Raw genomic sequence first — 471358 nt, forward strand, 5'->3', positions numbered from 1 at the left:
CTTTACAAATAATGATTTCTAACTGAAGATATATTTATCATCATTTGCTTATCACAAGTACAGATTGAGAAAAAAAAACATTTCAAATGTCCACTAAGAAAACAATAACAAAGTAGAAGTCTTGACAATTTGAGAACTGACTTTCAGTTCAAGAAATTGAATTATATAACATATATTTACAACCCTTCCGTCCAAAGATCCAATTGAAGTGACAATAATTTATAACAAAAAAAGAGGATAAATTCAGCTCTAAGAGGAGGAGTCATCAACAGATCAAGGACTTGGATGATTTTAGAAAACAGGTAGAATTGTGCTGATAGAAATGAGTAGGAGCAGAGGGAAGGCTGTAGCCAAAAATGTGCAGGGGTAGGGCTGGGGGCGTAGCTCAGTGGTACAACACTTGCCTAGCATGAGCAAAGTCCTGGGGTCCATCTTTACCACCCCCAAAAAAATATGTAAATGAAAGGCTACAGGAAGCAGAGAAGAAGGCTGCAAGAAAAGTAGAAGCCATTCTTTACAGCACAGTTCCAAAGATGCTGATTGCAAACTTGGAATCAGAGTGGGAAGGGGGCAGAAATCAGATGATCAATCAAAGGACTGTCTGCAGAGCAGCTGCACCAGTCAGCCCACCCCACAACCCTTGCCTCCAGTCCTATGTGCTTGCAAAGTAACTGGCAGCAGGAGCATTTTTCCCCTAGACTAAAATCAAAGCAATGTTCTCTAAACAAACTGAACAACGTCTGGGAAGGGCAGGGCTTCTAATATGAATGTGGATAGCACAAAATTAATCACATATTGAATCAGCAGGGAGAGGAGCCATCTTGACTGTATATTCTCCACTCATACACTCCCAGCTGCCGCACCCACCCACATACAGTACACTCACAGGCAGCCTTCTAATTTAGGGGAGAACCTTGTGCAGAAACAGTCCTACACAACATTCCAGCTCCCTAGATCCATCAATCAAATCCTTTATTTAGTGCTTATCATGTGCCACGCACAGTTATATGGTATTACACTGACTGCTATGTAAGTATTTTGGGGATGAGTAAATGAATTAATGAAAGATAAATTAAATGCCTCAAAGAAACCGTTGCTTAGTAAAAGACCTATAGTCATCATTCTCCTTTTTCTTTGCAGTTTTTAAAACAGGTAGCACTTTCAATTTACCATCTGCTCCTCCTCACAGTTTCAGGAACATTACTTTCCGCTCTTTTTCTTCCTTCTGATTCTTTCTCATGTTATTCTCTGGTTCCACTTTTTTCTTTACGCCAACAATGGAAATTCCTCCAAAGCTACATATACTTATTCATTCTTGCTCTCTCTCTCTCTCCTTGTCACTCACTCTTCATCATTCTATAGAAATCTGTTTCATTCAAAATGAGTTCCTCTCTAGAGCCTCATCTCTGGATATTTCACTGATTTCCCTTGATTACTTAAAAAACCAAAACCTGCCATCTGTCCCACCATCTATCTCAGTGATAGCACTTCCTTATTACCACACGAAATTCTGAATCACTTTTTAATTAACTTCTCTCCTTCATTTTATATATCCAGCCACCAGTCTCTCATAGAAATATCATACAATTTAAACTGAACCTCATTCCATAAAAAAATATGAGTAGTGTATAGAATGCACATATAATAAAATAGTCCATTATATTTAAAAAATCAGAACTACAGAAAATATAAATTAGAATACAAATATAATATCGGGGAGAATAAAGCAAAGACATGCAGACTATAAAAGCCATGCCGCTATTCTAATTTAGAAGAAAACTGGTATCAAAACAATCCGATGAAGCAAATGAAATAGGGGACATAGAATTCATAGGTCTTAATATTTAAAATATGGCATTCCTTTTTCAAGATGAGGAAATATTAAAGAAACTATTAATAGTAGCCCTCTTTTCTACCCAGGTGTTGTGTCAACTGATAATTAGAAGAAAATGGTTGAGAGTAAACTAATGAAATTAAAACAAGATTATTGACAATAAAGTTGATTAAAAATACAACTTACATAATGCAGAAAAGTAGGTTTAAACACTGAACCCAGAATTAGATCATCTCAGCCAGACCCTGCCCAGTGGCCCCAGTGCAGGCTAGGAGTGATATTTACCACTAAGCTTCGAGGATGGCAGAGGACATGTAAGTGCAGATTTACTCAGAAAAGAAAAGAAGGGAATAAGCTATCCCTGCCCAGTTCTCTTCCAAAATCCAATATGATTAATTCTCTCCTATCCAAGGAGCAGAGATGTGGAGTGTTCTACTTTGCAACTCCTTCCAGGTAGAGTCAACATCATCAAGAAAACACTGATTATCCCCAACATAAGGATCTCTGAAAAACATAGTAGGCAAGCCATTGGATAACATCTCTATAATGATTCAATACCAAACTTATGAAGACTGACATTACAAACTATGGTTGTAACACAGAAAGACAACTCAAAGCAAGTAGTTCTAAAAGGGCATCAACAACAAAAGGCAGATTTTCAAATGAAAGCTTCATCATGCTATACCTTTGATAACTGAAACCTTTCCGTAGATTTTTTTTTACTATGAAACAAGAATAAACTACTTAGCTCAGACTGTTATCTTCCAATTCAACTCATCCCAGTGTCATGTATCCTCTTTCTACACCCTTCCATAAGGTCACATTACTGTTCCATGAACACAGCATGCCTGTGTGGCATTGCTTATATTGTTCCCACATGCAAGGCCTTTTCTAAACTTTCAAATTTTAGCCATCTTTGAAAGTAGTTTTAAAGTTGCCTTCTTTATGAAGCATTCTTTGATTTCTCCAAACCACATTGATTTCTCTCTCTTTACTCCTTAGAGCACATCAAGTCTGTATCAAAAATTCTGTTCAGGAATGCACGTGAGCAGTGTTCATTCTTGTTATATACACAATATGTCTACTTAACAAAATTGGAAACTCTTTAAGGTGCAGAACATAGTTTAAGCCTGAATTTCTCCATATTAACTACATACACCACAGGGCTGAGTGTGTGGTAGGTTATCAGTGAATAACTGAATGGTAAATCAATCAGTCAAATGGAACACACATCAGATAGAATATTTTTTAAATAGGTTTTACAAGTTAAATGCTCCAAAGATCCAAATTAGGCACAATCTTTCAAAATAGTAAATTGAGACTACAAAAAAATATTTTAAAGTAGATGTACATACTATTCCACCATATATTCTTATCTTTTCATATTAAATGATGTGAGGAGATGGATGGAAAGGTTGATTGACAGGTACTGCTATAGTTAAATATAAGCAAGAAGTTCTGGTACACTATTGCACAAGAGGATGACTACAGATTATGTTAAATTATCTTTCAAAAAGCTGAAATAAAGGATTTTGAAAGTTATCACAAAGAAATTATGAATGTTTGAAGAGAGATGGTTAACCTGATTTAAACATTGCACTCTGTATACATGTGTTGAAAATTACACCATTGATATGTATAATTTTACATTTTTATGTGTCAGTTTTAAAATAAATTTTAAAAATAAAATAAGAAATTATACATATATCCAAAAAATTGGGAGATCACATATAATAAGATACTATAACACTCCAGTCAGAATGGCAATTACCAATACAAGTAACAAGAAATGTTGGCCAGGATGTGGGGAAAAAGGTACACTCATACATTGTTGGTGGGACTACAAATTAGTGCAATGGTATGGAAAGCACTATAAAGATTCCTCAGAAAACTTGGAATGGAACCACCATTTGACCCAGTTATCCCACTCCTCGGCATATACCCAAAGGACTTAATATCAGCATACTGTAGTGACACAGGAACATCAATGTTTATAGCAGCTCAATTCACAACAGCTAAACAATGGAATCAACCATAAAGAAAATGTGGTACATATACACAATGGAATATAACTCAGCCATAAAAAGAAATGAAATTATGGTATATGGTGTAAATGTACAGAACTGGAGACTATCATGCTAAGTGAAATAAGCCAATTCCAAAAAACCAAAGGCTGAATGTTTCCTCTGATATATGAATGCTAACACATAATAAGTGGGGTGGGGAGGGAAGAATAAAGTACATTGGATTAGACAAAAGGGAATCACTGGAAGGGAGGGAGGATGGGAATAGGAAAAACGGAAGAATCAATTGGACATTACTTTCCTGTGTTCATACATAAATAAACAACCAGTGAAACTCCATGAACAACCACAAAAATGGGAAGCTATACTCCTTGTGTGTACAATATGTCAAAATACTCTCTATGGTCATGTATATCTAAAAAGAAATTTTTAAGTATGAAAAAAAAAAGAATAGATGTTTTGATGTTAGCTTTGGATTTGAATCCCACATCTTACCAGTTGTGCAATCTTTTTATAATTTTGAAATGTTTTAATTCCTCACAATTTTCAAATAAAAGTATAATGAGCACACTGATATTAGTGATATAGATATGATGTACCCATACTGCTTTTCAGTAAACTCTTTGAAAATAGGCTATAGACCTCATGATACTGAAGCACACAACTGTGTAATCTTGAGCAAGTTACTTCAAACTCTCTAGGTCTCGATTTTCTCATATGTAAAAAAAATGAGGAAAGGGGCTGGGGTTGTGGCTCAGCAGTAGAGCGCTCGCCTAGCATGTGTGAGGTGCTGGGTTCAATCCTCAGCACCACATTAAAAAAATAAAATAAAGGCTTGTGTCCAAAAACAACTAAAAAACTTTTTTTAAAATGAGGAGAGGGGTAAGAATTATGCATTCTTTATAGATTTATTATAAAGATTACTGTTTTAAAATACTTGGCTGTAGTTATTCATACTCTTAAATACAACTTGCTCTTTTAAATACAGTATTTTCTTAGTGTATATATATATATATATATATATTTTTTTTTAACTTGTATATGGACACAATGTCTTTATTTATTTTTATTTGGTGCTGAGAATAGAACCCAGTGGCTCACACTTGCTAGGCAAGTGCTCTACCACTGAGCTACAACTCCAGCCCTACAATGCAGTATTTATCACACTTGTTATAATTGTCATTTAATTGTCTTAGGCTTCATGGAAGGGGAAACTGATGATTTAATCACCATTGTATCCACAGCAAAAAAAAAAAAAAAAAAAGCATATGATGTGTCGTAATGCAACAATTTCAAAGACTTTAATCCCTACCTATATGCACTATTACAGCTTTCTTATTGAATACTTAAATACCAAACAATTTTAAGGATTATTACCAGGTAATCTGTGTTCATTACAGAAAATAGGTTTTAAAGAACAAAAACAAAAGTAAAAGTCACATATAATCCCACCATCCACAAATAACCACTATTAATATGTATATTTTAAACATTAATACACAGACTTTATAAGTATATCTCCACATATGATTATTAACTGAGTCTTACTTTGTCAAATGCACAAATACAAATCAAATACATTTCTTTGCCCCTCATGTACTCTAAAATTTGCAGCTTAATTGCTTTTTTATGATTTGCTAAGCTATAAGCAAACTGATGTGTATCTTATTTGCCTAAGAATTCTTTAGGGCCTAGCACACAGTAACTATACAATTGGTATCATCCACAAAAATTAAAACCATTAAGTTTTTAAAAAACAATTATAAAATGATGAATAGCACTTTGGAAAGCCAACTTCTTGCATGTAGTGTCAAAATCCTTCCCATGAACTAAGACCTCAAATTGTTTCAAGAAGTTATTTGGAGAAAAAAAGAAAAACTGTAAACTCTAGACTCCTGGATTATGAGCACTTTCTTTTTATGGCAATAAGTTATTTCATTGGGAGTTTTACATACTTAAAAATAAAAGACAGTTCTCTTAAAATATGAGCTTGTGTCACCCTAAAGCATAGCACATAAGTGATGAGTATAATAGAAAAGTTAATTTCAGTCAAAAAAAGATTTTTACATTTGAAGTCTGTGGAGATGATTATTTTAGAGGCACTGATGACATTGTAAAACTTGAAATGTAAAATATTTTAGTAGTTTTACTGAAGTTTTTAAGCTGCCATTGAATACGATCTGACTTGATTCCTGGTAAGAAGTTCCCCATGTGTGTATTCAGCCCCATAAGCCTTGGACCATCTCTGAGGACAGTACCCCTCCCTCCCCACACCAGCCCCAGAGCTAATCTGTATTCTGGAACTTTTCCTTTTCCAATTTGCTATGTAGCTGATGTCTCAGGAGTACACCTGTTTTTTATTTCTCCCTTTTGTAGAAGTCATCCAAGTCTTCGTATAATCTTCTCTTTAATCCAAAATCTTCCTTATCTCCCTATTTCCAGATGTTCTTTTTCCTCTCTGTTACCTATGTGTCATTTAATACATATAATACATACTCATCCACAAATTCGGATTGTTTGTTTAGTAACTGGAAATTAATTCTTTCCTCATCTAATATTTGGTCCTGTGTGCCCATTTTTTTCCAGATAAATGGAAATATTGGTATATACAAAAGAATATTACATGTTATAAAGCAAAATAATAAACAAATATTGAGTATCTGTTTACTTTTAAAACCTGACTGTATTCTAAATTTAGGCAGTATATTAATTTAAAAGGTCAGTAAAACAATGAGATAGATTGTCGTCATTTATCTAAAATGTACTTACCCACACAACTACTAAATGCTCACAAAAAATAATAATAATAATAAAGCATAGCATGCTCAGGTGGCTTATGAAGTGCATGCACAAAGCATTTAGTAACAGCTGTTTCCAACAAGATGCCAATTAGGAGGTTCAAGAGTGCATCCCTCCACAAAACAACTGAAGTTTGGGAACAACATACAGTTTGAAATATTGCTAGCCACATAGAAATAGGAGCATTTTCAAGCACACTCTCTTTAAAGAAAGTCAGTGGGTCAGAATGGTGGCAGACATCAGGAGGAGCAGAGTGGATGTTGGGCAGCTGCTAAAGGCACAGTGCTGTGTGGAACTGGAGCCTGGACCCATGAGAGTGTCGGAACAATCTGGATCTCAGGTGATCCCAGGGTGGTAGTAGAAAAAAAGAAAAGAGAAATCATCTACAGATTTTTAACTTAGGGACAAAGTACACCCACCAAAGCAGATTAAGCAAAAAAAAAAAAAAAAAAAAAAAAAAAAAACCTCACAGTATATGAGGGACAAACATACTTGAAAGCAAGCCACAATTAACTAGGAAAGAATGAGGGAAAAACTACATAGAAAGGGAATAAATGCAAGATAAAATCAGAGATCACCTATCAGAAATAAAGTATTTAATATGAAAGATGTATTTGAAATAATTTTTGTAGTATGTAGCTGGGTGGGTAGCACATGACTATAATGCAGGAGAGTGAGGCAGGAGGATCGTAAGTTCAAGATCAGCCTGGGAAACTTGGCAAGACTGTCTCAAAAAATTTTTTTAAAGACTAAGGATGTAGCTCAGTAATTTACACCTCTGGTTTCAATCCCCAGTACCACAAAAAGAAAATTAAAATAAGTTCAAACTTCCCAGAAATCTTTAAAATTACTATGTGCAATTAAAAATACAAATTTATTTCAAAATAAATTTTAGTAATATATAGTCACATGACTTAAAGCTTTAAACATGGAATATTCTGCTGAGGAACATTTTATACCTTTTTCAGAGATCGTTCTCTATTACTTGCAATGTCAATTATAAAAACTATTTAATAAAATCTAGTATTTTTAGATAACATAAAATTTTTGGCATTCCCAAAAGCTGCTTTGGACTTTCCTAAAAAATTAAGCTGCACAAATATGTGATTGATTTCAAGGTCTCACAGTCCCACTCAAAACCTGGAGCGGGGGTTTCAATATGGCAGAATACAGATGGTCCCTTTCCTGGCTGCTCTATGGCATAAAACCAAGAAAGCAGACAGGCAGCTTCTCAGCAAGGTGGGTGAACAAGAAAGGAGGAAAGGACTTTACTGGAATTTAAAACTGAACATCCAAAGCGGAGCAGGGACTCAAGAGGTTGAATATAATGAGGAAGAAATCCCCAGTGTCACAGCTTCTGCCTGGCCAGAAGCACCAGGCAGATTTGTCCTCCACAAGCAAAGTGAAGGGATAAAGGAATTAAAGGAACCTGCATTTTTAGAAGGCCTGAGGCATATCTGGGTAAGGAGAATTTAGAAATCAAGGACAATGCCCTACTAAACTGAAAGGTACACAGCACAATATCCTTGTGTGGGAAAGAAGTTGCCATCTCTCCAAACAGCATGTGGAGGACAGAGGAAGGAACAATTTTTGCAGCCACAACATGGGGATGGCAGCTGAGGGAGCTGATTCCTGGCAAACCTGAGTTTGGCCCAAAATACAGGCCCAGTAAACATGCACACTCTGTCATGTAGTGTGTGAGTGACCAGGAGAAAATCAAATATGGAGAAGGGTTTACACAGGGGACAACTGCTCTTAGAAACCCACCTGGCTCTTCCTCTCCCCCTCCAATCCAGCTACTTGCAAGACCAGCTAGGAGAGACTCATCTGGCAGAGAATTCAGAAGGGCATGGCAGGAGAGTTTGAGTTAGGAGACTGAACCCAAAACCAGGAACTATGGGGTCCATAGGTATCAAAAGGGACTAAGAATTTGCTCCTCCACCACATGAGTGAAACCCAGGGGAGATCCCTAGAGTACAGTCTTCCATCATGAACCTACAATTGCTGGACCCTGGAGGTACACTGATTTAAAATCTCCAGACCAATTGGCATTCATCAAAGAGCCTAGAGCCCACCTAACCCTAACTGTGCATCCAGGAATTCCACCTATGGAATTCCACCTCTCTCATTCCAGTAATCCAGAGGGTGGAGTATTATGTTCCAGAAGACCCCACCTAAAACTGCTGAGAAGAGAAGTTGAAAATATTTTGCATTCCAGTGGAAAGAATTCTGTAACTTTTCATCAAGATTTTTTTTTCTCTTTTTACTTTTTTTTTTTTTTTGCATTTCTGTTTAATATTGTGGCCTTAATAGTACATGGACATTTATACATACCCACATTTGGGAGTTTTTTTCCTCATTTCTAGCATTTTTTGAAGCCAGTTATTTTTCATAGATCAGTTTTTTCAGGACTAGGATATTTGATTGGTATATTGTAGGTTTATATTGTATTTTTTATTTTTATTTTTACTTTTAAATTTTAAAATCATTACTGTATATTTTTTCTCCTACCCATTTTTCTTGATTCATTAAGCCAATCTCTATTGTTCTCTTTCACTCATTTAATTTTCATGTCTATCTTCTCTCTTCCTCCCTCATAATCATCACACCCTATATCATTTCTGTTCCCTACCTGCCCCACCACTTGAAATTGTGAACCCTTTTGCAAATTTGCTATTTTAATTGTAAGCAATAACTTATCATATCATTTCTGTTTATTGTGATAATTAACATTATAGACATCATAGCAGGAAATATTTGGTTTAATTCCATATATTGATTGCATTGGTTTTTGTTATTATTTGTCTCCCCCTAAACAGTGAGGTACTAGAAACCTTCAAGGACACCAAGTCCACAGGGTAGAAACTCTGTTGCCTCAGATCCATACTGTCAGATGAGTAAACACACAACATGAAAAATCAAGGGAACAAATCACCCCAAACAAATCATGATATTCAAGTAACAGAATACATTGACACCATAGTATAATAAATGTCAGAAAAAGTTTAGAATTTACATAGCAAAACTGCTCTTTGAAATAAAGGACTGTATAAGGTGTGAAATCAGAGAGAAAATATAGGAAGTGAAAGATCACTTCAATAAAGAGATAAAGATTCTCAAAAACTAAAAAGGATAAATCCCCTGAAATGAAGGAAACAATAAGTCAAATTAAAAAGTTGATTAAAGGCATCACCAACAGACTAGATCACTTGGAAAACAGGGTTTCAGGCATGAAGTCAAAATATACACCCTTGGAAAAAAAGTTGACCCTCGAGAAAAGATGTTAAGAGACCATGAACAGAACTTCCAAAAAATATAGGATAACCTGAAAAGGACAAATTTAAGATTTATTAGGATAGATGAAGGCTTAAAGATACAAACAAAAGGAATACAAAATCTTTTCAGTGAAATAATATCAGAAAATTTCCCAAACATAAAGAATAAAATGGAAAAATCAAGTATAAGAGGCTAACAGAACCCCAAATATACAAAATTGTAACAGCCCCAAACCAAGTCATATAATTATGAAAATGCCTAACATACAGAATAAGGATAAAATTTTAAAGGCTGCCAGAGAAAAATGAAAAAAAACATTTAGAGGAAAACCAATCTGGATCTCAGCTAATTTCTTAACCCAGACCCTCAAAGCTTGTAGGTCTCAGAATAAAACATACCAAGCTCTGAATAATGGATGCCAACTAAGAATTCAATACCTAGAAAAATTAAGCTTTAGAACTGATGATGAAATAAAAACCTTCCATGATAAGCAAAAGTTAAAAGAATTCACAACTAGAAAGCCTGCACTACAGAACACACTCAATAAGATATTTCATGAAGAAGAAAGGAAAAATAAAAATGAAAACCAGAAAAGGAAGGAGCTACATTAAAAGAAGAATGAATCAATGGAGAAACTTATGCAAATTAAAAACTACAAATAAATCAAAATGACAGGGAATAAAAATCATATCTCATTAATAACATTGAATGTAAATGGCCTAAACTCATCAATCAAAAGACATAGTGGCAGATTGATTAAAAAACAAGATGATAAAATATGTGGTCTCCAAGAGACTCATCTCATACGCAAAGACATCCGCTGACTGAAGATGAAAGGATGGGAAAAAACTATCATTCACATGGATATTGTAAACAAGCAGGGTTTCTACCTCATATCAGATAAAGTGAACTTCAAGACAAAGTTAATCAAAAAGGACGAAAAAGGACATTTCATACTGCTTAAGGAAATTATATATCAACAAGACATAACAATCGTACATATTTATGCCCCCAAACAGTGGAACATTTATATGCATCAAACAAACACTTCTCCACTTCTAGAATCAAACAGACCACAACAATACTGGATGATTTTCACATACCTCTCTCACACTGAATAGATCCTCCAAACAAAAACTAAAGAAGCTATAGAACTAAAAATACAATTAATAATTTAGACTTAACAGACATATATAGAATATTTCATCCATCAGTGACTAAATATACTTTCTTCTCAGCAGCACAGGAATCCTTCTCTAAAATAGATCATATATTATGTCACAAAGCAACTTGTAGCAAGTACAAAAAATAGAGATAATACCATGCCTCCTATAAGATCATAATGGAATAAAATTAGAAACCAACAATAAAATAAAAAAGAGAAGCTATTCTAACACCTGGAGACTAAATAATATGCTATTGAATGACCAATGGATAGCAGAAGACATCAGAGATGAAATTTAAAAAAAAAAAATATGTAGAGGTAAATGAGAATAGTGATACAACATATCAAAATCTCTGGGATAGGGGCTGGGATTGTGGCTCAGTGGTAGGTCACTTGTCTAGCATGTGTAAGGCACTGGGTTTGATTCTCAGCACCACATATAAATAAATAAATAAAAGGACCATTGACTATATATATATATATGTGATATTATGAAGCCAGTACTAAGAGGAAAGTTCATTGCCTTGAGTTCATTTGCTAAAAGAATAGAAAGTCAACAAATAAATAACCTGACATTACATCTCAAAGCCCTAGAAAAAGAACAAATCAACACCAAAAGCAGAAGACAGGAAATAATTAAAATCAGAGCTGAAATTAATGAAATTGAAACAAAAGAAACAATTGAAAAAATTGACAAAACAAAGAGTTGGTTCTTTGGGAAAGAAAAAAAAAATCAATAAAATTAATAAAATTGGTAAACTCTTAGCCAAGCTGAGAAATAGAAAGAGAAAACTCAAATTACTAAAACTCACAATGAAAAAAAAATATCAAAACAGACACTACGGAAATACAGACGATAATTAGAACCTATTTTGAAAATCTGTACTCAATAAAAAAGAAAATCTCCAAGACATCAACAAATTTCTAGACATATGACTTACACAAATTGAATCAGGAAGACATAGAAAATTTAAACAGATAAATTTCAAGCAATAAAATTGATGATACCATCAAAAGCCTACTAACAGAGAAAAGCCCAGTTGGATTCTCAGCTGAGTTCTACCAGACCTTCATAAAAGAACTAACAACAATCAAGCTAAAATTATTCCATGAAATAGAAAAGGAGGGAACCCTTCCAAACTCATTTATGAAACCAGTATCAGCCTAATATCAAAACCAGACAAAAACACATCAAGGAAAAAAAATTTTAGATCAATGTCCCTGATGAACATAGATGCAAAAATTTTTAACAAAATACTGGCAAATTTCATATAAAAACATATTTATAAGGTAGTGCACCACAATCAAGTGAGGTTCATCCTAGGGATACAAGTTTGGTTCAACATACAGAAATCAAAAAACGTAATTCATCACATCAATAGACTTCAAAACAAGAATCACATGATTATCTCAAGAGATGCAAAAAAATTGGCAAAATATAGCATCTATTAATGTTCAACACACTAGAAAAACATGGGATAGTAGGAATATACCTCAACATTGAAAAAGCTATATGTGCTAAATCCAAGGCCAACATCATTCTAAATAGAGAAAAATTTAAAGCATTCCCTCTAAAAACTGGAATAAGACAGGGCTGCCCTCTTTCACCACTTCTATTCAACATCATCCTTGAAACTCTAGCTGGAGCAATTAGACAGAAGAAAGAAACTAAAGGGATACAAATAGGAAAAGAAGAACTCAAATTATCCCTATTTGCTGAAGAAATGATTCTATATTTAGAAGATCCAAAATATTCCACCAGAAAACTTCTACAACTCATAAATCAATTCAGCAAAGTAGCAGGATATAAAATCAACACCCATAAATCAATTGCATTCCCAAACATCAATGATGAATCAACTGAAAGAGAAATTAGGAAAACTATCCCCCTCACAATAGCCTCAAAGAAAATAAAATATTTGGGAATCAATCTAACAGAAGAGGTGAAAGACAAGACCTCTACAATGAAAACTACAGAGCACTAAAGAAATAATTGAAAAAGACCTTAGAAGATGAAAAGATCTCCCATGTTCTTGGATAGGTAGAATTAATATTGTCAAAATGGCCATACTACCAAAAGCACTATACAGAGATAATGAAATTCCTATTAAAATTCCAATGACATTCTTCATAGAAACAGAAAAAGCAGTCATGAACTTCATTTATAATAGGCCTAGGATAGATAAAGCACCCCTCAGCAAGAAGAGTAAAGCAGGAGGCATCACAATACCAGACCTTAAATTATACTACAGAGATAACAGTAACACAAACGGCATGGTATTGGCACCAAAACAGACATGAAGATCAATGGAATAGAATAGAAGACACAGAGATAAACTCACATAAATACAGTTATCTCATACTAGACAAAGGTACCATAAATTTACGTTGGAGAAAATATAGCTTCTTCAACAAATGATACTGAGAAAACTGGAATTAGACCCCCATCTCTCACCCTGCACAAAACTCAAAGTGGACCAAGGACCTAGGAGTTAGACCACAGACCCTGCACCTACTAGAAGAAAAATGATGAAGGTTCAGCTCTCCATCATGTCAGCTTAGGAACTGAATTCCTCAATAAGACCCCTAAAGCACAAGTAGTAAAATCATGAATCAATAAATGGGATGGGATCAAACGAAAAAGATTTTTCACAGCAAAGGAAACAATCAAGAACATGAAGAGAAAGCCTACAGAATGGGAGAAATTTTTGCCACCTGCACCTCAAAGCATTAAGCTCCAAGATATATAAACAACTCAAAACACAACACCAAAGAAAAAAATACAAATAATCCAATCGATAAATGGGCAAAGGAACTGAACAGACACTTCACAGAAGAAGAAATATGAATAGTCAACAAATTTATGAAAAAATGTTCAACATCACTAACAATTAGAGAATTGCAAATTAAAACTACACTGAGATTTCATCTCTAGTCAGAATGGCAATTATCAAGAATAAAAGTAACAAGAAATATTGGTGAGGATGTGGAGGGAGAGGAATACTTATACATTGCTGGTAGGACTGCAAATAGATGAAACCACTATGGAAAGCACTAGGAGATTCCTCAGAAAACTCAGAATGGAACCACCATTTGACCCAGTTATCCCACTCCTTGGCATATACCTAAAGGACTTAAAATCAGCATACTATACTGACACGGCCACATCTATGTTCATAGCAGCTCAATTCACAATAGCTAAGTATGGAACCAATCTAGGTGCCTTTCAATAGATGAAAAATATAGTACATATACACAATGGAATATTATTCAGCCATAAAGAAGAGTGAAATTGAGACAATGGGAAGATGGCGGCGAGGGGAGTGCATTACCCCCGTGTGCTGCTTCACTGTGTGGGAGTATGACAAGTCAGGACGGCTAAAGGATATCTTGTTAGGAATTTCCAGCAATAGTGGGGTGCGCCAGAACCTGGAGGAAGGATTTCCATCACATGAGGATCGGCTACGGGGACTCAAACGCGAGAGGTTTGTCGCACGGAGGGTAATACTGCTTATTCAGCAATCGCCCCGCGGCTAGAGTCTGCAAGGCGCGCTGGGATAGAGACGCAGGGTTACAGCGCTGCAGTTTCTGCCAGACGCGCAAGCACCGCACTCAGGGCTGAATTCTGGGTTCGAGACGGGGAAGGAAGCGGTCCATCTCGGTTCTCCACACCGGTCAGACCACAGAGGAGGCCAGCAGCCACCATGTTGGTAAACTGACGTCACCACACCTGTTTTTGACTGACCGCAGCTCATTCAGCCATAGAACAGGTAATTTCAGGCTGCAATTCGCCTGCGGCTTGCAGACAGATTGCTAGGGTTCAGCGCCTGGGGGCTTCTTAAAATCTGATCTTATCGGAGTGAACACGGAGCGCGGGGCGGCCGAGTCCTGGCTCCCGGAACCGTCCCGGAACCGCCCTGGCTCCGGGCTGCGGAGCCTGCGGAGGCTGCTTCTTGGACCCTGCTAATATCAGAGCAAACACGAAACACCAAGAAGCCGAATTCCAGCTCCCGGAACTGAGCCCGCGGGGACTGCTTCTTGGAGCTTACACTTATAGGAGCTTACACCGAGCACGGAGCGGCCGAGTTCCGGCTCCCGGAACTTCCCTGGACCGGGGCTAGGAGCCCGCGGAAACTGTGTCTCGGTCCGGGTCCTGCTGAGGGCAGGTCAGGACTCACCCATTGCTTGGGTTGCCTGGCAAGGGGAACGAAATGCTGCCATTCGCATAGGATACCAACATGGCAGAGATCTGATGTCAGCAGAAAGCGGTGGAGGAGAGATCTTCATCAATACCAGCGGTGACATAAGCAGTTGGTCTTCTGGTAAGGGGGGTGAGGCTCAGTCACCCGAGTCTCCCCAATTTGTCCTCGAGCCGGAGGGAAGGAGCCGGGCCGCCGCCAGCCCCCGGAGCAGGCCCAGCGGCTCGCCAGCGTGGTGACCGCGTGACCCCAATTGGAGAGGGGGCGGAGCGGAGCCGCCACCCACACCCGCCAGGTGGGCAGACCCACGACCCAGTAGTACATGGGCGTGGTAGGAGGGGCAGGGCAGAGCCGCCCTTCGCGCTTGCAAGGTAAACAGACCTGTGACAGCCTGGCGGGTCAGGCCCAGTGGCCTGCCAGTGTGGTACACACGTCACCCCAACTCGAGTAGGGGCAGAGCAGATCCTTATCCCACGCCCGGATCAGGCCCTGCCGGTGTGGTGGTCATGTGACCCCAATTGGAGTGGGGGTGGAGCGGAACCGCCACCCGTGCCCGCAGGGTGAGCAGACCAGTGATCAACCTGCAGATCAGGCCCAGGGGTCCGCAGGCGTGGTAGGAGGGGCAGGGCAGATCCGCCGCCCGCGCCTTCAAGGTAGGCAGACCTACAACAGACCGGCGGATCAGGCCCAGGAGCCTGCCGGCGGGGTACAAACACCACCCTAATTGGAGTAGTGACAGAGCAGAGTCGCCTCCCTTGCCAGGAACAGACCCAGCATCCTGCAGGCGGGGTAGTCACGACACCCCAATTGGAGTAGGGGCAAAGCAGAGCCTCCACTCGTGCCCGAAAGGTGGGCAGATCTGCGACCGACCAGCAGGACAGGCCCAGTGGCCTGCTGGTACGACAGACACGTCACCCCAATTGGAGTAGGGGCAGAACAGAGCCGCCACCAGCTCCCAGAACAGGCCCAGTGACCTGCCGGCGTGGTAGCCACGACACCCCAATTGGAATAAGGAGAGAGCAGAGCCGCCGCCCGCACCTGCAGGAAAGATACGCAAGCAGTATGAAAAGACAAGGAAAGAAAGGACCACAAGCAATGCAGGTCAACGCAACTTTAGAAGAGGTAACAGCTGCAGCAGATGGAATGTCAGATAAAGAATTCAGGATATACATGCTTCAGATGATCTGGAGTATCAAGGAAGACATTAAACAGCAAAATCAGACAATGAAAGATCACTTCGACAACGAATTACGCAAACAAATCCAGGAAGCAAAGGATCAACTATACAGGGAGATAGAGGTTATAAAAAACAAGCAATCAGAAATCCTAGAAATGCAGGAAGCAATAAACCAACTTAAAAACTCAATGGAGAATACTACCAACAGAGTAGAACACTTAGAAGATAGAACATCAGACAATGAAGACAAAGTATTTCAACTGGAAAAGAACATAGACAGCTCAGCAAGACTGTTAAGAAACCATGAGCAGAACATCCAAGAAATATGGGATAACATTAAGAGACCAAACTTAAGAGTCATTGGGATACAGGAAGGTACAGAGCTCCAAACCAAAGGAATGAGCAGTCTATTCCATGAAATAATACAAGAAAACTTCCCAGACTTGAAGAATGAGACAGAATCCCAAATCCTAGAAGCCTACAGGACGCCGAATGTGCAAAATCATAAGAGATCCACACCTAGACACATTATAATGAAGATGCCCAACATACAGAATAAGGAGAGAATTTTAAAAGCTACAAGAGAAAGGAAGCAGATTACATTTAGGGGCAAGCCAATCAGGATAACAGCTGATCTTTCAACACAGACTCTGAAAGCTAGAAGATCCTGGAATAACATATTTCAAACACTGAAAGATAATGGGTTCCACCCAAGAATTGTGTATCCAGCGAAATTAAGCTTCAGGATGGAGAATGAAATTAAAACCTTCCACGATAAACAAAAGTTTAAAGAATTCGCAGCCAGAAAACCATCTCTTCAAAACATCCTAGCCAAAGTATTACAGGAAGAGGAAATGGAAAATAACAATGAAAACCAACAGTGGGAGGTAGGACAGTAAAGGGGGGGGGGAAACAATCAAAGAGGAAAACAAACAATGTTTAGTAACAGAAATAAACAAATATGGCTGGAAGAACAACCCATATCTCAATAATAACCCTAAATGTTAATGGCTTAAACTCACCAATTAAGAGACACAGGCTAGTAGAATGGATCACAAAACAAGACCCAACAATATGCTGCCTACAGGAGACGCATTTGATAGGAAAAGACATACATAGGCTGAAGGTGAAAGGTTGGGAAAAATCATATCACTCATATGGACTTCGGAAACAAGCAGGCGTGTCCATACTCATATCAAATAAAATAGATTTCAAGCCAAAGTTAATCAAAAGAGATAAAGAGGGAGACTACATACTGCTTAAGGGAACCATACACCAACAAGACATAACAATCATAAATATTTATGCCCCAAACAATGGTGCAGCTATGTTCATCAAACAAACTCTTCTCAAGTTCAAGAGTCTAATAGACCACCACACCATAATCATGGGAGACTTCAACACACCTCTATCACCACTGGACAGATCTTCCAAACAAAAGTTGAATAAGGAAACTATAGAACTCAATAACACTATTAATAACCTAGACCTAATTGACATATATAGAGTATACCACCCAACATCAAGCAGTTACACTTTTTTCTCAGCAGCACATGGATCCTTCTCAAAAATAGATCATATATTATGTCACAGGGCAACTCTTAGACAATATAAAGGAGTAGAGATATTACCATGCATCTTATCTGATCATAATGGAATGAAACTGAAAATCAACGATAAAAGAAGGAAGGAAAAAGCATACATCAATTGGAGAATGAACAATAGGTTACTGAATGATCAATGGGTTATAGAAGACATCAAGGAGGAAATTAAAAAATTCTTAGAGATAAATGAAAACACAGACACAACATATCGGAATCTATGGGACACATTGAAAGCAGTTCTAAGAGGAAAATTCATTGCTTGGAGTTCATTCCTTAAAAAAAGAAAAAACCAACAAATAAATGATCTCATACTTCATCTCAAAATGCTTGAAAAAGAAGAGCAAAACAACAGCAAAAGAAGTAGAAGGCAAGAAATAATTAAAATCAGAGCTGAAATTAATGAAATCGAAACAAAAGAAACAATTGAAAAAATTGACAAAACTAAAAGTTGGTTCTTTGAAAAAATAAACAAAATCGACAGACCCTTAGCGATGCTAGTGAAGAGAAGAAGAGAGAGAACTCAAATTACTAGCATACGGGATGAAAAAGGCAATATCACAACAGACACTTCAGAAATACAGAAGATAATCAAAAACTATTTTGAATCCTTATACTCCAATAAATTAGAAGATAGTGAAGGCATAGATAAATTTCTTAAGTCATATGATCTGCCCAGATTGAGTCAGGAGGATATAGAAAACCTAAACAGACCAATATCAATTGAGGAGATAGAAGAAACCATCAAAAGACTACCAACTAAGAAAAGCCCAGGTCCCGATGGGTATACAGCAGAATTTTACAAAACCTTTAAAGAAGAACTAATACCAATACTTTTCAAGCTACTTCAGGAAATAGAAAAGGAGGGAGAACTTCCAAATTCATTCTATGAGGCCAACATCACCCTGATACCTAAACCAGACAAAGACACTTCAAAGAAAGAAAACTACAGACCAATATCTCTAATGAACCTAGATGCAAAAATCCTCAATAAAATTCTGGCGAATCGGATACAAAAACATATAAAAAAAATTGTACACCATGATCAAGTAGGATTCATCCCTGGGATGCAAGGCTGGTTCAATATACGGAAATCAATAAATGTTATTCACCACATCAATAGACTTAAAAATAAGAACCATATGATCATCTCGATAGATGCGGAAAAAGCATTTGACAAAGTACAGCATCCCTTTATGTTCAAAACTCTAGAAAAACTAGGGATAACAGGAACATACCTCAATATTGTAAAAGCAATCTATGCTAAGCCTCAGGCTAGCATTATTCTGAATGGAGAAAAACTGAAGGCATTCCCTCTAAAATCTGGAACAAGACAGGGATGCCCTCTCTCTCCACTTCTCTTCAACATAGTTCTCGAAACACTGGCCAGAGCAATTAGACAGACGAAAGAAATTAAAGGCATAAAAATAGGAAAAGAAGAAATTAAATTATCACTATTTGCAGATGATATGATTCTATATCTAGCAGACCCAAAAGGCTCTACAAAGAAACTATTAGAGCTAATAAATGAATTCAGCAAAGTGGCAGGATTTAAAATCAACACGCATAAATCAAAGGCATTCCTGTATATCAGCGACAAATCCTCTGAAATGGAAATGAGGACAACCACTCCATTCAAAATATCTTCAAAAAAAATAAAATACTTGGGAATCAACCTAACAAAAGAGGTGAAAGACTTATACAATGAAAACTACAGAACCCTAAAGAGAGAAATAGAAGAAGATCTTAGAAGATGGAAAAATATACCCTGTTCATGGATAGGCAGAACTAACATCATCAAAATGGCGATATTACCAAAAGTTCTCTATAGGTTTAATGCAATGCCAATCAAAATCCCAATGGCATTTCTTGTAGAAATAGAGAAAGCAATCATGAAATTCATATGGAAAAATAAAAGACCCAGAATAGCAAAAACAATGCTAAGCAAGAAGTGTGAATCAGGCGGTATAGCGATACCAGACTTCAAACTATACTACAGAGCAATAGTAACAAAAACAGCATGGTACTGGTACCAAAACAGGCGTGTGGACCAATGGTACAGAATAGAGGACACAGAAACCAATCCACAAAACTACAACTATCTTATATTTGATAAAGGGGCTAAAAGCATGCAATGGAGGAAGGATAGCATCTTCAACAAATGGTGCTGGGAAAACTGGAAATCCATATGCAACAAAATGAAACTGAATCCCTTTCTCTCGCCATGCACAAAAGTTAATTCAAAATGGATCAAGGAACTTGATATCAAATCAGAGACGCGCCGTCTGATAGAAGAAAAAGTTGGCTACGATCTACAGTCGGTGGGGTCGGGCTCCAAATTCCTCAATAGGACACCCATAGCACAAAAGTTAATAACTAGAATCAACAAATGGGACTTACTCAAACTAAGAAGTTTTTTCTCAGCAAAAGAAACAATAAGAGAGGTAAATAGGGAGCCTACATCCTGGGAACAAATCTTTACTCCTCACACTTCAGATAGAGCCCTAATAGCCAGAGTATACAAAGAACTCAAAAAATTAGACAATAAGAGAACAAACAACCCAATCAACAAATGGGCCAAGGACCTGAACAGACACTTCACAGAGGAGGACATACAGTCAATCAACAAGTACATGAAAAAATGCTCAACATCTCTAGCTGTCAGAGAAATGCAAATCAAAACCACCCTAAGATACCATCTCACTCCAGTAAGATTGGCAGCCATTAGGAAGTCAAACAACAACAAGTGCTGGCGAGGATGTGGGGAAAAGGGTACACTTGTACATTGCTGGTGGGACTGCAGATTGGTGCAGCCAATTTGGAAAGCAGTATGGAGATTTCTTGGAAAGCTGGGAATGGAGCCACCATTTGACCCAGCTATTCCCCTTCTTGGTCTATTCCCTAAAGACCTAAAAAGAGCATGCTACAGGGACACTGCTACATCGATGTTCATAGCAGCACAGTTCACAATAGCAAGACTGTGGAACCAACCTAGATGCCCTTCAATAGACGAATGGATAAAAAAAATGTGGCATTTATACACAATGGAGTATTACTCTGCATTAAAAAATGACAAAATCATAGAATTTACAGGGAAATGGATGGCATTAGAGCAGATTATGCTAAGTGAAGCTAGCCAATCCCTAAAAAACAAATGCCAAATGTCTTCTTTGATATAAGGAAAGTAACTAAGAACAGAGTAGGGACGAAGAACAGGAGAAGAAGATTAACATTTAACAGGGATGAGAGGTGGGAGGGAAAGGGAGAGAGAAGGTAAATTGCACGGTAATGGAAGGAGACCCTCAGGGTTATACAGTGGAGGGGGTAGAGAGAGAGGAGGGGAGGGGAGGGGAGAGGTGGGGAGGGGGGAGGGTGGATGATGGGAAAGGCAGCGGAGCACAACAGACACTAGTATGGCAATTTGTAAATCAATGGATGTGTAACTGATGTGAATCTGCAATCTGTGTATGGGGTGAAGGTGGGAGTTCATAACCCACTAGAATCAAAGTGTGGAATATGATATGTCAAGAAATTTGTAATGTTTTGAACAACCCACAATAAAAAATTAAAAAAAAAAAAAAAGAAGAGTGAAATTATGGCATTTGCTAATAAATGGATGGAACTGGAGACTATCATCCTAAGTGAAATAAACCAATCCCAAAAATAAGTGAAATAAGCCAATCCCAAAGGCCAAATATTCTCTGAAATGCAGATGCTGACTCACAATAGGCAGGGGTTAGGAGTGGAGGTTCACTGGATTGGACAGTGAGAAATGGAGGGAAGAAAGTAGGGATGAGAATGGGAAAGATAGTAGTATGAATCGGGTGTAACTTTCCCATGTTCATATATGATGAATACCTGACCAGTATAACTCCACATCATATACAACCACAAGAATGGCAAGTTATACTCCATGTATGTATATTATGTCAAAATGCATTCTACTATCATGTATAACTAAAAATAATAAAATAAAATAAAAAATCCTGGAGGGGCACCTATCAACAGAGGAAGAAAAGAGGGGATATTGTGATGGACAAGAAAAAGAAAGGGAAATTCAAATGAAATTAAGCAATTTAGCATTTTATTCTACATTTCCAGAAGAAATCCAGTTAAACTTTGTATTCTACTAAAATCTTAAACCAGCTAAAACCTGAAACATATAGCATTCAACACATCCTTAAATTAAAATCTGACAGCAAAGATTCAGCATACTTTTGAGGCTGGGGATATAGCTCAGTTGGTAGAGTGCTTGCCTCACATGCAAAAGACCCTGGATTCAATCCCCTGCACCACAAAAAAAAACAACAAAAAAAAAAGATGTAACATATTTGTTTGGGTAGAAGATTATATATCTTTGTTACTATTCATTAATCTTGTTAGTATTTAAATCATATTATATATGATATTATATTTAATTATTCCCAGTTACCATGTTTCATAACTGATCTCAGTTTATCTTTCCCACCCATCTACAGATTAGGTGCTATTATTTCCCAGCTGTTTTTATAAATGAGACTATAGTTGATGAAGTTAAGCATCTTCTTCAAAATCACTAAGTTTGCAAAAAGAACATTGCCTATTATTAGTTTGAGTAATTTGATTTTTTTTAAATAAATGATCATTGCAAAGCAGAATAGAGGCAACTCCATCATTTACTTGATGTTAGGGAGCCATCAATATTCAAGCTATCTCTTAGTAACAGATAAGATATCTGTCCCTACTGACTTTGCATGTTTGGGAAATTCTGATGAGAAACTGGGGCTGTATTGATATGAAAGCAATGAAATATGATTCTAAGTTTCTTAGGCAAGTGACAGATACCTTGCATGTAGTCCAGCATGCATCGTACAATAGATTATCTGAAATTGGGCAATAAATTGTTTAAAGAGAGAGATGAGTTTACACTGAATTGTCAGGCACATCACTAACCAAAATAGCTGGATTCAATAACTGAGATTTGATGCAGGATCATCTCCATTTATTTTCATCTGGGTTGCAAAGGTTATAGTCCCACTAAATAATATATAACACCACAAACACCAAGGTTAATGTGATTCTTTCCTTCTGGGGTGACCTGATCCAAACACCATACAAAAAATACACTGTCAAGCACTGAAAATAAATCCAGCATGAGGCGGACTTCTTCCCTTTCATCTTCCCCATTGGAGTATCATTACAATTTTAATGATCTGCCTAGAATTTTTCGTACATTCAGTTTCTTTTGAAGGAAGGACAGGAAACCTGTTGAAACATACTAATCTCCTTGAAATGTCTATGGCTACAGCACAGTGGGAATACATGCTTTGCTATAAAGGGAAAGTGAAAGGAGGGAATAAAGCAAACATAAATGCATCACTCTGGTCTGTTATGATATACTGCTTTTCCTGTAGAAAGAACAGATACTTGAGTTCTAATATTGTATTTTCATTACTACAGAATTCTTTGAACACATTCAGAACCCCCACCCCCACCCCCAAAAAATCTATGATTTATGTTTTAGAACTTTGTAGACAATCCAATACAATCATTTAATTTTAATATATCTGGCCAAGCTGCTGTCACTGATTCTCAAAGGGAAATTTAACATTCCATTATTTAAAAAAAAAAAAAAAATAGTGATACTGGAGATTGAACCCAGGGCCTTGCATGTCCTAGGCAAAAACTCTACCACTGGACCACACTTACCTAATCTTTCTTTAAAATCAAATTTTATCTTCAGACAAGGTCTGACCAAGTTGCCCACCATGGCCTCAAACCTGCAATCCTCCTACCTCAGCCTCTCCAGTAGCTGGGATTATAGGTGTGCACCAGGGCACCCAGCTAAAATTTAACAATACTTTTTATCTGGGGAGGTGGGTTGTTCCAAGGATTGAACTCTAGGGCACTCAACCACTTAGCCACATCCCCAGACCTATTTTTTGTATTTTATTTAGAGACAGGGTCTCACTGAGTTGTTTAGCACCTCGCTTTTTACTGAGGCTGGCTTTGAACTCACTATCTTCCTGTCTCAGCCTTCCAAGCCACTGGGATTACAGGCGTGTGCCACCACACACAACTAACAATACTTTTTAATGATTAAAACTTTATAACGTTGGGAAGTCTTACATACTTATTTAAAAATCAACTTTTGCCAAAAGTAGTTCAAAGTAGGGGTTCAAACAGGGATAATGAAGAAGGAATTAAGATCTGAGAAAGTCCTGTAAACAAGGTGTTTTATTGGGTGCCTTCACATTTTATCACATTTATCACATCCCAAATCTCAGCCAACTACGTATGGAAAGAAAATGTTTCAAATATCAAGGTCAAATAAATTCATGTGTCTTACAATTCATTAATTACTCAAACTTATATAACATTTTTTCTTTCCCCAACATGTCCTCTACCTAGCCCCAAAAGAGTTCAAGATTGGCACAACCAGGAGCCATCCTGGTGCTGAGCAGCATGTGACCTGTCAGCCATCCATCCATCATGGTTCTTCCATGTCACCTCCATCTGTCCAACCAGAGCAGGCCTGAGCTCCCAATGTAGGTAAGAGGCATGTATGGTAGCAGTACTCCCTTCAAGCAAATGCCAAGTGCCTACCTGCCCCTCCTGCAAGTTTATCACCAACTGTCTCCAGCCAGGTCTTGCCTACAGGAGATTGCTGTGGGCCCTTCTTAGGACTTCCCCTGTGAGAACACAAGAGAGGAGGAAGAGCAAATACATGTATAATGAGGCTGCTGTACAAAAGGGCCAAGTGCCTGGGCTCTGGTGGCCTGGCTTCACGAGGAGAAAATGAAAGGGTTCTCAAGGCAATTTGGGGCCAGAAAACAGCTTTAATATATGTGGGTCCTTCTAGTAACCATTTCAGTTGAATTTCACACCCATTTAATGGGATTTGTTGTTACATATTTATACATGTACATAATATAACAATATAATTTGACCAGTGTCATTCTCCAGTATTTCCTCTTTCTCTCTCCTCCTCCCTCCCCCTAGTCCCTCTCCTCTGATTTCCCATTGATTTCAAAATCCCTCCCCCACCTTTATTTTCCTTTTCCTCTCTAGCTTTCACATATGAGATTCGTCTCACAGAACCCTTGATCTACTGAGATTGATTTATTTTGCTTAATAATAATGATCTCTAGCTCCATCCATTTTCCTACAAATGATAATTTCATTTTTTTATGATAGAATGTGATACACACACATACACACACGCACACACCCAATGGAATTTTATTCTAGCACATTTAAGAAAAATTTTTTAAAGAAAAAGATTTCTATGGTATTAGTTGGAAGACAATTGCTGGCATACTTAAATATATAAAACAGCAAAAGGTTTTCACCCTCTATCTTCTGAAGAACAGCCATTGTAGGAAACAACCATGGCCCTGCACTGTTCCACAGCTCTGAGCCACCCATGGTGCAGCTAACTTGGGCATAACCTCAAGCACATAGACAACATTAAAATACTGGAAAATTATTAGGAGGACATCAGCTTTGATTATTTATTTACTGCTTTTAAAAGTAAGTTTTTAAATTATACAAATTTAATTTAACAATAGTCTTAAAACTCCTGAAAATTTAACTGGTCTGCCAGTGCAAGCCAGCTGTAATACACCACTGGCTATGGCCCTCAACAAAACCTTTAATAATGGTAACAAGGAGTATCTGCAAACCAAAGCTGGGTCCAGGACACTGAGTACGTGTAGGATGCAACTTGCTTTTTTATGTATTGAACAGTTGCATAGCACTTACCAGACACCAAGTGCTGCACAAGCACTATATAAATATTCCCTTTGATATGCATGGTTGTGCCTGCACTGGATGCCTGCAATGGAACTAAAGGTCGAGGTCTGCAAAGGTGCAAGTTTATTGAGAAATGGCTCAAGACTTACAGCCAAGGATAGAATGTAGGATCATCTGGGAAACTGCTGTGACAGAAAGTTTCACTCCAAAGCATAGCTATTAATAAAGCATTAAAGAAAGGAGTTAGTTGAGTCTAATTGGGCATAGGAGGAAAACTGCGTACAAAAAGGGATTTTGAAAGTAAACCAAGGCGAATGTGGGAGGAGTGGTTAACTATGAAAGACTACTAACACTTAAACAATCAAATTTGAGGAGTAAAGGGTAATTAAAGACAAGTACTACCATCTAGATTGCTTTGGAGGCCAACTTAAGTGGCCCCAAAGCCACATGAAACTTTTTATTCACATTATGAAAAACAGAATGAAGGGGAAAATTGCCACTACAATGATTAAAAATGTCAGAAAGAACTGATATTATAAAGACAAAACCAGTTTCATAGAAATGAATGATATAAACAGTTCTAAGTTTGATTCAATATAATTGATATAAAAACTTCTTACTGTTAAATTTTAAGCAATGATTTATAAATTATACACCTGCCAGGTACCAGAATATCAGAACTAGGTGATTATGATTGGTTACTTCTTAAATAAGAAAGAATAGATACCAGTAGTACAAAGTGGGAAGCTATAGAATTTGATTATTAATTGAACACAGGTGTCAAGTAATAAGTTTTGGTCAAATTCTAGAAGCTATTACCATATTCTATTCTGAGCTAAACAATACTCTACTAGAGTGGCACACTAATTTAAAATGAGGGATCCATAGGAAGTATTTTATGTTTCTATTCCAATTTAAATTTACTTAGATTTTTCCTATAAGGGCCATTATTTTTGTATATTTATAATAGTTCAAATAACACTTTTTTATATTTCCATTTAATTCATTCTTTTGTTTAAATTAGCTGATCATGACAGTAGAATGCATTTTGACACATCATACATAAATGGAATATAACTTTTCCTTTTTCTGGTTGGAGATGACACATATTAAATCATATTCATTTTATTTGTATTGGTGATTTCTCAAGGACCAATTCTAAGTTTGATATTTTATAAGACAGAAGAGAAGACCTAGCCCATGCCCTGGAGGTTTGTAATCTCCGCTTGACAGACAGAACTGTAATGGTCTGACTAATACAATTCAAGGATGACTGAGTTACTACCATGGCTTAATTTGCTCTAGGAACTCTTCCAATTATATAAAGAATCATGGGACTGAGGAAAACTGGCATTTTGAAAAGATGGATGCTTAATGCCTTTACCACCACCCACTTGGAATCTCACCTGGGGGGAGTAGGAGAAGAGAATGCAGAAAAGCAAAGCAATCTGCGTGGAGGGTGTCATTTCTGCTTTCCATGGCACGCAGACCACACGAATCCATAGTAATGCACTAATGCAAACTGGAATGGAAACTCAGTGAGGTTCCTTTTATTCTGTTCTGAAATTAAAGCTCTGAGTAGTAGAGAGCTTATTGTTTGGATAAGAATTAGCCTCAAGATATCACTCTGGGGCTGGGGATGTGGCTCAAGCGGTAGCGTGCTCGCCTGGCATGCGTGTGGCCCGGGTTCGATCCTCAGCACCACATACAAACAAAGATGTTGTGTCCGCCGAAAAGCTAAAAAATAAATATTAAAAAAAAAAAAAAAAAAAAAAAAAAGATATCACTCTGATTAGGGGCACAAAAAAGATGTCTCAAGACTCTTACAATGACTCAGGGTGATTGGGAGGAGACATACTAACACTCTAATCACCTGTCAGCAGTCATTTCTCTTTGTAGCTTTGACTTCAAGTAGAAGTGCTGGAACAAGCCAGGCATGATGGCACACACCTATAATCTCAGCTGCTTGGGAGGCTGAGGCAGGAGAATTGTGAGTTCAAAGCCAGCCCCAGCAATTTATCAAGGCCCTAAGCAACTCAGTGAGACCCCGTCTCAAAATAAAATATAAAAACAGGTCTGGGTGTGCAAGGACCTAGGTTCAATCCTCAGCACTGGGGAAGCAGGGGAGCAGTGCAGGGAGGGTGCTGGGGATATGGCTCAGTAGTTAAGCACCCCTGGGTCCAATCCCCAGTACCAAAAATAAAACTGAAAAAGTGCTAGAAACTGTTAACATCCCATCAAAACCTATCCCTTAATATTCAGTCTTATTTTCCTGAACCTTTGGAAAAGTCATTGGTTTGCAAGTCACACCACCTTCTTTCCCGCATTAAAATAATGATTTACAGAGAGGATCCCAGACTGGTTCCCTGAGGCCCTTTCCACTCCTTTTTTTATTCCAGTCCTACAGAATGGCCTTAAGGGGCATTGTTGTCCCTCTCCTTTCCCTTAACATCATGGGAAAACAAAGAACCAAGTAAAGACAGGGGCCTGGAGGTATAGGAAAGCATGGATCAATCATATTTGAGTTTTGAGAAGTCAAGTATCTGCAAACCGCTCCTGCCCTGCTGTCTTCTGCCCTGGTATACAACCCGGTGAGCCAGAGGAGACAGCAAACTGGGCTTTCTAAGGCTTTTTTTGTTTGTTTGTTTGTTTGTTTGTTTGGTGCTGAGAATCAAACAATACAATGCCTCAGGGTGATTGGAAGCAGACATACTAACATACTAGGCAGGCACTCCCTCAATGAACTACCCAGAAGTGGATTTTCAAAGACTGTCCCAGCTGTCTATCCTCCTGGAGAGCAAGCACAGCCTTCTAAATCTCCTTGCATTGCCTGGACTCAGCTGTATAAAATAGTCATCAGCTGCCCAACCACCACTGTCCATCAAGGAAAGAAAGAGGTAAGAGATTCATATCCTTTTATATTTTAGACAGAATCTGAAATTAGAGTTGATATAATTGTATGTGCACCCTTCCAATTAAGTGCAATTTCCTGCAGAGTTTCTAAATTTAGAAGCCTCTTTCCTCTATGCCATCCTTATCACATCAGCTTCCTAACATTTAAATTATTTTTTTCCTTTAGGAGGGGTAGAAAACTCATAAATTGACATGTTGCTATGAGGAGGCTGCAAACAAACCATTGTAGAAGAAAGTTCATACATTTTTGAAGCTGAGAATAATTATGTCAATAATATTGGCTACAATGCATTTTATGTCATATCTCAGATCTGCAGGGCTATTATAATATTCCTAACAGTTCTTTTCAATAGGGTAGAAGACTCAGGAGCAAGGTTGGCCTAAAAGACCTTGTGATAAAGAATTATTATTAAAAATATTCATTTCTGCACTAAGGCTTGAGGAAACATGCAGTGACATATGGATCAGTGCTGAAACTTTAAATCTTTAATTGACTTTTTATAGGTCTGTACACTGAATATTAAACAGAAGGATTTCTCCTTGTTACATTTCCAAGATAATTATGCACTCTGTTTTGTTCAGTAATTTTATCTTTTTGTTTTCAAACTGGCTTTTAGCTACCTGATTCTAAGATTACTCTGTTTAAGACTAACCTACCATCATCCTCAAAACCTGCCCTTTAACACTGTCATCTTGCTGCATAGTGACACAGTTATGTAAACATTGCACATTTCCAGTTACCTGGTAATGCCTCATCAGGAGGGCATAGATAATCCTAAAATATTTGTGCAAAGTACTTCATTTTCAAGATTTTTTGCCAAACCTCTCCCAAAAGTTTGCCAATAAATAATCAATTGAATTTCCAATTTATCCTCCTGACCACTTTTACTGATAAAAGTGAGAATGATAATAAGCAGAAAATAAAGGATAACAGTTGATATACATACAACGTGCACTCTAATGCAGAAATGAGAGCTGGCTCAAATTCAACATGCCTTTCTTTTTTCTTTCTTAATAATCACTGGAGATCCAAACTTCACTCTAAATTGAGATTTTTTGCTAGAATTCATATATCTGGGCCTGACTAGGGCCCAGGAACAGTGTGGCAAGATGACTTTAGTACCCTGGAGCAGTTCTCTACCCTGGAGCAGTTCTCTGGATTTTAAGCATTGGTACCAGGTCTAATGGCCAGACAGCTTGTTCAACCTGGTGGGTGACCAAGACCTCAGCATCGACATCAAGAACAGCCAGTATAGAAAATAAAGAATGGATATCACATGAAAATGAGAGGCCCTGAGTCTATGTGCACATGAGATACACTAGAAGTAAATCAGAGTAGGCTAAAACTAGGAAAATAGTATCATTCTTAATGTCTCCTGGCTGCCTTTCTATTCAGGCTAGAAAGCCCTAGGGAAAGAGGAATTACAGATATGTCTGGGATGACATATTTTTATTTTAAAGATATGAAAAATCAAACACCCATATACAAACATATCTGTAGTTCAGTGTTTCTTCTTTTTCCACCTTTGAGGTCACTTACTTTCTCTGCATCCTTGGATAATCTGTCTGGGTTTTTGTAACAGTTGTCAGGTAGAGCATTAAGCTTTCCCTGATAAAAGACTGGAATGATCTGTCTGTATCAAGTCAACCAGAGTTTAAAATGCTCAAAATCCTCGTAAACACCAAAATTTGTTCAGAAAATACACTGTCTCATAAGTCTTATTCTGTTTTCTAAACCAAAAGAGAACACATTCGCATGAGAGAATAAATCTAAAAGGAAATGTATTTCTTTTCTCACCTTGCCAACTGTTCTCCCTTCCCTGTGGGGGAGCACATATATTTTGTATTTAATGAAGGAACGAGTGGGTACAGCCATGGCTGCGTGCTGCCTTGGAGCACTGCCTAGTGGCCTGGCAGAGTGGGAATTGACTTGTTCTGCTTTGTAGACACAGTTCATTCCTGTCAGAAGTTGTTCAAACCATAGTCTGTGATTTTTAAGAATCTAGGGGGGAAATGAAAAAGGTCACAGGACTGGAGACAGGAGACAACATTTCCAGATGCAAGAGAAAGCTGGATGCTACATAATGCAGACTAGTGAGTGCAGTTGTTAGGACTATGTTAGTCATCAAGAAGAGGTACCAACACCAGAATCATAATCAAATACTGGGAAAGGAACTGTAAAGTAAAACAAAATCCCAACAATAGACATGTTCGAATTTCATCTTTGCAACTTCCTCGCTCTGACTTTAGGTCAATAACTTCATCTCTCTAAGATAGTGAAATGAAGATCCTGGTGGTAACCTAAACATGAAGTTTTGTCATGTGGTTTGAATGTTTTTAATGGAAATTCATGTGGGATCACAAAAATTGTATGCAAATGCATAAAGAGTGGGCTGAACAAGTGGTGCACACCTGTAATCATGTCTACTAAGGAGGCAAAGGCAGGAGATCTCAAGTTGGAGCCTGCCCTGGGCAACTTAGCAAGACACTGTCTCAAAATAAAATTTTAAAAAGGGCCGTGGATGTAGATTAGTAGCAGCCTATTTGCTTAATATGTGTAAGACGCTGGTTCAATCCCCAGGACTTTGAAAATAAAGAAGTAAAACAAAAATGGTTAGACTACTAGAAAAACATTAGGATTCTTTTGATCCTATTATCCTATTTTTTTTCCTTCAATTTGTAGTAGAATCAAGAAGAAAATCAAGTTTCAATGATAACAGGAAGAACAAGAACAAAGACTGTTGCTCTTACTGAATAGCTACTGTTTCTCCAGAAGAGATGTGATCAATACACTTACAAATGACAATGATTTTCAGTCCCTGAGAAACTGCGTCAAGATAAACTAGAAAAGGATTTCAAAACAAATCGCCTCTTTTTTCAGAACATAGGTTTTATATTTTTTAATATATGATAAAAACATTACAATGTTATTTCTCTATGTTTTGAAGTACATGCACACTGTGGGATGGTTAAATCAGTCTAGTTAACAAACGTATTCCTGCTCATGGGTATCATTTTCATGGTTAAATGGTCCTTACATTTCCCAAGGACATAATATGCCATCATTAACTATAGTCAAAAAAGTACTTCACATTCTATATATCAAAGGAACTTTCCATATATAATAGAAGTAAGATTTTTTTCCTAAGATTACATGAATTAATTTATAGTGTAACATGATCTTTCAATTTAATAAAAAAATAATCAAGTGATGCATTTGCCTAAGATTACAACAATTAACATACTGGGTGCAGCCTCTGCAGCCATGAACTTACAGTTCATTTTGCAATTTGTAAAAACATACATGCTGTTTCCAGTAATTTACTACAAATAAGTGCCTCCTTTATAAGGGAATTTCAAAACAACCCTTCCTACACTTCCTTACATTTAATGAGCTATCCTATCATGTGTATTGGTACTTACATTACCTTTAGGATTAGCAAAAAAGTCTATGGCCATCCCATTCTGTGGGAATGTACCAAACACTGGAACTGGGAAAACAGAGCTGAAAATACTTACATAATAACTCCCATTTAGAATCAGATTCTAATAGTACCTCATCTTGGTGATCAAGGATACAGAATCTTAGAGGAGCAAGTTTTCCAGTTCAAATATTTAACTTTAAAAAGAAAAAAAAATCTTCACACATCTGCTTATCAAAGGTCTCAGCTATTTTTATCCTAGTGTGGACTCTAGCTTTACTGGAACTATTCAAAGCACAAAGCTACAAAGTTTCAATGCCTAAACCATTATTTTTCCTACTTCCATAAGAGAAAAATGAAAGAAAAAGAAAATACTCTGTGTATCAAGAAGTCTACAAAGTAAAGGATTATTAGATTATAATAGTCCCATTTATTGATTCTTGATTTTATTTCTCACACTTTAGGGGTCTTGTTAAGAAGTCAGAGCCTAGGCCAACATGGTGAAGATTTGGACCTACTTTTTCTTCTATTAGGCACAAGGTCTTGGTTCTAGTGCCTAAGTCTTTGATCCACTTTGAGTTGATTTTTGTGCAGGCTGAGAGATAGATAATTTCATTTTGCTACATATGGATTTCCAATTTGTTGAATAGGCTATCTTTTCTCCAATATATGTTTTTGCACCTTTGTCTAATATAAGATAACTGTATTTATGTGGGTTTGTCTCTGTGTCCTCTATTCTGTATCATTGGTCTACAAGTCTATGTTGGTGTCATTTTTGTTACTATAGTTCTGTAGTAGAGTTTAAGGTCTGGTATTGTGATGCCTTCTGCTTCACTTTTCTTGCTAAGGATTGCTTTGGCCATTTTGGGTCTCTTATTTTTCCAAATAAATTTCATGATTGCTTTTTCTATTTCTATGAAGAATGTTGTTGGGATTTTAATAGGAATTGCATTAAATCTATATAACATTTTTGGTAGCAAATGAAACAATAATGTGAGGGAAGAGCCTACAGATTGGGAGAAAATCTTTACACATGCATCTCCAATAAAGCATTAATCTCTAAAATACATAAAAAAAACTCAAAAAAAAATGACCCAATCAATAAATGGGCTAAGGAACTGAACAGATATTTCATAGAAGAAGAAATACAACCAATAAACAAATATTTGAAAAAGTGTTCAATATCTCTAGCAATTAGAGAAATGCAAATCAAAACTACTAAGATTTCATCTCTCTCCAGTCAGAATGGCAATCATCAAGAATATAGCCAACAATAAATGTTGGTGAGGATGTGGGGAAAAAGGAACGCTCATACATTGTTGGTGGAACTTCAAATTGGTACAACCACTATGGAAAGCAGTATGGAGATTCCTCAGAAAACTTGGAATGAAACCACCATTAGACCCTGCTATCCCACTCCTCGGTTTATACCCAAAGAACTTAAAATCAGCATACTACAGTGATGCAGTCATGTCAATGTTTATAGCAGCTCAATTCACAATAGCTGAACTATCAAACCAAACTAAGTGTCCTTCAATAGATGAATGGATAAAGAAAATATGAGAGTATATATATATATATATATATATATATATATATATATATACACACACACACACACACACACACACTCACACACACACACATATGTATATATTTTTTTCAATGGACTATTACTCAGTTTTAAAAGAAGAATGAAATTTTGGCATTTGCTGGTAAGTGGATGAAGTTGGAGAATATCATGCTAAGCAAAATAAGCCAATCCCAAAAAACCAAAGGCAGAATGTTTTCTCTAATATGCAGATGCTAATTCACAATAAGGTGGGACACTAGAGAAGAACAGAGTTACCTTAGATTAGGTGGAGGGAAGTGAAGGGAAGGAGGGGAAGGGAGTGTGGGTATAGGAAGGATAGTAAAATGAAACAGACATTATTGTTATATGTATATATGTGACTGCATGACCAATATGATTCCACAACATGTAAACTCAGAAAAATGAGAAACTATATCCCGTCTATGTGTGTGTGTATATGTGTGTGTGTATCTCAAAGTGCATAAATGTAGTCTACTGTCATGTATAACTAATTAAAACAAATTTAAAAGTTAAAAATATATATAATAGTCATCACTGGTTGATTAAGTCATTGATGACCCTAAAGAAATCATTATTGGTAACTACTGTCAATTCTACTTCAGGATTGGAGCATAAATAAGGACAAATAAGATAGCATTCATAGTTAGAAACTATTTCCTCAACCTGAGAGTAGTTATCAGACAGTGGTATGGGACGGATAAATAGATAGATCAATAAATAAATAAATAAAAGTATATGTTGCTCTATAATTCAGTGTCAAAGAACAAAGATATGCTTTTGAGATGAATACAATGAACAACCGCTATGTCATCAAGGCTCTTCCAGGGATCCTTTGCTAGTGGTGATTGCAGCTTGCCCAACCCACCACTTGGATCAGAGGACCCCTGAACCAGCATGCTGTCTTTGCCCTTTGGCACAATTGAGGAAGCCTAATATTCCGTGGAGCTTCTAATTTATCTGATGATAAAAATTAAACTGGAGATACTTATTAAACACACAAATTGCCATGTGTGGTGGCAGATGCCCGTAATCCCAGCGACTTTAGAAGCTGAGGCACAAGGATAGTGAGTTCAAAGCCAGGAAGGCCCTAAACAATTTAGCAAGACTCTGTCTCAAAATAAAATATAGGGGCTAGGGATGTGGCTCAGTGGTAGAGTGCTTACCTAACATGCATAAGACCCTGGGTTCAATCCCCAGCACCACCAAAAATAAATAAATAAAATATAAAATGTAAAAAAGGGCTCAAGATGTGGCTCAGTGGTTGAGCACCTATGGGTTCAATCCCTAGTACCAAACACGCACACACACACACACACACACACACACTCAAGCTCTACCTAGAACTACTGCTTCAGAATTTCCAGGAAAAGGGCCTGCAAATTTAAACAGTAAGTGCCCTGGTGATTCTTATCCTCACAGAAGGTAGGCAAACAACACAGAAGATTTCTAAGCCCTGGCTCATCACTGTCTGTTGAACCTCCTGGGCTCTAACCAACTGAGTGTCATGCCCTGCATCATCTGAGAAGCACCCTGTTGATCTTACTCACCACATTCAGTAGTGCAACCCACATGTCACCAAATAACTGAATATCTATGATATACACCAAATTATTCAATTAAGAGCATAAAAACAAATAGTGGTTCTTTAAAGGAGATTTCCATTAAGTCTCTTAGTATTTCTGGAGTAAAAAGTCAAAAGACAAATGTTTTAGTTGGTATAATACTTGAAAACAACTTTCAGGATACTAATTTTCTGAGAAAAGAAAATCCTGGATTAAATTATAAATATAATAGGAACATAAACACATAAAATACCCATCTTGGATTAAAACTAAATACTAACTTACTTTATGTATATGGCGACGATTTTATCTTTTTAACAACATGTATAAGGCATCCATAATTATAAGAATTTCTGATGATACTATTCATAATGTTCTATGATAAGATAAACTGGGCTGGATGAATTTGACTCAGTGATACAGCACATACTTATCATGCAAGAGTCCCTGAAGCCAATCCCAAAAAACTAAAGGCCAAATGTTCTCTGTCATAAGTGAATGCTGATCCATAACAGGGGAGGAAGGGGAATGGAGGAACTTTAATAGGGCAAAGGGAAGGGTGGGGAGTGGGCATGGAGGCAGGAAAGATGATGGAATGAGATAGACATCATTACCCTAGGTACACATATGACTGCACATATGGTGCGACACTACTTCATGTACAACCAGAGAAATGAAAAGTTGTGCTGCAATTGTGTACAATGGATCAAAATGCATTCTGCTGTCATATATACCTAATTAAAATAAATGAATTTTTTAAAAAGTCCCTGGGTTCCATGCCCAGCACCATGAGAGAGTGTGTGTGGAATTTTACTAGTATTTAAATGAAAATTAATCAAAGTAAAATTATTTAGAAAGCAAAAGAGGTATTAAAAATTGGGTTTCTGCTTAAAGAATCTCACTGCTTATTTTGTCAACGCCTGTTAGTTAAATATATCAGAACATAGCACTTTGAGATGACTCCAGATATGACCCAGCACTTCATGTGGCTAGTTGTAACCATTTTATTAAGTTCAGTTCAGTGGAATGTGAACAAAAATAAGTGGTCATGCCCTCAAGACATCAGAAGCAGGATTCTCTGAGTATCTCTGGCCCAACCACTGACTAATGAAGGCAGCCAGCTGGGACTCACGTAGACAAGCTGGGGGTGAAGAAAAGTAGAGCTGTTTCCTGGACCAGGAAGTTTAGATTTGTACATGAGAAAGAGAAAAACAAAAGCTACTGTTTTGTTTGAGACACTTTTAATTTTTTTAAGTCACTTGAATCTTTGACTTTTTGCTAAAGTAGTCTATACACTAACAAATACATTACTGTAAACCAAAAAAACAACAAACAGATCAGTATTGCCCAAATAATAAGAAACTCAGAAAAGATATAAACTAAATACAACTGTTTTGATACCTCTTAACCTAATTGCAATTCTATCGTTTAGTTCCAATGACTTTTTAAATCAATGAACCATTTTAAAAGTAACTGTGGGTGGTGCACATCTTAATCCCAGTTACTCAGGAGGCTGAGACAGGAGGATTTGAGGTTCAAGGCCACCTCAGCAACTCAGCAAGACCCTATTTCAAAATAAAATAAAAATGGCCAGGGATGAAATTCAGCAGTAGAGTGTCCCTGGGTTAAATTCCCAGTGTCTCAAAAAAAAAAAAAAGTAACAGTCAATTCTTCTAATACTTACTCTCAATATCTACTCTCTTTGGATGTTATTATAAAATTCTGAATGACCTTTTAGGTTATTTATGATGTAAAATGAACTATCCTTAAAATTTTTATCCTTTTACTGTCAGCAAATCCTTGCAAAGTTCAACAGATTCATAAATAATGAAAGTTAATATTCTGCTACAATATTTATGAAAATTTAAGGCAAAGACATCGATTTAAAAATAAAAACAATATTTTTACATTAACAATTCAGGTCAATAAAGACTGTATTTCTAAGTTAAAGCTTTAAGGCACAAATTCTATTTTCATATATCTCTAGGGGAAAAGCATTTCCTGCCATTTTATATAAATCCATGGAGACTTCATTCAAAGTTCTCTGATACAGAATATTAAAACTCAGGAGATATAATCATTGACATCAGAATTGCTAGAATGTTCTTCTCATTGGCTTCCTGCATTTTGTTCTCTGAATGTGGAGAACTCTTTCTTATATAGTTCACATTTGCTTTGAGCAATAACCAATGGTATGAATAATAACCTCAAAGGTCTTTGACTTCCAAGTCTCTACTGGAAAATGTCCAACATTCCCATGTTCCTTAAATCACTTTCCTTTTTCTGTTGGATCCCAAGCCTTCAAGTCTCAGTATACCTGAATGTTTCCCTCCCTTTCTATGATGATGACTGCTCACTACTTTTCTAAGGCAACATTGTCAACTTTGGTGGAGAATTTGGTTCTGATACCAAGTCTCTAACTTTGGGGCTTATATTACTAAAAGCCCTCTGGATAAAGAAATTTATGATTGAACAAAACCTTACAGAAGGAAAAAATAAATAAAACAAGATTCTAAGGACTGTTTCAGGACTATGATTTCAGAGGATTTAGTCCATGGTTAGCAGGCTCTAAGGTAGAAATATCACGGAAGACATGGGGAGGAAAGCTGCTTAGTTCATGGAAGCAATGAATCTGAGAGAGAGAAAAGAGGGCCGATGACAGATATAGTCCCCAAGGCCATACACCCAATGACCCATTTCCTCCAACCATGCCCCACCGGCCTTTACCTACCACCCAGTAGTCCATTCAGCTATCAATGGATTAATCAACTCATGAGGTCAGAGCCCTCTTGATACAATCAGTACATAAAAGCCCCTCCTTTGAATGAACCTTGCACAGTAGGAATCATGCTTTCAACAAACAAGCTTTTGGGGTGATAGTTCAGATCCAAACCATAACAATGAATGATTATAGCAACGAACACAATAAATTAGCAGAGATCTCAAATTCTAGTATTTTAGTGGTTAGGACAGATGTGAGAAAATGGGGCCAGCAAGCATCTATTTACAAGAATCAGTTTACATGGAAAACAAAAGAAATACAAAGGAGGAAGAGAAATGGAAAAAGAAGAAGGCGTTATCTGTCTCCTATCAGATTCCAGAGCCTCATACCAAGCCATTTTATAGAAAGACTGTAGACCCAGGCTGAATTGTTACAAAATATTTGAGAATTACAGATCACCACTCTCATGGAGCCAGACTGAAAAGAAAAAAAGGTCCTTCAATAAGCAAGCCAGGCAAGTGACTGGGAGCAGGCTAGTGCCTCAAAGAACTCCCAGCACCTGAATTTTAGAAGTACAGAGTTTATAAAGGCAAAAACCACTGGGACAATTGAGGCACCTGTGGGTGAAAAAAGATCTTATTGAGACAAATATTTTGATTACTTGAGAGAATTTTTTAAATTTCACATTTCAGAGTCATTTTTGTTATACATTGGGGCCATAGTCAGGGACACAGGACTGTCAACATAGATACGGCTGTCAGGAGGCTGAAAACAAAACATTTTAAGCAAGTATAAAATGGAGTCGGGTCAGAACAAAATTGTTTTTGTTTTGTTTTTTTTTTAACATTTCAGAATGAACCTAAAAATCATGAGATAGGAGCTGGGGTTGTGGCTCAGTGGTGGAGTGCTTACCTAGCACCTGTGAGGCACTGGGTTGGCTCCTTAGCACCACATAAAGGTACTGTGTCCATCTACAACTAAAAAAATATTTTTAAAAACAATCATGAGACAGAAGTAGCATACTTCATTCAGTGTCCAGATAACAGGTAATACAGAGTGAAAATAAAATGCTGAAAAGGGAACAGAAGTCTCCTTCCCACTTCTAACTTTGCTGCTTGGAGACCTCAGAATAAGCCCTTGGGAGCACTGGATAGTCCTCATTGAGCACTGTTATAGTTTAGATCTGTAATTTTCCCCAAAAAAGCTATGGTTTGCATACATGATCCCCAATACAACAAGGCTAAGAGATAGGGCTAGGAAAAGATCAGATTGTGAGAGCTATCACTTCATCTGTGGATTCATCCATTATATGGATTACAATGGATTCATAATTTGAATGGATTACTAGATGATAACAGTAGGCAGGTGGGGCATGGTTGGAGGAAGTAGATCTCTCTCCCTCCCTCTCCCCCTCTCCCTACCCCCACCCCCATTTTCTCACATCAGATCACAAGAATTTTATGATCTTGGAGATGACGGACATATCAAGAGTTTATCTTGCCTTCAGAAAGCTATCTAAGGAGCTAGGTTCAGTGGCCTATAATCCGAGCTACTCGGGAGACAGAGACAGGAGGATGACTAAGATCAAGACCAGCCTGGGCAACTTAATGTGATCCTGACTCAAAATAGAATAAAAAGGATGGGATAGAGCTCAGTGGTAGAACACTTGCCTAGCAAAAACAAGGATCTAGGTTAAAGCCCCAGTGTGGTAAAAGAAAAGAAAAAAGTGAGCAAACTAAAGTAGTAATGTCATTAGATTTTAGGTGAGGTCATTAAAATTCCAAAGACTTTAGTAAATTGCCTGAAGCAGAGTGGCAGTAATGAGAAGTAAGGCTACACAGGGTCACCTGCACACTACACCACTGCAGAGTAGCATGGAGCTGAACAGTGTCTCCTAAGTGCCTACAACCAGCTTTTCAGAAGTGAGGTCTAACATACCAATACCAGTTTGTGCAGAATGTAAAGGAAAATCTAGGGATAGAAAGTTGAATGGTTTTGAACAACAAGCTAAAAAGCATCGCCCAAAACATGGCATTGGAGAGAAGACAAATTTCAGAGGCACATTTAAAGATTTTCTATCCCATAAGGCGGCTGAGCCAGAGCCTCCTGGAAGATTAGGGACACCTGCCATCTCTCTAGCCATCTGCCTCCCTTTGGCTACATCTTCTCAGAGCTGGTAGAGGAGTTAGGTGGCTAATTTTATGTCAACTTGATTGTGCTAAGGATGCCCAAGTACTAGGTAAAATATTGTTTCTGGGTATATCTGCGGGGGTATTTCTGCAAAGTGTTAGCAATTGAATGCTAGAGTAATGAAGACTGAGTAATGAAGAGCACTCTCAATGTGCATGGGCATCCTCCTATCTGCTGAGGGTATAAGCAGAACTAAAAGGGTGAGGGAGAATTTTCTCCCCCACTCCCCAGCTTTCTCTTTCCTTGAGCTAGAACATCCAGCTTCCCTTGCCCTTGGACATTGGAGCTCCAGATTTGGGGGCCTTAGGTATGTACTAGAAATTATACCAATGTTCCTCCAGTTCTCAGCCCTTTCTATTTGAACTGGAGCTACACGATCAGCTTTCTCAGGCCTTCCACTTACAGAAGGCAAATTGTAGGACTTACCAGCTTCCATAATCATAAGGAGTTCCTCTGGATAACCCTGACTAATGCAGGCCTTTGCTTACACAGCAGCAATATTCAAGGTTCTGGTTTAGGCTGAAGAAGAAAGATCCTTGGTCTTCTAGCTTAAAACACCAAGTCCAGCCTAACTCACAAAGTTCTCTCATAGCACAGTGAGCAAAACAATTTTTTGTTTTGTTTTCCTTTGCAATGTTTGCATATTTCCTGGGAATTCACAGAAAAAGAGCTGCTGAAAGCCTCGCCTTAACCATAATACCTTAACACCAATCCAAACTCTAAACTAGTAACAAAGGGTTATTTTGAAAGATAGGATACCAGGAGAGAGAAATGCCAGACAGGGTACAAGTAGTGAGGTCCTTTATCCCAAGAGAGATGATATCAGGGATGCACAGAAACTAGACGAGAGGGACTAGGAACAGGAGGCAAGGAAAGAGTGCCAAAAGGAACAGAGCAGGAGCCAATGATCAACTTTGTCTACCCAAGTTTCTGGTAAGCCAACAATTCCAGAAGTCTGCAAAATTCATATAAAAATAAATTTTTATATAAAAGACCAAAAAAGCTGTTATGTAACCAATTCTGAGACCCAGATTAACTACTAATCTAGAAATACTTATCCTACCCCAGATCATGAGTAATACCAAGACTCACACAAAGATCTACTTATTATAATTGAACACATAGTGGGCTTTTTAACTTTAGATTTGTTGAATAAAGGAATGGTTTCTCTTTCATTATCTATTTTGTCCTTGATCAAAAAGAACATTTTGCTTTGAAAAGCTGCCAGCATAACTAATAGTTTTTAGCCTGTTAAAAATATTTGAAACTCTTCTCAACATTTCAGAAAAAAGCTGTTCAGATTTTATTTTGTTGCTTGATCATTGCAACTATTGAAAATGGAACATTCTGGGGGATGAGGAGTTAATGCACAGGCAAGGAAGTTGTCTCAGAATTTTTATCAGCAACGTCATGGAAAATGTTAACAAAATTGATGCTCTTAATTTTGGAAAGAAATTAATTTCCAAAGATAATTTACAACTTCAAACTGGTCCTTTAGGCAAGTATTGGGAAAGAAAGAAGAAGAGGAAGTACAGGAAAGAGTAAGAGAGGAAGGGGAAAAAAAGAATGCTGAACTCATTATTTGCAAGCTGGGCAAGTCCTGAAGAGGCTTATTAGTTGCCCTATAACCCATATCTTTATTCAATTGTAATGGGAAAATGAGTAGGATGGTCGATTTGAGCTTGGACTTAGGAGTTCTTGTTTTGTAAAATAATTTGCAGAAAATTTACAGGGTTATGTATGCATTTTTACTTTTAATATCTAATTGTGTTTATAATATATTAAGCAGTTAATATCACAATTTATTAAAAAATTTTAAATATATCACAAAATAAAGGAAAAATAATAACAGTATGTGAAGGGTACTGTAGGAGCTGTTTAATTTTTTAAGCCTCTGCCCCTTATTTTTTTCCCATCTCTTCTCTTTTATCCCTATGTTTATATATGCTCTTCTCTCCATTTGGGGCCTAGGACTGTTACATATAGTCCACTCCCCACCACCACAGTGGCTGACAGACTCCTGCTGGTCAATCACATCCTTCCCTGTGAATGGAACAGCATCTTGGAAAGCCAAGCCCACAAGTTACATAAGCTTTTTGATCTTTCCAGCTTGGTGAGCTAGTATATCTCACCCATCCAGTTCCTTTGTTTAAACTGGTCTTCAGTTAGCTAGTCTCCAATCACATGCATTTGAAATGGTCTGGAATAACATATGTATGTCCTTCTATTATATGTGAACTCCTTTTCTTCACAGTCTTATTCATAGCTGCCGTTAAGCAAAATCTCCTTGATTTTTTAATACTCTTTGCCTATCTTCTATTCAAAATATATTTTTGTTAAAACCTAGAAGAAATGAGTACATTCCTTGATATATATAATCTACCAAAATTGAATTACAGAATTAGAGAATCTGAACAGACCAATAGTGATCAAAGAGATTGAGTCATTAATAAAAAAGCTGCCCATCAAAGAAAAGCTCTGGACATGATGGCTATACTGCCAATTTCTACCTAACTTGTGAAGAACGAATACTAATTCTTCACAAACCATTCCTAAAAAATTGAAAAGTAGAGAATTCTTCCAAATGCATTCCAGGAGGTCAGAAGTACCCTACTACAAAATCACACAGAGACACAACAAATAAGGAAAAATATAGGTCAATATCTCAGATGAACATAGATGCAAAAATCCTCAAAATATCAGCAAACTAAAGCCAACAGCAAGTTAAAACAGTTATTCATCATGATCCGGTGGAAGTCTTCTCAGGAATGCAAGGATGTTTTAACATATACAAATGAATAAATGTGACATGTCACATTACAGAATGCAGGACAAAAACAATATGGTCATCTCAATAGTTTCAGAGAAAGCATTTAACAAAATCAACCTTCCTTTATGACAAAAACTCTCAATAAATTGGGTCTATAGAGAATATACTTCAACACAATAAAGGCCACATATGAAAAACCCATCGCTAGGGCTGGGGTTGTGGCTCAGTGGTAGAGTGCTTGCCTAGCATGCATGAGGCACTGGGTTCAATTCTCAGCACTACATAAAAATAAATTAAAAATAAAGGTATTGTGTCCATCAACAACTAAATTATATATATTTGGAAAAACCCACAACTAACTTCACACAAAATGGTAAAAAGTTGAAAGTTTTCCTACAAATTCTGAAACAAGACAAGGATCTCCATATTTTTTTTTTTTGGAATTTCTATTCAACATAGTACTAGACATCCCAGACAAAGCAATTAAGCAGGCAAACAAATAAACGGCATATAAATTGAAAACAAGAAAATTAAATTGCCTCTATTGTCAGGTGGCATGATCTGATGTATAGAAAACCCCTAACAACTCTGCCAAAAAAATATTAGAATTAATAAATTCAGTAAAGTTGCAGGATACAAAAATCAGTAGCATCTCTTTATGCTAATAACAAACTGTCTAAAAAGAAATCAATAAAACAATCCCATTTACAATAGCTATTAAAAAATACCTAGGAATAAATTTAACCAAAGAGTTGAAAGAGAATGAAAACTAGAAAATATTGGTGAAAGAAATTGAAGGAAGATACAAATAAAAAGACAGGCCATGTTCATGAATTTGAAGTTTTGTGTTTTGTGTTTTGTTTTGGTTTGGTTTGGTTTGGTTTGGGTTTTTGTTTTTGTTCCCCCCCCGCCCCCCAATACTGGCTGGGATTGAATGGTGGTGGGTATGGCTCTACCACTGACCCACATCACCAGCCCTTTTCATTTTTAATTTTGAGGCAGGTGTTTGCTGTGTTGCCCAAACTGGTCTCAAACTTGTGATATTCCTGCCTCAGCTTCCCTATTAGCTGGAACTATAGGCATGTCCCAGCTTGGATTAGAATAAATATAGCAAAATATTCATAACATCCAAAATAATACACCGATCCAGTGGAATTCCTATCCAAATACCAATAACATTCTTCACAGAAATGTAAAAATCACTCCTAAAATTCATATGGAACCAAAAAAGAACCCAAATAGCCAAAGCAATCTTGAGCAAAAAGAGCAAAGTTAGAAGCATCACACTATCTGACTTTGAAATAAACTACAAGGCGGTAGTAAACAAAACAACATGGTATTGGCATGCAAACAGACACATAGACATATGGAGCAGAATAAAGAGCCTGGAAACAAATCCATGCCCTTATTACCAACTGTTTTTCAACAAGGTGCCAAGAATATTGGGGAAAGTATACAGTCTTTTCAATAAATGATACTTGAAAAAACAGATATCAACATGAAAGAGTAAAATTAGGCCCTTAACTCTCACCATATGCAAAAATTAACTCAAAAGGAATAAAAGCCAGGCAGGGTGGCACATTCCTGTAATCCCAGCAACTTAGGAGGCTGAAACAGGAGGATCTTGAATTCAAAGCCAGCCTCAGCAACTTAGTGAGCCCCTAAGCAATTTAATGAGAACCTGTCTCAAAATAAAAAAAGGAAAAATAGGCCTGAGGGTGTGGTTCAGTGGTAAAGCACCCTTCAGTTCAATTCCTGATACCATAAAAAAATTGAATTAAAGACTAAAATGTTCGACTTAAAACTGAAACTACTAGAAGGACACAGAGGAGAAATGCTTCGTGACATTGCTCTGGGCAGTGATTTCCTAAATACAACCTCAAAAGCAAGGGCAACACAAATAAAAAGTGATGAATGGGATCATATCAAACTAAAATCTGCAAAGGAAACAATCAATGAAATAAAAAAGCAACCTGCAAAATGGGAGAAAAGATTCCTAAATTATATAGCTGATAAGTGGTTAATATTCAAAATATATCAGGAATCTAAACAACTCAATAACAAGAAAACAAATAACTATTTAAAAATGGTCAATGATCTGCGCATGGTGGTGCATGCCTATAATCTCAGTAACAGGGGAGGCTGAGGCAAGAGGACTGCAAGTTTGAGGCCACCCTCAGCAACTTAGTGAGACTCTTGTCTCAAAATAAAAACTTTTAATGCATCCCTATGTTCAATCCTCATCCCTCTACCCCAAATAAAGCAAATCACCTAATAGACACTTCTGAAAAGATAACAAATAAGTGACCAACAGGTATATGAAAAGATGTTCAATATCATTAATCATTAGGGAAATGCAAATCAAAACAATAATGTGGCATCACCCACTGTGTTGGAATGACTTACAAAAAAGAAAAGATGATAAGTGTCGAGGAGGATGTGGAGACAGTTCCCTAAAAACTTAAAATTAGAACTGTCATGTGGTCTAGCAATCTCACTGCTAAGTACACATCCAAAGGAAATGAGAATATCAAAGAGACAGCTGCAGCCCTGTGATTATTGCAATGTTTTCTATTACAAGAGGCAAAATATGAAAACAAAATAAGTGTCCATCAACAGATAAATGGATAAAGAACATGAAATACTATTCAGCCATAAAAAGGAAATACTATCATTTGCAACTATATGGATAAAACTGGAGAACATGATGTTAGGTGAAATAAGCCAAGTACGGAAAAACAACGCCTCATCTCATACGATGACTGAATATAAAACAGTTAATCTCATAGAAGTAGAAGGGTAACTACCAGAGGCTTAGGTGGTTGAAGGGAGGGGCAATGTTGGTCAATTATAGTTAGATGGGAGAAAATATTGTTTCAATGTCTAGAATAGGCAAATATATAAAGACAGAAAGCAGATAAGTGATTGCCTGGGCTGAAGTGGGGAGAGGGAAGACAAAAGGAAGGGACTAAGAGAAATTGGGTGACTATTAATGGTTATGGAGGTTCTTATGTGATTGATTGATTGTGGTGATGGTTGCAAGAGCTCTGATCCTACTAAGAGCTATTTGTACACTTTATATATGTGAATTGTGTGGCACATGAATTACATCTCAATAAAACTATTTTTATATGTTTATTTTTTAAACATACATATCCGTTTGACTCTGGGAATTCATACTACCAAGCCATCTTTTTTAAGCAATGTTTTCTAAACTTTCTGATCATAAAACCCGCTTGAGGTGGGAGGGTCCTTGCTAAAATGCAAATTTCTGAGTTCTGCCACATAAATCTTACTGAATTAGATTCCTTAAGAGGTGCAGTCTGCATTTTTCTTTTTTTCTTTTTTTGACAGCTTCACAAGTGAACCTTATAGTTAAGTAAATTAAGGAAATCCTGCCCTCTAGCAACATTTGTTCCAGCCTTAGGTTCTTACTTTGAAAGAAAGCCTCCCTTCTATGGGTCCTTGAATTTTTGAACTCTTTGTTTTCTTCTTTATACCTCTCAGGAAGCCAGACCCTTGGACTATTTATCTTTTCATAAGTGCTCTATGATGAAGTCCTTCTGCCTAGCTGATTCCAATATAATAAATCAAGCTCAAAAGCTGTGTGAGCTCATTATTTAGGAAATTCATGGAAGGAATGCCAGCCTGGAAATTGGGCTAAACCCAGGTTTAAATACTCCACTTAAAGCTGGGTCGGGATCCCCACAATATACTTAATAGCCAAATGACCTTGAACAAGTGGCTACTCTCACTTTTGTTAATCTGGAAAGTTGGGGCTGGTCATAGAGGAGGATGCCCACCCAACAGTGATAACAGGATTCAGAGTAGAATGTACACTTTGGCTTAACCTGTATTTTTACATAGTGTTTGTTCTAATCAGTTTTTCACCACTGTGACCAAAAGAACAATTTTAGAGGAGGATAAGTTTATTTATGGTTCATGGTTTCAGGGGTCTCAGTCCAAAGATAGCCAGTTCCATTACTCTGGGACCAAGGTGACCTAGAACATCATGGCAGAAGAGTGTGGTAGAGGAAATCAAGCTCAGAACATGGTCACTAGAAAGCAGAGAGAGACTAAGAGAGGCTCATCAGGTCACCCAAAGGCAAGCACCCAATGATTGACCTCCTCCAGCCACACCCTACCAGCCTACAGTTACCACTCAGTTAATCCATTCAAATGGATTAATGCGGTTCCTTAGGTTAAAGTTCTCCTAATCCAATCATGTCACCTACCTCTAAAAATTTTGTATTGTCTCATACATGAGCTTTTGGGGGCTACCTAATATCTAAACCATATCTTTTTTTAATATATTTTTCTTAGTTTCTATGAATGGTAAAAGAAAAGCATATCAAATCATAGAAAAGAGCTCAGGTAAAATTTTAAAACACTTTTTGGGACTATCTTCATTTAAAAAGATATATTAGTGCTCAACAAGTAGTACCTTCCTTTACCTATTTTTTAAACATGATTTGGCTTTAAAGAACTCCTATTTACGTTTATACAAAGCTATGAGGGGAAACAAAGTTAACATCAAGCTGTCAAAAGAAGTCAACCAAGTTGACTCATTACTCTTCCTAATTGTTTGAGTCTCCTATTTAATGGGCAAGGGCTTTTTCTTTAACCTTCACTCTTTTTCTGGTAATTCATAGACCATCATTAATGATATGATCAATAAATCTCAAAAACTGAAAAGAGAAAAGCAAATTGCTTTTCTACCTCTTAATGCATATTGGTTTTTATCTATCACTCAATCATAGTCATCTACCAAACCGTTCTCTTTATGACTTTGATTCTCCACCTGCTCTGGTCTGCTGGGGCTCTTTCCCAATGGCCCTGGCTTCCTTCCAATGCTTAGCCGGGATTCATATGCGAGGAAGAGTTTGGCTCAGGAGCTATGCTCAGCGCCATTCAATTCCCTGCTTTGCCCACCATGAAAGCCCTGAAATGTTCTTAATGCCTGGTCAAGCATCCTAGAATATATCCTAGCTGTTTGCTCAGAGGGTAGGAACATAAGATATTTTTTAATCAGTTGATTCAGATGATCATTATGGGAAGAGGTATAGAAAATTTCTTGAGAAGTGGTAAATACTTGGTTTTCTTGCTATGGCATTTTCATATGCAAGGTACCAACTAAGAAATCTGGAAACACTATTTTCAAACTTGTTGCCAATTTTAAAATCTCTTCTTGCCTTCAGATTCTTATATGTTCCAGAACACATCTGTATAAAGAGCTTTGGAATGTCTAAGAGGTAGTCTGAAAATATAACTTACTATATTATGTTATTATATAATTACACAGATTTAGATAGAGTATTTTTACATCAAGTGTTTATATAATTATCTTGGTTGCTATGCTGCTTGCTGGTGAATGGTAAAAAGCATATCAAGATAACATAGAAAACCTTGCTTATGTAGAAATGTGAGACATTTTATGCTGGCCCTCCAATTAAGACTACAAATATTATTCTAGCTGAAAAAAAAATACCTTAACACCCTAAGAAGGAAGGTGGTTAGTGCTTATTGCAAGAACTATAGGAAAATATAAAGAAAAATGCATTTACCACCAACAGTAACAAAGAAAGCTTACTATGTACCAACGAGTTTATTTCTACCCAAGCAATAAAAACCTGAAACTAGCAGAAATTTCTCTCAATCTAATGCATCATAAAACTGTACATAACCAACTGCCTATTTCAAACTTAAAGCAGGATATTTATAAACAAAGACAAATGACTACTTTTTTCTGAACTTGCTACAAAATTTTTATACATTAGTTCTTCTCTTTCTAAAATTATTACCAGTATTTACAGTTATCTCTCTAGCATTGTGTTTGGAGGCAGGTGGATTTTTTTTTTTTTTTTTTTTTTTTTTTTGCTGTTCTTGCAATTTCTTCTTTAGGTGGGTATTTCAAACCATGCTGACAGCTCATACCTAAACACCTTTTTTAGTCACAGTTGGCTAGCATAATGTCTTACAGTCTAGGTGGTAATTTTTATGCAGTGCCTCAAAGGACTGTGATGAATGATGTGTTCAAAACATAAAGCACCAGCACAAATGATAACAGTGCAAGACTACCCTGAAGCTTTAAGACTTGAATTAAATGTAAGAAGGCGATAATCAATGTGGTGAGCAGAACAATGATCTAAAAGCCAAAGCTCCAACCAGCCAAGATCCATACAGTGAGTATTTGCAGATCTTTATGGAAGAAAGTCAGCCCCATGTGGGATGTGTGAACTAAAAACGGTGGGGCAGAGCAGTAGGTACATTGTGCATCGTATGTAAATTGTCTAATTGAGAAATATTACATCAGCCATTCATTCATCCTAGAAAATAAATGTGAACATTATTTCTGCAAGCATTTTTCCTGTAAAATGTATACCTCACTTTATTTAACTACCAAAATGATATATACTTGGACCATGGGAGTTCAGTACCTCAAAGTAGTGCTTTGACTGAGTTAGGTTTTAGTGATGCCTTAAGCTTCTCTGAAATGTTGCCATAAGAAACAGTCAAAAGGACATTTGCCTTTGCATTTACTGTTTAAAAAAGAATTTAGGGCTAGGAATGTAGCTCAGTGGAAGAGCACTTGCCTAGTATATGCGAGGCCGTAGGTCTGATCCCCTGCATCACAAAAAAATTATAAAAATAAATCATAGCTGAGTAGATCATCAAACCTAACACTCAAAGGTTTTGTTATACAGAAAAGCCCTTGCCAGGAATATAGCTCAGTGATACAGTGCTTTCCTCATATGTGTGAGGCCCTGGGTTTGATGGAAAGAAGAAAAGAAAAAAGAAAAAACCCTCAGGTAAAATGTATTATAGAATATGCCACCAGGAAAAAAATCTGTCTTTTCTGAGACCTGTACTTCCTGCTTTTATTTAAGAAGAAATATGCAGTTTATTGTATTTCCCCTTTTGCATGGACTGCCAGGAATCTTATAGGTAAGTCTAAAACTCAATAAGGCAGTAATTTAATCCACACAGCATTATTTTCATTCTCTACCTTTCGATAGTTCTGCTTTTCTACTTATATTTTATTAATTTTCCATTAACATTGTAAAAGCTCCTTCAAATATTTTGGGAAAGGATTGGAATTAATAAGTTCAATTATCAAGAGGATGGTCATAAGGCAGTATTAACTCTGAAACATAGTTGATAATCAAAAACATAAAATAGCCGGGCATGGTGGCACATGCCTGTAATCCCAGGGGCTCAGGAGGCTGAGGCAAGAGGATTATGAGTTCAAAGCCAGCCTCAGCAAAAGTGAGGCGCTAAGCAACTCAGTGAGACCCTCTCTCTAAATAAACTACAAAATAGGGCTGAGGATATGGCTCAGTGGCTGAGTGCCCCTGAGTTCAATCCCCAGTACCAAAACACACACACACACACACACACACACACACACAGATAAAGGAATAGTTCAAATCTAGTTATAAGAACTCTGTACCAGAGGTGCTGCACTACAGAAACAGCTCTGCCTTCATTTAAAGTTTATTTTAACTTAGATATGATTCTAACAAGTTTAGATATTGTGTTTCTTAGGGCACAAAATATGAAGCAGGAGAGGCTGGTAGAAGTAGTCATGATGTTAGCAAAAATAATTTGCAATTGACGGTAAGGGAAGAGGATAAACAACTAGAAAATGCAATGAAACCAAGTCAGGGCCTTGCTAAACCAGAGGCACTCCACACAGAGTGGAAGCTCAGAAGGTGCCAGCCTGAGGCACTTACTGTAGAATCACCTGGGGATTCATTTAAAAGCTAAGATTCTGGGCTGGGGATGTGGCTCAAGCGGTAGCGCGCTCGCCTGGCATGCATGCGGCACGGGTTCGATCCTCAGCACCACATACAACCAAAGATGTCATGTCCACCAATAACTAAAAAAATAAATATTAAAATTCTCTCTCTCTCTTTAAAAAAAAGAAAGCTAAGATTCTGAGCTGCCTTAATAATCTTGGGGTGGAGGGAAGTGACTCAGGAGAATACATTTTTCATATGCATATTAGGCAATTCTTATCAGTTTGAGAATCACAAGTGTAAACACAGACAACTATATAAGTCAGCATACCTTAAGAGCCCAATCATACACCAACCCCAGAAACAAAGATTATTCTAGAACCTGTCTCTCTCTTTTTTTTTTTTTTTTTTTTTTGGAGAACCTGTCTCTTTTAAAAGGCAGGAAGATATGTGATTTTAGAAAGCCTCTGTTAAAATTATTGATATGTGGAGCTGGGGTTGTAGCTCAAGCAGTAGCGCACTCGCCTGGCATGTGCGGGGTGCTGGGTTCGATCCTCAGCACCACATAAAAATTTTAAAAATAGAGATGTTGTAGCCACCAAAAACTAAAAAAATAAATATTAAAAAAAATTCTCTCTCTAAAAAATAAAAATAAAAAAATAAAATTATTGATATGCAAATATTTTAGTGTTTTGTTATTTTCCTGTGCAGCAAAGACAACTAGTAATAACTTCAAATGACTAAGAAATTGTAAACATCAAGAACAGTGAAGGGCCTGGATACTAGCAAGCTAATAAGTTAGCCGACCACAATGTCACAGATGGCTGATGGAAGACCCAAAACTCCTGGGTCAGAGACAAGGGATGTTATTATTCACAGCACAGTAAGAAGCATGGCTTCCTATCTGTCAGTTCCCCTTCCACCTCAAGTCCAACAAGGCCCATGCTGAGGGGCCTAGTGGGTTGTGCCACAGCTAGGGAACAGCATAGGAAACCCAGGTCATTTAGTAATCAAACCAGCCTGAACTTTGCTCCAGGGGGAGGCATTACCTTTCTTATGCTGGACAGTATTAAATAAAGTGTTCACTGCTCTAGAGAGAACACTATCCCTATCTTCTGAGGTTGCTCACTATACAAATATCCTTAAAAGATAGTCTGGATAAGCATCTGTTACAAGATGTGTAAAAACAAGAGACCTTGTGGAGAGAAGACCAATAGTGGCCTCTCCATTTGGGCTATGGATTGTTGTGTGTTTTCCTTTTAAAGTGCAGGGGTTTGTTGTCATTTGATTAGGAAATTATTTTTGTTCCTTTGAACCCACTGTTTCCATCTTGATTTTCTTTGCCAATCTCTTCCTCTTCTCCCAATTTCTAGAGGACACTAGACGTCTCCAGAGTCTCCTTGTTCTCAGCCTACAATTATCTTCTCTGTAGTATCATCCAATTTCACACTTAAATGACATCTGTATTGTCAACAACAACTTGTATCTCCATCCCAAAACATCTTATGAACCCAAACTTAGATATCTGCCTGACAACTTGAATTTATTTCCACTTGGGTGTTGTTATGATTCAGGTCTGAAATGTCCTCCTAAGTTTCATGTGTTGAAGGTTTTGCCTCCATTGCAGCATTGTCCAAAGGTGGGGCCTTTGGAAAAGTGACTGGGTCATAAGGGTGCTACCCTTGTCAATATCAAAGGTTAATCTATTGGTGCATTCACACCTTAATGGGCTTTTGGAAAGGGGTGGCAATCTTAGGAGGTGAGGCCCTTTTGGAAGAAGTAGCTGGGGTGTCACCTTAATGGGGATATTTTGTCCCTAGCTCCTTTCTTTCTCCCTCTTTCTGCTCCCTGGCCACCATAAGGTAAGCAGCTTTGGACTCCCACATGCTTATTGCCATGATGTTCCACAGGCCCAGAAACATGAGAACCAAGTGAAGTTGAAATAAAACCTCTGAAACTATTAGTCAAAAATCTTTCCTCCTTTGAGTTTATTTTCTCAAGTATTTGCTTAGGTATCTTGTCACAGCAAGAGAAACCTGGCTAACACAGATGTCTAATACATATCTTCAGTTATGATCCACATTCTACCTGTGGTTCCCTCAATTAAGTTGACTAAAACTCTCCACACTCAGCATTTTTTCCCTGGATTGAATCCATTTTTTTCCATGGATTGAACCCATGGCTTCACACATGCTAGGTAAGTGTTCTACCACCAAGAGCAATCCCAGCCCCTCTTAGAGTCATCCCTGACTCTTTCTCTCATAGCCTACATCCACTTTGTAGGGAAATTCTCAACTTTACCTTAAAAGTGTATCTCCTCACCTCCACTGCTACCTCCCCGATCTGATCTATGATCATCTGTCTCAGTTACTTAAAAAGGTTTTGGGTTTTGTTTGTTTGTTTGTTTTGGTTTGGTTTGGTTTTGGGTTTTGGTACCAGAGATTGAACTCAGGAGACTTGACCACAGAGCCACATCCCCAGCCCTATTTAGAGACTGAGTTGCTTAGTGCCTTACTTTTGGTGAGGCTGGCTTTGAACTCGTGATCCTCCTGCCTCAGCTTCCTGAGCCGCTGGGATTACAGACATGCACCACTGTGCCTGGCTCTTAAATAGTTCTTAAACTATCTCTTTACTACCACTTTTAGTTCCCTACAAATTCCCCAAACATACATACATATACGTAGTCTCTTGTAAAAATCAGACCATTTCCCTCCTCTGAGCAAAAGTCCCAGGTGAACCCCTTAGTGCTATGTACCCTTTTATCTCTCTGACCTCTTCTGCCACCACACTCTCTGTCCAGTCACAGGGGCCTCTGTTGCTTGAATAATCTTAAGCACAGTCATACTATTAATTTCCTATTTCCCTATTACACACAAGCATAAACTTGGTGGCTAAATATATCACCAGGCCTTAGAGCCTGGAGGTCAGAGGTCTATGATCACTCTCACTGGGCTAAAACCAAGTTGTCAGCTGGGCTGGTCCATCTGGGGGCTGAGGGGAAAATTCATTCTCTCACCTTCAGCATCCAGTGGTCTCCTATATTCTTTGGCTGCGGTTCCCCTCCCCTCCATCACTCCAACCTCTGCTTCAATCCTCACATCTCCTTCTCTTAACTCTGGCTCGTCCTGTGTCCTTCTTATAAAGAAATTTATGATTGCGATTGCTTGGGCCCATTTGAATAATCCAGATAATCTCCCTATGTCCAGGTCTTAAATTTGATCACATCTATGAAGTCGCTTTCGCTAAATGAATGACATTCCCAAACATTTATTCAGCCGACCATACTCACCCGAGGACCTTTGCACTGGCCATGTCCTCTGCAAGGAATACTCTTCTCCTAGATATCCATACAGCAGATTCCCTTACCTCCTTCAGATTTTTACTCAGCCGTCACCTTCTCAAGGAGGTCAATCTTAACTACATTATTAAAAATGACAACAATCAACAACTCCACACCTGTGTTCCTGACCCCGACTCCTTTACCATGTTTGCTCTAGCTTTTCTTATCATCTTCTAACATGCTACATAATTCATTTTTTTATTGTCTGTTTCCCCACTTGAATGTATGCTCAAAAAATCAGAGGTCAGTCCACTTTTGTCTGCATTATTCATTGATATAACTCAAACACATAAAACACTATCTGGCATGTGTTAGAAGTTCAGTAAATTTTTGCTGAATAGATAAGTACATTATAGATCTCATAAACCTGAGACACCAAAAAGAAGGTAATGTTTTGTAATGTCAGATAATAATAATTCAGGCTTCCACCAGTCTCCATTTCAGATGTATTTTTTTCTCCCTGAACTTGGGATTGAGCTACATCTCCAGCCCTTTTTAAAAAAAAAAAAAAAAATTTAATTTTTGAGTCAAGGTCTCACTAAGTTGCCCAGGTTGACTTCAAACTTGCAATCCTGCATTAGCCTCCTGAATAGTTGGTATTATAGGTATATGCCACTGTGCCCATCTCCATTTTAGAAATTAAATCCTCACCATATCTTGTTCAACTAGTTTGCAATTCCTTCATGAAAAGGCTACTCTGCTGGGCTACCTGTCCCCTGCCATGATAATTCCAGTCCTACCTCCCAAGCATAGGAGAGTCATTGTCCCTAATTCTCTATGACTCAAAACCAGACCAATATCTTTTAAATAGGCATAATAAAGGGACACACAAAGCAAGGTGGCTTCAACTGCAGAGGGTCTAGAATAAGCCACTGTGCTATTCACATTATTTTGAGCCAATAGCATTTGAGTAACTGAAATTCCTCACCGACCTAAAAGCAAAGCCATCCAAAAGAATTCAATTTTCATAAGTCTCCTTCCTAAACGCAACTCCAATCTCTTTCAAAAGAGCAAGATATTAGCACCACATCCAAACAGACATTGTCACAAAACCATTATATCTCTTATCTTTTCTCCTAAGGACCTATTTATCTTTAAGTCATTTTTATTTCCTTAAGTACTCTTTTTCTGAGCCTCTTTCACCCCCAGAAGTCATTTATTCTCCAAAAAATACCTTTTTTCCCACTTCTCTTATTTAGATGGCTTATAAATCCCAAATTATAATCCCTTCCTTTTCACTTTTCCCTGTGAACTTCTGCATACATATAATAAAAATCATTTTTGTTTTTTGTTTGTTTTCTGTACTGGGGATTGAAACCATTTCCCCACACACTAAGCTACATCCCACCCCTTTTCATTTAACTTTGAGGCAGGGTCTTGCTAAATTGCCCAGGCTGGCCTCAAAATGGTGATCCTCCTGCCTCAGCCTCCATATGGTAATAACAATCTACCTTTTCTCTTCCTATATTTGTCAATTTAATTTGCAGCCTCCAAGAATAGAACCTAAGAAAGCAGGTGCTATGGTGTGAATAGGTTGTGAATCCCCCAACGTTTCATGTGTTGAAATTTAGTCTCCATTTTGAGGTATTAAGAGATGGAAACTTATTCAACTCTCCCAAATTCAAGAAGAGAAGACAGAGGGCAGTTAGAAAACTAACAGCTTTGGGCCAAACCAATAAGATTGTTTCATATTCTTCACTGTATGTTAAACCTTGGGGTAAATCCTGTCACAGCTGATCCCTGGGCATCACCCTGTCCTACTTACATTCAAACTTTCTGGACTATTCACCTGTAAAAGCACAAGGCTTGTTTCCCTTCAAGAGTCAGTGGATGCAGAGGCAGTGTGAAGGGGAAAAGGAAGAGCTTTGTTATCAGGACCCTGTTGCTAGCAACAACCATGTTGGAGGTGGCTGGCTCTTACCATCAGTGACTCTCCTCCCCTAAGGGAGAAATTTTCATAAGATTTTTTGAGGGAAGATGTGTGGGTCATAAACAAGTAGGCGTCTCAGTTGTCCAATGATTCAAAGAGTAGCCTCTTCTGGAGTGTGGGCTGTGTGCATCTTAACTAGTTCAGTGAGGGTGCAGTCCAGCAAGACATGGAGGAACACATCTGTGTTGATTAGAGTGGCTTGCGTCTGGTTTTTGTTGTGGTCAGCATTTCTAGCAAGCACCCTTCCAGGGTGACCTTCTCCTGACTGAAGTATGAGACAAGGAAGTATTCCAGAAGGGAGAGTTTTGTGCATTTTTAGCTAACTTTTTAGTGTGCAATTAATCTATAAGAGATAGGGCAGGCAGAAGCAAAGAGAAACTTATGAGAATTGGGTCTAGATAGGGGCAGAGGGTTATGTGCATTCTCAAACCCAACTAATTCAGAAACAAGTACCTCTCTTTATGGACTGTACTTCCTATCCCACAGCTTTCCCTATTTTGCATTATCCCACCCCTCTTATCTACAGCCAGGGTAGGCTCAATGTAAACAATTTGTGCTTTCTTTCTCCAAAGCTTCATTGTTCAGTCTTGCTGCTGTAGCTACAGGAACTTCTCCCAAGACCTAGTCCTTTTTCTACCTGGCATCTTTAACTGTTCAATGAACACTCATTTCAGAGACCCCTCAGGCTCAAAAGTTTTGGTTTAACAAACCTAAAAAATGCAAATTCAAACTTAGGAACTCTTGCCTGGTTCTGTAATTCCTCCAGGAGGCAGAGGTCCACCCAGCTTCCACCACAGAGGAGGTTCAGGAACACTATAGTCCAAGAATCACTGCTGCCTGACTCAGAGTGAGTAGGAATCTAAAAATTGCTTTCAAGAACTTTTATTTCTCCATCCCAGAATTGGCCTCTTGCAATAATAATTTATAAGAGGTATTCTAGCCCCAATCCATTGGAGGTTTAGTCTTTCCCTAGAGTTGTTAAAGAATAGATAATTTACTTTTTAATAAAAACTTGTAATGCTTCAACAGACCAGTCCAGAAAAATAAGCTTCAATAATCTCAGTCAAATCACTTGTGGATTTTGGTCGGAGGTGTCCATTTGCCTCTGTACCTTACCTTCTGTAGGGGTACCTCCCCTCCTCATCTTTGGCCAACACTTGGGCAGTGGCTTGACTGAAGAGTACACATGAAATCTCCATAAAAATAAGCAATAATTTTCAAAGACCATGGGGTCTACATTTAGAAAGGAAGAAAATCTCTAAAGAAAATAAAAGAATACACTCAGATTTCCTGACTCTTCAGAGCACTCCCCATCTCCATCGGAAACATCTGCTTCCGGTTACTGCATCACCTTTAGGTTCTTCCTCAATGGTAACAAGCAGGGAAAGGACAACTTCTGAAAAGAACTTTTCATTTGCATATCTGAAAGCCTTAGTCAAGAGATTTTTCCCAAAACAAAGGAGCAGTTTACCCTCAAAGTTGAATTCAGATTGCCCCCAGAAGGATATGAGGGCTTTAGATTGGCAGGTTTAACAACAAAAAAAAAAAAAAAAAAGTTGCAGTTCAAGTCCAGGCTACAGTCACCCAATTTTACTAAAAGATGAGTAACTCCTTTTTTCAAGGTGTCAAAACAATGTTTCAAATTCAAAAAGAATTCTAAAATAGCAAATCTTCTTGAAAGATTTAAAAGTTATTTTTGCACAACTCTGAGCATCTTATTGATGAAATAGCAATCTCCTACCAGGTGCAGTGGTACACACCTGTAATACCTGTTCCTCAGGAGGCTAAGGCAGGGGAATCATAAGTTCCAGGCCAGCCTATGCAATTTAGCGAGAACCTGTCTCCAAATAAAAAATAAAAAGGGCTGGGGTTGTAGCTCAGTGGTATAACACCCCTGGGTTCAATCCCCATTACATGAAGGAAAAATATAATAGCTATCTCAAAGGGATGGAAGTGACAAATGAGAAGGGAAGTTGGGGGCAAAAGTGATACCAGAGATAGGAGCTTCTAATCTTATGACAATAGAAAGAAATTGGGCCAGAGTATGAACACACAGACAAAGAAGAAGTGGGGTGGGGCTTTGAGAAGGGAAAGAGCCCCATTGAGAAAAAATTCACCATGCCTCCTTCACCCCCAACCAAGGAAGGGGTTAGCCTCTTTCTGGTAGCTGAAGCGGGTTAGGATCAGGTGTTTTTCCACAGGTCATTATGTATAGTATATTTTTTAAGAATTTCATCCTTATGGAAGATGGGGACATCCTGGCACCTTCACCTGATCTCTGATTGATTTGATTAAGAATAGGTGGGTAGGGAAAAGCATATTCGACCTGGGTTGAGAGAATAGGTTTGGGAGGTAGGGAAGGATCTTAGTGGGTAACAAGTTATGGATCAAAGCCCAAGAGCACATCTTCCCTTTTGTCCCTGACATGTCAGAGGTCTAGACTTGAAGGCCAAGGAGTCACCTTCCAGCTAATGTCACCTTCCAGGTAAGTCTTTCTCTAACCACTTTATCAAAGTGTTTCACCCACCCCCTCTACCTAAACACACATCCACAAACTTCCTAGTAGGGGAGGGAATCTTCTCTCCTACCCGCCCGCCCCCCCCAGATTTTCTAGCTGGAACTTTGCAAATTAGACAAACAAGAGATATCTAACAAGAGGAAAGCATACACATTTATACACATTTACATGGTATGGGAACATTCATAAGGAAATAAAGACCCAAGGAATTGGAAAAGTGTGTACATCTTTATACAAGATTTGATGAAGTGTGGAAAGTTGCAGGAAAATGTGATAGAACAAGAGCATATGATGAGCTATGGGCTACGGGTAGTAAAGTGAGGGAAATGAGCAAGGCCTGTCACTCAGATTCCTCTCAGTGTCCCTCCATCTTCAGAAATAAGGATGTCCCTTTCCAAGCGTAAGGAGAACACCTCTCGTACGAGAGGTACTCTTGTACAGTTTCAGGTGAGAAGCGAAGGTCAGAGAATCCTTCCTGTACCTGCTGTTTCTCAAATTCCTTCAGCTTCAATATTCCATAGGCCTCCCCACCATATTTTGGGATAGCATGTTCTGAACCTTGTCACTAACTTCATTCCCTGTGGATTTTTCTCCACTACATACCACTACCAAATATTCTAGATGTTTTACATATTTACCTTGTTTTATTTCTTAAGGCCCTACCCTCTCCTAGGAAGTAAGCAACAGAGGAGCAGAGATTTCTGCCAATTTTATTCATTGTTTGTATGAACAGGGCCCACAGCATTGCCTAGTACAGCGAAAGTACTCAATAAATATTTATTTGGTATATGGAAGGATGGAAAATCCTGAAGCTCTAAAATTCAAAATGTCAGACTCTAAATAAATTGTCTATGCTATGATAACAGCACATTTTTGAGCAAGTGGAAACAATTTTTGTCCATTTTAAAGTCTTTCAAGTTTTTCCTTTTAATGTATAACATACACTGGTAGCAAAGCATTTCAAAATCAGCCATCCCAGTGCATATCAATCTCTCCAGGCTATTCAGCAAGACCCCAAAAGCAAAACTGGGCCTTTGGCCTCGGTAACACAGTGCTGGGTAAGCATTAAGGCCTTCATACACACTGATGAATAAATGAAGAAAACAGGATTTTTAGTCCCTACCAGGGCTTATAGAATTCTACAAATTCCCCTACAAAGTATCTGCTTCAGCTTCTTGAGGATAAAGTAGTCTTTGAATGTAAATCATTACAAGTAGGATTTTAACTTCTTTGAATACTGAGAAAAACCTGCTAAGGGGATATTTATTCTTTCCAAGGGATATATGCTTTGGGACATAAGACCTATATGTTTTTAATAACTGAAAAAATATGTAATCGTTTTTAGGTTCTCATGAGAAAAGAATAAACATGCTGACACTTACTTTACACTTAAGGCTCCTCCCCTCATGACACTCCTCTGTATTTTAATCTTGTTGAAACACTAGGATATAAAAATAACTACAAATTTAATAAAAATCTTCTTCCATGATCCAGTTTCTTTATAATATAGCTGCCAAAAATCTGATTCACAGAAGGCAACAAAATTGCCAGACTCTAAGCTGGATATGGGATAAAGATGGCAAATAAATCTTTGCAAAGACAAATTATAAATTGTCTATTGGCATAAAGAGAGGTATATAGATAGAATTCATGTTCCAGAAATATACTTTGACATTTATGGTCAATTGATTTCAACAAGGCTGCCAAGACAATTCAATGGGAAAAACAACTGTCTTTTCAACAAATGGAGCTGGGACTGTTGGATATTCATAAGCAAAAGAAGAAATCTGGACTCTACCATACATCATCCACAAAAATTAATTCACAAACATATACATATCTGATACAGGATTAATATCTGGAATGTATAAGTAATTTAATAGCAAGAAGACAAACTGATGGGGCTGGGGCTGTACCTCAGTGGCAGAGCTCTTGACTAGCATGTGTGAGGCACTGGGTTGGATCCTTAGCACCACATGAAAATAAATAAAATAAGGCATTTTATCCATTTACTAGTGCAAAAAAAAAAAAAACTTTTAAAAAAGAAGACAAACTGATGAAAAAAAATGGGCAAAGAACCTGAATAGACATTTTTCAAGAAGACATACAAATGACCAACATGAACAAGTGTTCAACATCACTAATAGGGAAATACAAATTAAAACCACCATGAGCTATCGCCTCATGCTTACTAGATTTTTGGTTATTATCAAAAAGGGAATGATAACGAAGATGTAGAGAAAGAGAAGACAGATAAAATGAGTATGCCAAAAAGATATCTGAATTCCCATGTTCATTCAAGTGATCATTCAATAACCCAGATTCAGTCTAAGTGTCCATGACATATGAACAAAGAAATATGACATACACACCCAGCAGAATGCTATTTATTCTTCAAAAATGAAAGAAATGCCATAATTTATAACAATATGAATGAACCAGGAGAACATTATATTAGGTGAAATAAACCAGGCACAAAAAGACTGACTCACACATGACTCACTTATATGTGTAATCTAAAAAAGTTGAACTCAGAAAAGCAGAGAATAGAATGGTGGTGACCAGGGGCTGGGGACAGGGAGTGGTATTTGAGGATATGTTAGTCAAAGGATACAAAATTTCAGTTAGACAGGAGGAATAAATTTAAGAGACCTATAATACAAATTATGACTACAACTAATAGCAATGTATGCATATTAGAAAATTGCTGAGAAAGTAGATTTGAGTCTCACCACAAAAAAATGTATAATGTGTGTTAATGCATATGTTAATTAACTTGACTTATTCAGTCCATATGTATAAATATTTCAAAATGTAGTGTTGTACACCATAAATACATACAATTTTTGCCAATTTAAAAAAATGCTAATAGTTACAGCACAAACAACATCAATGACAAATATTAATAGTAATAAAGTTGACAAAGGCTTTGTGGAACAAACTCAAAATGAATCAAAAACATAAATGTAAGAGCTACAATTATTAAACTCTGAGAAGAAAACAGAAGTAAATGCTGGTGCTTTACCTCTGAGCTACGTCCCAAACTTTTTGTTTTAAGGTAGGATCTCACTATAGTTACTAAGACTAGCCTTGAACTTGAGATCCTCCTGCCTTCGTCTCCCCAGATCACTAGGATTACAGGCTTGTGCCACTATGCACAGCATTGACTACTTATTAAAAAGCTCAAATAAAGAAACCACAAGACCCAGCAATTCTATGTCTAGGTTATATCTAAGATAATTAAAATATGTGTCCAAAAACCAAAATGTTTGAATGTTCATAGCCACATTATTATGGCCAAAAGGTAGAAACAACTCCAGTGTCCATCAACCAGTGAATGAATCCATATAATGGAATATCATTCAATCCTAACAAGGAATGAAGTGTTAAAACATGCTGCAACATAGTTAAGCCCTGAAAATATCATGCTACATGAAACAGATAAAAATGGCCACAAATTATATGATTCCATTTGTATAAAATGTCTAGAATAATCAAATATATAGAGATACAAAGTAGATCAGTAGTTGCCAGAGGTTAGAAAAACACTGGAGAATATGGAATGATTTCTAATGAGTAGGCAATTTTTTTAGGTGTGATACGTTCTTAATTCAGACAGCATTCGTAGTTGTACAACTCTGTGAATGTACTAAAAACTACTAAACTGTTTTTTGGTTTTGGTTTTGCAGTACCGGGATTATACACAGGGCCTGACACATGCTGGGCAAGTGCTCTAGCACTAATTTATGTCCCCAGCCCTTTATTTTGAGACAGGGTCTCACTAAATTGCTGAGGCTGGCTTCCAGCTTGGGATCCTCCTGCCTCAGTCTCCTGTGGGATTATAGGAATGCTCCACTATGCCCAGCTTGAATTATATAATTTTAAAGTTTGAATTTTATGATAGATGAATGACATCTTAGTAAAACTGTTATTTTAAGAAAAAAAGTAAGAATTGCTTTGGGGGACAACTCAAAATGAGCCACAGTTCAAACCTATTTTTATAGACTTATGCATCTTTGAATTGGAAAGAAAGCTTATGTTTGAGAAAAGACAACCAGTAAACTGTCTTACTTTGACTAACGAAATAGATCATATGAATCATCCTAACTTTCCTGGAAAGATCGGATGAAACAATATGAGGCAATGTGCTATCCCTGTAAGTATAGTGTATTATATTGCTGTCATTTTTTTTACAATGTTACAGGCCATAAAAAAATCAAAGCATGTGTCCTTTCTTTTGGGGCCCCTCCACTAGTTTCCTATGCAACTTTAATGAAATTCCAAATCATCTCTTTCTCCCCTCTAAGAGGGATGAGGATATATGTAAAAAAACTTAAAAGCCCACGGGGAAAGCCTTGCTTCCTGAGAGTCTTCACTGATTGAAATTGCTTCAAAATGCCACTTGCTCCCTCTCCTCCTTCATCCTCTAACCCCTCCCAAAACAGGAAGGGGAGGAATCAATGTTTTAGTTTCTAGTGCTCTCAAAGGCAATAGCTAAATAGCTAAAAGCAGATGAGAGTGATCTGGATATATCTGCCTCTTAAATGATTGAATGTATACTAAAGCAGTAATCCAGATATTCTCTCCTACATCATCTTTTAGTGGTAAAACAACAGTAGTGTAAGCAACACACTTTCCTACTGAAGATCAACAAAGAATTCCACAATGTTGGGAAAAATAATCTAATATTAAAATTGAAAACAGCAGGGCACAATTGTGCACACCTAAAATCCTAGCAACTCAGGAGGCTGAGGCAGGAGGATTGCAAATTCTGGGCCAGCCTCAGCAACTAAGGGAGGCTCTAAGTAATTTAGGGAGACCCTGCATCAAAATAAAATATAAAATGGGCTGGGGATGTGTCTCAGTGGAAAAGTACCTCTGGGTTCAATCCCAAGTACCCCTCCATCCCACCCCACCCCCCAAAAATAGAGATGGAAATAGATGTATAAATTCCAAAAGGAATGGAAAGGAAAAAATGAAACCACAAAGTTAAATATTCAATTCTTTGGGTGGGGAGGTGGAATCAAACCTTATAGTTCTTTCCCATCCTGATAAATTTTCATTAAGTTCTGGTAAGATGATTAACAAAGAAAAAAAGCTGCATCAGCCAGGTTTCTTACATACTACTCTAAGAGAAACTCTTCAGATTACTGTTTGCTTTACACTGCCCAAAATCTTCTTTGGGCTACATATCAAACAAAAGTCGTTCAGAGGTATTTATTTTCACTTATCCTTTGTCTTTGTTCTTGCTACTGTATGAAAATACCCCCAACCAGGTAAGTTATAAAAAACAAACTTTTTTTCTCACAGGTCAGGAGTCCAAGATCAAAGCACTGACAAAAATGACTTTCTGATTCCAAAGTGGTGCCCTGTTGCTGTGTCCTGTGGAGGACATGAACACTGTGCCCTCACTTGGGGAAAAGGCTGGAAGAGCAAAATGCTAGGTCTCTCAACCTTTTTATAGGGGCATTAATCCAATCCAAGGGTGGAGCCTGCGTGATCTAAAAAACTCTAAAGGCCCTATCTCTTAATACTGTTGCCCTGGGGATATGTTTCAATATGAATTTTGGAAGGGACACAAACATTCAACCATAGCATACTTTTTCTATCTTTACTGTGAGAATAAAATGCCAAAAAATTTAACTCTCGAGCTGACTTGCCCCCTTAGGAAGGAATAAGCAAACATTTTATGATACCAGTGTAAGGTAGCTACCATCTATAAAATGTAGCAATGAACACAAGAACTGGCTGCTGCAATTCATGTTTGCAAAAAGACAGGGTACATTTCCCAGAGGAGGGGATTGTTGAAATGATTCTTAAGGAAACTGTAGGATCCAACTAGACAAAGAAACAGGTTTGAGGGAAGCCTACTGGAAATGAGGCCAGAACTATCAGGTAGAGCTAAATCATGCAGAGCCTTTTTGGCTACGTAAAGCAGTTTGGACTTCATCCCACAGGATAGATCTTGCAGAGGCATTCAAGAGTTACCACTAGGGTAGACAAGGTGCTAATTGCAGAGTATCACTTTTTCTGAAATTCCTATGCATTTCAGCCAGATCTTATGAGCTATTTCAAAGTGAGATATTTCTCACTAGAAACTTAAAAAATAAGACTGAGCTAATTATGCTGAACGCCATTGCTCTGTGGCTTAATACACTCAGACCTACTTGCTGTTTTTATAGATAATTTTTTGTGTGTTTTTTTGTTTTGTGTGCCAGTTTATGTTTATCAGTCTTAAGTTAATCTCCATTGCTGCACTTACTAAAAAAAAAAAATTAATGGAGGAGCTAATCATCAGACTCCATAAAATATTATTCATTGTGTACACACATTGTTTTTCAGCCAAATAAATTGTAGCCAGATACAAGTTATGGCTTTAAAAATTAGCCTTCTATAAACAGGAAACAGGCTACTTGGGTAAACAAAAATATCAAAGCTTCTTCCTTAATAGAAATACTGGGGAACTGGTTACAATCTGCTATATGCTGGGAATCTGACCAATCTTGGTTCCCAGGTCAAGTAACAGTATTTGCTCAACATTTACTCAGAAGTATAAATCATCAACCACACCTCGCTCAGCTCCTCAAGTATGTTCTAGGATGATTATAATGATATTTAGACTATAGCAGCCTGAGCTCTAGTTTATGGATTTCTGATTATGTCTTACTAATAGGATGATTCATAACAAACATTTTCATCATGTAAATCATTCCTGCTTTGTCATGTCAATGATTTTTCTAAGTTTCCAGATACTTATGAAACCTACCATGAGAAAAAGAAACCACTCAGAAGAGCATCTCATTTATGAGAAAGAGCAAAATCTCACTACATACTATATTGCACCTACGCATTTTAATTTAATTGTAATCTAAGACAAAGTCATAGGCTCACTATGTTTTAGTCAGCATTTTCTCTTCTGTTACTAAAAGCCCGCACCAGAGTAACTGTAGAGGAGAAAATATTTATTTGAGGGATCACAGTTTTAGAGGTCCTAGTCCATAGAAAGCCAGCTTCATTCCTCTGGGCTAGAGGCCAGGCAGAACATCATGGCAGAAAAGTGTAGCAGAGGGAAGCAGCTTACACAAAGATCAGGTAGCAGAGAGAGCGACTCCTATCGCCAGATACAAATTATACCCCAAACCATGGTCCCGATGCTTCACTTCCTCCAGCCACACCCCATCTGCCTTAAGTTACCAACTAATGGCATCAGGTGATTAATTCACTGATTGGGTTAAGGTTCTTGTGACCCAGTCATTTCTTTGAAAAACCTGGTTGCATTGTCTCATAGGTGAGCTTTTGGGGGACACCTTCCATCCAAACCACAACACAATATTTTAAGAAGTCTTAAAGATGAACTTCCTTTAAAGTCAGAGAAACAATCCACTCCTGACATTATCTTAAACAACTTTGATTAGAAGATAAACTCATTCATTTGCACTTATTACACACTGAACCACTGTTCTTATTTTATCTTACTCTTCTGACTCTGAGCCATAACAGCTCACTGAAAATACAGGTATATTAGCAGCATTTTGCTGCAATTTAGAAGTCAGTTCTAAGAAAACTACAGAAAAAGGCCTTCCTCTTTTTGGTGAAAAATGCTATTCAGGCAAAGCCTTTTAATCTCTTTTACGACTGAAAATCAGTTCAGTCTCAATTAACTAATAATTAGATTAAATGTCAGAATAAGACTTCAAAACAAAACATCAACCAGTTCTAAAAGCATAGCATTTAAAAAGCCCTCAATCTGACCCCTCATCCTTTAGAAGACTTCCTATTTATAATTCAGTGAAAATGAGTTGTGTTCATCAGAACCTACTGCTATGTAGACTATTAGTCTGCTGATGTGTTGTTCATCAAGTCACAAGATCCTTTTTGGATAACAAATGTTGTGCTCCTTCTTTACACTATCTGTTCCACTGGATAGATTTAAAAATAAAACTGATCGATCAAATAGCACAGCCCAGAAGAAAAGCATACTGCTTTATAGAGCATGGCTACAGAGCACCAGGCCTACTGTGAAAGCAATGACATTTCCAAACTTTTAAAAGAGAGCATTGAAGTGCCCACAACGTGGATGATTTTAAACAGGGGACACTGCTGGTAATGCAGAGTTGGCTTGCCTTCCGCTTAGAAGGAACAGTTTTAGAGCAGTTAAAAAGAAAGAAGCTTTTGTCACAATCACATGAAAACTGGAAGCCGATGTCCACAAATTAGTTCTCATGCCAAAGACCTGTGTCTTATTCCCACTTCTCCTAATCGGAATCAATAGTAGCCAGGAGAGTCCAGGTGGTCTATTGTGGTCAAATTTTGATTTTCTTCTGTTAGAAGTATAAACTTTCTTCTTAATGCTCTTTTGATGCATTTAGTGTAAAGAATATGGTAAAATCTATTAACTTGTGTCTGATTCTATTTTTTTAAATGTATTTCAACATTTATTTGAAATTGTATTAGGAACTTCTAGTTTTTTCAGTTTTTCTGATTAGGAAAAAAATAAACCAATATAGAGAATGGTTGAGGCAGTTGATCATCAAACTATTATTTAGTTATTAATGTACTCATTCTAAGAAACAAAGATGTTCATCTTCCAAGTGTATTTCAAAAATTTCTTCAAAACTTCATTTATTTAAAAAATTCATCTGCCAATTATTTTTATTTTATCAAAGTTGCAGGATCCCTTTTAAACAGATCCCCTGAATCACCTGGGCTGATCTTTCCCCTCAGTGCCTGTGCTTAATAAATATTTTCCCATCACAAATCTCAGCCTTGTTAAAGAAGCTCTCAAATATACAGATCAATATTTCAGAGACAATGATGCTGATCTCAGACCTCCTTATTCAGAATGGAATTACTTCAAATGCACCAATTTTCAATATTGCAAGTAACTAGGGGGGAAATTGGCAATTATTATCCTAAAGAAAAATTAGCACCATATCAAATTTATACATACATTCCTAATTCACCCTAAATCTGTAACAAGGTAGCATAGAAATAAATTAGCATATCCATGATAAACTAAAATTCCAGTTTAGGATATTAATGAGCTATTTTCATATTGTATTAAACTGGTAAAAATAACATTTAAACATGCATTACTCAAGTAAAAAATTGTAGGATTTTTAAGGATTCATTTAATCAGACTCCAGTTCCCTAGTCCCTTATGTGGGCTGTGATTATAGAGTTAAGTTGTCAACTGCCAGTGGCTGTCTGCTGTGAATAGACAAAGCAATAGTAACTCAGCCTTGGCTCCTGCCAAGGGTACCATTCCTAACCCAGCCATGAGTACTTAACTTTAAAACCTGCCATATTAGTATCACAAAGAACCCCATCAAAGCTGCTCTCAGGGTCTTGGCTCAAGATTGGCCCCAACCCAACATAGCCAAGCTGCAACTGCTTTCAAGTTTACTCCAATAAGCCACTGGCAAGATTGGGCTTCGGAGAAGCTTCTTGCTGTGCTGGGCCACTTTTTGGCATTTAGGCATGTGTCTTCAAAATTTCTAAGGCTCCACTGAGTACAATAGTTGCCTAGTATTTTTCAGAAGCCAGCAAGGTGCAAAATATCACATGAAATTGTCTTTCTTAGTATGTCAAAGTCTCAATCTGCTCCATTGCTTTTAATTAGCCTATTCTGACCCAATTAAATTCATTCAATCATTTGAAACTGCATTTACTAAATTCCACCATTCAATTTAAACCAGTTGTCCAAGCTCAATGGACAACTAATTTTCACTCTGCCATAGTACACGGGGGAAAAAAAATCATGAACCTGGTTAAAATATACTTGTATGTATGACTTTCATGGATTTTATAGTAGCAGGCCAGAGAGCTCAACTGATTAAAGCAAGGTGCTAATGAAACCAAGGTTGTGGATTCAACCCCTGCATAAACCAATTAACTTCATTTATACAAAACCACCATTCCATGCATGGAAATTAAACTTCCAAACCCAGCCAACCATACAGAAAATGTGCCAGTGAGCTCAAGGAATATTGAGAAGGAGTATGGGTATCTTAGAGCAAGTCACCATTATTGCTTAGAGAAAAGAAGAAAATTGGGCGAGTCATCCATTCAACAATAAATATACCACATCTGCAGGATACAGGGCATTCACATCCAATTTCAGAAGATGCCTTGCCTGACAAATAAACAAAATCTAATATCAAGGTTGAGACATGTGAAAAAGAAACCACAATATAAATACAAAGTAATTAGTAGACATAAGATGGTGTATGATAAGCACCATGAAATTTAAAAACCATCAAGGTCTTACAAAGGACAGAGAGTCTGTGTTTAGCTAATAGGATCAAAAATGATCTTATGGAAAAAGTGAAATCTGGTCTGAAACTTAGAGGAAAAACTGAAAGAAAATTCTTAAAAGATAGGTCAAACTAGATAATAGAAGACCTTGAATACTAAGTAAGGAATTTAAACTTCATCTTTAGAAAACAATGAATTATTATAATTTTTTTAATACAGTAATGATCTAGTTAGAACTCTGAGGAACTTAAACAGGAAGTGGCATCTATAACACATTGAAGACAGGGGGTCTGGATAAAAGTAGCCAAAATCAGGCTTTCATGATAGCCTATATTCCGGGTCATAGTGAAAATGGGAAGAGGTTCAGGAAATACTGGGAGAATAGAAACAGGACTGGCAACTAACCAGATACAAGAAATTACTAAAGGAGAAAAAAATCAAACGTATATGAGATTTTTAAAATCCAGTGATAGGAAAAGTGGTCATGCCATAATCAGAAACAGGGAATATAAATGAAAGAACTGGAATTAACCAGAAGGAGTGGGAAGGCAGATGAGGATTTGTGTGTCTACATACTGATTTTGAAATGTTATCAAAACACTCAGCTTGATTCATATAGCATGCTAGTAGTTTTAAGAAGGGGTAAATCAATACTACCAAATGTTGCAGAAGAATAAGGAAGAATGAAGAGAAGGAAAGATCTTATTTGATAATGAGGATATCTGGTAGTTCATCAAATATTTGTTTGTTCTTTTTCCTCTGGGCACATGGTGAGTTTGTATTTCCTTAACTGCCCCACTAGTTAAATGGGGTCCTGTGACTAGTTCTGGCCAACAAGTCTGAGACAAGGCATGCCACATATCCAGGCCAGAAAAATATAAATTTGCAAGTGTAAAACCTGCAGAATTCTCTTTTACTTTTCAAGGCACCCTGCCATGGTCCAGATATGGGCTGCATCATCAGCCTGGATCTCAGAGTGAAGATGAGATAGACCAGGTCCCCAGTCCACCTGCAGTGTGGCAGTGCTCATACATCACTCACAAGAAGTAAACCTTTGTGGTCTTGAATGACTAAGATTTTTGTCTGAGATCAAGCCCAGACTGCTGGATGCAGGAGAATTTTAGATAATGTCAAGAGAGCAGCTTCAATAAAGAGATGAGGGAAAAGACTGTTAAGTGATAGGGTGGAAAGAAGGTGAAGTACTCAGCAAGATCACTGCATTGTGAATCTGGTCATAAGAAAATGGAAAGAAATCAGCAACTTTGAAGATAACAAAAGTGACAAATAGATGGTGACAGCTGTTTTTGTTTTAGGAGGAGGAAACAGTAGCATGAGAGAAAGATTAAGGGAGGGAAAAAGATTAATAGAATAAGATTTCAAAAGATTTGGAAAAGGGTCAAGGTTTACATTTGGGGGGAAAAAAACCAGCCACACTCCTTCCTGAGACAGGAATAATAAGGAGGATTAATTAGCTTTAAGGAGATATTAAGCTGGGGAAGGAAGAAACTGAAAAGAGTTCATGTCAGATGGCTCCCACCAGTCACTAACGTCATCTTTCTTTTCAAAGAAAAGAAAAGTTTTGACATTATCCAGGATTATATATTCACTCATTAATACTAAGTAAAGGCAAAATCTTTCATCAAATTCATTCTTCTCTGAGTATTTAATTAATAACAACAATGTCCTGAACACAATGGCAAGCATGGCAAGGTTCACAGGCATCCAGAGTGGGTACAATAATCTCTTCAGTAAACTTACACTCTGAAGAGGGGAAGAGAATTAACATATATATTTAAAATTAGTGTACTTCCTTATATTATATAAGAATTATATATTATATACTAAAATTAGAATTGTATATATTAAAATTAGAGGCGTGAATTATAGTCACGCACAGTGGTTGGCACATGCTTGTAATCCCAACCACTTGGGAGGCTTAAGTAGAAGGATATCAAGTTCAAGGAAAGCCTGGACAATTTAGCAAGATTCTGTCTTAACAAACAAACAAACAAAAATTTGCAGATTACAGGGGAGAGAATGGTAGTTAATCTCTAGAAAAGTCTGGAAAAGTCTCTTTGAAGTACTAGAGCTGAAAACATGCAAAATTAAAGATACAGGATAAAGGAGAAATCCAAATGATTAGAATTACCCAGGTGAGACAATCCAGGACGAATGAACCTGGCATGCTCTAGAATAAGATATGTGGTATGTATTCAGCCAGAATTCTTAGCTGTGTGCATCAGAAAACAACCCTGGTTAATTTAAAGATTTGTATAGTTCATAAAATCATCAGGAGTAACATAGAATCAAATTTAGAGGCTAAGAAGCCAGAGTCAATGCTCAAAATCATAATGCAAGCCAGGTCTGGTAAAGCTTCTGCTGCAGCCATTAATGGGCACAAATGCCTTAGTTTGCGTTATTGACCCTAAATATGGTCTTTGATGCCTCTGGAAAGTGAATGGCTATTGCCACTGTCACTCACATTCACTTTGCATCCTCTGGGGTCCTCTCTTTCTCTCTCTGTATCACTATCTTGCTTCAGAGTCTGAGAGAAGTATGTCCAAAGGAGAGAGCCCAGATCATATGCTCCGATGATGGCACTGCAACAAGGTAGGGGAAGTCATTGTCCAGAATCTGCAGCCTTGATAAGCAAGAGTGGTTCTTCAGAATGTTGGGGACTCCCCATAGATAAGAAGGGAGTTCAATTGTTGGGTGTCAAAAGGCCACCACAGTATCTATGCCAAATGGAAATATGACTGAAAAATTATAGAGGGTAGAGAAAATGATTAAAAATGACTCTGAAATCCAGACAGAGAAATTTAGCTTCCTATTGAAGGAAAATTGAAACTTTCAAGATTTCATAACAGAATAATGTATCAGAAACAGAGTAAGTGACATATTAATAAATAATTACAGCAGCAAGAAAGGATAGATGGGCTGGAAAACGGATTAAAAGAATTAGAGACTGGAATGCTAGGCTGCAGCAGTAATTTGAATGCAAGAGTAATGTCTTAAACTAGGGAGGTAGAAATGGAAAGAAAAGTACTCTCATGAAAAATATTTTGAAGAGAAGATCAACAAGCCATAGTGACTAATTGAGTATAACCAATCAATCAATGTATTATTCTGAAGTGATTCCAAAATGTTGAGCATGGGTCACTGAGGAAATTTAGGCCAAAGCTAATTTGGTTTGAATTTTTATTTTGAGGATTTTAAACTTTCTTCTGCCATCTCCAATCTTCTTAGGACCATCTAGTGAATTTTCCATAGCAGTTACTTCCAGTTCTAGAATGTGTCTGATTATTTTCTGTAGCTTAAAAGTCTCACTGAGGGGCTGGGGTCGTGGCTCAGAGGTAGAGCGCTCACCTCGCACATGCGAGACCCTGGGTCTGATCCTTAGCACTACGAAAAAATAAATAAAATAAAGGTATTGTATCCAACTACAACTAAAAAATAAATATTTTTTTAAAGTCTCTGCTGATATATTCTATCTGTTCCTACTAAGATCATGTTTTCCACCAGGCATGGTAACACAGGCTTATAGCCCCAGCTATTCAGGAGGCTGAAGCAAGAAGATCACTTGAGCCCACAAGTTTGAGACCAGCCTGGGCAACATAGTAAGATCCCATCTCAAAATAAGTAAATAAATAAGTCTGGGATGTAACACAGCGATAGGGTGTTTGCCTGGCATGCACAAGGCCCTGGGTTTAATCCCCAGCAACACACACAAACACACACAAAGTCATATTGTTTCATTCTTTGAGGACATTTATAACAGTCATTTAAAGTCTTTGCTGAAATCAAAATATGGGCCATTTTTCTGATTTTTAAAGTGGATAACAGATTTTTTATATACTAGATATTGTCGATAATTTATATACTAGGTATTCTAGATTCTGTTATCTTCTTTGGAAGAATTTACTCAAAAAAGGCCACACAGTTGTTTTTTTAATATATTTTTATTTTTGATTAACACATAGGAATTGCACATATTTATGTAGTACAATGTGATATTTCAATACTTGTATACAATGTGTAATGATCAGATGAAGGTCACTAGCACAAATGCCTATCTCCTCAGACATTTACCATTTTTTTGGATGGGGAACAAATTCTTCTATATAGATATTTTGAAATAGTCAATTAAATGATATCAACCATAATTATCCTACTGTTCTGCAAAGCATTAGAACATTACAAGTCAGGCTCGGGGGGAGGTGTAACTCAGTGGTAAAGTACTTGCCTAGAATGTGTGAGGCCCTACCAAAAAAAGAAAAACATTTTCCTCCTAATCAACCATCCCCTCTCATCAAACCCCCTCTACCTTTTCATGCTCTATCTCTATTCTCTCCCTCTTTAAGATCAACTTTTTAACTTCCATACATAAGTGAGATCATGCAGTATCTGTCTTTCTGTGCCTGGCTTATTTCACTTCATATTCTCCAGTTCCATCAACAGGCAGCTCCATTACTTCTTGATCACCTTGAATTACACATTCTTGATTTCATGCTATGTTAGGAAGTTTCTGTGGCAAGCACAAGCTGTTTTCCAAGTATAACTTGGCAGAATTCAAGTTCTGAACTCTGTCTTCTCTGTAAATCTCCTCAGATCTTGGTCTTGGGTTTTGCTATGCCAGGTTTACAGTAGCCTTTATATTAGATATGTCTTAGAGGGCTTTATGGTATCCTAACTGGATATTATACTAACATTCATTCGTGAGATATTAACTGGATAATTTCCTATGACTGGACTGGACCTCCATTATCCCCCAGCCCTGCTCAGCATCCGGTATCTCTGTTTGACTCTAATCCCACAGCCTCAAGTCTTAGCCCTCCAGTCAGCCTTGTGTAGCTCAGATTGCACATAGTCAGCTTAGTCCTCAGCTGGTAAGGAAGCACCAGACAGACTCTGGGGATCACCCTCAATGCATCTTTTTCCTCTGCGGTACCCACATCCCAACTGCATCTGCTGTCCTGAACTCCAGTCTTTTGTCTCTTCAGAAAAGCATAACCACCGTGAATTCTAGCTTCCTGTGCTCTAAGTGGGAAAGGTTTCCCAGGCAGATATCCAGGTCCACCATGGGGCTCATCTGATGAGGTTTTCCCTTCTTCCAGGAGTTGCAATTTTACATCACCTCTTGTTCAAGGCATGCAAAGCATATATTTTGTCCAGTTTCATGGTCATTTATATAGCATGAGGCTAGTCTTGTACTAGTAACTCCATCATAGTGAGAAGCAGAAGACTGAAGACGTGAAGTATAAGGGGATACCCAAGAGAGTGAAAATTCAGTAGACTTCTGACATCTGCTTTGTCTTGGGCCCTTATTCTGAAGCCAGCCAGTCCACCCTCATTCCCTGAGGAAGCAGCTTCAGCTGCCCTGGCTTAGATCCTAAGCTTCAGCGGGAGCACCTTTCTTTCTGTCATTTGTCAGACTCTTTGCCAGTTTGACATTTAACAACTTTCTCAAATGCTCAGGTCCGTTCTTATTGGGTTGGGAGGGGACAGCAGGAGTCTTCTCTCCCTAGCTCTTAATTAATTTTCTCCAGCCTTGAAACTAGGAGCTACGATATGAGCTGGATTTTAAGAAGAGACTTTTCCCTTCTCTCTACTTCTCGCTGGCTTCTCTACGTAGGGAGAAGAGTGACACAACTATTGGCTCAGCCTGGAGAAGAGTTAGTCTGTCCAGGTGGCCTGTCCTCCATAGCCCTTCTTCCCTCACAATCCACCTTTCCTAGGCTGCAGGCCTTCTCCCAGGGAAGGTGCGGGGCTACCCTGCCACACCTCTCTGCTCTGTCATAGGCTAATCAGTAGGATTCCCTGGGAGGAAAAGCAGAACTTCTCTCAAGCCTTGGGCATGAGGCACATTTCAACTACATTTCCTAATAAAGCTGAACCTAAAGTAGAAAGCGTGTGATTAATTGGCCCCCTCAAGTTCCAACAATGCCCTGGCTTAGATCCTAATCCTTACTTTGGTGACTCACTTAAACAGTTTCCCTTTCAAGTTAAGTTCTTGACTTTGACATGCTGCCTCAGTTTTATCAAACATAACTCTATGTTGAAGAGTCCTTCTGCCAGTCCCACCCTACAGTACACACACCAAACAGATTCTTTTTTCCCTGATTCTTAATGAAGATATGAGATTAGAATGTCAAGAGAAAATGGCATTTTCATTTATGAAATAAGCCTTGTTTGGTATTTATGATTGGCTGTTGATTGAAGTACAATATAAATCAAGAACAAGGGATCTATCCCCACAGGAACTAATTCATTTAACTTTATTCCACTCACCTTAACTAATATCTCTTGATTCTTTGTCCAAATAGAACCCAAGGAGAGAGCATAATTACATTGGAACTTACGGACCTTTAGAGGATCAAAGGCCTCAGAATCATGCTGAGCTACTAATCAGTAGCAACCTTTATGTGTATCAACACCCTGCATGATCATTACATACATTATCAATAGAAAATTTCTCAAAACCAAAGGAATTTCCTTCTTTGATGTTAGACACACAGATGAAAGGTTAAATGTTGGAAGAAAGTATAATATAAATATTTTATCCTCAGAACTGTCAGGTCAATAAAAATGAATTATTTACTATTATCACCATCATTAAAAAACTTACTCAACAAATAACATATGCAGCACATTAAGCCAGGTGTCACAATAGAGAAGAGACAAGGAACATCCTTAGGAATATACAAAGTAGTTGAGACAGCAGGACATATTCAGATGAAAATACGGCCAACAATACAAAATAGAACACAAGAAATGTCAAATGACACAGGAAATGTGACAGGAGAAGAGAGACCACTGTGTACTGCAGATGCTCCAATTCAGTCTCTCAGTAGAGGTTGGAATCTGAGTTGGGCTTATGGTTGAAGTAGAACTTTTTAGATTGAATCATATGAAATTGTCATGTTATAGATCAAATGTTGAATATCAGCAATTTCATATGGCCCAACCCAAGAGCTGGGTAACTGTCTTTTGTACATGAAAAGGAAAGGATGGACTGAGTCAATGGGGTACATTAGAAGTAGAAATCCACAAGAATGAGCCTGTAGAAAATGTATTATGTTAAGTGAAATAAATTGGGCACAGAAAGACAGATACTGCTTGTTCTCACCTATACAGAGAAGCTAAAAAAAAAAAAAAAAGTTTCTCTCATGGAAGTAGAGAGTAAAATGGTGGTTACCAAAGGCTGGGAAGGGTGGATCAGAGAGTAGAACAGACAGAGGATGACCAACAGGGGTGCAAAGGGATAGGAGGATAGGAACTTCTAATGTTCTGTAGCACAGTAAGATCACTATGGTGGACAATTAATTGCATATTTCAGAATAGCAAGTAGAGGGCTAGGGATGTAGCTCAGTGGTAGAGCACTTGCCTAATATGCATGAAACCCTGGGTTCAAATCTCAGCATCAAAATAAGAAAAAAAAACTAGTGGAGAGAATTTTGAATGTTCCTAATAAAAAGGAATGATAAATTTCCAAGGTGGTATATGCAAATTATTCTGATCTGATTATTGCACATTGTGTACATGTATTAAATTTTATTTTTTATTTTATTTTATTTTTTTATTTAGGCTGAATGTTGTAGCACACACCTGTAATACAATCTACTGAGGAGACTAAGGCAGGAGGATCACATGTTTGAGGTTGGCCTGGACAACTTAATGAAAGCCTCTCTCAAAAATAAAAAATAAAAAGGGTTGGGGATGTAGCTTAGTGATAAAGAGCCTCTGGGTTCAATCCCAGTATTGCAAAAAAATAAATAAATAAATAAAAATCTATTAGCTAGGTTCCAGTGCCTGGTACAAAGTAGATTATTTAATTAAAACTCTGTTAAGTGAACTGATATGGCACCTTTTTTTTTCAGATATTTACTTAAAAATGAAGTAAGTACAATCTGGGTGTGGTAGTACATGCCTACAATCCCAGCTATTAGAGAGGCTGAGGCAGGAGGAATGTAAATTCAAGGTCAGCCTGGGCAATTTAGCAAGACTCTGTTTCAAACTAAAAAAGGAAAAGAAAAAGAGCTGGGGATATGGTTCAGTTGTAGAGCACCCCCGGGTTCAACCCCCAGTACCAAAAGAAGAAAAAGGAAGAAAGGGAGGAAGGCAAAATGAAAAGAAAGAAGGAAAGAAATGCATGGAAGGTCACCAAGTAGGTAACCACTTTGAGTCAGAAGCTGTACATTCGTTATTTCATCCTTGAAACAATCCTTCGAGATGAGTATTTCTCGTAGAAACTGATTGTCAAAAAGAATTTTGCCAGGTCAGCAGTAATAAAGAGGGGAGTTGGGAACACAGTTTAAGGCCCTCATTACTTCTTGCCCTGGTGTACCACACTAAAGAAGAAAGAATCCTTCTCTCCCTATAAAAACACTTAAATGATTGAATGATATTTTCAAATATCTTTCATTCACATGATTAGGCAATGAAAAATTTTTTTATTTAATTCATTCAAAATGCTAAAGATCCTGTACTGTGTATTCACGGGGAATGACATTGTTCAAATCTTAGTATTTTCAATTTTTCCTTTGAGAAAAAAGTTTTTTAAATGCGTAGTAAAGTTTTATTACATACTACAGAGTTCAAAATTGAGAATATTTTTGCTTTAAACATTTTTTTAAAGAATTCTCAGATAACTGGGGACATAGCTCAGTTGGTAGAGTGCTTGCTTCACATGCACAAGGCCCTGGGTTCAATCCACAGAACCATCACCAAAAATATTAAAAAAAAAAAAAAAAAAGGTTTTATAGAAATAGTGGTCAAAACTTAGGCCTGGGGTTGTGGCTCAGCAGTAGAGCTGTTGCCTAGCGCGTGTGAGGCCCTGGGTTCAATCCTCAGCACCACATAAAAATAATAAAATAAATAAAATAAAGATTTAAAAAAAAAAAAAAAAGAATTCTCAGAGAGCTCAGCACATGTCTGTAATCCCAGCAACTTGGGAGGCTGAGGCAGCAGGATCGCAAGTTAAAAGCCAGTCTCAGCCACTTAGCAAGGCCCTAGGTAACTGTGCAAGACCCTGTCTCAAAATTAAAAAAAAAAAAACAAAAATTTGTTAAGGGTAGGATGTGACTTCAGCAGTTCAGCACCACAGGGTTTAATCCCCAGTACCAAAAATAAAGAATTCTCAGATTGTTTTCAACCGGGTCCTGCATCCATGTGGTCTGCCCACAAAAATAATTCTGCCTTTTGCAATTCTTGATGTGCTCTTGATTGCTATATTAGGTCTCTAGAAGGGGATCTCAAAGATACCAAAACAATTTTACTAAAATCAAGATTCCTTATACACAAGGTGTTGATAGATTTCTATATTATAAATCAGTTTATATTTTTTCCTAGAGCTATGTTAAATGTCTTCTAATTATGATGATTTAAATTTTTTCCATTATTTATATTTGCAATTCAACTTGAAGACATGGAAGAGAAGCTAAACATTTAGAACTTTCTTCCTTTTAAAATTAAATTTCTTTTATGTTAATCTCTTGATTGCTTCTAGAAATCTAATTTTTTTAAATTCATCTATATCAATGTCTATTATTTATTAAGTAATAAGACCTCTAAAAAGTAATACTGTAAGTCAGCTGATTTTGGATTAAGAAACCAGATATCAAAGCTACCTTTTTAACTGTGTTATAAAATAATATTGAATTATTCTCTCCTAAAGGTATAACTTATACCTTTGAGATCTCCAAATAGTTCAAATAATGCATATACAGAGGAATATAGCCTCATTTTTAAATTTGCATGTATTGACTACTATTTGACCTCATATAGTGATTTAACCTTTCCCCCACCAACAAAAAGAATCCTGACACAAACTATCTTCTGACAGACAAATCACTATCTTATTCCATCTGAAACTCCTTTTAATTGTTCACCTAGTTTATCATTGATAAGCTTTGAAAGATAAACCATAAAATCCAAAAAACCTTGACCCATACTTCAAATATATTCATTCATGCAAGATATTTTTCTCACATAATTCTTTAGAAATTGCTTCTACTTCTTTACTATTCATTCACTCCATAATTGAACACAAAAAAACTCCATTTCCTGTCCACTCTTCACCAATAATATACTTATTGTCACTCCTAATGGACTTTACTCACACTCTTCCTTTTTAACTTCCTGGCCACATTTCCTATGATCGATATCTTCCTTCTTTCTCTCTCTTCTTGGCTTCAATAAAATTTTGCTATCCTTGTTCTCTTGCATTTCATCTGTATCCCCTAACCTTATAAACTTATGCTTCAATGCTCAGTCCCTTCTAAACTGACTCCCTTTGCATCATCCATCACCCTATCTTTCACTGCTCCACAGTGACACCAAATCTATCTATCCCAGAACACTCTCTTCATCTCAGACCCCAAACATTGAGATGTCTGCACTGTGTACCCACTAGCTCCTTTGACCCAACACTTTCCTGGTGAAAATCCTCTTATTCTGTCCCCAGACGCCAACTCTACTTGATCTGTTTCTATTAATGCTATACTAACCTTCAGGTCATCCTGACATAAAACTTCAGAGTTGTTTTAATTCTTCCCTTGACCTTGACCCATACTTCAGATCAGTCAATCTCGCAACATCTTTCAAATCTTTACTTTCTTTTACAATACTGTTCCTAGCATACAGAAGTAGTTAACAGGAGTTATTTTCTGATGTTATTTTCATGATTTATGTACTGTGTTTTCTTTTTTCAAAATTGTGTGCTTCAAAAAGGAAGGAACTGTGTTTGATGCATTCAGGATAATCCTTTAGCTATGCCATTAAATTTTGGAAGGATAGGAAACAAATGGCTCCAAAATTTCATTAAAAAGGGGGTTAGAGATGTGGGGAAGGGAAGGCACTGGAGATTTTGTTCAAGGTGGCATAGATATGGTTAGCACACTGTTCTCTCTTAAGCTACTCAGGTGGTTTAGGATTCTGATGGAGACTTTTTGGGGGGGAGGGGGCGCAGTACTAGGGATTGAACCCAGGACATAGTGCATACTAGGTAAACAATCTACCACCAAGTTACATTTCCAGCCTTTTTAATATTTTGAGATAGGGTCTAGCTAAATTACCCAGGCTTAACTTCAACTTGTGACTCTCTTGCCTCAGCCTCCAGAGTTACTGGAATTATATGCATGCACCACCATGCTCAGCTCTGTGGACATTTTTTAATTTTTATTAAATATAATCTGCAAATCTAGGTATGATTTGCCTTTTTAGGATTATTTTTTTCTTTCTATTGATGTCTTATAATTATACATAACAGTAAAATTTATTGTCAATATTTTTATATACACACAATAAAATAGTGTGATTTGGTCAATTTCCCCATGAAATTCTAATTCCCAATCTGATGGAGATTTTGAAGGCTATAGAAACCCCAATGATCACTTAGTACTGACTCAGCTGGTAAGCACATTGCCCCAAAATAAATTTTATTAAGGAAGGATCAGCAATAAATCCAAATTCTGGGAATGGTGAACAGAGTCATTTTGTATTTTCCTATGGAGCAGCTAGTGTCTCCTGAGCCCAGCTCAGAGGGGTGTCAAGAACTCTCTCCTCCTGTCTCCTTCTTTGCTATTCTCCTCCTATGATCCCCTGACACACTTGCCCTGTTCTCCCTCATCCATTGTCAGTTGCCTCAGACTGTGTTTTATGGGCAGAAAGAAGGAACAAAGGGAAATTGCCTCTCTCTGTTCAGAACGAGGTGAAGCATCTTCATCTGATTGTATAGTTCTAATGCATTATTCTAAAGAATCTCAGTCTCTTTTCTCCATTTTACTGCTTTCTATTCCAATTTGGAATGAGTCTGAACCCCAGGAGGGCAGAGTAACCACTTCACCCAGAAAGGGTGAGGATTTTTAAATCCCCAATTGCCCTACAATGCACATAGTCACACAAAACTCAACACGGTGGCTAGCAAAAATAAATATTTGGTAAGTAAACTAATAAATATGTTCTCTGTAAAGATTTGTAGATGAAATGGAAGTAGTCTAAAAACCAAATAGATTAAATTCTAGTTAATGTGTAACGCTTTATAAAATACAGTAAAAGAGTTTAATCCTTTTTTTTCCCTTGAATGAGTGGTGCCTGCCTGATGAATCTAGGTTGTTAATGAATTTGGCTCAGCTCTAGTAAAATCAATGAAGCATTTCTATCAAATCAGTATTCAGAGTATGTGTCCACTGATTTCAACATAATAGTAAATATGTGAACTACCAAAACAGTCACTTACAACCCAGCGCTCGAAGATCCCTCACTTAAAATGATGAACAGGAAAATGCTGACGTTTTAGAGAAACCCAAAAACATAGAGTCCCAAATGTCATCAAATAGGATGAAAAGCTGCATATTATACTAGAAATTTTGGTAAATCATGTTTTATATTTCCACTAAATAAACCAACTAGAATAAGTGTAACATAGCTGAAATTGGGTGTGATTGGTTGATAGCATCTATCCTTCAGCAGGCCAGCTTCAGAATCTATTTGTGGGAGCATGATAGGAAAATGGGAACACAAAAGAACAATTTTATGTGTGGATTTCAGGGTCCAGAGAAAAACAAATTCAAAGGAGAGTATCTAGTCTATTCTGAACTGCCACAGAAAAGGGCTGCAGAGAAAGGTTGCAATAGCAGTGCACATAAGGAACTACATGAGTTTGGTGCCCAGGTTAACAATATTTGAGGTGAAGCTGGGGGAAAGAGCATTTTATAATGTCTACAAATAACACAGCATGGCTTCAGTGTCGCAGTAAACCTGGAGAGGCGTCCAGCAGTACCAGGCAATTTGGAGATGCTGAAGCTTTGGAAACATTGTAAGAAAGTATGCTGGATGGAAACACAGCATTTCCACAGAGGCCACTCTAAAGCAACTTGCAGCTGCAGCTTCAAAGAGGAGACTTACTGGAATAGCATGAGAGTGATTTTTGAAAACACGTCAGTAATGAGGAGTTTTAGAGGTTGTTCAGGGGGGGTCAACTAGCTAATGGAATGAAGAAATAAAGCTAATATGGCCCCAATTGTAAACAAAATCATTGAAATTTGGAGATATTTGGAATATAGTCATGAATGTGTAGATCAATGTCCTTCTGGTTCAAAGTTAACCCTTCTAATCTAATTTTTGTTGTCTGTGTGATTTCACTTAAGAGTCTGAATTTTTCAGGTGTTTGGACACCAGAATATTACCTTTAATTTCCCATCTCTCTCTTTCTCCCTCTCACCCTCCTCTTTGTTTATGTTTTTGTTTAATTTTTACTTATTCACTTATTTTTGTACAGGAGAGGGGTGGGATAGAACCCAGGGATGCTTAACCACTGAGCCACATCCCCAGTCCAATCCTTTCTATATTTATTTATTTATTTATATTTTGAGACAGGGTCTCACCAAGTTACTTAGGGGCCTCGCTAATTTGCTGAGGCTGGCTTTGAACTTGTGATCCTCCTGCCTCAGCCTCCCAAATCTCTGGGATTGCAGGCATACACCACCACTTCCAGCTTCCAACTCTCTTTTCTTGATTTTCGTTGTATCAGAATAAAAAAAAGACAATACACATGTATTAACAGGTTTCTTTTTGAACTGCATTTGAACATGTAGATGAGTTAAAAAATAAATAAATAAAACCAATAATAAACACAACATGTATTTGGAAATATGAGATGACACATAAGAACAATGAAAAATAGATCAAGAATGTAAGTTCACAGGCTGGGGTTGTGACTCAGTGGTAGAGTGCTTGCCTTGCATGTGTGAGGCACTGGGTTTGATCCTCAGTACCACATATAAATAAATGAATAAAATAAAGGTCCATAAACAACTAAAAACAATATATATTTGAGAGAGATAGAGAGAAAATTTTTTAATATTTATTTTTTTAGTTTTTGGCGGACACAACATCTTTGTTTGTATGTGGTGCTGAGGATCGAACCCAGGCGGCATGCATGCCAGGCAAGCACGCTAGCTACCGCTTGAGCCACATCCCCAGCCCTAAAAACAATATATATTTTTTTTTTAAATGTAAATTCAGGAGCTGGGGATATAGCTCAGTTGGTAGAGTGCTTGCCTTAAATGCACAAAGCCTTAGGTTCAATCCCCAGTACCATGAAAAAAAAAAAAAACAGAATGTAAGTTTAGCAAATGTGGCAGTGCAAACCCCAGTTACTCAAGAGACAGGAGGGTGGCAAGTTCAAGGACATCCTTAGCAACTTAGCAAGATCTCACAATGAAAAATGAAACTGGCTGGGGTGTGGCTCGGTTAACTTACCTTGGGCTTAATCCCCAGCATGCCAAAATAAGAAGAAGAAGAAGAAGAAGAAGAAGAAGAAGAAGAAGGAGAAGCAGCAGCAGCTTATATGAACATCAAATACTTCTGGAAGAATATACAAAGACAATGTTTCCTTTGCAGTGGAGAAATGAAAAAAGGGGTAGAAGGGAACCTGTTTCATTGTTAACCATTTATATAATTTGAACTTTTTTTATTTTTAATTTGCGGTACTTGAGAATTGAACCCAGGGCTTTCCATGAGCTGGACAAGTGCTCTACCATTGAGGTACATGCCCAGCCTCCAATTTCAACCTCCCCCTTCCCACTTTTTTTCCATGTGCTTGTATTACTTTTTCAAGAACAGAATAATTGAGCTGTATTTTTCTAAAGTATATACAGAATATAAAATTGCTATAGCTTTAACAAATGCTTAAGTCTTTGGAGTCAGGCAAACACATTACTATAAACTAAACAAAATCAAGTAGGTCTTTCAAAATTGTTGGTTTCTTTTTGGTAGATCTCTATAATCCCTGACACTCAATAGTAGATGAGACCTGCATCTAGAGTGCTACTAACAGATAGTTTATTTAATGAAAGAAAATCTCAGACCAAATATTAGGATATACATATATTTTTGTTAGTAAGTGGGCACTAAAAATCCAGTCATCTTTTGAGCTTGGTGAAGTTCTGTAGGCACATAAACATCTATCTTGCAAAACATATGGATGTTGAAATATTTAGCTAATCTACTTGGATCAGACGACAGAATATCCCGTTAAGTGGTAGGGCTAAATGGAATCCTTGGCCTGAGTGCTTCTTCAAAGATTTTTAGGCAGATGGGTTTCCGAATTCTTATTAATATGTAATATTATGATGCAATATTGCTATGCAACATTTATAGAGGAGTCTGTGTATTCAGTAATTATCACTTATGTCACCCACAGAAAATAATTTCTAACGGAGGCAGTACACAGAGTGAATATATACTCTGCAGTCAGATTGTCTGGGTTCAAGTCTGGCTGTAGCATTTACTAGTCATGTAACCTTGAGAAAACTATTTAAACTCTGTGGTTCTTTTCTCTTACCAGGAAAATAGGAATGGTAACTATGCCTACCTTCTGAAGATATTCTGACATTTTAATGAGTTCACATTTGCAAAGTATTTAGATCAGTGTCTGGTACATAATAAATGCTCTGTAGTACTTATTATACATCTTAAAATAACAACCTCTATGCTGACTAATAAACTCACTAATGAAGATTCTCATAGTGATATTAGGTATTCTTAGATCCTTGGAAGACGTAGATACTGGTTCCTTGTGGAAAAGAAGGATAGTATGGTTATTGGTCATTATAAAATTCTGGAGTCCCCTAAGCTAGTGTTCTGTGATTCAACCCACTGCATGTGCAGGTGTCATCTGGCCCTCTTTTTGCCACCCCCTGGAAATTAGAGTTTGGCTCACTGATTTAAAAAAAAAATGTTGATACTATGGTTACTGATACTACTGTGAATCCTTCATCTCTAAGCTTTGAGTTTTCTGCCAGCATTCATTAAAAATGTAGCAGGAGAATATATTTACGTGCAAGTAGGGTAAAACCTCAGCCCTTCATATTCTTGATAATGTCAGGATGTCATAAGCAAATTTACACCAACAAATTAGAAAATTTAGATAAAATCAACAGTTTTATTTTTTTTTTTTTTAACACAGCCTACCAAAACTTTTCAAGTCATTTGGAAAGACATAATTTTTCTTAGGCAGGACACAGAAAGACACAATCCATAAGAGAAAAATAAATAAATAAGTTAGTTTTCAACAAAAGTATATTTTTGCTATTTGAAAAATATTGTTAAAATGAAAAGTCAAGTACAGGTGCAGTGGCACACATCTGTAATCCCAGTAACTCAGGAGGCTGAGGCAGGACTATCACAAGTTCTAGGCGAGCCTCAGCAATTTAGTGAGACTGCCGCAGTCTGGCTGGGCACAATTCAGGAGCCACTTGTCAAAAGAAACGAACTTTATTTTTAGAACACACACACATGGCACCACACAGCTCTTCAGGAATTCCCTCAGAGCCCAACTGCCACCACCTGCTTCCCACAAGCCTCTCAACCCCCCCCAAGCCCCGCCCCGCCCCGCCACTCCTCCTGCTCTTGAGGCCGATTGGCTGGGTCGCGTGGGCGGAGCCAAAATAAAGTCCCCCAATGAGCAGCTCCGTGGTCTGAAAGGGCGGGGAAACAGCCCAATGAGCATCAACGCAGAGGAGCCAATCAGTTGGCAGCTAGAAGTTTGCTGGCAGCTGGAAGTTTGCTGGGGGCCCTTCTGCTGTGGCTCTCAACATGAGACCCTGTCTCAAAATAAAAAATAAAAACAGGCTGGGTATGTAGCTCAGTGGTAGAGCATCCCTGAGTTCAATCCTCAGTACTGCAAAAAGAAAGAAAGAAAGGAGGGAGGGAGGGAAGAAAGGAAATGAAAAGACAAGCCACAGACTGGGAGAAAATATTCATAGTTGGTATTTCTCACAAAGTACTTGCATCCAGAATGTATAAAGAATACTTTCAGCTCGACATGAAGTCAAAAACCTAATTTTTTTTTTAATTTTTTATTGTTGGCTGTTCAAAACATTACATAGTTCTTGATATATCATATTTCACAATTTGATTCAAGTGGGTTATGAACTCCCATTTTTACCCCATATACAGATTGCAGAATCACATCAGTTACACATCCATTGATTTACATATTGCCATACTAGTGTCTGTTGTATTCTGCTGCCTTTCCTATCCTCTACTATCCCCCCTCCCCTCCCCTCCCCTCTTCTCTCTCTGCTCCCTCTACTGACATTCGTTTGTCCCCCTTATATTATTTTTCCCCTTCCCCTCACTTCCTCTTGTATGTACTTTTGTATAACTCTGAGGGTCTCCTTCCATTTCCATGCATTTTCCCTTCTCTCTCCCTTTCCCTCCCACCTCTCATCCCTGTTTAATGTTAATCTTCTTCTCATGCTCTTCGACCCTACTCTGTTCTTAGTTACTCTCCTTATATCAAAGAAGACATTTGGCATTTGTTTTTTAGGGATTGGCTAGCTTCACTTAGCATAATCTGCTCTAATGCCATCCATTTCCCTGCAAATTCTATGATTTTGTCATTTTTTAATGCAGAGTAATACTCCATTGTGTATAAATGCCACATTTTTTTTATCCATTCATCCATTGAAGGGCATCTAGGTTGGTTCCACAGTCTAGCTATTGTGAATTGTGCTGCTATGAACATCGATGTAGCAGTGTCCCTGTAGCATGCTCTTTTTAGGTCTTTAGGGAATAGACCAAGAAGGGGAATAGCTGGGTCAAATGGTGGCTCCATTTCCAGCTTTCCAAGAAATCTCCATACTGCTTTCCAAATTGGCTGCACCAATCTGCAGTCCCACCAGCAATGTACAAGTGTACCCTTTTCCCCACATCCTCGCCAGCACTTGTTGTTGTTTGACTTCATAATGGCTGCCAATCTAACTGGAGTGAGATGGTATCTTAGGGTGGTTTTGATTTGCATTTCTCTGACTGCTAGAGATGGTGAGCATTTTTTCATGTACTTGTTGATTGATTGTATGTCCTCCTCTGAGACGTGTCTGTTCAGGTCCTTGGCCCATTTGTTGATTGGGTTGTTTGTTCTCTTATTGTCTAATTTTTGGAGTTCTTTGTATACTCTGGATATTAGGGCTCTATCTGAAGTGTGAGGAGTAAAGATTTGTTCCCAGGATGTAGGTTCTCTATTTACCTCTCTTATTGTATCTTTTGCTGAGAAAAAACTTTTTAGTTTGAGTAAGTCCCATTTGTTGATTCTAGTTATTAACTTTTGTGCTATGGGTGTCCTATTGAGGAATTTGGAGCCCAACCCCACCGACTGTAGATCGTAGCCAACTTTTTCTTCTATCAGATGGCGTGTCTCTGATTTGATATCAAGCTCCTTGATCCATTTTGAATTCACTTTTGTGCATGGCGAGAGAAAGGGATTCAGTTTCATTTTGTTGCATATGGATTTCCAGTTTTCCCAGCACCATTTGTTGAAGATGCTATCCTTCCTCCATTGCATGCTTTTAGCCCCTTTATCAAATATAAGGTAGTTGTAGTTTTGTGGATTGGTTTCTGTGTCCTCTATTCTGTACCATTGGTCCACCCGCCTGTTTTGGTACCAGTACCATGCTGTTTTTGTTACTATTGCTCTGCAGTATAGTTTGAAGTCTGGTATCGCTATACCGCCTGACTCACACTTCCTGCTTAGCATTGTTTTTGCTATTCTGGGTCTTTTGTTTTTCCATATGAATTTCATGATTGCTTTCTCTATTTCTACAAGAAATGCCATTGGGATTTTGATTGGCATTGCATTAAACCTGTAGAGAACTTTTGGTAATATCGCCATTTTGATGATGTTAGTTCTGCCTATCCATGAACAGGGTATATTTTTCCATCTTCTAAGATCTTCTTCTATTTCTCTCTTTAGGGTTCTGTAGTTTTCATTGTATAAGTCTTTCACCTCTTTTGTTAGGTTGATTCCCAAGTATTTTATTTTTTTTGAAGATATTGTGAATGGAGTGGTTGTCCTCATTTCCATTTCAGAGGATTTGTCGCTGATATACAGGAATGCCTTTGATTTGTGCGTGTTGATTTTATATCCTGCCACTTTGCTGAATTCATTTATTAGCTCTAATAGTTTCTTTGTAGACCCTTTTGGGTCTGCTAGGTATAGAATCATGTCATCTGCAAATAGTGATAATTTAAGTTCTTCTTTTCCTATTTTGATGCCTTTAATTTCTTTCGTCTGTCTAATTGCTCTGGCCAGTGTTTCGAGAACTATGTTGAACAGAAGTGGTGAGAGAGGGCATCCCTGTCTTGTTCCAGATTTTAGAGGGAATGCCTTCAATTTTTCTCCATTCAGAATGATGCTAGCCTGAGGCTTAGCATAGATTGCTTTTACAATATTGAGGAATGTTCCTGTTATCCCTAGTTTCTCTAGAGTTTTGAACATAAAGGGATGCTGTACTTTGTCGAATGCTTTTTCCGCATCTATCGAGATGATCATATGATTCTTATTTTTAAGTCTATTGATGTGGTGAATAACATTTATTGATTTCCGAATATTGAACCAGCCTTGCATCCCAGGGATGAATCCTACTTGATCATGGTGCACAATTTTTTTGATAAGTTTTTGTATCCGAGTGGCCAGAATTTTATTGAGGATTTTTGCATCTAGGTTCATTAGAGATATTGGTCTGTAGTTTTCTTTCTTTGAAGTGTCTTTGTCTGGTTTAGGTATCAGGGTGATGTTGGCCTCGTAGAATGAATTTGGAAGTTCTCCCTCTTTTTCTATTTCCCGAAGTAGCTTGAAAAGTATTGGTATTAGTTCCTCTTTAAAGGTTTTGTAAAACTCTGCTGTATACCCATCCGGTCCTGGGCTTTTCTTAGTTGGTAGTCTTTTGATGGTTTCTTCTATTTCCTCAGTTGATATTGGTCTGTTTAGGTTGTCTATATCCTCCTGACTCAATCTGGGCAGATCATATGACTTAAGAAATTTATCTATGCCTTCACTATCTTCTAATTTATTGGAGTGTAAGGATTCAAAATAATTTTTGATTATCTTCTGTATTTCTGAAGTGTCTGTTGTGATATTGCCTCTTTCATCCCGTATGTTAGTAATTTGAGTTCTCTCTCTTCTTCTCTTCGCTAGCATGGCTAAGGGTCTGTCGATTTTGTTTATTTTTTCAAAGAACCAACTTTTAGTTTTCTCAATTTTTTCAATTGTTTCTTTTGTTTCGATTTCATTAATTTCAGCTCTGATTTTAATTATTTCTTGCCTTCTACTTCTTTTGCTGTTGTTTTGCTCTTCTTTTTCTAGGATTTTGAGATGAAGTATGAGATCATTTATTTGTTGGTTTTTTCTTTTTTTAAGGAATGAACTCCAAGCAATGAATTTTCCTCTTAGAACTGCTTTCAATGTGTCCCATAGATTCCGATATGTTGTGTCTGTGTTTTCATTAATCTCTAAGAATTTTTTAATTTTAAAAATGGGCCAAATATTTAAACAAAAACTTCTTGAAATAAAATGTATTAATGGCCAAGAAGTACACAAAAGATTCCCTATATCACTGTTCATCAGGGAAATGAAAAATAATACTATAATGAGCTATAAGTATATGTCCCTACATAATGGTTAAAATCATAAAGACTGATAACACCAAATATTAACAAAAATGTGAAACAATGGGAATTTGATATGTTTCTGATGGGAAAGTGAAATGTTCTTTCACCTTGCAAAATTATTTATTGATTACTTATGAAGTTAAATGTATGTTTATCATATGACCCAGAATTTCTCCACCCAGGCATTTTTCCTAAAGAAATAAAAATGTATGCACAGAAACTAATATAAAAATTTTCATAACAGGGCTGGGGATATAGCCCAGCTGGTAGAGTGCTTATCTCATGTGCACAAGGCCCTGGGTTCAATCCCCAGCACCACCAAAAAGAAAAAAGAAAGAAAGAAAGAAAAAGAAAAGAAAAGAAAAAAAATTTCATATCAGATTTATTCAAAATAGTCAGAAGTGGAAACCAATAGTTATCCAAAAGTGAATGGGTAAAACAAATTATGTCCTTATAATAGAAATTACTCAGCATTAAAAGGAAAGAACTCTTGATGCACATATAAATGAGTGAATCTCAAAACCATAATGTTGAACAAAAGAAGCCAGAAACCAAAATGAACATACTGTATAATTTCATTTATATGAAATTCTACAACATGTAAAACTGTTATATAGTGACAGATATCAAATCACTGAGCCTGTGAATGAAGGACTGATTGAAAAGAAATCTATATCTTTTGGGGGATGACATTGATAGGAGGGTTATACACATGTGCAAACATGCAAATATACAGTCACATAGATATATGTCAATGTTCATCAAACTGTATTCTTAAAGTTTGTGCATTTTATTTTACATAAATTATACCTTAAGTGATTGCTATGGTCTGTGTCCACCAAAGTTCATGCACTGGAAACATAATCCCCAAAGTGACAGTGCTAAAAAGCAGGACACATTTAAGAGGTGAGTAGGTCATGAGAGCAGAGCCCTTATGAATGGCCTCCTGCTTGGCTTATAGTAATAATAATAATATAAACTAAATGAATGGGTTCATGCCTGATATCAAAGAAGTGGCATAGTTCTCACCATAATGAGTTTCTGATCAAACAATGAGCTTGGCTCCCTTCCCTCTGTCTTTTGAGTGCTCTTTTCCCACGTGATGCCTTCTACCTTAGGATGACACAGCAAGAAGGCCCTCGCCACATAGAACCCTTGATCCTGGAAAGAGATCTCTAGCCTGGCATGGTGGTGCATGCCTGTAATCCCTGCTGCTCAGGAGACTGAGGCAGGAAAATCACAAATTCAAAGCCAGCCTCAGCAACTTAGCAAGGCCCTAAAGCAACTTAGAAAGACCTGTCTCTAAAACAAAATATAAGAAGGGGCTAGGGATGTGGAAAGAAAGAGAAAGAGAGGGGGTGGTGGAGGGAGATAGAGGGAGAAAGAAAAAAGGAATGAAGGGAAGGAGGAAGGGAAGGAGAGAAAAAGAGAGAGAGAGAGAGAGAGAAATCTCTGTTCTTTAAAAATTATGCAGGCTGGGCATGGTAGTGCATACCTGTAATCCCAGAGACTCAAGAGGTTGAGGCAAGAGAATCACAAATTCGAGGACAGCCTCAGAAACTTAATAAGATCCTGTCTCAAAATTTAAAAACTAAAAATTTAAAGTACTGGGGATATAGTTTAGTGTTAGCCCCACACCCAACCCCCACTTTTCCTGGGGTTCAATCCCAGATAGATAGATAGATAGATACAGGCTCAGGTATTCTGTTATATTCTGTTTCAGTAACACAAAAAAGACTAAGGCAGTGATTTTTCTTTAAAAATCATGATCACTCGCACTACAGAAGATTCAATGAGTTTTAACCTCATCAAACGTTTATCTAAAAAAAATATGAATAATACTATCTACTTCACAAGAGGCAAGAGGATTATTTTAAATAATTCATATAGACCAGTTAGCACAATTCTTGGCTTATAGTAATAATAATAATGTAAACTAAATAAACTGCTAAGGTCAAAAGTAGTGTGGATGATGTTCTCCATTAAGTTTCCCTGAGGAGATGAGTTTTGAGATAATCACTAAAGAAAGACATGAATTATTAGAAATGTTGGACATACAAGAAAATGTTTGACAAAAATACATGATGAGCACACTAACAGGCAGCCATCAGGTATATTCTGCTACATTAGATAAGCTACACTTAATTATAATGAAAATTGAGAAAGAGGTTATGGAGGGAGACAGTATACAAGGCAATAAACCCTGAAATGTGAAAACTAGCGTAGGAAACAGTAGGACATGTCAGCACCAAGTAGCCGTGATATATGGAGATGAACATTTGGAGAAGGCTATTCTGAAAACCGTATGTAAAAATAAAAAGCAGCAGGGAACGACTTGGGACCAAGAAATGAAGTAGAAATCTATCATTCTGCAATGCACAAGGAGACAAGTCTTAGACCAGAAAATAGAAAAATAAGAGAATGCAAGAGGCCTTGTGGGGGAATATTTTCGGAAATTGGATCTAGACACAAGCAAAACAAGGAGTCATAAACAACTTCAAAGTCTTGAGTTGGAAAAACAGGTTGTCTCCAATACTAATACCCAGGTGCACAATATGTGCAGTAGGAGAACAGAAAAGAAAACTCAAAAGAGAAAGTTAGTATTTTAAAAGGAAAATAGATGTTAGAGATTATGGACATGATCTTGCCGGGGCTGTCATACTAAAGTACCAGAAAATTTATTGTCCCACAGTTCTGGAGGGTACAAGTTCAAGTTCAAGGTGTTAGCAGGACTGCTTCCTTCGGAGGACTGTGAAGGAGAATTTGTTCCATGCTTCTCTTTTAGTTTCTGGTGGCTTGCTGGCAGTCTTTGGTATCTCGTGGCTCTTTCTGTATCACTCTGATCTTTGATCTTCACATGATGTTCTTCCTGTGTGCATGTCTGTGTCCAAATTCCTCCTTTCTGTAAAGACACCAGTCATTACTAGATAGAGGCCCACTCAATTCATCAAGACGTCATCTTAACTAATTACATCTGCAACAGTCCTACTTCCAAAGAAGTTTACTTTCTAGGGTACAGAAACATATACAATTGGGAGGACACAATTCAACCCTTATCAGTGCTGTTCACCAGATATATCTAGGTCTCACCCTTCTGAAAATATGTAAGATTGGACCTCCTCACTTTGAAAGTTATATGCAACTATAACTCACTCATGTTAGCCAATGAAATGTAAAAGAAAGTGGTGTTTATCATTTCTGGCTGAAGTTCTAAAAGCCAATGCATGATTTACCACATTCTCTTCCCTCTGCTGAGGTCACTGTCCAGGTATATGTCATCTGTGTCACTAAGGAACTACAGTGAGTAAACCATCCCTCCTGACTGTCATGGTGAACACAACAGCAAGAAACAAACTCTTTTACATTGAACTAACTACATTTGGGGGATGTTTGTTACTCTTGCTAGATACCTAGGTTATCATAAATACAGAAATGGTTGCTCTTTTTCCCAAAACAGTAGTAATTAGGGAAGTGACCATCTGTGAGTCAGCCATGACTTTTTATGTTTTAAGACAGAAAACTAAAAATAGGTGGCAGATTATATCTTTGGTGTCCCCCAGTGAGCCATATCTCCCTAAATAGTCCTTTCTGACTTTGGAATTGACCATTTCCCAGTGGTACAATACTAGGCATTATGAAACTGGAGGATCCAGCTAGCAGGTGTGAGAGTCATCTAACAGCCACCAAGAAACAAGTCTCATGTTTTTATTTACAACGAACCCAAAACCCATATCCTGAGAGGCCAGGCATGCAGTGATATGGCCCTGGTGTTACCAACTGCCAATGTCATGTGAATACTATCTTGTAAGTAAAGATTAATGACCCATGAAGCAGTCATTTCTAAAAGCTGCCCACAGGTTGGTGCCATGGGATGAATAATAAGTCTTAGTGTTTGCAGGTGAGATAAGTAAAATAAGTGTTTATGTACAGAATTGTTACAAAAGATGAATATATTTGATTTTGAATTTTATGCTTACATCCTTACAGCAAATAATAGTATTTTAATGAAATAATAGTAATGATAGCTTATTTTATTTTCAATATCTTTACCTAGAAAAAGCAAAAGGTAGCTACTCTATTGCACCTCAGAAGTAGAATTTTCACCCAAGTTCAGGGTATCTCTTTATATTCTGGGAAATCCACAACTCCAGAAACAATTGCCTCAAAACATAAAAGTGTCTAGATTCATTCTTATATCCATTGGCTATGTTGAAGGGGGCAGTAGTGTAAAACACCCAGAAGAGAGCAGAAGTAAACTCTCCTTTTTCCTCAAGTTGAGACCATTGAATCTTTCTTTGAAATTTTGCTTATAAAAAAAGGACATCAGGGACTGTAGATTCATATTCATATTCACACACATAATATTCTTTATATAGCCTATGTATTGAGGAAAGAGCACTGTAATTTTCCCACAAAATAGAAATGCCAGACTCCTGCATAATTTATACAACATAAAACCAATAGACCATGTAGCTTTTGTGTTTGATTATGATCCCTTGGTTCTTCCTGATGAGCACCATTAATCAGTCCAATCAGTGTCTGAAATGTCCTATTTATGCATACAAATAAACACCTAAATGGAGGTGTAAAGCTTAATTGAAATATGCTTTTATACAAAACATTTTTGGCCTAATTGTAATAAAAGGGATTTAGAAGAAAACAAATGATCAATGCAAACCATAAATGTTTTTTTCTACGATTTTTTAGAGATATAAGGAAAAATTGAGGGGTTGTTTTGTTTTGGGGTATGTGTATCTGTGCCTGTGTGTGTGTGTATATGTGTGTGAGACACATATACTGGGGATCAAATCCACATGCTAGACAAATGCTCTACCATTGAGCTACTCTTATTCCAGCCTTTAAAATGGGTATTTTTTAATGCCTTCAGTTTTTTCACTCAAATAAAACTTTCTGCTGTTCAATTAGTTTGTGATTCTTATTTAAAGAATACATCTGAAGTTGCCTCTTTAATGCTAATAAATTTAGAAGGAATCTTCATGTTTTAATTTCATTTTAAGCTAGGATATCCTGCTCCATGGATATCTAAAGGCCACAGCAACTTCTCAGTGGTTTCACATTTTCTAGCTCTCCAAGAACCTCTCCATGTTTTCAAAGAGAAATAAATTAGACTGATAAGACAGGCTATAAGCACCAAGACCTGGATTTTGTTTTCTCTTCACAAATCTTATTCTACAGCTGCTCCATTTCATTGCCATAACAACACAGATCTATGCAATGTTTTTAAATAGCTCAAAAGGACATTTTCTCCATAGAGCCTACAAACATTTATAAGGTAAACATTACATTTAGTTTCTTTAACAGTAGATTGAAAATCTGATTTTAGCCCTGCTCCTATCACACCAGAAGCAGCCTTGTCATATGTTAAGATGTGCCACTGTCACCTCTCCAGCAGCAGAGCAATCTGTCAGAGGCTTCTCCCAAGCATGTCCATCACTTTCTCCATGGCAGAGCCTTCTCTCATCAGTCAGCCTGCACTCCAACTGTGTCTTTACTCTGAAATCTCTCTGTGTGGTACATTGTGGCACTCAATGCTTGATTCCAGGTTGCTATGCAAATATCCTCAGGTCAATTCACCTGTAAATATGAGAAATAACTTATAAAATTGAAACAAAGTACTATTATTACTACTGATGTTTCTTATTTCCAGGACTTTTATTCATTTTACATCCTTAATAAATGATTGCAGGATAAATAAGGAGATGGTAATGGTTAATAGCATAAACTTTAAGTTTGACCTAAGTTTGACTCCTGGCTCTGTCATCTATTAGCTGTTAGGCTTTAAGCAAAGTAAACTCTACCTGCAGTCCTCCATCTATAAACTAAGGATGTTAGTATTCACCTCATAGAATTCTTATGAACATGAAATGTTGATATCAAGGTAGGCTGTGTACCTACTACATAGTAAAGGTCCAATAGATGTCTATTAGGGTAACCATTGTTCATTCCACTCATTCAGCGACTATTTGTTGAGAACTTACTATGTCCTGGCATGTTCTGAATGTTGGGCAATAAGTGATGAACAAAATAAGCATGCCTTTGCATTTTATGGAGCTTATATTCTGTTGGATATACAATGAGTATATAATCACAAATAAAGGCTGAGGAGACAGGTGCTGTGATAGAGAACACCAAAGGAAGGGGAACCTACTTTAGATGGGGTAATCAGTAAAGGCCACCTTGAGAAGCTCATTTTTAAACTGCAATGAGGACAAGATCCTGCATCATGGGAGACAGCAGAGAACAGTGGCTGAGCAGGAAAGTGTTGTTCAGGAAATTCACAGCAATGAAGCATCCCAAGGTGCTGAGAAACACTCAGTAAGAAAGAAGCACTACCAAGGCAGAAAGGTCTTCAGAAGCCAGGAAAATCCAGTCTTGCAGGACATGAGAAGAAGTTTCAATATTTTTCTCAGTTCAGTGGGAAACTGTAGAGTGGTTCTAAGAAGAAAAGTAGCATGAATGGATTTCTGTTTTTAGGACATGACTCTGGCTATCATGTAATTATTTGGAAAAATACACAAGTGGACAGACAAGACTGGAAGCCTTTGCAGTTGTCCAAGAGGGAGATGGTAACAATTTGGAGTTAGTAGCAGGGGTGCTGGAGAGAAAGATTTGAAATATATTAGAAAGATAGAAAAATCAAATCCCATCAAGACATCCACTGACAGAGAGAGTGCTATGGTTGACCTGAGTTTACTACTGTAAATATGCACTTCTGTAACTATTGCCAGTCAGTCTTGAGGCTCCCCAAAAGGGGACGTGGTTGAATAGCAATTGTTAGATATTAACATTGAACCCTGTCTTATAATCACTCAGTTATTCTCCCGAGTGCATCTCCTCAGAAATTTATTCCACACATTTCTCTGTTTACATCCCTATTCCCCAAATCCTGCAGGAAGACTTGGAGAAAAGCAAAAATGCTTCATCTGTAGAACTTTTCTCTTTGGTTTCAGCATCAAGCTGAAGTGCTAGTAATATGTAAAATCTTGCATTAATCTCCCCAAATGCAACAAAAATCACTGAACCTCCTATATGAAATTTATATTGTAGCTAGAAGCTTCAAGGATCGCTATATGACTTAAGATGATTTTTTTAAAGTTTAATTTTTTGTTGCAGATACATATGTGATTATACTCATTCCCTTGTAAATAATACTAACAGATGGCATGAAATATTTGGTTGCATAGTGATTAAGTCTGAATTTGGTGAGGACTCAAAGATTGAAGGTTATTCTTAGAAGAACAAGTAATTCACTGACAAGACTTTAAAGTTTCTAATCATCTTCACCAAAGGAACACTTAAGGAAGTGCACATTACAACTTGCAGATCTGAAATCTGAAATTAAAACTAAATACACCTGAAATATGAATCTGTGTACATTCACTCACAGATGCAATCTCAGCCCATGAGAGATTATGAGTGACCCCAAAGTTTTCCCTATCAGGAGTAGATTCTGCAACTAATTTTAATCACAAGTTCATGTGTATTCTATAAAATGCAGGCTACCACTGGGTACAGTAGCACAGACCTATAATCCCAGTGCTTCAGGAGGCTGAAGCAGAAGGATCTCAAGTTCAAAGACAGCTTGAGCAATTTAGTGAGATCCTGCCACAAAATGAAAGTCTAAAAGGACCAGGAATGTAGCTAAGTGTTAAAGTGCCCCTGGGTTCAATCCCAAGTACAAAAGAAAAGAAAAATCAGGCTACCAAGGTATACAATATGCTCTGATAACTTAAACACCTTTGTAAGATTTTTCTCAGTAAGTAAGGGCGATGCGGTTCTATTGATCCTACTACAGGATCCTTCCTACAGGAAATAGATGATGGATACTTGAGAAAATATCTCAGGTAATTTCAATTTCCAGAAGCTCAACACTATGTGATTTGAAAATAACCAGAGATCCAACTCACCACATATATTGTAATCCTGGAATTACTTTTTTTTTCTTTCAATACTGGGGATTAAACCCAGAATTCCTTTTCTCCCCCACCCTAAAAACCTATACCCATACATGCCTGATTTGAGAGGCTGAGGCAGGAGGACTGTAAGTTTGAAGATAGCTTCAACAGCTTAGCAAGATCCTGTCTCAAAATTTAAAAATAAGAAATGGACTTCAAATGTAACTCAGTGGTAAAATGTCTCTGGATTCAATCCCCAGTACAAAAATAATAATAAAAATTAAAGTTTTATGTCTAAATCAGATAACTGAGGTTTGAAGGAATTAAACCCAAATTAAGCAATTTTTATAGCAGAGAAATAAGCAAGCAAAAATTGCTGAGGACAGTGTAGCATGCTCCCTGAAAAGACAAGATGTGGGTGTGGAAAAACAACAGAGACAGCAAAGCAGAAGGGAAGAATGCCAAAGTTTTATCTAATAATTAAGATGGCATCTGACATTTATTAAGCCCTATGCCAAAGACCAGGAGCTACACTAGATACTTTATAAACTTTTTCTCTAATTCTTGCAATAACTCTACAAGGGAGATTTTAGTATTTTCATTTTATAGATAAGAAAATAAATCTTCATGAGGCTATATACCATGTGTAAGTTTCCTCAACTTATAACTTGCAGGGCCAGAATTCATATCTATTTATCTCTAAAGACCAGGACTGGCCAGATTCAGTGGCATATGCCTATAAGCCCAGTAACTAAGGAAGCTGAGGAAGGAGCATTGCAAGTTTGAAACCATCTCAGCAACTTAGTGAAATCCTGTTTCAAACTTTTAAAATTTAATAAAGGTCTGGGGGTGTAGCTCAGTGGTAAATCCCCCCTGGTTTCCACTGACAGTACTGGGGGCGGGGAACTAAGACAGCCTAACAGAGTTGTCCAACCTGCATAATTATATAATTACAAACTCTAATATCCTCTAAAGCCCATTTGTTCCCACAAAAGTATGCTTTACAAAGTCTGATTAGATTTTAACACTGAAATTTAGATGTCCTATGTCCTGAGCTATAGTCCTAAGCTGAATTTGAGAAGCCTCAAGCATTTTACATAGAAGGAAGATCATACTGACAACATTTTCAGAAACACAGCAGAGTAGTCAAGTTCAGGGACACTAACAAGAAGACCAAGGTGACATGTGACAGCTAGATTCTGGGTGATTTGTTTTGTGCAAAAGAACCAGACAGTCTAAGAGAAGAAATGTAGAAGTACAAATGGTGTACTTGCTTATGAACAGTGTGGCAGATGTTGGTAACTGTTTTCTAATATCAGTAATCTACCTCTCTCAGTAATAGAATCCCTGAGTTTTAGATGGGCTTAATTATTCAACTAGACATTATTTCCCAGCTGGCTTTGCAGTTAAGTTCCAACCAATGAAACTTCTGGTTTGTATCTGTCAAATTAAAAAAGGAATCTGGAGGCTGGGGTGGTGGCTCAGAGGTAGAGCTCTCCCCTCGCACGGGCAAGACCCTGGGTTCGATCCTCAGCACCACATAAAAATAAATAAGTGAAATAAAGGTATTGTGTCTAACTACAACTAAAAAATAAATATTTTTTTAAAAAAGGAATCTGTACTTTGTTCAAAAACACTGTTGGTAAGGGTAGAGGAGGGACTCTTACAAGAAGAAGAACATTTTGACTACATGAGTTTTTTAGGGAAAAAAAAAGTTTTCTTCCACAGAGAGAAGTATAAGGCTAGAAAGAATAAGGTGTAGGATGAAAGGGTGGCAAGGTTGATCACTCTGAGGCCACACTTCTTTTCTGGGAGAGACTCTTAAGGAAGGTTGAGAGCCAGCCAAAATTCAGGAACCTAGAGGAAGGAAAAAATCTTTTTTTGTTGTTGTTTTTATTTTTTTTATTAGAGTGCTAGGATTATACAAAATAGTTGGGTTCATCCCGACATATACATACATGCATAGAAATCAATTTCAGTTCATGACCCCCCCTTCCCCCTCCCCCCTTTTCCTCTGGTCCTTCCCCCTCCTTCCTCTAGTCTATTAGACTTCCTTTGGCTTGTCTATTAATTTATATTTGATTAGTTCCTTATGTAATCTTATCCTTCCCTCCCCCTTTCCCTTATTTTACTCTAGTTTCTGCATATGAGAGAAAACATACGACTTTGAGTTTCTGAGTTTGGCTAATTTCACTTAGCATGATATTGTGGAAGGAGAAAATCTTAACCAAACCTTGGTTAATACACATTCTGTTCCCATTGATCAGTGGAGGAAAAACAGTTTTGATCATTTTTAAGGATGAGAATTTGAAACGTATGAAGCTCTCCGTGTCAAGAAAACTAGAGGGGCATCTTTGAGTCTTATCTAAGTCATGGATAAGATGGTTTTTAATAGTAAGCTCTTTCCCAGAACACAAGGAGGGGGAGGTTATTACAGGGAATGAGGCCCACCGTTATTACAGGGAATGAGACCCCCTCTTCAAACCCCAGTCTTTGCAATCATGACAATAAGATTTCAAACATGTTGCTCAGAGTAACAAACATGAGTTTATTAGAAAGGATAGGAGGGCTGAGGTTGTGGCTCAGTGGTAGAGCACTTGCCTAGCACAAGAGGCACTAGGTTCCATCCCCAGCACCACATTAAAAAAAAAAAAAAAACTAAATAAACAAAATAAAGTTATTACGCCCATCTATAACTAAAAATATTTAATTAAAAAAGAAAGAAAAGAAAAAGAAGAGATAGGAAAGGAGGAAAACGGGGACACTCTGAAGGGAGAAGAGTGCGTCCTCTCGGAGAGGAAGGGACAGTTTGTTTTTTCTGCCTTCCAGTTTTAATGAGGTCTAAGGGAAGTTTCCAGAAAGTCCTGCACAGGTTCACCTCTTGACTTTTGACTGACAGCAGGATGAACTCAGACTTTCAGGTCCTAACTGTGCATGACAACTCTAGGTCACTTTGGCCATGCTGACTGGTCCTAACTAGAACCTGTTCTTACAGATTTTATGGTTAGGGGAGAATTACCCTTATCTCCTGGAGTTCTGTAATCTGGTCTGTGTAAGGGTCACAATCCACCCCTCTCCTCTTTCAGGATGACTTGTGTTCTTATTGGCCTTTCAAAACATTTCTTCTGCAGATAACAGGTAGTTTGCTGAAGAATATAACATAACCTATGGACTTAAACCATGCAAGGCTGTAGGTAAATTGCTTTTTAAAAAAGAAAGCATGTGCAAGACAGCACAGTGAACTCAGTGTGCAGAATTATTCCCTTAACCTCCTGTTCCCACCACTTTTGTCTATATGTTCCCTATCCGGGAATTTTTTTTAACCATTGATATTTTCCAGGACTATAACATTTAGGTAAAATTCAACATTATCATAACCTTCAAAGCAATCTACTTGCTGTATACTTCTTTTCCCTTCTAGTGATCAGACATGCTGATAATAAAACACCCTAATGCACCCTTAAAAGGGGAAGAATTGGAGTCCCTGAGTCCCTGCATGACTTTGTGGAACAGAAGTGTCTTCTGGTTATGGATGACTACCTACCTCTGATGAGAAAAACAGAGAAATAAACTTTTATTTAGTTTGTACCACTTTTTTTTTTTTTGAGGTTTCCAAGTTATAGCCATTTAGCTATTGCCCTAATGGAGAAAAAAAAAAAAAAAAAACTCTCTACAAATAGCAAAGTTCTTGTTTGATGTTGGCATCATGGTCAACCTGTCAAGCATCATCATCAAATTTGAGAGAGATAATATTTAAAGCATAGCTCTCTTAGAGTGGCAAGGATTCACATTCTCATTAATCTATGAATGCCTGAAGCACCAAAAGCTCAATTTCACTCTTCTTTTTCTGTATCACATAGGGAAGATTTTTTTTGCTTCAGCTCCTGGAATATATTTAAAATTTTCCATTCACCTAGCACTGAAACATAAATAAACAAAAATAGTGCGACTGCATGTACTTATTTCTGATTAAATAAAATATATCAATATATATAGTAGTATCACTAGGCTTTTAAAAAGTAATAATATGATAGAATTTTCTACAATTTGATTAGAATGGGCTTTAAGTTGATAATTGCCTTCTCTATCAGTGACAGGGTTCAAGACATGCTACTCCAAAATATGGCACCTTGTCACTTGAGGAAATAGCAGAAGCAAGAAGGTCACTCTCACCTTCCCCTTTCCCTTTCCCACAGGAAGCAGGAATTCTCTGACATTCCTCTAAAGTAGGCCTTTAGACCTTCCTTCTAGAAGGTTCCTCCCTCCACCCAGAAAAAACATTCTCCTCTTCAAAGACAGAGATACCAAGAAGCAGCTAAGACGCAGATCTAAGTTCCCCAGACTTATTACCATGAGATCATTTCTTTTGTCCTCCAGTCATGCTTGTGCATCACTATCCATAAAAATACAGTTTTCCCTCATTTTTGGTATCTTTATGTCTGAAAGCTTCATTCTATGGACAACTTACATGTGCATACTTGTTCAATCTTTCTTTTGTTATAGGGTGCTCAAGCCATGTATCAAATGATGAGTAAGAAAAAGAAATCTTTTTCCCTCTGCATTATAAATGTGGACACAGGAAGGTGAAGAAGTTCAGCAGGAGTGTGATTAAAATAATTTACATCATGTTGGATGTGGTGGCTCATGCCTGTAATCCCAGCAACTTGGGAGGCTGAGGCAGGAGGATTTCAAGTTCAAGAACCCCATCTGCAATTTAGGGAGACCCTGTCTCAAAATAAAAAATAAAAAGTCTGGGAATGTAGCTTATGGTAAGGAACCTTTAATATCTCCTCCAAAAAAAAAAAAAAAAAAAAAACCTTACATGACCATCAAACTTGTAGCATTGTGTTTTTTTTGTTGTTGTTGTTGTTATTAGACATTGTAAGGCAACCATCAAATTCCTTTCCAAAGGTAGTACTCATGTGTTAAACTTGGGTAATAAATGTAGTTGGCTAAATGACATGAATATCTATTGTCAGTGTCACAGCTCTTCAAATTCCAAAGGTCTTTCTCTTAATTTTGCAAGTATCTCAAGCAATCTTATTAACTTAAATAAAAGTTATTGATGAGTCTGATTCCTCCAGTGAAAAAATAGCTCAATACCAAGACTGTCTAGGAAGGCTGTTTGTTCAATTTAATCTAAACAAAGAATTGGCTAAAAGTAATCACTGCCCCCTCTTTTATTCACTGGATCATTGAATTCATTGTCTCAGTTTAGTTCTTAATGATTTTCAAACACATTTTAGAGAAACTATCCACTCTGGCAAAAAATGAGCCTATATAAGTTTTAATTCCCTATATCACCTCCATTTTTTATCTGTGAATTTAATATGTTGTGAAATTAATATAAATCTCTGTTGTACATTGTTCTTTTTAAAAAAAACAGGTCCAAGAAGAAATATGAGACAATCAAATATATAGCATCATTTTCAACTAAGTACTCGAAATTTCAAAAACATCCTTTTCTGTCCCAAACTCCCTCGCCCCCCTCACCTTCACCCCCTTTAAATGGCTTTTTAAATGTTGTACTTAAGCTCCCCACTGGGAATATTATCAATTAAGAAATTCTTTCTGCTCTGGTCTTTGCATTCTCTGTAGTAATTAAAAAATCTTTTACATATTGAAAGCAATCTAAGTACAATAAAAGCAACATCACTTCCAGAAGATTTGTTTGGTGTCTTCAATCTCAATCTCTCTCTCTCTCTCCCTCTCTCTGGAACCCAAGGTCTCATATAAATTGGGAAAGTGCTCCACCACTGAGCAACACCCTAGCCTAGCCTAATTGGGCACTTCTTGACGACACCAAAAACAAACAAACAAACAAACAAAACCTACAGAAGGTTATCTTTTTTTGTAACCTGATACTACTATCCTGTCCCAGTCTTGCACAGCCTAGGTGACCTACCTGAATTTCTACTCCACCCTAGCCTTGCTTATCTCTGAAGACAGAATGCCTGAAGCCTAGAGTTCCTCTTAAAGTAGACTGGCTGAAACAGGTTGAATCTAAAATAATTGCCAGACAGGTGCAGTGGTGCATGCAGGCCTGTAATCCCAGCAATTGTGGGGAGGCGTAGGGATGTAGGTTGTGGTTTAGGATGTAGTTCAGTGGTACAGTCTCCCTGGGTTCAATCCCCATCCCCAGTAGGAAAAAAAAACATTTGCTGCAGAGTGAACCCCAGACAACCTCTAACTTCACCGGCATATGAAATGACACCACCCTGCCAGCCATGAAGAGGATCAGAAAGAACCAGAAAAGGAGCCAGGCCCTGTGGCACACGCCTATAATCCCAACAGCTCCAAGGAGACTAAGGCAAGAAGGGTCACAAAGGAGAGTCATAAATTTGAGACCAGCCTCTGCAATTCAGTGAGACCGTTTCAAAAGGAAAAAAGATGGTGATTTAGCTCAGTGGTAATGTGCAATAGGTTCGATTTACCTGGATTCCCAGAAAAGACTGGAATATTCCTCCCTCTTATTAGATTCTTCCCCTTGTTAACAAGTCCCCTCCCTCTAATTTCTTTTACCCTCTATCTATAACCTCCCAATACCCAAGGGAAAGAAGTTGATTTATCAATTTACCTCCCACTTCTATTCTTGGCCAAGAATAAAAATCTCCTTCTTTGCTTAATCTGTGCTAAGTTAGTTATTGGTTCCACAATTCCAAGAGGGAAAAAGGATGAGCCTTAGGCATCAAAAATTGGTAACCAACAAAAAAGGGGGGGCAGGATTCTAGCAAAGATATAAGAAATTTATTAAAACTTTTCCTTTCTATTCAAGCTTAAAAATCTTACCTATCATTACAAAACAAAACAAAAATTTACCTAATGTTAGGCTGAATGTACTAATAAACAAGTACTTAGATACTGAAAAACCAGCCTCTACCTCAGAGCAAAGCCTGACCAAGGAAGGGGGCGTGACCCTTATCCTTGGAAAGACCCACAGAGCACTACTAGGCACATTCCCACCCTGCTGAATTGTTTATCTACAAATAACAGGAGAGATCTGCTGCTCCAGGTGTCCCTGACTCAGTCAGGCTAGGTGGGGATCCATAGCAGCCCCCTAGCAGCCACCAATCAGCATGAGACAGGGAAAATACCTGGGATGCCAGTTGACCTTCCCAGTAGTTTATGGTGGTTGATAACATGTTGAGAAACCACGTAGTTCAGCACTACTCCCCTCGTGGCTTAAGCCAATCAGTTCAAATGAATCCCCCTCTTGTACTAACCAATCACCCTTACCCAACTTGTTCCCACCAGTGAATGTGCTAATCATGTTTTAGAGTTGTTTTATGATTTTCCCATGGTGTGTGATGATTTGCTAAGAGATGCTATGATGTATGTGAAGTCCCTACCTTCCCCAACAGTGTATAAAACTGCTGCAAACCCTGGGCCTCTCAGCATCACCAATTGCTGTGTGTGCGGAGGACCAAGCTAGCTCGCAATAAACACCTCTTTGCTGTTTACATCAATCTTGGTCTCTGGTGGTCTTTTGGGGGTCCCGAATTCGAGCATAACAATATGTTTGTAAATCCTTTACAAGGAAGGTTCCTTTAGGTGTCTAATATATATAGTGAATAGGTCAGAATATATCACAGTGGCATGAGGGTTATTTTGAGCTTAAAACATTTGAAAATTAATAACTAAAGGAAGAGAGGTTTTTTTCCTGAATTCCCCTTAACTTCCAAAAAGCTAAGTTTCTCCACAAAAACCCAACTGTGATAAATCTCTCCTTCGCATCAAAAGCCTCACAGCCAGGGAAGAGCAACTCTTACCACCAAACACTAGCCAAAGATGAGAAGGCAGTACCTGCAAAACAAAGCACCTAAACAGAGCCAGGTGTGGTGGTGCACACCTGTAATTCCAGTGGCTTTAGGAGGCTGTGGCAGGAGGATTACAAATTCAAAGCCAGCCTCAACAATTTAGAGAAGCCCTAATAGCTTGGCAAGACCCTGCCTCAAAAAAAAAAAAAATTAAAGGGCTAGGTATGTTGCCCAATGGTTAATGCCCCTGGGTTCAATCCCTGGTACCAAAAAAAAAAAAAAAAAAAAAATCACCTAAACAGACATCATTAAAAAGTCATCATATTTCCCATCTAGTTCCCTCCCTGTTCCACCCTCCCATTTCTCTCTCTCTCTCTCTCTCTCTCTCTCTCTCTCTCTCTCTCTCTCTCTCTCTCTCTTCTGGTACTAAGGATTAATCCAGGGGCACTTTACCACTGAGCTATATCCCCAGCCCTTTGGATTTTATATTCTCAGACAGAGTCTCACTAAGGTGCAGAGGCTGGCCTTGAACTTGTGATCTTCCTGTCTTAGCCCCGTGAGTCACAAGGATTACAGAAGTGTGACATGACTGGAAAGGTTTTTATTCTTATATAATCTGTATTTGGTATGAAATGTGACATGCAATTGGGTAGATGACAATTTGAAGATCTTTTGTAAGGTGTTAAAGCAGTTTTTTCGTTGCTGTGAACAAAAGATCTGATGAGAACAATGAGGAGGAAACATTTTGGCTCACAGTTTCAAAGGGTCGATCCATCTTCTGCTGACTCTATAGCTCTGAGCCACAGGTGAAACAGAAAATCGTAGCAGAAGGATGTGACAGAGAAAAGCAGCACAGAACATGGCAACCAGGAAGTAGAGAAAGAGCTCACCCACCAGGGACAAAGCATAAACACTGAAGTCATGACCCCAGTGACCTACTTCCTCCAGTCACACCCTACCTGCCTACAGTTACCACCCAGTTAATCCATATCGGTGGATTGATCTACTGACAGGTTATATCTCTCATAGTCTAATCCTTTTATCTCTGAAAATTCTTACATTATCTCATATATCAGCTTTTGGGGGAATATCTCATATCTAAACCATAACATATGGGTTGTAAAAACAGTAAGTTTATAAAGTCAAATGTCAGTGTATTGTGAGTAACAAGTTTCAACACTATGTAACAAAACTGTACAATTTATCAACTATTATTAATGGTTACATTGCCCATACTTGTTGTAACAGAGCATGGCATATTCCACACTCAATAAATAATGATTAAACTGAAGGGTTTGGTCTGTGTGGTATAATGGCAAATATTTGATCTCTGTCTGGCACTTGTCTCAGAGCACTTAAAACCCAGAGTTTATGCTAATAAGAAGACTTGGGGTACAGCCCTCCATAGACTCAAGATGAGGCGAGTTACCAGAAAGCTCAGTGATTAAGCAGAACTCAGCCTCAGGTACCCATAACAAGATTTGATGAGCTTCCAGGTCGCCGAACATGTGGAGGTGCTGGAGTGTGGATGCCCATGGAAAGTGCCCTCTGGAAGCTCCACACCCCCCAGATCTTGTCCTATCTACCTCTTCCTTTGACTATTCATCTGTATCCTCTATAATATAATAGTTACTGTCTTTATTCCTCCTTTATACCTTAGAACAAGGATTATGCATATCCCTTAGTTTTAGATGCCTGCTTCCTTAAATAAATGGTTCTCAAATGAACAAAATACAAGATTTATTGCTAAATTATTGAGTTCATATCAAAGAGCATCTCAAATCTACAGAACTATAGAGTATGTCAAAGTGATGTTGAACACTCTTAATTAGAGGCATCTCATTGTACAAGTCTCCTAACCTCACTGAGATCATTTTCTCCTTTATAAAATGAAACTAATATTAATTGTGAGGATTAAATCATGCAGTGGACACACTGTGCCCAGCGTCATGCCAGGCACGTAATCGAGAACTTCATATGGCTTTATTCTTTCATTTTACCTAAGTCTAAGGGAAGATTTATTGACCTAGTGACATTGATTCTGAGGTAGAGAAGCAATTTTTTTTTAATTGTGATGCATAAACTCCTCCTCTTCTCTCTTTTTAAGAAAATGATAGAGGGATGCCCAGTACCTACCCAGAAAACAGATGCGTTCTTACCACTTGACCTTACAGACGTTAAAGTAAGTTAAATTGGAAACTAGGCCTGAGGAATTCCTGCACAAGCACGCCAGTGAGGCCTCATACATGCCCTACACCTTGCCTGATTGAAACCACAAGACAAACTCCACTTGAGCTTTTTTGGTTTATCTTGTTTTTTGTTCTTTTTTTTTTTTTCTTTGTTTTTTGTGTGTCGTTGTTGTTTGTTTGTTTGTTTGGCAGTCTTTGAAAATGAATATATGCTGGGCAATGGCTCTACCTCTGAGCCACACCCCAGTCCTTTTTATTTCATTTTGAGACAGGGTCTCCCTAAGTTGCCCAGGATGGAATGGAACTTGTGATCCTCCTGCCTGGGCCTCTCAATAAGTTCAACTAATCAGAAACAGCCAACAATCATATAATCAGGGAATTTTCCAACAGGATAAACCAAGTAAGACAACTGTCTAACTGGAGCCAATCAAGTATATTCTCTGCTCTACCTTGTCCACTCTATGAAAGCCTCCCTTATGCTCCCTTGGGGAGCTCCTGAACCACTTCTGGTTTGGAGCCTCTCAATTCATGGATCAATGCTGCTCAAATAAACTCTAAATTTTTATTGTCTTAATTTACTTTATAACACAGAATCCCTCGCCCTTATCACTGTGACTTCCTTTCCTTTGTTGTGCTATATGAGCACATTGATCTTGATTCTGCTTGGCCTCTGCATGGGGCCATCACAGGGCTTTTATTTCTCTCCTTATTAAGTCTCCCTTCCAACAGGGGAAAGAAAGGATTTACAAAGTTCTGACCAAAACCATTTTTTTTCTCAGCACTTAAATTGCATAATAATAAAAGGGACATGAAATTATTTACCAACTTCACTTTTAACCAATAAAATTGCCATTTACAGGGTGTAGCATAAAGTTAATTGTTTTTCTTTCTCTAAATAAGGGCTTAAATCTCAGCTGGGGTGAGGAGGAACATTAATACCAGGAGAAGCAGTTCATGAAATGATACTGGCAACGCCTGACTGCAAAGTTAGAAGCAGGGTGGGGAAAAAAAAAAGAAACCTGAGCCCCAACACTGACCTCAGTAGCTCCTCTTAGAGTAATAATTAATCAAAAACATACCGAAGGTCAAGGTTCCTTTGTATATTATTCACCCAGCCATGAGGCTGCTTTTCAGGATGATCCTGAATGGAGATACTATGCCACTTGAGTTGGGGAGAAACTGGTTCCTTTCAAATTTGACCACAACAGATGTAAAATAACAGGCTCCAATATTCTTTCAAAAGTTTTGACTTTGTTTTTCTGGAAAAACTATAAAGAGAACTCTTTTTGTCGCTGTTGTTTTGCTTTGGTAGTTTGTATTATTTCCATTCATTCCTGTCTTAAGAGAAAGGCTTTATCCTGCATACCTATTAGCAAAGGGAAAGGAAGTCTTAGGATCCCTACATAAAACAATTATGTGGAGGTGCCCTGTCAAAGGCTTGCATTTGTCCTGGTTCCTCAGCTCACCTATCTCTCATAACCAACCTTTGAAGAGACTAGGAGGAAAAATGTGGGGATTGATGAAGAATCTTAAAGCTCACTAAATCTGATAACATGAGAACTTTGAAAGGAAAGAATTAAAATATTTTTTAAAAGATAGAGTGGTTCCCTAAAACAAATAAACTTCTTTATTAAGGAGCCGCCTTAATAATGTAGTCGATTGCTTCTCCTCCTCTTTTCCAAGCCCTGCCACTACCAACAAAGAAAAAGCCTGGTTTGCACAGCTGTTGCCTTAAGAATTGAATAACAAAAGACTACAATTTTGATTTGAATGTGAAGGAAGGAAAAAAAAAAAAAACCTGCCAGCAAATATCACTAAAATCAAGGAAGTAAACAAAGCAGCAAGAAACTTTGTGAGGTCAGGAAGAAGAATTTTCTAAAGCGTAAACTTCTTATGAGGTTAAGGAAACTGCTGGGGGCCAGCATGTGAGAGAAGGTGCAGAGGCAGAGTTCCAGAAGTCTCCATCCCACACAACTGCAGCAGCGATGATCTGACAGCAGGGAGAAATCCATGGCCCAGGCCTGTGGGGTGGGAAAAGCATCAATTTCTTCAGGGCTCTGAAGCTGGAGATCAATTTGGTTCTCTTGCTGAAAACCTGGGGCTCAGTGAGGAATAACTTAAAGAGTATGAAGATGTTTCTTCTAACCTCTGGAATCTTCCTTAGAATGAATCTCCATGTAGGGGACACAGATAGATAGGCTCTGGGAAATAAAGAAGTAGGTGGTAGTTCATATTCATACTCCTTTTTAGACTATTTCTCATGTATTTTACTTTTTTAACAATAAATTGACAAAAATAAAGAAAAGATAATTAGTGATTTAAAGGTAAAACCTTTTGGAAAAATAATAAGTTGGTTTAAGGGATTCTTTATAAACTATCAAGTTCCAAAAGAGTTTGAGGCATCCACACAAAAGATCCTAAGAAAACCATTAGAACATTAAAACAGGAGTAAAAGAACAAGATTCAGGGACCTAACAGGGGTGGGGAGGGAAAATAATTATACCAGAAAATAGACAGCATTTCTCTTCTGCCATGGAAGTGGTGATATGCAGAACTAAAATTTAAATTCAAATGCAGTGAATTCACTTTTTTTTTCATTCACCTTCAAGCAATAATAAGAAGTACTGAAGAAATTTCAGGTACAATTCCAGTGATAATTCAATAAATGTTCACGGACTACTTCCTACATGCTAGGTTCTTTGAAGGGTCTCAGAATCAAATGAGAAAGAAAACAAACAATTCTAATGCAAGAGGATCAATTTCAATTACATTTCTTTCAGTAAGTACTATGGTAGAGACTAAACCCTTAACTTTGACAGGAAAGATAAAAAGCATGAGTAACACTTTATCTAAGAGTAACATATGAGACCAGGTGCAGTGGTGCATGGCTATAATCCCGGCTACTCAGGCTGAAGCAGGAGGATTATACATTTGAGGACAGCCTGAGTAACTGAGGGAGACCCTATTTCAAAATAAAATTCTAAAGTGGGGAGGAGGCTGGGGATACAGCTGTGGTTCAGTGTTTGTCTACCATGCATGAGAGCCTAGGTTCAATCTCCATTACTGCAAAAAGAAAGAAAACAGAGAGACATTAGCATTGGAACTTGTGAAGGTTAACATGGATTGTCAACTTGTTTGGATTAAGAGACTTCTGGATGTGTTGATGGAGGTGTTTCCAGAGATTATTGACACATGGGATAGCAAACTGAAGGGGGTAGACCCACTCTGACCGTGGGTGGTGCAGCCCCATGGGATGGGGGCCTGGATGGAAGGAGGGTAGAGGAAGGGGAAGCCAAAATCAGCACAGGTATCATTCTCTTCTCTCTCTACTCCCTTGGGGCCATAAGGGGTGCTGCTTTCCTCCACTAGCCCCTTCCCCCACACCATGATATGTTTTCTCACCTTGGGTTGGCTATCTATGGACCAAGACCTCTGTTAAGTTCCAAATAAACTTTTCCTTTGCTAAATTATTCTTATTGGGTATTTTGATCACAAAATGACACAAAGCTGACTAAAACAGGACTTAAATGTTTAAGACCAATTTTCCAGAAATGAAAGAGGGAGGACATTCCCAAAAGAAATCATAAATGCAAAAGAACAGGGAAGAAGAGACCATAGCGTGCTCAGGAAACTGTCAGATAAAGGGATTGGTAATAAAAGTCCAAAAAGTAATAATGAAAATGAATAAATGGGATGGCATCAAGTTAAAAAACTTCTACACAGCAAACAATTAAGAATGTGAAGAGAGGCCCTCCAGAATGGAAAACCTTTTGTAGCTACTCTTCCGACAGGATGAATATTTAGAACTAAAAAAATAAAACAAAAACAAAAACACCCCCCAAAAAGAAAAAGTAACTCAATTAATAAATGGGCAAATGAGGGGCTGGGTCTGTAGCTCAGTGGTAGAGCATTTGCCTAGCATATGTGAGGCAATGGGTTCAATCCCCAGCACCACATAAAAATAAATAAATAAAATAAAGGCCTATCTACATCTAAAAAAATATTTTAAAAATAATAATAATAAAATAAATGGGCAAATGAACTAAACACACTTCTTAAAAGAAGAAATACAAATGACCACAATTATATGAAAAAAAAAATGTTCAACATCATTAGCAATTAGGGAAATGCAAATCAAAACTTCACTGAAATTTCATCTCACACCAGTCAGAATGGTAGTTATCAAGAATACAAACAATAATAAGTGCTAGAGAGGACGTGGAGAAAAAGGAACACTTTTGCACTGTTGTTAAGATTGCAAATAAGTACAACTACTAAGGAAATCAGCATAAAATTTCCTCAAAATACTTGGAATGGAACCACCATATAACCCAGCTATCCTGTTCTTCAGTACTTGTCCTAAAGAATTAAAGTCATCGTGTGATAGGTTACATGCATATTCATGTTTATGACTGAACAATTCACAATAATTAAATTATGGAACCAGGCTAGGTGGCTGTCAATGGATGAATGGATAAAGAATATGTGATATATATGCATAATGAAGCTTTATTCAGCTTTAAAGAAGAAAGAAATTATGCCATTTGCAGGAAAATGGATAGAACTTGAGAACATTATGTTAAGAGAAATAAGTCAAACTCAGAAAGACAAGAGTCATGTTTTCTCTCACATGTGGAAGCTAGAGAGGAAAAAGGGGGATAAAAAGTTGTGGGAGAGAATCTCATGAAAATCAAAGGGAGATTAGCAGACTAGATAGAGGAAAGGGATTAGGGGTAGGAGGAAGGCAGGGAAATGAAAAATACTGGGAAATATATTTACCAAATTATATTGTTATATTGTGTGCATGTATAAATATGTAACAACGAATCCCACCATTATGTATAATTATAATGTACCTATAGAAATATGAAAAGGAAAAATAGTAATTTGGAAACTTAAAACACTTCAGAGAAGACACCGAAGCTCTTTTAAACAGGAAATGAAATTATCCAATTTTTTAGAAGACAACCAGGTGTTGCAATTTAGAGAATAAATAAAAGTAAGGGTAAAATTAAAGGAAAGAAGTTGTATTGATCAGTATTCTCCAAAGAAACAGAACTAAAGGTATGTATATTAATTACATATATAATAATATAATATATAATATATACTTATATGTAACATAGCATATATATATATACATATATGTGTGTGTGTGTATGTATATGTATATGTATAGAGAGAGAAAGGGGGGATTTATTACAAGGAATTGGCTCACATGGTGATGGTGATGTATGACTACGGATGCTGGAAGTCTAAAATCTGCAAGATGTGACAGCAGACTAGAGACCCAGGAGAGCCAATTTTCCAGTTCCAGTCCAAAGGCAATCTACTGGAGAATTGCATCCTGCTTGGAGAAAGCCAGAATTTTTGCTCTATGCAGGCCTTCAACTGACTGGATGAGCCCCCCCACACACATACACACACACATACACACTCACACACCTTCTGGAAGTCAATCTGCTTTACTCCAAGTCAACTAATTTAAATGTTAATCCCATCCAAAATACCCTCACAGAATAATGTTTAATCAAATATTTGGTACTCTTTGAAACCAGAGTTTCTCCACTTCTGCTGGCAATTGGTGTCTATGTAAGCTGCAGGCTTCTGTAGCTGAGAAAGCCTGTTATAGTGTCAGCAGCTAATCAAGACAGGGAATGCCTGCCAGCCTCAACTCTGAGGGTCGAAGCTGGCAAAGCCAATTCTTCTCACTACCATTGAGTAGTGTGTTGCAGCTCTTAATGGCAGCCTATGTCCTCCAGAGTTGCAGACCCTAGAAGATCACTGCCAACTTCTTTTTAGGTTTTTGTTTCATGAATTCGAATAAAATCCACAGATGAGGAAGAATGAGTGAAAAAGAGTAGGATTTATTCATGTGGGAAGAAAAGAGACAGAGCTCTCATAAGATGACGGGGTCCTTATAGGTGTTGCCACTGAGTGTGCTAGTCTACAGGTTTTTATAGCTCTTAGATCAATGCTATTGGTCTAAATTTATGTTAATCAGGATTTGGAAACATACCAATGCAATTGGTCCAAATTTATTGGTTTGGAAAAATACCAATATTATTGGTTCAAATTTATGCTGATCAGGGTTTGGAAAAGTACCAATGCTGTTTTAGCCCTGTAAACTCCATTTGGGCTTTTCTGCTACTCATCAGAAAGTGGGAGGTTGAGGTCAGTAGATGGTGGATGCTCAGGAATTTGGGGCTGCAGCCCTGTGTAGAGCAGGCATCCCCATGAGGCCCAGGCCTGGCTGCTCTGGTCCAACAGATCAGAGTGCCCCAGTTTGCTTGTCCTGGCTCACCATGCCTCAGACTTGCTCTGGCATGGTGGGCTCTGAGCAGCCACAGCCCATGCCTGCCACCCATGCTCCAGACCCTGTCTGCCACTCCACCAGTCCAGGACAAGGGCTTGGCTTCACCCTTGGCCTAATCAAATTGACACATAATATTAACCATCTCAGAGAATCATTATAGTATGTTTATGTAAGAGATGACATCAGGCCTGGACTAAGCTCAGGGAAATTGAGAGAGGGATAAAACAATAGGATTTAGTGAACAATTGAATATTAAGGTGAAAAAAAAGAGAGCATAGTAAGGATAACATCAAGTTTTCAACTTTGAGCAACTAGGTGATGCAGAAAAACAGCAAGTTAGATGCCCAGTAACCTGCAATGTTTTATATGTAATAAATATTTATCTCATAATATATGTGTGTGTGTATATATATATATATATATATATATATATATATATATATATTCTTTTAAATTTTGCTTGTAAAATTTCTTTTCTTTTCCAATTCCATGTTTCTAATGCCTATTTGCTATTCACATGTTTTTCTTTTTACAAATTACATCATCAGGTCCTCTATTTAAAAAAAAAAACCACTGTATTTTAAAAGGTGTTCCATTGATCATATTTCATCTGTGCAGATACATATTATATTTCTCCATCTATTTTGGAAAATACATTTACTTAACTTTGGGGTAAATATAGTAATTTGAACACTTTGCCTTCATTTCTTGGGGCCCTTAGCCTCCATTCTTACCCAAATAAAATGTATAAACACCTGAGAACAAAAACACATAAGGAATGACAACAGAGAGAGAAAACAACAAGTTTGGAACTAGAATAAGATGGCTGAATGATAAATCACAGAAAACAAATCAAGAAGTAAATAAATTCGCCCATGAAACCCCAGAAGGACACAGCAATTGGAGAGATGAGGTATCTCTGAAAGGAAGAAGAAGGTGTAAACGTGGGGCAGAAAGCAGGATTATTTGTTGAAAACTGATATAAAGTACAAATGTCTAAATCCACTCCCATCTCCCCTCAGCTAGGTGGATCTACCTGTCACCAGCCCCAGCAGAAGACTGGAGGTTTTCTCTTTGAAGAAATCTGATCCAAGGGAATGAGGATTTGAGATTGGGGGGCAGGGGGTCAAGGTGTATGCCATAAGGAAAGGAGGAGTAAGTGAAGAATCTCCAGTCTAAAAGGCAAAATCCTCAGTACCTGTTCTCCTAAGTTCCCAGAATGCAGGAAGCCTAAATATAAACTTCAAGGATAAGAAAAGAATTTTTTGAGAGACCGACTAGCCCTAGAGGAAAAAGACACTGAGATGCCGCAGTCTGGCTGGGCACAAATGCCGCAGTCTGGCTGGGCACACAATCACGAGCCACCACACAGCTTGTAGATTCAAACAGCAACTCTTTATTCCCACACTCACACCAGCCGTCTACAATCACGTTCTGGGGAAATCCACGTTCTCTGCCCAAATCCACGTTCTCTCCCAAATTCCCCTCCACTGGGCTTCTATCTCCAAAATATATTGTCTGAATCCCGTGAGAACTCAAGGGGAACTCAGGCAGCAGGATACGCCCTATTCCCAGGAGGAATAATCTTAAACCTTAAACCTGGAACCTAAACTGGGAACGCCCTAAACACGATTATCTTAAAACCGGGAACACCCTAATCTGCCTTGGTCCTTGAGCAAGGTCACGTACATTCAATGTCACTGCAACATGTCAGCAACATGGGGTACGCTGGCAAGGAAATTGTCATACCTACTTGGCTAATGGCTCCCAGCACTGAGAAGCTAACAAATTCCCCATTGGAAGAGCCATGTTTTGTTCTAATCATCTAACAGTGAGTGTAGCACTTGACAATCGATCCCAGCAAAATCAGAGCTTTCGACTGACCTTTTAGTATCCACTATGGTTTGAATGTAAAATTCAGGTGTTAAAATTTAATAACCAGTGTGATGGTATTAGATGATTAGGGCATGAGGGCTCCTCCCTTCGTGAATGAATCGGATTAAGACCCTTATAAAATACATTTTTAATAGTATTTTAGAGAACCAAGAGGTGCTCTATCACTGAGCTACATTCCCCAGCCTTTTTTATTTTTTTATTTTGAGACAGGGTCTTGCTAAGTTACCTAGATGACCTTGAACTTCTGATCCTGCTGCCTCAGCCTCCCAAGTAGCTGGGATTACAGGTGTGCACCATCACCACACCTAACATAAAATACACTTTCTTTCATTTCCACATTCCACCATGTGAGAACACAGCATTTCTCCTCTCCAGAAGATGCAGCAAAAAGATGCCATTTTGTTGTTGAGGCATATTATAGGAAAAAACTTCAAGTTGGGCACAGTGGCACAAGCCTGTAATCCCAGTGAATTGGAAGGCCTGAGGCAGGAGGATTGAAAGTTCCAGGCTAGCCTGGGCAATTTAGTCAGACTCTGTCTCAAAAATATTTTTTTTTTTTTAAGGCTAGAGATGTAGTGTAGTGGCAGAGTGCCCAATAATGAGGGAAAAGGGAAAAAAACTTTCAGGTTATTGAGAATTTTAAAATACTAAAAGCTTACACAGAGAAAAAACAGATCACATTCAAGGGATCAAGAACGAAAATGAGAAATGATATTGATTGTTCAACAACTCTGATATCTATAATGCAGTCAAAATCCCAAAAGAAAATTATTAGAATTCTAATCCATTCAACTTATCAATCAGGTTTGATAATGAGATAAGCAAAATCTCAGAAGCTATCTCTTCCAAATTCTCTTTCTCAGGAAGCTACTAGAACATTTATTTGTTCCCAAACAACTTCAGCATCAGCCAAGCATTTGTTAGAAATGCAAATTGTGCGATTTTGCCCAAACCCATTGAAGCAGAATCCCCAAGAATGAGGCCCTACAATAAACATCTTGTGCCTTTCTATTGCAAGCTAAAGTTTGAGAAACTTTACCAGTGGGTGTACTTCCCTCAAAAGGGGAAAAAAAAAAAAGGGAGAGAATTAAACAACAGCAGATGGGGTAGAGAGGGAAGGGGAGGGGGGATAGTAGGGGATAGGAAAGGTAGCAGAATACAACAGTCACTAATATGGTATTATGTAAAAATGTGGATGTGTAACCGATGTGATTCTGCAACTTGTATTTGGGGTAAAAAATGGGAGTTCATAACCCACTTGAATCAAATGTATGGAAGATGATATGTCATGAGCTGTGTAATGTTTTGAACAATCAATAAAAATAAATAAATAAATAAATAAAATAATTCAATCGCTTGCAAAAAAAAGGAGTGAACCAGAAGGAGGAAGACAGTGACGCAACCCAAATCACCCAGATGGCAACAGAAGGACAGAAGCTACAAGAGGGATATAATGAATTTTCATTTAAGATGTGTCCCTAGTTGCTCTAACATATTTCATTTATTAATGTCTAAATCATCTCAATAATCTTTTGAGATGGGTCTTATTTACTTTCTCCATTTTTTACAAAAGAGAAAACTAAGATGTGAGATCTTGATAAGTTAGGGCATATTGAAATACTGCAGAATTCAAACAAAGCATTCTGAACAGGGACAATATGCTCTTAATTAAAACATACACTACTGGGTACACCAAGAAAAACTGAAACCAAGAGGATGCTTGTGGTATTTAAATATATTGAAAGATTTACACCTCTATGAAAGACTTTGAAGATAAATAAAGGGATATATATGTAAAAGCCAAACCAGCAAAACTGAGGCAAAAATTTGAAAAGAAAAGGAAAAAAAAAAAAGAAATGCAATCTCAAAACATTGCATGGTTCAGCTAGTTCTCATATTTTCATAACCCTATGAAAATAAATACTGAATACAGCTTAACAAAAAAAAAGTGTGATTTCATTATATTAGGAGGATGGATAGCAAGATAAAATGGGACGAGCAGGAGAGGTATAAAAGGTAAAATCTCAAACAAATGTCCCAGCTGTTTGGCAGGCTGAGACAGGAGGATCGCAAGTTTTAGGTCAGTCTCAGCAAGTTGGGGAGGTCCTAAGCAACTTCGTGAGAACCTGTATAAAAATAAAAAATAAAAAGGACAGAGTGTGTAGCTTAGTGGTTAAGCACCCCTGGGTTCAATTCCCCAAACCTGAAAAAACTTAAAAGTTGTATCCTGCACATTGGGAAGTAAATGTTTAATGCCTAAAATTGAATATTTAGGAAATAACAGTATACACGTTAATGCCAAAGAGTTAAAATCAGTTGCCCTTTGAAGGAAAGATAGGTAGTAAACAAAGGTAAGGAAGGAGATTTCATTGTTTTTTGTTGTTGTTGTTGTTATAAATGTTCTAAAATTATTGGCCTTTTAAATTATTCCCATATTTCTTTGATCAAAAAAAAAGCCACTAAAATTAAAGGAATAAATTTACTCTGATATTGACGTCAAATTTCAGTAAATGTTCTCAAATGTCTTCTGACAAACAATTTCCATTTTCCTGTTTCTGACTTTCAAAGCAGGACCAAGGACGTCTTGGAAACTTTCTTCCTTGTCTCCATTGTCAGAGAAGCAGTTCTCTGTCCCCATCTGAACCCAGAGATTCTGGGCGTCATATTCAAAAGGACAGATGGGAGGGAATTACTGAGACCTATCGCCATCGTCCTCCCAGATCTTGGCAGTGTGTGGTCTTCTCTACAATCCATTTCTACAGAAACAAATTCTCTACATCATCTAGAAATTTTTAGTAGGAGTAAGGTTGCTGTGACCTTGCCTGTGTTTTCATTTCCACAAGCATGAGCTCTTTGGATATCACACTTCCATTTACTCATTCATCAAAACAAAACTGTTTTGTGAGCTCCTACTACATACTAGAGACGGACTTTGCATTTCTTGCAATTCTTATTTCTCTATGCATTTTTCCATATTTAAGGATCAAGATGCTTTGAGGGTCTTTGTAATCATCACCTTGTTATTTATTAATTAGAAAAATCATCCTGTGATGTGATATTTAATTAAAATGAGGACAAAACAGATTATTTTAAGAAAGGAAAAGTGCCAAGATTTACTTTCTAAATTTAGAACAAGCCAGTTTAAATGTTTCTGTTACTCAATTTATCAGTGGGTTCTCTTGTCGCAAAGAAAAATGTTAGCGTTTGCCTAAAAATGTTATCTTCTTTGGGCTGATAATTTATGAGAAAACAGACTTTTGTGCTCCCCATCAAGAGAGAAAAGCACACTTACAGGGTACAGTAGTATTTCAAAGTACTAATTGATGTATCCTTACACAATCCCACCTCCCACCCTCCTCAAATCCAGACAGTTTAGTGTAAATTCACCATTGTCCTAAAGGGTTGTTAATATGGCAGGACCAGAGTGCAAAAGTGACAAATTCTTAGCTAAGTTTAGAATTCATAGTCTAGATGTAAACAACAAATCTAGAATCAATACCTTCCCGTCTGTTTCCCCCTCTGAGTTGAACTTAAAGACAATCAGAGAAAGGTGCAATGTGATAAGACATTGCTGAAGGGTCCTGGGTCCTACTTCCTGCCACTTTTCCTTCTCCATCTCCAAGGGAGGGAAAGTTTTCAGCCTGGAATCAGAGCAAAGGATATCTGTATACAGCTTTTCTGCCTGGAATGTTCTCTGCCCTCTGGCAGGACAATAGCCCTGGAGAGTGTTGTTTGGCATGACAAGAATGGAGAGCCCAAGGCAAACTCATTGACTAGAATGTGTGGGAGATCTTAGGATTTTCCTGTGCCCCCATATGTTTACAGCATATTTTTAAACTCTTTGACAATATGTTTATTATAAACTTGTTGCTTTAAGCCACAACCCCTAGCTTTGGTTAGTTACCCAAATCACATTGAAATACCAGGAATGTTTAGTTGGCCTTCAAATCAAGAAGACCATCAATATGAATGGACTATGAGAAAGTGAGTCAATATGAATATCTATCTTCTGTTATCCATACTTCCATCAATAGGAGGAGTTTTTCTGTTGGCAAGGTTGTTAAGAGTCTCACTGTGGAAATCAGTGGAATTCAGATGTCTTATTTAATGAAGAGAAATGAAAATCCACCCAAGCCTAAAACTTGTACCCTTAATGATAACCCCTGAGATTTGACCCTTAATGATCTTGTGTCCAGTCATTGAGTTGGAGGATTTCTGGTTGCCCTGATGCCAACCAGAAGGGCATAGGATCCTGTCTCCATATATTATTGGATCTGTTTAAACATTGCATGCAAAAAGATAGATGGAACACCCAAAAGAACAGAGAGCAAGGACTTTATCGATCTTACAGAACCATGTGTATAAATGTTTTGGGATTGGGTTGCTAATAAAGTGCTGGTTTTTTTAAAAAAATAAATAAATAAGTCTGTATTTGTGGCATATTTTGCAGAAAGTAAATCAATTTGGTGGTGGTTGCTATCATTTACTAAAATAGCCTAAGGTTATACAAGACTGAACTGGTCTAGTTTCACAGTCCCCATGAAGGTACGGAGTGAGTTGATTGAGAGTAAAAACCTCTGAAAGGAATTTTATAGGTATGTTGAGGGAACAGAACAGTGCAGCATGAGGAAGCTTGGGTCATACAGCCAGGATCAGGCACACAACACCTCAATGAAGCGACTACACAGCAAGAACAACACCTAGAAACCATACAGGATGATCTCAGGGTGACAGCTCAAACAACTACTGACCCAGGCCCAGATAACTCCTCTTTCTTTGGGGCCACAAGGCTATTTAAAGGCAATCAGGAAATCAACCGAGTTAAAACTTGAAATGACTAAATTTACTAGGAATTGACTAAAATTATGGTTACTACCTTAAGGAATAATAGTCTTTAAACAGATATATTAAATGGAAACTTGGGGGAAAAAATATAAAAATTTTTCTTGTATATCTAAGTTTTGGGTTTTAAGAATTCATAATCACTATCTTCTATGAAAGGAAGAACAATTTTGGTCTCTCTCAATTTTTATTTCAACAATCTTTTAATGTAAGACTTGCCACCAAGTCTGTTACATTTTCTCCTCCAGCAGCACTTCAGGAATGACCCCATTGTCCCTAGACTCTTCTTAGTGATCCAAAGTCTGGTCTACATTATGTTAAGTGAAATCAGTCAAATTCAGAAGGTAAGGGCCATATGTTTTCTCTCATATGTGAAAGCTTGAGAGGAAGAAGGAAAAGAAAGGTGTGGGATCTTATGAAAATCAAAGGGAAATCAGTAGAGGAAATGTACTAGGGGTTGGAGATGGGGGGATGCTAGAAGTGATTCTGATCAAATTATAGTGATATATTTTGTGTTGTGTGCACATATGGATATGTAACAACAAATCCCATCAATGTGTACAACTATGATGCACTGATAAAAAGAATGTGGGGAAAAAATAAAATTATATGCATAGCTTGCCAAAAAAATCAGTCTGGTCTAAAAATCAAGAAAGAGATATTAATGTCTTGCTGAAATGTCTTTCTTTAGGAAAAACTTTCTTCTCTTTACTTCTGATGTCAGGTTTTTCCCACACCAAGCCATTGTCCAATTCTCTGCAGATACCAACCAATGTCCTACAATTCAACTCAATTTTGATACTACCTACCTAGAGATAATATAACATCTCATAAGCAAAAGAGCTCAATTCTATAAGACTGCCTTCCTACCCCACCTCTTCCTAAGTCCAAAAGTCCAAGTTATAGCCTATGTATTGACAAACTGGCTATAAATAAGAAGCCCCCACAATTCCTTCCTCAGTTCACTCATTTGCTAGAGCAGCTCACAGAACTTAGGCAAGTACTTCACTTACTTTTAGCTTTTTATTATAAAAGGGAACAAGTCGGGCTTGGGTTGTGGCTTAGCGGTAGAGCGTTCACCTAACGTGTGCAAGGCCCTGGGTTTGATCCTCAGCACCATATAAAAATAAATAAATAAAGCAAAGGTATTGTGTCCAACTACAACTAAAACATATTTTTTAAATGGGGGGGGTGGTACAAGTCAGGAGCAGACAAATAGAAGAGATGCATGTGGCTAGATGTGGAGGAAAGAGTACAGAGCTTCCACAGCCTCTCCAGAAGTGCCACCCTCTGAGCACCTCTCTAAATACCCTTTATGGTACTTATGAAGGCTTCAGTACAAAGGCATGATTGATTAAATCATTAACCATTGGAGATTAATTCAACTTCTATCCTCTCTCCCCTCCCTGGGGTTGGGGGCTGAAAGTTTCAACCCTCTAATCACAGGGCTGGTTCCTGTGGCAACTAGTCCCATCCTGAAGTTACCCCGGCACACAGCCACCAGACCTCTCATTGACATAAAAAAAGACATCACTTTGGAGATTCTAGATTTCAGGAGCTGTGTGCCAAAAAACAGAGACAAAGACTAGATTTATATTGACTATTATAAATCACAGTACCACCCTATTCAAATCAAAGGAAAGACTGTATCTTAACGTGTGTAGTTAAGGTCTGCAGTAGGGAAGGAGGTGGCGGCAAAAGGAAATTTATGTTGAATTGACTCCTTGGAATTTTACTTCCTAAGCTGATACAATCATCTTGCATTCAGCAAACACCTAACTGTGAGCCAGACATGGTGTTAGGAAGCCACTAGTTTTACCAAGATGATTAAAATATTTTCTGACATCATGTAGGTGAGACAGACAATACAATGTGCTACACTCTGTGATGGGGCCAAAGGTAGGAGGAGGAGAGTGCCCAGCTCTGACTAGAGGGTCAGGGTGAGTCTCTGAAAAGGCTTCCAGGAGAGTTTTCATTCAAACTGGGTCCTAAATTTGTTCAGCACAGAATGGTCTTTCCATGGAGCACTAACAGAATATGTCAAGGCAGATATGAATGGAAAAGCATGGAGTGGTGGAGAATGGTGAGAAGGCCAGAGCCCAAAAAGCATATGGCAGACTACTGAGGTGTTATGTTGGAAGCATAGTGTGGTCAGATTGGGAAGACTCACGAGTGCCTTCCTGAAGAGACTGGGTTTTATGAGGTCAACCATCGCATTCAATACGTCCAGAGCTTCCAAAGAGTACCCTAATGGAAGCACAGTACTACGCTTTGACTGTGCCCCACAAAGTTCATGTGTTGGAAAATTAATCCTCAAATTCATATGTTAATGGTATTTGGAGGTAGCGTCTTTGGGAGGTAATTAGAATTAGATGAGGTTATGATGATAGAGCCCATGATGGCTTTAGTGGCTTCCTGAAAAGAGGAAAAGAGACAAGCACTAACTTGCTTGCTCTTGTCTTACCATATATCACCTTCTGTCATGTTATGATGCTCAAGAAGGTCCTCCCCAGTTGCCTCTACCATGTTTTTAGACTTTTCAGCCTATAGAACCAGAAGTTAAATAAATCTTTATTCTTTATAAATCATTTAGTGTAAGGTATTTTGTTAAGGCAACAGAAAATGGACTAAGACACACAGGACAGGTCAGAAGGCCAAGGTTCTGGCCACTTTCTATTCCATCCCAGCTCACTTTATTTCTTTTACGTATCTCTTTTGTACTTTTAACTTGAAAGTAGGACCCATCTGTTTTTTTTTTTTTTTTTTAAGTTTTAAAATCACTTATATAGGCAACTGAGAGTCATAAAAGATCTGTAATTAGGGAAGTTAAATGACCACATTTACATTTTAGGACGCTAACTTCTGGTTGCAAGTGAAGTGAAAGACTAGAGAAAAGAAACAGAAAAAGTCAGACTGTTAAAACAGCGCAGATGGGAGATGACAAACGGTCTAATCAAGTTAGTGATAGTAGAAGTATGAACAGAAACAGGGAGAGGGAACAGATTTAAGAGACATTTCAGAGACTGGACTGTGAGCCATCTACAACTCCTACCATACATGCAGCAGCTTTTGACAATGTTGGGGCAAAGTAGGCAGGAAACCTATACAGACTTTACCCTTTCACTGGTGGACTCAGGTAGAATTGGCTGCTTTACTTCAACCCCAATAATCATCATGGGGAAGTGAGATAGGGCCTCTTCTAACATTTCCCAAGCTTCTAGGCTGTGAGGTTAACACAGTTTATTGACAGATGTGATTTTTGTGGAAAGTTGCATTAAATTTATATTGACTCTATTGTGATTTAAGACATGATGGTGAGATGATAAACCTTTATTTCATGCATTCAGTCATTCATTAATGAAGAACCTACTTTGCAAGGAGCCCTAGATGGGCACTGAGTGTACAGTGGAATGCAACATACATGTGATCTGACTCTAGTGGAGCTTTCAGTCTTAGCAAGGGAGAAAGACTTGCGTCAAACACGAATTGCACACAATTATTTGATCACTATTGTGATATCTGCTTTGAAAATGAAAGGAATGCTACTTAGAATAGAACTTCATCCAGTTCTTGCTTCCATGAGGAAGTAACTTTTGACCTGTGGGCTGAAAGATAAGCTGCTACTTCTGCAAATAAATGGAGTAGAGAGATTCAGGCAGAGTAGACAGTGAAAGCAGGAGCCTGGGCCCTAAACAGCTGGAAAAAGGCAGGTGCAGCAGGAGGGCATAAATCAACAGGAAGAATAGCTAGATTAGGAAAATATTATCATACGAAGATTTATGGGTCATACTGAGGACTGAATTTATTCTAAAGGTTAAAGAACGCCACTGAGAGAATTTAAGTAGGGGTGGAGGGTGAGGGGCAAAATTATTAGACTGGTATTTTTATTTTTTAAGTTTATTTATTTATTTTTTGTGATACTGGGGATTGAATCCAGAGGCACTTTGCCACAGAGCTACATCCCCAGCCATTTTAATTATTTATTTTGAGATAGGATCTCCCTAAACTTCCCAGGCTGACCTCGAACTCACAATTATACTTCATCTTTCTGAGTCTTTGGGATTATAAGCGTGCATCCCTTGCCCTGCTGGACGTGTATTTTTAAGAACCTCTGGTTGAAATTGGACAGAGGTGGATTGGGGGAGAGTATATAAGTGGATTCATTAGAAACATAATCTCCATTTCAGAACCTGACACCAGTAACTTAAGTTCCAGAGATAAATCTAATCAAAACAGTTTCTAAATACCATGGCTTCGACATACCCAGCAGCAGAACCTAAAATCTATCTTGCTGCTCTGAGTTTGGTGCCCTGTGCCTGGCATAACCCAGGCCACTAGACCATGGCCTCCCCCACTGTAGCTGTGTCAGCCTGGGCCATGTTCTGCCTACTGTTTCAGAGTTCTCCACATAGGACTGGAGACTTCCCCTAAAACCTGTCTGGCCCTCTGCCTCTAAAATCACTAGGCCTTAAATTCTGCAGTCATTTGCCACACACTGGTTTGGCCTCCTAGGACAGCAGCTGTTGATCCCCTCACTGGGTTCAGCTCTGTTTAGTTCAGAGTTCTCATCTGGTCCTTCCTCTACCCTCTCCAAAAATGCCTCTAAGCCAAGGCTGCTGGAATTATAAAAATACGCTATGATAGATAGCTTACAATAGTGAAAAGTCTAGAAGATCTTCCCCTTAGCAGAAGAGAGGTGATTTTTTGTTTTGTTTTTTAATTCTACTGGAAATTACTATCCTAGTTCTCTTTTGGCCCTGATACACATGATCATCAAAAGAATCTAGTTTTATGGCAACAAGTATTATAAGCTTTGCAAGCTAAAAGTTTTTTAAAAAAATATTTAAATGTTTAGGTTTGTTTGCTTTTAATCAACATACATGTCTAACTTCTATTTGTCTGATTTCCAACATCAAAAATGATATGCTTAGCTGGAGAGAGAAAATGGGATGTGAAAAGTAGTATGTACGAGTCAAGGAGCTAGTGGCATGTAACCTATAGCAGGTGTGTCGTTAGATTTCATAAGCAGTCCTTGGTGTCAGGATTTTTTCTATAAAGAAGGCTCTCAGCACATGAACAAAATATGAAATATAACACTAGCAAGGTACAATAAATAATTCCCCACCCTTGCCCTTTCTTTACTCCTGAAGGAAAAGAGTTAAGAGAAGAAGTTTTCCCTGAGTTCACAGGTTACATTTCTTTTTTTGTTTTGTTTTGTTTCCTTCTTTGCTTTTCCAGTCCAGGCAAGACAGGACCTTTCATTTCTAAATGGGGGCTAGAGGTGTAGCACAGTGGTGGCCTACCTCCATAGCATGAGCAAGGTCCTGGGTTTGATCCCACCACCACAAAAAAAATATAATAAAAAATTTTAAAAATTATTTGCATGCATGCACACACATGCGTGTGTGTGTGTGTGTGTGTGTGTGTGAGAGAGAGAGAGAGAGAGAGAGAGAGAGAGAGAGAGAGAGAGAGAGAGAGAGATTTCGTTTCCTAGGATTAAAACCTGAAAAACATTCACAAGTTTCAAGATAATATCCTTTTAAATTTGTGATTTCTTTTTAAATACCTTTCCTAAAAGTAGAATTCTCAGGGTGACCAGAACAAATACAGATTGGATGCAAAATGTTCTTGCCAAGTTATAAGACTGATGTGAATTAAAGTAGCTGAAATGTAAGCTCATGTTATTGTAATCTGAAGTGTTAAAGTGTGCCCTTCATCTAAGAAATGCAAAATATTTTCAAAACAAGCACCATGTGATACTTAACAGATTGAGTCATATGATTACAGCTCTCCAGAGGAGGTAACTTGTTGAGCAGAGACTTTGGGATATTTTGTTGAAATACTTTCTTCATGTGGCCTAGGAATTATCTTTTGTTTTCCCCCCTTTTATTGGAGTAACCTAATTACTGTAAAAAGAAAAAAAAAATTCTAAGGAATTTTATTGTCTTTTAAATTTCAAGAGACTTTTTTTTTTTAATGCTCAAAAGTGAATAATGAAGTGGCAGGTGTTTTTACTTAGTAGCCTTTAGTGCTGTTTGGGAGCTCCCAGCCATACTATAAATTTACTTTAGCACTTTGTACCTCTGTTCTCAAATTAGAGATTTTCTTTATCCTTTCTCCTATGTGCTCTTGTAGACCCATTTCATAATCTGTAGATTAGTTTAATTTTTCCGCAGTAGTAAAAACAGCAAAGACACTTGAGCTTCCAGTTAGAAATTGCAACTCCCAGCTCCACCTAAGCAGAAATAAACAGGCCCCCAAAGGAGAGGTGAGTAGCAGCCTCAAAGAGATCCAGTGGCAAAGCTCCTGTGGGAATTAGGGAAGAACAATGTTATTTCTGCTCCCTGGATATATGAGCACCTTGAAAGGGAGACTGAAATCTCAGGCTAGAGAAAAATGAGTACCAGAGGGCTGCACATTCCATATCACAATTGGTTGGTTTGGAAACCATTGTTCTTTTTAAATAATTTCCAAGAGAGTTTCCTACCTAATAGCATAGTCCCCATTCAGTTCTTCTTTTGTCTTCTATTTTATTTGGTTTTTATTCTTGTTTTGTTTTGAACAGAGAGGGCCTATGGCTCTCATAACTTCTTAGAAACTCAGTGATTTTTTTTTTGATTTGTTGGTTTCTAGGTATCTGATATCCTCTATTTCAAATGTTAAAGCCAATACAAATATTTCTTTATTTTTGAAATTTAACATTCATGCTACTTTTTCTTATTTTGTTTTAATCTTCGATCTAGCTCCATCTATCTGTTTTTCTGAGCTGGGTCTAAACTCTGACTTGAGTCAGCTAGGTGGCAAGTGCCTATAATCCTAGAGCTTGGGGGGCTGAGGCAAGAGGCTCACTGGAGCTCCAGTAAAAGCTGTGTTCCAAAGGGTGTTAACTACCTTTGATAAGGGCAATTTCAGAAGACCTGTCTCTGAACAATGGAGTGATTAAGAGTTCTCCCTTGGCCCAATTTCTGTGAATTTATAATTCAAACATGTATAACATAAATGGAAGCCAAATTCATGTACAACGTGAATGCTATTATCAACATAAATATTGGAGAACAAAGTTAAGGAAGGGCCATGTGTTTGTGTAGTTTCAAAAAGAAAATCCTGATGATTAAAAGAAAATTTATTTCTCTGAGTACTTCAGAAATGGTAGCCCAGTACACCTAGCTTTCATAGGACAGAAACATTTTTAATTCATCTATAAGACATTAAATTTTATGGGGCCTGAAGTGTTCCAATGTGGAGAAGCACTCTTAAAAAAAAAAGAACACAAAATTATAAATATAAAATTAGAAACAAAAATGAATCTGTGTTTTGAAAAAGAAAATAAATCACAACAAAAAACAACTTAAAAATCCAATAAATACATTAAACATCACATAATACAGAAAATTACATAATGTTTTGTCATTATGTAAACATCTCTTTATCTTGCCTAATAAATATCTCTAATATATCTTTTTTATTCATACCCTAGCATATACAAAGTTAAATTTAACACAAGAGGAATTTCAATATAGTTTTAAGTTGTTGTTATATTATATTGAGCTACATAAATGTGCAAATCACTCTTATATTACCTATATTGACTAAGTGTATGTAGGCATTTTGTCACAGAGCACTTTTTTGGCCTATATTACTGCATTGCTATATTGTTAGTAATGGGCTGTTTAGGTTTTTCTTTTTATTTGGGGGGTGGTTTTGGTGGTTGTTTGTTTTCTTTTGTTTTCAGTAATGGGGATTCAATCTAAGGCCTTGTACATGTTTGGCATATGTTCTACCACTGAGCTACACACTCCATGCCCCAAAAATTGCCACTTTTTTTTTTAGCCAATACAATCTCACTGTGTTGCCCAGGCTGGTTTGGACTTCTGGGCATAAATGGTCCTCCAGACTCAGCCTCTCAAGTAGCTCAGATTATAGGCACATGCCTCTGAGCCTGGTTCTTTGTGTGCTCCTTCATCTTGAAACACCCAACTTTATCAGGGCAAGATACATCAGATGTTCTAAGTGATCTGACATATTGAGATGCAATATGCAGTATACTAAGACACATATTCACTGTTTGTAAGAGTCCTAAAGTTTGTGTTGTATAAACAAAAGAATTAGGTAAGTTTTATTTTGCATAATTCTCATTGAAAAGATGGAAAATGTATGGTGCATTTATCATTTTACTCTCTGCATTATTAAGCATATTCCAGGTAGGAGAGAATATCCATTTTGATTAGACAATGATAAGACAGTAGTCTACTTACAGTTTTAGACTTCTGATGATTAAAAGAATTTCCCACAGATAAGCTTCTGGCTTCATACTTTGTAAACCTCTTTTCTTCTTCCACAGTCAACACTTCAGTGCCTGGTGCTTTGGGACACACTCATATGATGATGAGATTTTTGGTCTTGTACCTTCATGTCACAATGCCAGGTGGGCAGCAGATGTTCCCTGGAAGCAATTCTTTCAAAGAAATGCCTAATTACACATGAAAGTGACTGTCAACTGCTGCATTTCCAAAATGCATCACCAATTACCAAATTGCACACCAAAAGAAGTGTGAGGGAGGGAAAGTCTGAGTGAGATAGTAGTCTTAACCAATTGCAGTTAAAAATTTGCAAATTTTACAAAATCATATAGCTATGTGAACACCTTGCTGGGCCCCTTCCCAGGGCTTTGGAAGAGTCATACAAGGAAGGGCCTTGAAGCATAAGCTCCATTAGCTTCACAATAAATTTCTGCACTTAATCTAACTTGATTTTTCAAAACATAATGTTTGCTTTAACTTATTGTGGATTATAGAATGTACACATATATGTACACACGTATGTGTACATGTGTGCATATACAGATATATATCTATGCGTGCATACATGTCTATGTTGCATATATGTGTACATTGATATATGTGTATTATATGCATATGCATATATATACAAATATACAAATATATGTGTATACATTCTATAGAGATTAAAGACGTTTATTCTGTACTAAGATCTTGCTAAGGCTTGGATATGGTTGGAATGTATCCCCAAGGCTTCATGTGTTGGAATGTAATCCCCATTGTGAGGTATTAAAATGATGGAAACTTAATCTGAGTTTGGTGTTTAGAGATCTGGTCTTTGTGAGGTGATAATGATTAGATAATGTCATTGGAGTGGAGCCCCATTATTGGATCCTGGTGGACTTATAAGAAGAGGGAGAGTTACCAGAAGAAAGACACACATGCACAATCCTTATCTTTTGCCATATAATGCCCTGTACCATCTTAGGCCTCTGCCCACAGGAAGACCATTACCAGATATGGCCACTCAACCTTGGGCCTCCAGAACTGTGAGCCAAAATAAATCTCTTCAACTCACCCAATCTGTGGTGTTGTGTTGTTGGCAACAGAAAGTGGACTAATACAAATCTATAAGCATATTTACAAACATATTGGAAAACATGGCAAAAATAGTGAAAAGGAATTCTAGTCATATACCAAAATAGTCAATTTGTGTTATGTCAAATAGTGGCTTTCACTATGCCTCACATTGCTCCATCTGCTTCCTATACTTAGCAACCAGAAACTATAATAATTATTTTACTTATTTAAACTTCTTTCCTTAAATATATCCTTTTCCTAGAGTTTTGTTATTAAAGGTCTAGTTTAGAATTTGACAATAAAACTTCAATTTCCAATTGTTGATTGTTCAAGGTCACACTGATCTTGAATATTAATTGGTGTGATATAAATAAATAAATATGAATTTGTGAACAAAACTAAAATAACTAAGAATCAGCTAAAGTGATAGGTCACCTATGTCTGAAACTACATCCTAGCTTAAGCTTCACTGTTTTTCCTATTGCTTATTTATTAATTTAACAAATATCTGCTATACATGGAACATGCACCATGGTGGACCAGACAGCAGTGACTGAAATAACCAAACAAATAAATGTCACTATAATGGCAAACTGTGATCAGTGCCATGAAGGGAATGTAAGGGTAAAATGAAGCCAAATCTAGTTTAACTTTTCACTAGGATGGAAAGAGAGGGAGACAGAAAAGTCTTCCCTGAAAAAAAATGGCTTTTTTTTTTTTTTGGCCTGAAGTATGAATATTATTTAGAGATAATAGTGAAGAGATAGTAGTGAAGAAAAGGAATCAGTAATACAGACAGGGGATTGCTATGGTTTCAATGTGTCCCTCAAATTTCATGTGTTATAAATTTAATCGCCAAATGAGTTCATGGAATTTGGAAGTGGGACCTTTGTGAGTTAACCATGTCATGAGGGCTCTGCCCTCATCAGTGGATTAATGGGTTACTGAGGAAGTAATTTTCTTATAAAAGCAAGCTCTGTCTGGCTTGCCTGCTCTGTCCCATCATGTAATGCCCTGTGCTGTTTTGCTGCAGCATGAAGACCTTCACAAGATGCTAACACCATGATCTTGGACTTTCCAGCCTTCAGAAATATGATCCAAACAAACCCATATTATTTGTAAATTATCCACTCTCTGGTATTTTGTTGTAGCCACAGAAAACGGACTAAGGAAAGAGTGTGTGAAAGGTCTTAGGAAAGCAAGTTGCCGTAACCATTCAAAAAACTAAAAGGAAACTTGTGTGGTTGGAACACAGTGAGCAAGGAGGGGCCCTGCACAGGGGGAAGCTAGAAATTAGGCAGGTCAGATCACGCCAGGATTTGGGATAATAAGTGATTGCAGAGTTTTAAACAAGGGGGAGCATAGTCATATTTAAACCTTTTTTTAAAAAAAATACCTTTGAAATAGAAATGAGATGAAAAAAATTGGGAGAGGTGATATTTCTCTATCATTTTTATCACTTTGACTTTTGAACCATGTCAATGTTTTAAAAGTCTTAAAATAAGGCTGGGTACATTTTATTCCTAAAAGGGAATACAAACTAAAACAAATGAATCCTATTATATTTCAAAAGAATAACAAACATACTAGAAGCAGGAAGGGGAAATTCAAGTAACTTTTGAACACAGCATGTTGACACTACACTTTCATTTGAAAGACAATGAACTATAATTAAATGTTGAATACATGATTTTTAATATTTATTATGAAAGAGAGAAGCAAAAAAATATATAAGAAGTGTATCTGTGTGTGGTCATACATATTTCTTAGCACTGTCCACTTTGAAATCCTTAAAATAATCACTCCTCAATAGCAAAGGAGAACATATCCAAATCTAGGCCTCTAAAAACAATTTCCATGAAGTAGAACGAAGACTCCTTGGGGAAATAGTTCATTCCAGCCTGGGACGTAGAAAATATCAGATGAACCTGGAACATCTTATTGTGGCAGAAAGTAAGGAAGTGGTTCAAAAATGACGGGATATCAATTTGGGGACAATTTCAACAGGAAAGTAATTAAATTAAAATCCACTGAAGGAAATTAGAATGCCTGATATTTCTATAATAAAATAGAAATCACAGGAAGGATTGGAGGAAGGGAAGGAAAGAGGGAGAGAGGTAAGAAAAGCTTTTGTAAGGCAAATATTATAATAATTAGCTTAGGCAAAAATCACCAATGGATACTTAAACTAGTGGGTGAAATGTGATGATGAGTCAGAAATCTATGTAGTCCTACAATTTACTTCCTCGCCAGAAAATAGTTGTAAATCAAAAGGAGAAAAATAGGAACTTTGCAATGGAGGATCTTTTAACCAAAAATCAAAGTTAACATCACCAGTATTAAGATAAATTAAACTCATGTGGCTCATGACACAATGAACTGAGAAGTAAGTTATTTTATAGTATTCCTGCCAAAAATAAATAAATTCAATCTAATTATGAGGAAATATCAAACAAACCCACATTGAGAAACACTGAATAAATAACTGGCCTATATTCTTTAAAATGTGAAGGATGTGCATGACTACTGCATACTGGAGAACTGTCCCACATTAAATGAGACTGAAGAGATGTGACGGCCAGGTGCAACATATGATCTTGGACTAAACACTGAACCCCAAGTTTTTTGCTTTAATTTTTGTTTTAAAATTAATAACTGCAACACTTCAAAAGATACTATAAAGAAATTTTTTTTTTTTTTTGAGACAAAGTCTTGCTGTATTGCCCAGTCTGGCCTTGAACTTATTATCTTCCTACCTCAGCCTCCCACTTATCTGAGATTATAGGAGCATGCCACTAAGCCAGGTTGCTAAGAGAACTTCTAAAAACAATAAGCAAAAGATTGGGAGAAAATATTTAAAATTTCATATCTGATAAAGGTCTTGTATGTAGATTATATTAAAAAACTCTCAATGAGCAACAATAAGAAAATTCAGTTATTTTAAAATAGGCAAAAGATTTCAATAGATGTTTTACCAAAGAAGATATATATAGTCAGATAGACACAAGAAGTGACACTTCGCATCATCAGTCATTGTGAAAATGAAAATTAAAACTACAATGAGATACCACCGCATACCTTTTAGAATTATAGAATTGTTAAAATTAAAAAGTCTACCAAAAGTGTTGGTAAAAAGGGGCTGGGAAGGTTGCTTCAGAGGTAGAGTACTTGTCGGAGATCAAATATGCATGAGGTCCTGAGTTGGATCCCCAGCGCCATACACCTCTACACACTAAGTATTAGAAAGGATAGAACACTATCATACACTAGTTGTGGGAATGTCAAATGAGCCAACCCTTTGGAAATCAGTTTGACAGCTTCTTAAAATGTTAAATGTACACATATCATGTGATATACCCATTAAAGTCTGATATTTATCCCCCCAAAGAAATGTAAACATATGTGTATACAAAGATTTGTACATATATGTACACAGATATTTCATTTATCATAGCTGACCAGAAATCTAGTCCAGGTCACATTATCTCTAGATTTAATTGTTATGATACCTCCCTATTTCTGTCCCCAACTCCAATAATGCATTCTCAATAGTGGTCAGATCATCTCTTAAAACAGTTAGTGAGTACAGTTGTCTCTTCCTATCTGCACGATATTGATTCTAGGATCCCCATTGGAAATGAAAATATGTTGATACTTAATTTCCTCATATAAGGTGGTGTAGTATTTGCATTTTATCTATAGCCTTCTATGTTCTTTAAATCGTCTCTAGATTAATTATAATACTTAATACAATGCACATATTACGTGTATAGTTGTTAAGACTAAAATATTTAGGAAATAATGGCAAGGAAAAAAGTCTACATCTTCAGTATAGATGCAACTTTTTTCTTTTTTGATGTGTGGTTGGTTGGACCAGCAGCTGCAAAGTCCAAAGATATAGAGGGCCTATTATAATTACACGATTGAATCATTCCTGTTTCCAACTATCCACCTATCTATCTTCTACCACTCTGTATTACTCAGGTCCAGCCACAGGATCTTCTTAATTTTCCTTAAACACTCCAAACACACCCCTTCCTTATGGATTATGCCCTTGGCTGATCCTCTACCCAGATAGTCTTTGCCCAAATATCCACATAGATGGTTTCTTCATTTTCTTCAGGTCTATGTGAGATGCCACATTCTCATTAAAGAGTCCTTTGGACAATGCTATATAAAATATCTACAATTTTACCACCTCTCCCTGCCCCCTTTCTCAATTCATTTTTCTCTATTGTACTACTCACCATCCAACATATTATATATTTGTTTCTTTCTTTATTATGGTATTGGCAATTAAACTCAGGAGTGTTCTACCATAGAGCTACATTCCCAGCCTTTTTTATTTTATTTTATTATTTTGAGACAGGGTCTTACTAAGTTGCTCAGGCCTTGAATGTATGATTCTCCTGCCTCAGCCTTCCTAGTTGCTGGGATTACAGTTGTGTGCCACCTGGCTCCTGTTTGTTTTTCTGTTGTCTCTGTGTTTTCGATATAAGTTCCATGACAGCAAGAACTTTGCTTTTTTTTGTCCCCAGCTACTAGAATAGTAGCTGGTATGTGCATAGTTGGTAGATTCTTATTGATTGTATTAATATTCAAATGCATTTTTAATCTTTTGTTTGGCATCTATAGAGTGGTAAAGGTTTTGTGACATAGTAGAAGTAATGTAAAGTAATCCTTTATATCAAATGTATTTTGTTCCACATTTTTGTGCTTTGTTTTAACATGATTTGTCACTTCCTTCCCCCATCCCTACCCCTATTAATCCATTTAATTTCAAATGTGACAAAACTCCCTGATCCATCTCCCTGTCCTATTCCAAAATAATGTGCTATTTTCTCTACTTCATTTCTCAATATTTGTACTACCTAGAGAGGGGAAGAAGGATCAGATGCAGTCCTAAGAATGTAGTGTAGGCATTTTCCTATAGTTTGTGGTAGAATTAACATTTTCAGAATATAGAAGAAAAGAGGAAAGAAGGCCTGGGGTTGTAGCCTAGTGGAAGAGTGCTTGCCTAGAACATGCTAAGGCCCTGGTTCAAACCCCACCACTTCAAAAAGGGGGACAAAAAAAAAGGCTTCTTCTGGCAGCATTATTTTCTTAATCCTGATTCTTTGGCCACTCAGATACTATATGGTATTTTATAGCTGCTGATTTTATGTACTATTCTTCTACATTGCCATGGTGATTGAAAGGCATAGTTTTAGCATCTGAAGTCCACTGTCAAGAATGCATAAATCATCACACTGTATAACTGAATAAATAAAGCAGGAATTTGTTCAAAATAGTTGCCACCTTGTTTACTCTCCAGTCTCTGATTGTATTCTACTGGTCATTCCTGGTACTTAACTAGCACAAGATAAGCTCCTTGCTGTGCCACCATTTTCTCTCTCCATCCTGCTGAGGTAACCTCATTGCTTACAGAAAGAAAGCTGCCTCAGGAATTGCTGAGATGCTTTGCTGCTTAAAGAAAAATTATAATATGACCTATGTGAAGGATGTTACATAACTTGAAAAGAATCAAGAGTCAAAAACAAGAATACATCCTGAGAAGGGGTACTTGACAAGCTTTTGGAAACATAAAAGAAGCAAATGTAAAAAAGTACAAAGGAAAGGCTATTTTGAACTTCCAACTGGGATTAGAGGAAGAGGATGGGGAAAAAATAATACTAAATGGCTGAAGGACTCACGTTTAGTTATCTACTTAGAATGGACAAGGTTGAAATTAAGTGGATATTGCTGACAGAAATGATTTAACTGGTAAATATCACTATTACTCCAGTTCATTTGTAGTTTCTTCACCTTTGGTTAATCTCATCTAATTGCCATATACTTCTCTGCTATGCTTCATGACCTAAATAACTCAATTTTTACTGCTTCCTGAAGAGGGTCAGAATACTGCATATTACAAGATATAAAATGACATATCAGGACCCAAAAGATGTTTGCCACAAGTGTTTCTTATCCTAAAAAAAAAAAAAAGTCACACAAAACACTATAAGCTACTTTTATTCTCAAAGATCATTCTGCAAGATGTATAGCCCCTTTCCAGAGTACCAGAAGGAAAGCCCACTACCTCTTCCCTTCGATTCTCTTCCCTCTTCCTACACAGACTTAATGAAGACATCTGCCTGACAACAGTCAGCTTGTCAAATTAGACAAGAAACAGCCAAATCTGCAGTGTCATCTGCAAAAAAAAAAAAAAAAATCCAAAGAAAAGATATCAGAAATACACTTTATCTTGCCCTCAACTCATTCTTTGATAATTACAAAAAGAATGATGGATGCGGAATGGTTTTTATAATTTTCTTAATTTTGATGTGCTTTCCTTAGAAATGAATCTATATTACTACAGAAACCCATGAGTGGCATGCATAAAATGATTTCAATAGAGAAATTGCTTAAGAGAAGAGTAGATAATAAAAATATGTGACTTTTTCACCTACTCAAATACTCGATCCAATATGCAGAAAACCCTAGCTGTTAGTGAAGAAGAAAGTTGAACACAGGGAAAAAATGAAGCAGTTTCCCTGAAGGGATTGAAAGGCAAGTCTGAATTTCCACAAAATGCTAGACTTTCAGATGACACATGTCAAATGCTGGCACTCTCAGATCTGTTCCCATGTAGCCTCTCTTGTCTTTTACTCCCATTCAAATTTGGTTCCTCTCTTTTCTCCTCCTTTTTCTACACCTCAACAGCAGCCCTATATAAATGCAAAACACAATGGAAAGAAAAAGAAACCATCTCTTTCGCCCATTTGATTGTGTACACTACTGTAAATTCTTACTGGCCAGACATCATGTTATTTAGAATTATTTTCTAGGACAAGTAAATACTTAATGGATACTATTTGATTGATTTCCAAAGTTCTCTTTGGACTCCATTTCTCTTTGATATTTCAACCAGTAAGCACTTCAGTCCAAAACACTACTTCCTTGGTGGACAATGGTCTTTATTAGCTACCTCAGTCATTTACCATGTCCTGATTCCCTTTTGGGAAAATGCCTTGTCCTCATTGTATGTGGTCATGGTGGAAGGGCAGATACCTATTTTTGGAAACCAAGGGTTTCAGGTACTTTTCCTGGTAGACCCAAGGGTCAGACATGTAATTTAACTTCAACCAATCAGGTTCTCATTCCTGGAACTATAAATATTAAAGTCAATGATGCAAGACGAAGAAAACATTGTAGAGATATTTTAGTAGCAACAAAAGAGAAGAAGTATTCTGACCTGGGGTTTTTGTTTATTTGTTGGTTTGTTTGTTTTTAATCAAGGAATAGTTGCTGTTTTTCTCCTGATTCTTGGTCCTCAAAATCCTCCTTTATTCCTCTGTTTCAGAGCCTCCCTTTGCAATCTCCTCACCTGTTATCCCTACATTCAAAGCACCCTATTCATCCCCAACCTGGGCACCACAGTCTTAAATAAATTTACTTTTCTTTAAGACAAGAATGATCAGGCAAGTTTCAGGATGTAGTTCAATGATAGAGTGCTTGTCTGGCATGCAGAAGCCCCAGATCCCATCCCCAACACCAAAACCAAATAAACAAATAAGCAGTAGGCAGGAGCCAGGCCAGGCCAGCTGGTGGTACAGGCCTGTAATCCTGGAGAAGCTGACGTAGAACAATTGCAATATGGAGGCCAGCCTCAGCAACTCAGGGAGACCCTGTCTCAAAATAAATAATAAAAAAGACAGAGGATGTAGCTCAGTAGTATAGCACCCCTGGGTTGAATTATCAGTACCAAATAAGTTAAATAACTAGTTCCTGCTAATCATAACTGGAGTAACTGATAAAAATACCCTAGAGATAGAAGTGATTCTCCAATAGATAAATTGAAAAATATTTTTATTCCAATGAAATTACATGTGAAAAGAAAATTTGATGGGGTATTTCTCTGATATATGGATAAATAGCCCACACAATTGGTAACAAAATTTTAAATTATTTTCTCTTTTTAATAATTTGTTTGAGAAACTGGAAGCCAAGTTTTAAAAGAAAAAGGGGCAGTTAGTGATATACAAGCTTATCCTTTCATTTTACAACAGAGTTAGGAAGAAGAATATTAATAGATAAAACCAGAGGTTTTAATCTTGACATAGTGTGAAAACTGCAGAATCCTAAAATTTCTCTAGATTATAAGGACTGCTGGATAAAAGACCAAATGATCAGAGTAATGGCAGTAGAGTGAGTGGAGATGACAAGTAGATATTCATCAGTGGCCCCAATTAATACTTTGGTTGACAGGCACCTGAGTCATGAAATGACAATGAGTAGAGAGAAACCCATGGGTGAGAGAAGATAACATAAGAAAACACAATTGCAAACTCATATGTGAAGTTTATGAGTTTTAACAAGGGCTCCATTGTTAATACCATTTATTAACTTTACTGAAAAATTTTACTATGCATCACTAATTTTATTAGGAAATTTCTTACAGATATATATGTGTGTGTGTGTGTGTGTGTGTCTGCCACTTTAACTTTTTATAAGAAAAAAATCAAAGATGATGAATTCTGTGTCATAATAATTAGCATTCCGTGGACAATACAGAGCATGGATTGAATTGTGTGTGTGATGAGCTTAACTACACAAAAAAGCAAGGAGGAAAATGAAAATGGAAATCCAGGTCTAAATGGCCTGAATCAAGGCTCATGCTAGAGAGATATGAAAACAAACATAAAGATACTATTTGAGACTATGAAAAAGAATGCATGTATTGAGAATTGGGGAAAAAAATAGCAGAATTATGATATAAAAGCCCTGGGAAACACACACAAAAGAGAAAGACACAGCAGGAAAAACTAACAGGACAACTGGCTATACCAGTATGAAGAGAGCTAAGAAAATACACCATAATGCAAATAAATAGATTTTTTTCTAAATGCTGTGCATATCAAGGAAATTGCTGATAAGAAAAGACCTTTAGATTCGGTTATGCATAAATGCATGAGTCATTTTTTTTTCTAATTTTTTTTTCCTGGAGGATATGGGCAGTGATACCTGTTTCTGATGTTTAATCAAAATATATTCATCACTAAATCTGTGAAATATTGAGAAACATTTGTGGAGGAGACCAAAGATATATTTTGACATTTCATCACAATACAATTATTTCTGGAGAATATGCATGTTCATTTTCGGTGGCATGGATGAAACAAAGGAGGGGAGTCCAAAGTTAATCTAGGTGTAGTTCTACATATTTATGATTTGTTTCATTTTTCTACTCAACAAGAAAGCACTTTGGAGTCACACAAGCTTGGGTTTCAATTTGAGCTCAGCTCGGCTACTTTCTAGGTATGTGACCTCTAGCTGTTACTTAACCTCTTCAAGCTCCAATACCCTCATGTAAAAAAATGAAGCAAATAATATCTACTTCAGGGAGGATTGCATGAAACATGACTGGTAGTATATAAAGTGTTTAATACTGAAGTTATTTGTTAAATATCTGCACCTTTGTAGTAAGATTTCAGAGCGCCAACTTGCTATTTTTCTTCTTTCCTTGTCTTTACCACCACTGATGACTCCCAACTACTGAAACTAGAACCCAAACTCCCCATTTTAGATTACATCCTTTGGCAAAAGAATGCCCTGCTTTAAAATCCGAAGACCACTGAAAAAACACAAACAAAAAGTTTGTCAGTCATTTGTACCTCCGTGGACACGTTTATTAAATCCTTGATCGACAGTATATTTTAGTGGGTGCAGAAAATCTAGGAAAGCACTGAATTGATTTGGAATGATGGCAAAAATTCATTATTCATTCTGAGAAGGGAAGCAGGTGAAAAGGAGAACCTGGAAATGCAGACAAACTTTATCATCATTATGGTTATTTCCTGTGGTCTATCTTAGAGAGTTTGCAAAATGGGGGTGGGGCAGAGAAAAATCTGTTCAATATTCAACAAGTTATGACTTTCTAGAATGCCAAGAGGGTGAAATATAAAAGCTTTTATTAAAATCCTGGAAGTCATAATACATTTTTATTTAGACATAAACCTTTATTCCCAGAGCTCTTGGGACCTGGCAGTCACATTACAATTCAACCTCGATTTATCTTTACAAGTGTGTCACTAAAGTGTGTAGGAAGTAGGTATAGCTCTATTATCTTCAGATTACAAATACAAAAATGAAAGTAGACACAGATAAAGCAATGGCCTAGCTACAGTAGGTGGCTGAGCAGGGAACAGAATCAATCATGTGACTGATACTTCTCCTAGCAGATAAGTGCAATGGTGTCCCACCCCAGTTGGGACCTGCCTTTTTTCTGAACCCTTAATGTCTGATGATGGAAGGCTGGGAAGATGGAGCTCCTCTTCAGAGAAATAATAATAAATAGAACAGTCTCTGGGAAGTCTGTGGATTTGGTGTTCATTAGCTGAACACGGACCTAAAGTTAGTCTAAAGCTCAGAGAAGCTTCTTAATATATACTTTTTAAATTTTTTGTTTTTTCAGTTGTAGTTGGACACAACACCTTTATTTTATTTACTTATATGTGGTGCTGAAGCTCAAACCCAGCACCTCACATGTACTAGGCAAGGGCTCTGCCCTGAGCCACAACCCCAACCCATCCTAGAAGCTTCTTATCCATTAGATCAACATGTGTGTGCTCTAAAGTCTTCAGGATCCTGTCCTCTGAGGCCCCCTCCTCGTACCCTCCTTCAACTAGCTTCAACCCTAGCATTGTTGTTTTCTCCCTCACCATAATTGATTGAACCCAGGGGTGTTCAACTGCTGCTTTCCAGCCCCAGTCATTTTTACTTTTTATTTAGAGACAGGATCTCACCAAGTTGTCCAGACTGAGCTCAAACTTGTGTTGCTCCTGCTTCAGATGCTAGTCCCTTAGATTACAGGCGTGGGTCATCACTTCTGGACAACCCTAGCATTGTTGAGCAAGTTTCTCTACAATTTCGGTACAGCAGAAAGAGCCCAGATTCCACCCTAGCACCTCCACCCAACAAATCAGAATTGCACAGCAGCCACTCCTTAGTGTAGAAGTGAAGCATATATAATTCTGGCACTGAGCCAAATTCTGAGGCAAGACTTTTACTTTGTTTTTCTATATCAGTTATTTTCATTTCAAAGGTCATTGTTTAGAAGAAAGAAAGGGAAAACCTAGCTTGAGTACAAGAATAATGAAGAAATGCTCATTCATTATTTTTGTTTTTAAAAATCTGCTTCTCTGTTTCCAGAGAAAAATAAAATGAGATGGTAGAATAATTGCTGAAACAAAATGTTTAACAGTAAGTAAATGGTCATAATAATTTATTTTAGGCAGAGGTATGAAAAGATAGGTAAAGCCTTAAATCAAAATCTTTCCTATGATGGTAAGAAATTTGAGGTTAGGTTAAAAAAAAAAAAAACAGAACAAACCAAAAGTAGTGACTGTGAATGGCCTTGAGACAAATTCTTCACTCTGACACTCAAAGCAAGCCAAAATTAAGTCCCCTTCTATTTTTACAGGCTCCTTCCCCCTAGTTTCCTAAATGGACTTCACAAAATAATTAAATAGTATAATTTTCTCTCACAAAATATGTTTCACACTTTCTTTTATCCATGCTTTGCTACAATGTCCCCACTGCTTTGAATGTACTTCCTCTTCATCCCAATTAATAATAAGAAGAGATTAAATTCACTAGAAAGGTATAACATTTCTAAACTTATCTGGGGCTGGGTGTGTAACTCAGTGGTAGAATACATGCTTAGCATGTGCAAGGCGCTGGGTTCAACCCCCAGCACCCCCCCAAAAAAAATACACACACACACACACACAAACATACACACACACCCTTAATAACATGGTCTCAAGAAATGTAGAGCAAAAATTTATCAGAATTACAAAGAGAAACATGAAAATCCACAATAAAAGGGAGAGAATTTTAATACAACTCTCAGTAACCAATAGAATAAAGAAATGAGTAAGAACACAGAAAATTTGAATAACATGATAGCAAAACCTGACCTTTTCCAGTATACATAAAACATTTACAAAAATTGGCCTCCGAAGAAGTTAGAAAAAGATCGGGAGATTATATTACAAAGAATTTTAAACTAAGGAAATGTTAAAGTTAGGTGCAGGAATTGTGGTCTCTCATTTTTGCTGTGTTTCTATTGTTGTTTATCAAATCTTTCAAAATACAAAAACCATTCCTAGTGTACTGGTTCCCCCCAAAATGGACCATGGGCCAGGTTTGGCCAGAAGACTATAGTTCACCAACTCATGCTTTAGATCACAAAGATGTTAAAATGATCATAAGAAGATATTTATAAAAAGCTTCATATCAATAAATTTAAAATTTAGATGACACAAAGACACAAGTTACCCAAACTAACACAAGAATAGAAAAATATAAATGGTCTATTAAAGAAACTGGATTCTCAATTTAATTCCTTCCCACAGAGAAAACGACAGGCCCAGATGGCTCTGCTGGTGAATTCAACCAAACGTTTAAACAGACTTTCTAGAGAATAACAAATGAGGGACTATTTCTCATCTTTTTTGAGGGAGCTTCATAACCTTTATATCAAAACATGACAAAAACATTATGAGAAAGATAAAGTATAAGCCAAGATCACCCAGAACACAGACTGAAAACAAAATCCTAACAAAATCCTAACAAATCAAATTTAGTAAAGTATAAAAATTTGAGTTCATTCCAGGAATGCAAGACAGGGTAGAAATAAAAAAAAAAATCAATCAATCAATGCAATTTGTCACATGAATAAAACGAAAATGTCTTATTCTTATGATCATCTAAATAAATGGAGAAAGTACTATGGTAAAATTCAAGGTCTACTCATAATAAAAAGTCTTAACAAACTAGGAATAGAAGAGAATTTCTTTATTTTGATAAAGAATATCAACAGGAAACATACAGCAAGCACTATGCTTAGTGTAAAATGGTGAAAGCTTTCCTACTGAGATTTGGAACAAGACAAGCCTGTCAATCAGTGCTTCTATTCAACATCGAATTGAAGGTCTCAGACAGTACAGAAAGGGAGCCCAGGTAGTACAGGAAAAGAAAAGAAGTCGGGAATGGGGAAAAGATTGGAGAGGAAGAAAGAAAAACTTAAAACCCAAATAATATTAGTGTGTTCACAGATATTCTAAAAGAATGGCATGTAATTAGCATTAATAAGCGAATTCAGAAATTTTGCCACATACAGTACACAAATGCATTTCTTTTCCTATCCTAGGACAGGAAGGATATTGTCTGTTACCTTCTGAAAGTTCCAGATGTGTTTCTTTAAACCAGCAATAATCAAAAATAAAAATTTCAAGTTATCCCGTTTAAAATAAGATAAAAATATCAGACTATCAGCATTAAATCTTTTTTATTTGTTCTTTTTAGATATACATGACATATTTTTACACATTTTTCATATATGGAGTATAACTTATTCTAATTAGGATCCCATTTTTGTGGTTGTACGCTATGTGGAGTTTCACTGGTGTTAGATGGGAATAAGAAAAACAGTAGAATGAATCGGACATAATTTTTCTATATTCATATATGAATACACCACCAGTGAAACTCCATATCAGCTATTAAATCTAACCAAAATATATGAAAGACATTAAAGAAGACCAAACAAAAGGAGAGACATTCCATGTTCAGGAGTTTGAAGACTCAATAACTTAAAGATGCCCATTTTCTTTAAACTGTTCTAATATTCAATGCAATTCCAGCTAAAATCCTAACCCATTTTTAAAAATTAGTTATCTTTGTTTTGTTATTGTTGTAGTTATAGCATTTGAAAAACTTATCCTAAAATGAAAATATAAAATGCAATAGGCTAACCTGATTCTAAAGTGGAAATATATAGAAATTCAATGAACTAAGAGTAGTGAGAACAGTCTTGAAGAAGTAAATGATGAGATAATTTACAGGACACTATAGCCTTAATATGACAGTAGTTAAGAAAGGCTAATTGAGAATTTAAACATGAAAAACAAAACTTTGAAGCTTCTAGAAGTTAAGTTAGGAGAATATCTTCATAACTCAGTAGAAAAGACTTCATAAACAGAACACCAAAAGCATAATCATAAAGAGAATAATTGATAAATTTTATAATATTGAGTTTATTCATACATCAATAAGAGAGAGTAACAAGTAAGCCACAGAGGAGACAATATTTTAACATAAAAACAAGCCTACAGATCAATAATGATAATATTAATAGTAATCAAAGTTAAATTGGATAAATGATTTATAGGTGTATGCTGGTAGCAGGCCCGCCCTGGCCCCTGGGGACTCAACCCCCAGTTCTTTGTTATGCATGTCAATGTGGCCAGCTCACAAGGCTGTGACACGGGCTTGCGGTTCCCTGTTTATCTGCCTAGAGCATATGTGTCTCTCGGGAACAGCTTGACCTGTTCGAGCCTCCTGATAGGGTACGGTGACATGACGGTAACCCAAGGACGCAGTTATTACTCTTTCCTCCTCACTTTTGAGTGATTTCCCGCAGCTGTTAAAAAGATATATAAGGGGAACAAATTTGGCAATAAAGCGCGCGCACGCTCCCTCCTGGATGAAGAACCTTGGTGTCCTGTGTATTTTTAACCCCGCAGTCCCTCGCCGGACTCGGCTCCGTTAGCCGGACGTGGCAGGTGTATTTATACAATGGAAGATTATAAAGCAGTGAAAATGAAAAACTACAATTACAACCAAAATCTGGATAAATTTCACAACTATGTTGGGCAAAAGAAGCCAGTTATAAAAGAATTCATACAATATAATTCCATTTATTACAAAATTTAAAACAGACAAAACATAATTATAAATACAAATGCCTAGTAATAAAACTCTAAGGTAAGCAAGGAAGGAGGTGATTATAGTAGTAGACAAGGGGAAATGGGGGGAAAATGAGGGGCTTCTCAGGAGCCGACAAGGTCTTTTATTTTTTTTGTTTTTGTTTTTAAGACAGAATCTCACCAAATTGATCAGGCTGACCTTGAACTTTCAATCCTCCTTTCTGAGCCTCCTTAGTAGTTGGGATTAGAGGTGTACACTGAGGTACCCAGCTAAATGATTTTTTTTTTTTTTACCGCAATGTGAGACCAGGTCTCACTCTATTGCCCAGGCTGCCTAAAGCTCCTGGGCTCAAGAGATCCTCCCGTTTCATCCTCTTGAGTTGCTGGGACTAAAGGTATGTGCCACCATGCCTGGCAAAACTTTTCTTGGGCTGGGGATGTAGCTCAGTGGTAGAGGGCTCCCCTCACATGCAGGAGGCCCTGGGTTCAATCCTCAGCACCATATAAAAATAAAATAAAGGTATCGTGTCCATCTACAACTAAAAAAAAAATTAAAAAAAAAAAAAAACAACAAACTTTGTTTCTTGACCTGGGTGGTGATTACAAGAGTGTTTTCCTTAGGCCACATGTTTTTGTTTTGTATATTTTTGGTATATTTTAATTTCACATTTTCAAAGCTTAAAAAAAATTATAAACCTTCAACACCAATCCATTGGTGGTGTCCAAATACAATGCTATTATAGCAAATGGTCTATTAAATTCATTGAACATCGGGCCTTAAATCATCTTATGTTAAAGCCCAACATCGCAATCCTTACGGATGCTATCATCTCACTGACTCAAATGAAAGACTAGAATTTTCTTTCTATTCAAGGTGAATTGTAAGGATTTAGAGAGGAGAAAGAACAACAAACATTTCAAACCACATGTAGTTTTAATTAAAACTTGCCTAGGAGAAAAAAAAAATTATCAGCAGCTATTTATGTATCCTTTGAGGCCTTCATGGGAGCACTCTGCTTTCCTCTGGAGAATTGTCAATGTGCACACACAGTCAAAACCAGGAGAGATACAGCAGCAGAGCTCCTAGCCCCAGGTGGCAGCCCACACAAGGGGAGCAATGGAGCCCCTGAGTTATCACCACCACTAAGCCTCCTGCTGTCCTCAACAATCATTTAACATATTGACTTTGGCAACCTTTCCCTCCCTTGTCATTCCAATTAAGTTATTAAAATTAAAGTAGAAGTGCTTACAGCTAACAGATGTAGCAGAAGTTCTTAAAAAGGGGCTGAATCTGTGTACACTGACTTCTTAGCAGGATACATTCTTTCCCAGTTTTTTAACCTAAAAAAAAAAAAGAAAAAGAAAGAAAGAAAAGAAAAGCTAAAGGTCTAGTTTATATATATATATATATATATATATATATATATATATATTTGTAGCTACATTGATTCCCTCAATTTTCACTTCAAATGAATGCTTACCCTCTCAAGGTTTCAAAAAAAAAAAAAGACTGTCTGATAAAAGAAAATAAAATCTTATTCTACACAAAAATCCTCTCTACTCACCTTCACCCTTCACCAACCAAACTTCCGCTTTTCCTTGATCAAAATCTCAAAATTATCTGTAGACAAGCACACATACCTAGAGCAAAATAAATCAAGTGGAAATTTTAATGCACTCAGTACAACTGAACTAAAAGTCACTTATTTTATGAATAAGAAAAGGGAACCACCTTTCTCATGCTAGAATGTACTGGCTTCTTGAATAAAGTTCAGTGGTCAAGGATGGGGGAAATGATGTATTACTGATAGCAGTAAAGACAGAATTTTAAAATTCCTGTTAAATACTTGAGAATCTTTTAATGAAGATATTTTTCAGACTAGAGCTAATTCCCGAGGGGAAACCATTTGAAATGACATAGTTTGAGACATTTAAATTATAGTGGAATAAAGTACTCAAACCCACCATGAAGTAATACTCTTTGTAGAACTCATGGGAAAATTACTGAGATTCATAATAGGCCTTTTCTATGAGGAAATAAGCCTAGGAGGCAGAAATGCTGTCGAATAAATGTTATTTTAAATGGATTGTGGCTGTATAGTAACCTAGTTCCTTCTTTAATGGAGAAGAGCATGAATGGGAAGGTTAGCTAAAAATTAATAGGGTTTTCTTTTTTTCTAAACAGTACACTTCTTCACAAAGCCTACCTAATTACATGAGTTTTTCCTTGAGAACCACATGCTTCCATACTCGTTTTCTTTTAACTATTTTTTTAAATGCTATCTACCCCCAGGACCTCCAACCCCCTCTCTAACAAATCAGCATGTAACAGAGAAGAAAAGTTCTGAACTATCACTGCTTTGAATTTCAAATGTTTAAATTTAATTCAGCCTTTTCCAGGTAAAATGAATTTGACGTGACCCTCCAAGGCTTTCCCACTGCGGGGTTGACCCAGTACACCCCTAATTAAGCATAAAGAGCGCCACAAAGAACAAACCACTTATTTGGAATCAAGCTCTTATAAGTTAGAAAAACTACCTTTTAGAGAACCTTCATTTAAAAGGACAATTACCATATTCTGTAAGCCTATTGATTTTTTCTTTATTGTTGAGATGAAGAATGTAAACAGAATTGCATATTTACTCATTTCATTTTCTGATTCCTTTGCTCCAAGACTCGACAATCTGTCCTTCATGTATGAAAGGCTGCTATTTCCAGAGCTGGTTCATGAGGGTGACTGATGAATGACAAGACAAAACTCTTATTAATGTGCCACAATTAGGAGTTCCTTTACTTCAAGAGCTTTTTATAAGTTCATAGTTTTGACCCCACTACCTTCTTTTCCCTTTGGTAATTGCTGGTGTTTGACAGCCACTGTGTTGGCTGCCTGTAACATATGGCTAATTGAATTAGAGTTGGGGAAAGAATTAGCAAATTCCTAATTATAATCCACTCACAGATCTGAAGCCTGAATAAGGAGGATACAAGGAAAAGGTTGCTGAGCTTAGAAAACATAACATTGTATGATGATTGTTGTCAGATGCAAATATTTCTAAAATGCCTGAATATAATTTATTTGCAAGAGATAGAGATTTGCCTTTGTGTATTGGTCAGTTTTTCATTGCTGTGACCAAAATACCTGACAAGAACAATTTAGAGGAGGACATTTAGTATGGACTACTAGCTTCAGAGGTTCAGTCCAAGATCAGCCAACTCCATAGATCTTAGCCAGAGGTAAGGCAAAATATTATAGTGTAAAGGCATTGAAGAGGAAAGCTGCTTAGCCCATGGCTACCATGAAGCAGAGAAAGAGAGAGTGAGAGAGAGACAGAGAAGCCAGGAACAAAATATAACCCCCAGGGCTTACCTACAATGACCTACCTTCTCTAGCCACACCTCACCTGCCTAAAGTTACCACCTAGTCATCCATTCAAGTTATTAATCCATCAAAAGGATTCATCCACTAATTAAATTACAGTTCTCATAATCTGATCATTTCACCTCTAAACATTCCTACATTGTCTAATATGAGCTTTTGGGGGAGACACTTCATATCCAAACAATAACATTTTGTCTATATGATTTTTGTAAGTCTGGGCACTGCACACCTGGAATTCACAAAATCATACATTGATTCATATTTGCAATTCTAATAAGGCAATGTTCTATTTTCACCTTGTAGATTCCTTTCCATCCCCATCACTCCAGTTATGAAGATACACGTATATATTTTTAAATGTGTATTTTAATTTCACATGAATTTTTCTACACACACTTCCTTGGAATTGCCTTACCTGTAGTAAACAAAATGTCCCAAGAATATTCATTTATCAAATATTGCCATGCACATTTATTTAACAGTGCAAGATATAGTACTAGGTATCAAAAAGGTATACAGATGATGAGATACAACTTTCTCAATTTTTTTTTTCATTGCTTGGTCAGGAAGCAAGATGAACAATAGAAGTATAATGTGACAAAGGTCATGGTGTATACATATGGAGACTATGACTTGATAAATGCTCCCCACTAGACTATAAATGCTATGAATGAAACCTAGCACCATGACACACAATAAGTGTTCAACAAATACTAGTTGTGAATTAATAAAGGAATAAATGAATATGATATACAGTAATATTAGGCTTAGGCAGGTCACTTCTGATTGTGGGATTCTAAAGAAGCTATTTTGAGGAAATAAAGTTTTGGGGCTGGGGTTGTAGCTCAGCGGTAGAGCGCTTGCCTCACAGGTGGGAGACCCTGGGTTCGATCCTCAGATAAAAATAAATAAACAAAATAAAGATATTGTGCCCATGTATAGCTAAAAATATTATAAATATTATATATATATATATATATATATATATATATATATATATATATATAAAGAAATAAAGTTTTGGTTTAAGTCTTAAATGAATAGATAAGATCTGATGGGGGTCACTCTTTATTGACATGGCTCAAGCATAGGAAAAAAGTAAGATACAGTTAGGTAGCACAGGTAATCAATCAACTTTGTTTAAGAAAGTTACATTTACTAATTCACATTTTTATAACATGTTATGAATTTTAGACATGAAAAGAGAGTAGTGAGAGATAGGACTAGAAGAGGTATACTGAGAACAGATCTTGAATAACCCTGATTACAGGTGAATGATTATGAAAAAAAAAAAAAATGATGATCCATGGGCTGATTCAAACCTTAGACAGGAAATGTCTTCTCTGAAATTTCTCAATAACTCATGGACTCCTGGAGTTAACATGTTACAGTGGCAAAGATATAGTGTGTTTCTCCTTAGAATCCACTTCAGGTTCAAGCTGGAAGACAGGAGAAGCAAGAAACTCTGTTGGGAATAGACATACACATTAGAAAATTCATTCACTCTCCTTTTTTCTCTTTGGCAGCTTGTCAGCTATGCCTAAACATAATTCAGGACTTTAAGAGATGATATCTGTGGTGTCTTTATCTGTTACCAATCATTTGTGTATGTGTGTTTGTAGTACTGAAGATAGAACCCAAGACCTCGTGCATGGTAGATAAGTACTCTACCATTGAGCTACATCCCCAGCTCTCTTTTAAAATCCTTATTTTGAGACAGGGTCTTGATAAATCACCCAGACTTTCTTCAAACTAGAGATCCTCCTGCCTCAGCTTCCGGTGTAGCTAGAATTATAGGCATGTGCCACTGTGCCCAGCTCAAAATTATAGGTATTTTGGTTTGTTTTCCAAGGTGTTGGAGGTTGAACTAAGGGCCTCACATGTGCTAAGCAACTGTTCTACCACTGAGCTACATATACCTCCAATCTACCAGTTATATTTTTATTATAAGAATGGAACAGAGGAAGAAAGTAAATAATTAATTTGAAGCCTAAGTTGTGCTGAGAATGCAAACAGTTTCTTCAGAATTTTGACAAAGACTACCGACTCTACACCAACAGTTCTTCCCCAGTAGAATATTAACATTGGAAAACTGAATATTTTTCTTAGGAAACATGAACACTTTGAGAGTTCCAAGAATAAAGTATAAACTTCCATCTTCCATTGCTAAAATAGTTATGTGAGTAATTTCTGGTCAATAATATGCTCTATAGTATGGATCCAGAATGTCCCTCAGAGGCCTTTTCCTCAACTTGCGCTATTGGAAGGTGCTAGAAATCTTTAAGAGATGGGACCTAGTGGGAGGTTTTAGGTCATTGAGGGTGTGCGCTCAAAGGAGATTGTGGGGCACTGGTCTCTTTCCTCTTCTCTCTTTCACTTCTTGCAATGAGGTGAAAAGTTTTGCTCTACCTTGTGCCCCCTGCCATGATGGGCTGCCCCACCACAGGTCAAAAGCGACAGGGCCAATCAATTATGGACTGGAACTCAGAAACAATAAGCCAAAATAAAAATAAAGGTGTTTCTCTCTCTCTCTCTCTCTCTCTCTCTCTCTCTCTCTCTCTCTCTTATTTTTTAGTTGTAGTTGGACACAATACCTTTATTTTATTTATTTATTTTTATGTGGTGCTGACAATTCAACCCTCGAACGTGGGAGGCCAGCACTCTAAGCTGAGCCACAACCCCAGCTCCATGTTTTCTTTTTTTTATTCCAGGTATTTGTTATAGGGATGAAAAGCTGACTAAGTAAAGATGTAAACAAAAGAATTGTGTGAAACTCTGAGGAGAAGAAAGTAACTTTCTTCATTCCATTACTGTCTGAAATGTGAACCTGATTGCTAGAATTTGACTAGCTATCTTGGATCAGGAGTGGCTTGGAAATAAGATCAGAACTAAATGAAAACACTGGGTTCTTGAAGATTATGAAGATACCATTGCTACTTTAGATTTCTTTCCTGTGAACTTCATTTATAGGCATGAGATAAAATGCTACATTTTTAAAACTACTCTTATCTTGAGTTTTCTATAGTTTGCAATTGGTTATAAACTTAAGCAATATGAAGTTTTAAGAAATTTAAATTTTTAATTTTTTTAAGGAATGAAAGCAATATACAAGCATCTTCTAGTAGATTACATTGTTGCTAAAGAAATACTAACTCTTCCCCTTTCCATGGGAAGAATATGCTTCCATACCATATTTTTTAAAAATATTTTTTTAGTTTTAGATGGACACAATACCTTTATCTTATTTATTTATTTTTTTATGGTGCTGACAATTCAACCCAGTGCCTCACGGGTGCTAGGCAACTGCCCTACCGCTGAGCTATAACCCCAGCCCTCCATATCATCTTGATGTTGGATGTGGCCATGTGACTTGCTTTAGTCAGTAAGATGCTAATAGACCTGACATGAGCAAAGTTAAGAACTGTCCTGGTATAGTTTGGCTTACCCTTTTGCTCTCTTCATTGCCTTGAGAAAAGTATGTGCAGGATAGCCAGTACCCCTTGGACCAAGCCCAGGAATATTCATGGAGAGGAGACGCAAGCCCAAACCTTAGGCAGAGCATGAAGTAGCTGAACTCCAACTGACAAAGAAATGAGTAAACAAGAAATAAATATTTGTTGTTTTATGCCACTAAATTTTGTGACTGTCATCCAGAATTAGTTGAGTATTGCATATTGTTTCCTGTGAACTCTTTTCAAATCTGTTAGAATTGTATATATTGAGAACAACAGGTCATGTTTTTTTAAAAAAAATTTTTTAGTTATCAATGGACCTTTATTTTTTTTTTTAATTTTATTTATTTATCTATGGTACTGAGAATCAAACCCAGTGCCTCTCACATGCTAGGCAAATACTCTAATACTAAGCTACAACCCCAGCCCAGTCAATGTTTTTCGAGAACCCCCAAATCATCATTCAGTTCACTAAACACCAAACCAGCAGATCACCAACCTTTTAGTATCAATAAAGTGACTTGAAATAAATACTTAATTCATGTTTGCACTATAATATGCCCCATGTATGGTCAAAATTGAGTTCTATGTAATGGAAAGTTCCTATGTGCAATGGCTTTTACAATTGAGATCGTTTCAAATAGAACTCACAGACTCAACTTTTCTGCAAATATGAAATAAAGCAAACAATGCCTTTGCTATGAACATCAAAGAGTTTGAAACTTTCCTCTTGTATTTATAAACTTGGAGAAAGGAATATCCTCACATCATTTATTCCTTATTTTCCTCATTCATCACAACTGACAGGCCAATCATTTTTGTTGAAAACATTAATATATGACAATAAAAGACATACAAATGATTGGAAGATAGGAAATTCTTCTTGAAAGATTTTTTAGTATAATTATTTTGTCTATAAAGCATTCCTGCCTCCCGCCCAGAATCCAATGTTTCTATTCTCCTTGGAGGATATTTGCCAAACTACCTGAGGAAGTTGTCTTCTCCTGAGTTTCCTAAATAAAAACTCTTCTTTAGTTATTCAAATCTCCTCCTACCTCTCCCCCACCACCATCACTACCCACATGTAGACAGAATTTTCTAGCCCTGCCTACCAACAGCGGTCCCAGGCACCTGGCTGTGGCCCACAGGGCTAACACCCTTCTAAAGACCTTTCTACAAGCTCTCCCCTGGCTTCTTGGGGTTTCCTGAAGTCTTTAGATTGTCATCCATACAGAGATTAAGCTAGTGACTCTCTATGCGTCTCACTCCCCTCTTCTAAAACTTCACTAAACTCCTTCCCTTTCCTTAAAAACAAACAAACAAACAAAAAAAACAGCTCACTAATATGTCTAGTGACTGGATGTTAGTTAAGCCATTCTTTCTGCATGGTTTCTTATCAGTGAGTAGTTGGCTTCTTTACATGGGGTCAGGACTTTCCAAGAAGGAAAGGCGTGAGCTCCAAGGCACAGTATAACTTCAGCAACATTCTTTTAGTCAAAGCAAGTCACAAGGCACAATCATAGTCAAAGGATGGAAAATAGACTTCATTTCTTGATGGAAAGAGCTGCAAAATATTGATGAAGAACTCTGGAGTCCTTATTTTTATATTTACAACATTTTATTTCAAAATGGTGTTCTATCTTGTCATAGAACATAGAAGTATCTTGCAAAACAATCACATTGAAAATTTAAATATTTTTATTACCACAACAGCGGTCTTTATGGTAAATAATCATTAAAAAAAAACATTGCATTTGTTTTCATTTCTTTACCAACACTTTAATCTGTAGCTGTTATTCACTGGACCCTGAAATGCCAAACAAATATAAACTTGTATCGTGATGACTTTGAGCAGAATTTTCTGTATATTGCTTTCATTTTGCATATCACTGCCAGTTTGGTCGATAAAAATTTGAAGATGCATTGAGTACTTTATAGTAAGACTCATTTTTTTCTTAGTTGGATCAATACAGTGTCTATCCTAAAATGCAAGCCTAATCGATATTATAATTTCCATCTTCACATTTGCTTTTTAAATATTCTGCTTTTAACTGGCAATCCATTTCTAGTTTCAGAGGTAATTTTTCTACTTCATCTAAAATGCATACGTGTGTGTGTGTGTTTATAAAGTTATACACAAAAAAGCCAAAATGTGTAACAACTTTATCACAAAATCAGAAAACCCAGGGAACCTCTACCTCAGAGTTATACCCCCAGCCCTTTTTGTTTTGTTTTGAGACAGAATCTCACTATGTTGCTCAGGCTGGCCTTGAATTTGCAATCCTCCAGTCTCAGTCCCTCAATTCACCAGAATTATGAGTGTGCACCACTGCACCTGGAAAATTGAAATTTTTAATAGTAATATTTTATATATATGCATATATATGTATATACATATATACATATACCTTTTAGCCAGGCACGCATTGCACATTCCTTTAATCCCAGTGACTTGGGAAGCTGAGGCTAGAGGATCTCAAGTTCAAGGCCAGCCTCAGCAACTCAGTGAGATACTGTATCAAAATAATAAATAAAATAAGAAGGGCTGGGTTGTAGCTCAGTGGTAAAACACCCTAGGGTTCAATCTCCAGTACAAAAAATATATATATTATATATCTATCTAGAATTGTATTATTCTTACATAGCCATTATAGGGGCAAATATACACATGGAATGCTTTATTCCAAGGATTACACACGAAAATAGAGATTGATACAATAGTATATGAGTGGTTACATATATATTAAAATTTGGGATTTAACATCTTAATTTTAAATCTGTGCTGCACAACACTAGAACTTAATCTGTATCTGTATATATATATATATATATATATATATATAGAGAGAGAGAGAGAGAGAGAGCGCTCATGTATATATCTTTTAAAAGTGAAAGTTGAATAAAATGTTCTTAGAATGCCTGTAGCAGTTTAAAAACCCCTATATTATAGAAATATGTTATAATTATACAACAAATTATACAAAAAATTTTGCCCAGTGATTAAGGAGCCAGGACTAAAATTCATGTCCTGAGATTCCCAGTCCATTATCTTACTATACTTTACTGTATGTTTGTGTGTGTGTGTGTTGTTGTTGTTGTTGTTGTTTCTGTTTCCCCCCAGTACTAGAGATTAAACCCAGGGGCACTCTACCATTGAGCTACTTCCCTAGACCTTTTTATTTCCTTATTTTGATGCAAGATTTTGCTAAGTTGCTGTGGCTGGCCTTGAACTAATATGTGGAATCAGGTATTCATCAATGATGAATGGATAAGGAAAATGTTGTATATATACACTATGGAATATTGTTCAGCCATTAAAAGAGTGAAACCCTGTCATCTGAGGCAAAATGAGTAAAACTAGAAAACATTATGTTAAAAAAAAAAAAAAAGCCAGGAAGACAAATACTGCATGTTCTTTCTCAAATGTGAGAGCTAAAAAAGTTAATCACCAAATAGAAAAGAATAGTAAACAATAGAAGCTAGGAAAAGAATGGGGAAGGAGCATCAAGGGAGATTGGATAGTAGGTACTAAAACACAGTTACATAGAAGGAATAAGTTCTAGTGTTATACAGCACAACAAGTGGCTACCATTCACAGTAACTTATTTTATGTTTCATGAAGAACCAGAAGAGAGGAGCTCAACATTTCTGAACATAAAAAAAAAAAAAAAAAAATGATTAGGGGCTGGGGTTGTGGCTCAGCAGTGGAGTGCTTGCCTAGCAAGTGTGGGACCCTGGGTCCGATCCTCAGCACCACATAAAAATAAATAAATAAATAAATAAAGTGAAGATATTCTGTCCATCTACAACTAAAAAAGTATTTAAAAAAATGATTAGGAGAGGTTTTCAAGATGGTGGAATAGAGCAGGTCACTTTCCTGGCTGCTCTGTGGTGTGAAACCAAGAAAACAGACAGCTTCTCAGCAAGGTGAGTGAATGAAGAAAATGGGGGGATGGAGGGGATTGGACTTTAATACTGGATACTCAAATTAGATCAGGGACTCAGGAGAAGAAATAAGGAAGAAATGTCCAGCACCACAGTCGCTGCTATGGTCAGAGGCACAAGCCAGATTGGTCCCTTTGTGAGCACAGAGGAGGGATAAGGGAATTAAAGGCACTTGCATTTTTAGGAGAACTGAGGCATGTTTGGGTAAAGCAAGTTTAGCGATCAAAGACACTGCCCAACTCAACTGAAAGGCATGCTGCACAATATCCTCATGGGGTTGGGGTGGGGGAACTGCATGTCTCCTAGAAGGAACCATTTTGCAGTTGCAGCAGAGGGACCACCAGGTGAGGGAGCCAATTCCTGGCACACCTGAGTCTGGTATGAAATACAGGCCTGGCAAACACACACTGCATGACACAGAGTGTGCTTAAGTGGCCAGGAGAAAATTAAATGTGGACAGAGGTTTACACAGGGGACATCTGGTTGAGGAAACCACCTGACTCTCCCTCCCCCGCAAATCTGGCTGCTTGCAGGACCTGCTGGGAGAGACGCCGTCCAACCAGGAATTTGAAAGGCAGGGGCAGGAGAGACTGAGTTTGGAGACTGAACCCAAGACCAGGAAACTTAAGGTCCATGGTGACATAGTGGACTAAGAATTGGCTCCTTCACCACATGAATAGAACCCAGGGGGATCATGGAGTGCAGTCTTCCAGCATGGACCAGCAATTTCTGGCCACTGGAGGTGCATTGATTTAGAATCTCCAGACCAATTGGCATACAGTGAAGATATTTCATGAGGAAGAAATGAAAAATAAAAGTGAAAACAAGCAAAGGGTGGAACTACACTAGAAGAATAGGCAATCAAAGGAGAAACTAATTCAAATTAAAAACCAGAAATAAATAAAAACTACAGGAAATAAAAATCATATCTCAAGGACTGACGTTGTGGCTCAGTGGCAAAGTGCTTGCCCTGCACATGTGAGACACGGGGTTGTATTCCTCAGCACCACATAAAAATAAACAAAATAAAGATATTTTAAAAATCATATATCAATAATAACATTGAATGTAAATGGTCTAAACTCATCAATCAAAAAACACAGACTGGCAGATTGGATTAAAAAACAAGATCCAAAAATATGCTTTTTCCAAGAGACTCACCACATAGGCAAAGCCATCCATAGATTGAAGGTAAAAGGATGGGTAGTAACATATCATTCACATGGACATTATAAACAAGCAGGGGTTTCTATCCTCATATGAGATAAAGTGGACTTCAAGCCAAAATTAATCAGAAGGGACAAAGAAGGACATTTCATACTGCTTAAAGGAATTATACCTACAAGACATAACAATCATAAATATTTATGCCCCAAACAATGGAGCATCTACATATATCAAACAAGCCCTTCTCAATTTCAAGAGTCAAATAGACCACAACACAATAATCCTGGGTGACTTTAACACACCTGTCTCACCAATGAATTGATCTCCAAACAAAAACTAAATAAAAAAGCTATAGAACTAAAAAAATACAACTAATGATTTAGACTTAACAGACATATATAGAATATTTCATCCACCAATGACTAATACACTTTCTTATCTGCAGCATTCAGATTCTTCTCTAAAATAGACCGTATCTTAGGCCACAAAGCAACTCTTAGCAAATACAAAAAAAAAAAAAATAGATTATACCTTGCATTCTATCAGACCATAATGGAATGAAAAAAAGAAATCAATGATAAAATGAAAAATAGAAGCTACTCTGACACCTGGAGACTAAATAATATGCTACTGAATGAACAATGGATTGCAGAAGACATCAAAGAGGAAATTAAACAATTCTTAGAGGTAAATGAGAACACAGATATAACATATCAAAATCTCTAGGACATTATGAAGGCAGTAGTAAGAGTAAAATTCACTGCATGGAGTTTATTCCTTCAAAGAAGAAAAAGTCAACAAATGAATGACCTAACATTACATTTCAAAGTCCTAGAAAAAGAAGAACAAATCAACACCAAAAGCAGAAGACAGGAAATAATTAAAATCAGAGCTGAAATCAATAAAATTGAAACAAAAAAATTTAAATGATAAAACAAAAATTTGTTATTTAAAAAAATTAATAAAATTGATAAACTGTTAGCCAAGCTAACAAAGAGAAAGAGAAAACTCAAATTACTAAAATTTATAATGAAAAAGGAAATACCACAATGTATACTACTGAAATATAGACAATAATCAGAAACTATTTGGAAAATTTATACACTAATAAAACAGAAAATCTTGAAGACATCAACAAATTTCTGGACATATGACCTACCCAAATTGAATCAGGAGGACATAGAAAATTTAAACAGATCAATTTCAAGCAATGAAATTGAAGACACCATCAAAAGTCTACCAGCAAAGAAAACCCAGGACGAGACAAATTCTCAGCCAACGTCTACCAGACCTTCAAAGAAGAACTAACACCAATCCTCCTCAAATTATTCCATGAAATAGAAAAAGAGGAAACCCTTCCAAATTCATTGTATGAAGCTAGTATCACCTTGATACCAAAACCAGACTATGACACATAAAGGAAAGAAAAATTCAGATCAATATCCCTGATGCACATAGATGCAAAATTTCCTAACAAAATACTGGCAAATTGCATAGAAAAACATATTTTAAAAACAGTGCCCCATGATTAAGTGGAGTTTGTCCCAGAGATGCAAAGTTGTTTCAACATACAGGAATCAATCAACATAATTCATCCCATCAATAGACTTCAAAACAAGAATCACATGATTATCTCAATAGATATTAAAAAAAAGCATTTGACAAAATATAGCACCCCTCATGTTCAAAACACTAGAAAAACTAGGGATAGTAGGAACATACCTTAACATTGTAAAAGCTTTATATATGCTAAACCCAAGGCCAACATCATTCTAAATGGAGAAAAAATGAAAGCATTCCCTATAAAAACTGGAACAAGAAAGGAATGCCCTCTTTCAATACAGTCCTGAAAATTCTAGCCAGAGCAATTAGACAGAAGAGAGAAATTAAAGAGATACAAATAGGAAGATAAGAACTCAAACTATCCCTATTTGCTGATGAAATGATTCTATATCTAGAATACCCAAAAATATCCACCAGAAAACTTCTAGAACTAGAGGATGGGAGAAAATATTTCCCACCTGCATCTTCAACACCAAAAAAAAAAAAAAAAAGAAAGAAAGAAAGAAAGAAAGAAACCCAAATAATTCAGTCAATAAATGGATACTTCACAGAAGAAGAAATACCATCAGTCAAGAAAATCAAGAAATATATGAAAAAATGTTCAACATCACTAGCCATTAGAGAAATACAAATTAAAATTACACTGAGATTTCATCTCACTCCAGTCAGAATGGCAATATCAATAAATGTTGGTGAGAGCGTGGGGGAAAAGGTATGCTCATACATTGCTGTGGGACTACAAATTGGTGCAACCACTCTGGAAAGCAGTATGGAGATTACTCAGAAAACTTGAAATGGAACCATCATTTGACCCAGTTATCCCACTCTTAGGTATAAACCCAAAGGACTTAAAACCAGCATACTATACTGATGCAGCCATATCAATATTTATGGCATCTCAATTCATAATAGCTAAGCTATTATCCCTTCAACAGATGAATGGATAAAGAAAATGTTGGACATATATATACAATGGAATATTACTCAGCTATAAAGTAGAATGAAATTATCGCATTTGCTGGTAGATGGATGAAACTGGAGACTCTCATGCTAAGTGAAATAAGCCAATCCCCCAAACCAAAGGTTCTCTCAGATAGGTGATGCTGACTCACAATAGGCCATAAGGGGGAGGCAGGGGCAGAGGGAAAGGGAAGTTCACCAGATTGGACAGGGGGAATGGGGGAATAGAGAGGTAATGGGAATGGGAAAGACAGTAGAATGAATCAGACATAACGTTTCTGTGTTCATATATGAATACACAATCAGTATAACTCCAAATAAAAAAAGAGAAGTTGCAGGTAAGAACCTGTAATATTTGATGGTGTAGAACATTTTATTCCATTTTCCAACCACCACTCCACGTCATATATAACCATAAAAATTGGAAGTTATGCTCCATGTATATGTAATATGTCAGAATATATTTACTGTCATATATAACTAAGAAGAACAAATTTAAAAAATTTTTAAAAAGAAATATTAAGGAGAAGGAAATTTTCATCACCCCACTTTGATCAATACACACTGTACACTTGTATTGAAATATCTCATTGTGTCCAATAAATAAATATAAATTATCTTATGTTTATTTTAAAAATAAGAATAAAATAAAAAATAAAGAGACAGTAAACATAAGATATATAATGCTGCTGGTGGTATAATACAGCCTACTATTTTATAGTAAACTAGATTTTAATAAGTAGTAGTCTAAAACAACAATAAAAAGAACATTATAGTAAATATATAAGCCAACAACATAGTTGCTAACTGTCATAAATAAGTATTATGTACTGGACATAATGATAAGAGCTACACTTTATATGACCAGCAACATAATATGTTTGCTTACACCAGCATCACCACAGGTGTTGAGTTATGCATTGTGCTACAGTGTAGGATGGCCATGATTTCACTAGACCATAGGAATTTATTAACTCCATTACGATCTATGGACCATTGTAGTTCATGCCATCTGTCATTGACACAAATGTCATTATGAGCTACATGACTATGCCACTTTTCTGGGCATGGGGGATTGAACTCAGGGGACTCAACCATTCAGCCACATCCCCAGCCCTATTTTGTATTTTAATAAGAGACAGGGTCTCACTGAGTTGCTTAGCCCCTCACCCTTGCTGAGGCTGGCTTTGAACTCTATCTTCCTGTCTCAGCCTCCGGATTACAGACATGCACTACTGCACCCGGCAATGGCTTGAAATCTTTATACCAACGATTGAAGAAGAAACAATATCAGTGTTGAGGTGGTTTAAAGAAACTAGGTATGTAAATTATTACAGTATCTCTACAGGGCAATTTGGCAATAAGCATAAAAAAGTCGTTTTAAAATTGCATACTTCTTTCGACTGAATGCTTTTATTTCTAGCAATTTAGCTTAAAGAGATAATTTTCTTGTATATATAAATTTCCCCACAAATAGGTTAATCACAGTTTTTTAATATCATCAAACTAGCAAGCACCTAAATGTCCTAGAACACAAAATTTGTTTAAATAAACTGTTATCTCCATATATGAGCCAGTAGAGCACAGTGTCTATGGTTTAGTATTTGCAGTGTTACAAATCTGGGTTCAAGTTACATCCCAATGGGTGTGACAATGACAAAGTTATTTAAATTTTCTAAGTCTCGGCTTCCTATGTTAAAATAACCTTGCAGAGTTATTGTGAAGATTAAGTAAGTATTTTAAGTATACGTAGCTCTGGCTCACAGCAAGTGTTCAGTAAATCTTAGCAATTAAGATTATTATTCCTTTAATTGACTGAAGCATCATTAAAAATCATTTCATCAAAGAATGCTTAATCATATTGAGACTAATAGTTTATATATTATAAGCAAAATAGTTTATATATTATGATGTCAAAGTGTGCCTGCATTTATTTTTACATTTTAAAAAACAACACTGGTGGATGATCATCAAAACCTTAAAAATGACTATCTCTAAATGTTCACATGCTGAGTGATTTTAATATTCATCTTTTATTTGTAGGCCAAATTTTCCAAAATGATTGGTCTCTGTTTTAAAAATACTCTTTCTAAAACATCTTTGTGTCAGCTTGCTAGTTAAACTGCACACTGAGTTTTCTAGTTCAGTTCTCACAGGAGGAGAAAGCAGCCCTCAGGCTGAGCGAGCTTCCTGTTGAAGGAGACTCCTTCCCACCACCCTGCTGCCCAGGTCTTTCAACCTCAGCCCAAAATAAGATGCAGCTCTTTTGTATTTTTATTGCCCTTTGACTCTGTAGAAAGACAAGTAGTCTTAATATTCAGAAAACTGTAATTGTAGTAGTTTAATAAAATATGAATATTCAGAAATTTTCCAGGGGCATAAACAGGCTTTTTTTTTTTTGACTGCCTTCTTTCATCCTTTTGTCCCTTTTGTAAATAAACACATGCTACTTGCCTACTACTGTAGCAAGGAGATGAGATGTTGAAATTCAGAAATAAAGACATAGTTCTTACCATCAAAGGGATTATAATTTTATGGAACAGCATCTGTATGGCAATTTACAAAGCATTTTCTATGTATGTTCTTGTTTAAATCTTACAGCAACTCTGTAGGGGATGAGATAATATTATTATAGTGATGATCAATTTATAGGTAAGGGACAAAGAGGCAGAAATATGTTCAACTATGATTGAGACTTGGGTATATCTTCTTATTTCAAGTTTGCTACTCTTCTCACCAAAGTACTAGTAAGTATATTAAGTCACCAACATCTACAGGGTGGGTAGAAAGATGGAAATGGAGAAGGGTAAAGAAAGAGTTTCAAAAAGAAACGCTTCGTCATGGGTGTGAAATGCAGCAGAAGACAGAGAAGGCAGAGAAGCAGTTAAGAGCTTAGTGGTGACCCAGAAAAATACTTCATTTTCATTGTAATGATAGCACTCAGGTGGAAGTGGACGCTAGGAAAGGAAAGGGGAAAGGAAAACGTGAACGACAAATGGAGATGACCTTTCAGAGAAGTGTGGATGAGAAGTGAGGGCAGAAGACTGGGTGGCAGCTAAAGGGTGGAGGCTTGGCTATCCCTGGACATCGCTGTCAGTATTTTCTTTGGGGCAAGATAATCCACTTTTTCGCTCAAGACACACACATCGCACATCAGTTCTTGAAGCAATGGTAGTTTCTTCCTTGTCCCTAATGATGCTGCCACGGAGCTTCTCAAATTGCTTTCGGCACATCCTTAAATTGCTTCACTCACTGTCCTAGTCTGCTCTGTTCATCTGATTGTCATCTACCTCTTTTCCTGGGCCTAATCCAAAGAGTGACACCTCATCATCACGGCCTAGATTGTTAAGGAGTGGTTACAGTCCAGGGCCTTGCTTTGGAGATGAAGTTTTCTGATTTGTCGGGTGATGCTAATGGTATTTCTGGGTGGTTATGCTGACAATGGAAGTGCAGAGCCAGTCTTTAAAGATTCACAGACCCTATAGGGTTTTTTGTTAATTTGATAAAAAGTTGTAAATTATGTATTGATGCTATGTTATTGATGAATTACATTTTTAAACAACTTCTCCTTTGATATGTGCTGCTATGAGTTAAATTGTGTCTCCTCAAAACTCACACATTGAAGTTCTAATCTCCAGTACCTTAGAATGTGACCTTATTTGTAAATAGTCATCAAAGATGTAATTATTTAAGATGAGATCTTAATAAAAATGAGGCAGGCCCCTAATCTAATCTAACTGGGGAAAATTGGCTATCCTTGGATATGTGCACGTGTGTGCACACACACACACACACACACTGAGATGGTCATATCAAGATGAAGGCAGCTGGACATGTGGCACATGCCTGTAATCCCACTGACTCGGGAGGCTAAGACAGGAGGATTGCAAGTTCAAGGCCAGCCTCAGGAACTCAGTAGACCCTATCTCTAAATAAAAAATAAGAAGTGCTAGGGATATAGTTCAGTGGTAAAGTTTCCCTGGGTTCAATCCCCAGTACCAAAAAAGAAGAAGAGAAAGTGGAGGAAGAGGAGGAGATGATGATGAAGGCAGAAGAGGACAGGGTGAAGCTTCTACAAGCCAAGGAAAACAAAAGATTATCAGAAAACGATCAGAAGCGAGGACATCGGGCTGGAACAGATCTTCCTCAGAGTCCTCAGACAGAACCAAACCTGTTAATACCTTGATGTTGAAGTTCTAGCCTCCAGAACTGTGAGACAATAAATTTGTTTTTAGCTAAGCCACCCAGTTTGCAGTACTTCAATAGAGAAGCCCTAGAAAACGAATACCTATGCCCTCACAACTATGTCATATATGGCCTATTTTGTCAAGTCTGCCCAATTTCCATAAAAGCTGTAGGAGTGCAACTAGAAGTTCAGAAAGGGTTCTTTGGACAGAATATATTACAAAATATCCTAAAGTTGAAGAAGAAAATGTCATGACCCTGTCAAAACCAGATAGTTTAGTTAACAGGTACAAGGACAAGAGAAACTCATTATTCTAATAACCTATTTCAAAATCCTATTCTCCTATTCCCAAAGAGCATTCACAAAAATTTCAATTTGTAATGACTCAGTTGGCTCCTTTCTGCTATTGTAATTTTGAGCCACTTAATTTTCATCTGTAGATCAGCTCCACCCGAGCTCTGAAATTAAGGACAGTGCTAGTCAGAGAATATCTAATAAGCTCAATTGCAGTGGGTTAATCATCTAATCTGCTTGAACAATGATCAAACATTTTTCTAGTAAATGGGCTCTCCTTTTGTTTATTTATGAATCAAACTCTCAGTTTTGGGGCCTTCCAAAAACCCCAGGTCATGTTGGGCCTCCTTGGCAGTCATAAGTAACTCCTACTGAGACACTGTCTCATGGTTTTCCTGGTGATTTATTCTATTGCTGGCACCTCCTGTGTGACCATCTGTGCCAACTTGGTGGATCTGCCCAGTCTCTGGATCCTTGCCTTCTCTGCTCTGACCTGTCTAACCACTGACTAAAGTCCGATTCTGACCTAGCTTTTTTCTTTTACTAAACAGTGAAGATTTTATTTTCCAGTTTAAAAAATACAACTTACTCTTGATCATTTTGCATAGCAGTTAGTATAAGTTGAGTTATGCTGTGGCAACAAGCAACCCTCAATCTTGGCAGCTGAAAATAGTCAATATTTTTTTCTTGCCTATGATTTATTAATTATGCTTAATTGCCCTTTGCCAATCAAGAGTCAGTTGTGAGGATCTGCTCTTCTTTCCTCTACTCTATGTTCTTCTTATTCTGAGACCCAGGCTGATAAGTAGCCATCATCTGGAATATTGCCAAGAGTGGTGGGGTTAGGGTAGTCAAGGACACTCTAAGTAGTATGCTTTGGTATGTAAATGATCCAGGATAGAAATTACTTATACCATTTCCACTGAAAACTCATTGGTTAGAAAATTCAGTATTTGATATGTGGAGAAGGAGAGGGAAACTGGATATTGATAAGTGGCTCTAAATACGACCACACCTGACAATGATTATTAAGTTTGCATGTTATTAAGTTCCTTCTTTTTGGTTCACCGACTTCTAAATGAAAATAACATGACAGCTACAAACTGTGCATGTTGCTCAACCTGAGAAATAGTCTGAGAATAAATATTCCACAATTGAATAAAAGTCATTGGGTTGGGGCTGGGATTGTGGCTCAGCGGTAGAGCGCTTGCCTAGAAAGGGCGGGACCCAGGTTCGATTCTCAGCACCACATTAAAAAAAAATAAAGGCATTATGTGTGTCCATCTAAAAAAAAAAAAAAAAGATTCTGTCTCTCTCTCTCTCTCTCTCTCTCTCTTAAAAAAAGTCATGGGGTAAAAATGTTTTCCTCTTAAATATACATTTAACGTCTATCAGCATATGAAAACCTCTGCAATATTTTAAAGAGAAAAACCAGCTTAAGTTTAATCAATCCAAAATTTTCCTAATGTACAGAAGTACAATTTTGTTTTGTTAGTAAAGCTTATTTCCAACCTTAGAAAAAACACTTGGGTTGATGTTGCATTATGTCTTTTAATGTTATTACGACCCAATAAAGAAAAGTGTTAAAATTGTTCCTATTTATCAGTTTTTAAAACAATTTTATATGGAAGAAAACAAAAACTATCGGTTTGATAATCTGTGGATTTCAATTATATCTCATTTACTTCCCGTAGATAATTCAAACTTGGTGGTCACCATGTTTTTGGAAAAGTAAAGAACATTTAATTGCAACAAGAATTAATTTCCACAAATTGAATTGTTAATTTGAATTGCCAATATTTTTTCTAAAAGTTGTTTTTTGTGAAAGAGTTATGAATGGAGATGGAAAGTTTCAATTTGGAAAACTTATTTCTCCCTTAGTCTTTCTTTATAATCCTATTTTTTTTAATTTTTTTTTTTTTTAGTTTTCGGCGGACACAACATCTTTGTTTGTATGTGGTGCTGAGGATCGAACCCGGGCCGCACACATGCCAGGCGAGCGCACTACCGCTTGAGCCACATCCCCAGCCCCTATAATCCTATTTTAATGCTAAAACTAACTTAAAAGGATAGCTTTTTCCAAGGAACAAGTTATAAATTAACCGCAGCTAATTTTACCATATGTTTTTCTATTATTAGGTATAATTATTGATTGTGAATTAATGTGACTTCACTTAAGATAAAGGCTCACATCTGGAAAGAAAAATCTTTATTCACTGAAAGTAAAAATAACAATATGCTTTAAAACCCTTTTTATTATGTTCATTTTTCAAGTTAAAGAAAAAAAAAGCTGTCTTTTTAAAACTACACAGTTGTACAAAATCCCTTGGGCCATTCATTGTTGGGGGGCGGGGGGAAGAACACCTGGTTCAGCATTTCTGTAAAATGAATACTGCTTTTATTGCTCTATTGTTTGTGAACTTCTAATTTTTTTTCTATTTAGAAAAGATTTGGTCACATTTTCTTAACAAATTACAAATTTTCAGTGTCAGATGTTTGTTTTTCCATATGTGGCATTCTTCTAGTTCAGAGTATTATTTTCCTCCTATATTCTTATTCTTTCCCTGTTTCCCCAGTAAAATCTTCAGCCAGTGCCTTTAATTTTATCTCACATGTTTGCTAGCCAAGGGCACATTTCCGTGACAGTAGCTCTGTTCTTGCTACTAAAAAAAGAGAATTTCCCATAAACTACTTTCTTCTTTACTTCCACACTTGCGCGCGCGCACACACACACACACACACACGCAGACACCATTGCCAACCACCACAACAACAAAACCTGATCTTTCAAGCTGAAAATCCCACTCCACTTCCTCATGATGTTTAACCAGGTCTGGAGCAGAACAGGGCTCATGTTTACCAGCAGTCACTAAGCTGATTGGCTGCTGATTTAAAACAGACCTAACCAGTGTTTCTGGAAAAATGAAACAAAGCTTCTATAATTAACAGTAGGAGGTTGTTACAGCCTAAACTTCTACTTTTTTGTTGTTGCTGTGGTACTGGGGATTGAGCCTGAGACATGGAACTGCTATAGCCTCAACTTCTTAAGGAAAGAAAGGACAGATTCCATTAATGTATATCTGTTGAATTCCTGCTGAATCCCAAATTAACAGAACAAAATAAGGTTTATTTGAATCATGAAACAGCACAACATGATAGAGCTAATCTGATATTCACAAGGAGAACCAGTACCATTGTCTTCTTAACTCCCAAAAAGTATAGCAAATTAAAACAATTCAGGAGGACTCCAAGCCCAGCACTTTTATTCAGGATGAAAAAGTCCATTTGGGTTTTTGTTTTGTTTTGTTTTGTGTGTGTGTGTGTGTGTGTGTTTTCTGTTGGGGATCTTGAACTCAGGGTCTTGAACATTCTAGGCAAGAACTCCACCACTATACACCTATACAACCAGCCCCCTGTTTGGCTCTTGAATTAAGCCTTTATGGATAATAATAGCAATGTTTGAACATTTCATCATATTCTTTTACCTTACTTCTCAATTTGTTCAAAATCCAAAAGAGGAAGAAAGACACTATTTGGTGGCGTTCAGAGAAACCCCAAATTTGATGAATTGGCTGCTAATGCTGAGAAGTAAAACAAAAGAAGTAGGATGGGGGTTGGGGAGACCAAAGACAGAAATACTTTTGATGGGTTTGGGTCAGGTGGCTGAGGGCTTTAGATTGTTCTATATGGTAGAATATTTTGACCTCATTGGTTTGTAAAGGCTTGGATTAGTCAAGGTAACAGATGGGCAGATGGCTTTGCCTGTTACAGCCTGGGAGAAAATTTTGAATTTTTTGTTCTTGCAGAATAGTGACTATAATTTATGGAGGCATTGTTTCAATAGAAGTGAGGAGCTCTACTTATAAGTACTTGTAGGTAGTTTCTAGGAAACACTTCTTCAACTACTTGGACCACTCAGCAAAAATGCAAAGACCAACTGAACCTTGCAATGGTATGCAAACTCACCAGTCAGTCTTATAAACAAATGTGCCAGCCAGTTAGGTCTTAGCAAGAGGAGGGGCAGCAATAAGATGCAGGCTGTAATAATGTACTACACAGACATAGTTTTCTTTATCCAGACCAAGAAAACTTTCACCAAGAGAAAAGGCCTCAGCACAGACCTTTGAGATGCTAAGGGGCATACAAATAAATTGCCATTTTTTTTTCTGTTTTTCTGCTAGACCTGAGACTTTAAAGTAGGCAAAAGAGCACTTTGTGTCCACTATGCACTAAGGTGACTCTAACTACAAGTGATCTGCTGCTTCGAAGTCCATTCAACACTTGGGTTGAGAAGCAAAGGAACAGCAAAGGGCCTAATCTTAACACTGTGTGGCTTATTCATCAGTCCAGTCATCCACAACCATGTGATATCAAGTTGGTTCTGGACATAAAAATTATCTATGAGGGAGAAACTTCTCAGCAGACAAAATTTCTTAGGTTCAAGAGTCTCAAAGAAATGGAAATTCGAAGGTTTTGAATATAACACATAAGAAAGATAGACAAGGTAACTGTTTTAGTCGGCTCTTTCAATGCTGTGATTAAAAGACCTGACCAGAACCACTATACAGAAGGAAAGTTTTATTTAGGACTCCCAATTTCAAAGTTCATTCCTTGGGGCTCAAGGTGAAGCAGGATATCATGGAGGAGGAGTGTGGCATAGGGAACTAGCTTACATGATGATCAGAAAGCAGAGAGATCTCCACTTGCCAAATACAAATATATGCCTCAAAGCCATGCTCCCAATTCCTACCTTCTCCAGCCACACCTTACCACTACAGTTACCACTCAGTTAATCCCTATCAGGGGATTAATTCACTGATTGGATTAAGATTCTCAAAGCCCAATCATTTCTCCTCTGAACCTTCTTGCATTGTCCCACACATGAGCTTTTGGGAGACACCTCACATCTAAACCATAATTGTAACCGAACTGTCCTCTTTGCAAATTTTTGAATTTTGCAGTCTCACATGTCATCTCAAAATAAAAGTGGCAGAATGCAAATCAAAGTAAAATTTTACCCTAGCTATGGTAAGTGTATAGTGCCAAAGGTGACTTCTTTCTGGGGACTTCTCCCAATTATAATTCTAGATTGAAGATTTTAAATAGTTGGAACTTTTTCAGAGGAGGGAGGGTCTTGCAGCGAGAACCAAGAGTTAGAAATCCTGACTTTGTTTCTTAAAATAATCTATTTTTTACTCCTCAGTATATGTTGCCCATTTATAAGACTAAGGATAGCATTATCTTCAAGCAAATTTAAACAATGGCAGGTTGAATGTTTGTACAGTTCTTGGAACTCTAAACTGAAATATTCCAAGTGAATATATAAGAATTATACTTTTTAAAAAGTGGGGCACTTTTCTATATGTAGCCCTTTCCTATGCAGTATTTTGATACTAGGTGTTGAACCCAGGGGCGCTTAACCACTGAGCCACATTTCCTACCCTTTTTTTAAAAAAAATATTTTATTTAGAGACAGGATCTCGCTGAGTTGCTTAGGGCCTCGCTAAATTGCTAAGGCTGACTTTGAACTCGTGATCCTCCTGCCTCAGCGTCTTGAGCCGCTGGGGTTTATAGTGCTTATTCTTTTATTATATTAGTATTCCCCTTTCTCTTAGCTTTCTTTTCTTTGCTGTTCACATTTTAATGTCAGCTCAAAAAACCATGTATTACAGAAAAAACTAATTGTCAGAAAAAATAATGTAGTACAGAACAATTTTACCACCATAAAACCTTTTATTTTTTTAAGAAAGAAAATTAAATATTTTAGTTTTTAGTTAAACATTAGTTATTTTTAAAAAAGGAAGTTCTAGCCAGGTGTGGTGGTGCAGGCCTTCCAGTGACTCAGGAGGCTGAGGCACGAGGAGAATGGCTGTCTCAGCAATTTAGCAAGGCCCTAAACAACTTAGCAAAACCTTCTCTCTCTCTCTCTCTCTCTCTCTCTCTCTCTCTCTCACACACACACACACACACACACACATACACACACACAAGCATGCATGCACACAAAAGTTCAGGATCTCAAAGAATCCATTTAGGGTTATAGAATTCTGCTACTAGTATTATTACATCAATATGGTTCTATGAAGCTTCTCAATTAAACAGCACAGTTTCTGTCTTTTATCTGTCAGCATAGAAATACTATTGGTAGCCAGGGGCGGTGGCACATGCCTGTAATCTGAAGACCAAGGCAGGAGGATCAAGAATTCAAAGTCAGCCTCAGCAACTCAGCAAAGCCCTAAACAACTCAGCAAGGCCATAAGCAACACAGCAAGACCCTGTCTCTAAATAAAACATTTTTTTTTTAAAAATAAGGGCACTAGTTGTGGCTCAGTGGTTAAGCGCTCCTGGGTTCAATCCCCAGTACTAAAAAAATACAATAAATATATTTTTAAAAATAGTTATTGGTTCTCTTTCTAACATTGCTTACTTCATACTTTGAGACTGCAAAGTCACAGGGTTGTATGCTGTAAAAAGTACTGTGCAGACCTACCAACTCTTCTAAGTACAACTAGTCTATAACAAATATATTTGCAACAAATGAACCTGGAAATGTCCCCCAAGCCCATCTGTACCCTAGATCTTGGATGATCAGACCTGACCTTATTATAAAGAAGGAAAGCCATCTTGACATAATCCTATTCCATTCCTCTTAACCAAGACAAATTTTAATTCTAAAATAAATCCAGAGTAGGCAGAAGCCTATTATCATCCAGAATCATCACAAAAGAACTCATCAAAGCCTAGGGGGAAGTATTCAAAGCAAGTCTTAAAACAATACCTCTTTAGTGATTCATTTAAATGGATTCTTGTGATTGAAAATACAGTAACTTCTAGAGAAAAAGAAGAGGATGAATGAAGTAACTCGCTCAAGTGTGAAGTCAAGTAGTATGGCTCTAGAGTATCTCTAGTCTTCTGGAAAAAAAAAAAAGGCAACAAGGTTTCCACCTTTGCTGAAGTCTGAAAAGTAGAAGGCCCACTTGCATCCCACGATATTTCAATAGTTCTTCTGAAGAACTAGTACTGCCTGCTCCTCTAACTCATCCCAAAACTGGTCTGAGAGTGGTCACCACATCCTGCCTTTCTTGTCACCATTGATTAAGGAGGTGTGTCCTGTCTGAAAACTAAAGTATAAATTTCTGCACATGCTTTCTTTGTTCTCTCAAATGTGTCTCTCTACTTATAATGCAAATTAAGCTCTATAATGGTAAGGCAGGGATGTGTTTTCCAGGTTTTTTGTTTTGTTTTGTTTTGTTTCTTGGCATTTCCCACCATGATGAGCAAAGAGGAGTCATTTTATTTTATTTATTTATTTAGGTACTGGGGATTGAACCCAGGGCACTTTACCACTGAGCTACATCTCCAGCCCTTTGATTTTTTATTTTGCAGCAGGATCTCACTAAGCTGCTTAGGGCCTTGTTAAATTGCTGAGGCTGTCCTTGAACTTGTGATCCTCCTTTCTCAGCATCCTGAGTCACTGGGATTACAGGTGTGCACCACTCCACCTGGCTTTATTTATTTATTTATTTTTGACACTGTTTTGCCCACTGAGCAACTAGAGCTCCTGGCACAAGCAATCCTCCCTCCCCAGTCTCCCAAGTAGCCAAGACTATAGGCATGTATAACTTTACAAGGATCTATCATTTTCATTAATGTAGACTTGAAATTATTCTCTTTGTATGTCTATGTATTTTTTGTAAATGTTCCTATACAATATTAAAGGTGTGTCACATTTATTGGAGAGGTAATAGATTTTAATACTGATAGTTTCCTCTCTTTATCATCTAAGTTGCTCTGGAATTGGCTGACATTATCTTCTTACTTTATGGTCAGATACTAGTTAATCAGTGCAACATAAGAATTAATTTCTTAAATGAATTGCATAACAACTTTTCTAGTCTTTCTGGATCACCCTTCTCTTTAAAATGAAGGATCAGAGATTCTATCCAAAGGAATTCAGGGAGTATGGCCCCTTCCCCAGATTTTATGAAGACACTCAGTAAATTCTCACATGTTTCACGAATCCATCCTGAGTGTTTTGGGTCAACTCCTTCTGGGCTGTTGCTGTAGATTTCTCCACTGATGACAATGGCTGAAGCTCTCTGGGCTCCTTGGTCTTCCAAAGTGTACCTAATGAACTTTATAAAAGCATAGAAGTGGATTTCCCTCATCTTGAATTCAGAAAATGCTTGCAAACCAATGTTTTAGTATACTTTACTAAGGTTTGAAGAAGTTGTAAAGGATTATAATAAAGAAAAGAAAAACATGAATGTTGATTAAGTTGCTCACCCTAGAACCTCGAGGAACATGCCTTTCCACAGGAAATTTCTTGATAGACTCTTTCTTCGGACCTTGGTCTGTTAGCAGGTTCACAGAATTCCCTTCATCTTTAGACCAAAGTTTCTCTTTTTTCATCTCTTTTCCTTCACAAGTACCATATTTCCAACCCCTATCTCAAGCTCAGCTAGAGAAAGCAGAGCCAAGCCATATAATTAAAATCTCCTGATAAACCTGGCGTCTCCAGAAGACGCAATAAACTTAGGGATCTATTTTTGGATGACTTTACCAATGGCTTCTTTCAGGGTAATGATGAGTACTTAATTTACAAGTATCCAACTTAAAAATGTTATTTACTTAATGTATAGTATTTGACTCATGAAATATGAATCCTACTGAAACAAAGGAGGATGGTAACCTAAGACAAATTTCACCTTTCACCTTTTATAAAGAAGTTGCAAGTAAGATAGGTGCACTTCAACAGATGAATGGATAAGGAAAATGTAGTATATATACACAGTGGAATATCAGCCATACAGAAGAATGAAATTATTGCATTTGCCAGGAAATGGAACTGGAGACTATCATACTAAGTGAAATAAGCCAATCCCAAAAAACCAAAGGCCAAATGTTCTCTCTGATATGCAGATGCTAATACATAGTAAGGGGTTGGGGGACAGAAAAAGAGAAGTTCATTGGATTAGACAAAGGGGAATGAAGGGAAGGGAGGAGGGATAGGAATAGGAAAGAGTGCAATGAATTGGACATAACTTTCCTATGCTTATGTATGAATACACAATCAGTATAACTCCAAATTAAAAAAATTTTAAAAAAGTTGTTGCAGATAAGAATGCTTGGTGGTGTAGAATACTTTATTTCTTTTTCCAACCACTATGAATTTAGAATTAAATTGGGCATGGTGGTGCAGACCTGTAATACCAGCTAGTAGGGTGGTTAAGTCAGGATGACTACAAATTCAAGGCCAGCTTGGGCAAATTAACAAGACTCTACCTCAATACAAACATTTTTTTAAAAAGGGCTGGGGATATAACTTAGTAGTAGAGCACCCCTGGGTTTAATTCTCAGTACCACCATAATAATAATAATAACCTAGAAGTCTCAAGATCTATAATCCTAGGTTACCTCATAATAGTATTATTAACCTTTTTTTTGTTTGTTTGTTTTAAACACAGCTATTAGGGGTTGGGATTGTAGCTCAGTGACAGAACACTCACCTAGCAGGTGCTGGGTTCGATCTCAGCACCACCTAAAAGTAAATAAATAAAATAAAGGTGTTGTGTCCAACTACAACTAAAAAAATATTAAAATAACTAAAATAAAGTTTTTTTTTAAAACACAGCTATTTCTATATGGTTTTTCCCTTTTGTCATCCAAAGAGTATTAGAGATTTGTTTTTCTCCATTTTCTTATATTCAAGCATTGTCCTATCACAGTGAAGCTTACTGGATAATTCCTAAGAGTCTTCATGTTTATAATCTTAGAGCACTAAACTACTGTTAGGTTTGGGTCTTCCCTTGTTTTGAAACTTAGTAAGGGACTGGCTTATGAACTACTTCATAAGTAACTTTCAGAAAAACACTTATTAGTGAAGGGAATGAGGTGTGCAGCATGTTGCTGTCAAAGAGTTACTGAAAAACATCTGTGAGCCACTACTTTAAGAAAAGCTTGTACTTGTTCACCCATTGAACTTTGTCCTTTCATGACGAGGTGTGGCAGGTTTAGTCAGAGAGAAAGAAGGCTCCTAGAAGCTTCTCTATCCTTATTTTGAATTTTGGTTGTTCCCACAATACATAGATATTTAATTATTTGTTCTACTTTCTTTGTGAACTGCAAATACTCTAATATTGAGAACTAAACCAATTCAGTAAAAGGTGAAGGAGGAGAGGAGATTTTAAAATTTATGCACATACTAATTCCTTGAAATGTTGCTAAATGAGGGGAAAAAAAGGTTCAAATTCGTCTCAATGTGCTTATAAGTTAACAATTAACATGCATACATTATGACAAAACCTGATTGCTTAAAATACATTTAAAATATTAGCATTAGTGTGAAAAGGAAACAGATTTTTAATGGCAAAGTTTATTTCTTTTTTTTTTAGCTAAAAAGTAACAATTGGAAACATAATTTGAGAAAATGCCGTTTATTTTAGATGCATCTATCTAAAACAAATCTTACTGTTCTACTTTACCTACCAAAAATGTAATTATGCAAATGCTATATATGCATGTTGCTAAGTACTTAAAATTATATTTGAACTTCTGATGAATACTCAGGGATATCAAAGACATGTCTGAACAGGTAAATCACATAATTAAATGACATACATGTCCTGTGTATTGCAATCTTTTAAAGCTCTAGCTATGACTACTCTCTATTGCACAATTTTTTTAGAACAGTAATTTTTTTTTACACAAATATGATAAGGATACAAAAGACTTATTTTTCTCTTCTAGCCACTGAAGTTTTGAGAATGTTAATGAGAACCTCATTTCTTACCACATCCCTCCCCCAACCCCCTTGGCTGTATTGCCCAATAGAGACCAGATTTTCCAAATATTGTGTTTTGAGTTGGTTTTGTAACAATCCATAAGTCAGTCATTAGGGATCCCATTCATGTTGCAAGGTTTATCTTAATAGTATTTTGAAGTGAGCCTACTTAAGTGAGTATATATATATGTGTGTGTGTGTATATATATATATATATATATATATATATATATATACTTAAAATTGTTATATCCAAAGAATACTACCATACTTCAATAGCTTGGTTTTCTTTGCATGCTCCACAGCCTCCGTTTAAGTAATTACCCATCACTGTCCTCCAAGTCCATTTGGGGTCAGCAAGTTATACTTTATGAAAAAAGTATGTGAGAAAAAAATAAATAAAAAACTTTAATTACTTTCTATGGAAGGCTTTTATTTTCCAGCTTCAAATGGGACCAAAAATGATCTCAGATATAATTTTATAAAACCTCAGTATGGGAGGCAAAATAAATATATTTATGCAATTACTAAGTCTATGGTGTGGTAAACAAACATGAGGGTAGAGTTTTTAGGTTACTGTGCCATTAATCTAATGTTCTGCCTTTGTTTTCAGTAAATAGACATCTTTGTAGAGTGTCAAAATGTCCCTTTTACTATAATGTAAGATTTTTTTTAAAGGTTATGTCTCTTTCTCTCTATACAGATTTTATTTTAATAAATGAATTAATATTTACAATCCCAAACTCAATTTAGTGAAATTTTACATAAAAAGTTGAGAAGAAAAGATTTGACTGATACATGACTGTGATTTCTTATGAAGTAGAAACAATTAAAAAAAAAAACATACTATATTGATTTTAACTAAGGCAAGACAGTTGAGGTAGGGTCTGACCATTGCAATTGCCATTGGATCATAAAAAGATTTTTTTTTTCAGTCTATCCATCAGCTCCCTCATTTCCAGGTTAATTCCCAGATTTTTTCCCAAAATGATTTCTCAGGGCTACACATCCCCTGCTTTGAGACAGGATGCTGTGGCTCCCATAATGTGAAGTCTAATCTCTAGGGTGGCCAGACCTCAGCTGAGGGCAAATCATTCTTAGAATCATTGTTCTGTTCCCATGACCTGGACCTGATTAAACAAATTACAGTGGCAAGCCCAGAAGTATTCCTCCAACCAGTTAGGCAGAAACTTGGGACATAAGCAAGAAACAAGTCACCAAGGAAAGCAACAAAGTGCAGATAGATTTTCAGGACTAAGGAAAGAAAACTGATGCTATAAACAAAGGGCAGATTCCTATAAACCTGAATAGTGATGGTAAGCAATAATGTGGAACAAATAAAACATCATGAAATGATGAGTAATTAGAGACTCTGCAGTAACCATCTGAGCAAACCTGATAATATTAACTAGTTCAAATATTCTAACTACAAGATCTGTGATTCCAACAAAAGAAACAGAATAATAACTAGTGATTCAATTTCATATTAAAACCTGCCCCTTGATGCAACTTTATCCTTCCTAGGTTTTCTTTTTTTAACTCATTTTCTGTGTCTCTAGATGTAATTGGCCATAGTTCATCTTGTTTTAAAAATTCATCACCCCAAGATCAATCTCACGGTTAAAATAAGCAATCATTCCACAACTTGTAAACATAAATCTTGCCTGGAAATAGTCTGCTTGTTTTTCTTTTCTTTTTTCTTTCTTTCTTTCTTTCTTTTATTTTCTTTTCTTTTTCTTTTTTTTTTTTTTTGGTGAATCATTTCAAACATAACAGCACAGGCTTGAAATTCAACTCAGTTTTTTTAGACATGAATTCAGTTGACTTTAACATTTCAAATAATAAAAAAACACATTCATACAAAAAAGGATATAGATATTGCCTTATCACTATTCAAAATGTGTATTGACAAGTATTTCTCAAATAAGGCAAATGAAAAGTATTTGATTAAAACATATTATTCTAGGGTTGGGAATGTAGCTCAGTTGGTAGAGTGCTTGCCTTGCATGCACAAGGTCCTGGGTTCAACCCCCAGCACCACAAAAATAAATAATAATTATTTCTAATTATTATTTCTAATAATTATAATATTAATTAATCTGTTCAATGGCTAGTTGAGGAATTGTATCCATAGATAATTTCAAGGTCAAAATCCTTGTAATGTCATTTTTAGATGATTAAATGACTAACAACAGAAAGATATTGATCTACTTGAACATATAATAATTTAATCAAGCTGTAATCAATTTTTCCATTCAATAATCATTCATTGGGTACCTATGTATGCCATGCCCCCATTAAGATCTGGAAATCACTAGACAGGACCAATATGTTCCATACTCATTGCAAAAAGAAAGGCATTTTCAGCAGCAAAAAGGAAGGCATTTTCAGCAGTCAAGAAACCTTTGCTTTTCCGCAGGTTTCCCACCACTTGTGAAGAACAGTTGTTTCTCATTTTCCCTAAATGAAGATGCTTAAGATCATGGAGAAAAATGAAATCAGAAGAGAGTATATATACTGATACTAAAATTTCTATGTGATGCAAGAGATGAATGAACAGTAATGCTTTATGGAGATTATAACAAAATGAGAATAAGAGATGAGACAGTGGCACAAGCATGGACATTAAACAGGGAAAGCTTCAAAGATCTTACCTGTAACAATGCGGGTTAAAGATGTTAAAGGCCAAACCACAAGGGCTTTGATACCCATATTTTGTTGTTGTGATGGTAGGTTTCTTCCCAAGCTCAGTGTGCTTTTAAATTATGCACTAAAAAATAATAAGTAATAAGAATAATATTGTCTTTAAAGTTGGTACATATAGTGATAGTCACTTCAGGAGACTGTATTTTTATTTGAATAATTCTATCTTTATACCTTTAGCTGATAATAAATGTTAATATAGTAATGATATTTTTCTTGAATATACATATAATTTATTGGGCATCTTTTATTGGGCAACAATAAGAAGAATAATCTTATGTTTGTGAAATGTTTTATAGTTTATAAAACACTTTCACATACATTATCTCATTTGATTAATGTTCCTGGCAAGTGGCCAGAACAGGCATATTTATCCCTGTTTTATAGAAACCAAAACTAAAAGAGGTTATGAAACACTTAAGGCATCACCGCAAGTAGCAAGTAGAGCTAGGATTTAAACCTAAATCATGTGTCTTCAAGCCTAGGTCATGTAATTCAAGTTCAATTTCCTTCCCTCCATGCTCTGCTTCTTATAACATTATGACCCCAAGTGGATTGATGATACTGTGACTTGTAGCTATCAGTGCTATTGATGCTGATAATATAGATTATTTTATCCCATATTTAATTAGCATCATTTAAGTGATGGGTAATAAATAAAAAGTCACTAGGTGCCACTATGCATAAAGGAAAATGATTAAAATATTATATAAAGAATGTTGTGAATGGCCAAAAGAGAAGCAACAAAATAACTATAATGGAATGTTTACTGAAAGCCTAAGTTTATTATAAGATTTTGGACTGGCTTATTGGCACTTTCCCCTTTTCTGACATTAATTCCCAACTATGGGAGGCAGGGGGTTCCTGTGACTGCTTTACAAGTCCCAGCAAACACTGGATTTGATCAGGGCTGGACAGCAGCCCAAGATGGACTAATCAGATTTTTCCTTTTCACTTTTGATTAGGACAGAGAAGCTTGTAAATTATCTCTGGGTTATGGGTCAAGTGGACTCAGGAAATGAGGGCACTGGATTGGCCAGGTATTATTTTAGGGTTGCCAGAAAAAATACAAGCATTGTGTATTTTCATTTGCTAAATCTGGCAACTCAACATAATGTACCATATAAAAGTGGAGATAAGAAAGCAACTTTTCTGAAAAAAAGAATCAAGTTAAGAAAAATTAAAGACTATAATAAATATAGAGTGGGGGAAAGGAAGAGACTGAGGAAAAGGGAAAAACATCCCAAGTGTCACCTTGGTCATTGACAACTTTTCTTCTCTCCATTCCAATCCATTGGGACATCTGCGTCTGTATCTTGCTCTTGAGTTCTCTAAGATGCTGGGTTTTTTATATATATGAGATTCCTTTTTTTTTTCTTTTCCCTTTAGATAGCTTAGAGGAGATACTTTTCCTATGTCAAACATGTCCCAAGGCATGTATAGTATTGTCACAGTTTAAGAAAAGGTTTTTATTATTTCACAACATTTAAAGAATTCTTGGAGACTATGAGATATGTGAATAAAAAACTTGTTTCTTACATATCAAGGGTAGGAGAGCTTGCATCTCTGTAATACTATGAAATGTCTTCTAAAATTATGAAGGTCTCCTTGGTTTCCTGAGAGATATCAATTAATAAGTAACTCATGTGATATATTTCCCCAGGTGGTAAAGTGTTGTCCCCAAAGTAAAAGTTATCAACAGGATATCATTATATTGTGTGAATAAAGAACATGTAGCAACGAATCCCGCCATTGTTTACAACAATGATGCACCAATTTAAAAAAAAAATGTGGGAAAAAAATTATCAACAGGATAGTTAGTTCTGGCAATTTTGATTATGCGTATTCCTCCTCTTCATTTTAATTATCTCTTTTGCCTCTTTCCTTTCCCCTCTCCCTGTCCTCCCTCCTCCCTCTTCCAACCATCCTGCCTAAGCTCCTCCAGAGGAAAAAAAAGACAATCAAAAAAGTCACTAACACCCCAGTGTAATGGGTTGAAAGTGCTATTCACACTTAGAGCATTTGCATTTTAAAAGAAGACCTTGAGAGAGAAAGCCAACAAAACGCTTCAGGGCTCACTATAAATAACAACCTTATATACTATTGAGTTCATATTAAATTAATATTAGATAATGGAGTCAGATTATCATGTTAAATGTTCCAGAAAAACATTTTGGTCTGGTTTAAGTGAACCAAACTGGGATTGGGGCTAGGGCTAAAGGTGACTTTCTGGAGTGAATTTGGGAAAGTACCTTTTGGTAATTAAACTAGAGACAGTTGTCAAGTTAGCACCAGTTTAATTCCCAGAAGATCAAAGAAACAGAGCTGATAGTGGGCCTAAAGAGGGGCAGCAGATGATATGAAACATGGGAAACACACACTTGGCAGTACATTTCTAGTGTTAGTTGTAAGGAGAGGCCAAGTAAGAGGCACTGCCATCATGAGGTTCTTAAACCTACATGGAATATGGATGGCTAGACATCTTAATTTTACCTATAAGTTGTTAAATTGTTCTTTTGTCCAAAAACATCTGCCTCCTGCCTGAAATTTTACTAATTGAAGGTTTATTTTATTTTTTTGGTACTAGGATTGAACCCAGGGGTGCTCTACTACTGAGTTGCAGTCTTACCTGCCCGCTCCCCTGCCCCTGCTTTTTTTTTTTTTTTTTTTTTTTGAGACAAGTTTTCTCAAAATTGACCAGGTTGGCCACAAACTTATGGTCCTCCTGCCTCAGCTTCACAAATTGCTGGGATTACACCACCATGCCCAGCAAATGCTCTTTTTATTAATAAACAATTTCCTTTTAGAGTTTAGAGGGTTTTTTTTGTTTTGTTTTGTTTTGTTGTTGTTGTTGTTTTGCTTGTTTGTTTTTTGGTACTGGGGATTGAAACCAAGGGTGTTTTACCACTGAGCTGCTTCTACAGACTTTTTTATATTTTGAGACAGGGTTTCACTAAATTGCTTAGGGCCTTGCTAAATTGCTGAGGCTGGTCTCAAACTTTTTTTTTAATAATTTATTCATGATTCAGTGTTTACATTTTTTTTTTTTTTTTTTGTACAGGGATTGAATTCAGGGGCACTCAACCACTGAGCCACATCCTCAGCCCAATTTTTGTATTTTATTAAAGACAGGGTCTCACTAAGTTACTTAGTGCCTCCCTGTTGCTGAGCCTGGTTTTGAACTCACGATCAACCTGTTTCAGTCTCTCAAGCTGCTGGGATTAGAGGTGTGCACCACCACACACACAGCTCTTTTTCGAATTTTAAGAGGATGATCAGTGATTTATAATTTGACATGAACTATGAAGAAACCAATCAGTTATTAGCCATATCTGAAAATGTGGAAATATTCTCATAGAGAGGAAGAAAAATTAATTTTGGAATAGGGATACTTTAGAGTGTACACTTTGGACTATGCAGCTCCATTATGACAAGAAGGCAGTCTTGATAACTGTATCTGAAGCATTGGAATGATGAGGCAAGAATTAGAAGATAAGCACACAAAGATTCTTTAAAATCAAATTTTTTCATTTAAATTTTAATCTCCAGTTCATCCTTCCCAGTTTGCATGTACTGTATATTTTTCTTTCATGCAAACTGCATCCTTTCCTCCAGGTGAGTGAAGACCCACCTGAGGATGCACAGCTCAGTGAGGAGAGACCATATATATTCCAGTCTCCCTCTCTCCCCACTCCATTTTCTTAGCTGGGAATCACTGTGCTCAATTTATACAACCATATGTACAGCAATCCCTATATGCTCTTTCTGCCCATCTCATACACACACATCTACTTGGTATTTGATGACATGTAGACTCATTTAGCAAGACACAGCTCAAGAAGTACTTGCATTGTGATTTTCACAGGAGAGGCCTCCCTTCCTCTGTATTATACTAACACTAGAGGCACCACAGAATAGTGACCAATAGTACCAACTCTGGAGTCGAAGTTCAGAATCCAGCTCTGCCATTTATTAAATAACTATAGATCTCTTCCTTTATCTATGAATGGGGTAATGTATGTAACTACCTCTTCGGTTTGTTATGGTTATAGAGCAAATTAATACATTCAATTAACTTAGAACAATGTTTGGTACATTATGAGTGTTCAAGATATTTAGAATCATTATAACTCAGCTGATGCTGATAGTATTGTCACTCTCCCAACACATTTTTGTTAAGCTTGTATGTGGGTAGTTTTTCTAATCTGGCAAAAGAATTGTTCATTTTGTATCTATAGTGCCTGTTTTTAAAAAAAATTACAGGGCACTAGAAGGTGCTTAATATGTTTTTGATGAATTAATGAGTAAACCTCCTGCAAATGGAAGAAACCTAGAAGGGCAGAGAGGAATCCCAAAGAACAGTGTATCTCTTGTTTTTGTCTTAGAGAGACCACATCCACCTAAATGAAAAATAGAGATGGTCCTGTAGTATGAACTGTGATTTTGGCAGAGAAAGCAATCTCTCCATTACTGGAGAGCAAAGGAGAAATGGGCTCTTGGACAGTGGGTAAAGAAAAGATGTTCCTTCATACCTAGACCTGACCAACCCCCACTGAGATCAAATGAAGTGAGATGGATCCAGTGCCAAGGGTGAAGTCTTTGACTAGATAGACTAGGGAAATGATAAATAGTAAACAGAAGGAATTTCAGTTTATTCATGTCTAGATATAGAATGCTCACGGGGACACTGAAAGGCACCTAACACAGTGCTTGGCCCAGTGTTGGTACTCAACAAATAAATCTTTGATTGACTCATAATGACAGAACAAAATAATGAACAAACAAGTGAATCAATCAATAAATCAATCAATTGTGGAGACTAACTCTCAAATTACATCATGAAGAAGACTGGTTAGCTGTGTTTTCCAAACTATGTACCAGGGAAATGGTAAACGATTTATAGTCATTTATACATGATAAAAGCTGCATATTATACAACTGAGATTGATTTTTAATTATCCTTTAAGGACTGTTTAACTTTGTTTAGTTAACAGCATGGAACATTCTTCCACTACAGAGTATTAACTAGTCTGGCCCGGCTTGTTCAGAAATTGGAAGTACTGAATAATCTCAAACTTTGAAAAACATATAAATGTAAAATTGAGTTATATGATTAGAAAGATTAAAAATCATGCACATTCAAAAACAAGAGTCACTTCTAGTATGAGTTTATGGAATTTTTTCAGAATATATGTGCTGGTTAAATACTGTTAGTGTTTTTTATTTTTAATTATATTTTATCAAGATATTATATATAGGGGCTGGGGATGTGGCTCAAGTGGTAGCGCGCTCGCCTGGCATGCGTGCGGCCCAGGTTCAATCCTCAGCACCACATACAAACAAAGATGTTGTGTCTGCCGAAAACTAAAAATGTAAATAAAATATTTAAAAAAATATATTGTATATATAATTGACTAATTCAACCATTTTTAATGGGCAATTCAGCGACATTACATACATTTGCCATGTTGTGTAACCATTCTTTCTATTTCCAGTTCTTAACATCTGAAACAGAATTCTTCACCCATTAAACATATCTCCATGTTGTTCTCTTCCTGCAGTTCTTGGTAACCTTGGTAATCTGTGTGTGTGTGTGTGTGTGTGTGTGTGTGTTTCTGGGAATTGAACCCAAGGCCTCATGCATACTAGTCAAACACTATACTACTGAACTATACTATATCCCCAGTCCTATATTTTCTGTCTAAGAATTTGCCTATCTCAGGAACCTCATATAAGTGGAATCATATAATGTTTTTCCTTTTGTCTCTGACTTATTTCACTTAGCATTGCATTTTTAACATTCACTCACATAGCATATATAAGAATTCCATTCCTTTTTTAAGACTAAATGATATTTCATTTTATGTATGCTCCACTTTTTATATGTCCTTCCATCAACTAATATCTGGGTTGTTGTTTCCCTCCTGGCTATCACAAATAATGCTACAAGCAACACTGATATATAATGTTTGGGTGTCTGCATTCCATTCCTTTAGATATACACCTAGAAGTGGAATTGCTGGCACATGTGATAATTCTATGTTCAACTTTTTGAGGAAACAGTATTTTCACTTTTTTTATGTGAATTTTTTTTTGAACTACTAAGGATTGAACCTAGGGGTGCTCTTCCACTGAACTATACCCCCAGATCTTTTTATTTCTCATTTTAAAGGAGGCAGGGTTTCACTAAGTTACCAAAACTGGTCTTGAACTTGTGACGCTTCTGTCTCGGCCTCCCAAGTAGCTGGGATTACAGGCACATACCACAGCACCTGACCAATGACAAAATATTTTCTGAATTGCTAAATTTTAAAAATCTGAATTTTGCTATGCTACGCAGGAGTTAATACTATTGGTATGCAAAATTTAACACAAATTTTAGCTGAATAACCATTTTATAGGTAAAAAGTAGATTCTCTATAGTATTTAGGCCTAAAGAACATTCTTGGGATGTGGCAAGAGAATTTTACCATAACCATGTAGTATTCCATGCAGAAGATAACAAAGATAGTGAAAACACTTTCTCTTGCTTCCTTTCCTCCCAACTTCAAACGTGAGTCAACGCAAATTGTTTCCCAGTGTCCTTTCTCAAGATAGCATGCTATCATAAGAGTCAAGTACCTTAATGTCTCCTTTCTTTTTCCTTTTAATGACTATTCCTTTATTCTTACCAAACCAGGATAAAGCAAAGTTAATTATGTCCTTGAATATTTATATCTTCAATGTCTCATTTTCTCACTTTCTTGTTGTTATAGTCTATGCTTACATAATTAGCTAACATTGCCACATAGGCCTAGTATATGCTAAAAATCTTACCAGTACTTCTCAATTCTGCAGCTCTTTGGATTAATAATGAAATCTGTAATAAATACAAAATTCTGGAATTCTTCCTATGATTGGGTAGATTTTATCCCACTATAGTACCCTTTTTTTATATTCCTCCACTTCGTGAGCATTACTTATCCTTGAAAAAAAATGCTTCCTTGGCTTAATTTTCTTTTCTCTTTTTCTTGCAGTGCTGGGATTGAATCTAGGGGCCTTATATGTACCAGGCAAGGGTTCTACCACTGAGCTATACCCTAATCTCTCCTGTTTAATTTTATTAAGTTAAAAAATAACATTAATTTTAGTCGGTATTCATTAAGCTGTAACTCCCCACACAAAAAATAAAAACCAACAAATTTCAAGGCAAATTTCCTTTCTTTTATATTCTCTAGATCTATATTTCAAAAACATTCTTGGAAATATGAGGTACAGAGCAGGTGTGGTGCCCAGGAATAAATAATCCATGTATGTGTACATTTTTTTTTCTTAATCAATGAACAATAAAGTTTAAAAACTGTCAATTAAATTATCAAATTTTAAAAAATGTTGAGGTCCACTAGTGCCAAACATTAAATGGTATTTATAGGCAGAAAGCAAAATCAAAAGGATAGTGGAACAGAAATTGGGATTTAAGAGTAAAGGATGGCCAGGTCTAGCTGGGATTGTGGCTCAGTAGTAGAGCACTTGCCTTACATGTGTGAGACACTGGGTTCAATCTTCAGCACCACATAAAAAAAAACAAAATGAAGTTAAGGAAGGAAGGAAGGAAGGAAGGAAGGAAGGAAGGAAGGAAGGAAGGAAGGAAGAGTGGGCCAGGTCCGGTGCAATATCTCTTTTGTGGTTTGTCTAAATCCTTTCTAATAGTGTGCTGTGTTCAGTATTGCTCAAAAGGAATTGTCATTTGTAGTCCTTAAAAGTTTTTTTGTTACTCTGGAATTTCGTTATAAGTTTTTCCTCAGAGATAATTAATACTAACTGTTCTTTTCATTCTTCTAGATATTTTTCCTCGCATATTATTTTCCATATAAATTGGGATTTTAAAATGGCACCTCTTGTGCCATTTTAAGAGGACAGGTGATATAGGTGATAAGGGGTCAGGTCATTCCACATGTCAAGGCCCAAAGTAAACGAGAGAGAGAGAGAGAGAGAGAGAGAGAGAGAGAGAGAGAGAGAGAGAGAGAGAGAGAACAGGAAGCATATAATATATGCCTATAATATAATAAGCATATAATATAATCCATGTCTAAAACCCTAAAGGAGGGTAGTTACTACATGAGTTGACTTTTGGCCACTGTATTTGCTATTTAGAGTCACCATTCACCAAATATTTTTTTCAAATAATAGAATGTAGAATAGAATGATAGAATGCATAGAAAGGAAAATTAGGACTAAGCCTGAGTACTAATAGGTGCTAATATGCCAGACCCTATCCATAAAAATACATCAGAAAAGTGGTTCATTCAGAACCTCACTCAGTAACACATTTTTGTCTTTGTAATTGTATAGATAAAAGGCAATTTTATAATCATTACATTTTGTGAACCCCCTCTCCCCCCGCACACAAATAGTCTGATGCCTTTTTTTTTTCAATTTGGGATGGATATTTTTTTGGGGGGGATAACTGGGGATTGAACTCAGGAGCACCCAACCACTGAGCCACAACCCCAGCCCTATTTCATAGTTTATTTAGAGACAGAGTCTCACTAAGTTGCTCAGCACCTCGCAGATGAATTTTTCAAACAGCATCTACTCTGTAATATACCCACTCCTGCCTGTATCATGCACAATTATATCAAATAATCATAATGTAGTTACAGAATCTTGGTGTTCTGATTCTAAATAGGTCTTTCTTTGTTATAACTTAGTTAATATCCAGCTTTTCACAAATTAAAAGAATCTATCTCTGCATTTGGTAATCTTAGATTGCCCAACTATATTACAGAGACAATTAATACTTTAGTTGAGAGATTGGACTATATAACTTATGAGTTCTTTCAGTGATAAGGAAATATTTCAGTTCATCCAAATTTATGATTGATAATTAGTTAAGTCTAATTATCAATGATCTTTTATCTATGTAACTTAAGCATCAATTTTGCCAATGGTAAAATGTAGAATAGCTGCCCTTTGTCTCTAGGTATTTAAGAAAACATAATTTTCACAGTTTAATACAGAGAGAACTTAACATTTTGTTTTATAAAACAAATATTAAATGTTAAATTTATATTTAGCATTAAATTGTTTAATATTAAATTTAACAAAAGTTAAATAAATATTGCAAACTACATTAACCACAAAGAAAAAAAATAGTTTCAAAAAGTTTATCCCTGCTAATATTAGGGGTATGTGTCCTTTGCTGCTTTCCTTGTTACAAACATTTTCTAGCATCAAAAACATAAAAAGAAAGTATTGTGTTATAATACAATTTCACACCTTGCTTTTAGACTTATTATATATTCTAAACATTTTCCCATGTTAATAGTCTTATACAACCATATTTTTAATTTTTATATATGTTTAACACCATAGGTAAACTAAAGAGTGCTTAACAAAACCCACATTCTTGGATCTTTATGAGAAAAAAAAAGTCACTGTGAAGAATAACTCTGCACATATAACTTTGCCCCCACTTCTTATTATTCCCTTAGGATAAATTCCAAGAAGTCTTATTTCTGGGTCAAAGGCATACTCATTTTAAGAATGTTTGTTTCATACATCACATTGCCCTCCAGAAAATTATCTATTAAACTCTCAGTGGTAGTATGTCAGAGTTTTATCATCCCCTGAATCTTTATATAAGTAGTGTTTCCGCCCCCCTATAGTTTTTTCTGTGTACCCAGAATTTAAGTAGTGCTTAATGAATGTGTCTTTTGTGTCATGGATTCCTAATACACTGCCTGCCACAAAGTCAGTATTCAAGAAACATTAATTAAAGAATAAATGAATAAATATGTACTCTTCTAAGGTAAATATGAAGTGAATATGGAGAAATAATAGAATGTAGAGAGAAGGGAGGAAAAAAGAAAAAAATAATAAACAAGGAGTCAGGAGGCTAGCTTTGCACCTAATCACTTTTACCACATCCAGCAAATAATTTAACCAGTCTTACCTCTTGGAACTGGCTTCATGGATGTGCAACCTGTGTAGTCACATAGGCCCTGTGTGCAGAGGTACTCTGTAACTGATTTAATGCTCTGCTGTTACCAACTTGAAATGCATAATGATTTTTGAGGAAGGGACCAACATTTCACATTGCACTGCATCCTGAAAATTATGTAGCTGATTCTGCCTTTACTTTTTCATCTATAAATAAAGATACAAAAATGAGGTTATTTCAGGCTATAATAATTCTAATTCTGTGAGTTTTTTTTTCCTGAATACTACACACGAGGCTACAATTTAGATACATAAATATCTTGGAACAATTTTGAAATGAATTCTAATTGCTTGATGAAGTTCCTTCATTCCCTTGAAACACTCATTCCTTTCATCTAACCCATCTCCATCAGTGGTGTCCTTCAGCCTATTCCTCCTAATTCTGCTTCATAATTGCACAGGATTACACTTACTCCTGGAGCTCTACACCATTAACCTTGACTTGTGAAGGACTGGAAAAAAGAAAGTTCTTTCTGATGGCAAATTCTTCAGGTCTGAAAGGAGAATTCTCCAATATAGTTTCTAGGAAGGCATTGAGCAGCAAAAAAAAAGAAAGACTTTGAAAAATCATTTTGAGCTTCTAAGCATTTACTCAATAGATAATTAGAATCTTGGTTTAGTATGAGTTTTTCCTCTTTCTTTTTTTCCTTTTCTTAAATTGTTTTTAAAACAAGTCATCTCTGTCTCTAAATTAAGCATAATTTCATGGAGGACAATTCTCATATACAGAAGAGAAAAAATGCCACTCAGGTTTACCTATTTTTGAGTAATCATTATAAAAATAAGTGATGGACATTAGAGGACAAAACACAGCAAGCTGCCCAAAGACGAGAACAGCATGTAAATTACTGTTAATCTAAATTACCTTTCCTTCTTTTCTACTCTAGAAAAATGCCATCTCTATTTTAAAACATTTATATCTGAGCAGTTCAAGCTATTTCAAGATATTAAAGCTTAGGTTTTTGAGTCTAATGCACTTTTCTACATTTCAAAATGTTTAATAAAAAGGCATTGCCATGTAATGTACTGAAACAATCTGGAAAAATTTTTTTAAATGTTTTTAAAAATGTTTATTTAGACTTCATTACATCTGTAGAACAAACTATATGCTAGACATCTTCTTGACAATGTTCTTACCCTTAATAATTATTATTGGTAGTGTTTTTCTGAAGAGTATGTGTTTGGGAGAATTTCAATAATATTGGCATTGTTTCTCTTCTGTTTCTTTTCCTGAGATCTGGGCAGAAAGAACATAACCACAACATATGTCCCTTGGTGCACAGTTGGCAAAGGTATTTATTAAGTTTTCTGTCAATTCTGCTTTCTGTTTGTAATAATATGAAAATATATCAACAACATGTAGTCTATAAAGACACTAAGGAGGGGTAAGTAAAGATAGTAACTAATTTTTTATTATTACAGTTCAAGTTAAGATATCAAAGAAGTTAATAGTCTAATTACCAGAATGAGTTAAAGCCGCTTCTGAGAGGGTTTGCCTGTCTCTTAGGAAAGAACGAGGTAGGCAATGAGAAAATCTGGGTCATCTAAGAGATTAATCAGGAGTTACTGGGGTATATGGTCAATTTTATGCATGTGATTTTGAATGTAGGTGCGAAGGAATTCATATATTCATTCAGGAAAAAAATATTGAGCACCTGACATGTTCTAGGCGTTATATTAAGAGCTGGTGAACAAAATAAAAAATACACCAGATAAGATTAGGTTCAACTGAGAGTAGCAAACACCCTCCAAATAGCATTGGCTTAATCAAGATAGAATTTATTTTCTCTTTTGAAAGTCTCAAGGAAAAGTTCAGAGTTGTGTTGGTTCAGCTGCCTGAAGTTCTTAGGATCCTAGGCTGTATCCAGGTACCTGCTCTACCTTCCTTAGGACCCTTGTCTTCATCATCCAAGATGGAGCTATAGTCTTCCAACCACTTTCCAAGCAGCAGGTAGAGGAAGGAAAGAAGAAGGATCAAATATCTGTCAACCATCTTTTAAGGAAATTTTCCATAACCTGCCAAACATTTCTGTGTTCTTGTTTACTGGAACCCCATCTCAGGGTTTACAACTACGTAGAGGGATTCTCAGAAATATGTCTTTATTTCACACATCAGTGTGGTCAACTCAAAATCAAAAGGTATCTCATAGGGAAGAAGCGATGTGGGGGTCAATCATTAGCCATTTCTATCAGGCATGCCTTCAGACTTCTTATATCTAATACCCTAACAGAAGACAAAGGAGGGAGGCTGAGTTAGCTCAAAGTGTAATTTACCAATTTAAATGCCTGTAAGGGGAATATTAATTAACAATACAACTCAGGTGCCACTTTCTCTAGGAAGGCTTCCCTAACCACATCTCACCACAGTTGCAAGCTGGATGTCCTTTATATAAGCTTTTATCTTCCATCTTGTGCTGTATCTATCATGTCATTTAGAGCTGATACAATAATTGTTTCTCTCTTCCCTACTCTTTTCCACTTTCACTTGACTGTAATGCCTTGAGGGCCCAAATATCTGAATTTTGAAGCCCCAGTATCCCTAGCTTAATATATATATATATATATATATATATATATATATATATATAATGAAAAGTGGTTATTATTTGAATTGTTTGGATAAATAAACAAAATAAAAGATCTCTATTCAAATGCAATAAAGGTACTAAGAATAATAGTATACAGAGAACTTCAGCTGTCAAAATATTTTAGCACCAATTTTTTTTTGCTTATGAACATAAGTGAATCTTTAATTTTCATCAACATTTAGAATATGATCTGATCTTCTGAGCATGCTAAATATTTCTGGTAAACTTAGAATTAACTGAATTTTGTTGGTGATAAATGCTATGACAGCTATGAACATTTTTAAATCATCCTTTGATCAAGATTGCCAAAAATATTCTAGTAAAATAGCTAATTACATAGCCAATTCTATCCACTCTACACAAATGGCATAGTTGGGTCAAAATGATACAAATGGAAATAAAATAACATACTCTAACTGATGTTGTTTCTTAGGTCTATACTTACATAATTCAGTTGGGCAGTTCGATGGACAACAAAGCTTTCACCAAAATGGGTTCCACACAGCTTCAGTTTCTCTCCTTTCCTTTGTTACCGCTCACAGCACTGTAAAGAGTGAAATTTAAGGCAATGTGATTCATTTTTCTCAGCTCTTTCCTTTAAAGCTTTTTCATATTTCTTATTGTAATTATTCATAAGATTTTCTTGATTTTCTTAGGTCAAACACGTATGTTCTCTAGATTAGAAATTCAACTGAGAGAAACTTCTGCACTTAACAACTGTTTGGTTTTAAGAAAAATGTATTCAAAATAGAAGAGCTTTGTTAAAAAGCCACTATTATTCCCCCCAGCGCTGTACACCGTTATTTTACAATTCATTCAATTACTAAACATTTGTTGAATATAAATTATACACAAGACCCGTGACTATGATAATGCAAAAATTTGCATTTGCAGTACATTTTCCTTAATTTGAACTTTATGATATATTACAATTAACTACAGATATTCTAGTTTGTTTGTTTATTTATTTATTTATTTATTTTAGAGAGAATTTTAATTTTTTTTTTTGTTGTTAGTTTTCGGTGGACACAACATCTTTGTTTGTATGTGGTGCTGAGGATCAAACCCGGGCCTCATGCATGCCAGGTGAGCACGCTACCACTTGAGCCACATCCCCAGCCCAGATATTCTAGTTTAGATTATCATTTATACAATTGCATGTACATCATTGAATCAAATATGAATCAAACATGGAAATTGGTTAAAAAGTAAATGTGTGCATATAATTGTGTGCATAATTTTCTGTGAAAAGATAGGCATTGTCAAACGGGAAAAATGTTTTAAGCAAGTAGTGATCCAAAATATTGAAGTAAAATAATCTATTTACACGGTATTCATACACCGTGAAATGCTTGGAACAATAAGGAAAAAAAATAAATATCCTTCATTTATCCCTTGACTTAGGTCACATGCTATGGTTTGCAAGCATATCCTCCAAAGGCCCATGTGTTCAATCCTTCTTTGCCTGGTGGTACTTGGGAGGTGGTAGAATATTTGTGAGATGGGACCTTGTGGGAAGTTCTTAGGTCATTGGGGGTATACCCTGGAAGAGGATTTGGGGACCCTGGCCCATCCAGTCTTTCTCTTTTTTCATGATATAAGCAGTTTGTTCTGCTACATTTCCCCTGCCATTGCCATCTGCACCCCCGGCAGAGATCCAAAGTACTGGATCTGCCCAATGTTGGACTGGAAGCTCCAAATGTTTTCTCTTATAATTCAATTATCTCAGGTACATTATAGTAACATGAAGTTGACTAATATAGCATGAGATCCAATAACCTTTGTCACTTATGGCTACACATATTAATAATACAAATTTATTTAGTTTTTCTCCCAGGTCATTCAACTACATTTAATTTTCTAGTTATTACATATAACTTTTATCAACATAACTTTCTTTACAAAGAATTTATTTTCAAAGAAAGGCTACATAGATCCCTTTAACAAATCTCTAAATATAATGCTGAACTCTTTCTGTTCTTCAATGCCTCACTCAAAATAACTATAAATCCTTAGTATTCTTTAAGCCAGGTAGACAGCGCTATAGAAGCAGCTATTTTAATACACTCTTATGCTGCTCTTGGGCCCCTGCCATTTTTCCCCTTGTATATTGGATAGTCTATAAAAAGCTAAAGAGAGTGTTAAATTCAAGAAAGGATAGAAATAAGATTCATGACAGGTTGCAGTAATACAAACAGAAATAAGCATCAAATATAAAGTGTTTTATAAAATATAGAGTACTATATAAATGTAAGTTCTAGTATGTATTCACTTAAATAATGTTTATTGAATATTAAGTGACATGGATAAATAAAATGCTGTATTTTGGAAGTTAAAGCATAAGTAAGAGATACAGACCAAAATATCAATTCAGTAGAGAAGATATGGGAATATGGTGGAAGAAGTAACTAGGTTGGTCAGAGGAATCAGGCATGGCTTCTTAGCAGAAGTAAATTTGAGCTAGGAATTTAAACATCAGTAAGAGTTTGTTAGGTAAACAAGAAAGATGACATTCTAGGGAGGGGGAAAGTACCATGCACAGAGGCATGAAAGAGTTTAACATATTCACAGAACAGTAGGTCATTCCACATGGTAACATGTAAGCTGACAGGGCTCAAATCTGATGGGTTTCCAAATGAAAAGCAACAGGCTTAAGATTTTATCATGTAAATTCTGGGGCCATGAAAGAATTTTACTCAAAAAAGGATCACACTCACATTTTTATTTATTTATTTATTTTAAAAATAATTTTTAAAAATAAATATTTTTATTTATTTATAAATTTCTAATATCAATTTTTATTTATTTTCTAAAATTTATGTATTTATTTATTTAAAAAGTTTCTAATATCAATTTATTTTTACATAGTTTGTAAAACTAATCCCTTTAAAATATTGTTGGTTTTAAAGACAACACAGAGACAGTGTTGTAAAATGGTCAACGGAGAGGAGGTGAGCCCTGCTTGCCATGAAACTAGTAACCAATCAGAGTTCAGATTTCCCTCCTCAGTCATGTAATCTTCTGGATCCAACCCTAGGAAGCCATGAGGCTTTCATATTTGCAATACAAAGCCAAGTATAGGATTTAAAAGCAGTGTTGTTGAAGTTGTTTTTCTCCTTTTCCAATTTCTTTTTTTTTAAATTTGTTTTAATTAGTTACATGACAGTACAATGACCTTGACATATCATACATTTGAATCAGATGGGATATAATTTCTCATTTTTCTGATTATACAGGTTGCAGAATCACATTGGTCAGGCAGTCACATATATACACACAGTAATAATAATGTCTGTTTCATTCTACTGTCCTTCCTATTTCCCCATCCCCTCCCCTCCCCTCTCATCACTTCTCTCTTCCTAATCTAGGGTAATGCTATTTTTTTTTCTCACATCTTCATACATGTATTTTGTATATCATGGGAAGACGATTACCTCTAAATAGGGAAGAGGGGTGGGAGGGAAAGGGAGGAAGAAGGGGAAATGCATGGATGGTGGAAGGAGACCCTCATTGTTATACAGATTTGTATTTTTAAAAAAAATGATTCTGGTGGCAGTGATAAGTGTTCATATTAGGATATAGGAAATAAAGAAGAGATAATTTTGTGACATATTTAATGGATAGTACAATTTATTAACCAGTTAGTTGTGGGGAAAGTGACTCTGAAGTTTCTGATGTGAGTATGTGGTTGTATGCTTGCACCATTTCCTTAAAAAGTGTAATGCATGGAAAGTGATTTGATTTCAGCTTGTTGCATTGAAGTATTTAAGGAAATATTTAGAAGAAAATTTGATATATGGTCTAAAATTTAGGAGGAAGGTCTAAGGTAGAAATATAGATTTAGGAATGGTTATCTTATTGATCAGTGGTCCTCAGATGTTAATGTATACAAGAATTACCAAAATGCTTTTAAATGATGATTCCTTGGTCTAACCCTTCTAGGTCTGGGGAGGGGCCCAGGAATCAATCTTTTCTTTTTTTTTTGTTCTAATTAGTTATACATGACAGTTAGAATGCATTTTGACACATCATACATAAATGGAGTATAACTTCTCATTCTTCTGGTTGTACATGATGTAGAGTTAAACTAGCCATGTGAACTGTGTGTGTGAGCTGTGAGCATTTTGAGTGCATGAGTGGATGGACTGATGTTGCTGCTCTGTCTGGGCTGTGCATGTATATGTCCTTTTTGCTCGTTCTGCCTTTTGATCCCGCACAGCACCTGAGATAGGTGTTACTTGCCAAGATGTCAGTCAATCAACTGACCACAAGACATCATGTAGCTAGACTCAACCCCCTGAAACCTAACCCTTTGCCTTATTTGGAAAGAACATTCTATGGAACCTCCCTTTGTGTGTCCCCCCCATATAAGAATTAAGTATTTAGACAGCTCTCTCTCTCTTTCCAAAGGACCCTTAAGGTTGAGAGCCATCACCAGAACCTAAGAAAAAGGTACTTTCTGTCTGTGTGTGTGATTATTTCGTGCCAATCCAAATTCACCTGGAGTGACCCTGAATGATCTAGTCTAGTGTTGCAGCACCCTCCCTAGCTTTCACTCTCTCTGTCTAATCCAAGGTACCTCTAATCTTTCCTAGCCCCACCCCCTTATTGGGAATTAGCATTCACATATCAAAGAGAACATTTGGCCTTTGGTTCTTTGGGACTGGCTTATTTCATTTAGCATAATATTCTCCCTGCCATCCATTTACCAGCAAATGGCAGAATTTCATTCTTCTTTAAGGCTGAGTAATATTCCATTGTGTATATATATCACGTTTTCTTTATCCTTTCATCTGTTGAAGGGTACCTAGGTTGGTTCCATACTTTAGTTATTGTGAATTGAGCTGCTATAAACATTGATGTGGCTGTGTCACTATACTATGCTGATTTGAAGTCCTTTGGGTAAAAACTGAGGAGTGGGATAACTGGGTCAAATGGTGGTTCCAGGGATCAATCTTTAAAGCTTCCCCAGTGATTCTGCTGCACATGGACCAATATTGAGAAATGTTGCCAAAGAAGCAGGAGGAGAACTGCAAGGTGGTGGTGCTATGAAACCCAAAAGTGTAGAGTTTGAAAGAGAAGTGATGACTATGTGAATAGGAGAGCTTAGAACTGAAAAGATCTTGATAGCCTATGGGGGTGGGGAACACTGGTGATCTGGAGAACCAGGTGCAGTGAAGTGTTTCAAGGAGACCCCAACTGTGACAAGTAGTAGGGTGACTGAGGATGAGATAGAACAAATAAAGTTTGTCTAGAAAGGGAGTATGTGTGGATAGAACTTAAAATCTACTGTTTGCTAGCCCTGGTTCAAGCCCCATGTCAGCCACTTATTGGTCATCTGATATGATATCTCTGTGGAGCCCATTTTCTTGTTTATAATGTGAATGTTTTCTTATGTTACAGAGCCCCTTTTACAAGTTAAATATGATGGTACATGTAAAAAAATTGTAAATCACTTTTCCAAACTTTTCCATAAGGAAGTATGAATGGTAGAACATCTTAACAATTCTATAGAGTTGGAAAAAGAATCGTATGTAATGTCCTAAATAGGTCAATGCCTTCATTTTACAGATGAAGATCGAGAGGTCTGAGTGGAAAGTGGAGGTTAAATGATTTGTCTAATCTGATGCAACTAGTTAATGGCAAAGCCAAATGTAAAATCCAGCCAGACTCCTAACTCAGTGTTCCCTCGCCCCATCTCATGTTCTGCTCCTCCATTGAAACATACTTGTTTTCTTTTATATCTTAAATATTTTTTTTAGTTGTCAATGAACCTTTATTTATTTATTTTTATGTGGTACTGAGAATTGAACCCAGTGCCTCATAAATGCTAGGCAAGTGCTTTACCACTGAGCCACAGCCCCAACTTGTTTTCTTTTGAAAAACAATCACCTTTGAGAATGGAGTGTGTGTGTTCGTGCGCGTGCGTGCTTTATACATGTTGGGCAAGCACTCTACCTCTGAGCTACATACGGACTCAGACTTGTTTTCTTAATTCTCCTCCATTTGAATTTTGGCCTTTCTCTTTTATAGAAAAGGTGATTGGAGCTTTACTGATTGGGGAAAGGAAGAGGTGTGTAATCTGAATGAGTCCAGGGGTTCAAATGCAAGCTCCTTGAAGATATTTTTGAACTATCTCCTTCCCTGGAGGAATACAACTGCTATATAAAGTTTATATTCTATAACAAGGAGAGAAATGCTGCTTCCCACACTATACTCAAGTATTTGGATCTCTATCTCCCTTTCTAAGCTGCCCAAAGCAGGCCAAGTCTTTTAATCCCTATCACCTAGCAGAGTGGTTGGCACATAGTAAGAATCCTATATACGGTTGTTAAAAAATAAATGAAATGGTTTCATCTGTGACTCACTGTATTATTTTACTTCATGAACAAATACTGTAACAAAATATATAAAATATCACAAATATATTCACAAAATAACCTAATAAAAGTCACAAAACTTGGTGATAGATTTTAATAAACAATATATGTGAATAATAGATGTTGCTTGATAGTAAAAGAAATTATTGTCTTTCACAAGCCTCTTTCTCCGACTTTCTAGAACTCACATTTTTCATTCCTAAAAGGGGAAACAAATTGATTCACTGTTGTCTAAGATGTCACCTTATTCTCTTTCCTTTTACATATTTTAGGAAACAATTTTCAGTTTTCCCTGTCATTATGTGATTTTTCTGCTTTATTTGAACTACATGTAAGCCCTTTAGAACAAGGATTGTCTTCTATATAAAGGGAGAATGATGTTTATTTTTAGTTCTTAGTACTTTGTAAACCTCTCCTATTTTGAAGCAGCTGTGATAGTCATAAGATAATACTTCTCCAAAAGGCAGATCATGATACAAAAAATTGAATAGTCTCCTAGGGTAGAAATATAAAAAAAAATATAATAAAAAGCAGAGGTTAGATATGAGTTTAGGTCTGAGTCAGTTACTGAAGAGGTGTAGGGCGATAAAAGGGGGTTTGTTATTGGAAAATAACTCCGTTGGGAGGTTGAGGCACTGGAAGAAAATTAAATTCACTAACCACTCCAGTACTGACTCAAGGTTGTAGAGATTCGTTGATGGGAAAGACATGATTCCTATCCTATTATAGCAAAGGAGACCCACAAGTACCCACAACTATAAGATAAAACAGAGCTGCATAAAGGTACAGTCACAGAGAAAAGGCATTCTAGGAAATTTTAAGAACATTTTTATTAATGAAGGGTAAATTAGAGTGCCCAACATTCTAATGTACGAGGCTGCTTTTATTGACTCTGGTAGTCATATAGGCTATTACCACAAATCAGAAGCATGCATTACTTTGTGTATATGTCACTAAACTTTTAACTTAAGGCTTTTCATAAATTGGGGGACATATTATAGAATTGTACTGAATTTATAGATTACCACTTGAGCACTATAAATATGATTTCTTAAGATATACATTTAAAGTGAATCACTACTGCTTTTTGAAATATGCCTTGCAGAAATGAATTTTGTACTATCAAAAGATTCAGAGGTAAAAGGAATCCCAGTACAGCATATGGTCAATTTACAGACTTTCTCAGTAGTACACAAATATTCAAATACCATAGCTGGACTAACAAGTACTAGATTTCTAAAGTTATTGTGATATTAATATTAAAAATATTCACTTTAGATTTTTTTATTTGAAATAATAGCACAATATAAAGTAAACAGCTCTTGATTTTTCTTGCTGTTATATCCAATGATCACTGATGCTAATGTGGAACATTTTCTGCTAGTTATTCATTGATTTAAAAAAAAAAGTCATTTTTTCCAGAGACTGGGCAAGAGATGTCAAGAAGTACTAAGTAGTTAAATGAAAGAGGAGAATGCAAAGGAACCCCAAAAGAGAATACATTAAAGTGACGTTATTCTCTTCCCAGTATATGTAGATGGACAGAAAAAATATAGCAGTAATTGCAGACTCTTTTTCACCAAAAAGACAGAATGGCCTTGGAATCAGAGTATGGGAGAAAAGTCCTTTGAAATTGCATTCTTATCCAGATCCCACCTGACTCGTTGGATGCGACTTCAGCCAAGGTCATTTACCCTTTCTGTGCCTTAGTTTCCTTTAATGTTGGAAAAGATTATTTGCCTGTTTACTGATAAGGTGAATGAGATAATGCCCCGGAGGCACCCAAAGCTGATCAGAAAAAGGTGCTATAAGAATACCAAATGGTACTACTATTACTGAATTGTGTATCCTGTTGGAATGAGTCATCTTGCTGTAAAGATGCATAAGCAATTCTAAGTGTGGTGGAGGACCAGAGGCAATAAGAGCCAAGTGCTCTTAGATTGTGCTAAGGGAGGAGATCTCAGCTGCAGTGAAATCTGCCCTTTTTCAAAATTACAAGGAGTGGAGAAGACAAGTACTGTACAGCAAAGTGGTTATACAGACTTTTGAAATCCTAGAGCCAGTTAGAATCAGGCTTTACCACTTACTACTATGCCTGTGGGTAAATCACTGTTTCTTCAAACTTTATTTTTCCCATCCGTAAAGTGGGAATTATAATATTATCTATAGGGTTGTTGTGGGGATTTAAAAATAGTTTATAAGGACATTGTTAAGTAAGCAATTATTGTAATATCATAAGACAAGGAAAGATACAAATCACATTGAATATAAGTATTTTTTAAAAAAAAGTAAGAGAAGGTGAGTTTTTATTTTATTAGACATTATATGATTTAAGGGGCCTAGGAAAGAAAAAACTGGCCTTGTTAAGTCTGAATCCACTCATAGTTCATGGGTCTATGGTAAGTAGTCAAATCTTTGATATTTTGCACATAACAAATAAACAGGAAAAAGCCTTTTGTCTATTTCAATAAAAACAGCTTTCTATTTTAAAAAGATATATATTTGAAAAATCTCCTGGATATCCAACAGCTCTTATGAAACAAGGCTCAGATGTTGTGTTTTTGTTGTTTTAAAAAAGACAGAAATCAGGGGCGCGGGGATTATTTCTCCGGCTTTGAACCGCGCTCCGGGCTGCCAAGCCTTGGGGCAAAGCCCTAGGGGCAGGACGCGCTCCGTTCGATCCCGGAACCTTCGCGCCAGAGAGGGGGCGGGCGCGCGGGAGGGGAGCGGGGAGGGGTCTGCGGCGGGGCGCGGCGCCGCTCGCCCATCCCCCGAGCGCGCGGCTGGGCGGCCGGCCGGGCGGCCGAGGAGGATGCCGAGGCGCGGCGACGCGGGCCGGACCCAGCCGGGGCGGCAGGGCGGGCGCCGCCCGAGGGGGTAGGGCGCGCGCGGGGGCGCGCCGGGCCGGGGAGGCGCGCTCCGGCCGCGCTCACTCCGCGTTCCCTTCGCTTGCTCGCTCGCTCTCTCTCTCCCTCCCTCCTCCCTCGGCAGCCGCGGCGGCAGCAGGAGAAGGCGGCGGCAGCGGCGGCTGGGGATCAGACATGGCGGCGGATCTGAACCTGGAGTGGATCTGCTCCCTGCCCCGGTCCTGGACTTATGGGATCACCAGGGGCGGCCGAGTCTTCTTCATCAAGTAAAGATCCCGGGACGGCGCGGGGGCGCGGGGGCCCGGAGGGGGCGGGAGGGCTGGAGGCTGGCGAGAGGGGAGACGGAGCCGGGGTCCGGCGTCCTCAGCCCCTCGGCTCGTCTCCGCGCGCCACTCACGCCCGGTCTCTGCCCCTTCTCTCACCCCTGCAGTGAGGAGGCCAAGAGCACCACCTGGCTGCACCCTGTCACTGGCGAGGCCGTGGTCACCGGACACCGGCGGCAGAGCACAGGTAAGGCGGCGCGCGGCCGGGCCGAGCGGAGTTGGGCTCCGCCGAGAGGCGGCGGCAGAGCCTGGCCGCCCGGCGCCCGGGAACCTGCCCAGAGCCGTGGCCCGGGCGGCGGCTAGGTGGGGCGGCTGCAGGTAGAGGAGCCGTGTGTGCGTGGGGGGGCGCTGCCGGGAGTTCGCTCGAGTCTCTGGGCGCCTCTTTCTCCTCAGCCTTTCATCACCACTTGGAGACGGCGCCCTCTTTCTGCGCCCTCTCTCCCATCCCAACCTGGACGCTCCCCGCGCCCCTAGGATGGCCGACTCCCCTCTCCCTGAAACCTGGAATCCGAGTTTTCCCTCTGCGCCCACTCCTAACTCCCGCCGCCCCAGCAGCCTTTAGGAAGTGGTTGCCCACCCCCAGCCCTGCAGCCCGGACCCTGTCGCTTGGCCGCCACATCCTCGTCGTGTTCCCGGGAGAGCTGCCTCCTACCGTGCAGCTTCCTTGTCTTAGGTGGGACTTGTGGGAGGTAGGTGGCTGATGGAGGAGGAGAAGAGTTCGGGGGTGCTGCCATCCTCTCAGTGACAGGGAACACCTCGGGGAAACGCTTGGCGCGTTCTTTCCTGCCACTGGGGGAGCAGCCGGAGCCCGAGGAGGCGTTTTCAGCCACAGTCGCCGGCGATCCAGATCCAAAGTCCTCGCGGCTGCACGGAGGTTTCACAGACCTCCTGGAGGCGGTGGGCGAGCCAGGGGTGGCCCCCGTGTGGGCATTTGGGCCCCCAGTGGCAGGGTGTCGGCGGGGAAACCAGTTTCCCAGGTGGCTTGGTAGTTTGCTTGAACGCTAAACGTGAGTTGAGCTGGAGAAGGGCTTTTTGCAATTTCAATGCGGGTCTGGCTTTCTTTTGCCATTCTTTGTTTACATTCGTGGAACTTGTTGGTCTGAAATAAAACATGTGTTCTTCTGGTGATTGGAAAGGCCTGAGAACTGCTGGGGTCGAAGGTGAGGCCGGTTTTAGCAGACCTTCAGAACTGCCCTCCTAGGTACTTTGTCTAACTCTGAGATTCTGTGAATCCCTTAAAGTTGCCAGGATGTCTAACAAACCTGCCTTTCCTATTAAACGCTTAATGAAGTGACTAATGTGTTCAAATTTGCAAAAAGGTGGAGGAGGAGGAAAGGGAAAGCTGGTGTAGCAAGCATGATGAGGTTACATTTTTAGGGCATTTCTGACTAATACACCGTCATATTTTTTAATTCCCCTGTGCAGTCAGTCTTTGGCTTCGGTATACCTGTTCGGTGTTTTGCATGCATATTCAACTATGATGGTCTCATTGCTTGTATGGATAGTAACAAATGTACTTGATTAAAGCCTATTAGATAATAAAAATATATTTAGCTTGATCATCCGTTGGAATTATTCATGGTTATTTTGGTTATGTGTATCAAATATGTTTCCTAATTACCTCCACAGATTTGATAACATTTGACCACAGAATTTTTTTTCTCTTATGTGATTTCTCATTAATGTTTTTCTGGTTTGGTTTACTTTGCTTGGACTCTGAATTTTGTGCCCACATTAATGGATTATTTCCGGGAGGTAGTAGTGATTAAATCCAATCCACTTGTCCTTATATGTAATATGTTCTCAGGAACCATTCTCAAGTTTATTACTTGAAACTTCACATCTGTTAAAGTCAAATATATAGAAATACAACCATAGAAGTATTCAGTATCAGATTTTTTTCCCACTAATTAATTACTTAGAAAGTTATTCCTTCTCATCATTGACATTTCCTAGATGAATTCATTTATGTGGTGGAAAAATAGGGTCTTAAGTATACATATTACACCTAAAAGAGGCAGGCATTGCCTGTTACGCACAGTTTTGTTTTTTTACTAACCATTGATGGGTATTTTACCTAGGATTGGAAGGTTTCTTTTTGCTTATTTGGGTGCCAGAAGGCTTCTTTCTACCCTGATTATTAAGAGATATAAAATCATATTAGATAATCTCTAACATTGCTTCTAAATTTCTGGTGGCTTTAAATTTGAATTGTCATCTTCCCCAAAGTGACATTATATTTGCTTTTAATTTTATTGCCAGTTCAACACTTATTTTTTAGTTGTAAACCTACTGAAATGAAAATAGCTATAATCATGATAGAGAATAATTTAAATAGATTAAAACTTATTGTGGTAACCCACTGAAGTAATACTGATTATAATTATATGTTTTTTAGATTTGCCTACTGGCTGGGAGGAAGCATATACTTTTGAAGGTGCAAGATACTATATAAAGTGAGTTTTTGTTAACTTTAATTTTTTTCTTTGGTAATTCAAATGTTGTGATTAATCTTCAGTTGAGTGGTTGTATGTCCAGATATGATCATGATTTTTTAGGTTTATAATACATACCTTGTTTTATATAGTGTTGAAAATTTGAGAGGAAAAAAAAAAAGGCACTCATGGTTTTCTTATGTTATTTATCTGCAAATTCACTGATTCATTGTCTTGAAAATTAGATCATTTATGGCCACAATTAGATTTTTTTGTTGCTTCTGTACATATTTCTGGATGATAAAGCATTGTAGTCTTGTCTTTACCTGAGTGATACTTAAAAGTTTTGGTCCTTGATTGTCTGCAAAGAGATACCAAACAAACAGCAAAAATCTCTTTGAGTTATGTTGCCATCTTTTTTTTTTTTTTTTTAAATAAACGTGTTCATGTATATTTTGGCCAGAATTGTTAATAAGTAGCTAAAGCAATGTAAAGTGAGGTACAATCTGATGAAGAATGACAAGGTGGAAAGTAAAAACAAATAGCAGTAAATACTGAATATTCCACAAACAAATGTTGGAGCAGTTTCTGATTTTGCTTCAGGTAATTTAAATGTGTCCAAGTCGTTGTGTTTTACTAACATATTTATGTATGAGTAAAAGGCTTTCAATAAAGCTTGAGAGCAAATATGATTAGTCAGTCCCAACCTTAAACAAGTTCTATGGAATATTGAACTCATTTTTCTTCAAATTTATCTTGGACAGATAAAATGGTAAAGTTCAACATTATATAGGAAAATTTTAATCATTCAAGGGAAAATAAAGATCGTTTTGTCTTTGTTCTAAATTAGAAACTTTAAGAAATTTTTTGGTAATTTTGGCTTAAGGAGCTGAGTTTTAAAACAAGCTTAAACACAAGATTTGGTGGAGATTTTGGTAGTTTATTAGTAACAGATACCTAGCTAAAGGTGCATTTGTTTCATTGGTCCCAGTAAGTTATTTTACCATTGACATTTTTAAGATCAGGCCTTATTTCTACTAAGTTACAATTGTATGGTTCTTCAAGTTTTTTTGAAGAATATTTATAAAAAAGATCAAGGGATATTTATAGGTATTGGGAATGCTTGGTTTTGAACATAGAAATAGGGAAAGCAGAAGTGAGATACAGGAATAAAGTATTTTCATGGTGTGGTCCTTATATGAATATTTTCTGTTAAATTTTTACTTGAAGATTATGCTATACAATGTTAAATAACTGAAAAAAATGAAGACTTGAGTAAAGTGCAGTCTAGTGGTTGTTTTTCTAGTGATTGTCTTCGTCCTGAATTAAAGTGGGTTTGTATTTCCATGAAAGGAGATGTTTCCCCCTTTTTTTGGATATAGTGATATTCTGAAGAAAAGACAGTTTTTTGATTTTCATTTTTTCAATATAATTTTGACTACTGTATATTAAGCCTAGCTGATCTTATAAGAGTGGAGGTAACACTTCCAATTCTCAATATTTTAATTTCTGTGAGTATGCATTCTTGAATAATTTTTTTTGGCAGTAAAAATGTTATTTTGTGTAGGATGAATAGGTATTTTTTCTAGATGTTGATGGTCTTTAATTTTATTCATTTATTTATTTATATGTGGTGTTGAGAATGGAACCCAATGCCTCACACATGCTAGGCAAGCCCTCTACCACTAAGCCACAACCCCAGCCGCTGAATAGGTATTCTTTAATTGAGGTGTTATTAGTATATTAATATGTAATTAGGAGATATATTAATATATTAATATAGTTGAGATGTTATTAATATTAATAGGTATTCTAATGAGGTGTTTGAAAGATTTGAGTTTTTTTGTTTTACTAGCTATTTTGATTAGATTTTCTTTTATTTTAACTTAAACAAATTAGGATCTCACTTGAGTACCAAGCCTAAGTAAGTTGTTCAGGAAAATTAGGACAGAATTAAGAAAGCAATAATGATTTTACTTTAAAGACATTTTTTAAATTAGTGGATTTTAATCATGTGATATTAATAGCCAATAATTGTATACAAAAATAGTTAGCAACACATTTGTATTATGAGAGGAATAAACTTCTTTTAAGTAAACTACCATTTACAAATACACGATTTACTAAATGTTGTGTGCTACTGCTTTGCCTTTCTGAGTTATGTCAGAAGACTAATTTTTTTTTTAAAGATTAGTTAAATCTCCAATGTAGGCTATAATTTCCTAATTTTTTTTTTCTTATACTATTATAACCAATTAGAGATGCTTTCTCATTCTAACATAGGGGGCACTACTTTTATCTTAACTTTACAGTTTACAGAATGTTTTCACTTACCAAGTTTGAATCTTAATTTAATTGTATAAGTAGTTAGGAGGATTATTGTTTTCATTGTTAGAACACACAATAAAAAACAGAAACATGCATTTGGAACTTAATATTCTAAAAAGACAGCACAATGAGAAACAGCAGGAACATGAACTATGTTTAGAATATTCGGAGTAGAAGAAAAGATAGTCACCTGAAGTAAGTGATTAATGTTGGATATTTTTTTCATTTGTTGTTTCTTAGATGAACAAAAAGGTTTTTTGTTTTTTTAGATATTTATGTTGTTGTAGATGTTTATGTGGTGTTGAGGATTTAACCCAGTGCCTCACACATATGAGGCAAGCACTTTACCACTAAGCTATAGCCTTAGCCCCCCCAAAGAGGTTATTGATCAAATTATAAGAAAAGGATGTGATAGAGAGAGCAGGTTGGTCTTGGTTCACATGGAAAGATAAAAAGCCAGTAAAAGGCACATTGGCTCTCTGGTTGTTTCTAATCCTGTGTTCTAGAAGAGAGACTTCCATTGCGTAGGGAGACCTGAAGTTGGGTTGTTTCTTAAGTGTGAAGTATATTGAACTCTAAAATTGTTCCTCTCCTAGAAGAAAAAAAAAAAAAAGGTGGTTGTTCAGAAGGTCACATTGATAAACCCTTTTTATCTTTGGAGAATATTTTGATATTGGCAATTGCATTTCCATAGGAGTCAAGGAAAAGAAGGCTTTGGAATGGAGAAGTCAAAAGGGAAGCTGCAATCATGACCTTAATGACTTGAAAGTTCAGTTTTCACATCTTTAAATTAGGCTAACTGAAAAAAGCAACTTCTAAATTCTATCCCATTTATAAATTTCTTTGAAATATATTCTGTTCTGGGAATTTACAATATACTAGAAAATAATGAACTCGAGATATCAAGAAGAGATGATATGGGAAATGGAAAGCTACTTATCTTTCTTATGCTGCTTAACTGTTTCATCTTCTCTCTTTAAGCTTTGGTAGATAACTACAGATACATATGAAGTATGTAGTGCCAGAATTTTGGGTAACTTCTGTTGCTGCTTTTTGTGCTTACAATTCCTTGTAAAGTGTTTGTATCAGGGTATCTTCCTGCAGAGCTTCATGGAACAGGTAATAGGGCTAATGTCAACAAAGGACCTGATCAGAGTAAGATTTGTATAGATTATATGGGAATCAGTTTACTTTATACACTTTAAAAAATTGGTTCTTTAAGTTCACAGGTAACAGGATATATGATATAGAAAATATATTTACTTTGCATTTATTTGGCAAAACAAATAATATAGATAAAGTAATTCTTTATCTTAAAGCTAAGTATTTAATTATAATACTTTGATTTTTTATAAAAATGCTGATTTTTCAATGTACACTAAGCCAGCCTCTAAGTTATTTTATTAGGTATGTATGTAAATACATACACAAAGAGTTCTAGTTTAATCATTGGGTTTCTCTATAGCTTTTTAAAACTTAAATTCATACTAGTTCAGGAAAACTGGTGAAAATTATCATTGAATTTTGTAGCTAATTAAGTATAGCTTTAAATATTGCATATTCTTAGTGGAATTCAAGGAATAACCCATTAAGTATGGAAGTTGTCTTTTTACATTAGAAAGTTATAAAGCTTTCTGCTTTACAATTTAAAAGTGTTACTTAAAGACTCTAAAGACACATCCTGGTAGCTTAAAATGCATGTGTCCTTAACTGTTCTTTTGTGCTTCACAGCTTTACAGTGGTTACAGCACCCAGTAAATCCTAAAACAATGCTCTCTGAATAGTGAGGAACTTTGTTTTGATTATTTAAAGGTTATTTTCTTATGTGGCAGGATTGAAGATCAGAACAATAATTGCACAGTGGTACGTGAAATTTGTGAGGTTATGTTTTTATACTAATTATTTCTAAACTTAATTTAAGTCCTGAAAAGTGAACTTTTTCTTAGATATACAAATATAACAGTATTTAATTTTGACTAATGAGATTTCTTTGATGGCTGAAACCTAGTGTGTACTAAGAATTCCAAAATGGTGGTTCCATTCTGAGTTTTCTGAGGAATCTCTACTGTTTTCCAGAGTAGTTGCACTAATTTGCATTCCCACCTGCAATGTATGAGTGTACCTTTTCCCCTAACATCCTTGCCAACATTTAGTGTTGCCTGTATTCTTGGTAATTACCATTCTGACTGGAGTGAGATGAAATCTTAGAGTAGTTTTGATTTACATTTCTCTAATTGCCAGAGTTGTTGAACATTTTTTCATATATTTGTTGATCGGTTCTGTATCTTCTTCTGTGAAGTCTCTGTTCAGTTCCTTGGCCCATTTATTGACTGTTATTTGTTTTTTTTTTGGTGTTAAGTTTTTTGTGTTCTTTATGTATCCTAGAGGTTAATGCTTTTATGGAGATTCCTTAGAAAACTTGGAATAGAACCATTTGACCCAGCTATCCCACCCACTCCTTGGTTTATACCCAGAGGAGTTAAAATCGTACTGCAGTGATGTGGCCATATCATTGTTTATAGCAGCTTAATTCACAATGGCTAAACTGTGGAATCAAACTAGGTGCCCTTCAATAAATGAATGGATGAAGAAAACATGATTTTATGTATATATAAAATATATATATTAACAGTTCATGGACATGATGTTTCTTTTTCATACTCATGACAAAAGAGTTTTGGATTATAATATATAATCCATTACATGTATTAAGCATTTTGTGCTAATTTATAAGCACATAGCTATGAACAATGAATTATGAACAACCTTCAAGATATTTGTAACATACAGAAAAACATTCAGGGTATTAAAAAGGGGAGATGATGTAGGGAACGTGACTGATTTAGTGCTAGCACTTCAGCATAGTGAAGTGCTTCACTACAGCACTTCATCACTGTCTTGTTATGTTATTTTGTGTGTGTGTGTGATGAAACCAAAGCTTAGAGGTTAAGCATCTATATATTATAGATCATTAAAAAAAAATATTTTTTAATGGAATATTACTCAGCTTTAAAGAAGAATGAAATTATGGCATTTGCCAGTAAATGGATGGAGTTGAAGAATATCATGCTGAACAAAATAAGCCAATCCTCAAAAAACCAAAGGCTGAATGTTTTCTCTGTTATGTGGATGCTAATTCACAATAAGACGTGGGGTGCTAGGGAAGAATAGAGTTATTTTAGGTTCGGTAGAGGAGAGTGAGGGAGGGGAAGGGGTAGGAAGGATAGGAGAATGAAACAGACATTATTACCTTATCTACATATATGACTGCATGACTGATATGATTCTACAACATGTCATCAGAAAAATGAGAAATTATACCCCATATATGTATTGTATATCAAAATGCATAAATGCATTCTACTGTCATGTATAACTAATTAAAACCATGAAAAAATTGCTTAAAAAAGAACTCCAAAATACCTATGATGATGGAATAGTCACTTAAGGTTGTTAGAGAGGAAAAAATTTCTGTTTGTTCATAGGTTGTCACATTTTGTTGGGGGGGACAGTAGATACCAGGTATTGAACACAGGGCCCTTAACCACTGAGCAACATCCCCAGTCTTTTTTCATTTTTTTATTTTGAGACAGGGTCTCACTAAATTGTTTAGAGCCTTGCTAAGTTGCTGAGTCTGGCTTTTTACTGGGGATCCTCCTACTTCAGCTTCTCAAGCTTCTGAGATTACAGGTATGCACTACCACACCCAGCTAATTTTGATTATGAATGAAACATACATAAGTACCATAAGAACATTAGAATATACTGTATATCTGATATTTTAAATTGTTTTGTCATTTAGTACTATTATGATCAGATTTTGATTACTAGAGCAATAAAATAATTTTTAATAGGGGCTGGGGATGTGGCTCAAGAAGTACATAAAAATAAAATAAAGATGTTGTGTCCACCGAAAACTGAAAAATAAATATTAAAAAATTCTCTCTTTTCTCTCTCGTTAAAAAAAATAATTTTTAACAGTTCACGGACATGATGCTTCTTTTTCGTATTCATGACAAAAGAGTTTTGGATTATAATATATAATCCATTACATGTATTAAGCATTTTGTGCTAATTTATAAGCACATAGCTATGAACAATGAATTATGAACAACCTTCAAGATATTTGTAACATACAGAAAAACATTCAGGGTATTGATGAAAAAAGGGGAGATGATGTAGGGAACGTGACTGATTTAGTGCTAGCACTTCAGCGTAGTGAAGTGCCTCACTACAGCACTTCATCACTGTCTTGTTATGTTATTTTGTGTGTGTGTGTGATGAAACCAAAGCTTAGAGGTTAAGCACCTATATATTATAGATCATAAAGCTTTAATTATTAGTCACTAGCATTCAAATTAATATATCTAAGCTAAAATCCCTCTATATTTAAAACTACAGGGTAATATAAGTATATCCTGTGATATATATCCCTCAGTAAGTTGGTTGCTAGGGAGGCTAGTGGTGTATTATTTCATACAAGTACAGTGTTGAGTATACCAATCCAGAAATGAAAACTTCTTTAATCCCCCAGAACCTGTTGGCTGGTATCAACAGAGTGTTGTGATTTGGTAACTCCTTTCTGTTCACTAATAAATACCATGTGTTGTTATAGGAGCTTGGGAATATAAAGGGGATACCCACCCAGCAAGTACCCTGCCTTCCTGCTGGAGCCTATAGAAATATGGGCATTAATACAAAAAGTGGAACAAACAAGTAACTTAAAAATGATGTCTTTGTAAACAAAGTATAATGTGTTATGCCAGATTATGAAAGTTTTCCATAAATCACCATTACAGTGGAAAGATGCATTTAAAATTTCAAGGTTTTGGTGCCATTTCTTGTCATGGTGAACTTCATTATAGAATTACATTCCCCTTCTTTTAACTCCAGGACCACTGGTCAGGTCCAGTTCTGCTCTATATCCTAAACTTATAGTTTCTGTGATAGAGCTTAGTACATGGCATCTAGTCTGCCTCTAAATAAGTGTGTCCAGTTCTGCTCAATATCCTAAACTTATAGTTTCTGTGATAGAGCTTAGTACATGGCATCTAGTCTGCCTCTAAATAAGTGTATCTGTGACAGTGGTTCAGGCTTTTACTCTTTTAAGGAGTTGATCAAGATAGAACAAGAGGGTCTGGGGCTGTAGCTCAGTGGCAGAGCACTAGGCTAGCATGTGTGAGGCACTGGGTTCGATCCTCAGCACCACATAAAAATAAATAAATAAAGACATTGTGTCCATATACAACTAAAACTAAACAACAACAACAACAACAACAAAAAGATAGAACAAGAGCATTCTCCATAACTCAAATGTTGTTGGAATTTGGGAACACTTTCTGAATTTCCCACGTAACCTTCCCCTCTTCCCAACCTGGATAGACTCCTGTCTTTCTTTTTCTCAGAGTTGTATGTTTAGGAAGGGTGGGAAGTGAAGAATAGAAAACACAGAAGAGTTGAAGAGTTGGAGACCACCTGATATATAAATATCCCTGTATATCCACCTCTTTCAATCCTATAAAAGATAAGGAATTTCTTAGTATTTGTTAACAAATCCACTTCTTCCATGACCTGCCCTTCTGGTAGTTAATGTAGCAAATGCAGGAATGATAGGCAGTTAGGCATGCTATTTGGAGACATGTTTGGGCTTCAAAAATTAGGCAGGGATATTTTATTTCCTTCTAGGCATGCATTACAGTTTTTTGTTGTCTTTATATAGCATTAATTACATAAGGGAAGGTTTTTAGGAAGATTTTAATATAGGCAGCATGGATTAGATGGGCAAACCTAGAATCTTAAAGCGACAACTGAGTCTGTTGCCATAATGTGAGCCTTTGTTGCTTGAACCAAGTTAGCAAAAGCAGGAATGTAAAGGAAGGAGGCCATTGATCAAAGATTAAAGAGGAGTTGGCAGGCTTTAGGAGTCTTGCTGATCAAGGAGGTTGACAGAAAAAGAGGTCAGAAAGTACCCAAAGCAGGAATGGAGGAACTTTAGATAGGGCAAAGGGGAGGAAGGAAAAAGGAGGGGGGGAAAGGGGTAGGAATGATGGTGGAATGAGTTAGACATCATTACCCCAAGTACATGTATAAAGACACGAATGGTGTGAAAATACTTTGTGTACAATCAGTGACTTGGGAAATTGTGCTCTATATGTGTAATATGAAATGAATTGCATTTGCCATCATGTATAACAAGTTAGAATAATAAATAATTAAAAAAAAAAAAAAGCTACCCAAAGCCTTTGTGTCTCATTGGCTACAAGAATGATAGTACCCTTGACCAGAAAAGGGAGTGGTTGGTTGGTGCAGGGAGGAACTCTTGGATGGACATTTTAATGGTGGTTTTGGTTTTTGAGCTGCTTACCTTGAGAAGACATAGTATTATTTTAGATGCCTAATATCTGGATTTCACAAAGGATTTCCAAGATTATCTTCTGTGTGTCTCACAAACAAGCAAACACAACTCAACTTCCCCCTCCTCCAAAATCATATCTCAGCTACCTAAGTGACCATCTGCTTATATAGAGATCCAACCTGAAAATTACATATTCACTTAAGTAATTATTCATTTACAAACTACTAAGTATTTGCTGTTTACCTAGTGCTTTAGGCTTTATCAATTAGACATGGACCCCACTCTTTAGGTGCTTATATTTTATTTAGTGGGAGGAATAGTAGTCAAATAATCACTCTAAATATAGAATGATAGACTGATAAATGCAATGAAGTATAAATAATGTTTTGAAGACATACGAGGCCTTGACCCTATATAAAGTGAGTGGGAAAGGCTGTCTCCTAAAAATGAGAAAGTTCTGAATTCCCATAGAGTGGGTTAGAATAAAACAATGTAAAGTCATCTGGTATCTGTTCTTAGCTGGATACAACATGCCAATATTGGAAAGCCCCTGGAAATGTGTGATTAGATCAGAAGGCCTAATTTGCCATAGGAAGTTGGAAAGCAGAAGAGTAAGGAATTAGAGTTCTTCTGTTCTTCTCCTGTAATATAATGTACAGTGCTGAAGGCCAGGAAAAACAGTGAACCTGAAGATGTGTAAACTTCAGAGAAAAGAAATGATGGTAACAGTAATCTTCAAGGAAGCTTTTGGACTTATGTGTAGAGGGAATAGTGGAGATATGGATGGTTTAGACCTAGACCTGGGAGAATGAAGAGAAAGTGTTGAATTCTGAAGAAGAAAACATAAAAGCCAATTCTACCCTAGCTGTCCTGAGCAAGGGAAGTTATGGGAACCAATATAAGACAAGTGGCAGTAGAAACTGAGAGTGATAGAAATCTCCCCGTACTTTTATAGTAGGCCAGGGATTCTCTCTGTTGCTTTTGAAGTTACTGGCCTCTTCAGGAATAATTTCCAAACACTGTTAGTACTTACATGATGCTATCAAAGCTTGCTTGTTGTATATGGGGAATAGTTTTCTTTTTATGCCCTTATTTCTTCCAGATGACTTAGATTCTTTACAAGTATTATTTTTCAAATAGTCATGGTCCAACCAGAGAGAGAGAGAATAAGGAGATCCCTGCTAAGAGCCATAGCCAAGTAGTAATGATGCATGGCATTTTTGGTTGAAAGGTGACTCCAGCAAGCCATTGAGGTAATATGATTATGTTAAGATCTGCATTCAAATGGATATTAGACCCCTGCTGTCCACCTCGGCCTGCTACTTTGGAGCTCTAGTGGGATTCCCAAAGAGTTCCCATTGGTTGGGAAAGTGCGGTAGGAGGGAATTCCGGAGGAGGGATTTCCTGTTGGGGTAGTGTGTCTAGGGGAGAAAGCCGCTGTGTGTAGTTCAGCATATTTCCCAGGAGAGTGCTTGGCATTGGCGGGAGTTTCAGAAATAAAGTTTGTTCCTGCTTGAGTGGCTCATGATTTTGTGCCCAGCCAGACTGCAGCAGATCCCCTTGCCTAATTTTATGGTACAAAGAAATTATATAGGGAAAGTCACCTGTTAAATTTTGTAGAATTTTTTTCTCTTGAAAATTCAACCATTCTACTACATTTATTTTGAAAAAGCTATTCCATCACAGAATATAGATGGAATAGCTTTTTCAAATACAATACAGATGACTTGTTTTTGCGGTGGGGGGCATGTATTGGGAATTGAATCTAGGGGTGCTCTACCCTTGAGCGACAGCCCCAGTACTTAGAGCCATGCATCACTGTACCGGGCTGGCTTTTTAAAATTGTGTATATTTAAGTTGTACACATGATATCTTAATATATTTAGTGAAATACTTACTGCAATAAAGCACATTAACGTATCATTTCACAGATATTTTGTGTGTGTGTGTGTGTGTGTGTGTTATGTAAGGACACCTCAAATCTACTCTATGTAAACTTCCAAAATACATTAAAATACTAATTATAGTCCTCATGCTGTATATTAAATTCCTAGACTTATTCATTTTATGTAACTGTGACTTTGGACGCTTTGATATACATCACCCCCCCTTTCCACTTCTCCTTTTGTTTTTAGCTTCACATATAAGAAAAGTCTTGCAGTATTTTTCTATGTCTGGCTTATTTCACTTAGAAAAGTGCCCTCCATTTTCATCCATGTTGTTGTAAAATGCAGGATCTCTCTTTTTAAAGATCAAATAATATTCCATCACATTTTCTTTACCATTCATTGATTTTTTTTTTTTTTTAATTGCTGGGGATTTAACCTAGTTCCTTGTGTATGCGAGGCAAGCACTCTACCAACTGAGCTATATCCCTAGCCTCCATTCATTGATTTTTGAACACTTAGATTGTTTCAAATTTATTGGCTGTTGTCAGTAATCCTGCAGTAACAATGGGAGCAAAGATATCTTTACAAGGTACTGATTTTATTTCCTTTGGCTAGATCCCCTGCAGTGTAATTGCTGAATCATATGACCATTCTTTAGTTTTTTAATTTTTGAGGAACCTGCGTACTGTTTTCCAGAATAGCTATACCAATTTATATTCCTACCAGTAATTGTATAAGGATTCCTTTTCTCACATCCTTGGCAGTACTTGTCTTTTTTTTAAATGAGTAAATACCAGAATAATTCCAAATCAAGTACTGAGTTTATGTTTAATGTGTGTACTTATTTTCCAACTTGTTTTATAATGTTCAGTATTTTTTCCTTGTTACAGAAGTATTCGTTTTATTGTAAAATTTGTTTTTATTTTGGAAAATACTGGAGAGTATAAAGGTGGAGAAAATAAAAGCACCCATAGTTCTGTTTTGCAGAAAATTTCGAGGTAGTTGCATATATATTTTTAAATATTAGGTTGTTACTGCTACTACTCTGTCAGATTCTGTTTTCACTAAAGTTATATTGTCTGTCTTCAAATATTTATTTATTTATTCATTAGAAGATTTTTAATAACTCTGTTCTGTCTTATGGATATATCATAGTTTAATCATTCTTCTACTTTTACATGGCTTTGTTATTGCCAACTTTTTGCTTTGAGAAAAAAGTATAGGGACTGGGGATATGGTTTAGTAGTAGTAGCGTGCCTGCCTTGCTTTCATGCATAAGGCCCTGGGTTTAATCCCCAATACTTAAAAAAAATTATATTAACATTTTTCTATCTTGTATGCATGTCTGCTTCCTAGAATTGGAATTGTTGGGGGAAAATATGAACTTTGTTTTTATTGTATTTTTTTCACAATGTTGGGTATCAAACTCAGGGCCTCATGTACCTTAGACAATCACTAGCCTACTGGGCTATTTCCCCAGTCCAGGATGTGAAATTTTTAAAAGGTTCATTCCTCAACATTTTGCAAAATTGCCTTTTAAATATTTGTGTGTATTTATGTTCTCACTTTCATTATATGAGAGTGTATGAAAGTGCCCCCCATTTTTTCCTACCTGTACTAAATGCTCTTGATTGGATAGATGAAATTTAGAAGTAACTGATGAAAAGTCTGTATGGATTGTTACTCATGATTCACATGGTTCAGAACATTGATAAATCTTTGAGCTATCTCTTGCTACATAAGTAATTACTCCATAACTTAAGTGACCCAAAACTATTTCTAATTTCTCACTTTTGTTTAAGTTGACTAGGTTCAGGTGAGCTATTCTTCTGCGTGTGGTATAGCTAAGATCAGTTCTTGTAACTATATTCAGTTGGAACTTGGTTGAGGCTGAAACACCTCATGATCTGTCATCCCTCAGTCACCTATTGTTAGTTTCCTTATAGCATGACAGTTGACTTCCAAGAGGAAACATCCCAAGAGGAGAAACCTCAGCTACAAGTACTTATGAAACTTGTGCTTACATCATGCTTGCTCATGTCCTATTGGCCAAGACAAATCATGTGGCCAAGGCCAAAGTCAGAAGTGGAGAGAGGACTATAAAAGGGTGTGAATACCAAGAAATGTGGGTCATTGCATGGCAGATCGTTAAATGGACTCCTAGAGATGTTACATAAATTTCAAGTAGCATTGCATCTTTGATTGATTAACAACAACTATGTTTGAAGTGAAATATTCACAAAAATTTGGAGACAACTAAATCAATATGAAAACACGTTGTGATAAACTAGGTGTATGTATGCAAATGCCAGGTGAGGAGGTGGTTATACTGGTATGTTTATGATCCCTAATTCAGTATCTGTGCATTTTTATCATAAAACCACAAACCTGAAAAAAACAACTCATGAACTTGCATGAAAGCCCAAGTATTTTAAAAACATTTTGAGTATGGAATAAATGGAGTCTTAAAGCTTTTGTTCATCCTCATTTCACAAAGGGTGATAGAAGATCCCAATAGCCAGTATTTTATGCCAGATTAGTTTGTAAAATACCTGTGTTTACACCAGAACTGCCATTTCCCATTGCCGAATGAAAAAGCTATAGCAGAAGATTTTAGTATGTACATTAGTGATCAAGATATTAGTGCCCATGTGTCATATGTGTGGGTAGGTACATGTCTCACATAGGTGTATATTTACATGTATAAGACAGACACAGAAAGAGAGAGAGTGTGAGGGTATATATGTGTGTGTAATTTGAGGTGCTTAAACTTGATTGTCTTCTTGACCTTTGGATTAACTCTTGTTGGTTAAATAATTGCTGTCAGTGGCAATCTTTGAGTAAGAGTAGCCACTCCCTTCTGCAATTCCAAGGGATACTCAAAAAAAAAAAAAAAAGTTCCTATTCCTCCTGTTTTAGCAGTGTAGAGTGGTCTTTCATGAGTTTGGCAGCTGCTCCATACTCTGCTTCACAAGAAGTTTTTGGCAGCTACTCCATACTCTGTTTTACAAAAGGTTCCAAGTATCAACAGTTTAGTGTCCATCATTCTTCTACCCTTTCTTTGTATTTATATACCCGTACTTACATAAATATATTTTTTTAACAAAAATGGATCATCCTGTATGTATCATTCTCTTATTTTTTTTCTTTTGGTTTAATAAATAATCAGATTTTTCATAATAGTAGAGATTAGAGATTAGCATCATTCTTCCAAAAGCTATAAAGTATGGTTTATTCACACATGCCCCATTATTGGACCTTTATTTTTTCTCTTATTATTTTCTCAATTTCTAAGAGTGGAGTGAATTTACTCATAAACTTCATAGTCATGCAAATATTTTTATAAAATATTTGTTATGCTGGGTTAGGCTATATATATATTATAGATTTTAATAAATATAGTAAAATCCTGCTGAATAGTGTAAAGTCTAACAAAACAACAAAAATGTTTTGTATAACTGTAAAATTAATAATTAATGAAAAGGAGTATTTTTTCAGTAAGTGTAAGGAGTCACAAAAAACCACAAAAGTCATAATATGACACATTGTGCAAAACTGATTATGTAATGGGTCAAAAGGCCCCAAATGATAACAGTATATTTACTTCCTAAATTCCTTTGGAAATTGGGGCTGGGTCTTTTAATTGGAGCCATTTGCATCATGTTCAGATTAATTTATGGCTTTATTCTTTGTGGTTTACTTTTAGGCAACTCTCTTCAGCATTTTGAAATCATATCAGCAGTAATATAGGATCATCCTTCTCTTGCATCCTTGCTATCACTTGGTTTTACCATTCTTAAATTTTGACTAATCTGATGGGCGAAATTGTATCTTCTTGTGTAAATTTGCATGTTCCTGGTTCAAACCATTTAGCATTGTTTCCATTGTGTGTTGCGTGTTTGAATGAATCCCTTCTGTCAGTTGTCTGTACCATATATGTTCTGTTTTTCTGTGAAGTCAGTTTTCTTAATGGTTAGTGTTATTTATTTAATTTTGGACATCAAGGCAGTGATCTTAGTAAAGATCTCCAAAATTTTTTGGTGTGTACCACTATAAGCAAAAAGTTTTTAGTACACACCCTTGTTATATATTTATACATTATATACAGTTATTGCTTGTAGTTTGTCTTTCATATTCATAAAACGTATTTTTTCTTATTTTGTGATTTAAAAATAAGTGTAAATAGGAGTTCTGAAGATGTATATCTAATTAGGAAATCCTGACTTCAGAGTATAATATAATTTAGGTCTTTTTTGCAAAGAGGAATACGCTCTCTTTTGTGTGACCACAGGATTCATCTTCATAAGCCTGAGGGTACTGAGTGAAGTGGAAGGTAGTAGCTATGGGTCAGATCTTACCACTCTTGCCTTTATTGGCCAGGTTACTGTGATAAACTGATTCCCTTATGTATCAGTTTCCTCTCATGTAAAATGGAAAGAATAATTCTTGTCTTGCTTATTTTATAGGCCTATGGTATTGTGAATTAATTTATATGAGCAGACTTTGAAAAACTGTAAAACATGGTGTAGATAAAGAAGTACATGGGTTTTCGTTCTACAGATTCATGATATTGGCTGTCTAAGAGAATATGCTTCAGTATCACTTAGGCTGGAAAACAACTCAAAATGCATGTCCTACTAAGAGTGGTTCAGAATGTCATCACATAAAGCCTTCATTTTGTGTAGATTTACAACTCATGAAGGTAGGAACTGTTACCATGTAGTCAATAAATGTTTGTTGATGATGGTCAGATAGACATTTTGTAATATACATATTTGTTTTTAACATGTTTTCTATTTTTAAAAGCCCCGTCATTTAGGAATTAGAAATCAGTTTCTTTGGAAAGTGCTCAGATGGTCGTACTAAGGAGAACTTTCTTTAAAGAATAAAGTAGCTTTTATCTAGGGCTGTTGATAAACAGCAGGATCTAGCTTGACTATATTCTCCAGGAGTAAAGAATTTGAAGCATTGTAACATTGGAGACACTTATGTAGGAAGCTAAGACTGAAATTCAAAAGAGCATACTGAAGTTTGTTTATAATATGGTATACCCAAGAGTGTCTAAGAAGGTAATTTTACATGTGGGTGTTTGTGGTATTTTATCATTTTTTTAAAATTAACAACTTTAACTGAGTAAGTTATTATCAGTAAAGGGGCAAATGGGAGAAGAAAGGTAAAAGAACGGAACCCCTTATCATTAATAAAAGGAATAAGAAAATTGGTATTGTAAAATGTGTAAATATAGATGTGTGAAATATTTTAAATATATGAATTCTCAAGTTTTGCAAAGGTGCTGGAAATCCATGTGCTCCCAGGCGCACACCGCTGGCTGGCACAAGGCAGAGCATATGACCATTGATATCTTGAGTAGGCTGTGACTAAAAACTTCAGTGGTAGGTCAAGTAAGGCCACATTCCTTCTGAACCCTCTCGGCCCTCTCTCCTTCATTTGATTCTCAGAAAAACCCTACATAGTGGAATGCATGGCAGCCTTAGTTCAGTTCAAGTCAATAAAGTTTTTATGCTTTCTCAGATGGATGGGAAGGGGAGATAGCATGTATACCTACACCATGTCTCTTAAAAATTTAGCTCCTTAACTCTTGGAGGACATAGAAGATAGTGCAAAATAAATAAATAAATAGACAGACAGACAGATAGATAGATAGATAGATAGATAGATAGATAGATAGATAGATAGATAGATAGATAGATGCAAATGAAATTCCTTTGTGAATTTAGAGAAACTAATTTCTCAGAACTCATCCCCACTGAGAAATATTTATTTCAGGGGGAAAAAAAAAAGACAAGGAACTCAACTAATTTGTTTCTTATACAGAGGAGTTTTGGGTCCTTTTGATCACTTAGTTAATCTGGGTTTTTACAATATCAAGTTAGCTCCCTCCTCAGTTATCTTATGATGTTTATTTAATCCAACTGCTGTTTCTGTCTCAACACATTTGCAAAAAATAAGCTCTAAATTGGAAACAAGCAATATTATTGGCAGGAGAAGGAAAATCCTTTCACAGAGTTCTAAATCCTTACTGTATAGAAGTTTCTGTCTAATCTGCTATTTAAACTCATTGCAGAAGTCTCTGAAATAAAAAATTTTTATAATTTTTTCTCCTTCATTTCCTCAAAAATAGATTATTAGAGTAGACTAAATGTATAGAATTATAATCTCGCTGTACCAGTTTTTGCTATATAACCATCCCAAAACCCAGTGACTTAAGACAGTAACTATATATATATTATTACACACATTTCTGGGTTAGCTGGACAGTTCCTCTGGTCTCTGTTGGACCAGCTCTTGCCTGCAGTTAGCTGGTAGGTATGATGTTTGCTGATCTTGGCTGATCTAGGATGACCTTAAGAGTAATTGCCTCTTACCTGTGGTTTTAATTAGCCCACATTCAGATGTAGTCTGAACATATTAAATGAAAAATTCCAGAAATAAACAATTCACAGGTTTTAAATGACATGCTGTTCAGAGTAGTATGACGAAATCTTGTGTTATTCTATTCCATCCCACCCAGGACATGAATCATCTCCTTGTCCATCATATCTGTACTATATACACTACCTGCTGCCCATAGTCACTTATTGGTTTCTGGGTTATCATATCATCTGGTGGTATCATTGTGCTTGTATTCAAGTAACACTTATATATGTAATAGCGTAGCATTATGTCCTAATACCTACACCATTCACCTCATCACACAGGCGTTGTAGCATCTTACATCATTACAAGAGGGTAAGTATAGTAAGACTTTGGATTTTGTTTTATTTGTTTGTTTTTGTTTTTGTAGTGCTGGGGATCAAACTGATGACCTTAAGTATGTTGGACAAGCACTCTACCACTGAGTTTTACCCCCCTGCCCCTTAGTAAAGATATTTCGAGAGAGAGAGTAAGAGACTGCATTCTCAAACTTCTTTTATAGTATATGATTATAATTGTTTTCCTTTTTAAATTAATTTTTGTTAACCTTTACTGTGCTTGATTTGTAAATTAAACTTTATCATAGGGGTGTGTGTGTGTGTGTGTGTGTGTGTGTGTACAGGAAAAATAATGCCAGCATACACAAGGTTCAATACTACCCACCGGGGGTCTTGAATGTTCACTATGAATACAGGGGGGCGACTGTATCTCGGATGGTAGGATTGACTCACCTCTTTTTCCATGGTGTCTCATCCTCTAGGAGGCTAACCCAGACTTGCTCTCTGATGGAGAAAAGAAATTCAAGCAAATGAGCAGAAGCACTCTTGAGGCCTAGGCTCACAACTGGGGCAGTGTCACTTCTACCACTTTCTCTTGGCCAAAGGTAGTCATGAGGCCAGCTCAGATTCACGGACTGGAGACAGACTGTATTTTTTGATGGAAGAACTTTTCCAAACTCATATTGGAAAAGTTGTAGATTCAAGGAGGAAATGAAAATTGGGTCATTTTCTTTGTAATCCATATAGCATATGTTGAAAAGATTACTGAACCCATCTGAAGTTATGATTCCTCTATCTGAAATAATAGGGTTACACTAGGTCTCAGGGTCACAGGCACACCATTGATCATATACTCCTTTGATTATATAAAAGAATTAAGTGGACAAGTATAAAAACATTTTTTTTAACATACAGAATTCTTTTACTTATTTATTTATTTTTGTACTAGGGTTTGAATCCAGGGGTGCATAACCACCGAGCCACATTCCCAGTCCTTTTAAAATTTTTTTATTTTGAGATAGTCTCTCTAAATTGCTCAGGGCTTTATGAAATTGATGAGGCTGATTCTCCTGCCTCAGCCTCCCGAGCTACTGGGATTATGGGTGTGTGCCACTGTGTCTGGCTAAAAGAGATAATTCTTAACTCCTATAAAATAAGGATATTGATTGATTGATTGATTTTTAGGCACATGTGGATTTTTTGTTTTTGTTTATTGGTGCTGGGGATTGAACCCAGAGGCACTTTATCACTGAGCTACATCTCCTATTTTATTTTATTTTATTTATTTCTGTATTTTATTTTGAGTCTCACTAAGTTGCTGAAGGCTTTGCTTAAGTTCTTTAGGCTCGTCTTGAATTTGTGATCCTCCTGACTCAGCCTTCCCAGTCACTGGGATTATAGGCAGGTGCCACTGCACTCAGCTGTTTATTTATTTTTGATTGTGTTTAGTTGGTTTGAGATTGTGTCAGTTCATTAAGGCCTAGAATGGGCCTGAGTACTTCTATTTTGGGGATGGAGAGGTGAGTTTCAGTTTGTTTCTGAGAAGGCTTTTAACCTCTCTGTTCTGGTGAAAATTTGTATGTGTTCAGTACAGACGAAACCGTTGAAGGACAAACTGCATAGTAAATGAATAAGACTTGAGGTGCTAGAGAGACTGAGGATTCTGAAATGGCAGAATGCCTCATTTACATGAATTCAGCTTACTGCTCAGTGTGAAGCAATTAAAGTTGGGATTTTAAGAACTTCCTAGAATCTCCCATACTTCTGTCTGCAGTTGGTTGAATCTGTGGATGTTGAACCCACAGATATGGAGGACTACCTGTATGCTTATTTAACAGCTTTGTTATTTGCACTGTAGTTTTTATTTTATTTTTTATGTTTAGTTGTAAATGGACACAATATCTTTATTTTATGTATTATTTTTTATGTGGTGCTGGGGATCAAACCCAGTGCCTCATGCATGCTTGGCAAGTGCTCAACCTTAGCCGTGCACTGTAGTTTGAAAAAACTATTTTAAAGATCTTTTTTCATTAGAAATGACATTTTCTAACTGTAAACTATTTAAAGATATGAAATATTAATTATACATGCAAATACTAAAGGATAATGATTTAATTAATGTACGCAATGCTGTTTACTAAGTACTAAGTCAAATCTAAAATGCAATGGTCAGGATTTTCAGATTAATTCGTTTTTTGTTTTAAAAGTTTTTCGCATTGGTACTAACAATAGATATCTTAAATGTAAATATTTAATTTCTTATTTGTTGCTGTTAGTCATTTTGAAAGTTTAAAATGTGTGAGGAACCAGAGAAGAATTTCATAATCTTTAAATCACAAGTTGGCTAATAGGCAACAAAGAGGAAAAATAGTAGTGGAAGATTTACAAAGTCCCACTTAGAAATAATTTAAAGCATTTTACTATAAGTTCATAGTTAGGAACTCTTGAAAAAGAAGAGTAATTAGTACCGGTTACTTCCTTGCTTTTAACCCTTTGGTCAGACTTTCTTTCAATGAGAGGAGCAAGACAAGTTAATCTACATAATTTAAACTATCTGCCTGTGCAATATAGGTCAGGTTTTTTTGTTTGTTTTTGATTTTTGTGGTGCTAGGGATCAAACCTATGTCCTTGCTGTATTAGTCAGCTTTTCATCATTGTGACAAAATATCTGAGAGAATCAATTTATAAGCCTCCCAGTTTGGGAGGTTTCATTGCTTTTGGGCCTGTGAGGCAAGGCAGCATATCATTGTGAGAAGTACAATGACTTTAAATCTTCCATAAAGCCCCCTCCCCCTTAAAGCTTATACCACATCCTAATGTGCCAAACTGAGGACCAAGTCTTAAACCCATAGGCTGAATTCTGAATCAAACAATATTTTTTACTATACTGCTTACATATGATGATAAGAATTTTTTTTAAAATGTTGGGTGTGTGTTTTATTTATTTCATTATGAAAATTTAATTATGTACCAAATCAATATAACATTTATCAGACATAAAAGAAAAATAAGATAAATAACCACTGATTATGATACTCACCTTAAAAATATAGAACATGTTTCTCTGTAGAAATTTCTCTAACAAAGGTAACTAGGAGTGTAATTGAAGTTGCAAGGTATGTGTATTTCACTTTTATTGAATAAATCTAAATTGTTTTTCAAGGTAGATTTACTAGTTGCATTTGTTTTGGTATTATGAGAGTCTGTGTTGTTCCATATGTTTGTCAGCACTTTATAGTGTCCAATTTTTGCATTTTTTTTTTGCCAGTTTAGTGGATATTGATGTTTTCTTGTGATTTTAATTTGTATTTCCCAGATTAATGAAATAAATTGTCTTTTATAGAATATAATGAAATAAATTACTTATTATAATACATTATAAATTATTTCAGTTTTTATTCCTTCTGCTGTGAAGTGCTGCCTGTTTCGTTTTTGTCCATTTTTCTTGGTATCTTTTTTCCTACTGATTTTTATTTTATTAAAAAATATATTTTTTTCCTTTTTTTTGTGACAGAGTCTCACAATGTTGTCCAAGCTGGTCTTGAACTCCTGGGCTCAGATGATTTTTCTGCTTTATCCCTACAAGTGCAGGGACTATACATGTGCCCCATCTCTACCTGACATTGTTTATTACCAGTGATATGTATGGCAAGTCTAGTGTACTGTTCCTTCACTTTATATAAGGGATATTTTGATGAACAGAGTTCTTAATTTTAATGTCATTACTTATCGGTAATATATTACTTATAATAATACAGTTATTATAATATATCATAAATCATAAAATATACTATAAGGTATAATAACAATAATAAATATAAAATATAATATATTATAAATTGTTTCAGTTTTTATTCCTTTTCAATCCTGTATTTCTTAGTACTAATGGCTAGTGTCTCCATACAGTAATAAATAGAAGCAAATACAACTCTGACTTAAAAATACATGCTTTTTTCTAATTCTCACCAATGAGAATGATACTTGATGAAGATTTTTGGGAGGTAAAATTTTAAGGTTAATTTGGTAAGGACCTTTATTACACATGAATATTGAATTTTATCAGATATGTTCTGTGTTCATTGAGATTATTTTTTCTTACAATTTGCTGACTTGGTGAGTTAACATAATTGCATCAAGGTATTTGTTAAAGCTAAGCCGACCCTGCATTGGTGAGGTAAACCAAAATTGGTCATGACATACCCTTTTTTTAATTAATTGTTTTTTGGGGGCTACTTGGGATTGAATTTAGGGACACTCAGCCACTGAGCCACATTTCCAACCCTATTTTGTATTTTATTTAGATACTGGGTCTCACTTGAGATAGAGTTGCTTAACCACTTGCTTTTGCTGAGGCTGGCTTTGAACTTGCTGTCTTCCTGCCTCAGGCTGGGATTACAGGTGTGTGCCACCACACTCAGCAAGGGTTCACTTTTGATGTTTTATGCTTAATGGATTTTTTTAAATTATTTTTTTTTTAGTTGTAGGTGGACACAATACCTTAATACCTTTGTTTTATTGATTTATTTATATGTGGTGCTGAGGATTGAACCTGGGGCCTCACACATACGAGGCAAGCGCTCTACCACTGAGGCACAACCCAGTCCCTATGCTTAATGGATTTTGACAAATGTATAATTACATGTATCCATCATTCTAGTATAATACAAAATAATTTCACTGCCCTAAAAATCCTGTTTTTTACTCTGTTGGATTTTTATGATAGTAAGTGAAATTGCCCTATAATTTTCCTTCTTTGTACTGTTATTGTCTGGCTTTGATAACCCGTTTTATTCTAGTCTCAGAAAATGAGTTGGGGGAGGGTTCTCTCTCGTTCTCTCCCCCAATCCCTGGTATGTGTGCTACGGAAGTGTTTGTGTGAGATTGGAATCAATTATTGATTACTGAAAAAGGTATATTATAATTTTGATTATTGTAGTGATTTTTCTATGAGAAGATCTGTTTATAAAAGAATTATGTTATTATGCATTTACACAACTGTTCTGTGAAGTGGAGAATATGTCATCAAAATGAATTCAAGGGCTGGGGATGTGGCTCAAGCGGTAGCGCGCTCGCTTGGCATGCGTGCGGCCCGGGTTCGATCCTCAGCACCACATACAAACAAAGATGTTGTGTCCGCCAATAACTAAGAAATAAATATTAAAAATTCTCTCTAAAAAATAAATAAATAAAATAAAGGTATTGCATCCATCTATAACTAAAAATAAATAAATAATTTGAAAAAAAAAAAAATGAATTCAACATTTTACAGTCAGGAGGGGATCTCTACCTCCAGTAACATTTGTGATTCTCTATTTTGTCTGATTTAATATATCAGCTTTATACATTTAGCACTAACCTAATATAACTTTTTCCACCCTTGTATTTTTTCATATTTTAAATCGATTTAAGTAATTGTACATATTATTTATGAGATACAATGTGATATTTTGAAACATGCAGACAGTGAGCAATATTTAAGGTAATTAGCGTATCCATCATTTCAAACAGTTGATTCTTTGTGTTGGGACAAAGTCCTCTTTCCTCTTTTGAAATATACAGTGAATTATTATTAACCATAGTCACTCTGTGTGCTAAAGAACACTAGAACTTACTCCTCTGTTTAACTATAATTTTGTACCTATTAACCAAACTCTCTCTGTTCCCCTCCCTTCCTACTCTTCTAGTCTCTGGTAAATACTATTTACACTTTTATTTCTTTAAGATCAATTTCCTAGTTTGCACATGACTGAAAAAATGGAGTATTTGTTTTTTGGTGCCTGGCTTATTATACTTGACATTATATCCTCCAGAATCATCCAATTTGCTGGAAAGAACAGGATTTCATTTTTTTTTATAGCTTGAATAGTATTCTGTGGTATATGTTCTGCGTTTATATTTATTTGATCCATACATTCACTGATAAATGTTGACAATAAACTCGAGAGTGCAGATATCTCTTTAACATATTGATATCTTTTCCTGATTATAGGTGTGTACCACTAAATTGAGTTGATTTTTTTTTTTAATATGATGAGAGGGCAATAGTTTTGTTCCTCTTCTTATAGATATTCTGCTTTTCCATCACTATTTTTTTTATTATTGTTCAAAACATTACAATGTCTTGACATATTTCATATGTTTGATTCAAGTGGGTTATGAACTCCCATTTTTACCCCGTATACAGATTGTAGAATCACATTGGTTACACATCCACGTTTATACATACTGCCATACTAGTGTCTGTTGTATTTTGCTGCCTTTCCTATCCCCTACTATCCCCCTCCCCTCCCCTTCCCTCCCCTCCCTTCTTCTCTCTACCCCATCTACTGTAATTCATTTCTCTCTTGTTTTTTTCCCCACTTTCCCCTCACCTCCTCTTATATGTAATTTTGTATACCAATGCAGGTCTCCTTCCATTTCCATGCAATTCCCCTTCTCTCTCCCATTCCCACCCACCTCTCGTCCCTGTATAATGGCAATCTTCTCATGCTCTTCCTCCCTGCTCTGTTTTGAGTTGCCCTCCTTATATCAAAGAAGACATTCGGCATTTGTTTTTAAGGGATTGGATAGCTTCACATAGCATAATCTGCTCTAATGCCATCCATTTCCCTGCAAATGCCATGATTTTGTTATTTTTTAGTGCTGAGTAATATTCCATTGTGTATAAATGCCACATTTTTTTTATCCATTTATCTATTGAAGGGCATCTAGGTTGGTTCCACAGTCTAGCTATTGTGAATTGTGCTGCTATGAACATCGATGTAGCTGTATCTCTATAGTACGCTCTTTTTAGGTCTTTGGGGAATAGTTCAAGAAGGGGAATAGTTGGGTCAAATGGTGGTTCCATTCCCAGCTTTCCAAAGAATCTCCATACTGCTTTCCAAATTGGCTGTACCAATTTGCAGTCCCACCAGCAATGTACAAGTGTACCCTTTTCCCCACATCCTCGCCAGCATTTGCTGTTTTTTGGCTGCCTTTCTTACTGGAGTGAGATGGTATCTTAGAGTGGTTTTAATTTGCATTTCTCTGACTGCTAGAGATGATGAGCATTTTTTTTGTGTATTTGTTGATTAATTGTATAATTCTCTGAGAAGTGTCTGTTCAGGTCCTTGGCCCATTTGTTGATTGGGTTATTTGTTTTCTTATTGTTTAATTTTTTGAGTTTTTTGTATACTCTGGATATTAGGGCTCTTTCTGAAGTGTGAGGAGTAAAAATTTGTTCCCAGGATGTAGGCTCCCTATTTACCTCCCTTATTGTTTCTCTTGCTGATAAAAAACTTTTTAGTTTCAGTATGTCCCATTTGTTGATTCATGTTTTTAACTCTTGTGCTGTAGGTGTCCTATTAAGGAATTTGGAGCCCGACCCCACGAGATATAGATTTGAGCCAACTTTTTCTTCTGACGCAGAATTTCTGATTTGATATCAAGCTCCTTGATCCATTTTGAGTTAATTTTTGTGCATGGCGAGAGAAAGGGATTTAGCTTCATTTTGTTGCATGTGAATTTCCAGTTTTCCCAGCACCATTTGTTGAAGATGCTATCCTTTCTCCATTGCATGCTTTTAGCACCTTTGTCAAATATAAGGTAGTTGTAATTTTGTGGATTGGTCTCTGTGTCCTCTATTCTGTACCACTGGTCCACCCGCCTGTTTTGGTACCAGTACCGTGCTGGTTTGTTACTATTGCTCTGTAGTATAGTTTGAAATCTGGTATCGCTATACCGCCTGATTCACTCTTCCTGCTTAAAATTGCTTTTGCTATTCTGGGTCTTTTATTTTTCCAGATGATTTTCATGATTGCTTTATCTATTTCTACAAGAAATGCCGTTGGGATTTTGATTGGCATTGCATTAAACCTGTAGAGTACTTTTGGTAGTATTGCCATTTTGATGATGTTAGTTCTGCCTATCTATGAACAGGGTATATTTTTCCATCTTCTAAGATCTTCTATTTCTCTTTTTAGGGTTCTGTAGTTTTCATTGTATAAATCTTTCACCTCTTTTATTAGGTTGGTTCCCAAGTATTTTATTTTTTTTTTGAGGATATTGTGAATGGGGTGGTTGCCCTCATTTCCATTTCAGAAGATTTGTCGCTGGAATACAGGAATGCCTTTGATTTATGCGTGTTGATTTTATATCCTGCCACTTTGCTGAATTCATTTACTATAGGATCATGTCACCTGCAAATAGTGCCAATTTAAGTTCCTCTTTTCCTGTCTTTATGCCTTTAATTTCTTTCGTCTGTCTAATTGCTCTGGCCAGTGTCTTGAGAACTGTGTTGAAGAGAAGTGTTGAGAGAGGGCATCCCTGTCTTATTCCAGATTTTAGAGGGAATACCTTCAATTTTTCTCCGTTTAGAATGATGCTAGCCTGAGGCTTAGCATAGATAGCTTTTACAATGTTGAGGTAAGTTCCTGTTATCCCTAGTTTTTCTAGTGTTTTGAACATAAAGGGATGCTGTACTCTGTCGAATGCTATTTCTGCGTCTATCGAGATGATCATATGGTTCTTATCTTTAAGTCTGTTGATGTGGTGAATAATATTTATTGATTTCCATATATTGAACCAGCCTTGCATCCCAGGGATGAATCCTACTTGATCATGTGCACAATTTTTTTGGTATGTTTTTGTATCCGATTCGCCAGAATTTTATTGAGGACTTTTGCATCTAGGTTCATTAGTGATATTGGTCTGTAGTTTTCTTTCTTTGAAGTGTCTTTGTCTGGTTTCGGAATCAGGGTGATGTTGGCCTCATAGAATGAATTTGGAAGTACTCCCTCTTTTTCTATTTCCTGAAATAGCTTGAAAAGTATTGGTATTAGTTCTTCTTTAAAGGTTTTGTAAAACTCCGCTGTATACTCATCCGGTCCTGGGCTTTCCTTGGTTGGTAGTCTTTTGATGGCTTCTTATATTTCCTCCATTGATATTGGTCTGTTTAAGTTGTGTGTATCCTCCTGACTCAATCTGGGCAAATCATATGACTTAAGAAATTTATCGATGTCTTCACTATCTTCTATTTTATTGGAATATAGGGTTTCAAAATAATCTCTAATTATCTTCTGTATTTCTGAAGTGTCTGTTGTGATATTGCCTTTTTCATCCCGTATGTTAGTAATTTGAGTTCTCTGTCTTCTTCTCTTCGTTATCATGGCTAAGGGTCTGTCGATCTTATTTATTTTTTCGAAGAATCAACTTAGTTTTGTCAATTTTTTCAGCAGTTTCTTTTGTTTCAGTTTCATTGATTTCAGCTCTGATTTTAATTATTTCTTGCCTTCTAGTACTTTTGCTGTTGTTTTGCTCTTTTTCTAGGGTTTTGAGATGAAGTGTGAGATCATTTATTTGTTGGTTTTTTCTTTTTTTGAGAAATATACTCCAGGCAATGTATTTCCCTCTTAAATCTGCTTTCATTGTGTCCCATAGATTCCGATATGTTGTGTCTGTATTTTCATTTATCTCTAAGAATTTTTAAATTTCTTCCTTTATGTCTTCTGTAACCCATTGACCATTCAGTAACATATTGTTCATTTTCCAAGTGATGTAGGATTTTTCCTTCCTTCTTTTATTGTTGATTTCCAGTTTCATTCCATTATGATCAGATAGGATGCATGGTATTATCTCCATACCTTTATAATTTCTAATGGTTGCCCTGTGGCATAATATAGGTTTATTTTTGAGAAGGATCCATGTGCTGCCGAGAAAAAAGTATATCCACTTGATGATGGTTGATATATTCTATATATGTCGGTTACGTCTAGGTTATTAATTGTGTTATTGAGTTCTATAGTTTCTTTATTCAACTTTTGTTTGGAAGATCTGTCCAATGGTGAGAGAGATGTGTTGAAGTCACCCATAATTATTGTGTTGTGGTCTATTTGATTCTTGAACTTGAGGAGAGTTTGTTTTATGAACGTTGCAGCATCATTATTTGGCACATAAATATTGATAATTGTTATGTCTTGTTGGTGAATGGTTCCCTTTAACAGTATATAGTGTCCTTCCTTATCCCTTTTGATTAACTTAGTCTTGAAGTCGATTTTATTCGATATGAGGATGTCCACCCCTGCTTGCTTCCGAGGACCATGTGAGTGGTATGATTTTTCCCAACCTTTCACCTTCAGCCTGTGTATGTCTTTTCCAGTCAGATGTGTCTCCTGAAAGCAGCATATTGTTGGATCTGTTTTTTTAATCCAGGTTGCCAGCCTATGTCGCTTTATTGGTGAGTTTAAGCCATTAACGTTTAGGGTTACTATTGATATATGGTTTGTACTTCCAGTCATGTTTGATTATTTATCTATTTATTTATTTTTAATTTGGTTTGTTTCTTCCTCTTTGATTAGTTTTTTTTTTCCCCCCACCCTCGCTTTACTGAGGTACTTCCCACTAGTTGGTTTTGGTGGTTGTTTTTCATTTCCTCCTCGTGTAGTGTTTTGCCTAAGATGCTTTGCAGTGCTGGTTTTCTGGCTGTGAATTCTTTTAACTTTTGTTTATCGTGAAAGACTTTTATTTCGTTGACATACCTGAAGCTTAATTTTGCTGGATACAAAATTCTTGGTTGTAATCCATTATCTTTCAGTGTTTGTTCCAGGATCTTCTTACTTTCAGCGTCTGTGATGAAAAATCAGCCGTTAACCTAATTGGTTTACCCCTGAATGTAATCTGCCTCCTTTCTCTTGTAGCTTTTAATATTCTCTCTTTGTTCTGTATATTGGATATCTTCATAACAATGTGTCTTGGAATTGGTCTACTGTGATTTTGTTTGCTCGGCATTCTGTATGCATCTAGAATTAGTACATCTGTTTCCTTTTCATGTCTGGAAAGTTTTCTAAAATTATTTCATTCAACAGATTGCTCATTCCCTTGTTTTGGACCTTTATCCTTCCTCTGTCCCGATGACTCTTAAGTTTGGTTTTTTTACGTTATCCCATATCTCTTGGATGTTTTGTTCATGGTTTCCTACCAACCTTTCTGAGTTGCCTAGACTGTTTTCGAGATGACATATTTTGTCTTCATTGTCTGAAGTTCTGATCTCTACTTGATCTACTGTACTAGTGATACTCTCGTTTGAGTTTTTAATTTGGTTTATGGTTTCCTTCATTTCTAGGATTATTGTTTGTTTTTTTTTTTATAATCTCTATCTCCTGGTAACGTTGCTTATGCTTCTTGAATCTGTTTATGTAATTCATTTTCAATGTGTTCTTTCATTGTTTGAATTTGCTGTCTAAAGACCTGTTTAAGATTCCATTCCATCTGCGTAAAGTATTCCTTGAGTTCTTTATCTGACCATTTTTCTGATGCCTCTAGGTTCTTCTGTAGATTTAGGCTGTCCTGCATTGTTTGTACTCCTTTTCTTCCTTGTTTTTTCATGATACTCATGTCACTTCTGGCTCTGTTTGACTGCTGAGTTACTGTTTAGTCCTATAAATTTATTTTGGTTTTGTGTATCTCCGGGGTCTCTGTTTTGTGATGGGAGACTATGTCTAGAGATGTTGAGTTTTATTGTACTTCAAAGCAGATTCATTCGTTTCATAAAATACTTACGAATTCTGACGGCATATAGCGATCTGCGGTTTGGTCTTGGGACTTATGTTTAGGTCGGGTGATGTGATGGTATAGAGGTTGGTATATTTTGGTAACCTTGGAAGATTGCTCTACTGAAGGAGGATCTTAACAGGAGAATGGTCCGGAGTATTTGGGGGTAGCTAGGGAATTGGAAGTACTATATATCGCCTCGGAACACTTATCTATATACATTTAGTAAATTAACACATAAAGAGAGTTGTAGTGCATGGTTGGAAAGGTATGAGAAGAGGAAGGAACAGGTCACTAAGGAGAATGAGAGAAAATAGGTAGAATTCAAGAATAGGAGAAAAAAGGAAATTTGAAAAGAAATGAAAAAACAAATGTAAATGCAGTCTTAAAGTTCAATTAACTTCTCTTCCAGTAGGTGGAGCTGTGCCCACGGGGCCAAGCTTCTCCTCTCAATTCGCAGGAAACAATCCCTGTGAGGCGGATCCTCCTCCCCCACTGGGCGGCTCTCCAATCCTGGTCGCCAGGGCCTTTCCTGGGCTCCAGCCACCTCCCCCCTTCTTCTCCAGCCTGGCCCCGCTCACCGGTGGTGTTCTCCACCGATCTAGCTACACACCAGGCCTGCAGCTCCTGGGTGCCCTATTTTGTTGAACGACTGTGCACTCTCTCTGTTTGCCATTCACCCAGACCCCAAGGTTGCGGAGCTCGGGGCTGGGGACTGTCAGCTTATTTTGCCGGATTCCCTCCCTTAGCCACGCCCCTGGGAGTTGGCGCAAGAGACCTCGGTTGTCAGGTGGAGGGGGTCAGGCGCTGCTCCTGACTCTCTCGGTCCCACAATCACACTTGCCAAGAGCTGGGGAGGGGCCCTTGAGATTTCCCCGCTGTGTGGAAAGGAGGCGGCCTGGGGGTCACTCACCTGCAGTCCTGCTCTCTCTGCAGAGCAGTCCCATCCGCTGAGTTCTGGTGATGTCAGTTCTCTGTCATGGTAGACGTTGTTTTCTCTGCCGGGGTATCCGATATGAAGGGTGGGTCCCGTCAGTCTCTCCCAGGTCCTACCTCAGTTCTCTGCCCGCTGCCTATGGAGGCTCGCTTTGCATCACTCAAAAGGTTTATGGAGGAACCGAAGGGTTGATTCTCTATTCCGCTGGAGCGTCTCTGTAGTGCTGAGTCGCGGTGGTTTGGCGACAAGACGCAAACAGTCAGCCAGTAACTCTGCGCACTCTGTGCGTGCGGCCTGGATTCACCCACGCAGAGCCCGCTGTGGCCTCTGAGGGGTTCAAACTGCTCGTCATAGATCCACTTCACCCCAGCATTGCCTAATGGTCCTGAGCCAACAGCATTCAGTTGGTTTCAGTCTCTCTTAGCCAGCGCAGCTGAAGAGGTCACAGAATTGATCTCTCCATGTCCGCCGCCATCTTTTTCTCCCCGGCACTATTTTAAACTGTCCTTTTTCCACTGAATATTCTGGGTACGATTGTCAAAAAAAAAGTTGACTACAAAAGTTAATTTTAGTTTCTTTCTTGGTTTCATTGGTCTTCTAACCTTTTCTTTAAAAAAAAAAAATCTTTGTTTATTCATATATTGTTGGAGTGTTTCTTTTAAATAGCGTATGATAGTTTTTTCTCCAGTTCGAAAACTTTTAGTTTAGAAAATCAAGTTGTATTTCTTATGGTTGTTGTTATATTTAGATTTATCTGTGCCTTCTTATTTTGTGCTTGTTTCTCTTGCCTTTTTTGTTTCCTTTAAATTGTACTGAAACAAAATACTTAGCAATAGCAAAATATTTAGCAAATAAGTTTTAACTCAATACTTACAAGATAGAGATTTCAGTAAGTACCACAAATTAAGTAAGAAATTACTAGAGAAAATACCCAATAACATAATTTCAGAAGTAATTACAAGAAAGATTACTGATCTTTTGTATAAAGGGAATAGTTAAATATGCTGATTAAGTGCTTTTCACATTTCTTAATTTTTATTCATTGATGGAAACAAAATGCTTAGTGTGTTCTTTAGATTGAAAACCTGAAATCTTCTACTTGTAGTCTATTAATATTGAGTTTTTGAAATTTAAGATACAGCCCCATCTTTATCAAGACATCAGCCATCTCTGAGTGCCTTTCATAAAGTCTGTACTTTGTAGCTGTAGAATGGTGACAGGCTTTGCCTGAAAAGGTCCCCATTCACCAGTATTATCTGTGTCAAGACAAGAGAAAACTTTTTTTCTATTTTGTTTCGGGCCAAACTTTTGTATCCAACTGGCATGGTTGAAGTATAGGAAGGAAAACAAAGAGATGAGTATCAGTAAAGGACTTTGAAATGTTGGAGGGAATACTACAGATCTTGTGAATGTGGAATGGGATGCCACTGGCAGTTTCCTTCAGTTGCCTCTTTTATTTATTTGTTTGTTTTACCATGCTGGAGCTTTGTACATGCTAAGCAGACTCTCTGCCACTAAGCTATGTCTCCAGCTGCATTGCCTATCTTTTTTTTTTTTTTTGCAGGGGTAGGTGGGGAGTACCAGGGATTGAATCAGGGGGCTCTTGACCACTGAGCCACATCCCCAGCCCGATTTTGTATTTTATTTAGAGACAGTGTCTCACCAAGTGTCTTAGTGCCTTGCTTTTGCTGAAACTGGCTTTGAACTTGCAATCCTCCTGCCTCAGCCTCTCAAACTGCTGAGATTATAGGCCTACACCACCATGCCCTGCATGCATTGCTTATTTTTAAAGATATCCTAATAACTCTATTTTTATTTACTTTTCCTAGTACTAGAGATTGAACCCAGGGCCACTCCACCACTGAGCTACATTCCCAGCCCTTTTGCATTTTTATGTTGACCCAGAGTCTTGCTAAATTGCTCAGGCAGCTGGACTTGCTATCCTCCTGCCTTGGCCTTGTGATCCTCATGGCTTTGCGGCCTCTGAGTACCTGGGATTATAGGCACTGTTCCTGGCCACAACCCTTAGACCCTACCTAAAAGGTCATCATCAAGCTGTGTATTAAATAACTTAGGTATATTACTATAATATCAGCTGTTTTACCTGGCAGAAAGGAAATTCAGACTACCCCTGATTTGATATGACATTCAGTAAAACACTTCTATTAGATGCATCTGAATCATGATGCCAATTCCATTTAAGAGAGTGCTTGCTGGAAATGGCAAAAAAGGAAGATTCTCTCCTATTAAGTCCCCAAAATGTAGTTTTTCTTAAGATCCAACTTGTGTATATATATGTTTTATTCTGTTTATCTCTCATCAGCCACATACCCAATGTAATATAGTTTGGGGGCATGTAGATATTTGTATAAGCCTAGCAAACATCAGTGTTAGAATTTGTAATGTGACCTTTTAGAGTCAAATGGAATCTGCTTTCTTCTATAAAAGATAACATTTAAGATATGTATCATAGTCTTGGACATAAAATAATTTTAGTCTTTGTCTTGAGTTTGTTACTGTTTTGGACTTAATTGCAAGGGTCTTTGGTGGCAAGATTGTATCAGAAAGAGAATTACTTCTCATGATCCTCATACTAAATCCAGCACAAAAGGAAGAAAAGAGATGACTGTTTCAGGCTTCTTTGAAATGGAGCATAATAATACTTTATTGATATTAACATACTAACACCCTCAGAAACAATTTATCTGAGTGGTTTTCTGAAAATAGCTCATCTCTTGTTGAAGAGATGAGACATTCCTAAGGAGTACGTGTAGAACAAGTGTATTGTCTGTAATAGTTTATACATGTAGACCCAGGTATGCAGAGAAAGTAATTTTAATAATTGACATTTTACTTCTGTTTACTTTTTGGGAGAACTATTTGTATTAGAAAGTAGTTTCCATTTTATAATGTTGTATTTTTAGTTTTCCTATGAGTTATCTTTCAAAGTTAGCATTGCAGGGAGTCTTTAATTGAGTATGTTCTTTAATTGTTAAGAGGGTCAAAAGGTTAAATATGAGCATTTCCTTGCCTTGTCCCCACTCTCTCCACCCCTATGGGATGACCAAGCCAATGATTACGTCCTCTGTGAAACAGAGGAAATAATTAAGGACAGAAGATATAATTAAGTTTTTAAAGAACAGTGTGAAAAGTTAGCTTTTTACATTAGATAATTGATTTATGGAGTTTCTCAGGTAAAAAAAAAAGTGTTATTGGTGAAACAATATATATGACACTGGATTTAAAAAAAATATTTTGTGAGGAAGCACACAAACATTCAATATGCTATTTAAAGAAAATGCTTTTGGGATCCAAAAAGATAACTCTGACATATGAATCCCTAAGGTATGTTAGACACTGACTATGTGTTAGGAATATAGTAAAGAATTAGACAGAACTAGTCCTCGCCCTTGTGGTTTTTGTAGTCTAAACATAAAACCCCTTGAACTAAGTTTAAAATTATAAGTAGTAGGTGTTTAATTTTTAAATAATTTATTTCTTAAGTAAATGGGAAAGGACGAAATTAAGTGAATAATCTGTGTCAGATAATCTGCCAGCCACTGGAGAAACAGATGAAATGGACAGGTCTACAAATTTTTAGAACTTCATAATTGATTTTGAAATGTCTGCTGTTTGCTAGGTATGGTACTACATGCTAGGGCTAATATATTACATGCTAATAAAGAGTGGGTTTTTTTTTTTTTCCTTTTAGATATTTTTAGATTTTGAGAAAACAAATCAGAAACTACTTTCATTTTTACTCGTTATTTATAAAGTTTTTGTCCATTCAATTTTTTTGTAATAACTGCTATTTATGCTTGTGGGTATTTTATATGCATGATATAATTTATTTCAGACACCACAGTGATCTACTCACCAGTTGTTGAGCATTTATTTAGGTGTCAGTGTGTAAGCATTTCTTCATGCAGATGAGGACCTTGAACCTTGGAGAGTAGGCAGACTGGGAATGAAGCTTGTAGCGGGTTTGGCAATCATGTGTCTGTGCCTTATCTGAAAGATTTTTTAGCAGTTTTACTTTATGTCAAACTTTCATTAAGCTGGGTGTGGTGGCACACGCCTGAAATCTCAGTGCCTTTGGAGGCTGAGGCAGGAGGATCTGAGTTCACAGCCAGCCTCAGCAAAAAGTGAGGCGCTAAGCAACTTAGTGAGACCCTGTCTCTAAATAAAATACAAAATAGGGCTGGGGATGTGTGGCTCAGTGGTCAAGTGCCTGAGTTCTGGTACTAAATAACAACAACAAAACTTTCATTAATAATACAAATAGCTCATCAGAATACAATGGTTGCTCATTATATACATTCTAAGACCCCCAGTGGATGCCTGAAACCATGGATAATACTACATGCTAATAAATATACTATGTTTTCCTATCCATACATATGTCTGATAAAATTTCATTTATAAATAATGTAAGAGATTAGCAACAATAACTAATATAATAATATAGAACAGTTGTAACAATGTACTCTAGTAAAATTGCCAGTATCACCACTCTTGTGTGTTAGACTGTGTAAATTAAATAATGATTACTTGAATACAAACACTGTAATACTACAACACTTGATTCGATAACTGTGATAGCTAAGTAATGAGCAGTCTTCGTATAGTTTATCCTCTATATTCTTGGATTCAGTAAACTTGCGATTGAAAATATTTGGGAAAAAATATGTCTATTAAGTACATACAGACTTATTTTTCCATGTCATTATTTCTCAAACTATATAGTATAACAACTGTTTACATAGCATTTATGTTGCATCAGGTATTATAAATAATCTAGAAATGATTTTGAAGTATATGGGTGGATGTGTATTGGTTATGTGCAAATACTCTATTTTATCTAAGGGACTTGAGTATGCACTCGGGTACCCATAGTAGGTCTTGAAACCAATTCCATGCAAATGCTAAGGGATGACCATAGAGTATGAGTATGCTGGACAAAAGGATGATTCATGTCCTAGTCAGATGGAGCAGGACTGCATGCGATTTAATCACACTACTCAAAGTAACATACAGTTAAAAACTTAGTAATTGTTTGTTAGTGGAGTTTTCCTTTTCCATTTAATATTTTAAGACTACAGTTGACTATGGGTAATTGACAACATGGGAAGCAAAACTTAAGGGGGAACTACTGAATTCACCAGATTAAAAAGAAGCAATAGAAAATTTGAGTGACGCCCAGCTGGAATCATTTCATTTATTCTGAATACTTGTGAAATTTGTACCCATGGTAACTAGTATAGCTATTGCATAAATCTGGATAGAGTTTATAATGACATTTTAAAATATTAAGTTAATAAAATTAGGTTTAAAATGGGTGTGTGTCCTATAATCAGGTGTCCTATGTTAAGGTGGCCATATTATGCCAATGTTATGAAGAATGTCTGTTTTTCTAGTAAGTTTTTTGAGTATCCCTGTCTTGATTTCTTTCAAGTTTTTCTCTTTTGCTGACTTTATGATGTTTGCATTTAAAAGAGGATTTAAAAATATTAGTATCTAAAATTAGTTGTAATGAAAACATTCACCTGTTTTAGTACTGCCTCACCTCCAGCTGACCATAATCCTGCCTCCCTGATTTCTATGGCAATAGTAGAAATCTTATATAGTTTTCAAAATGTAGAGAACAGAGCTATTTGCAGTTGTGATCCAGTGGCATAGCTGATGTATGGATTTACCAGCTTTCTTTATTATTGACTTCTCTTACTGGTATAATTTTAACTTGCCTGTTCTTCATATATTTATATTTTAATCAGGCATCATTGTCATCATCTCTGAATTCATATTAGAATTCTTTAACTCCTGGACAATTTAAATGATGTTGATTCAACTTAGAACATAGACCAGACAAATGACTGAATCTGGCATTCCAAATATTTTCTAGTGTGTCTTTAACTTTTCTCTGGGCACAAATGGAAATTCTTAGCCTCTGACTATTATCAAAAGTTAGGGGTGGGGGGTGTGTGTTTCTGTTTAGGCAAATTAAAACACAGCTGGGAATGAAGTGGTTAGCCCAGTCTCACAGACATTAGCCTCCCTCTGTTTATTTCTTTCTGTTTGTATTCCTAGAAGCAAACAGCTGTGCAATTTTATTCTTCATTCTTTTATTTAAAATGTGAATCTCAAAAGAAGTAGATTGAGCGTTTATGCTTAGAAAAAATGGCCTTATCTCTAATTTTTATTGCCCTTTACAGTTGAAGCAATGATGTTTTCCTTAAAAATATTTTGTAAACAGTTGCCCACAACCTTGCCATCAACTATTTTCATATATTGTAATCATAATGTACATACCATTTCGTAGTCTGCTTTTTTCACTTGATGGTTGCTCTGACATTTTTTCTTTCCTTCCTTCTTTCTTCTTCTTCTTTTTTTTTTTTTTTTTAAGGTGCTGGGGATTGAACCCAGGGCTTGTGCATTCAAGGCAAGGACTCTACTAACTGAGCTGTATCCCCAGCCCTGCTCTAACATTTTCTTACACATCTACAGTCATAAGTTTAACTTCTACGAAGTATTCAACACTCAGTTCTAAAATAATATTACTTTCAGTGATGAATAACCTGTATTTTAAACTTTAAACATTTTTGATTGATTAAATATTAGTATTCTCCTAAATTCCTAAGGCCATTTATGCTGTGTAAATTAGCATAGGCGTGCAGATTTCAGTTAAAAGAAAGTCCATTATGGGTAAATAAAAACTCTTTAATTTGAACAGTTGAACTCAACACCCAAATAATTTGAAGCACTTCTTAAATCTTAAAATAGGCAAGCCCTTTTGAGATGAATCAAAGATTCTAGTAAGTTTATTTTTTACATATATTTACATATATGCAGGTTCATACGTAACAATTTATGTGTAATTGGCTGTAGTATATAGTAAGTTGATGTGAGTCCAGTCTATTATGGTGAAATTAAGGCAATATCCATGGACTTATTTCCACACTATTGAATCTATATTTTTAGTGTATATTAAGTAATAAATTTTTTATAATTTAGTTTAGCTTTTGTTTTTTTCTAAATTTATTTATTATAAGGCTTAGGGGTACAATTCTGTGTGTTTTTTAACATTCCTGGTTATTGGAGATTGACAGTGTACCTCATCTTCATTTCAATTGTTATTATCATTTATCTTATAGTATGATTTCATAGCTAGGATGTTAAATTATTCCTTTCATTGTTTATAAACCCAAGAATTTTTAAATTTAGATATTATTCTGTCACCACAGAAATAACAGTATTTTTTGACTATAAAAGAAGTACATGATCCTATTTTAAAATATATCTATAGTCTGCCACCATGTGTACAGCTATTGATATATATATATTCCTTCAGTTTCCTTCCTATGCATTTAGATGCTAAGTGGATTGGAATCGTAGTATTCAGTTAACATATTTGGAACATTTTCTATTAGATATTATTTTAGATCTTTTTAGTGTTTATTAGAAAAAACTATACATTGATGAGAAATTCAGGAAGTACAAAGGGGATGTTCCCTTACCTTTTCAGTTCCCTTCTTTTCCCAACCACTGATGATAGTTGCACATATATAATAATAATTAGCATTGCTGTGTCAATGTGTATGAATTTTAGACTTGACACTTGATGGTGAGGTATTTAAAATTAAACTTTAATTTGTGGGGTTCCAAAAGCTTATAACCTTAATATTGTCCTAAGAAATGATTTTTTCCTATTCAAGAATTTTATGGGTTAATAATAAAAAATAAAATCAGTAATAACAATAATAGTATTGATAATAGTAATCGCTCAGATTTATAAAGCAGCAGTAAGGTTTTCATTTGAATGAAAGGATTTGTTAAGGAGCATTAGTTTTTTTATTGAAATGTTTGGTAGTCAGGTTTTTTTTTTTTTAAATTAAATCCCCCCCCTCCGCTTTTTTTTTTTTTTTTTTTAAGAAAAAGGAAAAAGATGTTTTATTAGTTTGCTAGCAAAGGAGAAACACAGAGGACTCTTGTCCCAGAGGCTGTGATTCTTCTCATCAGGAGGAACAGATTTTTAAAGAGGTTATTCAAAGACTCATTCCATGTGTTCTGTCTGAAGTCGTAATTCACTTATTAATCTGCGAGATAGCCATTTCTTAAATTTTCTGTTGCCATCCCTGAAGGAAGTCTGAATTACTTGTTTCTGTGGTGCGTATGTGCTGAAGGGCAGATAAATCTGCCTAGGATGGGGAAGAAAGATGATCCTGTTTTCCCAAGATTAGGGAGGAGAGGCGGGAAAGAAAGAGAAAGAATTTTTTATGTCTCAAAAATAAGTTGTGGCAGAGTAACAAGGGCTATATTAGAAGCATAAAGTGGACCCCTGTTATAGAAGGAGGGCAGGTTTGAGGCCAGCCTCAGCAACTTAGCAAGGTCTCAAGGAATGTACTGAGACCCTGTCTCAAAATGAAAAATAAAAGGGCTGGGGCTATAGCTCAGTAATAAAGAGCCCCTTGTTTAAATTTCCAGTACCAAATAAAAAAAGTAATTTTGACTTTTCATGTGTTTATTGTTATAATTATTATTAGCAGTAGTTGTACCGGGGATTGAACCCATGGGCTTTCTACCGCTGAGCCACAAGTCCCCTGCACATTTTTAAAAATTTGAGACAGGATATTCTTACCAAGTTGTCCCTCTGGCCTCAAATGTGATTCTCCTGCTCAAGTAACCTGAATTTCTAGGATTACAGGCATGCATCACCACACCTGGCTGTCTGCAGGACCTCAGGATATTTCTAATGGCCAATGAGGATTGCCTTCAATTTAAAGTCATTAGCTCTTGTCACCTGCTAATAGGAAAGTCAGTCTGTCCTTTTGAAGCTTTGAAGTCAGGCATTGACTTTTCTCCAGTCTTAGATAGCATCTTCTAATAGAAGTTTTGTCTACATTAAAAATCTGTTGTTTAGTGTGGCCACCTTCATCAATACTCTTAGCTAAATCTTCTGGATAACTTGCCCCAGCTTCTGCCACAGCACTTGCTGCTTGAATTTGCACCTTAATGTTATGGTGATGGCTTCTTTCCTTAAACCTCACTAACCAACCTCTTTTAGCTATAAGCTTTACTTCTGCAGCTTCTTCACCTTATTCAGCCTTAACAGAACTGAAGATAGTTAGAGCCTTGCTCTTGATTAGGTTTTGGCTTCAGGGAATATTGTGACTGTTCTTGTTACAGGAGAAGAGATGTCTCTGTAGAAGGATCCAAGGGGTACCCAGCGAAGAGGGGAAGCTCAACAGAGGGTCACTTGGCATATGTGGTGGAAAAGAACTTCAGCATGGGACACACAAAGGCATAGAGGATTATTTAGGAAGTAGATACATATTCAAGGGAGAATGCAAGGTTTTTCTAGAGTGAGAAGCAGCCTCAAATCTTTTCTTTAAGGAAATAGTAATGTTTTAAGTTAGAAATGGCAGTCCTTTTCCTGAATAAAAGGAGTAAGAGATTTCACATATTTCTATGGAATTTCTTTCTACTCTTTCTGGTCACTCCAATTATTTTAAAGAAGAGAAAATGGAGTTTTCCAAGTGAGCTTACCTACACAAGTGTATACACAAATGTATATTTCCCCACCACCTACCAACTTTATTTGAATGAACCATTTTTTTTTTTTACTGGAAAAATACTTCATTGGATGTCATAAAACTTAGATTTGAAATAGCCAAAATATGTGTTTTTCTGTTTTTCCAAAGATAAAGCTTGATTCTTTATTTATATGAAAAATGGTTTGTGTATTAAAAGTTAACAGGTTTAATTGTTAGCTACATATAAAAACACAGTCAGTACCCCTTACTCCCTCTTGTGAGTATATATAATATCTTTATATTTGCGATCATAACCCAAGAATTTCATTATAATTTACAGCTTTCAACCAAGGTTGAGAACTACTTTTTAACTCTTTTAAGATTTAACAGGATGCTACTCAAAGTAAAAGTATTTTGTAGAATTAAAACGGAACCTTTACTTTTTACATGTTGGCTATTCTTGTTCTAGAATTAGCAGATATTGAGATACTGATAGGTGGAGGATATACTAGTTAAATCATTTCTAGGAGCAAAAGAAAAAAAATTGGCATTGAAAGAAGAGGATTTACTATAATGTGTGCTTTTGGAAATTCACCAAGATTGAGAATATATGGGTACCAAATTCAAAACAAAATGGAAATGTTCTTTCCTTCAGGGGAAAGAAATATAATTCTGATTACTCAAAAATAGATATCCCTTTTAAAAATAGAATGAATCCAAAAAAAAAAAAAAAAAAAAGACCCAACAGTATGCTGCCTCCAAGAGACTCATCTCATAGAATAAGACATCTACAGACTGAAGGTGAAGGAGTCATACCACTCACATGGACTGCAGAAGCATGCAGGGGTTTCCATCCTAATATCAAATAAAGTAGACTTCAAGCTAAAGTCAATCAAAAAGGATAAAGAAGGACACTATATACTGCTCAAGGGAACCATACACACCAACAAGGCTTAACAATTATAAAAATATATGCCCCAAACAGTGGAGCATCTACATTCATCAAACAAGCTTTTCTCAAGCTCAAGAATCAAACAGACCTCAATACAATAATTTTGGATGACATTAACATACCTCTTTCATCACTAGATAGATCTTCCAAACAAAAGCTGAACAAAGAAACTAGAGAACTCAATAATACAAATAATAACTTAGACTGAACTGATATATGTAGAGTATTTCATTCTTCAATGAGAGAATACCCTTTCTTCTCAGCAGCACATGGCTCCTTCTCTAAAATAGACCATATACCATGCTACAAAGCAACTCTTAGCAGATATAAAAAAAATAGAGGTACTACCTTGCAGTCTATCAGATCATAATGGAGTGAAATTAGAAATCAATGATAAAATAAGAAATAAAATCCACTCCAACACCTGGAGACTAAATAATATGCTACTGAATGGACAGTGGGTTGCAGAAGACATCAAGGAGAAGATCAAAAAATTGTAGAGGTGAATGAGAACATAGATACAACATTTTGAAGTCTCTGGGACACTATGAAAGCAGTTCTAAGAGGAAAGTTCAGTGCATGGAGTTCATTTCTTAAAAAAAGAAAAAGTTAACGAATAAGTGAATTAATATTACATGTCAAAGCCCTAGAAAAAGAAGAACAAATCAATACCAAAAGCCGCAGAAGAAAGGAAATAATTAAAATCAGAGCTGAAATCAATGAAATTGAAACAAAAGAAACAATTGAAAAAATTGACAGAACAAAAAGTTGATTCTTTGAAAAAATAAATAAAATTGTCAGACCCTTATCCATGCTAACGAAGAGACTCAAATCACTAACATACATGACGAAAAAGGAAATATTACAGCAGACACTATAGAAATAAGAACATAATTAGAAATTGTTTTGAAAACTTGTACTCCAATAAAATAGAAAATATCGAAGGCATCAACAAATTTCTAGATAATCAGGATGACATATATAATTTAAACAGGATAATTTCAAGTGACAAAATAGAAGACTCCATCAAAAGTCTACCAACCAATAAAAGCCCAGGAACGGATGGATACATAGCCGAGTTCTACAAGACCTTTAAAGAAGAACCAATACCATATTCTTCAATTTATTTTAGGAAATAGAAAAAGAGTCAGCACTTCCAAACTCATTCTATGAGGCCAATATCACCTTGATTCCAATACCAGGCAAAGACACGTGAAAAAATAAAACTTCAGATCAATATCTTAATGAACATAGATGCAAAAATTCTCAATAATATTCTGGCAAGTCAAATACAAAAACATTAAAAAGATCGTGCACCATGATCAAGTGGGATTCATCCCATGGATGCAAGGTTGGTTCAACATAGGGAAATCAATAAATGTAATTCATCACATCAATAGACTTAAAGATAAGAATCAGATGATCATCTGAATAGACGCAGAAGAAGCATTTGACAAAATACAGCACCCCTTTATGTTCAAAACATTAGAAAAATTAGGGATAACAGGATCATATCTCAACATCATAAAGGGTATCTATGATAAGCCTCAGGCCAACATCATTCTAAATGGAGAAAAATTGAAGGTATTCCTTCTAAAAACTGGAACAAGACAGGGATGCCCTCTTTCACTTGTATTTAACGTAGTTCTTGAAACACTGGCCAGAGCAATTAGACAGATGAAAGAAATTAAAGGGATACACACAGGAAAAGAAGAACTCAAATTGGCACTATTTGCTGATGATATGATTCTATACCAAGAAGACCCTAAAAGTTCCACCAGAAAACTTTTAGAACTAGTAAATGAATTCAGCCAAGTAGCAGGATATAAAACCAACACCCATAAATCAAAGGCATTTCTGTATGTCAGCAACAAATCCTCAGAAAGAGAAACGAGGAAAACTACCTCATTTACAATAGCCTCCAAAAAAAAAAAAAAAAAAACCAAACAAACAAACAAACAAAAAAAACTTGGGAATCAACTTAACGAAAGAGGTGAAAGGTCTATATCATGAAAATTACAGAACCCTAAAGAAGAAGTCAAAGAAGACACTAGAAGATGGAAAGATCTACCTTGCTCTTGGATAGGCAGAATTAATATTATCAAAATGACCATACTTCCAAAAGCACTATACAGATTTAATGCAATTCCAATCAAAATTCCAATGACATTCCTCATAGAAATAGAAAAAGCAATCATGAAATTCATCTGGAAAAATAAGAGACCCACAATAGCTAAAGCAATCCTTAGCAGGAAGAGTGAAGCACATGGCATCACTGTACTAGATCTTAAACTATACTACAGAGCAAGAGTAACAAAAACAGCATGGTATCGACACCAAAACAGACTGGTAGACCAATGGAACAGAATAGAGGATACAGAGACTAACCCACAAAATTACAATTATCTTATATTAGACATAGGTGCCAAGAACCTTCATTGGAGAAAAGATAGCCTCTTCAACAAATGGTGCTGGGAAAACTGGAAATCCATATGCAACAAAATGAAATTAAACCCTTCTCTCTCATCATGCACAAAACTCAACTCAATATGGATCAAGGACTTAGGAATACAACCAGAGACCCTGCATTTAATAGAAGAAAAAGTAGGCCCTAATCTCCATCATGTGGGATTAGGCCCCAACTTCCTTAATAAGACTCCTTTGGCGCAAGAATTAAAACCAAGAATCAATAAGTTCTTATCAATTAAACTTATCAATAAGTTTAATCAATTAAAACTAAAAAGCTTCTCAGGAAAAGAAACAATCACAGTGAGGTGAATAGAGAGCAAATTTTTACCACACGCACAACAGATAGAGCACTGATCTCTAGGATATATAAAGAAATCAAGAAATTAAACACCAAAAGAATAAATAAACCAATTTATAATTGGCCAAGGAACTGAACAGACATTTCTCAAAAGAGGATATACAATCCATCAATAAATATATGAAAAAATATTCAACATCTCTAGCAATTAGAGAAATGCAAATCAAAACTACTCTAAGTTTTCATCTCACTCTAGTCAGAATGGCAGCTATTAAGAATAGTAATTCTTAATTCCCATTAGCAATGTGCCATTGATGCACACTTAGGTTGAGTCTATAACTTGCCTATTTTGAGTAACATTGCAGAGAACATGGGAGTGTAGATGTGTCTTTAACATTTCTTTTCCTTTGAATGTGTACCCAGCATTAAGATTGCTGCATCATATGGTATTTATTTCTAATATTTTGAGGAGCTGCTGTATTATTTTCTATAATGGCCATATAATTTACATTCCCATTAGCAATGTGCCACTGTTCCTTTTTGTCCACATCTTTACCAGCACTTGTTATCTTTAGTTATATTGATAATAGCCTTTTTAACTGGAATGAGATGAGGCTTTCTTTAAATTGTTAATTGTTGAGGAGGATGCTGGGGAATGGCACACTCATGCATTGCTGCTGGGCCTGCAAATTGGTGTAGCCAATATGGAGAGCAGTATGGAGATTCCTTGGAAAACTTGGAATGAAACCACCATTTGACCCAGGTATCCCATTTCTCGGTTTATTATACCTAAAGGACTTAAAGACAGCTTACTACAGTGACACAGCCACATCAATGTATATTCTAACATAATTCACAATAGCTAAATTGTGGAACCAACCCAGATGCCCCTCAGTAGATGAATGGCTAGGGAAAATGTGGTATATATACACAATGGAATATTACTTAGCATTAAAAGAGAACAAAATTGTGGCTTTTGCAGATAAATGGATGGAGTTGAAGAATATTTTCTAAGTGAAGTAAGCCAATCTCAAAAGAACAAATGCCAAAAGTTTTCTCTGATATGAGGATGCTGACTCATAATGGGCATGGGGGCAGGGAGCTTGGAGGAATGAAGGAACTTAGATAGGGCAAAGGGGAGGGTGGGGAAGGGAGAGGCATGGGGGGAGGAAAGATGGTGGAAATGAGATGCTCATCATTACCCTAAGTACATGTAAGAAGGTACAAATGATGTGAATCTACTTTGTGTACAACCAGAGATAAGAAAATTTGTTTTCTCTGTGTGTAATATGAATTGAATTGCATTCTGCCATCATATATAACAAATTAAAATAAATTAAAAAAAACTAAGTCGTTCTTCAAATTGTTATACATTTGCCTTAGTAAAGGTTTGTTCTTACTCCTTAATTTCTGTTTAGTTTGAAGTTGCTATTCTACCTTTCATTTTATTCCAACTGGAACATTTTCAATGTTCCTCATTCAACAAATATTTACTGAATTCCTACTATGTGTCAGGCAAGCTCTAATTTTTTTCCCCCACCAGCAATTTAGTGGGTGATTTAAAAATAATGGCCACTAATTTTTTATTGCCCTATTCTTTTTCTTTTTTGGTGGTGCTGTGGTGGAGCGCATGGTAAGCAAGTGCTCTGTCACTGTACCACTAAGCCCTATTGCACTGTTCTTTCCTAAGAAACAGGTTTCTATTTAATTTTAATTCTTGTACCACATAAGCATATTGAACACAGGTAACTGAAAGTAAAACTGTAATTAGGGAATGATTGCTGGATTTCAAGATGTCTGCAGTAACTATAATGTGATATGAAGTATCTGAATTGTATTGGTGACAGATTGGGGGTGTTTTTAATAAAACTGGATTTTTGCCTGCAGTTATAATTAAGGTAAATGTTAAACTTCAGTTAGAAATTAGTGAAGATAAATGGTGATTTCACACAATATAATGGAATTTCTGAGTTTCATCCCTACACCCCTTTACTCCCCTAATACCTTGGAGTATTATTTATGAAACTTAGGGGATGTCTTTATCTAAAAATATTGATTTCATTAGACAACAGAAATAACATCGAAATAATCATCTCCTCCCCATTGAAATAAATAATACATGAAGCATAGAAGGCAGGCAAAAATTGTTGTATGTATTATTTAGAATTTTTTAGGGATCCATTAGAAGTTGTCTTGCATATTAAACATTTAAAAGGTACTTTTTATGCTGGGCACTGATCTAGGTACTTTTGCATTATCTAATTTAAGACATTTTCTTATTCATGAGTTGCATTTACCTTTTGTCCTTTAAAAAAGACATGTGAAATGATTGACAAGTTAAAGCATAATTCAAAATAAGATACAAATGAAATCGGAAGTAAGTTAGCCTACAACACAAAAGGCAAGGTGCCTGTTTTCTATTATAGGGACAAGTCAACCTTACCCAATAAAGATATTGTAATGAACATTAAATTTAATCTCCCAGTCTCTTAGTTTCCTCATACTGTCAGGCAGTGAACTGTCTTATCCAACACAGAGTATTATTGTCAGGAGTAATGAGACAATGGAAGTAAACTATAATGTGGTACAATTATTAGTGGTGACAGGTGATGGAAAAAGTCACAGAATTTAAAGGATGTGCAATTGCTGGATGAGGGTTGGTGTTTGGTTTTTGGCGACCTTAGTGATATGGCTATAGGAGAGAAGATTCTTCAGAGAATACTGAGAAGCTATTAACACACCTGGAATTGAGAAATTGGACCTCTGAGCTCATCCTTCTCCTTTGTAACTTTGCCCAGTGAAGCTAGAAGCACCCCAGTAACATCATTACTTTTCTTAGTTTTCCAGAAATGATCAAAAGTATTCTGTGTAGGGCCACCAAACTCTTTGCCTCTCATAAATGGTGAATTGGGATTATCAGATGTATTTAATTTGCATATCTCTGTAACAGTTCATGCCTTTCATTATCAGTGCCGGCCATGCTATCAACTGAAGGAACTCCAATAACTTTAGGCCTAACAAATTTACAGAGCCAACTCCAGAAAACACAAAACCAACTAAGGAAATTTATCCTTACAATATTACACTACTTTTTCTTCAGAACCACTCTCAGTACCAAAATCTGTATTAATAAGGACTCTCTAAAGGAACAGAAACAAACAGGAGACACACACACACACGCACACACACACACACAATTATATATTGTAAAAATGGTCTTTATTAGATTGGCTTACAGGATCAGAAACTACATAGCCCTACAATGGCCTCTCCAATGACTGGAGAGCTGGCAGAACCAGTAACTGCTTAGTTCAAGAAGTTGGAACTTCAGAAGAGGAGGAACCAGTAGTACAGTCCCAATCCAGGGCTGAAGGCCTGGGAACCTTCTGGAGGTACATTGATAATGCCAGCATCCACTGAGAAACAGTGGGTCCTCCCCCTTCAGCCCTTTTCATCCAGGTCCTTAACCTGTTGGGCTGCATCCAGCACATTCAGGGAAAGTTTGCCCCTCTCAGTTTGTAGGCCCACATGTCACTTATCTCTGGAAGTACCCTCATTGACACACCTAGAAAACTTTTAATCCAGTCAAGTTGACAATCCAGATTAACCATCACAGGTAGGTATACGACATCTTTGCACCCTACCCCCACCTTTGTCCAAGCAGATAAGAATCTGCTTTGTTTAATGTCATGACTAGTTAACTAGGAATGAGAATTTAAATCTACTTTTCTTCTTCCTCTAGTCTGGAGATCACATCCAGGACCTTGAGAACAATAGGCAAGTGCTCTACCACTGAGATGCATCCTCATCCTAAATCTTTCTGCCAAACTGCAGAGACCTTGATAATTCATTTTTTTCTGAGATGGAGGTTATGTAACTCCTGTCTAGAGCTAGTGAATTTCAGTGTTTTTGTGGCTGCGGTTGTGGCTCAGTGATAGAGCACTTGCCTAGGATGTGTGAGGCACTGGGTTAAATTTCAGCTACACATAAAAATAAATAAATAAAATAAAATAAAGGTTTTGTGTCCCTTTGCAACTAAAAAAAATTTTTTAATTAAATTTATTTTTTCTAATTAGTTATATGACAGCAGAATGCATTTTGATTCATTGTACCCAATTAGAAAAAATAAACTTTTCGTTTCTCTGGTTGTACACAGTGTAGCATCGCAACATATGTGCAATCATACATGTATCTGGGATAATGATGTTCATCTCATTCCACCATCTTTCCTGCCCCCATGCCTTCTCCTCACCTATCCCTCTCCTTTGCCCAATCAAAGCTCCTTCCTTTTTCCCATGCCTCCCACCCCCGTATTATGGATCAAAATCCACTTATCAGAGCGAACATTTGGCCTTTGTGTTTTGGGGATTGGCTACTTTGCTTAGCATGATATTCTCCAACTTCATCTACTTACCTGCAAATGCCATAATTTTATTCTCTTCTAATGCTGAGTAATATTCCATTGTGTATATATGTGTATATATATATATATATATATATATATATCACAGTTTCTTTATCCATTCATCTATTGAAGGGCATCTAGGTTGGTTCTACAGTTAAGCTATTGTGAATTGAGCTGCTGTAAACATTGATATGGCTGCATTACTGTAGCATGCTGATTTTAAGTCTTTGGGTATAGACCAAGGAGTAGGATAACTGGGTCAAATGGTGGTTCCATTTCATTCAGTGTCCTCTGGAAAATTGCGGTGGTCATCTTGTTCATGATTTTTATTCCAAGTGTTTCATGGTGGGCTTCCTACCCATATCCTCTTTTTTGCTCTCTGAGAAAAAATAATCATTCTGCCATTTGGTACATTATCAAATCTCTAATTTTGAAGTCTTATGTGGGTCCTCGGTTATATTCAGTGGCTCTTTTAGTGGTCCCTAATCATCTCTGCAGAAGTATCCAAGTAACCCCTATAACCTTCTCCCTCAATAGAGAAGAGTGAGGAAACCTGACAAGAACTTTCTCAAATTTTCCTTTCACCTTCTGAGAACAGTTTTATCCCTTCTTTACTACCATTGTTTGTTTGAGGGGAGTGACTCTTATTCTCCTTCAAGAGAAATTATTCTTCTATTGATTCCACCACCGCCCCAAAGTCTCTGTAAATGTCCTTTCACCTCTGTCTCATGTCTTCAAATTAGCAAATGTCTCAAGACTTCCCTTTTCTGAAAAGGCTGAAAGGCTGTAAAAAACTTATTCTAATTCTTGATGTTTTTTCTCTCCTTTCTCACTTCCCAAATTATGTTTTAATAGCCACATTCACTGACTCCTTTTCAATACAACTCTTATGTTATCTTTCTTTCTTGACACTATTTTCCACTTTTAAAATCCCCCTATTTAGTGGGCACAGTGGGATACATCTATAATCCCAGCAGCTTGGGAGGCTGAGACAGGAGGAATGCAAGTTCAAGGCCATCCTCAGCAAATTAGCAAGGCCCTAAGCAACTTAGTGAGACCTTCTCTCAAACTAGAAAATGAAAAAAGGGCTGGCTTGTAGTTATGTAGAAAAGTACCTATGTGTTCAGTCCCCAGTACAAAAACAAACAACAACAAAAAATGCTTATTTATCGATAGTCCGACCCCCCACCCCGCCCTTTTGGCACTAGGGATTGAATCCAGGGGCTCTTAACCACTGAGCCACATCCCCAACCCTTTTTATTTTTTTATTTTGAGATAGGGTCTCACCAGGTTGCTTAGGGCCTCACTAAATTGCCAAGGCTAGCTTTGAACTTGCCATCCTCCTGCTTCAGACTCTGGATTACAGGCCTGCCCCACCTGCCCCAGCTCATTGTCAGTTCTAAATACCGGTGGCCTCTGTTGTGCCTATCTTTCAAATATGTTCTAATCTTGATATATCCATTGTCCCCAAGTGGTCTCAATTGTTTACTATATACAACTTTAGCTATGGTTGATGCTTCCTAGATTTTTATCTCCTGCTATCTTCTTAAAATTCATTTTCCATTTCTCCCTGTAGGTGTCACTGTAAATTGTAGCTATTCCAGATTGAACACCAGCTCTCTTTCTCTGCCATCCTTCCCTACCTCAATTCCTCCATTTCCCCTGTTTTTCTCCTCAAAAGCTATAACCTCTCTCCCCGTACACACAAATAAAATTAAATAGCAACAACAAAAATTGCTGATCTGTCTTCTGTGAAGATCCCAGTCCTTGGGAGACTTACCTACTCAGATATTGCAATACACCTTACGGGTTAATTTTGGAGTTGCTGAAAATTTCTCTTCTGTGAGGTAGAGGTAATGCTTCCCACCAATGATACATTATGGATCTTCTAAAAAGTATACTGTGATGTTTGGTTTTCTTATTTAGTATGTTATTGATGACTTGTGAGGAATATATAACTATATTTCTTGTTTCTTTACATAGCACTATTTAATAGGCAATCCTACACATGTGCATCATTGTACCTGGTACATGACTGATGCTCAATAAATACTTGTTGTTTTAATTAGAAACATAGGATATGAGTCCCTCACCTCTTTATCATCTTCTCTAGTTTCCTTTCAATTTATGTAGTTAAATCTTGGATCAAAAGAATTTTATGTTTGGATAGAAACACTTTTATGTTAGCATCTTAGCATTTTTTTTCCAGGTCTTTGGAGAGTATTTATGTAATCCACTTACATCCTTAGTTTTAAATTGGCAATGATAGAAACTTTGGCATTCAGATGAAGTGTCAACTATAGGAAAGAGTTAAAGTAGAAACCTGTAATACCTGTTCAGCCTGTGCAGTAACCAAGACTGCGGCAGATTTCTCTGTAGCATCCATTTTCAGAAACTTCTTACACTTAATAATTTTGCAATGTCTTTTATTCTCTAAAACTTCAGAGTTACATATTGAGGGTTTGCAAAAGGGAAAATAAATTAGTATTGCCCCAGATACCATTATTTAAATTTGGTTTCTGTTTTTAAAACATACAGATGTGTAAGATTTCATAACTTTTCACTTCAGCAGATTAGATTTATTGAAGTCTAACTCTGGAAGGCACTCTCATTGGAGCCTTAGTGAATAGAACATTGAGGAGAAAGTACCATTCCCAAGGTGACATAGCATACACTAAACAAGTGTATGGGAAATTGGGTTTAACTTGGGTACTTTATTTCATCCTGAACAAGCAGTAAATTGGAATGGTAGGGTGTAAATCTGAAAATGAGTGCTCCATTGCTCACCACAATAGCAGAAGTTACTAATGTATCCAAGGCTTATTTTCTTTTGCATTGTTCCTCTACCTTACTTTAAAAAAGGAATAGAATTTTGCATTTAATATTCTCTTTATAATTACTTTAAATTTTGCTTTCATCAATGATCCACTTAAGAATAAAAGTATGATTCCGAAATGATGTATTTTAATTCCATCTCTTTGCTTTGTATTGATACCAATTAAATTAGTATTTAGCTTGAATGAGGCTGAATTAATATTAATATTTAGCTTTCTATTTAGCTCCTGACAGTAAACCTAAGGGTTCTCTTTTGCCCCTTTCATAAATAATGCTCTGAAATTGTGGTGCTCAAAAATTTTAGTTTGGTATAGTGATCCTTGTTAATGCAAAGGTATTTCAGTTGGTCAGTTTGATTTTGGAAATGGTTGTGAGGTGTTTACCATATTCTGTAATACTGTTTAATATTTACTGTGTTTTTATGACCTAACTTAAATTTTTACCCATTTTTATAGTAGTATTAAAAGATCTTCATACTTAGTAGAAAGCAAAGCTGTTTTTGCAAACATAATACTTGTGGTTAAGAAGACAGACTTTAGAATCAGAAAGACCTGGGTTAAATAGAATTCTAGTTTTAACCTGACTAACTGTGTCTTGGGCAATTATTTAACCTCTGTGAACCTCAGTTTCCTGTCTTTAAGAGAATAATATCTAATTTTCATGGGATTTTTATAAGGGCTAGGCAACATAAAGTTTGTATAGTACATAAGTACTCAAGTGATAACTTTTTTTTGACCCATCCTTTAGTTAGGTTGAATCCAAGTAGTGAAAGATGAGTGGTTTTCTTTCAGTAGCACTTACTGGAAAAGTGTGAACAATTGGATCTCTTAAAGGGCATACTTAAACTTTTTCATGTGTTTTATGACATGACAGAATTTCAGAAATCTACTTGAAACCTAGTTAAACTAATGGGCTTAAAGAGGTATAAGTAGTGTTTACTAAACAGATACTTAGGGCATATTATGTTCCAGTTCTTTGTAATTCTGTAAATATTACTGCAACAAAATCTTTGTAACTTTGAAAGAGATGTTTTCTTAACATTTTACGTAAGGAAACTGAGGCAAAAAGAAAGTAGTAACTATCCAAGGCCATTATAGGTAGTAAGTGGTAGAATTGAAATCTGGCTCCAGAGTCTTTGTTCTTAGCTATATTAATTAGGCTATGTCTCCAAATATTCTTTTTTTCAATAAATTGGGTGGGGGCTAAATTAGAAAAGAAATTCCAAGTTAGAGTAGGGTTGAAGAAAGTTTAACCTAAATTTAATACTTAATTTTGCCTACTTCATTCAATGTAATACTGACCTCATTGAAAGATATAATACAGAATTCTAAATGTCTCGCTCCTAGTGTTATATATGTAAATGGCACAATATTTCAGTGCTACCTCATTGTCCTTGCTTTGATCTCTCTTTCACACAGATGAAAATCTTTGTGTCTTTGGTGTGCTTGTGGCTGTCTTTTCCTGAGTGGGATCTATATTTCTACTTAGCTTTTGCACATTATTTTTTTAACCTGGATATTTTTTCTATATTTTTATTGGTGCATTATTATTGTACATAATGGTAGGATTCACTGTTACATATTCAGAGATGCACACAACATAATAGTGTAATTTGGCCAATATCATTCCCCAATATTTCCCTTTTCCTTCTCTTCTTCCCTCTGCCTGGTCCTTTTCCTCTACTGATCTCCCTTTGATTTGCTGGAGATGCTTTGCTCCCATCTTTCTTTTTCCTTCTTCCTCTCTGTCTTCCACCTGTGAAAGAAAACATGACCCTAACTTACTGTGTTTGGCTTATTTTGCTTTTAACATTGTATTCTCAAGTTCTATCCATTTTTCTGCTAATGACATAATTTTCTTCTTCTTTATGGCTGAATAGAACCCTGTTGGCTTTCAGACTTATTAATGATGATCACTCCTTCATGGTTTACCACATCCTAAATTTGTCCTTTTATCCCTCAGCTGACAAGTAATTATGGTCTGGGAACTTTCCTTCCTGGCACCTATGCAGACAAACAGAGGCTGTCAACTATTTAGGAGAATTTCCAGATCATTTCTTTTACTAGTTAATAGTTAAGTATCAGCTTTCCATGTATGTAGCTAAAATAATGTAGATAATAATAAACCAAATTTTTTTTGAAAAACCTATATATTTCACCCCCGTCTATCTCCATTTGAAAGTAGCAATGACTATGGCAACATGAATGTTTTTTTTTCTAATTACATGTGAATCATTTGACCTTTGATTTATCACTGTTTGTGGCTTTTATTAATGTTATTCTATCTTTCATTTCATTTAAATTGAGTTACCAAAATTTTCAAATAAGTCATTGCCTTAAAAAATCTATGTATATTATCTTTCCACTACCACCAAAAAAAAAGTTTCTTAGCATATATATTCATCAAGACAAATAATAATTCCTCCTCCACACACCCATATGCTCCACATCATTGTTTACCCAGTTGTTATATCTGTTTAGGATTGTTTCTTCTCTTTTTGCAGTCCATACTTTGCATAGATCAGTGATGAAAGCAATCGTCAGGGAACTTTGGCTCAACAACTTGATCCCAGATTGTTCTGGGAGGTAAGGAGAGTAGAGCCAGAGAAGCAAAGAGAATGTCTTTCAAAGGGAATGAATTGAATGTAGCCTACTTATAAGATAGATAAAAAGTTGTTTTTTTATCAGGTGTAATAGCATTGTTTGATTCAGAAAGCTCTTTAGAAAGAAGCTTTGATTTTAATGTGGGCATCACTCTTGCATAAGACTGTAAGTCTTCTGAGGCTTGTTTCTGAGGGGGGAATATACCCGGGATTGAACTCAGGGGCATTTGACCACTAGCCACATCCCTAGCCCCATTTTTTTTTTTTTTTTAACTTTTTTATTTTTATTTTTTAGAGAGAGAATTTCAATATTTATTTTTCAGTTTTTGGCATACACAACATCTTTGTTTGTATGTGGTGCTGAGGATCGAACCCGGGTCACACGCATGCCAGGCGAGCGCGCTACCGCTTGAGCCACATCCCCAGCCCCCCCATCTTGAGTTTTATTTAGAGACAGGGTCTCACTGAGTTGCTTAGCACCTTCATTTTGCTGAGGCTGCTTTGAACTCTTGATCCTCCCTTCTCAGCCTCCTGAGCCACTGAGATTACAGGCGTGACCACTGTGCCTGCTTCTGAGTGCTTTTTGTTTGCTTGCTTGCTTTGGAAATGTGTTTGTTGGCTAATTTAGTCTTGATGCTGAGAAATGCTGTCTGTGATTCTTAGCTATGCTGACAGCTTTCAGGTTTTGAAATCCTGTCTCTTCTCTGTTGGTTTGACTTGTGTGGTACTTCACAGTTTTTCATCTCATTTCTTTCATTCATTTCATTAATTCAGCCAAAGGATGGTTTATTCAGCCTTTGATTTGCACTAGATAGTGTGTTATTTACCAGGGTTACTGTTGTGAACAAACGCAGATGTGGTTGCTATCTTCTTCAGAATCTTCATTTTATTTTATTTTATTTATTTTATTTTTTTAAAGAGAGAGGAGAGGGAGAGAGAGAAGAGAGAGAGAGAGAATTTATTTATTATTTTTAGTTTTTCGGCGGACACAACATCTTTGTTTGTACGTGGTGCTGAGGATCGAACCCGGGCCGCACGCATGCCAGACAGCGCGCTACCGCTTGAGCCACATCCCCAGCCCCAGAATCTTCATTTTAGTTGAGGTGGCAGTCATAAGCCAGTTGTCATAAAAATAAATGTGAAATTACAACTGTGATAAGCTTAGTGAGGGAGAGGGGTGCAGTGTCATAAGATCTAGTCTGTAGAGAGTTGACTAAGTTGAGATCCAAAGGATAAATAGCAATTACTCAGGCAAAAAAGGAAAGGTAGGCCATTTTAGACATAGAAAAACGCCTTTGCAGGGAGGTAGTGTGCTGGGTTCAAGAAACTGAAGGGAAGGGCTGTGTATCTGCAATCATAGACTGAGAAACCTGGGGCAAGTTGAGGCAAGAAGTGGGCATGGCGTACATACCCTACAGGACCATGAAGCCCATGTTAGAGATTTCCATGTTTATCCTAAGAGCAGAAAGGTGGCCAAGATCACATTTCTGTTTTGAAAAACTTATCTGGAGAAGAAATACAGAAAAGCTGGGATGGTTGGATATAGGAAAATCAGGAGAATACTGATAGTGTTATTTTAATCATTTTTCACATACAAAATAGTATTCAGATTTTACCAACTTTGTGCTTTGTATTTTGGATTTTTGTGTTGGGAGCTTGTCTTTCAAAGGACCTTCAAGTTTTCTTGGAAGTAAGTGAAGACCTAGCTGTCTGGCTCCTAGCTGTTAACTCTTAAAAGAACAACTCAGGTGTATTGAGGTATAAATGTCATCTTGATTCCTGACAATTTTAGTGGTTTCTTGTTTTTTCATTTTTCTTTTTCCTTTTGTTAAATATGATATGTGGTGATTTCACTGTTGGTAGTGACTGTGGCAGCAGCTGTAGCAGAAGTACTAATAGTAGCAATAGTCGCAAATTTGTACTTGTCATGTTAGAAACTGTCCTGAGTGCTCTATATGCACACATACATTTTTTTCTCATATAGTCTAATGAGGTGTTGAAACTTTTATAGATGAGTATGAAGCCCAGAGAGAATTATAAAATTGCAGAGCAGGGTTTGAATCCAGGTACTTTACTTCTAGAATCCAGGTTCTTAACTATTCTTATAAGTGGTGAAAGGTCCTTTAGAGCCAGATTACAGAGGTTAAGGAGTGCTCAAGGTCTTGCTGTACAGTAAGTCATAAAAGCAGGATTCCAACCCAGGCACTGACTTCTGAGCCCATGTTATGTTTCCAAGTGAATTGTGGCTATCAGGAGAATAGTTAACTTTAATTTATGGAACATCAGGTTGCAAATGTCTACAATAATTTATGTTACAGGGAGTCAACCCATTTTTCTTCTAGCATTTTCTAGTCATTATTGAGATAACATTTTATATGTAATTTTGAAATAATAGTTTTCCATTGTAGGGGTACCCTGTAATTTACTAAAATTCCTTTAATTTTAGATAGTAAAATATTTTGTTTGCAAGTAATTAAAAGTGTACAGTGTTTCCTTAACAGAATGAGTACCATGAACAAAATGGAAAATATAAAGTGTGTGTAAAGATGTAAAGCAGCTAGAACTCTCATCCTCTACTTATGGGGATGCGAATTGGTACTCTCACCTTGGAATATTGTTTGACGCTGTCTGTGGAAGTTTAACATGCATATCCTAAGACCCAATAATTCTATTCTCAAGTAATTCCCAACAGAAATATATATATATTTTCTTCACCAAAAGACATGTGTAAGTCTGTTCACGGTAGCTGTATTAATAATAACCCCAAACTGAAAACTACCCAAATGCCTATCAGTAATGAGTTAATAAACTGTGACATATTCATCCAGTAAAATAAGGTACACAGTGAGAATAAACAACCTGCTGCTGTATATAGCACTGTGGTTAAATATCATAAACATAAATTTTGATGCATGTTTCCAGTCTGGTTAAGAACTCTAGAAACCTAGCTCGGTGGTAGAGCACTCACATACAAGGCCCTGGTTCAATCCTTAGTACTCCCCACCCTTCAAAAATAATAATAGAAAAATAAGCCAGCCTACAGAATATAGGCCCAAAATGTAATGATACCAGTACAATGTGTTTAATTTTTGCTCATGCAATAGTTTAGAGTAGATATTCCAGGCTGGGGTTGAAGTGGGAGGCTGTTTCTACTCCATGTAATCCTTCGGAAACGTGGACCACTGTTTTCTTTGCTATCTTTAACATGTAGCTCCAAGAATACACTTCTACTTGCATTCTGTTGAAGAGGATGTAATCACATGGCCATACTAAACTCTGAGTAAGTGTGTGGGAGGGAAAGGGAGTGATACCACAGTCTACTTGTATGCAGGGGGAAAAACAATCTTGGTAGGCAATGTCTTTGCCATGTTCATTGTTTTTACTGTCTTGTAATTTGTTGTTGCTGTTTTTTTCTCATGCATAATAGTACATTGTGATTATCTTTTCATGTTAATGGATATAAATCTCATTACTGCTTTTAATGACAGTAGATTATTTCACTGAACAGATGGACTGAAATATAATTGGGTATTTTCATGTTGATGGTTTTGTTTGTTTTGATTTTTGCTGTTGTTAACAATGCTCTGTGAAGATCCTTAATAAGAAGATCATTTTCATAAGGTAAATTATTAAAGTGGAATTGAGGGGTCAAAAAGTATGCCTACTTTAAAGGGTTTTGTTTGTGTTTTTTGAGATGAGGTCTTGCTGTGTTGATTAGTCTGGTCTTGAACTTGGGGGCTCAAGTGATTCTCTTGCCTCAGTTTCTGAGTAGCTGGGACTACAGGTGTGCCCACCACACCTGGCCTTTTTTAGGGTTTTGGTACATATTCCCAAACTGGTCTCCAAATTGTCTTTATTGTCCTTTTCTGTTTGACATATTAGTTGGTTTTTAATTGATTATTTTAAACATAAATTTTATTGTGTACAGTTGAGTTTATAACATGATGTTATGGGATACTGAAATGATTACTATAGTGAAGCAGATTAACCTATCATCTCACATAGTTACTTTGTAATTAGAGTAGCTAAAATCTGTTTATTTTTAAATTCCTAATACAATTTTATAATAATATTATTATAAAGTAAATTTTCTTCAAAACGTTTATGTGTTTATTTTTCTGTCTTCATTTCTAGTCCATCCTGAAATGATCTAATATTTTTTGCCAGGTGGTTGTTTTGTTTTCTCAATAGCACTAGTTTTTCTTTTTAAAATATTGGGTTGTATGAACTTTTTATAAAACCATTTTAAGAAGTGTTTTTAAAATAACTTTATAATTAGTAATTAGAAATAACATAGAAAATATCAGTTCTCTGAGCCATTTGAAGCAGAGAAAGCTATTGTTTCCTGAAACAAAAAGCAACATTACCAGGCATAAAATACTGTATGGTGGAGATGGTTAAGTCCCTTTTATTGGCCCAGGGGTGTGGTCTCCAATTACATGTTTGCCATATAATTTGCCTTGGAGCTGTGTTTGGCTGCTGTTCATATGTTCTTTGTGCCATTTCACATTGATCATGGTCTTTCTTTTTTAAGAACTAATGAAACCTTTTTCCCTTTTAATTGTTATCTCAAGCGTTTTATCACAGTGACAGAAAGCTGATTTACATGTTTGTCTTTTTTAAATATGAAATTTACTTAAAATCTATGGTTTCCCATGCATTGTTACAAATAGCAGCAATAAGAGATCTTCAGATAAGTGAATAATAATATTAATAATAACAATAGTAATGGATAACAACAAACTTTTGAGATATGATGTAAGAATGTGTTATATTCAGAAATGCAGTAAAACGTAAACAAATAATGGTGAAATAGTGAATCTTTATGCTGGAGGATATTTGAAGTGAAAAGAGCTGTGCTTTGCAATCAGTCGTAATTGTCTTTGAATCCCAGACCTAAGTCTAGTCAAATGTAACCCCTTTGAGTCTTCTTTTTTTCTGTAATGTGAGATTGACATGTACCATGTAGGATTAATTTTATTTTAAAATAGTTTATTAAAGATAACTTGATAAATTTTATTTTGATTCTATGCCTAGAAAGCATGTAGAAGGCATCTCCCCCACCTTTTTTTAATCGATTGCATTTTTATAACCCCCCCAGTTTATTTTGAAAAGAATCTTTTCTGGCATATATATCCATGTGAATTTGAGACTGTAGTGAAATTACCTGTTTTTGTCTATAGCTTTATTAAACACTCATGAGATGTTTATTAATACTTAAGGACACCAACATAACTGACTGCTTAAATTATTTTTTCATACGTAAGCCAGTTTACATTTGGGTTACCTGTGCATATAAAACAAACACACTCCTCAACCAACCATAGGATACATAGCATACAAATGTCCTTTCCAGATATAATTAAATTTCTGGACACAAAGTGGCTCAAATGAGAGCAGACACTCTCCCCCTCCCCCCTTTTTATTAACTCTTCAAGAAAAGCTGAGACATTAGTAATTGGGGTTATCAGCTTTGACAATGTTGTACAGCTAGTTTAGACTCAGGTGGCTAATTAGCTTAAAGACTGATGTTTGGGTTTTATCTTTGAACCTAAGCAAAGGTCTATTAATTGTTTTTAAAGGTTATCAAATTAAAAAACAAAGCAGTTGTGAACTAAAGCCATCGTAGATGAATGAAGTTGGTGGTGTTTGCGTAGTTGGCAAATGTTGAGTACCAACTTCTGGGAAAATAAAACCCCATTTAATGTATACAGTAAATCTAGGATAAGTCCAATTTCATAAACATTAAAATGTGAATAAAATATATACATCCAGTAAATATGTCATTTGAAGAACCAGTTGGCCTGTTTTGTGTTACCCTGTGTGCGTTGATTCAATTAAAGTCTTCCTTAATCTTGTTTCCTGCATCCTATGAATGAATCATCAGTGAATGATTCCCTAGAAAGATCCTGGGTAAAAACTGGGTCAAAATTTAATTGGACCAGAATCACTTCGATAGTGCTAGGATTGAATGTTTTTCTGGGCCATTACTGATAATTTGTAGTTTTTTATTGTTGATTTTTTTTTTTTGGTGGTGCGGGGGTGGGGGAGTATACCTAGGATTATACCCAGGGGCCCTTAACCATTGAGCCACATCCCCAGTCAAGTTGCTCAGGACCTCACTAAGTTGCTGAGGTTGGCTTTGAACTTGTGATTCTTTTGCCTCAGTCTCCTGAGCTGCTGGGATTATAGTCATGCTCCACCATACCCAGTATGTTATTGATTTTTGTACTCTGTGTACAATGTTTATCCACAGCCTTTTGGTTAAACTCCTTTTGTCAGTGGTGTGAAAAAAGGCAATGTGTAAAAGAAAGAAATTAATATTTTATCAGCATTGACTATCTATTGTTAATTGTGTTCTAACTGTCCCAGATGTGAACCATATTAGGAAGTCTACATATGAAATCCAAATCAAAGTATGAAACCAGATCTGAGAAATCCCGATTCCAGTATTGTGGATTGCTTCTTGCCTGTTTTCATTTGTTAAAATTGAAATGTATGACCTTTGCTAAAGGAAAAAAAAATCCCAAACCAAAACAAACAAAAAATATTGGGGTTGACTTTTGGAATGTCTTTTTTTTTTTCTCCTTGAATTAAAAAATAAACAATGTTCAATACTTGGAAATACTGTTTCCAAATATTAGGAGTTGAAAGTGTAAGAATGTTTGGGATGAAAACTTTTGATTATATGAAGAAGACTTGTAAGATAGCAATTCACATGATTGTTAATGATAGTAATTTTATCTTATTGACTCTAGGAAACTCAGGTCAGAAATTGAATAATCAGATTCCTTTGATAAGGTTTGTTCTTAATTTCTTAAGTGGAATATGGAAGGGGGTAGCCCAGGTTACTTGTTATGTAGGTGGTATGGTGTATATTGGAGATTAATTTTAAACCTGACCTTAAAGACATTAGAAAATAATTTAAATGGCTTTCTTTTGTATTTTAAATTTTGATATATCACTTGTGTTTACAGAGCCATTTTCCCCCTTATAAATAAACTGTAAAGGGGAAATAAAGGCCTTTGCAGTCGATTTATCTAGAGTTTTATTCTTGGGCATTTAATCTTAGGATGACTGCCCCTATAAAATAAAATAGAACCCCCTGATGATTTTTTTTAATAGCTATCATCCTTCATTTCTGGAGACAACATAATTTTTTTGAAACTTGTCTCTCTATATACTTCTGTTCCAAGTATGCAGCCTACTTGACTGGCAGAATACTTGAGTTACTTAGGAGGGTAACTGTACGTCAGCCTGTATGGTCAAAAAACTCATAGTGATAAAACTTGTTGATGGTGGTGGTCTATTACTGTTGCTCAGTCTTTTGGTATTTGGCTAATCAGACAATTGCAAGAAGTTCATGACATCTTTAATTAAGTGGAGATTTTTCTGCAGTTTGGGATGTAAATAGAAGTTAAAGAGAGCTGTTTCTCCTAGCTCTTTTCTTCTCCCTACTTGAGAAGAAACCTGGCTTGGCCTGTAGGGGTGCATGTTAGAGAAAAACAGCTTTATTTATAGCTTGAAGACTATAATGTACAGTTACATCTGAAGAAACCAAGAATATTAAAATAAATCAGTTTGAGCTAGCAGCATTTATATGTGTGACAAGATTTTAATGAAAGGATTGGGGAAGGTGAAGATTATCAGTTCCTCTGGAAAGTTTTTTTTTTTTTTAACTTTTTTGTTTTTTTAATGTAAGAATGAAGAGACACTGAGATGTAGATTCCAATAACTGCTTGTAAAAACAAAACAAAAAAAAGCTGTGTAGCTTCTTTAAATATGATTTATAATGCTTAAGAATGCTTGATGTAGCTTCTAAAATTTATGTGAATTTGTTTATTTATATAGTCAACCATTTTGAAAAAGAACAAAAAACAAGTACTCATACTACCTAATTTTAAAGTTACAAATTATCAGTTGCATCAGGAAAGGATCTATAAATAGAACAATGCAACAAAATAGACTAGAAATAGACCAGTGTACATGGTCAGCTAATATGTGGAATGGTACTCAAAGGAACAAAGACATTGCCAAGGAAAAGAATAGTCTTTTTTAAAATGATACTTGAACAGTTAGACATATGCAAAAGAGAATGTTGTTGACCTATACATTTTATCCCTTATGTTAAAATACCTTACAGATGTAAATTACAAACTATAAAAGGTCTAGAAGAAAACATAGGAGATGGTCTTTGTGATCTTGGATTAGGCAGGGATTCCTTAAAGATGACACCAAAAATGCAGTTCACAGATAGAAAAATAATAAGTTGAACTTCCTCAGAATTAATAACTTTTTACTTTATAAAAGACCATTTAGAGAAGAAAGGACAAGCAACTGGAAGAAAATATTTGCCAGTCATATATCTGACAAAGAAATTATATCCAAATTAATGCTTTCGGGTCAGGATTAGGAAAAAAAGATTCCGTACAAGAGTTTAACAATTACTTCAAGAAAAGATATACACATTGTAAAATATGTACTTGAAAAGGTGCTCACTAGTAGTCTTTAGGTAAATACAAATTAAAATCAGTTAGGCAACATTGTAATGATTATTAGAAAGTCTTAAAAACAGTGAAGATAATTATTTACTTTAGTAAGTACTTACCATGTGTCCCCACACTTCTCGGTGCTATACACATATCAACTAATTTAATCTTTGCAGTAACCCTGTATGGTAGCATCATCATAATTCATATTTCCAGATGATGGACTCAAAGTTATACAGCTAAAAATGTGACAGAGCCAGGAAAATATTATCACAGAATCACACATTATTACACATATTCAGTGGGTCATGCACTTTTCAGTTGTTAGATTAGTGTTGGTCATTGTTCCCTGTGACAGGTTTATGTTTTGAACCTGGGTAATAGAGAAAAAAAAATTTTAATAAAAATTGCTACTGATTTCCCCTTAATTTATTTATTTACACACACACACACACACACACACATACACACATTCAGACACACAAAAAATTTTGCCATCTGTTTATGAAAAAAATATTGTTTTAATTTCTTTTTTTGCCTTGATTTTCAACCTTTGCCCATCAGAATAGTTAGGAAAAGATCTTCAGAAAAATATATGCTTTCTTGCTGGAGCCAGACACAGTTAATGGTGGGGATGAAACAAGTTCTACCTGAAACCATTGCTCTCCCCACTCTCCCCACCTATGTAAAGGATTACATGGTACTAGTGCTTTTTATTATCAGTAAGACCTCAAAGATATTGTCTTTTGTTTTAAGAGAGAGAGAGAGAATATTTTTTAATATTTTAGTTTTCGGTGGACACAACATCTTTATTTTATTTTTATGTGGTGCTGAGGATCGAACCCAGCGCTCCGCACATGCCAGGCAAGCGTGCTACTGCTTGAACCACATCCTCAGCCCAAAGATGCAGTCTTTTTGAACCTGTCATTATCCTACTATTTTGACTCCTAGAAACACAAGGCAGAAGAGAAATAACATTTAGAAAGTGGCCTACAATGTAATTTTGAATTATACTAATCAACCATATCATTTTCTCATATATTTTTATTCCTTAAGTCCAAGCCTCATTGTCACCCAATTCATGATACAAGTCCAGTTTGAATCATAGATGTATATCTTTTTAATACAGGATTTGAAAAAAATGTTGAAAATGGCATGACTTTTTTTCTGGCAACAGGTACTTTTTTATGTGTGGTACTTGGAATGGAACTCAGGGCCACTCTACCATTGAGCCACATCCCCACCCCACCCCGCCTTTTAAAAAAATTTTGAGGCAGGGTCTCACTAACTTGCCAAGACTAGCCTTGAATTTGTGATCCTCCTGCCTTCCTGCCTCAGCTTCCTGAGTACTGGGTTTATAAACATGTACTATCACAACCAACAGCAACAATCTTTTAGTATCAGTGGGCTCTCATACAAATTTATTTTTTAATTTATTCTAAACTACTCATATGTATATCATTTTATTTATCCATTCATTCATTGAAGGACAACTAGCTTATTTCCATAGGGTGGCTATTGTAAGTTGAGCTGCTGTAAACATTGATGTTGCTGCATCACTGTAGTATGCTATTTTTAAGTCCTTTGGGTATAGACCAAGGAGTGAGATAACTGGGTCAAATGGTGGTTCTGTTCCAAGTTTGCCAAGGAATCTATCTCCATACTGCTTTCATAGTGGTTGCACCATTTTTCAGTTCCACTAGCAATGTATGAGAGTATCCTTCTTCCCACATCCTTGCCAACATTTATTGTTACTTGTATTCTTTATAATTGCCATTCTGACTGGAGTGAGTTGGAATCTTAGTGTGAAGAAGTTTTTTAGTTTGATACCATCTCATGTAGTGATTCTTGATTTTACTTCTTGGAACTTTAGGAGTCTTATTGAGGAAGTTGGTTCCTAAGCCAGTATGATGGAGATACACATGATGTTTTGACATAAGTATTATGGAATGGCTAAAAAGTTACACAAATTAATGTTAAGTGAGCTAAAATGAAAACCAAAATAGTTATCAGTGGTTATAATAATGCTTTTTGAGAGGATTTGGGTAACAGACATATATGGTAGAAACTGGGTTTCAAATATTATCTGTCATCTTCACCAGAAAACCCAAAACAAAAAGACATCTGTTAGAAAGGGGATACCACATTTTATGGATAAGGAGAACAAGGGTGAAGGAGTTTCAAGTCATCATATAGATGAGCCTTGTTTTTAAATAGTGTTGGAGCTCTTGAATTGACTCCCACTCCAACGCACTGAGCATTTCAGAAGAAATTTTGCTCTCATTTTTGTCCTAAGTTTTAAATGAGCAATAATAACAGTAACTCCTTTAAAGCACACCAAAAGACTGGACATGGATGCTGTTTAAACTCTGGCAGGCCCTATCTCATTTTCAGTTTATTGAGAATAATCAAGACATGTGCTGTATAGCACTTATATACCTAAAAGGTTTTTTGTTGTTGTTGTTTCTTCCTCCTTCTTCCTTCCTTCTTCTTTTTTTCTTGAAGGCAGTTGAGATAATAAAAACACTAAACTGATCCCAATGTTAGTTAAAGACAGTAGTATATTTAGGGATTATTGAACCCTAAGCCAGCATACTCATTTTATAAAAAATGAAGAAAATCAGTATCCTGAGAGACAGGTGTGGTAGTGAGACTTCATGATGCAGAGCATGCAGTAGAATGCCTGTGTTTTCCAAATGGGTAGCTCATTTTATTGTTAATTTTCATGATTGAAATTACAAAATTAATATAATGAAACGAAATATGATTTTGTAGTACAAAGATAGAATAATAATTTTTGGAACCTGTTTACTTATATTTAGTGACAGTTCTAGGGTTTCTCTGGTTTGTGTAAATTTATCTTGGGCAGAAAGGACTGAGATTTAACTCTGGGCTTCTTGCGCCTCATTGTATTGATGATCTGCCTCCCTGGGTGTTTTCTCTTTTCTGCAAAAGAGTTATAGGCTAAAGTATCTATGATTTGCTTGCTTAAAAAGGGGGGTGGGGAGGTAGAATTACTGTTGGTGGGATTTTAAATTAGTTTACCCACTACTGAAATCAGTATGGAGGCTCTTCAAAAAACTTGAAATGGAACCACCATATGACCCAGCCATACCACTCCTCAGTGTTTATCTTCAAGAATTAAAATCATCATGTTATAGCAATATATGCATACCATGTTTATAGCAGCACAATTCACAGTAGCCAAACTGTAGAACCAGCCTAGATGTCCATCAATTGATGATTAGATAAAGAAAATGTGGTATTTCTATACATTGGAGTTTTATTCAGCTATAAAGGGGAATGAAATTATTTCAATTGCAGGAAAATGGGTGGAAATTGAGACCAGACATTCAAGGGTCATGAGTTTTCTCTCACATGTGGAAGCTAGAGAGGAAAAAGGAAAAGAAAGGTTGGAGAGGATCTCATGAAAATTGAAGGGAGATCAGTAGAGTAGAGGAAAGGAACTGGGGGATGAAAGAGGGAAGGGAAAGGGAAAATACTGGGGAATGATATTGGCCAAATTATATTGTTATATTTTGTGCATGTATGAATATGTAATAATGAATCTACCACATGTACAACTATAATATACCAATTAAAAATATGGAAAAGTAGGATTATTTATAGAAGTGATCATGTGTTATTGCATATGTTAGTCTAATTCCTTAAAATCTAGAAATCTGTATATGTCTTAGTTGGTTTATTCTCAGGAATGAAAACCAAATTTAACATAAAGAAAGGAAAATCTTAATTAGTGTTACTTTAACGGGCTGGGGATATAGCTCAGTTTACGGTAGAGTGTTTGCTTGCCTCACATGCACAAGGCCCTGGGTTCAACCCCCAGTACGATTCATGAATGATTATATTAACTTTTTTTTTTTTAAGAGAGGGAGAGAGAGAGAATTTTAATATTTAGTTTTTTAGTTATCGGCAGACACAACATCTTTGTTTGTATATGGTGCTGAGGATCGAACCCAGGCCGCACGCATGCCAGGCGAGCGCGCTACCACTTGAGCCACATCCCCAGCCCATATTAACGTTTTTAAGCAAGACATTTAGTGCCTTTGCACTGAGAAATCAGTTTTTCAAGTGCAATTTTTTTAAAAAAGTCAAGATTGACTATTTCTTGTAACTATAGTGTTCTTCAGTGCCTTTTCATTCTGTTTTTGATCCTCTGCATTACTGTTAAGACTTCAGTTTAATAATATTATTTGTATAGATAATTTATATAGATAACAGAGAAACAATTTTTGTACATTGGGTCTCAATTTTGTAAATGTATGCATATAGTTAAACACTATAAAGAAGAATCTGAAAAAACAATTTAACAAAAAGAATGAAGTGTTAGAAATTATAAAAAAAAATTAGGACATTTTTCTCTGGGTCAAAGGTAAATGAAAGTTAGTCTATCTTTTTTCTTTAAAGAACTCAGTGACAGGGCTGAAGTTGTGGCTCAGTGGTAGCATGCATAAGGCACTGGGTTCAATCCTCAGTAGCACATGAAAATAAAATACAGATACTGTGTCCACCTAAAACTAAAAAATAAATATTAAAAAAAAGAACTCAATGATAACTATTTTGTGTGAAAATTAGAGCAAAAAAATAATAGTGTAGCATGAAACATGATAAATTTATGAAAACGTGGCATTTAAATAAAAGTCTTTCATGAACCCCAGGCTCTCACATAGTTAATATTATATGCTTAGTTTCTTTGCCTTGTATCAGGATGCACTTTGCCTTTTTTTTTTTTAAGAGAGCGGAAGTATCAGAGGTAATAAGCAAATTTCATACTGTCACTCTTGAGATTTATTGTGTGTGTCTGCTGTTCGAGTCCAGAAGGGCTAACAACTGAATATAGACTTTAAATCACCATTGGGATTTAAATTTTACTCTGAAAGATTAGGTCATTTGACAGTAATCAAGGACATTTTTATTCTCAAGACTGTCTTATAGGTGCAACAAACTCCATCAGCCTATGAGAGGTTTCTTCCCAGTGCTGAGTCATACGAAATCTGGGTTACTTCATAAAAAAATAATAAAGTATATTGGGATTTGTTTTGTAGACTAATACAGAAAGTAAATTACACTGGCAACAAGCAGAGAATGATTTTGTTAGATATTTAAAGATATTTAGAATGTAATCTGTGTCACTGCCATTGGTGTCCAAGAATTTGACACTTGTGGTTCTTAAAAAAAAAACACTGAACAAGATTTAGGCTTGGGCCCACCTGAGACCAACCACATCAGATACCTGTGGTAAGGAACCTTGGAGGTCTATTTTAAAGAACTCCACAGTTTACAGTGCACATTTAGGGTTCAGAATCACTGTTCTAAAATGTTTTTTTGTTTTACATGAGTAGATAGGTAGTTAAAAGCACATTTTGGGCCAAATTCTGCAAATCTTTGTTATCTTACAGTACCTATAAACAAAAAATGAATTTAAATTCTTTTATTTTCTAGAAAATAAAATACAAAGAACACCTCCTTCTGTAGTACAATTTTCCTCTTTACTTGAAATGACCTGAACTAGATATAACAAAGTGGAACACTGTAGAATATTTGATAGATACAGACCAATATTAACATGAACATTGAATTAGACTTAGATTGTCAGGCAACTTAAATTTGAGACTAAGCTAAATTATTAAATAAGAATGTCATTAAATGAAATTGAACAATAGTACTATGTTATCTTTTAAAGATTTGAAATGTTTTATTGAGTGAAACATAGTAATTTTTGTAACATTGTAACATTGTTTTGTAACATTGAATTAAATTGTTAACATTGAAATAAAGGGTCTGAAGGCTTAACATATTACTAACTCAATTAAAGGTGATACTGAAAAACATTGTTATTTTGACTATTTAAAAGCATAAATTAGTTCAGTAATCAAAGATAATTAATTAGGTAATGTCACTAAAAACCTGGAAGAAATTTGATAGTACTGTATTTTAATCATAAACAAGGACACATTTTTATATTAGTGGTTGGGATAGGCATGGAAAACAAGATGTTTTGTTGATTGTTACTATGCAGTTTGAATTATTATTAATTAGCTTAATACAAAATAAAACTAGTTTGTGTTTAGGTCTGGAGGAACTAGAAAATGATTACTACTACATGGTCCTTGCCTTGAAGAAACAAAATTGTGAAGGAAAATAAGACCAGTGGTTCCAATAATAGTTTTTTTGTTTGTTTGTTTTTGTTTTTAGGGTAGGTGCTAGTATTTCATGGTGGGTTTTTGTTGTTGTTGTTGGCCTTTTCCATTGGTGTAATACTAGGAAGAGGGGTTGGAGAGGCCAACAGTGAGGGGCTAACCCATTCACAGAATCCTTATAGTAGTAAAGTCACAACATCTAAGTAGATGTAGTGAATCTGTGCTTGAATATGTTTAAAAGTATGATTTGGGGGCTGGAAGATGGGTTGGGAGGGAGAAAGGAAAAGATGGTAAAAGGAGAAACAATGATTCTGATGATCGCCTGTACTGTAGTACTCAGGGTTGGGAGTTGGAATCCAGAATAGAAGTAGAGATATAGCTTGGTACTATGGAAGGATCAGCCTCCTGAGAAAAGGAAATAATTAGTCAAATTATTTGTGACCAGCCAAGTAGACTGACATTGAGGAAGTAAGCCACTTTTGGAGAGAACTATAGTGAAACTCAAGAATCTGTGTACCAGCTACTCTGCATGCTATTCATGTATCAATCCATTCAGTCTCTGAAACAATTCAGCATAGTGGATACTATTATTTTCCCCAATTTTCCAGTACAGAAACAGGACAGATAAAAGAAATAATTGTAGATTACAAAGCAAAGAGGTGGCAGAGTTAGAATTTGAACCCAGCATGTCTAACCTAAAAGTATTTTCTTTTAAAATAAGTGCAATAATGCATCACCTTTTTAGCATTATTATTATTATTATATCTGAAGCTAAATGAAGCTGGACAAGGCAAGGCTTTGTGATGGGGTGGGTAGATATGAACTTTTTATGGTACTATCTTGGTAAAACAAAGGATGTTGAAATGAGACAGTGGCAATATTTTAAGTTTGAGTCTGAAGAGTATATTTGAATGGGTTTTATAGTATATAGTAATATAGAAGATGAGATGAGATTCTTTTGAAAAAGTCAGATTCCTAAAGGAACTTAGGTCTATGTGATTATATAGTGAAAAGCTATTGAAAATTTTCTGGTGAGGCTTTATATGACTAGAACTAATGGTAGGAAGTGAGTTACAATATTTTCATCCAGGTGATTCATACCTGCTTCACATGACCACATGTTAAAAGTAGAAGATAGATGTAAAGAATAGATTCAAAGCTTGTTTGAACAGGGGAAGAGATGGGGAACATAATTTCAAGCAGCAGTAACTGAGAGGAAGATTTCATTGGGAGTAGGGCTAGAAGTTAGTGGAACACAACTGAACACTGAGAAGTCACAAGTGTCATGTTTGCACATAGGAGGTAATGATCTGTCAGATGGGCATCATCCTTGCATAATGTTGATATCAGGTGGACAAATCCCAGGTCTTAAAGTTAACAGAAAAGTTAACTCGGAAAAGTTAACTCAGTTTCCCTTTAAATCTATTTCCTTTTGTGTAAAGTAGAATTGATGTTAGTACTTACTTCAGCAATATGAGGATTAGCTGAGTTTAGCTCAGAGTGTTAGTTTTCTATTCTGCAATAAAATTTACCACAAATTTAGTAGCTTAAAACAATGCAGATTTTATGGTTTTGTAAGTCACAATCCCAACCCACATTTTGCTGAGCAAAAATAAAATGTTGTCAGAATTGTGTTCTTTTATAGAAAATACTTTTTTGGGGGCCTTTTTTAGTTTTAGAAGTTGCCCATATTCCTTGGTTTCTGGTCTTTTTTCTCATCTTCAAAACCAGCAACCTCAAATCTCTCCAGCCCTTCTTCCATAGCCACATCTCCCTCTTGATTGTTTTGCCTTCCTATTCTACTCTAAAAGAACCCTGTGATTATGTTGGCCCAACCAGATAATCCAGAATAATCTGCCATCTAATCTCCTCATCTTAATTTAATTACATCTGCAAGTCACTTTTGCCATGTAAACTAATATACCACAGTTTTGGGGATTTGCATTTGGATTTGGGGTTAAGTGGGTGGGCCATTATTCTGCCAAACTGGTAAAGTCTATACAAATATTCCAAAATGTGACATCTGAGACATTTCTAGTCCCAAGCATTTAGGAAAACCTGTGTATTGTTTTTTAGAAGTACTCAGAAAAAAAAGTATGAACTCTAAATTTTGCAAAAATATTTTTCTAGATATTAACATGACAGTCGTGAGTGTATATTGTCATTAGAATATATATCCATTCCATTGTATGATAACTTGCAAATAAGAGGACTGGTAACAATTTATAGTCGTCTTCGTATTTTTTAATATGTCTGAGTGGGAAGCGGTTAGGTATTATTTGATTTGCTTTATATTTTGTGGTTTTTAGCAGCAAATGGTTATCTTTTTAAAAGGCAACATAAATTTTGTACTATTGAATTACTGCCCCCCCCCCTTTAGGCTTTATAATATACCAATTAAAGCCCTGAAAATGATTCTTGAGCAGGAATTAATACATGTACCTAAAATGGTATAGTTTTCCATTTGGCCAGATGAGGGCACCTTTTCTTAACATTTCTAGAGTTTGAGCCATGCAGCACATTTGTTTTCCCCCATCCAAGCTATTACTTTTTTTTTTTTCTTATTGTCGGTGAGACAGGTAGTTTTGACATTTTAAAGTTTTGATTGTGCCATATTCTAATTGATTGATCATTCTAAAAAGGCAAAGCTTCAATTTCTTGCAGACTTTTTTATACAAAAACTTAAAAAATAAATGACTAAATTTCTGTGGAACAAGGTAGTTTTGAGAAAATAAATGTATGTGTAATTTGTAATTTTGCTTATAATTAAGAATGGAAGTTGAAATTTATTCCAACCTAAGCTGAGTACTCTGTCTGTCCATAAGATGATGAAGTGCTACTAGGCCCTTCTTTTCTTCCTCATACCAAATTTCTGATGCCTGTTTTACAATGAATTAGTTGCCTTGTGATCCCCACTAAATCTTTCAAAAGTAATGGAGCAGGAATAAAAATAATAGAAATATTGTGTTTTGCTGCTTGGAAATAAATACATAAATAAGTAATAATATCTTAAATAATATAATAAATAAATTATAATAAATAACTAAAAGCATTACAACTTAATAACTATAAATAAAATACCAGAAATATGGCATACTTAACTTTATTATTTGTTTCGATGATTATTAAGGGTAAAATTGAATAGGATAAGGTTTCTAAAGTTATGTGTAAGAACAGTACTCAAAACAATACATACTGCAACTCTCTGGTGTTGGTGTGAACAATCTTAAGAAAATGGAAGATTATAGCCACATTTTTGTGGTTTCATCACAGGTGATCAAAACAAATTTGAAAGTTGGGTGATGAACAGCAATAAAACAAAAGTGTTTCTTATTAAAGTTTAAAAAATAGTGAAAATAAACATCATCAAAACTTGATTGATTTGAAGGAGATTAAAAGTGGGGGGAAAGGAGAATCAGGATGTGTTCAACATCAAAGTTGTGTTTAACTTAGGAGTCATAAGAATGGAAATTTTCAAAATACATGTATAACAAGGTGAATATGAACAATAACTTACTGGTATAAGTTAAAGAAACCTGCCATCAAGGAACTCTGGAAGGGGGTGGGGATGTTAATTTAGTGACTCCTGCAAGCCTTGGTTTCCTCTGTGAGTGTCAGAGGGCCAGGAGATCATATCCTTTCCTATGAGCACTAACTAGTTTTCCCACATAGTCACTTTCTCTTGGCATAACATTGATGCAGAACTATTATTCCTGTTTTACAGATGAGGAAATTTAGGCTCAGAGTCACTAGGTAATATGGTCAGTGTCACAGAAACTAATAAATACTGAATTTTTCAAACAAAAATTCAGATTATAAGGATTAAAGACACTTAAATGTTAGGATCAATGTTACAAAGAAGCAAGTGCTTTAGGTTAAAACCATTGAGTTGTTCCCATCAGCTGTGTCTCCTAAGGTCATCTCTTGGTGTGTCAAGGCACAGCACCTGGGATGCTCTGTACCTGCAAGGAAAGGTTTCATACCTTCATAGAAAGCATATCTGGGTGCTAACACATGGACTAATCTTTAATTTTTGCTTTGTAAAGTGGGGGGAAGTCTTGTTGCCTGTATCTTACCATAGTCTGTCTTAGTAAATCAAACAAGTCTGAGTTTTGCCAGTCTTTCCTTTTAGTAAATAGTAAATATTTTAAACCAGGAAAAAAAATTAATATTTTATTTGTTATTAATGGACCTTTATTTATTTGTTTATATGTGGTGCTGAGAATCGAACCCAGTGCTTCACACATGCGAGGCAAGCGCTCTACTACTGAGCTACAACCCCAGCCCCTAAACAAGGAAAATTAATTAAACCATGCCTTTAATAAAAATGACCCCCTTTCCTCTTGCCTTCCTTTCTTTAAGCATTCATTAGGGACTTTGTTTGTGCCAAGCACCCTGCTTGGCATATAGGATACAGATGTAAGATACAACTATACCCTGGCCATTGAATTTATAGTTTTAAGTGCTCAGTAAGAAATCTAGTATTACAATGAAATAGGGTAAGTACTATGCCATGGATCAGTACTATGAAAGCACCTGTCCCAGCCTAGAGAGGAGAGGAGAAAATAAGAGAGCAGAGGGAAAGCTTAACAGAAGTTGTAATGTCTTGAAGCTGAATCTTGAAGCACAATGGATCAGATTATTTCTCAGATAAATGACCAAGAGACTGGAAAGGTTGGTTTTGTTAGAGAAAAAAATCATGTCTGTTTTGAATATTTTGTATGTGGCAGCCTGGTATGTGTTTTGTTATTATTGTTTTGGGTACTGGGGATTGAACCCAGGGCACTTTTTACTACTGAGTTACTTCCCAGCCCTTTTAATTTTATATTTTGAGACAGAGTCTTGCTAAGTTCCTTAGGGCCTCACTAAGTTGCTGAGCTGCCTTCAACCTGTGAACCTTCTTCAACCTCCTGAGTTGCTGGGGTTATAGGCATGCACCACCTGGCCCAGCATTGGCAACTTGGTTTTGAGGTGTATACTTGGTCTTTAGAATTACAGAATGAAGAGAAATTTTTTAAAGGACTTTTAGTCCTAATTATTTCAGTCATTTGAATAGAAGCAGTAGATAAGATAGAATATAATAGAAAAAGAAGAGAGAGGTCACGAGGAATGCCTGAAAACTCAGAGATAGATGATCCTGAAAGCCAGTCAGAAGACAAAAACTGATCGAAGAAGTGAACAGTCAGATAGTCAGTAGAGGCAAATGCAGTGCAATATTTAAGGTAACATTTTAGAAATATACTTGTTGTCTATGCCTTTTTGTTTTAAACATTTTTCTTACCTTTTAAGAGGGGCATCAGGAACCTCTTTCAAACTATTGGAGGGCTTTTGATATACAGAAATGACATAGATTTCTTTTGTTCTCTGCCGATCCTCTTTGTCCTCTAGGAATATAATCCATACTTTCCTCAGATGAATATTTTTTCCTTGATCTCAGTCTTTGTGAATCTACTTAGGTTTGGTCAGTATTTGTTCCAAACCTCCCAACTAAGTGATTGATGGGAAACATGCACATGATAGAAGGAGGTCAGTGAGAGACTTCATTTGCACCAATAAATTCCCTTCTTTTGCTTAAGTAAATTTGAATTAGATTGTCTTTTAGCAGGTCAAAAAGAATGTTTCTCCCCTCAAGAATGCCTATGTACTTATATTTAAAAGTATACAGATGAGCCAGATGTGGTGGCATATACCTGGTGTCTTGTGAGGCTGAAGTAGGAGGATCGCAAGTTCGAGTACAGCCCCAGCAACTTATCAAAGCCCTAAGTAACTTGGCAAGACCCCATCTCAAAATAAAAAAGGGCTAAACGCCCCTGGATTCAGTCCCCAGTGCCACACACACACATACACACACAAAAAAAAAAGAAGAAAAGAAAAAAGGATGTAAAAGATTCTTATATACTTTTAGGGGCACACTAAACCTATATAACTAAATCTATATAACATTATGCCTTACAAATTTTTTGTTGTCATTAACTAATGGCCATCATTGAACCAATTTATTGTAGCAACATCTTGTTATTTATTATAATTGAGAAATTGGGATATTTTTGTTAATGCCTTTTTAGATTGATCAAGAGTTAGCCTCTTTTACTAAGGTACTCTTTTTCAAATGTTGTAATTCTATCTTATCTGTCTCTATAGGCTTATAAATGTACTTGTCAACTGCTAATTTTATATTTAGGAATCAGGTCATAAACCATAGGAACAACATATTTGCCAAAGCCCCCATAAAATACAAATGTGAAGTTGCCCCTGTCGCTAGCCAAGTAATATGAAGAAAAAATAAAGTGGTTTTAATTTTGTCATCAGGAGTAAGCTTCCAATTCAGTAGAAAATAATGGGTGTTTTTAAAATATAATTTAGTAAACTTTGCTGGAAGGTAACATTAAAAATAATAGAGCAGTTAGAAAGTACTTGATGTGATAAGATTTGAGAGGGCATTGTTACTTCTCTGGTCAATTATAGCTTTGAGTTAGATGAGCCACCAAGAGGGTGATTGTTTTGTTCTGGGCGCTGCATTTGCAGTGGATGTGGCTCCCTCCAGGTGCAGTGATACTTCTTTTGATTAAGTGGAACAAGAAAGTTGGATTACATCTGAGAATGAGTCCGATACCAAATTTATTTTTCTATAGAAAGATGTTTTAATAAAACAGTAATATCTGGCTGGAGTTATGGCTCAGTGGTAGAGCACTTGCCTTGCATGTGTGAGGCACTCGTTCAATTCTCAGCACCACATATAAATAAATGCATAAGATAAATGCCCTTCAACAAGCAAAAAAAAATTTAAAAAAACAGTAATCAATTAAATTCTAATTAGAAGGAAAAAAGGTTATGCTCCCTATCCTTGAAATTGGCTTAATGTTCTTAACTTCTGTTCTTTGCTTTATTTCCTGTTTAGAATACCATTTAGGAATTTGTGTCCATGCTTTGATGTTCTATATTCTAACTCAGATTTCATTTATAAAAAGCTTCTTTGAGGGTTGTAGTCAAAATTAATTTCTTTCTACTTTATTGGCAAGCATTTTACCCTTATTCTTCCTTCTATTTGTACAGAATTTTTGTTTTATTTCTTTTAAAATATTATGTTAAGTATCAGGTCATGGAAGAACAATATGCCATTTCTGCCCTCTTGTGGTTGAAAGAGATGTTACAAATAAACAGTTATCTAACCACCTTTGGCATCATAGTTTCCTTTATTCCTGTTTTATTCATTGGTTCACTATCAAGCATGTTATCAGCATCTTCTGTATGACGATCTTTATCAATATTTTAAAGGTGCCTTGTCTGTTGTAGTAGTGTTCTGGCCTTTTCGGTAGCATGTAAGCTCTTACAAATGGAGTTCCAAAATCATACTTCTGATATGTCCATCTGACTTCTTGAACTTAGATTTGGGTGGCAAAGTGTTTTCCTATCTAAAATTTCTAGAACGACTGAGCTTCAAATTGTTTGTACATTTGATGGGTGAAAAATTAGGAATTATTATATCTTAGATATTAACAGATTAAAATAACAATAAAAACATAATATCCCAGACTTGCTATAGCTAAGAATTATGGAAGGGACTCAGCTGGGTGGTTCTGGCTCAGATTATTTTAGGAGATTACAGTTAAGATGTTGTTAAGGGATACAGTCATCTGAAGATGTGACTCAGACTAAGGGCTGCTTCCAAGTTTATCCTGGTTGGTATTTCACCCAGGGTGAATGATGGGGACGGGGAACAGGTGGGATGCAGTGCACAAACAAAAACCACACACCTAGCCTCAGAAGTCAACTGCTGTCATTTCTGCAATACCCTGTTAGATATACAGGTTAGATATTTAAAAATTTTTTTAAATTTATATTTGACAGCAGAATGCATTACAATTCTTATTACATATATAGAGCACATTTTTTTCATATCTCTGGTTGTATACATAGTATATTCACACCACTTCACATCTTCATACCTGTGCTTTAGATAGTAATGATCATCAACTTCCACCATCATTAATTACCCCATGCCTCCTCTCTTCTCTTTCAACCCCTCTGCCTTATCTAGAGTTCTTATATTCCTCCCATACTCCTTCTCCCTATCCCACTATGAATCAGCCTCCTTATATCAAAGAAAATATTCAGCATTTGTTTTTTTGGGATTGGCTAACTTACTTAGTATTATCTTCTCCATCCATTTACCTGCAAATGCCATGATTTTATTCTCTTTTATTGCTGAGTAATATTCCATTGTGTATATATGCCACATTTTTTTAATCCATTTATCTATTGAAGGGCATCTAGGTTGGTTCCACAGTTTAGCTATTGTGAATTGTGCTGCTATAAACATTGGTGTGGCTGTGTTCCTGTAGTATGCTGTTTTTAAGTCCTTTGGGTATAGACCGAAGAGAGGGACAGGACAGCTGGGTCAAATGGTGTTTCCATTCCCAATTTTCCAAGAAATTTCCATACTGCTTTCCATATTGGCTGCACCAATTTGCAGTCCCACCAACAGTGTATGAGTGTACCTTTTCCCCCACAACCTCGCAAACATTTATTGTTGTTTGTATGCATAATAACTGCCATTCTGACTGGAGTGAGATGAAATCTTAGAGTGGTTTTAATTTGCATTTCTCTAATTGTTAGTGATGGTGAACGTTTTTTTCATGTATTTGTTGATTGATTGTACGTCTTCTTCTGAGAAGTGTCTGTTCAGGTCCTTGGCCCATTTATTGATTGGGTTATTTTGAGTTCTATATACCCTAGTGATTAGTGCTCTATCTGATGTGTGAGGGGTAAAGATTTGCTCCCAAGATGTAGGCTCTCTATTCACCTCACAGATTGTTTCTTTTCCTGAGAAGAAGCTTTTTAGTTTGAATCCATCCCATTTATTGATTCTTGATTTTAATTCTTGTGCCACAGGAGTCTTTAATAAGAAGTTGGAGCCTAATCCCACATGATGGAGATTAGGGCCTACTTTTTCTTCTATTAGACGCAGGGTCTCTGGTTTTATTCCTAAGTCTTTGATCCATTTGAGTTGGTTTTGTGCATGGTGAGAGATAGGATTTAATCTCATTTTGTTGCATATGGATTTCTAGTTTTCCCAGTGCCATTTGTTGAAAAGGCTATCTTTTCTCCGCATGTTCTTGGCACCTTTGTCTAACATAAGATAATTATAGTTTTGTGGGTTAATCTCTGTATCCTCTATTCTGTACCATTGGTCTACCAGTCTGTTTTGGTGCCAATAACAGGTTAGATCTTTTTACTGTGGAATGAGAGTATGTATGAGATTGAGTGTCAGGAGGTGAGAGTCACTGAGTGTGCAGGCTACTACATTCTATAACACTGTGGTTTTTTTAAGCATCTGTCAATGGATTTGGGCCCAAAGGAATTATAAGTATTTTAAAGTGAACTAGGAAGTAGAAAAGTTAAACCAGCTCATCCTCAGCTTGTTTTTCATTCTTAATTCCCCTGAGAGAACATAGCTATATCCTCAATACTCCCAATTTGACACTTAAATGGAGTAGTCAGTCAGGTGGGCAAAGAATGATTATAGACACGAGGGAGCTTTTGTACCTTCCTGAGATGTAGAAAGCATAAAGAAACATCTGTGAACACATTTTTTGTGAAAGTGAGACTAGACCATTTTAGTTTTTTAAAAACATGAAGCATTTCAACTTCTACAGAGAGAATGAGTAAATGACGACTGACCAATTTTCACAGAAACTATTATTTGTTTTTCTAAGATTCTGTAGAAATTATTTGCATATTGGTATATCTTTCTTCGTGCAGGGAGCATCATTTTTGGTCTGCCATCTCTTAGGACATTGCTAGTCTCATCAGGGTCATGGTGAAAAACAAAAAATGAAATTGGTGGGGTGTTGAATGGAATGTAGACATTCACATGCAGTTTTGAGACATTGCTAGAAACAACAGGTGTGAATAGAATTGAGAGTAAAGAAGTGTCTAGATCAGAATTTTAATATTAATAGCTTTAGGACTTTGAAATAAAATAGGAAGGGAAAATTAAAGTGGGCAATTCTGCTCCTGCCCACCTTTCTTCCCCTATCTTCTAGCCTATCCAAATATTTTTTTTTCATAAATCTGTTTTTAACTTGGTAGGTTCATTTTGAAAATATATGAGTGATACTTTCAATATTGTGAATGTACAAAGTGAAAAATATAGGAATTTAGGGACAGTTTAAAATATTAAAATTGGGCCTGGGTTTGTGGCTCAGCAGTAGAGCACTCGCCTTGCACGTGTGAGACCCTGGGCTCAATCCTCAGCACCACATAAAAATAAATGAATAAAATAAAGGTATTGTGTCCAACTACAACTAAAAACAAAGTAAATATTAAAAAAATATTAAAATTATACCAATTCATCTTTCATACAATGGTTTTAACCATTTTAGAAACAAATCATATTAGAAATGATGTTTCCAGCTCTGAAATTCTAAATGCTTCCAGTAATGGTGAACATAGGATAAATGTTTTAATAGAATAACTACAGTAGTCATGGGGCTGGGGATATAGCTCTGTTGGTAGAGTGCTTGCCTCACATGCACAAGGCCATGGATTCAATCCCCAGCACCAAAAAATAAATTAAAAACAAAACAAAACAATAACTATAATAGTCAATAGTAGTTATCCTTAAGCTCTTATGTTATAGTTTGATTTATAAAATTACTATATTAATAAGCATGTAATCTCAAAATAATAATATAATAAGATTACTTTATTTGGACTATATTCCCTTTAAAAATTTTTTTAAATTGTAGATGGACACAATATCTTTGTTTTATTTATTTATTTTTTTATATAGTGCTGAGGATCAAACCCAGTGCCTCACACGTGTGAGGCAAGCTCTCAATCACTGAGCTACAACCCCAGTCCCGGACTACATTCCTTTTATGAGTTTAATTTATTCATTTAAGTTTCATCTTGTGATTATTTATTTATATTTACAATTTATGTGTAAATATATATGCTTAATGGTAAATGGAATACATTTAGAAGAAAAAGTCCTTTAATGGAACAAATGTGTGTTGAGCTTTTATTGTATGCCATGACCCCTGATAGTTTCTCAGATCACCGTGACAACAAAACATTAGGCTAATAATTTTATAGGAAAATATAAACATGTAAGCTGAAACTGGATGGGCGATTAGTTTGTTTACCAGTGAAGAGTCTTCTAGGCTGAAGAGATTCATAGGATCCAAAGGAATCCAGTGTGCCTGGAGAATGATGAGAGGAGAGAAAAGAAAAATAGTTAAGAAGCGTTTGTTCAAATGAGAAATTCTGGTAGATGAATTAAGGGAATGTCAACAGAGATAGAGAAAGGCGGACTGATTGGAGAGAGATTTTGGAGGTACTGCACAGCATTTGTTGGGTTAGAGGGGAAGAACAGTTTACAACTTAGTGATTTATGCAACTAGATAGAGATTCAACATTTTAAAGGGGAAAAACTGTTTATTCTTTTGAAGGGGAGGGGCAGGGATTTGGGAAGGAGTTGTGGGTTGAAGATTGGAAAGTGTTAAGAGATCAGTTTTTGGTAGATTAAGAATTGTTAGAAAGCCAAGTAGAGATTTCAGGTAGACAGTTGGGTATACCAATCTGAAAATCAGGAGTGAGCTAGAAAAATTAATTTGGCAAATGTCAATCTATACATGCTTTTAGGCTAATAAACAGACTGTTCTCAAGTATTGTTTAGACCAACGATAGCAGTAGAATGACGTGTGCTAAAATTTTATTGACATGAATAATACCTGCTTTTTGAAAAATTAATAAAAATTAATAAAGTTGCTTTACAAGGGGTTTTTTTGGGACAGCCAACATTTTCCTTTGGTTAGAACTGTGATTTAATGCCCTCCTCCTATTCCTGATCTTATTCTAGAGGAATTTGATTAGTTGCTTTTTTGTGCTTTTCCAGAAACATGAATCCATTTTTCTCATTAATTGTGGAAATCTGGTTACAACATGTTGGTTCCCCACATTCCTCTCCTACCATGTTTTTAAAAAATTATTATTCAGCTGAGTCTTACTCTGCATATCATTTTCCCCATAGCCTTCCTTAAACTTCATTGTCTCGGTTGAGACAGTGTGGCGGGGGGTGGGGGGGAAACACCACCATCCATGCACAATTATCCCACTGACCATTTTTTGTTTTTCTCTTATTTTAGGGTAATCTTGAACTCTCCCTCATACTAGAAAATGTTTACTACAGTTATATTTTCTGTGGTAAAAATGCTAGGAATTTCAATGGTTTAAAGCTAGCAAACTTCCTTATGGGTATTAATGCTTTTCTTTTGAAGCATTGCAAAATAAGTAAATGAATTATCAGCTGCATGAAATTCCTTTTTTTTGACATTTTGATTCCCAGACAACTTTTTCTTATTAGTCACTCATTCACTTATTGACTTAATGCAAAGCGCTGTCAGGCATTACAGAAGAGAAAACTGGAAATATTCTAACATTCAAGATATTATACTGTATGTAGTCCTTGTCAAAAAAACAGAGAGCTTTACATGCTGCCCATGACTAATAACAATCTAAAAGGACATCCACTGGGAATTAAAATTGTTAACTGTACATAATAAAGTTAAAAATCAAATTTATTAGCTCAGTATATCTATTTCTGACATGTTAGAGAAGTGTAGGTGTTTAGCCAGAAGTTTCAGTGATCTTCCTCTTAATGCTTGCCTTACTCTTGTGGTACAACCACAAAGTATGTTTTAAATGGGATATCCCCAAAGAGACTTTCCTATCTATTCTCAATCCTCTCAGGGTGGGTAACACTGAGATTAGGAAATAAAAAGCTGGAGAGAACCAGTTTCCACAGGGATTTAAAAATAATCAGTGTAAAAAAAAATGATCAATGAAGGCTATTTAAGGGTAGGCAAAATAGAAACAGGAAAAAGGGCATGAGATGTGTCAGAACTGAAATGTATAGTGACTAATTATTTTCCTAGGAAATAAATAATTGGTATTTTATGTCATTGTTTTTAAACTTTTTGACTCAGACATTTTGCCCATATAAAAAAACAAGTTAGGGCTGGGGGTATGGTGCAGTGTTAGAGCACTTGCCTGGCATGCATGAAGCCCTGAATTCAGCCCCCAACACTGCCTTCCCCCCAAAAAAAGACAAAGGTTTTTGTTGTTGTTTTGTATTAAAATGAAATTACATATTCCTTTACTATTAGAATTTTCTCTTCTATTTCATTATTTAAAGTGCTGATGGCAAGCATCTCATTAACTGCATTTCATTATCCTCTAGTGGGTCAGACCAGATTTTTAAAATAGTGACCCATTTGACAGTGAGTTTACACAGGCAAAAGTGGAAGTGAAATAAGAACTGTTTTTTAAATATACCTGTGGGTCATGCCAATATATGTAGAAATCAAACTACCTTGACAGCTTGACACATAACATCCTTTGAATTAATGCTTTGCACAAATAGTATAGCATCCATCACTACTATGCAGCCTAATTGGTTGTTGTTAATTTTAGTTTTAGTCCCTAAATTCATTTTTTTGTTTTGTTTTGTTTTTGTTTTCCAGAAGATGATTATTTATTGACTGCTGGTGCCAAAAAATACCAGTGTACAGTTGTACAATAGAAGCTAAATTGTAACCTAATCAAAGCCAGGAGTGGTGGCACACACCTGTAATTCCAGCAACTTGGGGGGCTGTGGCCAGAGAACCTCAGGTTCAAAGCCAGCCTCAGCAACTTGGTGTGAGACCTTGTCTCAAAATAAAAAATAAAAAAGTATAACTCAGTGGTAAAGCACCCCTTTGTTCAACTCCTCTTATTGTGGGGGAAAATGTACCCTAATCTTAGTGCAGAAGCTTCAGTACTTTTATGGCCTCGTTTGGGATGTCAATTGTGCTATGTTTTATTATATAGGCCAACCATAATTCAGTAAAGGAGGGAACTATCAAAGGGTGTGTTGGGAAGGTAAGGATTATTAGGAGCCATCTTAAAGGGTGGCTACCATATCTTAAAAGGATTTCTTTTTTTTAATTAGTGTATACTATTTATTCAGAATGATGGGTTTCATTGTGCCATATTCGTGTATGTGTGTATGCATATACTTATACACATATATGTAATTTGATCAATTTCACCTCCATCCCCCCAAAAACCTTCCCTAACCTTAATCTTCTTCCTTCTCTGTTCCCCTCTCTCAACCCCTAACCCTTCTACGTTGATGGTATAAAAGATAAGATTTTTCCTTTTTCTTTCTCTGTCACTTTTTTCCCTTTTTTTCTTTTGCATGCACACACTAGGGAAGTGCTATACCACTGAACTATACCCTGGGTCTTTTAAAAGGATGTCTTAATTAATGATAGACTTTAATTTTTAATGAAGTAAAAGTAAACGTGCAAATGCTTAGTTCATTTTTTTAATTTTATAAAAGCATCGCATTCACAGAGAAGTGCTGACATTTCAACTTTTCACAGGAAATTGGGAGAGAAGTCAAAATGTATAAAAACAGAATTTTAGAAAACTGGATTTCATGAGGGAAGACTGAGTGATTAAGTTTTGATTAAGTTATATATGGGGGGATGAAAGTTAGACATTAAGAACCTAAATGAAATTATAAAACTGGAAAACATTTTACTATTAGTAAATTTGTATGCTAACTAATAAGTGAAATGACCTACTAAATAATTTTGTCAGAGATAAAATTTTTTTTATCTTTAAAAAACTAACATTTTATAAAATGCAACAAGATTTACCAGTGTATAGATGTCTCCTTGAATGCTATAGATACTGGTAATTATAAAATGAATGGAGAGATGAGTAAAAGGGCAAAAAATTGAGGAAGTTTTGATTTGTTAACATACCAGTGATAATAGTTATATTAGATTATAATGAATACAAAATTTTATGTCTAATTGGTAAGAATATCTTTTACAAACAAGGAAAAAAACTTCTTTCTACATTTCTTTCTTATAGAAGAGAATCTTTGCCCAATTTACTGGCATTACAACTCTGGACAACTTCTGTCTGTCTTACTTTTCCTCATATGAGTCGTAGAACCTTTCCAACAATATTCTAGTGCAGATGAAAAATTAATCATGTATCTATAACATTTGAAGTAGTCTCAATAGTAGTTGGTACCGTGTTGGTGCTATAGATGCTGCTCTGGCTATGAGTTTTTAATTATTTGAGAAGTAACTTAGAGTAGTGATTTTTCAATGGCTTTGTAATGGAGTGAGGAAAATAAACAACGTCCTTGGATTCCAGAATTGATTGATGATATTGACATTAAAATTTTCAAATCCTTGTTTGTTTGCTATAATAAATTAAGAATTTAGGTCAGTCCTTCCTGAGAGCCAATTTGTCTTGTTAGTTTAAAAGTTTGTTTTGTGTTGTTAATGAACATACCTCCTGCCAGCTGTACCTCCTTCCCCACTTTAGTGTAATAGCTCTCTCTACCTTGTAGTTCCAATGTTAAGAACCTCTTTGTTCTGATCTTATTCAATTTCTAGGCAGCACTCAGCATCATTGGTTGTTTTTAAGGAAGGGGGTTGTTTGTTTTGCAGTACTTGGGATTGATCCCAGAGACTCCCACATACCAGATAAATACTCTACTATTGAACTACATCCCCAGCCCAGCATTACTGTTCCTTGACATCCCTTTTTCTTTTATTGCTGACATCATACACTCTGGGTTTCATGATGCTTTTCTGACCACTCCTTTACTGGCCTTTTTCTCTCTATTCCAGCCATGCTGGTCTTCCTGTCATTCTATACTTACTTTGGAAAATCTTAATTATTTCTGTCGTAGGGCCTTAGCATTGACTTTTCTCTTTGCTCTCTTTTTGCTCATATCTTATCTTTTTAATGATGCTTATTCCAATCCCCACTTAATTCCATTATCCTAGCCAAACTCCTGACAATCCTCTTCTATGTTTTATTTTCCATAGCATTTTCCACGTATATAATTTACTTATTTAATACATTTTGTCATTTTTTTTTCTTTGATGGTGTAAGCTCCTTGAGGGCAAGGATCTGTTTTTATTTTTTGTTTTTTCCCCACATAGATACCAAGGAATACCTTTCTTAGGTCACCTCGTTCACTTCCAAAGTTCTTTGTACACCTTATGACCGTCACCATACCTCTACATCTACAAATCTTTCCTGATCTCTGTATTCACTAACTTCTCCACATAATGTCTAATGGATATAGTCAGAAAAAAACTTTTCAGAATTTGCCATCATACTTAATATTGCTTCCTTTACTCACCAGTCCTGACCTCTACATAACCCTTTTCCATTATCTTATATATTCTGTGTTTCTTTTTCCCATGAGAATGTAAGGTCCTTCAGAGCATATGCCTGTTTTGCTCAGTTAGTATTTGAAGAATGGATGAAAAAGGGAACAAATTGTATTTTTGAGATTCCACCTAACTTAGGGAATAACATGGCTTCCCCCAAAGGCTTGAGTCTTTTAATATACTTTTCCACCCATAGCTTATGTGGTCATTAGACTTAACACTGTTTTTTTATAGGACTTTGTATTCAAGCAAAAGTACCTTGCAGCACAGATGTTCACATCAAAGCTTATGTAAGTGTGGTTGACTACTGAGCAACTAAATGAAAGTCCCCAAAATCATTACTGTCAAGTATTCGTGAAACTAGACTAAAAGTTGAACAAATTCAAATGAAACAAACTTCTATAATACTTTAGATGATATTTTAGGTCATTTGATTAGCAATGTCCTTTGGCAAAATGGGAAGAAAAGGACTATTCCAATTTAGGAAAGGGGCACTAAGAAATATTTATTATTCTCTCTCCTGACAGGTAGCCTTAATTGTCTTGTCCCATCCTGTTTTCATTTATATAATGCAATATTTTAAAAAATTTTCCTCTTATAATATTTTTATTCAGCAGAAAAATTGTCTTGTGTACACTTGTTTTTCTTGTAAAACATGAGATTTTCTTCTACTCTAAGCATTGTCTTTAGCAAGAGATGGCTTAAATGCCAAAATAATGCATAATTAGATCTATTTATTATCTTCCCACATGCTAAGTAGATGTTAAGGGTTTATCATTGCAGTAAAGGTCATTGGGATATTTGAGTTTATTTTATGAAAATGTGGTTTAAAATTTATAATTCTCTTGTCAGATAGTAACAAATTACTATGTAGAATTTTTAAGTCTGCCAAAGACTCTGGCAATTATATGCTTCTAATTTTGTAGGGATCTTCCTGTTTCTTTTGCATTTTACATTTTTCTTGGAGTATAGTTGAAAAAGTTTTATTTTATTAATTATTAAGAGTGAATATTTTTTAAAAAATCAAATTTCTGCCATTTTCCTGGGTTTTTTAGTGCCTTTTGAAGATTTCTTCACTGAAAGTCAATAAAATATAAATATTAATCTTTTATCTACAATACTGGTATTGATAATTCATTATTGGAACTGAGGAGCATCATTCTTTTGTCCCAAAAAAGGAAATAGTAACATTGATGGCAGTGGCTATTTCTAACTTAGGGTTTATTTGATTTTCCTGATCCTGTTGCTGCTGCTGCTGTCCCCCCATCCCTAGATGATTAAACTACTTTTAGTTGTTGACCTAAATATAAGAACAAAAATTCTAAAATTCAGAATATTTATAACTTTGGGTTTGGAAAATATTTAGGAAATTATATTAAAAGAGTCATAAATGAAAAAAAAATTGATATTAGACTTTATCAAAGTTTAAAACTTGCTTTATATAAGATACTTAAGAGAATGCAAAAACAGGTAACTGGGAGGAAAAGTGAGCAAATCATATAGCTGTCAAGAAACTCATCTAGAATATATAAGAACACTTACAACTCATTAATAACAGACACAATATTAAAATGGATGAAATGTTCCAACATATTTCACAAAATAAATTACACCAATGGCTAATGACCACATGGGAAAAAAATGTTCACATCTTTAGACATTAAGAAATTGCAAATTAAAACTGCATGGAGAAATCCACTAGAATGGCTCTAATCAAAGACAGTATTGGGAGGATGTGGAGAAACTGGGGCTCTCTTTCATTGATAATTAAAATGTAAAATGATATAGTCTCTTGGGCAAGAATTTGGCAGTTTCTGAGAAAGTTCATTGTAAACTTCACCAAGAAATTCCTCTTTTATCTACCCACCCAAAAGGAATGGAAACATTTCTGCAGAAAGATCTTTACTTAAATGTTGATGGTAGCTTTATTCATAATAGCCCCAAACTGGAAACAGTCCATATGTCTATTACTTTCTGTGAATAGATAAATAAAATGCATTATATCCCTATAATATGCATTATATCCTTACAATATGAGTACTATCCAGCAATAAAAAGGAACAATTGACTGATACATGGTGTAGCATGAATGAACTTGAAAACCATGATACTACCTAAAACAAGCCACTGTACATTGTGCGATTCTTTTTATATGAAATCTCCAAAAAGGCAAATTATAGACACAAAACAGATCAGTAGGTATCTGGGGCTGGGTATGGAAGTGAGAATTGCTAAAAATAGGGTATAAGAATTTTTTGTAGTGATGGAAATATTGTAAAATTGGATAATAGTTGTATATTGGATAATAGTGGTAATAGTTGTATATTTACCAAAGAACTTTCTGTAGGTACATTTTATAGAATGTAAGCTATACCTCAATACAACTAAATAAAAACTTGAGTCAGTCTCCCCTGTTTTGAGTTATTTCTTGCTCATTATAAGTTCTTTTCACAATTATCTCCTTTGCCCCTCCCTACCTTTTTTTACATTTTTTTTTTAGCTATTAAAACCCTTAAAAAAAATAAAGTGACAGTGGATCTATTGGTAAGATCCCAAACATGAAACAAAAAATCTAAACTTTTTACTTGATGACAACTTTTATTTAACTTTACCATAATTTCCACAAATGATTTGTCAAAATATTATTGTGCATAAGCCAGATTTTACATAAGGCAGAATTTTAGGTACAGTGCCTTTTTATTTGAATCTGTTGTCTTATTATTGAAGTTATTTTTGATGGGCACTGTTGAAAGTTATTTTGCATTGTCTCGTAGTCCTGAGCTGTTATGTCCCAGTACATAACACTAGCACCAGGTGGAGGTCAAGACTGATACTACATGTTTTCAGTTGTGAGACACAATTGCAAATTTATTTGTTCTTACAATTTGTTTCCTATTACAAAATAAACAACATGCTTTATCCATTGGGGGTGGGATGCGGGTCCTTTTCAACAATTCTTCCTCCTTTACTATCTTATTGCACCTTAGATATAATTTAGAAATTGGATTTTTTAGTGCAAAATCTGAGTTCAAATTCTGACTCTGGGGGCTGGGGATGTGGCTCAAGCGGTAACGCTCTTGCCTGGCATGCGCGGGGTGCTGGGTTCGATCCTCAGCGCGACATAAAAATAAAATAAAGATATTGTGTCCACTGAAAAATAAATTAAAAAACAATTCTCTCTTAAAAAAAAATTCTGACTCTGCTCACTTACTATGTGATACTGGATGAGCCTCTGAGCCTCTACCTCTGGATCTGTTAAGCAGGTCGAATAATGATAAGATTATCATTATTATCTTATATAATAAGATATTAATGATATCTTAATATCTTAAGAGTTTGGCAGTTTCTGAGAAAGTTCATTGTAAACTTCACCAAGAAATTCCTCTTTCTTGGTTGCATTGGGATGTTGTGGCTAGTAAGTGAAACTCTGTATTTGAAGTATTCTATATATGTTAGCTATTAGTTATTGCCTTTTAAAAAACTCTTTACAGTTTAGATGTTGCACAGTCTGAGGTGACTGTGATAGTTTAGAGCACCAATTCTAGAATAAAACTGTATGAAATCACACTACAGCTCTACTACTTTCCAGGGGTGTGAATTTGGATAAGGTAGTTGACAAAGCTCTTTGCCTCTATTTTCTCATCTTTGAGATTTTTAACAAAATTATCACATTAGGTTATTACAAGGGTAAATGATCATCGTTATGAAGGTTTTAGTGCAGTGCCTGACAAAAGTAAGCATGCAATAAATGCTTGTTGTTATTAAATACTGTTAAAATAGTTTTTATAAGGTTTGTGGTGACATTCCATGGATAGATCCATGAGGGCCTTCTACTTGACCATTTAGTCCTTAACAGTTTTGTCCATTTCCTTCCTTGGTTTCCTTGTTACAACTCCTGATGGGTGGTTCTGTTGTTCTGATCTCCCTTCTTAGATTCTTTATCTGGCTTCTCTTCTTCTGTGAATTTGAATCGTTGGTTTTAATTTCCTTTTTGACTCCAGGTATATATTTCTTTCTATCCATATCATCATGTGGGTGTCAGCATTCTGAACTCTGAAACTAATGTTATTTTCTCTTCCTTTTCTCTCTTCTCTCACTGAACTTAGCCTTCTTTAAATACATCCTTTATGCCTGCCTTTCACGTCCGTATTCTTTAAGTGATAGAAGCCTCACTCCACCCACATGCCCCAGCCAAGATCTTTGTAGTTGTAATCTACTTTTCCATCTGTTTGACTCCTATATCCAGTCAAGTACCACATCCTATTGATGGTCTTTAAAATCTCTCAGATTTCTTATTTCCTCTCCGGTCTTTTCTTCCTGGCACTTCTTGAGAATCTCCTTTTAAATCTCATACAACTGATCTGTGCACCACTCATAAATCTCTCTCCTTTTCATACATTTTCTACAAGTCATCACTATTGTTTTAAATATAATCCTGTATATTGGCTGGGGATGTGACTCAAGCGGTAGCGCGTTCGCCTGGCATGCGTGCGGCCCAGGTTCGATCCTCAGCACCACATACAAATAAAGATGTTGTGTCTGCTGAAAACTAAAAAAATAAATAAATATTAAAAATTCAAAAAAAAAATAAATATAATCCTATATATAAAAAGGACCATGTCATTGAACTATTTAAAAAATAAGTGTCGGGGTCCAAGATGGTGGGCTAGAGGGAGGCTGCATTCCATGTCGCTCCGTGACCTGGGATTGAAGCAGTGGGAATACTGTTTCTCTGCAAGTTATTAGAGGACCCCCAACAACTGCTCCCATGCAGGAATAGTGGCTGCCATATCCACACAGGTCCTCTGACCTCAACGTCTGCATAGGACCACCCACTGCTCCCGGTGGACCCCCATCTACCAGCATGGGGCTCCCCTGTTGCCTCCATCTTGGGACACTGCAACCATTGCCGTAGTTGCCTACACTTGGGGACACCGGATAGGGTCTGGAGACAGCTGCTAGCCACAACACTGCATGCCATAGACCTACATCTCTGAACATGCTGCGCAGTGTGACTACCCGACCAACCCCCCGTCTCTGAAAGCAGCTGCCTCCTTCTTGGAACACTGGCTGGGGCCTAGAAGCAATATCAAGGTACCTATAGCCCCCCAACTCCCCCCCCCTCCCCTGCAACCACTAACCAGATACAGCGCTTACAGCTATGTGGCTGGTCTGTAGTTTTCAAAGCCTGGTCCTAATATGCCTGATACAAAATAACTCTCTGCTAGACATGCACGGCTCCCAGAGTGCAACCCACAAGACCTCCAGATAAAGATTCCTGATTGGGAAGTAGACAGGGAGGGGATGAGTGAGATACAGTTTAGAAAATAAGTTAGAGACCGGTAATTTTGAGGTCTACAGGCTGTAGCAGGAGATGAGACCAGGCGCCCACATCACACAAGCGGGCTCCAAAGGAGATCCTTGGGGTGCAGTCTCCCAACAGGGACCAGCAAGTTCTATACCCTACCTCCAGGAGTTCCACCCGCAAGACCAACCCCCCCCCCACCATAATAGCCTTCACCATCCAGAGGGTGGAGATACCAGCAAACAACAGACAACCTCACCTATTGGATGAGAGGGGAAGCAGGAAAGATACTGAACTCCAACAGAAACAATCCTTGAATTTTCCTTTGAGATTTATTTTTCTTCCTTTCTCTCTCTCTCTCTCTGTGTGTGTGTGTGTGTGTGCTTTTCTCTCTCCGTCTTCTGCCCTCACATTCCCAACATTTGTGAAACCAAGTAATTTTCATGGATTAAACTACTGAGGACTGGGATGTCTGAATAATATATTACAGTTGTGCTGTATATTCTTTTATCTCCTATTTTTACATTTTCTATTTTATTTTTATGTTCATTTGTTTTTTGTACTCGCTCTCTCTGTCTTCTCACTTGTCTCCCCAAAAATCACTTTCTCTCTTCTTTTGATTCATCTTCACACTTCCTAAGATCCTAATAACACCCCTCCCCTAGTTCTCTCTTTGTCCACCATCAGAAACTGTAGATCTTTTGGCAAACCTACTCTTTATATTGTAGACAATAATTGAACTCACCACTTAAGTATATTGTGACAAAACTGTAAATGTCTTAATAGGAGTTGTTTGATTTAAGGCTGTATATTGTTTGTATTGGGATCTGTTAATATTGATCTCCCACTTAAAGGAAAGGTATTTGAACCCTGCAGGGACACTATAAGCCTATAGGGTAAAAACTGTAACACCTTGAATGCTCAGTGCTATAAGGGAAGACAAACAAATAGCATAAAAAAACAAGGGAAGAAAGTTCCCCAAACAAACTAAAATACTACATTATTAGAATCCATGGCCAGCACAGCAGAAGAAATAACAGAGAAGGAGTTCAGGATATACATGATTAAAATGTTCTGTGAATTAAAAGATTATATAAGAGAGCAAATACAGACAGCAAAAAATACAGGAAGCAAAAGATTACATCAATAAGGAGACTGAGATTCAAAAAAAGCAACCGACAGAAATCCTTGAAATGAAAGAAACAATAAACCAAATTAAAAACTCAATAGAAAGCATCACCAACAGATTAGATCTCTTGGAAGACAGAACCTTAGACAATGAAGACAGAATATATAATCTTTGAAAATAAAATTTACCACACAGTGAAGACAGTAAGAAACCATGAGCAGAACATTCAAGAATTATGGGATTAGGGCTGGGGTTGTGACTCAGTGGTAGAGCACTCGCCTAGCATATGTGAGGCCCTGGGTTTGATCCTCAGCACTGCATAAAAATAAATAAAATAAAGATATTGCATCCAACTACAACTAAAAAATAAATATTAAGAAAAAGAATTATGGGATAACATGAAAAGACCAATTTAAGAATTCTTGGGATAGAGGAAGGCATAGAGTTACAAATCCAAGGAATGAACAATCTATTCAATGAAATAATATCAGAAACTTTTCCAACCCTAAAGAATGAATTGAAAAATCAAATACAAGAGGCTTACAGGATACCACATGTACAAAATCACAACAGATCCACACCGAGTCACATTATAATGAAAATGTCTAGCATACAGAATAAGGATAGAATCTTAAAGGTCACAAGAGAGAGGAATCAAATCACATATAAGGGGAGACCAATTCGTGTATCAGCAGATTTTTCAACCCAGACCCTCAAAGCCAGGATATCATGGAACAACATATACCAAGCTTATACTCGAAGAAAATGGATGTCAACCAAGAATCTTACATCAAAATTAACCTTTAGATTTGATGATGAAATAACAACCTTCCATGATAAACAAAGGTTAAAAGAATTTACAACTAGAAAGCCTGCACTACAGAATATCCTCAGCAAAACATTCCATGAGGAAGAAATGAAAAACGACAAGGAAAAGTAGCAAAGGGAGGCATTACACTAAAGGAAAAACCAATCAAAGGGAAACCAAGTCAAGTTAAAAACCAAAAATAAACAAAAATGACCAGGAACACAAATCATGTATCAGTAATAACCCTGAGTGTTAATGGCCTAAATTCATCAATCAATCAAAAGACATAGACTGGCAGATTGAATTTTAAAAAAAGAACTAACATATGCTGCTTTCAAGAGACTCATCTCATAGGAAAAGACATCCACAGACTGAAGGTGAAAGGCTGGGGAAAAACATACCACTCTGTGTAAGCAAGCAGGAGTTTCCATCCTCATATCAAATGAAGTAGACTTCAAACCAAAGTTAATCAAAAGGGATAAAGAAGGATATTTCTGCTTAAGGGAACCATACATCAACAAGACATAACAATTATAAATATATATGCCCCAAACAATGGAGCATCTACATTCATCAAACTCTTCTCAAGTTCAAGAGTCAAATAGACCACAACACAGTAATACTGGGTAACTTTAACACACCTCTTTTACCACTGCACAGACCTTCCAAACAAAAGCTGAACAAAGAAACTAGAGAACTCAATAATAGAATCAATAACTTATACTAAGCATACACATATAGAATATTTCATTAATAAAGAAGTGAATTCACTTTTTTTCAGCAGCACATAGATCCTTCTCAAAAATAGACTGTACATTATGCCACAAAGCAACTCTTAGCAAATACAAAAAAGTAGAGATACTACCCTGTATTCTATCAGATCATAATGGAATGAAATTAGAAATCAATGATAAAATAAAAATTAAATCCACTCCAACACCTGGAGACTAAATAATATGCTACTGAATGAACAATGTGTTGCAGAAGACATCAAGGAGAAGATTAAAAAAATTCTTAGAGGTAAATAAGAACCCTGATATATCAAAACATCTGGGGCATTATGAAGGCAGTATTAAGAGGAAAATTAGCTGCATGGAGTTCATTCCTTAAAAGAAGAAAAAGTCAACAAATATTTAATATTACATCTCAAAGCCCTAGAAAAAGAAGAACAAATCAACACCAAAGTAGAAGAAGACAGGAAATAATTAAAATCAAAGAAACAGTTGAAAAATTGACAAAACAAAATGTTGGTTCTTTGAAAAAAATAAATAAAATTGATAAACCCTTAGTCATGCTAATGAAGAGAAGGAGAGAGAAAATTCAAGTTACTAAAATCTGTGATGAGAAAGGAAATATCATGACAGACACTACAGAAAATAAGTATAAATTATTTTGCAAATTTATACTCCAATAAAATAGAAAATATTGAAGACATTGACAAATTTCTAGTTATATGATTTACCCAGACTGAATCAGGACAATATACATAAGTTAAACAGGTCAATTTCAAGCAATGAAATAGAAGACTCATCTTGCCATCAAAAGCCTACCAACCAAGAAAAGCCTGGGACCAGGATGGATTCGTAGTTTTCTACAAGACCTTCAAAGAAGAACTAATACCAATACACCAAAATTATTCCATGAAATAGAAAAAGAGGGAACAGTTCCAACCTCATTCTATGAGGCCTATATCACCCTGAGTCCAAAACCAGACAAAGACACATCAAAGAAAGAAAACTTTAGACCAGTATCTAATGAACATAGTTGTAAAAATTCTCAATAAAATTCTGGCAAATCGATTACAAAAACATATTAAAAAGTTCGTGCACCGTGATCAAGTGGAGTTCATCCCAGGGATGCAAGGTTGGTTCAATATACAAAAATCAATAAATGTAATAGTGCTTTTGATAGTATGGTCATTTTGACAATATTAATTTTGCCTATCCAAGAACAAGGGAGAGATCTTTTCATCTTCTAAGGTCTTTTTTAATTCCTTTTTTTAGTGTTTTATAGTTTTCATTGTAGAGGTCTTTCACTTCTTTCATTGTTTCTTCATCACATCAATAGACTTAAAGATAAGACTCATGATCATTTCAATAGATGCAGAAAAAGCATTTGACAAAATACAGATCTTCCAAACATGTTTAAAACACTAGAAAAACTACAGATATTAGGAACATATCACAACATTGTAAAAGCTATCTATGCTAAGCCCAAGGCCAACATCATTCCACATAGAGAAAAATTGAAAGCATTCCCTCTAAAAACTGGAACAAGACAGGGATGTCCTCTTTCACCACTTCTGTTTAACATAGTCCTTGAAACTCTAGCCTGAGCAATTAGATGAAAGAAATTAAAGGGATAGAGATTGGAAAAGAAGAACTAAAACTATCACTATTTACCGATGACATGATTCTATAGTTAGAGGATCCAAAACATTCACCAGAAAACATCTAGAACTAATAAATGAATTCAGCAAAGTAGCAGGATATAAAATCAACACCCATAAATCAAATGCATTTCTGTACATCAGTGACGAATCCTCTGAAACTAGGAAATGTATTCTATTTACAATAGCCTCAAAAAAAATGGGAATAAATGAAAGAGGTGAAAGATTTCTATAATGAAAACTGCAGAACACTAAAGAAAGAAATTAAAGAAGACCTTAAAAGATGGAAAGATCTCCCTTTATTTTGGATAGGCAGAAGAGACCCAGAATAGCCAAAGCAATCTTTAGCAAGAAGAGTGAAGCAGGTGGCATCACTATACCAGACCTTAAACTTTACTACAGAGTAATAGTAACAAAAATGGCCTGGTATTGGCACCAAAATAAACTTGTAGACCAATGGTACAGAATAGAGGACACAGAGACAAACCCACATAAATGTAGTTATCTCATACTAGAGAAAGGTGCCAAAAACATATATTAGAGAAAAGACCGCCTATTTAACAAATGGTGCTAGAAAAACTGTAAATCCATATGCAACAAAATGAAATTAAGCCCCTATCTCTCCCTTGTATAAAACTCAACTCAAAGTGAATCAAGGACCTGGGTATTAAACTAGAGATCCTCCTGCACTTAGTAGAAGAAAAAGAGGCCCAGATCATCATCATGTCAGGTTAGGCCCTGACTTCCTTAACAAGACTCCTGTAGCACAAGAAATAAAATCAAGAATCAATAAATGGGATGGATTCAAACTGAAAAGCTTCCTAGCAAAAGAAATAATTAGTGAGGTGAAGAGAGAGCCTATAGAATGGGACCAACTTTTTACCACACACATAGCAGAGCACTAATCTCTAGGATATATAAAGAACTCAAAAAACTTAACACCATAAAACAAATAACCCAGTCAATAAATGGGTTAAGTAACTGAACAAACGCTTCTCAGAAAATGACAATGCAATCCATCAGTAAATATATGAAAAAATGTTCAACATCTCAAGCAATTAGAGAAATGCAAATCAAAACTACTCATCTCACTCCAGTCAGAATGGCAGTTACTCAGAATACAAGCAACAATAAGTTAGCAAGGATGTGGAGGAAAAGGCACACTCATACATTGCTGGTGGGACTGAAAATTGGTGTAGCCAAAATGGAAAGCAGTATGGAGATTCCTTGTAAAACTTGGAACGGAACCACCATTTGACCCAGCTATCTCACTCCTCGGTTTATACCCACAGGACTTAAAAACAGCATACTAAAGTGATGCAGCCACATCAATGTTTATAGCAGCTCAGTTCACAATAGCTAAACTGTGGAATCAACCCAGATGCCCTTCAGTAGATGAATGGATAAAGAAACTGTTATATATACACAATGGAATATTACTCAGCATTGGAAGAGAATAAAATCATGGCACTTTCAGGTAAATGGATGGAATTAGAGAATACCATGATAAGTGAAGTAAGCCAATCCCCTAAAACCAAAGGCCAAATATTTTGTGATAAGTGGATGCTGATCCTTAATGGGGATGGTGGGGGAACATGGGAGGAGTGGAGGAACTTTGGATAGGGCAAAGGGGAGGAAGAGGAAGAGAGGGGGTATGGGGGAAGGAAAGATGGTGGAATGAGATGGACATCATACCCTAGGTACACGTATGAATACACACATGGTGTGACTCTACTTTGTGTACAACCACAGAAATGAAAAATAGTCTTCCATATGTGTACTATGAATTGAAAATGCATTCTGCTGTCATGTGTAACAAATTAGAATAAATAAGTGTCTCTGTAATGCTTGCAGAAATAAGTTCATACTATTAATATTCCTTGCTGACCTGTTTATGCTTTGCTGTCTTCCTCACCCTCAGACAGTGCTATAGAACTGTTTTTCCCCACACTTACATACTTGCCCTAGCTTTCTACGTTGCCCACATGTTTTATCTTTTTTTCCTACATTTTTATTGGTGTTATACATGTTGATAGGGTTTGTTGTTGCATATTTGTACATGCACAAGCCTTCATGTTTTCTCTTATCAAAGTGTTCATCCTCCTTTTTGTTTCTGAACATCTTGTTCAGTGTCAGCCGTGCTCAAGTAATTTGTAGTCTGTGGCTCACTTCCATACAAAATTACTGTGTTCTTACCATATTTTCTTCTCAACTTTCTAACATTGTATTTCAGTTATTGTTTATTTGTCTTACCCTGTGAACCAACAAGCCGCCAGAGCAGTGTCTCTTAACAAGGGAATCCTGTTTGGCCCCACACCAGAAAGACAGATGAAAGATTTCTGGACCCTGAAAGTATGTATGTTTGTGTGTGTGTGTGTGTGTGTGTGTGTTTTCTCGTGTTCTCCAACTACCCAGATGATTGTATTGTAACCTTCTGTTAAATAGAAAACCAACAAGGTGCAATATGAGACTAAACCCATATCATGTGCCATTATACCAGAGTTAACCCTAATGTAAACTGTAGAATCCAGGTGATAATATGTCAGTGTATATTCATCAGTAGTAACTATGCAGGGGTGAGGAAAGGAGGAATGTGGGGAATCTGAGTATTTTCTGCTCAGTTTTACTGTGAACCTAAAACTGCTCTAGAAAATCCAGTCTGTTGGTTAAACAAACAAAATCAAGCACAGTTAATAGCAGTATGAGTTTCACTATTAATGCTTGCTTCTTCTGTTCCCTCTCTGTTTAGGAATCATATGAAAGCCAAGTATGTTTAAGTCATGGAGACATCCACCCATCTTCATGGTGTACATGTAATTGAATGCAGTAGAAATGAGTAAAGTTGTTGAAGGATACATATTTGTCGTAGAATAGGTTAATAGCTTTGGTTGGATTTTTAGTCATTCTTATTGGGTAGCTTTTGGGAAATATTACATCAGGTTTTCTGGTACAGAGGAGTTAGATCAGTAAATTAGTAATAAGTGATAAGATAGAAAGATTTGAAAAAAAATTAACAGGACCTCTAATTAAAATAAAAGGGCCCATGTGATTGCACATTGATCTCAGTTTAAATCAGAATACTTGAGTTCAATGTATCAGAGAGACGAAATTCAAGTTAAAGAGCAATTAAATGATAGAGAAATTCAAATTGTGGATTTGAAAAGAGTAATTAATATTTCTTTTACCTGTTATCTTTTAACCTGTTTTTGTATCTGCCTCTTTCTTAGAATTGACTTACTCTGCTTTTCAACACAAACCACTAACTCTTCCATTATCCAGGGTCTAGAATGTTTGCCATCTGCTTTCACATTTCACTGCAGAATAATTTTATCCCTTTCTCTCTTCTCAGTGTTGACACCTTCACTTTACAGTATTCACACTACCAATGCCTCAAGTTCTGTAGTCCCCACACCAGTTTCTACATCCTCTACTCTCCCAGCTCAGCCTCTTACCTGGGTGTTAACTCTTCCTTCCCTCTCCTTCTGGTCTAGATCATTAGTGTTCATCTAAGCATTGCATAAAGTATACCCTCCACACAAAACCTTTACTAATTTCCTCATAAGAATGCTTTGTAAATACTAAAGCCCCTTATCTTTTGCTATAATACATATTCTTGCCTCATTGTCTCTACTAGTTGAACACACTTTGATAATGGCACTCATTTATATTTTCACTATGTGTTGTCTTGCACCATATCATGTTCTTAATAAAAATTTATAGATCACAATTAGTGTTTTTTTAAGAACTCTTCTCATTCAGGAATCATAGAACTTTCCTTGAGTAATACAGGTAACTTATTCTTTTTATAGAATTCTTACACTGACACATGTGTAATACTAGTACAAAAAAATATATACAATTGGTGCTTCTTAATAAGTTGTGTGACTCTTGGTATTTGCTTTTATTCTTTGCTGTTTCTTTTCTTGGGCTTTTGGAATGTAGCATATGGTACCCACAGATCTTGCAGTTATATCATTGTCAATAAGAATGCTAAAGAAGATGGTGTGTTCATAGTTTTCTTTTAATTTCACACTTTCTACCTCCTAAGAAGATGTAGGAGTTAGATGTGGTTCCATACATTTTCTTTGTGATTTAACATTTTAGTTATTGTGACCAAGAAGGGTTCTGAAGAAGGAACAACACTAATTAGCATACATGCCCACTTAAAGATGGTTTCATCTCCACTGTCAGTGGCTTGAACACTTCCCTTTTTTTTGCCTGTCTGTGCAAGATGAAAATGGGAAGTGGATATGACAGAGCTGTCTGGTTGGTTTTGGTGGGGCTGTTCTAAATCTCTGTTTATGGAAGATCGAGATAGAACAAAGGATAAGCTTCTTGACCATATTTCTATTATCCAAAACTACATGGTCTTTGTAGCAGTTTATTCAGCAAATCAGGCAAATTATTTATTTTATGGTATAAATATATATATATATATATATATATATATATATATATATATATATATATATATATATATATATATTTGGGGATTGGTTTTGTAACATTTTGGCAAAACTTGTTTTTTACAATGCACAAAATATTTTAAAGGTCCTATTTTATAGGTTTATCAGTATTTGGGTGAGGACTGCGGTTGTATTATCTATAGATGAGAAAAATACTATTATTACTGTAGTTTGAAAATAATAAACATTTTTAATAAAAGACACATTTCAGTTTGCTAATCTTTCCAGAGGAGAAATAAATACTATTACATAGTTTTCAGACTATTTTATTTGGAGAATAGTCAAGAGGACAGAATAAGAGATACAAAAGCGAAATATGGATATCTTACAGTTTGCTTAATTTATCAGTGGTCATATTTACATTTTTGGTTCGCATTCTGGATTTTTTTAAATTTCAGTTCATATTTAATGTTGACATAGTTAACTGAATATAGAAACCTAAGGAGTTGTTTTAATAAAAGTGCAGAAGTAATCATTTTCAATCACATCAAGTTAAATGAACCACAAAAATCATGAAATTAAAAACAAATCAATTATCATTTGGTGGTTCCATTTAGTTTATTACAGTTAATGATCTTCCATTGAATTTGCAGCTCTCTGAGTTTGTTTTGAAGTAGGTCATCACATGCTGAGATAAAACACCAAGTCATTTAAATTAGATACTGAGCATGCTCATATGAAGAATTTATCTTAAGAGGAGATTGCAGTGTGTTTCAGTTTTCTTTAGTGGGAAAAGCAGGAAAGAGATCATGATGTGCCCTTTTGTCATTATTCTGTTAGAAAGCATGTGATTGGTCTTTGGAAACCAGAAGCTTGAGATAGAGAGAATACAGGTTTTCAGCAAAAGGCCATTTGGTGAGTTAATTAGCTGTTTTATTTTATTTTGTTTATTCCTAGCAGGGCTGTGTCTTTACTTATATCTGCTGCTTGTTTTGTACCAAGCTAAAACTTTGTTTGTAGCATGTAACATAGCTGAATTTTGAATAAAATTGCTTCTTCAATCTAAATCTTATTCTTTAGAAATATTTCCAGTATATTTCTAAGATGACAAATTCATAAATTGTTATAATGATACTTCTGCACGTTCACTAGTTTCATTTGCTCACTTATGCTGAATAATGCTCACAGAATTGTGCACCAAGAGACTTCAGAATTTGTTGGTTTAGACAGTTTAGCATTTTTGTTATTGCATTTTAAGGAAATTATCATTTTTGCCTATACATTTCTATGCTTTATCTACTAAAGTAATAGGTAAGATCTATTTAAGGATCAATAATTTAAAGAAAATGAGAAGATATGTTACAATGATATGTATTATTAAATAGGTAGTTCAGAAATGAAAGTTTGCTTTGTAATGAAATTGTTTATTTAAACTAATTAAAGGGATATCAACAGCACTTCGTAAAATATACAAGATGGAACAGTATTCCATGTTCTATTTTTAGTTATTGGTTTAGCTATATAAGTGTTTGAAGCACAATAATAATTTTACTGTTTTGTACTTTTATTCTGTGGGCTCATGTTATGGTGATTGGTAGGAGGATAATTTTATTTAATTATTTTATTTTTTCCCCAAATATTTTTGTTTTACCATGAAGTTAAAGAAGGGGTATTTTTGCATTTTTCCATCCTATCTCATAATAAATACCATGTACTTTTTGAAATCTATCTTATTGTTTTCTAATGGACATGATTTTGATTATGTATTTATTACAGATAAACTTGGCAACCAAATTGTATCATCATACTTGAGATAAGTGTTGTATTTTTGAAGGTTTAGAGAGGAAAGCATAAAATTACCATATTTATTTCCTTGGGGAACATGCATGTTTTTTTAGCACATAGAAATGTGAGGTGTAGAAGGTACTTCAGTGAATTTTAGAAAAACAATGAGGGGGAAAGTAAGAAGAATAGGAAGAGAATGCTAAAAACTTAGTACCTTCAAATTTCAGGCAATTATCTGATGCTTTCCTGAAATATCTTTATTTTTACAAACTACCCCCACTATGCCATTTTCCAGGATTGGCACATGTGAAGGAGGTGGGTGTATACTTAAGCTTATATATTCACAAAAACGGAGGTTTAGCAGTTAGAGATTGAAGACTGTGTGACGATACTCAGGAAGTCTATTCCCACTTATTATTGACTCACTTGTGTGACCTTCGGTATCCTGTATACCCTGTTTCCACTTATTTTTAGCATAATACTTTACAATGGCACTAGAAAGTTCCTTTAAGGTTTCTAAAGTAACAGGATTATTTTATGGACTGTGGCAAAGATTCTTGAGCACTGTAACTCATTCACAAACAGCTACTATTAGTAAAAAACTAACAAGTATTGTCTTTATAAATTCTGTTAACTGTTTTCTTTTTTACTTAAAAATATTTTAAACATGCAAAATATGTCAGTACTCTGTGCTCTTTGAAGCTAATTTATCAGAAACACATATTCCATGTATATTATGTAACTAAAAAGTGACAAATGTGTTTTTATGTTTTTTTCCATATTTCCTTTAAACTAGATGATCATGAAATTTTCATGACAAAATTCTTGTACTTTATTTTCTTTTATGTTTTTAGTCCCATTTGTAGGCCTTTATTCAAAGATAAATAAGCAATCAATAGAAGATCTATTTCATAAAAAGCATGGAGAAATACTGAGAAAAATGAAAGGAGAAACATGGGAAGAATACTGATGGCAACAATAGCAGGTTTTTAAAGATTAAGCAATATACTTTGTCCATCTCCAAATTATTAAGTTCATTTACTCACCTACTTAACTTAGCATCTGTCAATTAAGGAACATTTATTCCCTTAACTTTGTGAAGCTCATTAGAGCTTAAAAATTTTTTTAGTGGTGCTACATGAACATGGGATCTGTGCTCAAGTAAGTTTGGAGAATAACAAGCTATAACAGCTTGTCAATAGCAGAATTTGACTTTTAACATCCTCTTCAGTGCTTTATTCTGGAACTTAATGCTTTCTGGAATATGGAAAGAAAAAGCTATACCACATGGTCGTAAACATTTGTCAAACATTAATAATTCTAAATATGAACTCATTTGAAATATTGGGATAAAGGAAGAATTGAAGGTTGTTTTTATTATTCATCTTGTGATCTTAGAGTTGGGAGGTAATGGGATATTTTAAAAGCATGATTAGTAGATTAGTCAATAGCAATAGAGATGCAAGCTAAAATTGCATTTCTTAAAAACAGTAGAAGTGTACCCTAGGCTAGGAGAATAAGCAATGAGTAAAATGTGAAGGGTTCAGGATAAAATAGTGACCAACTAAAGATTTTGATACTTCTCACAAGTGCCCACTCATTTTCTTAAAGTTATTCTGCAATTACTCCTGTGGGGAAACAAATTAATTTTAAAAACACAATTTATGGTGAAAAAGAAGGGAGTGGTAGTTTTAATCTGGGTTCTAATCTAACTTTTGCCATTTGTGACTTCAAGTAATTATCTTCATGTCTCTATTCTTTTTTTTTTTCCTTTTTCCACTCTAAAAAAAAAACAAAAACAAAAACAAACACCAAACATTTTCTTTTTATATTTGTGAGACTCAAGTTTTATATAAAGAACTTAGCATGGAGTTAGTTTCAAAGTATATATTCAATAAACGTTTGTTACCTTATTTTCTAGTTATATGTTTTCTGTATTAAAGTTTTAAAAAGAAATTACTGGTCCTATTTGAAATACCAGTCTCTCAGAATAGTACTGATTTATATATAGTAATATACTTGGTGTTTTTTTAAATTACAATATTGTTTTTTAGAAAAAAGAACAGAGTGTTTACATGATAAAATGTTTAAAGCCCAACTCTATAGAAACTGAATGTTCTAATTGGTGTACGACATGATAGACAAAGTAATGAAGATTTTGATTAAAGAAATAGCTCAGATTTGTTTGTATTGTTGTAAAAAGTAATGTTAAATAAAATCACATTTAGTGATTTTAAACTCTTAAAACTAGTAGGAACCCAATGGGGCCTGGTATTCACTAAGTCTAAGAAGTTTGTTCTTTGCATGATTCTCAGTCCATACCAATGACTAAAACTACCTAAGAATTTTGTATTTTTTTCTTTGTTCTCTCCTTTTGTAAAGATTGTTGTTCTTTAAAAACAAAACCTCAATGTGTATGTGTTATCCTGGGGATTGTACTCTACTACTGAGCAACATCTTCACCCTGTTCAGACCCTTTTTTTACAATTATTGTTTAAGAAACGTGTTAAAATTATTAGACACTATTATTTAACCTCAATTAATTAACTGATAACTAATAGGGAACTTTTCTGTAAATAATTCTTTTAACTGTGGTAAAATTTTATAATTACTTATGCCCAAGAACACTGAACTTTAAAGTCCACTGAAAATTTGGATGAACTTGCTAGAATAACACTTAAATATCAGCTTTCAGATTCATGCCATGGATTGGCTTATGGAAAACATTTCAACTGATGTCTCGTAAACAAACCTCACTGTGATTGTTTCTTTTCCTGAGAAACTTTTTAGTTTGAGTCCATCCCATTTATTGATTCTTGATTTTAATTCTTGCGCCAAAGGAGTCTTATTAAGGAAGTTGGGGCCTAATCCCACATGATGGAGATTAGGGCCTACTTTTTCTTCTATTAGATGCAGGGTCTCTGGTTTTATTCCTAAGTCCTTGATCTATATTGAGTTGAGTTTTGTGCATGGTGAGAGATAGGGGTTTAATTTTATTTTGTTGCATATGGATTTCCAATTTTCCCAGCACCATCTGTTGAAGAGGTTATCTTTCCTCCAATGCAGGTTCTAGGCACCTACGTCTAATATAAGATAATTGTAATTTTGTGGGTTAGTCTCTGTATCCTCTATTCTGTTCCATTGGTCTACCAGTCTGTTTTGGTGTCGATACCATGCTGTTTTTGTTACTCTTGCTCTGTAGTATAGTTTAAGATCTAGTACAGTGATGCCATGTGCTTCACTCTTCCTGCTAAGGATTGCTTTAGCTATTGTGGGTCTCTTATTTTTCCAGATGAATTTCATGATTGCTTTTTCTATTTCTATGAGGAATGTCATTGGAATTTTGATTGGAATTGCATTAAATCTGTATAGTGCTTTTGGAAGTATGGTCATTTTGATAATATTAATTCTGCCTATCCAAGAGCAAGGTAGATCTTTCCATCTTCTAATGTCTTCTTTGATTTCTTCTTTAGGGTTCTGTAATTTTCATGATATAGACCTTTCACCTCTTTCGTTAAGTTGATTCCCAAGTTTTTTTTGTTTGTTTGGTTTTTTTTTTTTTTTTTTTTTTTTTTTGAGGCTATTATAAATGGGGTAGTTTTCCTCGTTTCCCTCTCTGAGGATTTGTTGCTGATATACAGAAATGCCTTTGATTTATGGGTGTTGATTTTATATCCTGCTACTTGGCTGAATTCATTTACTAATTCTAAAAGTTTTCTGGTGGAACTTTTAGGGTCTTCTTGGTGTAGAATCATATCATCAGCAAATAGTGCCAATTTGAGTTCTTCTTTTCCTGTGTGTATCCCTTTAATTTCTCTCATCTGTCTAATTGCTCTGGCCAGTGTTTCAAGAACTACGTTAAATACAAGTGGTGAAAGAGGGCATCCGTGTCTTGTTCCAATTTTTAGAAGGAATACCTTCAATTTTTCTCCATTTAGAATGATGTTGGCCTGAGGCTTATCATAGGTAGCCTTTATGATGTTGAGATATTATTCTGTTATCCCTAATTTTTCTAATGTTTTGAACATAAAGGGTGCTGTATTTTGTCAAATGCTCCTTTTGCATCTATTGAGATGATCATATGATTCTTGTCTTTAAGTCTATTGATGTGATGAATTACATTTATTGATTTCCCTATGTTGAAAGCAGCCATGTGCTGCTGTGAAGAAAGGGTATTCTCTCATTGAAGGATGAAATGCTCTATATATGTCAGTTAAGTCTAAGTTATTGATTGTGTTATTGAGTTCTCTAGTGTTTTTGTTCAGCTTTTGTTTGGAAGTTCTATTTAGTGAGGAAAGTGGTGTGTTAACATCACCCAAAATTATTGTGTTGAGGTCATTTGACTCTTGAACTTCAGAGGAGTTTGTTTGATGAATACAGATGCTCCATTGTTTGGGGCATATATATTTATAATTGTTAAGCCTTGTTGGTGTATAATTCCCTTAAGCAGTATGTTTATCCTTTTTGATTGACTTTAGTTTGAAGTCTATTTGATATGAGGTTGGAAATCCCTGCGTGCTTCCGCAGTCCATGCATGTGGTATTTTTCCCAACCCTTCACCTTCAGTCTGTGGATGTCTTTTCCTATGAGATGAGTGTTTTGGAGGCAGCATATTCTTGGGTCTTTTATTTTGGATCCAATCTTCTAGTCTGTCTTTTGTTTGGTGAGCTTAGGCCATTAATATTCAGAGTTATTATTGAGACATGATTTGTATTTGCAGCCATTTTTGTTTATTTTTGGAATTTAATGTGCCTTGGTTTCACCTCTGATTAGATTTTTCTTTAGTGTAATCCCTCCCTCTGCTGATTTTCATCATTGTTTTTCATTTCGTCGTCTTTCGATATTTTCCTGAGGATGTTCTGTAGTGCAGGCTTTCTAGTTATAAATTCTTTTAACTTTTGTTTATCATGGAAGGTTGTTATTTCCTCATCAAATCTAAAGGTTAATTTTGCTGGATATAAGATTCTTGGTTGGCATCCATTTTCTTTCAGATCTTGCTTTGAGGGTCTGGGTTGAAAAATCTGCTGAGTTAGAAATTGGTCTCCCTCTATTATGTGATCTGATTTCTCTCTCGGGGCTTTTAAGATTCTATCCTTATTCTGTATGCTAGACATTTTCATTATAATGTGCCTTGGTGTAGATCTGTTGTAATTTTCTACATTTGGTATCCTGTAAACCTCTTGTATTTGGCTTTCCAATTCGTTTTTCATGCTTGGGAAAATTTTTTTTATTATCTCATTGAAGAGATTGTGCATTTCTTTGGTTTGAAACTCTGTGTCTTCCTCTATCCCAATAATTCTTAGGTTTGGTCTTTTCATGCTGTCCCATAATTCTTGGATGTTCCATTCATGGTTTCTTACTATCTTCACTATGTAATCAACTTTATTTTCCAGATTGCATACTTTGTCTTCATTATCTGATGTTTTTTCTTCCAAGTGATCTAGTTGGAGTTTTTTATTTGATTTATTGTATCCTTCATTTCAAGGATTTCTGTTTTGTTGTTGTTGTTGTTTGTTTGTTTGTTTCAGAGTCTCTATCTCTCTCTTGAAGTAATGTTTTGCTACCTGTATTTGCTCTCTTATCTCATTGTTGGAGTGAACAATTTTTGCCTGTATTTGCTGATTTAGGCAGGCCATTCATTAATTCACAGATCATTTTACTTACGAACCTTCTGGACTCCTTCTCTGACATTCCATCAACTTCACTGTCCATGGGTTCTGTTGTTATAGTGTCCTGGTTTGTTTGGGGCACTTTCCTCCCTAGTTTTTTCATAGTGTCTTACGTGTCGTCTTTTGTTTCAGTGTGGATCTGAGATGTTACAGTTTCTTCCCTATATTCTTGTAATACCTGTGCAGATTGTCTGTACCTCACCATGATGTTGGGCTTCCGGACCCTGCTGGTGTCCCTCAATGAATGCTACTGCATCCTGGACCTGGGTTCTGTGCAAGTTGGTGTGGGTGGATCTGGGCCACTGGCCTTGACCTCCCATGATAGTCTGCTGGTCAAAAGGTGGGGTCATGCGCCAGAGGCTAGGCTGTGGCGGGTATCTGTCCCTGGGATGGAGGGGTGGACCAGGCCTGCTGGGGTGGATCAGGGCCACTGGGCTTGGCATCCTATGGTAGTATCTCCTCAAGGTTTTGTTTGATGATACTCTAGATTTACCTAACCCCATATTAAGTTTTCAACTTCTATTGATTGTAGCTCCTGGCTTAGTGATTCATTTTTATGTGGTTTTTAATCAGAAACTTTTTATCAAATATTCTTTTGCATTTATTATTCTTAGGGACAAATGATATTTGGGACTTTGGTTTGTTGAGTTCATTTTTATATTTCTTCACACGAATCCTAGACCCAAACATTTAGATTCTTGCTAGCAATTGTCACATAAGATTCTTTTTAATAAATCACATACTTATTTAAACCTATCTAAGGGTTTAAATGTTTGAAGTTTCATGTGCTGGACATTTGGTCCCAGTGTGGTGGGTGCTGAGGTGGTGGAACATTTAAGAGGTAAGACCAGTAGATAGTGGTTAAGTCATTTGCAGGGGGTTCTCCACACTCAGAAGGGAGTAATGTGGTTCTTGTGGGACTCTGGTTAGTTCCTGCAAAAATGAGTTTTTGCTTAAAAAAAAAAAAATGTATCCCCTGAGTCTCTCTGGATTACTGTAATCTCTTCTGCACATGCTTCCACTACTATGATGCCATCCTTAGAAGCCAAACACATGGGATGCTTGATCTTGGACTGTAAACATTTGAAAACTCCAAGCAGAATAAATCTCTTTTCTCTTTACCTTTCCCAAGCTTGGGTATTTTGTTACAGCAATGGAATACAGAATAATACACCACATATGTTGGTTCAGTTCACTCGTTCACTCTAAACATTTTCAGTTTCATATAACCTGTATTTACTCAGGTGTCATAAACCTGAGTAATAAAAAGTAAAGATAAAAAATAAGGTCGGATTAAAAAGTTAAAATTTAATAATAAATATCTAATTCTACCTTTAATGTTAGATTTACATATTTTTAAGTACACAGGAAAGAAATAATGGGTTGTTTAGTTTCTTACTATGGTTTTGTTATATCAAATTTGAATTAGACAGTCTTTTCTTCTAAATAAAACTGTTCTTAATAGTAAAGAAGCAGTACAATCTTGATAAGGTAATAATTGGTGAGTTTTTACAATACCCAAGTATAATGTCAGGTTGGGGACTGTAGAAAAATGCTATAGGGACAGTTTTTATGCCTAAAACAGATTGTGGGGATATGTGTGTGTGTGTATATATATATATACACACACACACACATACACATACACACACACACACACATATACACACACATATATATCAGAGTTTCCCCTTGACATATTTTTAGTCTTATATAAGACATACACCACACCCCTTACCCCCCAACCTGCATTATATTTCCCAGGGTGTGAACTGAATATCCTAATTCCTAGACCTGTGAAGGTTTATCTGACAAACCCTTTCTAGATGCACTTCAATTAAGGACCTTGAGATGAGGTTTTCCTGAATCTTGGGTTGGAGGTAAGGGGTGGCCACAGCAAGTGTAGTAGTCACAGATGTCCTTGTAGGGTGAGGGAGGTAGGCAGAGATTTCAGACTCATTTTAGAGAAAACAGTGTAACTCCAGGGGCAGAGATACAGTGATAATGGGGCCACCAGAAGCTGGAATAGGCAAGGAACTGATTCTCCTGTAAAGTTTTTGGGATTACTTCCAACACCTTGATTTCTACACAGTGAAACTGATTTCTGGCCTCCAGATCTGTAAGAGTAAGTTTCCATTATTTTAAATCAATGGGTAACGTCAAAGACAAAATTAGCTTACAGATCATGATTGGCTTTTATTTGTAAAAAGGAGCAGCACCTCATTCTTTAAAATAAAATGAGTTTTCCCATGAGTGAAGAGTTGTCTTTTTAGACAGAAAGGGTTGAAGGAAGCAGAAACAGAAAAAAAAAAAAAAGCACAGTTAGGTCGTTTCAAAGTTAAAGCAGATGGGACTTCTTTATCATGCTAGTTAAAACTGACCTTTTTAGGGATTTGACCATTCACCCAATTGCTGATTTCTTGGAAGGGCAGAGAAACAAGGTAGGTTGGAACTTAAGCATGAAAAACTCATTTTTATTTGTTCTGTTGGCCTGATACAAGAACTCAGTCCAAACCCATGGCCTTCTATAAATTTTATTTAACAGAGTTGTATTAGTTTCCTATGACTACTCTTGCTTAAAAAATTACCATAACCTTGGTAAATTTCATAATTAGGATTGTGCAAAATATATAATTTCCATACAATGAGGTACTATGAACCTTTAGGACCCGTGTCCCTGTCGGATATTCTTAGGGCATTAGAAGCATGCTCTCAAAAGGGGATTGTGGGACCCCAGTCTTTATGCCTTCCCTTTTAGTTCCTGGCTCATGAGATGAGCAATTCTGCTTTGTCTGTGCTCTCTGCCATTGCCATACAACACCTTCACCAGAGGCTGGAAGCAAAGGGCACCCCCCTGCCCCAGCAATCATGGACTGAAACCTTCCAAACTGTGAGCTACATAAAACTTTCATTTTTTAAGTTTATCATCTCAGATATTTATTATAGTAATGGGAAGCTAATACAATCTCCAAAGATGGTGACTGATTTCTCTGCAGCAGGCACTGAGTACATTGAGAGAGACATATGTGCACTACGTAAAGTGGAATAGACGAATAGCAACTTCTTCTGCCCAAGGATCTGAAAGTGTGGATGGCTACCCAGAGCTGATGATGTCTGTATTGGGTCTTGAAAAGTGAATACGAATTTCTAAGCAAAAAAAAAGCATGGATGGGTGGCACTCTAGGCGGAGTGAATAGCAAGACCCAAAGCTTTTAGGTCTTTAGGGAAGAAGTATGTTAGTGCTGCTAGACACTTGGGAGTTAGGTGCCTGGAGGCAGGGAGAAAGGGCAGACAAAAAAGGCAGATCACATTGTGTGCCATACCAAGGAACATACACAATCCTGTAGGCTTTGGTGGGTCTTTTGTGTGTTGTGTGGATGTGGTGCTGAGGATTGAACCTAGGGCCTTGTGCATGCTACGCAAGTACTCTACCAAGTAAGCCTATATCCCCAGCCCTTGGTGGGTCATTTTTAAGTAGGAGAACAGAACAGGAAAATTTTGTGTATTGGAAAAATAAATGTGCATCAGCATAGAGGATAAATTAATGGGGGGAGAGATTGAGAATGGATTCTTTCATGTTTGAAATAGTACAATTGAAAGTGGGAAAAGGATTTTAAATTATGGTAGCAAAAATGGAGAGAAGGTAGAAGCAATAAAAGTTAAGGAGGCAGACTCTTACAATTTGTTAAACTAGGGTGGGGAACTACAAATTTTAGAGGAAGAACTACTCTCCAGCATTTTAATTTATTGAAAATTAGAAATTCAAGCAAGAAACAGGTTTATCTAGAAATATTTTAGTTTGAAATATTACTAGGATATTTCTTTTATAGAGAAAAGCAAAAAATGGAATATATGGCCATGTAGAAAAAGAAAAATCAGGGCAACAGATTAGAATATATGAGTTTAATTAAAACATCAGTACTGTTATTGAATGATAGCAGGAGTTACTTAATAAGGAATGAATTAAATCACTGAAGGATGGAGTATGTAGTACAGTGGCACAAATGTAAATCTCAGCTACGCGGGAGGCTGAATCAGAAGGATCTCAAGTCCAGGGACAGCCTGGACAACTTTGCAAGACCTTGTATGAACCAGAACCTTTAGGGAAACTAATGTATAGCTCACAGGCAGAGGAGGAGACCTAGCAGAAATGGTTAGCATGAGAGAATCAGAGGGCTGAGATTAGGAAAATCAGAAGAGAGGAATGTTAATTTTAAATACTACATCTCAGTCCTGTGAGATGAGGATTAAAAGTATCCTTTGACTTTTTTTAGGAAGACTTAAGTGATCTTCACTCACCAAGCAAGAAAGGAGGGAAACAGTACAAACAACTAGTTTTGGACTTGTTTGGGGGCCAAAGAAAAAGAGATATGCAGAGACAACATGTATCAAAGAATACAAATGATTAAAACGTGTTTTTCAGCTGTTAAGTAGGAGCCAGTGGAAAGAACAAGTTGAAGATGGAAGAAAGAAAAGAATCAATTTGTTAGAATAAGGTCCTAGGGAAAGTGGGGAAAAAAAGAGATCAATAATATAGTGGGGACCTTATCTTCTGAAGACTGAAAGGGGAAAAATAAAAGAATGGGCATAGTTAATTAAGATTTGAGCCATAGGGCAACAACTATTTACTTGGGGAATGGTAGTGATATTAGGTAGGTGGCTTAAGGGGAGTGACAAAACTGTTAAGAGAGAATGAAAGGGTTGCATGCCAGATGGTGTTAAAAGTCCACCTAAAGGAGGAAGGGAATTATTAATCGAATCAATCTGCATGGGTAAATGCTTTCATTTGAAAGCAAACACATTTCTTTGCCTTTTTTTTTCCTAAAATTTTTTTGCTTATTAAAAACTTTTTTTTTCTGTTGCAATACTTGGACTTTCCCTATTAATATAACCTTGTTTAAATTAGCCAAAAGATGTTTTACTGTGAAATATAAAAATGTGTTTTGAGTTATAAATAGCACAGAAGCTATAACAGATTCCATACACTGAATAACTATTTGAGTGTTTAGTGCTCTCTAGCATGCATGAATGGCCAAGAAAATGTGGCCTCTGACATGTTAACAGCTAAGATTTTGGCATACTGTGTGAATATGTATGTCTAGGTTGCATATAAATAGTTTAGATAATAACACCCTTACCACTTCCCACTTCAGTTTACTTTTTTTTTTAATTTAAAAGTTTGTGGGGGGTTTTTGGTATTTGAAACAATATATTCATACTCTTCTGAGAATGTGTCGTAAAATAAGCAATTTAAATGCCCCATTCCTACTCTTTGAGCCCTTTATCAGTTATTAAGAAATCTCAAATTATTCATCTGGTTTGAAGAAATCTGTTCTAATCAATATAAGGATGTAATAGGCTCTCAGTAACTGCTTACATGATTAGTATGCTATTAATAGCTCCAAGAAGTGCTAGATTTTGGTTTTCTGACTAAATTTGTACATTAAAAGGTAAAATTATAATTTAACAATAAAACCTAAATTTATAAATGATATACTAGAAAATTTTATATATTGAAATGGGTACAAATTACATTTGCTTATATTGGTTTTCTTTCCAGAAAACTTAACGAAATATATAATAAAATATAGAGATGTTCACAACTCAAGAAATTAAATGTAAACTTGCTAAACAAGAAAATCATCAGCATTGCTGTAATTGAAATTTAGTTTTAGCTCTGCTTCCCAATATAAAAGGGAAATATAAGTTGTTATACTGTCGGAAAGAGGAAACATGGAGATCATTTATCCTTGAATAGAAATTTTCATGTGGGTTTTTATTTATTATACCACTGTGTGGCATAATAAACAATTTACAAAACTTTTGCAGAAAACAGGTAGACTTCCTATGGTTTTTCATTACAGCTGCCTTTGGGAAAAAAATAAAAAGCTAAGAGAAGAACATTGGTCACATCTTAATATAAAGGTAATGCTTAAAGGTTTCCTAAACTAATGTGGTTCTTCTGGTGGTTAATTTTTTTGTAAGGGCAGAGCCTAGACTGACTAAGAAATTCACTACCTGGATGGCTATTGTCTAAGGATCACTATATCCAGATCTACTGCTGCTACCTGCTGCTCTTACCTTTTACTATAACCTTTTAACTACCCAGCTGGGTGAATTCAATTTTTGGAGCTGCTTTTAAAAAGAAAGAAAGCTGAAGACTTAAGAAGGTATTGGTTCCCAGATGCAGTGCTAATGAACCTAGACAAATTGACATGCAAACAATCCTTAGCACCACCAAAAAAGCCCTATTCTCTATCAAACTGTGTGAATCTGGACAACAAGCTTAATTCTTTCATTTAAAAAATCTATACTCAATAGCAAGAAGACCACTCAATTAAAATAAGGGTATGAAATGATACTCAACAACTTTGTCACTTGGAAATTGCATGTAAAATAAGAGTGAGATACCACTACACACCTATTAGGGTGGCTACAACCCCAAAACTAACAGTACCAATAATTGGCAAAGTAAGTTGTAGAGCAACAAGAGCTCCCATTGATTGTTGGTGAGAATAAAAAAATGGAGGTCAGTTTGGCAGTTTCTTACAAAGCAAAACATAGTCTTAACCTTGGGATTATTACCATACTACTGAGCGTCTACTGAGTTGAAAACATACTCACACATAAACCTGCACATGCATGTTTATAGAAGCCATATTCATAATGACCCAAACTGTAAGTAGCTGAGATATCCTTTCAGGAGACTGGTATATCCATACTATTTTTCTATTCTTTAAAAAAAGACCATCAAGATACAAACTGCATAAATGAATCTTAAATGTATATTGTTAAGTAAAAGAAGCAGTTTGAAAAGTTCTACATACTGAGCCATACACCAAGCAAGCCTCTAATCCCAGTAATCCCTGTAATCCCAGCCAAGGCAGGACTGGCCTGGAATTTACCATTCTCCTATCTCAGCCTCCCAAGAAGTTGGGATTATAGGCCTGCACTACCCAAAAGGGTTTGTGTAGCCTTTCTAATCAATTTCTAAAATAAAAATAAGTGTTTTCATTTAAAATAATAGAAAAAAACTTGTTGGCTAAAGAATTGGTACAAAGGAGGTATGAAAGGGGGCAAAGAAATTTCAGTGCCAAAAATGTGTATGCAGAAGTATAGCAAATTAAAGTTGTATCTGTTTTATAAACCATTGCATGGTGCCCCCTCCCCCCAAAATATATGGTTTTGTTCTTTTTGTTGTTGTTGTTAAGTTTTAAGAGAGAACATGCATTGCCCAACAAAACATGGTTTTGGTTGGTAATGTTGACACAAAACCATCTGATGGTCTGCTCTGCCATATTATGATGAGTAAAGGACAGTTTAGGAAGTCAGTTACTTTCTCAGGACCTTTCACTGAATCAGTTGTAAAAATAAAACGGCTGCATAGGCCCCAAGGCTATGTTTCAATCATGAGTCTATAATGTATTCTGTCCTATGTGGTAGTAAAATTTTCGAAAACATGGATATTCTTGCTTCCTTGCAAAAGAGTAATAAGCTAGAGTTTCTTAAGTAAATTAAACTAACTCACAAAGCAACCATTATAGGTTTTTTTCTGAGGCCTACTTGTTGATGATAATGAAACTGATAGTACTATCATATGTTTCTTTTCCTGCATCAAAAACAGACCACATATCTTCTAGGCAGATAGCACAAGTGAAGAATTGACTGTTTGTACTTGAATAATAGATGTGTTGTTGATAAATAAGGCTCTGTAGAAATCAGGAGATTTTATGTTTTCTTTTAAAGTGAAATTAGTTTATATAGAGTTAGAATATAAGTCAAACTATCGTTTAAAATGTATATGCACATGAATATTAAGTTTTCATACTATATGTGTTGCATGTATACTCTTTGGAAGTTACTTTGAACTGTGATAATTTAACTGAAAAGATAGTTGAAGATCTACCTCTCAAAATCCCTTTTTTTCCCATCAAGTAAAATTGTTTTCAAGCTCCCAAAGATAGTTATAATGTTCAAATATGCCAAAGGGGATATAAATAGAGTCACATATTTCTCCTATAGCTTGAGATTTCACATGATAACAAAGACAAAGGAAAGAGGAGATGATGATAAATTTTAATGCTTACTTTTTTTGTTCATCTTTTTTATTAGATCTCTAACTTTGGTTTGCATTTAGTTGTATAAATGAAATTAGAGTTAGTCCAGTCTCCATGAAGATATATTTTAAGTAAAATAGGATATATATTAAGCAAAATAGCTTATATACATCCTGTACTCACAGATTCTTTGAGATTGAAAGTATGACTGACTCTAAATTACATTGGTAATGCTGATTGTTCCTAGTACATAGTATTAGAACTACCTGAGTGAGGGAGATTGCATAAGATCTCTGAGAAGTTAACATTTGAACAGGAACTGAGTAATATAAATTGGTGAGATACATAAGTTTTGATAAACTTCAGAAGGAAGAGATTGTTCAGAAGGATTACTTGCAACTAATGTCACACAAAAAAGTAGAAAGGATTGGAAAAAGAAATAAAGGGGATTAAAAAAAAATCTAAGTGTCTTATTAAGCTGACCTTGGAAGGTGAACTTGTTCATTTATGACCTGAAAACTAGGTATTTGCAAATTAAAATATTCTGAATTCCATTAGTAAGCAAGTATGTTTTAGTAGCTATCACTCCCCAGAGAGAAAGATTCTAATATTATGAAGGACTTTTTCATTGTAATTGGTCTCTTCTTAAGCAGGCGTTTATGGATTAATTTGATTCTTAAATCAACTCTTCCAATTAACTTTTTCCAGAAGTTTGCTGTGATGTGAAATTTACCTCTAAAAGGAATACTGACATGATAAGGTGAAATAACCCTTGAACATTTCTTGGGTAGTAAATTGAAAATATTTGGACTGTTATTTAAGTGCCAAATGAGGATGACTAACATAATGTTAGAAGAAATTGTTGGCCCAATACTTAGTTGATTGCCTTCCTTGATGACATAGAACTTATTTCTCTACAGGGCTTCAGTTGATGATGTGGTTACCATTAGGTGTGAATGTTTGATTCCTCACCTGACTACTAACTTTTAACAAATGATATGAGAATATAAGGGAGAGAGATGCTGTATTTTCAAATCATTTTAAATTTAAATTACTGTTACTTTGTTATACCAAAAGGACCTCCGATGACCAGGAAGTTAAAAAATAATCAGTAATCAATTGATTATATATTTGCATGCTTTGTGTACAGCACTGTTAGGCACTGTTGAAAAACTGATAGATCTGTTTCCTACCTGTTAAAAGAATTTTTACTTTAGATACTAGTGATGAGTAAGTGGTACCAAATTATGAATACAATTAGGTGTTGGATTGTTGCTTGGACATAAACCTGTCTGTAGAGTAAATGCTACAGCCAGATAAGTTAAGGACAAGGATAGCATTTTCAAGAAAAATGTGGTCAAATGTTTACATAACACTGAAGTGAATAGTATAATGACTGGAAAAATATCACAACTGGATCCTTGGTCATGATTCTGAGTCATTAATTCCTCAGTCATTATCACAAATATGTCTGAGTAATGTGTGCAAGCTGGTGGAGAATACCTAGGAGCCCTTGCTGGAATTTTTCTGTGGTTTTTAAATGAAGAGAGAATCAAGATTGAGATTTAAGATTCCCAACTGATTTAAAGAAGTTTATTAGCACGTACAAAGTAGTATAAGTCCATCCATTTACCTTTCTTGGTATAACTCAAATGTGGTTTGGGCAGAGCCCAAAAAAGCTGGGCAGAATCATACAAGGCACTTGTAAGAATTATCATATTGTTATTGTATTTCTGCTGAAGTAAATAATTTCTCTGTAATTGGGCACTTTTTTATAGGTGTAAACTTTAGATTTCCTCTTAAATATGTGCCAACTTCTGATCTCTGACTGAAATCTCATCCTCAATAGTCAGGTTAGCTGTCACTTTGTTAAGCCTTTCACAGATTCTTCTAGGCATTTAGCTGTTTCTTCTTTGGGGCTCTTCATTATATGATCTGTTTACAACTTGTTCTGTCCTATTAAACTGTCAGTTCAGGCTGTTGTGACTTGGAGAAAAAAGGGACTTTATCTTATTCCCTCTTTACTTCCTTCACCCCACTATAATATTTTCCCTGTAGTAGATGTTCTGTAAATGATAGGTGAAATGGCCAGAGGCTCACAGGTTCTTCAGGCCTAAGAGAAACCATGCAGGGTACTAGTAACTTAATCAGCCAAATACTTGCCCTGCTTGTTACTTCTCAGTATTCCACATAATCTTCCAGCGTCTTTTAACAGATTTCTGCTGCTTCATTTTATTGTAGTTCTCCTGGCACCTACCACAACTACCATGCCATTGTGTGATTTTGCAAACATATTCTTCTGCAGTTTTATTTAAAAAGATCTATCTTCAAATGAGACATTTTTTACTGCGTAGGTAAAGAGTGAACACACACCTAAACCAGATATGCTAGAATAATATAAAATTTCTTCTTTGTAAGCTTTTAAAGATATTTTTTGTTGTATGTATATATATATATATAATGTTTAGTTGTTGATGGACCTTTATTTTTTATTTGTTTATTATATGTAGTGCTGAGAATCGAACCCAGTGCCTCACACATTCTAGGCAAGTGCTCCACTACTGAGCTATAACTCCAGGCCCTTTTGTTTTGTTTTTTGAGATAGGGACTCACTATGTTGGCCAGGCTGGTGGAACCCCTGAGCTCAAGTGTTCCTCACACCTCAGCTTCTCAAGTACCTGGGACTACCCAGGTGCACACTACTATACCTTCTGGCTTAAGGTGGGTGTTCAGGGGTCACAATGTAATACTGGGGATAGAACTTGGAGGTTCTTTACCACTGAACTACGTCCCCAGTTTGTTGTTGTTTTCTCTTCCAGACACTGTCTGGCTAAGTTACTGAGGCTGGCCTCAAAATTGGTGCTCCTCCTGCCTCAGCCTCCCAGGTCACTGAGATTGCAGCTGGCTTAAGTTTTTAAAAATGTTTTCTTGTAATTATTCTGATGGTGAAACTGATGAAGTCTTTGTTACATAATAGAAGATCTAATTGGTCTGGGGGTGGGAATAATAAGCCTACTTTATTATAACCTTAATGGACTCTGTTTATAAGTTATTATGATCTATGTCACTTAAACGGACATTATTGTTTGCTTTTAGAATTGTGAGGAAAAGTTGTTTTGTTGACTTATTTTTGGTGTTTTTGAGGGCTGTGGTTGTAGCTCAGTGGTAGAGTACTTGCCTCGCATGCTTGAGGCACTGGGTTCAATCCTCAGCACCACATAAAAAAATGAATAAAGACATTGGGTCCATCTACAACTAAAAGTAAAAAGTTTAGACTGAATATAATTAACAAACAAAACCTTGACCTAAAAAAAAAAAAATGGAAATGATCATGAATCGCTACTTTTCTAAAACATATGCAAAACCTTCTGGTTATAGCAAACTGTTGGCTTGATTTTTTATATTTCAAACTACATGATGATACAATTTTGTTTCTCAGCTTGAGGTGCTATTTTTAATTTTTGTTATTGCAGTTTCATATGAAAGGAATGTTTTAGCACCAGTTAGGTTACGTGTTAGATTTAGTTGTAAGACATCTCAGATTGAGATAACCTAAAAATTTTCATGAACATACCCAGTCTCATCTGATCTCAGAAGCTTAAGCATGGTCAGGCCTGGTTAGTACTTGAATGGGTGGGATCTAAAAATTTTTTTATACCATTGTCAGTCAAGCAAGATATTTACAGTGTTTTTTAAATGGTTTCCCCATTCTTTATTAAGAATCACCATTTTGAGCAAAGAGCATGAACTATAGAAGAAATACGGTCAGCCATTAAATATGACTCAACATTTAATTAAACAATCATGTGGTAAGCACTGTTCTAATTGCTTTACATGATTCTTCTCATCATCAAAAAAATCCCATGAGGATTAAATTATCATCTTTATTTTCCATATAAGAAAATTGAAATAGGGAAAGGCTAGGTAACTTGCCTGTGGTCTGAGAGCTGTTGAGGAAAAGAACTCAGTTTGAACCCAGATCATCTGACTTCAGAGGTATGTGGTTTTGACTATTAAGCTGAACTGCCTCCTTCATGAATAGGCATGCAAAGAAAAGGTTTAACCCCATTTACAGTTAGAATAGTGGATAGCTTGTATTTTCTATTAGATTTACAAAGATAAAGGGTAATTACCAGTATTTAATATGAGTCAGGATACGGGGAAAGGGAAAACCTAAGATACTGAAGTGCAAATATAAATTGTTGATTCTTTTTGGAAAAGACTGTTTCTAAATGCTGAAAACATGCACATGCTTTGACCTTTCCATCCCATTTCTAATAATTATCCTACATAGCTAAACAAAGAAAGGCACTAAGATATTTGCATTTTTTCAAGTTTTTTGTTTCTTTGTTAAGTATTATTTATTATAGCAAGAAATTGAAAATAAAATGCCCAGTAGAACATGGGTTTAGATAACTGTGATAGGCAGTTATTAAAAAGGAAAATTAGAAATGTCATTTCTCTCCATGGCACATTGCTGAATAGAAAAAAAAAAAAAGCAAACTCTGGTCTAAAATTAGGATGTTCATCAAAATATTAACAGTTGTTGTATCTTCTACTAGGTAGTATAATTTAGTAAATTTAAAATGTCTATGTAATAGAGACACTCTGCCTAGGTTTTATGAGCATTATGATCATGGGCAAATAATTCTGTGCCTCTTTTTCTTCAGTAAAATAAAGATAACTGTAGAACTTATCCTGTTATTAGGCTCAAATGAGTTTGTAAAACATTTGACATAGTAAGTGATCTGTGCAGCCATCATTATTTCTGGATAGTGGAAAGGGAATTTTAGTCTTTTTTATACCTTTTATGTGTTGAATTTTTAAATAAGTTTGTATCAACTTTGGAAAAAGCAACAAAAACTTTTTAAAGGAATTATTTTAGTTGGTGTGCTTACATTTTTAAAGGAAATAGCCACTTATTTTTAGAGCTAAGGTTATTTTTTACATTCTTGTTTTCTTCAAAAACTGTTTATAACAATATATCTTGGTGTTTTGCCCTATGCTATATGCCAATTTCAAAGAAATTGAAATCATATTTTATTCTTCTGGCTAGAAGGCATGCATAATCACAACAGATCCTTCCTGGAGAAACTGCCTTAATTTGTGGCTACAGTGACATGTTAGATGTGACGTAAGTCTGGTGTCAGACTTCCAGAGTGGCAGGCCAGCCTGACAGCCACAGTGCATTTCCTTAGTGCATACTCCCCACAGTGCTCATAGGGAGCAGCTCAAAGACAAAGGACTTCAGTCTTATTTTTATTCCAGTCTTTTTTTATCTGAAGTTGAGGGTTTTTTTTCAAGAATGTGATTTTGATGAAGGCTGGTGAGTAATTCTTGTTACTTTGTTTGTTAATAATAGCTAATGCCTAAATGAACAGTAATCTATTTTCTCAGTTAATGATCCTGTGGTAAATAATGTTTTGTAGCACTGTTTCAGGCATGGTGCCTAGGGCAGAGGATTTACATACCATAAATATTTCTATAACTTACTGTATTGTGGAAATGTAAATGTATTCATTAAGTTGTCAAATGACTTGAACATTTTAAGATGTGAGAGTCAGAAATGTCCTTCCTATAGTCTCTCCTAAACTTAAAACTGCATAAATGTGTACTGGTCAAAAATAGCTTCAAAGCCTAAAGATTTTTATTTAAAAGTCTCAGAAGCTTACCTCCTTCAATCTCAAAGAAAATTAGATAAATAATTCCTCACACATTCCTATAGAGAAGCTCGGTGATATTCATTATATAATGCTTTCCTTAATACACAATTTAATAATGTTCTAAACTAGTTAACAGTTGAAATAATGATATCTCTTTAAGAATTCTTTAATTTGGGGGTTGTTTCAGTGATGTGATTGAAAATATTTATTAACCTAAAATTGAAGAGCAGTATCCTGGGAGGAGATTATATATTATAGACAGTATTTCAGCATTTAAACGAATTTTAGAAATTTTAAAGAATAATGCCAAACAGCCATTGATTATAGAAGCTGGGAAATATGCTGATTCTTATTAACTACAAATTCACATTTCTTTGAATTGCAGTGTTATGTTTAGTTTGAAAGCATTAGTGTTCTGTTATGCAAGGTTTCTGGGTTTTGGAGTAGCTATTTTGCTTATAATTTCTTTTTCTCCTTTTTATAATGAAGGGTATTATCTTAATTTCATTCTAGTTATATAAACTAAAGCCTTTAAAGTTTTTCTCTTTTTATATTTTGACATCTCTGGCATAATTGTTTTCATGAAAGTTCAATAGCAGTCTTTGATTTCAAGGTCTTTTAGAAGAATTTCTCAAGTTTCCCCTTAAAAAAACAGGCATATACTTTAAAGTTTAAGTCTAGTTGAAAAAGGGGCAGTGTAGAAATTCTTTAAAAACATATTTTTTACTTCAATTTTCTGAAGCATTTGAAGAGTAAGACTTGCTTTGCATGTTTTTATGTGAAAGAAAATGTTCTAAATTAATTTTTATGCCAATATGCAAAAGTATCAAATTTGAGGAATAAATCTCTACCTCATATTATGGCTCCCAGGACATCAGACTACTATGTTTAGAAGGTTAGAAATGTAGAAGTAGGGTTTCAAGTTCATTTTATATAACTTGACAGCCTTAATTCACAATCCAATTTTTTTTTAAGAATGTTCAACTTCCAGCTAAGATTCTGCCCAAATACAGAAAATTTAAGCACTGTAAGTGAAAAATTCATGAATATTTTAATTCTTTTTTTAAATAAATTTATCATGAAAAAAATATCATGAATCCACTTAAAATATTTTAACATGGTATGGTATATTTTAAACTTAAGCAGTAAATTACTGTGGTAATGATGAAATATACTTGTTATGCATTTTAGACAAAGATTTTTTTGAGGCATTATGACATCAGAGGTCATTGGCTGCTACCAAGTTCCAGTATGGAGAAGCTACTTCAGCTTTTTTTTTTTTTTTTTTTTTTTTTTTTAATGAATAGAAAATTAAAGCTGGCAAAATGAGGGGAAAAAAATAAGGTGGTGAGCAGGGAGATAACTTTCAATTGACATAAAAGTTTTACCTGAGTCTAAAGTGATAGGAAATAGAATACTTGTCTATTTTCTAATGGATAATAACGTCTTCCACCAGTAGTATGACCTGCTTGAAAAGTATAAATGCACTGTTCTTCTTTTAAAAAAAAAATTTAGCCTGGTAAACTCAGTTGGATCTTTAATTCCCTTAGAGTCTTAAACTACATTTTTGTTTCCTAGTGGTGTACAGTACAAAGCCTTGTGCATCTACATGTTAAATAAATATTTCTACATGAATAAATAGTTGACTAAGCAAGTTAAACGAATGAGGAGAATATCTTGGTCTCTGTATTGGAGAGATTTCATCTTTACTCTGATGATCAAAACTAACTGATAGCATGCCATGCCTTATACTCTTGTTAGAAGAAAATGTTTCTCCAGTGTCAGATATTGCCATTGTAGTGTCCTGCTGTAGGAAGTGGGCCAGGTTGGATTTCCACCCTACTTTTGCCTCATCTGTAAGAGCGAAATTTCTCAGTGCTCAGAGATGATGATTTCTTAACTAAATTGAGCCTTAAGTAAGTTCTATGTGGATCATATAAAGTACATTATGTTTGAATCTTTTCAGAATTTTTAAAAATACATTATTCTGAAATTGAAGTGATAGAAAACCTAGGAATAAATACATTGTTTTAAAACTCACATGAAAAAGAAAACTTACTTAAGACCTAGATTTTCAACCATATGTCTATGCCTGACCCTCATCTTTGTAGTCGGTTCTGAACTCTATCCATATTTGACTATTCCTGCTAAACCCACCAGGCTCATTCAGAGAGCCATCACACATGTGATGCTTTCCATGGTCTTCTTTTTCTAAGCAAGTTCAATCCCTAATCAGTCTCACCTCTGTGTTTTGTTTATGTTTATGCCGCTGTTTGTGGTTATTTATTTTATTTATAATAACATTATTAAGGATGTATTTCAGTAGAGCAGTTGCCTGGCATGCTCAAGGACCTGGATTCAATCCCTAGTACTGGGAGAAAAAAAGTGTTTGCTGTACTGTGCATCATTTTGAAAGCAAGTCTACTATTGTTTTTTTTTTAATATTGTTTTACAGCATTATCATTTGATTTTTGTTCTTGCAGTGATTGTTTTAATAAAGCTTATATAGTATCTGAAAATAAGTAATAACTGTATAATGAAGAATAGTTAAATGATTAGCTTTTTTACATTAAACTCTTATCTGTTTGATTTATTAAAAGGAGTGTTTCATGTACAATAAAGTAATCTGATCCCTTCAAAGTAACTTATTCACAACTTATGTGTAGTTTAGAATTAGGTTACTATCTAAAGTGGTATAGTAAGAATTGGTGCTTAAACTTAGTTTTTTCTAATTTGCTGTTTGCTTCCTTCCCACTAGTATAGTAAATGTCTATTTAATACATGTTACAATAAAATCTTGCTAATTAGCATTCATTAGGGAGTAGTAGAGTTGTCTGAATTGATGATATTCTAGGTTTTGTATTTTTGAATGCCACATTATTGCTTTTAAGTTAATAGAGCAATACTTCTTACTATCAACTTGTTTCTTAGGTGGGGTTCTTATTAATTTTATTTTTAAAATCTTTGGGGGGTGGGGCCTGGGGATTCAACCAGAGAACTTTAACACTGAGCAACATCCCCAATCCTTTTTATTTTATTTTTTATTTTGAGAGGGGTCTTACTGCTTACCTTGAATTTTGTCATCGTTTTGCTAGAATAACAGGCATGTGCCACAGCACCTTTCAAAAAAATTCTTAAGACTTTAGTAAAAACATATATGTTGTTCTGTAATTTTTCAAATAGTAAGTACTCTTTTAAACTACTAAAATATACCCTATCATCTTTTTATTCTGTTGTATAAGTTTATACATATTTTTCTACTGTGGATCATTAAACAACGAATATTAACTTTAGATCACATTTTCAGTGCTCTTCATTCATTAAATTATAGTTGTGTATAAGTCATTACTTCACATTAAAACTGGAGTAGAGAGCCAACCATTTTTTAAACAAGATAGTGATGCAGTTAAACCTTCTTTAAAGAACTCTGCTCTCTAGCATATTCCAGTCCAGCTGATTTTTGGTAAGACTTCTGTTAGGCCCAAAAAATATACCTTGGTGCTTACCATGTACTCTTTTTATCTTTTCAAAAGGATAGAGATTTTGTTATTAGTCATGTATTGACCACTACCACCCCGCCCCCAATTTGGTCTTTGGCTTACATTTTATAGAAAAGTAAGGCTCAGCAAGGATGTACTATTAAATAGATAAGAAGATGGTTACAATGAAATAGGTTAGGATACTTTCAAAGGAGTTGGAATTCTATAACACATGTACATGAAAATGTGTACTCTTTTATTTTCAATTTTAAAAAGAACCTTTAAGAAATGAATAAAATGTTAAAAAAAATCTTGGGAATATATGAGCCTGCACTGAAACAGTATTTGAGATATTATTAGCATTCTATTACATAGGGTAATTTCTAGTGGCCACCAATGTAGCACTTAATTCTTGAACACTTTGCAAAAAATTACTTTCATGAAGTGGTGTGGACATTTTAAGAATCATATTTCATTTTTAGCCATATAGCACTAGTTAACCTTCCCATTTGAGCGTCTTAAGTTCAGACTCATTTAAATGCCTTACAGATGAAAGAATTGTCTAAATTATTGTAGCCATTTTGCTTTTAATTTATCAAGTGATAATATGTAACACTCAGGATGGATAAATGCATTTGTTTTTAACTACATGTGTTAATTGAATGATTCTTGAATTATCTCCAAAATTCTTTAAAATCCATTACAAACTGTTTATATTGTAGATTTTAATGTACATGTTTTTATTTTAAAAAGCTTTTTCAAAAAATTATTTAGAAATTACCTGAAAATAACCAAATAAAATAGATGAGTTGGTATGTGAGCTCTTATGCTTTGAACTATTTATTTGTTGAACCAAATCAATAATAATGCTTTATAGCTTTTTGCTTACATTGTTACAACATGCTCATATTTTTCTACTGAGGTTTAAGTCCCCTCCTTTGCTTGGGTCAAGCCAGATTTTCAGTTCTTCGAGTATCCTAACCTATTTCATTGTAACCATCTTCTTATCTATTTAATAGTACATCCTTGTTGAGCCTTACTTTTCTATAAAATGTAAGCCAAAGACAATTTTTGGTATTTGTACTGTTCTTTGGTACCTGTGATAGGGAGAATGTGAGGTAACATTTCTAAATCTGTTGTGGTGATAATTTTTTTCTGAGCAGCTGACTAAGAGTGGAAAATGATTGCAAAGCCTCAGAATAGGAATATAGAAAAAAAGGCATTGGGTTTTAAATTAAATTGGAAATGGAAAAGGTATCATTACAGAGCTTCAGATGGAAATGATCTTAGGGTAAAGCGAGGCAGTGAGATGCAGGGAGAGAAGAGAAGCAGCTATGGAGGCTGCATGTGCACCACACTTCATTTGTTGTCTGTGGAGGAAGAGAAGGACAGCTAATGAAAGTACAGTTTTGTTCTATTTTCTTGCCATTGAACAGAAATGAAGGAAAGAACAGAAAATTCTCATTAACTGTGGTAAGAGGAAAGGGGGAAACTGGAGAAAGGGATCTGAAAAGGAAGCAACTTGGCATGTCGCGCTCATAGCTTATGTCAACCTCATAAATGCCTTGAGCCTCATATTTATTCATTTGTAAAATGCAGATAATAATGCCTGCAGCAAAGAGGTCCTGTGAGGAGGGTTATCAAATAGTATGTGACATATGAATGTGTGGGTAGCACTGAGTAGAGATGCTCAAGTGATAGCTGTTGTAACAGTGAGGACTTTACTATTTGTTACTAGAGGTGAGCATCAAAATGAGATTTTCATACCTAGTGAACCCCCACACACAAGAAATCAGAGATTATTCATTTATAAAAGACAAGAAGAAAGGATATAAAATAAAGGGTTAAGACCTTAAGGAGAATTTGTGCACGGTAAGTAAATGAATCATTGAGGTTTGAGTGGGATGTCTGGAAGCAGTTAGTTCTAAGTTAAAGACAAATGGCATTTAGAACTAAATGTGGGGAAAGGAAATATATACTTTTCATGTTTTGAAAAAAAATTATAATCTTTCAGATTGCTAACTCTGGTTATTTCTTCACATAACCAAGGCTCAAGAATTGTTTGTCTCAAGAAAGGGTGCTTTTAGAGTTTTCCTTTTCTTCTTAAAATATTACCTTTAATTGAATTCCTTTAGAGGCTGAGGATGTGGCTCATAGATCACTTGCCTAGCATATTCAGGGGTCTGGGTTTGATCCCCAGCAATATCCAAAAAAAAAAAAAAATTACTTTGGGCCATCACAGAACTAATTTATTGTTACAACCATGTTTTTTTAACCTTAATTATATTTGGTTACTTAGATCTCAATTTGACAAGTTACTGTATGATTTCTACTGATAAAATTTCTTCAATTTTAAAAGAAGCAGGAGGATATAATTGTCCATTGGTATAAGGAAACCAAAGCCAAATTAAGAATATTCCAAAACTATAACTTACTTGTTTGTTTGTTTGAGTAGAAGGATACAGATAAAAAGGGTTATAAGCACACATCTGGACTGTTTACTGCATGGTTTTCTACCTAAATTAGCAACATGCAATAGCTTCCATAGTGTCTGCACCTCTTCTGACCCTCTCTAGTTTAACAACATTGTAGTTATGTTGGAGTTTTCAGTGAATTGGACCTCATAAAAGCCAAAAGTCATGATACTGGCTTTGTTACCACAGTTGCCAGAAGAATTACCAGGCAGAAGCTGCCAAACCTCCTCATGCTTTCCTGTTTTTCTTAAACTAAATTAAATCCTTTTCTCTTTCCCTTAAGGGAAATACATGATTCATAACAAACCATATAAATGGGTGGGTTTTCATCTGAGTTTAATAAGAGACAACCAAAGTCTTTTATTTGGGACATAGTATCCTATTATAAATTTCTTTTTGTGCACAGTGGATGCATTTTCAGTGATTTTGCCAGTTGAACACGTAAGGCACTACTTTGACTAAGCTTGCTTTGACTAATATGTCACTCAGAAGAATGATATTAACTGTTATTGGTAATATGTTGATAACAGTTTCAGTATTTATCTATTAAATTTTAGAAAACGTGGCGCCAGGTTGGGTAGTGCACACCTGTAACCCCAGCAACTCAGGGGTTGAGGCAGAAGGATCACAAGTTCAAGGCTAGCCTCGGCAACTTCACAAGACCCTCAGCAATGTCGCAGTATCCTGTCTCAAATTAAAATGAGGAAGAGGAATAATAATTATTGGGAGATGTTGCTCAGTGGTTAAATACCCTCAGCTTCAAAAAAAAAAACCCATGAGATGGGAATGTGGCTCAGTGGTAGAACAATTATCTAGCATGTGCATGGTCCTGAGTTTAATTTCTAGTACAACTAATAACAACTAATAAATAACAGAATCAAATTTATACTTGTTACTGTAGTAACTTAAAATTTGGATCTTGAATGTTCCCCAGAGGCTTAGGTGGTAAAAGCTTGGTTCCCACAGTTGGCATTCTTGGGAGAGGTGGAGCCCATGGGACCTCCGTAGATCATTGGAGGTGTGCCCATTTGGGGACCTTGGCCTCTTCTTCCCTTTTTTGCTTTCTGGCCATGAGGCAAGTGGAGTTTACTCAGCCATGTGCTCCTGCCATGAAGTGCTGCCTCACCAGCCCAACGCATGAGGACCAACTGCTAATGGACTAGAACCTCCCAAACTTTTTGTTATAAGTTAATTATCTGGGTTATTTTATTGACAGAAAATTAATGCATCATGAAATCCATGAAACAAAAGTTAAAAAATAAATAAAACTTACAAAAATAAATACTCCCACAAGAAAGAGCCAGGGTACTAAGAATAGCCAATATGGGCTTTTTTTTTTTAATATTTATTTTTTAGGTGTAGATGGACACAACACAATGCCTTTATTTTTATGTGGTGCTGAGGATCAAACCCGGGTCTCACCTGTGCTAGGCGAGCGCTTTACCGCTGAGCCACAATCCTAGCCCAGTTTTTTTTTTAATATTTATTTTTTAGTTGTAGTTGAACACAACACCTTAATTTCACTTGTTTATTTATTTATGTATTCATTTATTGGTGCTGAGGATCAAACCCAGGGTCTCGCATGTGCAAGACGAGCACTCTACCACTGAGCCACAACCCCAGCCCAATTTTTATTAATTGTCCAGAACATGAAATGAAACAAAAACATTGGTGTTAAGTGATCTCATTTCTTTTGCCATTTATTGACTAGGGCATTGACTTTCATATCTCTGGTTAATGAGATTCTAAAGAAAGATGGCCAGGGAATATTGGCAAAACTTCTTGAAAAAAAGGTGTGCAAAGAACTTTCCTTTCAACTCTGAACTTTTTGGTCTGCATGTGATACTTGTGATATAGCAGCCAGTTTGGGCCTATGAAGATACATAGTTAAAAGGACAAGCCAACCCAGTGAAGATGACAGTGCTGCCGTTCTTTTCTTAAAAACAGGAGTAGCTTCTTTATACACTTGGTTCAAAGAATTTATCATGTACTGATTTATTATATATAGCATTACTCTTAATTTTTGATCCAGTACTTTTATTTAATTTTTACATTCAACAAAGATTTGTAAATCTTTTTTGTAGGATAGGAAGAGTTATAAAACTATATTTAATTTGTCAGTCCATAGTTAATTACACAAATACTTTAATTTCTTGTGTCACATGAAATACAACTGCATTAAGAATGAAACAGTTTCTTCAGTTCTATTAGCTTTTATCATTGTTAACTAGAAATTTGAAATACCATGTTAGTAAATAAATTCTTTTTTTCTAATCCCATAATTTTATTGGAATTTATATTTGAAGTACACATTTTGTTCATTGTGTATGTTTGTGGTATTTTCATAGGAATATCATTGTCACCCTCCTTTATAAGTCTCCCTGAGGGAAGACTAACATGTAGACTATATGAAATGTATTCTTCTCTAATGATCTGGAAAGGGAGACAAATACCAACTTAACCTATTATGAGTGTTGCCATGCAGTTTATGTTACTCTTATATAAAGGTACCTGTCATTTAGTGTTGATTCAAACCTGGTAAATTGCTAAGCTCTTTGATATATCAGCTACTAGAAAGTTCAGAACCAAGTTCTCCGCTTAAAAGTATAACATAGCCCAAGTTTTGTGGTAGTTACTTACGTAATTCATTATTTGGTTCAAAATTTAGAAAGAACTAAATAGACTAATGAATTTCTATTCTATCTCAGGTAGACATGGCTTTCAAAATAAAATTATTATTAAGTGAAATAATAATTCCATAGAAGCTTCAAAGAGGCAGATCTTTCATTCACTTATCCAGTTATTATAAACGTGTGGCAATAATGACAAGGGCATAATGCCAAAAAGCAAACAATTTGTGTGGCTGTATATAAAATTTCTTAATATTTTATGAAACAAAAAAAGCATTGATTTGATCATTTTATTTGGGCCTTTGTTGGAGCATGATCTTCAGACTGAACTCATGAATATGACCTATTTCCTTCAGCCCTGAACTCTGGAATGCCTGCATACATTTTGTTTTTAAGAGATATTTCTACTAGTTAAGAAACTTCTTTTCTGCTGTCTTTATTAGCAGAAAAATACAACTCATCCTCCTCTAAAACTAAATAGAATTACATTTCTCCTCATTTTTAACTTAAGAGGCAGAAGCATAAAGCCATTATTTGTGGGATGATATCATGAATTTTAAATAATTAGAGTCATGTGCCACATAATGATGTTTTGATAAATGACAGGCTACGTATGCAACGTTGGAACCATAAAATTATAATGCAGCTCAAAAATTCCTATCACACTTGTCATTGCTGTCATGGCACGGCACATTACATGTTTGTGGCTATGCTGGTATAAGCAAAACTACTGCACTGCCAGGCATATAAAAATAAAGCATATGCAGTTACGTACAGTACATAATATGTGACAACGATAATAAATGACTATTACAGTGCTTTTTTATGGTTTTAATGTTTACCCCTCATTTTAAAAAAGTTTACCGTAAAAATGTAAAATGCTGCCATGTTACAGTGATGGCATCTCTTGATTTTATCAACAGGCCACATTACATCTAGGTTTCAGAGAGTATGCTGTGTGATTCATAATGACAAAAATTACATAGTGATGTATTTCTCACAATGTGTCCCCACTATTAAATGATGTCTGACTATATTTAGATAGGGGCTAATTTAAACTGTCTTTAAGTTGCTAGCTGAATGTTATTATGATAATGGTAGCATATACTTTTAATACTTATAGTTCATAATAAAAACAAATATAATTTTTCAAGACTTGCTGTATTTCAGGCCATGTTTTACTGTTTATTCTTTTAATATTTATAAACACATTTCCACTGGAAAGTAAGTTCTATGAGGGCAAGGACTTAGGTTTTACTCACTCTTATCCCTGGTACCTAGAACATTTTCTTATTTTATATCTAAATTAAAACATATATATTAAACTATGTAACTACATACATAAACTAAATTTTATATGTGTGTATTTCTGTATATATTAAACTAACAACTTGTGGCAAAGCTACTGAAGCAGTTAAGATACAGAGAGGTAAATTAACTTGCCTAAAATGGCCTAGTTAGTGGAAGAGTTAGGAATCAAACTTGTATCATGTGATTTCAGAACTTGTTTTCTCAGTTGCCATTGTTTCTTGCTGCCTCCATTTTGTCTAGAGAAATGCAGCAACACCAAGAAATAATAAATGTTGCTTATTCAGTATAATTAATTGGTAAAGGGCTGTGATGGTCTAATGCAGGATTTCTCTTCCTTAGCACTGTTATTTGGGTAGATAATTTGGGGAGGACTTCACTGTGAATTGTAAAACCCTGGCTCCCGTAGATTCCAGCAACCCTCCCCAGTTATGATGTTCAGAAATATTACTGGAGATTATCAGATGGCCTTCAAGAGATAAAACCCTCCCTTCCTACCTCCCTCAGTTGAGAATCACTGGTTTAGATCTCTACATTAGGATATCGAAGAGGGAAATCTGGAAGATACTTAGTAAAATTTGGCCTTCCTGCCATGCCATAGTGAGTTTAGAGACAAGGCAGGAATTAGTTTACTCTTTGACCATAGCCATGTTTTATATCAAGACCTGAATTTCATACCTTTTTATAAGGATTCCCTTGGAAATAAATTTATATAAAATCGTACATTTTCCCTTTTTATTCACAAAGAGCATCAGATCTCTGACAAGAATTTATATTTGGGGGTGGTGGTAGCAGTGCCAGGATTGAACCCATGGGCACTTAACCAATGAGACATGTCCCTAGCCCTTTTTTATTTTTTAATTTATTATTATTATAGTTTTATTTGGACACAATATCTTTATCTATTAAAGCTTCAAATACATTTTTAGTAGTAAAATTTCTGAAGTTGTAGTGTGATCAGTTTTGCTAGAACACAACAGGGATATTCCTAAAAATATCTCACTACAAAATCAGGCAATGAAAAGCACAGGATTTGGGGCGGGGGGAATGAGGTGAGGAGCTTTAGTCAAAAATTCTTAGTATAGGTGGGCATCATGGCATGTATCTATAGTTCCATTTACTTAGGAGTCTGAGACAGGAGGATTGCTTGAGCCCAGGAGTTCAAGGCTTGAACAATAGAAAGATCTTATCTCAAAAAACAAACAACAACACAAAACTTCATTAGTAACACATAGAAATAAAGATGCAATCTAATAAAAATGGTATCACAGCTTTACACGTTGTTACAAAATGCTAGAAATACTACAACAAATATATACCCAGCCTTGAAAAATACCTGTGATTTTTGCTTATAGAAGTGAACTTCATTGGAAGGGTTTTAGCTGGTGAGTTATTGGGAAAATTTATAAGAGGCATGGTCTAAAAGTAAATCTAAAGTTGTATCACCAGATGTGGATGAGTGTGTTTCAGAAAACAGACAGTGAACTGAAATAGCTGGTAAAATGTTTGAAGCATATGCAGATATATGTTTTGTGAATTCTTATGTGACTGAGTTCTGCTGGATGCAGATTGCAGATTCACTTAGTACTTCTTACAGCAAAATAATGCATAAGTGACAGTGAAGTTGTGTTATGCTCATATCATTCCCTAATCTATGAATCATCTTAGAACACATTTCTATACAAGCGTTAAAACAGAACCGATGGCATTCTTGATCTGAATTTTGAGGCTCTTCAAGAGTAAAATTTTTTAAAAATCACACTGAACTACAGAAAAGTATAACATGTATCGGATGAAAGCATAATTTTAAAAGAATACGTGGTTAAATTTGGTAGAACTGAAGAAAAGCTGGAAATCATTGTCTCCCTCCTGAGCCATGGCCTCCTCCTTTGTGGCAAGGATAGTGGTCAGAACCTAACAATAGGCCAGCTACTTCCCACACTGTGAAGTGCTCTATCTGCTATTCAAAGAATTTATACTAACAGACACGGTTTTATGAAATTTTTCACTTATTGGCACTCAGTGTTTATTCAACTCATTTTTAATTTCATTTAATTATTTAGCAACTGTGTTTACCCTTTACCATTGCAATACTTTAAGATTCGGCAGTATTAAATGCAATGTAAATGCTCACATAACAAAAGAAATGATTCTGAAATTTAAAATTAATTTTAAACTTTACAAAAGTGAATTTTAAAAAACATTAACAAGAGCAGTGAGGTTTGATAGTCCTATCGAGTAATAGAAAATTGCCACTTTGAAACAATTAAAGCTGGAGTTGATATGTTGGTTTCTTATACTTTTAATTCATTTTTGACAAAATGATTAGAGAATAATACAGGTGTTTTTTTTCTATTTTGTAAGTATGCTTTCCATAGAAGATAACAAGAGTTTTTATTCTAATTATCTATAAAATCTTAATCTTCTGATTTTGAATTTTATAGAAAAGTAGTAACCTTTGATATAATTTAAATCCACATTTGTATTGAGTAAATATAAAATATATACTTGTTTTGTACTGGTTTTAGTTAATATTATTTTAACTAAAAATCCAAAGGTTTTGTTTATTTTATTTATTTTAAAACATAATAATCTTTAAAGTACTTCACTGAAAATATGAGTTTGAGATATCTTCTACTTTTGCGGAAAGGAGTGTTTGGGCTTCTGTTTAATTGTTTGTTATTTAAATGTATCCACTGCCCTGCATCCTTGTTTATTGGATACTCAAGTCTGTTTAGTATCCAGAAGGTCAGAGTAGTACCTTAACTCTATAACTATTTCAGAGCCATATTGTTATAATTTAGAGTTTCTAGAATATTAGAATTGGAATCTACTGTATTTCTCTCAGGCAAGATGATACAACATAGGGAAATAATAGGAGTTAGTAGGGGTTTATTTATTTTCTTCTTCCAATATTAATTTCTATAAAAAGAATGTATATGTTTATTTTAGCTACCATTCAACTGACTAGCTTCTTAACCCATTTTGTCTCATCTTCCCAGATGTAGAACAACAGAAAAACCTTAAATATAGCATATAATATATAATGCAAGTATATATTATAGGAATAATTATAATGTAATAATATGTAAGTTCTAGATTATTATTTCCATCTTATTTTAATGTCACTTTCATTGAAATATTTGCAGAATTGAAAACTTAATACTTAATATACTTAATAGAGTATTTCAATGTTTTTCACTTATCTCCAGTGGCTATACCTAGTTATTCTGTTATCGGTTTATTTTCTGTTATCAGTTTATTGTCTGTTATATAAACTCACATCCCCCATGAAGCTTTGGCACTATTGTGCTTTTTTAAATCAAGAAAGATCATTTGCATTTTGTGTGTGTGTGTGTGTGTGTGTGTGTGTGTGTGTGTGATGCTGGAGATTGAACCCAGGACCTGTGCATGCAAGGCAAGCACTCTACCAACTGAACTATATCCCCAGTCCTCATTTGCATACTTTTTATGTAGTGAAAATACATCACATATATCTAGACTCACCAATATTTAATACTATTTAACCTATCTGTAAAAAGACAAAAGCACCACAAGAAACTGGTAATGTAGAAGTCATGTGTGTCTTTAATCAATTAAAGAGTAGCAGAAATGTGCCATATTTCCTAATTATTCTACTGTGTTTCTATGTTCAATATTTAATTTTTTAAAACATGATACCTGTTTCTTTTATATGACTTCAGTTTTACTTACTGAATAACATTTTAGAATGCTAAGTTACCAATTAAAAATAGAATTACAAGGAGGTAGACATGGTAGTACACACCAGTAATCCCACCTATTTGGAAAGCTGAAGCAGGAGGATCACAAGATTGAGGCCAGCCTGGACAATACAGTGAGATTCCTGTCTCAAATATATCTCTGTGTTTGTGTGTTATTTAAAGTTAGGGTTTAGATCTACAATTGATGATGTATATAATTTACCAGTGTACTTTGCATAATATTTGAGATGTCTAATATTTTGACTTATATAGATAAATAGGTTTAGTTTTCCTTTCATTTCAGGAAGACAGTAAGAAATCTAATCTTATCACTCTGCTTAGAAAGAATATTTCCTAGACAAAAGTCTCAGTCTCCAAAAATAGTCTTTTCTCTAGAGAGCATGCCCAAAGTGGGTCACAAAATAGTGGAGGAGAGTAGATACTCATTCTTATTGTCCACGTAAGAAATGTGATTATATAGCTTCTTTAACTTTTACATCCTGTGCTCTTGAGCTTACTTTCTCAGTTTGAATTCTCACAAAAATAGCTTCTAAAATTGTGTGTGTGTGTGTGTGTGTGTATAAATAGTGATTGTATGCCAAATCAGCTATCAAGAAGAAAGAATTGAGATCAGAGTAAGCTGCAGTGAGTTCAGTGATATTATAAAACTGTTAAGTAGCATTTTCGTACATATTTACCCACAGTAGATAGTAGAAAAGGTATATTTAGGACTCCAAATGACAGGTGGTTTGAATTTCATCTTCTTTGTTCAGTAACCTTAATTTTACAATAAAGAAATGGGTGTTTTGCTACCAAAATATTAGTGATAATAGAAGTGCCTACATGTTATCTTTTTCTTTTATTCTTTCAGCCATAATGAAAGGAAAGTGACCTGCAAACATCCAGTCACAGGACAGCCATCACAGGACAATTGTATTTTTGTAGTGAATGAACAGTAAGTAAAAAGTTTCATGCATTGCCTGTAATCAGAATGAGGTTAGCACTGAGATTGCTCTAATCCGTATTTAATACAGTAAAATTGAACAGTTTTCTTACCTGAACAGTTGCAGTCAAGTGTAATAGTCCCAGCTGTTAACTACATGTGGTATAGATACATGACCTAAAATTTATTTTTCAAGAGGAATATAATTTTAGAAGCTATTTTTGTGAGAATTCAAACTGAGAAAGTTTGAATTCTCAATAGCACAGAATATAAAAGTTAAAGAAGCTGTATAAACTTGGCAAAATTATTAAACTTAATTTGAACTCAGTTTTTCTCCTTCCATTCAGTACATTTCCTAGGATTTCATAAGCATTAAAAGAAATAAGTGAAAAAAGTTTATATACTATGAAGCTGGCCACAAATGTTAACATTTTCTTATTTTTTAATATTAGAATAATTAATCTTATTCCTCTTTTATTCTTTTTTCCAGGGGGTGGTACTGGGAATTGAACCCAGAGCCGCAAGCATGTAATCTTGTCTTCTACCACTGAACTCACCCCCAGTTTCTTATAATTCCTTTTTGTTTTTATTTTTTGTTTTAGACAGAGTCTTGCTTTGTTGCCCAGGCTGGTCTCAAACTCTTTAAGCTCAAGCAATCAATCCTCTTGCCTCAGCCTCCTGAGTAGCTGGGACTACCAGTGTACATCACCATGCCTGGCCTGTAATTTTCCTGTTAGATGACCAAGTTGATTATCTTCAGTAATGCCTTTTAGAATTAGCATGATATTAATTACATTGATTTTAGCAGAAGAGTTAATTGTGTTTAAAATAGTTGTAAATATTAAATGTTACTCTGTAGTAACAAGTATCCAGTTATTTTGAAAACAGGACTCTTGCTTTGTTAACTTCAGGAAAGCATTACTGTAAAACAGTTTACTTACACAGTAAGTTCTAGAATTTAACATATTTTATTTTCAGGACTGTTGCAACCATGACGTCTGAAGAAAAGAAAGAACGGCCTATAAGTATGATAAATGAAGCTTCTAACTATAACATGAGTTCAGATTATGCAGTACATCCAATGAGCCCTATTGGCAGAGTAAGTACTTTGCTTATTGTTAATTATTGATCAGTGATAGTATGTGTAATTATTATATTTTTATTACTACATGGATTTAACTGTATTGGAGGTAATTGATATGAGGAGCAGTGTTTGAAATATAAAGTAATAAAGTTGTAATTTAATGACATTTTTAAAAAATACTTAGTTTACATGTTGAATAATTTTGCATATAGAAAAATGCTTGTGTGAGAAAATAGGCACTTTATTGAATCAGTGTAAGGTTTGTTATGGTTTTCTTCTTTTTTTTCTTTTTGGTACTGGAGATTGAACCTAGGAACACTTTACCACTGAATTACATCCCCATCCTTTTTTGAATTTTTAATTTTGAGACAAAAGTTTCACTAAATTGCTGAGGCTGCCTTTGAACTTGAGATCCTCCTGCCTCAGCTTACCAGGTTGCTGGAATTACAGATGTTTACCACCACACCTGGCTCAATTTAAGATTGAAAGGGAAGATTAATACAATAACCTAGAAATCAAAAATTTTCTGACTACATGAATGCCTAGATTTAGGAAACATAGTAGAAAAATAGTTATAATTTAAAATTATGTTTATTGTAAGGGAATGGGCAGTAGACAATAGTTTTTTTTTTAATGTCTGCTAAGTTGTTTAAAATAAAGTTTTGTAGGATATTACAAGTAAATAAAATTTTCAAATAATGTAAGTAATTTCTAATTCTCACTAAATAACAGAAGAAAGCTAAACTCAGAATGCAGATGGACTTTTGAAATATGATGTAAAACCAAAAGTAAAAATATGAAATAATGAGAAAGTCAACCACATTATTTTCATGTATGCAGAATATCTGTAATTCATATAACAAAGAATAATTACTTGAAAATTAAAGAACTGCCTTGGATTAATAAGAAAAAGGGTTATGATCCCATTTAAATGTGGGCAAATACTGTAAAATCAATTCTAAAAGAAGAAAATGGAATTTACTCTTTAGTACGTGGAAAAGATTCTCAGTCTCAGTGATAAGAAAAATGCTAATTATAACAAAAAAAGACCATTTTTCAGCAATTGGATTTGCAGAAGTCAAAAAGTTTTAAAGCATAGCATATTGGCAAAAGTGTAGTAAAATAGACATTTTTCTTTTTCTTTATGTAGTGAGTCTCAAGTGAAATGGATACTATGTGTATAGTCATTTGAAAAAGATAAAGATATTCCATAACTATAAGAACAATTATTTTAGATTGATAGGAATGCACATTCCCATAGTAATATTGGTTACCTCACTAGGTTGTCAGGAGGGTTGGCTGGATGCTAGACCTCAAGGGTAAGAAGTAGACTGGTCCTGTTTTATATTTTTGTACTATTGAATTTTATACTGTAAGCATTATCTATTTGAAAGCAGTTTAGAAAAAATACTGTTGTGTACAAATAATGCTATTAGCCTTCATTCATCAAAACACTATTAAATGCAGATATAAAGCAAAATGTTTTATCATTTGACTTATTCTTATACATTTGTTAATATTTTTTACTCACTATTCATTTTATAAAGTAGATAAAACAAAATACTGCACTTTAAGAATAGTATATATGTTAAAGGCAATAGTGTAAAACCTATGATCCTTTTGTAATATCCTGAGGGTAGGAGGATTCTTTGTATTGAACTCTTACACTTGAAACAACTAAGCCAACAAAAGTTGAATTGTGATAATTTATTTTTCCTACAAATCTCAGAGAAATCTAAAAAATACAAGATTAAAATAGTGAAGATAAAAAATAAGTTCAAATATCTAAGCATTATTACTGCATTTTCTCTCTTTTTTTTTTTCTGTTTAGACATCACGGGCTTCAAAGAAAGTTCATAATTTTGGAAAGAGGTCAAATTCAATTAAAAGAAATCCTAACGCACCTGTGGTCAGACGAGGTTGGCTTTATAAACAGGTATTTTTTTCTCCCATTTGATAAGAAATAAAGGATAGAATCAAAGAGATCTTTTGAGCTGAATGTTGCCAAGACAATTACATGAAAATATATAAACTAGAAAAAGAAATGTACAATAGTCTCCCATACCCCTTGACTTTTATTACCCCTAAGAGTGTCAGGGGAAAAATAAAGACAGAAAAAGGAATGGATGTTACAATAAAGACTGTTTGTATATGTTGGCTATAGATATTTCTAGGTTTAAAATTAAATAGGTGCTGTATGTTAGGAATCCCATGCTAAAATCTCCATGCAGTGCTTACTTCAACATCTTATATACTGAAATTGGAATTAGAGGGAAGATGAGCCTGGCCTCTGCAGAAGCATGACATATGAATTTGTGAAGCATTCTATATATTTTCCAGGCAGAAATATTTTTTAAACATTTGGCTTTTCTATTCATATTAAAAATCATTAGATAAATGCACAACTCTATACTTCCCTGCCATTCTTTTTTTTATATATTTATTTTTTAGTTGGACACAATATCATCTTTTATTTTTATTTGTTTTTATGTGGTGCTAAGGATTGAACCCAGGGCCTCGCACGTGCTAGGCAAGCGCTCTATCACTGATCCACAACCCCAGCGCATTCTTGCCATTCTTCATAGAGGAATCTGAAAATAATTTGGATATTTCTGACTTTTTCTGGGTTTTGGCTTCTGTATTTTAAGACTATTCTCTCTTCCTTATAAGTTTTTGGGCTGTTTGGTTTTTCCTTTTTCTTGTTTGGCTATTTGCTCAGAGTTCACTTTCAGAGAGCTTTATAAGTTGGGATTTATATTGTACTAGGAAGCTTGATAACTAAGATTTTTTGGAAAGTTGTTATTAGTATGGGGATTCATAAGCATGTAAGGATATTATCCCCTTGGACTTTGCCATCATTTTTATTACTTTGAGGATGTTATTTACTTTCAGATTTCAGCTAGATTTCAGATGAGTAGGTTGCCAGATAATTGAGAGAATGTGTTCAACATTCAAGGCTTTTGCCTTTGTTCTCTTATTCTACATGACAAAACAAATTAAACATTAGTTCATTGAATGATACATAATCTGAGGTAACAAATGTTATGCCAGTCGTCCCAGTTCATTAACACATTTGTATACATGTATTAAAATGTTATACTATCCCATAAAAATATACAATTACTGAGTTTATTAAAAATAAAAATATTTTTGAATTAGTTTATTGGTGGTGTTAATCTATTTTGTTAAATATTGCTAATTACTTTCAGCTGAGCTAATTTTTATTCATTAAAACTCATAATGAATTTTTTGTGAATATTCATTATAGTGTATTTCATCTGAAAGTTGAGGTTAGCTAATGTATTGAAAGAGGATAATCTTAAAATTCAGAGAATTCCCCACCATTCAAGTAAATTAATTTTGCAAATTCTCACTAAGTTGACTGGGCATATGCTTGGGTGGCTTTTTTTTTTTTTTTTTTTTTTACACTAGGTATTGAACCCAATATCCCCAGCCCTTCTTAATTTTTTAATTTTGAGGCAGGCTCTTGCTAAGGGTCTCAGGGCCTCATTAAGTTGCTGAGGCTGGTTTTGAACTTGCAATCCTCCTGCCCAGCATCCCAAGCTGCTGCATATGCCACCATACCCAGCCAAATTTTTATTTTTCATTTAAAAATCATTATTATATTTTAACTATCTGTCATTTAAGCTTACCTAAACCAAAAGATTTTCACCAAAAGACTTTAGTATATAAAAAAAAATATTTTGTATGTAGTGTTTGTGTTTTTTAACTAGTCATTGTTCAAAATATGTTCAAGTAGATCAGGACAGTATTTGTACTAATAGTGGATAATAGGACTCCTTAAAATAATTCTTCTTCTAGTTCCCTTATCCCTTAGTTAATGTAGTATTGCAGAAGTGTTACCAACTAGTTGGCTCTAACATAAGTTTTTTCTCTTTGGTTTGGGTGCTTTTGTAATTTTGTTTTTGTTTTGTTTTGTTTTGGGTCCTGGAAATGGAACCCAGGAATGCTTTACCGCTGAATTACATCTCCAGTCTTTTTTTATTTTGAGGCAGTGTCCTGCTAAGTTGCTGAGGCTGGCCTCCAACTTGCGATCCTCCTGTCTTCACCTCCGTAGTCATAAGTGTTTAGTTTGTGGTATATGTATGCTTTAAAAATTTTTTTTGCAGGGCCTTTTATCTGTACTAAAGAAAGAATATAATTAAGGAATAAAAAATAACACGTACCATTTAATTACCTTTATTTTTGGTTTCTTCCTTGATATCTGTTAATTTTAAGGAAAAATCTTTTATATCCAAGGGTTTTTAATTTCTGTTGTTCTAAAGTTATCATTAGATGATTGTCACAATTACAAATAAACTAAGAAATATTGATGTGCATTCAAACTGGCCTCTGCCTTTTGTGGGTATCTGTTTAATTTTTTCTTGCAATTGAATTTTATTGCCTAAGGAAAGTAGTTTTATTTTTTAAAAATTATAATTTTGCTTGAGACTGATATTTTTATGAACTGAATTATGTAGAAATAAATGCCAAATAGTTACTCATTTCTGCAGGGTGAGCAAAATCCAAACTGTACACATAACAATAAAAATGTTTATGAAGTGTTTTTGCATATTGTTTTCTTTATTTACACTCATTTTAAATCAGGTTACCTTTGCAACAATTTCAATTCACATATTTTGCCTCTTGTTGAAGATTAATATATTTATTAAATCTGGCTTAGCAGAGTCCACACATTGATGCATGGCTACATTATTCTCATCATAGCAGAATTGTGTGTTCAGAAGAGTTTTAAATTGCTTACAAATATAAAACCAAGTCAAATTGCTTCTGTGTAGTTTTTGTACATGGCAGTATTACTTTCAAAGACCAGTCTACTTAGAAATATCTTAATATAAGTCCCTAGTAAAGAACTTCTAGATTATTTTAATTAACGCATAAAAATTTATATATCTATGGGGTGCCATGTGGTGTTTCCATACATGTAAACATTGTATAGTGTTCAAATCAGGGAAGTATATCTATCTCGTCAAATATTTTATCATTTCTCTATGATGAAAACATTCAAATTTCTGTTATAGATTTTTTGAAATATATAGTACATTATTGTTGTCTGTAGTCACTACTATTGTGCAGTAAAATGCCGGAACTTATTTCTCCTGTCTAACTGAAACTTAGTATCCTGTAATTTTGATTGGCCTTTTAATTTGGTTATATTACACACATAACAGAGACATCTTGTTTTAAAAGCTTATTTTAAACGAAATCACCAAAAGTGAGTTTTAATTGACTGAAATGAAAATAAATACATTGATTTAATTTTAGGACAGTACTGGCATGAAGCTGTGGAAGAAACGCTGGTTTGTGCTTTCTGACCTTTGCCTGTTTTATTACAGAGGTAAGTTTGTCATAAACTGTCACAGTGTATTCTTTTGTCATTATAATATATAAGTAGTAGAACTTTCTTAGAAAAAAACATTACCACTTTTGCTATTTTTATTAGCACATATTATATGAAGAAAACCCTTCTTCATTGACCTGAGATTCTTAGTTACTGGGATATGACAGAAGGCAATGTGGTACTTCAGACAGATTAGTATGAATTTTGGTCCAATTCCTATAATCTGATTTGTCTTTTATAAACCTTTACTATACTATCCTTTAATTCATTGTCTAATAGATAAAATCCTTACTTTAATGAAGTTTTTTCACATGTCAATTTTGTCAGATTTAGTTATAGTTCCATTAAACACCTAGTTCTGCTTCTCAGCAAATAATTGCCGAGTTCGAGGAACTACTCTGGTGTAATCTCAAATGAAAATCATAAATTACAGTGAAATATATTTATTTTGAGCCTTATTTAAAAAAAAAAAAAAAACTAATGATAGCCTTCTCCCTGACCCATTACCAGACCATCAATGTTGGCAATATATAGAGGTATTACTTTAGTTATGGAATAAGAATTTTCATTCTCCTGTAAGGATGAATTATTTTATTTGTGTGTGTGTGTGTGTGTGTGTGTTTAAATGAACTGGATCTTACAATGATCCCCAGGCAGGCCTCAAACTTCTGGGCTCAAGTAATTCTCTTACCTCAGCATCCTGAGTAGCTGGGACTATAGGCGTGTACCATAACAGTCCTGGGAATTCTCTCTTCTTGTATGACATGGGTCCCTTAAATATTACCAAACTAGTGTCTGTCAGTGAAAGGCATACCTAGTCAGACCACTTTCCAGAGAAATCCACTCAGCTGCAATATGAAATCATGAATCTGGACAATGTCTTCCTCTTCTCTACTTCAAAGTCTAATTGGAAACTGTCACCTCTTAAATAATTAGATTGTCAATCCATAATTAATAATTTACTACTTTTCTTAAGAAGTATGAGTTATGGGAATGAGTTTTAGAACCAATTAGCAATTTTTAAGTCTATTTTTCAGTTACATAAAAGATATATGGAAAAATCTTATGGTCATCTGTGATAGAAATATAACACATATTAACCTTCAAAATATGGAATTTCTAGAAGCTGGGCACGGTGGTGCATACCTATAATCCCAGTGGCTCAGAAGGCTAAGGCAGGAGGATTAAGAGTTCAAAGCCAGCCTCAGCAAAAAGTGAGGCACTAAGTTTTTAACTCAGTGAAACCCTGTCTCTAAATAAAATATAAAATAGGGCTAGGGGTGTGGCTCAGTAGTCAAGTGCCCCTTAGTTCAATCCCTGGTACCCAAAAACAGCAATAACAATGACAAAATTTGGAATTACTAGAATTGTTTTTATCATTTTACTCCCCAGCAAAATGTGGTTGAAAAGTACTGCTGAGTCAGAATTAACCGAATATAAAATTTCATTTTATTGTAGCTATATTATCAGGCATCAATTGTGGTATTATCTTACATTAAGTGTCGAGCTTACTCTATAATTATCTCCCCAAAGGTTTTCCCACTTTTAAAGAAAGTTAGGACTTGTCTCTCCAGCATTATCCCTGTGCTTATAATTTATACTTTGTTCTTTTTCTATAAATTTGTGGACTATAATATAGAGTTTAAAATGAGACTAGGAAAATATTTACTGTTTCTATTTTTTTTATTCCTAATATGGAAATTGCTTTATTAATTTTAAAAGGATATTATTAACCACCTGCAGTTTATTTGTTTGTTTGTTTGTTTTACCAGGGATTGAACCCAGAAACGCTTACATATTTTACTTAGACACAAGCTTAGGACCTCAGCCTTCCCACGCCTCTGAGACTACAAGTATTTGCCACCATTCCCAGCTAACCACCTGCATTTTACATTTGATGTATTTATTAATTGTAATAGTATCCGAGATAGGAATTTTTTCTTAGAAAATGTAGAAAGGAAAGAAAACAGTTAACTCTCTTCTGCTCTTCAGCTGATTAGAAAGAAGTGTATAAAGTTTTTAAATTTTTATCCAAAGAGAAATGTTAGGTTTTAAATAAAAATCAGCAGATGGAAGTCCAATACCACACTGTGACACAGCACTGAAGTTCCTCTACCCTGTTATTCAGTCTTTTGACAAAACTTAAATTGGGACTTAGTTCAGTCAACAAATATTTATTGCAGATCCTGTTTCCAAGTATTGAAAAAATAGCAGTGTGAGAAAACTCTTCATGAAATGTGCATCGTAGAGGGAAGAGGGATATGGTAAATAAGGTCAGAATATGAAAGGTGGACATGGCGGAAAGGATCATCGGATGAATATTCTGGGCAGGTGTTTAGATAATGAGATCCAAATAACAAGGAAGAGCCAAAGTGAACAGAGTATTGGGAGTTGGGGTGGAGAGGGGAGAACAATGCAAAGCCTCTGAATTAGGAAAGTTGAATCTTGGATGTTGAATTTAGAATGTTGAAGGAGGAGGGAAAAAAAAAAAGCAAACCAAGTTGTGGAGCTACCAATAGGGAAGGAGATAAGACAAGACAAATAGAGATCACACCATGTAGAACTCTTTGGAGTCTGAATTCTACCATAAAAGTCATAAAGAAACAAGTAAAATGTTTTTAAACATAAAAATTGTGTTTACAATTTACATTATCACAAGATCCCTCAAGCTGTTAATGGAGAGTGCACTGAATAGGGGAAAGGAAAAGACTTGGTAGGAATTACTATGTAGAGATGATGATGCCCTAAACGAAGGTAGTGAGCTTTTTTTTGAGACACTAGACACTAGTTAGATGGTAGGATGTAAAAATGAAAAAACTAAACCTGTCTTGATGGAAGTCACAGATTAGCTGACAAAGTCTAAAACAAATGCCATAGTACATGCTTATTTATGTTCAGGTGAGTATTGACCATGCCTGTACAAGGAAGGAATCAGAAAATAAGAGTGATCCGGCCAAAGAACTTACTGTGCACAAAGCACATGTGTGCTTGTCATATTTGTAAAATGACAAAGGACTTATATTGCTAAAATTAAAGTTCTATCTGAAGACCCAATAAGGTATTTGTTTGCCATCCTAATGAATCTTAACTCTTATCCTTAGCTCAAGAATAATAACAGGATAAAACATACATTTTAGAAAAATCACTAACACTTGAACTAGAAGCCAAGAGCCCAGATTAGAAATGATAATTAGTAATAATATAATTACCCAGCTGTAATTGTATATATTTCACATTCCCAGATATTTTTAAAGCTAACCTTGAAATTAGGAATCTAAAATGTCACTTTACTCCAATAAAATATTGAGATTTTTATGGCTCCTATCCAAAGTTGTGTTCCCTGGAAAGTAAATTCTGTGATTAATGTGTAGAAGGCATATTATTGGAGAGTGTTCTTGGGACCACCACCTATGGCAAGGAAAACAAGGAAGAAGAATGGAGCAGAAAGAGTAATTGCCCATATAGTCTCTAAAGGACCTCAGCCAGACCTATGGCAAGTTTGTTCACTCTCTTTAACATTACTCAGAACCTACTCTTTGCTTGGCAGTGTCTGAAGCACTCTATCTGGTGAGGCAGCATTTAGGATAAAACTAAACAAGAATGTCATGATTAAGAGCGTTTGAAGACTCTAGTAAAGAATTCTTAAGATGGTCATTTGACAGAAATGAATATTGTATATACACTGGTATTTAATTTAATAATAATGGCAATATTTATTGGACACTTAAATATGTGCTGAATTCTTTGTATTAACTCATTTAACCCTCATAACAATCTTTTGAGGTAACTCCTAATTTGTGCTCAGTTTTATAGATGATGAAACTAATGTTCTGAGCATTAATAATATGCCCCAAATCTCACAGCTAGTTAATGCCAGACTGGAAACAATCTGTAATGCAAGGAAATCACCATACTGTACTACCTCTACATATTATATAGCAACTTTAGGAAAGATAATTTTATTATGGAACATAAAAGAAGGTATTTGATGACTTCATGAGCTGTTTCTGATTAAATCCTTTATTTGTAAACAAAACTGGATTTAAAATTAGAATATGACATTTTTTGGAATGGACATATTCTGCATGTTTGAAGACTACTTTCCAGATCTTTTTTAATGCTTTGGACTGAGTATGCACTTCTGTTGATTCTTTTTTGTATTACCGAAATACATCTGAATGAGCACAATATAATAAAAACAAAATTTTGTTCCATTGTTCTGAGAAAAACTATAGATATAATTAACCTCCATCTAATGTATCTTTTTTCCCTTTTGGAAGTTTCACCATGTATCCTAGAAATGAAGAAAAAATAAGTAAAACCCCTTCTTAAATTCAGGGTAACTTTTGAAAGCACACAGAAAGCATAATAAAAATATTTTCCATGTATAGTTTTCCCTCATTGGTGATTTCACCAGCCCAACATACAACTTAATTAATTTGTCTTTTAGTTCTATAACTAGTTAACTAACTTTAGTTCTAGTTATTTCAAATTTTATAAAGGCCTCTGCCCCAAGCTATAATTTAACAACATGCATCTGTGCTGTGCCAAAATAAATGTTTTGTTCTTTTTGTTGGTTGGTTGGTTAGTTGGTTGGTTGGTTGGTTTTGGTACTGGGGATTTAACCCTGGGGTGCTTTACCACTGAGCTATATCTCCAGCCCCTTTTTATTTGAGACAGGGCCTCGCTGAGTTGCTTAGGGCCTTGTAAAGTTGCTGAAGATGACTTTGAACTTGCAAAACATTTTATATTAGGGTAACCAAGGAAAGCCTCATTGATGAGTCAGTTGAGCAAAGACTGAAGGATGTAAGCAAGTGAACCACATATTTACCTGGCATTAAAATGGTTGGGCATTTAAATCCTACCATAAATGTGGGTAGGATTAAAGTTTTTGTGTAATCACTTACATGCTAATGTATTTTGAGGGAATACTATGCAAAGGGATTTTATAGAATGCAGCACCACATAAACCAAAGAAGTGTACAATGTTTTTGTGTGTAAGAGACATTTTTTGTAAGCAATTTTTTATTTGCTTAGAATAGGAAAACCTGTTGATAATAAATAAATATCTTTCTGCTATTTGAAGTTTTCATTTAAAACCTTAGAAAGATCTGCCTAAACGTAAATACAATTATATATAAGAACCTTTTGATTTGTTCCAAATAAATTTTGAGAAAACTTATTCTGCTTCATGAGAACATTTAACATTCTAATCCAATATTATCTCTTAGATGAGAAAGAAGAGGGTATCCTGGGAAGCATACTATTACCTAGTTTTCAGATAGCTATGCTAACCTCTGAGGATCACATTAATCGCAAATATGCTTTTAAGGTAAGGAAATAATCGTGCTGTTTTATTCTGTGTTTAAAACTTGCATTGATTATAAAAATAGATATTGATCCACAGATTTGGGAAAAGATATTTCAGCTATGCTGTTTTTTTTAATATTTAAAATATTAATTAATGGTCTTATAGTAGTTGTATGGGACAAAGTCCCTTTAGGAAACATGCTGAAATATTCAGAGATCTGGTGCCTTCATACCTGTTTTCAATTGGTTCTAGATAAAGAATGTCAAAATGCTAAATAATTCATAAATATAGATACAGATGTCCTGGTGATCATCATGCTGTTCTTTCAAAGTTACTATATGCTGGAATTTTTTCATAATAAATTTGTGGTAAGAGAATTATAAAAGACAACTGGTTTTTGGCATAATATATGTGTATTTATGAATTTATAGGATAATTGCAAACATGTTCTTAGGTCTAAGTGTATAATGCTCATCTGATAATTTTCCCGAGACAACTGAAGTTAAGACATTAAATCTGCCATTATTAAATCCAACCAGACCTGAGATCCACTCCCATGACATTACCTGCTCATCTCTGTGATTTTGCTGGTTTGTGGATCACTTTCAGTAAAAAACACTTTAATGCTAAATAGGTAAATTTTTGTTTTCAAAAACCATGCTGCATTTCTTGTCTTAATGATTATGACTAAAATAAATTCCAAAAGTTAACCTCTTTTTTTTTCCCTGCCCCTTGTCCTCCCTTTTTTTCCCTCACTTTGGGTCACTTATGTTTGAAGAACTCTAAAGGGTTTAATGTAGAAATTTCATTTTAAAGAAAAAGAGGCAAGTAAGAATAATATATACTATCGTTTAACAATAAAAAGTGTTTATCTTGTTATCAATTTATTCAATTTTAAATACTTGTTTACCTCCCCCCCCCCCCCCCACCCTGCCTTGGTACCAGGAATTGAACCCAGGGGCACTTAACTACTGAGCCACATTCCCAGCCCTTTTTATTTTTTGTTTTGAGGCAGGGTCTTGCTAAGTTGCTTAGGACCTGACTAAGTTGCTGAGGCTGGCTTTGAATTTGCAGTCCTCCTTCCTCAGCCTCTCGAACTGCTGGGCCTATTTACTTTAAAAGAATACTAAGGATCACAATTGATTTATAACTTTAGGTAATTAATGTATTATGTTATTAGGTATAGAGGTAAGAGGAGTAGAGATAGAAGGATGGGATAAATATGGATAACCTTTTGAGAACATAATATGAGGCCTGAGGATAAAAGAGGAGTAACTTCTTATTTAAATAAAATTTATCAGAATAAACTTATAAACAGTGAGTAAGGCCGGGCACAGTGGTGCACGCCTGTGATCCCAGTGGCTCAGAGGCTGAGACAGGAGGATTGTGAGTTCAAAGCCAGCCTCAGCAATAGTGAGGCGCTAACTAACTCAGTGAGACCCTGTCTCTAAATAAAAATACAAAATAGGGCTGGGGATGTGGCTCAGTGGTCATGTGCCCCTGAGTTCAATCCCCAATACCGCCCCCTCCCCCCCAAAAAAAAGAAACAATGGGTAAACTAGAGGAAAAAAATTAAATATTTTTAAGTATTGTAACAAAATGTTATAGCAAAATGTGGATAAACATAATAACTTTATAAAATACACATGTAGGACTATATAATAGTAATTCTGTTATTTGGTTAGAAGCTTAAGTTTTTTGTTGCTTGTCAATTTAGCCGATGTTTATTGAGTTTTTTTCTGTTTGTAGGACAGTTTGCCTGGATTCTTAGACTCTTAAAAAATATTAGAATTTTAAAATAGCAATAAAAGTAAATACACGTTTAATATATTTTTTCTGTAATTATTTGATTTAATTTTATTTTTTCTACAACAAGAAGAGTAATTGCTGTCTCAAATTCTCTCTTCCATGGTGTTTCTTCTGAATTTATGATCTGCTTTATTACTGAGTCTGTTGACACTGATGCTACTACTTATCAAAAGGGTAAGTAGTGGGTTGGGGTTGTGGCTCAGAGCACTTGCCTTGCACATGTGAGGTACTGGGTTCAGTCCTCAGCACCACATAAAAATAAATAAAGAAAATAAACATATTATGTCCATGTATAACTAAAAAAAAAAAATTTAAATTAAGTAGAAACATCATAGATAAATACTGTATATACTCAAGCATGGAACATAAAGCTGGATTGGGTAGTTTGACATCTGGTAAATATTTCCACTTGACTGATAGCAAGAGTGGGTGGCCTTCTAGCATGGGCAGTGACTTTTTATTTTTTCAGAAGCCTGCTTGGACAGTTCAGTGACATTTTGTGGCAGTTTTAATAATTTGAACAATATGGGGCATTTGATCTGTTTCTTTTGAGCTGTGTTGATATGGTTATTTCCTATATAATCAAGTGAAATTGATTGGTTATGCCATTATTTTTAATAGTGTGTTCATTAAATTTATGTGTATCCTTAAAAAAAAAAGTTTTCAGAAACTAATTTGGCATCGTAGATGAAGTAGATAATCAGATCTTAGAAGAATGAAGTATGTGGTTCCAGATTTATTCCTTTCCTTTTTTTACATTTATTTAGCACACTAACTATATACTTATTATGCTTCCCTCACTCTAGGCTGAAATAGCCTAATGGGCCATCTAATGGACAATGATCACAGACTTTTAGAGATGGGTGGGTTTACTGGGAGTTATATCTCTATCCCTTTTTATTTTTTATTTTGAGACAGAGACTCACAAAGTTGTCCAGGCTGGTTTCAAAATTGTGGTTTTTCTGCCTTAGCCTCCTGAATAGCTAGGGTTATAAGCATGTACCACTGTGGAGGAAATTAAAAACATTTCCTCACTCCTGACCTCCACTTTCTTTCCTGCTTCAACACAGCTTTTTCTGCTCTCCTTCTTTGCAAGTCAGACCAGAGATTAAGATCAATGTTTAGTGTTTACACCCTGTACAGGCATCTCATCAGCATCTTTTGTTTTCCTTCTGTTTCACTGATAAAGATGCAGATTGAACCATGATTTAAAAAAAAAAAAAAAAAAAAGCAGGTGTTAGTGGTAGAGTGCTTGCTTAGCATGAGTGAGGCCCTGGGTTTGTTCAATCCCTAGTAACAAAAAAAAAGAAGAAGAAGAAGAAGTAGTAGAAAAACCTGTATCAGTTACATGAGGTTTCTTCTAACTGAAACTGTTATTTAAATTTTAACTATGAAACTAAAAAAGATAAAAATTAATAGGAAGTAATCATTTTTTTAATCATTTATAAATCTTTTATTTTAGTTTGTGTATAGATGTCTGCTAAGATTTCTACAAAGTAACAGCAGCTTTTGAGAACTAAACAAGTTGTTAACACCAGGGGGAAATTTTGTTGCTAGTTGCTCATTATTCTTGCAGTGACTTGCAGTAGTGAAAATTGCTAGAGATGTATACATGGAAAAGACAGCATTAAATGCTTCATTTCGTAACATTCTTTCCTTCCTAACTACTTTTTTTTTTTTTTTTTAATTTTTAGAGAACACACAACTAAAAGAAAAATTAAGAGAAAAATAGTATCTTTTTCAACATTACTACTTATAGTTTTTCTTAAATTACTTTATATCACATACAAAAGAAGTCTACTTTTCTTTGAAATAAAATAGTAATGATCTAGGTAAGGAACCACTTACCTTTTTTTCTTTTTCTTTTACAGGATTCCATATTTTTATGATAAAATGATCGTGTTATTTTCAATCAGGCAGCCCATCCAAACATGCGGACATATTATTTCTGCACTGATACAGGAAAGGAAATGGAGTTGTGGATGAAAGCCATGTTAGATGCTGCCCTTGTACAGACAGAACCTGTGAAAAGGTAAAGGCCTATAAGGAAAATAACAGTGATTTCCACTTTCATTTTATTCCATACCTTGCAAGTATTCATTATCATATACATATCATTTTAGTAGTCATGATATAAAATCAGTTTTCCCTTAGAAAGCAAGGATTAATTCATGTTTATATTAAGTTAATATGACTTTTGTTTAAGATACCACGTACATTTTTATTTCACCTTTCCTCTTTACTCATTTTCACCTATCAGTGTACTGGGGTGAATCTAGAATCCTAACATTCAAACTGAATGTTCTTTCTTCTTACAGAATTACCTTTAATTTCCGGTAAGTACATTTTTAATTGTTATTTTAAAGCTACACAGAATTTTTATTCTTCAAGACAGTGTTTTTTACAAGATCCTAAATCTTAGGAGAGAATTTATTGTCATGAAGTTAATTTGTTTTTATTTTATGTTTATTTTGAAGTTTAATAAATTATAATAAGAAATTTGAGGAATTTTATTTAACATTTTCTACTGAATTCTGATTATTTTATGATGAATATTTCCAGAAAATAGTTCATCGAGCATTTAAATTATTTCTAAATATATCCACTTCTTAATTAATTGTACCTTCTTTCTTTTAAAACTCCATTACTCAGATTCCTTCATAATATAGGTATGTACTATTAAAATTGATCTAAGAATGGTTTCTCTTTCCTGCTTGAAGATATGAATCATTTTTAATACTCAACTATATTAAAAACTAGTCAAAATAAATCTGTTTCTCAAACAACACAAATAGAAGCTGAATAAATGTACTTTAAAAAATAAGTGTTTATATATATTCCTATATTTTTAAAAAGATTTATAATACAATTAAGTTTTGTTTCTAGTCAGTGATAATTGAATACATTTATTTATTTGATATCAGGGATTGAACCCAGGGGCTCTTAACCACTGAGCCACATCCCCAGCCTTTTTAATGTTTTGTTATGAGACAGGGTCTTGCCGAGTTTCTTAAGGCCTTGCTAAGTTTCTGAGGCTGGGTTTGAACTTGAGATCCTCCTGCCTCAGCCTCATGAGTCACTGGGATTACAGGCATGCACCACCAGCCTGGCCCATTATTTTCATTTTATATGTCTTATTATATTTGTGTGTGTGTATTGTTTTTGTTTTGTTTGTAAACTTCATTTTGTATTGGGTTCTGAAGATCTAGCCCAGAGGCTTTTACATAATAAACATAATAAACAAGCACTGCATCACTGAGACATACTCCCAAACCTACATTTTAATTTTTGATCTACGTAACAGTGATTATAAATATTTTTGGGATACAGTGTTACATTTCAAAACATGTATATAGTCCCATCTATGTATGATATATCAAAGTATATAAGTGCATTCTACTGTCATATATAACTAATTAAAACAAATAAAAAAATTTAAAAAAAATGTATATAGTGTGTGATGATCATATCAGGCATACCTGTTACCTTATACGTATTTCTTTTATTAGAAGCATTCAAAATCCTCTCTACTAGTTATTTTTAAATATTCAGTTAATTAGTATCAACTATACTTTTCCTATTGGGTTACAGTAGTTATTCCTCCTATCCAGCTGCACACCTGGACCCATTTCCATCCTCGATCCATCCTTTCCCCTTCATGCTTTTCCATACTTTGATAATCACTATTGTGTTCTCTACTTCTTTAAACATTTTAGGTTTCATATGTAAGTGAGAACATTTTTGTCTTTCTATACTTTGCTTATCTTTTTTCACATAATGATCTTTGGTTCATCCATGTCACAGCAAATGACAGAGTTACTGTCTTTCATTGCTGAATAATTATATACCATTGTGTGTGTGTGTGTCTATATATCTAAATTATTTCTAAATATATCGACTTCTTAATTTATATATATACTATTTTTTGTGTGTATATACCTATACACACACATACGCATGTATATATATCACACATAGATATGTCACATTTTCTTTATCCATTCATTCATCAGTGAACATCCAGATTGATTTCATATTTTGATTATTGTGGACAATATTGTTTATTGTCATGCAGTAAACATGAAAATGTTGATGTGTCTTTGAAATACTGATTTTAGTTCCTTTGGATATAGTCCCAGTAGTGGAATTTCTAGATCAGATGGCAATTCTATTTTTAGTTTTTTGAGGAACCTTCATACCTTTTTCCATAATGGCTGTACTAACTTTTGCTATATTTTCTGTAATAGCTTAAATGTTATTCTTTTAAATTAGATCATGAGTTTTGCATTAGATAGTGAGTTTTGCATTATTTATGTGATCTTAGCATAGTTTTCTGAGTCACTTTTTCATTTACAAAGAAGTCATCTTTGTGTCTTTTACCTGATATCCTCAATGAAAAATCTTTAGGAAAAGCACATGGTCCTAATTTAGAGGAATAACTTTAGATAGATAGACTAGAAATGAAGAGATTTGAATTTTTTTAAAGATAGCCACATAGTATTACATGCCTGTAATCCCAGGAACTCAGGAGGTTGAGGCAAGAGGTTTACAGGTTTTAGGCCAGTCTCAGCAACTTAACAGGGCTCTGAGAAACTTATTGAGAACTTGTCTTAACATTTAAAAATATAAAGAGCTGAGAATATAGCTCAGTGGTAAAGCACCCCTGTCTTCAATCCCCAATATTAAAAAAAAATAATAAGATATTTAATATTCAGTGCTAATTCCCCACTGCCCAAAATTCAGCAAGGATAAATTTGCTTTGTGTGGAAGTTTTTCTAATAATATTACCCTGCAAGGGAAAGAAGGTCCCTAGTATATCTTAGTAAACTTTTCCTATTTCTGTTATTTATTCCAATCTGGAAGCTGTGGTTTATATCTAACTTAAATATGAAGGTAGGCTATAACTTACTCCAAGAAAACTTATTGCATTTCTTTTCATTTTGTCCTTAACCACTGTTTCCCAAACTGTCTGTAGATATCTTATATCTATATATCTTTATAGTTGGAATGTAGACATATGTATGTGGGTATATTATATTTTCCACACATCACAAAACTTGGTAGCAAAAAACATGTAGGCTCAATTAGGAATATTATTATATGTATTGAAAAGTGGAAGGCCATGCAGAATGACTTATGTTGCAATCCCAGCATCTTGGGAGGCTGAGGCAGAAAAATTCCAAATTCAAGGCCAGCCTGGGCAACATAGTAAGACCCTTTCTCAAAACAAAATGTAAAAGGAATTTGGGGATTAGCTTAGTGGTAGAGTACCCATGAAAAGAAACATGAAAGTTAGCCAGTTCCTGAGAGTCCTCCCTGAATGGCATGATATTGGCAGCTTGATACAAATTCAGGTACTCAACTTGATCTTGTCAGAGCATGGATATGATAGGCTCAGAAAAACTGATTCTCATCAAAAAGGCCTAGAGATAGCAACTGGAATGGTTGGTAGTGACCTCTCAAGTGGCCCAGACACATGCTGTGAATTACCGCTTTCCTTGGTTGGGCAAATAAACAGAAAATATCAGATTCTAATCCAGAATTGTTCGATAAGAACACTTCTGGTCCTAAGGGATGTGCCTGCCACTGATTAATTCATCTGGTTCTCATAACAGCCCTCTAATCTTGGTACTGCAATTAAACCCATTTCCAAAGACAAATTTGAGGCAAGTTTCTGTACCTTGTCCAAAGACAGCTAGTCACTGGTAGAATTGGTCACTGAAAACAATGTAGTCTGTCTCCACAAGCTCTAAAACCATGCTTACATATTCTTGCACACAAAGAGCTAGTCTTACAGTTTAGATCTGTGATAGCATCAGGCTGTGATTTCCTATTGCAGCTATTCCTACTAGCACTCATGTTTGTCTCATGGGAAAGCTAACCATCATGGCTGGGAGCCATGTTTATTTCAAGTGACTGACTACAATTTTGTTGTTTTAACTGTTAAAAGAAATCTCATTTGCTTTATTTCCAGATTTCTAATGGTGGGGGCACACACCACTTTTTATCCTCTAGTGCTTTTTACTTATGATTTCTTCTTCCCCTCTCTGTTTATATATTTTGGTGATGTGCTTGAATGTTAATACCACAGCTTTAAGGATTTCAGCAGACTTGTCCTCTGTGACTCTTTTTGGGTATATTTGCTTGTTTTTGTGATGTCAGATTTTTCCTAGATTGAATCCCAAGTATAACACCTGCCTTATTTCATCTGATTTACTATGATTTTTTTTTTCTCTAATTTCAGAGTGGACAAGATTACATCCGAAAGTATACCAACTAAAGAAACCAATAACATTCCCAACCATAGAGTGCTAATTAAACCAGAGGCCCAAAACAACCAAAAAAACAAGGAAATAGGCAAAATTGAAGAAAAAAGGGCATTAGAAGCTGAAAAATACGGATTTCAGAAGGATGGTCAAGATAGACCTTTGACAAAAATTAATAGTGTAAAGTTGAATTCTTTGCCATCTGAATATGATAGTGGGTCATCATGCCTAGCCCAGACTGCACACTACAGACAAGTCAATGTGAATAGTTCAGAGAACAAAATAGTCAATGTCAGCCTAGCAGATCTTAGAGGAGGAAATTACCCAAATACAGGGCCTTTGCACACAGAAGCTGATCGAGTCATACAAAGAACAAATTCAATGCAACAGTTGGAACAATGGATTAAAATCCAGAAAGGGAGGGGACATGAAGAAGAAACCAGAGGGTAAGTGTCTTGTTACTCAGAATTCAGGTTTCTTTGATGTTTTGTTGGTGGAGACTGGTTTCTGAGCTACTACTTGAAAGTATTAGATATTATAGTTTGGTCTTTTGCTCATAGTGATCAGACGTAAATATTTTTTTTTCTGTTCTTCATTGTGCCGTCATTTTGTTTTGCTGGTAGCAAGGGGTTATCCTTCCGGGTCCAGCACAAGGAAAGACTTATAACTTGTAGGTAAAGGTCAAGTTTTGGATGATGGAGAGACTAAGCCCTATTCTCACCTTGTCCCTCTGCCACTATCTCCTCCTCCTGGAATTCTAGTTAATAGAGATTTGTCTCTAACTTCCCCACTTCCCTAATATGACTCTCCTTCCTTATGAGCTTCTACATCCTAGTGCTGATCTGACTTTCCTTCCTTATCCTAGAGCAATGTAAGGAGATCTTGAGACAAATATCATGGAGATAATTAAGTTTTATTATTTTCTAATTCTCAAGACTCATTCCTGGACTTTCTTTAATAAATCAGAAGGCACATGACTAAGTGTTAATTTTTTTCCTCTAGTCAGGTATGGTGGCATACACCTTAATCCCAGTGACTTGAAAGGCTGGGGCAGGAGGATCACAAGTTCAAGACCTGCCTAGGCAATTGAGCAAGACCTTGTCTCAAAATAAGAAATTCTAGAGATGTACCTCAGAGGTACACATACACACACACACACACCAAAAAAAAATTGTGGTTCCTGTGAGTCTGTATCTCCAAAGAGATACAGACTGAACTTGAATATAGTTGGAAATGGCATCAGTATATCAAAATAATTAAAAGTAAGTGTGAAGGGCTGGGGATATAGCTCAGTTTGTAGAGTGCTTGCCTCACATTCACAAGGCCCTTGATTCAATCCCCAGTGCCACACACACATACAAAAAAAGTAAAAAGTGTAAGAATTCATTGGGGAGACTAAATAAAAGAAAGATTTTTAAGGAAAAACCTGAAAGGAATAATAGATGGGGAGCCTGAACAATAACACCACTGATACAGGCCAGAGGAAATAGAGGAAAAATAAGTACCTTTTGATGGGAAAATTTTACATTTTATTTTTTTTATTATTAGTTGTTCAAAACATTACATAGTTCTTGACATATCATATTTCATACATTTGATTCAAGTGGGTTATGAACTCCCATTTTTACCCCGTATACAGATTGCAGAATCACATCGGTTACACATCCACGTTTTTATATATTGCCATACTAGTGTCTGTTGTATTCTGTTGCCTTTCCTATCCTGTACTATCCCCCCTCCCCTCCCATCTTCTCTCTCTACCCCATCTACTTTAATTCATTTCTCTCCCTTTCCCCTCACTTCCTCTTATATGTAATTTTGTATAACAATGAGGGTCTCCTTCCATTTCCATGCAATTTCCTTTCTCTCTCCCTTTCCCTCCCACCTCTCGTTCCTGTTTAATGGTAATCTTCTTCTCATGCTCTTCCTCCCTGCTCTGTTCTTAGTTGCTCTCCTTATATCAAGGAAGACATTTGGCATTTGTTTTTTAGGGATTGGCTAGATTCACTTAGCATAATCTGCTCTAATGCCATCCATTTCCCTGAAAATTCTATGATTTTGTCATTTTTTAGTGCAGAGTAATACTCCATTGTGTATAAATGCCACATTTTTTTTATCCATTCATCTATTGAAGGGCATCTAGGTTGGTTCCACAGTCTAGCTATTGTGAATTGTGCTGCTATGAACATCGATGTAGCAGTGTCCCTGTAGTATGCTCTTTTTAGGTCTTTAGGGAATAGACCGAGAAGGGGAATAGCTGGGTCAAATGGTGGTTCCATTCCCAGCTTTCCAAGGAATCTCCATGCTGCTTTCCAAATTGGCCACACCAATTTGCAGTCCCACCAGCAATGTACAAGTGTACCCTTTTCCCCACATCCTCGCCAGCACTTGTTGTTGTTTGACTTCATAATGGCTGCCAATCTTACTGGAGTGAGATGGTATCTTAGGGTGGTTTTGATTTGCATTTCTCTGACTGCTAGAGATGGTGAGCATTTTTTCATGTACTTGTTGATTGATTGTATGTCCTCCTCTGGGGGGGGGGGAGGGAGAGAGAGAGAATTTTTAATATTTATTTTTTAGTTTTCGGCGGACACAGCATCTTTGTTTATATGTGGTGCTGAGTATCGAACCTGGGCTGCACGCATGCCAGGCGAGCGCGCTACCACTTGAGCCATATCCCCAGCCCAAAATTTTACATTTTAAAGAGGGCATTTTAGAGTTAGTCCTAAGCACCTTAGCAAGACTCTGTCTCAAAATAAAAAAGGGCTGAGGATATAGCTCAGTGGTAAAGCACTCCTGGGTTCAATCCCAGTACCCTCACACACAAAAAAAATTAAAGAAATAAAATCAAAAAGTAAATTTTAATTTTTAAAAGTACTTTATTATTCTACTAAACATAAAAATTAACTGCATAGTTACTTTAACTCTGAGCAGTAGAAAACCAGGAAACAATGACTTAAATGATGCTTTGGGATTTTGTTAATTGAATGAAGATTATTTTAATAGTGAAATTTCTGAGGTGTAAGAATATTCTTCCAGTTTTCTACAATTGTCAGAAGTCTCTTTTCTTCTACAAGTGTAGCTCAAAAGCCTGGGTACACTTGGCTTCATCTATTATTTCCTACAATGATGCAAATATATCCTCTATATGATATATAGTTGACCTGTTTGTTTGTTTTTTTTTAACACTCTTTATTCTCTTTTCTAATTTTCCCAAGGGAGAACTGTGAAAAATAGCTGCTATTTCAGAAACATAATTTAGCACGTCGATTATACAACATAATGATTATAGTTTTAGTAATGTATTTGTATGTATGAAAATTGCTGAAAGAGATTTTCAGTGTTTTCACTACCAAAAAAAACACATAAGGTTATATATATATTAATTTACTTTATTTAGCAATTTAACATTGTATACATATTTTAAAGCATCATGTTGTATATGAGAAATGTATGCAATTTTTGTCAATTTGTAAAAAAAGAAAAGAGTGAGCAATGCTCAGACTGCACACTAAAAACAAAAGAGAGAATATTTTTAACTTACCAGATTGGTCAAAATTATAAATAAGTGAATTGATTAATATATAAATGTATAAATAAAAGTTAATTCTTAAATGTTGGATAAAATGACAAAATGAATAAGTTAAATAAAGATTAGAAAAGAAGCAAGAAATAGTTCTGGGGAAGAAAATGGAAAGATATGTGGAATTATTTGGTAAAATAATCACTTTCAAGAAAATAATAAAAATTACAATCAGAAGATTTGCTGAATCTCTAGCCAAGTTAAATCTCACATCAAAGAACAATCACTTTCCCTTAAATAAATTAATTATTTCTGTAGTTTAAAAGGGTATAAAAAGATTCAGCAAGTATTTGGAAATTAGGTTTTTGCTTTTGTTAAGTATAAATGTTAATTTTAAGTCCCTTGATAAATATAATTAATGTTTATAAAGTCTTTCTGTGACTGTTTTCAGTGCACATCGGTGGCTTGTAAAGGGTGGTCTTAAATTATTTTAAGCTAAGGCTCTGGATTCTGTCATCTTTGGGTTCATAGTGATGCCAATTTCCATAAATGTTGTTAATTAGATATTCTTTTGAAATAACTAGAATCTATTTTGGATCTTTGAAAAATACCTTCTACATTATTAAATAAACCTTATCATTTAAAAGGTGTCATGGTACTTTTTATTGGTAGAAAGAAGCAAAATTGTAATTCTTGGAATAATTCATTTTTTCAACCTTATGAAAAGATTTCTTTTATTATTAAAGTCCTGATAAAAAGATTAAAAGGTTTAATATTTAGTCAAATGATAGGGCCCTGTGTCCGTGAACAAAGCTTTAAAGTTTCTTTGTGAGTAGCAGGCACTGTAAAGATGCATGGTGCCTTAAGCCATTATTCTGCATGGCATAATCACAGGGACAGGGTTTTCATAGTGTCTGACAGGCAGCTGCTGGTGAATAAGCCAAGAAACCTGATGAAGGAGCTTACAGTATTCATTTCTTAAGCTTTCACTTAAAAGTAAAACACACTTTGCTTAATTTGAATTTCTTTGGGGGGAAATTACTGAAGGAAATGTAGTTTTTGAAAAACAGGTCTCCAAATACAAGAAAGTGTATGGGACAAAAATGATTTTACTTAATAATAACTTAATTTTCTACCAAAAGTCCCCCAAAAGTGATTCCAAAGATGGCAGAAAACCTTTTAAACTTAATAATTATTAATTAACCACACTAACTTGAAAAAAAAAACCGTGTTGATGATCATATGATGGTTTGACAGTTCAAGTTTAATGTACATTGTGTACAACAGAATCCAGCTCACACATTATGAATGCTTCAACACTGACAGAGGTGTTTGGTTTAATAAGACTTTCTGAACTGTAATTTATACATTGGTTTAGAGGTAGTTTTTCCTATGTTTTAGGTTGGCAGTGTATGTCCCTTCATTATGAATACATTTTCATGATATAGTACATGCTTAAGTTAGACTCGTTTGCATGTTTTACAGTATTTCTTAAATTTGATGAATGACCAAATAATCCTGCTTTAATACAAGGGCAGTCTCTTGGATGGAATCAACTTCCCTTGACTGCATTTTTTTTATCTTTACTATGCTGTTCCCCCACTGTCTTAGCATTCTCAAAGCAATTGGTGTAACTTATCTAAGTATTTAGCAAAAAAGCAAGAATCAAAACTTTGTTCTGGTAATTTTTTGATCAACCATTTTTTCCTGCATTACTGTTTATCCCCCATGTTGCTATATGTTTCAATCTTATCTGCTTTGTGGGTTCCTAAACCCACAAAGAAAAGTTGTACTTATTTAACATGAGACTTTGTCTTTGTATAAAAGTAACATAATTTTATACCCATTGTTATCATGCTTCATATCTCAATTTATTACACCTGATCACAATGGTATTTTTTTACTATAATATTTTAATACTTATGCATTGTTACTGATATAAAGTTTTTGTATCAAAAGGACTTTAGCATTCAGATTATCAGCCAAGGATTTCCAGATTATTAAAATTGTGGTCAGGTAATTTACACATTAGTTTTTTTTACCCTTTGTGATTTGTGTAATTACCAACATCTGTGACATTTTAATGACCAGTAGGAGGCAGCAAAGCACGCAGGTGTGCATGCATAATTCCAAAGTATATTCTATGGTGAAAATATAATAATTAGGAGACATTTATTAAGTAAACATTTAAAGAAGTGATAAAGAAACCTGGGTTCATGGAGTCCCAACAACCCCACTACGATATTTATTAGTTCATTAAAGTAGATTGATTTTTACATTAAGATATAAACGTATACCCATGGAGATGGTAGCATATGGACCTTTGTTGTTTGTTTGTGGTTTTTTTGGTGGTGCTGAGGATGACCCTAGGGCCTCATGCATGCCAGGCAAGTGCTCTACCACCGAGCTGTATCCCTAGCCCCTAATATGGACATTCTTAATTTAATTTGGGGTGGGGAGTGGGGATACGAGGGATTGAACTCAGGGACACTCAACCACTGAGCCATATCCCCAGCCCTATTTTATATTTCATTTAGAGGCAGGGTCTCACTGAGTTGCTTAGTGCCTCACTTTGTGCTGAGGCTGCCTTTGAACTCGTGATCCTCCTCCCTTTGCCTCCCGAGCTTCTGAGGTTACAGGCGTGTGCCACCAAACCCAGCTATAATTTAATTTTTTTTAATTTAGATTTTTTTCTGTGGTTGGTGATTATAAAAGACTGTTTGTACCTAGAATCTGAATTTTAACCTTACATGTCTCTGAAAATACTGGGGAAACAATATACTTCATGTAGAATTTTTAGTTAACTTTAAAATTCATTTCATATATTTGACCTACCGTGAGGTTAGCACAGAAATAATTTTGACAAACATTATCAAAATTTTATGAGTGGTTAATTGGAATTTTATTGTTTCATTTTGAATACTGCAATGACATTCTGAGTTTATTAGTAATGTGCAATTAGGTATTTGATTCTAAGAATTTGCATTTTAAAGGAATTATATTTTATGTTTAATGTACATTAGTTTCTAGAGTACTTTAAAGCAAAACTCTCCCAAAATATTGATATCGTCTTGAAGTAGAATATTGATTACTATGTTGGAAACATTGCAGAATTCTTAAGATTGTAGTTTGCTTTGTCTTTAAATAATGAGATTCTGATCTTTAGTCTAAAATCATTTCTAATTTTCAAGTTAGGGAAGTTATAAAGAGTTACTACTTCAGGCCACAAATGCACTTCTGTTCTTCCTCCTATAATCAGCCATGCATTCCAAAGGAAAAATTACAACAGAATAGTCAACTACTTTGTAATGGAATAATTCATTACCTATTTTTATGCTTCATAGGTACAACTTGAAAACTTGCATATTTCAATACATTTGTACACAGAAATCCTATTCAGCTTTTCTGATGAGATGTATAGAAATAAGGTTCTGGGCGTTTATTTATGTAAAAATAAATAAAATGTAGGGGTACAATTGAGATGAGTTTCTGAACATTCTTATTTCTCAAATGAAGTATAGTAAATATTCTTTTTTTTAAAGCCAAACTGTAAATTTTGTGAAAGTAGTAGTCCTTTTATGTAGTTGCTATAGACATAAATGCTATTTATTTAAAATTGAATTTCATCAATCTTTTTTGTTTGTTTGTTTGTTTCCTGGTACTGGTGGATCAAACCCAGGGCCTTTCATCTGCTAGGCAGTGTTAGTGCACTTTACTAAGCTGTATCCTCAGACCAGTATTTTGAGTCTTTAAAAAATATACTAAATAGTTTACTTACCAGAAAAAAAGAAATGTACTATAATTTGGAATTTGTAAACAACTTTCTCCTTCATTTTTATGTTTCAATTATTTTCTATTTTAGAGTAATTTCTTACCAAACTTTACCAAGAAATATGCCAAGCCACAGAGCCCAGATTATGGCCCGCTACCCTGAGGGTTATAGAACACTCCCAAGAAACAGCAAGACCAGGCCTGAAAGTATCTGCAGTGTGACCCCTTCCAGTCATGACAAGACAGTAGGAGCTGGAGCAGAAGAGAAACGGAGGTCGATGAGAGATGACACTATGTGGCAGCTCTACGAATGGCAACAGCGTCAGTTCTATAATAAGCAGAGCACCCTTCCTCGACACAGTTCTTTGAGCAGTCCTAAAACCATGGTTAATATTTCTGACCAAACAATGCACTCTATTCCCACATCACCTTCCCATGGTTCAATAGCTGCTTACCAGGGTTACTCCCCTCAGAGAACATATAGATCAGAAGTATCTTCACCAATTCAGAGAGGAGATGTGACAATAGACCGTAGACACAGGGGTCATCACCCTAAGGTAAAATGTGTTCTAATATTGTGTTAACTCACTATTTAATAGATGTTATGTTTTCTTTCTAATATGCTCTTCTTTAAAATGTGAGAGGCAGGAAATTAGGGAGAAAAGAAAGACTGTTCTTATGTATAAAATCTAAGTTGGCAATGCTTCATCTCTTAATACCATAGAAACAATTCTTTCAAGCATTATGCGTTCTTCTCTGTCTGATAGCATATCTCATCAGCTCTCTATGTTGAAGACAACGTGTATTTTTATTTACTCTTTACACACTTGGGAATTCTTCTTCCCTTGAGACAGGCCAAATACCTGTCCTTTTCTGGTATACCTGCAGTCTTTGAATCTAGCTTGTCCTGGTGTTTTACTAGGATTTACCTTCTAACCAGGTGACTGGCATGTTGAGAACTCCTTATATACCTAACTGAACATTAGAGACTACCAATATTTAATAATATGCACCTTGAGAAATTAAAATACAGGTAGAGATCATGGTTTGGTTTTTTTTGTTTCTTTGTTTTTGTTTGTGGTGCTGGGGAATAAACCCAGGACCTTGCACATACTAAGCAAGTGCTGTACCATTGAACTATATCCCCAGCCCCATAAATCATTTTTAATTTGTACCTTAAGTTAGTTGTTTAGTGGATTACTTGATAATTTTTTAAATATTTTTAGTTGAAAACTAATATTTTTAGTTATACATGGACACAATACCTTTATTTATTTATTTTTGTGGTGCTAAGAATCGAACCCAGTGCCTTACACACATGCTTAGGGAAGTGCTCTACCACCGAGCCAAAACCACAGCCCCTATTTGAAGTTAATTTAATATTTTGTGTCAATCATCTTTGAATAATGCCAAAGCAGATGTTGTAATGAGTTAGCCATTATAAATTCAGTTCCCTAAAGTCAGTCCTAAAATAAAAAGAATGTCCTTTTACTTCTAATTCCTAAAAAATTTCTTACCCTACACCATTTAGAAATGTATCTTCTTTCCTTGAGACAGGCCAAATAACTGCAGTTACATTATTGAACAAAATATTTACTTGCTATTTCCATAAACATTTGTTGGAAATTACTAAAGCAATCAGGAATTTTATTTTGAAGAAAGCTTGAAGGATGGGAATATAGTTCAGAGGTAGAGTGCTTAACTAGTGTACATGAGGCCCTGAGGTTTGTTCAGTCCTTAGCACCACAAAAAAACAGTGAGGGGGAGCCTAAAGTTTGCCTTTAAAAGCCTCACTTTAAACTCATTTAACAAATTTTATTGTTTTGGCACTTTGTACATCCAAAGACTAAATCATAATAGATAAAAATCGTATCAATATACAAGAAAAATCTGATTTAATACAGTTTAATGTAAGCATTTAAAGTGGCTAAATTATATGCTCTCCTGATTTTCAGTAGTTTCATGTTCTTAGCCAAATATATCACTTGTTCCAGTAATAAATATACTATCTGTCCAGTTCCCAGAACAACTGAGTATCTACTGTTGCAACTTCTAATAAATTTGTTCAACATTGCCAAATTTTTCTTTGATACTATCCTTTTCATCTTCCTTGGAGTACATTACTACTTCTCAAAAGTGTAGTCCATGAACCGTGAAGGACAGAGTCCCTAAACATCTCCACAGCCCTTCCAGGGAGTGTATAAACTCAAAACTATCTTTATAGTAGTAAGGCATTATTCATTATATTACCATTTGCACTAATAGCGAAACAGTGAATCAAGATTGTGTCCCCAAACTATACTGACGGTTGTGGTAGTGTGCTTCATTGCTACATACTTGGAATAAAAAATAAAATAGCAAGTTAAGATTCCCGTTGATGAAATGGTGAGAAACTATCTTATGGAATCTTAATTAACCTGTCACTACATATCATTTTAATGCTACATGTGATGAAATGGGAATATGCATAAACCATTTCTGTTGCATACCATGACATTATTTGAGTTGCAAGCTAAGCTAGCTCCTTTTTTGTAGAATACCATTTTTATTTGAACAAAAGACAGGTATGATTATTCAGATTGGTATTTGACAGATACATTTAAAGTGAAATGTAAGCCTGTTATTTCAAAGAAAACAACTGACAGTATTTGTCCCTGATGAAAATATTTGAGTGTTTAAGAAAAAATCAGAATTTTGTGTATCTGCCACTCTGAGCTTAATATCTTCCAGAGCTTAAAGATTGATGGTAATATTAATAAATGTGTCATTCAGAAATGTGTCAATGTTGGAAACATTGTATAGCTCACTGAACCAATATTTTCCAGATGACTGCTGTTTCATATTACCAAATCATGCTTGGGTGAAGGTTAAAGTGCAGATAGACCAATGGTTTTCAAAACTTCATTGATATGGATTTAGATACCACTCTGCAACTAAACTTTAAAAATTTGAGTAAAGTGTCGCTTTTTTTTAGCTTTAATAGTGGAAAAGACGAATATCTACAATTATTAAAGTAAAAACTATTAAAGTTCTCCCTTTTCCAACTGCATGGATCCAGGGCAGATTTTTTTCACATGCTTTCACTAAGATATTTTTACAACAGACTGCAAATATGAATACAGAAGCAAATATGAGATTCCAGCCAGACATTGAATTTGCAAAACTGTATATATATTCTTAAAAATATAAAGGGATCCCCAGATCAAAGAGTTTAATTGCTGAATCAGACTACATAGATGCACTCTGTTCATCAGCATCTGTATTTTAGTGAAACAAGAAGTGTTAGTATCTTCCTTCACAAGCACTAATAGCAACTTTTAATTGATATTTCATAATATAAATTAAAGTTTCTCATCAGTGATATTCATCAAAAAAAGCTTCACCGCAGAATCATTTGTACCTTTATTTTCCTAGCATGTCTATGTGCCTGACAGAAGGTCAATGCCAGCTGGCCTAACTTTACAGTCTGTTAGTCCCCAGAGCCTCCAAGGCAAAACGGTGAGTGTGATATCTTTATTTACCATATTATGTTTTATTTATTTTATATGCTACTCAGGAAGGCACATATCTGACATAGTTTTTAAGTTTTAAATTTTCAGAGATATCTCCCAAAGAAAAACCATTACTGCTTTTGTGGAAGAGGTTCCACATCAGAGGAATTTGGAATTATGTAATCATTTCAGTATGTTAATGGACTCCTTTCCTTTAATGTCTGACAGCCTAAATAAAAGATGATATTTTAACCCATAGATGGGTTTCTTTGATTTGTTAATTTCCTTATCCTTAGAACAGAAGTTGGAGTAATACATTAGTGGAACAGATCCATTAAGTAACCATTTGTAGTCAACTACAGACCCACTAAGAAATTTTTCCTATGAATTTTGGTATAAGTTAACTACTTGGGAGCCAAAAATAACTAATTTACACAGAGAAAGACAGACTATAAGAATACTAGGTCAAAGCAAGTGTTTATCATTATCATTTTATTATCAGTATTATAGTCAGATTTGGAAGGGTTTTTATTACCACAGCATTACTGTTCTTCAAATCAAAGAGAAAAGATTTTTTTAAATCACTTCAGTTCATTTAATTAGCATTCTTTTATCAGGGAAACTGTCTTATTAGATCATCTTAATTTCTATGAAGATATGATTTTAGTGCCTAAATGGTTGTTTATTATTCTCTTCCTGCAGTAATCAAAACAAATTCATTTTATGTTTTTATACATATTGCCTTATTTTACCTTTTGTATGTTTAAATATAAGGAAATCATTCCTGGCTTTAAACTACCTGCAGTTTATTTATTAAAGAATATAAATATTTTTTGGTTAAACCCAAAAACTTTTAAATGTTGGTATTTATAAATATTAGATTATCTGACGAAGAAACAGACATGAATCATAAAATAAAGGATAAACAGCATATATTTTCTTTCCTGCCTTGCTCCCTCTAGTGGATATAGACCACCTCTCCTACTTTTTCCCAATCAAATATGCCTTTTTATTTGACCTCAATTTAATTATATAGCAAACTTATTGGGATATTTTATCATTTTGAAAATGTTCTCATCTTTTTAGTTTCATAAATAATAAATGAGAGGTTCAAAATTTCTTGTTTAAGTATTCCTGTCAAATATCACTCTGGGTTTTAGAATCTATGCATCCCTTCTTCCAACCCATATCTCCCTGACAGGATTTCAAGATCTTGGCCTGATGATCATGAGGCAAGAACTGTCTCAGAATCATGAGATTATAAGATATTGCTGGCTTTGAACAAATTGGGCTATTCTTTTTCACTTAACATAGTTTCTTCAATTCACAGAAACTAAACATTTGTTGACTTTTTATTTTTTTCATATTGTTTTTGACAACTTAATACCATAAAAACTATTGTCTTGCCTCTCTGGGGTACCCAGTTTTATCTAAAGAATCCAGTAGGAGTTGTAGTTTACTTCTCTTGACACTTACCATCTGAAGACAGTAATATTTAATGTACTTACAAATAACAGTTAAATACTTTCTGTCTCTAAAAAAGGATTATATAGAAAATATAGAGCAACCACAAATTAACAGAACAGAAAAGAGCTAATGTAATGCTGTGATGTAAACAGTGCAAATCAATCTTGGAAATACTTTTGGCCTGGATAGGAGTGCATTGTAGCACTTCAGAAGAGACTGCCTCTCTCCTACCTGCTGTTTTTAATTATAACAAAGCTAAGAGAAGCACCAAATAATACTTAATGGCCTGTGAGATCACCAGTGCCCATACTTTTACAGCATTTCTAACAAAGAAAAATAGAATGGCATGTTAAGGAATTTCATTTACCATTGAAATTTACTCTCCTATTGCTCTTAGTAACCATTCAGGAATGCAAAAGACTCTGTGCTTTCCCTAATATGAAAGAAGTGGTTATGTGCCCTTGGAAACTTTTTTTTTTAATCTTTGAAAAATATACTTGTTTTGGGCCAGACGCAGCGGCACACACCTATAATCCCAGTGGTTCAGGAGGCTGAGACAGGAGGATCTCAAGTTCAAAGCCAGCCTCAGCAAAAGTGAGGCACTAAACCACTCAGTGAGACCCTGTCTCAAAAAAATATATAGATATAGATATATACACACACATAAAAAAAATAGGGCTGGGGATGAGGCTCAGTGATTAAGTGCCCTTGAGTTCAATCCCTAGTACCAAAATATATATATATATATATATATATATATATATATATATACTTGTTTTGGTATTTTAAATGCTATGAAAGCACTAATGGTAACATAACAAAATATAACTGGAAAGTAATTAATAAATCCAGGTACTGAGTTTTATATTGTGAAAATATATCCAAGTTTTAAATTAATTTGAATTTTTTTTTATTTGCCTTCTATTCTCTAAAATGGTGTGTTGGACATTCAGGTATTGTTCTATTGCTAGAAAATCTTAGGTATAATTTTTATAAATATCTTAATAATCTTTTAATAACTCTTGTATACGACCCTTTATTAATGGTATTGTGCTTTTTTTTATACTTAGCATTTAGATGTTCTCTCATACGTTGTGAGAAAATGCCTTAATATACTGTTATTTTGCTGTAAAGTAACACTATTCCTTCTATTTCTCTAGATATCTATGCATTTATGTAGGACCTATCATCATAGTGCCTAGGCACTATGTTTGATGTCAACCATAAGAGGAAACTTGCCAAGAAATCTTGGTTTAATATCTGTCACTTAGGACAACAATTAATCTGTTTTCCACTGTTTGGATTCTTAAATTGTACTCCTTCAGCCAGAGGAGCTTACGCTGCTGCTAATAAAGCTGAGACGGCAGCAAGCTGAACTGAGTAGTATCCGGGAGCATACGTTAGCACAGCTCATGCAGCTAAAACTTGAGGCCCACAGCCCAAAGGTCAGCTATGAAGACATTTATTTGTCTGTGTCATCTGCCATAATCACTTATTTTGATCCACTCATTAATCAATATAATGTGTTGTTAGTGTTGAACATGAGTCTATACCATTACTGCAGTGCCCATATTGCAGCCTACTATTAACCCTTTGAGAATTCAACTTTATTTAAATATTATTGAAAGAAAATACAGGAAGAATGCATTTGACCCACTTACACACCCATCAGCTTTAGTTGTGAGTAGGGAAATGCACACAGATTTTAAAATAGTGGTAATTACTGAATACTGTGACTTCCATATCTGGTAAAACATTGAAAAGTCTTATAATTTCCAATAAAGTAATAAGTTGAAAGTTTACTCTAGTTTTAATAATACTGCCTTTTAAATGTCAAAGATTAATTTTAAGAGAACTATTATTGTTTCTGTTCTTGATTTAAAAAAATGAATACATACAAACAGTTCTCAAAGGGTTGAATAGCCTCTGGTTATGTGACATACATCTTCCAAGAGGAATACTATATTGCAGATAAGAAATAGCATGTAAAAGCTTTAAACATTCAGTCTGCTAAAGCCATGTACAGATTTTTTCTGCTTAGTAGTTCAATGTTGATACATCTGTCTTACTTAATTTCTAACAAAACTAAATAGAAATTGAAAATACTTTAATGTGTCATCTGTACCATTTAAAAGAACACTGTGAAAGTTGTGTACCATGATACAATAGACTACAGTAAACTACCTGTTTTCTTATTTCGAAATTGACCTTTTTATGAATTCTGCACCCTCTTTCTCTATTCCTTTTTCCTTGATTGGTGCCTACTAGAATGAAATTCTTTCCCATCATCTTCAAAGGAACACCATATATTTGGATCATCAGGTGGGAGTCTTAGAATTTTCTTACTATAATATCTATTAGAACTTCTTAAAAGTAGTACAATTTTTTAGGCTACTTAGATATTTCAGTCACCTATAAAGCGTGACTTGTTACAAATGACAGAATAAGAAAAGCCTGACCAGATAAATTCAGGAATATTACAATAAACAGAAAGAAAGGACAGCTATAGAAAGTAAAGGGAGGATACAAATGCTAAGTCACCTGAAATTGAGACCCTGAATTCTTTATATTTCTTTCTTCTTGTCCCACAAAAATTCCTGTTCATTGTGGCTTTTCTCCAACTAGAGATGATCTAATTAAAGGAACAGACACTTAATGGAATTCCCATGTTGGAACGTAGGGAGGAGTATGTTGTGCTTTGCATTTCCGAAGGAGTTAAGAATAGTGGAGATAATTTTTAGTTGACTGTTCTTGTTCCCTATTTTCTTATCTTCTCCCAGTATTTGGTCTTTGCCAAGGTAGATAGTGCACACTTACAGTGACCTAAAAACAATTCATAGAATTACTTTAGTGATGGCAGCAGTATGCCTGGTTAAGGTGTACTTTCACAAGAGAAAGTAGCAATGAACAAGGACTGACTCTCCCTGATTTTAGTTTATGAAGTGCTCAATCAATATTTAAGTGAAAAATTAAATTGTTAAACACAATTTCTTCCAGTGAATGCACTTTATATAAATTAAGCTAAGACTTATCAGACCTGTTTTAAAGAGTCCCAATTTGAATATTTTCTCAAATAAAGAGGCTAAGGTTACTGTGGAAAATGTTCAAAAACAAATGCTTACTATTTATATTTGCCTTTTTGAAACAAAACAATATTGTACAACTTTATAAATTACTTCCATTTTAAGAGGAATTTTACATTAGGATAATCTTTTAAAATAGCTAAATCATTTATTTATTAAAAAGGAATCAATGAGCTAGGGTTGTGGCTCAGTGGTAGAGTGCTCGCCTAGCATGTGTGAGGTGCTGGGTTCCATCCTCAGCACCACATAAAAAAAATAAATAAATAAAATAAAGGTATTAAAAAAAAGATTGACTTTTCCTAATAAAAACTTCACATATATTTTCACAGCACGTTTTCATCATTAGATTTTGCCTATTAGAGTACTTTAGAAGTCAGCATTTCATGTATCCAAATTCAAATCTTCAATCATAGGACTGGTGCTATTGAAATTTAGCCAGAATATATGTACTTTGAAAGCAGTCTAATTAAAGACATATTAGCTAATAAATAGGAAAATAGGTCTTCCCTCAAAATTCTGGGAAGCTTCTGAAATAACATGAGAAATAAACTTTCTTTAAAATTCCTTTGTATGTATAACTAGAAATATTTCTGGGAAAAGGAGGTATGTTATAAAAATTACATTTAAAAAACAATAGTATAAATATGAATCTGTAGTTATTTGGAATCTCTATAAATAAACTTAGTGTTTGATGCAATTTATTATTGACCTCAGTGAAATCAGTGGTGCAATTACAGAGGCATAGAACTTGAAAAAATTTGAGGGGAAAACAAGTAAATATGTTGGAAAAACCATCATTTGCTATGATACTTCTGTACCCCTTTCCCATGTCAAATGTGTTTTATCCCTTTACCTAAATGATGCAGATACCAGTTAAGGCTTGCATTCCCATTATTCCACTCTTTGCTGAGCTTTCCCTTTTGCACCATGCTAATGATTCTACAGGTAGCTTCTGAAAATTTCAATGTGTTATTGATCCTTTCTATTCTCTCAACAATCAGCAAAGGTTAATGATTACACAGTAGTAAAAAACATGGTGACACCTTTATCCAGTAACTCAGCTATGCCTAAAGGTATGTAACCTTAAGGTTACCTAAAGAAAGTCTTTCTTTAAACAAAAAAAATTATATACTAATAATTGAATTTTTAATAGAATGAAATTATTTACTTTTGAAGTATAGTATTTTAATATTAGTAATATGGCAATTAAGTTATAAAAGTAATTGTAGATCATTTTGAAGTTAACCCAGCTCAAATATTTCTAGCTCTTTATCTTGTTAGTGCCAGTAATCTATTTTAAATTACCAGGTCTGTTGTTTTTGTAGGCATTATTGGTTGCCTGGACTTATAAACTGATTCATTAGTTTTGTGTAACCACAAATTGAAAAGTGAATTCTAAAATCCAAAAGTCAGGAAAAGCCTCTGCTCATATGTTATACTATATAACAATGAATGTGTACTAATCAATTTCAGCACTAATTGTATTTGCCCCAATAAATCAGTATAACTTAAGGCAATAAAATGCAGTGTTCCTCCTGCCTTTTGTCAAATACCGCAGTCATCCAAGGAAAAACTTTAATTGATTTAAATTATTTTAATCCCTATATTATATACGAAAAATACAACCAGAAAGTAGTCTCTGAATTGCTTCAGAGGTAAATACACTTCTGATATTATTGGAACGCTTACAACAAATAATGAAATGCTATATGCAGAATTGTGCAGGTTTCCATGTAAATTCAAAAATTTTAATTTCTGGTACCTGTCACTTGAACAGTATAATTTGACTTCTCTTTATCACCACCTTTGAGAACAAGTCATGTATTAAAGTAGTTGAAAAATAACAATAGCTATACTAGTTATATGGTAGAATTTTCTTATATTTTGCTTCATTTTATTTATTTTTATGTAGTGCTAAGGATTGAACCCAGTGCCTCACAGGTACGAGGCAAGTGCCCTGCCACTAAGCCACAATTCCATCCCCCTATTTTGCTTCATTTTGAAGTGCACTGTTAAGGTTTATATTCTTTTTTTTATATAATTTTTTTAATTTTTTTTAGTTTTAGGTGGACACAATGCCATTATTTTGCATTTATGTGATGCTGAGGATCGAACCCAGTGCCTCATTCATGCTAGGCGAGCGCTCTACCACTGAGCCACAACCGCAGCCCCAAGGTTTATATTCTTATAGCACAGTTAGTAAGTTATTTAAAATATATTTATTAAGACTAGCCCAGGTTTGTCATTGCTGTGAATTTTAAGATAGCTTAACCTCAAAGAAAACTCTTTGAACATACAGTAAGTTCAGCTGTATATTTTAATGTACACTGTGCAGGTTCTGGGTAGAAAATGAATGAATTGCCGGGCATGGTGGTGCATGCCAGTAATCCCAGTGACTCAGAAGACTGAGGCAGGAGGATCACAAGTTCAAAGACAGCCTAAGTAACTCAGTGAGGCCATAAACAACTCAGCAAGACCCTGTCTCAAAATAAAAAGGACTGAGGATGTGGCTTAGTAGTTGAGCACCCCTGGGTTCAATGCTAGGTATCAAAAAAAGACCAAAAAGAATAGCTATGTTCATTGCTGGGCACAGTGGCACACGCCAGTAATCCTAGCAGCTCAAGATGCTAAGACAGGAGGATCTCTAGTTCAAAGCCAGCCTCATTAACGGCAAGGTGCTAAGCAACTCAGTGAGACCCATCTGTAAATAAAATACAGAGTAGGGCTGGGGATGTGGCTCAGTGATTGAGTGCCTTTGAGTTCAATCCCCAGTACCAAAAAAAAAAAAAAAAAAAGAAGTATTCGTAATATGTCAGTAACACATTTTCTCATTCAGCTTAATTGTCACTGAATATTAGTGAAACTTGCCAACTTCTTCTAAAAATACATCTACTAAACAAATCAAATATTTATTAATTTTTCCCATGTTCATGCCTACCTGACAGAATGTAGAAAAGGGAGGAAAGCCACAAGTAAAATCTTGATATGGTTCTGTACTTGCTAGGAAGTTAGAAATAAAGATGTCTCCTCCCCTGAAGAATGAAATGTCCTTTTGCATTTCTTTGAAAGTGCCATAGTTGCTGGAGTTTATTTTATATGGGAAGGAGGAAACATTTTAATATTTTCTTCTCTTAGAATAGGACAGATTCAAAATGAGTTTAGAACTATATGGCCCTGCTGAGCAAGTGTTTATGATTAGGAGTCCCTACAGGTTCCAGAAAGCTAAATATAAGTCATTTGTTAGAAACTGGAATAATAGGCTTCTGCAGGAGTTTATTATAAGATAAACCATCTGATGATATTCATTTTTTAAGATACTGAAAGAGAACACTGTTATTTTGTCTCCTGTATCCTCCTGGTATTACATAAAAATTTTTAAAATCATCCCTCATGGTTAAATTCCCAAACCAGGATACAAACAGCTGTATTTGAAAACCATACTAAAAGTATTTTATAGCCTAGCTACACTGAAGAAAAAACTCTCGAAAAATGTACTTTTTTCCCCTAGATCATAGAAACATGTCTTCTTCAACAGGTTTAACATTGGTAGGGGCTTCAAGTTTCTCAGTCTTGTCATTTATTTGGATTTCCCCCAGTTCCTAGTTCTTGGCAACCATAGTCTGGACCAGTACTGGTTGAGTTGAGCAAAGTCTAACGAAATCTGGGTTATAGAAACTAAACCAAGTGCTGAATAGAGGAACTAGACAAGTTCTCATGGATGAAAAACTAGAGCTTTTTGATCAGTATTAGTTGGAATAGAAAACTTAGAATATTTTCCTGTTCCTGTGGCAATTTTCCTCACCTCTATTTTAGCTCATTTGTTAGCTCTATTTTATACTCATTTGTTTCTTCTTCCTTTTTCCTTCCTATTAGTGATTGAAGAGCAGTAATGAGGAAATTTAGATGATGTTTCTTTTTCCTTTTCCCTAAAACCTTCCTCCAGCTTTCCAGGTAGGCAATAATAACAGAAGATGAGATGCTAGGAACTATATTTACAGAATAGGTAGATAGAGACACATAGAAGGATCCAGAAACATGCAGCAGTGCTTCATAAGCCTTGTGTAAGCATGCTGCTGCCTTGTGGGTAAACCAAACATATACTGATTCCCCCCAAATTATGATATACCTCGTCAGTAACAAGCCTCCCCTTTAATACCAGATAGCTGAAGGGACATATACAGAAGCTGTCATAGAAAACCAGGAAGTTTCATGATAAATCACTTTGCCATAGTACAATGAAAAATAGTACAACTGATGCATACGTAGGTGTTCTTTGTTTTATAAATAATGTTTTAAGACTTACACACATCAATAGCTAATTCTTCTGTCATATTTTAATAATGCATGTTTTAAAAGGATAAATGCTTTTGATGAAAGTAAGAAAATCATTTAAAACAACTATTTTGTGAACTTTCTGCCAAAGTACTAGCTACTTCGAATGAAGTCTTCTATTCTGTCATGAGTTGCTGTGAACTTTTCTGTTATTCAAGAAACAACTTTGGGGGAAAAACTCATGCAGACAAGAACTCTGAGCACATTTTAGTTTTTTTTAATTGGACACAATATCTTTATTTTATTTTTTTAATGTGCTGCTGAGAATTCAACCCACTGCCCCACATGTGCTGGGCGAGTGCTCTACCACTGAGCCATAACCGCAGCCCCTCTGATCACTTTTAAACATAATTCTGCCAAGAAAAATGCAAATAGGAACTATTTACTGGATGCATGTAATTGACACTGAAACTTTTCAATATAAAATTCAAGAATGCTTTCATTCTTTGCATTCATGAAAGACAACATCTCTGTAAGGAAAGAAATGCCAACAAGATGATTAAAAAGATTCTTGATAGTATTCATTGTTCATGTCATTTCAGCAACTTCATCCAATGTTCTATAATATTCCCAGGAATACTGTAGCATCTATTTCTAGGGATGATTAAGTTTTACAAGAGACAATGTTTCTGGGTAATATGAGTATAGGTATTTAGAAAAAGCAAACTAAGGAAATTATTAAGTTGAAAGCATGTTATTTAATACTTACTATCCCAAACTGGCTATATTGTACATGTGTTAGTCATACTGAAGCAAAATAACCAAGGAAAACAATATAGAGTAGGAAAGGTTTATTTTGGCTCACAGTTTCAGAGGTTTCAGTCCATTCAACTAGCTCCATTGCTGTAGACCAGAGGAGAGGCAGAACATGATGGCAAAAGGGCTTGATAGAAGAAAGCTGCTTACCTCATGTCTGTTAGGAAGAAGACAAGGGATCAGAGACAAGATATACCCTTTCAGGGCATTTGCTCTGTGACCTACTTCCTCTAGCTAGATCCTACTGTCTACAGTTTCCACCACCTCTCAATAATGCTATCAAATGTTAATGCCACCAAGATTAATCCATTGATTAAATCAGCACTTTCATCCTGTCACTTCCCAAAATCCCTACCTCTTAACATTGCTGCTTTGGGGACAAAGCCTTCAACATAGGAGCCTTTGGGGGCGTTCCAGATTCAAACCATAACAGTACAGAATATTTACATTTTCTTATACCCTACTGCTAAATGGTCTTGTATTTCTCCCCACACCTACTCCTTTTTTTTTTTTCCCTCTCCCTTCCTCAGCATATTTGAGTACAGAATTTGAGAGGGGATAGGGATGAAACTCAGAAAAATCTTGAACTAATGTTTTATTCAGCGTTTACGCTGCCATGACCAAAAGACCTGACAAGAACAACTTTAGAAGTGGAAAAGTTTATTTGAGGGCTCATGGTTTCAGAGGTTTCAGTCCATAGGAAAATTCCTTAGGGCTCATGGTGGGGCAGAACATATGGCCGAAGAATGTGGTAGAGGAAAGCGGCTTTGAACATCACACCAGAAAGCAGAAAGAGAGTGCTCCCTCACCACGGACATAATATAAACCCAAGGTACTCCCCCAGTGACCCACCTCCTCCAACCACATCCTTCCTGCCTATAGTTACTACCCAGTTAATCCCTTTTATTTTGGGGGGTTTCTTGTGGATTTTTCTGTTGGTTTGTTTTGGTGGTGCTGGGAATTGAACCCAGGACCTTGTGCATTCTAGGCAAGCACACGACCAACTAAGCTCTATCCCCATTCCCTGATTAATCCCTCTTGGAATTAATGCACTAATTGTGTTAAGTCTCTCATAACCAAATCATTTAACTTCCTAACTTTCTTACATTGTCTCACATGTGATAAGACATCATAATGACAGGATTTTGGAGGGGCTGAGGGTTGGTTTTTGTTTGTTTATTTGTTTTGGGTACTGGGATTGAACCCAGGGATGCTTCACCACTGAACTATATCTGCAGCCCTTTTTAAATTTGTATTTTGAGACAGGGTCTTGCTAAGTTTCTGAAGGTCTCAAAGAGTTGCTAAAGCTAGTTTTCAACTTGGAATTTTCCTGTCTCAGCCTCCAAGTTACTGGCATTACAGGCATGAACCACAATACTCAGCCATAATGGCAGAATTCTTAGAAGTCTAACTGGACATTGGATAGATTGATTAGAATTTAAAATGTAGGGATGTGATTGTGGCTCATTCGTAGAGCACTTGCCTAGCATATGCAAGGCCCTGGGTTTGATCTCCAGGTTTTTGGGTTTTTTTTTTAATAAAGTGCAGAAAGAATACATATGTGTCAGTATTCTGATCTCTGGTTATGACTCTAAAAAGGCAAGAAAATGATACAAAATTTCCCTACCCCTTCTAAAATGTGTAGTATTAATACAGTTTTACCTTGTATTTATACAAGTAATTTTTATAGCTAAGTTGTAGTAAACTTTGCTTCCGTCTTAATTTTGCATACATTTTTTTTCAGGAAGTTTATGTAGCTCAGTGCAAGGTAGGAAAGATTAGTGTTTACAGAAGAGAATTCTTGAATGATTTTCAAAGCCCAGGAAGGAGAATTGAGCATAAATGCCAAAAACATTTCTTGGATGGACTTAAAGTGCATTGTTGTATAGTTAAGACATAAGCTGATAGATCTGTTTAGTTAATGTAAGAAAACATTTGCTATTTGTAAAATCCAGATCTCTTAATCTAGAAGATCAATTCTTATTTAAAGCTCACATATTCCTTAAAGTAGATTTATCCATGGCAAAAGTAAATACATTTTGATTAATAGAGATGAAAGATTTTCACTTTGAGAATATTTTGGCCCTTAAAAATGGTAGATTTTAAGAATGTGACTCAGTGGTGAAGCACTTGCTTCTCATGCATGAGGCTCTGAGTTTGATCCCTAACACCACTTTAAAAAGCAAAAATGGTAGAATTTAGTGTATTGTTAAAGTATTTACAAAAAAGATAAATAAAACAAAGGAATTCATATTAGTCCATCATAACTCATAACTAAGAATACTAGGATAAGCAATCAGGTTTTCTATCTATTTTTCTAGATATTTATTTGAACTTCAAAATTTTAAGTAAAATTATGTTTTTGTTGTAAACAGATTTGTTGGTGTTACCTAAGTATATTTCTATGGTGTTTCTACATAACATTTTCTTATTTATTGCTGAAGTTAATTATGAAAATTGTCTGAATTATATATTCTCATTTTTATTATGAAATAATGGGTCTTTATAATAGCTTTTTAATTTAAATGGAACTAAAACCTATATTACCTGTTACCTCAAAGAAAGAATTAAAGCATGAAGCAAAACATAAAACTAATTTTTAAGTAAATTATAAACATACTACATGTGATAATTAGTCTTTCTCTTACTCTTGATTTCTTAAAATAAAATATCTAGACTGTTAATACCACTAAAGTAATGATTTCTAAAATTATTATATTCAAACCAGAAGAGAATTATTGAGTATCCTTTTTTTTTAATCAACTTGAGCACAAAATACTAAGTAGCTCAAGGGGCATTTTATATGGGGGTAAGGGACAGTATATATATTTTGCTGCTTTCATTCAAAAGCCATTATATAAAGTTTATATAACAAAAGCCAGATATAATGTGCCATTTCAGTGTAAGTTACAGAAACAAGTCAGTCTATTATTAATATACTTACAGAATATTTCAGAGGTTATTTGGTGTTAAAAAAAAAGAAAACATTAGTTCAGGGACTAGAGTTGTGGCTCAGTGATAGAGCGCTTGCCTAGCATGTGAGGCATTGGGTTCAATTCTCAGCACCGCATATAAATAAATAAAATAAAGGTCCATTGACAACTAAAAATGTTTAAAAAAAATTAGTCTGCTTGTAGGATATATTTGGAAATAAAGCAATTCTAGTATTTCTAAGTCATTAAATATGATGAGAGTGAAGGTTCCAGTCAGATGACTAGAATTGTTTGTTTAATAGGGTACCGAACTTCCTGTCAATGGGGCCCTAATTAGTGTGTTAGTTGGTTTCAGCTGTTTCATGCCGTATGTATAGAGAAAGCTACCATATATAGGACCCATTATATCCCCTAATTGTTCTTAAACCCCACTACACAGTCATCCTAAGAGCCCTTGGTTAAATTAGAATGGTGCCCAATGGGATTTTAACAGTACTGGGAATGGAAGATAGGGGCATTTTACCACTGAGCTACATCCACTGCCTTTTTGTTTTTTGAGTGTCTTATTAAGTTGCCAAGACTGGCCTTGAATGTGTAATCCTCCTGCCTCAGCCTCCTCAGTCACTGGGATTACAGTCATAAAACACCACACCCTTTAATTTGCTTTTAGCTTTTCTGTACCTGAGTCACTTTCTTCTTACAAAGAAACCTTGATGATTAAATATTTAATTAATTCTTTAATAAGTTAAACAGATGCATGTCAGAATCACAAATATGGAGTCCCCAAATATGCATGCATATTTACCATCTCAAAGTATTCCACTAAATTTGTGAGCTACATCAACAAATCTAGCTATTTGACAAAGTGTCCCATTTTACCAGATTTCCAACACATGGCAGCAGTTTCAGTTTGACCTTGAATATCCTTTACTTTGGGATATACTCAGATCTTCATTATTTCTGAAGCATGCATGCTCCCGACACTTTCACTGAGTTTGATAATAGAAGTTACTGATAAAATTGCTTTGAAAATTAAAACTAAATACTAAAAGGGATAGAGACTTAAGGAACTTGTATTATTTAAAGCATGTGTTGAACTAATAAAATAAGCCCCAAAAAATGTAAATCTAGTTGAAGCAATATTATAATTAGTAAGCTTTTTCTATAACCTTGGAAGTACAGCATTTAATGCTTATTTGAAATTGTTCATATAAATTTTAGTCTGTACAATCATGGGATAAAAAGTAAACGGCCACATTTACAGCATTTTATTACAAGTTCAGTATTTTGTTATGATAAAATAGCTAATATTCCCTTATAAGGGCACTTTAAAATATAAAGAAATCTTTCCTTGTGTGCTCAAAGCCCTGGATTCTGTACCCAGTACCACAAAATGAAAATATTGATTTTCTATGATATAATTTTTTCCTTCTAAAAATAATTTATTCTGTAATTATCTATTTGTTAATTCCCTTATAACAACGTAAAACTTCATCTGGTACAGTATAGTAATGTTACTTATATTTAAATACCTTGGTTCCTTATTGGGTAGCACTGGGGGAAAATTAAAAACTTTTAATTCAGTTCCAAATATATTAAAATTTAATTAAATTAGTTTATCAGTAAAATTATTTTGTAGTTACAGAAATCAGACTGCTGATTACTTGGGAGAGAGCACGGACTAGAGATTGGTGGTAATGGGACATGAGGGAACTTTCTGGGTAGATGTAAATATTCTTTATCTGCATTGTGACAGTGGTTACTTGAGTATATATTTTGTTGTCAGTCATTAGAATACACAGCTAAAATTGGAATTTACTCTTTAGTGAAGTTGATTTTTTTTTAATACTTTAGCCAAAAGAGGTGAGTTGTGCATACACAGATTTTAAAATGATGATTGTCATGCCTGTAATCTCATCAACTCAGGAGGCTGAGGCAGGAGGATTTCAAGTGTGAAGCCAGCCTGGGCAATTTAGTGAGAACCTATTTAATATTAAAATTTAAATGTACTAGGGATGTAGCTTTGTGGTAGTGTATCCCTGAGTTCAATCTTCAGTATCTCAAAAATAAAAATACTGATTTAGCCTGGATAAACTTTGTTTTAAAATATTTTGTTTTAGCTATAATTGGACACAGCGCCTTTTTTTTATGTGTTGCTGAAGATCGAACCCAGCACCCCGCATGAGCTAGGCGAGAGCTCTACCACTGAGCCACAACCCAAGCCTGGATAAACTTTTAATTGAGAAATTGTTTAAAAGTACATGTTTTATTGTCTATTACTTACTAAAATGTAGGTTAAACCTGTTTCTAATTTGACATCCAAAATCTGTTGCATGAAATGTTGTTAACTAGGGTAAAAAAAAATTGACTTTGGTAAGAGTTTTCAGGATTCTATGTTTTCTTACATTATACATTTGTTAGTTTTAAGTCTAGTAAACTTTTTGTTAAAAACTTAGCTGAATCAGTAAAATAGCATTAGCCAACCATGATAACATTTTCTGTTACATGGCAGACAAAAATTAGGTCAACTGAATGTCTCAAGGTACAAGTTTAAACACCAGACCTGCCTGCTTACAAATGTTAAAATTTTTTTGACCATTTACTCCATTTATATAATGACAATTATCTTTTCATGCTTTAACTCTCAATAGAGTAGCTAAAACAAGTACTTTTCTAGGGACAGTAATTTAGTACAACATAGCTGGAAATGTGAAACATGGTTTCATCCTACATTTTTAGAAACTGGAGAGATTTACTAAGTCTTTTCTGAATAAGTTTTAGTTTACTAGTCCTTGAATAATTCTACATAAGGCATTATACAGTGAGACGATCCAAGAGTATATATAAATGTCTATCAAGATTAATTTTTAAATGTAATTATCTAAGTAACAATATAAGTTGTGTATTATATTACAGAATTTTAAGCCTGTAAAGAGCCAAATTTTTTGTGATTAACCTTATAAAGAACTAAATATCATCTAAGCTTTATTACTGGATTAAATCGCATGATACCATTTATCTCCAAAGTTCATAGGTGGTTACCATTTAGATTATCCTTTGAATTATGATGCTTTATCATCTATGTAAGAATACTTATTGAGTCTAATGGTTGTATTTATAAAGTAAAATCTGTTTACAGCAATGTCACAATTACTAAACTTTTCTGTAACTTTATAATTTTATAGCATTTAATACTGGTTTGAAATTGTTATATAAATTAAGTTTGTACAACCATGGGGTAAAATGTAAACAACTGCACTCTTAGGAAGATACTAAAGTAGAGGATATATTTACAGTGTCGTCTTTCAAATCTAGCTATGCTGTAAACTGATGTTTGCTGTATGCTCCTCCTGATTTGAAATAGATGAAAGAAAATGAACCTATTATCACCATGGTTCACACAATGATTGAGAACTCGGCGCTAAGACCACAACTGTACCAGCAAGTAAGGTCTTGGACAGTGAATGATACTGCTTTGTCATCTGCAAAATACCTCAGTGACAGTTTTGGTTTATCCTCAGATTTACTCATAACATCAGTGTTTTTCTTATTTTATTTCTTATTTATGTTTATTTGGGAAACCACACTTCATCCATGCTTTTCAAGATGCTGCAGTATTCTTAGCATGGCTTTGCTGAACATTTTGCTGTTGAATATTAAGTGTGCCATCTTGCTAAAGTTTTTGTGTAGAGTATTTGATTGATATGTACTTGGAGGTCTGCAGTACATTTACAAAACTTTTACTATATTTCCATATTTTTACTAACTGAAGACATCACAACTGATTTTTAGAGAAAACGCTTTATAAAATTGTTTTCTTTCAAAGGCAGCCCCCAAAACCTCCCTCGCTCCCAGTGTTTCAGTGCATTTGTATGGAAAGTATTTAAATCATGCTAGATAGTACTATGCTAGATGGGTTAAAACCTAAAGATAGCTATTTCTTAATATATTGGGGTATCTTCTCCCTGTATAATCAATCATTTTTACACAGTCATTAGAATAATCATATCTTACCCCATTTCTTTTCTCTGACTCAAAATATGTGTCATGGAGTTAGCTGGCTTTAATTTAGGAATCTTGGTAATCTGCAGATCTGCAAAAGAAGTCATACACATTTCTATCTAGTTGGGGTTTTTTGTTTGTTTGTTTTGTTTTGTTTCGTTTTGTATTTCATAGTCTAAATGTTCCTAGCCATGTGTTTCACAACATCAGCTTCTTTCACTTCAGCACTCTCAGATTACTCTGGCCTATGACGTATTATAATACTTGAAAATCATACAGAAGAAGAAAATTAACTAACATGAAAAATGAATATAGATTTTGATTTAAATATCTAAAAGCACCTAGTAAAACGAATAATTTGAGCTCTTGCTAGTTCTAAAGACCTGGTTTGGTTCTGTCTTTGGGGTCTACATCGTGGTGCCTTTTAACTGGGAGATTGATACTGTTGGTGAGAAGGTGACTTCCATTTTTGAGACCAGTTTCAGAATATTTAAAGCACATATTATGTATGATTGAAAATGGTCTTTGTTTTGCAATAAATAAATTATTAGATATTTAAAGTTAAACAGCTTTACTTTTCAAAGAAGAAAAAGAAGATTACAGAACCTCATTGCTTCATTCTAAAGTGCCACACTGAGAACCTTAGCACTTTTTGTGAAATTGATTGTTCATTTTAAGAACCCAAAGCTGCTGAGAGTATTTATATGTGTGTGTTTATGCATGAGGTTATTTGTTTGTTTTTGGTGGTTCTAGGGAATGAACTCAGGGGTGCTCTACCACTTAGCTACATTCCTAGCCTGTTTTATGATTTTTATTTTTTTTATTTTTTTAAGAACAAAAATAGAACCAAGCATGACAGAACATACCTATAATCCTAGCAGCTCAGGAGACTGAGGCAGGAGGACTATAAATTAAAAGCTAGCCTCAACAACTTAACGAGGTCCTAAGCAACTCAGTGACACCCTGTCTTTAAATGAAAATACAAAAAAAGGGGCTGGGGATGTGGCTCTGGTTAAGTGCCCCTGGATTCAATCCCTGGTACAAAAAAATTAAAAATTAAAAAAATAGGCAGTTTAGGCTCTCACTAAGTTGCTGTTTGGCTTCAAATCTGTGGTCCTCCTGCCTCAGTGTCCCAAGTCACTGAAATTATAGATGTAGGCCAGTACATTCAATGCATTCTATAAAATGATATATTTTAGCATTAAATTGGTATGTGATCAAAAGGCGTTTTTTTAAATAGGTAATTTTTTTTTCCCACTGTGCTGGGGATCAAACTCAGGACTTAGCACATGGTAGTCAAATGTTCTACCACTGAGCTACATCTCCAGCCCAGTAGGTAATATTTTCATGTTCACATTTTGCATATTTTAGAAAAGAACAAAAAGATTGGATTTTGTTTGGCTTGTTTATTTTTTCCATTTTATATTTATCAATATTCAAGGTTGATGATGTAAAAGTCATTAATGATTTAAGTTACTCCACTGCACTAAAAGTTCTAATTGAAGTTTTTCAAAAATATGGAGATGTCTGAGATATCTGAAAGCATCACAGACCTTGAATACTAAAAGAGCAATGGGTTTGTATAAAATACACATGTTCATATTAATGCTTGAAAGGAAAGAACTAGGATTGCAGAAAACAAGAAGACCCAAATACCTTAGATCAGCAGCCGTGCCTAGGCATAGCTAATCAATCAGGAAATCAGTGTTAACTGTCAAGCTTAGGGACTCTACAGACTGTTACTTTTAATCAGCAACTAGTAAAATGACACTTATTGCAGGGCATCCTTAATGGAGAAAAGTGATACACTTCTTAAGCTCTGTTCATAAATTTGCACAAATTGAAATTAGATCTTATTTTTTTCCTCCAAAATTTTCTTGTCACTTATAACTTGTCCTAAAAAACCTTCATGAAAGTTTATATTGCTGTTACAATTTGCTTTTCTGAGATTGCATTACAATGTTGTTTTGATAGATTCCTGATATTTAACTGGGAATACTGTGGCAACATATTTTGTGATCTGTTTTCCAAATCATGGACCACTCAGTGTTTTCCTCAGAAAGACCTTTATATTTTCATTTTTTTCCTTAGGAAATACTGAGAAATTACATAAGCAGTAATTTTTTTTTAAATTAGCCAAATAAAAAGGACTTAAAAGTGAATGTTAAATGACTTAGCATCAAGTTGAAAAAAAAATCCTCTGCATTTATCAATCCTTCTAATTAGATTCTAGTTAGATTTTTCTGCCCTCATCTTTATAACATGATTAATATCAACGAAGTTACTCCCCTGATGAATAAGTGTTCTAAAAGATTATAGATGTATCAGCAAACACCTATAGTCATGTAAACAGTTTTTAGCTTTTAGTGAGTATAATGTCTAATTTTTTTAAATTTAATTTAAAAATGTTTCCCATAAAATCCTTCTTGGAGTTTATATGTGTATTCATATACTGATTCATATACTGTGTGTGGGTGTGTTTCACAAATGTAAGGGATATTGAAGAAGTTGAATTTTAATTAACATAAATAATTTTGTTTGAACTTAATGCCAAGCCAGTTTTTAAAAATACATACATTGGAAGGGCTTGGAATATAATTCAATATAACACCTGCTTAGCATGCATAGTACCCTAAGTTTGATCCCTAGAACAGTAAAAAAAATAAGAAAAAGGGCTGGGGATGTGGCTCAAGCGGTAGCGCGCTTGCCTGGTATGCGTGCGGCCCAGGTTCGATCCTCAGCACCACATACAAAGATGTTGTGCCTGCCGAAAATTAAAAAATAAATATTAAAATTTAAATAAAAAAAGAAAAAAAAGAACAAAAACTAAATAAATATTTATTTTATTTTTTTTAATATTTATTTATTTTTTTAGTTATCGGCAGACACAACATCTTTGTTGGTATGTGGTGCTGAGGATCGAACCTGGGCCTCATGCATGCCAGACGAGCGCGCTACCACTTGAGCCACATCCCCAGCCCTAAATAAATATTTAGATACTTAGTTATTATTATATATTCTCACATATCCTTATAGAGTCAATAAAGTCTATATATGATACACCCACCCTTGTCCCCCAGTACTGGAGATTGAACACTGAGCCTCATCCCTAGCCCTTTTTAAATTTTTTTTTTTTTTTTGAGATGGGATCTCACCATGTGCTACAGAACTCCCCAAGTTGATGATGCTGAACTTGAAATTGCAATCATTTTGCCACAACGTTCCCAGTCACTAAGATTACGTGCATGCACTAACACATCTAGCCCACTTTTCAAATTTGAAAGAAGTTTGCATGCTATTCAGATTTATTTAATTACTATATAGCCCCCCTTTTCCCCCCCTCATTTGCTTGTCTGATGCTTCTAAGGCACTTTAAACAATGTATTCAAACCAGACCTTTTTTTTCTTGCCAAAGATGAATTTGAAATACAATAAAATGGGGCTGGGAGTGTAGCTCAGTGTTAGACTGCTTGCCTAAGGCCCTAGGTTCAAACCTCCAGCATAGTAAAAGAAAAATTATAAAACATTATCATAACTCAAATATGCAAAACTTAAGAGAAATATTAATCAGAATACTCATGAAATTTACATTTCTCTTACTAGTTAAAAAATTGTATTGAGGAAAATTTGGTTGCTAGTTTCATAAGTTATACCCCATCTTTTCTTAAGGAAAGGGTAAGCAATTATTATCAGGAATGGAAAATATACCATACTTTAAAAATTTTTGTTTTCTTGTTGTTATATTGTTTTGAGATAGGGTCCTGCTATGTTGCTAAGGCTGGGCTCAAACTTGTGATCCTCATGCCTCAGCTTCCAGAGTAGCTGGTATAACATGCATACACACTATGCCTGACAGAAGTTAACTTTTTAAAGAATAGTCTTATTTTCTTATGCTTTTCTTCTAATGCGTGAAAATAGTATGTAGTTGAAGGTTGATTGGTTTAAGGACTTATTTTAATTGGTATCTAATAAATGCCTTTATGGGATAAATTAATAAAATGTTTAAGGAAATTTTTCATTAGTACTAAAAATAGAGGTACAAGAAAAATATATTTGATGTTTTATGTGTAATGTATTTATATGGCTATAAGGACATTTCACTCAGAAGTGGTAAATGCACAGCAGACTTTTTTTGTATTACTTGCCAACTGATAAGAAAATGAATCTGCAGTAAGATTCCTTAAATATAAATACTATAACAAGCTGAGCATTGTGGTTTACACTTCTAATCCCAACCACCTCTGGAGACTGAGGCAGGAAGACCGAAAATTTGATGCCAGCGTGGGCAACTTAGTGAGATCCTGTCTCAAAACAAAAAGTGCTAGGGATGCAGCTCAGTGGTTGAGCAACTGTCTAGCATGTGTGATGCCTTGCATTGGATCCCAACACTGCAAGAAAGAATAGTATACCAATTTCCTAAATACTATTTGCTACAAATTAATACATTTCCATTTTAATAGTGTTTTTTTCTTTTGACTCTGGGATACAGAATACAATTCATATTTTAACGTAGAGATAGCATTGGTCATTTGTTATGTTCAAATTCCATAGAGTAAAGCTGTTTAACATTTAACTTTAAATTTAACAGTATATTAGGACATCATAATAGCTTAAGGCCTTTTAAGATGCTTAAATTCATGATAAAAAGTGAGATGGCCAAAATTACATTTTTTATATTAATAAGAAATTAAAGATCAAACTTATTTTTTAATTAAATTTTTTTAGGTAGAGGTATAAATTCTTTTCTTGAGACTAGGTGCTTTAATTTAGAACAACAATTGACACTTATTGGGACATTATTGGATGATCTTTATTTAACATAGTATGCAAGTATTCTCATTTTTGCCATTAAATTCATTTTTCATGTAATGTTCTTTTCTATGGAAGTTTTGTGCTTTAACAATCACTGTGCATATCCTTAAATAGTCGCAGGTTCATTTGCATGAGGTATGTGAAAGTAATGTCTTGAAATGAAACATGTAAATCTAGGATTTATTCTGTGTTTGGAGTGATTTATATTTTTTTTACCTTCTGATCCCCACATTCTGGACCCATTCAGAGTTATCTGCTGCTTAAATTATGCCTACATTTAAAGATGTAACTATTAAGAAGTTTTTTACAGAGGGGACATACATTGTTTTTATACATTCTGATGCATCTATGTAGGTACATATGAAATTTATTTTCCAAACTAGATCATACTTGGGTCATATTATTTCTGTCACCTTCTTGAGAAAAAGTGAGCCACAGTTAAATTTTTCCTATGTTTTTATTACTGTCTAGCTGTCAATATAAATTCAAAAGACAAGAAAGATATCGAAATATTGCCTACAGAGGGTATGGTGTGATTTCTGGTAGAACTGTCTTGAGAAGAGTATTAAAATCTTGATAAGCAAAATCATAAATGAGGATTTGTGTTACCAAAAGATACTTAGAAGAAGCTGAACAAAGAATATTTATATAAACTAATAATTTCTTACAATATAATAATATAAATGGTATCAACCAACACATATAAACTTTTTAAAATTTGATTATCCACTGTTTGTAACATACACTTTCAGTGTTGTGAGATCTTAAATGATTTTGTCTTCAATTAAACCCATCCTTTTCCTCCATTATCTTTTAGTTCTTAAGACAGAAGAACAAGATAAGTCTATATTGTGTATGTGTGCTTATATATTATGTATATGTATAAAATATGTTATAGACTTTGTTACTAAAGTTGTACTCAGATGTGTTGGCATTGAGTGTACAGTACACATACACTGTGTGATTATGTGTATACTGTGAAGGATGCTTTTGACTGTTTTACTATGCCTGTTTTGAATATTTGATTTGATACAGTTAATATGATTGTATTTGTCAATTTTTTATTAAAATAATGTTTGTCTTTAAAATGGAAAATGTAAGTTGCTGTATTAATTTTGTTTGGCCAGCTGATTGTTTGACAAACTTAAGTTAGCATCATTCTGTTAAGTATTTTTCTACTACTGTAATAGTCTAGTGTTTGAATTCAACTTATAAAAGTATAAGAATCATTAAAATCCCACTTTTGTCATACTGTTATATATTTAACTTAAATATAAAGTATTAGCTGTAGACTAAATATATTTTTGTATGATTTTTAAGTTTGTATATGGTGTTTTTTTCTTACAGCTATCACAAGATGAATGTAGAGGCACATTATATAAATACAGACCTGAAGAAATAGATATTGATGTAAGTATTACTATGATATATACTGATGCTGTGTCATATTCTGTGCCAGAATATTGGAAATAAGCATGATGCAAAACCTTCTTCTTCCCGGGTTCTCTAAAATAACATCAAACAAATCAGTATTATTTCTCTGTTGCACTTACATTACTGCTACCTACTACCCACTGTCCCCTGATAGGTAGTAGTTGAACATATTAAGGATCACTTAAATGAAAATTTAAAAATAATTACTGATTTTTTTTTTTTTTAAAAAACACAGGTGTGGAAAACGGGAGAGTTACTATCTTCTAGAGAAAGTATTAGCCTCTGGAAGTTTCATCGCTGTTTCTTTTTAAATTATATTTTGTCTCTGTTAAATCATACTCTAGGTTGCTGATTTGCCATGTAATTTTCCCTCACTTCTCCTGGTTTTATTCCATTGAGTTTGTCTCCTTTTCATTTTAATACCTTCTATTTGATATAGCTTGAGTCTTGTCTAATAAAGATAAGGTAGTTATTTTAATAGATAAAGGACAAAGAAGGTCAAGTATCAAATTTCTTGCTTACCTGTCATTATACTATAAACTTTGGGCCATATTTTCTGATTATCCACATTTGTTTTGAGACATTAGGAGAATCGATTTATTGTACTGTAGAGTACTTTCTCATATTATCATTAAATTAATTTAAAAGATTTAAACTACATTGTGTGGTGGTGCAGTGCCTGTAATCCCAGCAACTCAGGAGGCTGAGGCAAGAGGATCATATGTTGAAGGACAGCCTGAACAACTTATCAGGACCCTTTCTCAAAATAAAAAGTAAAAAAAAGAAGGGTTGGGGATGTAGCTTAGTAGTAGAGAACCCTGGGTTCAATCCCCAGTGTTGCGAAAATAAATACATACATATGTACATACATACATAAGATAAAAAAATTAAAAATAATAAGTTTAAACCTGGGGATGTAGCTTAGTGGTAGAGTACATGCTTAGCATGCCTGAGGTTCTGGATTCTATTCCCACTCCCCCCAAAAAAACACATTCAAACTATTAAAAGTAATTTTTCTTCATAAACAATATTTTTACTTGTATTATTACATTTAAGAACTGCATATATCCCTTACCCTATAGGTCAGATTACAGTGGTGGAGAGTTAGAATTTTTAGACTGCTTGATTACCAAAGATAGTTTGAAATATGTAAATTAGACAGGCACTGGGTTCACTCTTGCAATCCCAGTTACACAGGAGGATCGAAAATTCAAGGCTAGCCTCCACAATTGAGAAGACCCTGTCTCAAAAGAAAAAAAAAATGAAAAGGGGTGTGGATGTAGCTCAATGATACTTAAAGTAACTTCAATCCACAGTACTGTGGAAGGAAGAAAAGAGAAATATTTAAGTTTAGTATGATTGAAATACTTGTCTACTTACTTTGCATGATTTGTTTCGTTGTGATACTGGGGATTTAACCCAGGGGTACTTTACCATTTAACTTCATTCCCAGCCCTTTTTGTTTTTTATTTTGAGACAGGGCCTAGACTTGAACTTATGAGCCTCCTATCTCAGCCTCCTAGTTGCTGACACTACAGGCATGTGCCAGCACACCCAACATATTATTCTATTTTTATAAACTGTATTTTAATTTTGATTGTATTAAAGAAAATTAACCCAATTTAGCATTTCATGGCTGCTTTAAATGGGTACCTACCTTCAGCTAATTACATGAAACATTTTTAAATTTCTCTAACAAAAGACATCTCTTACAACTCAGGCCAAGTTAAGCCGATTATGTGAACAAGATAAAGTGGTACATGCACTGGAAGAGAAACTTCAGCAACTCCACAAGGAGAAAGTAAGACAATTATGTTTATTATCTACAATCAATGTTATTTTATGTGATTATTATCAAGACAGTAATGAGTAAAAAAAAAAAAAACTAATTCAATGATGCAGAACATTAAGTGTGATTCTTTTTATTAGTACACGCTTGAGCAAGCTTTGCTGTCAGCCAGCCAAGAGATAGAAATGAACGCAGATAACCCAGCAGCCATTCAGACAGTGGTATTACAGAGGGATGATTTGCAAAATGGACTGCTTAGTACATGTCGAGAACTCTCTCGAGCCACTGCTGTAAGTAGATTTTTTTTTTTTCCCCTGGTAGGAGTCTTTGAAATATTATGCAGTTCTTTTTTTCTTTGCTCTGCTATTAGTTGTGGTGTCTTTAGGATCACTCTTTATTATTATAACAAGAAATATTAATTTCTTAATATTAACTATGTTTAGGAACATAAAGAGTGACCTTTATTTCTGTAGGTATCTTATTCTTAATGACATGGAAGTTTTACAGAAAAGATAGGTACTCCTTTTTTACATATTATGCAACCAAAAAAATTCTTTAAATAAGTTAAAATTAATTGCATGAGGAAAAAAATACATTGTGAATTTTAGGGGATTTAGGATAATTTCCTGAAGGTGGTAACTAAACTCACCCACCCATTTCAGTAAAAATAAAATTCAAGCCATTTCAACAAAAAGCCTTGCGGAAAGATTATAAGAAAGCATCCCTTTCATAGCTGCAATGTGATCTAAATTTAGATAAATTGAATAAGAAAAATGATTGGCAAAATTATTAACCCTTAGGGGCTGGGGCTGAGCTCAGCGGTAGCGCACTTGCCTGGCATGTGTGAGGCACTGGGTTCGATTCTCAGCACCACGTAAAATAAATAAAGGACTATCAACAACTAAAAAAAAAAAAAAAAATTATTAACCCTTAGTCTTAGAATTTCAGGAGAGTCTCTTGGGATTACCAAATCTAAAAAGTCCTGAGTGTTTGTAAACTGAGTTTATAAATTGAGGTTTTGTTTTTGTTTTGTTTTGTTTCTATCTATGATGCAATCATCTCTAATCATAGCTAGCAGCCTTTTGCAGAATTTCTAAGAGAAACATTGTTTAAAGTTTGACTTGGTGGGAAGGGGCATTTGGTTTTTGTTTTCTTAAGGTTTGTTATTTTGTTGCTTTTTGTTATTGTTGTTTTTTAAGAACCAATCCCAAGCATAATCAGTTTTAATTAGCTTTTTCATTGCTCTGATTAAAATACCCAGCAAGAACAACTTTGAAGAGGAAAAGTTTATTTGGGGCTTACAGTTTCAGAGGTCTGTCCATAGAGGCTGACCCTATGGCTCTAGGCCCAAGGTGAGGCAGAACATCATGGGAGATGGACCCAGTGGAGGAAAGCTGCTCAGCTTATGATGGGGTCAGGAAGCAGAGAAAGAGATGAAGAGGCCACGGGGAAGATGAACCTTTCCCAGGCATGTCCCCACTGACCCACCACCTCTAGTCATGCCCCACCTGCCTACAGTTAACCACCCAGTCAGTCTATTCAAACTAGAAGGGATTAATTAGGTTACAGCTCCCAATAGCTAATCATGTCACCTCTGAATAGTCTTGCCTCAACGCATTAGTTTTCAGTTGCCATTATATCCAAACCATAACATTCTGCCTCTGACCCCCAAAACCTCATGTCCATCTCACTATGCAAAATGCATTCAGTTTATTTCCAAGAGTTTCATAATCTTTTAACATTGCCCAAATGTCCAAATTCAAAGTCTTCTCTGAGACTCAAGGCTAACTCCTGGCAGTGAGTTCTTGTAAAAACCAAAAGCAAGTTCCATATATTCAATATACAGTGGCACAAAATAATATTCCCATTCTGAAAGGGAGGAATAAAAGCATAGAAAGAAGGGATGGTGCCAAAACAGGACCACAACAACTGCTGGGCTTGGTTTCCTATGTCTGTGTAGATCATGTAGGACACTTGGCTGTGAAATATCATTTACAAAGGGTATGGGTATTCCTGCCCGTTTGGCCTTGCAAGTTGTGGTGCACGTGCGCCTTCAGTATGGGCCTTTCTACAGCCAGCAGCTTTTCTCAGCAGACAATCCATATTACTGGCATTTCTTAATTCCTGGGGTCTCCATTCCAACTTTGATTTCACCTATATAATTTCACACATCACCGTCTCGGAGAAAGGGCAGCCCTCAAGGACTCAGACCCTGCTATACTTTGGCCTCCCAGACCTTCCTTTGAAATTTTGGTGGAAGCTTCCATGATCACTTTTAACTTTAGCATCTTGCATTCCTGCAGAACCAGCACCATTTGGATGATACCAAACTCTGCTTCCAGCTTGCACAATTCCTTGGCCCCCTGGAATCAGAGCTGCAGGGGCTTCTGAGTACCCATAGTGCTGAATGAAGGGAAGCAACTTCCTAACCACCACCATTTTTCCTATTGTCTGTACAAGAACTTAGCGTCTCTTTAGGAACTATAAACTCCTAAAGCACCCTTCCTTGGCCCCAACTTTATATGTACTTTTCTGGCCAAGCTGCAATTTTTAAATCCTTTAGCTGTGTTCTTTGCACCACTTTCTCATAGTAAAGCTGCTAGCAATATCCATGCCACTGACTGAATGCTGTGCTTCCTTGAAATTTCCTCCAGCAGATTAATCAGTCCATCGCTTTTAAATTCGGCCTCATAAAGTCTCAGGATATGGGCAAAATGTGGCCAAGTTCTTTGCTAGAATATAACACAAGTGACCTCTAGTCCAGTTCTCTTTGACATCTCTTGAATTCAGTCCCCATTCCTGTTGGCATTCTATTCTTCTGAGCTCTCCCCAGAATTGCCCAATTTGCTCTACTAAGAGCATTCTACATCATGGCAGAAAACTGCAGTGATAGAAAGCTGCTCGCCTCATGACAGTCAGGAAACAGGGAGGGAGGGAAGGAAAGAGGAACCTAGGGACAATACATACTCTTCCAGTGCACAGTTCCAAGGTCTTAACTTCTTCCAACATTCCCTTCTGCCTGCAGTTTCCAGTAGTCCATTCAGCTATCATTGAATTAGAGCATTGAAGAGGTCTCTGAGATCCCTCATGATGCAGTCACTTCCCCACAGCTCCACTTCTGAACATTGCAGCACTTCTTAACAAGCCTTCAACACAAGACTTTGGAGGATATTCTAGATCTACACTATAACAGAAAGAAAAAAGGGCTAGGTTTAGTGGTATACCCCTATAATCCCAGCAACAGGGGCTGAGGTAGGAGGATCCTAAATTCATGATAAGCCTGGGGCTGGGGCACAGTGGCACATGCCTGTAATCCCAGCAGCTCAGGAGGCTAAGGCAGGAGGATCATGAGTTCAAAGCCAGCCTCAGCAACAGTGAGGCATTAAGCAACTCAGTGAGACCCTGCTCCTGAAATCAATCCCCAGTACTCCCACCCAAAACAACGACAACAAAAAAGAGCCTGGGCAACTTAGGGAGATTGTCTAAAAACAGAAAATAAAATAAAGAAGAGGCCTAGATATATATATAGCTCAATGATAGAGTGCCCCTGGGTTAAATCCTCCAGAGAAAAAAAAGAGAGAGAAGAGGGATTAAACTGTCACTGCCAAGCTAATTAAAAACTCATTGTCATCCCTAAAACAACCTGAATTAAATCAAAATGGTGAATGGTATTGACATTTAGTTGGAAACTCTTTAGTGATATTCTTGAAATACCATGTGTGCATGTTACCGAGAATTAAACCCAGGGGCCTTCTCCCACTGAGCTGCACTCCTCCTCAGGGTCTCTTTAAACTGCTGGTGCTACCCAGAATTTGTGATCCTCCTGCTTCAGCCTCCTTGGTCCCTAAGGTTATAGGCACTTGACTGAAATATGAATTTTAGAAAATTCCATCCTTAGCAACTGAATTTCAGAACTTAAATCTCATCATTAAGCTTAGAACTTGTTCTATCCCAAGGTTAACTCCAATATACTGATGGGTAGTTTGTCAAAAGTGCTTTTGGGTTTTTTGTGTTTTTTTTTTTTTTTGTCTTGTTTTGTTTACTCAATCATGTAGAAGTAGGGAATGAACCCAGGAGTGGTGCTCTTTACCATCCCCCCAGCTCTTTTATTTTTTATTTTTATTTTTAGGTTTTTTTTGTTTGTTTGTTTTGTTTTTTTTGAGACAGGGTCTCACTAAGTGCCTCAGACTAACCACAAACTTGGATCTTTCTTCTCCAGCCTCCCCTTGTTAGAAATGCTTTAGTAGAAATTAATATTGTCTAAGGACCTCTTTTTTAGGTTGTTATCCTATAAAATCACTCTCCTAATTTTTTTTTTCCTTGCCTTTAGCATTTATCAGTGGTTAGGACAACCTCTCCTTTATGTAAACTTATTTGTAACTTAATACTACAAATACTAGTATGCACCTAATATATTGGGCATATGGTTGGCACTCAGTGAATTTGATTAGATGTAAATTTGAATTACATTTAGGCTGGCGGAATCTCAAAAGGTTCCTATGATTCTTTCACAGTTCATGACATTTCTTCAAATCTAAACCCCTGGCATAGAGGATAACATTAGAACCCCCACAAATCAAAGCCTCAATTCTGAAAACATATCCTCACCTAGTCATCCGTGAAGGTTAACATAATGTGAGCACCAAAGCAGTGCTCCCTGTACATTTTATTTAACCTTGTGTGTGTGTATGTGTGGTACTAAGGATTAAACTCAGGGGCACTCACCACTGAGCTATATCCCTATCCCTTTCTATTTTGTATTCTGAGACAGGGTCTTACTAAGTTGCACAAGCTGACCTCAAACACATTGTGATCATCTTGTAGTACCTCCTGAGCTGCTGGGATTACAGGCATAGGCCACCACACTTGGCTTATTTCATTTCATTCTTGATGCCACATCTCCCCTTCTTAAGCCCCATCCAGCTGAGCATGAGGAACTGTCTTGAAATAAATTAAAAGGAGGGGCTGGGATAGTAGCTCAGTGGTAGAGCACTTGCCTAGTATGTGTGAAGCCCTGGGTTTGATCCCCAGCACCACATAAAATAAATAAACAAAATAAAGCATTGTGTCCATCTACAACTAAAAAAATATATATTTTTTAAAAAAATAAATAAATAAAAAGGAATGGGGATGTGCCTCAGTGATAAAAGTACCCCAGAGTTCAATCTGTGGTACCAAAAACAAAAAAGCAACCTAAATCCCATCTATGACACATGTGCTTTAAGAACATAGTGCCTTTCTGTTTTCTCTTTGCCTTTACCTTTTTTTTTTGTTTTAATCTAAGTCTGATTAAAGGAAATTTGTAATAACACTCATTTATCCCTTCAAATTCATGTCATTGTCTTAGTTTGGATTCCCTTCTATAAGGTATTTTTACTCAGATACACACACACAAAAAAAAAACCTGAATCTCAACAAGCCTCAATATATAACTATGTATATAACTACCATGTTATAGGAAATACATGGAGCGTGCTGAGAGAAAAAGAATTCATTTAGCAGGGATAGGGTTGTGGCTCAGTGGTGGAGCACTTGCCTGGCATGTGTGAGGAACTGAGTATGATTCTCAGCATATAAATAAATGAATAAAATAAAGGTCCATCAGCAACAAAAGAATACATATATTTTTAAAATTACTTAGCAAAATTAAGAATAGGAGAAAATCTGCAGAACAGATAACAAGACTCTTCAATAAATTAGTGGTGGGCTGGGGATTTAATTCCACGGTAGATCATTTGCCTAGAATTGGGGATCCCCAACACCACAAAAAAGAAGTAAAAGAAGAGGCAAGGGAATTGAGGGGGAAGTAAAGTACTTCTTAAAATGTAAAAATATCTCATAAAGCAGTACACATTAATGACATGAAAAATAAGAATTTCCTTTTTAATTTTTTAATTTTAGTTTCTTTCCTTTAGAGATGCATGCCCTGTGCATGCCCCTCTAGGGCATGCATACTTGAATGTATTACCCTATCCCTTGCAAAGTATTATATTAGTACAAACTATTTTTTAAAAATTTCTAGAATTTACTGGTATCATGCTCGAAATATAGGCTAAGTTAAGTTTAAAAAAGAAAAATTCTGCCATCCCCACAACAAACCTGTCTCCTCTCCTAACTCATACACTTTTTTAAACCTTTGTTGAAGTATAACATGCTCCTGTAAAAGTGCTCAGATTAGGAATTTAACCAAGATCTATATAAAAACATTGAGTTTTACCAGCATTCTAGGGACTGCCTTCCCAGTGTCTGTCTGTTTTGGAACTTTGCAATAATATGTGATCTTATAGTATATACTCTTGTCCTCATATATTTTAAAAAAATAAATAAAAAGGAAAGGGGATGTGCCTTTCTATGATAGTGGATTGAAACAGTTAATTTAGTCTCTTAATTGGGTGGTGTAAAATTTTATACTCCTTTATTGAAAGTTCTATTTCCTAGCCAGGTACAGTGGTGCATGCCTGTAATCCCAGCAGCTCGGGAGGCTGAGGCAGGAGGATCACGAGTTCAAAGCCAGTCTCAGCAAAAATGAAGCACTAAGCAACTCAGTGAGACCCTGTCTCTAAATAAGATACAAAATAGTGCTGGGGGGGCTGGGGATGTGGCTCAAGCGGTAGCGTGCTCGCCTGGCATGCGTGCGGCCCGGGTTCGATCCTCAGCACCACATACAAACAAAGATGTTTGTCCGCCGAAAACTAAAACAATAAATATTTAAAAGTTTAAAAAAAAAAAATAGTGCTGGGGATGTGAGTCTGTGGTTGAGTGCCCCTTAGTTCAACCTCCGATACCCTACCCCCACCCCCACCAACAACAACAACAAAAAAAAGTTTTATTTCATAAATATTACCTATGGTTTTAAAATAATTGAATATTAATTATTAATATCAAATATTAATTTATTAATCACCTTTATATGCATGTATATTCAACTGAGGACCTAGCACATGCTAAGCAAGTACTCTACCACTAAGCTACATCCCCTACTTTTGTTTTAATTCAGAGAATTTTTTAATTCTCACTAAATGCTGAGGGTTTAAATAAATTGCTCAGGCTAGCCTCAAATTTTCACTCATCCTGCCTCGGCCTCCTGAGTCACAGGGATTATAGATGTGAACCATCAGGCCCAGTTTGAACAATATACTTTTGTGTGTGTGTGTGTGCACGTGCTAGGGATTGAACTTGGGGGCACTCAACCTCTGAGCCACATCCTCAGCCCTATTTTGTATTTTATTACGAGAGAGGGTCTCACTGAGTTGCTTATTAGCACCTCACTATTGCTGAGGTGCTAATTTTTTTACCCACTTTTTTTTTTTACCACTATTTTTACCCACTTTTGACTTGTGTTACTGCCCACCCATGAATTATGTTTGAGGAGTTGAGATAAAGAAAACAACAGGTAGGCCTAGCAGAATTATATAGAACTTGGCCTAAATTATAGAGTTTCAGTTAGGAAAACTGAAAGTATGTTCATGTGGTGGCACAGACTTGTAATCCTAGCTACTCAGGAAGAAGCTGAGGAAAGAGGATGGCGAATTCCAGGCCATCCTGGGCAAATTTAGTAAGACCCTGTCTCAAAAGTCAAAAAACAAAAAGGGCTTGTGATGTAGCTCAGTGTTTCAGTCTTCAGTGCTGATGGAAAAGGGGGGAATATTTATATGTATGTGCTTGTTTCTCTTTACCTAAAGTATTGGTAAATTAATCTCTCTCAATCTCTATTTTTCGTATATTTTTCTAGGAAAAACAAGTATCCCAGCATCTTGCGATGTTCTAATATTTAGATACTTCTACAATACAGTTGAGGCTATCCTGAAGTTTGGCTTTAGTACAAATGAGGTGAAGTGTTAACCTGGCATTATTGCTGCCTCCATTGGGTCTGTTATCCTCATTTTACCCTCCCTGAAGCTTTGAAAGACTCACTGTTGCCAGTCATAGTGGCACATGCCTATAATCCCAGCAACTACTGATTCTACTGCCTCAGCCTCCAGAATCACTGGGATTTCAGACACCACCATAGCCAACTTCATTTTAATCTTTAAAGTGTGCTCCTTATACCTGGCAGAATAGCAAACACCTATTATCTCAGAGACTCAGGAGACGAAGGCAGGAGGATCACAAGTTCAAGACCAGCTTCTGTAATTTAGCAAGTCCCTGTCTCCAAACAAAAAGTAGAACAAAAAGGTTTAGGGATGTAGCTCAGTAGTAAAGCATCCCTGGGTTCAATCCCTATCACCAAATACATAAATAAAATTAACAGCATATTCCTCAAATAATTCTTTATTTCCTAATTTTTTAAAGTAATTTTAAGCCAGTTTCATAAAACAAAATACAGTTAATCTTAAAAAGAGGGCTTGTATGGCAGGTTATAGGCACATACCTATAACCCAAACTCAAGAGGCTGAGACAGGAGAATTGCAAGTTGGAGGCTAACCTGGGCAATTTAGCGAAACCCTGTATCAAATTTTTTAAAAAATAAAATTAAAAAAAGGACTGGGGATGTAGCTCAGTGGTAAAGCCACCCCTAGGTTCAATTCCCCAGTACCAAAAATAAATACATAAAATAATCAAAAGGAGTTAGGGGCATAACTCAGTCATAGAGCACAACTGGGTTCAATCCCTAGTACCATGGGAAAAAAATCCAATAATGATAAAATACAAAGGATTTAATATTTTTATTCATGGAAAACTTTTAATCTAGGCAAACAGGAATATGTTTGATTTCTATCTCTTCTGCATTTTAGGAAATTGCCTTAAAGAATAATTTACCACATTACCAATAATAACTTAAACTATTTCTTCAAATTTATATCATTTAGATAGTAGAATCAATTTAAATGCTGTAATGTAACAAAGGAATTAGTAACAGTTAAGGTAAGTTGGTTTTATTAAATTTCATTACACAGCAACACCACATAAACAACTTAAGTTGCCCAGTAAATTCTTTGTAAATTGAGTTTTTAAAAGATGAAAACTTCTAGTAGTTCATACCTGTAATCCCAGCAGCCCAGGAGGCTGAGGCAGGAGAATTGCAAGTTCAAAGCCAGCCTCAACAACTTAGAGAGTCACTGAGCCAACTTAGCGTGACCATGTCTCAAAATAAAAAAATAAAAATAAAAATGTTTTTCAGTGGTTAAGTGCCCCTAGTTCAATTCCCCATACCAAAAAAAAAAAATTAAATTAAATTAAAGCCTTAAAAGTAAGGAGTTATAAAAATTTTTTTCAATATAAAGAATTTAAAAGTAAGGAGTTATAAAAAAAATATTTTCAATATAAAGAATTCAATTTTCTAAAATCTATAAAGAGCCAGCCGTGTATCAGTGTTGCATGTCCATAATCCCACAACTCAGGAGGCTGAGGCAATAGGATTGCAAGTTTGAGACCAGTCTCCGCAACTTATTGAGACACTAATCGGCGGACTGGGTCCACAAGCAGGTCTGGGGGTAAAAGGTTTTGTCACTTTCGGAAGTTTCTTCAAGCAATCAGTATGTCAACCAACACAGATTTTTCTCTTTCTTCATATGATGAAGATCAGGGATCTAAATTTATCCAAAAAGCTAAAGGAGCACCATTTGTACCTATTGGAATGGCAGGTTTTGCAGCAATTGTTGCATATGGATTATACAAATTAAAGACCAGGGGAAATACTAAAATGTCCATTCACCTGATTCACATGCGTGTGGCAGCCCAAGGCTTTGTTGTAGGAGCGATGACTCTAGGTATGGGCTATTCCCTGTATAGGAATTCTGGGCAAAACCTAAACCTTAGAAGAAGAGATGCTGTCTTGGTCTTGTTGAAAGTACTTGTTTTTGTTATGTTAAAGTTATATGTTTATGTCAAAAAATAAATCCCTTGAGTGAGTTCAGGCTGTAACACAGTATTTTGAATAATGGCTTTTTTTCTTGCCCACTTGATTTGCCTAGTTATCAAATTATTAATGACTTCACTGACTAGGTCATTCAGGGAAGTCAAGTTAACACAAAAGTTAACTGGATAGTGTTATAACACTCACCTTCTTAAGTGCTTATACAGAAATTACTTCTAAAGACAAAAGGCCAGTCCTGAAATATTCCCAATTTACTACTGAATATCATACACATACTTTGAATGTTGGGTAGGAATCCTATTTAACCCAGTTAATTTAACTTTTTTCTACCTGCCTTGTGATCTGGTTTAAGAACTTCAGTTTTTTAGTATTACTTGGCTCTTAAAGAACTATTTCATATTTCACAAAAGTTCATGAAATGTAACTTATAAATCTTCCCACAACTGAGAGAGAGAGAGGAAGGGAGGGAGGGAGAGTTTGTGTGTGTTTAAACCATACCTGGAAAGCTCACAACAGAACTGCATAAAAGTAGTATTTATTTCAGAATCACACTTATAAACATAATAATTTAATTATTGATTCCACTTTAGCTCTTTTATAATTGCAGAATTATATTTTTGCTGTTGTATTAGAATAATTTTTAAATGTTATCTTGAAAGAGAAATATTTATTTTAAGTGCTAATAAAGAGAAATATTTATTTTAAGTGCTAATACAAAGGTAAATTAAGAACACGGTTTTAATGTGTGCAGTATATTTATTTTCTCTGTATGAATTGCAAGTGTTAAACAAATTACCTAAAATGGAAGTGATTGCTGTTTTTGAGCAAGCTGGTCTGGTCAGACATTATGTACGCTTCGGTAAACTACAGCATGCTTTAGTATACTTGTAAAATTCCCTTGTCTAACCTGAACTTACATTCCATGGTGATAACATGGTATATGTGTTGTTATTAAAATAACGAACACATCAAATGTCTTGTATCTGTTTGTTTGGAAAAATAAATCATTCTTCAGAGTAGCACAAAAATTAGGTTCCAAGAAAAAACAATGTTTTGTGCTTTTTTTTAACTACCATTAAAGAATACCTATGAAGTGGAAATAATAAATTATATATATTGAGTAAAAAAAAAAAAAAAAAGACACTAAGCAAATTAACGAGACCTTGCCTCAAAATAAAAAGGGCTGAGGATGTTGTTCAGTGGTAAAGCCCCCCCCCCAGGTTCAATCCTAGTAGCAAAACAAATGTAAAAATAAAATCTAGAAAGGTTTTAAGTATAGTGATAACACCATAATAGCACATTCTCCCCATTAAAGTAATTTACACTCTTTGATTTTAGGAACTGGAACGAGCATGGAGAGAATATGATAAGTTGGAATATGATGTAACTATTACCAGGAACCAGATGCAAGAGCAGCTAGATCGCCTTGGTGAAGTTCAGGTATGAAAGTGTTAATATCTTAACTGGTTTTGACTGATATTATACATCTGCCTCACTACATACACATGTACTCTTAACAATTTTTACATTTTGGCTACCTAAAATGTGGATTTGAAGATGGGCTAAGTGACACATGCCTATATTTTCAGCAACTCAAGAAGCTGAGGCAGAAGAACTGCAAGTTCGAGGTCAGCCTTAGCAACTTATCAAGACTGTCTCAAAAGATAAAAAGGCCTGGGGATGTAGCTCTGTGGTAAAACACCCCTGTGTTCAATCCCTAATTCTATAAAAAGAAAAAATGTTTATTTGAATATGTTCACTGATAGGAATTTTATTCCCAAGCTATCCCCCTTGTTCACAATTTTAATGCTTTATTCTAGCTGGGCTCATAGGTGCATGCCTGTAATCCCAGCAATTCAGGAAGCTGAGGCAAGAGTTTCAAAGTTAAACCAGTATCCACAACTTAGTTCAAGAGCAGCCTGTGAAATTCAGCAAGACTCTTCTTCAAAAAACTAAATCGCAGTGGGTCAGGAGGCCAAGACAGGAGGATCGCAGGTTCAAAGCCAGCTTTTGCAACTTAGCAAAAGCCTATCTCAAATTAAAAAAATATAAAAAAGGTTGTGTGGCTCAGTAGTTAAGTGCCCCTGGGTTCAACCCTTAGTACAAATAAAGAAAAATGGAGGGAGAGCGGAAAGGAGGACTGGGGGTATGCCTCAGTGATAGAGTGCCCCTGGGTTCGCTCCCCAGTATCCAAAAAAGAAAAAAGTTATTTATTCTGTAGGGTAAATGCTAAGTTTGGGTTGTTATTTTGCTGAGCTCTGTCAGTAGTTTCTATAAATTTGACTTCATATTCTTTCATTAGTCCATCCGTATCACTTGGTATTGAGTTGTGAATTTATGAAATAATGGTTATTATTTAAAATAATCTAACCCATTTTGTATTAAATTTATTTTTTACTAAACTATATTTAGTCTACTATCTTAATTGACCTATTAGAATGGGGAACATACAGCATCATTTGGTAGTATAAAGATCCTGTTTGTAAAGAGGCAGATCTGAAGTCAAGTTCCAGGGGTTAGTTTTCTTATCTGTAAAATAGAAATTAGAAGATCTGTCTTAAAGTGTTGCTCTGAGTGGAGATAATACGTTTTATAAAAATGATGCCACTATTTGGTTATGACCCTATTAAATATGATTATCTGCATTGGAAACCCAGTCACTGGACTTACCAGAGAAATCAATGCAACAGATAAAAGATTAGTAAGGGCCAGACATAAATTCCTGGTCAACCTCTGCAACCTAGCGAGACCCTGTCTCAAAATAAAAAAATAAATAAAAGGACTAAGGATGTAGTTCAGGGTAAAAGCAACCCTGTGTTCAATCCCTAGTACCAAATATATACATACATATGTATATATATATATATATATAAAAGCCACAAGTAGTTATGATATTCTTTGGAAAAAAAAATCTGGAAGACACATTCTGTGCATGGTAGACCAATGGAACCAGAATAGAACTTAGCAAGCATGAATATGTGACCCTGTCTCAAAATAAAAAGGTCTGGAGATGTGGCTCAGGGGTTAAGCACCCCTGGGTTCAATCTTTGGTACCAAAAAATTAATAAATAAAGTTTAATATATAAAGTAGGCATAGTATGAGATTAACAGCAATAATATAATACAATATAATTGTTATCATTGTTCTGTTTATTTAAAACTTACGAATTATTTATTTCTGGAATTTTCTATTTAATACTTTAGGATCTTGGTTGACTGTAGGCATTCAAAACTATGGAAGGCCAAATTAAGGATAAGGGAGGGCTACTGTATGCTTTCCATTTCTTTTGTTCTTCCCCTCAGAAGTTGGTTTTTGTTTTGTTTTAACTTGGGATTAGTGAGTTTCTTTTGTTTCTTTCTTCCTGTATTTTTTTCCATTTTTAGTCCTTCTAACCAGTATGCCTTCCTGGGATGATGCTAGGCAAAGCTATTAGAAAGATGCAAAATGTTACACTTAAGTCTGAAAAAACAAAATATTTTCTTTCTCTGCTTTAACTTTCATCTTTTCCACTAGGGTTGCAAAATTACAGGCATCACGTAGGTCATATTAAATATTCTTTCAATTAATCCATTGTAGTTCTCATTTTTAAATATATAATTAGTGGAATTATAACAGACTTTTTTTCTTGCATGTGGTCTACCATTTTTACTGATAGACTGAATCAGCAGGAATTCAACGTGCACAGATTCAGAAAGAACTTTGGAGAATCCAAGATGTCATGGAAGGGCTAAGTAAACACAAACAGCAAAGAGGCACTCCAGAAACAGGTAAATTAGCTTTGCTTTTATTTTGTCATAAAATGGAATAGTGCATGCACATTGTTGAGTTTCTTTTTTCTTTCTTTTTTTTTTTTTTTTTTGTTTTTGTTTTGTTTTGTTTTGTTTTGATTGTTGATTGGTTGGTAACAGGGATTGAAACCAGGAGTGCTATCTCAGCCTCTAGGGACGCTGTACCACCCACCTGTCTTTTGTTGTTTTAGTGTAGGCTTTACATCAGAAAACAAACACTCTTGTAACAATGAATTAGTACCTAAGTTTATAAAGTAAAATCAAAAGCTCTGCCAGCCCCACCTACACACACACACACACACACGCACGCACGCACATATACACACACAAATAAATAAATTGTAAATGTTTAATTTGTAATTAAACATTTTTAAAAAAACATTTAATTTACAACAAAAATGTAAAAAAGAAATTTAATTAAACAAAAATCATTGTTTATAATTATAAACATACACAGTATTTTGGCGTTAGGAGTTGTTTTTGTCTTCAGCTTCTCTTCTGAATGTTATTAGAGGAAAAAAAGTGGAGGGGGTTGTGTTATACCTATTTTTCCACAATGCTTTTTTTCTTTTTCATGATACATAAACTGCCTAAGTATTCATTATATAACTGAACTATAGTTTAAGCCAGCGGTGGTGGCACATGCCTGTAATGCCAACAGCTTGGGTGGTTGAGGCAGGAGGATTGTGAGGTCAAATCCGGTCTCAGCAACATAGCAAGGCCCTAAGTAACTCAGTGAGACCCTGTCCCTAAATAAAATACAAAAAGGGCTGGGGATGTGGTTCAGTGGTTAAGCACCCCTGGATTTACTCCCCGATACCAAAAAAAGAGAAAAAGAACTCTCATTTATTTATCCATTGCTATATTGATGGACATATACTTTGTTTCTAGTAACAGCAGAATACACTTGCTAGTACTTAGTGAATTCCAAGAAATGAGAAATAAGCACCTATCTTCCATTTTGAATGGATATATCCAGATTGCTCTTCTAAAAGATATCAAATTATGCTTGCACCAATAATATTTGAGGAAACCCATTTCTCCATGCTCTTGTCTAAATCAAATATTTTAATGTTTTTTAAAAATGTAATTGACCTCAAATTCTGAATATATTAATAGAGGGACTCAACTGAAGTCTGCATTTAAAATAAGTGAAATGAAATTATTCTTATAGATTTAGGAAAATGTGTTTAGTGTAAGTAGTTATGTTTTCTAATTTTTTCTAATAGGTATGGCAGGATCAAAACCTTTCTCTACAGTTAAGTACAAAAGTGAGGTAAGCTGGGATTTTTTTCTCTAACTATACATTATTTTAAATGTTGAACACATGAATTATAAGTAATTATGTTTTCTCTTTTCTAACCATAACAAAGATGTTTTTTTAAAATATATCAAAGTTATTTGAATCTTGAAATTTGCTTCAGTAATTTGGTGCTTCTAACATTTTGCTTCCTGTAATGTAAAAAAAAAAAAAGTAGTATTTTTCATTCATGTTAGATCTTTAACATTGTCATTCTTTTTCTAAGTAATTTGAATATTTATCATGGTTTCTTATAGTTTGTAAAATTTGTAGGATGATTGATAAGTTTACTTGGTCTTATGCATGGCATTAAGAAAATAGCACTACAAAGAGATACTGTCAACCTAAGTGAAACATTCTGTGGTTTTTGAATTTTGTGTGATGTCAAAAAGAAATGTTTCTTTTTCTCTCATAAAAATTGCAAAAATATTAATAAGATTTTTTAAACTAATTATTTCTTCTCCTTTTTAAATGAAATGGAGTAGTTTCACTCAGTAATCTGTTTCATTGTTGAGTTTTAGTGTAAAACTACTTATATGTTATGGGAAAACATTTAAAACCCAATTATTAAAAACATTTAAAACCCAATTATTAAAAACATTTAAAACCCAATTATTAAAAACATTTAAAACCCAATTATTAGCTATCGTTAAAATCTTGGCTTTCACTTTTCACTTTGAGATTTTGGCTTGTCAGTATCCCTTTAAATATCTTAAAGTAAATTTAGGTTAATATACCATTGCAAAGAATTTAGATATGCTTAATTTAATCTGCTTGTCTAAATAAGGTGACTATTCTACAATCTTTAGGAAGAGGAAGTAGTCCCACCTCGTCCTCCACTTCCTCGGTCCTATGACTTTACAGAGCAGCCTCCCATAATCCCCCCTCTGCCCAGTGATAGCAGCTCCTTGCTCTGTTATAGCAGGGGCCCAGTGCATCTTCCTGAAGAAAAGAAGATTCATCAAGTTCAAGGATATCCAAGAAATGGATCTCACTGTGTAAGTGGCTGGAATAGCCACAGAATAATCAATCAATCATACATGCCCTCTCATTTTTGAAAATTAATTTATTTTATATTCAAAGTATAGTTTTATAATACCAATGTTAGCTGGAGTTTTTGTTTTATATATAGTTTTATCATTTGTGTTTTTCCTATTTTGATTTTATCATTCTCACTTTTTAAAATTTTCATAATCTGAATGTTTCATGATTTCATAATGTCTTTTCATAAAATGGTTACTTTGTACATGTTGAAAGAACTATACCTTTTGAATTTCCATTTTAGGATGTTAGAGGCATGATCATGGTTTTTGTTGATATTGTTGCTGTTGAGATGGAATCTAAGTTGCCCAGACTAGCCTGGAACTTGAAATCCTCAGCCTTCTCAGTAGCAGGAATCTTTAGATCAAAAAGAATGGAGAATGAAAAAGGTTTATACTAGAAATGGCACAAGAGTTAAGACTTAGGAAGCTTGGTATAGGAAAACCCTTCAAAGATATGCACATTGCCAAGGAAAGATATTACCCCTGGGACATGGAAATAAGAGGTTTGGAATTAAGCAAATAAATGTGAAATGTAATTGTCAAGGAAAAGAAAATAAGAAAAACAATTGAGCCAGACACAGTGGTGCAAACCTGTGATTCCAGAGGCTAAGATAGATGAATCACAAGTTTGAGACCAGGCTGAACAACTTGGTGAAACCCTGTCTCAAAATCAAAAATATAAAGCACTGGGGATGCAGCTTAGTGGTAAAACACCCCTGGGTTGAATCCTCAGTACTGCAAAGGAAAAAAAAAAGGAATAAGCTAATTGTGAGGAAAAAATAAACTGTTTCCTGAGAGAAATTCACTGCTGGGATGTATCTCACTTAATCAGATCACCTTTTAAATGAAAATTGTATTACTGAGTGATAAGCTTATTTTTAGATCTAAGATATACCATAATAAGAATGTGATTTTGCAGCAAAGGATGGCTTAGTGGTAGATCCTGTATGTTAGGCCCTTAGGTTCAATCCATCCCCAGCACCAAAAATAAAAAGTGACTTTGTCCCTAAGAGAAATATTCTTAATTTTAAAACAATAACTTTTACTAATTAAAAAATCTTTCAAATTACTTTTTTCTACTTAGTTGTTCTTTATGTATTAGTTCTGTTATATCCAGGATAGCCAACTGGGACTTATAGTTTTTAAGAGTTTGATTTGAGTATTTTTAATGGTAAACATTTTTAAATGAATTTATAGCTAGATGTTAGTGGCACAGGACTGTAATTCCAGTGATGTAGGAGGCTCACAAATTTCTAGGCCAACCTTGGCAATTTTAATGATACTCTTCTCACAAAGTAAAAAGGACTAAGGGTATAGTTCATATGCCCTTGAGCTCAGTCCCAAGAATCACAAGAAAGAAAGAAACTTGTTGCTTTTTTTTTTTTTTTTTAATTATTATTTGTCTTCTTTTCAAGGGTCCAGACTATAGACTCTACAAGAGTGAACCAGAGTTAACAACAGTGGCAGAGGTTGATGAATCTAATGGAGAAGAAAAATCAGAACCTGTTTCAGAGATGGAAACTCCAGTTATTAAAGGTCAGATATGTTTTATCTCCTTTTTTTGTTTTGTTTTCAGATACCTTAGTATTATATTCAGTTTACATGTTGACCCAGTACCCATACAGATTCACAATCCTTTATCTGAAACTTTTGGAGTCTCATGAATTTCTGATTTGGGAAATTTTCAGATATTAGGAAGGTAACATTGCCGAAAAACCATACGTCATCACAAATAGGCATGAGGCAGCACCCTTTTTTAAACTCATTGATGTGTCTGGAATAGTCATCTTAAGTGGAGTATAGACTAAAAAGTATCAGATCAGGTTAGGTTTTACTGAAAAATAAGTTGATGCCAAACTTTTTAAAAGCTTTGCATTTACTGAGTTATTTTTTCCAATTTCAAAATTATTCTTGAGCACAATGGCTAAAACAAATTTTCACACACTTGTTTAAAAATAAATTTCAAAATAATACTTTTTCTTAACTATACAAACTCTTCTGGTGGTAATGTTTAATGCTGTTCATTCTTCAAGAAGTCAGTGTCGTAAAGAAAAGGATAGCCAAGAGGATTCTTCTAGATTAAAAAGATTTTAAAAGAAAAAAACTCAGGCTGGAGATACAACTCAATGCTAGAGAGTTTTCCTAGCATGTGGGAACACATAGGTTCAATCCCTTCAAAAACAAAGATTATGAAGGTAGTGCTTGAAATTTGTCTGGAACATTATTTAAAAGGAAGAACTATGGGCCGGGGTTGTAGCTCAGTGGTAGCGTGCTTGCCTAGCACATGTGAGGCATTGGGTTCAATCCTCAGTACCACATAAAAATAAATAAAATAAAGGTATTATGTCTATCTACAACTAAAAAATTATTTAACAATAAAAAAAGGAAGAACTATAAAAACATTCTTGGGACAATTCCGGAAATATAAACATGTTCTGGATGTTAGCTAATAGCATGATCATATTACAGTGGTTACGTAGAAAAATATAAGTGAATTCTGAAAAACTTAAAGAGAAAAGTATTGTCAGCTTATTTTGAAATGATTCACCAAAAAAAGTACATGTGTGTATGTTTACATATTTATTCAAAGATATAGCAAAGATGGCAAAGTATAAAAACTTTCATAAAAATAAATGCTATTCATTATTTCCTGACTGATTCTCATAGTCTGCTGAAGGATCATAAAGTTAAGTATGAAAAACACATAAAATGTAATGTTCACATAGATTTTTCCATAATTGGAGTATTTTTCTGGGTCATGTAACATCACATTGGGATGGGGGTTTCTGGCAATTGAACCTAGGACCTTGTTGCATGCTAAACATATATATATATATATATATATATATATATGACTAGGCATTGAACCCAGGGGTGCTTTACAACTGAGCTACATTCCCAGGCCTTTTAATTTTTTCTTTTGAGACAGGATTTCACTAGGTTGCTTAGGGCCTCACTGAATTGCTGAGGCTATCCTGGAACTTGTGATCCTCCTGCCTCAGACTCCCAAGCCACTGGGATTACAGGTGTGCACCACCAGACCCAGCAAAACTTGATATTTATATTTTTCTCATTCTCTTCCTAAATTTTATCTTCTCTTCATTGAAATCTTTGTTAATATTTTACTTTTCTATACATAAACTAAAAAGCCATAGTCTTATTTTTTATCATTTGATGTATATTATTATAGATATGTGGGGGAACTAGACTACAAGCAAAGGAAAATAATATTTTTGGTAATATGGCCAACTTCAACTTCAGCCAGTTCTCCAACAGTGTGATTACAAATGCAGACCAACGGCCTTTGGGGGGGGGGGGGGGCGGTTCAGGGATTGAACTTGGGGCATTCAACCACTAAGCCACCTCCCCAGCCCTTTTTGTTTTTTTTTTTAATTTCAAAACAGGGTCTATGCTGAGTTGCTTAGCACCTCATTGCTGAGGCTGGCTTTGAACTCACAATCCTCCTGCCTCAGCCTCCCAAGCTGCTGGGATTACCGGCATGTTCCACTGTGCCCAGCCCAATACCATTTTTAATATCTTTTTCCTTGTTTTGGGGTTTGTTTGTTTTAGAAACGTCAACCAATTGAGGAAAAATAAAGAAAGGAATACTCAGAGACCAATAATTATATGAGGATCTACAAGTTAAAGTGGAGCACTAGAGTCAGCTTTCATCTTATAACAGAACAAAGTTCAGAGCCTGAACATATTAGGAATCTTGTTAGGAAACATGTCAAATAAAGTTGGACCCTTAGGGCTGGGGATGTGGCTCAAGCGGTAGCGCGCTCGCCTGGCATGCGTGCGGCCCGGGTTCGATCCTCAGCAATGCATACAAATAAAGATGTTGTGTCCGCCGAAAACTAAAAAATAAATATTAAAATTCTCTCTTTCTCTCTCTCTCTCTCTCTCTCTCTCTCTCTCAAAAAAAAAAAAAAATTATTAAAAAAAATAAATAGTTGGACCCTTAAAAAGGACTATACTTTCAATGAAACTGGTTTGTTGTAGTTCATCCAAATGTAAAATTTCTGCCCATCAGAATAAGGGAAAATACTATCAATACATGTTTTGACAGAAACCTTATGTCCAGAGTATATAAACAACTCTCCAAATTACTAATAAAGACAATCGACCCAATAATAAATGAGCAAAAGATTTGGGCCCTTAACAAGTATGATATACAAATGATTAGTAAGTACACAAAAAAATTAGAACTTACTAATTGTAAAGCAAATGCAAATTGAATGCAATTTTAAACCATAATTCATACCCTCTAGAAAGGTTAAACTGAGACTGATACCATCTGGTATTGGTTAGGATGTAAGACAATTAGAAGTCACACATTTCTGATGGAAGTATAAGATGGAACAACAGTTTGACAGTTTCTTATAAAGTTAAATATTCATCACTTACTGGCCTTTTGACTTAAGATCAAGTATAAATTTAGATATTCAGTTATCATATGATTTCCTATATATTTACCTAAGAAAAGTAAAGCCAGTGCGGTAGCACATGCTTTTAATTTCAGCAACTCAGGAGGCTGAGACAGGAGTATCCCAAGTTTAAGGCCAGACTAATCAACTTAGGAAGATCCTGTCTCAAAATAAAAAGGGGCTGGTGATGTAGGTTAGTGGTAGAGTGCCCCTAGGTTCAGTACACATGATACCATTTAAAAAAAAAAAAAAACAGAAAAGAAAGGAAGGAGAAAGGGAAATAAGTAGGTGGAAACATCAATTTTAAGAAAGACTTATACCTTGTACATTTTATAATTGTATAGCAGCTTTAATTCACAATAGATAAAAAATGGAGATAACTGTGATTAATAAACTGATGTTCACACAGTGACATATTCCTCAGCAGTTAAATTACTCAGATATGTACAGCATGTATGAATCTTAGCAACACATAAATATCAAAATAAAGAATGTTGGGGCTGGGGTTGGGGCTCAGCGGTAGAGTGCTAACCTAGCATGTGCAAAGCCCTGGGTTTGATCCTCAGCACCACATAAAAATAAATAAATAAAATAAAGGCATTGTGTCTAACTACACTTAAGAAATAAAAAAAAAGAAAGAAAGATTGTTAAGTTAAAAGGAGCCTAACACAGGAGAAACATACTGTGTGGTTCCCTTTATAAAGTTTGAAAACAGGTAGAAGTAATCTATTAGTGATAAATATAGAAAAGTGTTTGCCTTTAGTAAAGGGTGGGATTGACAAACGACCTTTTTGGGGATGTATCTTGGTTGACATGATTACACAAGCTTGTATTTTTATCCAGATCTCATCAAACCAGGCGCAGTAGCACATGCCTATAATCCAGCAACTCAGGATGCTGAGGCAGCAAGATCACAAGTTTGAGGTTAGCCTCAGCAACTTAGCAAGGCCCTAAGCAACTTAGTGAGGCCCTGTCTTAAAATATAAAAAGGGCTGGGGATGTGGCTCAGTGATTAAGCACCCCTGGGTTCAATCCCCAGTACCCCAGAAAAGAAAAAAACCTCATTGGTTTCACACTGAAGATCTGTACTTTCAATATACATTTTTGTTTTTTTCAAAACTTGGGTCATTTGGTAAAGACTAATAATAACCAGGCGAGTTTTCCATTTACTGAATGTCAGTTAAGAGAGCTCTACGGTATTTTAGGTGGAAGGAATGTAATCAGATATGGTAGTCTAAGAAGGAATTAAAGTAGTAAATAAATGAGTAAACCTAAACAACATTGACTGTATATAACCCAAGTAAAAATGTATTTTTTCATGGCTGGGGATGTAACTCAGTGGTATGGTACTTGCATTGTATACTCAAGGCTGTAGGCTCAATCCCCAGCACCACACACACACACACACACACGCGCGCGCACACAAAGGTAATCTGGAACTTAAAAAGTTGTATTAAATAGTGGACAAAAGCAGCATAAAAATCAGAAGGAGGGGATTGGGCATATAGCTTAATGGTAGAGTACTTACCTCACATACACAAGGCCCTGGGTTCAATCCCCAGCACCACCAAAAAAAAAATCAGAAGGATGTTCATCGGTATTAATATAAGGGCTCTACTTTGTTCCAGAGGATAGTATCTTTACTAACTTTAGACTTACTAACTTTAGTTTAAGTATACATGATTAGATATAAAATTAAAAGTTTCTCCAGCTTCCAAAGTAAAGAAACAGAAGGAAGGCAAAATAATCCAAAAGAAGAAAGAGGAGAAATTAGAAGATGGAAAAAATGCAAAGCCAAAATTAGATTAGCAGAAATAAATCTAAGTATATCAGAAATGACAACAGACTAAGCTGGGCAATGTTCCAACAACTTGGAAGACAAGGCAAAAAGATTACAAATTTAAGACCAACCTCAATAACTTAGCAAGATCTTGTATCAGAATAAAAAGAACTTGGATGTAGCTCAGTAATATAGCACTCCTGGGTTCAATCTCCAGTACCAACAACAAAAGAAATTATAACAAATTAAATCAAATGGGGCTGGGGATGTGGCTCAAGCGGTAGCGCGCTCGCCTGGCATGCATGCCGCCCGGGTTCGATCCTTAGCACCACATACAAACAAAGATGTTGTGTCCGCCGAAAACTAAAAAACAAGTACTAAAAGTCTCTCCCCCCGACTCTCTCTCTCTCTCTCTCTCTCTCTCTCTCTCTCTCTCTCTCTAATAAATAAATAAATAAAATGATTCACTTGAAATAACATTGTAAGACTGGGAATGTAGTGCAGTGATAGAGCACTTGCCTAGCATATTTGAGGCCTTAGGTTCAGTCCCCAATACCATAAAAATTAAGATTGTCAAACTGGATTAAATACAGCTATGTAGTGTTTATAAAAATCATCCAGAACATCATGTGTAAACACACACCTATTATCCTAGCTCCTCCGGAGGTTGAAGCAGGAAGATTACAAGTTTGAGGCCAGCCTTGGCAACTTGACAAGTCCTTATTTCAAAACAAATAGGGCTGAGGATGTAACTCAGTGCTTGCCTAGCATGCTCAGCCCCGAGTTCAATCTCCAGTGCCACGAAAAACAAACAACAAAAAAACCCTCCAGCCAGGTATAATGGCACACAAACCTGTAATCCTGGAGCTCAATAGGCTGAGGCAGGAGAATCATAAGCTCTAGGCCAGTCTAAGCAATTTACTAAGACCCTGTCTCAGAATAATATTTTAAAACGGCTTGGGAATGTAGCTCGGTGGCAAAGTACCACTGTGTTGATCCCCAGTGCCAGACAATGAAAAAAATCCTGTAAAACTTAAAGCTACTAAAAATTGACTTGGGGTCACAGTACATACTGGGCATTGAACCCAGGATCACTTTACTACTGAGCTACATCACCAGGTCTTTTTTTTATTCAAGTGTGTGTGTGTGTGTGTGTGTGTGTGAAAATATGCAAAATGAAACGTATATTTTAGGAATTCAGAGGGTCATAGCCAATAGCCAACAACCCTTCTAACAAAAAATGGTTAGCAAGAAAAAAAGCATAACAGATTTATATGAGGATAGTTTTATAGTGAACCAAGCCTTCAAATTAAAGATACAAATGGTAAACTATCCATTTTTTTTTTGCTTAGGTTCAGTGAACCATGGACATCCTTGTAGAACTGTGGTTGGACAAAAAGAATGATCAAACAGTAATAAATGAGGGAGGTAGGGGGAACCTAGCAAGGCTTGTCTGTTCAGATTCTTCTTGGCCTCTTTGAGCAACATTCTTTCCTTCCAAATATGGAGCAACACCTTTTCCAGATGGAGATATTATGACCTACTCAAATATGTAACTGAGAATTTTTTTTTCTTTGCTAATATATGTTTAGGTTTTATGATTGACTTTGGGGAAAACAAGGGTTCTGGTTACTGTGATCTGTCTTAGGGAAGGGGAATTCTAGTTTCTAAGGCCTTCATTGAAGGAGAATTGCGGAATAAGAAACAGGAGGACAAGAAGAGAAAATTATTGCTTTTGAGACCTTTACTTTGGGGTATCATTTTCAGAGACTCAACGTTAGAAAGACATGTAATTCGGTAGCTATTAACTTCTGAAGAGAAAAGAAGAGATAAGATTAGGGAGAATTAAGAACAGGATTTTTTTTTTTTTTTAGTTGTGGATGGACATAATACCTTTATTATTTGTTTTTATTTTTATGTGGTTCCGGGCATCAAACCTAGTGCCTCACGCATGCTAGACAAGCGCTCTACTACTGAGCCACAACCCCAGCCCCAAGAACAGGTTTTAAAGGTAATGCTGGGAGAGTTTTTTGTTGTTGTTGTTTTTCTTTTTTTAGGTACTGGGGATTGAACCCAGGGGATAGTAACTACTGAGCCACATCCCCAGCCTTTTTTATTTCAATTTCAGACAGGGTCTTTCATCACTAAGATGCTGAGGCTGGCTTTGAACTTTCGATCCTCCTGCCTTGGCCTCCCAAGCTGCTGGGATTACAGGTGTGTGCCACCACACCCAGCAGAATGGAAAACAGGAGGGCAAGAGTTATTCTGAGTTATAATTTATCTCATATATTCAGTTATAGAATTTATTCCTTTAAAAATAATTAAATAATTTATTCCTACATATGTATTCTAAAACATTCTAAAATCAAAAACCAAAAGTCAAAACATACCAAACAACAGGGAATTTCTCTGATATAGTCAGTAAAAGGAATCATTCAGCCAAAAATCTGTTCAATATATTCCAACCTCTTATGGTCTAGTACTTTGCTTTATATTTGTATGAGCAGGAATCCATATTTTGGGTATGTATACCAGAGATGACATGAAAATGAAGTTGGGATCTTTGTGGTTAACCTGAACGTATTAGAAACCAAAGAGATAATTGTGATATGCAGCCCATGGTTCTGAGCGAATGGTAGATCCAGACTGAACTAGACATTGCAAAATAGGCAACAAAGTTCATGCAAGAATCAGTATCAATTTCCAAATGTCTAGCCAGGCATAGTGGCACACAGCTGTAATCCCAGTGACTTGGGAGGATGAGGCAGGAAGATCAGAAGTTTAAAACCAGACTCAGGGACTTAGCAAGACCCTTTCTCAAAAATAAAGAAAAGAATTGGGGGCTGGGCATTGTGCCACATGCCTATAATCATAGCAGCTCTGGGAGATGAGGCAGGAGTTTTGCAAATTCAAAGCTAGCCTCAGAAACTTAGCAAGAACTGTCTCAAAATAAAAAATTAAAAGGGCTAGAGATGTGGCTCAGTGGTTAAGTGTCCATGGGTTCAATCCCCAGTACCAAACAAACGAAACAAAGCAAAACTTCCAAATAACCAATAGCTCGTTAATGAATAGTATCTATTATATCAAAAACCCCTACTTCCCTCTTCAGGAATTTGATCCACAGGACAGTAACAAATTGTTCAGTTGAATGGTGGGCCATAACTTTCATAATTTGTTTTATGTGAGTGCATTATACTAACTAGTTAAGATGATAATGGAGATGTACCACTGCAACAAAAAAGAGTATTTTATATATAGTTAATGATTTAATGTCATTTGTCAATCTGTAAAACTTTATTTGTAAATTTAACCCTAAATTTGTCTTGTAATGACTATCTTATGGCTCTTTTCAAATAATAAATTGTAAAATCTTCCAGAGGGCTGGGGTGTAGCTCAGTGGTAGAGTGTTTGTCCACCATGTGCAAAGTTTAGTCCCAACAACACAGAAAATACACAATTAAATAAAAGCCACAGAAATTAAGTATATCAAAAGAAAGCCATGTTTATAAAATGATGTTTTATAGAACTTAATGCCATTTTAATTTTCAGGTTCCCACTTTCCTGTTGGAATAGTTCCTCCAAGAACAAAATCACCAACACCCGAATCTTCGACAATAGCTTCATATGTAACCTTGAGGAAAACTAAGAAGATGATGGATCTAAGAACGGTATTTAAGTAGAAATTAGCTTCTGGAAATTAGATTCTCAAGCATATCTATTGTTTTCTTTTATCTTTCTATTTATAGCCTTTTATCAGAATTCTATTTAGATACTCTAAGAAAAACTTGGTAATTTTTTCAATTACATTTACAGAATTAGCACCTCAGAGGACAGGCCTAATCAAGATATCTTTTTTTAATCAGCCTTCACATGTAGTCTCCAGTTTTATGGAATCTATTCTTTATTGGTTGCCCTATACTTCATCCCTTAATACTAATAAGAATTTCCTTGATAAACCTGTCAGATATATCCTGAAGCCACTCAAAATTTAATGGATTTCCTAACTATCTTGAAGTTGCAGGGCCTTTTAGCTATTGTTGTTCTGAAGTTTGGTAATCCTCTGGTTACTCTGAAAAATGTGAATTGGGACAGGGAAATAAATCCTATATTTTACATTTTCATGTGAGACTCCTTTCATTCAGTCTGATTCTAAACCTATGTAATATTCTCAGGAAGATGCTGAGAATTCTTAACTACGTATCTCCTAAGTATTCTCTAGAGCTCTGGATTGGAAACTTTTACTTTTTATCTTTATAAATAAGATAATTTTAGGGTATAAGACAAGACTGAGGGGCTGGGGTTTCGCTCAGTGCTAGCTAGAGTGCTTGCCTATCATGGGTGAGGCACTGGGTTTGATCCTCAGCACCACATAAAAATAAATAAAATAAATAAAAATAAAGGCATTGTGTCCACCTATAACTAAAAAAATTTTTTTTAAAAAAAGAAAAGACTGATATATATGGCTATTGAATGGTATTAGTGTAATGGCATATACATACATAAAGTATATGCCAAAAAAAAAACTGATAAATTTATATACAAGGAACATAAACTAAGCATAGTAGCATACAGTTGTAATCTTAGTGACTCAGGAACCTGAGACAGGTGTATCTCAAAATCAAGTCCAGCCTGGAAAACTTAGCAAGACCTTGTCTCTCAAAATAAAAAAAAAATAAAAAGGCCTGGAGATGTCACTTCATAGTAGAACACCCCTGGATTCAATCCCTAGTATGAATGGAAGAAAGGAAAGGAGGAAGGAGTTTCAATTAGTACAAAAATATAAAGACCTATAAAAATAATGATTATAGAATAAAAATCATAGCTATATATCAGTATGAACATTAGTGGTCATGGTTCTACAGTAGTATTAATTAAGAGAGGGAGGGGCAATTTTTATAAATTGGAAGGGTTGGAGGTTTTTTTGTTTGTTTTAATCGTAATGGTAAAATAGCAAATCAAGAGAAAAAGAAATATACAAAGCATATTGAAAGCAAACAGAAAGATTATAGTAGATGTTGTTTTATAATTATCTTAAATACTAGAAGAAAGACATATTTAACCCAAATACTGGAGGAAAAAAATATGGGAGATTATGGGTATATAACCTTGACATAGGAAACGCCTTTATAAGTGATACTAGTGCCAAAAGAAAATGCTTTCAATGCATTTAACAGAAAAGTTCCATAGTATTTGAGACACATCTATAAATTGCATTTATTGTTTATTTGTGGTGCTGGGGATCAAACCCAGAACATTGTACATGGTAGGCAAGTGCTATACCATTGAACTACATACCCAGCCCTTATAAATTTGTTGGTCTACATTTGTTTGTTTGTAATGGAAAATAATATAACAATAATATATAAACATGAAAAATGATCAACCACAATAATAATTTTTAAAATATGACTCTTTATTCTTTAGAAAGAATAAAGTAGTTGTGTACAGAACTTAACTTGGAGAAGGATGTTACAGTGTGAAAACATTTTTGCATATGCATGGAAAATATTTGGGACAAACATAAATTAGCTGCTACTAAAAATGATAGGAGCTGGACGTGGTAGTACAAACCTATAATCCCAGCAGCTCAGGATGCTGAGATAGAGGATCACAAGTTCAAGGCCAGCCTTAGAAACTTAACAAAATTCTGTACCAAAATAAAAAAAGGGCTAGGAATGTGACTTGATGGTTAATTTAGAGAATTAGCACTCAGAGGACAGACCTAATCAAGATATCTTATTATTAGGACAGACCTAATCCAGTGGTCAAGCACCCCTGGGTTCAATCCCTAGTACCAAAAAAAAAAAAAATGAAAATTATAGGAAAATACTGCTAAAATGGTTAACTTTGCAATCATCTATTCTCTTCTACACATTAAGACTTTTTGTTTACCTTTTAGGTGTTTTTTTTTGTTGTTTTGTTTTGTAGCACTGGGAATTGAATCCAGAGTGGTTTACCACTGAACTACATGCTATATCTCCAGTCTTTTTTTTTTTTTTTTTTGAGATAGGGTCTCCCAAAATTGCTGAGGCTGGCTTTAAACCTGTGTTTTATCTGCATCAAACTTCCTAAGTTTCTGGGATTATAGGAATGCATCACTGCATCTGGCCTCCTTTTAGTTTTTTGTTTTGTTTTTTTTAGCTTTTTAAAACCCTTTATTTATCTAAAGTCCCAGCACTCCAAGAAGCTGAGTAAGAGGATTTCAAGTTAAGAGGCCAGGCTGGGCCTGGCGGTATATTTCTGTGATCCCAGCTACTGGGATACTGAGGCAGGAGGATCACAAGTTTGAGGCCAGCCTCAACATTTTAGCAAGATCATGACCAACATAGCAAGACCCTGTCAAAAATAAAAAAGACTTGAATTGTGTAGCTCAGTGGTAAAGTATCCCCTGGGTTCAATCCTCAATACAAAAAAAAAAAAGAAAATCCACCAAGAAGTTATGAGACCACCCTGGGCAACTTAATGAGATCCTATAACTCAAAATTTTAAAAAGTTAAATTTAAAAATTTCAGCAGGCATGGTGAAGCATGCCTGGAATCCCAGAGGCTCAGGAGGCTGAAGCAGGAAGATCATGAATTCAAAGTCAGCCTTGGCAAAGGCAAGGTGCTAAGCAACTCAGTGAGACCCTGTCTCTAAATAAAATACAAAGTACAGCTGGGGATGTGAATCTCAGTGATCAAGTACCCCTGAGTTCAATCCCCGGTACGCCTCCAAAACAAAACAGAACAAAATTTAAAGAAAAGGGCTGAGGAGGTTGCTCAGTGGTTAAGCAGCCGTGGATTCAATCTCTGGTACAAAAAAAATAAAGAGTAGAACCACCATATGACCCAGCTATGGTCCTGCGGTAAGCTTACTCCAGAGGAGCCATACCCTCTTACATTTTGATTTTTTTCAGCCAAGAAAATACATTCTCCATGCACACATACATACGTTCATGCTTCCCCTCTCACCCCCACCTTATATCTTCCTTTTTCTCTTCCTTTCCATTATTGATCATGCATCACCAATTATCTATTAGGGATAAAATAACTTAATCTGTATTCTGGTGTTACTCTACTGACATTCAAAACCTCTCCATTTTTTTTTTTTTTCCTCAGTACTGGGATTGAACCCCTGGGCACTGTACCATTGAGCTACATCCCCAGTTCTGTTTTTAATTTTATGTTGAGACAGGATCTCACTAAGTTGCTGATACTGGCCTCAAATTTGTAATCCTCTTGCCTTACCTCCCAAATTGCTGGGATTACAGGCATGTGCCTCTGCGCCCAGCTCCAGCTTCCACTTTTGATTATGAAAACAAGATAAGTACACTGTACAATATTGTTCATCATCCTTTGCAGAAGTTACTCTATGTTCATGTGTTTATTTTTAATTTCAAGGAAAGACCAAGAAGTGCAGTGGAACAGCTCTGTTTGGCAGAAAGTACTCGACCTAGGATGACTGTGGAAGAACAAATGGAAAGAATAAGAAGACATCAGCAAGCATGCCTAAGGGAAAAGAAGAAAGGATTAAATGTTATTGGTGCTTTAGACCAGTCACCCCTACAAAGTCCTTCTAATTTAAGGGATAATCCATTCAGGGTTACTCAGGTACATCAGCTGCTTTTGGTTATTCTTGCATATAAATCTAAAAATCACTTGTATTTTAATGTTACGTGATTAATGAGTTTCTGAAGATCTACAGTATAGTTTGGGGGGGTTGTTTTTGTTTTCAGGGGGTACTGAGGATTGAACCCAGGGGTGCTTTACCACTATGCTATATCCACAGCTCTTTTTATTTTTAATTTTGAGATGGTAGTCTTGCTAAGTTGCTTAGGACCTTGCTAAATTGCTGAGGCTATATTGTGTCTTGATCCTCCTGCCTCAGCCTCCCAATCACTAGGATTATAGGTGCATACCACTACACCCAGCTTAAATAGTTATTTTGTATTTTATAATTCTTATAGTAGTAAGATGAGACAACTTATTAAAATGAAAATAACACTGGGCTGAAAGAGACCAGAGCCAAAATATTCCTTGGATACCCAGGTATCTGTTTGGATTTTATCTTTTTAACTGTAATCTACTGATATAACCTTAACCATATACTACACATATTTCTCTGTGTCCTAATTTATTATGAACTAAATTGTAGCAGGAAGCTGGGTACAGTGGTACACATCTGTAATTCCAGTGACTTGGGAGGCTGAGGCAGCAGGATTGCAAGTTCAAAGTCAAGCCAACTTGGGCAGCTGGCAAGACCCTGTCTCAAAAAAGGGACTGGGGATGTAGCTCAGTGGTAAAGTGCCCCTGGGTTCAATTCCCAGTACCCAAAAAATAAATAAATAAACTACAGCAGGAAAGGACTTCTAAATAGACAATCTAAGTCAGCTATTTTTCACATGTCAGTTTTAACCTTATAAAATGTCACCATTCCATTTTCTTTGTTTCAAATTTCCCCTCTTCATAAATATGAATGGAAATGGCAGTCTAGTGGTCTTTTCAGTAGCTTCTATCTGGCCTATCTCTATTAGTAGACAGTGGTCACCTATGGGTAGAGTTCCTATACAGTGGCATAAACTAGATACATCAGCAGAAAGTGCTTCCCTGACCTTATAGACATCCACTTTCTATGTAATCAAAAACAGGCCTTGCTAATGGAAAACAAACAAACTGACAGTTGAATAATAACACATTTTACAAATTACAAAGTAGGTGGTTTAAGAGATAGGCTGGGTGTGATGATGCCTGTAATCCCAGCTACTCCAGAGGCTAAGGTAGGAGGACTGCATTACCAGGCCAGCCTGGGCAACTTAATTAGACCCTACCTCAAATTTAAAAAATTTTTAAAGGCTACAGATGTAATTGACTAAAGCACCTCTGGGTTCAATCCCCAGTGCTAGGGATGAAAAAGAAAATAGAAGTGGAGAAAAAAAATGTATGTTTCCTTTGTTGATTTTCATAGAAAACTTCCCTGTGAATAGAGTCCAGCTTTGTTTTTATTTTTGTTGTTCTGGTTAGTCTGTTTGAAAACTAACACACAATAAAATGCATGCAAGCACAGTATGAATTTAACAGTGCTATATCTTTTGGGCAGATTCGAAGGAAGGATGATAATGTTAAGGAATTGGATGCTGTTCATAGACAAAATGATATAAAGACCAACCATGAAACTCCTGCAACAGAAAGTGTTCAACTGAAAGAAGATGATCCTCAAAATATGGATATCAGCAAAGAGGTAGAGATGATTTTAGGATTTATATTCCAAAGGGATAGATTTTTTAAGATTAGATCAAGTGGTATGATTAAATAAAGTATTCCTTTTAGTTATAGAAGCCATATATCTAAATGAAATTATAGGTTTTCTTTAATTGATATATAGACCCATAAAAATATATTGAAAATTTTAAATATAAATTACTGGGCATGGGTTCATGCATCTGTAATCCTAGCTAGTCCTGAGACTGAAGTAGGAGGATCAAAAGTTTGAGGCCAGCCTGGAAAATTTAGGTAGACCCTGTTTTAAAATAAAAATGAAAACGGCTGGAGATACAGCTTAGTGGTATGACACCCTGGGTTTAATCCCAGTAACACCAAAAAAAAAGAATCCATAGTACTAGAATAAATTGCTACTAATCCAATCAAAGAATATTGTATCCCAGCAGCTCAGTCTTAGCAGTGTGTAGAATGTTAATTTTTTAATAGAGTTAAATTTCAATTTGTTGTCAGTAAATATTCAATATAGGGTACAATTTGGGGGGATAATTTTTTTAATAAGCATTTTGGAATCATTTTAAATTTTTTAAAGTCAAATGTAAGAATGCTTTGAAAAGAAAAATTTTCTTCTTATTCTGTAGTTTAAAAGAACTGAAAATGTTTTTTATGAAATACTTTTCACACCTGAGCCAAATGGAATAAATTCTGAGGAAGCAATGGATAAAGAGAGGAACAAAGAAAAAATATCTGAGGATATTACATACAGGTAATAATTTAGAAAAACAAAGAAATTATTTATAAAACTGTATACCTGCTTACAAATGATACACTAAAGAGTTGAAAATATTGAATTCTAGTCCCACCTTAGCTGCTTAGGAGCTATAGGATTTTGAGCAACTTACATAATCTTCTCAAGCTGCAGGCCCTTCACTTGTAAAACACCAATAGGAAAATACATTTATAGTGCTCAACGCTATGCTTAGCATGCAGGGAAATAGTCACTAAACAATACCTTTAAAAAATAATGCCAGTCAGGCTTGGTAGCACAGGTCTATAAGGGAGGCTAAGGGAGAAGGGTCTCAAGTTTCGTGCCAGCCTGGGCAACTTAGGAAGAACTGGTCTCAAAATAAAAAATTCAAAGGGCTAGAGATATAGGTCAGTGGTAGCACACCCCTGGGTTCAATCCCCAGTACCACAAAAAATAAGGATGTTGGGGCTGGGGTTATGGCTCAGCAGTAGAGCGCTCGCCCTGCATTTGCAAGGCCCTGGGTTCGATCCTCAGCCCCACATAAAAATAAATAAATAAATGTTAAAAAAATAAAAATAAGATAAGGATGCCAGCACTGGGTTTGTGACTCAGTGATAGAGCCACTTGTCTAGCATGTGTGAAACCCTGGGTTTGATCCCCAGCACTGCAAAATTAGTAACAATAATAATAATACTCTTTCCACCATCTTTTCGTGCCACCATAATAGTGCGCATGAACGTCCTGGCTGATGCTCTCAAGAGTATCAACAATGCCAAAAAGAGAGGCAAAATGACAGGTCCTTATTAGGCCGTGCTCCAAAGTCATTGTCCGGTTTCTAACTGTGATGATGAAGCATGGTTACATTGGCGAATTTGAAATCATTGATGATCACAGAGCTGGGAAAATTGTTGTCAACCTCACAGGCAGGTTAAACAAGTGTGGAGTGATAAGCCCCAGATTTGATGTGCAGCTCAAAGACCTAAAAAAATGGCAGAATAATCTGCTCCCATCCCGTCAGTTTGGTTTCATTGTATTGACAATGCTGGCATCATGGACCATGAAGAAGCAAGACAAAAACACACAGGAGGAAAAATCCTGGGATTCTTTTTCTAGGGATGTAAAACATACATATAATAAAATGCCTCAGTGGACTCTCCTTCTAAAATAATAATAATAAAATAATGTCAAATGACAGCTTAAGCTATAGCAAAGTTAAGTACCTCAACACTGCCTGTGAAATGTAGACACTAATCAGAAGACTAGGTTGTCTGAGAGTCCCAAAGACAATGGTGATTTTCTTTTATTTTTTGGCAACATTCCTTAACTTGCCCCTTTATATTTTTTGGAGAGAGGGTCTTGCTAAGTTGCTAAGGTTGGCCTTGAACTTGCAGTCCTCTGCATTAGCCTCCAGAGTCACTGGGGTTACAGGTGTATGCCAGTGCACCTGGCAGTAGCTATACCTTTATTTCTTCAATGCCTAGCAAGATTGAATTTGAAAAGTGTTTGGCCGTGTCTGCTAAGAAAAGTATCTGTGCCAAGTCAGGCATAGTGATGCATGCTAAAGCAGGAGAATTGCAAGTTTGAGACCAGTCTCACAACATAGCAAGACCCTGTCTCAAAATAAAAAAGGGCTAGGGATGTGGCCCAGTGGTAAATCCCTCTGGATTCAATCCCCAGAGGGAAAAAACAAGTTTGGAGATTGGGGGATTTAAATGAAACAAGATTGGCAAAGTATAGGTAATTATTAAACTTGAAGTAGCAAATTTCATTTTATTATTTGCTCTAATCTCTTTATGTTTGGAGTTTCCTAGAAAGAGAAAAAAAATGAGATCAGTTACAAATGTTAACATTTGTTAAATATATCTAAGTGGTGGCATCGAGTCTGAGTAGTTAGAATTTTCTCAATAAGAAACTGGAAGAAAAAAATTAATTGTATTCTAAGTAAATTATAAAATAACAATCTGTTTTCATTAGCTCTCAAGATGAGACACAGATCACAAATCATAAGCCAGAAGCCCATACTGAAGAAGATACAAAGAACAATATTCATGAGCAGGAAGAAACTGTTATTTCATATGAACCAACTCCGGAGCTTTCTAGAGAAAATGAAACAATGGCAGGTAGATACTACATGTTTTATGATTTTCTTACCTATATCACTTAGAAAGCAAAGTGCATAGGAGTTCTAATTTTTTTAATTGTCACTGGCCACTTGGATATTGTATGACAGGTCTGATTCAAAGTGTATGAACTTCTAAACTTGTTTTGCTGAACTTCTAAATTTATTTTTCCATATGGATATTGTAACAAGGGAGCCACTCAAGAACAGTGACTGCAGATTAATGAACCTTTTCCTTCCCACTTACATATTCATGAAGGGTGTATTTGGACAAAGGAAGAAAGGTAACCCCTGCCACTGAGTCTGCTCTGGCTTAAGAATTGGCTCATTGATTTGATTTTAGTTTTTAATCATAATATATGGTAAACTTTTTCTAATGAGAAGATCCCTCAGTACTTAAAATTTACCTATTCTAAGGACTAGTCTCTGAGAGTTCACAAACTTGACACTTTGGGAAATGTGGACAATTATACATTTAAAGCAGTAGAATGGATGTGTTTACTCTAGCCCCAACCATAATCCACATCTGGATTTTTTTCTGATAGTAGAAAAAAATCATTCATATCATATTATAAAATAAATTATTTTTTCTATACTATGTGCTCTCATTCCCTCCCCCACCCTCTCTTAGTGGAGATGGGGTGCAGTGGTGGGGTTTAAACCCAAGTGCCTTGAGCATGATAGGCAAGCACTGAGCTGTTTACCAGTAAGCCACATCTTGACACTGCCATTATATTTTTTAGACTCTTCGTAAATATTTTTTTCTTTCTTTTCCTTCGTTATGGTTTCTAGAGGGTGAGAGTGAAGGGTAGGATCATAGCACTAGTGAATATTTTTAACTTTCTATCTTTACTTCATAACAAAGAAAATCATTCTTTATAATCCTCCTCTCCGTAACTCCTACCCTTTTGTGGAAAGATAAGAATAATGTAATTCAGGACTATTCTTTCTAGGAAAAGTATAAAATTCTGGGCAGAGCATTTTTTCTTTTATATACATAGAACATGCATATGTATGTCATCAGTCCTGTTCCCTTGTAACAAATATTAACCACTGTCTCCTTTACCTTTACCACTTAAAAGACAACATGCACAAGAGTTGTACTTTTGTAATTGTTACTGACCACTTGGTTATTGGGTAGCAGGCCTGATTCAGAGAATTAAACCTATAACTTTTTAAGTCTCTGTAGTATCTAGCTGCATGAACTAGAAAAGACTCAACAGAACCATGGACAGACACCTGAAATCTAACCTCACAAGAAAAAGAATGAATTTTAAACTAGGCTGCAGGAGACATTTTATACTGAATATTCCAGTTGCCTTATTAGAAAATCATAACAGAACCCACAAACAGTTATTACTTCCTCCCCAGTAAATGTTCTGATTGTTGTGGGATCACAGCATCAAGATTTACTTCTCCAAATGTATTTTAAAGATACTTATTTTCTCATATGTTTTCTTGGTGTGTTTTAGTGAAAAGTCTGTCCCCGTCTCCTGAGTCCTCAGCATCGCCAGTTCCATCCACTCAGCCGCAGCTCACAGAAGGATCACATTTCATGTGTGTGTAGTCTCAGAAGTATGTCATTTCCCTTCATATTAGTGGTTTACTGTTAAAGAGTGTTTTACTTGAATTTTATTCATCTGTTGTTTAGTAAAAATATTTGGGATTAATTCTGGACTCTGCATTAGGGATAATTAGCAGATAAAGAGGCCATGTGTTTAAACCATGGCCAGTAACTCGGATTTTGAACATTGCCCCCTTCTAATGATTTGCTTTGTGACAGCATTTTCTCTCTTATTTTATCATCCATAAAAGCAGCAAAATTTGGAGGGAATGGTCTGTGCCAAAACAAGCTTCACAGTATCATGCAGCTGTGCTCCTATGGAACATTCCTTTGCATAGTCACATCTGAGAATGCTGTTAAGGAATTACATGTCGATCATGTAATGTTTTTTAATTAATGTGGCATATCTATCTAATTGGAATTTGTTAATTATTTTAAGGACAAAAATTGTTTATGATTCAGCCAACTTGATAGAATTTTAAGAGCTATTAAATCTAGTTGAGATCTATTAGAAATTATTTCTAAATAATGAATTAATTTAAATCAAGGTAGCAACTGAAAAAGACACAGATGGGGACAGGGAGAAGGAGGAAACCTTTCTTAAACAATGTTCCTAATTTTTTTTAACTTTATAGACAGTTATTATTTGTATAATTATACAAAATTATACACATACAAATAGACATTTTTTTCTTCAGTAAAACTGTGAGATACAGAGTGAGCATCTTAGCCTTGTCTTTTTTCTCACAGTATATACCATGTCTAGTAATTTTTGGTGCTTTAAAATTACCACCAATTTCTGTTAACCAGTTATAAGCAGCAAAAACAGACATTCTGAGCATTATTACCAACATCTTCTTTGAATTTTAGATTCTCAAAATAAATTATTACATTTACTTACTTGCCTAAGTGCTTATTTTCTGGAATCTACTTCCATTTATGATTTTAATTAAAGCAGCTTTAATCTTTCTCCTTTTTTTTCTTCTTTTCTTTAAATATTTGTTTAGTTGTAGATGGACACGATACCTTTGCTTTATTTTTATGTGGTGTGGGGGATTGAACCCAGTGCCTCACTCATGCTAGGCAAGCGCTCTACCACTGAGCCACAGCCCTGTCCTTTTTTTCAACCAGAAAAATTTATGTTGTCTTATCATGTTTAATATTTTTATTGTGTTTACCTGGAGCCTAGAAGAGCCTTTTGTTTGTTGTCTGGCTGTGCAGGTTTCAAGTGCTTGCTGAAATTACAGATGGCCTATGTCTTGCCTCATTCCCTCACAATTTTTTTTTTATTGGTTGCTCAAAACATTACAATGATCTTAACATATCATATATCATACATTTGATTCAAATGGGGTATGAATTCTTATTTTTCCCACGTGTACAGATTGCAGGATCACATTGGTTATACAGCCACGTTTATACATACTGCCATACTAGTGTCTGTTGTATTCTGCTGCCTTTCCTATTCCCCCTCCCCTCCCCTCCCATCATTTCTCTCTACCCCATCTACTGTAATTCATTTCTCTCTCTTTTTTTTCCCCTTTCCCCTCACATCCTCTTATATGTAATTTTGTATAACAATGAGGGTCTCCTTCCATCTTCCGTGCAATTCCCCTTCTTTCTCCCATTCCCTCCCACCTCTCGTCCCTGCTTAATGGTAATCTTCTTCTTATGCTCTTCCTCCCTGCTCTGTTTTGAGTCACCCTCCTTATATCAAAGAAGACATTCAGCATTTGTTTTTTAGGGATTGGCTAACTTCACTTAGCATAATCTGCTCTAATGCCATCCATTTCCCTGCAAATGCCATGATTTTGTTATTTTTTAGTGCAGAGTAATATTCCATTGTGTATAAATGCCACATTTTTTTTATCCATTCATCTATTGAAGGGCATCTAGGTTGGTTCCACAGTCTAGCTATTGTGAATTGTGCTGCTATGAACATTGATGTAGCTGTATCCCTGTAGTATGCTCTTTTTAGGTCTTTTGGGAATAGTCCGAGAAGGGGAATAGCTGGGTCAAATGGTGGTTCCATTCCCAGCTTTCCAAGGAATCTCCATACTACTTTCCAAATTGGCTGTACCAATTTGCAGTCCCACCAGCAATGTACAAGTGTACCCTTTTCCCCACATCCTCGCCAGCATTTGTTGTTGTTTGACTTCATAATGGCTGCCTTTCTTACTGGAGTGAGATGGTATCTTAGGGTGGTTTTGATTTGCATTTCTCTAATTGCTAGAGATGGTGAGCATTTTTTGTGTATTTGTTGATTGATTATATATCCTTCTCAGAGAAGTGTCTGTTCAGATCCTTGGCCCATTTGTTGATTGGGTTATTTGTTTTCTTATTGTTTACAAATTTTTAACTTAAACTTTAGAATTAAAGCAACTGGTGGCAGAATAAAATCCAACAAAGGAAAAATTAACATGATGTTCACTTAATTTCTTCAACATAAAGAGTTAGTATGTGGTATCTATGTATCTTAGTAAAAAAATGTGCATTAAGAGCCATTCATATTGTTTTTTGATTTTATGAACAGGTTACATTTCATTTTATACAGACCTTTTTGATAATAAAGAATGTTCAGAGTTAAAACTCCAGTACATTTCCAAGTTCCTGGAGTTGTTACTGCATTTTATTTTGTTTAATTTTTATCCCAAGAGCCTATGGCATTACATACTAGAATGAGGCACAACTGTTGCCAGATACCTTCTGGTGTCTTTGTCATGCAGCTACCACAAACAACTAGTGGCACAAAAACTCATATAGTACTTTATGTTCTCCCATTGTACATAAGTCATCTTTCTGAACTAGTCATTTTGGCAAGACTCAGAAAGCTTTACAAATGATATTGCTATATAGATGGCTCAATATATTATTACATATTTTATGAAAGTTATGCAAACCTTTGTTTATTTTGTCGATCTTTGGATTCAGCAACAAATGTGGATACATTTTTTTTATTTTGACTTGCTTTAATTGCATTATGTTTTTTCACTGTGAATTAGGCTTATGGAAATAAAGAAAAATGGCCTTTAACTGTATTATGTTTTAGAATTTTCATGGCCATGCTTGTCAGTTCTATTGTTATATCCTTGTGAGGTACTTTGGGACATGGTCATTCATCAGCTTTGCAGGTGTCAAAGTAATTTCCCCTTTCTTATTTTTCAGCTATACTGACTTCTGTTGAAACCAGTCACAGCTAAAGACGTGGACCTTTGGCAATGTAAGAAGATATTGTACAGTATATTTTAAATCTATGAAATTCATAGTTTTTGATGCTTTCAACCACAGAGCATCATTTTACCACTTCTGGAAAATGTTATTCCAAAACAGCTTTAATGGCCCATATGTACACTCCATAATCTCAAGGTTATCATTCTGACACCAGCTTGCTGCTATGATTTCAGAGCACATAAGTAAAGGTGCTTTTTAATGTGCAGTCTATAGAAAGAGCTTACTTAGTTGCTGATTTTCAGATTTTGATGTTTCTTAAGTCTAAGTGAATTTATATTTCTTTTTGCTTTTCAGTACATAAAGTTACTTATTATTTCAAGTGAGACTTGCTTTTCTTTCTTTTTCCTTTCTTTTTTTCCCTTTCTTTCTGATTTTGGATACTGCAGTGCTTTGTTTCACACTTGATTTGTAAAAATTTTATATATATATATATATATATATATATATATATATAAATATTTAAAATATGCCATTTTATTATTGCTAAGTGAAGTATGTCCTGTTTTCTGCTATAATTCTTTCTCAGTCAGATTGCAATGTCAGCAGTTACTGCCACACTCTTGTCAGCTTAAACACAAATGTTATCGCTTACCTTTTCTTAAAAAAAAAATTAAAAGTGTAGGTATTTTGAAGTACTGGACTTATACTTCATTGGAATAGATGTGTATAGCAATAAGCAGGTTTCCAAATCCAGTACTTAGTTTGTGTACAAATGTAATTATGTTCATTGTGTATATATTATGCAATGAGCACTTGTAATGTATTAAAGGCTACTTCCTATTGTTTAAATGCAAATGTTCATATCTCATTTCTTTTTTATCATGTTAAATAAATGTTGATGTTCTTAAGTCACTTGTGTTAGAATTTTTTTTTTTCCACTAAAATGAAAAGTCTTGAGAGTTGGGGATGCGACTCAGAGTAAAGCACTTTGCCTCTCATGCACAAGGCCCTGGGTTCAACCCACAGCACCAGAAAGAGATAGTGGGGGGGAGTCTTGAGATTTAAGAGACTTCTCAAAGAAAAAGTAGTCTTTTAATCTTATTATCCTAGACAGTATCATAAAAGAACCTTGTCTGTCCAACCTTCCCATGTCAAAATTGAGGGAACTTGATGCCCAAAGTGATAAATTGGCTTGCTGGCCATAACCATGTTACAATTATTGACAGGATTTGGGGCAACATAATTTTTCTTACTTTTCCTCCTAAATCTATCAGCTCATCACCAATGGGCAAATTTATATTTATGAATTCTTCTACAATATTTCAATTTGTTTCCAAGTTTTAAAAAGTGATTTCAAGCATCTATCTGCAGGCCTTCTCTGCTTAGGGACTGGACTTTGAGAGGGGTCTGTAGAGTAGAAAGGGCTATTTCTCTGACACGGGTAATTAGAAACCGTTTCATCATAAGTGAGACTCAGAGATCTTTTCTCTTACAATACATTCTTTGCAGATGTTCACGCTCTTCAGAATCAATTACATTTTCTTTCCTTTGTAACCTTTTATGCATGCTTTATATTGTTCCCAGAGTACAAGGAAATTTGATGCTTCTGGATTCCTGTATGGAGTGGCTCAAACCAAATTGGCACTGGTCAGTCTCCACTCTCCACCCCCACTTCATGTTATACTAAAGAGGATTTAGATTTGATACGAAATGCAGATGTATAAAAATTTATCTGTTCCTAAAGGAAACATTCAAGATGAAATGCAAAGAGTCTAGATTGCAGGAGATAAATGAAAACAGAATGAAAGGAGAATGTTTACTTTTCTTATTATTAAAAGGTAATATATATATATATATATATATATATATAAAGAAGTCTTCTCAGATTATTATTTTCCCTTAATCTTGGCGCCCTTTTTTTGGGGGGGGGGTATTATTTCCCCTTTATCATAATATAATTATTTTTAACAGATCTTCTGTCAGTTTGTTGAGATTTTCTGATATTCTTTGGGTTTTTTGTGGGGGCTTTGTTTTATCTTTGAGGATGTGTCTGTGTATTGTCTTTTGTTTTATTAAACACAACTTTTTGTGTATTTTGTAGTACTAGGGATTAAACCCAGGGCTTCATGCGTGCTAGTCAAGCACAGTACCACTCATCTCCAAACATTCTGTAACTATTTCAAGAAGGAAATATATATACATACATATTCCTTATTAGGATCCCTGGCATACTAGAGAATTTGGAAAAAGCAGTATGAAATAGTTGTTACTCTTTTGTTTCTCTCCACCCCATTCCTGGTACTAGGGATTGAACCCAAGGGCACTTTACCACTGAGCTACATTCCAAGCCCTTTTTTTATATTTTGAGATAGGGTGTCACTAAATTGCCAAGTCTGGCCTTAAGCTTGCGATTCTTCTGCTCAGACTCCCAAGTTGTTACTGTGACTCTTTTCAACATTTCAGAAAGACAGATGAAAGTACCAACAATAGGCTAGTGTGGTAATGTATACCCGTAATCCAAGCAGTTCTGGAGGCTGAAGCATGAGGATCATGAGTTCAAAGCCAGCCTGAGCAAAAGCGAAGCACTAAGCAACTCAGTGAGACCCTGTCTCTAAATAAAATAGAAAATAGGGCTGGGGATGTGGCTCAGTGGTCAAGTGCCCCTGAGTTCAATCCTCATACGCAAAGAAAGAAAGAAAACAAAATGTTCTTGGGTTGGGCCTATAACTTGCTGTTAACTGTGCTTGCCTAGTATGCCAGAGAGAAAGCCCTACATTAATCCCCAGCACTATTACAAAGAAAAAAATTTTATTAGCCCTCAGTGATTACAAAAACGTCTGCTAAAAATAGATCCATTATGCTGAATGCACACCAGTAATCCTAGCTACTCAGGAAGCTGAGGCAGGAGGATCTCAAGTTCAAGGCTAACTTGGTCAATTTACTAAGACCCATTTTCAAAATAAAAAATTTTTTTAAAAGAGTGGCAGATGTAGTTCAGTGGAGGTTAAACTACCCCTCAGTTTAACCTCTAGTACCCCAAAAAAATGGGGACCTGTTATTACAGGTCACTCTGGAGTAGTACCCATGAAAAAAAATCTTACATATCCAAACTACCATATTATTTGAAATGTGTGATTTATATGTATTGGCTTGTAAGAAATCAGTGTTCTCTGCCTATTAAACTATCTAGTTCTACCAAACATGAAAGAATGATTCCTCTCTTTGTGTTTAAAGTAGCAACTATTTGTCTAAAAACTTGTCCAGTATATGCATTAAGTGGCAGATGCTGAACGATCCCCAGCTTTTCTTTTTAAAAGAAGTTACATACCTCACCTTGAACTTTTCCAAGTGTTTTGGGGCAACTGGGAACAGGACAACAAGTGGGCCCGAGATAGGCCTGTAGTGTACTACTGGAAAATGACAGGGACATAATGAAATTACATTTCAAACCAGTTGGCTTCTAGTCATATCCCTAAAAACTGTCCATAGCAGATAAGGGAATCAATTGGTTGTAGTAAGATCCTTTACTTGAAGTAACCGCTTCTAATAAAAGCCCCTAACTTGAAATTTACAGAAGAAGTAACATAAACATTTAATAAACATCTGAACAGATGCTCATTATCTGTGGTTATCAAAGATATGCAAGTTGAAATGAGATATCCTATTTTGCTCTTGGATTAGAAAAGATTAAGGAGAGTAATAATGTCCAGAGTAAGCAGGGTGTAGGAAAAGAGATATATTTACATGGGATTGGTATGAATATAAACAGATAAAATCTTTCAAAAGCCTTAAAAATGCATACTCATTGACCTAGCAATTCTACTTGGAGGAATTTATCTCAAAGGAATAATCAAGTGAGTATCCAGACACGTTTTTGTAGCTTGGTTGTGTTTAGTTGTGGGGTTTTTTTTTTTTTTGGGGGGGGGGGGCGAGTACCCGGGATTGAACTTTGGCACTTGACCACTGAGCCACATCCCCAGCCCAATTTTGTATTTTATTTAGAGACAGGGTCTCACTGAGTTGCTCAGTGCCTCACTGTTGCTGAGGCTATCTTTGAACTCACAATCCTCCTGCCTCAGCCACCCAAGCCACTGGGATTACAGGCATGCGCCACCGCACCCAGCCTAGTTATTTTTTTTAATAGTTGAAATATAGGATCTATTTATCTTATGCTATAAGAAGTCTAACAATGAGGAGCTACACATGACAAATGCCTCTAATCCCAACTGTACAGGAGAGTGAGGCAAGAGGATCACAAGTTCAAGAACTGCCTGAGCAATTTAGCACCACCCTGTCTCTAAATAAGATTCTAGGTGCAATGGCACACGCCTATAATTCCAGTGTTCTGGGAGGCTGAGGCAGGAGGATCATGAGTTCAAAGTGAGCCTCAGCAACAGCAAGGCACTGAGCAACTCAGTGAGACCCTGTCTCTAAATAAAATACAAAATAGGGTTGGGGATGTGGCTCAGTGGTCAAGGGCCTTTGAGTTCAATACCCATATGCAAAAAAAAAAAAAAAAAAAGATTTTAAAAAGCGGGCTGGGATTGTGGCTCAGCAGTAGAGCGCTCACCTAGAACGTCCTGGGTCCTGGGTTTGATCCTCAGCATCACATAAAAATAAATAAAGGTATTTTCTCCAACTCAACCAAAAAATAAATATTAAAAAAAAAGACTTTGGGGCTTGGGATGTGGCTCAAGTGGTAGCGTGCTCGCCCGGCATGCGTGCGGCCCGGGTTCGATCCTCAGCACCACATACAAACAAAGATGTTGTGTTTGCCGAAAACTAAAAAATAAATATTAAAAAAAATTCTCTCTCTAACAAAACAAAAAAAAAAAAGATTTTGAAAAGTACTGGAGTTATAACTTAGAGGTAGAGAGTGCTTGCTTACCACACTTATGGCCCTAGGTTTAATTTCCCTCATCAAAAGGAAAAGAAGAAGTCTACCAGTGAGGAGTCCAGAGCTCTCTGGAGACTCAGGGATGTTATGAAGAAACTGTACCCCTTTCTGCTCTGCTATCAGCAAAGATAACTTCATCTCAAAGCATTATCAACTGTTTGCATTTATGCCTCTGTCATAAAATGAAATATATTTTTAGTCTTTTCCTGTTTCCTGATATAAAGCTGCTAAAATCCTAAGCATGTTCAGACTAAAAGCCAGTCATGGTAGCACAGACCTGGAGGCCCAGCTACTCAGGAAGCTGAGGCAGGACAATCCCCATGTTCAAGGCCAGCCTAGACAACTAAACTCCTGTCTCAAAATAAAATTAAATTTTAGAAAGGGCTGGTGGCGTGGTTTAGTGCTTGCCCAGCATATGCAAGGCCCTGAGTTCAATTTCCAGTACTGAAAAAAAAAATTAAAAATAAGACAGGATTTGGGTGAATTCCCAGATACCTGAGCTTGTGGAGGTTCCTACATGTGGCCTGCCTGGAGAGGGATGGAAGCGCTGCCCCTTCCCATATGCCTCTCCCTATGCACATCCTCATCTGACTGTTCATCTGTGTGTTTTATGATACCTTTACAATAAACCAGCAGACATGTTTCCCTGAGTTTCTATTCATCAAACCCAAGGAAGGAGTGGTGGGACCTGGTTTTAGCAGTTAGTCAGAAGTACAAATGACCAAAATTTGCAATTAGCAACTAAAGCAGGGGCAGGTGCTATCTCCAGGTAGATGGAGTCAGAAGTGAATTGAATTAGAGGACACTGTAGAATCTGCTGGAGATTTGCTTAATAGGTTGGTTATCTTGGTGACAAGCCCTGTGTTGTATTGAGTGGAGAGAGAAAATAGGGAAAACAGGAGCATAGCTGGGTACAGTGGTACGCTCTTATAATCCCAGAAATGTGGAAGACTGAGGCAGGAAGTTTGAGGTCAGCCTCTGCAGTTTAGACCCTCTCTCAAGGACTGGGGGGGAAATAGAATAAAGAAGAGAAAGAATTTTCCATTTTTAATTTCCCATTGGACCTGAGAGAAACTTCAGTTAAAAATCAACCTCATGTGGCCTCCTGCCCCAAAGTGACCTCTAAGTTTGCCTTAAACTTTCTCTGTTGATTCAAAGCTGACTATGAAGAAAAACTCATAAATTACCATTTTGGAAAATTTATCTATTTGCAATCTGTTAAAATTCACTTGTATTTTTTTTTCCTTTGTAGCCAGGGGCACTTACCCACTAAGCCACATCCCCAACCCTTTTTATTTTTTACTTTGAGACAGAGTCTTGCTAAATTGCTGAAGCTGATTTGGAACTCACTGATCCTCCTGCCTCAGTCTTCTGTGTCACTGGGATTACAAGGATGGACCACCATGCCCGGCTCACGGGTATATCTAAGAGCACAAATCAGCACATGCCCATTGCCTGACTAAAGCTCAGTTTGTGAAACCAGGTGAGACTTCCTTCAGGAATAAATTCAACTCAAAATCATAAAGAACTTGGTTCTGAAGGAAACACTAATCAGCATACCCAAAAGAAAAAGTCATGGATCTGAATGCTAAATAATTATTTTGGCAGTAGTGCACACCTATAGTGCCAGCTGTTTGGGAGGCAGAGGCAAGAGGATCTCAAGTTCAAAGCCAGCTTTAGCAACTTAATAAGGCCCCAAGCAACTTAGTAAGACCCTCTCTCTAAATAAAATATTTTTAAAAGTACTAAGATTGTGACTCAGTGGTTAAGCGCCTTTGGGTTCAAAACCCAGTAACTCCACCCCCAGCAAAAAAAAAAAAAAAAAGTTATTTGTGAGGTAGCTATGGTGATGCACACATGTAATCCCAACTATTAGGAAGGTTGAAGCAGGAGGGTCGCAAGTTCATGCCTAGTCTGAGCAATTTAGTGAGACCCCCCCACCCAAAACCTCAAAATAAAAGGGCTGGAGAGGCCAGGGAAGTAGCTTAGTGGTTGAGTGCTTGTGTAGCATGTATGTAGGCCAGTTCAATCCCCAGCACCCCCTAAAATAGGACTGGTGGTGTAACTCAGTGCTAGAACATTTGCCTAGTATGTGTAAGGCCCTAAATTCAATCCCCAGCACCCCCAAAAAAAAAGGTGGGGGGGAGTTTTTCCTGGGCTAGCAGTGTAGCTCAGTGGTACAGTGTGTGTGCTTAGCATGCCTGAAGCCCTAGATTTTATCCCTAGCACCAAAAAGAAAAAGAAGAGTTATTTGTGAAATGGTCTGGTAGAATCTGATTGCTGTAAATGCATCCTCTCCAAGGAAATTTCAAGAACAGTAACAAAACATAGGATCTCTTTTGAGTTTCAAGTGATTTGTTCACTTGAGGAAATGGCTCATAAGTCATTTAAAACATTATAACAGCCGGGCGCAGTGGCGAACACCTGTAATCCCAGCAGCTCAGGAAGCTAAGGCAGGAGGACCAGGAGTTCAAAGCACGCCTCAGCAGATTAGAACGCCCTAAGCAACTTAGTGAGGGCCTGTCTCTAAATAAAATACAAAAAAGGGCTGGGGATGTGGCTTAGTGGTCATGTGCCCCTGAGTTCAATCCCCAGTACTAAAAAAAACTAGCCCTAAAAAAAATGATATGTCTTGGTCTGAGCAGATTACTTATTACTATATGGCCCAAAATATTCTGGAAAACTCACAGGAAAGCTGTGATTGCTTTCTAAGTGACAGTAATCAGTTCTCACAAGATTTCTGCAGTTGAAAGAAAACAGAATCAACACATAGACTTTGTGAACAGAATATATAAGCTATGATCCCTTAATGTCCTTTTATATAAGTTAAAGATATACAAAAGTAAAAGGATATAAAGAAAATAGAAATCTGGAACCAATAATAAGGGTCTAAGCATGTGGATTGGGGCAGAGGGAGCAAAGCCCAGAAGATGTATCAGGTTGAGTCCAAGAGAACAATGAAATTCCTGGCCTCAAGGATAGAGTTCACCAAAAGGCATCATAAAATATCTCATGAAACCCAAGGAATATACTGTTTAAAATCAAATTTTAAGCCAACACAGTGGTGCAGACCTGTTATCCCAGCAACTCAGGAAGCTGAGACAGGAATATCGCAAGTTAAGGCCAGCCTTATTAATTTAGTGAGGCTCTAATCAATTTAGGAAGATCCTGTCTCAACATAAAAAGGGCTGGGGATATAGCTCAGTGGTTAAGTGTCTTTGGGTTCAATCCCTGGTACAAAAAAGTGTGTGTGCGTGTGTTTACATACATATATATAAAATTTTAAAACATCCCTGACTAGCTGAGCTTGGTGGTACACACCTATGGAGACTGAGGCAGGAGAATCACAAGTTCAAAATCAGCCTTAACAACCTGGTAAAATTCTATCTCAAAACAAAAAGAGGGCTGGGGATATAGTCCTCAGTGATAGAACACTTCCATAACATGCCTAAGTCCTGAGTTCACTCCCTAGTAGTGAAAAAAACATTTTATTAAATATACTTATCTATGTTTCCTAAATAATCTGCATTTCTTTACAGCTAGCTGACCAACAGAATCATTTAATGTAAATTCCTGACCCTACCATTCCAATATTTTTATTCATGAAGTCAGGAATATACCCAGGAAGCTGAACAGTTTTTCTTTTTCACTCATTTTTTTTTTTTTTTTTTTTTTGGTGCCAGGGCTTGAACCCAGGGGCACTTAACCACCAAGCCACCTCTCCAGCCCTTTTTATTTTTTATTTTCAAATGGGGTCTTGCTGGGTGAGTGGCTTAGGGCCTCACTAAATTGCTGAGGCTAGCCTTCAACATGTGATCCTCCTGCCTCAGCTTCCCAAACTACTGGGATTACAGGCATGCACCACCATGACTGGTTCACTCTTTAATTTTTAAATAAACTACTGTTAGGCTGTAATTTTTGTAAGACAAATACACTTGCTGGGCATGGTGGCACATACCTGTAATCCCAGAAACTCTGGAGACCGAGGCAGTAGAATTTCAAATTTGAGGCCAGCCTCAGCAACTGTCTCAAAATAAAAATTTAAAAAGGACTAAGGAATAGCTCAGAGGTAAAGGGTCCCTAGGTTCAATCCCCAGTACCCACTCCCATCACCAAAATGCACTCATTGTAAATATATTCAGTGTTTTCATGACAGATATATACAGTCACATAACCTCTACAAGCAAGATATCAACCATTCCCATCTGATGGTGAGTTTTTTTATTCTTTTTAATTATACATGACAGAATCTATTTTGATAAATTTATACAAACATGGAATGTATCTAATGCTAATTAGGATCCAAGTCTTGTGGATGTACATGTGTTGAGATTCACATTCATATATGTACATAGGAAAGTTATGTCAGATCCATTCCACTGTCTTACCTATTCCTATTCCCCTCCCTTCGCATCCTCCCCCTTTGTCTAATCCACAGAACTTTTATTCTTCTACTCCCCCACCCCGTTTGTGGGTTAGCGTCCACATATCAGAGTGAACTTTGGACCTTTGATTTTTTGGGATTGGTTTATTTCACTTAGCATGATAGTCTCCAGATCCATCCATTTACCAGCAAATGTCATAAAGTCATTCTTCTTTATGGCTGAGTAATAGTCCACTGTGTAGGTAAACCACATTTTATTTATCCAGTCATCTGTTGATAGGCATCTAGTTTGGTTCTACAGCTTAGCTATTGTGAATTGTGTTGCTATAAACATTGATGTGGCTGCATCACTATAGTATGCTGATTTTAACTCCTTTGGATATATACCGAGGAGCTGTGTAACTGAGTCAGATGGTAGTTCCATTCCCAGTTTTTTGAGGAAGCTCCATACTGCTTTCCAGAGTGGTTGTACCAATTTGCAATACCATCAGCAATGTATGAGTGTGCCTTTTCCCCCCACATCCTCACCAACATTTAAAGCTACATGTATTCTTGAGAATTGCCATTCTGACTGGAGTGAGGTGAAATCTCCATGTAGTTTTAACTTGCATTTCTCTAATTGCTAGTGATGTTGAATATTTTTTCATATATTTGTTGACTATTCATATTTCCTTTGGGGGACAGGGGGACACAGGGTACTGGGGATTGAACTCAGAGGCACTTAACCACTGAGCCACATCCCCAGCCCTACTTTGTTTTTTATTTAGAGACAAGGTCTCACTGAGTTGCTTAGCACCTCACTTTTGCTCAGGCTGGCTTTGAACTCAAAATCCTCCTGCCTCAGCCTCCTGAGCCACTGGGATTACAGGTGTGCACCGCTGCACCTGGCTAACTACTCATACTTCTTTGGGATATATCTGTTTAGTTCCTTTGCCCACTTGTTGATTGGATTATTTGGGTTTTTTGTTTTTGTTTGTTTGTTTGTTTGTGTGTGTGTTAAGCTTTTTGAGTTCTTTGGTGATTATTGTCCCCAAGAGAACTCTAAATCATAGCCAAAATTTTTCTGGATTGATTCAAAATGGTTATGGTTTGGATGTGAGGTGTCCCCCAAAAGCTCACATGTGAGGCAATGCAAGAAGGTTCAGAGAAGAAGTGATTGGATTGTGAGAGTCTTAACCCAGTCAGTGAATTGATCACCTGATAGGGATTAACTGAAGTGATAAGGTGTGGCTAGAGGAGGTGGGAATTCAGGGTTTGACTTTGGCATATATATTCATGTCTGGCAAGTGGAGATCTCCCTCTCTGCTTTCTGATCATCATGTGAGCTGCTTCCCTCCACTACACTCTTCCAACATGATGTTCTGCCTCACCTTGAGCCCCAAGGAATGGAGCCTGCTCTCTGTGGATTGAGACCTCTGAAACTGTGAGCCCCCAAATAAAATTTTTCCTCCCCTAAAATTGTTCTTGTTGGGTCCCTTAGTCACAATAGGGAAAAAGCTGATTAAAACAGAAATCAAGTATGGGACTGGAGAGGTGGCTCAATCAATGGCAGAGTGTTTGCCTAGCATGTGTGAGGCCCTGGGTTTGATTCCTGGCACTCAAAAACAAACAAAAAAAATTGTGTAAAAAAATAGATAAAATCCAAAAAGTTCCATTGTGCCCTTGGCAATCACATTCCCACCCCACCCTTGGGAGCCCTAGCCCTATGCAACTACTGATGTGCTTTCTGATACTATCAACTCGTTTTGTATTATTTACTTTCATGTAAGTAGACTCACATAGTGTACTTTTTATGTTTGGTCTGCTTACCCAGCATGTTTTTTAAATTGATTCATGTTGTTGCATATTAGTTTATTCCTTTTTTAATATTAGTCTTATTTTTTGATTGACATGATATTTGTATATATTTATAAGGTACAATGTGATTCTTTGATTCATGTATACACTTTGAGTAATCAAAAATCAAGTTCATTTGCATATCCATCATCTTAAATGTTATTTTAAGGTAAGTACATTTAAAATCCTCTCTGGTTATAGTGGTGCATTGCCTGTTATCTCAGCAACTTGGGAATGGAGGCAGAAGGACGCAAACTGGAAGCCAGCCTGTGCAATTCAGCAAAACCTGTCCACAGATAAAAAAAGGTTGGGGTTGTACTCAGTGATAAAGCACCTCTGGATTCAATCCCTTCAATCCCTAGTACCACAAAAAATTAAACATAAAAATAAACAATGAAATAAAAGTAATAATTGAGCTGGGCATGGTAGTGAATGCCTGTAATTCCAGCTACTACGGAGGCTGAGGCAGGAGAATCACAAGTTTAAGGCCAGCCTGGACAACTCAGTAAAATCCTATGTCAAAAAAAAGGGCTGGAGGGGCTGGAGCTAAAGCTCAGGGGTAGAGCACTTGCCTAGCACGTGTGAGGCACTGGGTTCCGTCCTCAGCACCACATATAAATAAATAAATTAAATAAAGGTATTGCAGGCTGGGGTTGTGGCTCAGTGGCAGAGGGCCTGCCTGAAACCATGTGAGGCACTGGGTTCGATCCTCAGACCACATAAATATAAATAAACAAAATAAAGATATTAACAACAACAAAAAATAATAATAAACGTATTTTCTATGACCAAGAAAAATATTTTATTTTTTAATTTTTGTACTTATTTATTTATTTATATAACAGTGGAATGCATGACAATTCTTATTACATATATAGAATTCAATTTTTCATATCTCTGGGGCTGGAGATGTAACTTGGTAGAGTGCCCCAGGATTCAATCCCCAGTACTGCAAATACTACTAATAATAATTATTACTATTATAATTAATGTGGAAGGACTATTAGGTGATCATTTTTGCATTCTATTTGACAGATGATGACAGCTTGGACTGAAAAAGAGTTGGGGAAAACTAGCTATGTTTCAGTAATATTTATACTTAAGCTAGGAAGTCAACAAAATTAATATATAGTAGCCAGACATGTTGGTGTATGCATGTAATCCCAGTAACTCAGGAGGCTGAGGTAGGAGGATCACAAATTCAAAGTTAGTCTCAGAAAAATAGTAAGACCCTAAGCATCTTAGCAAAACCCTGTCTCAAAATAAAAAATAAAAGAGCTGGGATGTGGCTTAGTAGATAACACCCCTGGGTTCAATCCCTAGTACCAAAATAACAACAAAAAAGTTAGCTTATACTTGTATCTGATAGACACACCATTCCTTTCCATTTCTCCTGATGTCCTCTCTCTCTCTCTCTCCTCCCACTAACCTAAATTCTCAGCCTTTTTTATTTTATTTTGAAAAAGGGTCACACTAAGGTGCCCAGGCTGTCCTTGAACTTGCAATCTCTTGCCTCAGCCTTCTGAGTAGCTGAGATGACACATGTGTGCACCATTGTTTGTACCCAGCCTCAATCTATTTTCTAAAGTTATGTCAGTGCCCTGTTTGCCTATTTGAAACTCTTTAATGAGGGCCCTATTAGTCTTAAAGCAAAGATAAATTATATTTCTTGGCCCTTACCTAATTAAAACAAATTGTTACAAACTGCTTGCTACTAGGTTAAATCATATACTATTATCTTTTCTGGGGCTTGAGATGTAGCTCAGTAATAGAGTACTTGCCTAGCATACACAAAGTTCTCAGTTTGAACCACTGGGGGGAGAGGAGGAGGAGGAGGGGGAGGGGGAGGAGGAGGAGGAGGAGGGGGAGGGAGAGGGGGAGGAGGAGGAGATTAAATTAAAAACAAATAATACGGCATAGAGCAGTGGTGCACACCTATAATACCAGCGACTCTGGAGGCTAAGTCAGGAGGATCTCAAGTTCAAAGCCAGACTCGGCAATTTAGCAAGGCCCTAAACAATTTAGCAAGACCCTGTCTCTAAATAAAATATACAAAAGAACTGAGGATGTGGTTCAGTGGTTCAGTGCCCTGGTTTCAACCCCTGGTAAACAAATAAATAAATAAATAAATAAAATTTACCCTCCAAACATCAATAACAGTCAATCAGTGATTTCATATGATTTCACCAACTCATACCAAGCAGTACCCTATACATATTAACTGAATGTAACCATATCAATTTAATCCTCACAATAATCTAGAGGAAGAGATGTCATTATTTTCATAATTTTACAGATGAGAAAAACTGAGTTACAGAAGTTAAGGACTTTGTGAGGATTTACAACTCATGAATAGTAGGTCTAACATTTATAACTAGAGAGTGGACAAAAGATGTGAAGAAAATGGAATCCTCACACATTTGTGAGAATGTAAAATGGTATAGCCACTGTGGAAACAATTTGGTGGTTTCTCTACAAATTAAACATGACCCAGTAATTCCACTCCTAAGTATATATCCTAAAGAATCAAAACCAGGTGTTCAAACAAAAACTTGTACACATATGTTTCTAGCGGTACTATTCACATTAGCCAAAACATAAAAACAATCCAAATATCTATTAATGGATACATGGTTGTGGTATAGTCATAAAGTGGGATGGATATATTTAGCCATAAAAGAAATGGAAGTGCTAAAGCTGAGCATGAGGGTGCATACATGGAGGGTCACAAAATTGAGGTTGGCCCAGGCAACTCATTGAGACCCTGTCTCAAAAAGAGGTGGGAATGTATATCTCAGTGTAGAGTACCCCTAGGTTCAATCACTACTGGAAAAACAAAACAAAATGCTGATACATGCTGCAACAAGGATGAACCCCAAACTATTGTGCTAACTGAAAGGGGCCTCAGAGATTCAGGAGGCTGAGTCAGGAGGATCACAACTAGGAGACCAGTCTCAGTAACTTAGTGAGGACCTAAGCAACTTAGTAAAACCCTGTCTTGAAATAAAAAATAAAAAGTGTATGTCTCAGTAGTAAAGTGACCTTGGATTCAATCCCCAGTGCCCCAAAAAATAATAATTGAAAGGGGCCTGATACAAAAGGTCACATGTGGTATGATTCTATTGGCATGAAATATCCACAAAAAGCAAATAAATTAAAACTGAACATGAATTAGTAGTTGCCAAGGGCTAGAGAGAAGGGAAGGTGACAATCTATTACTGTAGGGGTTTGGGAGGATGAAAGTGTTTTATAATTAGATAGTGACCGGTGCAATGATGCATAGTTGTGAAGGTACTAATGCTACTGAATTGTACACTTAAATTGTTAAAATTGTAAAGTTTACATTACACGAATTTTACCACAATTAAAAAAAAAAAAGGACAGGAGACCAAAGTGTGCTCTTAAGGAAAACAATCTTCTAACTTCCCTGTCATCTGAAAACTCACTATTTGCTCATGTTTCATAGAGCGTGGAAATGCATGGAAAATCCAAAACGGTCAAAAAGTGCTGAGAATATAGCTCTGAAGTAGAGCACCTGCCTAGTATGTGCAAGGCCCTGTGTCCCAACCTCCAGCACCACATAAAAACAGGCAACAACAACAAAAAGAAACAAAAACAAAGTAGCCGAAAAGATATGCTGTTTTCCTTTGCTTGGGACACCTACCCTGCAGGTAAGCATGTAATCACACCCACACCCCACGCACTCACCCTTTCCCTTTGTCCAAGGAATTTCTTACCCTTGACTCAACTCAGATCTCACTATTTTTAGAAGGACTTTTTTGACTGCCTCATCCCTCTTGGAACAAAACACCCCTCTTGTGTCCTCACAGCTTTACATCTCTCCCATCATGGAATTTAGTAACTGTGTGAGGTCAGCAACTGTCTATATCACCATAATTTCCCCACCACTTAGCACGGTTTGGGCTTTGCATGTAGCAAAGGTTTCCTGAATGAATAAGTATGTACTAAATATTTGTTGTCTTTAACACAAATATTTAGTATTTCCTAAGGCTCCAGAGATCTGGAATATCACAGGGAAAAAACAATAAGAAATTCAATAACTTAGCCACGTGTGGTGGAACACACCTGGAATCCCAGTACTTGAGAAGATGGGGCAGGAAGATCTGGTTTGAGGCCAACCTGGGCAATTTCGACAGATTCTGTCTCAAAACAAGACATAAAAAGGGATATGTATGTAGTTTGGTGGTAAAGTGCCCCTATTTTCAATCCCCAGTACCAACAAAAAAAGCACTGAGGGCTGGGGATACAGCTCAGTTGGTAGAGTGATTGCCTTCCACGAACAAAGCCCTGGGTTCAATCCTCAGCACCAAAAAAAAAAAAAAAAAAAAACATCCGCTTTTGGAAAGTCCAACTTTGCTAAAAGCGTGTAGGATGGGGATGAGTCTGTGCTAAAAGTCTGATTCTGGCCTTAAAAAAGAAGACATTCAAGTGGGAGAGTGAAACCCATACGACTTCTTTATGCCCCCAAGATCATCAGTCTTGGTTCTATAATCTTCCTGGAAAGATCAAAAGGGAAATGCTGCCTTCCGGTGGAATTAGCTGGTCATTTTTGTCATCCAATGAGAGAAAACAGACTTTGATATTTGGGGTAGGCAGAATTCTAGGAACAACCTCTAATAAACCTTGATGTTGTATAATCCCTTGCCCTCTGCATGTGGGTGGAACCGTGAATAAATACCATGTGCTGTCAGTCCTCCGATTAGGTTTCATTGTATGGAAAAGCAAAGTTTCCAGATGGGCCTAATCTCTTTCAATGAGCCCTTCAATAATAAAATAAAACAGTGTTGTTTGACTAGTGTCAGGAAAATCAGAAAAAGCCTAAGAGTTGAAGGATTCCATGCTACACTGTGAATGACTGAAGATGAAGAAGGGCAGGAAGGAACACAGGTAATTCTCAGGGGAACAGAGCAGCCCCTGGCTGACACCAGCAAGGACATGGGGACAACAACCTGAATAACCGTGAAAGAGACTCTTCCTCAGATGTCTAAATAAGAACCCAGCCTGTCTGACACCTTGACTTTGGCTCTGTAACATCTAGACAAAACTTAGTCAAGCTGGCGCAGTGGTGCACATCTATAATTCCAGCTTCTCAGGAGATTGGGGCAGAAGGATCGTCAGTTCAAAGCCAGCCTTGTCTCAAAATAAAAAAATAAAAAGGACTGGGATGGGGCTGGGGATACAGCTCCATTGGTAGAGGGCTTGCCTTGCATGCACAAGGCCCTGGGTTCGATCCGCAGCGCCACCAAAAATGGGATGTAGTGGTAAAGCATCCATGGTATCAATCCCCAATACCAGGGGGGAGAGAAAGAGAGAACCTAGTCAACTCTTCCAGGACTTCTCTCCTAGAGAACTGTAAGCTATGCATGGGGTATATGCTCAATGGGAGAGCATACTCAGCACTCACAAGGCCCTGGGTTCAATCCTCAGCACCCAAAATGGGCGAAAAAGCACTGTTTGCTTATAAAACAGTGTTTAAAGCACTAAATTTGTTATTCTTGCTAGCATACTAAAACAAGACTTGACCTTTAGAACTGAGAGTGTAATTCAGTGGTAGAATGTACATGGCCCTCTGTCCCATTCCTAGATCAGAGCACTTGCCTAGCATGTGTGAGGCACTGTGTTGGATCCTCAGCACCACATAAAAATAAATAAATAAAATAAAGGCCTGCTGTCCATCTACAACTACCAAAAAAAGATGTTGTTTTTTTTTTTTAAGATACGTTTTAAATGATGCTAATGTGAGTTAATTACCAAAAAAAAAAACTCTTTTGAGTTCCACCAGGTTTCGGGCACTGTGCCATGTGGTAAGTTGTTTATGACAGTTATAGCACAGAAGTCCACTCCACTCATATTACCAGGGCAAAGGTGGTCCCACAAACAACACTCTCTGTTCTCTCTTGCTCCAGTCACGCAATCCCTGAATTTCTTCCCTCCACCAGGGACCAGTTCTTCAGCCAGGTGCTGGAGTTAAGCATGAACTAGTTGCAGTACCGCTCACACTTCACCCTCACCAGACACCTTAATGTCACTCAGAGTTTCCTCAGCTCTATAAAAGGTAGTTGGAGGAATTGCCTGTTACGGTTCCTGGTCTCAAGGACACTGCTATCAAAAAAAAAGTTAGTTTCCTTTCTCTTCTCCCATCTACCAAGAGCTATGAAAGAAGAGAGTGGGCTCAAGAAGTCCAGCTCCAAGTTCAACAGTTTGGTAAACTAAGATAAACTATTTTTTTTCCCAAGACTGGGAATTGATCCAGGGTCATGCACTAGGTAGGCAAGCACTCTACTGCACCCGCAGCCCTTTTTAGTTTTTATTTTTAAGACAAGTTCTAAGTTGCCATGGCTGGCTTTGAATTTGCAGTTCAACAGCTTCAGCCTTCAGAGTCTCTGGGATTACAAGTGTTTGCCACTGCACCCAGTTTTAAAATAATTCTTAGTAAAAAGGAAATAAGGCCAGGTGTGGTGGCACACACGTGTAATCCCAGTGACTCCAGAGGCTGAGACATGAGATTCACAAGTTTAAGGCCAACTTCAACAACTTAGCAGGATCCTGTCTCAAAATAAAAAATAGAAAGGACCAAAGATGTAGCTCAGTGGTAAAACATCCTTGGGTTCAATTCTCAGTACCAAAAGTGGTGGTGGTAGGGGTCAGAATTAGACACTTAGGAGAAGAATTCCTGTTTTCAAAAGAAACATGGCTTTTAAGTTGTTTGTTAATGTATTTAGGTTCGACAAAACTATAGTAATTGGAGAGTCAACGTCTCTGTCAGGCCAAAAGATGATTTCTCCAGAGAAAGGGCCATTAAAAGGCACTTTCTCTACAAGACTTTAATTTCCCCTCCAGGGATTCCACACCACCTAAGTTACTCCGCCTCTGCTGGCTGTTTCTGCTGCGTGCTGAATCTTGCCTACAAAGATGACAAACAAATTACCCATTAATGAAGCCCAGTCTTGCTGACAGGTCAGACAGGAAAGCTTTCAATATGAGAAACTGAGCTGCTCGTGTGCTGAAGGACAACTTGGGCTCTACCATGGCTCTAAAACTCAGAATGTTCTGTGGTTCCCAGCAGAGACCTCCTGTTATAACAAGGACACAGATTCATTAATTTGGAGACAGATTTAGAAATCAGGAGAGAAACAGGGATTTTATTTTTTTTTTATATACTCTTAGTATCTCACTTAACACATTCAGATATGAAATAATTGTTTTAAAGTAGAGTCTGAACCAATTCTCTGAGTTCTTTGGACTCTGATGTGAATGAGGCCAAGGCCTTGTCCCCAGGGGGCTGGGAGATTCAAACAGAGGCAAATTTTCTTCCATCATCAACACCCCTAATCCTGCTTTGTCATCTCAAAAATGGATGCTGGAAATTCCCAAGGGATTTTAAGGAGACTATGTAGACAAGACCCTTTCAACACTCCTGGGGAAAGTGTGTCTTTATATATATATATATATATTTTTACTGTTGGATCAGTAGTATTCATATTCAAGGGCATGCCCTATCCTTAAAAAATAAACTTGAGAAACTTTACATTATGTGAATAATACTGAAGTTAATGTTCAAAGGCAGCATACCTCTGAACAAAGGAGACTTCGACCATCAGAGCCTCACATTTGTAAGTGCTTTAGATCCTGATTTCCTTTTAGGTCACAGGTCTCTCTTCCCTTGCCAACCTCATACATAATGCAGTGGCATCCGCTTTTGGTGAAAGCTTGATTGATTCCTTCTCTTTCAAAAGCAATCACAAGAATAAAGCAATTAAACTTAATAACACACAGTGGAAAGAAAACAGCTCTGTTTGTGTTTCAGTCCAACCTCAGGAAGATCATGTGGCTTTTGCATAATTTTGAAGAATTTTATGACAATAGTTATATGGGCTTTTTTTTTTTTATACTCCTAATTGAATCAACCTGTCCAAACAGCTCACAATTTATGAAGTTAAAGTATTCTTAAGTAATTGAATGGGAGGTTTCTTAGAAGGATATTAAAGGGCATTTCAAGTGAGTAAGGACAGCACTGCAAACATAATTTATAACAGGGCTCGTCTTACAAATGGGCAAACATTACCAACCTGTTGTCCCAGATCTTTACAAATAATACAGAGAAACAAATGTTGTCATTCTTTTTATGTATGTCTTTGTTTTTGATACTGGTGATTGAAACCAGGGGTTCACCTAGCTTGATCACCAAGCAACATCCCAGTTATTTTTTTTGTTTGTTTTTTTGAGACGGTGTCTAAGTTGTTGAGACTAGCTTTGAACTTGTGATCCTCCTGCCTCGGTCTTCTGAGTTGTTGGAATTACAGGCTGGCTATCATCATTCATTTTAGTCAGGAAAGAAAAACAAACTTAATGAAATGGCCCCTTAAATTTTTAGCTAACTTCTTTATATAGATTTCTTTATTAGTCAACCTGCAGGTATACTTAGTTCTCTCATCCTTATTTGTCAATGTTATACTTGTTACAAGAAGATAGAGAACACTAATTATGTACTAATTTGAGCCAAATGGGTAAAACCTGCATTTTATGTCTAATTTTATATCTAATTTTTTACAGTTTTACAAATTCATATTTGGGGATTTCCTATGAGGGAAATCCCTACATAATTCTTAGTTCTGATGTATTTTACATGCCTTGCTATTAAATATATTCCAACTCTTTAGAAAATAAACAGTCAATTCTTTATTTGTTGGTGCTGGGAATTGAACCTAGGACCCTGTGCATGTTAAGCATATGCTCTACCACTGAGCTACATCCTTATCCCAAAATTTCCCCCTTCCTGGATGCTGAGAAAAACACTGTACCACAGAGCTCCATCCCTAGGCACTCCCCACTACTTTTGGTTTTTGCAGTGCTGGGGATTTAACCCCGGGCCTGACACATGCATGCTAGGCAAGCACTCTACCACTGAGTCATATCCCTAACCCCCTAGGTCTTTTAATTTCTTATCTAAGTTGCCCAGGCTGGCTTCAATCTTGTTATCCTCCTGCCTCAGCCCCCCAAGTAGTAAGGATTATAGGCATGGGCCACTGATCCCAGCTCCAAAATTTTGTAAAAAATTATTTTGGGGGGCTGGGGATGTGGCTCAAGCAGTAGCGTGCTCGCCTGGCATGCGCGGGGCACTGGGATCGATCCTCAGCACCACATAAAAATAAAATAAAGATGTTGTCTGCCGAGAACTAAAAAATAAATATTGAAAAATTCTCTCTCTCTCTCTCTCTCTCTCTCTCTCTCTCTCTCTCTCTCTCAAAAAAAAAAAAAAAGAAAGAAAAGAAAAGAAAAATATTATTTTGGCCATGTGCAGTGGTGCACGCCTGTAATCCTAGCTACTTGGGAGTCTGAGGCAGGAAGATTGCAAATTGGAGGCCAGTCTCAGAAATTTAGGAAGACCTTGTTTCAAAAAAAAAATGCAGAGGGTTAGGAATGTTTCTCAGTGATAAAGTGCCCCTCGTTTCAACACCCAGTACCCAAGAACAAAACAAATTATAAAAATTTTAGCCATTCTAATATGTGTGTAGAGTGCTGGTGAGGATATGAAGTACTAGGAACTCTCATTCATTACTTACAGGAATGGTTCAGCAACTTGGAAGACAATTTGATGTTTTCTCATAAAACTTAAAATTTACTCTTACCACATAATTCAACAATCGCATTCCTTGGTATTTACAAATTGGTAATATATGACCATACAAATACCTGAACACACATGTTCATAGCAACTTTATTCACAATGGCCAAAACTTGGAAACAATCAAGATGTCCTTCAGCAGGTAAATGGATAAATAAACTGTACATCTTCACAATGGAATATTAGTTAGCATTGGAAAGTGAACCATCAGGCCCTGAAAATAAGTGGAGGAAACTTAATCACATATTACTAAGTGAAAAAAAAAAAACAGTCCAAAAAGGCTGTGTACTGTGTGATTCCAACTTATGATATTCTGGAAAAGCCAAAACTAGGGAGATAGTAAAAATATGAGTAATTGGCAGAGATTAGGGGGATAGAGGGATGAATAGGCAGGACACAGAAAATTTTTAGGGTAGTAAAACTATTCCGTGTGATACTACATTGTTGATGGATCCCATAATACATTTTTCCAAACTCATAGCGTATACAACACCAAGAGTGAGCCCTAATGTAAACCATGGACTCTGGGTAATAAGGATGTGTCAGTATATGTACAATCTCTACTGCTATCATTATGACAAAGGATATAGATTGTACAGAAAAACAGGGCTACATGAGAAATTTACTTTCTGCTCAATTTTGAGGTGAACCTAAAACTACTTTTGAAAATTTGGCTGAGGGTATAGCTCAATGGGAGAGACATTGGGCTCAATCCCCAGCACTGCAACAAATAAATAAATTTATTAATTTAAGAAAGGGCATTGAATCAGGTGCAGTGGTATGCGCCTGTAATCTCTACAATTCAGAAGACTGAGGCAAGAGGATTGCAAGTTTGAGGTCAGCCTGGGCAATTTAGTGAGGATCCTGTCTGAAAATAAAAATAGAAAGGGATGGGGATGTAGGCCAGGGAGAGAGCACTTGCTGTGCCTGTGCTGGGTCCCGTGTTCAATCCTCAGAAATGCCAAAACAAAAAGCATGGTGCTGCCAACTGAATTCACACCTTCACTCTAAACTGAGTCTTCCTCTAGTTCTTACTCTGTGATTAGTGTCTTTCTAGCTACACACACAGAACCTGAGGATTTGTCCCTGACATGCCTTCAATATTCTCCCCACCTGTGTGCTCCTACTGCTATAGCTTCCTGTCCCTCAAGTGTATGCTGTTATCTCCTTCACTTCTTCCATCTTCTAGATGGAACATAGGTCACCCACAACCATCACTCACTTTAACACCTGCGCCCCAGTGCCAATCCATATTCTACCTTGCAGAGTAATTCTTTCAGAAATGGAAACCTGAGTATACCCTCCCACTTTAAAACCTTCAAAGTAGTCCCATTGCTTTGGGCTACAGACCAAAAAGTACCTAAGGTCCCAGGAAGCCCTGTGTGCTCTCTGGCTTATGCTTACTTCTTGAGTCTTATCAACAACTAGTGCTCCAGATGCTTTGAAGCCCTCTCAGTCCCTTGAGCATACCTCCTTGATCACCCCTGTCTGCAGATATTGGCTCAAATATTAACTTCTTAAAGGATTCATCTTCATTACCCTCCCCACCATGCACTCGAAGGCTAGACCATTGTCCTGTTATGGGCTCTCAAATCACCTTATACTCTCCCACCAGAGCAATTATCACAGTTCATAAATATATATTTGGATGATTATTTATTAATGTCTGCCTCCCCATTAGAATGGAAGCTCCCATCCATGCTGGGACAAAGTCTGTTTTGCTCACCATTATAGCCCAGCCCTTAGGATAGTACTTGTTCTATGATAAATTAATAATAAATATAAATTAATGGTGTTTTATAATACGCTGAGGAGAAAGGGCTGCTAATTATTTTTCGTGGGAATGTGAGTTTTGCCCTTTAAGATGTTGAATTTAAAAAAAACTGTGCCATTTTCTAAAAAGCAGAAAAATATAATAAATGTCCCTACAAAGGCTAAATAGGTTCATTAAAATGTCAAGTTATTTGCTTTGACTAAAATAATACATTAATATTGTATCTCTGGTTATCTCATCTTCATCAGAAGCTCTGATTGCAAGATTTATTTATCGTTGACTGAAGATCAAATTAATAGAACAAGCATTGGTATTATAGCTCAGTGGAGCCTGGGCCCTTGCCTAAAATGTGCAAGGTCCTTGGTTTCATTCCTAGAACCTTGCCAAAAATAAATAAATAAATAAATAAAAGAATGTGGGCTAGGGATGTGGCTCAAGTGGTACCGTGCTCGCCTAGCATGTGTGCGGCCTGGGTTCGATCCTCAGCACCACATACAAACAAAGATGTTGGGTCCGCCGAAAACTAAAAAATAAATATTAAAAAATTCTCTCTCTCTCTCTCTCTCTCTCTCTCTCTCTCTCTCTCTCATACACAAACAATGCATTTTGATAGACAAAATGAGATGGGGCAAAGAGTAATGTCAGCTTTGAAATACTAGTAACACCAGGATTGTTCTGTAGCCTTAGGCACATTATTTAATTTCCTCTGATGTAAAATAGTTTCATACATTTTAATCCAGCTAGGCATGGTGGCATACTGCCAGCAACTCCAGAGGCTGAGGCAGGAGGATCGCAAGTTCGAGGCCAGCTTCAGCAACTTAGGCCCTAAGCAACTTAGTGAGACCCTGTCTCAAAATAAACCATAAAATATAACTCAGTGGTAAAGTACCTCTGGGTTCAACCCCTAATACTAAAAAATAAAATAAAAATAAATTAAAAAGTGAAAAAAGGGCTGGAGTATATCAGTGGTAGAACAACCTTGATTTCAATACTGGAAAAAAAAAGAAAAAGTTTTTAATCTGGCAGAACTATAAAAATTAAAAATGAAACAATACACTTAAAACACAATATTTGGCAACTAGCAGCCAATATGGCCTAATGATTCGGGGAAGAGTCTCTGAAACTAAATTGCAGGAGAAGAGAGTGGCAGAGCGCTTGCCTAGTATGTGTGAGGCCTTGGGTTCCATCCCCAACACTGCCAAAATCAAACCAACAAACCTAACAAAAAACAACCTAAACTGCTTATGTAGGCTCTACTCCTCTGTAGTGGTGTGATTTTAAATTATCTGTGCGTTTATACATCTATAAAATGAAAGTAAAAATATAAACTTCGTCAAAAATTGTAATGAATTAATGCATGTAAAGCACTTAGAACAGAGGCAGACATTAATAACAGAAAAACCCAAGCAGCTGCAGAATGGTCAAAAAGAGCAGGGTGTGGTGGCACACACTTATAATCCTAGCTACTCGGGAGGCTGAGGCCAAAGTTTTGCAAGTTTGAGGCCAGTCTCAGCAACTTAGAGAGGCCCTGTCTCAAAATAAAAAATAAAAGAGGCTGGAGATGTAGCTCAGTGCTAAAGTGACTCTGGGTTTCATCTCCAAAACCGAGAGAGGCGGGGGGGGGGGGGGGGAGAGAGGGAGTGAGGGAGGGAGGGCAAAAAGATAGATAGATGCAGGGACATACACTTATAGTCCCAACTACTCAAGGGTCACTTGAATTCAGATTCAAGACCAGCCTAAGCAACATAAAGAGATTGTATTTAAAAAAGAAGAAGAAGAAGAAGAAGAAGAAGAAGAGCAAAAATCCTTTTCTGAGCTTTGGAGATTTAACTGAAATGCATAAATTGGCACACAGACATTATGTTGGAAATTGAATCTGCCAGAGGGAGCAATTTTCTGGAATCTTAGAATACCTTGCAAGGTTTGAGAAATACTGAAGTGACCACATTTTGCCTCTTGACCTGGACATTCCAATGAATTTACAAAATCTATGGCTACCCTTATTTGTGTCAGTTTCCAGATTAGCAAATTTAAACTGCACCAGAATAAAACTGTCTTTGCTTTTATTTTAACTTCATTTATGATTTCGGTTTATAATATATAGCTGTTTTAAATAAGGGTTAGCTTTTATTGGGAGTGGTTGTTACTGAGGACTGAACCCACTCTACCACTGACCTACATTCCTAGCCCTTTTGATTTTTTTTTTTTATTATGAAACAGAATCTTGCTAAATTGCCAAGGCTAACCATGACCTTGCTATCCTCCTGACTCAGCCTTCTAATTCACTGGGATTACAGTGTACCACCATGCCTGACTCCAAGATAGATAGACAGACAGATAGATAGCACATTAATTGTGAGGCACAGATTAATATTAAGCCATGTTATCCTTTATATAAAAACAAAGATTGGCCAGGCACAGTGGCACACTATTCAGGAGGCTGAGGCAGGATCACAATTTCTAGTCCAGCCTCAGCAATTTAGCAAGACCCTATCTCAAAATAAAATATAAAAGGGCTGGGAATGTGCCTCAGTGTTAAAGCACCCCGGGTTCAATCCACAGTACTAAAATAAACAAAGGTTGTAGCCCAGCATGGTGGAAAGGTCTGTAATGCTAACTATGCATGAGGTTTGCAAATTCAAGGTTAGCCTGGGCAATTTAGCAAGAGGTTGTCTCCAAATAAAAGATGAAAAGGGCTAGGAATGTAAATCAGTGATAGAGCACCTCTGGGTTCAATTTCCCATACCACAAAAACAAAAAAGAAATACAGGAATTTAGAGAGTACCTATATGTAGTTAGTTAGTTAAATATCCTTAAAATAGCTCAGAAAGTTATGCTCCCCACCACAACAAAAGCACAACATAAAACTTAAAATATTAGTTTAATAATATGTTTAATAATATTAGTTTAATAATATGTTTTGGAAAAGGAATCTGGGCTGGGAGGCAGGAGTGGAAAAACTTTTCTTGTATATAGGCTTTCTGAATTTAGATTAATGCAAATAAATTGCCTATTCAAAAAAAAAAAAACAAACTGCCAGGCACAGCCTGTAATCCCAGTTACTGAAGAGACTGAGAAAGGAGGATCACAAATTCAAGGCCAGCTCAGCAATTTAGTGAGGCCCTGTCTCAAAATACAAAACAAAAAGGTCTGGGGGTGTGGTAGAATACCCCTGAGATCAATCCCCAGTAACACACACACACACACACACACACAATAATTAATTAATTTAAAATGAAAAAATAGTGCAAAACAGAAGGTTTTTTTCAATCTTTAGCACCAAGGAGGGGAAGAAAATCTTTTTGTGTTTTCATGTATTCCTCTTACAGAAGACATATTGTATGCGGTTATAAGCCATGATGTATATGTCTTTTCTGAGTGGAATAGAGTTTGACATAGAATTTGGGGAGATATTGGGAAAGGGAAGATAGACAAGCCAAAAAGAATCCAACTTGACTACAAAAGCTAATAGTCTTCAACTAGTAATTTTTAATTAGTTTATTTAATTTTGCAATACCAAAGCAAAATTTTTTTCCCTGTATCATTTAATCTACCTGCATTAGTATTTCCCTGGCAGGTGGCTGCAAAATCATATTAGTTCAATTACAGAACTTCGCATTATATTAAGCATAACTATTTCCCTTGGGTCCTAATTAAATAAGGTTATCAACTTAATGCCTACAGCATTTGTGCTAAAAAAAAAAAATCCCCATTGCATTATTCTACATATCCTTGGAAAACTAAAAAGGAGAGAATGAATATATTCTCTCAAAGAGTTAAAACTTCAGAAATGTATTTTTTTTAACTTACTGGAAAATGGCTTCCACATTCCGAAGCATGAGGAAGGAAAACTATGAAATCATTTTGAATGGATTTGTTCAGCAGGGGAAGAACGGGCTCATTTTCCACATGGGCTGCCAAGTTCACCAGCCGTGGGGGGAAATCATTTTACTCTTACTTTCTTACTTCACATACATTTTGAAACTACAGTTTTATACAAATGAAAATCCCATTTGGAGATCAGATTCTTCAGATGGATTTAATTTATATACCACTTGACCAAGTCAATCAGAGCAGACTCAGGAAGCGGCTTTTTTCATTATGCTATTGTGGGCTTTGTGTCTGTATCTTCTTTTCTAAGTTACACACAGAAAGTCAATTTAGCGAGTACTGCATCTAACTTAGGTTTTGTACCTAATTACTTTTGAATTGCATTATAATTTTCTTCTGAGCAATATTATGCTCTCTCTCTCCTTAAAAGCAAACTTTCTGAATCATTGATTTAACCTTCTAAAATCAAGAGTTTCCCTAGGTTCCCTGGTAGCTAAATATGCTCTAGGGACCTGATTTCAGCCCTTAGCTTGTTTGTGCAGTCATGAAAGAATGGAGCAGACCAGGGCCTGAAACAGGACCAGTGAGATCTCGCGAGAAATCAGACCTTTCTCTCATTCTAAGACAGGGCCAGCAGTTTAGCTTTCAGCGCTGAGCCCCTTTTTTCCTCATCCCACTCTTGTTAGAAAGTATAAATGAATTAACTTACTCTGTTTTACAGAGCTGAAGCCTGTCGGATTTAATGAACGCCTGCATGCCAGCACGTGCACCCACACGTAAATGTGCACCCTGGGATTCACAGAAAGAACTTCTGCCCCTTTTCTCTCCCATCAAGCGAGGCCAGAGTAAGCACACCTCCTGCCACTTCATTATGTCAGAGGTTTGTCCCCTCGATTAGTAAATCCACAGAGAGCAGGGACTTCCTGCCAGCCAAATGGTGTAGATGGAAGGGATTCAAATATTTGAGACAGACCCTGCTTTGTGTCTGGTCCTTTATAGATGTTTGCTCCAGCCAAAGGAGCCAGGTCTAGTGCCTTGCTCTCTCTCTCTCTGACTTCCTTGTGCCCCAAGAACAGCTTCTATCCTGTTTCTTGGTTTTATCTACCTCCAAGCACAGCTAACAGATTTGTGTTATTTACCAGAGACCCTACAAATTCTGGCACGTAGTAGGTGTTCAGTAGACATTTGTTGAGTAAATAAAAACAACAAATTATGGCCACGTGTGACCTGTTGGCCAGACTGGGAAATGGTCAGGACTGTCTGCCCACGTGGATTTTGGCAGTTCTGGGGATTGAACCTGTTACTGAAAGCTCCGTCCTTGTCCCTGACATCAATCCAATAATGAGGACAATGTTTTAAGAAAAAGATAAAGAAGTTTTATTGCTTTGCTAGCAAAGGAGAAACATGTGGGACTCCTGTCCCAGAGGCTGATTCTGCCCATCAGCAGGATAGGGGGCTTTTCAAAAGGTGACTCAAAGGCCACATTCCACGTGTTTTGGGTTGGAGTTGTTAATTCAATAGTTAATTTGGGAGACAAGTCATTTCTGAGATCTTCTGGTACCTTCCGTTGGTCCTGTGTTGGGTGTGTACTCAGGGACAGATAACTCTGCCTAAAATGGGGAAGAAAGGTAATCTTGTTTCCCCTGAGATTGGGGAGGGAAAGAAATTAGGGAGGAGCAGGGAAAGAGGAAGAAAAAGAAACATGTCCATTTTAAAAATAAATCGCAGTGGCAGAGCAGCAAGGGCCATATTCAAAGCATAAAGTAGACCACTGTAACACACCCACTGAGGCACTGCTATCCACTGGGATACATCCCCAGCATTCTTTTGTGGGAGTGGGGTGGGGACAGTGTCTCTAAATTGCTGAAGCTAGCTTTGAATTTGAGAACCTCCTAACTTAGACCCCTAAATTGCTGGGATTATTGGCATGGGACAAGGAACTCCAAAGATATGTTAACAATTGTAAATAGCTGTTTTTGAGGGTGGAGGGGAAGGTTTATCTTGCTTTACAAGTGCTAAATTGAATCATTTGTTTTGAGTAAACAACTTTTGTTACTTAAACTAAACTTCACCTGCATGTCTACATCAGTGAAATTGATAAAGAGAGCAATGATTAAGTTCACTGAATACTCCTAGGTATGTTAATAGATGTGAAACAAAACCCACTTTGCTAACAAATAAACTAAAAAATAGGCAAAGCTATTAGCAAAAGATTAAAAGTCCTTTTGTGGGGCTGGGTATTTATAGCTCAGTGGTAGAAAACTTGCCTAGTATAAGCAAGGCCCTAGGTTCAATCCCCAGTTATGTTAAAAAAAGAAATAACATAGCCAGGCGCAGTGGCCCACATTTCTTCCCCTGGATAATTTGTAGTTGAGATTCAAAGTATTGTGTCATTTCTATTATGGCCAAAGACTTGATCAGGAGTCTTATTCAAAATATCCAAGAATGGGCCAGGTGTGGTGGTACATACCTGTAAACCCAGCAGCTCAGGAGGCTGAGGCAGGAGAATTCCAAGTTCAAAACCAGCCTCAGCAATTTAGTGAGGCCCTAAGCAATTTAGTGAAATCTTCTCTCAAGATAAAACATAAAAAAGGGCTGTGGATGTAGCTCAATGATAAAGACCTTTGGTTCAATCTCTGGTATCAAAAAAAAAAAAAATCCAAGAATGAGATAACAGGGTCACTGCCATTCAGAATGAATGTGACCATGTTGCAAGCAACAGGGCCTGGAGCCCCTGATATGTCCTTCCTCCCTGTAGTTGTTAGATCATGGGAGGCCCCATGGGTCCTACAAGAGCATTTGTGGGACTCAGTCAGCAGCAATTTACCTGTAATACAGATGTCTTTCAGTATTTAAAAAAATGGTATATGACACTTGGGAGCTCTGGGCAGCCATGCTTCCTGCCATGTTGTTATAGTGCCTCTGTTATAATTTACTTTAAAGACTTCCTTATATACAGTGCATTGTACTCATGTGTAAATGAACTTTAATCTACCCTCTAGGGGACATGAGTTATCATTAGAGTTACCCTTTTAGGAATTTACACTCCAGGGATGGTTATTGTTTGAAGTGCCCTAATCAGGAATCCAGACTCCCCAGGTGGCTACTTAAGCATTTCAAGGAGCTTTATTGAAATTTATACTAGAAGGTTTATTAATTAGCATAAAGGATATCAGAAGTACACTTTCACTGGTAAAATGAGTGGTCTCACAGACATACAGCTGGTTAGAAAGACTATACAGCCTTACCATCTTGTGTAATGAGATGTAAGAACCCTTGACCAGAATATACGTTTCATGAGAGCAGGAACAGTATATTATCTTTATTCATGGCTATATATCTATCCAGTGCTAAGAACAGTGCTTGTGGGACTGGGGAAATAGCTCAGTGGTACAGCAATTGACTAGTATTCATGAGGCCCTGGGTTCAATCCTCAGAACCAAATAAAATAAAAAAACAACAGGGCCTGACACATAGTTGACACTCACTATATTCAATATACGGTGAATAAAGTGCTAGAAAACCTGGCAACATACTACCTTCTAGGTCTAAGTTCTATTTGGTTTTGTGTTGGCTACTCTTCCCTAATGCTATCAGTTAAATCTTGGAGTCCTCTGCTGATAGACCTGAATAGAAGGTTAGCTGATCCTGCTGTTTATATATCGATCACTGCAGCCTCCTAAGAGTGAACCTCTCATGCAAGATGCTCTTAGGCATGCCTGAGGACAGAGTCAAGTTTTCCTCAACCTTACATGAACAGGTGGTATGACTTTTCTTTAGTCTGCTTACTAATAAAAGTTTATATATTTGGAAGAATTTGGACTGAGTCTTGCATACTTTGTAATCTACGACCTGATATTGAAGTTGTTGGGGAAGACATTTTTAGCTTCCATAAATAAATCAATGGATGCTATTAATATTTACTAAAAGAACCTGATAGCCAGGCATGGTGGTACATGCCTGTAGTCCCAGTGACTGGTGAGGATGATGCAAGAGGTTTAAGGCCAAATTCAAGGCCAGACTTGGCAAATTTAATAAGATCAATCAATTAATCAATAAAAGTGTGTGTGTGTGTATGTGTGTGTGTGTGTGTGTGTAGGGGAGGGGGTGTCCAGAGATGTAGCTCAGTAGCACACAAAATAATAAATAAATCAATAAATAAGGAAAGAACCTGACAGCTGCTGAATTGCCAAACTGGCTGAGGTAAATCTGCAATACAGGGGGAAAGCCCAGTATACTCTGAGAAGGAGAGAAATAAAATTTCGATGTCAGTAACTGTACAGATTAAGGGTCTTATATCTCAAGGAGGTATCAGTGCTGTATAGCAGTGTTTAGGGTGTTTGAGGCTCTTTGAGGCTTTTAGAAGAGATTTGAGCTGGTATGGTGGTACACATCTATAATCCCAAGGACCTGGGACGCAGAGGTAGGAGGATCACAAATTCCAAGTCAGTGTGGGCAATTTATCAAGTCTTCCTCTCAAAAATAAAATTTAAAAGGGCTAGAATGTAGCTCAGTGGTAAAGTGCTTGCCTAGCACGTGTGAGGCCCTTTATTAAAAAAAAAAAAAGATTTTGGTATGAGACCTATTTTCATTGTAGCAAATTTGTACCCTCTAGATTTAGCAGTAAATGATTTTACTTACTAAGAATAGTTTTTAAAAATACATGAGATATATCACATTGTAGTGAATGATGGGAAGTTAGAAAGTGGAAAAAAACAAGTAGAGTTCATGTTTTGGAAGTTTAGATGAAAACAGAATCAATATGTATGGAAAATGTGTAGGGTGGAAAGTGTTGATCATGTTAACGAACTTGTCACTGGAGGAGGTCAGAGGAGTTCCCTAAGAGGGCAACCTCAACTTTGGACTGGTCGAGTTTGTTTTGTTTTCTTGGTGCTGGGGATTAAACCCAGGGACTCTCAACCACTGGGCTATATCCCCAGGCCTCTTTATTTTTTGAGACAGGTTTCACTAAATTGTCTAGACTGGCTTTGAACTTGTAATCCTCCTACATCGCCTCCTGGAGAGCCCGGGTTACAGGTGTGTGCCACTGTGCTGGACAAAAATGGTTTGCTAATTTCAATAAAGGCTAGGTTGCCATTCAAAGACAGTGAGGGTTTGAAATATAGTAGATTAAATAAGATAGAAATTTATTCCTCTGCCATGGAACAGTCTAGTTTGGCTAAACTGGCATGCACCCTTATACCACAAAGTCAGAGGGATTTACATTCCTTCCCTATGGTTGTCTCACCATCTTCTCACGTTGAAGCTGGGTCAAGACAATGTTTTTGGCCTGGTGCGGTGGTGCACATCTGTAATCCCGGCAATTTGGGAGGCTGAGGCAGGAGGAGGATTGTGAGTTCAAAGTGAGCCTCAACAATTTAGTGAGGCACTTAACAACTCAGTGAGACTCTATTTAAAAAGGGTTGGGTTGTGACTCAGTGGCTAAACACCCTTGAATTCAATCCCTGGTACAAATGTTGCTGAAAGCTCTGTCCTTGTCCTCAGTGCCAATCCAATAATGAGAACACGGTTTTAAGAAAAAGGGAAAATAAGTTTATTAATAGCTTTGCTAAGAGAAGGAGAAATGCAGGGGAATCCTGTCCCAATGGCTGTGAGATTCTGCCCACCAGCATAGAGGTGATTCAGAAAAAAATGAGATTAGGGAGGAGAGATCAGAAAGGAGCTCAGGGAAAAGAAGATCAGGGAGGAGAAGTTTAGGGGAAAGAAGATTAGGAAAAAGAAAAAAACGTGTAAGTTTCAAAGCCACAGGGATATAGTCAAAATATCAAGTGAATCCCTGTTATATAAACAACAACAGCAACAAAAGCCCACAAAAAACAAAAACCAGTTTTGTTCCAGCACATGGGAAAGGAAGTCAAGTGCAAAGTAGGTGGAAGTTGTACACATTACGTGAAGGGAAAGCGAGGAATGAGAGACAGATAAGCGAGAAATAAAAGACGGAGACCAGGCTGAGACACATATGAGAGTTTATTTGTCAGAGCTGACAAATAAAGGCCATCTCTATAGGAGAGAGAGGCAAAACAGGCTTGAGTTCTGGGATTTTTATGGGGGAGGCTCAGGAATCAGAGCTGAGTAGGTCCTAATGCGGGTGGTTAGGTTGGTGTGAGGGAGTGGTGAGCCTTTCTCAGAAAGGCCCTTGAGTGCAAAAGCAAAACTTTTTCCTTAAAACGGTGGCTGTCACTTAAGATGGCTGTCCAGGTGCTAAGCAAGGACCTTATATTCCCCCCTTTTTTGTTTTTTATTGGGCCCCTTAGTGAACAGAGATGTAGGTCAATATTCTATAACTGCTTCCTTCTGGGAAGGGGTGGCATTTGAATCCCTAATTGGGGGCGCAGGATGTTATTGGAAAGATGACAGAGGTTGAGTGGTGGTGGAATGCTATCCCCAGCAGCCCAATTTTTGGTGAGGGACTAGTATTCCTGTAACAAAAGCTGGTTTATAGTTTGGTTAGAGATTTTTTGGATCTGTTCTTGAACCAATCTAATGATGCATGAGGCAAGCATTAACAGAAGGCCTATGACAAGGAGAGGGGTCAGGAAAGAAAGTGCCCACTGGAGAAGGGGTGACTTGGCTGCCGTCCTTCAGCAGAGGAGAGCTGTTGTTTCTGATGTTCAAGGTCCTATTGGCATTGTTTCATCTTATCCTTTACTATATATACCAGACTCATTGACATAAAAATAACATTCTTCCTGTAGGTACAAAGTCCGCCTTTTTCTGCTGTAAGATGGAGGCCCCTTCAATTCTGCAGAACCAGAGCAGCTCAAGAATCAAGCTGGGATTGTATGGTTAGTATGGTTTGAGCAAGTTGCTATAAGTCTCCTTGAAATCGGAATGATAATCCACAGGGTAACCCTGGGATTGTGCTGGACAATCAATGGTCAATTCCTGGGACTTATAAGTCCTTTAGGTCGACTGGAGACAGTGGTCTTACCTGAAATGTCCGGTGGTGGTTGCAGAGAGGGCTTTTGGCAGAATGGAGGACCTGATCCCACAATGGAATCTGGATCGGAGTCCTGGGGAAAGCTCAGTGACCCTCAAAGAGGGAAGCAGGCACAATGGGTTACCTGATCCTGGGTTTTGGCACCAAAATGAAGGGAAAACAAGGAATGAGAGGTAAGTGAGAAATGAAAGACAGAGATCAGGCAACCAGGCAGAGATACATACGAGAGTTTGTCAGAGCTTACAAATAAAGGCCATCTCTCTGTAAGAAAGAGAGGCAAAACAGGCTTGGGTTCTGGGACTTTTATGAGAAAGGCTCAGGAATCAGAGTTGAGTGGGTCCTAATGCGGGCTTAACCTAATGTGGTTGGTATGAGGGAGTGGTAAACCTTTTTCAGAAAGGTCCTTGGGGGGGAAAGTGAAACTTTTTCCTTAAAATGGTGGCTGTCACTTAAGATGGCCATCCAGGTGCTAAGCAAGGATGTTATATTACTTCTTCTCACATTGTCCTGGTGAAAATTTAGTCATGGAACTACCAAAAAATGTAAAAAAAAAAAAAAAAAATTAAATTCAGTTTAAAATACTGTATTTTGGGCTTAGGGTATAGCTCAGTAGTAGAGCACAGACAGCATAAATAAATAAATATTTTAAAAAGAGGGTGTCTCAGAATATAGGTCAGTGGCAGAGTACTTGCGTAGCATAAGTAGGCCCTGTTCCATCCCCAGCATCTCTCTCTCTCTCTCTCTCTCTCTCTCTCTCTCACACACACACACACACACACACACACACACACACACACACACCAAGAGTGGTAGCAAGTGACTATAGTCCCAGCAACCTAGGAGACTGAGACAGGAGGATAAATTGAGTTTATTAGTTTGAAAACAGCTTGGGCAACATAGCAAGACCCTGCCTAGGAAAAAAAAAATTTAGATAATTTACCAAGATGTTAAAATTTAGATAGGGCAAGACCAAAAAAGAAACAAGGAGGAAAAGGAAAAAAGAGGCAAGTGCCAAGCGTGATAGCATACACCTGTAATCCCAACAATGTGGGAGGCTGATGCAGAAGGGTGACAAATTACAGGCCAGCTTCAGCAACATAGCAAGACTATCTCAAAATAAAAAAACAAAAATGGTTGGAGATGTTGTTCAAAGTACCTCTGGGCTCAATTCCCAGTACTGGTGGGGAAAAAAAGCTGAGAGTTTTGAACATTGAATAAAGGGTTTTTCTTTAATTGGCTGGAAAGTCAGACATAAACTATGTGACAAAAAATATGACTATGTTACTCATCTTTCACATTTTACCTAATTTTTTTATCTGTAGTTTATAGGAAAGCATTTTACTAAATTCAAAATGAGAAACTACCAAAAATACCAGTACACACATGACCTCTTTAGTGTGGAAGGGTGTCAGCCAAAGCAGTTAATTCTCAAAATGGCAAGGTTATACTGATAGATTCGAACTCAAAATCTATAATGTTTTGGCTGTGTTTCCATTGCATAACGGGGACTTACAGGCTGCTTGGGCTGCCGATTTCCAATGGGTGACTAAAAGCAGGATAAAGCTTGGCATTCCTACCTTTACTGTGTATCTGTCTCATTTATTACCTTTAACTTGGAGTCAGATTCCTGCTCAAATCTGCACATACACAATGATCTTTTAAGGAGTATCTGGCTGAAAACTGGTGATACAAAGTTGATTAGCATAAAATTTACCTAACCTATCTCATCCCACATCAAGATTGAAGATGTCAGGATAAGAGTAACTAAGATATTTTCAAGATTCAAGGAACAGGGAGCCTTGCAGGCAGATCACCCCATGATAAGACTGACCTTCTAGGCAGGAGCAGTTTCCCCATGAAGAGAACTGAGGCATAGCAGGAACACTCATCTCATCATGGAAACCAACTGCCTCCCCACATCATGATGGTTTTCCAGGGCCTGGCAGAACAGAGGGATAATAGTGTTCAACCAGATCACAGTTTGACCAATACTGCTCTTGTTCCCTGCCCCAGTTCTTCTCCTATTTAAGCTTGAAGCTCCTATCAGTACTCTAGAAGATAGGGCCAAGGACACTCATTCCCCTTGTGTTCACAGTATGGCTATACTAAATATTAAATTCTTTTCTATTTCCTTTCTTTTTTTTCTCCTTTGTCATTTGGACAAGTGATCAAACCTGATTTGTTGAAACTCCCTGAAGTCAGGGCCCCCTGGCTTAGGACTCTGTAAGATGGCAGTCTGCAGTTGGAAACACTTGTACAGATTCCTAATTGACCATAATCACAGAAACTCAGGAGGCTAAAGTAGGAGGATCACAAGTTTGAGGCAAGCCTCAGCAATTAGAGAGATCCTGTCTCAAGAGAAAAAGTAAAAAGGGCCCAAGATGTGGCTCAATAGTAGAGCACCCTGGGGGTTTAATTTCTAGTACTCCCCCCCCCAAAAAAAATAGAACATCTTACAAAATGATACTTTTTTTTTTCCCAGTACTGGGTGCTAGCTACATCCCCAGTCTTTTTTACTTTTTATTAAGGATGGCCTTGAATTTAAGGTCCTCCTGCCTCAGCCTCCTGAGTCACTGGGATTACAGGCCTGCATCACTGTACCAGGGAAGATGTTACCTCTTTTCATGCATATTTTCCTTAAACTCCATGTCACTCAGAGATGAGGTCATTATGGTGTTATTGATCTTGTTCACCATGGTAGTATCAACACTCAAAAACTAAATAAAGGAACCTAAAATCAAGGTGTAAAATGTAATACAGCTTCCAATTTTAGAGACTTTTGAGAAGCATCTCATTTGTAGTATAGACTTAGTCTTGGTTTAAGTCTAAACTGGGTCTGTCGCTGGGGTTCAAGCACGCCTGGGCATGTCTGGCAAACTGGTAAGGCAGGACTGAAAGAAAACTGCTTACAAGTTGCTGAGGCTGCTTTCTAGAACAGAACCCATTTTAGTGGAAGACAGAATCAGAGAAGCCTTATAAGAAAGACTTAGTCATTGGATGTGGAGTAATAAATGCAGCGTGGGGTAGCTGTTACTCAAATCTGTCACCAATCTAGGTTCATGAAAGCATGTCTGGATCTCTAAGGGAAACAGAGCTCTGAGTAAAAACATAAAGAGCTGTTTCACTGAAAACTGTGTATAATACTAGGCACAGCAGTTGGCTTCGGGGTTCCCCTAACAGAGGTGGGACACAGTGATCTCCATTTCTTCTAACTATGCCCTGGCTTTTGCTGTTTTGTTTGGATTGTAAATCCTGGTAGACACCTGCCTGTAGTGCCTAGAACAGTAAAGCAGGGTGGGGGCTGGGAGAGAAGTGTTTGGGCACCTGAGAGACCCACCCCAGGGATCTCGGAAAGCTGATGTCCTGATTAATTTAGGAGGCTTAGGAGGTAGAGGAATTAGTGAAATTCAAGTTATTCCATTGAGCTACAACCCCAGTCATTCATATATGTATGTGTGTGTGTGTGTGTGTGTGTGTATATATATATATATATACATACTTTTTTTTGTATTGAGGATTGAACCTGGGGTGTTTTGCTACTGAGCTACATCCCCAGCCCCCCTGCTTTTTAAAAAATATTTTTTTTTAGTTGTAGATGGACACAATATCTTTATTTATTTTTATGTGGTGCTGAGGATCTAATCCAGTGCCTCACATGAGCAAGGCAAGCACTCTACTACTGAGCTAAAACCACAGCCACAGCCACAGCCCTTTTTATTTATTTATTTATTTATTTTATGAGACAGGGTTTCACTAAGTTGCTTAGGATTTCACTAAATTTCTGAGGCTGGTCTGGAACTTGCAATCCTTTTGTCTCAGCCTTTTGAGTCATTGGGATTACAGGCATGCACCACTATGCCTGGCTTCCCTTTTTACTTTTTATTTTCAAGTAAGATCTTGCTAAGTCCCTGAGGCTGGCCTCAAACTTGGGATCCACCTTCTTTGGCCTCCTGAGTTGCTGGAATTATAGGTGTGTGCCACTATACCCAGCAAAATTCAAGTTATTGTTCCTAATTGGAATAATAGGTTGATGGTTGGTAAGTTTGAAAACCATCCCCAATCGAATAGCTCCTATGGAATGGTGCGTTACTGGGCAACTTTATTTATATAGAATAACACATTCTCCAAGCTGAAAGGAAATAACTGTAGAACAGTGATTCTCAATCCATGAAAGATCGGTGCTGGAGATAGAACCAGGGCCTCTAGCATGCAAGGCAAGTGCTATACCACTGAGCTACACCCCCAGCATAAAATTTTTTTTTCAATTGTCAGTAGCATGATAAATTTGTAAAATGCAGTTAAAGTGAGTTACCAGAATAATTTAATAATTGATGACAGAATATAAGCCCTAATTTTTTTATTAGATTAGTAATTTTATGTAGTCAGTTGTTACAGAAATTTCTATAAAAAGCTAATTTCTTTACTTATCTAGTTGCTGACTGCTAATGAACAGCCTTCGATAGGGACTGTTCTGCAGACCACATTTAGTGCAGTATTATCCAACTTCTCACCTGCTGCTGCCGAAAAGATCCATCACCTAGAGTCCTGCCTCTAATTATACACTTCAGGGACTTAAACTTTGAGGGTAGAACACTGATATTACATGGGAGAATGGCTGTGTTCTAAAGAAATGCAGACAGTTGAGATAGTGGTGATAGCAACTAAACCAAGAGAAGATAGGGAAAGCGGGGTGGGGGAAGGAGAGAGTATTGTCAAGACATTTAAAATACACTGTAGCAAAGAGACACTCATGATTTACTCCAAAAAGCCCATTTTTAAGATGCTTCATTTTAGTATTCAAGTATAAAGCAGCTACAATTTTTCATTTGTGGCTTTGATATCTGTAATTTCCATTCATTTTTTTTAACTGTCTCTCCTATACATTAGATAGATGTATAAATTAAATCATATTCCATCTTTTTTTTTTAATAGTGGGGATTGAACTCAGGGGCTCTCTACTACTGAACCACATCCCCAGTCCTTTTTTTTTTTTTTTTTTAATTTTTGATACACAGTCTTACTAAGTTGTCCAGGCTGGCCTTGAACCTGTGATCCTCCTGCCTCAGTCTCCTGAGTTGCTGGGATTACAGGCATGGGCTATTACATAGAACCTGGTTTACATCATATCTTCATTAAAATATCTCAGTGCATACCCATTGTCTGTCCATGTTAAAACTTTTAATTCAAAACCTTCTGTAATCTAATCATATACATGTGTGTGTGTAATACATACACACACACACACATGAACACATATTCAATGGCTTCCTCTTTATTTTCTTTGTGCCTTTGCACTCCAAATTGGACACATTTTCATTTATGTTTGCAGATATCTGGTTTGAAGCCCCTATTTATTTTCACAAGATATAGCACAGCCACAAGATGACCCAAGGGTTGCAGAGTGATGACATGACTAGTTAACAGAAATTACATATGGCTAACTTGTTGCTGAGATATTCTGAAATAATGACTCCTAAACCAGCAAATTATCTGTATCTCTGTATCAGAACCTCAATATAGCACTAGATACAGTTTTTATCACAATATTTACTAGAATAGGTCCAGAAAAGAACTGCAAAAACATTTATTAAGGTATACATGGACAAATACCTAGAAGCTGAGTGTGTAGAGCGGAGAAGTTAAGAGTGATTTGGCTCTGGCCTGGAAGGGACAGCCAGAATGTTAAGAGATAGGCATAAAATAGGAATCAGGAAGTGGGGCTTCTGCATCCAGCCTGACAGTCCTATAATTACAGACAAATCCACTCTCTTCTCTGAACTCTAATTTCCTTACCATAAAATGAAATTGCTGGGCTTGGCACAGGATGCAATCTAATCTTTAACTTCTTCTTCTTCTTCTTCTTCTTCTTTTTTTTTTTTTTTGGTAAGCTTTCTAGCTGTCTGTGATTTCTATGATTAATTAGCCCTGTGGGGTTAGGGTTTGCTTGTGTGTGTGTGTGTGTGTGTGTGACTGAGGGTTGAACTCATGCTTCACACATAGTAGGCAAGTGTTCTTCCACTGAGCCATCTCCAGTCCCAGCTTTTTGTCTTTTTGGTACTGGGGATTGAACTCAGGGCCCCTGAACTACTGAGCCACATCTACAGCCCCTTTTATATTTTATTTAGAGACAGGATCTCACTAAGTTGCTTAGGACCTTTCAAGGTTGCTGAGGCTGACCTTGAACTTGAGGTCTTCTTATCTCAACCTTAACCTCTGGAGTAGCTGGGATTACAGGTGTTTGCCACCACCCCTGGCACAAATAAACTTTTACACTCTTCCATCCATTGCTTCTCTAGAGTTAACCCTTACATACAATTTTTTTCTATTCACTGTTAGAAATACCAGAGTGTCACAAGGAATCAAACATGTGCTCAGAAGTAGTTAAGCAAGGCAAACTTTACTTCTTCTGAAGAGTGGGCTACTGAAGGTAGTCTGGCAAGCAAGCACAGTCCATCTGGTTTTATCCCTGATGCAGCACTGCCTCTTGCTCTGACAGGAGGAGCTTGGGTTTACAATCTACACTATTGGCTAATTTTTAAATTGGGGCGGGCAAAGGGAAGGGTCATAATTAAAATGGCTATTATTGGATACAGGTTGAGAAGACACATTTACATTCCAATTAAGGCTAAATACTATATTCTGATTCTTTTTTTTTTTGGAACAAAGATTGACACCAGGGGTGCTTAATCACTGAGCCACATCCCCAGCCCTTTGTATTTTTTTACTTTGACATAGGGTCTCCTGAGTTGCTTAGGGTCTTGCTAAGGTTGAGGTCTTGCTAATTGCTGAGCCTGGCCTTGAACTTGCGGTACTCCTGCCTTAGCCTCCCAGGCCAATGGGATTACAGGTGTGAACCAGCACAACTGGCTTAATACTATACTCTGAAAGTGGACCAATGTACTGTTTCTCACAACTTTTTGTGACCCAGCTCTAAATAATGAAACTAGATGTAGTTGTTATATGTTTTGCTACATGCATCTGTTGCAATACTACATACTTTACTAAGTTTTTCTTGGTGAACTCTGAAAAGTGAACCTTGTCCAGCCATCTACTCCGGAGGCAGAGGCAGGAGGATCTCAAGTCCAGACCAGCCTTGGTAACTTAGTGAGACTTGTCTTAAAATAAAATAAAAAAGGATGGTAATATAACTGAGTGATAGTGTACCCAGTATGGGGGAAACAAAACAAAACAAAACAAAAAACCCTTAATTTTCAGTTAAATTGGGAGAGTTTTTTATTTTCAATCCAGGATACTAATACATTCCTTATCTTTTTCAAAGAAAGGCTTTGAAGTGTTCACTGTTTCAAATTAGTACCTTGCAGTGTAGGCACATGTGTGAGGATACCTTGTAAACTATAATGTCTCATTTATTATTCACTGTTTTGACTTTTGCTTTCCCTTGAGGCAACATTTCCCTCTACCACCATCCAAAGGACTAATACTGGTGTACTCAAGATATAACGAACACTTTCTAGGATGTATTGGAGCACAGAGACTGTAATTTTTTTTTGGGGGGGGGGGCAGTGCTGGCAATGGAACCCAGGGCTTCATGCATGCTAGACAACACTACCATGGAGCTAGGCTACAACCAGAGACTCTGTTTTAAGGTAATCAGTTCTAGATCTTCATTTCCCTTGAGTAAGCATTCCAAAACTTGATGTGTCAGATCATGTCCCCTGGGGTCAGGATGTAATGTGGGCTCCTCTCCAACCTCCTCTTAGCCTAATTGCTTTTCTTTAGCAAAGGCATAACTTTTCCTCTTATATAAAATCTTACTAAGGGAAAATACCTCTGCAAAAATCTTAAGGGCTTCAAAAAAGGGACAATTGACTGGTGAATGAGAATGGGTAATGGGTAATGGGTAATATCCTTTCATATTTGGGGGGGGATTCTGTTACTCGAAAGAAAGTTGAAAGAGAACCTAATCAGAATTGCTAACTGCTAGATGATTAAAAGTGTTTTTTCTTTGTTAGAACTCTGTGATTTATTTATTTTTCATGTGGTAATGGGGATCCAACTCAGTGCCTCACATGTGCTAGGCAAGCATTCTGACCACTGAGCCACAAAACCAGCTGTGCAATTTTTTAAATTTTTGGTGGAAGGAGTTGGAAGAATTGAGTACCATGATTATGAGAACCACTATTCATTCTTTTCTGCTTACTTATGTGAAAAATTTTCTCAATGCTTATTATAAAGTCCTTGCTTAGCATCTGGATGGCCATCTTAAGTGACAGCTGCCACTTTAAGGAAAAAGTTTTGCTTTCCCTTCAAAGGGCCTTTCTGAGAAAAACCAACTCTGATTTTTGAGCTTCCCCCATAAAAGTCCCAGAACTCAAGCCTGTTTTGCCTCTCTCTCTCATAGAGAGATGGCCTTTGTCATCTCTGACAAATAAACTCTTGTATGTATCTCTGCCTAGTTTCTGTCTCATTCTTGGCTTTTCCTTCACTTTGTGTCTATGGAATTGAAAACCTGGAAGAGAATCGATGCTGAACTCTTTCTTATTTCACTAATACTTATCCACTATTAAACTAGTTGGAAAAAGTCTACCCAATTCCATGTCCCAAAGATGCATTTCCAGTACATTTTTACTTTTGGGTTGAACATTTAATTACACAAAATTTCAAGATTATTTATTTTCATCAGTTGAAATGAGACTTTTTTTTTTGGTACTGGGGATTGAACTCAGGGGCACTCACTCATGAGCCGCTTCCCAGCCCTATTTTGTATTTTATTTAGAGACAGGGTCTCTCTGAGTTGCCTACCACCTCAATTTTGCTGAGGTTGGCTTTGAAGTCAAGATCCTTCCTCTCAGCCTCCCAAGATGCTGGGTTTACAGGTGTGGGCCACTGCGCCCGGCTGAAATGAGACTCTTAGACCTTTATGGTCACAGAAAATACACAACCTGTACATGTCAACTTAGGTACACATTTTTACTACAGGGAAATTGGTAAGCTAATCAATAAGAGTTCAATGTAACTGGATCATTAGGATAAAATTTGGGGGAGGGTGTGGAATGTAAATGTGAGTTCCAGAAAACTACAACAAAGACTTCAAGTTCTCCAAGCATAAAAAGGATTGTATTTTTTTA

At 36.0% G+C, this 471358-nt stretch overlaps 1 protein-coding gene, 2 long non-coding RNA genes, 1 other non-coding gene and 2 pseudogenes across 34 annotated transcripts; 4 read left to right on the forward strand and 2 right to left on the reverse strand.

Moving 5' to 3' along the window:
* Nucleotides 1–143553: 143553 nt before the first annotated feature.
* Nucleotides 143554–145887, reverse strand: LOC131423883 (uncharacterized). The gene is made up of 3 exons (XR_009225991.1): nucleotides 145811–145887; nucleotides 145496–145586; nucleotides 143554–143959 (listed from the first exon to the last, which is right to left on the reverse strand). It is a non-coding gene; the product is annotated as an uncharacterized LOC131423883 (long non-coding RNA).
* Nucleotides 145888–146832: 945 nt separating this feature from the next.
* On the reverse strand, nucleotides 146833–199805 carry LOC131423862 (uncharacterized). Its single transcript, XR_009225960.1, has 7 exons — nucleotides 199469–199805; nucleotides 189692–189790; nucleotides 186612–186805; nucleotides 176629–176744; nucleotides 151070–151204; nucleotides 148947–149063; nucleotides 146833–146982 (listed from the first exon to the last, which is right to left on the reverse strand). It is a non-coding gene; the product is annotated as an uncharacterized LOC131423862 (long non-coding RNA).
* Nucleotides 198519–429848, forward strand: Plekha5 (pleckstrin homology domain containing A5). 31 transcript variants are annotated; one of them, XM_058576243.1, is made up of 32 exons: nucleotides 198540–198759; nucleotides 198924–199003; nucleotides 201215–201272; nucleotides 334692–334775; nucleotides 335742–335862; nucleotides 337679–337783; nucleotides 341134–341206; nucleotides 346441–346541; nucleotides 350246–350361; nucleotides 350648–350665; nucleotides 354574–355041; nucleotides 361981–362446; nucleotides 365304–365387; nucleotides 368173–368292; nucleotides 369116–369169; nucleotides 381316–381396; nucleotides 387583–387618; nucleotides 388113–388175; nucleotides 389920–390000; nucleotides 390129–390278; nucleotides 401144–401245; nucleotides 403462–403573; nucleotides 404824–404870; nucleotides 405704–405892; nucleotides 407353–407473; nucleotides 415694–415812; nucleotides 419524–419733; nucleotides 421220–421360; nucleotides 421980–422104; nucleotides 424061–424206; nucleotides 425678–425780; nucleotides 428935–429848. In XM_058576243.1, the coding sequence occupies exons 1-31, from the start codon at nucleotides 198668–198670 to the stop codon at nucleotides 425770–425772; spliced, it is 3858 nt and encodes a 1285-aa protein (XP_058432226.1). In that variant the 5' UTR covers nucleotides 198540–198667; the 3' UTR covers nucleotides 425773–425780; nucleotides 428935–429848. The 31 variants fall into 31 exon arrangements, 30 of the variants coding, with proteins under 30 accessions (XP_058432246.1, XP_058432247.1, XP_058432248.1 ...); XM_058576249.1 differs by lacking the exon at nucleotides 390129–390278 and having other exon boundaries at nucleotides 198539–198759; XM_058576245.1 differs by lacking the exon at nucleotides 387583–387618.
* Nucleotides 338078–338182, forward strand: LOC124087495 (U6 spliceosomal RNA). Its single transcript, XR_006850086.1, has one exon. It is a non-coding gene; the product is annotated as a U6 spliceosomal RNA (small nuclear RNA).
* LOC131423861 (HIG1 domain family member 1A, mitochondrial-like) lies at nucleotides 390293–401137 on the forward strand (annotated as a pseudogene).
* Nucleotides 422804–423242, forward strand: LOC124087083 (small ribosomal subunit protein uS8-like; annotated as a pseudogene).
* Nucleotides 429849–471358: the final 41510 nt, after the last annotated feature.

The sequence above is a fragment of the Marmota monax genome, unplaced genomic scaffold, assembly GCF_021218885.2.
Source record: "Marmota monax isolate L192 unplaced genomic scaffold, Marmota_monax_Labrador192_F-V1.1 WCK01_AAM20220418_F8-fsc00012, whole genome shotgun sequence".
Classification (NCBI taxonomy): Eukaryota; Metazoa; Chordata; class Mammalia; order Rodentia; family Sciuridae; genus Marmota; species Marmota monax.

What these genes read in the sequence shown, in the direction of transcription:
- Plekha5 (XM_058576243.1), top strand. Translation starts at nt 198,668, where the DNA reads ATGGCGGCGGATCTGAACCTGGAGTGGATCTGCTCCCTGCCCCGGTCC. An exon ending in CTGAAGAAATAGATATTGAT is followed by an intron (nt 388,176 to 389,919) that starts GTAAGTATTACT and finishes CTTACAACTCAG; the next exon opens with GCCAAGTTAAGCCGATTATG. An exon ending in ATATGGATATCAGCAAAGAG is followed by an intron (nt 421,361 to 421,979) that starts GTAGAGATGATT and finishes CTTATTCTGTAG; the next exon opens with TTTAAAAGAACTGAAAATGT.